The sequence below is a fragment of the Oncorhynchus keta genome, chromosome 35, assembly GCF_023373465.1.
Source record: "Oncorhynchus keta strain PuntledgeMale-10-30-2019 chromosome 35, Oket_V2, whole genome shotgun sequence".
NCBI lineage: Eukaryota > Metazoa > Chordata > Actinopteri > Salmoniformes > Salmonidae > Oncorhynchus > Oncorhynchus keta.
This window is the reverse complement of record NC_068455.1, coordinates 28126131-28616669: the sequence shown is the minus strand read 5'-3', so window position 1 is coordinate 28616669 and position 490539 is coordinate 28126131. Positions and strand designations below refer to the sequence as shown.

General features: G+C 42.9%; 18 protein-coding genes and 2 long non-coding RNA genes across 46 annotated transcripts; 10 read left to right on the top strand and 10 right to left on the bottom strand.

Annotated features, from left to right (window-relative positions):
- The first annotated feature begins 7364 nt into the window (after window positions 1-7364).
- LOC118368257 (BTB/POZ domain-containing protein 7-like) lies at window positions 7365-58193 on the top strand. The gene is given in 12 exon segments (XM_035752224.2): window positions 7365-7755; window positions 33811-34034; window positions 35773-36909; window positions 51938-52146; window positions 52701-52776; window positions 53058-53218; window positions 53381-53524; window positions 53654-53843; window positions 53943-54121; window positions 54276-54671; window positions 54800-54892; window positions 54894-58193. Coding segments are annotated over 11 exon segments (3330 nt in total). The 5' UTR covers window positions 7365-7755; window positions 33811-33952; the 3' UTR covers window positions 55557-58193.
- Window positions 58194-58403: 210 nt separating this feature from the next.
- Window positions 58404-60630, bottom strand: LOC118369234 (uncharacterized). Its single transcript, XR_004822521.2, has 3 exons — window positions 59825-60630; window positions 59305-59621; window positions 58404-59017 (listed from the first exon to the last, which is right to left on the bottom strand). It is a non-coding gene; the product is annotated as an uncharacterized LOC118369234 (long non-coding RNA).
- A 10291-nt stretch (window positions 60631-70921) lies between these two features.
- Window positions 70922-76022, bottom strand: LOC118369233 (uncharacterized). 4 transcript variants are annotated; one of them, XR_004822520.2, is made up of 5 exons: window positions 75664-76022; window positions 75327-75361; window positions 72652-72704; window positions 72135-72233; window positions 70922-71970 (listed from the first exon to the last, which is right to left on the bottom strand). It is a non-coding gene; the product is annotated as an uncharacterized LOC118369233 (long non-coding RNA). The 4 variants fall into 4 exon arrangements; XR_008092995.1 differs by having other exon boundaries at window positions 72652-75361; window positions 75565-76022; XR_008092993.1 differs by having other exon boundaries at window positions 72652-75361.
- Window positions 76023-80067: 4045 nt separating this feature from the next.
- Window positions 80068-131945, top strand: LOC118368256 (inositol-tetrakisphosphate 1-kinase-like). Of its 4 annotated transcripts, none has more exons than XM_035752222.2 (11): window positions 80068-80445; window positions 80904-81085; window positions 86999-87023; window positions 108434-108559; window positions 110483-110600; window positions 118708-118806; window positions 119768-119808; window positions 121440-121605; window positions 126464-126531; window positions 128451-128613; window positions 129179-131945. In XM_035752222.2, the coding sequence occupies exons 2-11, from the start codon at window positions 80991-80993 to the stop codon at window positions 129496-129498; spliced, it is 1221 nt and encodes a 406-aa protein (XP_035608115.1). In that variant the 5' UTR covers window positions 80068-80445; window positions 80904-80990; the 3' UTR covers window positions 129499-131945. The 4 variants fall into 4 exon arrangements, with proteins under 4 accessions (XP_035608115.1, XP_035608114.1, XP_035608113.1 ...); XM_035752221.2 differs by having other exon boundaries at window positions 80068-80528; XM_035752220.2 differs by having other exon boundaries at window positions 80069-80475.
- Window positions 131946-131975: 30 nt separating this feature from the next.
- LOC118368254 (serine/threonine-protein kinase PLK4-like) lies at window positions 131976-141965 on the bottom strand. 2 transcript variants are annotated; one of them, XM_035752217.2, is made up of 14 exons: window positions 141644-141965; window positions 140544-140639; window positions 139446-139541; window positions 138959-139073; window positions 137825-138818; window positions 137638-137729; window positions 137186-137508; window positions 136966-137070; window positions 136753-136855; window positions 136491-136640; window positions 136122-136347; window positions 132961-133054; window positions 132574-132824; window positions 131976-132385 (listed from the first exon to the last, which is right to left on the bottom strand). In XM_035752217.2, exons 1-14 carry the CDS (start codon window positions 141671-141673, stop codon window positions 132286-132288), a joined length of 2775 nt encoding a protein of 924 aa, XP_035608110.1. In that variant the 5' UTR covers window positions 141674-141965; the 3' UTR covers window positions 131976-132285. The 2 variants fall into 2 exon arrangements, with proteins under 2 accessions (XP_035608110.1, XP_035608108.1); XM_035752215.2 differs by lacking the exon at window positions 141644-141965 and adding an exon at window positions 140835-141299.
- Window positions 141966-142730: 765 nt separating this feature from the next.
- Window positions 142731-153032, bottom strand: LOC118368255 (heat shock 70 kDa protein 4L-like). 2 transcript variants are annotated; one of them, XM_035752218.2, is made up of 20 exons: window positions 152634-153032; window positions 151101-151158; window positions 150835-150975; window positions 150096-150218; window positions 149837-149936; window positions 149046-149179; window positions 148697-148941; window positions 148517-148593; window positions 148237-148388; window positions 147986-148092; window positions 147706-147839; window positions 146940-147136; window positions 146658-146708; window positions 145719-145793; window positions 145460-145603; window positions 145090-145215; window positions 144852-144959; window positions 144489-144608; window positions 143767-143928; window positions 142731-143646 (listed from the first exon to the last, which is right to left on the bottom strand). In XM_035752218.2, the coding sequence occupies exons 1-20, from the start codon at window positions 152738-152740 to the stop codon at window positions 143464-143466; spliced, it is 2544 nt and encodes an 847-aa protein (XP_035608111.1). In that variant the 5' UTR covers window positions 152741-153032; the 3' UTR covers window positions 142731-143463. The 2 variants fall into 2 exon arrangements, with proteins under 2 accessions (XP_035608111.1, XP_035608112.1); XM_035752219.2 differs by lacking the exon at window positions 146658-146708 and having other exon boundaries at window positions 152634-153031.
- Window positions 153033-153896: 864 nt separating this feature from the next.
- LOC118368253 (charged multivesicular body protein 3) lies at window positions 153897-159533 on the top strand. 2 transcript variants are annotated; one of them, XM_035752212.2, is made up of 6 exons: window positions 153897-154293; window positions 154901-154991; window positions 155894-156073; window positions 157502-157623; window positions 158295-158409; window positions 158537-159533. In XM_035752212.2, the coding sequence occupies exons 1-6, from the start codon at window positions 154249-154251 to the stop codon at window positions 158674-158676; spliced, it is 693 nt and encodes a 230-aa protein (XP_035608105.1). In that variant the 5' UTR covers window positions 153897-154248; the 3' UTR covers window positions 158677-159533. The 2 variants fall into 2 exon arrangements, with proteins under 2 accessions (XP_035608105.1, XP_035608106.1); XM_035752213.2 differs by having other exon boundaries at window positions 153898-154293; window positions 154901-154961.
- A 1430-nt stretch (window positions 159534-160963) lies between these two features.
- On the top strand, window positions 160964-174703 carry LOC118368252 (receptor expression-enhancing protein 1-like). 3 transcript variants are annotated; one of them, XM_035752209.2, is made up of 8 exons: window positions 160964-161806; window positions 163435-163507; window positions 164036-164112; window positions 164722-164842; window positions 166349-166462; window positions 166573-166744; window positions 168817-169064; window positions 169656-174703. In XM_035752209.2, the coding sequence occupies exons 1-8, from the start codon at window positions 161775-161777 to the stop codon at window positions 169728-169730; spliced, it is 912 nt and encodes a 303-aa protein (XP_035608102.1). In that variant the 5' UTR covers window positions 160964-161774; the 3' UTR covers window positions 169731-174703. The 3 variants fall into 3 exon arrangements, with proteins under 3 accessions (XP_035608102.1, XP_035608101.1, XP_035608103.1); XM_035752208.2 differs by having other exon boundaries at window positions 160965-161806; window positions 168817-169073; XM_035752210.2 differs by lacking the exon at window positions 160964-161806 and adding an exon at window positions 161820-162818 and having other exon boundaries at window positions 168817-169073.
- A 6057-nt stretch (window positions 174704-180760) lies between these two features.
- On the bottom strand, window positions 180761-193558 carry LOC118368251 (sushi, von Willebrand factor type A, EGF and pentraxin domain-containing protein 1). The gene is made up of 9 exons (XM_035752206.2): window positions 193377-193558; window positions 190698-190922; window positions 185067-185205; window positions 184882-184970; window positions 184540-184603; window positions 184140-184228; window positions 182161-182273; window positions 181895-182051; window positions 180761-181490 (listed from the first exon to the last, which is right to left on the bottom strand). Exons 1-9 carry the CDS (start codon window positions 193432-193434, stop codon window positions 181333-181335), a joined length of 1092 nt encoding a protein of 363 aa, XP_035608099.1. The 5' UTR covers window positions 193435-193558; the 3' UTR covers window positions 180761-181332.
- Window positions 193559-193950: 392 nt separating this feature from the next.
- LOC118368250 (E3 ubiquitin-protein ligase RNF4-like) lies at window positions 193951-205175 on the bottom strand. 3 transcript variants are annotated; one of them, XM_035752205.1, is made up of 9 exons: window positions 204858-205175; window positions 204027-204182; window positions 203807-203822; window positions 203577-203691; window positions 195156-195253; window positions 195016-195028; window positions 194790-194919; window positions 194631-194682; window positions 193951-194517 (listed from the first exon to the last, which is right to left on the bottom strand). In XM_035752205.1, exons 3-9 carry the CDS (start codon window positions 203813-203815, stop codon window positions 194368-194370), a joined length of 567 nt encoding a protein of 188 aa, XP_035608098.1. In that variant the 5' UTR covers window positions 203816-203822; window positions 204027-204182; window positions 204858-205175; the 3' UTR covers window positions 193951-194367. The 3 variants fall into 3 exon arrangements, with proteins under 3 accessions (XP_035608098.1, XP_035608097.1, XP_035608096.1); XM_035752204.1 differs by lacking the exon at window positions 204027-204182; XM_035752203.1 differs by lacking the exons at window positions 203807-203822; window positions 204027-204182.
- A 135-nt stretch (window positions 205176-205310) lies between these two features.
- On the bottom strand, window positions 205311-216109 carry cfap99 (cilia and flagella associated protein 99). The gene is made up of 16 exons (XM_035752202.1): window positions 215808-216109; window positions 215465-215590; window positions 211581-211725; window positions 211291-211385; window positions 210474-210586; window positions 210147-210324; window positions 208076-208156; window positions 207918-207986; window positions 207710-207796; window positions 207519-207607; window positions 207118-207322; window positions 206823-206964; window positions 206480-206631; window positions 206151-206356; window positions 205868-206057; window positions 205311-205657 (listed from the first exon to the last, which is right to left on the bottom strand). Exons 2-16 carry the CDS (start codon window positions 215576-215578, stop codon window positions 205535-205537), a joined length of 1989 nt encoding a protein of 662 aa, XP_035608095.1. The 5' UTR covers window positions 215579-215590; window positions 215808-216109; the 3' UTR covers window positions 205311-205534.
- An 848-nt stretch (window positions 216110-216957) lies between these two features.
- LOC118368248 (lateral signaling target protein 2 homolog) lies at window positions 216958-278508 on the top strand. Of its 2 annotated transcripts, XM_035752199.2 has the most exons (14): window positions 216958-217304; window positions 258610-258750; window positions 261620-261757; window positions 268241-268443; window positions 268556-268645; window positions 268777-268866; window positions 268959-269060; window positions 269259-270752; window positions 271045-271143; window positions 271452-271615; window positions 275430-275540; window positions 275674-275778; window positions 275891-275994; window positions 276096-278508. In XM_035752199.2, exons 1-14 carry the CDS (start codon window positions 217269-217271, stop codon window positions 276225-276227), a joined length of 3009 nt encoding a protein of 1002 aa, XP_035608092.1. In that variant the 5' UTR covers window positions 216958-217268; the 3' UTR covers window positions 276228-278508. The 2 variants fall into 2 exon arrangements, with proteins under 2 accessions (XP_035608092.1, XP_052352792.1); XM_052496832.1 differs by lacking the exons at window positions 271045-271143; window positions 275430-275540; window positions 275674-275778; window positions 275891-275994; window positions 276096-278508 and having other exon boundaries at window positions 271452-271669.
- Window positions 278509-279258: 750 nt separating this feature from the next.
- Window positions 279259-340586, top strand: LOC118368247 (fibroblast growth factor receptor-like 1). 2 transcript variants are annotated; one of them, XM_052496831.1, is made up of 7 exons: window positions 279259-279647; window positions 282180-282275; window positions 316724-316996; window positions 327880-327966; window positions 328092-328376; window positions 329129-329482; window positions 331649-335545. In XM_052496831.1, the coding sequence occupies exons 2-7, from the start codon at window positions 282191-282193 to the stop codon at window positions 331720-331722; spliced, it is 1158 nt and encodes a 385-aa protein (XP_052352791.1). In that variant the 5' UTR covers window positions 279259-279647; window positions 282180-282190; the 3' UTR covers window positions 331723-335545. The 2 variants fall into 2 exon arrangements, with proteins under 2 accessions (XP_052352791.1, XP_035608090.1); XM_035752197.2 differs by lacking the exon at window positions 331649-335545 and adding an exon at window positions 335552-340586 and having other exon boundaries at window positions 279261-279647.
- Window positions 340587-341784: 1198 nt separating this feature from the next.
- Window positions 341785-352128, bottom strand: LOC118368246 (transforming acidic coiled-coil-containing protein 3-like). 2 transcript variants are annotated; one of them, XM_052496830.1, is made up of 18 exons: window positions 351982-352128; window positions 347713-347890; window positions 347329-347459; window positions 347140-347186; window positions 345194-347029; window positions 345001-345112; window positions 344794-344842; window positions 344508-344709; window positions 344356-344414; window positions 344123-344253; window positions 343824-343905; window positions 343581-343742; window positions 343431-343498; window positions 343300-343343; window positions 343062-343222; window positions 342430-342536; window positions 342209-342329; window positions 341785-342082 (listed from the first exon to the last, which is right to left on the bottom strand). In XM_052496830.1, exons 2-18 carry the CDS (start codon window positions 347887-347889, stop codon window positions 342017-342019), a joined length of 3555 nt encoding a protein of 1184 aa, XP_052352790.1. In that variant the 5' UTR covers window position 347890; window positions 351982-352128; the 3' UTR covers window positions 341785-342016. The 2 variants fall into 2 exon arrangements, with proteins under 2 accessions (XP_052352790.1, XP_052352789.1); XM_052496829.1 differs by having other exon boundaries at window positions 345001-347029.
- An 87-nt stretch (window positions 352129-352215) lies between these two features.
- kif15 (kinesin family member 15) lies at window positions 352216-367616 on the top strand. The gene is made up of 35 exons (XM_035752193.2): window positions 352216-352751; window positions 352991-353033; window positions 353270-353456; window positions 353579-353655; window positions 353736-353773; window positions 353872-353969; window positions 354066-354245; window positions 354373-354582; window positions 354752-354877; window positions 354974-355096; window positions 355258-355402; window positions 355557-355645; window positions 360364-360573; window positions 360725-360902; window positions 361113-361254; window positions 361445-361586; window positions 361792-361977; window positions 362080-362208; window positions 362535-362640; window positions 362908-363073; window positions 363226-363376; window positions 363524-363609; window positions 363710-363788; window positions 363989-364075; window positions 364161-364265; window positions 364385-364507; window positions 364622-364768; window positions 364911-365006; window positions 365107-365271; window positions 365387-365490; window positions 365598-365664; window positions 365780-365817; window positions 365946-366078; window positions 366422-366553; window positions 366700-367616. Exons 1-35 carry the CDS (start codon window positions 352733-352735, stop codon window positions 366745-366747), a joined length of 4155 nt encoding a protein of 1384 aa, XP_035608086.1. The 5' UTR covers window positions 352216-352732; the 3' UTR covers window positions 366748-367616.
- Window positions 367617-381708: 14092 nt separating this feature from the next.
- Window positions 381709-411023, top strand: LOC118369080 (ATP-dependent RNA helicase TDRD9-like). Its single transcript, XM_035753572.2, is given in 37 exon segments — window positions 381709-383341; window positions 387857-387908; window positions 388592-388680; window positions 388799-388866; window positions 389346-389555; window positions 390776-390831; window positions 390833-390896; window positions 391102-391182; window positions 391273-391437; window positions 391494-391615; window positions 391753-391872; window positions 392002-392086; window positions 392164-392221; window positions 394204-394308; window positions 394438-394535; window positions 394756-394885; window positions 398586-398593; window positions 398636-398801; window positions 398874-398937; window positions 401056-401164; window positions 401292-401336; window positions 401418-401534; window positions 402066-402173; window positions 402275-402364; window positions 402536-402573; window positions 402721-402894; window positions 403452-403563; window positions 403751-403966; window positions 404096-404185; window positions 404303-404560; window positions 404772-404939; window positions 408169-408239; window positions 408315-408424; window positions 408577-408694; window positions 409407-409545; window positions 409660-409851; window positions 410016-411023. Coding segments are annotated over 37 exon segments (4137 nt in total). The 5' UTR covers window positions 381709-383199; the 3' UTR covers window positions 410115-411023.
- LOC118368243 (protein RD3-like) lies at window positions 383339-387871 on the bottom strand. 2 transcript variants are annotated; one of them, XM_035752191.2, is made up of 3 exons: window positions 387347-387871; window positions 386435-386737; window positions 383339-385507 (listed from the first exon to the last, which is right to left on the bottom strand). In XM_035752191.2, exons 1-3 carry the CDS (start codon window positions 387433-387435, stop codon window positions 385138-385140), a joined length of 762 nt encoding a protein of 253 aa, XP_035608084.1. In that variant the 5' UTR covers window positions 387436-387871; the 3' UTR covers window positions 383339-385137. The 2 variants fall into 2 exon arrangements, with proteins under 2 accessions (XP_035608084.1, XP_035608085.1); XM_035752192.2 differs by having other exon boundaries at window positions 386435-386772; window positions 387347-387869.
- rtn1a (reticulon 1a) lies at window positions 410738-456112 on the bottom strand. 3 transcript variants are annotated; one of them, XM_035752188.2, is made up of 9 exons: window positions 455732-456112; window positions 432670-433494; window positions 431740-432414; window positions 414688-414895; window positions 414416-414554; window positions 413900-413969; window positions 413187-413233; window positions 411699-411757; window positions 410738-411545 (listed from the first exon to the last, which is right to left on the bottom strand). In XM_035752188.2, the coding sequence occupies exons 1-9, from the start codon at window positions 455949-455951 to the stop codon at window positions 411503-411505; spliced, it is 2286 nt and encodes a 761-aa protein (XP_035608081.1). In that variant the 5' UTR covers window positions 455952-456112; the 3' UTR covers window positions 410738-411502. The 3 variants fall into 3 exon arrangements, with proteins under 3 accessions (XP_035608081.1, XP_035608082.1, XP_035608083.1); XM_035752189.2 differs by lacking the exons at window positions 431740-432414; window positions 432670-433494; window positions 455732-456112 and adding an exon at window positions 427835-428101; XM_035752190.2 differs by lacking the exons at window positions 431740-432414; window positions 432670-433494; window positions 455732-456112 and adding an exon at window positions 419602-419752.
- Window positions 443793-445421, top strand: LOC127915932 (putative nuclease HARBI1). Of its 2 annotated transcripts, XR_008092985.1 has the most exons (3): window positions 443793-444158; window positions 444790-444901; window positions 444996-445421. XR_008092985.1 is itself a non-coding variant. In XM_052496828.1 (2 exons), the coding sequence occupies exons 1-2, from the start codon at window positions 444790-444792 to the stop codon at window positions 445364-445366; spliced, it is 483 nt and encodes a 160-aa protein (XP_052352788.1). In that variant the 5' UTR covers window positions 443793-444789; the 3' UTR covers window positions 445367-445421. The 2 variants fall into 2 exon arrangements, 1 of the variants encoding a protein (XP_052352788.1); XM_052496828.1 differs by having other exon boundaries at window positions 443793-444901.
- lrrc9 (leucine rich repeat containing 9) lies at window positions 446690-487716 on the top strand. 7 transcript variants are annotated; one of them, XM_035752183.2, is made up of 34 exons: window positions 446690-447087; window positions 448362-448488; window positions 457155-457222; window positions 457319-457537; window positions 457768-457908; window positions 458021-458084; window positions 458176-458246; window positions 459118-459300; window positions 459742-459897; window positions 459997-460205; window positions 471074-471205; window positions 471438-471617; window positions 471841-471958; window positions 472044-472179; window positions 472361-472501; window positions 472647-472771; window positions 472889-473077; window positions 473206-473325; window positions 473438-473629; window positions 473735-473860; window positions 474035-474175; window positions 474328-474505; window positions 474707-474927; window positions 475075-475197; window positions 475299-475429; window positions 475567-475675; window positions 475832-475971; window positions 476480-476616; window positions 479214-479431; window positions 480221-480289; window positions 481371-481496; window positions 483602-483785; window positions 484092-484251; window positions 484386-487716. In XM_035752183.2, the coding sequence occupies exons 3-34, from the start codon at window positions 457166-457168 to the stop codon at window positions 484423-484425; spliced, it is 4536 nt and encodes a 1511-aa protein (XP_035608076.1). In that variant the 5' UTR covers window positions 446690-447087; window positions 448362-448488; window positions 457155-457165; the 3' UTR covers window positions 484426-487716. The 7 variants fall into 7 exon arrangements, with proteins under 7 accessions (XP_035608076.1, XP_035608078.1, XP_035608077.1 ...); XM_035752184.2 differs by lacking the exon at window positions 446690-447087 and adding an exon at window positions 447099-447298; XM_035752182.2 differs by lacking the exons at window positions 446690-447087; window positions 448362-448488 and adding exons at window positions 456295-456840; window positions 457025-457042.
- Window positions 487717-490539: the final 2823 nt, after the last annotated feature.

Sequence of the window (490539 nt, the reverse complement as noted above, 5' to 3'; positions counted from 1 at the left end):
CAAAGACTTTACTGAGTTACAGTCTATATGAGGGAATTAGTCAATTAAAATAAATTCATTAGGCCTTAATCTATGGATGTCACATGACTGGGAATACAGATATGGTTCTGTTGGTTACAGATACCTTAAAAAAGTGGGCCTCATGATCTCGTCGCGTATTATTGTGTATTCAAATTTCCAATCGATAATATGTCATTGTGTTCGTTTTCCGTAGTTTATGCCTGTCCATACCATAACCCCTACCTCCACAATGGGGCACTTTGCTCACAATGTTGACATCAGCAAACCGCTCGGCCACACGACGCTATACACATGGTCTGCGGTTGTGAGGCGGGTTGGACATACTACCAAATTCTCTAAAACGATGTTGGAGGCAGCTTATGCTAGAGAAATTAACATTACATTAGCTTCCAACAGCTCTGGTGAACATTCCTGCAGTCATCATGCCAATTGCACGCTCCCTCAAAACTTTAGACATCTGTGGCATTGTGTTGTGAGACAAAACTGCACATTTTAGAGTGGCCTTTTATTGTCCCAGGACTAGGTGCATTTGTGTAATGATCATGCTGTTTAATCAGCTTATTGATATACCACACCTGTCAGGTGGATGGATTATCTTGGCACAGGAGAAATGCTCATGAACAGGGATGTAGACAAATGTTTTGAGAGAGCTTTTTATGCATATGGAACATTTCAGGGATCTTTTATTTCAGCTCATGAAACATGGGACCAACACTTTACATGTTGAGTTTATATTTTTGTTCAGTTTCAGTGTAATTTGATGGGTGCTTATATTTGTCCTGTTTCACACATGTACAAGCGTGTATTAATAATATAATATGTGTACATTGGAAATATTTTTTTTTGCATATCCCAATTCTCACTGAGACACCTCTGCGAGTGGGGTCATGGCCAGGAGTGGGGTCTGCCATCATCATTGGTGGCCCTAAAGCAATTAGGGGTAGTGCCTTCCTCAAGGGCACATCTACAGATTTTTCACCTTGTCAGCTTGGGGATTTGAACTAGAAACCTTTTGGTTACTGGCCCAACGCGCTAACTGCTAGGCTACGTTGTAATTACCTTGCTCAGGTTTTTATGCTTTGTGTAAAGCCATCTCTTGCTCTCTCTCTCCCTCTCTCCCTCGCTCCCTCTCTCTCACTCTCTATCTCTTTCTCTCATAGAAACCAACTTCCCCTCAAGCTGTAGGTTTACAGCTTGGCGGACCAATTGACCTTCCCCCCCAGAGGCTCATGAACCTTGGCTCTGATGATAATATATCGTTGTCTCCCTAGCACAGTCTCCATCCCCCTGCCTCCATAGCATCCTCCCCTGGCACTGTAGACTTCATAGCAACACCCATAAATGATTCGTTAAAAACCCTGTGGATGTCCCTGAGGAGAGCAGAGCGGACAGCTGGACCAACATTGGGCTCTGTCTCACATCTCAGTCATCATTCCGAGGGGAAAGCTTGGCTCTACTAACTTATAAATAACAAATAAATAAAACATATTTCTCTCTCGGCTGGAAAACCCACCTCACTTGAATTCACCACATTAGAGAATGTAAAGTGATATGTTACAGATATGGCTGCCTGATACTGAAACTTTGTTGTTATGTTGTAGTTTCTTGTGTGATGTTAGGAGTTCAGTGGGCAACAACTTGTAAAAGTTAGCTTTCTTTTAATTAAATTCCTATGAGCTTTGCCTAAACCTGCCTGACCCTATAATTCTGACATTGGATGATAATATAGTGTACCATGCACTTTAAAATATTTGCAGACAACAACAAGAAAATAATGCAAAAGATCTAAATAAACTCTTAACATTGACATAATGAAATAAATGCCAAAACAAAGGTTTTTTGGAAATAAGATTACCTTATATACGTATATATACTGTATATTAGGCCTTAATCTATATATATATATATATATATATATATATATATATATATATATAAAAGGTTAGACAGAAAAATGGAAAGCTTTGGTTCCTACACCAGATATTTGATCTGTGGTCCAGCAGAACCGCCTTTGTTCGAACAAGGAACCCAGTGAGTCCCCTAAAAAGAGCAAACATTGCTCTACTTAGTCCTATGTGGCTAACGTCAGGTTCTCTCAGCTTCTGGACAACAGACCCATTCTTAGTAACACAAACACTTTCCAGCAGCACTTCCTGTATGATAGAATCAGATAGACACTGGGCCTTTATCAAGCCTTCCCATCATCATCATCCAAAGTGAGGAGTCACCATAACAGGGCCCAGACTAAAAAACACACCATAGTCCAAAAAACATACTATACATGCAATCATATTGAAGACTGGTTTTATATAATTTGGTTTAATTGAAATCAAATGGTATCGAAAAAAATCCTATGAAATGTTTCACCTTAAAATGAAGCCTGCTTGCTTAACACCTTGAGAAAATTAACACTGACTGCAGCCCACTCTGGCAATGGTTCACAGTTGATGAGTTCTACATGAATATTTAGCTTGTGCAGAATGACCATATCACATTTGTAATGTATAATCAGATTACATGGGAAGACATAAGGTCAACACAACAAAAATAATAGCAAGCTGGGTCATGTGTCATAGGTCGCTAGGAACCAGGAGGTTGTGGGTATTGCTGAAACGTATGTTCGTCATTATGAGACTCTTAAAGAGTAAACATACAGCCTGGTTACTGTAAACATACTTATCTAAAGGTCTAGATATGATGCACTCAAGTTAGACAACACTATTCTCAGAGCATGTGCAACAATACAGTTTGTGCAGACAAACTCAGACAAACTCAGACAAAAACATTCCCAAACCAGAAACCGTGGATTGATGGCAGCATTCGCGTGAAACTGAAAGCGCGAACCACTGCTTTTAATCAGGGCAAGGTGTCTGGTAACATGTCCGAATATAAACAATGCAGCTATTCCCTCCGCAAGGCTATTAAACAAGCTAAGCGTCAGTACAGAGACAAAGTGGAATCTCAATTCAATGGCTCAGACACAAGAGGCATGTGGCAGGGTCTACAGTCAATCACGGACTACAAGAAGAAACCCAGCCCAGTCACGGACCAGGATGTCTTGCTCCCAGGCAGACTAAATAACTTTTTTGCCCGCTTTGAGGACAATACAGTGCCACTGACACGGCCTGCAACGAAAACATGCGGTCTCTCCTTCACTGCAGCCGAGGTGAGTAAGACATTTAAACGTGTTAACCCTCACAAGGCTGCAGGCCCAGACGGCATCCCCAGCCGCGCCCTCAGAGCATGCGCAGACCAGCTGGCCGGTGTGTTTACGGACATATTCAATCAATCCCTATACCAGTCTGCTGTTCCCACATGCTTCAAGAGGGCCACCATTGTTCCTGTTCCCAAGAAAGCTAAGGTAACTGAGCTAAACGACTACCGCCCGGTAGCACTCACTTCCGTCATCATGAAGTGCTTTGAGAGACTAGTCAAGGACCATATCACCTCCACCCTACCTGACACCCTAGACCCACTCCAATTTGCTTACCGCCCAAATAGGTCTACAGACGATGCAATCTCAACCACACTGCACACTGCCCTAACCCACCTGGACAAGAGGAATACCTATGTGAGAATGCTGTTCATCGACTACAGCTCGGCATTCAACACCATAGTACCCTCCAAGCTCGTCATCAATCTCGAGACCCTGGGTCTCGACCCCGCCCTGTGCAACTGGGTACTGGACTTCCTGACGGGCCGCCCCCAGGTGGTGAGGGTAGGCAACAACATCTCCTCCCCGCTGATCCTCAACACGGGGGCCCCACAAGGGTGCGTTCTGAGCCCTCTCCTGTACTCCCTGTTCACCCACGACTGCGTGGCCACGCACGCCTCCAACTCAATCATCAAGTTTGCGGACGACACAACAGTGGTAGGCTTGATTACCAACAACGACGAGACGGCCTACAGGGAGGAGGTGAGGGCCCTCGGAGTGTGGTGTCAGGAAAATAACCTCACACTCAACGTCAACAAAACTAAGGAGATGATTGTGGACTTCAGGAAACAGCAGAGGGAACACCCCCCTATCCACATCGATGGAACAGTAGTGGAGAGGGTAGCTAGTTTTAAGTTCCTCGGCATACACATCACAGACAAACTGAATTGGTCCACTCACACTGACAGCGTCGTGAAGAAGGCGCAGCAACGCCTCTTCAACCTCAGGAGGCTGAAGAAATTCGGCTTGTCACCAAAAGCACTCACAAACTTCTACAGATGCACAATCGAGAGCATCCTGGCAGGCTGTATCACCGCCTGGTACGGCAACTGCTCCGCCCTCAACCGTAAGGCTCTCCAGAGGGTAGTGAGGACTGCACAACGCATCACCGGGGGCAAACTACCTGCCCTCCAGGACACCTACACCACCCGATGTTACAGGAAGGCCATAAAGATCATCAAGGACATCAACCACCCGAACCACTGCCTGTTCACCCCGCTATCATCCAGAAGGCGAGGTCAGTACAGGTGCATCAAAGCTGGGACCGAGAGACTGAAAAACAGCTTCTATCTCAAGGCCATCAGACTGTTAAACAGCCACCACTAACATTGAGTGGCTGCTGCCAACACACTGTCATTGACACTGACCCAACTCCAGCCACTTTAATAATGGGAATTGATGGGAAATGATGTAAATATATCACTAGCCACTTTAAACAATGCTACCTTATATAATGTTACTTACCCTACATTATTAATCTCATATGCATACGTATATACTGTACTCTACATCATCGACTGCATCCTTATGTAATACATGTATCACTAGCCACTTTAACTATGCCACTTTGTTTACTTTGTCTACACACTCATCTCATAGGTATATACTGTACTCTATATCATCTACTGTATGCTGCTCTGTACCATCACTCATTCATATATCCTTATGTACATATTCCTTATCCCCTTACACTGTGTATAAGACAGTAGTTTTGGAATTGTTAGTTAGATTACTTGTTGGTTATCACTGCATTGTCGGAACTAGAAGCACAAGCATTTCGCTACACTCGCATTAACATCTGCTAACCATGTGTATGTGTGACAAATACATTTTTATTTTATTTGATTTGATGTGACATTCATAACAACACATTTGACCAGATTGTATTGCTCTAAATGCACATTCATATTGTCATTCAGGAAATGTTATAGGATGTCAGCTTGAATAGAAGAGTGCAGAAGATAATGGATTTAGGAACTGATGGCCTGTGCCAACCACAAGATAATCATTGTAAAAATGTCATATTTGAATAATCACCTTGGCTTTTTGATAAGAAATTAACTTAAGCAATCGGGAAGAATGCACATTTTCCTTCATAAAAAAAGTATCATTTTTAAAATAGTTACAGAAGCCGAATACTCTTTCTCTGGAGAAGTCAGAATCCATGGTCAGGAGCAACTTTATGTAACCGGTCGCCCTCAGTTGGAGGACAGTGGTATTTCAGTGATGACTGTAAATTCCACACTGAAGACCATTAAGTGTAATCAACTATCATTCTGGCCTAGCCGCTTATTTTGTAAGAATACACATAAGACAAAACACACAAGTAAATAATGTATTAGGTATATCGCTTATTATTGAATTATTTAGGCTTGTTTGATTGTTTAAAAGGTTCTGATCTACAATCTTCACACCGCAACTGCACAGGTGTCAGTCGGTGAAGAATCTGAAATCCCTAGAGAAGATGCAGGTGTATCTATGCACACTGTGTGGTCTTCATGGTAGCTCATTGTTGCTCTCATGGAATGTAATTCCCTGTCTACAAATAGGCCTATAAGGCAGTGCTGGAAAATGATGGTAGCCACACAAAATATTGACACTTTGGGCCCAATTTGGAGATTTTCACTTTTGTTGCCAGCGGCTTAGACATTAATGGTTGCATGTTGAGTAATTTCGAGGGGAAATTTACACTGTTATACAAGCTGTACACTCACTACTTTACATTGTAGCAAAGTGTCATTTCTACAGTGTTGTCACATGAAAAGATATACTCAAATATTTACAAAAATGTGAGGGGTGAACTCACTTTTGTGATATACTGTATGTTTTGTTCGATAAAGTTCATATTTATATACAAAAATCTCAGTTTACATTGGCGCGTTACGTTCAGTAATGTTTTGCTTCCAAAACATCCAGTAGAGAGCCATGCAGAGAGCCACATCAATTTACAGAAATACTCTTTCATAAATGTTTATGAAAATACAATTGTTATGCATGGAACTTTAGATAAACTTCTCCTTAATGCAACCGCTGTGTCAGATTTCAAAAAAGCTTTACCAAAAAAGCACACCATGCAATAATCTGAGTACAGCGCTCAGAGACAAAAACAAGCCATACAGATATCCGCCATGTTGTGGAGTCAACAGAAATAGCATTATAAATATTCACTTACCTTTGATGATCTTCATCAGAATGCACTCCCATGAATCCCAGTTCCACAATAAATGTTTGATTTGTTCGATAAAGTCCATCATTTATGTCCAAATACCTCCTTTCTGTTTGCACGTTTAGTACACACATTCAAACTCACAAGGTGCGGGAAATCCATGCAAAAGTTCAGACGAAAAGTCATATTACAGTTCGTAGAAACATGTCAAACGAAGTATAGAATCAATCTTTAGGATGTTTTTATCATAAATCTTCAATAATGTTTCAACCGGGGAATTCCTTTGTCTGTAGAAATACAATGGAACGCAGCTAACTCTCACCTGAGCGAGCGTGATCAGCTCATGGCACTCTGCCAGACCCCTGACTCAATCAGCTCTCATTCCCCCTCCTTCACAGTAGAAGCCTCAAACAAGGTTCTAAAGACTGTTGACATCTAGTGGAAGCCCTAGGAAGTGCAATATGACCCATAGACACTGTATATTCGATAGGAAATTACTTGAAAAAATACAAACCTCAGATTTCCCACTTCCTGGTTGGATTTTTTCTCAGGTTTTTGCCTGCCATATGAGTGCTGTTATACTCACATACATCATTCAAACAGTTTTAGAAACTTCAGAGTGCTGTCTATCCAAATACACTGATAATATGCGTATATTAGCAACTGGGCCTGAGTAGCAGGTAGTTTACTCTGGGCACCATATTCATCCAAGCTACTCAATACTGCCCCCAGCCATAAGAAGTATAACAGAGAAATCTAGTGATGTGCATGTGTAGCTGTCATTGCATGCATTTGCTCCATTGTTAACATGTTGGTAACCCCCTCTTTGATTGTTTACAATTTTCCAGACTGTGGCTTTTAAATACTCATAAACTACACTTTAAATATTTAATGAGTACTGGAGGCCTATTATATGACCGACCTATATTGCTCGCCCATACAGCTAGACGGCGCTCGCAAGCTGACAATTCCCGACTCATCACAGATTTGAACCAGTCAGCAAACAGCCTCCGGATAGGCCACACCACCCACCCAACCAAGCGCCGTGCGAGGATGTTTTTTTTTCAGGAAAACAAATCCAAGCAAAGGGTCACGTCTTGAGTTTATTATCTCGCTAAAAAAACATGGAATTTGTTGAAAAGTCGAGGCAAAGTGGATCTAAAGGCATTCTCTCGTTGGATATGGCGTCGATCTATGCGTGATGCTCGGTGTTACAAAGGGGATTTGTGCCGTTGACAAAAAAACATCTAAAAGGAATTATCATAACTTGAGTCGGGAATCAACTTGAAAGGAAGAATAATTTCTGTAGGAAGAGAAGGAAAGGAAGGCTCGAGCATATTGAAGTCGGCTCAAGGTATGACATCTCAAACTATTCAGTCAACGACCTATATTATTAATGAACATTTGCAAAACTTGTCAAGTCTCCGCGCACTAGTCAAAGTGGACGTAGCAACCGACATGTAATTACAGGGTTATGAACATGGCTAACAGGCTACCGAAATGTTTCTTTGCGTTTTTGCACGGGACTTGTTTGCTTTAATGGCCACTTTTACTGTGATTAATTTCCGATTCAGCCGAACCTATTCCACACTAGGAATGGGCATGCGAAGGTTTTAGCAGGAATAATCTAACTGCTGTCAGCAAGGCAACAATAGCTCCGTGGTATGGCTAATGGATTACGATAGTTTACTAACAAAGCCTTTCCACTGCATTCTTCTGGCTTGTTATGTAGCCTTTTTGTAGGCAAAGTTGCAGCGACAGAACGGTCTGATCCGTATGCTATTCCTCTAACTAGAACACCTCTTGTTAAATTGTACATACAAAAAAATATAAAATAAAGGCCTCTACTATTATTCAATAAAAAGTGAAACGTTGTTGTTATTTATTGCTAGCCTATACATCACCTCTTTACTGTTGAAGTGACGGATGTGGCGTTACAATGAGTGGTGTCCCAATTTTGTCAACGTCAAATATTCAAATGTATTTTTTTTCACATTGGCAGATCAATATATTAAACTTACATTTGACTCCAACAGTAACGCCATTTGAATAACCTCTTTCCTTCTATGGCAACTTGAATTTAGTTTTTGGGCTTATCTCAGGTAGCAGAGTGTTTACTTGTCTGCTTTAGGATGTTTAGTGTATAGGAAGGAGGACCCTATGGAGTGTGAAATCCACCAGTATGTAATTGAGTTGCGTCAGAATGGCTCACACAGGCATCTGATTAGATTTAAAAATATATATAAAATATATATATATTTTTTTATATATTCCACCTTTATTTTATCAGGTAGGCTAGTTGAGAACAAGTTCTCATTTGCAACTGCGACCGTGCCAAGATTAAGCAAAGCAGTTCGACACATACAACAACACAGAGTTACACATGGAATAAACAAACATACAGTCAATAATACAGTAGAAAATTCTATACACAGTATGTGCAAATGAGGTAGGATAAGGGAGATAAGGCAATAAATAGGCTATGGTGGCGAAGTAATTACAATATAGCAATTAAACACTGGAATGGTAGATGTGCAGAATATATATATATATATATATATATATATATATATATATATATATATAATATATGTGTGTGTGTGTGTGTGTGTGTGTGTGTGTGTGTGTGTGTGTGTGTGTGTGTGTGTGTGTGTGTGTATGTATGTATGTGTGTGTGTGTGAATGTGCAAGTAGAGATACTGGGGTGCAAAGGAGCAAGATAAATAAATACAGTATGGGGATGAGGTAGTTGGATGGGCTATTTACAGATGGGCTATGTACAGGTGATCTGTGAGCTGCTCTGACAGCTGGTGCTTAAAGCTAGTGAGGGAGATATGAGTCTCCAGCTACAGTGATTTTTGCAGTTCGTTCCAGTCATTGGCAGCAGAGAACTAGAAGGAGAGGCAACCAAAGGAAGAATTGGCTTTGGGGGTGATCAGTGAGATATACCTGCTGGAACACGTGCTATGGGTGGGTGCTGCTATGGTGACCAGTGAACTGAGATAAGGCGGGGCTTTGCCAAGCAAAGACTTGTAGATGACCTGGAACCAGTGGGTTTGGTGATGAGTATGAAGTGAGGGCCAGCCAACGAGAGTGTACAGGTCGCAGTGGTGGGTAGTATATGGGGCCTTGGTGACAAAACGGATGGCACTGTGATAGACTGCATCCAATTTGTTGAGTAGAGTGTTGGAGGCTATTTAGTAAATTACATCGCCGAAGTCCAGGATTGGTATGATGGTCAGTTTTACGAGGGTATGTTTTGCAGCATGAGTGAAGGATACTTTGTTGCGATATAGGAAGCTGATTCTAGATTTAATTTTGGATTGGAGATGCTTAATGTGATTCTGGAAGGAGAGTTTACAGTCTAACCAGACACCCAGGTATTTGTAGTTGTCCACATATTCTAAGTCTGAACCGTCCAGAGTAGTGATGCTGGACAGGCGGGCGGGCAGGTGTGGGCAGCGATCGGTTGAAGAGCATGCATTTAGTTTTACTTGCATTTAAGAGCAGTTGGAGTCCACGGAAGGAGAGTTGTATGGCATTGAAGCTCGTCTGGAGGTTAGTTAACACAGTGTCCAAAGAAGGGCCAGAGGTATACAGAATGGTGTTGTCTGCGTAGAGGTGAATCAGAATCACCAGCAGCAAGAGCAACATCACTGATGTATACAGAGAAAAGAGTCGGCCCGAGAATTGAACCCTGTGGCACCCATATAGAGACTGCCAGACGTCCGGACTAGAGGTCGACCAATTAATCGGAATGGCCGATTAATTAGGGCCGATTTCAAGTTTTCATAACAATCGGAAATCTGTATTTTTGTGCGCCGATTTTCCAGATTAAAAAAAATATCTATATATTTATTTTTTAGACCTTTATTTAACTAGGCAAGTCAGTTAAGTACACATTCTTATTTTCAATGATGGCGTAGGAACAGTGGGTTAACTGTCTTGTTCAGGGGCAGAATGACAGATTTTCACCTTGTCAGCTCGGGGGATCCAATCTTGCAACCTTACAGTTAACTTGTCCAACGTTCTAAACACCTGCCTCTCATTGCACTCCATGAGGAGCCTGCCTGTTACGTGAATGCAGTTGAAGCCAAGGTAAGTTGCTAGCTAGCATTAAACTTATATCTTATACAAATCTATCAATCATATCACTAGTTATAACTACACATGGTTGATGATATTACTAGTTTATCTAGCGTGTCCTGCGTTGCATATAATCGATGCAACGTTGGGAATGATTTAACAAAAGCGCATTTGCGAAAATAGCACAATCGTTGGACGACTGTACCTATCCATAAACACCAATGCCTTTCTTAAAATCAATACACAGAAGTATATATTTTTAAACCTGCATACTTAGCTCAAATAAATCCAGGTTAGCAGGCAATATTAACCAGGTGAAATTATGTAATTTCTCTTGCTTTCATTGCATGCAGAGTCAGGGTATATGCAACAGTTTGGGCCGCCTGGCTCATTGCGAACTAATTTGCCAGAATTTTACGTAATTATGACATAACATTGAAGGTTGTGCAATGTAACACAAATATTTAGACTTATGGATGCTACTGGTTAGAATAAATACCGAACGGTTCCGTATTTCACTGAAATAATAAACATTTTGTGTTCAAATTGATAGTTTCCGGTTTCGACCATATTAATGACCAAAGGCTCGTATTTCTGTGTGTTATTGTGTTATAATTAAGTCTATGATTAGATAAAGCAGTCTGACTGAGCGATGGTAGGCAGCAGCAGGCTCGTAAGTATTCATTCAAACAGCACTTTCGTCCGTTTTGCCAGCAGCTCTTCGCAAGCACAGCTCTGTTTATGACTTCAAGCCTATCAGCCTAATGGCTGGTGTAACCAATGTGAAATGGCTAGCTAGTTAGCTGGGTATGTACTAATAGCATTTCAAACGTCACTCGCTCTGAGACTTGGAGTAGTTATTCCCCTTGCTCTGCAAGGGCCGCGGCTTTTGTGGGGCGATGGGTAACGCTGCTTCGAGTGTGGCTGTTGTCGATGTGTTCCTGGTTCGAGCCCAGGTAGGGGAGAGAAGAGGGACGGAAACTATACTGTTACACTGGCAATACTGTAGTGCCTATAAGAACATCCAATAGTCAAAGGTATATGAAATACAAATGGTATAGAGAGAAATAGTCCAATAAATACAATATTAACTACAACCTAAAACCTCTTACCTTGGAATATTGAAGTCTCATGTTAAAAGGAACCACCAACTTTCATATGTTCTCATGTTCTGAGCAAGGAACTCAAACGTTAACTTTTTTACATGGCACATATTGCACTTTTACTTCTCCAACACTTTGTTTTTGCATTATTTAAACCAAATTGAACATGTTTCATTATTTATTTGAGGCTAAATAGATTTTTATTGATGTATTATATTAAGTTAAAATAAGTGTTCATTCAGTATTGTTGTAATTGTCATTATTACAAACAAAAAATACATGTAAAAAAAATTGCCCGATTAATCGGCACCGGCTTTTTTTTGGGGTCCTCCAATAATCGGCATTGGTGTTGAAAAATCATAATCGGTCAACCTCTAGTCCCGACAACAGGCCCTCCAATTTGAAACACTGAACTCTATCAGAGAAGTAGTTGGTGAACCAGGCGAGGCAATCATTTGAGAAACCAAGGCTGTTCAGTCTGCCGATAAGAATTTGGTGCTTGACAGAGTCGAAAGCCGTGGCCAGGTCAATGAATACGGCTGCACAGTAATGTCTCTTATCAATGGCGGTTATGATATCGTTTAGTTCCTTGAGCGTGGCTGAGGTGCACCCATGACCAGTTCTGAAACCAGATTGCAAAGCGGAGAAGGTACGTTGGGATTCAAAATGGTCTGTAATCTGTTTGTTAACTTGGCTTACGAAGACCTTAGAAAGGCAGGGTAGGATAGATATAGGTCTGTAGCAGTTTGGGTTTAGAGTGTCTCTACCTTTGCAGAGGGGAATGACCGCGGCAGCTTTCCAATCTTTGGGAATCTCAGATGATACGAAAGAGAGGTTGAACAGGCTAGTGATAGGGGTTGCAACAATGGGTGAAGGAGACATGGGGATGCTTGGGCAAGTTGCTGTGGGGAGTGGAGGGATGTTGATCGGGATAGGGGTAGCCAGGTGGAAAGCATGGCCAGCCGTAGAAAAATGCTTATTGAAATTCTCAATTATAGTGGATTTATTGGTGGTGACAGTGTTTCCTAGCCTCAGTGCAGTGGGCAGCTGGGAGGAGGTGCTCTTATTCTCCATGGACTTTGCAGTGTCTCAGAACTTTTTTTAGTTTGTGCTACAGGATGCAAATTTTTGCTTGAAAAAGCTAGCCTTAGCTTTCTTAACTGCCTGTGTATATTGGTTCCTAACTTCCCTGAAAAGTTGCATATGACTGGGGCTATTCGATGCTAATGCAGAACGCCACAGGATGTTATTGTGCTGGTCAAGGGCAGTCAGGTCTGTAGAGAACCAAGGGCTATATCTGTTCCTGGTTCTACAATTTTTGAATGGGGCATGCTTATTTAAGATGGTGAGGAAAGCACTTTTAAAGAATACCCAGGCATCCTCTACTGACGGGATGAGGTCAATATCCTTCCAGGATACCGGGCCAGGTCGATTAGAAAGGCCAGCTTGCCGAAGTGTTTTAGGGAACATTTGACAGTGATGAGGGGTGGTTGTTTGACCGCAGACCCATTACGGATACAGGCAATGAGGTAGTGATTGCTGAGATCTTGGTTGAAAACAGCAGAGGTGTATTTGTAGGGCAAGTTGGTTAGGATGATATCTATGACGGTGCCCTTGTATACGGATTTGGGGTTGTACCTGGTGGGTTTATTGATCATTTGTGTGAGATGGAGGGCATCAAGCTTAGATTGTAGGATGGCCGACGTGTTAAGCTTGTCCCAGTTTAGGTCACCTAGCAGCACGAGCTCTGAAGATAGATGGGGGGCAATCAATTCACATATGGTGTCCAGGACACAGCTGGGGGCAGAGGGTGGTCTATAGCAAGCGGCAACAGTGAGAGACTTGTTTCTGGAAAGGTGGATTTTTAAAAGTAGAAGCTAGTAGAATGTCAGGTCTAGGGTTGCAAAGGGTCGGAAACTTTCCAGTAAATTTCCCTTATTTTCCCGGATATTTTCCATGAGAAGTTAAGCCCGGGAATTTTGCGTGAAGACTTCTGCCTGAAGCCCATACACGCTGCAGTGTACATGTTGGACCCCGAGTATCCTGACAAGAGCAAGGGACTTTGTGGCTCTGAGACTCTTTCCCCTGTTGCCTCCATCATCCTCCAAATTCCACAAACATCAGCACACAGTTTATACCTATATTGGCATGTGTAGGTTGTGACTTGAGAGCCTATGAGCACTTGGATGATCAGTTGGACTTTGGCCTTCTATGCTGTTGACTCTGGGACCGGAAAATATAGAGCTCACTAACAGTGGACAAGTGAGTGCTCACTAAACAATCTGTGAGGCAAAGAAGCCACTGTTTTCATCCTACGGTGAACATCAATTATTGCTTAAGATGCCTCTTTGGAGGCAGACACTTCAGGCCTGTGCTTACATAATCATTAAAATCATACACTCACTGCTTCTCATTTCAAGTTCCTGTTGAATGCTTGCTGACCCAAATTTTAAAAAAGCAGGTCACTGCCTTTGTTTCCCAAGATGTTGAATGTCACCATGAGAGACTGGCTATAGACTCTCAAGCTCAGGCCAGTTTACCACATACTTCCAGTTCCTTCATTGTTTGTAATGTCAAGGCAGACTGTTGAATGATGCACTCATAACACAGAGGATCACTAGCTTCCATGAGTTGTGTTGACATGCAGACCACCTTTTGTGTCCTCAGTTGTTTTGTTTGGTCAGTGTGCTTTTCTTTTTTCATCTGTTCCAGTTGTTTCTGGTAGCTCTCCTAACGAAGGCTGAAATCAATAGAATGAGTGGATTCACTGCCCAACTGATATGCCTGGTGGACCAGAGCACTGCAGCGCTAAGCCCTTTGTTACATGCCTCCGTGAGTCTGTCCCTGTGACTCACAGACGACACAACGACCCAATGTTTTTCTTCTGTCCTTTAGGGTAAAATGTGTAGGGTGGATTCTGACTGAATGGTGATTGATCCATTATGTCATTTTGGGCGAAGGTGACTAGGTCAAATTAAATTGTATTTGTCACATACACATGGTTAGCAGATGTTTACATGAGTGTAGCGATATGCTTGTGCTACAAATTTCTTGTTAACTTCTTCAGGCTAGGGGGCAGTATTCAAAAGTTTGGATGAATGAGGTGCCCAAAGCCTGTTACTTAGGCCCAAAAGCTAGGATATGCATATCATTGGTAGTATTGGATAGAAAACACTCTAAAGTTTCCAAAACTGTTACAATAATGTCTGTGAGTATAACAAAACTTATATGTCAGGTGAATACCCGAGGACAATCCATCCAGAAAAAAACACAATCAGCGCACCCTTGATTACTATGGCTGTCAATGGGAATATAAAAGGAAGACCTCCCAGATTGCAGTTCCTAGGGCTTCCACTAGATGTCAACCGTCTTTAGAAAGAGTTTCAGGCTTGTTTTCGGAAAATTGTGCTAGAATTTGTAGTTTTAGTAAGTGGCTCCCATTTTGGCTGTAGTGTTTGTTGCGCGTTCCGGTGAGGTCGCGTACTTCATTATTTATCTCCGGTAATGGTCTCCGGTGTTCTCCGTCTTAAATTGTATCATTTATTTACATATTAGGGTACCTGAGGATTGATTAGGAACGTTGTTTGATATGTTTGGAAGAAGTTTATTGGTAACTTACGGGATTCATTTGTATGCATTTTGAACGAAGGAAACAGGTGGATTACTGAGTCTAACGCGCCAATGAAACATACCTTTTGGGGATATAAAGGACTTTATCGATCAAAATGACCATTTATTATGTACCTGGGACCCTTGTGATTGCAACCAGATGAAGATCTTTAAAGGTAAGTGATTTATTTTATCACTATTTCTGACTGTCGTGACATCTCTGCTTGGTTGGAAAATGTGTGTAATGCTTTTGTGTGCGGGGCGCTGTCCTCAGATAATTGCATGGTGTGCTTTCGCTGTAAAGCCTTTTTGAAATCTGACAACGCGGCTCGATTACCAAGAAGTTGAGCTTTTAAATGATTATGACACTTGTATTTTTATAAATTTTTATTACGATTTCTGAAATTTGCATTTCGCGCTCTGCAATTTCACCGGATGTTGTCGAGAACTATAGTTTTGGCAAGTCGGTTAGGACATCTACTTTGTGAATGACACAAGTCATTTTTCCAACAATTGTTGACAGACAGATTATTTCACTTATAATTCACTTTATCAGAATTCCAGTGGGTCAGAAGTTTACATACACTAAAGTTGACTGTGCCTTTAACAGCTTGGAAAATTCCAGAAAATGATGTCATGGCTTTAGAAGCTTCTGATAGGCTAATTGACATCATTTGAGTCAATTGGAGGTGTACCTGTGGGTGTATTTCAAGGCCTACCTTCAAACTCAGTGCCTCTTTGTTTGACAGCATGGGAAAATCAAAAGAAATCATCCAAGACCTCAGAAAAAAAATCCTTACGAGCAATTTCCAAACGCCTGAAGGTCCCACGTTCATCTGTACAATCAATAGTACACAGGTATAAACACCATGGGACCACGCAGCCGTCATACCGCTCAGGAAAAAGAGCCTAGAGCTGAATTTACTTTGGTGCAAAAAGTGCAAATCAATCCCAGAACAACAGCGAAGGTCCTTGTGAAGATGCTGGAGGAAACAGGTACAAAAATATATATATCCACAGTAAAACAAGTCCTATATTGACGTAACCTGAAAGGCCGCTCAGCAAGGAAGAAGCCACTGCTCCATAACCGCCATAAACAGCTAGAGTAACTGCACATGGGGACAAAGTACCTTTTGGAGAAATGTCCTCTGGTCTGATGAAACAAAAATATAACTGTTTAGCCTTAATGACCATGGTTATGTTTGGAGGAAAAGGGGGAGGCTTGCAAGCCAAAGAACACCATCCCAACCGTGAAGCACGGGGGTGGCAGCATCATGCTGTTGGGGTGATTTGCTGCAGGAGGGACTGGTGCACTTCACAAAATCGATGGCTTCATGAGGAATGGAAATTATGTGGATATATTGAAGCATCATCTCAAGACATCAGTCAGGAAGTTAAAGCTTGGTAACAAATGGGTCCTCCAAATGGACATTGACCCTAAGCATACTTCCAAAGTTGTGGCAAAATGACATAAGGACAACAAAGTCAAGGTATTGGAGTGTCCATCACAAAGCCCTGACCTCAATCCTATAGAACATTTGTGGGCAGAACTGAAAAACCATGTGCGAGCAAGGAGGCCTTACAAACCTGACTCAGTTACACCAGCTCTGTCAGGAGGAATGGGCCAAAATTCACCCAACTCATTGTGGGAAGCTTGTGGAAGGCTACCCGGAACGTTTGCCCCGAGTTAAACAATTTAAAGGCAATGCTTCCAAATACTATTTGAGTGTATGTAAAGTTCTGACCCACTGGGAATGTGATGAAAGAAATAAAAGCTGAAATAAATCATTCTCTCCACTGACATTTCACATTCTTAATATAAAGTGGTGATCCTAACTGACCTAAGACCATGGACTTTTTACTAGGATTAAATGTCAGGAATTGTGAAAAACTGTGTTGAAATGTATTTGGCTAAGGTGTATGTAAACTTCCGACTTCAATTGTAAGTATATGGATGAGCAATGGCCGAGCGGCATAGGCAAGGTGCAATGGATGGTATAAAATACAGTATACAGTATATGTGATATGAGTAATGCAAGATATGTAAACATTATTAAGTGACATTATTTAGTGTGAATTGTATAAAGTGACTAGTGATCCATTTATTAAAGTGGCCAGTGAATGGGTCCCAATGTAGGCAGCAGCCTCTCTGAGTTTGTGATTGCTGTTTAGCAGTCTGATGGCCTTTGATGCACCTGTACTGACCTCGCCTTCTGGATGGTAGCAGTGTGAACAGGCAGTGGCTCGGGTGGTTGAAGTCCTTGATGATCTTTTTGACCTTCCTGTGACATCGTGTGCTGTAGGTATCATGGAGGGCAGGTAGTTTGTCACTGGTGATGCGTTGTGCAGACCGCACCACCCTCTGGAGAGCCTTGCGGTTGAGTGCGGAGCAGTTGCCATACCAGGCTGTGATGCAGCCCAACAGGATGCTCTCTATTGTGCATCTGTAAAAGTTTGTCAGGGTTTTGGGTGACAAGCCAAATTTCTTCAGCCTCCTGAGGTTGAAGTGTCGCTGTTACGCATTCTTCACCATACTGTCTGTGTGAGTGGACCATTTCAGTTTGTCTGTGATGTGTACACCGAGGAACTTAAAACTTTCCACCCTCTCCACTGCTGTCCCTTCGATGTGGATAGAGGGGTGCTCCCTCTGCTGTTTCCTGAAGTCCACGATCATCTTTGTTTTGTTGACGTTGAGTGAGAGGTTGTTTTCCTGACACCACACTCCGAGGGCCCTCACCTCATCGTTGTTGGTAATCAAGCCCACTACTGTTGTGTTGTCTACAAACTTGATGATTGAGTTGGAGGCGTGCATGGTCACACAGTCGTGGGTGAACAGGAAGTACAGGAGGGGGCTGAGCACGCACCAATTGGGTCCAGTGTTGAAGGTCAGCGAAGTGGTGATGTTATTTCCTACCGTCAGAAAGTCCAGGACCCAATTGCACAGGGCGGGGTTGAGATCCAGGGCCTCTAGCTTGATGATGACCTTGGAGGGGACTATGGTGTTGAATGCTGAGCTGTAGTCAATGAACAGCATTCTTACATAGGTGTTCCTTTTGTCCAGATGGGGTCCTTCTGTAGCTCAGTTGGTAGAGCATGGCGCTTGTAACGCCAGGGTAGTGGGTTCGATCCCCGGCACCACCCATACGTAGAATGTATGCACACATGACTGTAAGTCGCTTTGGATAAAAGCGTCTGCTAAATGGCATATATATATATTTTTTTTTTATAGTGCAGTGTGATGGCGATTGCGTTGTCTGTGGACCTGTTGGGTCGGTATGCAAACTGAAGTGGGTCTAGTGTGGCCGGTAAAGTGGAGGTGATATGATCCTTGACTAGTCTCTCTAAGCACTTCATGATGACAGAAGTGAGTGCTATGGGGCAGTAGTCATTTAGTTCAGTTATCTTTGCCTTCTTGGGTACAGGAACAATGGTAGCTGTCTTGAAGCATGTGAGGACAACAGACAGGGATAAGGAGTGATTGAATATGTCCATAAACACACCACAGGTGTGTGTCAAGTCTGAACTCACAGAAGTGTCAATGGTGAAACCACTTGCTCATTCTCCCGGAACAGACAGCTGATCTACTGATTGTGAACCAGCTGTTTTAGTACATGCTCAGCAGCTGGCCTGGGGAATGGGGATTTTGACTGTCTGCCATCCTGCCTGAGATGATGCTGTGAAGTTAGAGTCCGGCTCATTAGTTAGCACAGTAGTAAAGCAAAGCTCTCAACGAGAATGACGCAGAGAGAGCCTACTTGTTATTTTCCCAGCACTCTCCTAGTCAACAATCAGCTGAGATGTGTTGGTAGAAGACCAGTACAGAGTTTCTCTTCTGAGGTTTGGTGTCCCAATTTCCAGCTCAGGGAGCCACACGTCCTGACTTTTTTGACGATAACTTGGGACAGCTTTGCTCTAAGACAATGCTAATTAGATGTTCGAGCAATGAACTGTCAGGGCACCTTAAATGATTAGAGAAGACCTTAGAAATCAATAGCCTTCTTCTACATCTTCATTTTAAGTAAATGAAGAGAAAATCCCTGTGGGTTATGGAGCGCTAAAGGCTATATGAATGAGTGAACTGTTATAGTGTACTATCAATTCAAGGCTTTGGTGTTTTTGTAACGAGTGTGCTGAGAGTCTGGAAGCAAGTTCAAGGAGTGAGTGTTTTAATAAATAAAATAAACAATAAACAATGAACACGAAACACAAACAACTCACCGACAATAACAGAGTCAATAACACCTGAGGAAAGAACCAAGGGGAGTGACAGGTATAGGGAAGATGATCAAGGAGGAGATGGAGTCCAGGTGAGTGTCATGAGGCTCAGGTGCGTGAGACGATGGGGACAGGTGTGCGAGACGATGGTGAAAGGTGTGCGGGATAATCAGCAGCCTGATGACTGGCTTCTAAAATAGTTGTATTGATGACAGGGAAAATAATATAACCTAGCATAAATTTGATCAGGTGCTGAGAGAGAACCTTGTCTTTGACACTTTTTAATGAGGATCAAATGTGCTACTGGGTACCTTACAATGCAGTGAATGTATGTATTTTTCTACTGCTGGTGTTTGTCATCTGCTTTCTTTCATTTACATTTACATTTAAGTCATTTAGCAGACGCTCTTATCCAGAGCGACTTACTTTCTTTGTGTCAATGGCATGTTGATTGGTCCTAAAGAGATTTTGAAGCTCTTTCAAAAGAGGAATATATGAAGTGATTTAATCCTCAATTTTATTCAGTGCAAATTCGGTATGGGTCAGGTGAGGTCACCAGCACACATATGTCTTTGACACATCCAAGCGTGTGGAGTGTTTATGCATGTGTGTGTGAAGAACACTGATTCAATGAGAAAATCTCAATGCACAGTGCCTTTTGGAATGTTGAACTAAATGGCACAGTAACCAATGGAAGAACTAGACCGATCTGCAACTCTGGACTATTTGGGGCATTGCATAAACAGTAGTCAAATCAGCATTTGGCCTCTGCTTTAACTATAGAACACTTAGTAGATCAAGTTATCCCAATTGTTACTGTCTACCTTATGCAAATTCATGGCTGTGCACACGTGTGAGCTGTACTGTGGCGTGAGATGACAGCCACTGTTAATGATCTGATAAAGGTTGAACAGGAGGGTTTTGGGAGAGCTGAAATTTTAGTAGGATATGAATTGGACCCAGAGATCTCACAGACACAAGACGTATGTGGCAGGGGCAACAAAGTGAAAACCAGCCACTTCGGACACCGACATCTTGCTTCCTGACAAGCTAAACACCTTCTTTGCCTGCTTTGAGGATAACACAGTGCCACCGACGCAGCCTGCTACCAAGGACTGTGGGCTCTTCTTCTCCGTGGTTCTCCGTGGCCAATGTGAGTAAGACATTAAAGCGTGTTAACCCTCGCAAGGCTGCCGGTCCAGACGGCATCCCTTGTCGCATCCTCAGAGCATGCAAAGACCAGCTGGCTGGAGTGTTTACGGAAATATTAAATCTCTCCCTATCCCAGTCTGCTATCCCCACTTGCTTCAATATGTCCACCATTGTTCCTGTACCCAAGAAAGCAAAGGTAACTGAACTACCTATCCCATCTGGACAAGAGGAATACCTATGTAAGAATGCTGTTCATTGAGTATAGCTTAGCATTCAACACCACCGTACCCTCCAAGCTCATCATTAAGCTTGAGGCCCAGGGTCTGAACACCGCCCTGTGCAACTGGGTCCTGGACTTCCTGGACCTCCACTTCACTGATTCTCAACACAGTTCCTTAAAGTTCCTCGGTGTCCACCCACACAGACAGTGTGGTGAAGAAGGTGCAATAGCACCTCTGTGCAATAGCACCTATTCAACCTCAGGAGGCTGAAGAAATTTGTCTTGGCCCCTAAAACCCTCTCAAACCTTTACAGATGCACAACTGAGAGCATCCTGTCGGGCTGTATCTCCACCTGGTACGGCAACTGCATCGCCCGCAACCGCAGGGCTCTCCAGAGTGTGGTGCGGTCTGCCAAATGCATCACTGGGGGCAAACTACCTGCCCTCCAGGACACCTACAGCACCCAATGCCACAGGAAGGCCATCAACCACCCGAGCCACAGCCTGTTCACCCCGCTATCATCCAGAAGGCGAGGTCAGGTGCATCAACAGGTGCATCAACAATGGGACAAGAGACTGGAACACAGCTTTTATCTCAAGGCCATCAGACTGTTAAATAGCCATCATTAGCCGGCTTCCAGCCAGTTACGCAACCCTGCACCTTAGAGGCTGCTGCCCTATGTACAAAGACTTGGAATCACTGGCCACTTTAATAATGGGAACACTAGTCACTTTAATCATGTTTAAATCATGTTTACATACTACTTTACTCATCTCATATATATATATACTGTATTGTATTCTACTGTATTTTAGTCAATGCCTCTCCGACATTGCTCAATCTAATATTTATATATTTCTTAATTCCCTTCTTTTACTTTTAGATATGTGTGTATTGTTGTGAATTGTTAGATACTACTGCACTGTTGGAGCTAGAAACACAAGCATTTCGCTACACCTGCAATAACATCTGCTAAATATGTGTATGTGACCCCCCAAAAAATATTTGATTTGAGTCTCCTCTTTTGTCTTTCTGCAATTTCGGAGGAAGAAATCCATGTAAATGATTGATAAAGTGACTTCACTGTAATTTGAATAATGCATTGATCCTATTTCTGCCTGGTGTTTTGCATGGTAATGTGCTGTGGGAGGCTGAGGTACTCTGTCTGCTCTGTAAATGGCTGATTTAAATACAGAGACCCAACCCACTTTGGTGAGGTGTGTGTGTGGTGTGTGTTTGCGAGCTACAGAATGAAAAATGGGGGATGGGGAGTGCGGTGGCGTGTAGGCTAGCCTTTCCCCTGTCACCTCTCATTAGCTACGCATAGCCCAGCTAACCTTGCCACTCCCCTCCCCAAACCCACCACATGCCCATCCCAGTCCCAGTCCCAACACCCTGCTCCAGCCCAGCTGTCTCCCTCCCCCACACCACCAGACATCCTTCCTCTTCCCATTCAACATCAGCGAGAAAGAGAGCATGTGGGGTTAGACTTAGGAAGCTGAGGAGACACAGTGTCCAGCTCTCAAGAAAATAGTTGTTTTCCAAACATTAGGATGTGCTTCCAGGATCCTAGTTGAATATGTGGTAATTATGGTTCTAGCAGTTGATTGTTGTTTGGGCTCTAGCTGTGGGGTGGGGTGTATTGTTTAGCTGGCGTTAAGGGATGTATTGTTTACTCTACATCTATCCTGCTCCTCAGAGGACTCTTGTCTGCAAACAAGACGGCACATCTCAGGGGTTTTCTCTTCATCCTGGATATTCAAATTCTCTACACAAACCCATCTTAAGCCTGGCACAGTTTTATTAGGTTTTAGTGTATTGCAGTGTGGATATTTGGTTTACCATTGTGTGTATTGATTAAGAGCGTGTGGTTTTCCTGGGAGCCCCTGGGAGGCTGGTTAAAGAGCTGCTCAATGGGAGCAGACAGTGATTTATTAGTGTGCTGGAGGAAAAACTGCCTTCTGAGATAAAGCAGATCTCCCATCACATTGGAATTCCCCGCCAGCCTCCCAGAGGGTCAGGAGCTGCTAGACTGTGTGTGTGGCTTTGTTGGTTTTGGGGAGATGGGGTTGTTGATGGTTACATAATCTTTAGTTTTGTATCAAACATTGTTTTGCTATAGGCAATGTAAATTACGTGATGTATTATGGCAATTTCATGGTAACGGAATTACGCTTTGACTCAGTTTGTTCACTTTAAAATGTATGATATTTTTACTTTATTTTTCTTATTATATATGTTTTTTGTGCTTTTTACCCTTTTTATCCCCAATTTCGTGATATTCAATTGGTAGTTACAGTCTTGTCCCATTGCTGCAACTCCCATACGAACTCGGTAGAGGCCAAGGTCGAGAGCCTTGTGCCTGCTTAACCCGGAAGCCAGCAGGCACCAATGTGTCGGAGGAAACACCGTACAACTGCCGACTGTGTCAGCATGCATGGATCCGGCCCGCCACAGGAGTCGCTAGAGCGCGATGGGACAAGGACATTCCGGCCGGCCAAACCCACCCCTAACCGGATAATGCTGGGCCAATTGTGCGTTGCCTCATGGGTCTCCCATTCGCTGCATAATTATTCTCCTGATGTTTCACAAGTTTGGACATCACAGTACAGTAGAGTACAGTACAGCATAGATTACTTTTCTTTTCTTTCTACTTTTCTTCACTGTATTGTATTGGACTGTAGTCTACTGTGCTCTACTCACTGTACAGTACTGTACTGTACTGTGCTATTCAAACTTGTGAATCATACACTACCGGTCAAAAGTTTAAGAACACCGTTCTCATTCAAGGGTTTTCCTTTATTTGGACTATTTTCTACATTGTAGAATAATAGCAGATGGCTACTTTTAATAATTTGTTTAACACGTTTTTGCTTACTACTGATTCCATATGTGTTATTTCATAGTTTTGATGTATTCACTATTATTCTACATTGTAGAAAATAGTACAAATACAGAAAAACCCTTGAATGAGTAGGTGTTCTAAAACTTTTGACCGATAATGTACATCTATGTTAGGTTCGGATGTGGCCCGGTCCGTTTGTGGAAGTTAACATAACGGCCAACGTGGACTGACCAAATTTAAACTACTTTTCAATATCCATGGACGCCCAGTGTTGGCCGGTACTCAGTGAGTGTAGATGCTGGTTACAGTAAATGGAAAGAAAGGTGGCACCTGGGTAGGTGTCAGTAAGAGCTGGGAGAGGTGACATTAACTTAAGAGTAAGAGCGAGAGGCAGAGAGAGGGAGGGGGGAGGAGAAGGGGAAAGGGAGAGGGAGGGTTTTTCCACCAGACAACAGAAAGACAAATAAAACCGTTATGAGCTGAAAATAACAGTATGCAAGTGGAAGGGAGGACAGTAGCAGGTGAACCAACTGTGGTTTATCACTATTATGATTTCCCATTGTAGCTATTTCAGTTGCAGTAATTCTGTTACAGATTTTTTGGTTCACGAGTTTCAACCACCTAATACTTGATAAACGAATTTCAAATCAGTAAAATCACTATAAATAATTGGTACATTTACCATTACTTAAAAACTTATTTGGGCTGAGATCCCGCTAACGGGATCGATATGACAACAGCCAGTGAAAGTGCAGGGCGCCAAATTCAAAACAACAGAAATCTCATAATTAATATTCCTCAAACATAGAACATAGTATTTTACACCATTTTAAAAAGATACACCTCTTGTTAATCACTCCACAGTGTCCGATTTCAAAAAGGCTTTACAGCAAAAGCAAACCAAATGATTATATTAGGTCAGAGCCAAGTCACAGAAAAACACAGCCATTTTTCCAGCCAAAGAGCGAAGTCACAAAAAGCAGAAATATAGATAAAATGAATCACTAACCTTTGATCATCTTCATCAGATGACACTCATAGGACATCATGTTACACAATACATGTATGTTTTGTTCGATAAAGTGCATATTTATATCAAAAAATCGGAGTTTACATTGGCGCGTTATGTTCAGTAGTTCCAAAACATCCGGTGATTTTGCAGAGAGCCACATCAATTTACAGAAATACTCATAATAAACATTGCTAAAAGAGACAATTGTTATGCATGGAATGTTAGATCCACTTCTCCTTAATGCAACCGCTGTGTCAGATTTTTAAAAAACTTTATGGAAAAAGCACACCATGCTATAATCTGAGTACAGCACTCAGAGACCAAAACAACCCAAACAGATATCCGCCATGTTGGAGTCAACAGAAGTCAGAAATAGCATTATAGATATTCACTTATCTTTGATGACCTTCATCTGAATGCACATCCAGGAATCCCAGTTCCACAAGAAATGTTTGTTTTGTTCAATAAAGTCCATAATTTATGTCCAAATACCTCCTTTTGTTAGCGCGTTCAGTTCACAAATCAAAATTCATGACACACGCTCACTAGGAGCAGACAAAAAGTCAAAAAGTTCCGTTACAGTCCGTTGAAACATGTCAAACGAAGTATAGAATCAATCTTTAGGATGTTTTTAACATAAATCTTCATTAATGTTCCATCCGGAGAATTCCTCTGTCTGTAGAAATGCAATGGAACAGAGCTCGCTCTCACGTGAACGAGCGTGGTCAGCTCATGGCTCTCTGCCAGAGCCCTGACTCATTCCCCTCTCATTCGCCCCCACTTCACAGTAGAAGCATCAAACAAGGTTCTAAAGACTGTTGACATCTAGTGGAAGCCTTAGGAAGTGCAGTATGACAAATATCCCACTGTGTATTCGATAGGCCAAGAGTTGAAAAACTACAAACCTCAGATTTCACACTTCCTGGTTGGATTTTTTCTCAGGTTTTTGCCTGCCATATGACTTCTGTTATACTCACAGACATCACTCAATCAGTTTTAGAAACTTCAGAGTGTTTTCTATCCAAATATACTATATATATAATATGCATATCTTAGCTTCTGGGACTGAGGAGCAGGCAGTTTACTCTGGGCACCTTATTCATCCAAGCTACTCAATACTGCCCCCAGCCATAAGAAGTTAAACTTTCATTATCCTCCCTTCTCTTGCAGAAAGTTAACAACTTCCCCAAAATGAAATATAAGTGTTTATATTAGTTGGCAGGGGTGTTTACGTTAACATAAACCCAAGCTTTTATTTATGTCAAATTTTTAAGATGGAAAATTGTGTAAAAGTGTATCTATGCATTTCCCCCCCAAAATATAGACTCTTAAAGGCAGGATTAGGCGGCCGCCTTAGGCGGCAGATGGACGAGGGCAACATTTTCTGAGCTAAACTGTCCAAGACACACCTCCAACAACAACACATACAACCTCACAATTCTGCCCAAAAACAATGACAATTTCTCTCAACCAGTGGCATATGGTTTTTTAGGTGAGCGCTGATGCCGCCCTGTGATAATCAGTCCCACTTTATCGAAAGCAGGGGCGCAAAATATTTTGCTTGTTCATTCCCAGCACGCCTCTTCAGGTGCTGTTGAAGAGATTCATCGCTGTGGCGCTCCACCAACGTTCCGTCAAAAAAATAATCTTAACATAAATCATGCAGCAGGTATAGGATATAGTAAAAAGAGTATGTGGCCTTTTCTGTAGCCTAAAAGATCAAATGTTTGACAGTGTAGTGAGATGGATGCTTTTTACATCATTCAGGTTTCTCCGATCAAATAGCCTAACCTAAATGGTGCTTAATCAAATAAAAAATGTGTTGTCATGTTAACAAACAGTATATCCTAAAAACAGGATAGGTCCAAGTAAAATGGACAATATGGAAGGGACAATCACAACTGTTGTCCAGACGTTTCACCCCATTGTCATGATCAGCTAAAATAAAATACTTCTGCATAGTTAAATAAAAAATATATTTAAACACATTGTGAATAGGCTCACGGTAACTCCTGATAAAGTTGGATAGCTGATATTCAGAGCTTAAATGGACAAATTGATTAGTCATGGGAATCAGGGTTGATAAAGCCAATGCAGTGACCTGTTTTACAAACGGTGGGCTTACCACATGGATGGGCATTCATGAAATTCCATTAGGGCCAACATGGTAGGCTGTACCCCAGTAAGCACGAGCTGACGTCTTTTTTTTGTTCCTGTCTGGATATGACATCTTTTTTTGGTGTTTTACAAACAGCAAAGGCTTTCCACATAGTTGGGCATTTGTTGGGGTTCGTTCCTCCTTGTACCTTGTCAATCATTGGCTCATTGGTGAAATTAGCATTATGACAATATCTTTAATTAAATCATTCAAAACCTTTATTAATGCAATTGCAGATAATCAGGAACATAGCACGCATGTTTCTGAGTAAGTTCTGAATCAAAGCTAAGGTCCCATGTTATTTTATCAACCCCGAAGTGATGTCACTGCCTACGTCATTATCTTTTATTCATTAGACCAAAACCATGCATACACAGCTATATAAACAAGGCTTTTAGTGTGTTATCTAAAAGCTTAGCAGTAAATGTCCAAGTTGATTTATAGTGGAATGTCTGACAAGTCTTATCTCCTACACTCCCCTGCAGAGTTCTGTCTCGGTCACACATTTCTCAGAGGGGTCTCTTTTATAAGAGGCAGAGAGAGAGAGAGAGAAATAGAAAACAACTGTGGAACCATATTAAAACCTCATAATGTGTATATATATATATTGTTAATCTGTAGTCTAGGACCCTATAAATGTAAAGAAGGAGGGGTCTTATAACCCCTCCCCTTCTATTAATACAACATAAGCATAATCAATTATTCTAATACATCCATCATTTGGTACATCCCCAATCATGACCCCTAGGTAAACTCCTGACACATTCATAAATTACTTTTGAACTTTAATTCAGAAGCAAAAATTAGCTTGATTTCAACATCCAGAAAATACATATTTTCATCGTCTGGAAAATACGTATTCTTCAATGTCCGGAAAAGATGCCTCTTCAACATTCTTGAAAATATGTATTTTAAACATACGGAAAATATATTTTCACCTTTCATTCAGAACCTTAATTTAATCGTAACTCAAAGTCTGGAAAATACATATTTTAGTCATCTTTTCAATGTAATTTTGCTTACTGGGGGACTATTGTAGTTTTGTGAGGGGGCTGCATCTTTTGGTCTCACCTAGGGTTGCAGAACGGCAAGGACCGGCCATGCTTCACATATTGGTGCTAATTGGTCCTTTTCGATGGAAATTCCCATTTATCGTTTGAAAACTGACAGCAGCAGACCAGTAGCAGACCACTGTGACTTGTACTTGCCAACAGACATAAAGACTTGCAGATGGTTTACTTCATATTTCAGATCTCAAACTGCTGTCAACCACAGTTCAAAGTAGGGTTTGGGTCCAAGTTTGGTCAATGGAGGAGCTACAGTGCCTAGTGAACACACCTCTTGCACAGTTGTCATTTTGCTGCCTTAAAATTACATCTAAAAAGGGTTTAAATTACATTTTTTCTCCATATTTACACAACCTGCTCCACATTTTCATAGTGAAAGAAAATGATAGAAATGCTTGAAATTAATAGTAATGTCTTCACACCCCAGAGTTAATACTTGATGGAAGCACCATTGTGGAAGCACCATTGTCAGCAATTACAGCTGTAAATCATTTTGAATTAGATTCTACCAACTTTGCACAACTCTTAGAGCAACATATACAATGTCGTCAGAAAGTATTCAGACCCCTTAACTTTTTCCACATTTTGTTACGTTACAGCCTTATTCTAAAATTGATTCAATTGTTTTTTCCCTAATCAATCTACACATTATACCCCATAAGGAGAAAGCAAAAACTTTTTTTTTTAGAATTGTGTGATTCGTTTCAGGAAACTAGGCATATGTCACGGGGTCACTACTTCACAGGAGAGCCATTTGAACGTATCCTTTCTTTTAAAATCAAAATGCGTTTTTTGGCAGAAATGCCTTCTGGAACATGTGAACTTACTTGCATGTGACTTAATAACAGACTTGTATGCCATCTGTAAATACGAATCAAATTGTTAAATTACTAGACTGGTTGGTTTAGCCACAGAAAACGACAGCAACCTTCCCGCTAGCCATGATTGGCTGAGATAATGAGTGGGCTGGACATGCCGAGAGATGAGTTCGGATTGGTCTGCCATGAAGCACGCTTCTGTCTATTTGAGCTGGTCATTATGTGTAGGTAATCCTGTCTAACGCGGCTTTAAAAAAAATGTATTGTGTAGTAGAACTGCATTGGTTTCTCAAATTATTGCCTCGCCTGGTTCACCAACTACTTCTCTGATAGAGTTCAGAGTGTCAAATCGGAGGGTCTGCTGTCCGGACCTCTGGCAGTCTCTATGGGGGTGCCACAGGGTTCAATTCTTGGACCGACTCTCTTCTCTGTATACATCAATGAGGTCGCTCTTGCTGCTGGTGAGTCTCTGATCCACCTCTATGCAGACGACACCATTCTGTATACTTCTGGCCCTTCTTTGGACACTGTGTTAACAACCCTCCGGGCAAGCTTCAATGCCATACAGCTCTCCTTCCGTGGCCTCCAATTGCTCTTAAATACAAGTAAAACTAAATGCATGCTCTTCAACCGATCGTTACCTGCACCTGCCCGCCTGTCCAACATCACTACTCTGGACAGCTCTGACTTAGAATACGTGGACAACTACAAATACTTAGGTGTCTGGTTAGACTGTAAACTCTCCTTCCAGACCCATATCAAACATCTCCAATCCAAAGTTAAATCTACGATTGGCTTCCTATTTTGCAACAAAGCATCCTTCACTCATGCTGCCAAACATACCCTTGTAAAACTGACCATCCTACCAATCCTCGACTTTGGCAATGTCATTTACAAAATAGCCTCCAATACCCTACTCAACAAATTGGATGCAGTCTATCACAGTGCAATCCGTTTTGTCACCAAAGCCCCATATACTACCCACCATTGCGACCTGTACGCTCTCGTTGGCTGGCCATCGCTTCATACTCGTTGCCAAACCCACTGGCTCCATGTCATCTACAAGACCCTGCTACGTAAAGTCCCCCCTTATCTCAGCTCGCTGGTCACCATAGCATCTCCCACCTGTAGCACACGCTCCAGCAGGTATATCTCTCTAGTCACCCCCAAAACCAATTCTTTCTTTGGCCGCCTCTCCTTCCAGTTCTCTGCTGCCAAAGACTGGAACGAACTACAAAAATCTCTGAAACTGGAAACACTTATCTCCCTCACTAGCTTTAAGCACCAACTGTCAGAGCAGCTTACAGATTACTGCACCTGTACATAGCCCACCTATAATTTAGCCCAAACAACTACCTCTTTCCATTCTGTATTTAATTAATTAATTAATTTCGCTCCTTTGCACCCCATTATTTTTATTTCTAGTTTGCACATTCTTCCATTGCAAATCTACCATTCCAGTGTTTTACTTGCTATATTGGATTTACTTTTCCACCATGGCCTTTTTTTGCCTTTACCTCCCTTATCTCACCTCATTTGCTCACATCGTATATAGACTTGTTTATACTGTATTTTATACTGTTTTACTCCATGTGTAACTCTGTGTCGTTGTATGTGTCGAACTGCGTTGCTTGATCTTGGCCAGGTCGCAATTGTAAATGAGAACTTGTTCTCAACTTGCCTACCTGGTTAAATAAAGGTGAAATAAATAAATAAAATAAATAGTGTTGCTCTCCACTTTCTGGAGGACCGAATTTTTAAATCAGTGGAATTAGAGTATGATAGCTAAGGACATGGAGAAAACACCGGTCTCCAAATTACATCTTCAAACTAAGGGCAACCATGGCATTCGTGACAGGGAGAGGCGTCCATTCATAATGTATATGGGTAAGATAGGACTGAGACTGAGCTAGCTATATTTTCAGATATTACAAATTTTTATTTATTTATTTATTTTATTACATTTTTTTATTTTTACCCCTTTTTCTCCCCAATTTCATGGTGTCCAATTGTTGTAGTAGCTACTATCTTGTCTCATCGCTACAACTCCCGTACAGACTCGGGAGAGACAAAGGTTGAAAGTCATGCGTCCTCCGATACACAACCCAACCTAGCCGCACTTCTTCTTAACACAGCGCGCATACAACCCGGAAGCCAGCCGCACCAATGTGTCGGAGGAAACACCGTGCAACCTTGGTTAGCGCACACTGCGCCCGGCCCGCCACAGGAGTCGCTGGTGCGCGATGAGACAAGGACATCCCTACCGGCCGGACGACGCTAGGCCAATTGTGCGTCGCCCCATGGACCTCCCGGTCGCGGCCGGTTACGACAGAGCCTGGTCGCGAACCCAGAGTCTCTGATAGTACAGTGCCCTTAACCACTGCTCCACCCGGGAGGCCACACATTTCTAATTTTGACAAAGTCATTTCAAGTTAAAGTGTACTGTTAGCTAGCTTGCAAACGTTAGCTAGCTGGCTCACTAGCTAACGTTACATGTATGGTCTTATTATTCGTATCTCAGAGCCATTTGCTTTGCTAGTTATAGCCTAATGTTAGCAAGCTAACATTTAACCTGGTTGGTTAGCTACCTGTAGATTCATGCAGGGTAGTAACGTCATGAGTTGGGATCATGGTTCATTGTTTACCTAGCTAGCTAGTTACATGTCGGTTCTCTCACATTAGCCAGTTATTTATTTATTTATTAAAATAAATATGAAATGAGCAGAGCCCAGGTAAAAAGTTGAAAACTTGCCTCAGTCTTCTGAATAACTAACCCTGGATGAGAGTTTTTATTTTTCAGTGGGACAATTACACAAATCCTTAAATGATTCCCAACCAAATGTACTGAGCTTCAGCAATTTTGAGTTGTGCAGAGTTGGTAGTCTTTTATTCAAACTTATTTTCAGCTTTAATTGCTGACAAATGTGCTTCCACAAAGTATTAACTTTGGGGGTGTGAAGACATGCGCAATCAAGCAATCCTTGTTTTTTATTCATTTAAAAAAAAAAAATTATCTTTCACTTTGAAAATGTGGAGCAGATCATAGCTCTGTAGGGAAAATAACTAATTTAATCCCTTTTTAGATTTTGTTTGAAGGCAGTGAAATGTGACAACTGTGCGAAGGGTCTGTAGACTCATTAGGCACTGTATGTCTAACAGATCGAGTGAGGTTGGTTGCAGGGGCAACTTGGGGCTAATGCTGAGGCTGGGGTTGCAGAGAGGGGTTGAGCTGGGGTTTGTATGGGGCTTTTGGTTGAAAAGAGGTGGGCTGGACAGGGCTGGTTCCCCACAAAGATCGCCATACATCTGTATTGCATTTATTGCCTGCGCTAGTCGACATTTTGTGAGGGGCAGGAAGAGAAAGTGCCCGAGATGAAGATATAACATATAATAATTTTATTCTTCATATTAGCCTATGCACATATATAGCACATATAGGGAGTGTTATACAAGAAGAAGTTAATGATTTGATTTTCAAAAGGAATCTTCATCCTCTATCTGAAAAATACATATTTGTTATTTTTCTTTTACTTCTTACGGCTGAGATCCCGTTAACAGGATTGATATGACAACAGCCAGTGAAAGTGCAGGGCGCCAAATTCAAACAACAGAAATCTCATAATTAAAATTCATCAAACATACAAGTATTTTACACCATTTTAAAGATAAACTTGTTGTTAATCCCACCACAGTGTCCGATTTCAAAAAGGCTTTACGACAAAAGCACACCATCTGATTATGTTAGATCAGTACCTAAAAACAGCCATTTTTCCAGCCAAAGAGAGGAGTCACAAAAAGCAGAGATATAGATAAAATGAATCACTAACCTTTGATGAGCTTCATCAGATGACACTCATAGGACTTCATGTTACACAATACATGTATGTTTTGTTCGATAAAGTTCATATTTATATCCAAAAATCTCAGTTTACATTGGCAGTAATGTTTCAGTAATGTTTTGCTTCCAGAAATTTTGCAATTTACAGAAATACTCATCATAAATGTTGATGAAAATACAATTGTTATGCATGGAACTTTATATATACTTCTCTTTAATGCAAACGCCGTGTCAGATTTAAAAAAAGCTTTACCGAAAAAGCACACCATACAATAATCTGAGTACGGCACTCAGACACAAAAACAAGCCATACAGATATCTGCCATGTTGTGGAGTCAACAGAAGTCAGAAATAGCATTATAAATATTCACTTACCTTTGATGATCTTCATCAGGATTGCACTCCCAGGAATCCCAGTTCCACAATAAATGTTTGTTTTGTTTGATAAAGTCCATCATTTATGTCCAAATACCTCCTTTTTGTTCTCGCCTGTAGTTCACAAATCCAAATTCACGACGCGCAGGCCAGACGAAAAGTTTTAAAAATCCATTACAGTTCGTAGAAACATGTCAAACGATGTATAGAGTCAATCTTTAGGATGTTTTTAACATAAATCTTCAATAATATTTCAACCGGAAAATTCCTTTGTCTTTAGAAATACAATGGAACGCAGCTACCTCTCACGGGAGCGCGCCTAAATGAGCTCATGGCCTTCTGGCAGACCTCTTACTCAATCAGCTCTCATTCTCTCCTCCTTCACAGTAGAAGCGTCAAGTTCTAAAGACTGTTGACATCTAGTGGCAGCCTTAGTAAGGTCAATCGGACCAAATTTACACAGTATCTTGGGTAGGCAAAGAGTTGAAAAACTACAAACCTCAGATTTCCCACTTCCTGGTTGGATTTTTTTCTCAGTTTTTTGCCTGCCATGTGAGTTATGCTATACTCACAGACATCATTCAAACATTTTTAGAAACTTCAGAATGTTTTCTATCAAAATCTACTACTAATATGCATATCTTAGCTTCTGGGCCTGAGTAGCAGGCAGTTTACTCTGGGTACCTTATTCATCCAAGCTACTCAATACTGCCCCCAAGCCATAAGAAGTTAACAATGGGGGGTTGAGATCAGTCGAAGTAACAGGATGTATGGTTATGCATTGACTAATACAATTCAAACAGACCAATTTCATCAGGCCTTGATCCCCATGGCACGTTACTCAGTAACAGAGTTACTCAAAACAATACAATGGGTAACTCTCCTGCTCCCTCTCTTTTCCCCCTCTCAGGCATGGCAGGCTGGGCTTGGGTGTCTAAAGAGGCTCAGGACCTGAGAGAGAGAGCCGACGGCTGAGGAACTAAGCACTTCTCCTGGGCAGAATGAAGATGCAGGAGGCGAGGTCCCCGAACAACAAGTGAAGAAGAGTGACGATGGGTGCTAATGCATCCAGCTACCCACACTCATGCTCCCCTCGTACAGGGGGGAACACACAGACACAACAGACCTTCATAGGTAAGTTTGAATGTTCTTACTTTACTGTAATAGTGTATGTATTTACCTTTATTTAATTAGGCAAGTCAGTTAAGAACAAATTCTTATTTTCAATGACAGCCTAGGAACAGTAGGTTAACTGCCTTGTTCTGAACGACAGATTTGTACCTTGTTAGTTCAAGGATTTGAACTTGCAACCTTTCAGTTACTAGTCCAACGCTTTAACCACTAGACTACCCTGCCGCCCCGACTTTGTTTCTTCAAAGTCCTCAGTGGGACATATCATCAGTGTCCACAACAGACCCTCATGGCAAGGATATGTCACCTTGATTGGGGAGAACGGGCTTGTGACAATGACTGTATCGGAATCTGTGGAATGGTATCAGATACATCAATCACATGGTTTCCAGGTGTTTGATGCCATTCCATTTGCGCCGTTCCGGCAATTATTATGGGCTGTTCTCCCCTCAGCAGCCTTCACTGCGATACAGGAATGTGCAAGTCATTGTGGAGGGTGGTTGGTTGGAGTTTATCTTTTCAGTTCCAGCAACTGATTTAGGCTCTAGTTTTTACAAACTGAGTTCTGTCAGTCAACTTTTTTTTCTTGACTTATGAAGTTGAAGTCATCTGTGTCTGGTTTGTTGGAAGTGTACAATCTGCATTCTATCAGTTTTATTTTCTCTGGCGGCTCTCGCAGAGAACTGCTCAGTCATCCACCGCTGCCTCTATGTTAATTTCCATTTCAGACTCCAAGCATCAATCCCTCATTCATTTTCTAGGCCTTATTGATGGCCATTTATGAGTGGCTGCTTATGAATTTACTCAGATTTTATAGGCTTTTTGAGATAGTTTTGGATTCAATCAATGTCTGCGTAAGGAAAACCCCAGGCTTTTATATTCATTTTCCTGTTGCGCCTTTCTTGTCCGTAGTCCTAGAGACATACAGTAGGTCCAAGCTAATGGAGATTTGAGATTTGAGTTGAAAGCCCTGTAGATTTCAGAAATAAACTGATGTTGTTTCCAGTTCTAAGGATTGTTGGTTGTAAGCTGAAGTCGCTGCTGTGCAGGCGTAGATGGAGGTTGATTCACAGTATTAGAATGACTACTATGTGGGTCACTGTGATGGATGTTCAGGGAAGGAAGGCCATAGAGAGACTTTTCTATTTGGCAGTGTTGCCTCTGACGCAAGGGTCCCCTGTCTCCAGCCAAACATCACTGCTATTAGGGGTAGTTCATTTGTGTATGGCTGGACAAGTGTATTGCATAAGACTACATAGGAGGGGGGACTTTCCTACCCCCAGACTGACAATCCAAAACGTGGTTGTCCTCCAATTCCATCCATGCCTTAATCAAAGTCAGCTTTATTGATGCTTGTGATGACATCTGATGGAATTTTGATAATAATGGCCTGTTCCTTGACACAGACAGTTGAATTATCTGTGAAAAGAGACTGGGGCACTAGATCAAGGGAGTGCCAAGCACGCTATGGGGGAGTTAGAGGAGAGTGTCTAGACTGCCAGGTCAAATAACCAGCCTAGGAGGAAATACCGCTTGGGTTTCATATGGTCATGATTTCAGAATTGAACAGGCAAACTGGATAATATCAAACCCGAGGAATTGACTGCATTTATAAAACGGCTGTGGGAAAACAAGATACGTGTATCATATTAATAAAATCCTGACATGACTTCTTTCCCATTTCAAAAAACAACCACAACATTTGAGCCAGCTGACCTCTGTGTTATGTTATGTGTTGCAGGGACGTCGTCATACTCCCAGCAGGGCTATGGCTGGGAGTCCAAGCTGTACAGCCTGGATCAGGGTCACGACAAGCCCCATGACAGGAAGAAGAAGAGCCTGGGCCTGGCCACCCTCAAGAGGAAGTTCATCAAGCGCCGTAAGTCCAGCCGCTCTGCCGACCATGCCCGCTTGATGCGGGAGCTCCTGTCGGGGTGGGATGTGCGTGATGCCAACGCCCTGGTGGAGGAGTACGAGGGCACATCCTCCCTCAAGGAGCTGAGCTTCCATGCCAGCCTGGCGCGGGCCGAGGCACCCAGCCTGCAGCGTGACCTGTCTGCCCTCTACCAGCACAAGTACTGCACCGACTTGGACCTCATCTTCCAGGACACCTGTTTCCCCGCCCACCGCGCTGTGCTGGCTGCCCGCTGTCCCTTCTTCAAGACCCTGCTGTCCTCCTCCCCGGGGTACGGTGCCGAGGTCCTCATGGACATAGAGACGGCAGGCATCGACGTGCCCATGTTCTCTGCACTGCTGCACTACCTGTACACGGGGGAGTTTGGGGTGGGCGGGGCGGAGGACACCAGGCTGCAGAACGTGGACGTGCTGGTGCAGCTGAGCGAGGAGTTTGGCACGCCCAACTCCCTGGAGGCAGACATGAGAGGTCTGTTTGACTACATGTGTTACTATGATGCCCTGCTCAGCTTCTCCTCCGACGCGGAGCTGGTGGAGGCTTACAGTAGTGGGGGGGCTGGAGGGGGCGTGGCCATAGGGGGCGGTGGGGGGCTGGGCTCCACAGATGAGAACCTGAGGGCCCACAAGGCCGTGCTCTCGGCCCGCTCACCCTTTTTCCGGAACCTTCTGCAGCGGCGCATCCGCACGGGGGAGGAGATGACTGAGCGCACACTCCAGACACCCACACGCATTGTGCTGGATGAGTCCATCATCCCGCGAAAGTACGTGCGAGTAATCCTGCACTGCATGTATACAGACTTGGTGGAGCTAGGGCTGGTGATGAGGGGGAGCCCCTCGGCCGGGAGCCTGGGGGAGGTGCAGGTCCTGGTTGCCGGGGGCAGGGGAGGAGCCAGCACCTGCACTGAGGAGGCCATGGAGCTCTACCACATCGCCCTCTTCCTTGAGTTCAGCATGCTGGCACAAGGTAAGCTACGGTATCAACCATGAATGAATGGTTCTCAGTAGAGAGCTGGTGTTTACATTCAACCTGGCGGTACATGTTGAGGTCATCCCAGATCCCCTTATAATCTGTCCAGTATATGAGGATGAATGGTAGTCTGGGAGGCTGCCTGTAACAGCCAGTGAGAATATACTTTGATGCTTTATATCCTTTTAAATCTGGGCTGGGTTATGAATTTGAATGTCAATCTCTCATAATATATAATAATAATATATGCCATTTAGCAGACGCTTTTATCCAAAGCGACTTACAGTGCTAGGAGTGTTATTTTAATGGCATGGGTGTCCATGTGATATTGCCCGTAGCTCTGTGACAGTATGGGTCTGACTGGGGATGGATATCCTCATATAACTGCATCTCTGAAATCTTATCATAGGTTAGCAGGACAGGAGTGTGAGCCAACATCAAGGCTTTAATGTAGACTGGGTATTGGCACAACTGAAAAAGCTATCTCAATTGATCCATCCATGCCCATCCATCCCCAAGGTTGGGAAATACTTTTGGTGGAGGGCTGCACAGATTGTTTTGGGGGACCGATTTGTTCATCAAAAACAATTTGCAGGCCATTATAATTTCAACGTATTTCTATCTAGTTTTAGATGTTTAAGAGTGGCCTGGAGTGTTTTTTAACCCCAAATAATAATTTACAAAAATATATACCGTAAAACTTAAATCAATAGCCCAGGTGTTTATTTGCTTCAATCACTGAACACAACATTAGAGACAGGCTTCTATTTGAGCCAGGTGCCTATTTTCTTAATGCACACAGCTTTTGCTCATTTGTATAGTTAATTGTTTCATTCCAGCATTTGCTTCCAGCCTTTTAATTAATGTGTTGATTTCCTGCACTAATTTATCATTTATACACACTGTCCTGTTTATTTTTGTCTCAGTATGTCTCTGTTTCCAGATAATTATTATTCTGTCACAAAAAAATTAAAATAATTATTCTCCTCTTTGACTGTGCATGTTTGGCAGTTCTTATTTTCACCACTAGAGGGTAATCAGACGATTTCTGGGGGTCTGTTAGTGGTGCTTGAGACAGCTGTTTGTTCACCCACACCTGCCCGCAATTGCTAATAACTCATCCGCAACCTCACCACTATATATGAAAAAAATGAAAATCTGAGGCCTGCAACCGAACCTAACCCGCTAATATAGAAAGTGAAAGATTTTTTGACGGGGGTGCAATTTTTTTACGCCTGATTTTAAGGACCGTCCAATCCAAGGACGATAACTATAACATAACGGTCACTATAACGAATAAGAAAATAAAATGTGTTCAAATTCAAGTGAACAGGAGCCTTCAGACTACAACAATAACTACAAAAAGAGTGGAAAACGATAACGACAGTATCGCTGTCCCTTTGACTATAAAATATTGACAACCGATCAAAAACGCGTTCTATTGAAGCGGTCTAGGTGCGTAAAGCTGCTCAGAGAGGAGAGAAGGCAGAGCGCACGCTAAGCTTGCCTGAATAACAGGGCATGTGTGAGCATATTGGTTGGCCACATTAATTATAGGACAACTTGGGAGAAGGATGTGCCTTTCTGTACCTTAGCTGTCGAGAAAATACCCATTACTGATCCAAGTGTTTGCCTAATCAGGCCAGAACTAGATTATTATTATTCAGAATGAAACATGCATTCAAAACTCTGGGATTTTTAGCAGATATTGAAAGGGCATATTCACTGTAGTTTACAGCCTAGAATATAATTATTTATAAAAATGCATTATTGCATTGTGTTGTTATGGCCTAGGTGTGATAATTTTCTTGTCCCTAAAAAGTTTAATCAATTGGGGAGACTTCTGAGCTGCATGCCTGCAGGGACTGGGAGCGCAGCCTAGGGAGCACACTATCCTAAACTACCTGTCATTTCATAATCTGATGTAAAAATATCTATTTCAATGTGTAAATCCATTGGGTATAGGCTATTCACTGCAGTATTATGCCTAATATTTAGCTAATGATTGATGGGTTGCATACACTTCTAACTTATGCTGCACATCTCTACCAACGGCAGGGTAGCCTCGTGGTTAGAGCGTTGGACTAGTAACCGGAAGGCCGTCATTGAAAATAAGAATTTGTTCTTAACTGACTTGCCTAGTTAAATAAAGGTAAAATGTAAAAAATAAAAACTGGGCAAAACTGGTTGAATTGACGTTACCAAGTCATTTCAACCAAAACAGTGTGATAACATTAAATCAATGTGGAAAATTGTTTGGATTTGCAAAACGTTATCAACATAAGGGCATTTTGTTTCACATTTTTACACCTAACTTTTAACCTAAATCCAATGACATGGTGACTTTTATTTCATTATTTTATTCACATTAGTTGAACTGACGTCTGTGCCTAGTGGGTCGTCTGACCTCTCCACTGCTTCTCAGCTACAGCTATTCCTCCTAACACTTGGAGTCCCAGGAAAAGCTAGACTACAATAGCTTGTTGTACATTTAATTCAAGCAGTTTATTTACTACTAGCCTACCAAGGAGAGATTTCAGCTTGCTGAATGTAAAATAGGAGAGTTTTAAAGGAGAGAGAGCGCACCATGGTGTGATCAAAGTACACCACATGAGTGGCCTGCTAATGTACCTTTCTGGAACATGTAAACTGTCGAGAATAGAACTAAACTGGTCCATATGGTTGCATAATCAGGCCTATGCAGTTTTTTTTGTCAAGAAGCATTCAAAACAGGACATTTGAGCAGTTATTCAAATTAGCCTAAATCATTGCAGTTTACAGCCCTAGACAATAATTGTGCACTACCTTGATAACAATAATACTTTCCTCATTGCAGTGTGTTGTTGTAGCCTAGGTAGAATAATGTTATTGTCTCAACGTAAGCCTAATCAATAGTGGAGCTTTGCATGCCCGACTGCTGCCTGGAAGAATGTACACATCTACCATTTCATAATTGAACTTTTTTTCTTGCACTTTGACAGGCAACTATTTATATCTACACTATTTAGCTAATGAGGAGCCTAATAATAGGGGGGTGGCAGGTAGCCTAGTGATTAGAGCGTCAGACTAGTGACCAAAGGGTTGCAAGATCGAATCCCCCAGCTGACAAGGTAAACATCTGTCATCCTGCCCCTGAACAAGGCAGTTGACCTGTTCCTCAAATGTCATTGAAATTTAGAATTTGTTCTTAACTGACTTGCCTAGTAAAATAAATAATTACAATTATCTAGCTAATATTTAGCTTCTTACTACACATATCCAGCTGTTCCTGTGCATAATAGGCTACGCAAGCCACTCCGCTATTCCTTTTCATGTGAAATCTCAGAAAAAGCTTTAGGCTGCAAAAAGCTATAGGACATTTATTTTGAGCTTTTTTTTATATAGTAGGCTTAATAGCCTTTTCATGGAGAGGCTCTTGCCTCTTTCTAATTGCTGAATGTAAAATAGGCCAAAGGAACTGTCAGGGAAAGTTATGGAGAGAGAGTGCATTGGTGTGATCACTTTGGCCAGTGATCATAACATTGTTGCGCTGATGCATTACAAATGGTTCTGGTCGTTGGTGTGGACGGTCCTTCAGATAGGTTTCTGTTCTATCAGTCCTGACATTTTGGGAGGCTATTTTTTATTCTGTAATTGTCTGTAATTAGATACATGCAGCTTCTCCTCTGTCATTATCTGTTGCCCTAGAAGACTAAATAAACCCGTACTCACCAGAATAATGCCATAAATGATAGAATGAAGGCTTTAATCCAGTTGACATCGGTAAAGTTGTCTCTGTCATCTCTGCTTCTTTCACGGAGCAAAGACGTTTATGGACCGTGGAGAAATGCAATTACAAAAAAAGACTGGAAAGATTTTCTGTTCAAAATGTCCAAATGACATCAGTTTGACCCGTTGTAAGGAAATAGAAAGCTGTGAAAACTGATCAGATTTCAGTTTGGCTTGGATGCCTATTTTATGTGGTAGAAATACAATCAGCTTGTATGATTCTGATAAAGATAGCACCCCCACAGATGGAATCTAACTGCACTATTCACATTCTCTTAAGATGCTGAAAGAAAGAAATCATATTTCTCCACTCCTGCACCCAAGTCAAAATTTACCTACATCTGGTTTATAATTTTACTGCAAGAAATGCTTAATTGTGTAGGAGTTAATATTACTGCTATGTGATAGGTTAAAGACCAACAGTTAGTGTCCAGATTTCAGTTTCCATTTAACCCATCTGAACAGTAGGCTACAGTTCCCTTGACGTGCCATAGGCTTATTTGAAGTCTCGTCTTGTGACTGTGGAATTTGTATAGCGCCTCATAATCGTCACACATAACATAGCGCCTGATAATCATCACCTATAACACAGCTGGCACTACTATCATCCTCTTTTACCAAATCTTTCCCAAACAGTACTTTCCTGGCCATCCCTTCTCTTTATTTTCAACTCTCCATTTTGCAGATTTTCTCTTATTAAACTTCGACATTGCCCCTGTGTATCGACTTTTTCTGCCCGTTCCCAAAAGCATTTGACGATTGGCGTGTAGGCTATTTGGCACGCGTACAGTTAGGTCTTAAAGCTTAGGCTTATACACTAATGAAAGATAATGAAAGAAAAACATTAATGTAGCCTATAGATTGCACAAGAATGATACATTTATGGATTTTGTAAGGTATTGTTTTCTTTTATTCAACCCGCCCACCCACCACCCACCTGCCCTTCATCCACACAATATTTCATGACCCTAAACCCCCCACACCGCGGATATAATCACAGGGACTGCGAGTCAAACTAAGGTATGTACTCTGAAGATGTTGACTGTTTTTATGCTTGCCAGTTAGCTAGTTTTTCTCAGCTGTGGATAATGGATAACAGTTTCCTACTGGCGAAAACACTCAACCTCATAAAATAATGAATGATAATTAATGGTAGCCCCGTAAACAATTAATTTAGATATGCCGTTTATTTGAAACTGGCATTTATTTGATGAAATGTGTGCCATAACCCGGCTATTAAAAGGGACAGGCAGCTATTTGAGACTCAGCATTTAATTTAAGTTTTACGGTACAGGGCTGTATATATATACAGTGGGGCAAAAAAGTATTTAGTCAGCCACCAATTGTGCAAGTTCTCCCACTTAAAAAGATAAGAGAGGCCTGTAATTTTCATCATAGGTACACTTCAACTATGACAGACAAAATGAGAAAAAAAATCCAGAAAATCACATTGTAGGATTTTTTATTAATTTAATTGCAAATTATGATGGAAAATAAGTATTTGGTCACCTACAAACAAGCAAGATTCCTGGCTCTCACAGACCTGTAACTTCTTCTTTAAGAGGCTCCTCTGTCCTCCACTCGTTACCTGTATTAATGGCACCTGTTTGAACTTGTTATCAGTATAAAAGACACCTGTCCACAACCTCAAACAGTCACACTCCAAACTCCACTATGGCCAAGACCAAAGAGCTGTCAAAGGACACCAGAAACAAAATTGTAGACCTGCACCAGGCTGGGAAGACTGAATCTGCAATAGGTAAGCAGCTTGGTTTGAAGAAATCAACTGTGGGAGCAATTATTAGGAAATGGAAGACATACAAGACCACTGATAATCCCCCTCGATCTGGGGCTCCACGCAAGATCTCACCCCGTGGGGTCAAAATGATCACAAGAACCACACGGTTCTGAGACCAAACATGGGGGGACCTAGTGAATAACCTGCAGAGAGCTGGGACCAAAGTAACAAAGCCTACCATCAGTAACACACTACTCCGCCAGGGACTCAAATCCTGCAGTGCCAGACATGTCCCCCTGCTTAAGCCAGTACATGTCCAGGCCCGTCTGAAGTTTGCTAGAGAGCATTTGGATGATCCAGAAGAAGATTGGGAGAATGTCATATGGTCAGATGAAACCAAAATATAACTTTTTGGTAAAAACTCAACTCGTCATGTTTGGAGGACAAAGAATGCTGAGTTGCATCCAAAGAACACCATACCTACTGTGAAGCATGGGGGTGGAAACATCATGCTTTGGGGCTGTTTTTCTGCAAAGGGACCAGGACGACTGATCCGTGTAAAGGAAAGAATGAATGGGGCCATGTATTCTCGAGATTTTGAGTGTGAACCTCCTTCCATCAGCAAGGGCATTGAAGATGAAACATGTCTGGGTCTTTCAGCATGACAATGATCCCAAACACACCGCCCGGGCAATGAAGGAGTGGCTTCGTAAGAAGCATTTCAAGGTCCTGGAGTGGCCTAGCCAGTCTCCAGATCTCAACCCCATAGAAAATCTTTGGAGGGAGTTGAAAGCCGTGTTGCCCAGCAACAGCCCCAAAACATCACTGCTCTAGAGGAGATCTGCATGGAGGAATGGGGCAAAATACCAGCAACAGTGTGTGAAAACCTTGTGAAGACTTACAGAAAACGTTTGACCTCTGCCAACAAAGGGTATATAACAAAGTATTGAGATTAACATTTGTTATTGACCAAATACTTATTTTCCACCATAATTTGCAAATAAATTCATTAAAAATCCTACAATGCGATTTTCTGGATTTTTTCCCCTCATTTTGTCTGTCATAGTTGAAGTGTACCTATGATGAAAATTACAGGCTTCTCTCATCTTTTTAAGTGGGAGACCTGGCACAATTGGTGGCTGACTAAATACTTTTTTGCCCCACTGTATATATACACTACATGTGGACACCTGCTCGTCGAACATCTCATTCCAAAACTATGGGCATAAATATGGAGTTGGTTCCCCTTTGCTGCGATAACATCCTCCACTCTTCTGGGAAGGCTTTCCACTAGATGTTGGAACATTTCTGCGGGGACTTGCTTCCGTTCAGCCACATGAGCATTAGTGAGGTTGGGCAATTAGACCTGGCTCGCTGTTTGCGTTCCAATTCATACCAAAGGTGTTCGATGGGGTTGTGATCAGGGCTCTGTGCAGGCCAGTCAAGTTCTTCCACCGATCTCGACAAACTATTTCTATATGGACCTTGCTTTGTACACGGGGGCATTGTTATGCTAAAACAGAAAAGGGCCTTCCCCAAACTGTTGCCACAAAGTTGGAAACACAGAATCATCTAGAATGTCATTGTATGCTGTAGCGTTAATATTTCCCTTCACTGGAACTGAGGGGCCTAGCCCAAACCATGAAAAACAGCCCCAGACCATTATTTCTCCTCCACCAAACTTTACAGTGGCCACTATGGATTTGGGCTGGCAGCGTTCTCCTGGCATCTGCCAAACCCAGATTTGTCCATTGGCGTGCCAGATGTTGAAGTGTGATTCATCACTCCAGAGAACGCGTTTCTACTGCTCCAGAGTTCAATGGCAGCAAGCTTTACACCACTCCAGCCAACGCTTGTCATTGCGCATGGTAATCTTAGGCTTGTGTGCAGCTGCTCAGCCATGGAAACCCATTTCATGAAGCTCCCGACAAACAGTTTTTGTGCTGACACTGCTTCCAGAGGCAGTTTGGAACTCGGTAGTGAGTGTTGCAATCGAAGACAGACAAATTTTACACGGCAGACCCGTTCTGTGAGCTTGTGTGGCCTACCACTTTGTGGCTGAGCCGTTTTTTCTACTTCACAATAGCAGCCCTTACAGTTGACCGGGGCAGCTCTAGCATGTCAGATTTTTGACAAACTGACTTGTTGGAAAGTTGGCATCCTATGACAGTGCCACGTTGAAAGTTACTGAGCTCCTCAGTAAGGCCATTCTACTGCCAATGTTTGTCTATGGAGATTGCATGGCTGTGTGCTCAATTTTAAACACCTGTCAGCAACAGGTGTGGCTGAAATAGCAGAATCAACTACTTTGAAGGGGTGTCCACATACGTTTGTATATATAGTGTTCTTATTTTTTTTCTCAAACCTCCTGTGGGCCAGATTGAATGGGCTTGTGGCCCAGATCCAGAGCCGTATGTTCCCCACCCCAACTATAATTCCTATGGCTGTATTCTCCATATATCCTCATCTCAAATTCCCTGCTTGTTTTGGTAAAGTTTTTGTCATTTGCAGACGTTAGGCCAGTTTAAATGGAAAAAAACAGGACTGTTTCTCTGCCCTCCCTCCCAGTAACAGATTGCTTCTAGGCAGGGGGTTGTAGAGGTCTCCAGTGACAGACAGTCTTATTGATACACAGCTCTGCTGAGCAGAGAGCCAGCCAGCACTGCTGTCAGGGCTCCATCACTCCTTTATTTAACACAAAACAGCTGCCCTCTCTCCTTTGCTCTCCCTCTCTCTGGCTGCTGTCACTCTCAGCACTCTTGAGTTGACCCCCAGAGCTCCCTAGAATGTCAGATGGAGACGAAAGCGGAGCTGTTGTCAGTTTATTACCATCACCTCCCATTGCAATGAGAGATGGTGTTTTAAACCTGAGGGGGGGTTGCTCTCTTCATGACTGTGAGGTTCAGTTGAATATAAATGTACTAAGTCACACATGGGAGGTATGTTGTTTCTCACCTCCGCTAGGCAGCGGTCATGATGATGTGTGGTGTTCTGCTAACAGAGACCCCTCACACCTTTCTCTGACAGCTGAGTGACAGGTTGAATTATTTGAAAAACCTGCCCCTCCGTCAAAATACACCTTGAAATATCGATATATAGAGAGCTGAGGGTGAAAAGATTCAATTTGCCCATCTGTCTTCAACAGCTACATTCCATCTCTCTTGGAGATCGGTGTGGTTTTGACTGTATTACAGATTCAGTAGTAAAGTCCCTGATTATGGCCATTGCCCACCCACTCCATCACACAGGCACAGGGATTAGTGTATTGTGAAAGTGGCCTCTGTCACACTACAGTCACTAGCAGCATCACAGACAGGAAACGATGTACTACTGGGCCATAGAGAGGATTAAAACCTCAACTGTCAGACAACAAACACAAAATGTTAATAACAATAACATATTTATTTCTAAAACGTTTCATGTAAATCTCAAAGTGTAGGGTTTCCTCACGAAACTAGAAGAAAATACCATGATTGTCACATTCTGACCTTTATTTCCTTTGTTTTGTATTTATTTAGTATGGTCAGGGCGTGAGTTGGGGTGGGCAGTCTATGTTTGTTTTTCTATGATTTGGGGATTTGTATGTTTTGGCCTAGTATGGTTCTCAATCAGAGGCAGGTGTCATTAGTTGTCCCTGATTGAGAATCATACTCAGGTAGCCTGGGTTTCACTGTTTGTTTGTGGGTGATTGTCTGTGTTGATTGCTTGTGTCATCACAGTTCTCATTTAGCTTCACGGTCGTTATTTGTTTATTGTTTTGTATAGTGTGTTTCAGTGTTCAGTGTTTTCTTTATTAAATTTCATCATGAACACATACCACGCCGCATTTTGGTCCTCCGATCCTTCTCGCCTCTCCTCTTCAGATGAAGAGGAGGACGCCCGTGACAATGATTTGGGGGATTCTCACAACATTGTATCTTAAAGCATAATTAAGAAATAATTAATTGAAGTTGGAACATTTGTGACATTTTGGCCTTACCCAGATCTCCTTTAAGACTCTATAAGGTTTCATCTATAGGTTCTACAAAGCATAAAATGGTGTCATATGACGCTTTATCGCTCGCCGTGTAATATGAGTCGTTTTTTAAATTTCAATAACGATTGTCTTACATTCATTTAGGGATTAGTGTATTGTGGAAATGATCTCTGTCACGCTACTGTCACCAGCAGCATCACATGCAGGAAACTACTGGGCCATAGAGGCAGAGACAATGGGATGATTAAAACCTCAATCTGTCAGACAACAAACACATTATGTTGATAACAATAACATTTTTAGAAAGCTTTTCATGTAAATCCCAAAGTGACTGTTAAAAGAACATAGAGAACAAAGAACACAAATGAAGTCACTGCACATAATACACAACAGTAATACGTGGAAAACTTGAGAATAGATAAGGGGTTGGAGGAGTGGAGTAGTGCAGTCAGTTTGCTGGTTATGAAGGCACAGTGGAAGAGATGGATCACACACACAGCTGGCCAGATCCTCCTTCCCCCTCCCTGCGTTGTCACTCTCAGGGTCGCCAAAGCAGCTTTAGCACCAGGCAAACTGTCATCCCTTCAAACCTCCCCTCCCCCTACTCCAAGCCCCTACTCTAGGGTATTTATATCACCTCTCTCTCTCTCCCACAGAGAAGCAACATCAGTTCCCATGAAACCCCATGTTGTGTGGAATGGCTGTGGTGTATGTTGAGTATCAAGGTCCTCTCATTTTGTCTGTGCTATAGCCCTCTATTTACTTCCCTGCTTTTCATCTCTCCATATTCCTTTTTTCTTTTTCTTTCCTGTGTTCGTTATCCTCCTCTCAGTGACACACTAACCTTTTAACATGCACACACACATGATTGCACACACACACACATGATTGCACACACACACACCCATGTGTCAAATGAGCTGGGAAGGCCCATGATTTCATTTCCATGTGACAACCTTAAGTGACCTCAGCTGCCTGTCAGAGACCTGGGTAGCTGCAAGCCATCTCAGGAGACACTTGGTATGCTGATGTCCGGGGCTGTGGTGGAGCTCTGTCATCTGGCAGTCTCTTCCTTCTCCTCCTCTATGTGACTTCACTGCTTCCTCTCTGTCTGGTTGAGGCCAGGGTACACTTTCACTAGAGGTAGGGGTCAATCTGACAGCCTCTTTCTCCATCAGCAATTATCAAGCTTATTAGGGAAAAGGGGATACCTGGTTAGTTGTACAACTGAATGCATTCAACTGAAATGTGTCTTCTGCATTTAACCCAACCCGTCTGAATCAGAGAGGTGTGGTTCAGAGGGGTGTGGGGGGCTGCCTTAAATGACAACGTCGGCACCCGGGGAACAGTGGGTTGGTTAACTACCTTGCTCAGGGGCAGAACAGCAGATTTTTACCTTGTCAGCTCAGGGATTCGATCCATCAACCTTTCAGTTACTGGCCCAATTTTTAATTTTTTTAAAATTTTTTTTATTTTACCTTTATTTAACCAGGCAAGTCAGTTAAGAACACATTCTTATTTTCAATGACGGCCTGGGAACAGTGGGTTAACTGCCTGTTCAAGGGCAGAACGACAGATTTGTACCTTGTCAGCTCGGGGGTTTGAACTCGCAACCTTCCGGTTACTAGTCCAACGCTCTAACCACTAGGCTACGCTGCCACCCCAATGCTCTTACCACTAGGCTACCTGCCTCCTAGCCAGAGGAGATCACTCACTCTTTTACTCACTCTCACTTAACTGACATTAAAAGCCTTTCAAGCACAGTGAGAGTGATGATAATGAGTGGCTCTGCACACAATGCAGATTTTCTCTCTACTTCCTCTCTCTCTTTACACACACACACACAAACACAGAGAGAGAGAGAGGGAGAGAGAGAGAGAGAGAGAGAGAGAGAGTAATGACTCATCTGTGGAGACCTACGTCCCATTACAATCATAATTCATGTGCGGTGAGTTTTTTAGTCATTGATTAATACGATTAATGACCACACTGCCGCACACCTTGGGAGGAAATAAATAACGTTAGTCAGTTAGTCTTCAGAGCTGCTTGCCGATGTGAAAGTGTTAAGAGTGGTAGTGAATGGGATATGTATTTAAATCTAAACTTGGCGTTGCATCTACGAGGCTGTTGCTCGGCCCTGTGTGTGACTAACAGCCTTCCATTAGGAGAATCAGTCAGCTGCTGTGTTATGTTTTAAGGATAAGTCTTGGTCTGTGATATTGCTGTCTGATCAAGTAATTTCTCTGGTTAACAGGCAGAGCTTGACCTATGACGTGAGTGAACCCTAATGCAATTGGACCAAGCGAGACTGAATCTCCACAGATATCAGTCCAGTAGTGTTTTTATTAGCCTTGGGCCTACTTGTGTTCCAAGCAGAGAGGGATTTCCAGTTGCTCCTGGGCAGAACTTCAGCTTATCGGTTAACTTAGAAGTTGGACTTAAACCTCAGGTAGTCAGAGCAGAGCCCATCATTCTGTTTAAGTCTCTCCTCCTTCCTTTTTGTTTTGTTTGAGACAGCAAAGAACTAGGTCCTTGAGTAATCAGACATGATTCAAGTCCAGCATGGTGTTTACAGGTCCTGAGTGCGGCTGATTTTTAAGTGGGTCTGGAAATGTTGTGTTCCATAAACACAGAGCTCCAAATAAAAACAGCAAGACAAAATGCCTCATTTATTGCAGTGTCAAAGATGTGGTTGCCATAACACTCATTGTATTGATATTCTTGTCAGTCTACTAGGCTCCAGTGAATGCATAGTGCCACCCGTGGAGGGAGAGAGGAGGGGAAGGAGGAAGGGGGGGAAATGGCTTTAGTATTACATATAGTGCTGATTCTAATCTCCGGCTCATAATAACAGTGCAAAGCTTTCTTTATAAGGCTGAATGGTGCTGTGAATTCTAATGGGCTAATAGAGAACAGAGCCGTCTGCTTTTATGTGCTGCTGGTCCCCAATTGGGAATCTTTACCTTTCAAAAGGAACGTGTGTGTGTCTGTCTATGTGTCTACGTCTGCTCAGAGTGCGAGCAGAAATATGCAGAGATAAGGACAAAATGAAAAGGATACGTCCTTACTAGTTACCACAGCCACAAAGTCATAATTATGTCTAAACCCCGCCTATTTCTATTCTTAAAATCTGATTTTAAACCTAAATTTGACCTTAACCACACTGCTAACCTTATGCCTAACTCTGACCTTAAATTAAAACCAAAAGCAAATTTTAGTTTTCATACATTTTTACAATATAGACCATTTTTACTTTGTGGCAATGGTAACTAGTGACAACTGAGGGATACAGAGTGGGAGGGAGGGAGAAGTGTGGAATCCATTCCCTCTTCTAGACTGTTTATGGGAGATAAAAAGGCAAAAATGCCCGTGTCCACGTTTCAACTTAATCTGTCCTCTTAACGATTTCCATCCTGCATTTAAAACACTGTGGGGGTCTGCTAGAATCTCTGCCTAGCTAATAAAAGTAAAGGAAGGGACCAAACATGTAGGTTTAAGTGTGTGTGACAGTTGAAGGGAAATAAACCTTTTAAATGCCGAAGCAAGAGGGCAGGAGTCAATTTCCCAGAGTGCATTTTCAAAGCAGTTTCAAAGGCGAATGGTAGTGCAGCAGATCAAATCAAATTGTATTTGTCACATGCGCCAAATACAACAGGTGTAGTAGACCTTATAGTGAAATGCTTACTTATACAAGCCCTTAACCAACAATGCCGTTTTGAAAAAAAAGTGTTGAAGTATTTACTAAAATAAACTATAGTAAAAAATAACTAAAATAGAAAAATAACTAATAATTAAGGCGCAACAACAAAATAACAGTATGGAGGCTATATACAGGGGGTACCGGTACAGACTCAATGTGTGGGTGCACCAGTTAGTTTAGGTATTATGTACATATACGTAAAGGTAAAGTGATTGCATGGATAATAAACAGAGTAGCAGCAGCGTAAAAATGGGGGGGGGGGGGCAATGCAAATAGTCCGGGTAGCCATTTGATTAGCTGTTCAGGAGTCTTATGGCTTAGAGGTAGAAGCTGTTAAGCTGTTGTGCGGTAGTGGAGAGAACAGTCTATGACTGGGGTGGCTGGAGTCTTTGACCATTTTTATGGCCTTCCTCTGACGCCGCCTGGTTTAGAGGTCCTGGATGGCAGGAAGCTTGGCCCCAGTGATTTACTGGGCCGTACGCACTACCCTCTGTAGTGCCTTGCGGTCAGAGGCTGAGCAGTTGCCATACCAGGCAGTGATGCAACCATGCTCTCGATGGTGCAGCTGTAGAACTTTTTGAGGATCTAAGGACCCATGCCAAATCTTTTCAGTCTCCTGAGGGTGAAAAGGCGTCATTGTTCCCTCTTCACAACTGTCTTGGTGTGTTTGGACCATAATAGTTTGTTGGTGATGTGGACACCAAGATCTCACACAGCCCACAGATAAGAGTCCCATAGGAGCGCTGGTACTAGAGCTCATAACCCAGCTATTCCCAGGGCAGAGCAGGCTGCTCGGCTCCACTAGACCCATACAGAGCCAGCAGCAGCAGGGTCAGGGCTGGGCAGGGGCCACATTAAAGCAGACCAGTATCTCTGTTTGTCTATCTCAGAGGCACACGGTGTGGCTCTATCACTGACATCACACTGCCTGGTATCATTTCCACTGTGTTGACTGTCAAAAAGAAAGCCAAATTATTGATGTGCCCTTGTGGACATGTACTAGTTTCCTATCTACATTAACATAATTTGATTGTTTGATGTTTATTCTGCTTGTATCTCGATTACAATTGCTACTATGATTACCACTATAGCCATTTCTTAAATTCCATTTCACCCCAGATTTATTCAAATAGCTGCAGTATATCAGGTACCTAATTCATAAACCTTCTGCAACTTATAATTTGTTTTTGATTTATTTGTGTGTGTTTGCATGTGCACGAGAGTGTGTGTGCGTTTGTCCATGTTTTTTGTGTGTGTGCGGATGTGCACACATGCATGTGTGCTTATACGATGTGTGTGTCTGCGCTGCATACTTCCCTCTGGCTGCTGTGTTTACTCAGTGTGGTGAATGGGAGGTAGAGTGACTGAAGCACATGAAGGTATCAAAGGCATTTCTGTGGGGTTGTGTGTAACAGAGTTAAACCACTGCCTGCTGTTCTAGTATGTGCTCTGATTTAGAAACCTCAGGGAGGGGGTTGTGGTGCAGGGGGCTTAGGGGAAGGGGAGTGCTCCCTGTGGTGGTAAATAGGAGGGGAACTACTGCAGCCATCTGAATGGCTCCAGAAGTGACCGCTGTGTGACTGTATTGTGGGATATTTATGGTTCAATTAAATCACCCATTAAAACTCTTACCACCATTCTGACAGTATATGACTTCCTATACAAGAGATTTAAAAAATGTAGCCTGGGCCCATATTGTACGTGCTGTAGCCAAACAGAGGAGTTGGTTGAAGCACAAACTGACTGGACAACCAGGCTATTAAAGAGGCTGTTCACTCGGTGATATGAGTGTTAGACTGAGGTATCTAACCACTGTGGTGTGTGTTCCTGTCTCCTCTCCCAGGCTGTGAGGACATTGTGGTGGAGAGCCTGTCCCTGGACTCTCTGGTCCCCATCCTGAAGTGGAGCTCTCAGCCTTACGGCTCCAAGTGGGTCTACCGCCAGGCCCTGCACTTCTTGTGTGAGGAGTTCAGCCAGGTTGTGACCTCTGACGTTCTCTACGAGCTTAGCAAGGAGCACCTGCTCACCGCCATCCAGTCAGACTACCTGCAGGTGACTACCGCTGTCTGTGTGATTGGCCTGAATGCATTTACCAATTATGTTATCCTGTCTAAATTACCCATTTGTAGTCAGTGCTTTGATTATAATGGCTGACAAAATAAGAACACATTTTTACGTATTTTCAACCATCCAGTTTTCACGTAAATCTGCGAGGCAGCTAGGGTATGATTGGTTTGATATCATTATTTAGTGAAGTGGCAACACGTACGCAGATGCATAAACACAAACCCAAACACGTGTAGTCTGGAGCACAGACCGAGTGAGAACATTCCCTGGAGGCATTGCCTTCAAGGATGGACTCTAAATGAAGCTGCGCTCTGGTCTGCTCTGCTGTGCCAAACTCCCTGGGTATCACACAGGACGGCTGAGGTGAAACGTTGTAATCCAACCAGACAAATATAACACTCAGCCACAACGACACCATCAACTACATATGCAAGCATCATCACTACAATGTTTAACCTTGTCCTTACTCTTTTCCTTACCTATCACCATCCCCCAATCTTCTTCTCTTGCACCCCTGCCCTCCTCTCTCCCTTTCACAGGCGAGTGAACAGGACATTCTCAAGTACGTTGTTAAGTGGGGCGAGCAGCAGCTTATTAAGAGGATGGCAGACAGGGGTAAGATAATACACTCCATAATTACCCTCAGAGCAGGCCCCCTAATGGCTCTGGGAAAATACACTCTAAAAGGCTATAAAAGAAGCCAAGTTTTATCCTTAAAATGGGAGACTCTGAAGCACCTCAATTGTAGATTGCAGTATTTTGTTTTTGTGTAGCTCTGAACCCGAATCAAAATACTGTATCATAAAACAATAATGAGTGTAGTGTGTATGTTGGCCGTCCTAACCATAGAATGAACTACAAACTGTGTGTTTTTTGCGTCTGGTTTCTTTTCCCAGAGCCCAACGTGCTAAGTGGGACGGCCCACAGTGTGAACAAGCGGGGGGTGAAGAGGAGGGACCTGGATGTGGAAGAACTGAAGGAGATCCTGTCCCCGCTGCTGCCCTTCATCCGCACCGAGCACATCCTCCCTGCCAACAGCGACATCCTCTCTGACGCGGTCAGTAGTCATGGATGATTCATCATATGTTGGCTTCAATACAGTTTCTGCTGTCAATACATAAAGTGCAATCAATCTATCTATCATGTTGACTGACCTGTCCCTCTAGGTGTGTTCTTTTGTGCTCTCTTTAAATCACCCCCCTCCTCTTCCCGTCCACAGACGAAGAGGGGTCTGATCAGCACCCCTCCCTCGGACATGCTGCCCACGACAGATGGGGGCAAGGCCAATTCTTGGTTGCGACAGAAGAACGCTGGCATCTACGTGCGGCCCCGCCTCTTCTCTCCCTATGTAGAGGAAGCCAAGGTAAGACACTCAGCATCGAGGGGTTAATGACGATTAGCAGTGCAGGTTTTCTCTGTTCGATCTCATCTCTGAGGGTTTGGGTCAGGCCGAGGTCGTACAGACTCCTAACCCGTCTCCTCCTCCCCTCAGTCTGTGCTGGATGAGATGATGGTGGAACAGACAGATCTGGTGCGTCTGCGTTTGGTGCGCATGTCTAACGTGCCTGACACCCTCTACATGGTCAACAACGCCGTGCCACAGTGCTGTCACATGATCAACAATCAGCAGATGGCCAACAACCAGTCCACCGTCCCGTCCGTGGTGGCCAATGAGATCCCAGGTTAAAGGAGAAGACTGGTGCCAATAAGGAAGCCATTTTGTATAACATATTAGTAACATTGACATGGTCCATTAATCCTCTGTGTGTGTGTCCTGTCAGTACCCAGACTGGCGGTGGTGAAGGAGATGATCCGGAGGCTACAGGAGCTGAGGCACACAGACCAGGTCCAGAGGGCCTACGCCCTCAACTGTGGCGAGGGGGCCACTGTCAGCTATGAGCTGCAGCTGCGTGTGCTGAGGGAGTTTGGCCTGGCGGACGGGGCTACTGAGCTACTGCAGGTGAGGGGAAACACCCTCGGGTACAGGGAGGACCAGGTCTGAGAAAGTAACCAGGCTATAGACTGATAGACTTGGTGTACTATGCTGATGACTTGTATGCATTGTAGTTGTAGGCCATTTAGATACCAATGCAAAATCTTTTGTTTATTCTCAGAACCCCTTCAAGTTCTTCCCAGAGGAGCGTTTTGGAGACGAGAGTCCGGTTCTGGCCCTGCGCCAGGCAGGACGTTGTCGAGTCAACAGCAGCCCAGCGATGGACAGCATGTTCTCAGACCTGGAGGGCCTGGCTGGGTTTCACCCCCCGCTGCCTCCCCCTCCACCCCCATACCACCCCCCTTCCACCCCCAGCCATGCCCAGCTGAAGGGGGCATGGAGGCCCCGTGTGCCCATCCCACCCCCCACCCGCTCCTTCTCCTACCCCTGTAACCGCACCCAGCTCCACACCTCAGCCAAGCATGGTAGCCCTGACTACCCCTCTGCCCCCAGGCCTCCACCTCCAGACTGCACCAATCCCCAGGCCATGGGTCGAGCCCTGCTCGCAGAACCACAGGTGAAGGTCCACATGTCATGCTGTGTGTGTGGATTGCATTTGGTCAGTGTAGCTGTAGAAGTGTATTGTGCTGTGGTCTTGTATAGCTCTAACTAGCTGTGTTTGTGTGCTTCTTTTTGTTTCTCCAGCTGAGCATGGAGCCTGTGATGAGGGAGTTCATGCCTGACATCGCTCTGGGTGTCTCTGTCATGACCCTGAGGGAGCACCGTATGGGGAACAGGGACGGTCACAACCCTCCCCCTCATGGCCCCACCCCGACCCCACACCTCCCCCCCCGGACCCTGTCCCTCTACACGCCTCAGCCATGGCCACACTCACTCCTGTAAGAGGCACGCTCCAGAGCCAAAGCTGGAAGCCCAGGCAGAGTTCCCTGACCTCTACGACTTCTCCTGCCGACCAGCCACCCCGACCTCCAGCCACCCCCTAGCTCCTCCCTTCGCAGGGCCAGACCTCTACAGCCACAGCCCCTCCAGCAGCCTCCCTCCCTCCTACGTGTCTGACACCCAGGGATGGACAGCTGAGGCACGCTCTGACCCCCTGCGCTTGGACGTGCTGGGCCTGCCCCCTCAGCGGCAGAATGGAGCTCTGGCTAATCCCTCTGGTTCCCATGCCAAGGCAGGACATGTCCCCAGAGGACAATCAAACAATGAGACTGACCTCACTCACGGCCTTGGCCACTTGTGGGGCTCCGCTAGTCGAAACCTAGAAGGGTATGAGGAGAGGCCGTCGGCCCACAGTGAACCCCAGGAGGAGATGGGGGTTACTGGCGAGTCCACAGGGTCAGGGGCCCAGCAGCTTCATAGAAATAGTGTTAGCGAGGAGGCTAACAGAGACCGCAGGTCGCCTAACAAGCCTGACTACCCTTACAGGAAGTCAGCACTTTAACCCCTGGAGAGGAGTGGGGGTTGAGTTGTCTAAAGGGAAAGGTGGGGAAAATGACCTCCAGTCATGGACATCAGAGCACTAATGAGTGTGTGAAGGGTTGGCTAATGATTTCTATTTATAGATTGTGTGTGTAAATATCCCACCTCCTCCAGCCCTCCCGTTATGACAGTGCTGTCTTCACCTCACGTCTCCTCTGATTGTTACAGACTAGCGGCATCTAGTCTGTAGGTTAGAGAAACAACAGTGACTGTAGTGTTTCAATCTGACTGTTGAATTGAAGCTTGCCGAAGCCAACCTCAGTGCTGCAGTTTTACAATATCATTCCAGCAGTACTGTTTAGGAGGGGTTTTGCCTATTTTCCTTGAGCCTTGTTGCACACAGAGGTTTGTTGTAACCTCTTAGATGTGAGAGTCAGGAATGAAGATCATATCATTACGATCATAACAACGATGTGTTATGATCATAACAATTGTGTAATATAGCTGAAATATGTGCTGAGGACATGTAATATACATAAGGACTGTAGTCATCAGCATATACTTATATACATAGGATCTCAGTATAAACTAGTGAACACCAGCACGTTGCTCCAAACAGCGTTATCTTCATGATAAAGTTATGTAAAAACATGTCTGTATTTTCTTGCTCCTCTCATTTGTATTTCCTCTCTCTTCCTGTAGCATTCCTCCAGTACGTACCTCACCTGATTAGTTACATTTGATTTCCCCTTCCTGGTGATGAGTACTAGGCTCTGGCTGGTTCGGATCAGGCAGGAAGTGGATCAGATGGGGAGTAGGTCTGTGGAGGCTGTCATTGTTCTCTCTGGATACCGCTGTCGTCTTCTGGGTTATTGTTTGCGTCCAGAACTCACCAGTGCTGCTTCTGCACAGTCTCTGGCTTTTATATTCTCACAAAAGCATGAGCCTAGGGTTTTCAGAATGAGACAGGAGGGTGAGGGCATAGGTTGATGACTGAGATACACTGGGAAAGATAAGGGTGCCATGGCAACTGTTGTACAGTGGTGTGTGATTGAATGCGCTTGTCAGGAGATGTTTGTATTCAGCAGAACGTGTGTGTGGTTTCGTACTCCCAGGCAACTGTTTAAACAGTATCAGTACTGTAGACTCAGTATCCATCTTTAATCAGGTCTGTATTTACATATCAACATGAGGCTCTGAGATGATTAACCAGTGACCGACCATAGAATGGTATGGCCAATATGCTTGAAACCACCTTGCTCTTTCAATGGAATTAACAATTAGAAGCCTTAATCCACATTTTGAAGTGACCAAACGGAATTCATCACAAGCGTGATGCCACTACTGGCTCTCCTAGTTGTCAGTGTGACTCTTCTGTACAGCCTCTAAACACACACTCTCCATTCCAATGTACTCTAATGTTCATTTTGGTTGTTCAATGTGACCACCATCACGCCACCTTTTGGCCAATCTTGGACCTGCAAAGACCTGTTCTTTCTCTCTCTCCGCCATCAGAGATTCTGGCATACTGAATAAGAGCTATCGGGCCTGTTGCTACAGAAACCAAAGTGCACACATCAGAGCCTGTAAGATCACCCACACCTGTCTGTCCTATGACAAACTGACAAACCAATGATACATAAAGATGCAACATTGCACTGTAGGAACAATCCATTTCACATGGGAGCAGGGGGGAATATGAACAAATGAATTTAGAACAAAAGGGATCCAGAACACCTAAATCATTCTTTAGTAAATAAAATTGTATGGCCTCCATCACCTGCATTCTACCATTCAGAAATCCTGAGCATTGCCTGTAAATAATAATTTGATATACTGTACAACAGAAATCCTTGTTATTACATCTTAGTGGATTTATATGAATTATTCAGCTGTTTTGTAGCTGTGGAGGACTACAGTGTGAAGTTGTTTAGAACCACATTTCACCTAGAAAGAATAATCACTCAGATTTTTGTTCTTAAATGTTTTGTTTTATGGAAATGGTTTAATATTGTTCTTGGTGAGAATACCACGATTGTATAGATTTTATTTTTAAATCTAGCACAGGATTTTTAAATCTAGCACAGGATTTTTAAATTAGCGCAGGAACATGTAGATGATCTATAGATATTCACTCTGCCATGTAGTAATGAAGTTGCAGGGCAGAAACATGTTTTTGTTCCATCCAGTTTGCTTTGGGAAAAACATTCTAAACTTCAACATGAACATGAGGAATCTGGTTAGTTGCTTTATTTTCCAGGACAGTGTTCCCTTTGAATAAAAAGTCTCCACATTCTCTTTTTGCTGTCAGTGCCTTCCCCTGCCACAAACTGGGCTTTTGTTGAAGTGACTGATATCCTATGCAACCTGCATCAAATAGTCCTTTGCAAAACTCATATAGCTAATTATTTGTTTACATAGTGGGTTTTTTGGTACCTTTTGAAATTGAACCCTCTGGAACTGTGATTGGTTATTTGTTGAGAATTGTATAATTGAACAGGTACTTTGTACTCGTTTGATCTATATAAACACTTCTGTAGATTCCTGTACTAAGTTGTATTTAGTTTCACTGGTTCTATTTTTCTACTGTTACCTCAAAAGGTGCATAACAGTGATGAACTTGGGCATCTTTGAAATAAACTGCTTCAATATAATTCTAGACTGTGTTAAGTCATTGAGTTCAACCTAGAATAACAATGAGTCAGGCATCTAAGAAGTACTTTCTGGTTCAAGAAGCAGTGCGACTTTGCGGGGGTCGTGTTTCGGAGGACGCATGGCTCTCGACCTTCGTTTCTCCCGAGTCCGTACAGGAGTTGCAACGATGGGACAAGACTAACTACCAAGTGGATATCACAAAATTGGGGAGAAAAAGGGGTAAAACTTTTTATTTTTTTAAAGAAGTACCTTCTGGTATTTGGAGGACAAATAGCCACAATCACGTCACTGAGTATGCTGGATGAACTATTCAAATGTTTAATTAACAGGAATGCTAGTGACAACATGAAATGGTCACATACTGGATCTGTTTCAATATGAATGGCAGTGCATCCTCATCAGTTGTCACATTATTATGAAATTCTAATGACAACTAAGACATAATTGACCAAATAACAGTAAGTCCATGACTAAAATGACTAGATTCCATCAGCATCTCTCCAAGCCTGCTAACAGCATGCTACTTCAGCTTCTCATGAGACATGGAACGCCATTTGAAATCCATGGAGAGCCATTCGAGAACAACTTTTTTGGCAAAACTTTCAACTTCATAAACCTCAGTAACAGCATATTTTATAGCAGCACTGTTATTTAAAGCAGAAGGTGTTTGGTGGACAGAACTGTTTTGCTATGAACCCAAAGTAACATTACAAAATTGCACAAGTAAACAACAGGACACCGTGGGGCAGAATGACATCAGCTGTTCATCTGTCGCCTCTTCTTCATCAGCTCCCCAAAGAATTGGTGGATGGCTTCTGCTGTGATGACCTGAGAGGGAGAGGGGAGGAGTGGTTCAATGGGGATGAGGTGAACGACCAAAGTAGTAGATCTGCAGTACTTGTTTTGCTTTTCAGCTACTGTTTGGGCCCAAGCAAATCAAGTATATACGTTCAATCATTCAGTGCTGACATGTAAAGTAACCTGCAGTATGGACTGCTGCTCGTAGATTTTGGTTTCTTATTCTGTGTTTATGTGCTCTCAGAATTATTGGAAATATTCTGGAACTATCACCAGACATTTTGTCCTCAGTAAACAATAAACATACAGCACCTCACCTTTCCTTCATGAGCAATCTGCTGTAGGAAAGCCATCAGTTCAGTCTCCTCAATTAACTCAGAGACAGAAGAAACAACATTTTACTTTCATCAAATTGTATAAACCTTGTGTTAGGTTACATCTACAGTTAATAGCTGCCAAACAAATAAATGAAAAAGATTGTTTCACTTAAGGATGGGGACAATCTCCAGTTGCTGAATGCTGTCCAGAGTACTCAACCGTCTGCTTATGCCAGGCCTGAGACTAGCAGTTCCTTGCTCTATAGTGCCTCAGTTCTCACAGGCCAGGACAGTGTATGACTCATCCAGCAGGCCCTCTGAGCAGAAATGACAACACATATTCAATGGAAACAGCTCTCCACCTTTATCCAATCCAAAGGGCTGAGACAACAATGAAACGGTTAGCTACAGCAATCTGTTCCACATCAAATAGCTAAAAACAACAGTGGCTGCACTGTGCTTTGAATAAATCATGGCAAAACACACAAATCTCAAGAGAGAAGCATCTTTACTGGCCCACCTTGCAACTGACGCAGGTGCACAGCTGGACTCTACAGTGGTTAGGCTAGAACACAGCCCCTTCCCTAGCGCTCTCCAAGCCGTGGGCCTTCAGCTTCCTCAGCCTGCAGTACACAATATTGACCTGGCTCTTCACAGGAAGACCTGCGTTACCTTTCCTGCTGCGCCTCCAGACCGTAGTTGGAACGGCTCAGGGGAGCCTTTACTTGCTAGCTCCAGGACCAGAGCAATTTACAGATATTCTGGGGTAATTCCCACATTTGGGGATCTTATCCGCTGCTAATGACGAGTTAGTCTGGAATGCCACTGAAGTAGTTAACTGGAAATCATTGGAGATAGTAATATAGTAGTGGGCTAACAGAGCAAAAATATAATTGCTCATAGTTCGGTTACATCCGTCACACACAATTGCATCCAAAACCGAAAGTAAACTTACTACGTTAACCATAATCAGTGTTTTGAAGCTATACCCCTACTTTACCAACACATGTCATCTCCTGGTCAGTCCATTTACAGGCAGCCCTCCCATTCATAGCCTGTTTCTGGACAAAAGACAGCAAGGGAGATAACATCAGTGGTGGGAAAAGTACCCATTGTCATACTTGAGTAAAAGTAAAGACACCTTAATAGAAAATGACTCAAAGTGAAAGTCGCCCAGTACGCTCCTACTTGAGTAAAAGTCCCAAAGTATTTGGTTTTAAATCTACATATCAAAAGTAAAAGTATATATTATTTCAAATTCCTTGTATTAATCAAACCACACGGCACCATTTTCTTGTTTTTTTAAATTTACAGATAGCCAGGGGCACGCTCCAACACTCATAATTTACAAATGAGGCAAGTGTTTAGTGAGTCCGCCAGATCAGAGGCAGTAGGGATGACCAGGGATGTTCTCTTGATACGTGTGTGAATTAGACAATTTTCTTGTCCTGCTAAGCATTCAAAATGTAACGCGTACTTGTGGGTGTCAAAGTAAAAATGTATGGAGTAAACAGTACATCATTTTCTTTAGGAATGTAGTGAAGTAAAAGTAGTCAAAAATATAAATAGTAAAGTACAGATACCCCCCCAAAAAACTTTAGTACTTTAAAGTACTTTTACTAAAGTACTTTACACCACTGGATAACATGCATTACGTTTTAGGATTTTCAGGATTGTGTTTATTTCGACACTCTGGTGACACACATAAGCTCTCTAAAAGGAGTTGACACGATGAGAGGGTGGGCTGATGAAATCAGTCCTGTTTACAGTAAGCGGAGCTGTGAAGCCTGGCCAAGCTAGTCCCCAGAGCAGAGGAATCTGTGCACCATGGATCATTTCTCCCCTAACTACCCAGAGTAGAGGGCAGCGAGGCAGGCAGCAAACAGGAACAGGAGTCCACTGTCTGCTTCCTCCCAATACATTACTCTCCAGCGCCATCTGCTTGGAGTCAGGTGACCTGCACTGCAAATCACGTAGCAAATAGCTGAGTGGATGACTCTTGAATAATGCATGAATTGGTTTAGCAGGTAGTGTTAACCAAATGTCTGCTTATGTATAGATGTGCTTATTTCGGCCTTCAATGGAAGCAGTACAATACAGAGAATCTCAAAATTCCTCTCCTCACTGCCCCAAAAAATGTATAATATGGTCACCATCCTTACAATCTCCAGTTGCTACTCAGGCCTGACATGAGCAGACTGTTGAGACTAGCAGTTCCTTGCTAATTGGGTGGTGCGGATGTCCCAGCGCGTCACTGGGGGTGAGCTCCCAGTCATCCAGGACGTACATGCCAGGCGGTGTCTGAGAAAGGGATGAACATTTTCCAAAGATGTGAGCCACCCGGGACGTGGATTGTTCTCCACGGAGAAAGATTTTTTTCTTTAACGAGTCAAATGCCAAGGATTTACTTCAGACACCGGACAATGCCCAAATCCCTGTCATTCGCATGAAGAAGAGACAGAGATATAGGGGACATAGGTCGGGGTGCCTTGTAAGGATCCGACGGCAAGTGGGTAATCCGCCTCTACCATGCGTCCTATTAGCCAACGTGCAATCATTAGATAATAAACTGGATGAGCTCCGATCAAGACTATCCTACAAACGGGACATTAAAAACTATAATATCTTATGCTTCACCGAGTTGTGGCTGAACGACGACATGGATAACATACAGCTGGCTGGATTTTCGCTCCATCTGCAAGATAGAACAGCTGCCTCCGGTAAGACTAGAGGTGGCGGTCTGTGACTATTTGTCAATAACAGCTGGTGCACAAAATCGAATATTAAGGAAGTCTTGAGGTTTTGTTCGCCTGAGGTTGAGTATCTCATGATTAGCTGTAGACCACAGCCGCAAGCAGCACAGCCGCAAGCTGCCCAGTGATACAAGCCTACCAGATGAGCTAAATTACTTCTATGCGTGCTTTGAGGCAAGCAGCACAGAATCATGTATGAGAGCACCAGCTGTTCCGGATGACTGTGATCACGCTCTCCGTAGCCGATGTAAGACCTTTAAACAGGTTAACATTCACTAGGTCGCAGGGCCAGACAGATTACCAGGACAGGTACTCCGAGCATGTGTTGACCAACTGGCAAATGTCTTCGTTGACATTTTCAATCTGTTCCTCACAAGAGTCTGGAATACCAACATGTTTCAAGCAGACCATCATAGTCCCTGTGCTCAAGAACATCAAGGTAACCTGCTTAAATGACAACCGACCCGTAGCACTCATGTCTGTAGCTATAAAGTGCTTTGAAAGGCTGGTCATGGCTCACATCAACACCATTATCCCAAAAACCCTAGACCCACTACCATTTGCATACCGCTCAAACAGATCCACAGATGATGCAATCTCTATTGCAGTCCAAACTGCCCTTTCCCACCTGGACAAAAGGAACATCTACGTGAGAACTATTAATTTACTACAGCCCAACGTTCAACCTCATAGTGCCCTCAAAACTCATTACTAAGCTAAGGACCCTGGGACTAAACACCTCCCTCTGCAACTGGATTCTGGACTTCCTAACGGGCGGCGCCCAGGTGGTAAGGGTAGGTAACAACACATCTGCCACGCTGATCCTCAAAACAGGGGCCCCTCAGGGGTGCGTGCTCAGTCCCCTCCTGTACTCCCTGTTCACTCATGATTGCATGGCCAAGCACAACACCAACACTAGCCACCCTACACTGGCTTCCTGTTAAGGCAAGGGCAGATTTCAAGGTTTTACTGCTAACCTACAAAGCATTACATGGGCTTGCTCCTACCAATCTTTCCGATTTGGTCCTGCCGTACATACCTACACGTACGCTACGGTCACAAGATGCAGGCCTCCTAATTGTCCCTAGAATTTCTGAGCAAACAGCTGGAGGCAGGGCTTTCTCCTATAGAGCTCAATTTTTATGGAATGATCTGCCTACCCATGTGAGAGACGCAGACTCGGTCTCAACCTTTAAGTCTTTACTAAAGACTCATCTCTTCAGTGGGTCATATGATTGAGTGTAGTCTGGCCCAGGAGTGTGAAGGTGAACGGAAAGGCTTTGGAGCAACGAACCGCCCTTGCTGTCTCTGCCTGGCCGGTTCCCCTCTCTCCACTGGGATCCTCTCCCTCTAACCCTATTATAGGGGCTGAGTCACTGGTTTACTGGTGCTCTTCCATGCCGTCCCTAGGAGGGGTGCGTCACTTGAGTGGGATGAGTCACTGACGTGATCTTCATGTCTGGGTTGGCGCCCCCCCTTGGGTTGTGCCGTGGCGGAGATCTTTGTGGGCTATACTCGGCCTTGTCTCAGGAAGGTGAGTTGGTGGTTGAAGATATCCCTCTAGTGGTGTGGGGGCTGTGCTTTGGCAAAGTGGTTTTGGGTTATATCCTGCCTGTTTGGCCCTGTCCAGGGGTATCATCGGACAGGGCCAGTCTCCTAACCCCACCTGTCTCAGCCTCCAGTATTTATGCTGCAGTAGTTTGTCGGGGGGGCTAGGGTCAGTCTGTTATATCTGGAGTACTTCTCCAATCTTATCCGGTGTCCTGTGTGAATTTAAGTATGCTCTCTCTAATTCTCTCTTTCTTTCTCTCTCTCAGAAGACCTGAGCCCTAGGACCATGCCTCAGGACTACGTGGCATGATGATTCCTTGCTGTCCTCAGTCCACCTGGCAGTGCTGCTGCTCCAGTTTCAACTGCTCTGCCTGCGGCTGACCTGACCTGTTCACCGGACGTGCTACCTGTCCCAGACCTGCTGTTTTCAACTCTCTAGAGACAGCAGGAGCGGTAGAGATACTCTTAATGATCGGCTATGAAAAGCCAACTGACATTTACTCCTGAAGTGCTAACTTGTTGCACCCTCGACAACTACGGTGATTATTATTATTTGACCATGCTGGTCATTTATGAACATTTGAACATCTTGGCCATGTTCTGTTATATTCTCCACCCGTCACAGCCAGAAGAGGACTGGCCACCCCTCATAGCCTGGTTCCTCTCTAGGTTTCTTCCTAGGTTTTGGCCTTTCTAGGGGGTTTTTCCTAGCCACCATGCTTCTACACCTGCATTGCTTGTTGTTTGGGGTTTTAGGCTGGGTTTCTGTACAGCACTTTGAGATATCAGCTGATGTAAGAAGGGCTATATAAATACATTTGATTTGAAAATTTGATTTGATTAAGTTTGCAGATGACATAACAGTGGTAGGCCTGATCACCAACAACGATGAGACAGCCTATAGGGAAGAGGTCAGAAACCTGGCAGTGTGGTGCCAGGATAACAACCTCTCCCTTAACGTGATCAAGACAAGGGAGATAATCGTGGTTCATTGGTGTCCACATCACCAACGAAGTATCATGGTCCAAACACATCAAGACAGTCATGAAGAGGTCATGACATCTATTCCCCCTCAGGAGACTGAAAATATTTGGCATGGGTCCTCAGATCCTCAAAAAGTTCTACAGCTGTACCAGTGAGAGAATCTTGACTGGTTGCATCACCGCCTGGCATGGAAAATGCTCGGGCTCTGATCGCAAGGCACTACAGAGTGTTGTGCGTTCACTGGGGTCAAGCTTCCTGCCACCCATAACCTCTACACCAGGCGGTGTGAGAGGAAGGCTCTGGTACCATGCTGCCATACCATGGTACCGGAGCGCCAAGTCTAGGTCCAAAAGCAGCTTTGCTAGCTGAACGATTTGCATTGATTCCTCCCCCCCCAATTTGGTTGCATTTCCTTTAAAATGTTTAACTTGTCAAATATTTCAGGTAGCCTTCCACAATAAGTTGGGTGAATTTTGGCCCATTCCTCCTGACAGAGCTGGTGTAACCGAGTCAGGTTTGTAGGCCTCCTTGCTCGCACACGCTTTTTCAGTTTTGCCCACACAATTTCTATAGGATTGAGGTCAGGGCTTTGTGATGGCCACTCCAATACCATGACTTTGTTGTCCTTAAGCCATTTTGCCACAACTTTGGAAGTATGCTTGGGTTCATTGTCCATTTGAAAGACCTGTTTGCAACCAAGCTTTAACTTCCTGACTGATGTCTTGAGATGTTGCTTCAATATATCCACATAATTTTCCCTCATCATTATGCCATCTATTTTGTGAAGTGCACCAGTCTCTCCTGCAGTAGAGCACCCCCACAACTAGATGCTGCCACTTTTTCTCCAAAAAGTATGATCACTGTCCCCATGTGCTGTTGCAAACCGTAGTCTGGCTTTTTTATGGCGGTTTTGTGGCAGTGGCTTCTTCCTTGCTGTGTGGCCTTTCAGGTAATGTCAATATAAAACTAATTTTACTGTGGATATAGATACTTTTGTACCTGTTTCCTCCAGCATCTTCACAAGGTCATCTGCTGTTGTTCTTGGATTGATTTGCACCTTTCGCACCAAAGTACGCTCATCTCTAGGAGACAGAATGCGTCTCCTTCCTGAGCGCTATGATGGCTGCATGTGGTACCTTCAGGCGTTTGGAAATTGCTCCCAAGGATGAACCAGACTTGTGGAGGTCTACCATTTATTTTGAGGTCTTGGCTGATTTCCCCATGATGTCAAGCAAAGAGGCACTGAGTTTGAAGGTAGGCCTTGAAATACATCCACAGGTACACCTCCTATTGACTCAAATTATGTCAATTTTGGTGCCGCGTCTCATACGAATGCTGTTATTTTATCTAAACATCAGGTGTACGACGACCCCAGCTAAGTAACTCATGCAAAGAGTTAAAGCTCAAATATGTGTTTTACCTCCAGTACTTTGCCATGATTGTCAGTTATGTAGCTGCTCTACTGATAATCTCAGTGCGTCCTTGCTGGGATGACACAATCAGTCTACTACCAGAGAATATCAACACCAAACACATTGGTTCACCGTTCCACGGAGCGGACAGTACACAGCATACCACTATGTTCTGAGTAATGGCCAATCCTACCTCGCTCCCTATTCCACTGAACCGTTTAGGCGTAACAAACACAAGTCCAACGTTTATCAGAAACTTTTAAACTACCTGTTCACTATCCTCCCACTCTCCTCACCCGAGTGGAAAGCAGTGGATGGCCTCTCCACTGATCGTCGGTGAGTGCTATGGTCCCATGGTTTCTCTCGACTCACCCGGCTCCAGGATATATTTGGACTCTTCAAACATACCCATACCCAAGCTTCTGGTACGCAAGCTGTTTTAATTCATTCCCGGCATCCAGTGCAGGCGGGAGGGATTGTTAACCTGTCTTCATCATAAAGGGAGGTTTATGAGTCAAAGGTGAACAAGGTGATTAGCTCACTAAAGAACTCTAAAGCCAAAGATGTGTTTGTAGTTTTTAAGAAAGGTAGAGTCCAGCCCAAAGAGTCACTCATTGGCCACATTACTAAGGTCACCAACACATCTACTGGTCTCGGGGTGTTTCCAAGGGTATGGAAGTCGGCCATAATAACGGCCATCTTTAAATCGGGCAACCCTGCTGACGTGAGTAACTACAGGCCTATTAGTATACTACCTGTGGTGTCAAAGGTTGTTGAAAAGTGTGTAGCAGAACAACTGATTGTCCACCTCAACAACAGCCCCTTCACATTACACTCCATGCAGTTTGGCTTCAGAGCGAAACACTCCACAGAAACGGCCAACTGCTTTCTTCTGGAAAATGTGAAGTCCAAGATGGACAAAGGGGGCGTTGTTGGGGCTGTGTTTCTGGACCTAAGGAAGGCTTTTGATACTGTTAACCATGAAATTCTCGTCACAAAATTGTCCAAGTTCAACTTTTCACCCGATGCCTTGAGATGGATGAAATCATACCCTGAAGGCAGAACTCAGTGTGTCAGAGGGAGCAATGAGCTGTCGCCCACTCTTAGCTATGATGTGGGCGTGCCCCAAGGGTCAATACTGGGGGCCCTCCTGTTCAGCCTGTACATTAATGATCTGCCTTCTGTCTGTACTGGGTCTGAAGTTCAAATGTATGCAGATGATACAGTGATATATGTGCATGCAAAGAGCAAACAACAAGCTGCACAAGAACTCACCACTGTAATGGTCCAGGTTACAAAGTTGCTCAGTGACTCATGTTTGCATCTCAATGTGAAACAACTGTTTGCATGTTCTTCACAAAGAGGGCAACAGAAGCTACTGAGCCAGATGGCTATGTGTCAGGGGAGAAGCTCCAGGTGGTATCTGATTTTAAGTACCTTGCCATCATACTTGATTCCAACCTCTCTTTTAAAAAGCATGTGAAAAAGGTAATTCAGATAACCAAATTCTACATTGCTAATTTCCGATTTATACGAAATTGTTTGACTACAGAGGTAGCAAAACTGTACTTCAAATCTATGATACTCCCCCACTTAACATACTGCTTGACTAGTTGGGCCCAAGCTTGCTGTACAACATTAAAACCTATTCAGTCTGTCTACAAACAGCCTCTCAAAGTGCTTGTTAGGAAGCACAATGGCCATCATCACTTTTACATCCTCAGAAAGCATGAGCTCCTGAGTTGGGAAGATCTTGTACAATACACCGACGCATGTCTTGTATTCAAGATCCTAAATGGCCTGGCTCCCCCTCCACTCAGTATTTTTGTTAAACAGAAAACCCAAATATATGGCAGCAGATCCACAAGGTCTGCCATGAGAGGTGACTATAGCTCCCTTAAGGAAAAGCACCTTTAGTAAATCCGCTTTCTCTGTGAGAGCTTCCCATGTCTGGAATACACTGCCATCAGACACACATAACTGCAAAACATATCACACTTTCACAAAATGCATGAAGACATGGCTAAAGGTCAATCAGATTTGTGAACATAATCCCTAGCTGTGTATTGCCGCTTTCCATGTTGTCTGTAGCTTGTGAGGTGTGGAAACACTTTGTTGCTTTTATGAAATTTGTCTGGCTTCTTTTTGATCTAAGTCGCTCTGTCTGTATGCTATGTCTTGCTTGTCCTATGTTGCTCTGACTGTATGCTATGTCTTGCTTGTCCTATGTTGCTCTGTCTGTATGCTATGTCTTGCTTGTCCTATGTTGCTCTGTCTGTATGCTATGTCTTGCTTGTCCTATGTTGCTCTGCGTGTGCTCACTGCTCATTGATTGTCTATATTGTAATTGTTTTAAATAAATCTGCCCAGGGACTGCGGTTGAAAATTAGCCGGCTGGCTAAAACCGCCACTTTCACTGAAACGTTGATTAATGTGCACAGTCCCTGTAAAAATAAAAAATAAACTCAATTAGCCTATCAGAAGCTTCTAGAGCCATGACATAATTTTCTGGAATTTTCCAAGCTGTTTAAAAGGCAGTCAATTTAGTGTATGTAAACTTCTGACCCACTGGAATTGTGATACAGTGAATTATAAGTGAAATAATCTGTCAACAATTGTTGGAAAAATGACTTGTGTCATGCACAAAGTAGATGTCCTAACCGACTTGCCCAAACTATAGTTTGTTTTAACAAAACATTTGTGGAGTGGTTGAAAAGCGAGTTTTAATGACTCCAACCTAAATGTATGAAAACTTCTGACTTCAACTATATATTCAGATTGAATTACTTTGGTGTCTGTTATCACAGTCGTGAAAGAAACCCTTCCATGTATATAGGACAGCAGGCTGTGAGTGCATATGGAATCAAAAGCAAAATCCCTCCTCTCTCACTCTCAGAACTCCAGTCTCATGCTAGCCTTGTGACCCAGTTCCATATTCAGTACAGTCCCTGCCCAGGCACTCACACATCATGACAACCTGTTCATTTCATTTCAACCACACAATATGAAATGGATCCTCATAAAAAGCCACAGGCCTTATACTCACATGCAGCCAGAGCAGAGCCTGCTCCTGCACAGAGGCTGGGTATCCTGAGAACCTGCAGCTAATGAACCCAAACATCTCCTCCATGGAGAAGGGCAGAGGGCACAAACTATAGTTTGTTAACAAGACATTTGTGGAGTGGTTCAAAAACACGTTTTAATGACTCCAACCTAAGTGTATGTAATCTTCTGACTTCAACTGTAGCCTAGTTACTAAGTATTTATATAGTCCTGCTACCAGTCACTTCCCAGTTCTGTTTGCATGTATGTATCTCCGCCTACACTGTCACTCTTGCAAACACACTGACCCACTTACATACACACATACTGTATGTACATACAGAGCCTTCGGAAAATATTCAGACCCCTTGACTTTTTCCACATTTTGTTACAGCCTTATTCTAAAATGGATTAAATACTTTTTCCCCCTACGTAATCTACACAAAATACCCCATAATGACAAAGCGAAAACAGGTTTTTTAGTGTTTGCAAATGTATTGAAGATTAAAAAAAACAGAAATCCTTATTTCCATAATTATTCAGACCCTTTGCTATGAGACTCGAAATTGAGCTCCATCGATCATCCTTGAGATATTTCTACAACTTGATTGGAGTCCACCTGTAGTAAATTCAATTGATTAAACATGACTTGAAAAGGGACACACCTGTCTATATAACGTCCCACAGTTGACAGTGCATGTCAGAGAAAAAAACAGGCTATGAGGTCGAAGGAATTGTATGTGGAGCGCTGAGACAGGATTGTGTCGAGGCACAGATCTGGGGAAGGGTACCAAAATCATTTCTGCAGCATTGAAGGTCCCCAAGAACACAGTGGCCCCATCATTCTTAAATTCCTAGAGCTGGCCAAACTGAGCAATCGGGAGAGAATGGCCTTGGTCAGGGAGGTGACCGAGAACCTGATGGTCACTCTGACAAAGCTCTAGAGCTTTCCTCTGTGGAGATGGTTGTCCTTCTGGAATGCTCTACCATCTCTGCAGCACTCCATCAATCAGGCCTTTGTGGTAAGGCGGCCAGGCAGAAGCCATTCCTCAGTAAAAGGCACATCACAGCCCGCTTGGAGTTTGCCAAAAGGCACCTAAAGACCTTCAGAACATGTGAAACAAGAATCTCTGGTCTGATTAAGCCAAGATTAAACTCTTTGGCCTGAATGCCAAGCATCACATCTGGAGGAAACCTGGCACCATCCCTACAGTGAAGCATGGTGGTATCAGCATCATGCTGTGGGCGGTTTTTCAGCGGCAGGGACTGGGAGACTAGTCAGGAGCAAGGCAAAGATGATTGGAGCAAAGAGATCCTTGATAAAAACCTGCTTGTGAGTGCTCAGGACTGGGGCTTAGGTTCATCTTCCAACAGGACAATGACCCTAAGCACACAGCCAAGACAACACAGCAGTGGCTTCGGTACAAGTCTCTGAATGTCCTTAAGTGACCTAGTCAGATCCCAGACTTGAATAGCTGTGCAGCAACGCTCCCCATCCAACATGACAGAGCTTGAGAGGATCTGCAGAGAGGAATGGGAGAAACTCCACAAATACAGGCTTGTGCTAAGCTTGTACCATCATACGCGAGAAGACTCGAGACTGAAATCGCTGCCAAAGGTGCTTCAGTTGTTTTTTTTCTTCTGAGTTTACCAACATTTCTAAAAACCTGGTTTTGCTTTGTCATTACGGGGTATTGTGTGTAGATTGAGGAGGAAAAAGTGGCCCGAATAGTTTCCAAATGCACTGTATCTACCTCAAATACTCCATCAACCCTGCACATTGAAAGATTGGTATTGGCACTTACCATGTATATAGCTTCCTCTCATTTCTTATTTATATATGTACAGTATAAGTCAAACGTTTGGACACACCTACTCATTCAAGGGTTTTTCTTTATTTGTACTATTTTCTACATTGTAGAGTAATAGTGAAGACATCAACACTATGAAATAACAAATATGTAATCATGTAGCAACCAAAAAAGTGTTAAACAAAGTAGCCACCCTTTCCCTTGATAGTTTTGCACACTTTTGGCATTCTCTCAACGAATTAATGAATGAATGAACAGGACCGTTATCTCCAATCTTTAGTTAGCTAGGGGCAATAGATTTAAAAAGCGGTACTCATTTATGGTTGGTGTTTTTTGTAACCCAAGCCCAGAGCTCTGGATCCCTAGCGCTCTCTGCCAGTGGGAGGAATAATAACACACTTGCTGAGTGGGCGAAGTAGGTCCAAAGGAAGGGGGCTTTGCTAATACAGGTCTCACACTCCATCTCCTCAGTCTTTTCCACCATACAACCCAAGTGCTGTCACAGAGAAGTCAACATGGTCAAGGAGGAGTAATCATTCCGGTCTTTGTACCAAAACCATTATCCCTGCTAACATAGTTTAGAAAGAGAACTGACAACAATCATGATGTTGGCCCGATACATACCCTGGGATGATACCAGTCCTCAGAGGTGATACACGGAATCATACACGGAATCATATCCTCATTAACGTTATCGGAAATATAAGACCATGACAGTGTTTTGTGATTTAGAATGACATAGCCATCATTCTTTCAACAACACACTAACAGAATCCTAGAGATCTAGCATATCAACAAAGTGTATGATACAGACAGAAATAAAACATTCATTCATCAATAGTGATGGAGAAAGTGAATGGTGCGTAATGCTGGAATGAAACCCACACATGATCATCAGTGTCTGGGTAAGGTCTGTCACAGGTACAGTAACAGCCATGGAAGTTGTGATTGTATTGGTTTTTAATGTTTTGTCGGTCTTTGCCCTGCAAAAACAAAAAGGACAGAGGAAATCAGTCATCAATGTTCAGCTGTCAGGAAGACACGACTGAGGGGTAGATGGGAAAATAGGAGACTTCAGCTGGCACTTAAACTTGCCAGGCACAGTGGAAATTCCTACATGACAAACAAAAAATGCAAATAAGCAATATGCCCCACACAAAAAGATACCTTGTCCTACAATGAGTATGGAAATGTAAATAACAGCTAGCTACCAGACCGCTATTATTGTTTGCATAACTGGCATTTGTGAATAGTGTCCCTTTGCATCAGGTTCATACCTTTTTGTGTAAAGCTCAAAGACATCCGCCATGGCAATGGTTGGTGCAGGTAAGGCAGAGTGTGTTGCATGCAAAAATAGCCTGTCTCTTCACAAATCCCTGTAACACAATGACATATATAAGGACACACAAAAGGCCACACTGTATCTGGAGTTAGTGGCAGGTAGTTATCTGGTTGTGGATTTACTCTTTGTAAGAATAATAATAATAATAATAATAATATATGCCATTTAGCGGACGCTTTTATCCAAAGCGACTTACAGTCATGTGTGCATACATTCTACGTATGGGTGGTCCCGGGAATTGAACCCACTACCCTGGCGTTACAAGCGCCATGCTCTACCAACTGAGCTACAGAAGGACCACTATTGGTCCATAATTACATGTTACAGCCACTGTGCACAACTGAATCATTTCTGTACAAACTGTCAGAAACCGTCTCAGGGAAGCTCATCTGCGGGCTCATCATCCTCATCAGGACATTGACCTGACTGCACTTCAGTGGGAAAATGCTCACCTTCAATGGCACGCTGGAGAAGTGTGCTCTTCACAGATGAATCCCAGTTTCAACTGTACTGGGGAGATGGCAGACAGTGGGCGAGGGGTTTGCTGATGTGAACAGTGTCCCATGATCAAATAACATTTTATTTGTTACATGCTCTGAATTCAACAGGTGGGGTTATGGTATTTGCAGGCATAAACTACAGACAACGAACACAATTGCAATTTAGCTATGGAAATTTGAATGCACAGAGATGGCAAGTCAAATTCAAGGACTTTCAGGGACTTTCTCAAGCACTTAAATTTACTTTAATTTAAGGACCTCTGTTATACAGTTGTATAAATGACATAATTAAGCAATAAGGCAGGTGGAGGTGTGGTATATGGCCAATATACGACGGCTAAGGGCTGTTCTTAGGTGCAACGCGGAGTGCCTGGACACAGCCCTTAGTCGTGGTATATTTGCCATATATCACAAACCCCAGAGGTGCCTTATTGCTATTATAAACTGGTTACCAACGTAATTAGAGCAGTAAAACAATGTTTTGTCATCATCAGGACTCAGGATATGACCTAGTTGCAGACACAGGAGGCAGATAGTACAGTTATCAATAACTTGTTATAACACGGGGAAAAGGGCAGGTCGAGGACAGGCAAAGGTTTGTAATCAGGTCAGAGTCAGGCAGGTACAGGATGGCAGACAGGCTCTGGGTCAGGGCAGGCAGAATGGTCAGAACCAGGAAAGCTAGGAAACAAACACTTGAGAAATGGGAAAGCACACTGGTAAGACAAGACAAACGGGCAACACACAGACAAACAGAGAACACAGGTATAAAGGCTCAGGGGATAATTGGGAAGATGGATGACACCTGGAGGAGGGTGGAGACAAGCACAAAGACAAGTAAAACCAATCAGGGTGTGACAGTCATACAGTGGTGTACGGTCTGATATACCATGGCTGTCATCCAATCAGCATTCAGGGCTCGAACCACCCAGTTTCTAATTGTACAGATAGGGCCTAATGTAGAACTCCACCTTCCTTCCCAAAAGTAGGACATTACCATTAAGAATACTGCATTTTTTTAGGCCTTGCCAATGCATTGATATCCAAACTATTATATTCTAAAATATGTGAGAATAATGTGGACGTTGCCTGACTAAATAGCCCCCATAGTGATTTTTCTGTAGCCTAAGAGGCCAATACAGGCATACGTACTGTAATAAAGTCATGAATAGCGGCAATAGCATTAATCTGACCATCGCTGTTTTTATATTGAGAAAGTGACCAAAAAACAGGTTCATTTTTAGATGGAAGGATTTGTGTGGAAAGCCAAACTGATGTCGTCCTCATAATAACCGCACAATTGAAGGGACATAAAACAACATTTTTATTTTACCTTTATTTTACTAGGCAAGTCAGTTAAGAACAAATTCTTATTTTCAATGATGGCCTAGGAACAGTGGGTTAACTGCCTGTTCAGAGGCAGAATGACAGATTTGTACCTTGTCAGCTTGGGGATTCGAACTTGCAACCTTTCGGTTACTAGTCCAACACTCTAACAACTAGGCTACCCTGCCGCCCCGGATATAAGGGAGCATGATAACTTCTAAATTGGCAACAATAATTATAAGGACTTTTCAAACACCAAATTGAGGAAATGTCTTATTTTCAAGGTAGGCCTATACCAATACTTTAATTTCTGAGCTAGGCTGCTTCAAGCCCCCTGTATTATTTAAATGGCAGGTGTAACATGGAAAATAAAATGTATTTGTCATGTTATTTCATGACCAGATCATATTGTGAATAAGCCAAATAAGCTATAGAATGTGTCATTATATACAGAATAATTAATAGGAATAGAGTTGGGTGTTGAACAATAGTCTATCCCAGTCGAGTTACACACTTGAGCACAGTTGACTCCGTGTCCAATCCGAACACATTACCTCAATGCTTTCTTTGTTAAAGCTAAGTACTGTAAATCAAATAGACAACAAATAATCAACCTCAAATCGCAAGGGATATGGTTATAAGTATCAAGTTAAGGTGACTCTTGGTTAGAGGCATTTGATTTCGCAATCGCATATATTATTTTGGATTTGTGTGTCCATGAAAACTCACCCAGCATAACATAAAACACGAAATGTCCAACAACTCAATCCAGGATTCTTATATGTTCAATGTCAAGTTTAACTGATTAATGCTTAATATATGATAATGACAATGTACACTGCCATAAATGCAAAACCGAAAAGTAATGTTTTATGTCACATGATTTTGGACAAACTCGTGAATTTGATTGAATGTACAGTAGCTATGCCTCCTTAATGCAATGACATGTGGAAATATGCTAATTATTGTCGATGATTTAACAGCTGTAACAAATTGTCCAGTGTAGGAAATCCTCACTGATTGGCCTACCCTAGTTTATAGAAAGACCTAATTGCACCCCTTCTCCATTTGCTAGCTAGCCATCTCACCTTGAGTGATTGAAACTAAATAACAGTCAACTATGCTGGGATTATTCAAAACATTCCATCAGACAAATTAAAACTAATGATGCTAGTTAGCTAGCGACCATTCAAGGTTTAGCCTGGAAGCAGGCTTCGCTGTAATCTTTATAGTAGTATTTGGATGTAACTAGCTATTTGAAAACGACATCTACTTACTTGCTAGTTGTAGTAGCTACTTACCTGTCGAGAGAAATGATTTACAAGACACTGCGAGTCTGCAACAGACGATAGAACAAAGATTTTGCACACCATTTGCACTGCAGCCAACTTGTGACTGCAACGTTGGACATGTGAAGTCATACAATTTTAACGTCTAACTTAATTCCTTTGTACTGCACTTAATTGCAATGATACTCCCCTGTGTTTGTCTCATGATTATATACAAGCGGCTTCATTATTATTTTAAACAGGACAGTACCTAACCCAGATTCTTGTTGCATGTCTGGTTGACTTCATAGAAGTGGTCATCATGTAATAACAAAAAATGCTGGCCGGCCAGCAAGTACAGTAGGCCTACCTATGATGCGAATCGATCCATGACAGTGGGAGATTCTCAATTATAAAATGTATGTCCTCTCCTCGACTCTTTTGTCCTCCTCTACTCTGTCCGTGACCCGGAAACCGATAAGTGTTCTTCATACAGTATGTAGGGGTGCAAATTCGTTAAAAGGAGAACTTTCTGCTCTCCTCAATTGCCTTCTTCAGCCGAGGATACACGGGTGCTCTGTGTTTTAAAATCTGGCACACTCCCTTTGAATCAGATGTTGTTTTGTCAACAACAACAAAAACATGCACACATTTAAGATTATTGTATCTAGAAAATATATTGCACAACTAGCTAAATTAATGTTTAGCACTTTATACATGTGTTTTGGGATTCCTCTGTAAACATAATTTGCCTGATGATGTGCTAGTGGATAAGGAGAATCATCTAATTTACCTTTGACCTTTTTCAAAGGAGAGTAAGAAGGAAAGTCCAGCAAAACCAACTGAGAATCTTCCAGTGTCAAGTCAGGAGGTAGATCTACCTAATAAATCAGACTCCTAGAGGTAGGGGTGGATCCAGGAGCCTGGATTTTGTGGAAACAGGCTACAGAGACATGTGGGAACCACAGGAACTTCTGTTATGAGTGTGGGGACTTATTGCCTCTACCTAAGCTGCAGGAGATTCAGCTGTGAGGAATACGGCTTCAAAGAGAATGAGGAAAACAGGTTGAATTTGATGAAGATGGCGATAGAAAGGGAGATGGGGGATGTGAAGAAGACTGGTGGCAAGTACAGAGTGAGCAGTATGCCAGGTTGAGTCCTGGAGGTGAAATGGAAGTGAGTGAGAGTTATTTGAAGTGGAAGGTGTGCCATCGACCTAGGTTAGGGACCAATAGGGTTAAATAATGGAATAGGGTGGTGGGTTTTAATGAGTGCATATTTTGTATTTTGTTGTTTACAGTATAATGTATTTATTTATTTCTAGTTGATGGCGGTAATGCAACATAAATTGGATGAGTATAGCTGTTACCCACCTCTAGACTTCTTATTCAGCGAGGGTTAAGGTAATTAATGTCCACATGCTCACCTGAGATGTCTGCTGACAAAAGGAGGGCTCTGAAAAAGCATGAGCCATGTTATGAGTGGTCAGACTTAGAAATTCTTGAATCACAGGTTTAATATGCATATTCCTCATATACAGACTTTGAAACACAGTCTGAATCTCTTGAATGTTGTGAATTAAATTAATTCTTACATTTGTAAACACTCAAACCTATTGATGACAACTTTGACTATACTTCATGCACCCACTGATCACAAATTAACTTGGGCCAACAATTGATAATGGCAAAGTCTGTGATCATGATTTCTTTATTTGCATACAATGTACACTTTCTTGAGTTGAAAGACATATCCAGGAACATTAAATCCTTTCGACAAAGGAAATTGTATCTAACCTGACCTATAGATGCACTGTCCTCTCGTGCTTGACAGACAATCAGCTTCACCTTTGAAAAATGTTTTGCCAGCAGATGGCGCAATGGTAGTGCCAGAATCCTAGGCTACTGTTCAAACTCACAAAAGACACCCTCGTCAATTTACCCTCGCTTTATATCATTGGGGAATCCCTGTCACCATCTTGGAGGGCGGTCCAAATAATTAGCCAAGCAAGGGAAGTTACCAACGTAAGGCCCTCAGCCCTCGTTTTTAGTCGAGTTTGCGAGTGTACTCCATGTTTGCGACCCAAACACTTAAAAGACACACCATATCTCCTCAGCCCCCAAATTAAGTGGACACTTTCTGGTGACGTTTCATGACGTCTAACGAGTATACACTTGCAGAGCGCGGGAGGAAGAAATTATTTTTTAATGGACCACCCTTGGCCGGAAATTCGTCACTCGGTCATCCCGCGATGATAGTGTTTTCAGCCACCGATAATTTATGGGTGCTTTGCTACTGTCAATTATGAGTGCATGTCTACTTATATTAAATATATAATTATTAATATACGCCTACTGTATGAGAGCTAGCAAATTAATTAGCTAACTAACGTTAGCCTGCCTAGCTGGAACTTCTGAAGAAGGAAAATGTTTTATTTCTACAATTTCCAAAAAAGGACAACCAATAGCTACTTTCCTTACTGAGGAATTGGCAACACTGCCCGGAGTGACCATAATTTTATACTCGCAAAGCCGACTAAAAATGAGGGCTGAGGATGCAAACTTCCCTTGCTTGGCTAATAATTTGGACCACCCACCCAGGGAAAGTGGACGAGGGTGTGTCTTTTAAGTGTTTGACCACACACTGGAAAAGATTAACGTCATTGCACGAACATTGACACTTCTGGTCTTCCAATTTTGCCTTGACATTTTTTTTTTTTTTTGCATAGTGCATCATCTTCAAATAATGTTACAAAAAATGTAAACTAAAGAGAATTACAACTTTATATAAGATGCATAATATAAGGTGGCACACATTGATAAATGTTTGGAGCTTAAGTAAATTAAAGTAAATTAATTCTACAGAACCTATTGATGTAGTGTAAGAGTCTATATGCAGTTATTTATTGTATGACTGTGGTGTAAATTACTTGTGATGACTGGTGTAAATGACTTGTGTAAATACCCATTAGCCCTATAAATGACATATTGGCTTATAGAGAAAAAACTATTCTATGTGCCGAAACCCACTCCAATTTGCATAGATGATGCAATCTCTATTGCAATCCACACTGCCCTTTCCCACCTAGAAAAAAGGAACACCTACATGAGAATGCTATTAATTGACTACAGCTCAGCGTTCAACACTATAGTGCCCTCAAAGCTCATTCATTTTATTTTACTAGGCAAGTCAGTTAAGAACAAATTCTTATTTTCAATGACAGCCTAGGAACAGTGGGTTAACTGCCTGTTCAGGGGCAGAACGACAGATTTGTACCTTGTCAGCTCAGGGGTTTGAACTTGCAACCTTCTGGTTACTAGTCCAATGCTCTAACCACTCAGTCCCCTCCTGTACTCGCTGTTCACTCATGACTGTACGGCCAAGCACAACACAATCATTAAGTTTGCCGATGACACAACAGTGGTAGGCCTGATCACCGACAATGATGAGACGTCTATAGGGAGGAGGTCAGAGACCTGGCAGTGTGGTGCCAGGACAACAACCTCTCCCTCAACGTGATCAAGACAAAGGAGATTATTGTGGACTACTGGAAAAAGAAAACTGAGCACGCCCACATTCTCATCTACTGAGCTGCAGTGGAGCAGGATGAGAGCTTCAAGTTCCTTGGTGTCCACATCACCAACAAACTAACATGGTCCAAGCACGTCAAGATAGTCATGAAGAGGGCACGACAACACCTATTCCCCCTCAGGATACTGAAAAGATTTGGCATGGGTCCTCAGATCCTCAAAAGGTTCTACAGCTGCACCATTGAGAGCATCCTGACTGGTTGCATCACTGCCTGGTATGGCAACTTCTCGGTCTCTGAAAGCAAGGCACTACAGAGGGTAGTACAAACGGCCCAGTACATCACTGGGGCCAAGCTTCCTGCCATCCTATGGTCCTTCTGTAGCTCAGTTGGTAGAGCATGGCGCTTGTAACGCCAGGGTAGTGGGTTCGATCCCCGGGACCACCCATACGTAGAATGTATGCACACATGACTGTAAGTCGCTTTGGATAAAAGCGTCTGCTAAATGGCATATATTATTATTATATTATATATTATCCAGGGCCTCTATACCAGGCAGTGTCAGAGGAAGGCCCTAAAAGAAGGACCTATTGTCAAAGACTCCAGCCACCCTAGTCATAGACTGTTCTCTCTGCTACCGCACTGCAAGCGGTACCGGAGCGCCAAGTCTAGGTCCAAGGGGCTTCTAAACAGCTTCTACCCCCAAGCCATAAGACTCCTGAACATCTAATCAAATGACTACCTAGACTATTTGCCACAATGTGAATCACTGTATTTGGAATACATATTGACTTATAGAACAAAAACAGTTCTGGGTGCCGCAGTAAAAGTATTACAGGGAATACTCACTAGGGTCTGTAGCATGTATATATGGTGTCATTCCATGGGTCTCTCAATAATACCGATTGTTGCTGGCCTTTTACTCCTCCCATTCCGTGGTGGCCCATTCTATCTGTACGGCATGTCTCAACTTCCCCCAACACCTGCCTTTAAAGCTAGAATCCTTAGTTGCTACGTCTGTTTTTTTTAACTTGTATTTTATTTTTTGTATATTAATGATATACAAGTATCTGCCTAAATAAAATAAACATCAACATAAAGTGTTTTAGGGCGTTGGGCCACCACGAGCCAGAACAGCTTCAATGCATAGATTATACACGTGTCTTGAACTCTATTGGAGGGATTAAACGCCATTCTTCCACTATAAATTCCATCATCATAGTGTTGTGGAAAACGCTGTCCCAGGCGCCGCTCCAAAATCTCCCATACGTGTTGAAATGGGTCTGGTGACTGAAACGGCCATGACTTATGATTTACATCGTTTTCATGCTCATCAAGGCTATAAGGACACGATTGACAACCGATATATTATTTCAGAATTCATTAAAATTAGGGTAAAGTTTGGCTGTCGGTTTAAGCGTCAACTGTGTACTTATAATCTCCCCAGCAAACTAGCTAACGGTGTGCATAGTTGTTTAGGGCTACATAAATGAGCTCTATTCGAGAGCGTGAGTACGCAGTCAGGTAAATCGGAGAAGAGATCTCCGTGCAGTGCTTGGTCACCACTTCAGCTTGAACAACCAGCCGAACGGAGAATGGACAGCTATCAGGCTAGCTAGCTAGGTGAAATTCAAAGAGGACATGTGCTAGCTGGTAGCTATACATTTGATTTAACTTTTTATGGATTTCTTCCGAAAATCAGCTGTGTATGTGCTTCTCCTCGAGTTTTGTCATCATCCCAGTGAATGTATTTAGAAATCACAAGCTAAGTAATGCCTTGCTTTATGTGGCGCATCTCTAGAAATTAACGTTAGGCTAGCTGCATTTCCGAAGAGACTATTGGGGGGGGCTTTTGGTAAATGTTCGTTTAGGTAGCTAACAGTAATTTAAAATCCGTTAAGTTTAGCTAGGTAGACATTGTTGTTATGGCTATAACTACTAGTTTGCTACTGCTAGCTAGAGACGTTGCAGCGTTGCGAGTCAACTTATTGGTTATGGCTAACTAGCTAAGTTAGTACGTCCTGTTTCCTCACATGGCCAGGCTAATACGAAATACAAAGTCATTTCTCCCTCCCCTCTAGGTTCGTGTGGGACGACAGTTTCCTGTTTTCGCCAGTGTCCAGGTTGATTCGACCATAACTTCTGGATTGTGAACACGCGAGGTGGAGATGCAGACTTTTTTGAAAGGCAGAAGAGTGGGTTACTGGCTCAGCGAGAAGAAGATGAAGAAACTGAATTTTCAGGCCTTTGCTGATTTGTGCAGGTAGGCTACTGTATGTGCTGACAACAATGTAGCTACTGGTGGTTACATTTCAGTCTACTGTACAGTAGTTACTTACAGTCCTGGAGGGATACAGCCAGCTGTCTGGTGCGAGATGCATTGTAGTAGCTAGTACTAGTAGTGGTGTAGCTATTTGTTACAAATATCCAGTCTAAAAACATAGGTAATCACTTCTTTAAATGTGCCCAAATGGCGCTACTATTTTATTATGACCTCAAGAACCAAGTGTTGCATCCATCTTTTCTTGTTTTAACTGATTATATTTTGGAGGAGTACACATTTTGAAAATTAATTGAAGAGGATACTGCATAAATTCAGTGTGAGCTCAATTTGCATATATCTTGCAACGGTGTCTGCTGACCGTTTTGGAGCACTGTTGGGCAGAAGTGTTAGGCCAAGTGCATTTCTCAGTGTACTGCCTTTTTTTGTAGGAAACAATCACAGGGATTGTAGTGACCTGAGCAGTCGCACAATTTTCTGATTCTGTGTAAATAGCTACTTAGAATGTCTGGCTAAGTGATCATAATCTTCGGGCAATGAAAATCAATCAGATTTAGTGATTGATTGGCGGAGTAAATAAGTGGCTGTCGGGTATGTTTTAGATATGATGGGTTTTAACTGTTATCTCATTAGTCCCATGCTCTCTGTGACCTGTATCCTTTTAAGAGGCATATTTAAATGAGTACTTTTCATGGTTGATTCAGTCATATTAGATGTGATGTCCATCCACTTGCCTTTTACTCTCCTGTGTTTAGTGTCGCATGCTATACTGATAAAAAAAAATGTACACTAGCAAATTAAAAATGTTTCGGTACTATAATTTGTTACTTTCGGGTAGTTCTGTCAAATGTGTCTCAAGGATCAAGTCAGTCTATCAGCGTAGCCAACTTATTATAGTGCACACCGTTTCTTCTCCATTTACTCATTGCTAGCCTCCACTGGGAGTATGGGCTGCACCATGTTAACTTCTGTGCAGCATGAGTTGGGAGCTAACACACTTGAATAATGTGACATGGCATACAAAAGGTTCAAACTGTTCATTACTGTTTGCAAAACAATGTCAATACAAGCTAAAACCTTTACAATGGAAGAAGATACCTTTTAGCTTCCAGCTTTGTAGGCTAACTTTATTTTCTAGCTGACAGCTAACGCTAACATCAATTCACTACCCTAGTACTTTGTGATAACTCCATAACTCAAAATAAGCTGATTTCAAAGCTGATTGCCAACAACTTTATTCATTCACTTATTCAGTCTCTCTCACCCAAAGTTATTTATTGCCTCAGCCTGCATTGTGAATGATGTGATTACTGGTTAGACAAGGCGGCAGGTAGCCTAGTGGTTAGAGCGTTGGACTAGTAACCGAAAGGTTGCAAGGTTGCAAGTTCAAACCCCCTGACAAGGTACAAATCTGTCATTCTGCCCCTGAACAGGCAGTTAACCCACTGTTCCTAGGCTGTCATTGAAAATAAGAATTTGTTCTTAACTGACTTTCCTAGTAAAATAAATGAATAAAAATAGAAGGATAAAATTAGAAGCTAATGTTGAACGGAGCCTGACCTCGGCAGGAGCATTTAACTGAAATTTAAGCTAGCTATAATCAAACGATATGTTCTCATAATACAATACCTTTTTTTATAGAGAGCAGTAAGACAGTGGTGAGTCAGGCTGCAGATACATAGAGAGAGGAAGTGTTGAAGCAAGCAGGTTAGTAGTACAGTGGTTCCAAAAGTTGGGGTAAATAAGTAGGGAAACAACATGTATTATTGAGTAGAACATGCAAGATAGTGATGAAGAGTGTTTATTTTATTTGTCATGTGGTTGTGGTGATATAGTGCCATCTGTTGGGAACTAGAAACAATTGCATAATAGGAACTATTACAAATGGATGATCCTTGAAAATAAATATTAATGCTTGAAAAAGTCATTAAAGTACTTGAATTTGACTTGACAGTGTACGAACCCTGAATGGATTTTCACCTCACAAGGGGGCTGATAAGCAACCCAATTGAGCCAGCACAGATTATGACAATGTAATCCACCAAACACTTTTAATCTTTTCATAACACTCCAACCAAAATATTTCCTCTGGAGGATGGCTCAGGTGTAATATGTAGGCTATAGGGTGGGGAGGTGCTGTTATGGCTGGTGTGTGTAGGCCAGGGATGGGTTTGGATTAGCTGTAGGAACAATCAAATGTTCTGTGTCTTGCCTACTCTCTTGGAAAGTGACAGGAACAACTTGTTTCATGTAGTAGTAGGTGGCGGGTTACCTCCTTGCTCTACTGGCTACTCCATGAATTGTTGGTTTGGAATGTGCATGGTGGCGGTGGCCTAACATACTCACCCTTCACTGTTGCTGCTAGCTGTAGTTCATGTTGCGGGCAATGGCCTGGAGAATAATTTCAGTTTGACAAAGTGAAAATGTGTCTAGGAATTCCTGTCTGGTTTCATTATCCTGTCACACAATCACTTTTACCTCATATCTGATGACAGGTGAGCTATTCTGCTCAGTCTCTCCTAGTTCTTCTTTTGTAGTGGGTTTTCCCTGCAGTGTACTTCTTGGGGAAAATATTAAAGGTCTTATTTGAAGAGGAAGAAGAAAGGTGAAACATCCTTGTTATCTACTTCTGCTCCTGTATTGTAAAAAACAATGTGTCATTTGCACGCACATGGTGCAGGACACTGCAACTGTACTGCAATATTTCTGTGACATTGGAATTATAAAGTTAGCTCTCCAGTGTTGACGTTACCATTGGGGGTGTTACACATTAGGTGTAAGCTCCATGCTCATCCTCATGAGGGGAAATCAAATTGTGGTAGTTTTAGACATTAACAAGATTGGCTCAGTCTCCTAGTCACTAATTGCTGTATTTAATTGAAGTTATATACTAACCACGTTTCTTTTCATATGCACCTAAAAGGTTTATGACACACAGTAATTGGTGTTTGATCAATGTCTGTTTTAGCCAGTAGAGTACGTCTGTCCCCAACATCTGCCTAGACTCTATTCAGCCCTCCTCACAAGAGTGCATCTGGGACACTGAGTGTTCCAAAATGGAGATGGTCCTGGAGAGTTGTCTGGGCCAGCTGGTTGTTGGCGTAAAGGACTCCTGCTTTAATAATGCCCATAAGCTGGCAGAACTGTTTACCTTTTATTAGGGAAATTAAATTACTGTCTGGACCCCCTGCCTCTGGACACAAGGGAAGCTCTGTCACTTCCTCCTGTCAGGACAGGGTTAGGGGGATCTCTCACTCTGGGTGTACACACAGGTGAACTGAATAAAGATCTGTTCTTCTTGGACTAGTGTTCCCCTGACCTCTCACCTTCCTGCCATCCTATTGGCTTGATGGAGAATTTGTTGTGAACATGAACTTGTGTGAGCTTTTGTTTGACTTTGTTTAAATGTGTGATTTGTAGGGGAGCGAGTTAAAAGCTGACATCACCCTGCACTATCAACTACTTCTTCGTGTGTCAAGCCCAAACAAAAAGCTTGGTCTTGGCAACTCTGCTTGCCTTATTAATCTTCCCTCCTTTCCTTTCGTCGCATGGACCAGGCAACAATATGAGAGCTAGGCTGAAACCAATGACCCCATTCACACACCATGAAACGGGCCAGCTGCAGTATTAAATATCCACATTGTAAATCAGTGAATGGCTGCTCTACTGTTACCATGGGGTTGTGACCTGGGTGCAACTGTGTTCTTGTAAAGATTTGGCAAGTCATTGGTGTAGTAGGGTTTGTTGTTTTACCCCTGGGCTATTGGCTATGTTTTGGAATTATTATTTTAGGTTATTTTAGAAGGTTATTTTTGTTGGCCATTTTTATTTTAACCTATTGAGTGACATGAACCTCTGATGCTTTTAGTAGTCTCATTCAATGCTCCATTTCAACTTCATAGAGAGGACCCCACACTCGGAGAACCCAGTCTGAGGCCCGTCAGCACTATAATGTCACCAGCTCTGTGGAAGAGGCCATGTCTCTTCCTGTTTGCGTTTGGACCTTGTGCTTTCGTTATAGAGAAATATTTGATCTAGACAATAACTCCCATCGAGCAAGTGGGTTTCTACATGTCCCATAAGCTGAACCACTTTTATTGAAACAAAGTGCCTAAGAACAGCCCTTAGCTCTGGTCTTCCAGGTCGGTCCAATCAAAAACATGACATGCCTGCGGTGGTGGCCTACCGCTGGGCTATATGGTCCAATATGTTCAAATCATTTTTACCAATATGTTATTGGGCTCATTTCTGGAGGTGAAAATTATATTTTAGATGTTGTCAGCATAATGTTTCATTTGGGAGCAATATGTCCTTTTAAATAAAGTCACTAGAACTGGGCTTCCCATTCCTTTTTCATAAACCATTATGTCATTTTTTTCTGTTTTCTCCCCAATTTCGTGGTATTCAATTGGTAGTTAGTCTTGTCTCATCGCTGCAACTTCCGTACTGACTCGGGAGAGGCAAAGGTCAAGAGCCGCGCTTCTTCTGAAACACAACCCAACCAAGCCGCATTGCTTCTTGACACAATACCCACGTAACCCGGAAGCCAGCCGCACCAATGTGTAAGAGGAAACACTGTAAACCTGGCGACCCCATGTCAGCTTGCACTGCGCACAGGAGTTGCTAGTGCGCAATGGGACAAGGACATCCCTGCCGGGCGAACTCTCCCCTAACCCAGACGATGCTGGGCCAATTTGTGCACCTCCCGTTCACGGCTGGCTGCAACAGACCCTGGACTCGAACCCAGAATCTCTAGTGCCACAGCCTTAGACACAGCCTCTAGTGCCACAGCTTTAGACCATTACGCCACTTGGGAGGCTACATAAAAATTATGCGGGGGGGCACCACGGACACCCAAAACACTTAAAAATGTTTATATGTATAGGAAGCCCTGCGCATAGCCTAGTGTTCATGCTCTCACCCATGTTTGTATGTTCAGATTAGTTGGACTTGCATGTTCTCACTACTTGATGACCCCTAAGATCTTTGCATCACTTGTTTTTGATAAGTAAGGAAAACATCCGCTACTACTTCTGCTTGTTTGGGCAGACTGAGGTGGATTTGAAAGACTGTCAAGTCTTTTACAGGAACATTGTGGTTTATTATGTTAGAACCGCTGGAAGTCTCTTGCACAAACGCCACTGAGTATTTCTCTCTTGTAGACTGTCTGCACGTTGCCTAGCAACCCACTTTTATTTTATTTTTACATATATATATGAGAGATTGTGCTTTGGGTATAAAATGTCCTTCAAAAGGGAAGACATTCCCTGTCCCTGGACTCCCAGACTAAAGCAGATGGAGCTTATTTGGCCTTAACAGCGATACATTTATGAATTCCTATAACAAATTAATATTCTATTCTTGAATGTTATGCCACTGTGGTTTACATTCCCAGAATTAAGTTTTACTGTGTGTGTGTGTGTGCTAAATTGAAACAATAATGCCAAAGTCTGTTAGATTTAGTATTATCCACTACATGCATAAGTGGAACAGTTGAGTAGCCCTATGCCATTGTCAGTATGTTTTGTGAGACAAACTCAGGACTCTTAAAGCCTTAGTGGTGGGGGGTGCATGCACTTTCTATCTTGGTTTCCTTGCTGACCATCTCTGCCCTTGATGTCATAACCTTTTGATGGTGTGAGATTCCCCATGTGATTGGCTGCCACTACAGAACGCTAGAACATAAATGGGTGTGTGGTGACACAATAGTGTCTTTTTATTCTGTTGTAATATGTAACACTGCAGGAGAAAGTGAATTTGTTTTCATGTCTGCAGAGTTGTCCGGTTAATCTGTTGGCGTTTCGGCAGTGCTCGCTCTTTCCCACCTCCACGTTTTGATGTTTAAATAATGAGTGAATGTATTTTGATTAGATTTTTTTTTCTTGTGTCTTTCAGGAAAAGAGGAATAGAAGTAGTCCAGGTAAGTTCAATAAGACTTATTAACCCAACTATTGGGTACACTTTTTTTTTCTCACACATTTGTGCCTTTTTTTTAAATGGACATTAAAAGCTTCTTGAACACATGGTTTCAACACGCTTGGAAAGTTTAGGGTTTATCCATAGTAGAATGCTGATGGAATAGCCTATCCCTAGATCTTAAAAAAAAAAATATATATTTTTTTTTTACATTCCATATAATTTGTTCCTGTTGCCTGACGAAGATCTGGTGTTTGTGCCCAAAGAATTTTGTGTTATGCTGGTGTGTACTGTATGAGGCAGAGAGGGCATGGTTCATATCGCAGGGGTGGGAGGGGACATTAATGCAGACTTCTAAATTTTTCACACAGGATAAAATATGCATAAACATTTAGCTGCATTTTTGTTTTCTCTGCATCAGACTCATATTGTGCTTCAGTTACATCTCCACTTGAGTGAGAATTCAGACAACGCTCTACTTTTTTCTCCGGTACTTTTCTCAGTGTAACCTACTTTTCCTCTGGTAAAATCTACTATTAACTTAAAGCAAAATAGTTTGGAAATGTAGCTGGCAACATTCGCTCTATGATAAACATTAGAAATATAATTCCGTGCTGAGTTTTTGCAAAGAAATGACTGGCTTTTTTATTGTAGGCTAAGCTCATTTACATTTACATTTACATTTAAGTCATTTAAGCTCATTTACTTGTGGCTTCTAGCCAAATAGCGCTGTACTTCTCATGAGTCCCTACAGCTAATGAAAATTAAGCTGTTTTCTGACGAATTTGTCGCAGTCATGTATTTTCTGTGAACAAAAAATATAGTTGCAGGAGCCTGATCACTCTATTGAATAAAAAAATACTTTGAATATAATACAACTTAAATGGTTTAAAACACCCTTTTTTTAATGGTTTGCATTCAAAATGCAGATTTCTGAACTCTTAATGTGACCCTTGGCGAGAAAGGAAGCACTGGGGGAAGAAGACTGATGAGCACAGTAAGCCACCCTCCTCCACTTAGGCCAGGCTCCTGAATGGATATCAGACAGTGCCAAGTATACAGTGCATTCGGAAAGTGTTCAGACCCCTTGACCTTTTCCACATTTTACGTTACAGCCTTATTCTAAGATTTATGAAATTGTTTTCTTTCTCAATCGACACACAATAGCCCGTAATGACAAAGCAAAAACAGGTTTTTAGACATTTTTGCTAATTTATAAAAAACTTTATCACATACAGTCGTGGCCAAAAGTTTTGAGAATGACACAAATATTAATTTCTACAAAGTTTGCTGCTTCGGTGTCTTTAGATATTTTTATCACATGTTACTATGGAATACTGAAGTATAATTACAAGCATTTCATAAGTGTCGAACTCTTCTCTTGACAATTACATGAAGTTGACGCAAAGAGTCAATATTTGCAGTGTTGACCCTACTTTTTCAAGACCTCATAACTTCTGGGCCACATCCTGACTGATGGCAGCTCATTCTTGCATAATCAATGCTTGGAGTTTGTCAGAATTTGTGGTGTTTTGTTTGTCCACCCACCTCTTGAGGATTGACCACGTTCTCAATGGGATTAAGGTGTGGGGAGTTTCCTGACCCTGGACCCAAAATATCAATGTTTTGTTCCCCGAGCCACTTAGTTATCACTTTTGCCTTATGGTAAAGTGCTCCATCATGCTGGAAAATACATAGTTCGTCACCAAACTGTTAGTGGATGGTTGGGAGAAGTTGCTCTCGGAGGATGTGTTGGTAGCATTCTTTATTCATGGCTGTGTTCTTAGGCAAAATTGTGATTGAACCCACTCCCTCGGCTGAGAAGCAACCCCACACATGAATGGTCTCAGGATGCTTTACTGTTGGCATGACACAGTACTGACGGTAGTGCTCACCTTGTCTTCTCTGGACAAGCTTTTTTCCGGATGCCCCAAACAATCGGAAAGGGGATTCATCAGAGAAAATGACTACACCCCAGTTCCTCAGCAGTCCAATCCCTGTACCCTTTGCAGAATATCAGTCTGTCCCTTATGTTTTTCCTGGAGAGAAGTGGATTATTTGCTACCCTTCTTGACACCAGGCCATCCTCCAAAAGTCTTCACCTCACTGTGTGTGCAGATGCACTCACACCTGCCTGCTGCCATTCCTGAGCAAGCTCTGTACTGGTGGTGCCCCGATCCCACAGCTGAATCAACTTTAGGAGATGGTCCTGGCACTTGCTGGACTTTCTTGGGCGCCCTGAAGCTTTCTTCCCAACAATTGAACTGCTCTCCTTGAAGTTCTTGATGAATTCTATAAATTGTTGATTTAGGTGCAATCTTACTGGCAGCAATATCCTTGCCTGTGAAGCCCTTTTTGTGACTTTGCAATTAATTGCAATTCATCTGATCACTCTTCGTAACATTCTGGAGTATATGCAAATTGCCATCATACAAACTGAGGCAGCTGACTTGGTGAAAATGTATATTTGTGTCATTCTCGAAACCTTTGGCCACGACTGTACATAAGTATTCAGACCCTTTACTCAATACATTGAAGCACCTTTGGCAGTTATTACAGCCTCGTGTCTTGGGTATGACACTACAAGCTTGGCACACCTGTATTTAGGGAGTTTCTCACATTCCTCTGCAGATCCTCTCAAACTCTGTCAGGTTGGATGGGGAGCGTTGTGTCAAAGCTTTTTTCAGGTCTCTCCAGAGATGTTCGATCAGGTTCAAGTCCGGGGTCTGGCTGGGGCACTCAAGGACATTCAGAGTCATGTCCTGAAGCCACTCCTGCTTTGTCTTGGCTGTGTGCTTAGGGTTGTTGTCCTGTTGGAAGGTGAACCTTTGCCCCAGTCTTGGGTCCTGAGCACTCATCTTTGCCTCAATTCTGACTAGTCTCCCAGTCCCTGCCACTGAAAAACATACCGCAGCATGATGCTGCCACCATGCTTCACCGTAGGGATGGTGCCAGTTTAACTCCATACGTTACTCTTGGTATTCAGTCCAAAGAGTTCAATCTTGGTTTCATCAGACCAGAGAATCTTGTTTCTCATGGTCAGAAAGTCCTTTAGGTCCCTTTTGGCAAACTCCAAGCAGGCTGTCATGTGCCTTTTACTGAGGAGTGGATTCCATCTGGCCACTCTACCACAAAGGCCTGATTGTTGGAGGGCTGCATAGATGGTTGTCTTTCTAGAAGGTTCTCCCATTTCCACAGAGGCACTCTGGAGCTCTGTCAGAGGGACCATCGGGTTCTTGGCCACCTCCCGTATCAAGGCCCTTCTCCCCCGATTGCTCAGTTTGTCTGGGCGGCCAGCTCTAGGAATAGTCTTGCTGGTTCTCAACTTCTTCCATTTGAGAATGATGGAGGCCACTGTGATCTTGGGGGCCTTAATTGCTGCAGTTTTTTTTTTTTTTTTTTTTTTTTTTTTTTTGTACCCTTCCTCAGATCTGTGCCTCGACACAATCCTGTCTCGGAGCTCTACGAACAATTCCTTCGACCTCATGGCATGGTTTTTGCTCTGACATTCACTGTCAACTGTGGGACCTTATGTAGACCGGTGTGTGTGCCTTTCCAAATTAAGTCCAATCAATTGAATTTACCACAGGTGGACTCCCAAGTTGTAGAAACATCAAGGATGATCATTGGAAACAGCATCCACTGGAGCTCAATTTTAAAGTCTCAACAAATTGTCTGAATAATTATGTAAATAAGGTATTTCAGTTTTAAATTTTTTATTCATTTGCAAACATTTGTAAACCTGTTTTCGCTTTGTCATTATGGGGTATTGTGTGTAGATTAAAACCCTTTAGAATAAGGCTGTAACATAACAATGAGGAAAAGTCAAGCGGTCTGAATACTTTCTGTAGACATTCTAGGTAGCTGCAGCCCAATATGGCGAGTGGGTGTATGAAAATGAGTCAGCTAATTGGGCAGATGTATTGCCTCTCAAAGCTGTTTTGCGTGGCTGATTGGGCTGCACAACGTGTCGATAAGCCAGCGACCAGTGCACCGGTGTTGTATTGACGTGCCTGCCAATTTGAAGTGTTTCTTACTGGGTATCATGGTTGTGACCCTGGCGGCAGCTAACGTGGCAATTACAAGACAATTACATGCCTCATCTTTTTAAGTGGGAGAACTTGCACAATTGGTGGCTGACTAAATACTTTTTTGCCCCACTGTATTTCAAGGCGTACCTTCATCAGCCAAGACCTCAGAAGAAAAATTGTAGTCCTCCATAAATCTGGTTCATCCTTGGGAGCAATTTCCAAATGCCTGAATGTACCACGTTCATCTGTACAAACAATAGTACAAAAGTATAAACACCATGGGACCACGCAGCTGTCATACCGCTCAGGGAGGAGATGCATTCTGTCTCCTAGAGATGAACATACTTTGGTGCGAAAATTGCAAATCAATCCCAGAACAACAGCAAAGGACCTTGTGAAGATGCCGGAGGAAACATGTGCAAAAGTATCTATATCCACAGTTAAACGAGTCCTATATCGACAACCTGAAAGGCCGCTCAGCAAGGAAGAAGCCACTGCTCCAAACCCGCCATTAAAAAAAGCCAGACTAACTTCACATGGGGACAAAGATCTTACTTTTTTGGAAAATGTCCTCTGGTCTGATGAAACAAAAATAGAACAGTTTAGCCTTAATGACCATTGTTATGTTTGGAGGGAAAAGGGGGAGGCTTGCGAGCCGAAGAACACCATCCCAACCATGAAGCCCGGGGGTGACAGCATCATGTTGTGGGGGTGCTTTGCTGCAGGAGTGACTGGTCCACTTCACAAAATAGATGGCATCATGAGGTAGGAAAAGTATGTGGATATATTGAAGCAACATCAGTCAGGAAGTTCAGGCTTGGTCGCAAATGGGTCTTCCAAATGGACGATGACCCCAAGCCTACTTCCAAAGTTGTGGGAAGATGGCTTAAGGACAACGAATTCAAGGTATTGGAATGGCCATCACAAAGCCCTGACCTCAATCCAAAATGAAATTTGTGGGCAGAACTGAAAAATCGTGTGCGGGCAAGGAGCCATACAAACCTGACTGTTACACCAGCTCTGTCAGGAGGAAGTGGCCAAAATTCACCCAACTTATTATGGGTGGCTTGTGAAAGGCTACCCAAAACGCTTGACCCAAGTTAAACAGTTTAAAGGCAATGCTACCAAATACTAATTGAGTGTATGTAAACGTCTGACCCACTGGGAATGTGATGAAAGAAATAAAAGCTGACATATCCTTCTCTTTACTATTATTCTGGCATTTCACATTCTCAAAATAAAGTGGTGATCCTAACTGACCTATTTTTACTAGGATTAAATGTCAGGAATTGTGAAACAGAGGTTTTTCTTTTGTGTGTTTGGCTAAGGTGTATGTAAACTTCTGACTTCAACTGCACATGCAGTCTACTACTCTATGGGGAGGGTATGAATGGCAACAACACTGGGACACACCGTGCCTTTCGCTCCCCCTTGACAAGCACTCCTGTCTGTCAAAGGCGTGGGGAGTAACTACCTAGTAGCCAATATCAGGGTGACGGTCACAGTAAGCACTTACTTGCAACGCATGAAGCAACAGTACAGCCATAATCCAATACTTTGAATAAAAATAAACAATTGTCAGTTTTATAACAAAAAATATACTATTTGTGTTAAACTAATGGGGAAATACGACTCAGATTCATCCTCTGGCTTAACAGAAGTCCAAACTCTTGCGATTGGTAGCCTGATAGTTGCATGGTAAGAAACAGAAGGATAAAAAGAACAGCTCAATTAAAACAGTCTAACCTACCGAGGAGTGCTTTCGACACCAACTAATTTCCTTTCGGCACATCCACTCGCCCATACTCCAGTTGCCATATTGGGATGCAGCTAGCCCCTTCTCAGACGGCGTGGACGTTTCCACTTCTTTATGATATGACACAACCGTTGATGTCCAACCTTCCCAATTCTCCCTCAATTCTATTCAGCACCAGGAGAGGACCCATCTAGAGAGGGGGTTCAGGGGGGGTAGTTTACACACAATACTCCCAGATATTTCACAGATATTCTACTGTAAACGTCCGGTGGTGGAAACTGTACATATTTCCTCCGTCCCCTCATGGATGCCTCTTCTCTAAGCTCCCCAGGCCCATTTTCTCTATGCCTGTGAGGATGCAGGAGCAACATGCGCACCACCAATCATGGGCTTCCTGCCTGGGGACTCTGTGTTCAGTGTATTGTGGTGCGACTCGTCACATCTCAGGACATTTTCAACAACCTAACTTCTGTATTCACATTAGAGGTTGACCGATTAATCGGAATGGCCGATTTCCAAGTTTTCATAACAATCGGAAATCGATATTTTGGGGCGCAATTATTTCCGATTTTATTTAAAGTAAACACAATTTTTTTTTTATACCTCTTTTATTTAACTAGGTAAGTCAGTTAAGAACACATTGAAAATAAGAATTATTGCCTAGGAACTGTGGGTTAACTGCCTTGTTCAGGGGCAGAACGACAGATTTTCACCTTGTCAGCCCAGGGGTTCCAATCTTGCAACCGCATAGTTAACTAGTCCAACGCTCTAACCATTGCACTCCACGAGTAGCCTGCCTTTTTCACGAATGCAGTAGAAGTCAAGGTAAATTGCTTGCTAGCATTAAACTTATCTTATAACTAGTGATTAGGATTGATTATTTTTTTTTTATAACTACTAATCCAGTTTAGCAGGCAATATTAACCATGTGAAATTGTGTCATTTCTCTTGCGTTCATTGCACGCAGAGTCAGGGTATATGCAACAGTTTGGGCTGCCTGGCTCATTGCGAACTAATTTGCCAGAATTTTACGTAATTATGACATACATTGAAGGTTGTGCAATGTAACAAGAATATTTAGATTTAGGGATGCCACCCGTTAGATAAAATACAGAACGGTTCCGTATTTCACTGAAATAATAAACGTTTTGTTTTCGAAATTATAGTTTCCGGATTTGATCATATTAATGACCAAAGGCTCGTATTTCTGCGTGTTATGTTATAATTAAGTCTGATTTGATAGAGCAGTCTGACTGAGCAGCAGCAGGCCCGTAATCATTCATTCAAACAGCACGTTTGTGCGTTTTGCCAGCAGCTCTTCGCAAGCACAGCGCTGTTTATGACTTCAAGCCTATCAGCCTAATGGCTGGTGTAACCAATGTGAAATGGCTAGCTAGTTAGCTGTGTGTGTGCTAATACGGTTTCAAACGTCACTCGCTTTTAGATTTGGAGTAGTTATTCCCCTTGCGCTGCAAGGGCCGCGGCTTTTGTGGAGTGATGGGTAACGATGCTTCGACTGTGGCTGTTGTCGATGTGTTCCTGGTTCGAGCCCAGGTAGGGGTGAGGAGGGGGACGGGACGGAAGCTATACTGTTACACTGGTAATACTATAGTGCCTATAAGAACATCCAATAGTCAAACCTAAAACCTCTTACCTTGGAATATTGAAGTCTCATGTTAAAAGGAACCACCAACTTTCATATGTTCTCATGTTCTGAGCAAGGAACTTAAACGTTAGCTTTTTTTACATGGCATACATTTTTTATAAATTTAAAAAATCCCGATTTTATTTTTTTTAATCGGTATCGGCTTTTTTGGTCCACCATAAATCGGTATTGGCGTTGAAAAATCATAATAGGTCGACCTCTAATTCACATTCCGGAGGACATTACCTTTGTCTTTCATTGAGGGAAACACTAGTGACCAACCATTTTGTAATGTGCACGCACATGTTTATTTTATTTAACTAGGCAAGTCAGTTAAGAACAAATTCTTATTGTGCACTTTGGGAACCTTTTTAACAGAATGTGACGAGCAGAACGGGTGTATGTGGAGGATGAGGGCTGCAGTAGATATCTCAGATAGGGGGGATGGAGGCCTAAGAGGGTTTTATAAATAAGCATCAACCAGTGGGTCTTGCGACGGGTATACAGAGATGACCAGTTTACAGAAGAGTGCTGAGAGAAGGACAGTGTACCGTCTACCATACTCCCAAGTACTTGTATGAGGTGACTACCTCAAGCTCTAAACCTTCAAAGGTAGTAATCACACCTGTAGGGAGAGGGGCATTCTTCTTACCAAATCACATGACCTTTTGCTTTTGAGGTGTTCAGACTAATATTAAGGGCATAGAAAGCTTGTTGGACATTTGAAGAAAGCTTTGTTGTAGAGCATTTAACACAAAATCCTGGGGAGGGGGGGGGGGCAGTTAAGTTGTTAGTATCTGGTTCAACGTCGTTCAAACGAATTGTTCTTTTGTCTAATTATGCCTAATTTGATATGTAGCTTTTCAAAACATTGTTTTTTTCTGTATTATTAACTTGCAGAGCACATTTTCCATGCACAATGCACGTGAAGCTTGTTGGGGTTTACTTCTGTGTGCAAATACTTTCACAGCTGCAGTTTGAGCTTATTTATTCCCTTTTATTCATGACAAGAAGCTGATACTGGCCTTTTTTATTTATGATATTTTAGCTTAATTATATTGATTTATATTACGGTGTATCTATTCCAAGAAAATCAGTAATTGGCAGCAGTGAACTGGAAGGAAAGGCGGCCAAAGGAAGTGTTAGCTTTGGGGATGACCATTGCAATATACCTGCTGGAGCGTGCGCTACGGGTGGGTGCTGCTATGGTGACCAGTGAGCTGAGATAAGGCGGGGCTTTACCTAGCAAAGACCTGGAGCCAGTGGGTCTGGCGACGGATATGTAGTGTGGGCCAGCCACCGAGAGCATACAGGTCGCAGTGGTGGGTAGTATATGGGGCTTTGGTGATAAAACGGATGGCACTGTGATGGACTTAGTTTTACTAGCATTTAAAAAGAAGTTGGGAGGCCAATGAAGGAGTGTTGTATGGCATTGAAACTCTTTTGAAGGTTTGTTAGCACAGTGTCCAAAGAAGGGCCAGATGTATACAGAATGGTGTCGTCTGCGTAGAGGTGGATCAGATAATCACCTGCAGCAAGAGCGACATCATTGATATATACAGAGAAAAGATTTGGCCCGAGAATTGAACCCTGTGGCACCCCCATAGACTGCCAGAGGTCCGGACAACAGGCCGTCCGATTTGACACACTGAACTCTCTAAGAAGTAGTTGGTGAACCAGGTGAGGCAGTCATTTGAGAAGCCAAGACTATTGAGTCTGCTGATAAGAATGTGGTGATTGATTGAGTTGAAGGCCTTCGCCAGGTCAAGACGGCTGCACAGTAGTCTTTTATCGATAGCGGCTATGATATTGTTTAGGACCTTGAGCGTGGCTGAGGTGCACCAATGACCAGCTCGGAAACCAGATTGCATAGTGGAGAAGGTACAGTGGGATTCGAAATGGTCAGTGATCTGTTTGTTAACTTGGCTTTCGAAGACTTTAGAAAGGCGGGGAAGGATGGATATAGGTCTATAACAGTTTGGGTCTAGGGGGTGGCACCTTTGAAGAGGGGGATGACTGCGGCAGCTTTCCAATCTTTGGGGATATCAGACGATATGAAAGAGGTTGAGTAGGCTCGTAATTAGGGTTGCAACAATTGCGGCGGATCATTTTAGAAAAAGAGGGTCCAGATTGTTTAGCACAGCTGATGTGTATCCATCCAGATTTTACAGTTCTTTCAGAACAACAGCTGTCTGGATTTTATCTTAATGTTAGAATGTAGAATATAAACTAGATATAGGCGATTGTGGGTTGGGTAGGCTAAATAATTACAACCAAATAGCCCTAATTAAACAAATAATGGAAACAAAATATTCTGGGAAGAGCATGCCCAACACTTGTGGTTAAGCAGTATCAGAGTGAAATTGTAGCCAGAGTGAGGGCATTTTTTAAATCTGCAAAATTATTCCCCGCACCTCTCTCCACACTCACACACTTACATGCTCCTGTATTCAAAAGCAGCCCTGCTTTAGGTTATCAAAGAAGTGTCAATCATATCAATGGATGGAATCAGTGAATGAATGGTTGCAGCAACCATTACATTGTCTGACAAACTGCATAACAAATGAGGCTTAATTAGACAAAATAACAATTATATCGTGTGAACGACTAAGTGTCTTTGAACGATTTTTAGTAAAAATAAACTATTGTTATATTTACTAAGCCTTTCAAACGGGATACTAAGTCATTCAAACAAATTCCACGATTTTTATATTTATTGGGCTTCTGTAGCTTGAAGAGGAAATGGAGAGCTATTTATCTCTCTGCCTCTCCTTTTGTGCTGTTTTTCTATGCCGTCTTTTGTGTTCTTTCTTATGTTTTTTTTCCTGAAGATATCTTCAGCACACCCAGACGGAAAGATGTCCTGGGAATGGTCCCAAAGTAAGCAGCGCTTTGTTTCTGAACGCTCTCAACCCTCATGGGAGGCCATCAGATCGTTACAGCCCAGAGCCTGTGGCGCCCACACCCCTCGCCTCTTAATACACTGACCACACACACACACACTTGTCTCTACAACCACCAGGCTATCTCTGTCCTCTCCCATGCTCTGACTCAGCTGTTTCTCATAATTTTAGCTGTGCTGTCACTAGAGCTGGGACAATAAACTGAAAATGATTGACACTGACCATAGCGATCACGTCACAGTGATTAGCATTTTGCTAATATCGTTTGTTATGATAAGTAACCTATACTCGAACAATGTGAAGTTAGAAATGGAATATGTTTGATAATATGGTTGACTGTTAATGGGACAATTGATGACCACAACCATCAAACTAGTAGTAGTAGTTTAACCCCCTAAGGTTGACGTCTGTGCCCACATGAACATCTAATTATCATAATACAGAATTTCCCATAAAAATCTGTTCGTTTTAAGCTAGAGATCTGTCTTTTCGCATTGGATGCTTCTCAATACACTGCATCCGCCTATGTTGTGCTTCTGCGATAAAAAGTGACAGAGCTAGAGCGGTATTTGTCTTCTCACAAAATTGTCTGTAGCATCCGAAGGGTTTGGCCTACAAACTATCAAACTATTATGAACTCTATGGAAAGATGAGACCAACACGATCGTGTTCTCCATTTTGCTTTATGACCCCCACAAGCGTCTTGGGACTCGTCTGAAGTTGGTTCAGCCAATCTACCAACTTCTGTCTGTAACTTCCAAACAGTTTGGGCTGCACACTAATATGACCCCTCTGGAAAGGTGAGACTCTCTCACGAACATGGACATGTCAGTTCTGTTTTGCCCTAGAACACCCCACATGCCTCACGACTCATCTTAAGGTCCCTCGGTACCAATTGAAAAAACAAATGGAAGTATATACAGTGGTGCAAAAAAGTATTTAGTCAGCCACCAATTGCAAGTTTTCCCACTTAAAAAGATGAGGCCTGTCATTTTTATCATAGGTACACTTAAACTATGACAGACAAAATGAGAAAGAAAAATCCAGAAAATCACATTTGTAGGATTTATAATTAATTTATTTGCAAATTATGGTGGAAAATAAGTATTTGGTCAATAACAAAAGTGTATCTCAATACTTTGTTATATACCCTTTGTTGGCAATGGCAGAGGTCAAATGTTTTCTGTAAGTCTTCACAAGGTTTTCACACACTGTTGCTGGTATTTTGGCCCATTCCTCCATGCAGATCTCCTCTAGAGCAGTGATGTTTGGGGCTGTTGCTGGGCAACATGGACTTTCAACTCCCTCCAAACTTCAGACGGGCCTGGGCGTGTACTGGCTTAAGCAGGGAGACACGTCTGGCACTGCAGGATTTGAGTCCCTGGCGGCGTAGTGTGTTACTGGTGTTAGGCTTTGTTACTTTGGTCCCAGCTCTCTGCAGGTCATTCACTAGGTCCTCCCGTGTGGTTCTGGGATTTTTGCTCACCGTTCTTGTGATCATTTTGACCCCACTGGGTGAGATCTTGCGTGGAGCCCCAGATCGAGGGAGATTATCAGTGGTCTTGTATGTCTTCCATTTCCTAATAATTGCTCCCACAGTTGATTTCTTCCAACCAAGCTGCTTACCTATTGCAGATTCAGTCTTCCCAGCCTGGTGCAGGTCTACAATTTTGTTTCTGGTGTCCTTTGACAGCTCTTTGGTCTTGGCCATAGTGGAGTTTGGAGTGTGACTGTTTGAGGTTGTGGACAGGTGTCTTTTATACTAATAACAAGTTCAAACAGGTGCCATTAATAAAGGTAACGAGTGGAGGACAGAGGAGCCTCTTAAAGAAGCTGTTACAGGTCTGTGAGAGCCAGGAATCTTGCTTGTTTGTAGGTGACCAAATACTTATTTTTCCACCATAATTTGCAAATAAATTCATTAAAAATCCTACAATGGGATTTTCTGGATTTTGTTTTCTCATTTTGTCTGTCATAGTTGAAGTGTACCTATGATGACAATTACAGGCCTCATCTTTTTAAGTGGGAGAACTTGCACAATTGTTGGCTGACTAAATACTTTTTTGCCCCACTGTATGGACACTTTTTAGTGCCAAAAAGTTGAGGTTAAATGCATGCATACAAATACCAGTCAAAAGTTTGGACACCTACTCATTCCATCGTTTTTCTTTATTTTTACTGTTTTCTCCATTGTAGAATAATAGTGAAGACATCAAAACTATGAAATAACACATTATGTAGTAACTGAAAAAAATGTTAAACAAATCTAAATATATTTTAGAGATTTTTCAAAGTAGCCGCCCTTTGCCTTGACAGTTTTGCAGACTCTTGGCATTCTCTCAACAAGCTTCACCTGGAATTATTTTCCAACAGTGCACTTGTTGGCTGCTCTGCCTTCACTCTTCATTCCAACTCATCCCAAACCATCTCAATTGGGATGAGGTGGGGTGATTGGAGGCCAGGTAGGTGAGTAGTTGTGTCCAAACCTTTGACTGGTACTGTATATCTCTCAGATATAGGACAGACACTTCAGAACAAACTTCCTTTAGATTTTTTTTTTTTTTTTGGGGGGGTGAAACTGTTGTTCAGTGTAGTGTTCAGTGTAGTGAATCTGTTATTCATTGCGTTTGTATGGGATAATGGCAGTAAGGCCCCAAAATAATTTTTCATACAGAAAATGTGTATGTATTTGTTTAAATACTTCAAGGGGTCTAACATGCTGGCCACACCGCTCGCGTTACAAAATTAATTTACACAAACATGTAGTTCGATAATTTGATCCAAACTGCTCGTCTGTGTCTGCAGCGTCTGCATAGCCAGGCCTTAACATAGGACTTAGGACCTATATGAAATAGGTTCTATTTTTGTCGCTTGATGCGCTGTAAGTTCCGCCTCTCCCATCTCTTCATTGGCTTTTAGGAGCATATACCCACTTGGGTGATTCTGAAAACTGAGCTGAAGTCCACACGCCAGTTCAGGTGGTGATTAATGCACCTTGGTTAGTTGCCAACTGCCACATAATGTCCACAGAAGACGACTGAAGGAGAGATTACTAGAAATGTTCTAAATTTCCCCCCTTTTATCTGTGGATTAATTGTCGAAGTAGAGAACACACGATTTTGTGTTACCCAATGGGTAAAAATTCTACAAAGATCCCTGAAAAAAATAACCTTGTGCGTTGTAAGGTAAAATAACAACCCAATGTTTATATCCCACGACAAATTAGCTAGCAAGCTAGCTAGCTGAATGTCCATGAATGTTTCATGCGTTTCGACCTGACCCCAAATTAATATAGTTGGATCAGAGTTTGATTTGATATTTCCACTTGCTTGTCCTGATCCCGGGCCCTGTGTAGTCAGCATGTTAGAATTCAAAATCGAATAGCAAAATAATCATTGGTATTACCTTCTTAAAACAGCTCCCAATAGCTTAGTTAGAATCCCCGTCTTAGACAGGGCTTAGACTCTTATGAGTCTTGGAGTTAAATTATAATGTGTATATGAGCGTCTGCTAAATGACTTAAATGTAAATGTATATATATATTTTTTTAAACATGGTTAACATTGTTTATAAAGTTATTGTTCTATTTATCGATATTGCATCAGTTCAGGCAGTTGTTTGTCCATATGGCCCAGCTCTTGCTGCGCAGTGCAGACCGACACCTGCAGGTTTTGTTTTTGAGTCGGTGAGGGTGCGAGCTGCCAGAAAGACGAGCCCTGTGCCAGTCAGTGGCTCCTGTGGCACGGCCGCCACACGGGAGACAATGGCAGCCATTATCATGCTCTGGCATTGTTATGCTAGTCCATGTATAAAGCTGTCATCCTTTATTATAACAATGGAGAGATGCTGTATTGGGAGGGAGTGGGGTGCACAGGGTCATAAAGAGTATACCAAACAGTGTTTTCACATTGTTTACAGGATGAATGCATTTCACATATATTTAGCTACATTCTGTTTTGTGTTAAAGTGCTGTTTTTAATACCGACTTCTGATCCTGATATTTGCAAACATATTGGGGCAGTTGGATGAGATGACAACCATTTCAAATTAAATGTTGCACAGCTAGAGAAACATGACAATGTCATCTTGCAGGTCTGTGTGCTTTCTGGAGAAGTCTGTAAAATCCCTAGATGATAATGGGTGGAATCAGTCACAATATAGTGAGCCAGTCTGGTCCCGATAGGCCTGTTTGTTTTGAATTGGGATGTTGCCTTCAAAACTCCTTTTTATACAGTTACTGTACAAGGACAGCTCTTATCTGTGTTGTTGCTCCTGTCTGGCTGTGGTGAATCTGAGGAAGAGGTGGTCTGATCAAGGTTAAACTCACTCCACTACACACACACACCATCAAGCTGACCCTATTGCTGACCCTGTTTATAACAGCCAAGTCTTTTCTAGTAGACTGGTGGTTAACATCAATAATGGCAACCAAAATAATCATATGCTATACTCCATTTTGCCTTGCATAAACATCTGCACAGTTCATTTTCCTGTGAACAGCACTTTATCGTTCCCTTTTGATGCAGTGTTTGGGTAACTTTTACATTTTCAGTTTTTCTGGGAATAATACCTCATTCATGGGACTCACTGATTTAAAGGCTGACAAAAAAATTACTAGAGAATGTTGTTCTATTTTAAGCAACGGAGTTTGAACCTTTCCTGCTGAGAACCTTCCTGGGGCCATGACAGCCAGTTTCCTCCATAGGCCCACTAATTGTAATATCACTCGTTTATTGGAGCAGAGCTTGCAATAAAGCAACATTTATGTCCCTGTTTTGAAAGTCAGTCAGTAATGTCAATGGCAGAGATTCAGGACATCTGGAGGGCATGGCAGCGATTGTGACGACATGCTCTGTGAACAGACCTAAATCGGTCGGCCCTTAGGGAGCTCATTTCATATTTCCATTTCTAGTGTGGGAAAAACTTCAGGATTTCTCTGAGGGGGAAAAAGTCTGAGGAGGAAGCGTAAGGTTCCTCTATCTTCATCCTTTTCATTCATATATCCACAATCTGTCCTTTCTTACTCTCTCCCTCTTGTCCTCCTCTGCCCTCCATTCATGCTAATCATTCTCTAAGTGATTTCCACAACCTCATTAATATTGACCCGTTTGCCCTGAGCTCATGAGAAAGCAGCCGTCTCCCAAGGCTCCGTGCATTAGTCTGTATGTTTCGGAGCTGATCATATTAACCCACCAGACTTAGGGGAAGCCAATGTTCTCTGCTAGCAAATGGAACCGGGCAAGGAAATGGACAACGTTGCTTCCCAGGAAAAATGTTGTAAAATGTTTATCATGCGCTTAGTGCTAGGGAATTTCAAGTTAATTTCCTGGTTGTTATTGTAGCTCTCCCGCTGAGAGCTTTGTAGCTCTCCCAATAGTAGTTGTATATCATTTTAATTGTAGCCCACCGAGATTGATAAGACTCACTCCGTAAAGCATTATGTGGCTGATATTCCTCTAGTCTATTCGGAGTAGCTACTTGTCAGAGGAATCCAACATTTAATGAGAGATCTTTTGGATTTCATTTTACAGCTTAGTTCAGGGACTCAAGTTTAATCGACTGCATACTTGAGGTAACCAGTTGGATGCCTATTGCAGTGATTTAAACAATACCTGTGTGTATGGGGAATACTGACTGACTGAGGGATTTTAGTGTCTTCAACCCACCCATTGGGTGTGGTTTGAATGTATAATTAGAAAGGATTCAGCTGTTGTCTATTTTATGAGCACAAAACATGAACAGGATTCCATCCCTTTAGGGAAGAAATGTTACTGTTCCTCTCCTCACTCTAGTCCCATCGCTCTGTAGCATGATCTTAGGAGACCTATATTTTTTCACTCATGGTGAGGGGGAAAAAATGCTCTTTATCTAGATCTCTGCCAGAGATGCTCATCTCTGACCTGTTTTGACCTCTAGCACTGTATCACCCCAGCCATCTGCCCTCTCCTGTGGACCTGGGTGAGGGTGAGACTTGTTGGCATGAGAGGGGGCTGGGAGCAGCAGGCCTTCAGTAATGAAGCCTCAGATGAGAGAGAGCAGCTCAGCAGTAGCGTCCTTCCTCCGTCTCTCTCAGGCTTTAGGAGAGTCACTGGAGCACAGGCTCAGCAGCTGTCGTCTTCACTCCACCCTGGAGTTCAGCTCAGCTTCTCAGTGATCTCAAACCTACAGTGAGAAATGAGTACTGGACCCCAGTAGTTTGGACAGTCAAAAAGAAGTGACGACCAAAACTTGGTCCGTCATTAAGATGGCTTGGTTGAGTGCCTCCACAATCTGTGAGGTAGGAGAGAGCGAGGGAGACACTGCTGAGACATGAGTCCAATTACCCTATGGCTCCAGGGAGGTGCAAGAACCTGGCACTATACTGGACAAAAATATCAATGCAACATGTAAAATGTTGGTCCCATGTTTCATAAGCTGAAATAAAAGATCCCAGAATTTTTCCATTATGCACAAAAAGTTTCTCTTTCAGGTTTTGTGTACACATTTGTTTACCTCCTTTGGTCTCCTTTGCCAAGATAATCCAGCCACCTGACAGGTGTGGCATATCATCAAGCTGATTAAACAGCATGATCATAACGATCTGGTGGACATCCGGCAACAGCTCTGGTGGACGTTCCTGCAGTCAGCATGCCAATTGCACGCTCCTGCAACTTGAGACGTGTGTGTGTGTGTGTGTGTGTGTGTGTGTGTGTGTGTGTGTGTGTGTGTGTGTGTGTGTCAACTGCACATTTTAAAGTGTCCTTTTATTGTCCACAGCATAAGTTGCACCTGTGTAATGATCATGCTTCTTGATATACCACACCTGTCACATGTATGGATTATCTTGGCAAGGGGGAAATGCTCACTAACAAGGATGTAAACAAATCTGTGCCCCAATTTTAGAGAAGCTTTTTAGGCGTATGGAACATTTTCATTAGATGTTTTTTATTTCAGCTCATAAAATATGGGACGAACACTTTACCATTTTTGTTCAGTGTATATGGTTGGAAGAGAGACGGCTGCTGTAGATCCTCACTATTCTGTAGATCAGAAAACAACATTTCTCTGGGGAATGTGACAACACAAAGCCCCTCAGTAGAACGAGCATAAAAGCTGGAATCATTCTGCCCTTGACCTGTTCTCCCTGCAGGACTGTGGGTATTTTCTGTGATGTCTGTCACAGGCATGGCCTAGCACCAGTTCTGCATGTCCCAGAGGGGCTTCAAAAGACGTCAATTGCCATTTTCTGTTTTTAGTGTTTAGCATAACATCAGCGGCTTTCGCAAAGACTTCTGTGGGAGTGCTAGAGCAAGGTCGTGCTCCATCCATGACGTGCATAGTGGGATGGGACCGACTTCCATGTCACTGCTGGTGTGTGTGAGGGGCCACGCTGTAGACAAGACCTCTTTTTTTTTTTTGTGGAAGTAGGAGATTAGGAGCTGTGGCGCACAGCCAAATCCTCTCTGTGCGCTGGAGGGCAAACCCTGAGACCAGTGTGTCCTCTTCACCTCTGCTGACTACTATGCCTTTAGTATTGTGTGCCCTGTCTCTGTGATGTTTGTTGTCTTCACAGCACAGTATATACAGTGCCTTTATCCCCCTATGTCCTTGTGTGTTTTGAGTCTTTCAGCCCCAGACTGCCGTGTAAACTAGGTAGGACAGATTTTAAAAAATATATTTAAAAAAAAACATGTTTTTTTTACCAAAGCAGGACAAAGTCTAATAAGTAATGTATCCATCACCTCTCCTAGAATGATTAACCAGCCTGGCCTACACTGCCAGACCATGTTCCGTAGCTTTTCATCTCTCTGGGCTGAACGTTTAGTTTTTGACCCACTGTGTGCTGTTAAGGTGTGTCTATTTGGCTCCCATACTGAATACCAAGGACTCTGGTGAACTAATGGGGCCTCTCGAAGCTGCTTAGACTAGCGCTGCAAGCTAAACTTCTTTTATTGACTCTGATCTTCAGTTACTGAAGAAGATCAGAGTCAATAACAGAAATGGCAATTGATGTCTTTTGAAGCCCCTCTGGGACATGGATCACTGGTGCTAGCAATGGCTAACGGCCTAACGCTCATAACAATGTCAAGCCACACAATGCTTTCCAAGTGCTCTTTATATTTAACATAAGACAGACAATGTTTTTGTCTAGTACAGAATCGAGCTAGAGGCTACCTGCTCGACCAGTTCGGTACCTGGGAAAATATCCTCTGGGTGTGTGTATAAGGCCAATGGCTAAAGCACACATTTTACTGTACCAATAGGTTTTATAACGTGTAACAGAAAAGGTCATTCCATACCATGTAAGCCTATTTATTTGCATATTTTGCAGTTAGCAAGTACTGATGTTGGAGTCTGCGAAATGCCTATCGTTAATAATCGGAAAGAAAGCATGCTCAGCCTCGCTGTATCCTTCCTTGCTATTAGACAGCTTTGGGCCCGGTTTCCCAAAAGCACCGTAAGGCTAAGTTCATCATTATAACCTTGTTATTGGAGCGTCATGAAATCGCTGAGCTGTTTCCAAAAACCATCGTTACTAAAGTTGTACTTAAAATGTGTTACCTACTGACTGCCTCAGACTACAAACTCAGCAAAAAAAGAAATGTCCTCTCACTGTCAACTGCGTTTATTCTCAGCAAACTGAACAAGTTCCACAGACATGTGACTAACAGAAATGGAATAATGTGTCCCTGAACAAAGAGGGGGGGTCAAAATCAAAAGTAACCATCAGTGTCTGGTGTGGCCACCACACTGCAGTACTTAATGCAGCTATCTCCTTGTGGACTGCACCAGATTTGCCAGTACTTGCTGTGAGATGTTACCCCACTCTTCCACCAAGGCACCTGCAAGTTCCCGGACATATCTGGGAAGAATGGCCTTAGCCCTCACCCTCTGATCCAACAGGTCCCAGATTTGCTCAATGGGATTGAGATCCGGGCTCTTCGCTGGCCATGGCAGAACATTGACATTCCTGTCTTGCAGGAAATCACTCACAGAACGAGCAGTAAGGCTGGTGGCATTGTCACGCTGGAGGGTCATGTCAGGATGAGCCTGCAGGAAGGGCACCGCATGACGGAGGAGGATGTCTTCCCTGCAACGCACAGTGTTGAGATTGCCTGCAATGACAACAAGCTCAGTCCAATGACACTGTGACACACCGCCCCAGACCATGACGGACCCTAATCCCGCTCCAGAGTACAGGCCTCGGTGTAACGCTCATTTCTAGGACGATAAATGCGAATCTGACCATCACCCTTGGTGAGACAAAACTGTGACTTGTCAGTGAAGACTGCCAGTCCTGTCTTGTCCAGCGATGGTGGGTTTGTGCCCATAGGCAACGTTATTGCCAGTGATGTCTGGTGAGGACCTGCCTTACAATAGGCCTACAAGCCCTCAGGCCAGCGCCTCTCAGTCTATTGCGGACAGTCTGAGCACTGATGGAGGGATTGTGCGTTCCTGGTGTAACTCTGGCTGTTGCCATCCTGTACCTGTCCCGCAGGTGTGATGTTCGGATGTACCGATCCTGTGCAGGTGTTGTTACATCTGGTCTGCCACTGCGAGGACGATCAGCTGTCCTTCCGGTCTCCCTGTAGCGCTGTCTTAGGCATCTCACAGTACGGACATTGCAATTTATTGCCCTGGCCACAGTCCTCATGCCTCCTTACAGAATGCCTAAGGCACGTTCATGCAGATGATCAGGGACCCTGGGCATCTTCTTGGTGTTTTTCAGAGTAAGGACACTAAAGAGGCCTTTCTACTAAGTTTTCATAACTGTAACCTTAATTACCTACCGTCTGTAAGCTGTTAGTGTCTTAATGACCGTTCCACTGGTGCATGTTCATTAATTGTTTATGGTTCATTGAACAAGCATGGGAAACAGTGTTTAAACCCTTTACAATGAAGATCTATGAAGTTATTTTGATTTTTTTACAAATTATCTTTGAAAGACAGGGTCCTGAAAAAGGGACAATAGGGTACATAGACCTCAATCCATTGAGTTCTAATTGGCTAATTATCGGCTACTGTCTAATTATTGTCCCGATATATTTAATGTTTAACGTGCGCAATGATGTGCCAAATATGATTTAGTGCATTATTATTAGGTAGGCATTAGAATAAGCCTTCCTCAATATTTGCAGCCGTAGGTGATATCTGTAGGAGCTGATCTGTCATCCGTATTGTGGAATAATTCTAATGTTAAAGTAAGATTTGAATGTAGCAGTGCTGCCTTTCTTTTGAACCTATCAGTATCGGCACATGCTCCCATGATGCACCTGCAAACGTTGTCACTGTGGTGTTTTGGGAAATGCATGTTGCATCTTGGGCCGTTTGTTGGAACGATCCATTGTTAAAACACTCATAAGCCTAAGTTCCATTGCTATCGGGCAACCAGGCCTCAGACTTAGTCTGAGTTTTTTTTCTTCTGCTGATTATGTGTGTGTCCAAAATAGGTCTATTATTGGCCCTTTTTCTTCAGGCATAGCCTCTCTGGTGACGATGACCCAGCTGAAGGCCACACACACGCGTCCAGTTGCATACAGACATGATGCGGACTCAGACATGCTGATAAAAGGGACTTAGAAATGGGTACGGTCTAAAGCACACAAACCCAGAGATGGAGAGAATCAGAATACGCTCTCATGCACACACACTGGAACCCTCCCTCACACTACAGTGGATCCATTCAGCTTAGATCACAATAGAGGCTCCTTGTGATTTGGGCACAGCATGTACCCTAGTAGAAGCGAGGCTTTGGGGCACAATTCAGTCTCCTCTTCGTGTGTGTGTGTGTGTGTGGTGTGTGTGTGTGTGTGCTGACCCACATAACTCTCCCAGTGGCTCCACAACACCAGTATCGACCTACTGTACTCTACTGCCCACAGGAGCCAGACCTATCATATAACTGTTCAGTCTGAGGCCAAGCTAGTCCTGTATCTCTACTGCATCATCCTACATAGGTTACCAAGAGTGTTACCAAAAATATACGTCAGGCATACAAAATAAAGATGGGTTATGTCTGCAGTGGTGGTACAGTAGCTTTCCTTGTTTGTTTCCTTGCTGACCTCTAACCCCTGACGTCTCCCTTGTGTCTGTCCTCAGCTGGACCTGAGCCAGCCCCTGGAGGAGCAGGGTCCCCTGGACGTCATCATCCACAAACTGACTGACCTGATCCTGGAGGCCGACCAGAATGACACACAGTCAGTCCTGCTGGTGCAGAGAGTGCAGGTGCGCCTCGGGGAGAGGGGGGTAGAAATAGAGAGGGGGTAAAAAGGAAGGGAGAAGCACAACTGTATGATTCCACAACACCACAAATCGATTTCACTACAGCGTGTCTGGCCGTTAAAGTGGTTTTGCTCATTAGAAGGGGAAGTGGTAATGTATTTCCGTATATCACCGGAACAGCCAGTGCTGTGAATGTTGCACACTCTCATTTTGTGTGTCTCACGTAGCTGCCGTAACAGTTTGAAATGAATGGGTGTTTTGAAAGGTGAGGGTCATGCAGGTGTGTGTGGTGATGGTTGTCTTTGTGTTCTTGTGTGAATTGATCTGGCATTGCTTGAAAAAGTGTTGGATGCAGTATCCAACCATCCCCCTCCTCTCTCAAACCTATTGTACCCGTCAGTATAGCCAGTCAGTGACTCCACCTCTTGAAATGATACTACTAGGTCGTTGCCGCAGGTGACTGTGGGATATTCCCATCCTGCCATGTGAAGGGCTAGTATTGCTACCAGAAACGCCACTCTCAGGGAGATTAGAGTTGAGCTTTGACCCTGCCACTGAATGTCACATATAACACAACATAGCATTCAGTTGCATGGAAACAAACCACATTAATGATCAGAACTGTCACTTTATCCTGTAGTTTGGGGAATGAGGACTTACTTCATTGTGCAAACATTGCCTGATAGTTTGCACACTTTCTTTAGACCATAACTTCTAGGTCTTCTAGCTGTATAAGGCTTTGTTTTTACATTGTAAACAGCACTCAACATTTTCCTGTGGATTAAGGATGAAATTAGTCTTCTTTTCCTTAGAGGACTTGTAGGGGAAAATACCATAACAGCCTTCTATTGCACAACATACAACCACTGCTAGTGCTGGTGTATTGTGAATACCACCACGAAACACTTGGACTTGAGTGGCCTTCTCCAAAGCAAGTGTAGGCCAATGAATTAGGTTATTCATAATAAATATGTTTGCCATTTCTCTTTGTGTATATAGGTAGACATGTCTAGTACACACTGCCGAAACTCAAGTTCCCATCAAGGAATCAACTCTGTCCCGCCCTCTTTTCTCTCACACATTTGTAGGAGATAGAAAGCAGCAAATTGATGGCCGAGGACACAGGAGTTGTCAGTTCTTCTAAACCACTGGAAGATTAGTTTGGCTTTAGCTTTTGACCGCAACACGTTTGTCTTATGTAACAGCACGGATGTTTTGATCAGCGTTGGCAGGAGTCATAGTCTCTCTGCAGATGGATGTTCAGTCCCAAGGAAAAATGTCTGTCTGACTAAATGTGTGTACGTAGGCGGGCATTTTTGTGCCTGTGTGTGGATGTATTTTTATGTTAGGCAATTTAGCCTAATGTATGAGAAATGTAGATTTCACTGTGTGGTGGGGAGTGTTGAGTTTGCATAATGTGTGGGCCAAAGCATCTGTTAAAGAATAACTAAAAGACTGAGATGAGAAGCTGGCAGAAAGGACTGGGATGAAAATGGAGAGTGTGGAGACTGGGAGCGGAGGGGGAGACTGGGAGCGGAGGGGGGAGAGACTGAGAGGGTAGAGACAGAAGTGGAGGGGGGGTAGAGACGGAAGTGGAGATTGGGTGTGGAGGGGGGAGACGGAAGTGGAGAATGGGTGTGGAGGGGGAGACGGAAGTGGGGGGTAGAGACGGAAGTGGAGGGGGAGACTGGGAGAGGAGGGTGGAGGCTGGCGTGTAGCTATATAAATCAGTAAAACTCACGCTGACCTGACAGTGATATAACCCACTGGCCTGCAAGCATGATGACACACACACACACAACACAGTGGGCATGATGGAAATACACATCCATGGCCTACTGTGAAGTGTCCGTATTACGCTGTGTGTCCAGACTACCTACATTAGCTGTGGTATGTGCTCCCTCATCTCCCCGCTGTGTGTTTCAGGACTACATTGATTCCCACCCTGAGACCATCGTGCTGGACCCCCTCCCAGCAATCAGAACCCTGTTGGACCGCTGCAAGTCCTACCAGCTCATCCATCGGATAGAGGACTGTATGCAAGGTAGCATCACTCACTCTCTCTCACACACACACTGCAACACTGGCAGTATATCACAAATGGGCTGAGTATGATTTAACTCCCAAAATCATCCCCACTGCCAGTCCTAGACTACAGAAAATCCCAGAGAGGTGTGACTCAGTAATCTGTTGTCAAGGATTGTTTGTGATGACAGACCTTTGTGGTTTAGTTTGTGAGAATGTGTCTAGGAGGTGGTGGTGTTGGATCGTGCGTCAACCCGTAGTTCAATAATATTTTCTGCATCCTACCAGTTGTGTTATGCAGGCAGTGGAAGAGCGTAACACAATTGTATTCCTCCTACAATGCCAGCATCATCCCTCCTCTCTCCCCTCTGTGAACCTGGCTCCTGCCTTTGCCAGAGTGTATATTGTATCCAGTGATGGACTAAAGCTCCATTAGTTAGAGAAGGCAGTCCAGCAGCACCTAGATTTCCTGTCACAGGAGCCATATGCACCCCAGTGTAGCCTTTCTGGTCAGGGTCCAGAGACTGGAGCAGAGCAGTGGACTGACAGCACATTATCAGCAGGAGACCTTTCTCATCCGCTGTTCATTAACTGAGAACATGGCATGGGACATAAACCTGCAGCCGTTACAACATGCAGACCCTGCCGTACTGCATGCACCACACACAGGTGGAGAAACCGAGCGTGTGTGTCGACACCTGTGCCCATTTGAGGACACATTTTGGTGTGTGGTTGTGCAGGGCTTGTGGCGTCAGCGCCACAAAATACATGTTGAAAATTGCATTTTTTTCTACAAACAGACATTGTTTATGTAACAGAGTTTGTAAGCTGTCTGAATTGAGAGCCTCTGTCTGTCCCACTGGCTCACTTGTGAGGGGGTGTTTACACATTAGACATTGTAAGATAATTAGCTTGCATCTGTTTGCAGCCTGTTGTTATTGAGTGATTAGATCTATTTGAGCTGATGTGGTGTACCTTTTGAATACTCCTGATGCTGTTTATACTCTTAGAAAAAGGTTCAACTCAGATGTTGGAATGGAAACTGTCAGTCCTACATTACGACATGACAAGAAAAAAAATGGCTAGTTTCAGTAGTCATCAACAGTTGCTGGTGGGAAGCGAAATGGGAACATGGAGGGAAGGGGTGTCGTAGAGAGGGGAAAGTCCAAAGCGCACAGTCTGCCACGACCACTTCCTCCTCCTTATCAGAGACCATGGAGCCCCAGTGCAGTGCTGGCTGCCAAGGCAACCAGTCCCCAGTACCAGAGGCTGTGGCGAGCCTGCCATGGTCAGAGGGCTGGCTGAGAGTATTGCTCAATAGGATGAAGCAGTAGAGGTGTGTGTGTTTGCTTTTAAGCTTCTACATTATAAAGGTCCAATGCAGCTGGTAACAATGTAAGTGTTTTAGTTAAAATGGTCAAAAAGAGGGCCTCCCGAGTGGCGCAGCGGTCTAAGGCTCTGCATCGCCGTGTAGCGGCGTCACTTCAGACTGTCATTACCGGCCGTGACCGGGAGTCCCATAGGGCGGAGCACAATTGGCCCAGCCTCGTCCGGGTTAGGGGAGGGATCAGGGGGAGGGGGCAGGCCGGGCGCCTACAGGCTGAGTTTGGTCGCCAGTTGAACAGTGTTTCCTCCCGACACATTGGTGCAGCTGGCTTACGGGTTAAGCGAACGGATCTTAAGAAGCACGGCTTGGCGGGTCTTGTTTCGGAGGACGCATGATTCGACCTTCGCCTCTCCCGATAATTGGTCAAAAAGAAACAGAAATGGCTTCTTAGCAAAGAGCAATTTCTCATGCAAGAATTTTGGGAGTGGTCTGAGTGGAGAGGGGGAAATTAAAAACTAGCTGTTCTTGGCATATTGAACTCTCTTTTTGATTGGTCTATTAACTAATTTACCACCTGATGTCACCAGGCAGGCCAAAACTCCATCCCGCCAAAACAAGCTGAAATTCCAGGTGATCTTGATACATAATGTGTGGGCCAAAGCATCTATTAGAGAATAACTAAAATACTGAGATGAGAGGCTGGCAGAAGGAAAGGACTGGGCAGAGATGAAAATGGAGAGTGTGGAGGCTGGGGGGGCGGAGTGTGGAGGCTGGGGGGGCGGAGTGTGGAGGCTGGGGGCGGAGTGTGGAGGCTGGGGGCGGAGTGTGGAGGCTGGGGGGGCGGAGTGTAGAGGCTGGTGGAGACGGGAAGGCTGAGGGCGGAGACGGGGGGATGGAGGGTGGAGGCTGGCGTGTAGTTATATAAATCAGTAAACCTCACGCTGACCTGACAGTGATATAACCCACTGGCCTGCGAGCATGATGACACACACACACACGACATAGTGGGCATGATGGAAATGCACATCCATGGCCTACTGTGAAGTGTCCGTATTACGCTTAAAAATGGCTCCTTAGCAAAAAGTAATTTCTCAAGCAAGAATTTGGGGAGTGGTCTGAGTGGAGAGGGGGGAAATAAAAACTAGCTGTTCTTGGCATAGAGGTTTTGAACTCTTTTTGATTGGTCTGTTAACTAATTTACCACCTGATGTCACCAGGCAGGCTAAAACTCCATCCCGCCAAAACAAGCTGAAATTCCAGGTGACCTTTTCAATCAGCTCTTGCACTTAAAGGGCATTATAATTTTCACAATTTCACAGTATTATGCCAACCTCATAATGTGGAAATATATATAAAACGTTCCCTAACTGTACTTGGAGAATGTGGGGATCAGTAGGCAGCTCTGTAAAGTGTCTGTGCAGGCAGGGGTTTGTCTAACGAACTGGACGGGTTAGTTCTCCTGGTCCCACTGGTTTCCACCACCACATGACTCGTGGTTCAGCTCATCAGCTTTCCAGAGTATCGTCTACGTCGGTTTTGTTTCTCTTGTGAAACAGAGCAGCTTACTTTAGGTGGTGGAATCCATCTTTTCCGTTTAGAAGTCAGCTTTGCTGCCTTGATATTTCACTTGGTGTTTGTAAAGATGGCAACAGTTGTCAGGCTGTACAACGTGAAGGATCTCATTCTTGGGGCTCTTCATCTTGGTATTTCTTTTCCACTTCAAAAGAAAGGAACTGGGACACCCTTAAATTAAGATTGTTTTTGTGGAATCAAACTGAACTAGGCTCAAGGTATTTAACTGGATTATGGTGGGGAGTATTTAATGTTCACATAAATCCTCGACTTAGTTATCGTGGTTCAAATGCGACCAACAATAACAAGTGTCCTGCTGATGCGGGTAATCCATATTTAAACAAAGGCACAGCATATTAAAGAAAAACAGCCAGGAGTGACTGTGGAGGACCGCACACATCCAGGCCCCAAACCCAGCGCAGAACAGGCAGCATGGGCTGAATAAAAAGGACTATGATTGATTGCCTTGTTTACACAACGACTGCCTTCAAAGCAGTTCACTGTTCCGTTATGGATCTGGTCTGTCTGATTTGATGAAGGTAATCAAACGTTTGCGGAGATGCTCTACGACGTCGAGTCAGGGCTTGTTCTCTGACAAAGATGAATGTATTGTCTGTGATTAGAGATGAATAATGAGTCAGTATAATTGGGAGCGGAAGCTCCTCACAGCAGGATATGGAACATTCTAGATTCCTGGTTCTGAACATGGGGTACGTTCCAGAATGCTGTGTTACTAGAATGTAGCCCTGAATAGCAACATTAGATTTCAATCTATTGTCAATACTGGAATTGTATCGGTATAGGCCTACTTCAAAATCCTCTGGTAATGCTGATGATAACCTTTGCAAAGAAAATGTGAGGCTCAGTTTCACTGGTGGCTGCTTGCCTGTATGGAAAGACGTCACCAGTGCCTGGTATGAACAGTCCACTCAGCCAGGCCACCTTCAGTCTGTCCTGCTCTGTCCCTTATGGATCAAATCCTAGTGATGACCATCCTTTAAAATGAGAACTTCTCCATTTTAAGTGGGTGAGGTTTTTTCATGGTAGGATTGGGTCTGGTACGGTCCTAGTCTGGATACCCACCTCCTGAATGGTTCAAGGCCAGCCAGTGCTGTATGCCGTGCTACTCCGAGTCAGACTGACGTCCTGTAAACGTCCTCTGTGGCTCCAGTGGGTCTGCTGAGAGCACACAGTGTTTAGACAGAGGAAGAGATTTCTCCCCTGCACTCCGAGCCAAACGGCCAGGCCCAAGCATGACACCAAAACATAAGACTCACCATCACTAGCATCGTCATATCCCCTCCTCTCTCTAGGCCCAAAGCTTCCAACTGTGCCTTTTAGCCTTTTTTGTTTGATCAAGTCAGGACAGGAGATATCCAAAGGTATGGGAAGACTTTTTGGATTTACAATGTATTTTAGTTTATTCTCACAATTCATATATGTGTTGTTGGGTCTTTGGGTTGTTTTTAAATGACGTTAGTCTGACATTCTTACCCCTCTCCCATAACAACAGCGGTGTGACAGTCGGTGAGTGTGAATTTGGGGAGCTCTGCTCAGTGGGGTGATGTGATGGGTAAACCCTTCACGGCTCTTCATCACACCACTCATAGGCTGCTGCTACGTCTTCAACGGACAGAACAGGAGCACCACAGACCTACAAGTTAAGGAGCACAGAGCAGAATCAATTCTCTTGTATTAACAATTGTGTTTGTTTGTGATAGGGTCCTTTTTTCTTGTTCTATGTTTAGCAACCATCAAATCAGTCTGAAAGCAACCGTATGTGTTTATTTGAACTTGTATTTGTTGGGTTCATAATTCAACAACGGAGCAGGCAAAACGGGAAGCAGAACCGTTGCTTGACTCTCTGCCACTCAAAAGACGTTGCCCTGGTGACACCCCCCCCCTATTTCCTCCAGTCACTCCTCCCCTCCTGAGTCAGCTGCTCATGGCCTGGACTTTCACTCCATGACTTATCAAATGCACAAGTCTTTGTGTGTAGTGTACACACCACACTTCCACGATGGGATCATTGAGCTGTGTCTGTAGTCTCTCTGTGACCACAGCTCAGCAGCATGCAGGGTACTGTAGCCAGTGTATTACAGGCCTGTGGGATTTTCCTGTCCCCAGCACAACTCACCAGAAGCATTGATATCACATTGCCCACGCAACACAAACACTAGTTTTTGTCATCTGCACCAATATGCCAGTGTTTGGTTTGGCCTGGACACTGATTTCTTGTGGCAATATCTCAAACGAGCCACCTTATCTCCAATAGCCAGAAAATGGGCCGCAGAGCGCCATAACTTAAATATAGGCTTAAAATTAGGGGAGGTTTGCTGTGCTGTAGTTGCAGGATGTTTGTCTGTTGTTTCCTGGGGTGTCAGAACGTCTTACATCAAGTCTTATCACAGGAGATGGTGAGACAGCCATTGCGTCAGGGCATGATGTAAACATGATGAGAATTACGCTCTTATTTGATTCCCCGAAGTGCTAGCGTCTGTGTTTGACAAACACACCCATCCTGTGTATCTGTACTGTACATGCACTGCATGTACACCGGTCTGCTTTTGTAAGAACTGTGGGCGTGTATAATGTTGTCTGTCTAGTAGTCTTTGTTGTTTGTCTGTCTGTTGCAGTGGTGTCTGTGTTGTATGTTCTCCGGGTGTAGCAGGCCAGACCAAGCAGGGTTGGCAGCTTCCTGGTTTATTTATTTGAACAAGAGACTGTGCTCCTCTTTCTCTCCTCTGCTCCTCCCTCAGGTGGCGACTGTGTTTGGTGTTTGTTCTCTAATCCAGCTGTAGGGATGAAAGGAAAGGAGTGATGTTGGTGTACTGACATGCACACAGATGGTGTGTGTTTGTCGGAAATAGCATGACCTTCTATCTCTGTCATCAGAGGTATACTACGATGTAAGTTAGATCTACTCAGGGTTTCCTAAAGCTTCAGTTAGCGTCACATTCCAGCTCAGGCTTCATCCGTGGATATTGCTCGTCTGCCTGCCACTAACTCTAGCAGGCTTGTAACTGCACATGCATGCAGGTGGCTTGTCGAACTCCAAACTCTTCATTGAGACATTACTGAAGCATCAATCTATGGGCGAGTTGGTTCCACAATTTAATTTGTGCCAATATGAAAGAACTGTTATCTTGCAAATTCATCAAGCTATAGTGTGAATTGGGCTTTTAGATGGAGCACCTTCCTGTAAGTCGCTCTGGATAAGACCGTCTGCTAAATTACCATAGAAATGTGCCTGGCAAATGGTGAGCTGTTTTTGTGGTTCTGCCTTTTCCGAGTTGAACTCAGTTGACCAAATTGACCCTGCTAACTTCTCAAACCACGTACAGTTGAAGTCAGAAGTTTACATACACTTAGGTTGGAGTCATTAACTTATTTTTCAACCACTCCACAAATGTTTTGTTAAAACAAACTATAGTTTTGGCAAGTCGGTTAGGGCATCTACTTTGTGCATGACAAGTAATTTTTCCAACAGTTGTTGACAGGCAGATTATTTCACTTATAATTCACTGTATCACAAGTCCAGTGGGTCAGAAGTTTACATACACTAAGTTGACTGTGCCTGTAAACAGCTTGGAAAATTCTAGAAAATTATGTCATGGCTTTAGAAGCTTCTGATAGGCTAATTGACATAATTTGAGTCAATTGAAGGTGTACTTGTGGATGTATTTCAAGGCTTACCTTCAAACTCAGTGCCTCTTTGCTTGACATCATGGGAAAATCCAAATTAATCAGCCAAGACCTCAGGGAAATAAATTGTAGACTTCCACAAGTCTGGTTCATCCTTGGGAGCAAACGCCTGAAGGTACCACATTCATCTGTACAAACAATAGTACACGAGTATAAACACCATGGGACCACGCAGCCGTCATACCGCTCAGGAAGGAGACACGTTCTGTCTCCTAGAGATGAACATACTTTGGCGCGAAAAGCACGACTCAATCCTAGAACAACAGCAAAGAAACATTTACAAAAGTATCTATATCCACAGTAAAACGAGTCCTATATCGACATAACCTGAAAGGCCGCTCAGCAAGGAAGAAGCCACTGCTCCAAAACCACCACAAAAAAGCCAGACTAGGGTTTGCAACTGCACATGGGGACAAAGATTGTCCTTTTTGGAGAAATGTCCTCTGGTCTGATTAAACAAAAATAGAACTGTTTGGCCATAATGATGATTGGAAACAAAGGGGAGGCTTGCGAGCCGAAGAACACCATCCCAACCGTGAAGTATGGGGGTAGGAGCATCATGTTGTGGGGGTTCTTTGCTGCAGGAGGGACTGGTGCATTTCACAAAATAGATAACATCATAAGGGAGAAAAACTATGTGGATATATTGAAGCAACATCTCAAGAGATCAGCCAGGAAGTTAAAGCTTGGTCACAAATGGGTCTTCCAAATGGACAATGACCCCAAGCATACTTCCAAAGTTGTGGCAAAATGGCTTAAGGACAACAAAGTCAAGGTATTGGAGTGGCCATCACAAAGCCCTGACATCAATCCTATAGAACATTTGTGGGCAGAACTGAAGTGTGTGTGAGTAAGGAGGCCTACAAACCTGACTCAGTTACACCAGCTCTGTAAGGAGGAATGGGCCAAAATTCACCCAACTTATTGTGGGAAGCTTGTGGAAGGCTACCCAAAACGTTTGACCCAAGTTAAACAGTTGAAAGGCAATGCTAATTGAGTGTATGTAAAGTCTTGACCCACTGGGAATGTGATGAAAGAAATAAAAGCTGAAAAAATTAATTCTCTGCTATTATTCTGCCATTTGACATTCTTAAAGTAAAGTGGTGATCCTAACTGACCGAAGACAGGGAATTTTTACTCTGATTAAATGTCAGGAATTGTGAAAAACTGAGTTTAAATGTATTTGGCTTTGGTGTATGTTCCAACATAAACTGTATGTAATGTATGGCTCCAATGACAAGTCGCTCTCTTGTTATTGATTTGGCCGTCTGAGTAGGGTCACAGATAAAAACCAAGCTATCTCTGAGAGAATACATTAGTCAATGTGCTTCAAGTTTCTGTGTGTGTAAGTCTTCTTGGTTAGTCATGCTGTAACAAAGAAAGTCTATAGTCGACTTCTGAATGAAATGCCTAAGGATTTTCTTCATTCAACAGATTCACTGATATTGAGATGGTGTTTTCCATCCGACTCTCTTACTCATCTCCTTTCCTTCCTTCCCTCTCTCGATCCTTCTCTCACCAGATAAGAGGATCTGCTCTCCCCCATTCATGGTTTTGAACACTGAGTGTGGTCCAGACACGCTGGAGCAGATTGAGAAGCATGGACTCACATTCCCCTTTAGTAAGTCCCTCCCTTTTGTATTTGATAGAAGAATTGTCACTCGACCAGAGCGTTAGAGGCGACGCGAGATGCATAATTGGGACAAAAATCTGTCTTCTCCAGCAGGTGACATTGTTTTCCGTTTATTTCACTCACCAAGCGAGGAGTTTTTGAATGGAGGTCAATGAGTGTCGAATTTGGTCAGCAAAAATGTAGAGATTTATTTGCCTCAAATATACGTTTTGTAATGCTTTGGTTGTTACGAGGGGTCTGATATAAGTAGGACGTGACATCACGGCAACTGAGAAAAAACACTTTATATCGGAGTAGTCTCTGACTATGCGTATTCATGACATGAGGCTAGTATCATAGTATCTCTCTCCATTTTAATACAGGCAGTTGACGTCAACACCCCTCATCGAATATTCAAAGAAGTATTAAAATAATGAGATGTATCCACCAATCCAAAGAGAGGAATAGGCGGAAACTGGACAGCCCGCCGTTCCGATCTGGGGACAACGAATCCCGGCATTATATCCAAATCTCTGACTCAACCCATATTATACATGGTCCTTCCTCCTAGCTTTGTTTAAAAAATCTATATTAAAAAAAGTGAAATATAATCTCTATAAACAAACCTGGTTTTAGTATCCACACTTATAAGCTGCACCACAATTACTTTATTATTTATAATCATGATTACTCTTCAGTGTTGAACTATAACTATCTAAGAGGTTTATTTTTAGACTTTTTTTTTTTCAAACCCTCAGTTACTTTTAAGCCACCTTGTATGGCCAATTTACACACCATTCATGTTTGCCGATATCTATTTATGGAGGTGGTTTTGAAAGTTGTGGTCAGTGTGGAAATAACCTGTTGTCATCTTGTGACGGTCATGTTTTTTCTCAACGGTCATTGGGGAAGTGTGGTTTCTTCACTAACATTCTCAACCTGTTCTTCTTTCTCTTCCTCCGTCTATCAGTTTGCAAAACACGAGTAGCCCATGGAACCAACTCCCACGAGGTAAGAGCTACCAGGTTCATGAAGCGCTTGGGGTCACAGATTAGTCACACCCTCGATCGTTAGCTAAATCCCGGTAATCCATTAGTGTCTAACTAGATAATCATTTAACACTGCACCAAACTACATCATCCAACATACTAGAGTTCTCTGACCTTGGCAGCCCTGCCAAAATCAGTAGCTGCTTGTTTGTCAGTCAACATTCATATATCAAATCAAATTTTATTGGTCACATACACATGGTTAGCAGATGTTATTGTGGCTATAGTGAAATGCTTGTGTTTCTAGCTCCAACAGTGCCATAATATCTAACAAGTAATATCTAACAATTTCACAACAATACACATAAATCTAAAGTAGAAGAATGTAAATTAAGTATCTAAATATGAGCAATATCTGAGCGCCATAGACTAAAATACAGTATAATAGAATACAGTATATGAGATGAGTAATGCACAATATGTAAACATTATTAAATTGACTAGTGTTCCATTTTCTTTCTCCCCAATTTCGTGGTATCCAATTGTTAGTACCAATCTTTTCTCATCGCTACAACTCCCGTACGGGCTCGGGAGAGACTAAGGTTGAAAGTCATGTGTTCTCTGATACACAACCCAACCAAGCCGCACTGCTTCTAAACACAGCGCGCATCTAACCCGGAAACCAGCCGCACCAATGTGTCGGAGGAAACACCGTGCACCTGGCTTACTTGGTTAGCGTGCACTGCGCCCGACCCGCCACAGGAGTCGCTGGTGTGCGATGAGACAAGGATATCCCTACTGGCCAAGCCCTCCCTAATGACAGAGCCTGGGCACGAACCCAGAATCTCTGGTGGCACAGCTGGCGCTGCAGTATAGCGCCCTTAACCACTGCGCCACCCGGGTGGCCTAGTGATGGCTATTTAACAGTCTGATGGCCTTGAGATAGAAGCTGTTTTTCAGTCTCAGTCCCTGCTTTGATGCACCTTCTGGATGATAGCGGGGTGAACAGGCAGTGACTCGAGTGGTTCTTGTCCTTGATGATTTTTTTTGGCCTTCCTGTACATCGGGTGCTGTAGTTGTCCTGGGGGGCAGGTAGTTTGCCTCAGGTGATGCCTAGGCCAGACCGCACCACCCTCTGGGGAGCCCTGTGGTTGCGGCCGGTGCAGTTGCTCTACCGGGCGGTGATACAGCCCGACGGGATGCTCTCAATTGTGCATCTGTAAAAGTTTGAGGTGCCGAGCCAAATTTCCTCAGCCTCCTGAGCTTGACGAGGTGCTGTTGTGCCTTCACCACAGTGTCTGTGTGGGTGGACCATTTCAGTTTGTCAGTGATGTGTATGCAGAGGAACTTGAAGCTTTCCATATTCTCCACTGCAGTCCTGTCGATGTGGATAGTGGGGGGGGCTCCCTCTGCTGTTTCCTGAAGTCCACGATCAGCTCGTTTTGTTGACGTAGAGTGAGAGATTATTTTCCTGTGAGTGAGAGGTTATTTGCATAGGAGCTAGAAGCACGGCTTCCCTATCTGTCGGCGCCATCTTTCTCTCATTGAACAAGTCAAGGCCGTAAACTGGTTGGAAGGATTGCATGGTATGCGAGCAGGTTATTGGTTGAAATAAAATTCTAAATGTATTGATGACCTCTTCTCCCTCCACAGATGGCCATCATTTTCAGTGAGGAGGACCTGAAGGGCGTGAAGCCTCCATGTGTGATCCAGAGCTTCATCAACCACAACGCGGTGCTCTACAAGGTGTTTGTTGTGGGGGAGTCCTACACGCTGGTGGAGAGACCCTCCCTGAAGAACTTCCCCGCTGGACCAGCAGGTGAGGAGGAGACCCTGCAGGGCTCGACTTTAAAGCTTGTCGGCTTGCCCTTGGCATTAAAAAAAAAATGTTGTATAAGTAAATTGTCCAAATGGACAAGTAAAATTTTCACAAAAAAGTCACACTGTCAAATTAGCTTACTCGTTCTGAATTGGATCAATGTCCTCTGGATGCAATGTTTTTGTCACTGTTCTCCTAATTGCTGCAGTTTGCACCAGAGTCTAATTATTGTAGGCCTGCATTGACCGGCACAAGCGGTCTTTCAATCATGCATTTGCGAAATGCGTTTTTGAGATCAATGCGAGACGCGTTTGCACATTTGTTGATATTCATTGTTAGTGAGTTATTTGCTCCGTTATAGCTCATTTTAGCAATGGAAGCCCTGGAAAAGTCATGGTGTGTGCATCACCTGTGTGTGTGTGTGCCAGTGGGCCGTTGCCAGATGGGGGGAGAGCGATTTGCGCAGATAATAGCCAAACTACACAATGTTTTTGACGATCTCGCTAGTTAACTATTTAGTTATTAGCTTGCATTAATGTCATTGTCATGTTTGATGTCCTAAAATACACTGTGTGTGTGTGTGCGCGCCACCTTTCCAACAAGTCAGTTCGTCAAATTTCTGCCCTGCTCGAGCTGCCCCAGTCAACTGGAAGTGCTGTTATTGTGAAGTGGAAACGTCTCGAAGCGACAAAGGCTCAGCTGCAAAGTGGCAGGCCACACAAACGCACAGAATGGGATTGCCAAGTGCTGAAGCATGTAGTACGTAAAAATCGTCTCCTATGTTGACCAGCACTCACTACTGCATTCCAATCTGCCTCTGGAAACAACATCAGCACAATAACTGTTTGTCGAGAGCTTCATGAAATAGGTTTCCATGGTCGAGCAGCCACACACAAGCATAAGATCACCATGCGCAATGCCAAGCGTCGCCTGGAGTGGTATAAAGCTCGCCACCATTGGACTCTGGTACAGTGGAAACACATTCTCTAAAGTAATGAATCACGCTTCACCATCTGGCAGTCCGGTGGACAAATCCGGTTTTGGCGGATGCCAGAAGAACGCTACCTGCCCTAAGACTATTTCTGAGAGAGGGACAAGTGACTTGAGTTTTCGGACAAGTAAAAATATCAGTCCACCTTGTCTGAAAGACAAATGGCTAAAGAAGTTAATGTCATGCCCTGTCTGTTTATGGGCGCGCAGCGTGCCATGCTGAGGGAGGCCCACAGCACTCCTGTCTTCCTGACAGACCCAGTAAAATACCTCAGGCTTTTTAACATCTTTGAGACTAGGCTCCCTTCTTTTAAAGAGAGAGGGAGTCCAAAGTGCAGTGTATTTGGTTTATACATATTGGTCAACTATTTATTTTTTCACAAAGCAAGGTGAACAGTCCGATTGAGAATTACAATACACAGTCATTTTGGATAGGAAACATAATTTGGCAATAAGCACATTGGTTAGGCTCAGGTAATCTGAATTTTGCCCTGACAGAAGAAGCGCCTCCATTTGCATGCACTACAGTAAAAGCCCTCATGCAAACCAGTCTGGGCTTCAGTGGAATCGTCTGCTTTGCCTTATGCAAAGAGTCCAGGGTCATTCCTGTGTCATCCAGCACAATGAAACATACTGTAAAGTGCCCCAACCTGCCACACACACACACACACCACAGCAACACACCTCTACTACTGTATACACAGGTATTGAGTACTGTCCAGCCTTGTCCATGGTATTGTGGAGTTTAATAAACATAAATCAGCACTCCGTATAGAGCAGACAAAATAGATTATAGACAGACAAACGGAGGTAGGGAATGGAGGAATGGGAGCGGGAGAAAGGGGTTGGTTGAATGTTTAAAGCAGCAATCGGCTGTCCTCCCCGCCACTGTTTCATTAAAAAGCTGAGGGATGAGTCTGGAAAAATGTAACCAGTCTCAAATTCATAGACCGAGCTATAAACATGATATCAAAATTAACGTTTTAACCATGTTTTGAGATTATACGGTGTTTGTTTACGTTTACTTTATTTACAAACATTGGCATAAAACAATCTTGTTTTGAGTTCTAATGGGGTACGAGAGTTGAACTAAGTTCATGAGGCATTTTATAAGTTCTATTCTTTAAGAGTCAATGGGTACATTAATTTATTAGTCCAACGCTGCATGTAGCTACTGCAGATTTCCCCTTTAAGCACCTCAGTGTTGTGAAAGAGGGCCTGCTGTCAAGAGAAGATGTCCCATCCCACCTCCCACGCCCACAGCAGAGGTGATATGTGCTTAGTAGTGTTCCCTTTAGCGTTCATGGGAATGTTGTGTGTAGCTAGCACTTCCAGTATTAGTACACCCTAGTAGTACAATGCCCTGGGCTCGTTTTGGACAACTGCTGAATTCACCAATACAAAAGTCATCCTATTCCCTCTTTATTTCAATCCTTCCTCAGCTCTCATTCTTTTAATGCCCTCTCTTAGTGTTAATGATTACAAATGGGTGACTGGTAGCGAAGTTAAAGTAGAACAATCGATTACTCCCTTTACATTGGGTAGGGCTGGAAATCAATCTGTCTCTTTTTGCTTGAAGGACATCCCTGTGCTGAGTCAGACAAAAGATTAGATAATGTGAATCGGTTTGTCCCTCCAGCCACATGACTAGTAATGGCTGTATATGAAGGCCATTGATATGGTGTGATGTATGGTCATGTGGTACAAGTGGAAGTTTGTTGCCTATGTAAGATGATTGAACTGAAACTGGGGTTAGATTTGTCAGACATTGAGTTTATTAAGTTTGTTATGCTGTGGCTTCAGTGTTTTTGTTTTTCTAATAATTAGAGATGGTTAAGATAATTGAGTAGCACGTAGATACATATGTCCTCGTCTATCAACCAACATGAAAGAAGTTGGCAGGTTAGAGGTTTTCATCATGAATCTTGTTCTGGAGGCAGCTCTGCGAAGTGGTCACTAGCTGGCACAGCCACAGTCATAAATCTGATTTTAAACCTAACCTTAATTACCACCCTTAACCACACTGCTAACCCTAACCTGAAATTAAGACAAAAAATATAATTTTTGTTTTCATGAATTTTGACAATATAGCCAATTAGACTTTGCAGCTGGCCTAAGAAAATAATCGCTCAGTTCTGCCAAACATCAACCGGCAAGAAGTTGAGGAAAGCATGGTTCTTGCATGTTTGTTGGAGAGAATAAAGATGGATACTTTAACACTCATAAAAATGTAATTGCTTATGCTTACATCCCTGCCAATGTTTTATTGAACAGTGTCTTTCCAATAATGCACTTGAATTTGAATGTAATAGTGTGTGTTGACCAGCTGGTGGGCGTCTTCTGACATCTTCAACCTGTCCCAGGCTGTGGTCCCCACTTGCTTTAAGGAGACCACCATCGTCCCAGTGCCCCAGAAGAACAAGGTGACAAGTCCATATAACTACTGCCCCGTCACGCTCACCTCTGTGATCATGAAGTGAGGCGAGAGGCTGGTCATGGCCCACATCAAGGCCAGCATGCCAAGCACACTTGACCCACTCCAATTTACCTAGCGCTCCAACAGATCCACGGAAGATGCCATTTCCATCGCTATTCACACCCCCGTAACACATCTGGACAACAGGAACACCTATGTGAGAATACTGTTCATTGACTACAGTACAGCATTCATCAACACTATTGTTCCCTCCAAGCTCAACACCAAGCTCTGGGACTGGACACCACCCTCTGCAACTGGACCCTGGACTTCCTGACGAGAAGAGCACAAGCTGTGAGGATTGGCAACAACACCTCCACACTGACTCTTAACACAAGGGCCCCCTGGGGTGTGTCCTCAGTCCTCTGCTGTACTCCCTGTTCACTCACGACTGTGGCGTCATGACAACTACTTCAGCAAATCAAAGGAGTTGATTGTTGACTTCAGAATGTAACGGAGGGAACACGCCCCGATTCAATCAACGGGACTGCAGTAGCGCGAGTCACAAGTTTTAAGTTCCTCGGCATCCACATCACTGAGGACATGACATTGACCAACAACACCATCACTCTTGTCAAGAGGTTGCAACAGCGTCTCTACTTCCTAAAGCGACTGAAGAAATTTGGCATGCCGCCCCGTGTCCTCTCCAAATACTATCGCTGCACCATCACCACCAGCTCCAGCAGGTGGTGAAGACTGCCCAGTACATCACTGGGACTGTGCTCCCACCCATCCAGGACTTGAAACACTTATTATATTGCTCAATTTATACACGTGCACCTCATTTCCCCCCTTCCCCAATACGTGTAAATATTGGACTATAAATTGTGCCTTCCTGTATTATACTGATGCTAAAATGTATTATTCTATTCCACTGCCATTTATATGTTCGTATTCTTAGCTTGAATTATTTCTTACTGTTGTTGAATTGTTGAAGGAACCTACAAGTAAGCATTTCATTAGATGATGCGTATCTCGTACATAGACTAATAAAACTTGAATGTCATACTTGTACACCTCCATTATTCCATGTTTATGGCTACTCTTGTGCCTCCTGGTGCCAGAGATGAGAACTGCACATCCATAACAAATAGTTGAGTTGAGGGTGAAGATGAGAAATGTAATGTCAACTGAATGCATTCAACTGAAATGTGTCTTCCGCATTTAACCCAACCCCTCTGAATCAGAGAGGTGCGGGGGGGCTGCCATAATCGACATCTTCGGCGCCTGGGGAACAGTGGGTTAACTGCCTTGTTCAGGGGCAGAACGACTGATTTTTACCTTGTCAACTCTGATTCGATTCAGCAACCTTTCGGTTACTGGCCCAACGCTCTAACCACTAGGCTACCTGCCACCCATGAAACTGACTAAAGTGTGTTTTCTCCATTACAGACAGAAAAGCAATTTTCTTCAACAGCCACAACGTATCAAAGCCAGAGTCCTCTTCAGACCTGACATCTGTAAGTTCAATACACTAACATGCATTTATCATATCACCTACAAGGCATTCGGAAAGTATTCAGACACCTTTACTTTTTCCACATATCGTTACTTTACAGCCTTATTCTAAAATGGGTTAAATTGTTGATTTTCTTTTTACAATCTACACACTCTACCCCATAATGACAAACAAAAACAGGTTTTTAGACATTTTTGCAAATGTATATAAAAAAGTATTCAGACCCTTTACTCAGTACTTTGTTGAAGCACCTTTGGCAGCGATTACAGCCTTGAGTCTTCTTGGGTATAATAATAATAATAATATATGCCATTTAGCAGACGCTTTTATCCAAAGCGACTTACAGTCATGTGTGCATACATTCTACGTATGGGTGGTCCCGGGAATCGAACCCACTACCCTGGCGTTACAAGTGCCATGCTCTACCAACTGAGCTACAGAAGGAATGACGCTACAAGCTTGGTACAAACCTGTATTTGGGGAGTTTCTCCCATTTTCTTCTTTGCAGATCCACTCAAGCTCTGTCAGGTTGGATGGGGACCGTCGCTGTACAGCTATTTTCAGGTCTCCAGGTTAAGGTCCGGGCTCTGGCTGGACCACTCAAGGATATTCTGAGACTTGTCCTGTTGGAATGTGAACCTCCACCTCAGTCTGAGGTCCTGAGCACTCTAGAGCAGGTTTTCATCAAGGATCTCTCTGTACTTTGCTCCGTTCGTCTTTCCCTCGATCCTGACTAGTTTCCCAGTCCCTGCCACTGAAAAACATCCCCAAAGCATGATGCCGCACCACAATGCTTAACCATATTGATGGTGCCAGGTTTCCTCTAGGCTTGGCATTCAGGCCAAAGAGTTCAATCTTGGTTTCATCAGACATGAGAATCTTGTTTCTCATGGTTAGAGAGTCCTTTAGGTGCCTTTTGGCAAACCCCAAGCGGGTTTATTTTTTATTGAACCTTTATTTAACTAGGCAAGTCAGTTGATAACAAATTCTTATTTACAATGACGGCCTAGGAACAGTGGGTTTACTGCCTTGTTCAGTGGTAGAACAACATTTTTACCTTGTCAGCTCGGGGATTCGATCATAGCAACCTTTCGGTTGCTAGATCATGTGCCTTTTTAGGAGTGGATTCCATCTGGCCACTGTACCATAAAGGCCTGATTGGTGTAGTGCTTCAGAGATGGGAGAACCTTCCAGACGGACAACCATCTCCACAGAGGAACTCTGGAGCACTGTCAGTGACCATCGGGTTCTTGGCCACCTGCCTACCCAAAGCCCTTCTCCCCCGATTGCTCACGGCAGCCAGCTCTAGGAAGAGTCTTGGTGGTTCCAAACTTCTATTTTAGAATGGAGGCCACTGTGTACTTGGGGACCTTCAATGCTGACAACATTTTTTTTTAGTACCCTTCCCAAAATCTGTGCCTCGACACAATCCTGTCTGAAAGCTCTTCATTCAACCTCATGGCTTGGTTTTTGCTCTGACATGCACTGTCAACTGTGGGACCTTATATAGACAAGTGTGCCTTTCCAAATCATGTCCAATCAATTGAATTTACTACAGGTGAACTTCAAGTTGTAGAAACATCTCAAGGATGATCAATGGAAACGGGATGCACCTTAGCTCAGTTTCGAGTCTCGTAGCTAAGGATCTGAATACTTATGTAAATGTGATGTTTTTTATAAATCTATAAAAATCCGTTTTCGCTTTGTCATTATGGGGTATTGTGTGTAGTGTACATATTGAGGGCGAAAAAATAATTTGATCCATTTTGGAATAAGACTGTAATGTAACAATGTGAAAAAAGTGCAGGGGTCTGAATACTTTCCGAATGCAATGTATTTCTATGTGTTAAGCCAAACCTCAGTGTGTTATTGAATGCCCTTAGTACAGTATACTCAGACTTCGTTTTCTTCCTACCACAGAGGGACAACGTGGAGGGGGTCTCCCAGCCACCCAGTGATGATGTCATCGGAGAGTTGTCCAGGTCCTTGCGACAGGAGTTGGGCGTGTCCTTGTTTGGCATTGACGTCATCATCAACAACCTTACGGGCCAACACGCCGTCATCGACATCAATTCATTCCCTGGTGAGGGGTTTGTTCCTCTGTCGTAGGGGATAGGAGTCGATATGGGTTTGTGTGTTGATCTTTAGTCTAAGATGGATGGCCATTTATACTACCCGTCCACCTGTGTAGACATACGACAGTTTTACAATCTCTACCAGTTAGTCATTTCAAATCTTTGAGAGATTGCTTTTAGGGATCAATATAATCTAATGGTCTGATTGACATGATCTTGCTTGGAGACGGAGCCGAGGTATCAGCAGTGTTAAATGAGAATTGAGCACGCTCTGAGGCGAGTCTAGCATGCCTTTCTCTTGACGAGGGCTGTTGTCACTATGGTAACACTGTTCTTGGGTTGCACGCTGTTGCCACCTCTGACGGTTGGAATGTGAGGAGAATGGTAGTGAGCTAATCCCTCACAAACATTCACCCTCAGTGCCTCAACGACAAGCTAGGCACTCAAAATACAATAAATAAACATTTTCACTCATTTTTGGACTGTTACCATCAGTTTCCCACTATATTGAATGAAGATGGGATATAAGCATCAGTCAGCCATGTCTCATGGCTCGTCCTCGTCTGTCTCCAGGTTATGAGGGTGTCCCAGAGTTCTTCAACGATCTCCTGACCCACATCACCAGTGTGCTCCAAGCCAACTCCGCTGACAGCCCCCCAGCCAGCGGGCAGCCCAACGGCCTGGTATCCACAGCCCCCAGCCTAACCCCAACCCCTGGCTCCCCAGGCTGCTGCAGCATGCTGGGGAAGGAGGCCAGCAGCAGCCCCTGGATCGTGGAGGCGGATGGGAACCTGAAGGCCCCCCGCCAGAGACTGGGCTGTAACTCAGCCATGTCCCCCAACTTCCAGCAACACTGTGTTTCCACGATAGCCACCAAGGCTTCCTCCCAATGACTGCCCTCCTCTTCCACCTTAGGATTATAATGGTGACAATAATTAATAATGGTCATAATATATGACATTAATTTTAATATATCTGTAATCAAAAACCAACTTTTTCTATGTAGATATTGATGATGGTGATTGGTTGTAGATGTTTTTCTCTGCCTTTTAGGTGTTTTGTTTAGTAGGACTTACGTACTGTAATGTGAACTTTTGGGAACTCTGCTTAATTTCTGATTTTAGTTTCTCTCTGTGAAGTCTCTTTAATCAAGTGGTCCACATGATATGGTTAGGGGAAAGATCTTGTCTGAACTTTTGTCTACAGCAGTGAAGGAAAAAGGCAACTTAACATCCTGTGCTCCATATGCACTCACGGTTCCAGCATTGACATTCACCAGTGATGTCTTTCTTTTGATGTTTACCACTCTGGCATATAGTGGAGAAGGGATAAAAAGTGTTTTTATTGTCACATACACTGGATAGGTGCGGTGAAATGTGTTGTCTGGGTACTATAACACTCATCCACAGGTTTGGAGCTGCTGCCAGTGCTAATGGCACGCAGATCAACTGACTTAAAGAACCCACTCGATCATTTCCAAAATCACAAGCAAGTCATTGGAGTCTTGATTGACATTAGAAATGATGAAATTGAACGCTGGTTGCTTTGTGTACTATTTAATTAACAATGTGCTTTCTTTCATGTGCAAGGCTCTTGTCATGTGAATTTCAGTCTTCACAACAGCAGAAACAAAATAGATATTAATCAAGATGCAGTACATGCAGCACGAAAGGCTGAAAATACCTGCATAAACCTTTTGATCACACCTCATATAAATGTTTGTCAGCAGAAAAAGAAATCTTTGATCATGTGACCAAGTTTAATGTGGGATAATGTTTATAAAAGCCTGAGTGTTTGTCAGATATGGTTGAGGTTTATACAGGTGTTTTATGTGACTAAACCAGTCCATTTCCTTGCCTCATAACTTGAGTTGTGTTGCTCCAGCACTGCTGAAAGATGAGGATCACATTCCTTTTTGTATGTGGGTGTTTTCAAAAAGTATTCCAGCATTCCAATGCTTTAGTGAAAAATGACTTTTATGGAATTGAAATGAATCGGCATGCTGAACTCTCATTCTCTCTCCCTCCATTACTACTCATTCAAAGCTCAATTCAACCTCTGGGCCTCTAACAGTTTTCAATTGGTATTGTGTTCAGAAAACTAACTCTTACTCCACAAATGTCTAATTGAATTATATATATTTAGCCAACTAAATCAACACACATTATTTTTGACCATGAAATGAATGTCTTGATTACAATGCTAAGGATTCTTTATTTTCTTTGTACTTTGTCTTATTGACAATACATCATTTTAAGCAGACTGCTGGCATCTAGTCTAGTGCACTCTTATATAGCCGGTAAGTCAGTCTCCAAACTCCCTGTAAGCATCAGCTGCTGTTATTTTGAGGTGTCACAATATGTAAAGAAAAAAGAAAACTGATTTTTCTCCCAATGTTCATGGTGATATCCTTTTTTAAAAACGTATATTTTGTTCATTGGGGGGGGGGATTTTTATATAGTGGAGAAGAGCAAGTGAACAAAGGGGATTTTTTTTGTTTTCTGTCATGAGTAGTGAGATGATGGTTTGGCAAATTAAATTATCTTCAAGACCAAGCTTACAGTTGTCACTGTCTTCACCCTTAGCATCCAGTCGAAGTGTGTAGGGCTGCCAACTCTATGTAAAAATAGGGTGTTTTAAGCACTGCTTCATCACAGGCTGACAGTGAATTGACAAGCTTATCAGAGGTTACTTAGCCCCAATGACCAGGTGAGTGACTGACCATCTAGTGTAGCCATTCAACCTGCTGCCCTCCAGAACAAGAGTTGGGTAGCAGTGGTCCTAAAGCCTTCCTAATTGAATGTCTTAACCAAGCCATGCCCAGTATGTTGTGGAAACACTGCAATCTCTACTGTGTTCTGCATCTAAATGGGAAATATTACCCCTACTTACTACCTTGTTCATTTCTCTGACCGTCATTGTGCTCTCCACTTCCAATGTTTACTTGGAAATGTTACTATATATATATATAGAGTAACGTGTGTATAATATAAAATACACATATGCATACATTTGTAAAAGTTCTCTAAATAATTAATACAATGTGACTTTTTATTAAATGGCTAAAACAGGGTGAAAAATAACTGAAGTGATTTCTATAAAAGAAAATAGCGAGAAATTGCTATTACTGTTCTAGTGCTTCAGTCCAGAATAACAGATCATGTATATTCTTGGTGAAAGTAATTAAATTCATTCCCCCAAAGTTGTATTGTGTTTCTCATGATAAGCCTCATGTATCTGTCCTGTATCTTGATACCATACTTAAGGTATGCAAACAACCACTCATCCTTTAAATGTTTTTTTTTGCTGGAAACATTTACTTTTACCCATTTATGCTGATTATGAAGAACAAAAACCCTGAACACCAAAGTGCGACTGAACTCTACCCAGCCTGCAGATGTTTATTGCTTTAGCTTTTAAGCATCTGACATTTCATGTAGATGATGGTTCGACAACTGACAATATAGAAAATACAAGTTTACACGCAACTACTTCAACAAAATGCTGTACAACATGGGTACTTCAAAATATATATCTTCATAATTTGTCATCTGTACATGGAAAATAAACATATTTACAAGCACATTTGAAAGAGGTATGTGTATAAAGGCTGTGAAAGTTCTCCCTGCTGCACAGGGACGTGTCAATATAACAGCAAGGGGGCAATGCTGAGGTTTGATTCAGCGGCGTGCTGCTGGACTGGCCAACAGACCTAGGATGGTGGAGAGACAGTGCAGCTTCTCCTTCACAAGCTCTGGCAACTTCTCATTCTCCTTGTACCTGGAGCAACAAAAGTAGGAACATGTCAGCAAAAAGGGTTTGACAACTACCATTCCTCAAATACAGAAAACCATCTTTTACATCTAAAAAATTATCAAAACGACAGATGGACATTGACATATCAAACGGTGGTAAAGCCATGTGTCAGTAATTGTATTTGTTATAGGTGCTGTGTAAGTGTTCAGTACCTGGTGGTCCGTCCCTCTGGGGACGTGTAGATAATACAGGAAACCCCTGCCTGCACCACCAGCTGGGAGCCATCTTTGAACTGCACCCACACCTCTCCACTGGTCAGCTGTGAGGCCCAACCAATATTTGGCACAAAGACAGACTTGAGGACTTTCCCTGCGTTGGCCGTGTGGTCTTGTTTGACCGACAGCGGAGAGCAGTTTTTGTTCACACTGGCTGAGGTGATGTCAGACTCTTCATAGGAGATCCTCTGAAGATTGGACAAGATAAATAAAATAAAGTTCAAAAACAATAACACCAGAAATATCTTACAATTCCTCCATAGAAATGGATGGAATAAATAGCTTAGATCATACAATGTGACATGTTGCGTGGGAGAAACTCACAGAGGGAGTGAAACATGGGGGCTGGGGCAGTGATGCCACATCAGCAGTGGCAGGCTGGGACGAGGGGCAGGAGGAGTCTGGGTTGGCAGGTCTCCTGGGAGGGACAAACAGAGTAGCAAGATTAGTGACAAGGACTGGCTGACAAACACTACTGTTCAAAAGTTTGGGGTCACTTAGAAATGTCCTTGTTTTTGAAAGATAAGCACATTTTTGTCTAGTAAAATAACATAAAATTGACCAGAAACAGTGTGGACATCACAATTGTAGCTGGAAACGGCAGATGTTTTATGGAATGTCTACATAGGCCCATTATCAGCAACCATCACTCCTGTGTTCCAATGGCACATTGTGTTAGCTAATCCAACTTTAACATTTTAAAAGACTAATTGATCATTAGAAAACCCTCTAGCAATTATGTTAGCACGGCTGAAAACTGTTGTCCTGAATGAAGAAGCAATAAAACTGGTCTTTAGTCTAATTGAGTATCTGGAGCATCAGCATTTGTGGGTTCAATTACAGGCTCAAAATGTCCAGAAACAAAGACCTTTCTTCTGCAACTCATCAGTATTCTTGTTCTGAGAATTGAAGGCTATTTGTGCTGTTCTTACCATAATATGGACTTGGGTCTTTTACAAAATAGGGCTATCATATGTATACCACCCCTGCCTTGTCACAACAAAACTGATTGGCTCAATCAAACGCATTAAAGAAATTCTACAAATTAACAAGGTACACCCTGTTTAATTGAAATATATTCCAGGAGACCTCATGAAGCTGGTTGAGAGAATGCAGAGTGTGCAAAGCTGTCATCAAGGCAAAGGGTGGCTACTTTGAAGAATCATATATATATTTGTTTATCACTTTTTTGGTTACTATATGATTCCATGTGTTACTTCATAGTTATTCTACAATGTTGAAAATAGTCAAAAATAAAGAAAAACCTTTGAAGAATGAGTATGTGTGTCCAAATGTTTAACTGGTACTGTATGCATACGACAAATAAAAGTGTACAAAATAGCCTCTATTAGTCGAGGCATGGACTCTACAAGGTGTCGAAAGCGTTCCACTGTGATGCTGGCCCATGTTGACTTCAATGCTCCCCACAGTTGTGTCAAGTTGGCTGGATGTTTTTTGGGTGGTGGACCATTCTTGATACACCCAGGAATCTGTTGACTGAAAAACCCAGCAGCGTTGCAGTTCTTGACACACTCAAACCAGTGTCCCTGGCACCCGCTATCACACCATGTTCAAAGGCACTTTAATCTTTTGTCTTGCCCATTCACCCTCAATGGCACACATACACAATCCATGTCTCAAGGATTAAAAATCCTTATTTAACCTGTCTCCTCCCCTTCACCTACACTGATTGAAGTGGATTTAACAGGTGACATCAATAAGGGATCATAGCCTTCACCTGTCAGTCCGTCATGGAAAGAGCAGGTGTTCCTAATGTTTTGTACACTCAGTGTAAATAACTGAAATAGTCACTTTCAGCATTGTGTAAGATTGTACTTTATTTAAGAAAGTGGAGGCTTCTCAGGGGGGGAAGGGGAGGACCATCCTCAGTGAATTTCATAAAAATGTAAATTGTAAAACTTTTTTTAAAATGATACTTTTTAAATAAAATTACTATACTAAACATAATCACGTCACCAAATATCAAATACATTTGTATTTGTCACATGCGCCGAATACAAGAGGTGTAGTAGACCTTACTGTGAAATACTTACAAGCCCTTAACCAACAATGCAGTTCAAGAAATAGAGATAAGAAAATATTTACAAAATACACTAAAGTTAAAAACTAAAATGTTTTTTAAAAAGTAACTAGAAAATTACAAAACAACGAAGCTATATACAGGCGGTACCGGCTAGCTAGCACTGCAGTGTATAAAATGTGGTGAGTTGTTGACTCAAAGACAATAGTTTAACAATTAATTTCTTCCAAAATGAAGGAGAAGCAAGAGAGAAATAGAGATTGTCATTTTTTTCTGATCCACTTAGTTAGCACATGCAGCTAATGGAACACCCTGCTCAAACAGAGGGATGCTATGTTAGCTACCTGACTTTCCAACACAACACTGCAACTCTTCCAAGTAAAGGTAAACTTTTGGTTTGACTAATTTATTGCCTCCGGGGCCCGACAGTGTAAATGCTTACTGACACTAACATTACTGCATGATTGTAGCGGGTTCACTAACGCGTTAGTTCTATTAGCTATGCTGACTATGATGTTACTTTAGCTAAAATGGTGACAACGATGTAGGCTGTGTATCGGTTTGGAAAGTTTTTTCGCCTGGTCACATACAGATGATGTATTGTGCATTGAAGTCCACAAGCGAAGGAATACAACGTGTGTTATGAGAGTGAACTGTTTACACATGATCAGCGACTATTTACATTGACCCCCCGTTTGTTTTGTACACTGCTGCTACTCGCTGTTTATTATCTATGCATCGTCACTTCACCCTACCTACATGTACAATTATCTCAACTAACCAGTACCCCCGCACACTAACTGCGTACTGGTACCCCCTGTATACAGTCTCGTTATTGTTATTTTGTGTTACTTTTTTTCTTTGGTAAATATTTTCTTAACTCTTCTTGAACTGCACTTTTGGCAAAGTGCTTGTAAGTAAGAATTTCAGGCTACGGTCTACACTTGTATTCGGCGCATGTGACAAATAAAGTTAATTTGATTTCATTCCGCGGATTCTGTTAACTTTTCTTAAACGGAAGCAAACATAAAACAGGGATACACATACCTCGTTTGCAACTGTTGGACTAATGATTACACCCTATATAAGTTAGATGCACGCAAGAGTGTGCAAGGCGATATTGAATGTCACCTCATTTGTCTCTCGACCTATGCTGTAAACTTTCAATCATAGGCTAGGTTGTAGAAACCTCATGATGGGTATGTGGAAAATAAGAGTATCATGTAGTAGCCTAAACCTATCGCTGTTACATTGAACTGGGTGAATGGAATATGAATAACAGTCATCCAATATGCTGTAATAGAAATAAGGCCATGCTCATGAAAGATTAAACATCCTCCCTCATCTTAAATGGCACTGACCCCCACTGATTTAAGTGCTTCCAAACATGACAATTTACAGCATTAACACTGACAACAGACACAGTCATGGCTCTCACTCTCACCTGCCGATGGTGATGGGGAAGAAGGGAGTGCTCTTGGCACTGTGCTGCTCTTCTGCAGTGATTGCCGCCTCTAGAGACAGACACATGCTGTGGCCCTCGTCAGACAGTTCCACATACAGCCTGCTCTCTGGGCTGAGGCCACTCAGACCCACCTCCCCTTTCACTGTGTACGACTTCCCACTCTTCACCACCCGGACCAGCTCCGACGTCTTGTGGATTTTTGCTCCTGTCACAGCACAGAGGGGAACTACAGGTCAGGATGATTTAGGTTAACAGTGTGCAACAACATTTCAATATCAGAGGACAATAGATTTTATCCTTCAAGTTCATGATGTTTCATATAACTGATGCTTTGTAAATGGTCCTCACCATCGTAGAAGCACACCTCCAGGTCTGCATTGGGGGAGTTCTCCATCAGCATACACTTAGCAGACTTGGTATAGAGGGTGACCTTTGGAGTCTTGGATTTCACCAGGAGCACAAACTTCGAGGCATACTGGTATTTCCTCCAGTATTTTTCTATTGAAGAGAAGCAGAGGACAAAGGTTAATTGAAATGAGATTTCCAACATATGTATAAAATTAATTTTACTCATGTAACAGAGACTTCACTGTCTGGTATTGAGGTATACCTGGTAAGTCCTCATAGCTGCAGATCAAGATGTTCTCAGGAGGAGCAGGGGGGCGCTCTAGTACAGGAAAACCTTTCCCCTCATTGGGCTGGTAAATCGTGACCTACAGGTGCATGGTCAAAGGTTGAAATGAGTGTTTTGCCATTATTTTACTGACAGAGATCATGATAACCTCTCTGAAGGGTATGAAGTGTTGTTATTCCTGAAACTCACCATCGAACCATCACAGGATATCCTAAGGACCTCTTTGACCCTCTCCTGGGGGCCCTGGCCCCTGAGAAGCTCCATACACACTTCTCCAGTATCAAGAATGCTCACCTGGGGATAAAGAGACAGAAACCACAGCTGTAGAGCAGGCAGGCATTGCGCCTTCATTGAAAGCAGATCAGGTGAATAGAGACAGGGGGATAACTAAGGGCTTTGTCTGTCTTACCACAGCGTTTTTAGTCTTCTGTCTGATGGGTTTCAGTCTGTAGGCACACAGGGGAGGGAGCACATTTCTCAGGGACTTCTCCTTTGCTATACTTGGTTTGGGTTTGGACAGACTCTGCAGCTCTCCCCCATGTACTCGTTGCCCATTCTCCCAGTAGGACTCAGTGTTTGAGGGGTGGTGCTGGTTGTGGTTGCGGTGAGAACTGGTCCCTCTGCCTGCTGGTTTGTCACTCCAGTAGTTGTGTACACCTAGAGGCTCCCTGCTGCTATGGAAACTGCCACTGCTGCTGTGAGAGCTGGCATCCGTGGGTCTCGGAAACGGGCCTTGCGAGGCAGGGGGAACAAACATGCATGAAAAGCTCATGCATGAAAACCTTTGTTTTAGAACTTGTACATCTTTACATTGGGATGTAAGATTAAGATACAGCAAAGAAAAGAGTAGGTGCAATATACCTTCTTTACTGAACCAATTTTGTACACCTTCTGACTCTTCTAACTGCATGTTTAGTGGACGTGGTGGTTGTGCGGAATATGAACATCCTGAGCTGAGAACATACATGCATCAGTTAGTCAGACAGACACAGACATTTTAATATAAATCACATTCAATCAATTACAGCACACTGGTGTCACATCTTACCTGGCTGTCTGTTTGACAGGCGGCAATGGGAGCCTTCCATGTTCTGCGAAGGGTTGTGGAGTGTCCTTGTAGCTGGAGGACATGGGAAAGGCCAGTCTACCTGACACAGTCAGCATCTCCTCAGAGTGGCACCTTTCCAGCTTTGCCTGCCCCATCCCCTGGGCTGGAGTGACAGAGGAGCTAGACCGGTCTGAGGAGTGAGCCCTTCGTGGGTACCTGGAGTGGGGGCGTCCACTCTCCCCACCTGGAGCACCTCTGCTCCTGCCTACTCTGTCTGAGTGCTGCTGCTGGCACTGCTCAACCCCCTCAAAGCAGGCGTTGCTGGGCGGCTGGGGCAGTGTAGGGATAGGCATCATGCGATTGGGCAAGGCAGGTCCCATCACACGCCTGGTTCTCCTCTGGAGATGGCGGCTGCTGCTGCTGCTGCTGCCGGATGTGGACGAGGTGCAGGCTGTGGAGATGGTGGCGATGCCGCTGTCCATGGAGCCTGGCTCCCCCAGGCTCAGCTCCTTGGTCCTGGCCAGCAGGCTTTGGGTCATGAAGGGGTGCTCCAGCACGGCAGACAGGCTGGGCCGTTGCGCAGGGTCCTTCCTCAGCAGCTGATGGATCAGGTCCTGGGCCTCCTGGGACACATGGCTGGGCATGTCATACTCCCCCAGAACCACCTTGTTGAGGGTGTGCTTGACCGTGTCTGTGTCAAACGGTGGCCGGCCCATCAGGAAGGCGTAGAACATGCAGCCCAGAGACCAGACATCAGACTCCAGGCCGTGGGCACTGTGGGTGGCCACCTCTGGGGAGATGTAGTTGGGTGTGCCACACATGGTGAAGTGCTTCTCGCTGGGGAGCTTCAGCTTGGTGGCCAGGCCAAAGTCAGCTATTTTAAGGTTCATATTGCCCGACAGAAGCAGGTTGGACAAGGTCAGGTCCCGATGCATGATGCCATGTGTATGCAAGTACAGCATACCTTTCACTATTTGATGCATGAAGTGCCTTGCTGTAACGTGAAGAAAAAAAAAGTTCAACAACCGTTATAAAAGGAAACGAGGCAAAGTATCAAAACATGTTAACGTAGCTTTCATACCATGTTAAGAACATATCACTGTTTCACTCTCAGGTAAAAACAAATTGACTCACCTTCACCCTCTGAGAAGGGCATCTTCCTATCTTTCAGGTATCGACTCATCTCTCCATTATGGCACATCTCCAACACCAAGTACACATAATTACTGTCTTCAAAGTAGGTGTACAGCTGCAAAAGAGTAAAATGACAGGCCAAAATGTTATCAGGGTTTATGGCACAGCACCACCTTGTGGACTAACTGCGCCACGATGTAAAATGTTTGATAATTTAAGGCCAGGCACCACACCTTATTATTCTAGCCATTTTTGCTCTAGATGGCAGGAAATAGCAGTATTCAAAAAAGCAAAACTGTCTGAGTCTGAAGGGGCCACTACACCACACCTGTACTCAGCAGCACCACATTTTTAAAAACATCATTGAGAGAACCCTGGGGTTAAATGCAGTCATGTAAATAAGAGCTTACTAAAGAATCACCCATTTCAGCACTACAATGATCACATGCCATAACATGTCCAACATAAAATGTTCAACCATGCTTACCTCTAGTATTGACGGATGCTTCAATCGACACTGAATCTCCACTTCGTTACTCACACGCTGGACCATACCAGATTTGTGCATGGCTTTTTTGTCAATCTGCATTTTTCATTTTCACAAAATAAAATACAGAATTCCAAAGTTAATAACATTTAAATTACAACAAGTATGACTAGAATATGTCCCGGACGTGCTACCTGTCACAGACCTGCTGTTTTCAACTCTCTAGAGTTGAGATAATTATACAGTGCATGTGAGCCTTAAAATACACTGCTTTAGTCTTGTGGCTAAGAGCCGATCAAACTTCCACAAAGAAACTATGAGAACTACCCAGAGACAGAACAGACTGTCTAGACTCCCAACAGTCCACATAGGACCCATGGGAGGGGGGCTTAGTGAAAATACAAGGCTCTGCTAAGCACACCACCTGGTAGTGAGAGGATGATGATCAACTGTTCTGCCTGCGGCTATGGAACCCTGACCTGTTCACCGGACATGCTACCTGTCCCAGACCTGCTGTTTTCAACTCTTTATAGACAGCAGGAGCTGTAGAGATACTCTTAATGATCGGCTATGAAAAGCCAACTGACATTTACTCCTGAGGTGCTGACTTGCTGCACCCTCGACAACTACTGTTATTGTTATTATTTGACCATGCTGGTCATTTATGAACATTTGAACATCTTGGCCATGTTCTGTTATCTCCACCCGGCATAGCCAGAAGAGGACTGGCCACCCCTCATAGCCTGGTTCCTCTCTAGGTTTCTTCCCAGGGAGTTTTTCCTGGCCACCGTGCTTCTACACCTGCATTGCTTGCTGTTTGGGGTTTTAGGCTGGGTTTCTGTACAGCACTTTGAGATATCAGCTGATGTAAGAAGGGCTATATAAATACATTTGATGATGTTAAGTGGGTGAGTCTTCACTGTGTAGGCTGTCAACATTTCCACACTTGTGATTTGTCTGCTTGCACTTGACAATAAACACTTTGTAGTGATGAGCTCTTACTTTATGGTATTAATGTTTGTTTTGTGGTTCCCTGGGGAGCAACACCATAAAAGTACTGGGATGCAGACTATAGCAATTTAGGAAAATTGTTCTTACCATTTTGATCGCCACCTCCAAGCCAGTGTTAACTGACTTTGCCCGGTAAACACACGCAAAGGAGCCCTTACCAAGGAGTGTCAGAACTTTGAAGTCCTGATAAAGAGAATTAACAAATGTTTTCACAAAATGAAATACAGAATTCCAAAGTTAATAACATATTTAAATTACAACAAGTATGACTAGAATATGTCCTATAGCTAGGCCTATGTCCTAAAAATATGTCCTAGATGTGCCTGTCAGCTGTTATATATATATATATATATATATATATGATGACTGACGTGATACCTCAATCTGTAACTCCCCAGCTGTAGATAAGATTCTCTCCTCATCTTCACTGACTTTGCATTTAGTTGTCAGGTTTTGAAAGAAATAACGAATAACTTTGTCGAACATCTTCCCTCTGACATGTATGATGTAGCTGGCTAGACAGCCAGTGAGTAGTACACCACCACAACAACTGTACCAGGCATTTGGTCGCCAGGGAAGCTACAGACTGGCTACCCAACATTGCCAACTGTAAAACCATCAGACAAACGTTGCACCCGTCTTTGCCATATGGCCTTGAATTATCCCGGCTCTCTTCCCGCTAATGAAGGCGTTGTGGTCCCAATCACCTGGCAACAATAAACCGGTGCCTTAAGTCGCGGGGGAGCACCACAGGTGGAGGCTGCTGAAGGGAGGACGGCTCATATGGCTGGAACGGAGTAAATGGAATGGTATCATTTTGATATACCGTTCCACTCCAGCCATTACCACGAGCCTGTCCTCCCAACCTCCTGTGTGGGAGGCATGTCTCAAGAGTCAACAACAACTCGGCTGCAACACCGCTAGTTTTAGCCATCAGCTAACGTCACTCTTCTGCATTGCTGACTGCGAACTGTGCAAAGTTGGTAACGTTTGTAGACAACTACAGTAGCTAAGTTAGTTTGCTATTTAGCTAACTAAACAGCCTCGGAGTGGCTAGTTCTTGCAACTTCAGCGAGCTAAAATAATTTGTACTAGACTAGCTAAATTAGCTAGCTACAGTAATAAATTAGCCACGCGTTAGCTAGCTAACGTACACAGTAGTCCAGTAACGTTAGCGGACAACTTACCTCGATTTTATTACCGATTGAAACACTCATCTTGCTTCTCGTGTCTTCCCAATCGATACAAACGTATTATTCAATACATGTTCAACCAGGTTCATTTATCCGCGGCCGTAAACGACCTTTGATTAAACAAACAAATTAATGTTGCTATTTTATTTTACTCCAAAACTTTTGCATTTCTTCCATTTTGAAAATATCCGCCCGTTACACTCGAGGTCACGTGACTATACACGTCATATTGCTACAAGCAAAAATAGCCACGTTCACTTCGAAGTCCCTGAATTAATCCAGTTGACACCAATAGGACACATTTGATTCTCCTTGCTCCCTGATAACAACAGATCTATCTATACATGCTTTATGTATCCATTCCTTATGTCACAATTCACTGGATGGAATACATTTGTCAATAATATCTGTTGGGAAAAAGTCTGGTTATTATCACACATGCATGCTTGTTAACAAGGTCAAAGAGGTCTCTCAGAATTATCCCTAAGTATTAACCTGCGAATCATTACCTGAAGACACAAAAAATACATTAACATTAACTCTACTTTTTGTGTTGAGCATCCAGAAACAGTATTGCGTTTATTTGGGCGTTGCCTACATGTAAATAAATTATGGAAAGATATGCATAGTTTTATCATTGTAAATATTCTTGATAACTTTTTTTTTTTTTTTAATGGGCGAATGTGCTGCTCGGTTTTCTTAACTATAAAAAGGATAAAGAAAAACAATTGTACCTCAAATCTAATTGTGCTAGTGGCAAAATGTCATATTCATACATGTAAATTCACTAATAAAAAAACACTCTTTCGTGTTTTCTATTAGGAATTAGAGCAGTACATTAAGACCATTCTACATTCTTCTAATAAGAAAGCTGTTAAAACAATCAATATGTGTGCATCTTTTAAGGTCTTTGTATAATCTGTCATTTGTTGTACCCCCTAGCATATGTTATCATTGTTTGTATACTTCTTGTATGTATACTGTTTTTTCTCCAAAAATATATATATATTCAAAAAATAAAACATTAACTTCGAGGACTGCTCGAGCTCTCAGGAACATTTAGTCATGAAATAACACAATGTTTGTCTTAAAGACAAAAATAATGCATTTATTACTTGCCGTCTTAAAATATCATGATTCAAATATGGAAATGCATGAAAACAAGTAAAAGAATAGGCAGCACCTTGCTCTCTTGTCTTGCTACTTGACAGTTGTGGTGTGTCACCCATTTCAACACTAGGAATGTATCCTATACACAACTATATGCACTGGCCAGTTTAAATTACTAAAATAATATTTACAGAATCTAGACATACAGACATCTTTTCAAATTAATATATTAAATACAAATATATATAATATGTATTATTGCATACATAGTTTACTAATAGTTTAATAAGCCTTAGCGTTTGTTCAGACAGTAATTCTACTTATGTTTCACTACAAGGTTATGTGCAATAAGAGTCACCTTAGAGATCTGCTTATGGGACTTTTGAAATGCAAACACATATGCTTTAGAAAAACAATTTTTGGGAGAGCCTGAATTGTTTTAATCTATATCTAGTTTTACAGTTAATGACTATATATGGTATTGTCTAACCACTCAAGAAGGAGTGCACCATTGTAACATACAAGGGAAAGTCTAAAAAGGTACAAATCAAACAGGGGGACTCTAAATACAAATGCACAAAACAGCCTGCTGAGTGGTGGTGGACATGGAAAAATGGTCCCTTGATATACTATGTATGTTTGGGTAGACCTGCTCTGATGGGAGCTAGAGTGATGATAGCAGAGCTTGTTTGGCAGAGAGGGGCTCAGTCAATCTCCATCTCTCCTGAGGGAGGCTTTGTCTGGTTGCTTCCCTTTGCCTCTCCCTTCCCGTCAGCTCCTTGCCTTGGGCCGTTATGGGCCCCGTTGCTCTTGTAGTTCTCCTCTGACACATCCTCTGCTTTGGGCTTCGGCCGGTTGACCACTGGGTTGCATACTTCATCCAGTTCCTAAAGTATAGGTATATGTGGGAGATCGGAACATGCAGTATTATTCAAACGATAAGTAACTGGTGACGATGTGCCAATAGCATGTCATATGGTTGAATCATACCCTCTTATCACACACACCTGTATTTTGGAAATGATGTCTGCTACTTTGACTACTGGGTCCTGGGCGATGGTGAGTTGGCTCTGGGCATTCATCTTGCTGTTCATCCAGCCCATACTTTCATTTACACACTTCTCCACGTTGCTCATCTCCTCAGTATTCAGATGCTGGTAACGTTCATCCTGAGTGTAGATAGGAAACAAAACAATTAGAGCTAGACCACCTCTATCTCATTATGTAAATGACCTCATCTATACCCTCACAAAATAATTAATTCATCTAAATTTCACAGATAGTTTATTACATACATCTTGGGTTAAACCCAGAAACATATTAAGTCCTAGAACAGATAGTGTCACAATTGCTCATAAAATGACTATGACATTGACCTAACCAGGTTTGAAAACTGTACAGGCCACAGACGACTGATGACACTAAACAAGTAAAATGGAGTGTACTGAATATGGAAAAGGTAATACAGGGAAAGTAATCCCAACAGAGCAGTGGTGTAGTAGTTCACAGAGAAAAGGGGGCATTGTAAATGGTCTCAACATCATTTCACTGCATCTCACTTTAGTGATTGGTGGTTCAATCGTAGAAATAGAACGGCTTCAATGTTTCTAAAGTAGGAGATAACAAGCACGCAATAACATGATAATGCCTTTTCTGACATCAGTGCAATCCAGAAAAACAAAAAGATCACAAAGATGGAAAGGATGCTGAAAAGTATTCACATTTTTACCTTCTGTTTGTAAAGCTCCACAGCCTTCATATAGAGTTGGATCTTCTTGCCCATTTCTTCAAATGCCCTCGGCCTGTCCTCCTGCTCCCTGTGTTTGTCCTGAATAGGCTGGCCAAAACTCTGGAAAAGGACATCAGTCAAATCACATCAGTCAAGTCACCAAAAAAATGCTGAGTCACGAAGCCAAACCTTCAAACGGAGGTTAATGTTTTCAAATAGAGATGACACTGTTCACCTAAATGCCCCCCAAAACATTTGTTTATTATTCACGTATCTTGCTCCTGATTTCAGAACTGCCATAATAGCAGATGGGTGCAGGCAGAGGCTGGATATAAAAATCCTTTATGCTAAATGAACACTAACCTTGAGATCTTCCAGCTTGTCCACATAGACCTGTTTGTCTTGGTCCTCTCCCTCCTCATAAAGCCAGTTCTCTGTGTCTTCGAGCATCATTGTCAGACGATTACTGTCCTTTTTGGAAGGTGAGAAAGGCCAAAACAGGTATCAGTTAACACATGGTGTATTGCAAAGCCTTGTTCTTTGTTCAATGTGTCAATATTTATTTATTAGTTGAAAGGAATATGTTAATCTAGGTTCTTACCTCCTCAGTGGTGTACTTCTCATAGATGCCACACAGTTTGTCCCGCAGGTCATACACATATTCCTCCACAGCATTCTTAGCATCATTCCTCTCTTTCTCCAGCTTGTCCTGGACGATCATCTGGCTCTGAAGTACAGAGAGAGAAAAGGAGGGAGGCACGTGTGCTGAGAGCCAAAATCAGCCTTCCGCCTCCTCTAATACCCACTCCCAGGCGGCTCAATGGAATTTATGTCTTTGAACTAAACAAGGCAGGTAAGTTTTACTTTACAATAAGCTTTCCTTAGGGTCAAAGTTTTTTCCCTAGTCGACGCAACCAGCATTACAATGAGAATATGACTCCGCTGCTGGGAAGGCCTTAAGAGTGAATCACCTCATACTCCACAAAGTCATTGAGGACCCCCCTGTCCAGCTGTCTGATGATGTTGGCCAGGATGGGAAGGTCAGTGCTTTTCACTTTGACTTTGGGCTTGCTTCCCCCTGCTGCTGGGTCCTGCTTCTCACCAGGGACTCTCTCCTTTGTTGGGAGATTAAACAAATAAATCAGTTCCAACTCTTATATTGATTCTCAGTGTTTTACAAGACATAAATGTTTAAGTGTAATTATAGTTTCTTATTATGAATGTATTCACCTTACTGCAGGAACTGACATCCTCATTCTGCTGGTCCCCCTGGCCTTGACTCTCCTGGTCCACCTGCATTTTAGTCTGAGACAGTAGGACACACTCACAGCAACATCACCTGAATATTACAATCAACTCTTGGCTGCTCTATTTCCAGTAGGTTTGACTCATGGACCACCTTAGTAGTGAAATTCATTATGTTACACCTATGTCTATCTAAACCAGCTTACTTCAAGCTGCACACCCCTCCTGTTAAAGTAACTGTGCAGTGTTTCCAGATTTCTATGAAATATGACCTATAATTAATTACAATATGAGTGAAATAGTTTTCCTTCCAAAATATGGTAATTAAGTAAGTTAAAAAGCTGCTTTTCTGTGTTGGAATGGTGTGTTTGAGATACAAGTTTTAGGTGGAGTTTAAGTGGAGTTTTCTCTAATTTATGCTTTGGCCACAAATGCGAGTCAACAACGAGTCAATACGAGTCAACAACGAGTCAATACGAGTCAACAACGGAATATGATTTTCACTGGACAGTTGTTTTAATCTTATCAAAATGTATACTGTTCAGAGATGCCAATTAGAATGTTATGATCTGTATGAGTAACACATTCAAATACACTGACATATTGATAATATCAAAGGAGTGGGGGATGATTTTTTTTATAGCAGACACAGGTACAGCACAGCCTGTGAAGGATAGAGCTATGAAGATGTGGAAAGTATATTAATCTTAATAGCTATTCCACTGGCTTCATGTATCCTCTGGCGTCACACACTGCCAAGCCTGGTTATACAAACACACCCGTTCTCTCAAGCTCAATGTGATGAACCTTAGTAAGACCAGTGCTCCACAGATGAGACCAGCAGTGGACTTCACCTAGCAGAGGGTGAAGTGGAGTATGAAAAGGGATTGGAGTGAGGGCTAATCACACACAGTGACCACAAACCTCCTCTATATAGTTAAAGGTGTCATCTTCAATGAGAGGAAAGGGGTGCAGCTTCAAGAGCCAGGAATAGAGAGAAAATGGGCTTGAGTGAAAATAACCACATAGAAAAAGACATGAGGTCAAATCAGTGCTTTAAGTCTTAGACCTAAGACATTCAAAGGGAAGATTAAACAACAGCTTCTTTGTCACTCTGAAATCTTAAAATAGTGTGAAGTGGCTGAAAAACGAACTTCACAAATGTGAAATTCAGGTGAATCTTCTCACTCCTCCTATCTCTCTTACTTGGTCCTCTGGCCTTCCTTCATTCTGCACAGTGGGTTCCATGTCCATCTGAACATCCTCTCCTTCACCCTTCTGCTTCTCGATCAGGGAGGCACTGGAAACACTGAAGATGCCATGCACGTTGACGCGCACTTTGACCTTCACTTTGGAGCTCTCTCCATCAGGCTGGGGAACCACATTCTGAACAGAAAAACGCCCTGAGAAAGCAAGAGAGAAAGGGATGGAGGGAGAGAGACGTTCAAATGTCACACCTGATGGAGTCACAAGAAATGACACAAACACACTGGGGAATTGACATGTCCATCAGAGACAGGGGAAAGAGGATGAGGTCTGACGAGCTAGTAATTGCACTTCTTTCAAACTGAAATCCCATCTGCGACACCCCCTTATAATGCACACACTCACACACACAGCTCGGCTCTGTAAATGACTCCTGTGACTCATAGGGACGCAGTGTTCCATGAGAGATTAAGCCTGAGTCCTAATTACAAGCCAGGTGGGAGACCCCCGCTATAGGGTTTCATTGTTCATCATCAGGCTGGCCACCAGGGAACACTTGCAAATAGCCATTACAGACATATTGGAGCTGAATTCCATAGAGCACACTGCTCTGTCTTGTAAGGGGATCTCAAGGCAGAATAGCAAAGTGCCATCCGGGTGTTACAGCTACATATTTTATGTTCAGTGAGACCACCTTCAAATTCCTTCTACAGGTACATTAAAGATGGAAGAACTGCAGAGGCCTGAGTTGAATAAGCAGGTGTACCTATCCTGATGTCCGGGTAAGGCAGCTCCTGTGGGAGGCTGTAGAACGCTTCCAAGTCAAAGGGCTCCTTCTTGTGGAAGGTAATGACTTTGGAGAAGGGTGCTGCATGGTTCTTACTGTACACCTCACATTCTCTGTAGAACAGACAGTGGTGTTGAATGAGGTCAAGACAAACACAGGGAAACACTGAGTTGTGATGTCTGCTCATCTTACTATAAACAGCACTGTACCTACAGACGCATGTTTCTTTCTATAGAGCCAGCTGAGTATGTGCCCTTACCCAACTCCATCTTCTGTGGGGGACTTCCAACGCAGGGTGATGGGAAAGGGAACCACATCAGTGATAGAGAATTCACGCACCTTAAACGCTGGGGACATAATTGCACACTACACACACACACATACATAAACAAACACACACCCAAACAAGGACACAAACACACAATCACTTTGTTACACACTGAATATTACAGCAAATCATATACAATTGATGGCTGAAGTTTCCATCTCTGTAAGAGGATAGGGGAGTACCTGAAGAGCACAGCCCCGTGCCACAGCCTCATCTGCATTGAGTGTGGTGCTGACATCTTTGCCAAAGAACTTGGAGATCCTCTCTTTAATGGAAGGGATCCTGGTGGCTCCTCCTACCACCTCCACTGCATAGATCTCATCCCGGCTCAGCTCTGACGCAAAACACAAACACACAGAGAGGGTAAAATAATACATGTTCTGGTTACTGTTGAAATATCATTTACTGTCACCACGGATGTTCATCTACTAAATCAAATTTGATTTGATAAAAATGACGTACTTGATTGTTCCATAACTGCTTTCAATGGTGCCTCTACTCTCATCAAAAAGGGTGCACACAGTTCTTCAAACTGGACTCTGAAAATTAAAAGGAAGGGGAAAAGTGGAATTATCATGAATGCATATAAATCTCTAAGACTATAGGAAGCTAAACGAAGGGGTCACAAATCGATATGTGTACCTGTTCATCTTGCCTGTCACATCAATGTCATTCATGAAGCACTCGATGTTAATGGGAAGGTCAGAGCAGTTGGCGCTCATCAACTTCTTCAGTTTCTCACATTCCTGAGACAGCCGCAGAATAGCCCTGGGGTTCTCCCTCACGTTGAGCTTGTACCTTGCCTTGAATTCCTCGCAGAAGTTATCCACAAGTGCCTCATCAAAGTTACGCCCACCCAGGTAGGGGTCAAAGGCTGTTGCCAGGACCTTGTTAATTGACCAGACAGTTAGGGGTTAAATATGGAAGAAATCATTTTAAAAGAAGGGTGAAAATAGTGATAGGCTTCAGTACTTTAGGAATAAAAATCCACCTTGAGTTTGCCTTTGTTAAAGGCTGATATGGAGACCTGGAATGATGAATGTCCCAGGTCCACGAACACCACATTGCGTGGCTTCTCTTCTGGGGTGGGCAGGTCCTGTTTGTAGATCCCATAAGCCAGGGCCACTGCCATTTAGAAACAACAATATGAGATACTCTAATGAATAACACTACCATTGCAGGAATAAGAGCATCTTAGTGGATGGAAATGAATATAAGTAATGTATGTGTTATAAAGTCATTCTGGTCCCCTAAACCTAATATCACAAAATATGATTATATGTTTGTCAGCTTAAAGGCCTACACATTGTAGCTTAAAGGCCTACACATTGTAGCTTAAAGGCCTACACATTGTATCTTAAGGGCCTACACATTGTAGCTTAAAGGAATACACATTGTAGCTTAAAGGAATACACATTGTAGCTTAAAGGCCTACACATTGTAGCTTAAAGGCCTACACATTGTAGCTTAAAGGAATACACATTGTAGCTTAAAGGCCTTCACATTGTAACTTAAAGGCAGGCCTACACAGGCCTTCAAATCCAAAAAGGGGCTTTTCAAATGCCCTCTGTGAATATCAGTGCCTGCTGATTAAGGGGAGAAAACTAAGACTTGCAAAACTGCAGTCTCTAGGGAACCCCAGCCTATTTTGGGATAATGATATTCCCTAATCAAATAAAGTTGGTAGAAATAAAACATGTGTTGTGAAACAATTAAATACACATTAATGCTTTAGGCAACTAGAATCAATAAATCTAAAGACACTCTGTGGGAACCACTGACCTGCCGTGGTGTCATTGATCAGACGCAGACAGTTCAACCCTGCAATTTGGGTGGCATCCATCACAGACCTCCTCTCTGCATCGGTGAAAAAACTTGGAACCTATGAAACAAAACTCTTGTTAGAAAAGAATAAACTTGAAATAGGATGGAAATATGTGTATGGTTAGTTTCATGGTATATTCAGATGTGCAGTAGCTATATTGTTATTATGTTGACTAGTTCCATTTTCAGTGTATTGCAATATATTGTTGTAACTCACAGAGATCACACAGTCCACAACTGGCTTCTTGAGGGCGCTCTCTGAAGTTTCCTTCAGCTTGGTCAGCAGCATTGCTGTTACCTGCTCAATTGTGAATACCTTGTCCTCATCCAGATAACGCACCTATGAATGGGACACAGTTTTCATTTAGGCCATTTAGACCAATGTTTCCCAAACTGTGGGATCGGCATGGGGTGTGTGGGATCGGCATGGGGTGTGCCCCCCCCCCACCAAAAAAAAATAATAATAATAATAATAAGGAACTCAGTCTGGCTTTCAACTTACTCTTGAAAGATGTAATAATAAATTCACACAGTGCAATTTCAAAATTGGGTAGTGCATCATCAGTTCTCCTCTTGTCATGTCAGCCATTGCATACCATAGAGTGCTATTTAGAACTTCTCAGAAATGTACAGATCAACTAGCCCATGTCGGCTTATGTTTCTTAGCTAAGTTTTTCAGCCCATAGATTTTATGGTGATGTTTGAGTCACTCAATATCGCATGAATACACATTAGACATGGCAAAATGTATAAAACTACAAGAAAATTAGCTTTAAAACTGCAAAATTATCTTCTTTGTGGGTCAAATGCAGTAGAAAATACAAACAATTGAGCAAAATAACAATGGTACTGTACATAGTGACAATGGACCATGGGGTGATGGAGCTAAAGAGAAGAAAATATAAATGGAGTGCAGTGAAAAAGGAACCGAGTGGAAATGTGTACAGTGGTGTTACCTTGATTCCAGTGTTGCCACTGGCCAGTTTGTGCAAGCTGTAAGGCAACTTGGGTTTCTCCCCCTGGACATATGGGTCATCGAACGCTCTGCCATGGAACTTCTTGAAGCCATGGACTGTGTTTTTGAAATTTGTTATAATCTGAAATAAAACGTATTTGTTTTACTTACATGTGATTTGATCCTGACCAATTTGATAATTTCCCAAAAAGTATTTATAAGCACAGTACTAGTACTATAAAATCTATTCTCATTTGATTATCTTACTTGACCCTTGGCTGCATTTCCAATGGTGCGGTTTTTGGAGGCCAGAGACACCCAGGCCCTGGGGAACCAAAACAAATAAATACATAAAAAATATGCTATAGGCCTAATGGTTGATGGTAGGCTACAAGGTAGATTGACATAGAAAGAAGAATACCAGTTTAGAACGATGGAGGTTGAAAATCTGCAGATTATGAAGGGAATTTCACAAGGGAGTCTGTGAAAGTATTATGAATTAGGGCAGTAAGACAGAACAGTTCACCTTCAAATATTTAATATAGAAGCTTGTTCTCTGGGCAGCCGAACGAGTAGAGCAAAGACCGTGAGTAAAGTAGAGAATACCGCACATGCGCAGAAGCTTCAGACCTTTTCGGGAAGAGGATTCCGAAGAATTCGTGCTCCTTAATAATATCCCTTTCTTAACTAATTTAACTGATACACTTACGGCATCAGCTCATTGTGTTGCTGACAAAGAGTGATCCGGGTTTTTCTATGCATAGAAAAAGATGCCTGCAGTTGCTCTGATGTCATTTTAGTTATTTGGAAATTGTAGTTATTTGCAAGAGCAGGCTGTTATAAAACCCAGGTCATTACATTCCCTCTCACTGAGAGTATTGGTGCACCTTGCACAGTGGCATGTTAGGAGGAGCAGGTGGAATCTTGCAGTTTCGAGAGGAATTCGTGTCAACTAAACTTTCGGCCACAAGGCTCCATGTGAATACATATGTATTCACAGTCACCTCTTCCAACGTCATAACGTGTGTATGATAGTCACATTTACATAGGCTTACACGCAGCCATAGGCTTACAAGCAGCCAATCTAGAGCCTATATTTATCTTTGTTCAAATGATTCTGTCCACATGGGAATTTGTCGTACTCTATTTCTGAGAGCAAAAAAAATACCACAACAGTCAAGTCCCAGCAAATGCAATGATGATCGCAAAAAATAAAATGCGATATAGCCTACATTTTGTTGACACTCAACGCATGGGCCTGCTTTGAAAAAAAAACCCACAACATATCTCATTTCAAAAATAGAGTAATGTAAACATATTCATTAAAACAACGATAAGACATGAGATATAGAAAGAAATCAACAAAAACATTCTAATATTGAACAATTTGGTCATATTTGGGCGTAGGCTATCGCCAAGCCTTAAAAATCATGTCTCGGAACAGGATAGGATAGAAAAGTGTAAGATAAGCCCAAAAATTCCATATACGTATACAATTGCAATTATTAAGTCATTTGGTAAAATTAACATGTAACAAAGACTTCTGAGAATGGAGACGACGTTATAACGTTGTAATACGCAAAGCTGAAAAATATACCAATCAATAGGCTACGCATGTACATGGAAGAAAAAATACTATCCAATGTAATGTCATCCTCCAATGTAAGATATTCATAATTACACATGAAACATCCATCGTAGAAGCATTTGATCACTACGCCATCAGGTAGGCTACAGCGCGCATCCAGTCGCAAACATTGCGCACAGTCACATTCTATATAGTGTCAATGATATACTTACGGCGTACATCTGTCACTGTATTCATTGGCAATGGTTTCAATGCCGCCGCTTCTGGCAACAGCGATGTAGCAATTTTGGAAACCCACATCAATACCTACTACTGACATAATGAACGTAGCTGTTAGCTTGCGCTATTCCACGTTACGATTGACACTTGACACCTTTTCGATTAGAAAAATAAAATATTCCACTATGCGTGACTGTAGGCTATTTTAAATTATGCCTTTCGTTTTCAGCATCTATTTTAGAGTTAGTTTACACAGTGCTGACTGAATTACTAGCTGTTATGTAAAACAAACTGTTTATAGTCAACTCATTCAACCTAATCCCAGTGAGCCTGGATGTCCACAGGATTCTCTCAGCCTCTATATGGCTACAGTACCATCCGGCAATCCAAGCAAACATGCGCAATTGTTAAAATCAGTCTGGAATGCCTTTAAAACCCGCCCCTGCTATCTGTTATTGGTTCAAATTCACCAAAGGTGTATTTGATTGGTGCGACAGACCATATGAGAGAAAAATCTAGAAGTCCTTGAAAGGGAATCTGCCTTTACGTCATGAGTGACAGTGTAGGGCATGGTCTGCTAGTGTAGGGATAAGTGGATTTGCCACGAGAAGCAATCCTGCCAGGCAAAATGCTATAAAAACAACAAGTTATATTGACCTCTGTAATACCCTTTTTTGCAGACCACTGGATATACACTAACTGTACAAAACATTATGAACACATTCCTAATATTGAGTTGCACACCCTCCATTAACACTCCACATACAAAGGGATCACAGGCCTAGCGTCATGTCACCATTATACAGATATGTAAGCCTAGGCATAACTCAATGTTGATACATACCAAAGCCAAAAGTATTACTGAGAGGCTGTAATTGAACTGGAATACTGGAATTGAACAGGTGCAGCTCAAGGTATGAAGCTGATACCAAAGAGTCAGGGTGCAGTATTTCCAAATATCTTCAATGTATTCCTTTAGTTATAGCCTACAATTCTAGGTTTCAGGGGACCTAAACACAATACAACACAGGTGAGCTGAATCTTAACTGATCTGACCTACTCGGATTCAACGCTGTTCAGCGGCCATGGTGCTGAATCTGTGATCAGTCCTTAGTTTTAGTTCACTTTCATCGTGTCGCTAGCTGTCCATGGTGCTGAACGCTTATGAGCCATGTAGACATTCCCACGGGCTAGTTATTAGGCTATGTGTTCCTGCGGTTTATACAATTGAAGTGGCCACCAGGTAGCATACCACTCACTGCATTGTGTTGGATCCAAAACACATTACATTTGCTAGGCCTATCTCTGATGTCATGCTTTGGGTCTATTGGTTGAAGTATATTGACGATCTTATCATTTGGAAATATTGAATACGTTTGATACATTTTTGCATTATTTTGCATTTAGCACTACATAGTTTCAGTCATTTATTTTCAAGGAAAAAATACAGGAAAAGAAGATTGCGTGCACGTATTGGAACGTAGCCTGTGAGGCGAAGTGGCGTAGCTTGGAATCAGGAAGTGGTTGAAGGTGTATGACACTTTTTCTGTGGTTTTCTGTATTATTATCAGTTTAGCTAAGTTAGTTAACGTTTACGTTGTAATCAACATGGGGCTGTTCGGGAAAACACACGATAAACCACCGAAAGACTTGGTAAGTAAAGGCTTCTGGTAAGGGGCGACGAGCTTGCGAGCTAGCCAGCTATCAGCGAGCCAAACAATGTATTCAAAGTTAGCCAGCTCTGGTTATTTATGGCATGGCGACGGTGTTGCGTTTATTGAATAACTGTTCTCAGTCGTATCTCAACTTCAATGGAATAGCGTTGTGTTTTAAAGTAGCTAATGCAACGTTCGCTAGCTAGATAACGTTAACGAGCTGGCTCCCTAACGTTAGTTGGCTAACGTTAGCTAGGCAACTGTTGCTGAGCTAGCTAACGTTAGCATTTCAGTTTGATTGTTAGCTAGCAAGCTAAGTGCTTGTCTGTGCTTGCTACTTGTATTGAAAGAATGTGTAGCGTATCTTTACAAACTTTATTCCCGAAAATGCTATGGCCAGCCACACAGCTAACGTTAAAGTACAAGCAGCAGGTAGCACCATCTTCGGATGTAAACAAACCAACAATTTAAAACACGTTTTCATGGTTCTGTCTCAAATATGCTGTGTTTACACTACATTTCCTCGAACCTTTACAGTGAATAGCACAGTTAATGTCATATTTTACTCTTTTTTTACGCTTAATTCAATTTTTCTATCATTTAAGGTAAATGAATGGTCACTCAAAATCAGGAAGGAGATGAGAGTGATTGACAGACAAATTCGAGGTGAGAAGAAGAGCTTCAAGGCTATTTTATGTGAGGTCCAGTGTAACTTTGCTTTGTTACTCTCTTTGTTACTCTAAGAATGTCAGAGAGCAAATCGTTTTCAATACACTAAAGCAACATAAACACAAAGTAGGGTGTCCAATCAAAATCTCATATTTTCACTAATGGGTAAAAAAAAACTACTGTTAAACCAATGGACCAAACCTCATGTCTATCAAAATCCATTCAAAAGTTATTGGAGTTTTTACCCTTGTAGGATGGCCAAAATTAGGGTGACTAAATCAACGGAGGCCAGAGAAGAAAAAAAGTTAAATTGCACAGCTTCGTGTCAGCTATAGGTTGGATGCTGTGCAAGAATGAAGGCTCACTTTCAGGTTGAACTCGGCATCTTTCTTCTCAAATCCGCAGGGCATAGATATCGATTTTGAGACGTAATATTATCAGATTTTAGTATACACTTCTCAATGCAATATTTTCCTGTTATTTTTTTTAAAGATTTCTCATCAAAAAAAGCATATCTTTGTGAAATATCAATGGAACATTGAACATACTGTTTATTTCAAAAAAGTTTAAAAGCCTTTTACATTTTTCTTTTTGCGACCTGTGGAAATGACTTTGAAGACAACCACCACAACATGTAAAATCCTCAAAAGTTTCTGCGAGAAAGCTGCACCGCTCTGTCAACAGTTTTTGGGTATACTACTTTTAATGAAATGTGAGACAAAGACCCCACTGAACGATTCAGAACATGAATAATAATATTTGTCTTGGTAATATGTATTTTATAACATAAAGAAGTGACATTTCATCACCAATGCACGTTTGGTAGACAACCTACACAAATGAAAGCTGCTGTCAAACTTATGTATACATTACAGTTTGTTATATTACATTATTTAGCAGTTTCTCATTGTTCCTCTCTTGTATCTCAGACATTCAGAGGGAGGAGGAGAAGGTAAAGAGATCCATTAAAGATGCTGCTAAAAAGGGACACCGGGACGTGTGTGTGGTTCTTGCAAAAGAGATGATCCAGTCGAAGCGTGCAGTCAGCAAACTTTATGCTTCCAAAGCCCAAATGAATTCTGTACTACTCAGCATGAAGAACCAGCTTTGTGAGTGTTAAAGCAACTGATGTAGTGCCACCAGATACTTTTGCATATATAGTGTATATTGTATGTGGACACCCCTTCAAATGAGTGGATTAGGCTATTTCAGCCACACCCATTGCTGACTGATGTATGAAATTGAGGACACAGACATGCAATCTCCATAGGAAAACATTAATAGTAGAATGGCCCGTACTGAAGAGCTCAGTGACTTTAGATGTGGCACCGTCATAGGATTCTACCTTTCCAACAAGTCAGTTTGTTAAATTTCTGCCCTGCTAGAGCTGCCGCGGTCAACTGTAAGAGCTGTTATTGTGAAGTGGAAACTTCTAGGAGCAACAAAGGTTCAGCCGCAAAGTGGTAGGCCACACAAGCTCACAGAATGGCACATCTGAAGCACATAGGGTGTAAAAATGTCTTTGGTTGCAACACTCACTACCGAATTCCAAACTGCCTCTGGAATCAACGTCGGCACAATAACTTTTGTTTGTCGGGAGCTTCATGAAATGGGTTTCAATGGCCAAGCAGCCGCACAATAGCCTAAGATTACCATGCGCAATGCCAAGTGTCGGCTGGAATAGTTTAAAGCGCCCCACCATTGGACTCTGGAGCAGTGGAAACGTGTTCTCTGGAGTGATAAGTCACACATCACCATCAGGCAGTCCGACGGATGAATCTGTGTTTGGCAGATGCCAGGAGAATGCTACCTGCCCCAGTGCATAGTGCCAGCTGTAATGTTTGGTGAAAGAGGAATAATGATCTGGGGCTGTTTTTCATGGTTTGAGCTAGGTTCCTTAGTTCCAGTGAAGGGAAGTCTTAATGCTATAGCATACAATGATATTCTAGACGATTCTGTGCTTCCAACTTGCGGAAGGCCCTTTCCTGTTTCCGCATGACAATGCCCCCGTGCACAAAGCGGGGTCCATACAGAAGTGGTTTGTCAAGATCGGAGTGGAAGAACTTGACTGGCCTGCACAGAGTCCTAAACTCCATTGAACACCATTGGGATGAATTGGAATGCCGACTTCGAGCCAGGCCTAATCACCCAACATCCAGTGTACGACCTCAATAATGCTGTTGTGGCTGAATGGAAGCAAGTCCCTGTACCAATGTTCCAACATCTAGTGTAAATCCTTCCCAGAAGAGTGGAGGAGGTTATAGCAGCAAAGGGGGGACCAACTCCATATTAATGCACATGATTTTGTAATGAGATGTTTGCTGAGCTTTTGGCCATGTGTATCTTGAAAATACCCAGGATAAGTTCAGTTGATGATAAATTAATATAAACGCTTTGTAACTGTAAGCTAGTAGGATCCTAAGTTTTTCCTGGTCAGGCCAAGTTATGTCCGTAATATGAATATGTACTTTACATGTCATGCTACATTACACATCCCAATTGGAAGGGGTTGTGTGTGACTGCTGTTATTTTTTCAGCTGTATTGCGTGTAGCTGGGGCCCTTCAGAAGAGCACAGAGGTCATGAAAGCCATGCAGAGCTTAGTAAAGATCCCAGAGATCCAGGGCACCATGAGGGAGCTGTCTAAGGAGATGATGAAGGTCAGTCGCATATCTGCTGACTCACTGTGGCCACTTTGTCTGTTGGGAGCATAAATCTATCACTGCTCATGTCCGTTTCTCTATGTGTGTAGCTGTCTCAGGGTCTTAGGGATGCCGTCCAGTTTAGGTAACCACTGCCAAATATATATTTCTAAGTATTCTTTTTACCCCCAATGTTGTGGTATCCAATTGGTAGTTAGTCTTGTCCCATCGCTGCAACTCCTGTACAGACTCGGGAGAGGTGAAGATCGAGAGCCATGGGTCCTCCGAAACACGACCCTGCCAAGCTGCACTGCTTCTTGACACACTGCTTGCTTAACCCCGAAGCCAGCCGCACCAATGTGTCGGAGGAAACACTGTACAACTGCTGACTGTGTCGGGTTGCATGGGCCCGGCTTGCCACAGGAGTCGCCAGAGGGACAAGGACATCTCTGCCGGCCTAAACCTCCCCGAACCCGGATGACACAGGGCCAATTGTGCGTCGCCTCATGGGTCTCCCGAACCCGGATCTGTAGTGAAGCCTCAAGCTCTGCAGTGCCTTAGACTGCTGCACCACCCGGGAGGCCCCAAAAGCTACAAACATAGTTTGTTTGAATATATATTGAATGTTTATGTTTAAATGAGTAAATACTGTTTGAGTATTGATTATTTATGTTGTGAGTGTCCCACAGGCTGGTATCATCGAAGAGATGTTGGAGGATACCTTTGAAAGCATGGAGGATGATGATGAGATGGAGGAGGCAGCAGAGGCAGAAGTTGATAAGATCCTCTTTGAGATCACAGCAGGTAAAGATAGTCCCTCTGGTAATCAAGCTTGCCTCAGTTGTTTGGGGCTGTATATTATCGCATGTCTGGGGAGGATAAAAAAAAGACTATAATACATGCTGACCTCTGGTGGTTTGTTCCAAATCAGGTGCCCTTGGCAAAGCGCCCAGCAAAGTCACAGACGCCCTTCCTGAAATGGAGCCTCCTGCCGCAGCTGCAGCCTCAGAGGATGAGTCGGAGGAGGACATTGAGGAGATGCATTCTAGACTGGCAGCCTTAAGGAGCTAAGATTGACCTCTTTCTGTCCCCTTAAAGTCTCTTTGCCTGCCTAAGGATGTACAAGGTCAATTTTGGTGTACGGTTTACCTAGTGGTTTCTCAACCACATTTTGTCTCTTTCTTTCACATAGTTATTTTGGATTATCTTTGGGCTGTGAACTTTTCAATGTTTAGGGCTAAATAACACATCAGATCTGTTGTTATTGGAAAGGGGATTTTATGATCTTACATGTTAAATGGGTAAACCCAGAAATCACTCAATGTGTGGTGTGTCTGTACACCCAACATTTAATAAAGATGTATGAATCTCAAGATAGCTAAAAAAAAATAAGAAGGACCCATCTATATCTTAAATGCTGAGTGTGGTCTGATTCTTTTGGTCTTGTATTTGGGGAAGTCGAGGCTTCATTCTCCAATTGGGTGAATTAACTAGAGACTTACTCTGAGCCGGTCACTGACATATCTAATCTGTAATGGAAACGTCTTGCTCTACATTGAGACATGAAATGAGTGACTCATCACATTCAAGTGTTCATGAAACTTGAATCCATCACTACTCTGATCTAGATCCAAATTGAATACAGTATTACAATTTAATACGATATTTCATTCACTTTCAGCATTATAAACACTAGAACTAAAAATCAAACTTCTGTCAGTAGTTTGTCTCTGTACAGTACATATGTATCTATATTATGTTGTCTTATATAAAGTTGTTTGGAGGGGTAAAGAATGCACAGAAATTGACTAACATTTTTTACATTGAGATCCAGCTTCCTTAACTATATATTGTTGGCCTCAAAGTCCTAATAATTTGTTGTGCGTATTCAGTAAAAAATAAAAATGATTGGTTAGTTTTGTTTCAGACCCTGTGTGTTATGGGATGTTTTTTTCTGTGCATACTTCTGTTTTTTCTGTGTGCAGGAAATTATGGAAATGAACAGTCAATTTTACTGTTGTCTGGCCTCTCGATTATTGAATGTGACCTGAAAGATGAGGAGTAATGTGTGACTGTTTTGTAGGTCACTACTTTTATTGCTTATTTTATGGGGAAGAGCAACATCTGTGAAAACATTCAGGTGTGAGATTATTTTCTCTTGGTTTCTAATATGGACAAAGGGATTATTTTTCTACCAACCACAGCCCTCACTCAGCAGCCTTAGTGTAACGTAACCAAACCCTTTCTCTGTCCTCTGACTGTTGATATGTAGGTTACCAGTCAAAACGGACTGTAGCTGTTATGTTTTAGGGAAAACTCCCAAGATTACAAGCATCAACTAATGGCAGATAATTATAATACGTGTTACTGAGCAGTTACAGGTGTTTGTCATACTCTTACAACATGTTTAATCCAGACTACCTGGCCTGCTCAACAGTTTGATTTTAGTTCCAGAGTTTCTCTGCAATAGGCTTATTAACCGATATTGGTTATTTAATTATTACAACCTAACAATCTTCATACTTAATCACCATTTAAAACATTAATTATACACTGAACAAAAATATAAATGCAACATGTAACTAGTTCAAATATTTTACTGAGTTACAGTTCATAGAAGAAAATCAGTAAATTGAAAAATTCATTAGGCCCTAATTATGGATTTAACATGACTAGGAATACACATATGCATCTGTTGGTCACAGATACCTTAAAAAAAAGGTACCATGATTTGCCTCATGCAGCACGACATCTCCTTCGCATAGAGTTGATCAGGCTGTGAAATGTTGTCCCACTCCTCTTCAATGGCTGTGTGAAGTTGCAGTATATTGGTGGGAACTGGAACACGCTGCCGTACAGAATGATCCAGAGCATCCAAACATGCTCATTGGGTGACATGTCTGATGAGTATGCAGGCCATTGAAGAACTTGGACATTTTCAGCTGCCAGGAATTGTGTACAGATCATTGCATTATCATGCTGAAACAGGTGATGGCAGCAGATGAATGGCACGACAATGGGCCTCAGGATCTCGTCACGGTATCTCTGTGCATTTAATTTGCCATCGACATAATTCAATTGTGTTCGTTGTCCGTAGCTTATGCCTACCAATACCGTAACTCCAACACCATCATGGGGCACTCTGTTCACAACGTTGACATCAGCAAACCGCTCGCCCACACTACGCCATACACGCTGTCTGCCATCTCTCCGGTACAGTTGAAACCGGGATTCACCCATGAAGAGCACACTTCTCCAGCGTGTCAGTGGCCATTGAAGGTGAGTATTTTCCCACTGAAGTCGGTTACGACGCCAAACTGCAGTCAAGTCGAGACCCTGGTGAGGACAATGAGCACGCAGATGAGCTTCCCTGTCGGTTTTTGACAGTTTTTCGGTTGTGCAAACCAACAGTTTAAGCAGCTGTCCAGGTGACTGGTCTAAAATGATCCCGCAGGTGAAAAAGACTGATGTGGAGGTACTGGGCTGTGCGTAGTTACACATGGTCTGCGGTTTTGAGGCTGTTTGGATATACTGCCAAATTCTCTGAAATTATGTTGGAGGCGGCTTATGTTCAAGAAATGAACATGAAATTATCTGGCAACAGCTGTGGTGGACATTCCTGCAGTGAGCATGCCAATTGCAGGCTCCTTCAAAACTTGAGAAATCTGTGGCATTGTGTTGTGTGTGCATTTTAGTGGCCTTTTATTTTCCCAGCACAAGGTGCACCTGTGTACTGATCATGCCGTTTAATCAGCTTCTTGATATGTCACACCTGTCAGGTGGATGGATTATCTTGGCAAAGGAGAAATGCTCACGAACAGGGATGTAAACTAATTGGTGGCACAACCATTTTAGAGAAATAAGCTTTTTGTGTGCATATGGAACAGTTCTGGGATGTTTTATTTCAGCTCATAAAACCAACACTTTACATGTTGCGTTGATATTTTTTTGTTCAGTATACATATAAACAATATTAGGTAGGTAGGCCAATGACATGATAATTTCAGTAGTCACAGCTGTTCACTCTGAATCACGTTCATGTCTGGGTGCGGCACATCGTTTGACGCCTTGGTTGGCGCTCGCTGACGCTGCTGTCAAATGGCAACTGCCAACGCTCAAGAAGGAAACTCCTCCCTGTTGACAGCACGTTCTGTCGCCGCCTCAGCACAATGGTCTCTTGGATAATCTCTAGACTTGTGGTGTAAGTTATTTTTATCACATTCTCTCTCATTTCTAAAATAGCCCACCTCGAGATAATGCCTTATTACGATAAATCTTTCTTTTTTTTCAGTGACACAAGGTGCATGTCAGCAGTGGCCGCTTTATAGCCTATTTAGGACACCTCTTATTTCTAAGCAGAGACGGTGTCTCGGGGGTTTGAGACGAGACAGACAGAATATTGTGTTCTGTTTATGACTGAAATGTTATTCCTTACTGAAAGAATGGGTTCATTGTCATATATCACATTCAATGGGTCGATGATATGTGCTCTTATGTGTTCACATGCGTTTTATTTCCAGTCCAGACAAAGAATGACGATTGGCCAAATGAAATATGTATATTTTTATTGATATATGTCTGCTCATTCAGAGATATGTAAATAATAAAACAAAAATTATTTAGCCATTGTTATGTCATACAGTAGGCTTAAATGCAAAGTTGACTGAATAAAATGCCCAAACCACAGTGCGGTGGGGTGAGCAGAGCTATTTTATGATACTTGATATTCTTTATTTGGAAAACAAAGGGATGGGTCAACCTTTTCAGGTTACAATGCAAGTGTTGCATATAATCATAGACTTTATTGCAACATATTCTGATAATTATAGTCATCCGAATATTTAAGCATATTCGACTATGGAAGCAAAATTCTAGGCTCCACTTTCCATTCCTATTGTTGTAATATGGAGAAATTATTAAACGTGTCCACAACATATGGGGTTGGAGAAAGCCAAAAACAAATATCAAAATAGCACGTAAATTAAATTTAGATTATAATATCATATTACATTGCTGTTTAAAGACGCGAGGGGCCGCAAGTTTCTTCTGGCTGTCTTGGCATTCAAAGCTCTATTGCCTATCCAACCACATATTTTATTTGCTGTTCTGAGGTCTTGAGCAGAAACACGGAATACATTTTTGTTTTGATTGACCTTATGTATCTGGAATTGTTTTCTACAGGATAACCCGGTGTATGCATATGTAGGTCACAGGTCAGTAATTTTAGCAGGTCACACCCCCAGCTGTTGCTCAACTGTTGCTTCAAGGGGTCCTGTTTGAGAGTTATACAGTCGCACATGGGTAGGCCAAGAGTCCTCGTGTCTCTGTTTAATCTTTCAGATATTAGATGAGCTCTGATGTCAGTTTAGTTATTTGTTTTTGATTGTTGTTGAAAATATTAGTATCTCCATATCAGTAACATTCAACAATATGGGCGGAATTGGAATGACTTGAGCCCGGGAAAATCGGAGTTTCGCGGAGGCCTCATTGATGTCAATGGGTCATGGCGCAAAGGAAAAGCGCAAATAGTTACTCCCAGTTGGTTAATTATAGTTTTTTTTATACAAACACGAATTACACTACATAAAATCTAAAACAGTTTTAAAGAAAAAATATGAATAAACCCAATACCCAGGACTGGGGTGTCAGTTAATTAAAAAACAGAGTTGTTTGTTTTTTGGTGATGAACAATTCAGTTGTGAACTGCTGTCAGTTGCTGTACTTTAGACTGTTTCCACTTTACTGCGCTTTATTTGCTTTTATCCCCATAAATGTGGCTGTGCTGGACAACATTTATTGCAGGCTTATGACATGTTTGATGTTTTCCAGGCTTATATTTGGCACATTATATCCTGCATACTACTCATACAAAGCTGTCAAGTCAAAGGATGTGAAGGAATATGTGAGTATGAGCAGCAGTCTGAAAAAAGTGAAAATTAAACAGTAACGTGCCATATTGAGTCAGTCTGTATAGATTACACATTGTGGGCCCGTTTCACAGAACCAGACAACTATTGGACTGAATTACTTGAAGATGTACTATGCAGAAATCGCTCCACCATTTCCTGGTTGCTAAAATTCTAATAGTTCGCCTAATTTCAGTTTGTGACAAAACAAGCAAGTATAGTGTAGAGAATCATTGTATTATCTAAATCGCAGTGAAATATATTTCCCATAACAAAAAAAATGTGTTTTCAGGTGTTTGAAGCAGGTGTGCAAAACCGAAAGTAAAAGATTAAAAAACTAAATTTAAAAAGGCGATAAAAACTTGCTTTCAATGAGTGACAGATCTACAACTCACATTTCTGTACATTTTTCGGGGTCCCCCCAAAATGACATATTGCAGTTTTAAAACAGGATTTATTAGAATTTAGATTCATATTTCTTAACTATTATGTGCGAGACTAACATAGTTAATCTACTTTTAAAGGTAAAATGGATGATGTACTGGATAATATTTGCCCTATTCACCACCACGGAAACCATCACAGATATATTTATCTGTTGGTAAGTAAATGATGTATTATGAAATATGTTTTCTTTATGTATAGTATTATTTAACTTGTTTTAATATATAGTTATGAAGTCCTAAATATTGTTCTGAAATAGTACACCGTCACATAGCATCGGCCTACAGCAGGATAGTATCATGGCTCAGGCTAAGACCCAGATACAGACACAGGAGGTGGATAGTATGAGTCTCAGAGTTTATTATAGTACAAGGGGCAGGCAAAAGGTAAGTCAAGGCAGGCAAAGAGCCATAATCCAAATCAGAGTCGGGCAGGTACAGGATGGGAGGCAGGATCAGGGCAGGCAGAAAGGTCAGAACTGGGAAGACAAGGAAAAACAAAAACTAGAGCATAGAAAACACGGGAACATGCTGGTGGGACTTGATGAACTGGCAACATACAAACAGAACATGCAGGTCTAAATACACAGGGGATAAAGGGTTGAAGATGGGAAAACTCTGGTGAGGGGTGGAGACAAGGACAAAGACAGGTGAAACACATCAGGGTGTGACAGATAGTCATAAGACTGATGATGCTATTGTAATTGAGAGTGTAGATTTTATGAATGCTCTAAACGATCGCTGTATTATTCTTCCCTTTACTGTAGGGTTCCTTTCTATTATGAGCTGAAGATTGCCTTTGTGGTATGGTTACTGTCTCCCTACACAAAGGGGTCCAGCGTTCTATACAGGAAGTTTGTTCACCCAACACTTTCCTCAAAAGAAAAGGTGAGGTCTGTAAATTAGTCCAGTTTTCATTGTCCACTTTAAATGTTCTATAAGCTGTCTTCTATGTTAAAAAATGGTTTATATGCTCGGCTAAACCATTTCTATTAAAGTACCAGTCAAAAGTTTGGACACACCTACGCATTCCAGGGTTTTTCTTTATTTTCGACATTGTAGAATAAGTGTGAAGACATACAATCTATGAAATAACATATGGAATCATGTAGTAACCAAAAAATGTGTTAAACTCCATCACTCTCCTTCTTGGTCAAATAGCGCTTACACAGCCTGGAGGTGTGTTTGGCCATTGTCCTGTTGAAAAACAAATTATAGTCCCACTAAGCCCAAACCAGATGGGATGGCGTATCGCTGCAGAATGCTGTGGTAGCCATGCTGGTTAAGTGTGCCTTGAATTCTAAATAAATCACTAACAGTGTCACCAGCAAAGCACCATCACACCTCCTCCTCCATGCTTCCCAGTAGGAAACACACATGCAGAGATCAACCGTTCACCTACTCTGCATCTCACAAAGACACGGCAGTTGGAACCAAAAATCTCAAATTTGGACTCATCAGGCCAAAGGACAGATTTCCACCGGTCTAACGTCGATTGCTCATGTTTCTTGGCCCAAGAAAGTCTCTTCTTCTTATTAGTGTCCTTTAGTAGTGGTTTCTTTGCAGCTATTCGACCATGAAGGCCTGATTCACGCAATATCTGAACAGTTGGTGTTGAGATGCGTCTGTTACTTGAACTCTGTGAAGCATTTATTTGGGATGCAATCTGAGGTGCAGTTAACTCTAATGAACTTATCATCTGCAGCAGAGGTAACTCTAGTTTTTCCTTTCCTATGGTGGTCCTCATGAGAGCCAATTTCATCATAGTGCTTGATGGTGTTTTCAACTGCACTTGAAGAAATTTTCAAAGTTCTTGAGATTTTCCGGATTGACTGACCTTCATGTCTTAAAGTAACGATTCTCTTTGCTTATTTGAGCTGTTCTTGGCATAATATGGACTTGGCCTTTTACCAAATAGGGCTATCTTCTGTATACCACCCCTACCTTGTCACAACACAACTGATTGGCTCAAACGCATTAAGAAGGAAAGAAATTCCACAAATTAACTTTTAGAAGGCACACCTGATAATTGAAATTAATTCTAGGTGACCTCATGAAGCTGGTTGACAGAATGCCAAGTGTGCATAGCTGTCATCAAGGCAAAGGGTGGCTACTTTGAAGAAACTCAAATATAAAATATATTTAGATTTATTTAACACTTTTGGTTACCACATGTTTCCATATGTGTTATTTCATAGTTTTGATGTCTTCGCTATTATTCTACAATGTAGAAAATAGTAAAGAATAAAGAAAAATCCTTGAATGAGTAGGTGTGTCCAAACTTTGACTGGTATTGTACATGCAGTACATTAAACCTAATGAATGTGTTTTTCACATGACCTGCCAAGAAAAAGACAGTTACTGTAACATGTGTGTGTATTTCTGTCTGTCCAGGACATTGATGACTATCTCTGCCAAGCAAAGGACAAAAGCTATGACACTCTGGTGACTTTTGGGAGGAAAGGTTTGAATGTGGCAGCCACAGCTGCAGTACTTGCTGCGACAAAGGTAATGCTGACTCTTTGAATTTCTGATTTGTTCTTGGTGCGGTGAAGTGATGTTTTTCTCTATTCATATAGATAATTCCTAGTGTTCATGTATTTTGTCTCCCACACCAGAGCCAAGGAGTACTGTCAGATAGACTGCGAAGTTTCAGCATGCAGGACTTGTCCGCCTACCAGTCCGACCCAACTGAGATGGACCCTGGATCTGTCCACACCCAGTCTGCAGCTGGACAACAAAGGGCCAGGACGATGATGCGCAGCAAGTCAGAGATCGGCTACACCAAGGGTGAGATTATACTGCCACATACACTTAAATAACTAACCAAGATACAGACAGATCGATTGGCCACAACAAGGGCAGGGAAGGAAGTGTCATAACTTTTTCTATAAGACATTTGTATGACCTCTTAGATGACTACCAAGTAATAGCTAAGTAGCAATATGTTAACACTGAAAACGGCACATTGGATTAGCAATTCTTGTGCACTATAATGGCTAATAGAGCAAATATGGTATATTTGGCAAATAATGGTTGACCACAGCACTGGTGAAAACAGACACTGTAAAATGGTCCACATACATACAGCACCTCTTCCCCCTCAGGAGGTTGAAAAGGTTTGGCATGGGCCCTCTAATCTTAAAAAAGAGAGCATTTTTGAATGGCTGGATCACTGCTTGGTATGGCAATAGCACCGCCCTCGATCGCATGGCTCTACAGAGGGTGGTGTGGACAGCCTAGTATATCACTGGGGCTGAGCTCCCTGACATCCAGGACCTCTGTATCAGGCCGTGTGAAAGGAAGACCCGGTAAATTGTTAGACTCCAACCACCCAAGCCATAGACTGTTCTCTCTGCTTCCGCACAGCAAGCCGGTACCGGTGCATTAAGTCTGACACCAACAGGCTCCTGAACAGCTTCTATCCCCAAGCTATAAGGCTAAATAGCTAACAAATGGCTACACGGACTATCTGAGTTGACCTATTTTATTTCAAAATGTCTCGATGCACACTCACAGGCCCTACACACTCTGACACTCCAACACACACTCACTTCATGATTTGTTCACACACACATAATATGGACATTTATACTGACTCTATACACACACCCACTCACATACAATTGTCATATATGCTGCTTCTACTCTATTTATCATATATCCTGATGCCTAGTCACCTTAACCCTATACACATCTACGTCTATCACTCCAGTATTCCTGCATATTGTAAATATGGAACTGACTAACCCTGTATATAATATGCTTACTTTCTCATGTTTTTCTTATTTTTATTTGTCTTTTTGTTCTACCTTATGTTATGTTTTAGTATTACATTGTTATTGATTACTGCATTGTTGGGTTTAGAGCTTGCTAGAAAGGCATTTCACTGTACTTCTGCACGTCACATTAAAACTTAAACTATCATATGGCCTCCTTCCTGTTTAAGCCTGCAGATAATAGTTCTGTAAACTGCCTTTCCTGAGGCTCCCTAACCCCACATCTCCCTTCCTGTTTGTGACGCTCTCTGACTGCAGGTCAGTTTCCACAGGGCTGCCAGGTAGGGTCTTGACCCATCTAGGAATGCTTAACTTTGAGCTTTTATCACTGAATGACCACAGCCTGCTCTCTGGTGGCCAGACTCATTCAGTGTTTCATGTCTCATTATACAGTATGTGTTGTACAGTCCAAAGTTTCTTTGAGATTCACTTTCTTTGGATTAGTCAGTCTATTTTCCAAGAGGTTATTGAGTGTCACAAAGGTGAAAAGGAGTGCTTTTGCACCATGACTCTGTTAACATACATTTTTTTGAAGCAATAATATTGTGGATAACTGTAAGTGGCTGTACTGTGTGGACGATTAACACATTTTGATTTATTTTGTCAACTTACCACACACTTATTTTACAATAATAACAATGTGATTATTTGATTTCAGAACATGATATTACCTGAGTCCTCAAGCATCCTTTATGCTAAAAGAGCAGGATAATAAAAGGCTATTTTTGCTTTCTGCTTGCATGGCAAATTTAATGATATGATAGAAATCCAGTGTACTGAACATAATTCTGCAGAGACTAAATTAAGGGCCCTGAAGAGGAGTCCTCATCCTATGCTTGTTTGTCCTGTGAGAGGGGGTATCCCCCTGCCTGCACACATGGTCAGATGATGTCTGCTCCCGTGGTCTGTGTAGAGAACAACAACCCTACTCTGCCCCTTAGTAAACTGAACTCATAACAACCTCACTGTAATGAAATGAGTTACATCACTTCAATAATTATAGTACAGTCCACTGCTGCCTTCAGCATACATTCTGATGTGTGTCTGTAATTTGTTTTACCATGGTCCCTTCTCATGGTGCAGGGCAGGACTTTGACATGACTGAATATGAGGTGTTGAGCTTCGATCAGTGTGACACCAAGGAACCACTGTCCCATCCTATTACACCCCCCGAACCCATGACTGAACCCACACCCCCTCTGACCATCCAGTCCTCTCTACCCTCTCCACCTCCATCCCCTGCTCCCCCAGCAACAGAGCAGACTGAGGACATGAGGATAGGGGGGGAAACATCCACAAGCTCCCCACAGCTCAGGTTGATTAAGAGGAAGGTACCTGAGGTACTCTTTTAAACTGACTGGCCTACTGGTGTGTGGTTCTAACTGCGACTGGTCTGTGGTGACTAACACACTGGGTCACTAATTCTTACTTGGCTAGTTCTAACTGGGTCCTTGTTGCGTTGAAAGGTATCATTGCAAAAAAAAAGCACAATTTTTTGTTTCTAATGTGTATTTTTAGTTTTAGTGGATTGACAAATGTGTGTAAATTGGTGTTCTTTTGCAGTAATGTTTCACTGCTGATATGACTTTGCTGTGAATTGCAATGGTTATGGAAGTATTGATTTGATTGCATTTATTGATTTCCCAAACTAGAAAACAAGCTGGAACAGGCATCTGAAAACAACATTCCAGGATTGCTTTCTTTTAATATGTCAAATCATATTTTCATAATGTAATGAGTGTTTATCTTGTCCCCGAACTGAATGTAGAGATATACTTAGTGTGTTTTTGTGCCCACATTGGACAGGCTAGACAAACATTGTCAGACCACAAACCAGGAATAATGTGGCATTTACTGCTTTCAGAACAGTTATGGTCAGTCAGTGCCCCATTTCTCTTATTTCTCTCTCTCTCTCTTTCTAGCCTCCTCCTAGAGTCTTAAGGCCTCTCACAAGATTCAGGAGTGCCCAGCTGTCTTCAAACAGAGAGGCCATGTGATATTCTGTGAATGCTCCCAAGACTGCTTTAGCTGCGAGGGGAAGAGGGTAAATAAGGAAATGTGGCCTAAAGCTAAATGTATAAAGCAGCCTTGTTTTAGAATAAGGAAACCAAAGTGACTTGTGAAAGTCTATACACCCCTTGCACAGTATTCACATTTTGCGGCCAGAACATTTTATCAAAAAATTCTGGGGCTCTACAAATCTTACTAAACATTTTCAAAGTGAAAGAAAGTTATTATTATTGCAATTGTTTTTCAAATTAGATAATCTACAGTAACAAAACATAAATACAGCAACAAGTTACATTGGTACTATCCTAGCTGTTTGACAAAAAAAATAAGAATAAATACTATGTAAGTAAGTACATAACATCCCCTACCACGTTTAGAATGGGCCATAACTTCCCCTACCCAGTTTAGGATGGGCCATAACCTCCCCTACCCAGTTTAGGATGGGCCAAAACTTCCCCTACCCAGTTTAGGATGGGCCATAACATCCCCTACCCAGTTTAGGATGGGCCATAACCTCCCCTACCACGTTTAGGATGGGCCATAACATCCCCTACCCAGTTTAGGATGGGCCATAACATCCCCTACCCAGTTTAGGATGGGCCATAACCTCCCCTACCCAGTTTAGGATGGGCCATAACATCCCCTACCCAGTTTAGGATGGGCCATAACCTCCCCTACCCAGTTTAGGATGGGCCATAACCTCCCCTACCACGTTTAGGATGGCCCATAACATCCCCTACCCAGTTTAGGATGGGCCATAACCTCCCCTACCACGTTTAGGATGGCCCATAACATCCCCTACCCAGTTTAGGATGGGCCATAACCTCCCCTACCACGTTTAGGATGGCCCATAACATCCCCTACCCAGTTTAGGATAGGCCATAACCTCCCCTACCACGTTTAGGATGGCCCATAACAGCCCCTACCCAGTTTAGGATGGGCCATAACATCCCTAACCCAGTGAGCATGCGATGGCGGGGTATCTGACTTCCACTTAAAAATAATAAGTGGGTGGGCCGGAAGAAACGAGAAGGCTATGGCCTCTGCTTGGGTGTTACAGAAAATAAGCTCTTCGGGGGCTACCCCGAAAATAGCGACAGAGGGATCTGGGGCAATTTCCTTATTGCATATATACGAGAAAGTCTCAAAGATAGAGGACCAAAATGGAACTAGTGTCGGGCATGACCAGTACATGTGATACAGTGGCGGGTGGCTGATGACATCTAGAGCAGGTTGGGTCTATATCTGGATGCAATCTGGTAATCTGCAAAAGTGTAGGCGATTAAATACTTGAAACTGTAGTAACCCAGGATTGCAGAATGCAGGTGATATCGGAGATCTCGCTTCCAAACTCTTCCTCCCATGAATGCTGTACATGGTCAAGAGTGGGGCATGCAATATTATGAATAATGTCATACAGCATAGCAATGTGTCCCTTTACTTAGGGATCCAGGTTCAAACATAATCAAGCCAGCTGGTGGGTGGGAGGGATGGGAGAAGCTTTTTTGTAAAGTTGCGAATCTGCAGGTACCTGAAGAAATGTGTCTGGGGTATACTGTGCTCTCTAACTAGATGTTCAAAGGGGATAAATACACGGTCATGGAAAAGGTCTGTTACACTCTTCAATCCTTTCTGAAACCATAGCTGGAAGGCTGTGTCTATGAAGTAGGTTGTGAAGAGTGGGTTGGAAATAAAAGGCATGGATGAGATAGCTTGTCTATATCCAAAGTGGATCCTAAACTGAGACCATATACTTAGAAAAAAGGGTTCCAAAATGGTTATTCGGGTGTCCCCATAGGATAACACTTTTTGGTTCCAGGTAGAACCATTTTGAGTTCCAAGTAGAACCCTCTGTGTAAAGGGTTAACTGAAGAACCCTTTTAGGTTCTAGATAGCACCTTTTTTTTCTAAGAGTGTATCCAGATGTAACTTTTCATAATAGTGTTGTTTGAGTGGTATTATTTGCTCAATGGTAGGGTGGCACAGACTAAGGAGACCGGGGATGATGTTTGACATGCTTTTCCATAAAGGACCACACCATTCCTTCCCCATCTAACAATACAGAGACCCAAAAGGTTATCTTGTGACTATTGGGAGCCCAGTAGTAATGGAGGAAATTGGGTAGGGCAAGAACCCCCTCTCCTTTCTGTTTCCAAAAATTAAAGTAGAGATGTCTATCCAGTAAAAAGTTAGAGCAAAACCTGCCTCAGTCTTCTGAAAACCTAACTCTTCACTAGAGTTGTATTTTTCCATGGGACAATGACATACATTTAATAACAAAGACACACAAGAATGGCTTTCCAAGAGGTGTTGAGTGTCATGAATAGTCCAATCTCCATCCTGACTTAAATCGGCTTAAATATTCAGAGACAATATTGCTATCCATCAATGATTCCCAAACTAATTTACTGAGCTTGAGCAATTTTTACAAAAACAATGGATATATGTTGCCCTAAGAGTTGTGCATAGTTTGTGAAATCTTGTAAAAAATTTGATTACATTTTAAGGCAGCAAAATGTGATGACTGTGCACGGGGTGTGTAGACTTTCACTAGCGACTGTAGGACCTCTGGCATATACTGTAGTGTAAAGGAGACAGAGGGTGTGTGCCATCGAGGTAGCACACACACACACACACACACACACACACACACACACACACACACACACACACACACACGAGTGGATTCCATAGTGTACAGACATTTTGGATTGATTTGTCGGTCATTGAATACTTTTCGTATGTATGTACTGTGTGTGTGTGATAGTGTTTTTTAAATATTACGTTTAGAGACAAATGCATGTATGTGTCTCTGGTCATTTGTCAGGTGATGTGTCATAAAACATAATGTATAGTCACTGAATCCTTTTGTGGCTACTTGGTCACTGTATGGGATGGAATCAGTCACCAGGAGAGTAGCAGGGTACAATACTCTGTAATGAAACATTTTGGTTTGTAGGGAGATCTTTTGAGCTGGCAAATACAATCTGTACTGACAATTTAACAGGACACAGAATATTTAAAATAATTGTCCAGTCAGGTTAGTATATCTCCTCAAATGTGGTATTTATTTATGAGAGAGAATAGCAATTGTAGGATTGCTGATTATTATTATTAATCTACTGGCAATGGAACTAAGTGTCAAAGTATGAGTAAATTGCTCTAAGTTTCACTCGTTACGTTAGTTTATAAAGCCTTAAACCATAAAAACAAAACATTAGGTCTGGTACTACAGAAACAGTCATATCGGTACTCTGACAAATCATGAGCAATTCCATGTGGCCATAACAATTACTAATGTCGTTGACTATGGGCCCTATGCACTATGTTTAGAGTTAGTGCAACAACTGTTCTAGTACCATGAAACACTAATCACCATGTTATAGATCATTACCAAAACTATTATTACATGGGATTAGTTACTATTCAAATAAATAAATTGCTCTAAGGAGCAGAAATATTGACATTTGACTTTTCAAGCTCGTTATGAATTATCTGGCATTGAGGTGTCATTCAATTGTTTTGTAAATGTTTGTATTACTCATGTCTTATGGCATCGCCATAAATGTTTGTATTTTCAGGTTTAGCACACAAAACATACTTTGACGTGTATAGCTATTGTATAACAAAAGATAGCCAGTGGCAAGGGCTATATAGGTGGCCCTTCTCAGAGTCTAAAAACACTGAGCAATTGTCAACTCATGGTTCTTACTTAAGTCTACTTTTCTCAATGTAGCCACAATTGTTGACCTGTCTTTTCCCAGCCAATGTGCCTGTTGCCTATTTCTGTGAGGGCATAGCAATTCCTATAGGCAGGTTCCTAACCTTCTGTAAATTACATGAATATTGGTGAAGTGTTTTTGCCAAAGGTAGTGACATAACGTCTATGTCTAAAATGAACATTTCTGCACTGTAGGTATGTGAATTAACTTGGCTATTACATAATGTTTCACTAAATATTATGCTTGGTGTTTGGGCAGCATACATTTTTGTTCACTGTTTTCAATACAGTAGCTTAAATTACAAATGGAAGCTTCTCCTCAGGTACGTGTTCAGTTTACACATCAAACACTTTCTGGTAGAAACATTTTGGTATAAACTTGTTTGCACATGGAATATCAGTAAGAGGTTCCTTCTAATTGGGCCATTTTCTTTTAGGATATAAGTTATTTATGGACAGAGATGTGACCTGTGGTAAAGTTTTAAATCCTTTTTTGCGATGTTCGTGTAGTTTCAGTTGGAATGTATCTCCTTTTCAAATACTAACATAAAAATAATATAAAAAAGTGAATCATTTCGGCTGGAAAAGGAAAGTCATCATTGCATGATGTTTGTTATTTAGTAAATATGAGAATGATTTACTACTTTGCATTGTTTGGATTAGTGTATAGTTATTTGCTTCATCGAACGCCTTGCTGATAACATTGATTCTGAAGTGTCTGAATGTTCTTTTCCTTATTATTTTGAAACGCTATGTGGCAAGGTCAGGAAAGTTCTTCTCGTGGACAAATACACGTCTCTACAACTTGGAGTCAAATAAATTGTTTGAGGAGCGTGTCTTATCTCTATGGATTAAAACGCCCACATTCCTCTCTTCTCTCTGTTGGCCTTGGCGTAAAAAGTCACTTCTGGCAGGCCATAATCACTCACAATGCTCAAACTTTATTGTGAATATCAGAAAAGAAAGATGTAAAAAAGTCAGGAATGATGGTCTAAAATGACTGTATATGAAAAATGCTTTCTCTGTATCACAGTAGGTTGGTGGCACCTTAACTGGGGAAGACAGGCTCGTGGTAATGGCTGGAGCGGAATAGGTGGAATGTGTCAAATACGTCCATTCGATCTGTTCCAGACATTATTATGAGCCGGCGTCCCCTCAGCAGCCTCCACTGCTCTGTATCATCAGTATTTCTGTTGGTGAACTGATAACAGCCAATAAATGAGACAATGTGCTGCGGTGGCTTATGTATTTTTATTTATGATATTTTAATAGGTAATACATTTTAAGAAGCATTTTATTTAGGCAATTGATTCAATGACAAGACAAGACAATATTTCCAGCTATACCATCACAACCTAAATCCCTCTATGTGGGTGTGATGTTATGATTCTGGAGACAGAAGGCCGTGTGGTGTTATGATTCTGGAGACAGAAGGCCGTGTGGTGTTATGATTCTGGAGACAGAAGGCCGTGTGGTGTTATGATTCTGGAGACAGAAGGCCGTGTGGTGTTATGATTCTGGAGACAGAAGGCCGTGTGGTGTTATGATTCTGGAGACAGAAGGCCGTGTGGTGTTATGATTCTGGAGACAGAAGGCCGTGTGGTGTTATGATTCTGGACAGTCAGAGAACTAGCAACAATGACAAGAAGCTGCCATGTGGTGAATAATAAGTGTCTGGTTCAGATTGTTGTATCATGTTATTGATAAAGTGTATTTTTTTAGGTGTTTTGACTCATGTCACGTCTATGGCTAAAATTCGCTAATCAACAACTGTACAGTGCCTTGCAAAAGTATTCATTGTTGTAAAGAAGGCCTCAGGGCACCCAAGAAAGTCCAGCAAGCACCAGCACCTAAAGTTGATTCAGCTGCGGGATCGGGGCAGCACCAGTACAGAGCTTGGTCAGGAATGGCAGCAGGCAGGTGTGAGTACATCTGCACACACAGTGAGGTCAAGACTTTGAGGATGGCCTGGTGTCAAGAAGGGCAGCAAATAAGCCACTTCTCTCCAGAAAAAACATCAGGGACAGACTGATATTCTGCAAAAGGTACAGGGATTGGAAAGCTTGTCCGGAGAAGACAAGGTGAGTGCTACCATCAGTCCTGTGTCATGCCAACAGTAAAGCATCCTGAGACCATTCATGTGCGGGGTTGCTTCTCAGCCAAGGGAGTGGGCTCACTCACAATTTCAACTAAGATCACAGCCATGAATAAAGAATGGTTCCAACACATCCTCCGAGAGCAACTTCTCCTAACCATCCAGGAACAGTTTGGCGACAAACAATGCCTTTTCCAGCATGATGGAGCACCTTGGCAAAAGTGATAATTAAGTGGCTCGGGGAACAAAACATAGATATTTTGGGTCCATGGCCAGGAAACTCCCCAGACCTTAATCCCATTGAGAACGTGGTCAATCCTCAAGAGACAGGTGGACAAACAAAAACCCACAAGTTCTGACAAACTCCAAGCATTGATTATGCAAGAATGGGCTGTCATCAGTCAGGATGTGGCCCAGAAGTTAATTGACAGCATGCCAGGGTGGACTGCAGAGGTCTTGAAAAGGAAGGGTCAACACTGCAAATATTGACTCTTTGCATCAACTTCATGTAATTGTCAATTAAAGCCTTTGACACTTATGAAATGCTTGTAATTATACTTCAGTATTCCATAGTAACATCTGACAAATATCTAAAGACACTGAGGCAGCAGACTTTGTGAAAATGAATGTGTCATTCTCAAAACTTTTGGCCACGACTGTACATATTACCTCGACACCGGTACCTCCTGTATATAGCCTCGCTATTGTTATTTTACTGCTGCTCTTGAATGATTTAAAATTGTTTTTTAAAAGGTATTTTCTTAACTGCATTGTTGGTCAAGGGCTGGTAAGTAATCGTTTCACCTGTTGTAGTCGGGCGCATGTGACATAACATTTGATTTGATTTTGGCTACCATGGATATGCCCCCATAGGATGACAATGCCCCCAGCTACAGGCCAAGAGTGGTCACTGAATGGTTTGATAATGAAAATTAGATAAACCATATGCCATGGCTGTCTCAGTTACCAGATCGCAACCCAATTGAACACTTATGTGAGATTATGGAGTGGCGCCTGAAACTGCATTTTCCACCACCATCTACAGAGCTCCAATTGATGGAATTTATTTTGGAAGAATGGAGACGCATCCCTTCAGTAGCGTTTCAGACACTTGTAGAATCTATGCCAAGGTACATTGGAGCTGTTCTGGCTCGTGGTGGCCCAATACCCTATTAAGATACTTGGTTGGTGTTTTCTTTAGTTTGGCAGTTAGCTGTATATGCTACTGTTATCAGTTGTGAAAAAGTAGCTAAATGGGTTCCCTAATTTTAGGAATTTCCGTCGCTTGTATTCATAGGCTTGCAGAGGTCATTGACTGTTTGCCAGGGGGCAGAGGATGTCGTTTCTTCACCATAATCCATCATCAAACTGTGCAGAGTTCTGTGCTTACTACCCCTGCATGGGCTTGTCTGTCTGCTAATGCCACCCAGACACCCCAACAGGTCATCCTGTAACGGTGGCGGCTGCAATCACATAGCACTGTGAAGTTGAAGTTCTTGATGATCTGATAAATGGTTGATCTAGGTGCAATCTTACTGGCAGCAATATCCTTGCCTGTGAAGCCCTTTTTGCACAAAGCAATGATGACAGCACGTGTTTCCTTGCAGGTAACCTTGGTTGACAGAGGAATAACAATGATTCCAAGCACCACCCTCTTTTTGAAGCTTCCAGTCTGTTATTCGAACTCAATCAGCATGACAGAGTGATCTCCAGCCGTGTCCTCGTCAACACTCACACCTGTGTTAACGAGAGAATCACTGAAATGATGTCAGTTGGTCCTTTTGTGGCAGGGCTGAAATGCAGTGGAAATGCTTTTGGGGGATTCAGTTAATTTGCATGGCAAAGAGGGACTTTGCAATTCATCTGATCACTCTTCATAACATTCTGGAGTATATGCAAATTGCCATCATACAACTGAGGCAGCAGACTTTGTGAAAATTAATATTTGTGTCATTCTCAAAACTTTTTGCCACGACTGTACATGTAGAGTTATTAAAGTGACTATGCATAGATAACAGAGAGTAGCAACAGCATAGAAGGGGGGGGGGGGCAATGCAAATAGTTTGGGTAGCCATTTGATTAGATGTTCAGGAGTCTTATGGCTTGGGGGTAGAAGCTGTTTATAAGCCTCTTGGTCCTAGACTTGGCTCTCCGGTACCGCTTGCTGTGCGGTAACAGAGATAACAGTCTATGACTAGGGTGGCTGGAGTCTTTGACAATTTTAGGGCCTTCCTTTGACACCGCCTGGTATAGAGGTCCTGATGGCAGGCAACTTGGCCCCGGTAATGTACTGGGCCGTACGCACTACCCTCTGTAGTGCCTTGCAGTCGAAGGCCGAGCAGTTGCCATACCAGGCAGTGATGCAACCAGTCATGCTCTCAATGGTGCAGCTGTAAAATCTTTTGAGGATCTGAGGACCCATGCCAAATCTTTTCAGTCTTCTGAGGGGGAAAAGGTTTTGTCGTGCACTCTTCACGACTGTATTGGTGAGCTTGGACCATGTTAGTTTGTTGGTGATGTGGACGCCAAGGAACTTGAAGTTCTCAACCTGCTCCACTACAGCCCCGTCGTGATGCGATGATAATTGCTTAATAAACTCAGGAAACCACACCTTTGTGTGAAAGCACCTGCTTTCAATATACTTTGTATCGCTCATTTATTCAAATTTTTCCATTATTTTGGCACTAACTTGTATATTCATTAGCATTACACTACACGTTAGCAACACATTGACCATAAAAATAGCTAGCAAGCTAGCATGAGTATGGGTAGTCTGATTAATCAGGCTGTAATACACAATTCATTGGTATATAGGCCTACACCCTGAAACATATGTGCAAAATCATGTAAATGTTCCTTACAAACCAGAATGTTGAATAAAAATACATTTAAACTTACTCGTACTGGTTGTCAAGGCGGTTTTAGCCCAAAGGCCAGCAGATGGCAAGGCGATATTGAGTTGTTTCATTTTACTATCCAAACGCATTGCATGCAGCTGGCAATACATTCGTATCCTTCATGGACCCATTTGTACCTAAAAAAAAAGAAATAATTTCAGGCCCCATAGGTTTCGATTTCCTGCTTAGCTTTATTTAATGGCTTAGGAAAATGGTTAACTAATGCTAAATTTGTCCCTTGACGCAACTCAAACATATCTAGCTACAACCAGGTCTGCCCTGAGAACAGTCTTGGTTTCCCATAATGCGCTGTTGTAAAAGAAACATAATAATAATAATAATAATATATGCCATTTAGCAGACATAACCCCTGGTCTGATCGTTTCAACCTGATTGTCTGAACATGATATGCAACATCCAAGATTAGCATTTAGCCACTAGCATGGTGGTGGAAAATGGTGTTTCATAAGCGTGGATATTTTCCCAGTTTTTCCACGCCTTCTCGCCATTTAAAAATGTTAAGTATGATATTGAAGCCTATGCAGCCTGAATGGAGAATGTTTTAGGTACCTACTGGTCCACAAGAGATAAGAATGTATTGCGTTTGGACGGTAAAATGAAACGACTCAATGTCGCCATCAGCCGGGCTAGTGCGGTTTGTACTTCTTTCTGCTCTAAATTTTAGACAAAATATCCACAGAAAAGTATTGTTTAGACTTTTGAAAGCCAATAGGTATATGTGACTCGTTTCAGGAAACTAGGCATGTCGGGCGTCAGTATTTCACAGGAGAGGCATTTGAATGTGAAAAATTATTTGAGCAAAATGCATTTTGGGGCAGAAATGCCATGTGAACTTCCATGTGGCTTAATAACAAACTTGTATGCCATCTGTAAATACTTTTGTGAGCCTGAAATGGTGCCGACCTGGATGGTTGCAGTTTTGCAAGCTCCGACCCAACTTTGTGATTATTTTTACTCTATTTTCATGAAATGTATCCCCTTTTATTTCTTACAACCGACAAGGACTTTTGAACAACAGATTGGCAGTTACTTACCCCAATTCTGCCTTCTACTTTGACTCATCTGCCCTGGACCCTCTAATTCCAACCTAAAATTCGGGCTATCCAAAAGTAAACGTTGGCGTTAGAGACAAGAGAGGGGGGATCCTGGTGAGATTAAGGCAAAGGGGAAAAAAAAGTCACTTGATAATAAAATAGATCCCCTCCGATCGCGGATTTGCTACCGACTGGACTCTCGGAACTGCAATATTCTTTGCTTTTCAGAAACATGGCTCTCAGACAAGATACTATCCAACTCGATGGATTCTCCATTCACCTGGCGGACAGGAGGGTGGGGCAAATTGAGGGGGGGGGGGGGTTCCCTCTTCATTAAATCTAACTGGTGTGCTTATTCCAGCGCGGTAGAAGTGTCTACCCACTGTTCACCCGTCTTGGAATATCTGATGGTCAAATGATGACCCTTCTACTTCCCGAGGGAGTCCACCTCAGGACAATTAAAATACAAGCTGGCGCTTAACGAACTGTACACAGCCTTTTAAGATTGTATTGGCAGACTACATCCAAAAAGGTGTATTGCCGCCATATACTGAGTTGGGTAAAAACAGATACAACCCGTACTTTTTTTTATTGAAGGGGGGTTAAAATCCGAATATCAAATTTAAAGCTAATTTTTACCTTGGTGCCTAACCGAACCATACCTACCAGCTCTCTAAGTCGGGTAAACAATACTTATCTGAGAATATTTTGTCTCAAATTTCAAGCAGCCGGACAAACCACAGACAACCAGTAGAGTACGTTTAAATTACTTTTACTCAACATTCTGTATTGTATACTCAGTGTATAACTACCAATTAATCTGACTAGAGTATGTATGAGCTGGCATTTGATAACCTTAGAATGTGGTAATCATAGCCACGAAAGTTGCCTTGTTAGGCAAGAGATTAGCTATTATGATTGTAAAACAGAGCAATAGAGTTTACAGAAAACATTGAATTGATCACAGGTAGCTATTATCTGAATAATGTGGCAAAGCATTACATACCAGAGACGTTCCTTGCCATGGTGGCCCCCCATCTTTTTTTGTTACGCAATGAACTATTACGGTGTACCACATTAGGACAATCAGTACGCGATCCTGTAAAAAGTTAGTTTTCTTGCTCGCACACCTCATGAAACATCCTTTTGGTGTTTTACAGACATTGTGTTAATAAACTTGCATCATGGAAATAACTTCAGCCTGCATCTTATTTTATAGGCTAGTAATTATACAACAGAATTTCAGTAGTAGTGCAAAGTTGTGCTTTATTCCAGTATATACCCTGGACTGGAGTCAGTGTTTTTCTTTAAAACATACAAATATACTTTTCTTTTAAAGAACAGTGTTTCTTTTTAACAAATGTAATAGGGTCAGCCTTCACTAAAGCACAAAATACAGAAGAGAAACACTTCTGCTTGTCAAGAATGATGGCAGCAGGTAGCCTAGTGGTTAGAGCGTTGGACTAGTAAGATCGAATCCCCGAGCTGACAAGGTAAAAATCTGTCATTCTGCCCCTGAACAAGGCAGTTAACCTACTGTTCCTAGGCCGTCATTGAAAATAAGAATTTGTTCTTAACTGACTTGCCTAGTTAAATAAATAAAAGAATACATCTAAAAGACGTACCACATGAAAGAGCTGGTGAGTTATCAAAAGTACTCAAATGGACATAGTAAACCATGGCTAGGATTTGGTGTGAGTTTGCTTTCTCTTATGGTCCATTAGTGCAAAGCTGAGGCACATAGAATTCAGCTGATTCTGCTCTGAAAGCCAGACATTTGACCCCAATAATTGGAGGCATCAGATGGGGCTGAGGACATGCTCACCAACCAGCGTATACTGGCTCGGCATCACATGGGATCCCGTAGTATCGACCTTGCGGCCGCTCTTTGCGTAACAGAGGTTGTCGTACGAGGGAAAGCTCTCCGTCTGTGTCTCGCCTTCGACGCAACACCAGCAGGATGACGAAGAGTAGGGCCACTGGACCAGAGAAAATAAAGAAAACACGTCAAAAGACTGTATGCAACAAGACTACAACGTTCACTTACTACTACTCTACTACTTCAGCATGATTTCTATTTCACTTTGTTTTTGCTACAAGATGTTTCATCCTGATCAAATGACCTCTAAACAAGATAATTCATTCATATATTTGTACTTAGTAGTGCCCAGAAAATGCATACAATTTGTGCAATTAGAAGAAATAAACAAGGTTCATGTCAGTGAACAACTTTTCTCAAAGGGTCACAAAAAAAAAAGTTAATATGGGAAGCCAATTATTTTGCTCACTTGACAAGGGTTTTCAACATCTAAGTGGTAGCCTAAAGTTCAAACCACTTTCCTTCCACTACACCAATATTTTCAACATGTTTCTTCAGACATACCTCCTCCTCCGATGACAAGTAGAGCAATGGTGACGGGGGCCAGCTCACACTCCTCCCCTGCCTTGCGAAAGAAGGTCTCCATGCAGTAACCTGGAGCAGTGCTGCCTTCAGGACAGAAGGCATCACCGGGGCACAGGATGGGGTTCACATCTGGACTCTGTGGAACAGATGAAGTGAGCCTTGGTCATTCACGTTGGTCAGGAAATCCCTTACTGATACTTTCAGTATTGGAGGTGTTTACTGGGAGTAAGGGATGTGGTACTGACTGGGCAGTAGTGGTTTTCAGGGCAGAGGTTACAGGTCTCCTGGCCCCAGCGGATCTGGAAGAAGCCGCTGCTGCAGATTTGACACATACTCTGACGGGGAGCCTTGTGCATACCTGTCCAAAATCAAACTTCTCATCATTACATCCTAATCAGATTACACCACAAAAATGTCATCCATTTAAAACGGACTGAAACCTCCGCTATTACAGTATTACTATTAACCTTAAATTATACTGAACAAAAATATAACATGTAAAGTGTTGGTCACATGTTTCATGAGCTGAAATAAAAGATCCCAGAAATGTTCCATACGCACAAGAAGCTTCTCTCAAATTCTGTGCACAAATGTATCCTTTGCCAAGATAAATCCATCCACCGGACAGGTGTGGCATATCAAGAAGCTGATTAAACAGCAACCCACAAAATGCTGATGCTCCAGATACTCAACTAGTCTAAAGGCCAGTTTTATTGCTTCTTTAATCAGAACACCAGTTTTCAGCTGTGCTAACATAATTGCAAAATAGTTTTCTAATGATCAATTAGCCTTTTAAAATGATAAACTTGGATTAGCTAACACAACGTGCCATTGGAACACATGAGTGATGGTTGCTGATAATGGGCCTCTGTACGCCTATGTAGATGTTGTAACTTTAATGTGTTACAGAGTTAATAATGTTTAAGTTTATTCATTGAGCTGTATCTAAAGATATTTCTTTACAGTTATTTACATATGTAAATGCAGAATGCTTTGCGACAGGAATGAGTGATAACGCGCCAATTATGTGCAGGTGCAAAGTGATTGTGGCTGACTTTCCGACAGCATCTTACCTGCATTGCTCTGTACCAAAACTAAGTTGTTAAATGTAACGTGAACAAGTATTCTTACTAAAAGAAGCTTTCGTATCAAACCCGACGTCCCGAGTCATTACTTTGAAGTTAGTTAATCTAAAAGTAGATATTCCTTTTTTTTTTTAATGTTTTATCAAAAATCAGCCGTTTTCAGCTACAATAGTCATTTACAACATTAACCATGTCTACACTGTATTTCTGATCAATTTGATGTTATTTTAATGGCCAAAAAAAAGTGATTTTCTTTCAAAAACAAGGACATTTCTAAGTGACCCTCAACTAACGGTAGTGTAGGTGCACCTTGTGCTGGGGACAATAAAAGGCCACTAAAAAAGTGCCACAGATGTCTCAAGTTGAGGGAGTGTGCAATTGACATGCTGACTGCAGGAATGTCCACCAGAGCTGTTGCCAGAGAATTGAATGTTAATTTCTCTACCATAAGCCACATACAACATTGTTTTAGAGAATTGGCAGTACATCAAAGCAGCCTCACAACCACAGACCACGTGTAACCACGCCAGCCCAGGACCTCCACATCATGCTTATTCGCCTGTGGGATCATCTGAGACCAGCCACCCGGACAGCTGATGAAACTGTGGGTTTACACAACCGAAGAATTTCTGCACAAACTGTCAGAAATTGTCTCAGGGAAGCTCATTTACATGCTCGCCGTCTTCACCAGGGTCTTGAACTGACTGCAGTTCGGCCTCGTAACCGACTTCAGTGGGAAAATGCTAACATTCGATGGGAACTGGCGTGCTGGAGAAGTGTGCTCTTCATGGATGAATCCTGGTTTCAACTGTACAGGGCAGATGGCAGACAGTGTGTATGGCGTCATGTGGGCGACAGTTTGCTGATGTCAATTTTGTGTGCTCCATGGTGGCGGTGGGGTTATGGTATGGGCAGGCATAAGCTATGGACAACGAACACAATTGCATTTTATCGATGGCAATTTGAATGACAAGATCCTGAGGCCCCTTGTCGTGCCATTAATCTGCCGCGCCATTAATCTGCTGCAGTCACCTCGAACATTCTCTCAAAAACATTTTAAACATTCTCTTTAATATTTTAACACACTGCATGCATTATAAATAATACAATTGATATTGTTGGCTGGCACTGGCAGTTACCTGGACGACAAGGTGTGCACTCCTTGGCAGCTGGCTGCAGAGACTCTGTACCAGCAGGACAGATCTGACACAGAGCACAACTGGAGGAGCTGTGGGAGGGATGGCCACAAGGGTGCAATGAATGGGGAAGAACTTATTTACAAAATACTGTTTAATACAGCTGGCTATCACCACCCCATGTCTGATGACTGAACTATGAAATAATTTCTTCAATACTTACTACTAACCCAATTTTGTGTGCGTGTGTGTGTGCGTGTCCGGTTTTGGGAAGTAATATCAGTTGCATGAGATGAGAGCATGTGATGTTAGATCTGCAGACAAGCAACAGGGCCAGTCCGCTGCAGTGCTAACCACACTAGTTAAGAAAACACAAATCTAAGGTGACAAAAGGGCCACTAACTTGCAGAATGTTCCCTGTTGACATGGACTGCACGATGTGGCATTTTGTTGCGATGTATAGAAACCTGAAAATAACACATTCCATTCAAAAAACAGATACATCCAATTTAATATTTCTAAAGAGTTAGATTACTTGAATGTGCATGACTGAAGCCCAGCTTTTATACAGTAGAGCTGATTTTTTTTCGTCAGTTGTTACAAAATGTTTATTCACAATTTTTTCTCTGCGTATAGGCATGGATGAACAAACAAACACACTATAATATAATAACAGTAATAGTAACAAGTAAGTCATTATTGCGATGATTATACAACAAGAACAGAAAAATATTTATATAAATACCCGGAGAACAGCTTCGGCAGGAGTCGGAGCCTGTGTTGTTGCTGTAGGAGCCTGGGGAGCAGGACTGACACATAAGGCTGCCAGTAAAACTGCAAGGTGAGATGGAGAACAGGAAGAGGGTCAATGCAACAGTGGTATACAGAATGTTTGTGAATCAACTATGCCCTCAGTTGACAGAGACGTACTTGGTGTAAAAACCCTGGCTGCAGGGCTGACATCGCTGTTGTCCAGCCAGAGGCTGAAAGAACCCTCTCGAACATGGGAGGCAAGCCCCAGCGAACAGACACAGCCCTGGCTCATGGCAACAGGAACACAGCAGGGTGTCTGGGGAGACATCAGAAGGCTGTTATTGAACAGGTGGTGCTGTTTACAACACTTACCACCTTCATTTTACATTTGAGCCAAAGAAGCTTTCACTTTGTCTGTGGATGTCACGAGTCCGACCGAGGGTGTCTCCCCTTCCCGGGCGGTTGGCGCTCGGCGGTCGTCGTCACCGGCCTATTAGCTGCCACTGATTGTTTTTCCTCTCCCTCCTTGTATGTTTAGTGGTAGCACCTGTTCATGATTAAATCAGCTAATTAGTTTGTCTTTATTAGACAGCCGGCCCGCCTGGTTGTTGTGCGGGATTATTGCAGTGTAACCTTCGGCTCTGTTGTTAGAAGTACGTGTTAGTGCCTGGTCGTTACTTTTCCGTTGTACATTCTCATGCCCTGTGTTTGGGGCCGTTACTATTGTGAGCACCCTGGGATGCGTTGGCGCTATTAAAGACGCACAGCTTTGCACTCACTGTCTCCTGCGTTTGACTCCACACACCTACGACACCTGAAGTGTTACAGAATCCCGCACCTGAATAAAATCGAATGGAGTCAGCAGGAGCAGCAGCCAACCCTCTCCCATCGATGGAGGAACGGGTTCTCCACCACACCACCATTCTCCATCGGATCGGATCCGCGATGGATCAAGTGATGGAGAGAATGGACCGATGGGAGAGGAGTGGTCTCCTCTCTCCACCTTCGGCACCCCCGACTCCGGACTCCCCATCACTCGACTCCAGCACCCTTCGTCTGACGCTACCGAGGGCTTATGATGGAGCGGCGGGGTTGCCAGGGGTTTCTGCTTCAGCTGGAGCTATACCTGGCCACCGTTAGACCCACTCCCTCAGGAGCGGAGAGGGTGAGTGTCCTCATCTCCTGCCTCACGGGTCGTGCTCTGGAGTGGGCGAACGCAGTCTGGAATGGCCCAGACTCAGCGCGGGAGCACTACCCAGAGTTTTCCTGCCGCTTCCGTGCCGTATTTGATCACCCTATAGACGGCCGAGCGGTGGGAGAACGACTTTTCCATCTCAGGCAGGAGAGGAGGAGCGCCCAGGATTACGCGCTGGAGTTCCGGACCTTGGCAGCCGGATCTGGGTGGAACGACAGGGCCCTTATGGACCACTACAGGTGTGGTCTCCGAGAGGGCGTCCGCCGGGAGTTAGCGTGTCGGGACACCACTCTGTCACTGGATCAGCTGATTGACATGTCCATTCGACTGGACAATCTGCTGGCTGCCCGCGGGCGTTCAGAGAGGGTCCTGTGCGTTCCACCACCCAGCCCCTCCGCTCCCATTCCGATGGAGTTGGGAGGGGCTGCGCCGAGTACCGGAGGAGGAGGCCTTCCCTGCACCAACTGTGGTCGGAGAGGACACACGTCTGATCGGTGCTGGGGGTCCGTCTGGGAGTAGAGATGGCAGGCGGAACGCTTCTCGGTCACCCCAGGTGAGTCAGCATCAGACTCACCCAGAATCCTTGTTGGCCATATGTTTGTCTTAATCTCTTTCCTTCACTTTTTTCCCTCTTCCCAGCATAGGGCGCTAGTCGATTCAGGCGCAGCTGGGAACTTTATGGATCGCGGACTCGCCCTTAAGTTAGGGGTTCCGCTGGTGCCGATAGATTCTCCTTTCCCCGTGCACTCCCTAGATAGCCGGCCATTAGGGTCAGGGATGGTCGGGAGACCACGGTCCCACTGGACATGGTGACGCTTGGGGAATCATAGGGAGCGTATCAGTTTTTTTATTATTGATTCGCCTGCGTTTCCAGTGGTGCTGGGGACTCCTGGCTGGCCCGGCACAATCCTAAAATTTCGTGGAGACAAGGGGTTCTCCAGGGGTGGTCAGAGGAGTGTTCTGGAAGGTGTTTGGGAGTTTCCATCGGTGCCACGTCGGTGGAGAGTCCAGACCAGGGTTCCACGGTGTGCATTCCCCCGAGTATGCCGATTTGGCAATCGCTTTCAGTAAAGTGAAAGCGACTAAATTACCACCTTATCGACCGGGAAGGGATTGTACGATAGATCTCCAGGTAGACGCTGCGCTTCCCAAGAGTCATGTGTACCCGCTGTCCCAGGAGGAGACGTTGGCAATGGAGACATATGTCACGGAGTCGCTGGGACAGGGGTACATTCGGCCCTCCATTTCACCCGTCTCCTCGAGTTTCTTTTTGTGAGGAAAAAGGAGGGAGGTTTGCGTCCGTGTATCGATTATAGAGGTCTAAACGCCATCACAGTGGGGTATAGTTACCCTCTACCTCTCATCGCTACGGCGGTGGAATCGTTCCACGGAGCGCAGTTCTTCACAAAACTGGATCTCAGGAGCGCGTATAGTCTGGTGCGTATTCGGAAGGGAGACGAGTGGAAAACCGCATTTAGTACTACATCCGGCCACTATGAGTACCTCGTCATGCCGTATGGGTTAAAGAATGCTCAGCCGTTTTCCAATCCTTTGTAGACGAGATTCTCAGGGACCTGTGCGGTCAGGGGTGGTTGTTTATATCGATGACATTCTGATCTACTCGGCCACTCACACCGCGCATGTGTCTCTGGTGCGCAAAGTGCTTGGAAGACTGCTGGAGCATGACCTATACGTCAAGGCTGAGAAATGCGTGTTCTCTAAACGAGCCGTCTCTTTTCTGGGATATCGCATTTCCACCTCGGGGTGGTGATGGAGGGTGAACGCATTAGGGCCGTGCGTAATTGGCCGACTCAACCACGGTAAAGGAGGTGCAGCGGTTTTTGGTTTTGCCAACTACTACCGGAGGTTTATCCGGGGTTTTGGCCAGATAGCGGCTCCCATTACCTCACTGCTGGGGGCCCGGTGCGATTGCAGTGGTCAGCACAGGCGGACAGGGCATTCAACAAGTTGAAGGCGCTGTTCACTGAGGCGCCCGTGTTGGCGCATCCGGATCCCTCTCTAGCATTCATAGTGGAGGTGGACGCGTCCGAGGCTGGGGTGGGTGCCGTGCTATCACAGCGCTCGGGTACGCCACCAAAACTCCGCCCCTGCGCTTTCTTCTCAAGGAAGCTCAGCCCAGCGGAGCGTAACTATGATGTGGGGGACCGGGAGTTGCTAGCGGTGGTTAGAGCTCTGAAGGTGTGGAGACACTGGCTTGAGGGGCTAAGCACCCTTTTCTCATCTGGACCGACCACCAGAATCTGGAGTATATTCGGGCTGCAAGGAGACTTAACCCACGTCAGGCAAGGTGGGCCATATTCTTCACCCGGTTCCGGTTTACTTTGTCTTATAGACCGGGCTCCCAGAACGTGAAGGCTGACGCACTGTCCCGCCTTTACGACACCGAGATGGGTCCACCGAACCTACTCCCATCCTTCCCGCCTCTAAGCTGGTAGCCCCAGTGGTATGGGAGGTGGACTCGGACATCGAGCGGGCGTTACGGGCTGAACCCGCGCCTCCTCAGTGTCCAGCGGGCGAAGGTACGTGCCGCTTGATGTTCGGGACAAGCTGGTTCGGTGGGCTCACGTCCTACCCTCCTCGGGTCACCCTGGGGTGACGAGGACAGTGGGGAGCCTTCAGGGAAGGTATTGGTGGCCTACGTTGGTTAAGGGCGTTAAGGGTTATGTCTCCTCTTGCTCAGTGTGCGCTCAGAGTAAGGCTCCTAGGCACCTTCCTAGAGGAAGCTACAACCCCTCCCCGTTCCACAGCGGCCATGGTCACATCTGTCCATAGATTTCCTGACCGATCTTCCGCCGTCTCAGGGGAACACCGCGGTTCTAGTGATTGTGGATCGGTTTTCTAAGTCCTGCCGTCTCCTCCCGTTGCCCGGTATCCCTACAGCCCTGCAGACTGCGGAGGCATTATTTACCCATGTCTTTCGGCACTACGGGGTGCCGGAGGACATCGTTTCTGATCGGGGCCCCCAATTCACGTCTCGGGTATGGAGAGCGTTCATGGAACGTTTGGGGTCTCTGTCAGCCTGACCTCCGGTTATCACCCCGAGAGTAATGGGCAGGTGGAGAGATTGAACCAGGAGGTGGGTAGGTTTCTGCGGTCGTATTGCCAGGATCGGCCAGGGGAGTGGGCACGATACATTCCCTGGGCTGAAATGGCTCAGAACTCACTACGCCACTCCTCTACTAACGTGTCCCCTTTTCAGTGTGTGTTGGGATACCAGCCGGTCCTGGCACCATGGCATCCGAGCCAGACCGAGGCTCCTGCGGTGGAGGAATGGGTACAGCGCTCCAAGGAGACCTGGAGGGCCGTCCAGGAGTCTCTACGACAAGCGAGTGGACGGCAGAAGAGGAGTGCTGACCGCCACCGCAGTGAGGCCCCGTGTTTGTACCGGGGGACAGGGTCTGGCTCTCGACCCGAAACCTACCTCTCCGCTTGCCCTGCCGGAAGCTGGGTCCGCAGTGTGTAGGGCCCTTTAAAGTCCTGAGGAGAATAAACGAGGTGTGTTATCGATTACAACTCCCTTCCTATTATCGAATTAACCCCTCGTTTCATGTGTCTCTCCTCAGGCCGGTGGTAGCTGGTCCCCTGCAGGACAGTGAGGTACCGGAGGTCCCCCCTCTGGACATCGAGGGGACCCGGCGTACACGATCCGGGCCATTCTGGACTCAAGACGCCGGGTGAGGGCCTGCAGTACCTCGTGGACTGGGAGGGTGCGGTCCGGAGGAGAGGTGCTGGGTACCGGTGAGGGACATCTTGGATCCATCCATGTTGAGGGATTTCCATCGCCTCCATCCGGATCGCCCTGCGCCTCGTCCTCCGGGGCGACCTCGAGGCCGGTGTCGGCGCGCTGCGGGAGCCGCGCGTCAGGAGGGGGGTACTGTCACGAGTCCGACCGAGGGTGTCTCCCCTTCCCGGGCGGTTGGCGCTCGGCGGTCGTCGTCACCGGCCTATTAGCTGCCACTGATTGTTTTTCCTCTCCCTCCTTGTATGTTTAGTGGTAGCACCTGTTCATGATTAAATCAGCTAATTAGTTTGTCTTTATTAGACAGCCGGCCCGCCTGGTTGTTGTGCGGGATTATTGCAGTGTAACCTTCGGCTCTGTTGTTAGAAGTACGTGTTAGTGCCTGGTCGTTACTTTTTCCGTTGTACATTCTCATGCCCTGTGTTTGGGGCCGTTACTATTGTGAGCACCCTGGGATGCGTTGGCGCTATTAAAGACGCACAGCTTTGCACTCACTGTCTCCTGCGTTTGACTCCACACACCTACGACACCTGAAGTGTTACAGTGGAGGTCAGACAAATTTCAGGGGTCAAATACAGCAAAGCTACATATCAACAACACAACTCCTGTGTCCACTGTCCACATCCACAAAAAATAGGTGTTACATGGGTAAAAACGACATTAAAGTGCTGCATCAATTGGCTGTGCTGTGTTTCTACCTAATTTATAGGTTGTGGTGAGAAACAAAACTGAGTAATTATTTGGGTTACTGACAATGCTCTTAACTGCTAGGCTACCTGCTGCCCCTTCACTGAAACTAAGCATCTTTCTGCCAGGCCAGGGTAAGTAAGGCTAGCAGGACATCTAGACTCACCATTGTCAGAGTAGGACCCTGGGACACAGGTCTCACAGGTGGAGGTGTTGAGGGCAGAGCAGCCTGGAGATGTGGTGCTGAGGATCATGGGTGTGGTCAAGGTCACACTCTCACTGACTGTGGTGGTCTCACTGACTCTGGTGGTCGCCGTCACATTCTCAATGAATGTGGTGTTCATCACAGCAGGAGCCATCGTGGGAGCCGTCGTCTGGCTCACCACCACACCTGTTATAACCAGACTTTCAGAGCAAATAGTTCTAGAAACGGGAAAACATTTCTATTCCCAGCCTCTCTCTAAGTAGCAATGTGGTAGATAGACAAAGGCATACCCTGGAAATAGAGCAGATCATGACATGGGAAGCTGGATTTTCTGGAAACATAATGGGTCAATGACTAATTAGTACGGTTCAGAAGAAAAATGGTCATTGGAGATTGGTATTTGATGGCTTTGAAAGGACCAGAGATGAGAAGAAGTTACAGGGAGTTGAACATTTAATGCAGAACAGACAGGTACCAAGACAGGAACAGCATCAGCACACGGGTAACAACAACATACGAACATTAATGCAGCAGTTGGGAAAGGAGCTGGGGAACTGACAATTATAGGGGAGGTAATAAACAGGTGACGGAGTCCAGGTGAGTCCAATAATCGCTGATGCACGTGACGGGGGAAAGGCAGGAGTGAGTAATGCTGGGGAGCATGGCGCCTTTGAGCACCAGGGAGGGGGAGCGGGAATGACAGGCTTAACACATTTCAGGAGGTCGTGTGACACCTACAGTGCCGTGAAAAAGTATTTGTCCGCTTTCTGATTTCCTCTATGGCATCTATGGCATAATGGGACCCATGTCGTCGGAAAGTTGAATCAAGTTCACCAAAAAGCACCTGGAAGATCATCAAGACTCTTGGTAGAATGTTTTATGGACAGAGATATCAAAAGTATAACTTTTTGGGTGACATGGGTCTCATTATGTTTTGCAAAAACCAAACACTGCTTTCCACATTAAGAACCTCATACCAATAGTTAAGCATGGTGGTGGTAGCCTGATGGTTTGAGGATGCTTTGCTGCCTCAGGACCTGGATGACTTGCCTTAATAGAAGGAACCATGAATTCTGCTCTATATCAGAGAATTCTACAGGAGAATATCAGGCCATCCATCTGTGACCTGAAGCGCAGTTGGGTAATGCAGCAAGACAATGACCCAAAACACACAATCAAGACTACATGAAAATGGCTAAAAAGCAACACATTTGAAGGTTTGGAATGGCTTAATCAAAATCCAGACCTATTCCCAATTGAGATCTTGTGCCAGGGCTTGAAACAAGCAATTCATGCTTGAAAACCCACAAATGTTGCGGAGTTACAGCAGTTCTGCATGGAAGAGCGGGCCAAAATTCCTCCTTAGCGACGTGAGAGACTGATCAATAACTACAGGAAGTGTTTGGTTGGAGTCATTACAGCTAAAGGTGGCACAACCAGTTATTGCGTGTAAAGGGGCAATTACTTTTTCACAAATGAGCATTGGGTGTTGCATAACATTGTTTATGAAATAAGTATGTCATTGTTGTTATTTGTCCACTCAGGTTCCCATGATCTTTTGAGGTTTTGGTTGAATATCCGATAACATTCAGTATTAAAAAATATGCAAAAGTAGAGAAAATTAGAAAGGGAGCAAAATTTTGATTATCTTTCATTAGGCATCCACAGATTTCCACCCTTACGGTTTGAGGAAAATCCATCAGTAATAGGCCTTTTTGGCATATTCTCCAAATCCCTTTTATTGTTTTTGTGGTCTTATAAATTGTAAAGCACGTTCTTTAAGCCTTGTTTCTAGTCAAGGAATGGCACAAAGTTCCAACATGAAAGATTTTACACGTCTACTTCCTCATTCCTTTGATACCTTACAATGATGCTGCCAATGTTTCACAATAAGTATTTCAAAGTAAGTCTTCTTTAGGATATGTAGCTATTTGTGGACAGGTCAGACACCATGATATCTTGTCTCATTATCACATGCAGTTAACACAAGATATCATGGTGTCTGACCTGTCAGTGAGTTGGGGAAACAGAAGTGAGAGCAGCAGCAAACAGAGACCTTATTGTCGCAGTAATCACATTAGCCATGAGCTGAGCTGCTTTGCTAAGAGAAAGACACCCTCAAGAATTACAATTATTCAAAACCAGGTCATATGATTTCCCCTGGTTTAAACTCCAAAATGCTCCGAGTTAGCCAGGGCCTTCTGTGTGTACTGTACATTATATTATATTGAGTTTAGATTGCCAGAGCATTGGGAACTGCTTGGGTAATTTACAGTTTTGTACAGGGCTTGATGAATAAAATATTAAAAAGTGGAATGTTAAACTTTTATAGCTGCATTTATACAACAATGTTGCAAAGCAGTGTGTAGTTTTGCATTGTCATTTTTGGACGTTTTGAATCATATTCAATGAGTTATCACGTTTTGTAAAATATGTCAAATCAGAATTGTGATATCTGGTGTGGCTGTCTTGACAAAGTTTACAAACAAAAAGGTATCTACAGTGCCATTGGCACAAGTGGGTACCTCAAATAATCCCATGTAGAAAAAATTGCCTTCAGTCATATCTAGATATCTAAAAACAGAGTGCTGCCTGCTAAAGCTAACGTTTATGTTGATTAGCTAAGACAACAAACCTTACCTAACAGACAGGCGGCAGCAATCGTAGACAAAACTCCCCAACATTCCATACTCCACATATTATCGGCACAAAAAAGTTAAGAATTTCATCCCTGACAGTTTAGGGTTCTTTCTTTTAGTGAAGTCCACAGTGAGTCGCTGGTTGCTTGTCGCCCTCATCAATGTCATATGACAAGACACAAATCATGTGATTTTACTTACGAGTTTTCGGTAACAGTTGAATGCGCAACCGCAGAACACTAACCAGAAAATCAAACTGGCCTTGATGTCTCCAGGCAAACCGAATTAAATCAATGAACACACACAATGCTTTAATTAAATAATTGTTTTCCTATGGGCAAACATTAGTGAAACTGTACTTCCTGAATTCGACTTTTCCCCACCCCATTCTCTTCCATGTGTGTTGCAAATCTCATACTATACAGGGGCCCAATTTATTTTAACTAGGCAAAATCAGTTAATTTACAATGACGCCTCCCGGGGAACAGGCTCAACGCGCTAACCACTAGACTACCTGCCAACCCAATATCTGAACTAATAAATATGTATAAAAAAAGTTTTTTTAAACACACAGAAAGGGCTAAAAACAAATACTTTATTTATTTATAAACAATACATATGGACAAACGAAATAGTTGCGTTTCTTTGAGCTCTCAAGAACGCTTTGGGTCACAACAGTGAAATGTAATCTAGATGGTCTAAACACAGGCATAACACATTTAAAACACAACTATTAGATGAAAATGTTGTACATAATACACTTTCATAGTGTACAGTGAGGCAATCGTACAACGACGTGTATGATTGATTGGTTACATTCTCCTCCCTCAAATGTGTTAAACCCACATGTGGCCAGTAAAAAAAAAATCCCATTTGTACAAATTTAAGACATAAATGACAAGACCATTAAACCATATATAAACAAAGAACCAAACCATCAAGCAATGTGCAAAAAGCCCCAACAATCGGAATATGTTTAAGAGGAACACAGATTAGATGTAAATTTGATGATACTGCTGATGATTCAGTTTCTTCCTGCAGGTTGGGCACGTCTGTGATTTGGCAAGTGAGTCACGTATGCATGTGTTGCAGAACAGGTGACCACACTGGGAGGAGACAACCGTTCTCCCACCATCAATTATCTGAGGGGTGCGGCAGAAGCTTGTTTACAAGGTGCACACAATTAATGCTTCACACAACAGCCAGCCAGTTTCCAGAGGCTTAACATCAAGGGAAAAGTGAAAGTCTGACTTACCTCTCCAAACGTGTCCATACAGATGGGACAACTGGTTGTTGTTGGGGTTGATCTGTGAACAACAGAATCCATGCATTTTAACCACACCTTTAGAGTGGGGCTACCGTCACAATTGTCCAGGTTATAGTAAGGTAAGCAGGGTAGTCTGATCGGTCTCACCTGGCTATGCTGCTGGGCTCAGGGGCAGTGGAGAGGGGGGCTGTCGCTGGACTGTCAGGAACAATAACAGCTGCCTCTTCTTCATCACTGCTCAGCACGTAACTTTCCCAGTCACGTCTTCGCTTTGGACCTTGTTTTGGACCCACAAAAGGCATTCAAACACTAGCCTCAACTCAACATATAAATCACATTTCTAAATGATAATGATATTCAGTTAAAAACTCACCTTCATCTACAACCTGCAATGGATGACAAAGGCCAGGGAAATTGAGTCAATATCAAACAGCAAAAGAGAATATTAAAAATCACATACACCATGTGAAGTGACAATTAAATGCGATTGGCTACTTGCAGATTTGCACTCACCACTATTGAGTCATTGTTGTTGGTGAGGTCCACAAAAGATGATGGAAAAACCTGATGGGTCAAATCAACCATTTCCTCTTCCGCAACCAAGGGATCACCTGTCAAAGGGTCAGAGAAACAATCACACCTGCATACACAAAAAAGCCTACTGGTATACGCCACTGTATTTATCTGAACAGTGACGCCTAAACTTTTAATTTGGCTCTATACGCCAACATTCTGAATTTGAGATCAAAATGTTTCATATGAGGCGATAGTACAATGCCACCTTTTATTTGAGGGTATTTTCATACAGATCTGTTTACCGTTTAGAAATAAAAAGCACTTTGTTGGATGCATTTGCAGTTTATTTTGGGTGTGTTCCAGATTATGTTGTGCTCAATAGGAATTGAATGGTGAATGTGTCATTTTGGAGTAAATTGTATTGTAATTAACAATACGTTTCTGAACACTCCTACATTAATGTGGATGCTATCATGATTACGGATAGTCCTGAATAATGAGTAATCACGGTAGCATCTACATTAAAGTAAAAAACATCTATTCTTTTTTACAATAAAAGTGACTCCAAAACTATTCCCCATTCAGTTCCAATTGGGCAAAGCATAATCTGAAACAGAACCAAGACTAACTGCAAATGCATCCAAAGAGTTTGTAGTCACAAGCTTGACAGTCATTGAGTACAAGGAATATGGGTTCAAATACCTAACTATTGACTACTTCAATACACTATAAGCAAATTTGGCCAAATACATATTACTTCCTCAAATGGAGGGACTAGATATATAGTTCTTTCATTTCTAAAATCAGTAAATCATATGTATGAAAATTGTGCCAACAGCAATTGTATTTGAATTCCATAGTTTAGAATTTGTATTAGGATATTTAATTTATTATGTTTGATTTTGTAATGCACAAATTGAATAATTGAATTCAGAAATTGAACTTGTGTTTCATGATTAGAAACAGAAATGAATTAAATTTTGCATTGAATTTAATATTAAAATTCAATATTTATATATTAAAGTTTCAATGTGGTAGATATTGCGTTCACTGTCTACCAAGTTTACAAACAATAATTTCAGTTAATCAAAGTTTAATATATTCAACTTCTCATATGGATTCAGATTTTCAAATCCAGTTCTATAAATTCAGATTCAAAACCAGAGACAACATCCTGGTACTATGCCAGCCAGGAAAGGCTTCTAACAGAAGCTTCTGGCGGTTTCTGAAGCAAATGTGGCATATTGCATTCATTTTCTTTCTATGAATTTGGCTCAAGTGTTTTTACTGTTTTGGCAATAAGCTATTATGACCACATTCCTCAAAGTGAGGACTCTGGAACATGGACATGCCTTCTTTTTCCCCTCTATGATTATCACAGGCCGTGCAGAACACAGAAGGGAGAATCACAATTTTGTATTCGGTCTCTAAGAATATAGGCTGAACAAAAATAGAAACGCAACATGCATCAATTAAGGATTTTACTGAGTTACAGTTAATTTAAGGAAATCAGTCAATTGAAAATAATGAATTAGGCCCAAATCTAAATCAATTTCACATGACTGGGCAGGGGCGCAGCCGTGGGTGGACCTGAGAGGGCATAGGCCCACCCACTGGGGAGCCAAGCCCAGCCAATCAGAATGAGTTCCCCCCCCCAAAAAGGGCTTTATTACAGACATAAATACTCCTTGGTTTTATCAGCTGTCCGGGTGGCCCATCTCAGATGATCCTGCAGGTGAAGAAGCCTGGGTGTGGAGGTCCTAGACTGGCGTGGTTACACATGGTCTGAGGTTGGACATACTGCCAAATTCTCTAAAACAAAGGCTTACGGTAGAGAAATTAACATTACATTCTCTGGCGACAGCTCTGGTGGACATTCCTGCAGTCAGCATGCCAATTGTGTGTACCCTCAAAAATAAGAGATCTGTGGCATTGTGTTGTGACAACTGCGCATTTAAGAGTGGCCTTTTATTGTCCTCAGCACAAGGTGCACCTGTGTGATGATCATGCTGTTTAATCACCTTTTTGATTTGCCACACATTTCAAGTGGATGGATTATCTTGGCAAAGGATCAATGCTCACTAACAGTGACGTGAACAAATTTGTTCACAAATTTTGAGCGTACCTTTGTGCGTATGGAACATTTCTGGGATCTTTTATTTCAGCTCATGAAACATGGGACCAACACTTAACCTGTTGCATTTATATATTTGTTCAGTATAGCTGAAAAGCCCTGTCACAGCCCTTCTTAGGATAACCTTTACACTCCCTATTTAAATCTTGTGGCTGAATGGGTTCGAACCAGGTCTCTTGCATGTCACAAGTCTGTTAGCCCACTTAGCTAAAGCCTATAGGGATAAGTTCAGGAAGTTTATGTACAGGACGACAAGCTGCTTGCTTATAGAGTACCGCTTCCCCCTCATTCAGCTGATATCGAGAATTTAATTCAGGATCTCTGCCTTGGAAACACGTGACCGCCCTCCTAAAGATTTCCAACCAGGGCATTACTCAATAAAAAAAGTATGATCACATTTATAGCCGTTGTGTTTCATAGCTGGTAAATTAATTGCAAAGTCAAAGAACTACGCAAACTGCTAGGGAAGAGAAGACAACGCTTCTTCTACAAGTCAGACAATCTCACAGGCACAAACATGACTTGAGGCGCACAGCAATGGTAACCTCCTGCCCTTACAAGGGGCAGATGAACATTTGTCTCATCTGTGATATTTTAGTTAAAAGACTCAGGTCACAATAAAATGTAATTATTCAATATACCATAGTAATACATTTACTGTTTTAGAAACATTACAAAGAATCCTCAGACTTGAGTTTTGGTGTAATTTTGAAATATTTTGGCTGGTAAATCTGAGTGGCTGGTAGATTTTTAAATCTACCTGCCACAGTGGCTGGTGGACCAAAAATGTATTGTTTGCCCTGGACTCTAACCCACCACACTATTGAAAAGGGCCTTATTCAATTGCGCAAGGGACGACACTTCAGGCTGATGGTTGAGTTTCACAGATCCCCCATCTGCGACATTCACCCCCCAACAACTCCAGTGGTTGAGCTGAGCGCAACTGTAGATCCGAGTCCAGTGGCACCACTGTAAAGGACAGACTCAGACTCAGGATTTATGCCTCGAAAATACGTGACCGCCCTCCTGAAGCATTCCAGCCTATCGCACTACTAAAAAAAGTCACAGATCCCCATCTGCTACACTAATACAAATCTTCACGATCCAGCAAGGTTACTCATCAAAAGAGCGTGGTTTGGTGATTTTTAAAATTTATTTTTTATTTTACTAGGCAAGTCAGTTAAAAACAAATTCTTATTTTCAATGACGGCCTAGGAACAGTGGGTTGACTGCCTGTTCAGGGGCAGAACAACAGATTTGTACCTTGTCAGCTAGGGGATATGAACTTGCAACCTTTCGGTTACTAGTTCAACGCTCTAACCACTAGGCTACCCTGCCGCCCCATGCTTATGTGATGAGCAACCTGAAGGCATAGTTTCAAGTCTTTGACAAAGTTAGTAATTATAAGGGTAACATGTGACTGACTGGGTTAATATAGAACGCCGTTTGGGTCTTTGGGTCTCGTCAAATAACACTTTGACAAGTCAAATAAGCTTGTTGACCAATCATGACTTAAATATGACTGCACGTCACAATTTAATTTATCACCTTCATAAAAAATGTATGTAGTTATTACACATTGATAACACCATCACTTGTATTTCATATGATTCATCGATAAGTATGCTATGATGCTGGTAAAGTTTTGTCCCACGCACCTGCCCTTCCCCAAGCTCTGTCTGGACAGTGCTGGTCATAAAAAAGCTAGCTAGCTGATGTATGCAAACAATCTTCTTCCCCAAAAACATAGCAAAATGACAATCTGTTTCAGTAGCTATAGTTAGCTGTATTTTAGATGTTATCTAGCTAATTTATTAAAAAAGTTATTTGATTAATGGTGGTCGGCCCCATCTGTGTGAAGCTATCAAAAGTAAATGTAATTGCAAAAATATACTAAAGTTTAAAAAAAAACATATTTAGCAAACCAGACGGCACCATTTTCTTTTATTTATTTTGGGGATTTACGGACAGCCAGGGGCACACTCCAACATAATTTACAAACAAAGCACTTGTTTTTAGTGAGTCTGGGATGGTCAGGGATGTTCTCGTGTGTGAATTGGACCATTTTCCTGTCCTGCTAAGCATTCAAAATGTAACGAGTACTTTTTGGTGTCAGGGAAAATGTATTACATTTACATTTTACATTTAAGTCATTTAGCAGACGCTCTTATCCAGAGCGACTTACAAATTGGTGCATACACCTTATGACATCCAGTGGAACAGCCACTTACAATAGTGCATCTAAATCTTTTAGGGGGGTGAGAAGGATTACTTACCCTATCCTAGGTATTCCTTGAAGAGGTGGGGTTTCAGGTGTCTCCGGAAGGTGGTGAATGACTCCGCTGTCCTGGCGTCATGAGGGACGCCAGGGAGTTTGTTCCACCATTGGGTAGTAAAAAGTATATTATTTTCTTTAGGAATGTAGTGAATTAAAAGTTGTCAAAAAATATAAATAGTAAAGTACAGACACCCCAAAAAACTATTTTAAGTAGTACTTTAAAGTATTTTTACTTAAATACTTTACACCACTGCTGATAACTGAGGAGGACGTTGGGAAAAAAAGCACTTGGGTACTGAGTAGACTGTTACTCCATTTCATTGATCCCCAATCCTTAGGTTAAATTGTACAGTGCAAAATGAATGTCAATATGCACAATAGGCAGACTGGGGAGGTGATATCACAGTCACAATCCCACGATAACAGCTACAATGCTAATATTTGCGTAAACTCTTCAGTTGTGTTCTGTGGGTGTCAACGAGTAGACCGATACCCCATTTTATTGCTCCACGTTCCAACATTATCTAGTCTAAACATTATCAAGTCTAATGATTCCACCAATTGTAACCTTCTGCGTCACTTTCAAATAGGTACTTTTATTTTGAAAGCGAACCGCAAATTCCACTATTGTGGCGAGCTTCACAACACATAACCCGGTCCGGTCAAGTCTCCAGATGAAGCTAGCTGGCTGCTTATAACGTTAGCTTTGGGCAACAGGGTTAAGTAGCTGGCTAGTTATTTTCATGAACTGAAGTTCAATTTCAATAGGCGAACAAGTGGCTACCTAGCTAATACCTACAAGGATTCCTAACAAGTCTACACTTGTTGTATTCGGCGCATGTGAGAAATAAAATTAGATTTGAAATCATTGCTAAGAATAGTGAAAATAGTGAAAATGCAGTTTCTACTGGTCATTGTTTTCAGGCTGGTTGCATTGGTGCTAGCTAGCTACTAAGCCAAAGTTAGCTAGCTACACAGAAGTCTCAATTTTTTTATTATCCATTATCCTGATCTTATTTCAAATGCTCACAGACATTTACCCATTCGGTCGAACAAAATGCCTTATTACCAACGCGGTATCGTAAACATATCGTTCGTGGCCGGTGTATTCTTGTTTGCTGACTTTTTGAACAGCTTTGACAGTGGTACTGATCGTAGTTGTGGCGCTTGGCTTTCACGTGCAAATTCAGCACACACAACATTCTATAATATAAAAGTGTTACTTGATGTGTGAAATTAAAAGCACCAGTGTTATTTGACACACAAAGACCCAAACGGCGTTACATAGGTTAAGACTGTGTTAGCCTGCCAAGCTAAAGCCTAGGCATGGGTCCTGTGACTTGGATGGGTCTCTTCAATGAGAAGGTCAAAGGGTGGGGGAAATGTGACTGACGTGGCTCTTTTAATGAGTAGCCTTGCTGGAGACATGAAGACTTGTTAACTTCTTGAGCTCCTCTCGATGGATTTTAGCTAGGTGGGCTAGTACAGTCATGACATGCAAGAGACCTGGCTCAAACCCTCGATCCTAACTAGTCTCCCAGTCCCTGGTTCTGAAAAACATCCTCAGTATGTTGCTGAAAAACATCCTCAGTATGTTGCTGCCACCACGCTTCACTGTAGGAATGGTGCCAGGTTTCCTCCAGACGTGACACTTGGCACTAAGGACAAAAATAGTTCAATCTTAGTTTCATCAGACCAGAGAATCTTGTTTCTCATGGTCAGAGTCCTTCAGGTGCCTTTAGACAAACTCCAAGCGGGCTGTCATGTGCCTTTTACTGAGGAGTGGCTTCCGTCTGGCCACTCTACCATAAAGGCCTGATTAGTGGAGTGCTGCAGAGATGGTTGTCCTTCTGGAAGGTTCTCCATGTCTACAGAGGAACTCCGGAGCACTGTCAGAGTGACCCTCGGGTTCTTGGTAACCTGCCTGACCAAGACCCTTCTCCCAGATTGCTCAGTTTGGCCAGGCGGCCAGCTCTAGGAAGAGTCTTGGTGGTTCCAAACATCTTCCATTTCAGAATGATGGAAGCCACTGGTTTCTTGGGGACCTTCAATGCTGCAGACATTTTTTTGGTACCCTTCCCCAGATCTGTGCCTCAACACAATCCTGTCTCAGCGCTCTACGGACAATTCCTTTGACTTCATGGCTTGGTTTTTGCTCTGACATGCACCGTCAACTGTGGGACCTTTATATAGACAGGCGTTTGCCTTTCCAGGTGGACTCCAATCAAGTTGTAGAAATCTCAAGGATGATCAATTGAAACAAGATGCACCTGAGCTCAATTTCGAGTCTCCCAGCAAAGGGTCTGAAAACGTATGTAAATAAGGTATTTATTTTTACATTTTAATCAATTTGCTACATTTTCTAAAAACCTGTTTTCACTTTGTCATTATGGGGTATTGTGTGTAGTAGATTGATGAGGAAATGGTTTTATTTAATCAATTTTAGAATAAGGCTGTAAAGTAAGAAAATGTGGGAAAAATTATGGAATTCAAAATCTTAACACAGACTCAAAATTATGTGATTCAAATACAAATCTCTGTTGGCACTAAATTCACCCCATAGAAAATACCCTCAAATATAAAAGGTGACCTAATGTACTGTCACATATGAAACATTTGATCTCAAAATCCAAAATGCTTGAATATATACAGTACCAGTCAAGTCTGGACACACCTACTCATTCAAGGCTTCTCTTTGTTTTTTACTATTTTCTACATTGTAGAATAATGGTGAAGACATCAAAACTATGAAATAACACATGGAATAGAATAATGTAAAAGATTCTTCAAAGTAGCCACCCTTTGCACACGCCCTATTGGGTAAAAGACCAAGTCCATATTATGGCAAGAGCAGCTAAAATAGAGAAATGACAGTCCATTACTTTAAGACCTGAATGTCAGTAAATCCAGAAAATGTCAAGAACTTTGAAAGTTTCTTCAAGTGCAGTTGCAAAAACCATCAAGCGCTATGATGAAACTGGCTCTCATGAGGACCACCACAGGAAAGGAAGACCCTGAGTTACCTTTGCTGCAGAGTTCATTAGAGAGTTACCAGCCTCAGAAATTGGAGCCCAAATAAATGCTTCAGAGTTCAAGTAACAGACACATCTCAACATTAACTTTTCAGAGGAGAATGTGTGAAATCAGGCCTTCATGGTCGAATTGCTGCAAAGAAACCACTACTAAAAAGGACACCAATAAGAAAAGACTTGCTTGGGCCAAGAAACATGAGCAATGGACATTAGACCAGTGGAAAACTTCAGATTTTTGGTTCCAACCGCCGAGTAGGTGTAGGTGAATGGAGTAGGTGAACGGATTATCTCGGCATGTGCAGTTCCCACCAGGAAGCATGGAGGTGGTGGTGTGGGGGTGCTTTGCTGGTGATACCATCAGTGATTTACTTAGAATTCAAGGCACACTTAACACACATGGCTACCACAGCATTCTGCAATGATACACCATCCCATCTGGTTTGCGTTTAGTGGGACTATCATTTGTTTTTCAACAGAACAATGACCCAAAACACACCTCCGGGCTCTGTAAGGGCTATTTGACCAATAATGTTGGTGTTGCATCAGATGATCTGGCTTCCACAATCACCTGACCTCAACCCAATTGAGATGGTCTGGGATGAGTTGGACCGCAGAGTGAAGGAAAAGCAGCCAACAAGTGGTCAGCATATGTGGGAACTACTTCAAGACGGTTGCAAAAGCATTCCACATGAAGCTGGTTGAGAGAATGCCAAGAGTGTGCAACGCTGCCATCAAAGCAAAGGGTGACTACTTTGAAGAATATAAAATATATTTTTTGCTTACATGATTCCATGTTATTTCATAGTTTACATGTCTTCACTATTATTCTACAATGTAGAAAATAGTAAAAAATAAAGAAAACCTGGAATGAGTAGTTGTGTCCAAACTTTTAACTGGTACTGTATTTAAAATTTAAAAAATAGATTCACTGTCCAAATACTCATGAAGAGGAGTATATATGGGCCTTTACTCACTGCTCTCCAGCACCTCTATGGTATCAAGGTGTGACGTGTTGCTGCTGTCTGCTGTGCCTTCATTTGTATTGTTGGAGCATCTGGTATGAGGGATCTCTATTCTATCTTGCTCAGCCTGGACGCATATGGGTAGGGTACAGTCAAGCAACAGAAGAGTGTAAACACATCAGTAGACAAAGGGAGAGGAAAGAGGTGTTTGTCTGAATAATAGGGAATGAGTACAGACTTACCTCACTCATGTTGTCACTGCAAAATAAATAAATGACACACACTGAGGACGTAACAACATTATAGACAGCCTATACTTCCTGCAACAATAATAGCAGATAATGGAACTTGAACAAGCTACATAACTAAAGTAGCTAAAACCACAGGTAACTGCCAAAATAAAACAAACACCAACATAACATGCGTTGAGCCACCACAAGCCAGAACAGAACTTCAATGCACCTTGACAAGTTTCTGGAACTCTATTGGAGGGATGCGACACTATTCTTCTATGAGAAATTCCATCATTTGGTGTGTTGCTGATGGTGGTGTAAAAAGCTGTCTCAGGTGCCGCTCCAGAATCTCCCATAGGTGTTCAAATTGGTTGAGATCTGGTGACTGAAACGGCCATGGCATACGGTTTACATCGTTTTCATGCTCATCAAATCATTCAGTGGTGGGGGCATTGTCATGCATGGTAGCCAAAAATTGCGAAAATAATGGCTTGCCCAGCATTTTACATCCTATCACACATACATATTTATACTCCGCACCGACATTGCTCTGGCAAATATTTCCATTATTCTACTTGTAGATTTGTGCATTGTTAGTGTTTTGCTACAGCCGCAATAACATCTGCTAAATATGTGTAACGTTATGCGACCAATAAAACGTTCCTTTTATACATGACCCTAAGCATGGTGGGATGTTAATTGCTTAATTAAATCAGAAATCAATATACTTTGGTATCCCTCAATTACTCGGTTTTTCCATTATTTGGGCAGTTACCTGTATCTTCAATCAACGAAGTAAGTAACAATTGATTAGTAAGTTAACTAGCAAGCTCGTTAGTTAACTTACTAATCAATTGTTGTTACGAACTACGTTTGCTAACTAACGTTAGCTAACGGACGTGTTTATATTTTTCCCTCGCTGGCCAAGTAAAAGAAAAACAGGCAAACTGTTAGCTAACGTTAACTAAGCTAATTCGTTTAAAAAGCAGCAATGTATGAAATAGTATTTTAACATTCGTACATAAAAAGATACCAAGCTAATGTATATGTTGGTTGTTACCTTTCTGACAGATACTTTCGGGTTCAAACCTGGATGAACTGGAGTAGTGTCGATGCTGTGCATATGTGAGTATCTCACTGTCAGCAGTGACTTTTCATAGCATGTTAGGATAATTAACGTAACGTTAGCAGGTTGAAATAATTAGAGTAAACTAAAATGCAAAAATTCTCCCAAACGCGAGTCGAATGGCTATGTAAATTTTGCGTCGAAATTAGATATGACCGCGTTCAAGAGCATCAAAACCGGGAATGATGTATCATGGGTAATTTGTGACTGACTGACTGATCTTCAAATAACATTCAGAGTGATTTTGTCGATCAGTCAGTCTCTCTCTCTCTACTCGCTGCTATTTCGAATGCGCCCATTTTCACCCATGCATGGGTATTCTTGAACATACAAGTTACATTCCAATGTAACTAAATCAAATCAAACGTAAGGAAATAAAACACATAGTTCAAAGATTTGGGTTCACTTTAAATTGTACAGTGGCATAAGAGCACAACAAAATATTTTTTGTTTTTCAACTTTAAATGCTGACATCCTCTTGATAAGAGTAGCAATAGTAGCCTTAACAAAAGTAAATACAAAATGTATGTTGTACTTGTTATATGAAATTAGGGCTCCTCAAAGACTTGGAGCAAACATGCAATATGGTCCTTATGCTAGGAGAATGACATTCAGAGGCTGATGTCTAGACCTTGAGTATTTTTCTTCTGGGAGAGAGTGTTAGGAGCTTCCTGCTGGACCTGACGCTCCAATCTTTGCTCCAAATCTGTCCAGTGTTGTTCCTCCATTTTTTGCTACACACACACACACACACACACACACACACACACACACACACACACACACACACACACACACACACACACACACACACACACACACACACACACACACACACACACACACACACATGATTGGGATGAGAGAGTGATAAGATGTTTATTGAACATCTTCTAGCAAATCCAAACACAGCTTGGAATATTTATATTTCTGTTTATGCGTACCTTCCTGTGATTCCAGCTCTTGAGGGCATGAGTGGCAGATTGCTCACTAATCTTGGCTTTGGTTTTCTCGCCCTGCTTCAGCCTCTGGCGCTCCTGTTGCTTCTCCTCCAGCCTTTTCTGCAAAGCCACCACCCTCTCGTCCTCGGCTACTCCCTGCTGCAGCTCCCGCCTTGCTCTCTTCTCCTCCTGCCTGCCTCACACCATATGCACATTAGGATACTGTACATCTCAGACATGCCTTCTGTGTGCAAGCCAGGCATGCGAGTGTCTTAGTTGCTCTGACCTGCGTGTAGCAGCCTGTCCCAGGGCTGTCCTGTGGAGGGCGATGGTGTCCAGCTGCTCCAGCAAAAGCTGCTCCCTGCTTTTCTTGTCCTCCAGAATGCGCCCCCTCCTGTCCTGATGCTCTCTCTGCTCTGCATCCCTCAGCATGGCCAGACGCTCCCGCAGCTCAGCCAGGGACATCTCCCCAAGCAGGTCATGTCCTGCTGTCTTTGACAGGGAGAGATCAGAATACAGTATATTGTTCATCATAAAAGTCAACCTTCTTCTGACAGAACCCAGCAAAATGCCTTTATACTCTATTATGTTGGCAAGATCCATTCCCCTGCTCACCTCTGTTTCATCCACAAACTTGTGCCTGATGAGGGGGACAGACTCAATGGCCCGGATCTGACAGATAATCTCAAACTTCCTGCTCAGCTCTGCCTGTGCTTCCTCCAGGGCCTGACGAAGGAGTTCCCCACTCTGCTCCGACACTTCCTTTACTGGAATGCAAACGTACACAAAAGCACACAGAAATGAGACCCCAATTCGCCAAGCACTGTCTGCTGCACCACGACACCAAAGCAGGTGTAATTGAGAAAGGGTACATTTCTCATCCCTAGTTAAATAAAGGTAAAATAAAATAAATAAAAATGTGGGAACAGGGGGTGATGTAATGCTATAGTTTAGTCACCTATTCGCTGTTTGAACTCCTGCAACTTCACTTTAGCTGCTTTTGAGTTTTTGTGTCCATCTGCTACCTGTTGCACCAGGTCTCTCATCTCTTTCTCCTCCTGCAACCGCTTGTTTGCGTATCTTTGCATCAGCTTGGCAGTCTGCAAACAATCATAAACAGGACAGGCTCCATCAAAGAGACTCACAAAGACAGGAACACTTAATATAGACAATTACCCTTTCTCAACGATTCAATGATTCCAAAACTGAATAACACTATGAACACATTAATAATTCATTCTAATAACACACACCTCTTCCTTCTTTAGCAGTGCAGTCTTCTGGTTGCGCTCCATGATGCGGGTGCGGGCGAGAGCAGCCTCCTCGTAGCTGATGCGACCCTCCAGACGGCGACGCTCCACCTGGGCCAGCTCTTCCTGGAGATCACTCTCCCGCATCTCCTTCTGCCACAGCAGGAACGAGGAGGGCTCGCCCGCCCCCTCTACAAGTTGCTCCATCCTGTGTTACCGTAACACACCCAGCACACATTATTAAACCTCTCCACTCTAGCTGCTGTCACAAGTGTCCCACTAGCGCAGCTAGTATTTTTTGTCAAATATGTCAACTATACAGTCGGCAATAGTGATTAATTCCTGAAGTATAGTGGCACAACTGATATAGGAGGCACAGATGCAGGGATTATATTGTGTCGTACCTGCGTAGTTCCTCCTCCACCTGACGGTTATACAGAGCCCCCTCCCGCAGGATCGCCGTGGTGTTGAGCCTGATGGGCAGGTTGTTAAGCTAGTGGAAATATACAAATACACATGGGTATACACACACGCACATAGACAAGTGTGTCTGTCAGTTACGGTATATATGATTTCTGTATCATGTGAGAGCTACCTTATGGGTGGCTGGGGTTCCAGAGGTGTGGAGTGAATCAAACTTGAGCTGGGCATCATGGCTTCGTACAATCTGGGACATGACACTCTGTAAATCAGACAGTACAGTATGATTAAGCTGGATGGAAACAGGATACCCATATAGAAGAAAAAAAACCTTGAAGCAAAAAAATGTATTTAAAAATCTCTTACGTGGAACATTCACCTACCTTGGTGCGCTCAGACTTTTGTGGGTTTGCACACTTGAACTGTTGAGTGTTGGCCTCATACAGAACTTGCTGTGGGTGGAAAAGAAAACCAGGGTTTATTGCATGTATGAGCGCAAGAGAAAACTAGGTGTTAAAATAAGATACCAGACACAACATACCTCTGCCTTCTGACGGTTCCTCTGTTTGACCTCCTCCATGACCTGCTTCTCTTTTGGAACTCTGTAGGTGCTGGTTGGTACCTATGAAACAATAAGCAGCGGTCACTATGGAGGTTATAAAAATAGAATAGCCTATCTACTATGATATTGTATCAATAAGGTTCTGACTTTGGAAAAAATACTGTAGTATACTATGGCATAAATACTATAGTATTCACTGTAGTGTTTTGCAGGCTTTACTGTAGTATTCACTATTGTAATTAATGTAGTCTTTTTACAAATTGTAGTATACTGTAGTATTTACTGTAGTGTTTTTGCAGACATTACTGTTGTACTGTAGTATTTTAGGTGTTTTGTTTTATTATCTTTAATATAGAAGTGGTGTCTTTTTCCTTGAGGAAACCTACTGGAGAAATACTAAAAGAGCACATTTTCCAGAATCTGTAGGTAGGACTGGGATCTGAACAGATAGTTCAGCTCTTCTGGGGTGGCAGGTAGCCTAGTGGTTTGGCGTTGGGCCAGTAACTGAAAGGTTGCTATGATCGAATCCCCGAGCTGACATGTTTAAAAACTGTCGTTCTGCCCCTGAACAAGGCAGTAAATCCACTGTTCCTATGCCACCATTGTAAATAATAATTTGTTCTTAACTGACTTGCCTAGTTAAATAAATGTAAAATAAATTATATTTTCTGTATTGAACGCAATATATATCACCAGTATCGCTGCTTACACACCATCATCTGCTCATCTATCACTCCCGTGTTAATCTGCTAAATTGTAATTATTTTGCTACTATGGCCTATTTATTGCCTTACCTCCTCATGCCATTTACACACACTATATACTGACTTTTTTCCCCCTATTGTGTTATTGACTGTACACTTGTTTATTCCATGAGTAACTCTGTGTTGTTGTTTCTGTCGCACTGCTTTGCTTTATCTTGGCCAGGTCGCAGTTGCAAATGAGAACTTGTTCTCAACTAGCCTACCTGGTTCAATAATGGTGGGAAAAAAAGAAGAAAAAAAAGGTTTATACTTGGCATGTAGGTTTCTCGCTTATGGGTGGCACAAATTGGGATATGGGGGAAGGGAATGGGCAGGGTATATGCAAATTAAATACTGTAGTATTTACTACAGTACACCTGTTCTGCCAGTCACATTCTGTTTAAGGTCCCCAAAGCACACACATCCCTGGGTTGCTCGACCTTTCAGTTTGCTGCAGCTAGCGACTGGAACGAGCTGCAGCAAACACTCAAACTGGACAGTTTTATCTCAATCTCTTCATTCAAAGACTCAATCATGGACACTCTCACTGACAGTTGTGGCTGCTTTGCGTGATGTATTGTTGTCTCTACCTTCTTGCCCTTTGTGCTGTTGACTGTGCCAAAAATAATTTGTACCATCTTTTGTGCTGCTGCCATGTTGTGTTGCTACCATGTTGTTGTCATGTTGTGTTGCTACCATTCTGTGTTGTCATGTGTTGCTGCCATGCTATGTTGTTGTCTTAGGTCTCTCTTTATGTAGTGTTGTGTTGTCTCTCTTGTCATGATGTGTGCTTTGTCCTATATTTTATTTGAATTCATTTTTAGTCCCCGCAGGAGGCCTTTTTTGCCTTTTGTTAGGCCGTCATTGTAAATAATAATTTGTTTTTAACTGAAATGCCTAGTTAAATAAAGGTTAAATAAAAATATAAATAAATAGTTTAATAAAGTTTAGTGCTTTTGCCGACTGCTGTACTGTTAACTATTGTGTTCTACAATATACTACAGCATTCTATAGTAAGTACTACACATGATCGAGGCATACTAGTGTGTAGTATAGTATTCTACGTTATACATACATTTATAGTAAATACTGTAGTATTTAGGAGTTTTTCCTAGCCACCGTGCTTCTACACCTGCATTGCTTGCTGTTTGGGGTTTTAGGCTGGGTTTCTGTACAGCACTTTGAGATATCAGCTGATGTACGAAGGGCTATATAAATACATTTTTTGATTTGATTTGATATTCTATAGTAAACTGTAGTATTTTTTCATGTGGGAGCCTCTGGTAAAACTGAAACTTGAAACTGACCAGCTGGTGTTTCTCCTGCAGTGGGATGGGCTCAGGTGCAGGGAGGGTGCGAGCTTTGGGTTTGGTAAGTGTAAATTCGTGGGGCTCAGTGTTCTTCTTGGTGGATTTTTTAAACTGACTCCCTCTAGACATTCTGGATTCAAGCTGAGCCATCAGAATATCAATCTCAGGGCGCCACCTAGTGGGTGAAAACTGTAGCTATTAGAAAAAGAGATGGCAAAGAGCAAGACAGCAACAGCACATAATAAAGACAACAACAAAACAATACAGAATAAGTGGTGATTCAATGTATTTAGGTATAACATAAATGTCTTTACAGTGCTGCACCTTAGCAGCGGGCCAATCCAGTTCCTCTCCACATAGGCAGCATCATAGATCTGACTCCACTCCCCCTGGATCCAGGTACTGAGGTTTGTGATGTTGAAGAAGAAACTCAGGAACTGCCAAACCATAATTTATACTGTCATTCACAGTCCAAGTACGGTTTCATTACATTAAAGGTCCAATGCAGCCATTTTTATCTCAATAACAAATCATTTCTGGGTAACAATTAAGTACCTTACTGTATTGTTTTAAATGAAAAATGGTCAAAAATAAACAAAAATAGCTTCTTAGCAATTTCTCAAGCCCAAATTTTGCTAGGCTTGTCGGGAAGTGGTCTGGGTAGGGTTGGGAAAACGGAAAACTAGCTGTTATCGGATAACAGAGAGGTTTGGAACTCTCTTTCTTATTGTTCTATTAGCTAATTTACTGCCTGGTGATGTCGCCACGCAGGCCACAACTTTATCCCACCAAAACAGACTGATATTTCTGGCGGTGTTTTCAAACAGCTCTTACCCTAAAAGGGTATTATCATCATTTTCACAATATTATTCCAACCTTATAGTGTGGAAGTATATATAAAAAACACATTTTTGACTGCACTGGGCCTTTAATAGGCTAACATTTTTGACACTCAAACTTCATGACCCAAAAACTACCACACAGATAACCCCCTCTATATTAGGGTGAGTGACTAGATTGGCAGAGAAAGTTGATTTCTTTCATGAGCCATAACATTAACCCAAACTGTGAAAAAATGTCATTGTTGTTGCATCCTAACTTCCTAAGTGCCATTAGATCACAGAAAATGTACTTTTCTCACTTTGTGCATCTTTTTTATGTCCAAAGAGTTGACAATCTTGCTGAAGCACTCCAGTCCAAGGTCATCAATGAGGAACATGCTGAAGTAACATATTACTGTGGAACACAAATATAGCAAGCATAGAAGAGACAAGTGGCCAGATCATGCTTTTAAAAGCAATGCTTTCCACCCATCCAGCATTACAATTGAATCCCTATTCATTCATAAATTTAAAACAACAAAATCAACATTGTCTAGAATTCTGAAGTTATTCAAAATAATACATGCTTGAAATGATGTGATGAACTTACTGGCTAACTGGTTACGATCAGTCTTCAGTAAGCATTTCCCACTTTGAGCATAAAAGACGTTGATGACAACATCCAATAACTTTTTTTGCTCAATGCATCCAGAAACGATATCCAGTATAAACTTCTTATCCAAGGCATCCAGGTTCTGGTGGTAAGAAAGACAAACTGTTATCTGAAATGTTTGTAATACCGAAGCTGTAGTACGGTATGGATATACAGTATATGGCTCTGGTCTGACCATTAATTGGATCAATGATCTCCTTCCTTATCTTTAAGATCATGCTTTTGTCACACCCTGATCTGTTTCACCTGTCTTTGTGATTGTCTCTAACCCCCTCCAGGTGTCGCCCATCTTCCCCATTATCCCCTGTGTATTTACACCTGTGTTCTCTGATTGTCTGTTGCCAGTTTTTTTTGTTTTGTTTTGTCAAGCCTACCAGCAGTTTTCCCTCTGTTCATGTCCTGTAGTTTTCCCGGTTTTACCTTTTCTGCCTGCCCTTGAGCCTGCCTGCTGTCCTGTATCTTTGCCCCACGTATCTGGATTACTGACCTCTGCCTACCCTGAGCCTGCCTGCCATCCAGTACCTTTGCCCCACCTATCTGGATTATTGACCCCTGCCTTTCCTTGACCTGTCTTTTTCCTGCCCCTGTTGGATTATTAAACTGTTGTAAGTTTGACGTTGTCTGCATCTGGGTCTTACCTTGAAACGTGATAGTACGAACTGGCCATGACTGACCCAGCAGACCCGGGCCAGCTCTGCGACGCCATCTCCTCCCAAGGAGCCTTACTTCGTGGCCTTATGGAGGGGTCCAAATGTTGGCTAAACGCCATGACTGGGCGTTGGACATTTTTCTCAAGCAATTCCGCGGGTGGTCTGGGAGGCAGCCTACCACGGTGGTAACAACACAGCTCCTAAGGTAAAACAGCTGCTAGCAGCGCCATCAGTCTGCCTTCTCGGGAGCTCCGCTTACCTCCCCCGGACCATTTCAATGGAGAGCCGAGCACCTGTCGGGCGTTTCTAGCTCAGTGTGCCCTCGTCTTCGAGCTTCAGCCCTCCTCCTTCCCCTTGTATCGCTCCAAGATAGCCTACCTCATCACACTGATGTCCGGGAGGGCTTTCACCTGGGCTACTGATGTATGCGAACAACAGCCGGCCATATGTGTTAGTTCGAAGGGGTTCGTAGGAGAGGTGACGGTTTTTGATGCCCTGTTCTTTGGGAGAGAAGCTTGAGGAAGCTCATCCAGCTTCGGCAGAGCTCCCGCAGTGTGGTAGACTATGCAGTGGATTTCCGCACGTTGGCAGCGGAGAGTGCTTGGAACTAGGAAGCGTTCTTCGATATGTTCCTGCACGGCATCTCAGAGGAGATCAAGGACGAGCTTGCTGCTCGGGAGTTAGCTACAGATCTTGATTCCCTCATCGTGTTGACCATCCGCATCGATGAACAACGGAGGGAGAGGAAATTCGACTTTGCTCGCACATCCAGGGATTCCACCTGGCATCCGCGTCATCCCGGAAGTCTCCGACGGTCCCGTTGCCGAGAGATCCCTACACTTCCTGACCTCCCCCGAGAGATGCCGAAGATGGCCGAGTCAATTAGGCAGGGCTGGGCTGTCACCAGCGGAATGGTAATACAGGACCAACACAAAGAGTTGTCTCTATTGCGGGACTCTTTTGTGTCCTTTAAAATGACCAGGCTCATCGGTAGGAGCGAGTACTCTGGTGGGCCATATGGAGAACTTTTCCGCTTCCCTTGCTCGCACCCCTTTTTATGCCATACTGCTGTGGTGAAACCAGTCTAAATCTCTCCAGGTCCTCAGCCCCTCTCCATTCCCATGGAATGCGCTAGATGGCCGCTCTATAGGCCGGGTCACTCATAACACTCCCATCAACCTACGGGTGTCAGGGAATCACAGCGAGACTATTCAATTTCTGCTCATCAAGTTTCCTCAGATTCCCGTGGTTTTGGGATGCTCCAGCCACACAATCCCCTCATCAACTGGTCTACGAGTGCCATCATGGGCTGGAGTCTGTTCTGCTACTTCTATTGCCTGAAGTCAGTGCAACCTGCCCCAGGACGTCTTCCTGGGGGCACGGAAGTTGCCCTGGACCTCTCCGCCATCCCGGCGGAGTACCTTGCTGAACAGGGAGGTGTTCAGCAAGGCCCGGGCCACTTCGCTTCCGCCGCACCGACCCTATGACTGCGGGATTGACCTTGTCCCAGGGGCGGCGTGGTGCTAGGGAGGTCTGTCGGGAGCGGAGACCAAGGCTATGGAGACCTACATTGGGGATTCCCTAGCTGCAGGATTTATCGGTCCCCCTCCCGCCAGCGCAGGGTTCTTCTTCGTGGAGAAAAAGAACAAGACCCTGTGCCTTGATTACCGGGGACTCAATGACATTATTGTTAAGAACCGTTACCCGTTACCACTAATTTCCTCAGCCTTCGAGCTGCTCCAGGGGGGCACTATGTTTTCCAAGCTGGATCTATGGAACGCCTACCACCTGGTGCGGATACGAGAGTGAGACGAGTGGAAGACCTCTTCAACATGGCCAGCTACCACTACGAGTATCTGGTCATGCCTTTTGGCCTCACCAATGCCCCTGCTGTGTTCCAGGCTCTGGTAAATGATGTTCTCCGTGACATGTTGAACCGGTTCGTCTTTGTCTACATTCTTGACCCTCTCGTCTTCTCCCGCTCCCCCCAAGAACACGTGCTCCATGTCCGGCTGTTTCTTCAACGCCTTCTGGAGAATCAACTGTTTGTAAAGGCCAAGAATTGTGAGTTCCATTGCTCCACCATCCCCTTTCTGGGTTACATCATCTCTGCTGGGAGTGTCCAGATGGATCCCAGGAAGGTGACAGCGGTGGTGGATTGGCCTCAGCCTACGTCTAGGGTGCAGCTGTAACGTTTCCTGGGGTTTGTCAACTTTTATCGCTGCTTTAGCCGGAGTTACAGCACCTTGGCTTTCCCCCGTGTCTGCACTCACCTCGACCAAGGTTCCGTTCACGTGGTCCTCTGCCGCTGAACGGGCGTTCCGGGACCTCAAACATCACTTCACCAGTGCTCCTATCTTGGTTCATCCTGACCCTTCCCGACAGTTTGTGGTGGAGGTGAATGCTTCGGATGTTGGAGTGGGGGCTGTCCTGTCCCAACGTTCTGCCCTGGACCTTAAACTGCATCCCTGCGCCTTCTTCTCCCACTGCCTCAATGGCACGGAGAGGAACTACTATGTGGGGAATCGGGAGCTTCTCGCAGTGGCTGTCTCATCAACGTCCAACTGGCATACACAGTGAGGCGTCTCCAGTAGGTTTGACCTCAGGGCAGGGATTTTCAGTACCTGGTTGACTGGGAGAGTTATGGCCCGGAGGAGAGGTGCTGGGTCCCCACCAGGGACATCCTGGACCCAGGCCTCATTGCAGATTTCCAACGCCGACACCCCGGTCAACCAGGTATGCCCCCAGGTAGGAGAGGGGGGTTACTGTCACACCCTGATCTGTTTCACCTATCTTTGGTATTGTCTCCACCCCCCTCCAGGTGTCACCCATCTTCCCCATTAACCCCTGTGTATTTATACCTGTGTTCTGTCTGTTGCCAGTTTGTTTTGTTTTGTAAAGCCTACCAGCGGTTTTCCCCCTGTTCCTGTCTCATGATTGTTCCTGTTTAACCTTTTCTGCCTGCCGTCCAGTACCTTTGCCCCAGCTATCTGGATTATTGTCCTTGACTTGTCTTTTGCCTGTCCCTGTTGGCTTATTAAAATGTTAACTTGACGTTGTCTGCATCTGGGTCTTACCTTAACATGATAACTGTATGCCTTATAATAGGGCATGAAATGAATGAATCCATCACATCCATACATACACACTACTCCATTTGGGTACAGTTACCTCGATGGCCTTTGAAGCATCCTCTGTAAATTCCTCCACACACTGTTTGTCTGCATTGAACTTGTCCAGGAGCAGAGTGGCTTCCTTGATAAGTGTTGCATAACCTTGTGCCATCTTCTGCTACACCTGAGCATAAGCAGAGTAGGGACAGAATGGCATTTGGTGAAATTAAAATCGTCTCAATGAATGAATGTGGTGGGTGGCTGGATTGAGGTAGCCTACCTGACCACAATGACAGACGACAGACACATAGATGATAATCTACTGGTTATTAATAAACGTATCAGTGATGCGCTGGAGGCATTTTCTGACACGCAAAATGTGTCCATGCTTGGACCCTTACCATGGATGTCGCAAAGCTATATTGAAAGAACTCAACGCATTCCTTGCAGGACTAAAATGTTGCCGAATAGTTGCTTCATAAATCGAAGTTCTTTAGCAATGTGAAACCCATTTTTTTCCCTCAATGTATTTTTGTAGCTTCAAAACAGTTCCGATGTTTGGTCGTTGCCAAGTAACACAAAACAGCGGTCAACAACATTATTATTTACACATTGTGACAAACACCATTATGACATCAATTAAAGGTTCATTTTTGTGATGTGTTCCAAATACTTAATGAAAATAATGTACCAAGATTTTAGGAAAAAAATATATTTTCACTTGACAGGATCAACAATGATTATGACGTACACTATAGTGACGTACTGCAAGCCAAAATGCCGCGTTCATGACATAAAGACAACACGGAATGTCTGCCCCTCCGAGTAAAAAGTTGTTCTGTTTGTTTTTGTTAGGGATTCCTATTGGTTGATTCTGATATATGTCCGAGTTACTTGGAAGCTATGTGGTCTTATCAGTGCCCGTTCGAAACTACAATGCTAAAATAGGAATGTGAAAATAATAATGCATTTATATTTTCACATCAGTGCCCATTATTCATTCCACAATAAAATTGCTATGTTAAAATGAATCGAACATAGCTAATTGAAAAGGGAAATTCTAAATGTAAATGGTTAACAGAAAATGGTCATTACCATGTCAAGTCTAAAATCTATGTACAGAGAGCCCGACATGCCTAGGATTTACTACTACACATGGGGGCGTGGCGTTACTCTCCTGGTTCAGGCTTCCAAGAAGCAATTTGCATACACTTTGAAAATGTAAATGTACATTGAAAAGAAAAAGCTTAATTACATTTACGATTTTCTGTTTACCATGTCTTTTTCTGTTTACCATTTTCAATTAACCATTTTCTAGTTTAATTTTAATTTAGCAATTTAATTGTGGCATTACTCGTGCACATTGATATATAATAATAACGCATTTATAATTTTTACAATCCGATTTATTATGTAACCATTGCATTTTCGAACAGGCACTGACCCCCCTCCATAGACATCTTTCTACAATGAGTTTTGGAGTCAGACATTTCCGAGTTCCCAGTTGTCTGGAACGCAGCATTTCCCTGGGAAGGTGGGTGGCGATGTTGTCAACGTGACTGTCATCAAGCAGAGGGAGAGAACAGCTATGGAAGCCATCCGTGGATGATTGCTTTTTCCCGTTGGACTGGAAAAGTGGCAGTGAGGCACGAGCCAACCGTAGATTTTGTAGACATAGATACACTACGTAAATGTTCAGGAAATCTGTTAGACACTTGAACTCTTTAATTTACAATTTCGGATATCATATTGGGTTCAACATTTCCCACGTAGCTAGCTTGCTAGCCTCAGTAGTCTGTATCGCACAGGTAGAATAACGTTAACAGTCGGTGACAAAGGAGGGGTAAGGTGGCGAGGTAACGATGAATCGGTTTCGAAAGTGGCTCTACAAGCCTAAGGTAAGTTTGTGATTTTATTATCCTGCTATTGCCAGTAATCGATGTTATTAGAATATATATTGTAGAAAATAGCTTGCTATTTTCCCACAGTACAATAATGATGTTGATGCATCTTGTATTTGGCTAGCTGTATGTAGCTAGCTAGCCTACATGCTAGTGCTGTCTCTGTTAGTGTTATCTTATCGTCTATAAAGTTGTTTATTTCAGTCTGGCATTTCGATAACTGAAGCTGTGCATTACGAATGGCTGCTTCTCGAAGCAAATTGTCATCAACTGCATTGCCGAGATTGCTCAATACAGAAATAAATAACTTTCATTGCAATCTCGAACTGTACCCTACAGCTTTTGTTAACTAACTAGTTATAACAAACGGTCATATGACTCGGACTCAGAATTCATTTAGTTGTTGTAGTTTAAATATATATATATATATATCTGATACAGTAGCAATTCAGCCGACTGAGTGAATGCATCTGACAAAATAAATAAATCAGGCTAGAAACCAATTCTTGGTATAGGGTAAATCTATTTGCATTCAATCACTTTTTGACAGCACCCCCTTTGAGTTGAACGAAACATTCCATACTTAGAAAGTGACATTTTGGACCTGAATGCCAAAACATTCAAGAGATAAAGATGTTCAAAGTTGACCTATTTTGCATACCCCACCATACCTAGTCTGATTAATTAGGCGGTAATGCACAATTTTGAAACAAAGCACTGCAAAAACTTGGAAAGTTTCCTCACAAGCCATAATGTTGAATAAAGTTACATAGAGTAAGTTTATATCGGGTGTCTGTGTGGCTGGTCCTTCAGTGGGTCGACATTTGAGACAGAATATCCACAGGAAAGTATTGTTTACCTGACTTTTTAGAGAGCCTGTAAGTATAAGGTTTGGCTTGCCACCTAGGTAAATGTAGTTTTATATTGGGTATTCAGTTCTTTCATCAATAGCTATTGAACTAAGTAAGCATGCCATGCCAGTGGAAATGGTATCATCTGAATTACCTGAGGATGGAGAACAATCCAGACATTTCTTTATTTTATTGTAATTTTTTAAATATTTAATTTGAATAAAAACAATTATTCAATTCACACAAAAAAAGGTGGTGATTTTACACTATCCTCTGATTCAGAATATATATACTATGTTCATTATCATGGCATGATTGGTTCAATAGTTGTTGACGAGAGCACTGACTTTACTTTGGTGCCAAACCTACCAGCTCTCTAAAAAGGCTGGTAAACAATACTTTCCTGTGGCTATTTTGTCTCAAAAGGACAAACACGACAGGTAGAGTAAGTTTAAATGTAATTTTATTCAACATTCTGGATTGTAAGGAACATTTACACAATTTTTTTAGGGTTTAGTTTCAGGCTGTATATAGCAATTACTTATGTATTACAACCTGATTACACCATACCATCCATGTCTTCATCACTGGAAAAGATAAATGATTGAGAATTATTTTTATTAAAATTATAATTTTACCTTAGACGTCAATTCTAAAAGCTTGTAAATTCTCATATGTTGTAGCTCAGACCATATTTTAGGTCTTAGGTTTTTGTCTTGTGCCTGCCATCAGTTGAGACACAACATGCTCTTGAATACAGGGTGGGTGCCATGTTTTGGCTAATAAATGTAATAAAAGGGGAATAAAATTCACATTTCAACTTTCAAATTGTAACACAAAGATGGTTGAAGGTGCACACATCAGAGAATGTTAACTTGATTGTGAATATCTGTTTTTAAATTGTATTGTCAATCCTCCATAGGAAACCTATTGAAATCATATAAATGTAGATAATAGAATAGACATGAACATTTAAGTTTACATTCGACGGTGGGTAGTACCGGCAGCCATCTATGTGGTAATAATTAAACATTTCAATTAAATTTACAAACAACTATGACAGAATCTGTAGGTAGGACTGGGATCTGAACAGATAGTTCAGCTCTTCTGGGGTGACAGATAGCGTAGTGATTAGAGTGTTGGACTAGTAACTGGAAGGTTGCAAGACTGAATCCCCGAGCTGACAAGGTAAAAATCTGTCGTTCTGCCCCTGAACAAGCCAGTTAACCCACTGTTCCTTGGCCGTCATTGAAAATAAGAATGTGTTCTTAACTGACTTGCCTAGTTAAATAAAGGTTACATTTTTTTTTAAAGATAATTCTAAGAACTACCTCTTACGAGCAAGAGGGACAATCTGGTGAGATGTCTCAGAGAACCAGGGTTACATATCGTAACCCAAAGTTATCATTCAGTCAACTCGGTTCGACATCTCACTATGGGACACTTGCAAAACGCCCCGATTTTCCAATCTGTTCTGGTGCATGATAATGTACCTGATCCATCATACTCAATCCCTGACAACTGTACGCCTTGGCGATAGCCTCCACTACCCAATAGGAGAGGCATTGTTTGGACAAAGCCCTACCCCAAGCAAGGTTGGTAAAACAAGCAAACAAACAGTTTGTTCACAACTCTGGAATGGCCTGGTCCTGTCCATGTAAACTCAGCAAAGAAAAGAAACGCCTCTTTTTCAGGACCCTGTCTTTGAAAGATAATTCATAAAAATCCAAATAACTTCACAGATCTTCATTGTAAAGGGTTTTAACAATGTTTCCCATGCTTGTTCAATGAACCATGAACAATTGATGAACATGCACCAGTGGAACAGTTGTTAACTTCACTAGGGTAGTGGACAGCATTTGGAATTTTGGATGAAAAGCGTGCCCAAATTAAACTGCTTGTTACTCAGGCCCAGAAGATAGGACATGCATATAATTAGATCTATAGATTTGGATAGAAAACACTCTGAAGTTTCCAAAACTGTTAAAATAATGTCTGTGAGTGTAACAGAACTGATATGGCAGGCGAAAACCGGAGGAAAACCCAACCAGGAAGTACTATTATTTGGGGCGGCAGGGTAGCCTAGTGGCTAGAGCGTTGGACTAGTAACCGGCAGGTTGCAGGTTCAAATCCCTGCGCTGACAAGGTAACCCACTGTTCCTAGGCTGTAATTGAAAATAAGAATTTGTTCTTAACTGACATGCCTAGTTAAATAAAGGTAAATAGAAATCATTTTGAAAGGTTATTTTTCCATTGAAAAACGGTTTCTATGGCTTCTGACATGTGGCCAGTCTTTAGGCACAGTTTCTCTTTCAATCAGTGGCCAGTGGAAATTTCCATTCATCAGTCATGCGCCTGATCGGGAACGCGCCTTTCTTGTTTCTCCTTTCCTATTGACGAAGCTTTTGTCCGGTTGAAATATTATTTATTATTTATGACAAAAACAACCAGAGGATTGATTTTAAACATCGTTTGGCATGTTTCTACTAACTTTTATTGTACTTTTAAAAAACTTTTTGTCTAGACTTAGTGCACGCGCCTTAAGCATTCAGGTTACTGGACAAAACACGCAAACAAAAAGGGGGTATTTGGTCATAAAGACGGACATTATCGAACAAAACAAACATTTATTGTCTAACATGGAGACCTGGAAGTGCCACCAGATGAAGATCATCAAAGTTAAGTGACTAATTTTAATGCTATTTATGACTTTTGTGACACTCTCCTTGGCTGGAAAATGGCTGTATGGATTTCTGTGGCTAGGTGCAGACCTAGCATAATCACAAAGTGTGCTTTCTCCGTAAAGCCATTTTGAAATCTGACACAGCGGTTGCATTAAGGAGAAGTTTCTTTATTCGTGTGTTTAACACTTGTATTGTTTATCAATCTTATGATGAGTATTTATGTAATTTGATGTGGTTTGTTTGAGACAATGCATTTCTGACCATAACGCGCCAATGTAAACTGATATTTTGGGATATAAATATGAACTTTATCGAACAAAACATACTTCCGGCGCCGACAGAGATGGCCGCCTCGCTTCACGTTCCTAGGAAACTATGCAGTTTTTTTTATTTCTTACATTAGTACCCCAGGTCATCTTAGGTTTCATCTTAGGTTTCATTACATACAGTCGAGAAGAACTACTGGATATAAGAGCAGCGTCAACTCACCATCAGTACGACCAAGAATATGACTTTCGCAAAGTGGATCCTGTGTCCTGCCTTTCACCCAGGACAACGTAATGGATCCCAGCCGGCGACCCAAAAAAACGACTTCGTAAAAGAGGGAAACGTAGCGGTCTTCTGGTCAGACTCCGGAGACGGGCACATCGTGCACCACTCCCCAGTATACTTCTCGCCAACGTCCAGTCTCTTGACAACAAGGTTGATGAAATCCGAGCAAGGGTAGCATTCCAGAGGGACATCAGAGACTGTAACGTTCTTTGCTTCACGGAAACATGGCTCACTGGAGAGACGCTATCGGAGTCGGTGCAGCCAGCTGGTTTCTCCACGCATCGCGCCGACAGAAACAAACATCTTTCTGATAAGAAGAGGGGCGGGGGCGTATGCCTTATGGCTAACGAGACGTGGTGTGGTCAGAAAAGCATACAGGAACTCAAGTCCTTCTGTTCACCTGATTTAGAATCAAATGTCGACCGCGACCTCACAATCAAATGTCGACCGCATTATCTACCAAGGGAATTCTCTTCGATTATAATCACAGCCGTATATATTCCCCCCCAAGCAGACACATCGATGGCTCTGAACAAACTTTATTTGACTCTGTGCAAACTGGAATCCATTCATCCTGAGGCTGCATTCATTGTAGCTGGGGATTTTAACAAGGCTAATCTGAAAACAAGACTCCCTAAATTGTATCAGCATATCGATTGCGCAACCAGGGCTGGCAAAACCTTGGATCACTGCTTTTCTAACTTCCACGACGTATATAAGGCCCTGCCCCACCCTCCTTTCGGAAAAGCTGACCACGACTCCATTTTGTTGATCCCTGCCTACAGACAGAAACTAAAACAAGAAGCTCCCATGCTGAGGTCTGTTCAATGCTGGTCCGACCAATCTGATTCCACACTCCAAGACTGCTTCCATCACGTGGACTGGTATATGTTTCGTATTGCGTCAGACAACAACATTGACGAATACGCTGATTCGGTGTGCGAGTTCATTAGAACGTGCGTTGAATATGTCGTTCCCATAGCAATGATTAAAACATTCCCAAACCAGAAACCGTGGATTTATGGCAGCATTTGCGTGAAACTGAAAGCGCGAACCACTGCTTTTAATCAGGGCAAGGTGACCGGTAACATGACCGAATACAAACAGTGTAGCTATTCCCTCCGCAAGGCAATCAAACAAGCTAAGCGTCAGTATAGAGACAAAGTAGAATCTCAATTCAACGGCTCAGACACAAGAGGTATGTGGCAGGGTCTACAGTCAATCACGGATTGCAAAAAGAAAACCAGCCCCGTCACGGACCAGGATGTCTTGCTCCCAGGCAGACTAAATTATTTTTTTGCCCGCTTTGAGGACAATACAGTGCCACTGACACGGCCTGCAACCAAAACATGCGGCCTCTCCTTCATTGCAGCCGAGGTGAGTAAAACATTTAAACGTGTTAACCCTCGCAAGGCTGCAGGCCCAGACGGCATCCCCAGCCGCGCCCTCAGAGCATGCGCAGACCAGCTGGCTGGTGTGTTTACGGACATATTCAGTCAATCCCTATCCCAGTCTGCTGTTCCCACATGCTTCAAGAGGGCCACCATTGTTCCTGTTCCCAAGAAAGCTAAGGTATCTGAGCTAAATGCTAAGGTAGCACTTTCGTCATCATGAAGTGCTTTGAGAGACTAGTCAAGGACCATATCACCTCCACCCTACCTGACACCCTAGACCCACTCCAATTTGCTTACCGCCCAAATAGGTCCACAGACGATGCAATCTCAACCATACTGCACACTGCCCTAACCCATCTGGACAAGAGGAATACCTATGTGAGAATGCTGTTCATCGACTATAGCTCGGCATTTAACACCATAGTACCCTCCAAGCTCGTCATCAAGCTCGAGACCCTGGGTCTCGACCCCGCCCTGTGCAACTGGGTACTGGACTTCCTGACGGGCCGTCCCCAGGTGGTGAGGGTAGGCAACAACATCTCCACCCCGCTGATCCTCAACACTGGGGCCCCACAAGGGTGCGTTCTGAGCCCTCTCCTGTACTCCCTGTTCACCCACGACTGCGTACGTAACTCAATCATCAAGTTTGCGGACGACACAACTGTGGTAGGCTTGATTACCAACAACGACGAGACTGCCTACAGGGAGGAGGTGAGGGCCCTCGGAGTGTGGTGTCAGGAAAATAACCTCACACTCAACGTCAACAAAACTAAGGAGATGATTGTGGACTTCAGGAAACAGCAGAGGGAACACCCCCCTATCCACATCGATGGAACAGTAGTGGAGAGGGTAGCAAGTTTTAAGTTCCTCGGCATACACATCACAGACAAACTGTTAGTGGAATTTCTAAATTCCGGTATGTTTTGTAGCCAAAACCAGATTATCACTCATTCTAATTCATTAATGAGTTGTAAATTCATTAATTATGCATGAAGTAGATTGAGACCAGTCTTAAAAGCCAAAGGTAACAGTGTTTATTTCAAGAGAGTACTAAACGCATACACATATTTCCACAGGTTATAAACTGAAAATGACGTCAGCGTTTTCCAAACGTTCTATCTATTTCACAAGTAGAGGGGCCCTCTAGCTCTCGAGCCTTCGCGTTATCAGCACGAAGTCAAGGCCAGTCAGTATAAATCAACATTCTAGACAGCCTGGAGATGGGCCGTTCCTACCACCTGGAGATTGTACAATTGTATGAACTAAGGAACAGACCTTCATTGTTACTAAACTCCTGACTACATTATATACAATTGGGAATGGGAGCAAGAGAGAAAATTCACATGTACAGTACATTATAGCATTTGGACTCGTCAGTTCTGATTGGAATGTATACATAATTAGTCATTTCAACCATATTTTCCTCTAACACAAACTGAATTGGTCCACCCACAAGGCCATCAGACTGTTAAACAGCCACCACTTACATTGAGTGGCTGCTGCCAACACACTGCCTCAACTCCAGCCACTTTAATAATGGGAATTGATGGGAAATGATGTAAAATATATCACTAGCCACTTTAAACAATGCTACCTAATATAATGTTTACATACCCTACATTATTCATCTCATATGTATACGTATATACTGTACTCTATATCATCTACTGCATCTTTATGTAATATATGTATCACTAGCCACTTTAACTATGCCACTTTGTTTACATACTCATCTCATATGTATATACTGTACTCGATACCATTTACTGTATCTTGCCTATGCCGCTCTGTACCATCACTCATTCATATATCTTTATGTACATATTCTTTATCCCCTTACACTTGTGTGTATAATACAGTAGTTTTAGAATTGTTAGTTAGATTACTTGTTGGTTATTACTGCATTGTCGGAACTAGAAGCACAAGCATTTCGCGACACTCACATTAACATCTGCTAACCATGTGTATGTGACAAAGAAAATTTGATTTGATTTAACATGAAGTCCTATGAGTGCCATCTGATGAAGATCATCAAAGGTTAGTGATTAATTTGATCTCTTTCTGCTTTTTGTGACTCCTCTCTTTGGCTGGAAAAAATGCCTGTATGGTTCTCTGTGACTAGGTGCTGACCTAACATAATCGCATGGTGTGCTTTCACAGTAAAGAATTTTTGAAATCAGACACTGTGGTTGGATTTACAAGACGTTAATCTTTAAAATGGTAGCTGCAGTTTCACTGGCTGTTGTCGAGGTGCGACGCTAGCGTCCCACTTGTACCAGAGGTTAAGACACTAACAGCTTACAGACAGTAGGCAATTAAGTCACAGTTATGAAATCTTAGGACACTAAAGAGGCCTTTCTACTGACTCTGAAAAACACCAAAAGAAAGATGCCCAGGGTCCCTGCTCATCTGCATGAACATGCCTTAGGCATGCTGCAAGGAGGCATGAGGACTGCAGATTGTGGCCAGGGAAATACATTTCAATGTCTGTACTGTGAGATGCCTAAGACAGCGCTACAGGGGGACAGGACGGACAGCTGATCGTCCTCGCATTGGCAGACACACTTGTAACAACACCTGCACAGGATCGGTACATCTGAACATCACACCTGCGGGACAGGTACAGGATGGCAACAACAACTGCCCAAGTTACACCAGGAACGCACAATTCCTCCATCAGTGCTCAGACTGTCCGCAATAGGCTGAGAGAGACTGGACTGAGGGCTTGTAGGCCTGTTGTAATGCAGGTCCTCACCAGACATCACCGGCAACAATGTCGCCTATGGGCACAAACCCACCGTCGCTGGACCAGACAGGACTGGCAAAAAGTGCTCTTCACTGATCAGTATGATGGTCGGATTGATCAATGAATGAGCATAACAACGAGGCCTGTACTCTGGAGCAGGATCGATTTGGAGGTGGAGGGTCGGTCATGGCCTGGGGCGGTGTGTCACAGCATCATCGGATTGAATTTATTGTCATTGCAGGCAATCTCAACGCTGTGCGTTACAGGGAAGACATCCTCCTCCCTCATGTGGTACCCTTCCTGCAGGCTCATCCTGACATGACCCTTCAGCATGACAATGCCACCAGCCATACTGCTCGTTCTGTGCGTGATTTCCTGCAAGACAGGAATGTCAGTGTTCTGCCATGGCCAGCGAAGAGCCCGGATCTCAATCCCATTGAGCACATCTGGGATCTGTTGGATCGGAGGGTGAGTGCTATGGCCATTCCCCCCAGAAATGTCTGGGAACTTGCAGGTGCCTTGGTGCAAGAGTGGGGTAACATCTCACAGCAAGAACTGGCAAATCTGGTGCAGTCCATGAGGAGGAGATACCCTGCACTACTTAATGCAGCTGGTGGCCACACCAGATACTGACTGTTACTTTTGATTTTGACCACCCCTTTGTTCAAGGACACATTATTCAATTTCTGTTAGTCATGTCTGTGGATCTTGTTCAGTTTATGTCTCAGTTGTTGAATCTTGTTATGTTCATACAAATATTTTCACATGCTAAGTTTGTTGAAAATGAACGCAGTTGACAGTGAGAGGACATTTATTTTTTTGCTTGACTACTGTAAGTCATGGGAATGATCTTAGCAATGAACGTGGCTTTAGAACGTATCATAACCTTGGAGTAGTCAGGGGCAAACTGATTGCATGAAGGATAAACCGAGAGCACATGATGGACACTAATGAGCTTGGCTGCAGCCAAGGTGAGCAATGGGGCCGCCTTATAAGACAGTCTTAAGATCCACTGTCTCTAGGGGTTCAAAGTGATCGCCTGTAAGTGCATCCAGAACCAGGCCCAAGTCCCATGATGGGGCAAGTGGCTTGGAGATGGCACACTCCCTTCATAAAACGACAAACCAGGGGGTGAGTCTCGATTGTCGTTTAACCTAGTAGGAAATGGCAGGCTGAGATCGCCGCCAAGTAGATCTTAACGGTGGAAAAGGCCTTGCCCTGTCGAGCAATTCCCATAGGAAGGCGAGAACGGCAGCGATGGAACCCTGAAAGAGACCAACTCGCTTCTCTCAAAACACCTCTTGAATGCCCACTACTTCAGGTTGTAAAGACCTCTAGTAGAAGGGGCTCTGGCACTCTAAATTGTGGCAACCACGTTCGAAGGCAAGCCCACCGAGTCCAAGTTGGATCTCTCACGGGCCAGGCCCAGAGATCCATTAGCTCGGGATGAGGAGGAAATATTTCGCCCTGTGCTTGGGACAGCAGATCTCTGCACTGTGGCAGGCGCCATGGTTGCGCATACAGGAGAGGTACAATCTCTGCCATCCATGGCTTCAGGATGAGGGATAGACCATTTGTTCTCACTCTGTCCAGAGTAGGGGGGATCTGGCCCACCTGGAGGGAAGGCGTACAGAAACATGTCTGGCCACTTGTAGGCCAGTGTGTCTACACCTAGAGGAGCATTGTGATCTTTCATCGCGAAGAACAAGCGACAGTGCTCGTTTTCCAGCGATGCATACAAATCGACGGCAGCACTGCAGTAATACCCCCACACCTCCTCGGTGACTCAGGATGAAGTCGCCACTCCCCTGGTAGGTGGTTCCCTCGCGACAGTAAATCCACACCTGAGTTTAGTCTGCCTGGCACATGGTTTGCTGTGAGAGATAACAGCTGTTCCCTGCTCTATAGCAAGATCTGTCTCTCGCCAGAGAGGTAAATTTACGGAAGTGTGTTCCTCCTTGGCGGTTGATTTATGCCACTGTAGACGTATTGTCCAACCTGACCAGGACATGTTGGCCCTGTAGGAATAGACAGAAGTGCCTGAGAGCTAGTAACACCAGTCTGAGCTACCGGAGAAGGCTGCTAAGTCTTCTTAGGGATCCTCCACTTCTGGGAGGGAGGCCTCATGGGAACGTCCTGGGCGAACATGGGCTTCTGGGGCTTTGTGTCTTGTTTCCATGGTAACATGGAGCCCAGCGCCTCAGTCTCCTCTTTCTTTGACTCGAACCTGGCCTGTATCTTCAATATGGCTGGACCAAACAGTCTGGTGGGACCGATCTGTCCATTCAGGATCTTTCCCATCTCCCTCTGACACCATTGCGTTGTTCAGCCAGAGGGCTCTCTGGCCAACGGTTGCATGCGCCATGACCCTCCCAGAATCCTCAGCGGTACACTTGAGGGTTCGAGTCGTATGGTTGGCAAGGCGACTTAGCACCACCATCCTTCTCCAGGGAGTCGCTCAGGTCCTTAGCCTGCAACACCATGTAGATGGAGAGGAGGGCAGCTGCGTTCAAAGGGTGCTCCACCTGAGATGCAAATCGGTAGATCCTCTCCTACACGGACACGGTGAAGCGTTTCATTAGGTTGAGCGAGCTTGGGGGTAGACGAAGACGAGCTCAAAGCCTTCGGGTGGAGGTGCTCAGACAGGCTGAGCCAATCACGACGACTCCATGCTGTGCATATCCAAGTGGGGGTAGCGAGTCACAGGAGAAGGTGACTTGAGTGGCTCTGCCCGGGAAGACTCCAACAATGCCAGACAGTCTGGGAAGGCTGGTACACTCTGTCGGACAGATGTAGAATTATTCTGAAATTCCATCCATCCTCATCTTCTTGGAAGGTGGGGGAGGCGTGGGATACTTCAGGGGCATAATCAATTTCCTTATCAGAGATAGCGCTGCCTGATGCTACAAGAGACATGCCATTGTCCTCACTAGGACTGTTGCGCTGACCGTATTACCGGCACACCAGTAGTCACGAGTCATGAGTAGGCACGCGTAGCACGCGCTCCAGCAGGTATATCTCACTGGTCACCCCCAAAGCCAATTCCTCCTTTGGTCGTCTTTTTCCTTCCAGTTCTCTGCTGCCCATGACTGGAACGAATTGCAAAAATCTCTGAAGCTGGAGACTCACATCTCCCTCACTAGCTTTAAGCACCAGCTGTCAGAGCAGCTCACAGATCACTGCACCTGTACATAGCCCATCTGTAAACAGCCCATCTATCTACCTACCTACCTCATCCCAATACTGGTATTTGTTTATTTTGCTCCTTTGCACCCCAGTATCTCATCCTGCACATTCATCTTCTGCCGATCTACCATTCCAGTGTTTAATTGCTATATTGTAATTACTTCGCCACCTTGGCCTATTTATTTCCTTAACTTACCTCATTTGCACTCACTGTATATAGACTTTTTGTTTTCTTTTGTTCTACTGTATGTTTTGTTTATTCTATGTGTAACTCTGTGTTGTTGTATGTGTCGAATTGCTACGCTTTATCTGTTTTTTTTTTTACCTTCATTTTACTAGGCAAGTCAGTTAAGAACAAATTCTTATTTTCAATGACGGCCTAGTGGGTTAACTGCCTGTTCAGGGGCAGAATGACAGATTTGTACCTTGTCAGCTCGGGGATTCGAACTTGCAACCTTTCGATTACTAGTCCAACACTCTAACCACTAGGCTACCCTGCCGTCCATCTTGGCCAGGTCGCAGTTGCAAATGAGAACTTGTTCTCAACTAGCCTACCTGGTTAAATAAAGGTGAAATAAAAAATAAATAAAAATAAAAATGATGGCAGTCAAATTCCACATGACCGTTTAGTCACGGTAATTAGGCTTCTCCAAGCTCTAATGCTGCTGTAAAAAGAGGAGGATCCCATGAGCTTTCTATAGGCTAGGCCTAGCCTACTATATTTATTAATCTGCTTTCCTAATATTAAGCACATTGCTTATATTTACAACCGAAGTATAGCCTACCTGGATGGCATGAAAATAAACCAGTGTCCTCCATTTGCTATTTAAGTTCATAGATGACATGTATTCTTTCCCGCTGCCCCTGTTTAGAAATAGATGCATGATAATGGTCCATTTCTAAATCATAACAAATGTCACATATATTATTTAGTATTTGTAAGACAAAATCAAATCAGGAATAGGCTAATCTTGTCACCCATCAGACTATCACTTGTGAATGATGCCCAGCATAAGAAACAATGCCTTTTTTTGCAACATGTTCGAATCACCTCATGTAGTCTAGGCCATAGGCCTGTATGTTTTAATAAGGTTTGTATCACAACTAAAGTGGAAAAATAACTTCTTAAAATGAAGCACATTTATCTGCTTTACAAGGGGTGGAGAGCCTAACTGGCATATATAAGCAGCTCGTGAGTTTCACATTTGGGGAAGATAAAAATAAAAATGCACGTTTATAATAAAAGCCTAATAAATAAATCTCATCTCCTAATCTCATTTGTAGTCACTTTTGATAATGGTGTTTTCCGCTAATGGAACATTCGTGCTTATAGCCTACTATCATGTGCGCATCGCTGCACTTATAATGTGAAGAAATAGTCTAATAGTTTATCAACATTTTTAGCTAAACTTTCTTATCTGTTGCGTAAGCCAGATTTTGTAAAAAGTTTTTTTTGATGCTAGCGGTTGGTTGTGTTCATTTGGGATCTATCGCATCCCACAACTGTCCCAGACTGTTTGGAATGTTTATTTCTCGCACAGAATATAATAGGTCAACTTTTGTACTATGGGGGATAGTAGATTGACATAGGCTAGTGCTTTTGCTGTTCGTTAGGCCTACTCATCTTGTTGGCAGACGAAAAGTAAATGTGGACAGTTCATCCAATATCTTCAATATACACCTCAGAAGGATGAGCACAGTTGCATCTCCATTGTGTCTGTCTTAACTTGTAGCCTGTGAGAAAGTCCCGTGACGGCGAGCCGTGTGAGTGAGAGATGCTTCGGATTGCGCAGCACACTCAGGGAGAAGGGCACAACGCAGCACCCTGGGCCGCAAAAGGCATGTCTTTTTTTTAGGGTGCATTACAGCCACAAAGGGGTCGAGGGAGTGAAATTATAGGCATTATCAAGTGCTTGTCAAGTTGTGAATGTGTGACTGATGTAGTGTGTACAGGCTGCGCAAAAAAAACAAAGCAGAGCTCATGCCTTTCAAGCAACTTTTTTCATATCATCATTAGTCTCATCATGCAGCCTTACAATGTATTAAAAATCCAAACATATAGCCTAGCGTTTTTAGAACTCAAGTTACATTAACAACTCTAAATTAAGCATATAGGAGTACCTATTCTTTGTTAACCGCTTAACACAGAATAGCTGCATGTGCACATTCCCTCAAATCATTGAGAAAATATTTATATTTTATTCAGCATTGTTCAATTGTATTCTTCATACTATCAAATAATATAAAATAATTCCACGGAATTATAAGATAATCTTGTCTGCTAAATGAACTAGTGTAGCCCACAGCCATTTGGCATAGCCAGATCAGGACCTAACATAAGGACAACTCAAAGAATCCTATTCTTTTCTTCTGAAATAGACTACATTTTCTTCATATCATGCTTCTTTAGACCTGTCTAAAATAAATAATGGATTTGTTGTGACGGTGTAGGCTAAATTACACGGATTTCTTAGACTTTTTAAAATGTAGATGTTCCAACGGTCAGCATCATTAGCTTGTAGGCTATTTGTGGAAGCCAGGAGATGCTAAATGTGTTTATGTTAATTAACAGTCAATTACCGTGAGACCAAGTTATTTGCTTGACAATCACCAACTGACAAAATTTTGTGACTGCCACTGCCCTAGTCCTCAATTCCGGATTTGTTGGAATTAAGATCTGCCCCCTTTGAAAGTTGGGGGTTCTCCGAATCAGCCTGAAGCGCAGACGGAGGGGATGCCTGAATAGCTTCTCCCTCCTCTGGTACTTTGTGGTCAATGGAGTCATCCTCGAGCAAGAACGAGGCCTGGCGAATACTTTCCCATGTACTTCGCTCTACTTCTAAGGACACCGGAGCCAAGCTGAGCGCAATGCACACAACTAGCGGGGTCGACAAGAGCCTGCATAGCGTGTTCAACACCGAGGCAAGTAGTACAGAGCGGATGGTAATCAGTCCCGGACATGTGATGCCTGCAATTGCCAGAGCAAGCTTTGCTAGGCTTGTGCTGCTTTTTCTCCCTCATCTCTGACAACTTGGACAGTAAGCCTGTCGACATCTCGTTTCGACCAGATGGACAAAAGCAAATGGAATTACCGGGAGGCTAGCTAGCCACTCTATGCACTGCTACTACGACGCAAAGTTGGGAGAGACACGGGGTAACGTGAGCTTAAGCCAGGTAAGCAGAAACCGAAAGCTTTATTTACCAGGGTGTTGGGAAATAAATGCAGTCTTTATACTTTCAGTGTAATGAAAGTAGAGCCAAAAGTAATGATAGCTAATTAGAGTGATGATAGCCAGCTAGCCGAGCCATCACGTGAGATACCAAGTCCCAACTCGGTCTGTAAACCAAGTAACTTGAGGTAGAAGGAACGGCAGGGTTATCTTTCACAGGGTAATGTAAAAGAGATGGTGCTTCAATGGTGGGGTAACACACTGAATAAACCGCACTGCTCGTGCTTGCCAAACAAACTGAAAGAGTGTTTAGCCCAGAGGTTGCTAGCTAAAACATCAGTGTTGCGGTTAGCCCAATAACTAGCCAAGACACTCAAGTTCAGCTAGCTAACTCCGAACAGTGGGAACTGACGGAGAGCTAGAGACCCCGGTAGAAGTAGCTAACATTTGTGGTAACCTGCTATTAGCGGGGTGCTAAAGCATTGGAGCTAGCTAGCTAACAACGGCAATTGTGTGTAGGCCAGGCAACAGGTGTACGTAGCTAGCAGACGACAAAAAGCTCTGCTGAGGTAACTTCACTCGTTGAAGTGAAGCTGAAGTTAACAGAATTCCTGAAATAGAAAATGAGCCACACAAAGCTCCGTGGTGGGGTGGTAACCCACACTGAAAGGAACAGTTAAGTTGAGAGCGAGTTTTCTGAATAAAGCCTCTTAACCAGATAGTGACAAAATAGACTTGTGAAGAGGCAAAGAATGAGGAAACCAGAGCAGTGCAGGGCATTATATAGACACACGAGGTGTACACCCACAAAGCTCTGATGAGCCCGTTAGGCGTGATTGAGTAAGGCTTCAACTAATGACCCTGCAAAAGAGGGCGTGTCCCATAGTGAGATGTCAAACTGAGTCGACTGAAAGAAAACAGTCCTTGCCGCATGGGTTATGTTGCGAGGTTGTTCCCGTCTTTCCTACAGAGTAAATTTGAATTTGATCCTTCAGCAACTATCTCCCCATCTATACATTTCTTAATGTCCTATTATGCTCTTGCAGCTCAGAGAACACTGTTAGGCTAACTCCCTCTTGATTGTGCTCCAATTCAGTGATTTTGTCAAGATGTTAGGGAAAGTATTTTTGCAACCAGAATAACATAAACACAGTCATTGACAGCTAACACAATTGCTTCTCAGTACTTTTGCCAGGAGGAGTACTCTGCATTGCCTTTTCTGAGTATGCAGAGGGAAAGAATGTTGTGGTATTAGTTTTACCTGCCACTAAGTCTGTAGCATTCCCCTCTGACAGTGTTGTTCAACACCACATAGCTTTGTCATTTACAAATCAACTTTAAGTTGTTTATTTTTTAACTATGTTCTCCTGGAGATAGAAAAGCTAAGGCTATTGATATTTTCAAAGTTGCGCTACTTCCTAGATAAGTCACATAGGGAGTTGTTTTTATTTCTCTCTCCTGCAAAACAATCGCCTTTCAATGCTTTAAAGAACTCTGGTATGAAAGTGCAAACTACCTGAAAATAAGACCCACTGCTGTCCCTCCCAGAACACTGTACCCTTGGACTGTTGGAGGAAAGGCTTTGGCTATAGGGCAAACGTAGGATTAGATGATTTACCCACATCTACAATGTTGTAAGATGAGATGGCTGTCATTCCTTCTTGCTCTGTCTTGCTGGTTTGGTCTGAATCGTCTCTTTCTGTAAAAGGTTGTTTAGGGGGCTGTTCTGTTTTACATTATTAGGCAGATGCTTGCTTGCTGTACAAGTACAGGTTCAAGTGCTCTACTATTATCCAATTATGGGGCAAATGCATTGAATCATGAACTAAAATACTAATAATAGATGGCTGTTTTATCCTCAATACCAAAAATGAAATACGCAAAGTAAGAATAAAGTGAGCGGAAGGTAGACGATGGGGTCAGTGTTCATGGAGACGTGGTTAACTGCACATGGCAGCAGACGGGGACAAAGACAAGACCTGGCTATGGTCAAAGTTGATTTGTCACGTGCTTCATAATGCAATGGGTGAAATGCTTACTTACGGGCCCTTCTCAAACATGCAGAGAAAAAAAAAGACGAGGTCTAAAGGAATATTACACAAGGAATAAATCCACAAATAGTAACTATAAACATAGGGTACCAGTACCGAGTCGATGTGCAGGGGTACGAGGTAATTGAGTACATATAAGTAGGGATGAAATGACTAGACAACAGGATATATAATAAACAATAACAGAGTATATGATGAGTCAAGAAGTTAGAGCTAAAAGGTTCAATGCACATAGTCTGGGTAGCTATTTGGTTAACTATTTAGCAGTTTAATGGCAGTGGAAGGTTTCCACTGAGCCAACATGGCCTCTCACCTCATTCATAAGAAAGAGGAAGAGAGATGTCAGCAGGCTAAACCTGCACATTTGTCTCCCCTTTCCGAGTGTTATTCTATCAGGCATTCATTGACCTTCAGCCACACACCACCTCATCTGTCAGTGTGACAGGCCCAAAACCAGCGATGAGCCAGCCGGGCACGCTCAGCTCGCCTCCATCTGCCTGTATAGCCCGAGCAGATGGGAACAGAGCTGGGATGCTTTTCATTCCTCGCATGCCAGTTGCCACTCTACCCACTAGCCAAGAACATTAGTACCCGCATTTATTTAAAAAACACATCCCTCCCCCATCCATTCACCCAGTTACAAGATAATATATACTGCATTTGAGATAGAAATGTCATGGATTACAGCTTAAAGGAAAACTCCCCCCAAAACCACTCATTCCTTTAATTTACCGTGCTAAATGACACTAATATGTGAACAATATTTTTTGTGAACAATTGTTTCATTTTGGTGTTATAATAAGGTTTGTAGCAATATGGAAAATGATTGTGGAAATCTGTTGTGGCTCAAGTCAACTACAAAATCCACAATGCAATGTTATGGGCAGGCTGGCTGGCTAGCTAGGTAGCTAGCTAGCAAACATAGCTACACACAATAACACCAAAGACAATATCAACTAGTTAGCTGTAAAATCGCCTAAACAAATTTCACTATCAATTTCGGAGTCTACAATCTCACCATTGTGAATGAACCAAGTACTTTGAGGTTGCTCTAAAGCGGAAAGGTGGTATAAACGAGTCAGGAGCAGGTTTTCTTAATTGAACAAAGTTCTCTATTGAGGTATTTATTTTCTTCTCAAACACTCCAACACAATCAAGGATGATCTCCTAAGGAAAACACAAATCTTATTCTTTACAAGAACAAGGAACACAAGGTGAGTATCTTTAAACTATAACATAAATCACGGGTGTGTCACCACCTTAACGATCCATTCGCTAAGGGAGCTCTCCACCAACGGATTGTTAAGGCTGTGACACACCCGCTATTCTGGGACAAGGAGCACTCTCCTTCAAGGAGTGAATGGGAGTCTATTGGTCGATACCTCAAATACCCAACATTAGCACGAATTTCGTAAACAATAAGTACAACATTACAAATATTTTCCGAGATGTGAGATAATGAACTTGTTATCTGTAATATCGTATAGCTTTGGAATCGGGACATTACATACAATACCAGTCAAAGGTTTGGACACACCTACTCATTCAACGGTTTTTCTTTATTTTTACTATTTTCTACGTTGTAGAACAATATTGAAGACATCAAAACTATGAAATAACACATATGGAATCATGTAGTAACCAAAATAGTTGCCAAGCTTACCCTAGTAAAAATGACTATCCTACCAATCCTCGACTTCGGCGATGTCATCTACAAAATTGCTTCCAACACTCTACTCAGCAAACTGGATGCAGTTTATCACAGTGCCATCCGTTTTGTCACTAAAGCACCTTATACTACCCACCACTGCGACTTGTATGCTCTAGTCGGCTGGCCCTCGCTACATATTCGTCGCCAGCCTCCAGGTCATCTACAAGGCCATGCTAGGTAAAGCTCCGCCTTATCTCAGTTCACTGGTCACGATGGCAACACCCATCCATCCGTAGCACGCGCTCCAGCAGGTGTATCTCACTGATCATCCCTAAAGCCAACACTTCATTCGGCTGCCTTTCGTTCCAGTACTCTGCTGCCTGTGACTGGAACGAATTGCGCTGAAGTTTTTATCTCCCTCAAACTTCAAACATCAGCTGAAGTTGGAGACTTTTTGGTATCTTTTCCCTCACCAACAATATTGTAATTATTCGCCTACCTCCTCATGCCTTTTGCACACATTGTATATAGACCCCCCTTTTTTTCTACTGTGTTATTGACTTGTTAATTGTTTACTTCATGTGTAACTCTGTGTTGTCTGTTCACGCTGCTATGCTTTATCTTGGCCAGGTCGCAGTTGCAAATGAGAACTTCTCAACTAGCCTACCTGGTTAAATAAAGGTGAAATAAAATTTAATTAAAATAAAAAAAAACAAATCTAAATATATTTTAGATTCTTCAAAGTAGCCACTCTTTGCCTCGATGACAGCTTTGCACACTCTTGGCATTCCCTCAACCAGCTTCATGAGGAATGCTTTTCCAACAGTCTTGAAGGAGTTCCCACGTACGCTGAGCACGTGTTGGCTGCTTTTACATTACTCTGTGGTCCAACTCATCCCAAACCATCTCATTTGGGTTGTGGTCGGGTGATCTGATGCAGCACTCAATCACTCTCCTTCTTGGTCAAATAGACCTTACACAGCCTGGAGGTGTATTTTGGGTCATTGTCCTGTTGAAAAACAAAAGATAGTCTCACTAAGCGCAAACAAGATGGGATGGCGTATCGCTGCAGAATTCTGTAGTCGCCATGCTGGTTAATTGCGCCTTGAATTCTAAATAAATCACAGACAGTGTCACCAGCAAAGCACCATCACACCTCCTCCTCCATGCTTCACGGTGGGAACCACACATGCGGAGATCATCTGTTCACCTACTCTGCATCTCACAAAGACACGGCGGGGGGAACCAAAAATCTCAAATTTGGACTGTGAAGACAGATTTCCGCCGGTCTAATGTCTATTGCAAGTCTCTTCTTCTTATTGGTGTCCTTTTAGTAGTGGTTTCTTTGCAGCAATTCAACCATGAAGGCCTGATTCACGTAGTCTCCTCTGAACAGTTCATGTTGAGATGTCTGTTACTTGAACTCTGCATTTATTTGGGCTGCCATCTTAAGTGCAGTTAACTCTAAAGAACTTATCCTCTGCAGCAGCGGTAACTCTGGGTCTTCCTTTCCTGTGGCGGTCCACATGAGAGCCAGTTTCACCATAGCGATTGATGGTTTTTGCGACTGCACTTGAAGAAACTTTCAAAGTTCTTGACATTTTCCGCATTGACTGACCTTTATGTCTTAAAGAAATGATGGACTGCCATTTCTCTATGCTTATTTGAGCTGTTCTTGCCATAATATGAACTTGGTTTTTACCAAATAGGGCTCTCTTCTGTATACCAACCCTGCCTTGTCACAACACAACTGATTGGTTCAAACACATTCAGGAAAGAAATTCCACAAATGAACTTTTAACAAGGCACACCTGTTAATTGAAATGCATTCCAGGTGACTCTCTCACGAAGCTGGTTGAGAGAATGCCAAGATTGTGCAAAGCTGTCATCAAGGAAAAGGGTGGCTACTTTGAAGAAATTTGATTTGTTGATAACTTTTTTGGTTACTACATTTTTCCATATGTATGTTATTTCATAGTTTTGATGTCTTCACTATTATTCTACAATGTAGAAAATAGTTTTTAAAAATAAAGAAAAATCTTTGAAAGAGTCGGTGTAGCCAAACTTTTGACTGGTACTATAGAGAGTGATGGATTTTTACGAATCAATACTTGGAGTCAAAATATCGATATAATATCATCCAAAATAATATTGTGATATGTACCTGTATTGATATTTTACCCCATCACCACTATCTGGTGGTTAGGCTGTGTAGTGGGCAACTTGCACCTTCTCATGAAGGTGTAACAAACATGAGTGCTTATGGGAAGGAGTTGCCACAGACGCTTTGGCCTACATTATTTACTGAATATCTCTTAAAGTAAGTCATTATTGTTGTTTGATTTGTTCACTGTGTGTTTGAAATGTAAGTGTTGTCTGTTTTGAAAGATTAATACTACTCCATGTAGCCTCATTTTGCCTAAATTCTTAAGAATCTAACCAAAGTCATGTCCTTTTCGTTATTCAGCATCCCTTAGCTGTCAGGGAAATATTGCTGTAAAATACAGAAAAAGCTAAAGAAACCAAAGTAATTAGCGGCTTGTCTGGTCCAGAGTGGGTTCTGTACAATTGGCACCAAGAGGGAGTGAGAGGGAGCAGCAAATTACTGAGCCGCGGCCAACATGCCTGAATATTTAGCCTGGTTTCTCCAGCTCTTTATGCTGCCCTGCCAAGCAAAAATGCAGTAACTGCTCATTTGGTCGAAAAGGAGCTAATGTCTTTTTTTGCTACATTAAATACATGCTTAATCACGTGGACAAGTATCCTGCCTCTATTGTGTTTTGGAGAAAATGGGGGTCATGTTAGCAGTAACTGTATAAAGTTACTGTGAAACCAAGGTAAATAAAATAATTTTTTCTCAGATCCATGCTTGGTAGGGCAGTATATGGATGTCTCCATTCTGCTTACCTAACAGCCGTGACATAATTGATTTGGTGTCAGCTGCCTGGATTTAGAGAGCTGACCCATGGTGCACATCTAGACAGGCCAGCCGATTGAAGGCCTTTTTGAAATTAATTGCAGGATTGGTATACCGTCTGCTGTGTCCTAGGTGTGGGGAGAAAGTGATTGAATGCAAGGAGCTGTGGAGAGGTTGGGATTGAACGCCACCAGGGAGACGCCTCTAGTGAGGGCAGATAATGAGAGTTTAATGGATTTCTTTTGACATTACGACATGTTGATAACAATCTGTGGTCCCTCGATTAGATTGGAACAGGTTCTTTGATTCCACTTTATAGACACAGTACCATGCACTTGAGGTGTTCTTTGCATTGAGTGTATGAGTCTGTTTGCAGCAGCAGGCAATGAAATGCACAATAACACTCCTTCTCTCGCCACCATCTCTCCAGCGGGGAAAAAGGGAGGGGGTGAGCCAGGGAGGGAGAACAGTAGGCCTATATTTTGGGGATTTGTTCTTTCTTGGCCTTGGTTACGGTTGGCAGGAGATCAAATAAAAGGATGCGCCTCTCACAGCTTTCACACACTGGTATCTCTTCCTTTTTGTTTCTCCTGACTATTCAGTCTCACACCATGGGAGTTTTTGAGAACAATGTCTCTGAGAAGGGCAGATTGAACAGCCAATGCTGTACAAACATTAGTCTAGTCCTACTGTTCATTGTGATTGAAATTTGCAGCAAAGATAAATATTTGCTTCATATTATTTGTTGAGACTTGCTTTAAAAAAAAAATGGTTGAGTCGTGGCTTTTGGTAATTCATGTTTTGCAAGTTGATATAGCCTAAACTTAAAGATGGAACACGTGCTCAGAACCTTCAACTAGTTCACCATTGGATTGAGACGTCAATTGGGTTATTTTCCACTCTGTAAATGTGCCCACAGTTGAGTATGGCATGTGGTTTGTGTATAAATATCTTCCCTGCAGATGGTGGGCACCATGGCAGAAAGGACCAAAATCTCCTCCACGGAAACTGGACAGTGTGTATGTGGATGAAGAAAACCTGCAAGATGTGTTTGTGTGTGCGGTCCCTGCAGTCAGTCTTCATCCACGACTGTCATAATGTCTCTTTTCTCTAGCCTATATGGTCAAACTCTATGGTCAAATTCTTTGTCCATCCATGACAACGGGCTGTTTCTGTGTGGACAGACTGAGCTAAGGCTTACTGAGTTGAGTTATGTTCCACAACAGTAGAAAGGGTTATAGTTCAGAGTTTATTTTATGGAGGTCTGACCAGAGCTCAGGGAGCTGACTCATTAGAATAGTACATTATTTATTTCAGCTCTCTGTCGAAGTAAATTTACTAGAAGTATTTTCTATTCTATTTCTGATTTATTATATATATATATATATATATATATATATATATATATATATATATATATATATATATATATATAGCATATTATATATAATAGCATGTTACAGAATGAAGACAAACACATGATCCATCTAAGAAGAAACTACATTCTGTCTCTCCCGGCCTTTCACTTCCGCCTCCCTGTCACCCCATCGGCCTAATTTATGCTGTTGTTTTGGGAATTTGAAATCCCCCCTCCATCTGTAGCCACCACAGCAGTCAGCCTGTACTGGATTGTATAACGGGATTAGTGCTTGCATAAAAAAATCCTGGTGGTCACGGGTCCTAAGGAAGTGTGTTGGGTGGGAGGGTCTCCACATGCAATGCTGCCATCCAAGGGTCTGGGGACCCGCTTGCAGCAGCCCTAATCCTCTTAGCCCCCCCTCTGTGCTGCGGCTGCCCCATCCTGCCCTGCCAGCTCTTGTGCCAGGCTCCATCTCTCAGATCAAAAATCAGATGATGACAGTGGCCGTTAAGACCCACACAATCAGATGATACCAGTGGCCGTTAAGACCCACACAATCAGATGATGCCAGTGGCCGTTAAGACCCACACAATCAGATGATGCCAGTGGCCGTTAAGACCCACACAATCAGATGATGACAGTGGCCGTTAAGACCCACACAATCAGATGATGACAGTGGCCGTTAAGACCCACACAATCAGATGATGCCAGTGACCGTTAAGACCCACACAATCAGATGATGCCAGTGGCCGTTAAGACCCACACAATCAGATGATGACAGTGGCCGTTAAGACCCACACAATCAGATGATGCCAGTGGCCGTTAAGACCCACACAATCAGATGATGCCAGTGGCCGTTAAGACCCACACAATCAGATGATGCCAGTGGCCGTTAAGACCCACACAATCAGATGATGACAGTGGCCGTTAAGACCCACACAATCAGATGATGCCAGTGACCGTTAAGACCCACACAATCAGATGATGCCAGTGGCCGTTAAGACCCACACAATCAGATGATGCCAGTGGCCGTTAAGACCCACACAATCAGATGATGACAGTGGCCGTTAAGACCCACACAATCAGATGATGCCAGTGGCCGTTAAGACCCACACAATCAGATGATGACAGTGGCCGTTAAGACCCACACAATCAGATGATGCCAGTGGCCGTTAAGACCCACACAATCAGATGATGCCAGTGGCCGTTAAGACCCACACAATCAGATGATGCCAGTGGCCGTTAAGACCCACACAATCAGATGATGACAGTGGCCGTTAAGACCCACACAATCAGATGATGCCAGTGACCGTTAAGACCCACACAATCAGATGATGCCAGTGGCCGTTAAGACCCACACAATCAGATGATGCCAGTGGCCGTTAAGACCCACACAATCAGATGATGACAGTGGCCGTTAAGACCCACACAATCAGATGATGACAGTGGCCGTTAAGACCCACACAATCAGATGATGCCAGTGGCCGTTAAGACCCACACAATCAGATGATGACAGTGGCCGTTAAGACCCACACAATCAGATGATGACAGTGGCCGTTAAGACCCACACAATCAGATGATGACAGTGGCCGTTAAGAACCACACAATCAGATGATACCAGTGGCCGTGAAGACCCACACAATCAGATGATGCCGTGGCCGTTAAGACCCACACAATCAGATGATACCAGTGGCCGTTAAGACCCACACAATCAGATGATGACAGCCTCAACCAGATCCAAATGGGAAGATGATCATAACTATGATAGTCTTCAAAGTCGAGACATAACTGACATAATTGAACTGACATAAAGGACCTAAAAGTTGTCTTTGCAGGGTAGCAGAGAGGTTTAATGATGACCAATGGGCCTGACTAGGACCTTCGCTGTGTACAGCTGCTCTGCTCATTTGCCAGTAGCTGGCAGACACAGAATGGGCTGTTGCGGACAGTGTGAGTGAGACCGGTTCTCCTCCACAACAGTTGCTTGTGTTGTGTGTGAGTGAGGTAGCCTGTTTGGCAGGCAGCCAGGAGGCAGGTGAGTGATTCTGGAAAATGAAGGGCAGAAGAAGGCTTGTTATGAACACCTTGACGTAGAGTCTATCTATGATGTGCAGGTACTGATGATGATGTAGGTTCATGGAGCAGTATTAGCCACCCCCACCATTTAAATGGAAATGAAGTCCAGAGTTGGCACCACCACAGAGACACGGCTGAAGGAGACTGCTGCTTGAGACAACACAGAGGTTTAACAAGATTATGCAGGCAGGCGAGACAACGCACCTCGAATGACAACAGCCCACTTTGTTCAATTACACTGATATCAAAGCTAAACTGTCACGTAGAGTAGGCCAGAAGGCTAAACTGGATAACCTAACCTCTATCAAAATAAAAAGATGGCGGAGCCGCAAAAGTTCTTCTGTGCAAAGGTGTTTATTTACAAGTGATTCCGGAACAAAAAACAACAGTACTGCCATCAACGTCTACCTTGTGGGACAGCTTAAAAACAATGCTGCCCCATCCACAGCTCAATCCAAAAAAAAATTCCCCATGACTGAAAGAGCTCCTTTTGTAGGGCTAGCCCCTCCCCTCAGAACAATTAACCCTGGTTAATTAATCAATTAACAATACAAACCTACATTTTCCATGAACTAAACATACTAAAGGATATACATTGCAACACGGTTTTAAACAATATCACAACATAACATTTACAACATTACATCACTATTGACAATATCTTTCAATATGCCCATATGCATTAATGAGCCATTTGGGACAGGCACTATAAAGCCAACCCAATTCCCTTAGCTCGGGTCCTTTTCCAGCATACCCGGAAGCTACAGAGAAGGAGAGGAGAGGAACAGACAAACAAACAAACAAACAAACAATGCGCTCATCCACAACATTGATAAGTATAATAATTATTGTATCTCTCAAATATGAACACTGACAAGTGTGAAATGCATGCACCAAGACAGAAGTTAATTTGTGTGTCGACCCACATTGTTAACTTATCTTATAATGGCGCAGGGAGGACTGATGAATATGTGTGTGCGTTAAAGGACCAAATGCTGCCCGCGGCCAGTGACGGACTTCTACGTCACATAAACCAAGCAATTGGAAACACTCACGAAGTCTGTTTTTAAGTGTAGCCTAAGCCTAATATTGGTGCAGGTGTAGGGAATAGCCTTGAATATGTATCACTAATCCATCCAGGGTTAGGTTATGAGTGGTTAATCATCGGTAATGGCAGGTTTTTGACCACAGAGAATGAACAGGTTTGAGTCATATGAAAGAGAGGATCAAGGACATCTGACAGCAGTAGTAATTACAGCCACAGGGGATGGCCGGTCGCTGAATCATTTTCTCAATCAAGGTAATGGTTGGTTGTCCTCAAGCAAGGGGACATGAGTTGCAGTTTTTACAGTAGATGCCCAAAACCTCGCAACCTCTCCTTAAGAGACTGATTTTAGTCACAACAAGAAAATGTGGTTTAAAGTTGATTGGTTACAGACACTGTTATAGAAAAGGGATTGTAGCCTGTCAAGCTGTTGGGAAATTGGTGTTCTGACTAGTCCTGCTCCCTTCAATCACCCCAACTATTGTTATCGACTACATTTTGTTTCACTGAATCATAGCTACAGTTTAGTCATTGTTTTACCACTGACAGTTTGCCTTTTCTCTTTTGACATCCTTACTTTTGTTTTGCATTTAGTTGTCACTCAGTTATAACAAGGTTTCAAATTCTGTCACTGTGACTAATCATAAATCATCTGTTATCCTGGACTATGGGAAGAAAGGGTCGCTCTCATTTTATCACTGGAATGACCTAACATTTCATACGTGACCTATGTATTCACCAACTGGACTATAGCTTTGGCTGAGCTGAAAATTGTGACATGTTGCGTTGTCACATTGACATGTGTTTTACTAACAGATTAGTTGTCATGCAGGTGCCAGAATTGACAGGGACACTTAAGACATACCTGTCATTCCGATGAGATATAGTGGAAAAGAATGTTGACAGGCTTAATGATGGGGAGAAGTTTTAGACTCACCTGTAGAATATTCAGGCACTGTAATGTGTAACTTTATGTCACTGTAGGCCTGTGACTAGTTTCCGTATGACTGATTAGGGAGGTTGGATGAGAAATACCCTTGTAGTTTCTACCCTCATAAGTAAGATGGGTCAAAATGTCCAGCATATCACCCTCTATAGACTTCTGCCCATGACGCAAACACTGTTGGAATGTTCCCTCTTGAGTGTGGAATGCCGCATAGAGCTAATGCTATCTCAATGGCTTTTTGTCTTCTTCTGAGTCTTGTGGACCTCGCCTGTGTCCTACCGTAACTCCCAGAGGAATGCCGCATAGAGCTAATGCTATCTCAATGGCTTTTTGTCTTCTTCTGAGTCTTGTGGACCTCGCCTGTGTCCTACCGTAACTCCCAGAGGAATGCCGCATAGAGCTAATGCTATCTCAATGGCTTTTTGTCTTCCTCTGAGTCTTGTGGACCTCGCCTGTGGCTTTTTGTCTTCCTCTGAGTCTTGTGGACCTCGCCTGTGTCCTAACTCCCAGAGGAATGCCATCCCTCAATGGCTTTTGTCTTCTTCTGAGTCTTGTGGCTGTGTTTTGCCCCTAATGCTATCTCAATGGTCAACCCCTGGCCTCCCTCTCTCTATGGGCTGTGTTTTGCCCCTAAAGGTCAACCCCTGGCCTGGTACGGATTCCTACCCAGCCGCTTGTTTGGCCTACATGTCATCCTGCAGACAATCATTTGACTAACATGCAAATAAATGTAGCCTGGTAGGCGATATCTAGATCTGTTTAAAGCTTCAGCCAACTCCTATGATGTTTGTTGTCATCACTTATGTGTTTGCATGACAACAGAATATGACAGAGGAAAGGATAAAGGGAATCTGCCTCTGTCTTTGAATTCTACCCCAGGGCTGCGTTCAGTGCAGAAAAAAAGGTGTGCACTGTGAAAAGTTTAATTAAATGGAAACAGCTCTGTCCTGAATGACCAGTTGAAAAACTGGGAGGGGTTGGGTTGTGCACCGCTACCCTTTTTTAAAATGTCACTCATTGCTTCAAGCCACACCCCGCCCATACCCTCCAAACGTTCCTCAAAGTCTTGTAGAAAAAAGCAGGAAGGGAAGCGCTGCAATGGTACACAATAGTAGGTTTTTGTAGACAGAAGGTGCTCTTTAGTAAAAGGGGTAAATTGGTCATCAAAAAGAAACGCGGACCAAGGCACTCTTCATATAATTCATTAAAATGCCTTTTTGTATGGCATGTTCAAGGGAAACAAAGATGGAAAAACTCTGATGCATTTCAACTGCATGGACTTTGTCAGGGAGTACAAAGTCTGTTCATTAACATTTTTGGGAAAAGTGCCGTTCAGTACAAACCGTCACACAATGTAGCAAACGTTTAATCGAACTGAATGCACCCCAGTTGTTTGAGCACAAACCTTCTGTTGTTTCTGTCACCCATGATGCACCATCTTCTCAGCTACCCTCCTGGATCAGCGGTGGTGGTTTACAGCAGCAGGCACTTATTAACCTGTGTTCTCTTATCTGTGCTCACTGACCCACACTGAAGATGGGATGGTCTGTGGTGTGAAGACTAATTGTGTGTTTATGCTTTCACTGTCTCCTCTCTGAGAGCTACTTATTTCTTAGAAAACCATATAGGCCCTCTGTTTCCTCAGCTGTTTGTCTATCTGCTCTAATGCTTTTCGTTTGGGACCATACATAAACACACACTGTCAGCCTCTGCCTTTTCTCCTCTCTATCAGCCTCTGCCTTTTCTCCTCTCTATCAGCCTCTGCCTTTTCTCCTCTCTATCAGCCTCTGCCTTTTCTCCTCTCTATCAGCCTCTGCCTTTTCTCCTCTCTATCAGCCTCTGCCTTTTCTCCTCTCTATCAGCCTCTGCCTTTTCTCCTCTCTATCAGCCTCTGCCTTTTCTCCTCTCTATCAACCTCTGTCTGGAGCACTCTCACAATCTGCCAGTTCCTCTCTTTCTATATCAAGAATTGTAACACCAATGTCTATCAAAGTACAGCCATTCCTCTCCCATCCAGTAATGTGTATATTAGATGTCATGTTAGTTCAGTGATTTTTGGCTTATTGAGATGTATTGTAGGCTTGGGCGGTATATTGTATATACCAGGGTTCCCCAACTGGCGTCCCACGGGTGCTTTTATTTGACCTCCCCCCAGGAAATCAGCTCCTGTAATGATGGGGTGGTGAGTCGGAAGCAGGTGCAGGTGAAACGTTTTAATAAAACAACAAAACCAAGAACACAACACTAACATAAGGCAGTACGCTGATAAACAAGAACAATACCAACTGGTGAGTGAACAGGGGAGAGTGACATAAATTATGAAGGTAATGGAGTCCAGGTGTGAATCATAATGATTCACAGGTGCGCGTAATGATGAGTGCCAGGTGTACGTAATGATGAATCCCAGGACAGGTGGTTAGTACTCTGGCGACATCGTACGCCAGGGGAGAGGAGCAGATGTGAGAGCTCCAAGTTATTTTAATGTAAGAAATCTATTCCTAATTTTTTCACGCATAATAGAGAGACGTCATGTACAAATGTAAGTAAGGTTTGAAATGATTATGCTTTAGTCAAACATTATCTGTTTGGGCCTCTCGCTGCCAATTTGTAATCTACAAATGATTTGTAATTATGTTCCGACCATCAGCTCAAGAAAAAATATTCTATTTAAGTTTAATACATTTGAATATTTCAGGCTACTTTTTAAGTAAATACCTACAGTCAACTTGTGCAATACGTTAGGTGAAATGAAGAACGCAATGTTCTTGATCTTCTATCACATTATGTAACTTACGGTATTCCCCAGTCATGTGGCGTTTGTTTACGAGCACAAAACGACGAAAGAACGGAGTCTTGAGTCACTCACTGTTGTGCAGTATTTTATTAATTTTATTTAACTTTTATTTAACTAGGCAAGTCATTTAAGAACAAATTATTATTTACAATGATGGCCTACCAAAAGGCAAAATACCTCCTAGGGAGACGGGGGCTGGGATTTAAAAAAATAAAAATAATATAGGACAAAACACACATCACGACAAGAGAGACAACACAACACTAGATATAGAGAGACCTAAGACAACAACACAGCATGGTAGCAACACAACATGACAACAACATGGTAGCAACACAACATGGTAGCATGCGCCAGGTGATCTAATTACATTATAGAATTCATAACTAAATGTTTGCCAGCTAGATATCTTATAACTATTAAGTTAACTGTCTAAAATGAGCTAAATGCTCTGCAGTTGTGCATTTGGTCTGCTAATTTAGTAGCTAGTTAGCTATCTAGTTAAGTGTTTAGCTAGCTTCTTCCAAAATCAAGCGTTCGCTTGGTAACAGCAGAGTATCCCCTTCTGGATCAAGAGCCTTGCTGTTTGATATTCGTTTTGTGCTTGCAGCAAAATATGAGTAGCATTTTTTGTTACTTGTGTACTTGTATTGTTTAGGTCAGAAACAGGATAAAATGTTTGCAATGCGCTCATTAGCATTTAGTTAGCATTCTCTATAAGGATTCCTTAGTACTTGTTAGCATTTTGTTGTCATTCTGGTAAGTGACATTTTTGGGGCTTCTCCCACAGCCCGCCAGTGAGCTTCCTCTCACTACCATATTTGGTAGTGAGTGGAAACGCCAACCGGATGCTTCACATTTATACATCCAGTGAAATAACTGTCTCATTGTCCTATCTGTGGTACTAGTTTCCCAAAACAGTGGTTTGAGCCAGTCAAGTGTTTGTTTACAAAAAGCACAATGAGCAAAATGAGAGTTTTGTAAAGTGTCACTCCTGCAGCACAACTTAAGTGAGGTGATCAATTTACACTTGTATTAAATGAACTTCTGTTTGCCAGCTATATCTTATAACTATTAAGTGAACTATCGAAGATGTGCCAAATAAATTATCTTCAGCTGGGTTTTGCTAACTTGCTATTGTTAGCAAGCTTCTTGGTAACAGCAGCAGAGACAATCCCCTCCTGGATTAAGATCCCTGCTGCTCAATATTTGTTTTGTGCGTGCTGCAAACAGCGTTTTGAGATACTTTATGAGCTGGGTTGTCTGCCCAACCCCTCTGAGTTCGTAGTAAATGTTTGCATGCCCTCGTTAGCATCTGCTATGAGAATTTCTTAGTACTTGTTAGCATTCTGATAAGTGATGTTTTTGGGGCTTTTTTTAACGTTTGAAAAATAATAAATAGCACCCCTTGTGTGCACCACCAGTAATACTGTGTATCCCGGGATGGGACAGTATGAAGGGATGGAAATCTGGATAACGCCCAACCCTAACGTATTGTGTCGAGAGGCAGGCTATTGATCCTTTCCCATTAGTAGGACTAGCTATTTCTTGTACTTTGTGAATCTTCCTAATCTATCTTTGTTCTCTCACTGCCTTTCTCCCTATTTTAGCAGCTGGGCGCTGCAGCCTCTGTTCTCATCCGTTATTTATATAAAGAGCTAGAAGATGTTCTTGACCTTGTTGAGAAAGAACACTCGATAAGTGTGAAACATTTATTTGCCTTCCATTGCAGAGCTCAGTTTCCTGCTTACCATTTTACAATGACATGATCTGTACTGTATAATGAGGGCGTGGATCCTTACGTGTGCGCATGGGTACATGTGCGTGCGTGTGTGTTTTGTCAGTACCTCAATACCACCTTTTGGAGCGCGGTAAAGGAACAGTACATCATATTCAGCCTGGTCCCAGACAGCCCACAAGGAGAGCCTCGCGCTATTAGGGATCAGACTGACTAGGGAAAACAGCATATGAAGCTCCAGAAAACATACTGTATGTGGGTGATTTCCTATATAAGGGACATTTGGAAAAATATCAACAGTATTCCTTTGTCTGTGTTGTCAGGTTCCCTTAGCGAGGAGGAGCTACAGTACTATTTATTTTGGTCTGCTGGTGATGCCGCATCAATCCTTTTATGTTTTCATTACCGTTAACATTTTAATGTTCCCCACCTTTCCCACAGATAGTTCCCCACCTGCTTCTCCCTCTGTCCCTATGCTTCAGCACACCTCTCTCTGAGTGGCGTGGCTGTGCATGTGCTCTGCTCAGCAGTGGAATGATCTGCTGTGCTGTGCTCTTCCCCACAGAACTGCACACAGTGTGAGAGAATGACACAAATCCTTTACCAGGGCCAAGCTCTCTAATTACGCCTGCTCTTCTGGGGAGAGAACAGACAATATTAACCATCTGTTACCATCCTACCCTCTTAGAACCCAGCCTGTTTTCATCCATTTCACCGTCTTTGTGCTCAAACATGTTCACTCATCCGTAATCCTGTTTTTATGGTATTATGTCTTGGTTGTTGTCAATTAAGTGGAAACCAACAGATCTATCATTGTAACTGGGATATAGAGGAGAGGAGATGAAGTGCTTTATTTAACATCAAATTCTATTGGTCGAATACACATTTGGCAGATGTTATTGTGGGTGTAGCGAAATGCTTGTGTTCCTCGCTCCATTAGTGCAGTAATATCTAACAATACACACAAATCTAAATATATATATATATATATATATATATATATATATATATATATCAGTGCTTTCGGAAAGTACTCAGACCCCTTGACTTTTTCCACATTTTGTAAGGTTACAGCCTTCTGTTTTTTTTCTCACATTCATCTACACACAATACCCCATAATGACAAAGCAAAAACAGGTTTAGAAATGTTTGCTAATTTTTATTTTATTTTTATGATATCACTTACACAAGTATTCAGCCCGAGTCATAGTGGGTATGACGCTACAAGCTAGACACCTGTATTTATGGAGTTTCTCCCATTCTTCTCTGCAGATCCTCTCAAGCTCTGTCAGGTTAGATGGGGAGTGTTGTGGCACAGCTATTTTCAGGTCTCTCCAGAGATGTTGGATCGGGTTCAAGTCCGGGTTCTGGCTGGGCCACTTAAGGACATTCAGAGACTTGTCCCGATGCCACTCTTGCATTGTCTTTGCTGTGTGCTTAGGGTCGTTGTCCTGTTGGAAGGTGAACCTTCGCCCCAGTCTGAGGTCCTGAGTGCTTTGGAGCAGGATTTCATCAAGGATTTCTCTGTACTTTGCTCCGTTCAACTTTAACTTGATCCTGACAAGTCTCCCAGTCCCTGCTCCCAGTCCCTGCTGCTGCCACCACCATGCTTCAACATAGGGATGGAGCCAGGTTTCCTCCATATGTGACGCTTGGCATTCAGGCCAAAGAGTTCAATCTTGGTTTCATCAGACCAGAGAATCTTGTTTCTCATTATCTGAGAGTCTTCAGGTGCCTTTTGGCAAACACCAATCGGGCAAAGGAACTGAACAGAGGAACTCTGCCTAGAAGACCACCATCCCGGAGTTGCCTCTTCACTATTGACGTTGAAACTGGTGTTTTGCGGGTACTATTTAATGAAGCTGCCAGTTGAGGATTTGTGAGGCATCTGTTTCTCAAACTAGACACTCTAATGTACTTGTGCTCTTGCTCAGTTGTGCACCGGGGCCTCCCACTCCTCTTTCTATTCTGGTTAGAAACAGTTTGCGCTGTTCTGTGAAGGGAGTAGTACACAGCGTTGTACGAGATCTTCAGTTTCTTGGCAATTTCTCACATGGAATAGCCATAATTTCTCAGAACAATAATAGGCTGATGAGTTTCAGAGGAAAGTTCTTTGTTTCTGGCCATTTTGAGCCTGTAATAAACCCACAAATGCTGATGCTCCAGCTACTCAACTAGTCTAAAGAAGACCAGTTTTATTGCTTCTTTAAGCAGAACAGTTTTCAGCTGTGCTAACATAATTGCAAAAGTGTTTTCTAATGATCAATTATCCTTTTAAAATGATCAACTTGGACTAGCTAACACAACATGCCATTGGAACACAGGAGTGATGGTTGCTGATAATGGGCCTGTGTACACCTATGTAGATATTCCATTAAAAGCCAGCAGTTTCCAGCTTACAATAGTCATTTACAACATTAACAATGTCTACACTGTATTTCTGATCAATTTGATGTTATTATAATAGACAAAAAGTGTGCTTTTCTTTCAAAAACAAGGACATTTCTAAGTGATCCCAAACCGTGCACCTGGCAACCTTGGTTAGCGCGCGCACTGCCCCCGGCCAGCCACAGGAGTCGCTGGTGCTGATGAGACAAGGATATCCCTACTGGCCTAACCCGGATCTCCCGGTCGCGGCCGTTTATGACAGAGCCTGGGCGCTAACCCAGAGTCTCTTGTGGCACAGCTTAACCACTGCGCCACCCGGGAGGCCCGTGATCCCAAACTTTTGAACGTGTGTGTGTGTGTGTGTGTGTGTGTGTGTGTGTGTGTGTGTGTGTGTGTGTGTGTGTGTGTGTGTGTGTGTGTGCACACGATGTATATAGACTCCCCTTTTTTTTCTACTGTGTTATTCACTTGTTAATTGTTTACTCCATGTGTAACTCTGTTGTCTGTTCACACTGCTATGCTTTATCCAGGTCGCAGTTGAAAATGAGAACTTGTTCTCAACTAGCCTACCTGGTTAAATAAAGGTGAAATAAAAAATAAAAATAAATAAATATATATATATGTATATTTTTTGTTGTTGTTGTTAATGTAGGCTTGTGGAACAGGTTCCCTTTTATTTTGTCGAGGCCTTAAGCTGTCACGCTGGCTATGTTAGTTGATTTAACATGCTACTTGGCACTGTTGGTAAACTGTGCTTTCAATATTTTTTTTCTTCTGTTTATATATTTTTATATACACTGCTCAAAAAAATAAAGGGAACACTTAAACAACACAATGTAACTCCAAGTCAATCACACTTCTGTGAAATCAAACTGTCCACTTAGGAAGCAACACTGATTGACAATAAATTTCACATGCTGTTGTGCAAATGGAATAGACAACAGGTGGAAATTATAGGCAATTAGCAAGACACCCCCAATAAAGGAGTGGTTCTGCAGGTGATAACCACAGACCACTTCTCAGTTCCTATGCTTCCTGGCTGATGTTTTGGTCACTTTTGAATGCTGGCGGTGCTTTCACTCTAGTGGTAGCATGAGACGGAGTCTACAACCCACACAAGTGGCTCAGGTAGTGCAGCTCATCCAGGATGGTACATCAATGCGAGCTGTGGCAAGAAGGTTTGCTGTGTCTGTCCAGCGTAGTGTCCAGAGCATGGAGGCGCTACCAGGAGACAGGCCAGTACATCAGGAGACGTGGAGGAGGCCGTAGGAGGACAACAACCTAGCAGCAGGACCGCTAACTCCGCCTTTGTGCGAGGAGGAGCAGGAGGAGCACTGCCAGAGCCCTGTAAAATAACCTCCAGCAGGCCACAAATGTGCATGTGTCTGCTCAAACGGTCAGAAACAGACTCCATGAGGGTGGTATGAGGGCCCTACGTCCACAGGTGGGGGTTGTGCTTACAGCCCAACACCGTGCAGGACGTGTGGCATTTGCCAGAGATCACCAAGATTTGCAAATTCACCACTGGCGCCCTCTGCTCTTCACAGATGAAAGCAGGTTCACACTGAGCACCTGTGACAGACGTGACAGTTTGGAGACGCCGTGGAGAACGTTCTGCTGCCTGCAACATCCTCCAGCATGACCGGTTTGGCAGTGGGTCAGTCATGGTGTGGGGTGGCATTTCTTTGGGGGGCCGCACAGCCCTCCATGTGTTCGCCAGAGGTAGCCTGACTGCCATTAGGTACCGAGATGAGATCCTTAGACCCCTTGTGAGACCATATGCTGGTGCGTTTGGCCCTGGGTTCCTGCTAATGCAAGACAATGCTAGACCTCATGTGGCTGGAGTGTGTCAGCAGTTCCTGCAAGAGGAAGGCATTAATGCTATGGACTGGCCCGCCCGTTCCCCAGACCTGAATCCAATTGAGCACATCTGGGACATCATGTCTCGCTCCATCCACCAACGCCACGTTGCACCACAGACTGTCCAGGAGTTGGCGGATGCTTTAGTCCAGGTCTGGGAGGCGATCCCTCAGGAGACCATCCACCACCTCATCAGGAGCATGCCCAGGCGTTGTAGGGAGGTCATACAGGCACGTGGAGGCCACACACACTACTGAGCCTAATTTTGACTTGTTTTAAGGACATTACATCAAAGTTGGATCAGCCTGTAGTGTGGTTTTCCACTTTAATTTTGAGTGTGACTCCAAATCCAGACCTCCATGGGTTGATAAATTTAATTTCCATTGATCATTTTTGTGTGATTATGTTGTCAGCACATTCAACTATGTAAAGAAAAAAGTATTTAATAAGAATATTTCATTCATTCAGATCTAGGATGTGTTATTTTAGTGTTCCCTTTATTTTTTTGAGCAGTGTATAAATATATATATATATATGTGTGTGTGTGTGTGTGTGTGTGTGTGTGTGTGTGTGTGTGTGTGCGTGTTGTTTTTTTCTCTTTTATAATATAATGGAGTTAATGGAGTTTAGCCTAGCTGCTGGAACCACTATGTTTCCTGGAGAGTATTTAGGAGCTTATAAACTCAGGAAAATATAAACATCCTCAAGTTTTCAGCAAACTTAACTTGTAAATATTTGAATGAACATAATAAGATTCAACAACTGAGACAAACTGAACAAGTTCCACAGACATGTGACTCACTGAAATGGAATAGTGTGTCCCTGAACAAAGGGGGGGGGGGGTCAAAATCAAAAGTAACAGTCAGCATCTGGTGTGGCCACCAGCTGCATTAAGTAGTGGAGTGCATCTCCTCCTCATGGACTGCACCAGATATGCCAGTTCTTGCTATGAGATGTTACCCCACTCTTCCATCAAGGCATCTGCAAGTTCCCAGACATTTCTGGGGGGAATGGCCCTAGTCCTCACCCTCCGATCCAACACGTCCCAGACATGATCTGGGCTCTTCGCTGGCCATGGCAGAACACTGACATTCCGGTCTTGCAGGAAATCACGCACTGAACGAGCAGTATGGCTGGTGGCATTGTCATGCTGGAGGGTCATGTCAGGATGAGCCTGCAGGAAGGGTACCACATGAGGGAGGAGGATGTCTTCCCTTTAACGCACAGCATTGAGATTGCCTGCAATGACAATAAGCTCAGTCCAATGATGCTGTGACGCACCGCCCCAGACCATGACGGACCCTCCACCTCCAAATCGATCCTGCTCCAGAGTACAGGCCTCGGTGTAACGCTCATTCCTTCGACGATAAACGCGAATACGACCATCACCCCTGATGAGACAGGTGTGCCCATAGGTGACGTTGTTGCCCATGATGTCTGGTCAGGACCTGCCTACAAGCCCTCAGTCCAGCCTCTTGCAGCCTATTGTGGACAGTCTGAGCACTGATGGAGGGATTGTGCATTCCTGGTGAAAGTCAGGCAGTTGTTGTTGCCATCCTATACCTGTCCCGCAGTTATGATGTTCCGATATACCAATCCTGTGCAGGTGTTGTTACACGTGGTCTGCCACTGCGAGGACGATCAGCTGTCCGTCCTGTCTCCCTGTAGCGCTGTCTTAGGCGTCTCACAGTATGGACATTGCAATTTAATGTCCTGGCCACATCTGCAGTCCTCATGCCTCCTTGCAGCATGCCTAAGGCACGTTCACGCAGATGAGCAGGGACCCCGGGCATATTTCTTTTGGTGTTTTTCGTAACTGTGACCTTAATTGCCTACCGTCTGTTAGCTGTTAAGCTGTTAACGACCGTTCCACAGGTGCATGTTCATTAATTATTATGGTTCATTGAACAAGCATGGGAAACAGTGTTTAAACACTTTACAATCAAGATCTGTGAAGTTATTTGGATTTTTACGAATTATCTTTGAAAGACAGGGTCCTGAAAATGGGTGTTTCTTTTTTTGCTGAGTTTATATTAGGGTGGATACGTGCGTCTTGTTTGGTAAGATGCTTCACCGGGTGGGAGGAAGTTCAAAAGTTTTTTTGTTTTATTTTTTCTCTTATGTCAGGTTCAGTCTCCCATTTACATTTAAAAGGCTTCACTCATTTCCTCTTTTTCCAAAGGATGACTCAACCTCATTTAATAGGGTAGTCTGCTGGGAGTATACTTATTTATTCTAGTTTGAACTGTAAAGGTTTGAACCAGCCAGTCAAACATAGTAGAGTACTTCATCTTCAACATCTGAGGACACATATTGCTTTTTTACAAGAGACCCACCTGAGGGTTTTACATCACTTTAGATTGCGAAAAGGCTGGGTAGACAAACTTTATCACTCCACTTTTCAAAATAAATCGAGGGGGAGCTGCAATTCTGATACACAAATCAGTGCCCTTTGTTTCTTCCAATGTTATTACAGATGCCAATGGCAGATATATTTAATACACCATTGATCCTGTACCAAATTACACACCAATGTTTCTGTACCAAATTGGGATGACAAAAAAAATATGCCTTTGTCTTCACTTCCAGACCTCACACTTATTAATCTTGGGAGGCTGGCTTAATCCTACTTTGGATCATTCCTCCAACAACAATTTTCCATTACAGACCCCTGACTTTTTTTCAATCCAACTAGTAGGGAATATTCATTTTTCCCCCTTGTCCATCACACTTATACCCACATTGACTACTTCTTCTTGGACAACAGACTTCTTTCCTCTGTACGCTCATACAATTCCATTGTCATATCTGATCATGCCCCTCTGACTTTAGAGCTATTAATTGGTGGGGGGACTGAGCCTTGTGTACCTTGGCATTTTAATACGATTGCTGTCTGAAAGTTTTGTCAACTTTCTGACTACTCAGATATATGTTTTTATAGCTACTAATGACACCCCCGACATCTGTCTGTGGGAAACGTAAGGCCTACATTAGAGGTCAAATAATTTCATACACTAGATTTGAAAGAAAAAATAAGAAAAAGAGACTCTCTTAGACAGTACTTACGTTACCTCACCATCCCCAAATGTGTACAGGGATTGACTCTCTTTACAACCTGAATTCAATACCTTGTCAACAGGCCAAATTGAGGAACCGCTGCTTAAGTTGTGACATACTCATTGTGAGTATGCTGAAAAGGCAAGTAAGTTGCTTTCTCATCAACTTTGCCAGTCTTCCTCTGCTCAACAAATGTCTCAAATTCAAACACCTACAGGTGCAACAATGGATCCCCAGCTAATAAATAACCCGTTTAAGGACTTCTATGCCTCTTTATACACTTCAGAACAGTCTGCTGACCCCTCTGCTCTTGATACAATTTTTTTAATAGTCTAACTGTCCCAACAATTGATTCAGTCTTCAAGCTTCAATTAGAGGAACCTATCACAATGGAAGAGATTTCAGAGGCGACACGTGCAATGTAAGGTGGTAAATGTCTTGGGCCAGATGGGTACCCAATAGACTTTTATAAGAAGTTACTATACACTTGCATCTGTCAGAACGAATAACACCCACTCAGACTGTTTCCCTCTCTCCAGAGGCAGTAGACAGGGGTGTCCAATGTCTCCCTTTCTTTTTGCCATCACCATTGAGCCCCTCGCAATTGCATTTAGATCCAACCCACATAAAACAGGAGTGTTCAGAGGCGACATCAAACAAAGGGTCTCACTTTATGCTGATGACTTGCTTAGTCAAAACAATCAGACAAAAAAATCCAAATTGTATCCGTAAAGTTCATAGAAACATGTCAAACAATGTTTATATTCAATCCTCAGGTTGTTTTTTAGCCTAAATGATCTATAATATTTAAACCGGACAATAACGTTGTCAATATAAAAGGTAAACAAGAAATGCACATGCGCCTGAAAAAGCTCTGCGACACGTTAGGGTCCACTCGTTCAGACTGGTCTTACTCCCTCATTTATAAGAATACAAGCCTGAAACGATTTCTAAAGACTGTTGACATCTAGTGGAAGACATAGGAACTGCAAATGGAGTCCTAAGTCAATGGATACTGTAATGGCATTGAGTAGAAAACAACAAAACCAACAACAAAAAACTACTTCCTAAATGGATCTTTCTCAGGTTTTCGCCTGCTCAGTCAGTTCTGTTATACTCACAGACACTATTTTTACAGTTTTGGAATGTTTAGAGTGTTTTCTATCCAAATCTACCAGTTATATGTATATCATATCTTCTGGGCCCGAGTAGCAGGCCATTGAATTTGGGCATGCTTTTCATCCAAAATTCCGAATGCTGCCCCCTACCCTAGAGAGGTTAATGCATTTGGCCTAGTCGCTGGTTACAAGTTAAATCTGAATAAGAGCGAGCTTTTACTTTTAAATGCGGCAGCTTGTAACTACCCATTACACACATTGTCTTTCAGAGTAGTTCTCAACAAATAGACATACTTGGGGGTACATGTCACGAACAAATCTGATCATCTTTAAGGCTAATTTTACTCTGGTGGAGAAAGATTTTGAACCATGGTCACTACTCCCCCTATCATTAGCTGGTCTACCTCTTTCAATGCATACCTATTTTTATTCCAGAATATTTTTTCTGCAAACTAGATGGCATAATCTCACACTTCAACTGTAATAATAAAAATCCGGATAATAAGGATCCGCTAGGTGTTCCTGCAAAGGCCTAACTAAACTCTTAGGGGGCATGGCCCTACCTAATTTCCAGTTCTATTATTGGGCTGCCAACGTCCATGTAATTCAGTACTGGATCTGTGCAGATACCCCACATATCATTCCAGCATGGTTGAAGATATAATCTTCCTCATGTATGACATCCTCACTGGCTGCTTTGGCACATTCCCCTATTCATTCTACTACTTCAAGTTATACCAAAAACATTTTGGTAAAAAACACTTTCAAGATCTGGAACCAGTTTAGACGTCACTTTGGTTTGCAAACCTATTCATTAAGTGCCCCTCTACTCAGAAATCACGTTTTCCATCCAACGCTAGTAGATGGAGCCTTCTCCATGTGGTTCAGCCTTGGCATCAAATCATTCAATGATTTGTATATTGACGGCACGTTTGCATAGTTCCAACAAATCTCAGCTAAATTCCACCTTCTGAATAATAATTCCTTTAGATATCTATAAGTGAGCACCTTTGTTCGTGACATGACCACTCAAATCCCCAATCTTTCTGTGGGCCCTCCCACTGATGCATTTTTCACACCATCTCCAACAGTAAAAGGCATTATTTCTTATAGCTATGATGAAATTTACTCTTCACAATCCTTCATTCGCAGCTATTAAAACTTTATGGGAACAGGATCTAGGTGATGAGTTTGCTGATGACACATGGGGAGATATTCTGTACCGTGTCCACTCCTCTTCTATTTGTGCCAAACAGGGTTTGATCCAATGCAAAATGTTACACCGCACTCACTGGACTAAATGCAGGCTTTCTAAGATCTATCCTGATGTCCACCCTGTTTGCGACAGGTGTTGGCAAGCTGCTGCTTCATTAATACATGTTTTGGTCCTGCTCTGGTCCTAGCTTTTTGTGAGTTGGTTGGCAGGAAGGTTGATTTTACTTATATGGAATATGCCCTCTCCTCCCTCTCATTTTGTGTGGATTAAAGATATCTTACACGTTAGTAAATTGGAGAAGATAAAATTTACCCTACAGGATTCTTCTGACAAATTCTACTGAATGTGGCAAACGTTCTTTACCTATGTAGAGACACTGCTATTTCCCTCTACTCTACAGTAAACTGCCTACCTAAGAGTTATTTAATTGATCTACCTTTGTGAGTTTTTAATATTAGCCTGTATTATTATTATTATTATTATTATTATTCTATCTCTGCAGAGGACGGACCCTCAGCTCCTGGCCCAGTTCTACTATGCTGATGAGGAGCTTAACCAAGTGGCCACAGAACTGGACAGCCTGGATGGCAGGAAAGACCCTCAGAGGTGTACTCTGCTGGTCAACCAGTTCAGATCCTGTCAGGTAAGAATCGAAAGGAACTGACACTGGTTGATTTGAATACCCTCGGATTAGGGCCACAATTCTATAGCAAGTCTTTTATAGTTTAGTTTCGCTATTTCTAATTTCTTTGACTTCAAACTCCATCAATTAATACAAATCCATCAGACATTTTATGAGGTAATTCTATAAACCCTTTTTGACAGCGAGAATTTAAATAATCCACCATGCCAAGCAAAGTGAGTGATAGTTCAAGTATTGAAGTTTCCAGCAGATTCTGTTAAAGCGACATGCTTTTGAGTTAAGAGGATCATTATTTTTTACTCCTAAGTGGAGTTTGAACTGCAAAATGGCTGATATTGGTTGGCTAATATGGTAGCGGTTATATGATTGGATGGGCCCTTAAATCAAGCCAGCTCACAGTGACAAGGTGAGATAAGGAGTCACTCGGGGTGGAAGCAGTTGATTCTCATGTCACATTTTGTTGTTGTTTTGATAGCCTTTATCAGGTTGTGAGTAGGTTGTGTTGCTGTTATCTAGGTCAGGACTGAAGCCTTGGATGAGTGACTTCTTTGGAAGGCTTTTATCTAGAGATAGGCTATCATGACACCTAGTTTGATGTTTTCAGGCAGTATGGGGTCAGAGTGAATGGTTGAATGTCAGGTTGTTGTTGTATGACTTGATATGTTAATGTTATGTAGATCCACTATAGGATATTAACCTGCTTGAAAGGAGCTTAAGCTTATCTGGCTCAAAAACGTACTGTATTTGTCTCTGTCTGACACCTGTCACATGACCAGGCCATTGTGTCGTTTTGGAGTCAGGGGACTTTGACATTTATATACCATTCATCCTCCATATATGCGGTGAGGGTTAGGTGATGCGTGTGGGGTCGGGACTGTGTGAGTTGAAGGCTGCCATGCTGCTGCCTGCTGGTGTGATGTTCAGGGGGCAGACTGAGAGATCGTTAGCAGGCCTACCACCATAAATGAGCCTAGTGCACCCAGTGCCCTGAGGGGGGGAAGCTCCTAATAAGGTCACTGCTTGAACCCCAACTGCTTTTCCTCTCTCCTATTTTTCATCTCTCTCCATCGCTCCCACCCACCCACCTCCTCGCTCCCTTTCTCCATTCCATGCTCTCATTGTCCCTCCTCTCTTTTTCCTTTGCTCGCTTCATTGTCACCTTAAAGATGCACTATGCAGAAATCGCTAGCAATAGTTTGCCTAATTTCACTTAGAACAGATATACCGCTTCTTAGACTTAGTTTCAATGAGTGACAGATCTATAACACACACTTCTATTTGGTCGGGTCACCCAAATAGTTTCCTATTGCAGCTTTAAATTGACCACGCCCTGTTGTGGACTGTATGTTAGTTTTGCATTGTGATGTGCTTCGTAAACTGAAAGAAAGGCTTTTAGCTGACTGACTGCAGGACATGTTCAGCAACTGAGAATTGTAATTCCTGGTTTGGCTCTTTCCATATCTCCCCTAAAGGAAAATAACAATGCTTTAGGGAGCTGAGCTGCCTCTTGTTCTCTCAGTCAGTGTTTTGTTTACACACTCAGTTATGGGAAACATGACTTTCACTTTTAATATATTTGGAATACTTTTAAATCCCATGATTAGAAAAGTATTTTGGTGTAGGCTATCTTGTGAAGACAAAACACAATGTTACCAGCAAGCTTTCATAATACCCTGTATACCTGAGACGTCCAGAATGGAAGGCAAATGGTCTGAGCAAAGCCAAACCTAGAGGGTAGGAGTGTAGAGAGTGCAAGCTCTCTATTCTGCAGCTACTCTAGGTATCATCCCAATGTCATGTTCTGTGATGAGGGCTGATAGTGGTCAAGATTAGCCCTTGCTGTAGTGTACCACACATGGCCAAGACATACATAGTACTGCACTGCAATAAAGGAGTCGGTGGTTAAGCTTTTTAATCTTTCTCCTTGAGGGCAGCAGAGACTCAGTGATGTTCCTGACCAGATTACAGCAGCACACAGAGAGAGAGAGAGAGAGAGAGAGAGAGAGAGAGAGTCTAGGCGTGAATGGCTCATTGTAACTCATTGTTATAACTGTTGTACATGCCAGCGCTACACAAGCTGTTGATTAGCTCTCGCTGTGTGTGCCAGTGTGTGTGCACCGCTGCAATTATGGGATTTAGTTTAGTGTTTTTTATTGAGGGGGAATTAAGATGTGACTGAGGGCTATAATGGGCCGTTCTGGGCATGGGCCTGTAATTGTTTTCAGCCTGTTTCCTGTTTAAAGGGATTCTCCGGCACAGTTGGATACCTTTTTAGCCAGTAGTTTTGAAAGTGGCGCTCATGAGTCAAAAGTGGTCCCTGAAAATGGCATACTACGTCACGTACAGTATGTGCACCACGTCATTTCTCTCTTTCTCGCTCTGCTGTGGGTGCATCTTGTGCATATTGCTAGCTGTCAATCATATGGCGAGGGGCTGAAGCTAATTGGTTAAACTGAATTGCTAGGTTGCTGGCCCACGTGTGGGAAAATGGCGCAGCACAGATTTCAGAAAAACAGTTGCTTTCAAACTAGGAATCTCGTAGCAAATTGAGGTAAGAGTAATTCTGCTCATAGATTATGCATATGAACTACACATTGACACATCCAGCCCAAAGTGGGAAGTTTAAAAAATAATTACTAGTCGCCAAAGGTCCGGAACATGTCTTCGAGACACTACATCTAGGGGGTGATATTTAGTTAGTGGATTTACAGGGGTAGTTTGTAACATTATTAGAAAATATGTGTTTTTTTGCTCTGTTTCCAGTCATTCACCCAACAGAAAAATATATATTGACTGCCCTTTTTCATTCAGTACGTTTATTCACAAATGTATTCAATTTCTTTTCCTGTCACTCTCCATGTGTCTGCAGGACAACGTGTTGAACATTATCAACCAGATCATGGATGAATGTATCCCTGATGACCGAGCCAACAGAGACTTCTGTGTCAAGTTCCCAGAGGAGATTCGCCATGACAACCTGGCAGGACAGCTGTGGTTTGGGGCTGAGGTACTGTACTGTATGCCCTCCAGTATCATCTCACATCACAATAACTATAGGCACTCTTAAAGAAGTCATGCCCGTTTACTGTCTTTTTCCTATCTGTCTTTTTCCTATCACTATGTAAAGTTGTATCGTTATATAGCCTAACTCATTATTCCTTGTGTTAATCAGTTGCACATAGACAACAAGTCTTAATGAGACTAACCTGGATAAATAACTTTAGGTTACGACCGTAACCCCGGTTCTCTGATAGTATGAGTGAGGTATTTCACTTATGGGATACCCCCCAGCGTATTCGTCTGAAGCCTTTATTACACTACGCCAGCCATGATTGGCTGGACATCGAGACGTGTGCGTCGGGAAGGGTGTCCCTCCTACCCTATAAAAGGTTCAACGCTGTGTCTCTTGAGTCATTCAAAAATATGCGACACCTCTTCCTCGCTCATACAAGGAGGGGGTGGTCTGGTGAAATACCTCACTCATAATATCAGAGAACCGGGTTAGCGGCCGTAACCTAAAGTTATTTATCCAGGTTAGTCTCATTAAGACTTGTTGTCTATGTGCAACTGATTAACACAAGGAATAATGAGTTAGGCTATATAACGATACACCTTTACATAGTAATAGGAAAAAGACAGATAGGAAAAAGACGGTAAACGGGCATGACTTCTTCTTTAAGAGTAATACTCTTTCAAGTATTCGTTTCGGTAGTTCACTTATGTGATATGGCATATATTGATATATTGATATAAGGGGCAGCAGGTAGCATTAAAGTGGGGGAATGTGGGGGAATGTATACAGGTGGACGCGTGGGCACTCATGTGCCAATGCGTCCACTCCCATCGGTACATACCGATCCCTCAGGGAAAAGAACAGTGGACACTGAGTATTCTCCATTGATGCATAAAGATCCACTGCTGGAATGCCGAAGTGCATCCAAACTTGATTGGCTACCTCTGGGTGGAGCTTCCACTCTCCGTGTAGAGTGTTCCCCCTGGAAAGTAAATCTGCCCCCAGATTCAGTACTCATGGTACATGAGTAGCTCTCAGTGACTGGAGATGCACACTGCTCCACATAATCAGTGTGTGTAAGTGAGAGGATCGCAGTCCCCCTTATTTATGTAAGCCACGACAGTGGTATTGTCTGTTCTGACTAGAACATGAAGACCCACCAGAAATGGGAGGAACAACTTTAATGCTAGGGACACTGTAAGGAGGTCCAGGCAGTTTATGATGCCATCAAACCTAGCAGCCTCAGGCATGTTTTGAAAGAGACTAGGTTCCCTCTGAGAAACAGTTTTAGGCTAAATTGGAATGTACTTATACGTTTCACTGAAAGGCGAGCTTTGAATGATACCGAATCTAGGATTAAACCTAGGAAAGAGATTGCCAATTGTTCCAATTGTAGCTGACTGTGTTCTAAGACCTCTTGTCTCAATTGCTTGCACAACAGACAATTATCTATCTACAGTTGAAGTCGGAAGTTTACATACACTTAGATTGGAGTCATTAAAACTCGTTTTTCAACCACTACACAAATTTCTTGTTAACAAACTATAGTTTTGGCAAGTCGGTTAGGACATCTACTTTGTGCATGACGCAAGTAATTTTTCCAACAATTGTTTACGCACAGATTATTTCACTTATAATTCACTGTATCACAATTCCAGTGGGTCAGAAGTTTACATACACTAAGTTGACTGTGCCTTTAAACAGCTTGGGAAATTCCAGATTGTCATGGCTTTAGAAGCTTCTGATAGACTCAGGAAGGAGACGTGTTTTGTCTCTTAGAGATTAACGAAAAGTGCAAATCAATCCCAGAACAACAGCAAATGTGTCACTTTCTGACCTTAGTTCCTTTGTTTTGTCTTTGTTATAGTATGGTCAGGGCGTGAGTTGGGGTGGGCAGTCTAGGTTCTTTTTTCTATGATTTGGGATTTCTGTGTTTGGCCTGGTATGGTTCTCAATCAGAGGCAGCTGTCAATCGTTGTCCCTGATTGAGAACCATACTTTGGTAGCCTGTTTTCACCCTTGAGCTGTGGGTGATCGTTTTCTGTTGAGTATTGGTATCTGCACCAGACAGAACTGTTTCGGTTTCATTCGTTCACTTTATTGTTTTTGTTCAGTGTTCATTTACTTTATTAAAAAGATGGACACTTACCACGCTGCGCATTGGTCCTCACCTTCTTCCACCAACAACGGCCGTGACAGAATCACCCACCAACCAAGGACCAAGCAGCGTGGTATCGGGCAGCAGCGAGATCTGGACTATGTGACAACTTGGGACGAAATAGAAAGGTGGTCGGTCGACCCAGGGAGAGTGCCGGAGCCCGCACCTTTGGGGGGTGGGGGGGTACTGTCACGTTCTGACCTTAGTTCCTTTGTTTTGTCTTTGTTTTAATATGGTCAGGGCGTGAGTTGGAGTGGGCAGTCTATGTTCTTTTTTTCTATGATTTGGGATTTCTGTGTTTGGCATGGTATGGTTCTCAATCAGAGGCAGCTGTCAATCGTTGTCCCTGATTGAGAACCATACTTAGGAAGCCTTTTTTCACCCTTGAGTTGTGGGTGATTTTTTTCTGTTGAGTGTTGGTATCTGCACCAGACAGAACCAGGTTCTCTTTATTGTTTTTGTTCAGTGTTCATTTACTTTATTAAAAAGATGGACACTTACCACGCTGCGCATTGGTCCTCACCTTCTTCTACCAACAACGGCTGTGACAAAATGACCCTGTGAAGATGCTTGAGGAAACGGGAGCAAAAGTATCTATATCCACAGTAAAACAAGTTCTATATCGACATAACCTGAAAGGCCGCTCAGCAAGGAAGAAGCCACTGCTCCAAAACTGCCATAAAAAACCCTGACTACGGTTTGCAACTGTACATGGGGACAAAGATTGTACTTTTTGGAGAAGTGTCCTCTGGTCTGATGAAACAAAAATAGAACTGTTTGGCCATAATGACCATCGTTATGTTTGGAGGGAAGCACGGGGGTGGCAGCATCGTGTTGTGGGGGTGCTTTGCTGCAGGAGGGACTGGTGCACTTCACATAATAGATGGCGGGAAAATTATGTGGATATATTGAAGCAACATCTCAAGACATCAGTCAGGAAGTTAAACTTGGGTCTCCAAAATGAACAATGACTTCCAACAATGACTTCCAAAATGAACAATGACTTCCAAAATTGACTTAAGGACAACAACGTCAAGATGGCTTAAGGACAACAAAGTCAAGGTATTGGAGTGGCCATCACAAAGCCCTGACCTCAACCCTAAAGAAAATTTGTGGGCAGAACTGAAAAAGCGTGCGCGAGCAAGGAGGCCTACAAAACTGACTCAGTTACACTAGCTCTGTCAGGAGGAATGGGCCAAAATTCACCCAACTTATTGTGGGAAGCTTGTGGAAGGCTACCTGAAACGTTTGACCCAAGTTAAACAATTCAAAGGCAATGCTACCAAATACTAATTGAGTGTTTGTAAAATTCTGACCCACTGGGAATGTGATGAAAGAAATAAAAGCTTAAATAAATCCTTCACTCTACTATTATTCTGACATTTCACATTCTTAAAATAAAGTGTAACGGTTGTCTTCGGTGGAAGGGGAGGAGGACCAAAGCGCAGCGTGGTATGTGTTCATGATATACACTGCTCAAAAAAATAAAGGGAACACTTAAACAACACAATGTAACTCCAAGTCAATCACACTTCTGTGAAATCAAACTGTCCACTTAGGAAGCAACACTGATTGACAATAAATTTCACATGCTGTTGTGCAAATGGAATAGACAACAGGTGGAAATTATAGGCAATTAGCAAGACACCCCCAATAAAGGAGTGGTTCTGCAGGTGGTGACCAAAGACCACTTCTCAGTTCCTATGCTTCCTGGCTGATGTTTTGGTCACTTTTGAATGCTGGCGGTGCTTTCACTCTAGTGGTAGCATGAGACGGAGTCTACAACCCACACAAGTGGCTCAGGTAGTGCAGCTCATCCAGGATGGGACATCAATGCGAGCTGTGGCAAGAAGGTTTGCTGTGTCTGTCAGCGTAGTGTCCAGAGCATGGAGGCGCTACCAGGAGTCAGGCCAGTACATCAGGAGACGTGGAGGAGGCCATAGGAGGGCAACAACCCAGCAGCAGGAGGACCGCTACATCCGCCTTTGTGCGAGGAGGAGCACTGCCAGAGCCCTGAAAAATGACCTCCAGCAGGCCACAAATGTGCATGTGTCTGCTCAAACAGTCAGAAACAGACTCCATGAGGGTGGTATGAGGGCCTGACGTCCACAGGTGGGGGTTGTGCTTACAGCCCAACACCGTGCAGGACGTTTGGCATTTGCCAGAGAACACCAAGAACTGACAAATTCGCCACTGGCTCCCTGTGCTCTTCACAGATGAAAGCAGGTTCACACTGAGCACGTGACAGACGTGACAGAGTCTGGAGACGCTGCAGAGAACGTTCTGCTGCCTGCAACATCCTCCAGCATGACCGGTTTGGCGGCGGGTCAGTCATGGTGTGGGGTGTCATTTCTTTGGGGGGCCGCACAGCCCTCCATGTGCTCGCCAGAGGTAGCCTGACTGCCATTAGGTACCGAGATGAGGTCCTCAGACCCCTTGTGAGACCATATACTGGTGCGGTTGGCCCTGGGTTCCTGCTAATGCAAGACAATGCTAGACCTCATGTGGCTGGAGTGTGTCAGCAGTTCCTGCAAGAGGAAGGCATTGATGCTATGGACTGGCCCGCCCGTTCCCCAGACCTGAATCCACTTGATCACATCTGGGACATCATGTCTCGCTCCATCCACCAACGCCACGTTGCACCACAGACTGTCCAGGAGTTGGCGGATGCTTTAGTCCAGGTCTGGGAGGAGATCCCTCAGGAGACCATCCGCCACCTCATCAGGAGCATGCCCAGGCATTGTAGGGAGGTCATACAGGCACATGGAGGCCACACACACTACTGAGCCTCATTTGGACTTGTTTTAAGGACATTACATCAAAGTTGGATCAGCCTGTAGTGTGGTTTTACACTTTAATTTTGAGTGTGACTTCAAATCCAGACCTCCATGGGTTGATAAATTTGATTTTCCATTGATCATTTTTGTGTGATTTTGTTGTCAGCACATTCAACTATGTAAAGAAAAAAGTATTTAATAAGAATATTTCATTCATTCAGATCTAGGATGTGTTATTTTAGTGTCCCCTTTATTTTTTTGAGCAGTGTATTTTAATGAAATATCACTGGACACAGAAAACAAAAGGAACAAGAGAAATAAATGAAAACCGACACCGTCCTGTGTGGAACAAACACTGACACTGAAAAATAATCACCCACAAAACACAGGTGGGAAAGGCTACCTAAGTATGATTCTCAATCAGAGACAACGAACGACACCTGCCTCTGATTGAGAACCATACCAGGCCAAACACATAAACACAACATAGAAAAAAGAACATAGACCATAGACCTACCCACCCCAACTCACGCCCTGACCAAACTAAAACAAAGACATAACAAAGGTCAGAACGTGAGACAGGGAATTTTTACTTGGATTAAATGTATTTGGCTAAGGTGTATGTAAACTTCCGACTTCAACTGTACATCATCAGCCAAATGGGGCGGCAGCGTAGCCTAGTGGTTAGAGCGTTGGACTAGTAACCGAAAGGTTGCAAGTTCAAATCCCCGAGCTGACAAGGTACAAATCTGTCGTTCTGCCCCTGAACAGGCAGTTAACCCACTGTTCCTAGGCCGTCATTGAAAATAAGAATTTGTTCTTGACTGACTTGCCTAGTAAAATAAAGGTAAAAAATAAATAAATAAATGAAAAAAATAAAAAAATACAAAAAATGCCCCTCTCTCTGAGTGGGGCTATGGCTGCCTTGGCACACTTCGTAAAGACACAAGGTGACAGTGAGAGTCCGAAAGGGAGTCCCAGAAAAGTGAATCTGAGAAATTTCTTGTGAGGAGGGTATATTGAGATGTGAAAGTAAGCGTCCTTCAAGTCGACGAATACGAACCAATCGCCTGGTCGTACAGAACGTAGCAGAGCAGTGTGTGTCAACATTCTGAACATGTACTTTCTCATGTGCCTGTTCAGAACACGTAGCTCTAGGATCGGGCGTATGCCGCACCCCTCTTTTGGAACCTGGAAATATCTTGAGTAAAATCCGCAGTGGCTTTGCTCGGGAGGAACAATTCTTATTGCCCTTTTCCCTATTAGCGATGTGATTTCCTCCCGGAGTACACACGCTGATTCCTGAGTGTATATGATTCCATTGAATTGAGGCGGGGTGATCCACTGCTGGAATGTTCTCTCTCCGCTCCAAGAGAGGGCTGACCGGGCTTCCCCACGTTCAGCCAATCATGGCTGGTGTAGTGTAATAAAGGCTTCAGACGAATACGCTGGAGAAGTATCCCATAAGTGAAATAGAGAAACGAATACTTGAAAGAGAACTGTAAATAACACAAGTCATTCTCTCTCCATCTCTGTGTGTAGTGTCTGGCTGCAGGCTCCATCATCATGAACAGGGAGATCGAGAGTATGGCCATGAGGCCTCTAGCCAAGGACCTGACCCATAGTCTGGAGGAAGTCCGAAACATCACGAGAGACCAGGCCCTCAGAGACCTCAACTTCTACACCGACCGCATGAGGGACGCGCTACGCCACTTCGACAGCCTCTTTGCTGAGTTTGAGCTCAGGTAGCTATAGGACATCAACATCTTTAGCTTTTGGACATCATCAACAACAACATATTTGACTGTATTTATGTATTTTGTTTTACACAATTCCCTCTATCTCCTCTTCTGTCAGCTATGTGTCAGCCATGGTGCCTGTGAAGTCTCCCAAAGAATACTATGTTCAGCAGGAGGTGATTGTGCTCTTCTGTGAGACTGTGGATAGGTGAGTTGTATGCAGGGGCAACAGAGGAATAGAGACGAGTGATGTCACAGGAGATGCAGGGTTTAGTACATTTTTTAAGTGGTTGGCCAATATTATTTCACATCCTCTCGTCTTTGTTGTTTTTGTCTCAGGGCGCTCAAGCTGGGCTATCTCAGCCAAGACATGATCGATGACTATGAACCCGCTCTGATGTTTACAATCCCCAGACTAGCCATTGTGTGGTAAGTGTTTTCTCCTCTGTCTCCATCTTCCTCTTCTTTCTAGAAGTCTCTGATACTAATAACATGTTATAATTCCCCTGTCTCTCCATCAGTGGTCTGGTGGTATACGGTGAAGGTCCACTCAACCTGGATAGGAAACCAGAGGACATGTCTGAGCTCCTCCGGCCTTTTCGCACTTTACTGAAGAAGATCAGGTACCGTTAAGAGGATACACATATAGATTGTCCTCTGTATTTAATCATAGAAAATAGCTCTGTCATTCACAACAATCTTTTGAACATCAGTCTCAAGAACCTGGGCAAACAATCTAAAGGTCATGGGCCACTACCATCCTCATTGAGTGATCATTTTAGGCTGGTAAGTATGTTGTTAAGGTTGTGTTATTCCCATAGGGACCTGCTGCAGACCCTGTCAGAGGAGGAGTTGTTGACGCTGGAGCGGAGCCTTTGTATCTCTCAGGACGGGGAGTTCCCCTTGGTCCCTGAGTGCCCACCCACACCCACCCCAACCCCAACCCCCACCATAGCCCCAGACCTCCCTTCATCCAGCAGCCCCACCAGCGACACTGGTGAGGAGGGGAGCGAGGAGGAGAGAGTGCAGCAACAGGAGGTGCTGTCTCTGTGCATCTCCCACATCCAGGAGGAGGAGGACAGGGAGTGGGAGGAGGTGAAGCGGGCGAGGGAGCAGGGTTCTCTGTGTGAGGAGGTGGAGGAGGCAGACCTGGCCTGCTCCATGCAATATGATGAGGAGGAGATCGAACAGCTCAACATGATGGTGTACCGTGTGGGGGATGAGATGTCCACGCTGCTGTCCCCTCCCAGCCAGGGCCAGTCCCCGGCCCACCGCCCCAACAGAGGGGGCTCCAGCGGGGGCTCCAGCACCGAGGCCTCCCCCCTCCGGTTCCTGGTGGGCCGGGGAAGGACAGGTCTCTACCATGAGGAGGAGGACAGAGTCTTCTTCATGGAGGACCTGGACGCAGGAGGGGACATTGTGACCAGCAGCCGTTTGACCTCGCCTTCCAAAGCCCCTCAGCCCTCCTTGCCTCAGCTCCACAGACCTGGCCTCCTGACAGACTCAACCAGGAATGGCTGGTCTACTGATGCTCAGTCAGATCCGTCCCAGCAGCCCCAAAACATGCCCCCACAGTGCCCAAACACCAAGCGACCAGGCCCCACCCCCGGCCTGGAGCCCTTGCCCTACACTAACAGCTGGGAGGTGGGCCTGGAGGGGGGTGAGACTGCTGAAGTCATTGCACACCGTATGGGAGGGATGAAGCTCTCGGCCACGGTCATCTTCAATCCCGGCTCCCCCAGCCTGACTGAGCTGGCTGTGGACAAGCTGCTCCTGCCCCGCCCCCCCCTCTCCTCAGCTACAGAGCCCTGCGGCCCCCTGGTGGCCACCCACTGCCTGCTCAACTCCTGCGTCTGCTGCGGCAGCTGTGAAGACGGCCATGATGACACCCTCACCATGGACAACACAGGGCTGGGGATGGACCTGGGGTTGGACAAACACTGCAAGCCCCATCCACCACACAGCTCTGTCATCCAGTCCTCTGCCTGTCGCCTGGCCTCCTCAGGACACAACTTACATAGGAAGGGGGACTCTCCCCCACAGCTGACGCCCCCCTCCTCCCGCTGCTCCTTAGAGCCTCCTCCAGGGGAGGAGGAAGGGGACCAGCGCTGTGACAAGTGCCTGGTGGTGGTGGCCCCAGGATCTCAGCAGGGCCTGGGCCAGGACAGCAGCCCCAATGGAGTAAGGGGAGCCCCAGAGCCCTGTGTCCACCAGTGGAGGACAGTGAGGAGGCCTCAGGCCAGCGGGGGAAGGGACAGGACGGGAACCAGACAGACAGATGGGGAGTCCAAGGAAGAGAACAAGAAGAACACTAGGTATGATCATATGTACTATAGGTGTGTGTTTGGGTGATGTATTATCAGCGCTCCCCTTCAAAGCAGGTAGGCCTCAACAACAGTCATTTACATATCTGTGGAAAGCAAACTTCCTCCATGTCTCTCTGGCTAATTGAACCAGGATCTTGTCATCCACTTGTTGTTTTATGTTCTAGTTGCTATTTGCACTTGGCTTTATGCTACTTTTGTGCCTATCATAATGTTCACAGATCCCGTTTTATGTTGCCCATATGTTATCGGTTTATTATTTTATTTAATGATTTATTCCCAGTTCTTTCCAGGACTCTCCTCTCAGCTCAGTCTCCAGTAGTGACTGTGAGAGTGTGTCTGTCACCACATGTAGTCTGTCCAGCAGTGCTTACACAGCCAGGTAACCTCTGGCCGTGTGTGTGTTTCTGTTTCGTACATCCCCATGTTACAGCTTATGTTAGTACTATAACCCTTGTCCATCTCTATTTCACTCACTTTGAGATTGAAATCAACCAAAACCCCTATAGTACGATGCATATTCAAGTGCAGTACACAATATGCTGGTGAACAGTGTTTCTGTGTTTATAACAATGACAATATGACAGTACCTCCTCTCTCTCTCCCTCCATCCTCCCTCTCCCTTCACTGGATCTCTCTCTCCCGTTCTCACTCTCTCTCTTGCACGTGCGCTCCCCCTCTCTCCTCCAGCCCTGTCAGCAGTCTTACCACGAGCTCAGGGACGTCAGAGGATCTGGACCACCATGAGATCCAGCTGGCCCTGCAGGCTGCTAAGATGGCCGCCAGGAACAAGATCCGCTCGCGCTTCCACAGCAGCAGTGACCTCATCCACCGCCTCTTCGTCTGCATATCGGGTATGACACACTCCCTCTCTCTCTGAGGGTATGACTATCTGTCCAAGGATAATACTCTCCAAGGGTATAGCTGTGGTTTGATGGGGTAAATCAGTCTATGTTTCTCATGTTTTTCTTAATTTTACTCTGAAAGACAATGAAATCATGCTTTTGTTGCTTAACCAGTATGCACTCCTCTTCACTCCACCCCATAGTGCTTCTCTATTTATTACAAATGATTTGCTGCTAGTCTTACAAGAAGCTAAAAGTACTATGTAGGCTGCTGACTACACATCAGCACCCACAGCTAGTGAGCTCACTGAGACTTTTCGCAAGGAGTTACAGTCAGTGTCAAAATGGGTAATGACCAAATAACTTAAATACATTCCTCTTAGACCTCAACCTCAGCTGTAGTTTGACATAAAGGGTGTGCCCATTGAAGAAGTTGAAGTCCTAGGAGTAACATTGGATAGTCCGTTATCACGGTCAAGTCATATTGACAAAGTTGCTGTGATGATGGGGAGAGGTAGGTCTGTTTATAAAAATAGTTTCTGTGTTTTTGACACACAGATCAACTAATTGTTCAGGCTCTGATCTTGTCCCATCTTGATGACTGTACGGTAATGTGGTCAGGTGCAGCAGAGAAAGACCTTGTAAAACTGCAGCGGGCTCAAAACAAAGCAGAACGCCTTGCCCTTAACTGTACACACAGAACCAACAACAACATGCATGATCGTTTTTCATGGTTGAGAAATTAACTACTACTATTGACTAGGAAACGTGTGTGTGTTGGAAATGCCTAAACACTTGTATAATCTATTTGCATACACTTCAAACAGACATCCATACCCCACCAGACACTCCACTATGGGTTTCTTCACGGTACCCAAACCAAAAACAGATGGAATGCGTCGCTCAGTTATGTATAGAGCCATGTCATCATGGAATGATCTGTCACCAGAGGTTACTCAGTTATGTATAGAGCCATAACATCGTGGAATGCTCTGTCACCAGAGGTTACTCAGTTATGTATAGAGCCATAACATCGTGGAATGCTCTGTCACCAGAGGTTACTCAGTTATGTATAGAGCCATGTCATCATGGAATGCACCAGAGGTTACTGTCCATGACATCAATGACCAGAGTTACTCAGTTATGTATAGAGCCATGACATCGTGGAATGCTCTGCCACCAGAGGTTACTCAGTTATGTATAGAGCCATGACATCGTGGAATGCTCTGTCACCAGAGGTTACTCAGTTATGTATAGAGCCATGACATCGTGGAATGCTCTGCCACCAGAGGTTACTCAGTTATGTATAGAGCCATGACATCGTGGAATGCTCTGTCACCAGAGGTTACTCAGTTATGTATAGAGCCATGACATCGTGGAATGCTCTGCCACCAGAGGTTACCATGACAGTTATGTATGTATAGAGCCATGACATCGTGGAATGCTGTCTGCCACCAGAGGTTACTCAGTTATGTATAGAGCCATGACATCGTGGAATGATCTGTCACCAGAGGTTACTCAGTTATGTATAGAGCCATGACATCGTGGAATGCTCTGCCACCAGAGGTTACCATCAGTTATGTATAGAGCCATGTCATCATGGAATGCTCTGTCAGTTATGTATAGAGCCAGAGGTTACTCAGTTATGTATAGAGCCATGACATCGTGGAATGCTCTGCCACCAGAGGTTACTCAGTTATGTATAGAGCCATGTCATCATGGAATGCTCTGCCACCAGAGGTTACTCAGTTATGTATAGAGCCATAACATCGTGGAATGCTGTCTGCCACCAGAGGGTTACTCAGTTATGTATAGAGCCATGACATCATGGAATGCTCTGTCACCAGAGGTTACTCAGTTATGTATAGAGCCATGACATTACGTTATGTATAGAATGCATCTGCCACCAGAGGTTACTCAGTTATGTATAGAGCCATGACATCGTGGAATGCTCTGCCACCAGAGGTTACTCAGTTATGTATAGAGCCATGACATCGTGGAATGCTCTGTCACCAGAGGTTACTCAGTTATGTATAGAGCCATGACATCGTGGAATGATCTGTCACCAGAGGTTACTCAGTTATGTATAGAGCCATGACATCGTGGAATGATCTGTCACCAGAGGTTACTCAGTTATGTATAGAGCCATGACATCGTGGAATGCTCTGCCACCAGAGGTTACTCAGTTATGTATAGAGCCATGACATCGTGGAATGCTCTGTCACCAGAGGTTACTCAGTTATGTATAGAGCCATGACATCGTGGAATGATCTGTCACCAGAGGTTACTCAGTTATGTATAGAGCCATGACATCGTGGAATGCTCTGTCACCAGAGGTTACTCAGTTATGTATAGAGCCATGACATCGTGGAATGCATCTGGAATGATCTGTCACCAGAGGTTACTCAGTTATGTATAGAGCCATGACATCGTGGAATGCTCTGCCACCAGAGGTTACTCAGTTATGTATAGAGCCATGACAGTTGCTCTGTCATGTATGTAGAGCCATGACATTACGTGGAATGCTCTGCCACCAGAGGTTACTCAGTTATGTATAGAGCCATAACATCGTGGAATGCTCTGCCACCAGAGGTTACTCAGTTATGTATAGAGCCATGACATCGTGGAATGCTCTGCCACCAGAGGTTACTCAGTTATGTATAGAGCCATGACATCGTGGAATGCTCTGTCACCAGAGGTTACTCAGTTATGTATAGAGCCATGACATCGTGGAATGCTCTGTCACCAGAGGTTACTCAGTTATGTATAGAGCCATGACATCGTGGAATGCTCTGTCACCAGAGGTTACTCAGTTATGTATAGAGCCATAACATCGTGGAATGCTCTGTCACCAGAGGTTACTCAGTTATGTATAGAGCCACATCAGAGGTTACCATCAGTTATGTATAGAGCCATGACATCGTGGAATGCTCTGTCACCAGAGGTTACTCAGTTATGTATAGAGCCATGACATCGTGGAATGCTCTGTCACCAGAGGTTACTCAGTTATGTATAGAGCCATGACATCGTGGAATGCTCTGCCACCAGAGGTTACTCAGTTATGTATAGAGCCATGACATCGTGGAATGATCTGTCACCAGAGGTTACTCAGTTATGTATAGAGCCATGACATCGTGGAATGCTCTGTCACCAGAGGTTACTCAGTTATGTATAGAGCCATGACATCGTGGAATGCTCTGTCACCAGAGGTTACTCAGTTATGTATAGAGCCATAACATCGTGGAATGCTCTGCCACCAGAGGTTACTCAGTTATGTATAGAGCCATGACATCGTGGAATGCTCTGCCACCAGAGGTTACTCAGTTATGTATAGAGCCATGACATCGTGGAATGCTCTGCCACCAGAGGTTACTCAGTTATGTATAGAGCCATGACATCGTGGAATGCTCTGCCACCAGAGGTTACTCAGTTATGTATAGAGCCATGACATCGTGGAATGCTCTGCCACCAGAGGTTACTCAGGCAAAAAGAAAGATAAAAAAAACATCTTGTATCACATCCTCTCCTCTCTCTATAGATCTAATTGAACTGTATATATGAATAGTGTGTAAATGGTATTTTTGTTGTCCCTTGTTGTCTTTCCAATATACAGTACTTTGTCATGAATTTGTGCGTTTTATGTGGACCACGGGAAGAGTAGCTGCTGCATGTGCAGTAGCTAATAGGGATCCTAATGAACTAAACTCCAAAGGTTTTACACTGTGTTCCACAATACATTAGCCTACTGGGCTTTGCTCTTATCACATGTACCACATTTGCACCGCCGTTTCCTTGCATCTCACTGGTTCCTCTTGACCCCCAGGTGTTGCTGACCAACTGCAGACAAACTACGCGGCTGACCTTCGAAGCATTCTGAAGACACTGTTTGAAGTTATGGCTACCTCTGAGCAGGGGGACAATGACAAGCAGAAAGGTGGGAATCTTTATATTGACTTGCAGTAATGCCAAGGATCTTAGTGTACTTCTCCCAGTATGTTATTCTGTAATGTACTGTATACTGACAGAATGACCATGGTTATGACACAGCTGTGCTCTGTGTGGTTCAGCAGGTCCAGGGCTGCGCAGCGCCATGCTGGAGGACTGTGCTCTCTGTCAGGAGACCATCTCTTCCTCTGAGCTGGCAGCCAAGGCCCGGGAGGAACAGTTCGAAGGTCAGCACCTCCCCCTTTCTCCTCAAAAATCACACACACATATGCATGCATGCACAGTGACGCATGAATAAACAAGCACCACTATTAATGTGCCTATGCTTTTCCCCTGTAGACCCCCCAGACTGGGTTCCTGATGAGGAATGTGACTCCTGCATCACCTGTAAGGCCCCCTTCACAGTCATCCGCAGAAAGCATCACTGTAGGAGCTGTGGCAAGGTAACACAAAACACCTGCACAGATCTCTTTAAGTATTGTACTATGTAAAATAAATAGGTAAACAATCAAATATACCTTGTTTGTTCTACGTGTCATTTCAGATCTTCTGCTCTCGCTGCTCCTCCCACTCAGCCCCGTTACCGCGGTACGGCCAGGTGAAGCCCGTTAGGGTGTGTACACACTGCTACATGTTCCACGTCACACCGTTCTACAGCGACAAGACTGGCATCTGACCCCTGCTGTACCAACAGACTCCACCGCCTCCCTGCCCCCTGCCTCTACAGAAGCATATCCAGGGGATATGAGGCTATATTCAAAGTAAATCCCCAACTGCACAGAGCGACCTTAACGATCAACTTCATCACACTGCACGGCAAAGCAAGGCAAGGCTTTGAAATAGGAGGACATGGATGAGAGCGCAGAGAGATGAAATAAGGTCGGATGTGAAGGCACATAAACTATGATTATTATTTTTGAGATGCTACTTCTGCCTGAAAGGGACCCACGGCGCCTGATGCTATGCTGTCCTCCTCCCCTCTGACTCACTGATGCCTGTCTGTGGAGGCAGAGGAAGAAGAAAGAAAACAACCGACTGGAAATAGGGTTTTGTACTGGCATGTTGCAAGGCTACTCTGGACAGGTCCAGTGCTTTAGGAACAGCTTCTAGGGCTGTTTGAAGCTGAAAAGAGAGAGAAAGCCTGTGGAACATTTCTGTTTTATTGCTTGTGTATAAATAAAAAAGGCCTTCTGACATCATGTCCTATGCTTTAGTGGGCTTCCCACACTTGTGCCAGAGCTCTCTCAGGGCTCCGATGTTAATTTAAAGAATGTAAGTCATAATAAACATGTAAATTAAGGATAATTATGTTGATAGTGATGATAATCTCCGCACCACTGATCTCACTTGTTTGGCCAAAATGGCTCTAAAGGTTTTAATTTTAGTTTGTCATGTAATTCCTGATGCTGTAATGATGAGGAGGGGAAAGCAATCCTCACCAGGCTACCTATCAGCGAAGCAACAAAAAAAGAGATTTACTCCTAGAATGGTTTAGGTATAGATTCCTCCCACGGAAATGTGTGGAGTTTTCAGCAATGCTTTAAACGGCAATGAATGTGTTATATCGTTTAAAGACATGGGATTTTGATTATAGCGACCATGTCTCAAAGGACACTTAAGTTGTCTGGCCTTTTAATAACAATGTGGACAGTGGCCATTGCTCTTTCAGTCATAACATTGAATGTTTTTAATGATTTATCTTGTTCCCTACCCACCCCAACCTTAACCGGTGTAACTCATCAACCTCTGAGATTGATGTGGTCACATCAGTCACTCTCTCAGGCATTGGATACCCCCTAGTGGAGAGAGACTGTAAACTCCTACCACACATCATCAGCACCAAGATTATCTGTGATTATTAGAATCATGGTGTGCATATCACATACTAGTTAAGAGGTTCATGAGGCTTGTCTCCCATCAGTTGGTTAAGGCAGCAATGTTTTTTTCCCCCCTTCTGTGTATATTGTTGCAAAGCACATTTATCTTAAGTCATATTTTAACTCCCAGTGGTGGCACTGATCAAATCAAATCAAAGTTTATTTGTCACGTGCGCCGAATACAACCTTACAGTGAAATGCTTACTTACAGGCTCTAACCAATAGTGCAAAAAAGGTGTTAGGTGAACAATGGTCAAGTAGCACTGATAGCACACTTATCTAGACAGGTGTCACTAGAATAGAGACACAACTCTCCGACTACACTAAGCAGGTCATTGGTGTACATTCTCATTATCTTGTTTACATACCAGCTGCTATTGCAGAAACATATGTGATCTGTAGTGAAATCAGTTAGAATATGTTACAAATATAGTCTCATACCATTAAGTTGTTAAAAATGTTTTGTTACATCCTAACCTGGTTATATACATCGTCTCCATACCTCTCTGCACAATATAGTACTGTTCCCAGTTGATAACCACTTCCTCTACTGTTATATCATCATATTCCTGCTCCCTCTAGTCATCTCTGATGCAGAGGGAACGCTTCCCCATCTGGGTTACAATGGAGAATGAGTTGGAGTTGATGTGGATAGAGGAATGGCCAATCTGACATAACTGTCTCAAACAACCATGGCTTTTTACACTTCAAGGCCACATCAGTTATATCAAATCTGCGCTGTCTTATAAGCTAATTCTCAGGCTTCATCTTGTCTAGACCACTCACTACTTATACAAGTTTTATTTTTATTGAGGAAAATATAAGAACTTTTAAGAGATTGTCATTTTAATTTTATAAAGAACAAAAGTAAATTATGTAAATGTATAAATCTATTACTCCTTTTTCTGTATAGAGGAATGATGCAGTAATTCAATGACTGGACGTCCTATTACTTCAGAGCTTGTTCTTATTTTGTAAAGACTAGCTACATTTCAATAATAAGAGCTATGTGGAACATTGGGAAAATGTAATAATATGATTTAAATGTCATGAAAATTAAATGACTTCCTCTTTGAATAAGTGTTTATTGTCATTTATGTCTACATGTCATTGTTATTCTCTCAGGCAGGTGTGACATTTGTCAACTCGTCATTGATACATACGGTCTTGGCACTTGAGTGTAGACACCTTCAAGCACAATATGAATATGATGAAAAAGGATTTCATGGAACATTGGAACCTGCCTCTTGTGACGTTCTCAGGGCAGATACATCCCAGCCCCACTGGGTGGCAGCACCTATTCATTTGATCCCTCATTGGCTGATATCTGACTGATAGTATGCAGTTGTTTAGTATTTATTAGGATCCTTATTACTTCCTGGGGTCGAAACAGGGTGTCTTCAATATGTTATCCATACATTAACACAACTCACCCCTAACAATTAAAATGTTTCCTTTTCATAATTCATTTTAATCAATTGATGTTATGGGCGTTGCTGAAAGTCTACTCTGTTTTGTTCTTCTGGAGTTAGGATAAAGTTGCCTCAATGCTCAGGTCAGTGTTGTATTTTCCCTCCTAATGGTCAAGGTCAGGAATTAGGGAGGGAAACCTCGTCATAGATCTGTTACAGGGGTGACATTCACCCCTGATTGTCAGCATTGCAATTGTTTTAAATTACTGTGAATTATTTTGACAACTTTAAATTGTGGCATATACAATTACATATTTGACTCGTGTAGGGGCTATTGGATCGTGATAGTGAGAAATAAAGAGTTAATTTTGATAGTTACCCAGTCCTTATATGTGATTGGTCCAAAATTGAGAGCTGGGATTAGACAGCGCTGCCCTGCTAAATCTCGTAGTCGATGAAGTAGAGTCTACTGTAGATACAGATGGGATACAGACTTTAAAAACGATCTAACATTTCCAGTTTATCGAGAAATTAATTCAGCATTTTAATGGATACCTATGTGTGATAAATGTACGCATTTGATTGTATGCTTTGTCTGATTGACAGTTTTTCCATATAGCCGATCTATGCTGAAAGGATATACAGTCATGCAGCGCTCATTAATTATAGTGGTGGTCAAGAAAGCGCCGATAAGATCGGCCACTGTCAATAAATAAATGGAGACTGCGAGGACTTGTATGAGAATGGGTAACAAGTGTTTTATAAAGAGGCTGATACGAGGTTAACTTCATTCACTGGAAACTTCAGGTATGTCATTCATAAAAAACATTGTTGTGCAAAATATACAGAGCATATTACCTTTTTCACACGATTAAATGGTTGGCAATAGTTCATAGAAATATTATTTATTTAATTTACTATAAAATAAGACATGATTGGCTGTTATCTATTGGTTGCTTACCTATATAGTTGTATGGATAAAATTACTATTCAATGAATTTGCCATCATGTGTAATTTTTAGATATGGTCAAATGTTATATACAGTAATTAATGAATGCAAATGGTGACAGATATACAATATAATACAGCTGTGTATCAGATAAGAAATATTCATTTTTACTTGTAGTATTTGTTGAAACATAAGGGTCAGTCTGTGAGGGCAGCATAACTTGAATGAGTATGTGCCATATACACCACAGATACAGAGCCTTCAGAAAGTATTCATTCCCCTTGACTTATTCCACATTTTCTTTTTCCAGTCTGAATTCAAAATGGGTTAAATAGATTTTTCTCTCTCACCCATCTACACACAATACCCCATAATGGCAAAGTGAGGAAAAAGTTTTGTTTGACATTTTAGCTCTGTATATCATTTTTAATAAATTAGCTATCTCATTTACATAAGTATTCACACCCTTAAGTCAATACATGTTAAATCACCTTTGGCAGCAATTACAGCAGTTTGTTTTTCTGGGTAAATCTCTAAAAGCTTTGTACACCTGGATTGTACAACATGTGCACATTATTCTTTTAAAAATTCTTCAAGCTCTGTCAAGTTCGTTGTTTAATCATTGCTAGACAGCCATTTTCAAGTCTTGCCATAGATTTCCAACATTCAATGTCGTCTTGGTAAGCAACTCTAGTGTCTATTTGACCTTGTATTTTAGGTTATTGCCTTGCTGAAAGGTGAAATTGTCTCCCAATGTCTGTTTGGAAAGCAGACTTAACCAGGTTTTCCTCTAGAGTTTTGCCTGTGCTTAGCACTATTCCGTTCATTTTATCCTAAAACAAAATCCCTAGTCCATGCCGATGACAAGCATATCAATAACATGATTCAGCCTTGTATTCAGGACATAAAGTACATTTCTTTGACACATTTTTTGCAGTTTTACTTTGGTACCTTGTTGCAAACCAGATTAATGTTTTGGAATAGTTTTTATTCTGTACAGGTTTCCTTTTCAGTCTGTCATTTAGGTTAGTATTGTGGAGTAACTTCAATGTTGTTGATCCATCTTCAGATATCCCCTATCACATCTGTTAAACTTTGTAATTGTTTTAAAGTCACCATTGGCCTCATGGTGAAATCCCTGAGCCACGGCAGCAGCTTCTCTTCCCGTGGTCCAGCAAAATTAAGGCAGTTATACATTTTTTAAAATATTACAATACATTTCACAACAGATTTCAGGCCTTAACTATCACATATCTACAACACAAAATACGTATATATGTGTGTGTGTGTCTCTTCACCGACCCCGCTGTTCCATTTTTATCAATTTTTTTAAAACTTATCTGATTTTACTACTTGCATGAGTTGCTTGATGTGGAATTAGAGTTCCATGTAGTCATGGCTCTATATAGTACTGTGTGCCTCCCATTGTCTGTTCTGGACTTGGGGACAGTGAAGAGACCTCTGGTGGCATGTCTTGTGCCGTATACAACGCGGTCTGAGCTGTGTGCCAGTAGTTTAAACAGACAGCTTGGTGCTTTCAACGTGTCAACACCACTCACAAATACAAATAGCGATGAAGTCCATCTCTCCTTTACTTGGAGCCTGGAGAGATTGACATGCACATTATTGATGTTAGGTCTCAGTCTACATTTAAGGGCCAGCCGTGCTGCTCTGTTCTGGGCCAATTGTAACTGACTGCAGCTCTTTGTTAAGTGTTGCAATGATTTCACTTGCTGTGGTAGCTGATGTGTATAGTGTTGTGTCATCAGCATACATAGACAGGCTTTTCTCAGAGCCAGTCGCAGGTCATTAGTAAAGATTGAAAAAGTAAGGGACCTAGACAGTTGCCCTGGGGCATGCCTGACTCTATCTGGATCATTTTGGAGAGGCTTCCATTAAAGAACACCCAGCATGTTCTGTTAGACAGGTAACTCTCGATCCACAATATAGCAGGGGATGTAAAGCAGGGTATTGTGTGTAGGCCAGAGACACAAAATCTCAATTTAATCCATTTTAAATTCAGGCTGTAAAAAGTCAAGGGCTGTGAATAGTTTCTCAAGGCATTGTATATATTGAATATAGATAAATATACTAACACAAAGGGTACATATGTTATTGTGTCAATCAATCACATGATTTTTAAAATGTGCATAGCTGCACTATGTGTTTTAATTTATAAGAGAAATCCCCATGCATTTCAATTCCATTATGGCAGAAACCAACAGCCATGACACATAACTGTGTCGGACTGGTTGGAGCATATATATTGTTCACATCATCTAACAAGGCAAACTGCTTTCCCTGGGGATGGATGTGAGTTCTGCTGTATGCACTAATACAATCTGGAAGGCCTGAGTGTTTTTATATATTTTGACCGTATGTCTTTTAGATTTGGGGAACATGAAGTTGTCTTCAGTCAGAATGGGAGTCGTCAAGGTCATATTGCTCATCTTTTTGGCCATTCTGTTGTCTGACTGTGCAAGGGGTGAGTAACATCTTTGGGATATTTATTTTATTTTTCTTAACTTTACTACCTTTCTTTCTGCCTTTCTTTCTTTCTTTCTTTCTTTCTTTCTTTCTTTCTTTCTTTCTTTCTTTCTTTCTTTCTTTCTTTCTTGGCTACACAGTAGGGTCCAATCGTTTTAGTGAAATATTAGTAGATAAATTGGTTAGTCTAAGTTAGTTTGACTGCTGTGGCTTTTTGTTTTTACACAGAGAAAAGCTCAGTTGGCTCTAACTTCTTTACACTAAGAAGTAAGAGGGAAAAAGTAGAACAAAAACTCTAAACAGAACCCAAAATCAACAGTGGGGAAGTAGCGAGAAAACCAACCCAACTCCCCCCTTCAGTGTGGGATCTCTTCAGTCATGGCCATACAGTATGTGTGTGTGTGACTGTGTGTGCATGCACCACAGCTAAACCAAACATACACATCCATCAGCTTCCCAGGGTGAAAGAACACAAATCAGTCCAGCTCTCCCAGGGTTGTTCCATCGATCAGACTGTCTCAGCATCACGTCTGTGTTTGTGTGTCTGTTTGTGTCTGTGTGTCTGTGTGTCTGTTTGTGTGAGATTCCCACAATCAGGGAGGAATAAGCCGGAAATCCGGAACCCTCCAACCAGGACTTCGGGAAAACCAGGAAAGTTGTTGAAAGTTCCCGGATTTTTGCAACCCTAACCATGACAGTGTTGTGTGCTATTGTTCAGACAACTGTCTGCATTGATTGAAATTGTTAAGACAAATGCAGAATGCATTGTATAATTATGTGTATCATTTCCACAATATCACCTGTCATCAACGGCTGAACATGTCCAGAACAGTTCAGTAGAGTTTGAAAGTCAAAGAAAATAAATCACCTTTTCAATTAGAGTGCTTTGAAGCGTTCACATAGACTTTTAGTGTGTTCTCCAGCCTCTTGAAGTGGTAAACCAGGCATCCTGTTCTATGCCTCTCTCCTTTTTTCTCAAACTCAGTATGGCAGCAAATGGAAGTAGAACCTGCATGTGGCTAACAGAGCATTGCAATACAGGGCAGGTGCGGGGCCACTGCTGGGTTCGAGGGGGGGGCAGATTACATCTGGGATTACAGACAGTGCCTTATTCACAGCAGGACAGGCGAGCATTCGCAATGCTGCTAAAGTGAAAGTGAACAAGACGTGGAGGCTAAATAAGATTAGACAGGCAATTATGTCTGTTTACAGATTTACACATGTCAGAGAAAGGATACAATTGCTGACTGCTGAGAGGAAAACAATACATCCTAATCACACAGAGATTAACCAGTATATCAGCTAAAAAAATAGTCACATCTAGTCTGCTTTTCATACTTTCTTTCTGAAAGTGATTGTAGAGGTATATACAAGTGTATTGTATCCAAGACAGAGAAAAATTAACATGTACTATTGTCAAACATCGTATTCTCCGTTTTAAGTGACCATGTTTTAATATACACTGAGTATTACATTTAGAACACTTGTTCTATCCATGACATGACATATCCATCACAAGGTGATTCCAGGTGAAAGCTATGATCTTTTATTGATGTCACCTGTTAAATCCACTTCAATCAGTGTCGATGAAGGGGAGGAGACAGGTTAAAGAAGGATTTTTAAGCCTTGAGACAATTGAGACATGGATTGTGTATGTGAGCCATTCAGAGGGTGAATGGGCAAGACAAAAGATTGTGTCTGTGAATGGGGTATGGTAGTAGGTCCAAGGCGCACCGGTTTGTTTGAAGAACTGAAACGCGGCTGGGTTTTTCATGCTCAACAGTTTGCCGTGTGTATCAAGAATGGTCCACCACCCTAAGGGCATCCAGCCAACTTGACACAACTGTGGGAAGCATTGGAGTCAACATGTGCCAACATCCCTGTAGAAAACTTTCGATACCTTGTAGAGTTCGTGCTCGACGAATTGAGGCTGTCTGAGGGAAAAGGAGAGGGGAGCGCAACTAAATATTAGGAAGGTGTTCCTAATGTTTGGTATAACCAGTGTATATTTTAGTTAGTTACATTAAATAATTTAGTCAATTTAATGAAATAATCTATTGGACTAGGATTATTAGGATTATTTAGGATTATTTTAATTGTCAAGCATGCTGCACTGCAGGGGGAAATTAAGTCTCCAGAATTTGATTGGAAAGTGGACTGGACAATCCCTTTGAGAGAATGATGTGACCACAAGCTCCCAGTTATGACACAATGTGATCCAAGTGTAACAACTTCACTGTTTGATATCCTATGAAATAAATAGTTTTGATTGGAGACATGGTTTTGTAGACAGAGTGTGTCCTGGCTGTAAAACTGTCCCTATAAAAGTTAGCATCATTGATAAATGAAAATTAAATTATACAGGAGACAATCCTTTTGAGTTACGTGTGAAGATATAGTAACATATTGGAAGTGTTTAGCGGTTTTATCAGGTATTATATAAGCATTTAAACCTAAGTCCAACTTAAAGGACACAAAATGATAATGAGCTTGCTGCTGTCAGTCACCTCACCATACAATATCTGATCATTTATCCCACTACGCCAGGCAAACCTAAGACACCCCCCAACCCCTCCCCTTGTGTTCCCCCAAGCAGCTGTAGGAGGTGCTCAATGATGCGTCCCAGCAGAGCTTCAAATGTGGTAACAGGACTGGGGACCCCTGTGGTATAGTAACTGGAATGCAGCAGCCGGGACATATGGACCTGCTGTGTATTCTGCAGGCCTGCTCGGTGACAATGAGAGGATACAAGGTGTCCCTAGTACTTACCAGCATTCCCCCTCTGTCTGTCTGTCTGTCTGTCTGTCTGTCTGTCTGTCTGTCTGTCACACTCACACACACACACACACACACACACACACACACACACACACACAGGAATTATCACATGGCTCTTATAGGAAACAGAATTGCAGTGACATCTATACAAATTGTGTACTTTGTTTGTAGGCGAAGCCAGTGATTTTTGATGCAGACGAGTATACTGAATCAACATGTCACAAGTAGCATATTAGCTTGACATGAGAGTTTTTAACATCAGACAAATGTTTACTCATCTATACCTCCTGAGCCATCTGAATACATTTAGAGCATACAAACTGCTCAGCAACTCTTTTGGAAAATATACATTTTATAGGAGAGTTACATCATGGTTTTATAACAAGAAAGTACTTTTGGATAAATTGTATGCCAAGGGCCTTTAAAATCACAAGGCCATTTGGCTCTCAGTCAGTTTTCCATTTCCTTTAAACATAATGAGGCTAGTTTCCCAGTAACCAAATACCCCAAAGTCCTCTTATTTTTTGTAAATATGGCCCAAGTAGTAAGAAGGTAATGACACAGTGGTGTTCTGGCACATGAGCCCAGCTGGAGAAACAGAGGGAGAGTAGACCAAGGGGAGAGTGAGAGAGTGAGAGAAGGAGTGAGAGAGAGTGAGAGAGAGGGAACGAGAGAGAGAAGAGAGAGAGAAAGAGAGAGGGAACAAGAGAGAGAAGAGAGAGAGGGGGGGTCTAAACAGTACTGTAAAATCTTTGCCATGTGTTTGAGTAGTCCCCTCTGAAAACACTTGATTTATAAATGACAAATAAAATCAATGTCATCAGATTCGCCCATGAAACACCAGAAATTAAATAGAGCGGATTCAGCATAAACCCACCAACACCCACAGACCCACCCAACTCAGTGCTGTCCGACCGATTGACATGCCACCTCTGAACTCTGCGGGGTTCCCCATGCCACTTTAGTACCAAACAACAACCACTGCTCGCTCGCCATACCCCTTACACATGTCTCCCTTCTCTCTCTCCAGACCCTCTCTCTGCATTTCCTCCTGTTTATTACCAGTGTAAAGCCAGAGGAAGTGAACTAAGTTAATGTGCTGTCATTAAAACAAGGCATGGAGCTGACCTTTACTCCCACCCACCCTCACTCAGCTCCCCAATAGCTCCTATTTACTGAGTCTGGGACTGGGGGTCTATTTGCAGAGAACAATGGGCAGATTATTACATGCACTGGTCCCCCCAGTCGGACATAGCAGCACTAATTAATTTTAAACACTCTTCATCCCTGTGGACTAAGTTTATTTGCAGTCTATTAGAGTGTACTGAAAACCAGGGACTCATTTTACTGAGGGGCTGCGATTTAGAGGTGCGTGAGAAGGAGTTACGAGAGGGAGCTACGCTCAGGGTTTCTTGTATAAGTGTGTCTTTATTCGTATGTGTGTGTTTTATTAAGCACACAGCAATTGCTCTGTGAGAAGTTATGATAATGAGATACCCAAGGAGCAGAAATCAATTTGGAAACCCTAGAAGTATGAGTTACCAGCAGTGGTGTAAAGTACTTAAGTAAAAATACTTTAAAGTACTACTTTTTATTTTTTTTATTTAACTAGGCAAGTCAGTGAAGAACAAATTCTTATTTACAATGGCGGCCTACCCCGGCCAATCCTGGATGACGCTGGGCCAATTGTGCGCCGCCCTATGGGACTCCCAATTACGCCCGGATGTGATACAGCCTGATCCAGCCTGTGATACTTATTTTCCACCATCATTTGCAAATAAATTCATTAAAAATCCTACAATGTGATTTTCTGGATATTTTCCTTCTCATTTTGTCTGTCATAGTTGAAGTGTACCTATGATGAAAATTACAGGCCTCTCTCATCTTTTTAAGTGGGAGAACTTGCACAATTGGTGGCTGACTAAATACTTTTTTGCCCCACTGTATATATAATATATGTACTTTGTTAAATTTTTGGTTCAGAAAACTTGGGGGGACAAATAATACCACCCGCAGGCCTCCAGTTGGTGAACCCTGTACTACATCATACCACTACTACTACCACTGCAACTACTGTGTCTACAATTAACAAATACAGCTGCATATATCATTACCACCACCACACACTGCTGCCCCTGGCAAATCTATGGAAGGGAGAGGAAGTCTAGGAATGGACCTGGAAGAGGAAGGTGTCAGACTTCACCCCACAGAGAGGAGAGAATGGAAAGAGCTATACGTGGTGATGACGGAAATTGTGATAAGCCATAATGGGGGTCAATTGCGTTTACTTTAGTGAGCCATAATCTGCATGAGCAACAGTGCCAGCTTTGACATCGTTAATCAAATGAAATTTCTCACATGCGCCAAATACAACCAACAATGCAGTTTTAATAAAAATAAGAGTTAAGAAAATATTTATTAAATGAACTAAAGTAAAAAATAAAATAAAAAGTTACAATAAAATAACCATAATGAGGCTATATACAGGGGGTACCGGTACCGAGTCAATGTGCAGGGGTACAGGTTAGTCAAGGTAATTGAGGTAATATACATGTAGGTAGGGGTAAAGTGACTATGCATAGATATTAAACAGAGAGTAGCAGCAGCGTTAAAAAAAAGGGGGGGGTCAATGCAAATAGTCCTGGTAGCCATTTGATTAGCTTTTCAGCAGTCTTATGGCTTGGGGGTAGAAGCTGTTAAGAAGCCTTTTGGACCTAGACTTGGCTCTCCGGTATCACTTGCCGTGCGGTAGCAGAGAAAACAGTCTATGACTAGGGTGGCTGGGGTCTTTGGCAATTTTTAGGGCCTTCCTCTAACACTACCTGGTATAGAGGTCCCGGATGGCAGGAAGCTTGGCCCCAGGGATGTACAGGGCCATACGCACTACACTCTTTAGCGCCTTGCGGTCGGAGGCTGAGCTGTTGCCAAACCAGGCGGTGATCCAACCAGCCGGGATGCTCTCGATGGTGCAGCTGTAGACATTTTTGAGGATCTGAGGACCCATACCAAATCTTTTCAATCTCCTGCGGAGGAATAGGCATTGTCGTGCCCTCTTCATGACTGTCTTGGTGTGTTTGGACCATGATAATTTGTTGGTGATGTGGACAACAAGGAACTTCAAGCTTTCATCCTACTCCACTACAGCCCAGTCGATGAGAATGGGGGTATGCTTGAGCACAGAGTCGTGGATGAACAGAGAATACAGGAGGGGAATAAGCACGCACCCCTGAGGGGCCTCCATGTTGAGCATCAGCGTGGCAGATGTGTTGTCAACAATCACCACCTATGAGTGGCCCGTCAGGAAGTCCAGGATCCAGTTGCAGGGTGAGGTGTTTAGTCCCAGGGTCCATAGCTTGGTGATAAGCTTTGAGGCCACTATTGTGTTGAATGCTGAGCTGTTGCCAATGAACATCCTTCTCACGTAGGTGTTGCTTTTGTCCAGGTGGGAAAGGGCAGTGTGGAGTGCAGTAGAGATTGCGTCATCTGTGGATCTGTTGAGGCTGTATGAGAATTGGAGTGGGTCTCAAATCAAATCCAATTTTATTGGTCACATACACGTGATTAGCAGATGCTATTGCGGTAATAGTAATATCTAACAAATTACACAACATATACCCAATACACACAAATCTAAGTAGGAATGAAGACCATATACATATATGGACGAGCGATGTCAGAGCGGAATGAACTAAGATACAGTAGAATAGTATAGAATACAGTATATACATATGAGATGAGTAATGCAAGACATGCAAACATTATTAAGTGACTAGTGTTCCATTACTTAAAGTGGCCAGTGATTTCTAGTCTACGCCTATAGGCTTTAGCCTCTAATGTGCTAGTGATGGCTGTTTATCAGTCTGATGGCCTTGAGATAGAAGCTGTTTTTCAGTCTTTCGGTCCCAGCTTTGATGCACCTGTACTGACCTCGCCTTTTGGATGATAGCGGAGTGAACAGGCAGTGGCTCGGGTGGTTGATGTCCTTGATGATCTTTTTGGACTTCCTGTGACATCGGGTGCTGTAGGTGTCCTGGAGGGTGGGTAGTTTGCCACCGGTAATGCGTTGGGCAGACCGCATCATCCTCTGCAGAGCCTTGCAGTTGCGGGTGGTGCGGTTGCCGTACCAGGCGGTGATACAGCCTGACAGAATGCTTTCAATTGTGCATCTGTAAATGTTTGTGAGGGTTTTAGGTGACAAGCCACATTTCTTCAGCCTCCTGAGGTTGAAGAGGCTTAGTTGCGCCTTCTTCATCACACCATCTGTGTGGGTGGTCCATTTCAGTTAGTCAGTGATGTGTACGTCAATAACTTGAAGCTTTCCACCTTCTCCACTGAACCCTCTGCTTCTGATCCTGAAGTCAACGATCATCTCCTGTCATGCCCTGATCTGTTTCATCTGTTCCTGTGATTGTCTCCACCCCCTCCAGGTGTCGCTTATTTCCCCTAGTGTATTTATCCCTGTGTTTCCTGTCTCTCTGTGCCAGTTCGTCTTGTATGTTAAGCCAAGTCAACCAGCGTGTTTTTCCTGTACTCCTTTTCTATTTTCTTGTTATAGTCCTCCCGGTTCTAACCCCTGCCTGACTCTGGACTTCTTTCCCGCCTGCCTGATCATCCTGCCTGCCCTGACCTTGATTCTGCCTGCCCTTCGGTACCTATTGGACTCTGATCTGGTTTTGACCTTTTTGCCTGTCCACGACCATTCTCTTGCCTATCCCTTTGGATTAATAAATATTGTAAGACTCCAACCATCTGCCTCCTGTCTCTGCATCTGGGTCTTGCCTTGTGCCTTGATAAGCTCCTTTGTTTTGTTGACGTTGAGTGAGAGGTTGTTTTCCAGACACCACACTCCCAGAGCCCTCACCTCCTCTCTGTTGGGTGTCTCGTCATCGTTGGTAATCAAGCCTACTACTGTTGTGTCGTCTGCAACCTTGATGATTAAGTTGGAGGCGTGCTTGGCCACGCAGTTGTCGTGACGTTGTATTAGTGAATATGTTGCTCATTGAATGATTAAAAGTTTCTAATTGCGTGATTAACTGAATCAAGCAATTATTAACTCATTAACTTGGGAAACCATGGGAAAATACGTTTTTATTGAGTTTATATTTCCCAAATGAACTCTAAGAATATCAGAATATCGATTTTACAACAGCTGCTAATTAATCAGTTACCTCTACAATCTCGTTCTGAACGTCATATAGCCCGTGAATCTGCACGGGCCCAAGTCTCACCAATGAGTTCGTACCACACCAATCTTAGTTGAATATTTAGTTACTAGAAAGCTAAAATTATGATAAAAGATACACATACACAAAAACACATTCTAGGCTATTGATTAGAACTTAGTATAACGGGCCAACACACTATGGTGCGGGTTACCCAAAATGGGGATTTAAAAGAGAGAGAAAAAGAGAATGTACACGAGAGAAATATAAATTTGGGTGAATTTGTCAGCTATGCTTATTCTAACCCTAGCCTTGCCCCAAACTGCCGCTCTTATGGGTCAGAATATAATGATGTAATTACGTGGGGAAGGTCTCCGAGGATTCTCCGCGTGGACCGTTCAGGCTGCTCAATGACGCACTTCTCCGGTGCACCTCTCTGGTCGTCCTCACCATTTCAGTGTCCTTTTGGGTTAGTAGTCTGTTTCCTCGCCCTTGTTCTGGAAGGGCTCTTCGGAGGACAGACCGCTCTGTAGCTCAGAGCTCACAGCGTTTGAATGAAACAGTGTAGATACCACGATTCGATGGGAAGTGGAAGCTAGGTGGTTCGACTAAAATTCACCCGCTTAGACACAGCTACTCATCCGTAGCTTGGGTAGAAAAAGATTCTTTGTCTTCAAACTTGCGTTGCGTTTTGGGTTCATTTACTTTTTAGACCTCGGCTGCAGCTTGGGTCACATAGTCTCATCTGTAAATTCTTTACTCACAGGTTTTATACCCTCGTGTCAGAAGTGGGCGTGACCGCCTTTAGGGCCCTTCTCTGGGCGTACCAAGTTATGGGCAAGGTCTAGATTTTATTCAAATCCAATTTCACATTTCATCTTTACCAAAACATTATCTTTGACTTGGACATTTTCCATACAACGTACAATGTATAAACATCAAACATATACTAGGTAAACTGTTGACGTTACAATGTTTTCGTAATAACGTCATCTATTAACCTTTAATAACAAAACAAAAATGACATACATTTTCATATTCCATCTATTGTCATGACCACCATTGTGGCTGACGGAAACCATTGTTCCAAAGTCCCTTTATTTTATGTTTAATGTTTTGAGGCTGGTTCTCCATAGTAACAGGACAAAAGGAATTTGTCTGTGGCCTAAGATTTACCAGGGGCATGAAGGTTCATAAAAAACCCACAGCTTCAGAGATCTCTCCTCCTCTGTTGGGGTTGAGAGATTATCTGTAGGGTTGTGGTCTCCTGTAACCTGACCTGATCAGGACAGTCATGACAGTCCCCCTCTGGTAGGTTCAACTTGGAATGATTCTGCATGTTGCAACCCACCATAAGAATGACCATCGGATGTCCTGGTTTGTGGATCATCATAGCAGTCCCCCCCCCCTTTGGTGGTTCACCCTGGTAGGATTTCCGCAAGTTGAGGACTACCGCCAGAATGGACCTGGGAGGTCTGGCAGTGGCTCTGTGTTCCGGCCCGTCGTCCGGTTATCCCGGCTAGTGGACCTAGGCAGTAACTGGGCAGACGTTAACAACGCACAACACTCAGGCAATACATCATTACATTTCCTCCCCAAACGAGCGGCATTGGGCTCTACTGCTTCCTAAGTGTCAAAGGAAATTAAACGAAAAATAATGGAATAAAAACATAAAGGTATACAAAACACCTTAATCATCTAATTTGGACTATGTTCTATATATGTCCAAGATCTTGGCTAAATGACTCTATCATGGCATTGTCTCTAATGTCATGTCTAGGGTGATCCTACTTGCAGGTGGGTGGTTAAGGCACTTGGAAAAACTTGGCTGACTTAACGAGTTCGGGAGAGGAGGCTGGGACTGGGCCCCTTAAGGGGATCTATTGCCAACTTTCCAAAAATCGGAATCGCTTCCGTCCCACGGGTGATTCTAGCATAAGACCTCATTAGGTCTTCCATTGCATGTGTGCGCCTGTGTACGTAGTAGGTGCACACGTCAAGGGAAATAAGACCAAGGATCATATTAACAGTCAGGATACTGTCCGGCACATCCAAGAGCGGGCGACAGACCAATCTTTTGGACGGTAGTCAGTCGGGTCAACTAAAAGTGCCTCATCCAGTACGCTAAGATCAACAGTCATGGGTCCCTCGTACTGGATTTGGTTTTGAATGGCTTGTGGTAACTCAAGGGAACGTTTAGCAAAAGCATCCGGCATTTCAATCTCGGTGTCTATCCTGTCGTCGGGAAGTTGGTATAGAGCGAGGTTGTTTATGTGAATAATCGCCACTCTCTGGTACCCTAACAAAAACAGTCTGGTTGGGGAGGTTCAATTGTGTGATGGAGTCATGGCGTTCGTAAGTCATAGTGGCGGACGCGAATGGCCCCATCCCTGGCTGTTAGTTTAGCTCTACAGCGTTCTTCGCTGGTGATAGCTTTAATACCACAAATACGCTCAGTGTTATCCCTGACAAACGGTTTGCTAGGACAGAGGTAGTGGACATCTTTGGTTAGAGTACACATTAACAGGTTAGGGGTGAGATAGAAATCTGGGTTGTTTTCCTGGTAAGCTACAACTGGGGGCGTGGCAATCTTTATGTGGGTACTGTCGCGCCAAAATCCTACATTGAGAACTGTTTTCAATCTATAGATATTCTCCGATTCAACAACCGGCAACGTCAGTAGAAATCCCACTTCATTACGATTACGATTACTTGTATTGGGATGGCCGACCCCAGACTATAGGCCAAATGTGACTGTAATGGCCTTATCGTGGTTGAAGTACCTGAGGTCAATATGTTGTGCAACATTGAGAGGGGCACTAGATATGAGGGATTCTATTCATGGCCAAGTGGTCCATAGAAGAGCTAACTTCACAGAGAAAATCTTCCAGTAACAATCGAACCAATTGGACCTGGGCATAGTCATGGTTCATGACCTCTGCCAGCTTTCCTACAGACAGGATAGTTTTGTTCAGGAAAGTAGCGTGTGTGTTGACCACCAGAATAGTGTCCTGGAGAGACTTGGTTGGTTGTGGTCTCCTGTAACCTGTCCTGATCAAGACACAGTCATGGGTGAACAGGGAGTACAGGAGGGGGATGAGCACGCACCCTTGTGGGGCCCCTATGTTGAGGATCAGCGGAGTGGAGGTGTTTTCTACCTTCACCGCCTGGGGGTGGCCCTTCAGGGCGGGGTTCAGACCCAGGGCCTCAAGCTTAATGATGAGCTTGGAGGGTATTATGGTGTTGAATGCTGAGCTATAGTCAATGAACACCATTCTTACATAGGTATTCCTCTTGTCCAGATGCGATAGGGCAGTGTGCAGAGTGATGGCGATTGCATCGTCTGTGGCGGTAAGCAAATTGAAGTGGGTATAGGGTGGCAGGTAAGGGAGAGGTGATATGATCCTAGTCTCTCAAAGCACTTCATGATGACAGAGGTGAGTGCTACGGGGCGATCTTCACGGCTGCTGTCCCTGTACAGGGATCAACATCAGCGGAAATTTCAGAGTGACAACTAATAGTACTCGATACAACTCAAACTTTCATTAAAACACACATGCAGGGTACTCAATTAAAGCTACACTTGTTGTGAATCTAGCCAACATGTCAGAATTTTAAAGTGCTTTTCGGCGAAAGCATGAGAAGCTATTATCTGATAGCATGCAACCCCCAAAATACCCAAAGGGGACGTAAACAAAATAATTAGCGTAGCCGGCGCTACACAAAACGCAGAAATAAAATATAAAAAATTCCTTACCTTTGACGAGCTTCTTTGTTGGCACTCCTATATGTCCCAAAAACATCACAATTTGGTCTTTTTTTCCGATTAAATCCGTCCATGTATACCCAAAATGTCCATTTATGAAGCCCGTCTGATCCAGGAAAAAACTGCTTTCCAAAACGCAACGTCATTTTTAAAAATTAACTTCTTGCATCGAGCCATCCCGGATCCGGTATCGTGACTACAGCCTCAAGCTCATTACCATAACGCAACGTTAACTATTCATGAAAATCGCAAATGAAATGAAATTAATCTATTTGCTCTCAAGCTTAGCCTTTTGTTAACAACACTGTCATCTCAGATTTTCAAAATATGCTTCTCAACCATTGCAAAACAAGCATTTGTGTAACAGTATTGATAGCTAACATAGCATTTAGCGTAGCATTTAGCATTAGCATTCAGCAGGCAACATTTTCACAAAAACCAGAAAAGCATTCAAATAAAATCATTTACCTTTGAAGAACTTCGGATGTTTTCAATGAGGAGACTCTCAGATAGCAAATGTTCAGTTTTTCCTGAAAGATTAATTGTTTAGGACAAATCGCTCCGTTTTCTGCGTCACGTTTAGCTACAAAAAAAAAACCTGTATCCAGGATTGTGTAAATCTATCCGCAAGCTCATGAGCTTAACACAACGTTAACTATTCATGAAAATCGCTAATGAAATGAAATTAATCTATTTGCTCTCAAGCTTAGCCTTTTGTTAACAACACTGTCATCTCAGATTTTCAAAATATGCTTTTGAACCATAGCTAAACAAGCATTTGTGTAACAGTATTGATAGCCTAGCATAGGATTATGCCTCTCTTTCAGCATGCAACATTTTCACAAAAACCAGAAAAGGATTAAAATAAAATCATTTACCTTTGAAGAACTTCAGATGTTTTCAATGAGACTCTCAGTTAGATAGCAAATGTTCCGTTTTTACAAAAAATATTATGTGTCGACTAATCGCTCCGTTTTGTTCATCACGTTTGGGTAAGGAAAAAAACAAATAATAATAATATTAAGTCATTAACACGCAAACTTTTTTCCAAATTAACTCCATAATATCGACAGAAACATGGCAAACCGATGTTTAGAATCAATCCTCAAGGTGTTTTTCACATATCTATCGACGATAAAATCCTTCGTGGCAGTTGACTTTCTCTTCTGAAGAAATGGAACGCGCATGGACCTACAGATTACGCAATAATTTCGACACGGGACGCCAGGTAAATGTAGTCTCTTATGGTCAATCTTCCAATGATATGCCTACAAACACGTCACAATGCTGCAGACACCTTGGAGAAACGACACAAAGGGCAGGCTCATTCCTGGCGCATTGACAGCCATATAAGGAGACATTGGAACACAGCGCCTTCAGAATCTGGGGCATTTCCTGTATGAAACTTCATCTTGGTTTCGCCTGTAGCATTAGTTCTGGGGCACTCACAGATAATATCTTTGCAGTTTTGGAAACGTCAGAGTTTTGTCTTTCCAAGGCTGTCAATTCCATGCATAGTCGAGGATCTTTTCGTGACAAAATATTGCGCTTAAAACAGGCACGTCTTTTTATCCAATAATGACATAGCGCGCCCATAGGTTGAAGAGGTTAACAAAGTTGCCTATAAACTTTGACAAAACACTTAAAACTACTTTTGTAATCCAACTTTAGGTATTAGTAAACGTTAATAATCGATCAAATTGATCACAGGGCGATCTGTATTCAATAGCAGCAAGTCTTGAAATCATGGTCAATATTCTCCCTTTCATAACTTCCTCCGGTGTACTCGACGACAGGAAGTGCCTATTTCTCATTTGACCAAGGATAAACTTCAACCCAATTGCCAAGACTGGCGACATCGTGTGGAAGCTGTAGGAACTGTAAACTGGACGCAATCTATTTTCCCTTGCCATAGACAATTCAGAGACTGGCGACATCGTGTGGAAGCTGTAGGAACTGTAAACTGGACACAATCTATTTTCCCTTGCCATAGACAATTCAGAGACTGGCAGAGTGATATTTTTTTGGTGTTTTTTTGTGAACAGTTTTCCTTGAGATTTTGCCTCCTACACACGTTCTGTTATAGTCACAGACATGATTTGACCAGTTTTATAAACTTCAGAGTGTTTTCTATCCACACATACTAATCATATACATATACTATATTCATGGCATGACTAGCAGGACGTTGAAATTTTGCGCGATTTTTAACAAAAATCTCTTTAAGAGGTTTTTCAGTTACCTTTGAATTCTTGGGTACAGGAACAATGGTGGCCATCTTGAAGCATGTGGGGACAGCATGGAGAGATTGAATATGCCCGTAACACACCAGCCAGCTGATCTGCTCATGCTCTGAGAACGCGGCTAAGGATTCTGTCTGGGCCAGCAGCCTTGCAAGGGTTAACACTTCTCGGGTCTAGGGTTTCTGGGATGATGGTGTTGGTATGAGACATGAACAGTCTTCCAAAGCAATTCATGGCTACAGATGTGAGTGCTACAGGTCGGTAGTCATTGAAGCAGGTTACCTTGGTGTTCTCGGGCATAGGGACTATGGTGGTCTGCTTAAAACATTTTGGTTTTAAAGACTTGGTCAGGGACAGGTTGAAAATGTCAGTGAAGACACTTGCCAGTTGGTCAGTACATGCTCTGAGTACACGGCCTGGTAATCCGTCTGGCTCTGCGGCCTTGTCAATGTTGACCTGTTTGAAGGTCTTACTTAATGGGCGCTCTAATTAGCATTCTGATGGAATCTCAATTATTTACTTATTGTCTGCTCCCATTCACTGTTGTCATTCTCAGCTGTATGGAAATTGGTAGAATAAAGTGTGAATAGGATTGTTTATAATCTGCCTGTCATATGAAGGTTTGTCTGTGTAGGCCTACATCATGAGTTTGTTTGGCTCTGGGTGGGTGGGACTTCAGGCCACACACTCTATCCCTGCTGGGTGAATGGAGTGATAGACAGACTAAATGGATTCATGGTGCCCTATTTAACCCATACTGATCTCATAGAGTAGTTTACAATGGACCAGAGAGCTGGTCTGATTGACATGTCATCATTCAAACGGTATTCACCTGCATGCGTTTTTTGGTTTGATTGTTTGAGATTAACAAAACATAGTTTCCTTCGATTCAATATTTGAATTGAGGGATATCTTATTAAATCCTCCACCCACTGGTCTCCAAGTTATAGAATGTCATAGTATCACTATAACAAACAATAAGAGTTCCAAGCTCCAGCTGCATATTTCCCTGTAGATATGGAGGGCATGGCTGCTGTGTTACACCCTTGGGCAGAAAGAGGGGCTGTAGCCATTGGGAGGGAGGGAGCCCGGAGGTGGGTGTTAGGGGACGCCCTGTGAGACCCTTACAAGTGACCTTACAATAACATTTCAGCTACGCAGTGGGAAGTGTTTATCTTGCGCAACCTCTCCTTTCTCAGCCTCTTTGCTGCCCTCCCCTCCTCCCCTCCTCTCTATTTTCTATTTTCTTTCGAGGAGTGGAGAGCCCCGTCACACCTCTGTTTCACAGCTGTTCTCTCAGTCACTCAACAAACAAAACGTTGGGAATCTGAAGCCTCTCACCCCTCAACAGGAGACAGAGAGTCTCATTTTCCTGTAGATGTTAGCGTGTGGATTTATGCTGTGGACTGGGGTTTCTATGCAGCTGTGCACAAGGCAGATTTCAGAGCTCTCCCTCTCTCTGCCCCTTTGCTTTCTCCCTCTTTTAGGCAAGTATAGACTTCTCATTTTGCTCAATGGTAGGATAAGGGGATGTTTTAAGCATTATATTGCTCATCTTGTAATCTTGTATGCTGATCTTGCCAGAGCCTTCTTTAGTTGATGTTTAATTGTCTCCTTAGTTATCAGAATTCCAAATCACTGGGATATCTCTTGAAAATGTTCTGAAAATGAATGGCATCTCACAAGTTTATATTTATACTCGAGCACAACAGACCAATACAATGCATGGTACAAAACCCACTACACGCAGTTACTGATTAAATATCCTCCCGAGGTCCTCTCCTAAAATCCTCCCTAGGTCCTCTCTTAAAATCCTCCCTAGGTCCTCTCCTCTCAGGGGTATTCACTGGAAATCACCCGCAGTTCTGACTCCCCCCCTCCAACCTCTCCCCTGCCTCCCCTTCCACGCATTTTGTTCTGCACTTAAAAGGTTGATTGAAATGTTATGGTGGCAACAGCGATGCCTTGCTGGGTCAAAAGAAAGCAGAGCCAAGGGATGGCTGGGATAACAAGGGCTGAATGAGGCCTCCACAGCTTCCACCATACCCCCCTGCTCTGATCAACATCCCTCTCTGCCCCACTCGCAGTTGGCCTCTGATGGGCGTCAATGAGGCCCAGCATGGATTTTTGCCTTTTCACTGTTTCACTGTTTTACTTTGGGAATTATTTTTAGAATTTGCAAGTTCTATTCTGTATGCAGTGTCTCTGTCGAATGGAATAGGCATTGTGTTGGATAGCCTTTGTTAATTGGGGAATGTTGTCGTAATATGTCAGAAATTGAGTTCTGATGGGGGAGACTGTTGGAATGGAATTTGCTAAAATGCCAAATATCACCCTACTGTAATTGTTGAAATTCTTTATTTTTAATATCGATCATCACTCTCAGGAACCAAAAGTACCAATGTAGGTTCTTAATTTGACCAGTATTGTTAAAGCAAAATAATCTTGCATCAACAGAATTTTTACATTTAGTCCATAATGTTGGTTGATCGGGGGTTAGGCTATTAGCTGGTCAAAATTAGACTACATGAAATGTGCAATACTGTGTTGGTGTGAGTTCTCAATGCATTTATGTCTATCTTGAAGCTCATCTCAGCAATAAAAGAGTGATCAAATTAAGATCCTACATATGTAAGGAACCCTTTTTGTTGTGAACTTTATATATACGTAAGGGACCCACTTAACGATGAATTGTTTACGATGAATGGAAAAATATGTCCAGTTTTGACATGAATAATAGAGGAGACTGGGGACAGGAGAGGAATATGTTTCAGAAGCTGAGAGTATGATCTGTCATATTTTATAGTTGGGCTACTGCTGTTCCAGCCTGGAATTCTGCACCCTGCAGTGAAACTGATTTGATTTCCTCATGCACAGGGATGTGATTTTATGCTCTGGCTACAGCTTTGGGCCAGGATGCACATGGAGTGGGGGAGGGGGTCTGGCTTACACATGGATATTTTTTGGGAGGATTCCTTCCAGGCTTGGTATTTGGTATTTTATTGGGATCCCCATTAGCTGTTGCGAATCAACCGCTACTCTTCCTGGGGTCCACACAAAACATAAAACATGACATAATACAGAACATTAACAGACAAGAACAGCTTAAGGGCAGAAGTACATTTATTTTAAAAATATATATTTAACTTTTATTTAACCAGGTAGGCCAGTTGAGAACAAGTTCTCATTTACAACTAACAATAACATAATAGAAAAGTCTATATACAATGTGTGCAAATTTAGTAAGATTAGGGAGGTAAGGCAATAAATAGGCCATAGTGGCAAAATAATTACAATTTACCAATTAAACACTGGAGTGATAGATGTGCAGAAGATGAATGTGCAAGTGGAGATACTTGGGTGCAAAGGAGCAAAACATAAATCCAATATGGGGATGAGGTAGTTGTGTGGGCTATTTACAGATTGGCTATGTTTAGATGCAATGATCGGGAAGCTGCTCTGACAGCTGATGCTTAAAGTTAGTGAGGGAGATATGTCTCCAGCTTTAGGGATTTTTGCAATTCGTTCCAGGCATTGGCAGCAGAGAACTGGAACGAAAGGCGGCCAAAGGCGGAGTTGGCTTTGGGGGTGACCAGTGATATATACCTGCTGGAGCACATGCTACAGGTGCGTGCTGCTATGGTGACCAGTGAGCTGAGATAAGACGGGGCTTTGCCAAGCAAATACTTATAGATCACCAGGAGCCAGTGGGTTTGGCGACGAATATGAAGCGAGGACCAGCCAACGAGAGGATACAGGTCGCAATGGTGGGGGCTTCGGTGACAAAGATGGATGGCATGCGATAGACTACATCCAATTTTCTGAGTAGAGTGTTGGAGGCTATTGTGTAAATGACATCACCGAAGCCAAGGATCGGTAGGATAGTCAGTTTTATGAGGGTATGTTTGGCAGCATGAGTGAAGGATGCTTAGTTGCGAAATAGGAAGCCGATTCTAGATTTACTTTTGGATTGGAGATGCTTAATGTGAGTCTGGAAGGAGAGTTTACAGTCTAACATACACCTAGGTATTTTGTAGTTGTCCACATATTCTAAGTCAGAACCGTCCAGAGTAGTGATGCTGGACGGGCGGGCAGGTGTGGGCAGTGATCGGTTGAAGAGCATGCATTTAGTTTTGCTTGCATTTAAGAGCAGTTGGAGGCCACGGAAGGAGTGTTGTATGGCATTAAAGCTTGTCTGGAGGTTTGTTAACACAGTGTCCGAAGAAGGGCCAGAAGTATACAGAATGGTGTCGTCTGCAAATCACCAGCAGCAAGAGTGACATCAGTGATTTATACAGAGAGAAGAGTCGGCCCGAGAATTGAACCCTGTGGTACCCCCATAGAGACTGCCAGAGGTTCGGACAACAGGCCCTCCGATTTGACACACTGAACTCTGTCTGAGAAGTAGTTGGTGAACCAGGCGAGGCAGTCATTTGAGAAATCAAGGCTGTTGAGTCTGCCGATAAGAATGCGGTGATTAACAGAGTTGAAAGCCTTGGCCAGGTTGAGGAATACGGCTGCACAGTATTGTCTTTTACCGATGACGGTTATGATATCATTTAGTACGTTGAGCGTGGCTGAGGTGCACCCATGACCAGCTCTGAAACCAGATTGCATAGTGGAGAAGGTATGGTGGGATTTGAAATGGTTGGTGATCTGTTTGTTAACTTGGCTTTCGAAGACTTTAGAAAGGCAGGGTAGGATAGATATAGTTCTGTAACAGTTTGGGTCAAGAGTGTCACCCCCTTTGAAGAGGGGGATGACCACAGCAGCTTTCCAATCTTTTGGGATCTCAGACGATACGAAAGAGAGGTTGAACAGGCTGGTAATAGGGGTTGCAACAATTGCGGAAGATCATTTTAGAAAGAGAGGGTCCAGATTGTCTAACCCAGCTGATTTTGCAGGAGAAATGGGGAGGCTTGGGCAAGTTGCTGTGGGGGGTTGCAGAGCTGTTGACTGGGGTAGGGGTAGCCAGGTGGAAAGCATGAAATTCTCGATTATTGTAGATTTATCGATGGTGACAGTGTTTCCTAGCCTCAGTGCAGTGGGCAGCTGGGAGGAGGTGTTCTTATTCTCCATGGACTTTACAGTGTCCCAGAACTTTTTGGAGTTTGTGCTACAGGATGCACATTTCTGTTTGAAAAGCTATCCTTTGCTTTCCTAACTGCCTGTGTATATTGGTTCCTAACTTCCCTGAAAAGTTGCATATCGCGGGGGCTGTTCGATGCTAATGCAGTACGCTACAGGATGTTTTTGTGCTGGTCAAGGAAAGTCTGGAGTGAACCAAGGGCTATATCTGTACTTAGTTCTACAGTTTTTGAATGGGTCATGCTTATTTAAGATGGTGAGGAATGCACTTTTAAAGAATAACCAGGCATCCTCTACTGACAAAATGAGGTCAATACCCATGAACTGTCTTTACATGAATTACAAATTGGCCATTAGCTGAATTTGCTGATTGTGTGTGATTTCCGTGTCCGTCTAAGTTACGTAATAATTGTTTTGTGCATCACGTTCACTTTGCAAATGTATTTCTGCAGGTGCTTTGGTAAAGGGACTGTGTGACTCCATGTGTGAGGTTGGTGAATGAAGGAGACAGAGACAGATCAAATAAAGAGAGATAGAGACCGACTGGCAGACAGAGATGGATAGAGTGTAGTGACCTTTGTGGGGAAGACCTGTAAGATGAACCGGTAAAGCGGTGAACAAATTGTCACTGTGGAAGGGCGGGTACCTCCGGGTAATGACAGGCACAACAGCTCCACGATGACAGATTGATTTCAGACAATATTCCTGGATTGTCAAGAGGCCCCATGGCTGTCAGTAGGAGCTTTTCATGAAGCACCAAATAATACAAACCCTGCAGCTAGAGAAGGGAAGAGAGCAGGCAGAAAAACAACCTGCCAGGGTTGTCAGACTGATTTCTGAGGAGGAAGGAGTATTAGTTCAAACCTAATTAGAAGTTTATTTTATTGTTGTTTTTTTGTTGCTTTTTGCCACATTTTTTATATCCAATTGGTAGTTACAGTCTTGTCCCATCACTGCAACTCCCGTACGGACTTGGGAGAGACGAAGGTCGAGTGTCATGCGTCCTCCGAAACACGACCCTGCCCAGCCGCACTGGTTATTGACACACTGCTCGCTGCACCAATGTGTCGGAGGAAACACCGTCCAACTGGCAACTGTGTCAGGGTGCATGCGCCTGGCCCGCCACAGGAGACGCTAGAGAGCAATGGGACAAGGTAATCCCCGCCGGCCAAACCCTCCCCTAACCCGTAAAAGCTGGGCCAATTGTGCACCGCCTCATGCACGCACCGCCTCATGCACCTCAAGCACTGAGGACCGCTGCACCACTCGGGAGGCCCGAAGGGGTTTAATCTTTAACCCACTGTGGTTGGTGAGGTAGACAGATTGACGTACAGATGAATAACTCTATCTATGTGTCTGTATTGGTGTGGGGAGGCCACAATAATTTGACATGTTTCGCTCCTCTCCAATCATTTGACAAGCATAGCAATAAACAGGTGCACATATGCCCTCTACTGTCCCCCCATCCACACACACAGAGAGAGAGAAAATAGTTTTTCGGTTTTAATGTGTCATGTGCCAGAGGCTGAGCCCAGACCAGACCAGGGTGCAGGGAGCAGGGTGTGAGATTGTTGACATTCTTGGTTACTGCCGCCTGGACCCTCCTAATCCCCTTCACTCCCTCCAACTCTCCTCTACGCGTCCCTACGAGCTGTGTGTTCAAGGACGCCTCACTGCCATCTTAGCCTCGGCTCTCTAAATCAACCTCTCTCTTACTTTAACCCTCACCCTACTCCTCTCTTTCTAACTTCTCTTCCATTCTCTCTCTCCATCTTTAACTCCCCCTCTGTGATCCTCTCTCTCACTGCCCTCCAATCTCTTCCTAACTTTACCCCTCTCTCTTACTCCCCCTCCCTCCCTCTCTCTCTCCCTCCTTCCCTCTCCTCTGATAAGTACCCCTAAGCCCACTCTCTGCTCTTGTGTGTGCACCATGCTGTGGGCTAATGGAGTGAGATAAAGCTGCGTGGCGTAGTGAATGGCACTCACTGTGCTCTCCCTGTGACAAACCAGGCCTTTGCACATGCTCAGATGAGCAGTAAAGCAATGCTTCATAAACAAATGTGCTCTCTGTTATAGTATTGATATTCAGCACAACATATATGGCTATGTCCAAAGGGGTTAACATTTCCATTTGTTCCGGCACTCAATGCATGCTTTTTCAAAATAACCTGTTAAAAGCTATATAGCAGCAGTAATTGTTATTGATACATGGTTCTCATGCACAGCTACAGTCACTCAGACAGGATGGCAGAGTATAGCGGATATGTGATAATGTCCTTGGTCCAGTGGTCCTGTGATGATTGCAGCATGGACTCTGGCATACATACACACACTTCTCCCCTCAGCAGCAGCTGCGGCTGGTAGAAGGCCTTCAAGCCTAATGAAATATAGCAGCTCAGAGTTCAAAGGCTCCACAGTAGGGCCTGTTAGAAGTATGCTGTGTGATGGAGATGTTTCCAGAAGCTTTATGACGCTGGACTCATTTCTGCCTTTTTTCCTGTTTGTTTGATGGAGCCTGCAGGAGCCTGTTATTCTGCATGGGGCCATAGGAGGGGAAGCGGAGGCTGAACTTTATAATTGTCAGACCCAGCTTCCTCTCAGCTTTGAAGTGGCAGCAGTTGTATTTCAATTCATTAACATTGATAACATAGGTTGGCAGGAGCATTCTCCCTCTCCCTCCCTCTCTTTTCATAGTCTCATGCCACCTAATAGGTCTTACTCTCCTGGTATTCCCACCACTGCACCTGTGGCTATTCAGCCCACATCAGATGGTGCCGAAGAAAGCCTTATTGCCCCCCCCCCCCTGCCAGGTGTAGTCTTACCCTTCTCTTATCTATTGATTGGAGAGGTGAAAGGGTCAAATAAAAGGTATTGATTACCAGACGAGGTGAAGTTGGTGGGCAGGGTGTCTGGGGTTGATAAGAAAAGACAGCATTCTTTACCCACTGCTGTCAGAGAACCCACCCTCTGTCTCTGTCTCTCCCTCTCTCTCTCTCTGCCCCCCTTTCTCTCTGTCACCTGGCATCTATTCTTGAGTCGCCAGGGTGTCCCTTTCTCTGAATGATCTTTATCTGTGCTTGTGAAATGTATAGCCCAGCCTGGCGCAGCAGTGGTCTCAGGACAGAAGCTCTGGCCTTTCACACACTCCCCATGCCATGATGACTACCTCACCTTTTCCCAACACTCAACCTCTAAAGTCTCAAGTAAAGCCGCTGGTCCTGGGTTCGGTTTCTTGCTTTCATTTATTTATTTATTTATTTCCATATCCACCTTCCTTTTTCCTCCTCCTGTTTTGGCTGGCTTGGATAGATTAAATGTGTGTAACATGCTATCCCACTGTTTTTTTGCAATATAAAAGTTTCCCTGAGGTTTTAAGAGATTTATAGTAAGATGGTATTTCCCTTGAACCACAGCTTCTACTGAACACTGATGCCGCTGGGCAGTTAGTGAAGACTGATGCCTGCCCCTGCCTGGAGACTAGTATGCTTCACTAAGGAAACAGACAAGCAGTAGTGAAGGGAAGAAATGCCTCTCACTCACTGATCCAGAACAAGTGTCACGCCCTGACCATAGAGAGCCCTTAGCGTGACTATCTAGTATAGATATTTCTATGTGGGTGCTAATATGGTTCCCAATTAGAGGCAGCTGTTTATCGTTGCCTCTGATTGGGGATCATATTTAGGTAGGTTGTTTCCCCACCTGCATTTGTGGGATATTATTTTGTGTTTTGTGCACCACTTAGTAACGGTTCATTGTGAGTTTATTTGATTTATTGTTTTGTTTTGCTAAGTTTCACTTTATAATAAATATGTGGAACTCAACGTCCGCTGCGCCTTGGTCTGTCTCTATACACGATTGTTGCAACAAGAGTGGTTTAATACTTTCAAATGGTTAAAGTTAGGATTGGTGAGAGTAAAGCTGATTTTGGATCAGTGTTTCTGAACAATGTCTTGCTAGAGTCAAAATATTGAATCTCATCGATGTTGAATCTCTGTCAGTGGCTCATGGTGTTTAAGAGAAAATTGTTTTGTTTATGCATAATCAAATAACATTCAGCTCAGACACCCATACATACCCCACACGACATGCCATCTGGGATCTCTTCCAAGTTCCAAGGTCCAAAATAAATGCAAGGAAACTCACATTATTACACAGAGCCGTGATCACACTCCCTTCCAACTACTCAAGCAAACAGCAAAAGGACCTTTAAAAAACAGATTAAACATCTCATGGACGAGGGGACAAAAACACACACACACATAATTGTTTTGTTGTATTGTTTGTATATTGTTATATTTGACATTTGTGTGACTCTCCTTGTCTCTCAGTGAATCAGTGTTTTGTTACTTGTGTTTTTGTGGACATTTACATTTAAGTCATTTAGCAGACGCTCTTATCCAGAGCGACTTACAAATTGGTGCATTCACCTTATGACATCCAGTGGAACAGCCACTTTACAATAGTGCATCTAAATCTTTTAGGGGGGGTGAGAAGGATTACTTATCCTATCCTAGGTATTCCTTAAAGAGGTGGGGTTTAAATATTTTGGTTTAAATAATGCAAAAACAAAGTGTTGGAGAAGAAAGTAAGTGCAATATGTGCCATGTAAAAAAAACATCTAAGTTCCTTGCTCAGAACATGAGCCCATATGAAAGCTGGTGGTTCCTATTAACAGGAGTCTTCAATATTCCCAGTTAAGAAGTTTTAGGTTGTAGTTATTATAGGAATTATAGGACTATTTCTCTCTATACGATTTGTATTTCATATACCTTTGACTATTGGATGTTCTTATAGGCACTTTAGTATTGCCAGTGTAACAGTATAGCTTCCATCCCTCTCATCGCCCCTACCTCGGCTCAAACCAGGAATACATTGACAACAGCCACCCTCGAAGCAGCATTACACATCCCTCCATAAAAGCCGAGGCCCTTGCAGAGCAAGGGGAACAACCACTCCAAGTCTCAGAGCGAGTGACGTTTGAAACGCTATTAGCGCGCACCCCGCTAACTAGCTAGCCATTTCACATCGGTTACACCAGCCTAATCTCGGGAGTTGATAGGCTTGAAGTCATAAACAGCTCAATGCTTGAAGCACAGTGATGAGCTGCTGGCAAAACGCATGAAAGTGCTGTTTGAATGAATGCTTACGAGCCTGCTGGTCCCTACCATCGCTCAGTCAGACTGCTCTATCAAATCATAGACTTAATTATAACATAATAACACACAGAAATACGAGCCTTAGGTCATTAATATGGTCGAATCCAGAAACTATCATCTCGAAAACAATACGTTTATTCTTTCAGTGAAATACGGAACCGTTCCGTATTTTATCTAACGGGTGGCATCCCTAAGTCTAAATATTGCTGTTACATTGCACAACCTTCAATGTTATGTCATAATCTGGCACATCTCATCCAAGATGGCATAGCAGTTCAGACGTATTTTGTCCTCGTCTTGTCGTGTCCCGTATATATATATATTTACAACTTTTTTCACATACATTTTTTAATTTTCCATAAACTTATACAGAAACTCATCTTCAAAACACTCTCCTGCAACCCGCCTCACCAATTTATATTTATAAAAAAGTATTATTTACCTCAAATCTGTAATCCTCCAAGAAGCTAGCCAGAAACTCCAAGAAGCTAGCCAGAAACTAGCCAGAACCTAGCCAGAAGCTAGCCAGAAGCTAATCCAGAAGCTAATCAGAAGCTAGTTCAGAAGCTAGTTAGCTTGAGTTATCCGGCTGGCTCCTCCGTCGCGTCGTTACCTGAATGCCCATCTGCGGCCTGCTAACCGTTAGCTGTCTTATCGGCTGCTATCTGAATAGACAATCGGACAATTTATTTATTTGTTTTTATTATTATTTTATTTTTTTTCTTCTTGGGCCTCTATAACTATATCTATTGTTTTTTTGTGTTTTTTTTGTGATTTGGATTAATCCCCTCTACCACACGGAACCCCACTAATCTACTGAAGGAACGCAAGAGGTGGCTAATAACAGACCTCCATCCTATGCTAGCTTGCTACCGATGGCCTGGCTAGCTGTCTAAATCGCTGTGACCCCCAACCAACCTCTCCACTCACTGGACCCTTTTGATCACTCGACAAAGCATGCCTCTCCTTAATGTCAATATGCCTTGTCCATTGCTGTTCTGGTTAGTGTTTATTGGCTTATTTCACTGTAGAGCCTCTAGTCCTGCTCATTATACCTTATCCAACCTATTAGTTCCACCACCCACACATGCAATGACATCTCCTGGTTTCAATTATGTTTCTAGAGACAATATCTCTCTCTTCATCACTCAATACCTAGGTTTACCTCCACTGTATTCACATCCTACCATACCTTTGTCTGTACATTATACCTTGATGCTATTTTATCGCCCCCACAAACCTCCTTTTACTCTCTGTTCCAGACGTTCTAGACGACCAATTCTTATTGCTTTTAGCCGCACCCTTATTCTCCTCCTCCTCTGTTCCTCTGGCGATGTAAAAGTGAATCCAGGCCCTGCAGTGCCTAGCTCCACTCCTATTCTCCAGGCGCTCTCTTTTGACGACTTCTGGAAACGTAATAGCCTTGGTTTCATGCATGTTAACATTAGAAGCCTCCTCCCTAAGTTTGTTCTATTCATTGCTTTAGCACACTCTGCCAACCCGGATGTTCTAGCTGTGTCTGAATCCTGGCTTAGGAAGACCACCAAAAATTCTGAAATTTTAATTCCAAACTACAACATTTTCAGACAAGATAGAACTGCCAAAGGGGGCGGTGTTGCAATCTACTGCAAAGATAGCCTGCAGAGTTCTGTCCTACTATCCAGGTCTGTACCCAAACAATTTGAACTTCTACTTTTAAAAATCCACCATCTAAAAACAAGTCTCTCACCGTTGCCGCCTGCTATAGACCACCCTCTGCCCCCAGCTGTGCTCTGGACACCATATGTGAACTGATTGCCCCCCATCTATCTTCAGAGCTCGTGCTGCTAGGCGACCTAAACTGGAACATGCTTAACACCCCAGCCATCCTACAATCTAAACTTGATACCCTCAATCTCACACAAATTATCAATGAACCTACCAGGTACCTCCCCAAAGCCGTAAACACGGGCACCCTCATAGATATCATCCTAACCAACTGGCCCTCTAAATACACCTCTGCTGTCTTCAACCAAGATCTCAGCGATCACTGCCTCATTGCCTGCATCCGTAATGGGTCAGCGGTCAAACGACCTCCACTCATCACTGTAAAACGCTCCCTGAAACACTTCAGCGAGCAGGCCTTTCTACTCGACCTGGCCGGGGTATCCTGAAAGGATATTGATCTCATCCCGTCAGTAGAGGATGCCTGGATATTTTTTTTAAATGCCTTCCTAACCATCTTAAATAAACATGCCCCATTCAAGAAATTTAGAACCAGGAACAGATATAGCCCTTGGTTCTCCCCAGACCTGACTGCCTTTAACCAACACAAAAACATCCTATGGCGTTTGCATTAGCATCGAACAGCCCCCGTGATATGCAGCTGTTCAGGGAAGCTAGAAACCATTATACACAGGCAGTTAGAAAAGCCAAGGCTAGCTTTTTCAAGCAGAAATTTGCTTCCTGCAACACTAACTCAAAAAAGGTCTGGGACACTGTAAAGTCCATGGAGAATAAGAACACCTCCTCCCAGCTTCCCACTGCACTGAAGATAGGAAACACTGTCACCACTGATAAATCCACCATAATTGAGAATTTCAATAAGCATTTTTCTACGGCTGGCCATGCTTTCCACCTGGCTACTCCTACCCCGGTCAACAGCACTGCACCCCCCACAGCAACTCGCCCATGCCTCCCCCTTTCTCCTTCTCCCAAATCCGTTCAGCTGATGTTCTGAAAGAGCTGCAAAATCTGGACCCCTACAAATCAGCCGGGCTAGACAATCTGGACCCTTTCTTTCTAAAATTATCTGCCGAAATTGTTGCCACCCCTATTACTAGCCTGTTCAACCTCTCTTTCGTGTCGTCTGAGATTCCCAAAGATTGGAAAACAGCTGCGGTCATCCCCCTCTTCAACGGGGGGGACACTCTTGACCCAAACTGCTACAGACCTATATCTATCCTACCATGCCTTTCTAAGGTCTTCGAAAGCCAAGTCAACAAACAGATTACCGACCATTTCGAATCTCACCATACCTTCTCTGCTATGCAATCTGGTGTCAGAGCTGGTCATGGGTGCACCTCAGCCACGCTCAAGGTCCTAAACGATATCTTAACCGCCATCGATAAGAAACATTACTGTGCAGCCGTTTTCATTGATCTGGCCAAGGCTTTCGACTCTGTCAATCACCACATCCTCATCGGCAGACTCGACAGCCTTGGTTTCTTAAATGATTGCCTCGCCTGGTTCACCAACTACTTCTCTGATAGAGTTCAGTGTGTCAAATCGGAGGGTCTTCTGTCCGGACCTCTGGCAGTCTCTATGGGGGTGCCACAGGGTTCAATTCTTGGACCGACTCTCTTCTCTGTATACATCAATGATGTCGCTCTTGCTGCTGGTGAGTCTCTGATCCACCTCTACGCAGACGACACCATTCTGTATACTTCTGGCCCTTCTTTGGACACTGTGTTAACAACCCTCCAGGCAAGCTTCAATGCCATACAACTCTCCTTCCGTGGCCTCCAATTGCTCTTAAATACAAGTAAAACTAAATGCATGCTCTTCAACTGATCGCTACCTGCACCTACCCACCTGTCCAACATCACTACTCTGGACGCTCTGACTTATAATACGTGGACAACTACAAATACTTAGGTGTCTGGTTAGACTGTAAACTCTCCTTCCAGACCCATATCAAACATCTCCAATCCAAAGTTAAATCTAGAATTGGCTTCCTATTTTGCAAAAAAGCATCCTTCACTCATGCTGCCAAACATACCCTCGTAAAACTGACCATCCTACCAATCCTCGACTTTGGTGATGTCATTTACAAAATAGCCTCCAATACCCTACTCAACAAATTGGATGCAGTCTATCACAGTGCAATCCATTTTGTCACCAAAGCCCCATATACTACCCACCATGGCGACCTGTACGCTCTCGTTGTCTGGCCCTCGCTTCATACTCGTCGCCAAACCCACTGGCTCCATGTCATCTACAAGACCCTGCTAGGTAAAGATTTGCAGTGGTCTGATACTCCTTCCATTTCAATATTATTGCTTGCACAGTGCTCCTTGGGATGTTTAAAGCTTGGGAAATCTTTTTGTATACAAATCCGGCTTTAAACTTCTTCACAACAGTATCTCGGACCTGCCTGGTGTGTTCCTTGTTCTTCATGATGCTCTCTGCGCTTTTAACGGACCTCTGAGACTATCACAGTGCAGGTGCATTTATACGGAGACTTGATTACACACAGGTGGATTGTATTGATCATCATTAGTAATTTAGGTCAACATTGGATCATTCAGAGATCCTCACTGAACTTCTGGAGAGAGTTTGCTGCACTGAAAGTAAAGGGGCTGAATAATTTTGCACGCCCAATTCTTCAGTTTTTGATTTGTTAAAAAAGTTTGAAATATCCAATAAATGCCGTTCCACTTCATGATTGTGTCCCACTTATTGTTGATTCTTCACAAAAAAATACATTTTTTTATCTTTATGTTTGAAGACGGAAATGTGGCAAAAGGTCGCAAAGTTCAAGGGGGCCGAATACTTTCGCAAGGCACTGTATATAGACTTGTTTGTACTGTATTATTGACTGTATGTTTGTTTTACACCATGTGTAACTCTGTGTCGTTGTATGTGTCGAACTGCTTTGCTTTATCTTGGCCAGGTCGCAATTGTAAATGAGAACTTGTTCTCAACTTGCCTACCTGGTTAAATAAAGGTTAAATAAATAAATAAATAATTACGTAAAATTCTGGCAAATTAGGTGGCCCAAACTCTGCGCGCAATGAACGCAAGAGAAGTGACACAATTTCACCTGGTTAATATTGCCTGCTAACCTGGATGTGTTTTCGCTAAATATGCAGGTTTAAAAATATATACTTCTGTGTATTGATTCTACGAAAGGCATTGATGTTTATGGTTAGGTACACATTGGAGCAAGACAGTCCTTTTTCGTGAATATGCACCGCATCGATTACATGCAACAAAGGACACGCTAGATAAACTAGTAATATCATCAACCATGTGTAGTTAACTAGTGATTATGATTGATTGATTGTATTTTATAAGATAAGTTTAATGCTAGCTAGCAACTTACCGTGGCTTCTTACAGCATTCGCGTAACAGGCAGTCTCCTTGTGGAGTGCAATGTAATCAGGTGGTTAGAGCATTGGACTAGTTAACTGTAAGGTTGCAAGATTGAATCCCCGAGCTGACAAGGTAAAAATCTGTCATTCTGCCCCTGAACAAGGCAGTTAACCCACTGTTCCTAGGCCGTCATTGAAAATAAGAATGTGTTCTTAACTGACTTGCCTAGTTAAATAAAGGATAAATAAAGGTTTAAAAAAATAATAATAATTAAAAATAATATAGAAATCGGCCAAATCGGTGTCCAAAAATAACAATTTTCGATTGTTATGAAAACTTGAAATCAGCCCTAATTAATCGGCCATTCCGATTAATCGGTCGACCTCTAGTACAAAGACCTAAATCAGTTGGGTTTACTGTATTGCATCACCCAGTATGTCTCACTGTGGTTTCATGAGACCCATCTGTTCTCTATTCTAATGTCTGTCAGCAGAACAGCCAATCCTTTATTGACCTGTTTGCGTTGACTAGAAAGACCAAAGCACTCTTATAGAAATCCAGGTGTTTTGAAGAAAACAGAAAGGAGGGAAGAGCTGCCAGCACATCTGAACATCACCTAAGACTGTCAGCCTAGCATAGTCTGCTTGTGTGTGTTCCTCTCTCTTTCTTTTTTATTTTCGTATTCCTTTTTCTCTCTCTAGATGTGTCCTCGTGTTGAATCAACAGTTTCTTAACCCCTTAAAACAGTTCATGAAACCAGAGCTATATTTAGCCTGAATCACAAGAATGAATGCCTCCTGTTGAATGTACCCCTTTCTCTTAAAATAATCCATCACCAAATTGAGCAAAGAAAAACGGAGCTAATTCTATGTCGCCAGACCTCCTTCTCTTCCTGCGTTATGAAAGATTCCATTCACACACAGAGCTCCGCTAAAGTAAGGCCCTTTCACCATTGCAGCAAAACTGGAAAGCCTATGCATGCGGTCATGTGTATCGCTTTCTGTTCACAGGGATGCTAATAAGGCAAACCATTTGTGTTAACACTGAAGTGCTGACCAGTTTGATGTAAATCATCTAGAGTTCCATTTGTCATCCCACTGTTTAGTAGCAGAGTTCCTCCACTGACATATAAGGACTTCCTCAGGGTAGATCCAAGTAAGTAAATGATGTGTCATAGAACATGTAAAAGAACAAACTGAATCTAAGTGTGTGAGAGAGTTACAAACTGATATCACTGCAATGGACCTGTTGAGTATTCACTTCATAGTGAGGGCCTCTCTAAGCATGTTATCTGAGGTTTCATTTCAGTTACATGGTTAAGAGAACCTCTCCTTGAGACGGAGGAGGAGTATTCCTGTTGAGGAGAGGATGTTGGTCAGGCATACAGCACAAATACTCATTATGTTATTCAGACGGTGGCCTTGACTTTCAGCACCTCTTCATGTTGTTTTTTTCAAAGCACATCAAAGGGCTTTTTAAGAGGAGAGACGGAGGGAGGAAATCATTTGTTGCACATTCCACGCACTTGGCGTGGCGGCCAAGCCAAAAACTGAAGAGCTTGGTTTTTTGTTGCAAAGAAGTGTTCTGGAGTGCTCTCAAGTCTCTAACAACACTAAAGAAATACTTTGCTTTGTGCTTCCTCTTGCATACAATGCCCTTTTTGAAAATACAATTTCTCAAAAGATAATTTGTATTTTAACACATGATATAGAAGAAAGAGAATGTGGGGTTAGAAAAATTTGACCCTTAAGACTTTGTTCTGTTAATGTTGAAGTAGTGCATTTTGACAGTTTGATACAGACCTTAGAAATTAGTTGGTTGTTCTATTTAATCTGTGGTAGAATATAGCTTCTCTGTTCTAATTGCACATTGAGAAGCAGTTGATTGCATTATATTAACACCCATTAGCTCTATGAGTTAGTTAAGCTGTGGGACTCAGGCAGGGCAGTGGGTATTTCCACCATGTGTTGTGACCTCTATCTCTGTGGTTGTGAGTAGATAGTCTGCTGAGGAGGACTGAACACTGAGCCCCTCTGTTCTGCTCTTCTGTTAGCAGAGGAGTGAGATATGGGCCGGCTGACAAGTCCCCTCACGTCCTCCTTGCAGAACTAAACAGTGGCAATTACAATGACAATTTCCTGTGCATGCTTCAGAACAGGAAGATCAGAGAGGATGGCAGAGCCTGTGCACTCCTTGTGTGTGTATCTGGGAGAATGTCTGTGTGCTAGATATTGATTGTATTTATTTATTTTATTTCACCTTTATTTAACCAGGTAGGCCAGTTGAGAACAAGTTCTCATTTACCACTACGATCTGGCCAAGATAAAGCAAAGCAGTGCGACAAAAACAACAACACAGAGTTTCACATGGGAAAAATATAAATACAGTGTGTGCCACTGTAGTAAGATTAAGGACGTAAGGCTATAAATAGGCCATAGTGGCGAAATAATTCCAATTGAGCATTAACACTGGAGTGATAGATGTGCAGATGATGATTTGCAAGTAGAGATACTGGGGTGCAAAAGAGCAACAAAACAATAACAATATGGGGATGAGGTAGTTGGGTGGGCTATTTATAGATGGGCTGTGTACACGTGCAGTGATCGGTACGCTGCTCTGACAGCTGATGCTTAAAGTTAGTGAGGTAGATTTAACACAGCATAGGGTTCACCTTCTCTCATGGAGCGGTCAGAGTGCAGTGGAAGGCTACAGTACACTCACCGTTTGTCTGTCCACTTTATGCACCGCCTAGCTAGTATCTAAGTCAAATTAAATGTATGTATATAGCCCTTCTTACATCAGCTGATATATCAAAGTGCTGTACAGAAACCCAGCCTAAAACCCCAAACAACAAGCAATGCAGGTGTAGAAGCATGGTGGCTAGGAAAAAAACCCTAGAAAGGCCAAAACCTAGGAAGAAACCTAGAGAGGAACCAGGCTATGAGGGGTGGCCAGTCCTCTTCTGGCTGTGCCGGGTGGAGATTATAACAGAACATGGCCAAGATGTTCAAATGTTCATAAATGACCAGCATGGTCAAATAATAATAATCCCAGTAGTTGTCGAGGGTGCAACAGGTCAGCACCTCAGAAGTAAATGTCAGTTGGCTTTTCATAGCCGATCATTGAGAGTATCTCTACCGCTCCTGCTGTCTCTAGAGAGTTGAAAACAGCAGGTCTGGGACAGGTAGCACATCCGGTGAACAAGTCAGTGTTCCATAGCCGCAGGCAGAACAGTTGAAACTGGAGCAGCAGCACGGCCAGGTGGACTGGGGACAGCAAGGAGTCATCATGCCGGGTAGTCCTGAGGCATGGTCCTAGGGCTCAGGTCCTCCGGGAGAGAGAAAGAAAGAAAGAATTAGAGAGAGTATACTTAAATTCACACAGGACATCGGATAAGACAGGAGAAATACTCCAGATATAACAGACTGACCCTAGCCCCCCGACACATAAACTACTGCAGCATAAATACTGGAGGCTGAGACAAGAGGGGTCAGGAGACACTGTGGCCCCCATCCAATAATACCTCCGGACAGGGCCAAACAGGCAGGATATAACCCCGCCAACTTTGCCAAAGCACTGCTTTAAGTGCTGTCTCAGTGAGTTGTGCAGGCCTCCTAAGTAACATTACTGTCACAGAGCATCTGAGCCCGCTCCACTTCACCAGATCTGAGGAGGCCAACCTGAGCCAATTAGGAGCAGGACGAGGGGCTACTGTCCACCCTACAGTGGCCCTGCCCTCTCCACTGCACTTTGATCTCCCACATGCTACACACAGGCAGAGCCTTCAACTCTCTCTGTCTATAATGGATGACAAGGCTAGTCCAATTATTACAATCTGGTTTCATCTCAGGGTAAACAGATGAAGGAAGGAGGTAATGAGTGAGCCCCCACATCTTCCCTAAAAGCATCCAAGAGATGTTGCTTCATTCAATTCAGCCCAATTCAGATATAAATTGTTTTCAATTAATTTCAAATGAAATATGAGTGAGTGTAATATGTTGTTTATGGATGTACAGTACCAGTCAAAAGTTTGGACGCACCTACTCGTTCAAGGGTTTTTCTTTTTTTTAATAGACTCATGGAGTAACCAAAAAAGTGTTAAACAAATCAAAATACATTTTACATTTTAGATTCTTCAAAGTAGCCACCATTTGCCTTGATGACAGCTTGGCACACTCTTGTCATTCTCTCAACCAGCCTGGAATGCTTTTCCAACAGTTTCGAAGGAGTTCCCATATATGCTGAGCACTTGTTGGCTGCTTTTCTTTCACTCTTCAGTCCAACTCATCCCAAACCATCTCAATTGGGTTGAAGTCGAGTGATTGTGGAGGCCAGGTCATCTGATGCAGCACTCCATCAGTCTCCTTAGTCAAATAGCCCTTACACAGCCAGGAGGTGTGTTTTGTGTCATTGTCCTGTTGAAAAACAAATGATAGTCCCACTAAGTGCAAACCAGATGGGATGGCATATCGCTGCAGAATGCTGTGGTAGCCATGCTGGTTAAATGTGTCTTGAATTCTAAATAAATTACTGACTGTGTCACCAGCAAAGCACGCCTACACCATCACACCTCCTCCTCCATGCTTCACTGGGGGAACCACACATGCGTAGATCATCCGTTCACCTACTCTGCCTCTCACAAAGATACGGCAGTTGGAACCAAAAATCCCAAATTTGGGCTCATCAGACCAAGAGACAGATTTCCACCAGTCTAATGTCCATTGCTTGTGTTTCATGAACCAAGCAAGTCTCTTCTTCGTATTGGTGTCTTCCAGTAGTGGTTTCTTGGCAGCAATTTGACCATGAAGGCCTGATTCACACAGTCTCTGAACAGTTGATGGTGAGATGTGTCTGTTTCTTGAACTCTGTTAAGCATTTATTTTGGCTGCAATCTGAGGTGCAATTAACAATTAACTAATGAACTTGCCCTCTGCAGCAGAGGTAACTCTGGGTTTTCCTTTCCTGTGGCGGTCCTCATGAGAGCCAGTTTCATCATAGCGCTTGATGGTTTTTCTGACTGCACTTGAGAAACTTTCAAAGTTCTTGAAATGTTCCGTATTGACCGACCTTTATGTCTTAAAGTAAAGTACTGTATATCAATCTAGTCTTTGTATTAAATGTTTAAATAAAATTTAGGCAAAAAGTTAAACTCATCGATTGTTTGTGTGTTGCTCCAGGACCTCCGCTGGTGGCTGAGAGGGTGGCCCATAGACAGTCAGTGCACCTGGGGAGTTCCATCAAGCTACCATGCCCTGTTGAAGGAGACCCGCCACCCCTCATCATGTGGACCAAAGACGGCCACAACATCCACAGCGGCTGGACCCGCTTCCGCATCCTCCGCCTGGGCCTGAAGATCAAGGAAGTGGAGGTTGAGGATGCTGGAACATACATCTGCAAAGCCACCAACGGCTTTGGCAGCGTCAGCATCAACTATACCCTCATTGTCATTGGTAAGTAGAAAGTTGTCTTGCGGTTAGGGCTGTTGCGGTGACCGACACACCGGCTGTCATTAGTCATGAAGGCAGTCAAATTCCACGTGGCCGTTTAGTCATGGTAATTAGGCTTCTCCAAGCTCTAATGCTGCTGCTGGTCATTAGTAGCCTACCAAACTTGCTAACTGCCTGGTACTCAGCACTCTATTGTCCCTCTAATCACTCTTACGTTAATGCAAATGTGTTGGAAAATCTAATCAAACACTTAATGAGAGCCCCCCCCTTTTAAGATTTAGATGCACTATTGTAAAGTGACTGTTCCACTGGATGTCATAAGGTGAATGCACCAATTTGTAAGTCGCTCTGGATAAGAGCGTCTGCTAAATGACTTAAATGTAAATGTAAATGAGCTCATGTTGCGGAACATTTCAATAGGCTATGGAATTGTGTGATGTAGCCTAGCCCACAGGCCTATATGTTTTAATAAGATTTATATCACAACTAAAGTGGCCAAATACCTTTTTAAAATTCAGCACATTAATCCACTTTACAAGGTGTGTAGAGCAGCACTTGAGTTTCAAGTTTGAGGAAGATCAAAAAAGATCAAAAATGCACTTTTATAATAAAAGCATTACATGCATAGTTGTGTTTCCAGTCACTTTTGATAATGGTGTTTTCCGCTAATGGAAAATTTGCGCTTAAAGCCTACTACCATGTACTCATTGCTGCGCTTATAATGTGAAGAAATAGTCTAATAGTTTATCAACATTTTAAGTTAAACGTTCTGATCTGTTGCGTCAGCCATATTGCATAAATACATTTTTTACCCCGTTTTCTCCCCAATTTTGTGGTATCCAATTGTTTTCAGTAGCTACTATCTTGTCTCATCGCTACAACTCCCGTACAGGCGCGGGAGAGAGTCATGCATCCTCCGATACACAACCCAACCAAGCCGCACTGCTTCTTAACACAGCGCCATCCAACCCGGAAGCCAGCCAATGTGTCTGAGGAAACACAGTGCACCTGGCAACCTTGGTTAGTACGCACTGCGCCCGGCCCGCCACAGGAGTCACTGGTGCGCGATGAGACAAGGTTATCCCTACCGGCCAACCCCTCCCTAACCTGGGCGACGCTAGGCCAACTGTGCGTCGCCCCACAGACCTCCCGGTCGCAGCCGGTTACGCCAGAGTCTGGGCACGAACCCAGGGTCTCTGGTGGCAGAGCTGGCGCTGCAGTACAGCGCCCTTAACCACTGCGCCACCCGGGAGGCCTTAAATACATTTTTTTTATGCTAGTGATTGTATTAATTTGAGATCTATCGCATCCCACAACTGTCCCAGACTATGTTTGCAATATTTATTTCTCGCACAGAATAAAATAGGTCAACTTTTGTACTATGGGGGATAGTAGATTGACATAGGCTAGTGCTTTTGCTGTTCGTTAGGCCTACTCATCTTGTTGGCTGACGAAAAGTAAATGTGGACAGTTCTTCCAATATCTTCAATATGCACATCGGAATTGGATAAGGATTCGCACAGTTGCGTCTCCGATGTGTCTGTCTTCACTTGTAGCCTGTGAGAAAGACCCGATCATGTGATGAAGTGCGCAGCACTCAGGGAGAAGGGCACAATGGCCACTAATCGCAAAAGGCATGGATTTTTTTAGGGTGCATTACGGTCACAAGGGAATGCCGCCATGAAATTCTAGAGATTATCAAGTGCTTGTCAAACTGTGAATGAGTGACTGATGTAGTGTGTAAAGCCTGCGCAAAAAAACATTAAAAATTATTAAAAATCTAAACATATAGCCTAACGTTTGTATAACAAATAAAGTTACATTAATAACAACTCTAAATTAAGCATACCTATTTCTTTGTTAACCTCTCAACACAGAATGGCCGCATGTGCGCACTCCCTCAAATCGTTGGGAGAAAATATTTGTTAAATTGTATTCTTCATAATATAAAATAATGCCACGGAATTCGAAGAAAGTCTTCTGCTAAATGAATCATAGCCAGATCAGGACCTAACATAAGGACAACTCAGAGTATGCTATTCTGTTCTTCTGAAATAAACTACATTTTCTTCATATCATGCTTCTTTAGACCTGTCTACATTTACTACATCTAAAATAAATCATGGATTTTTTTGTGAAGGTGTAGGCTATATTACATGGATTTCTTAGACTTTTTAAAATGTAGATCTTCCAAAGGTCAGCATCAGTAGCTTGTAGGCTATGTGTGGAAGCCAGGAGATGCTAAATGTGTTTATCACTGTCAATTACTGTGAGACCGACAGTTATTTGCTTGACAATCACCGGCTGACGAAATGTAGTTTGCCAAGTAATACCATTCATAGTGAAATCACTTTTAATATGACGCTACCCAGAAACCATGCATATGACTCAGACCGTGCCTCATCTTTTGAAGGAAGTGTTTCAAAGTCAGTCACTTAATGTTTCCTTCAGGTCAAGATCTTGTCGATTTACAGATGTTAAAAGACAACAACATGCACCATAGAGTCATGGCTTTGAAATAAGGGGATTTAGGAAGGGGGATTGTAGTTGATACCCTCCTCTCCTATATCTGTTATATCATTCACCACTTAAGCCCAAAGTCAACAGAGAGAATAGGATATTGTTTCATACTACATCATCCTCTGTGACTCAAGCGGATCTTCACTTCTTCCCTCTCCCCAGGCTAAGCTGTAGTTTGTCAAAGCAGGGGCTCCTTAACTTGGAATTGTCCAACAAGAAACATATTCCCCTTAACATTAACCTATTAAGCCTCTTAAAGCTTATAAGAGGACAAATGATGGTCTCATGTGCAAGAGACATACTTGTAACTCTCAGTCAAGTCAAGCAACTGTACAGTACAGTTTACTCTGTGCTAGAGTAGAGCGTGATGAATGAGAGGACTGGAGTGTGATAGCACTGTTTAGTTTAAGATGCCTAATTAGGTCCAGAGCCTCCTGCAGGGGAGGGGGGTGGATGGCAGGGGCCGACTGGAGGAGCTGCTTCCTGGTCTTGTGATCAAATCAAATTGTATTAGTCGCATACACAGATTTTCAGATGTTATCGCTGGTGCTTTGAAATGCTTGTGTTTATAGCTCCAACAGTGTAATAATTCCCAATAACCTAGGGCAGTGATTGGGGACACTGCCCTGTGTAGGGTGCCGTCTTTCGGATGGGACGTTAAACGGGTGTCCTGACTCTCTGAGGTCATTAAAGATCCCATGGCTCTTATCGAAAGAGTAGGGGTGTTAACCCCGGTGTCCTGGCTAAATTCCTGATCTGGCCCTCAAACCATCATGGTCACCTAATAATCCCCAGTTTACAATTGGCTCATTCATCCCCTCCTGTCCCCTGTAACTATTCCCCAGAAAAAAACACAATAATCCCGAAAAATAAATATCAGAACGAGCAATGTCAGAGAACGGAATAAAAATATATATACATATAATGGTGTGTAAAGACAGTATGGACAGTATATGACTAGAAAAGGTGTGTATAGCAGTAGTTATATACTGTAGGATGAGCCATCTCTAGAATGTGTAAAACAGTATGTAAACATTATTAAAGTGACCAGTGGTCAATTACTCTATAGGGTAGTACCGGGTGGTAGCTGGCTAGAACAGCGACTAAGGTGGTGGCCTTTCAAACTGGCCTTATTTTGGAGTAGAACCCTAATCACATAGATCAGACCAGGACAACAGAAAGTAAAGAGAATGGTGTCCGTTGAGTAGTATCATAGGGTCGAGATGCGGATCTGGGGAAGTGTTATTCTAACAAAGTTATTTTGGCTCACGTTAAAGATGAAGTTGACTGAGAAGTCAGAGAGAGGGTAGATCTGTTGATTGTCTCCCGAGTGGCGCAGCGGTCTAAGGCATTACTACAGACCCGGGTTCGATCCTAGGCTGTGTCACAGCCAGCCATGATCGGGAGACCCGTGAGGCGGCTCACAATTGGCCCAGCGTCATCCAGGTTAGGGGAGGGTTTGGCCGGCTGGGATTACCTTGTTCCATTGCGATTTAGCGACTCCTTGTGGCGGGCCTGGGCGCCTACAAGCTGACTTCGGTCGCCAGCTGGACGGTGTTTCCTCCGACACATTGGTGCGGCTGGCTTCCGGGTTAAGCGAGCAGTGTGTCAAGAAGCAGTGTGGCTTGGCAGGATCGTGTTTCGGAGGACGCATGGCTCTCAACCTTCGCTTCTCCTGAGTCAGTATGGGAGTTGCAGCAATGAGCTAAGACTGTAACTACCAATTGGATATCACAAAAAAAAAAAATTATCTGTTGACTGTTCCTGGACAATAAAAATAGATGTATAGACACACACCAAGAGGAGGAATGTCAAAATTCACACTAGAGTTGTATTTCATGGTTGTCTATGACTGTACTGTACTTACATTATTTTACTGTACATGGAAAATAAGAGCACTACTTTTGGCAGACATTTATCGAATGTGCAAAGTTTCAGGTTGCCCACATGATTGACAGTGGATCATGCTAAGTTCAGAACAATCCATATGATTGCAGAGTACAGCACCATTTGTATAAATCAAGTCAATGTATCCAAATGATAGATAGCATCTCTCCCTCTCGTCTTACCAGGGTTGGGTAGGATACTTTCTAAATGTAATCCATTACAGTTACTAGTTAGCCTACTTATCCAAAATTGTAATCAGTAATTACCCAAACTCAGTAACGTAATCGGATAACTTTACGTTACTTTTGGATGACTTTCCCCTTAAGAGGCATTCGAAGAAAACAAGAAGGATCCATCAAACACGTTTGGTGTGTTATCATAGTTGTTTCTGATTTGTGGTCAGACTCACTCAGATAGAACAAACTTATTTTCAATGCTGAATTAAATGTCATTGAGAAAACAGAAAGGTGTCATAGTGTCTTTTTTTGCAAACATCCTTTCTGAATTTAAAAGTAATCCAAGAAGTAATCATCTAGTTTTTAAAAAGTATCTGTAAACCCCCCCTACAGTATGTAAGCAGCAGGGTTGGAGAGTAATCTGATTACAAAAAACTTCAACTGTAATCAGTTACAATACCAGCAAAACATATTGTAATCAGGTTACAGATACTTTTTAAAAACTAGATGATTACTTCTTGGATTACTTTTAAATTTGTAACTCAAAACTGTTTTATATAGCTTGGCATCTGCAGTTTGATGAAATGAAAAGTATTTAGGCTTTCAAGTAGTGCTGAAACAGGGGGAGGTTTATAAGATAAGTTCAACATGCCTGCTTGTATTACTATCTACTCCCACACAGGACAGAGATGTCTCTTACCTTTAAAAGTTCAAAGGCATTTTTTTTTCTTGAGGGATACTGTTTTCTCATGTGTATTTTATTAAACTGAACACCATTATTTTCACCCTCTCTGATCTCCATCACAAACTGTTTGGCCTCGCTCTTAAGCCTGATGGAGTTGGTTCTGTTTTTCTTTCCCACTGTTTGTGCTGAATGTGTGACAACCCAACACTAGTCTCTCAGCAGTCATTCCACATATCTGTTTTGTAAGACCACAGAGGCCTCTCCCTCACTCTCCTCTCTCTCTCTCTCCTTGCTGTTCTCTAATCCATCATTCCAGCCAGGGACTGGCACACATCACCAGTTTGTTTGTTTTTATAATCGTCCTATCAGGTGTGCAGTGCAGTCACAGGCTTTTTTGGCTACGGAGATTAGGGGAGCCTCATTTTAAAACATTTACAGGACGGAAGTCATACATTGGGAGAATTGACAGCCTAAAAACGGTAGAATGGTCCATAATTATTGCGAGCGGAACGTTTCCAATCAATGGTGAAATGATTGTACCTCTTGATGTACCTAGTTATTAGACATTTTAATAGTGTTTTTTATATAGTTCAATGCCTGGTGGGGAAGGCTGGTAGACTTCTCAGAGAGATTATTTATTTGAAGTATTGTAAATGGGAGGTGTAATAATGGCCAGCTTCCAGGGTAGCTCTGCAAACAGCATCCATCATTTGAGTGGATTATTTTTACTGGAGCTCAGAAAGAGTGCTGTTCAATATCCTGGCTGGCTTTGAAGCTCAAGGGCCGTAGTGAACAACACACTTTTTAATCAGGACATAAAGAGAGAAGGGCAGGGAGGAGAAGGAGAGGGCGAGTAGGGGAGAAACAATGGGATAGGGGTATAAGAAAGAAATGAAAGATGTGGAAGGAAGAAAGAGAGAAAAGAGTGAGAGAAAGAAAAGGGGGTGGTCCTGGTGATATAAGGGTGTTTCCCAATCCAGCCACGGCTGTAGAAGCAATCCTTCTCCAAATCGGCCAGTGGGCAGCCTGTCCTCCCCTGAGCTATCCCAAGAATCTGGTCAGCCAGTGCAACATGGCGCCTCCTCAATCGCCCCAGCTGGCTGTTTGTGCTCTGTTTGGGGTGGTCTCCTGACAACTGACTCCCACCCGACCCTCCTAAACCCCCAGCCCCCACCCCACCCCACCCTCACCCCTCCTGCTGGTGGACTGGAATAGATAGGGACATGACAGACAGACAGACAGACAGACAGACAGACAGACAGACAGACAGACAGACAGACAGACAGACAGACAGACAGACAGACAGACAGACAGACAGACAGACAGACAGACAGACAGACAGACAGACAGACAGACAGACAGACAGACAGACAGACAGACAGACAGACAGACAGACAGACAGACAGACAGACAGACAGACAGACAGACAATCTACACTGATCCGTTTTTTACAATTAGCATGGTGTAAAGTTTATACTGTAACACGGTGTTGACACAGCACAGACCATGTAAACAGAGAGAGGATCATGGTAGCCTTCATTTCTACATGGATACTTTAAATCTCTATGGTACAGTGGTAGTGATAGTAGAAGTGCTGTAGTGGAAGTGATAGTACAGACTTTGTTGACTGTCCAGATATACTGCATTATGTGTGGCTGATAACATATGGTGGTTGTTTGATGATGTATGTGCGCACTCCCTCAAATCGTTGGGAGAAAATATTTGTTAAATTGTATTCTTCATAATATAAAATAATGCCACAGAATTCGAAGAAAGTCTTGTCTGCTAAATGAACTAGTGTAGCCCACAGCCATGTATCTATCATAGCCAGATCAGGACCTAACATAAGGACAACTCAGAGTATGCTATTCTGTTCTTCTGAAATAGACTACATTTTCTTCATATCATGCTTCTTTAGACCTGTCTAAAATAAATAATGGATTTTTGTGAAGGTGTAGGCTATATTACATGGATTTCTTAGACTTTTTAAAATGTAGATCTTCCAAAGGTCAGCATCAGTAGCTTGTAGGCTATGTGTGGAAGCCAGGAGATGCTAAATGTGTTTATCACTGTCAATTACCGTGAGACCGACAGTTATTTGCTTGACAATCACCGGCTGACGAAATATAGTTTGCCAAGTAATAATACCATTCATAGTGAAATCACTTTTAATATGATCCAGAAACCATGCACATGACTCAGATCTGAAACTCATTGTGACCCACAGAATGATGGGGCATTTTCCTGAGATTCAGTTGAAGCTCAAGGCCAGGGAGTGAGAGTGACCTATTACCTTTGTCTGGATTTGTGAATGAAGAGGAGAGAAAGAAGGGAGAGCACCAGACCCAGTGGTACAGTAGGCTAGAGAGATAGTTTCAGTGGATTCTTTGGTTGTTGTTAGCCGTTTACTTTGCCTGTCTTCCCAACATTATGTCTGTAACTGAATGTGTCTGGGTACGTGGGTGCGTGGGTGTTTGCCTTTCTCTTCCATCTCTAAATGTACAAATGTGCTGTGTTTATTTAGAAGTTATATTCCATTCTGGTAATACAATTGGAATACAAAGTAGTCTACATGTTTTATCGCTTGAAAGTTGTGTCCTGCAGAATCTGAGTGGATTGCTGTTCTTAGTTACTCTTTGATGAGGGAGGATAGGGCCCCTCTCAAGGAGAGAGAGAGGACACAAAAAGGGTTGACAGGGAGGCCTGCAAGTCCTCTCCTTTTACTGATAATTGTATTTTTCAGTATTCCAACAATAACAACTATGTAGCAGCACTGAGATGTCCTGCCTTCCCCCAGTCTGCAGGTCCAGTGAGCCAACATTGTGTAAAGACAATAGCAGCCTAGGATAGTAGTTTAGGCCCAGACTCATAAAGGGTACCATTGTTCCTAAGGACCTCAAGAAAATAGAGAGGAAAGAGATTCAGGAACAAAACAAATGTGAAAAGAAAATCCGGGCAGCATGGGACCGTGTTCTGTTTGGATTGGAAAGTTCAGGAACCGGGAGGAATGTGGAGAGCCCAAGTGAGCAGCAGAGAAATATATCTTCCAATGGAGGCTGTTTTTTAAAGGGAATGGGTTATTATAGTTGGCCAGTTTAAGCCCTTCAATACTAGACATCAGGGGACTTTATGGTTCTTATTCCAGTTTAAAATGGCCAAGTAACTTTTTTGTTTGTAATAGTCATGACATCATGACTGGGCCTGGTGCTGGAGGTGACAGACAATGGAAGTTTTGTGCCCAGAGAACCATAGACAGCTTTGGGGGGTTGGGGGAAAGTCGGAGGGTGCCTGGAGTGGGGGGTTAGAAGCCACATCTGGTCCCTTTACCTGCCCCATTCAAATGCAGAGTGTGCGCCAAACTGGATTTGGACACATTTTACTGGAGGCTAGGTTGGGTTCAGGCTCTGTACAAGGTGTATGGCAGTGTCTCCCATACTAGGGGTTGCCTGATTTGAAAATGAGGTCGTGAGAGAAACTTTAAAATAAAAAATAAAAACTTGTGCTTGGTTCATAGAAGTAACATCAGTATCCTCCGATAGCCACTAGATGTGGTTATAATAAACAGAGCGGTGTCTGTTTTCTTCCTACAAATGTTGCTCTATCTTTTGAACTGTTTAAGCTACAAAATATTATGACCCCCATCACTTAGGAACACGTATCCCACTGGGCACAGACTTCAGTTCAACGTTTAGTTTTGATTTACATTTGGTTGAATTGTCAACTAACGTGAATTCAAAGTGAAATCAACAAAGCATTTCATCATGTCATTGGATTTAGGTTAAATGTTGTGTGAAAAAAAGACGAAAACCCCTGAATTTGATGACTTTTTGCTAATCCAATTCGTTTTCCACATTGGATTCAATGTCATCACATTGATTTTTGGGGTTGAAATGACTTGGAAACAACGTTGATTCATAATCTTTTCCCCCAGTGGTATGTGTCTTCTGTTTCCCTCTACAATGCCCACAAGCTGTGCAGGACTCAGTAGACCAGGCACTAAATCAGACTGTGGGGAAAAGAATATCAACATGTTATTGCCTGATGGTCTTCACAACTTCGCAATACCGTTCTGATGCATTTCAGTCACTTCAAACCATACTATCTTCAGATTGAAATACAGTCCAAACTATTGTGGGATTGATTTACAGTAGACTGTCAGCCCCAATTAAAAAAGTAAATAATGGCCGTTGATTACATCACTTTTTTTTACATGGTGGGGTCGCACATTTTTGTTAAATATCAAAAGCGGGTTGTGGGCAAAAAGGTTAGGGGACCCATTGTGTATGACAATAGAACATAAATGTTATATTTATTTATGAAATGTACCTCATAAGACGTATTTTCTAAGTACTGAGTAACACATTCACTTCATTTATGAAATGTGTTTGACGTCAACATCAGAATTCTATAGTGGATACTTCAGAATGTGAAGCTTTAGAAAGTAGGCAACGTTAGAACTGACAAGCTCAGTGCTGGTATATTTGAAAATATTTGAAACTTGTGGATGACTCTACTAGCATGACGTGATTCAGTGCAGTAGTGGCATGTGTAATCTATCTATCTGACACCCTGCTCTGCTTTGGTTGAACTTCTATAATTGGTCATAATGTTTGGTATTCTGAGGAATGGTAGTAGTTGGCAAGGAACATGATACATTCCATAAATTCATCAATGTCTACCTCACGAAGTGGATATGCATTACAAATTATCTATTATGTTTCATTGATAATATTTTCACTAAACCGTGTCTTAGTTCCACCACATGAAGTCAGTCAGTCAATGACATCAACTCCACAGCTGTCTTTCAGAGCTGCACTTATGAAAACTGATCATATTCCTCCCAAATGTTACAGCGTGTGACCTTAGCATGTACCCCCTCAGTGTATCCTATAAATGCTAGATTTACTCAGATGGAGCCAAGCGTGTTTCACTGTGCCTGTTTGGCTGGGGGCCATGTCAATGAAAATGTAAAAAGTGTGAAACAAAAAGCATTGAATTCAACTGAAAAAATGTTCCACTGCTTGTTGAATCCCTTACGAAAAAAGATTGCAGTCAGTGTGCAGTATAACTGCAGTATGCTGAAATTACTGCATCCAAAATAACAGTTTTTTTTTACTGCAGCAAATTTGCAGTTCAGTTCAAAATACCACAGTCGACTGCAGTTACTGCACTTTTACTGCAGTTTCAAAACGGCAATCCTTTTTTGTAAGGGAATACTCATGAGCCTCATAATTGTGTCCTGAGTTAGAGGAGAGGTGAATCTGACTAACAACTTGTGTCTACTCCATAATAACAACATATTTGATAGTGTTCAGCTTTGAATGTGAATTAATTATATAAACCGCGTTGAAATAACTAAGAAAAACACCCCTCTGAGATCAGAACTAGAAGGTCACTCCAGTTGATGTTAGCCCAAATGGCGACAGAAGTCTTTCAAGTTTAACACTAGTGAAACCCTAATAGGCTTACTTCATATCTCTGTCATCACCCTCTGTTAAGACCTCCAAGGCCTTTCCTGTGTGAGTATTGGGCATAACTTTTATACCATGTTCAATTATATGCTGCATATTTTCTTTGCAATGTTAAAATATAAATGTTCTGTTCCTTTTCCCCTACAGATGACTCTGGTGCTGATGAGACTGGGCCAGGGGTCCCTGGTGGGGTGGACTCAGAGTATGACCCTGACCACCTATCAGGAAAACTAGGTAAGATCATAAAAAAAGCAACATTACTGAAGTTATTTGCATTAGATTGAGTCTTATTTTATGATTCTGTTATGCATCTCTGCAAAGTTGTAAACCCAAAACTCGCTTTCCTCCTTTTCCCAAAGTGCGTCCCCGCTTCACACAGCCTGCTAAAATGAGGAAACGGGTGATTGCCCGCCCAGTGGGGAGCTCTGTGCGGCTGAAGTGTACAGCCAGCGGTAACCCTCGGCCAGACCTTGTGTGGCTGAAGGACAACAGGCCGCTGACGGAGCGCGAGGTTGGCGAGGGGCGCCAGAAGAAGTGGACTCTGAGCCTGAGGAACCTGACCCCGGAGAACAGCGGCAAGTACACCTGCAGAATCTCCAACCAAGCCGGGGAGATCAACGCCACCTACAAAGTGGAGGTCATACGTAAGTATCATACAGTCACAGAGGCCTGAGTTATAAATACACTTAACGAGTCAGTCCAAGATCTCATTGCTAATGTATGAGGTAGACTCCTCAGGGGAAAGAACCATAAAATACTGTATTATATACAGTCCTGCAGACTGAGTTCTATGGACGTTGTGATAATGATATATTGGCTATCATGGATGGAAACTCAATGTGAACGTTGATACAATTGCCACGTAATCATAGTAACGTCGGGTCTGGATTTGAGGAGGAACCATAACCTTTTGGAGATCCTTGCTCTCTGATGTACCTTCGTCAGACGGCTGCGTTTGATCAGTAAGTCTTACTCATATCCCTACTCCATGGATGAATGTGCTTGTCTAATCATGTACGTATATGAGAAGCATATTGAGAAGGCAGGTCTGAGAATGAGGGTTGTGTTCTGGTGTGTGGGGGAGGAGGAGGGGGCTGCTCAACCACAAGCCCCTCCAATCTTGAGCTGATTAGGATCCAGCTGTCTGCCAGCCCCCCACCCCCCTGAACCCCTGCTCCCCCTGAGATGTGTGTCCTGTACAACCAGGAGCAGAGAGAGAGGAAACTAATCACACATACTTCTTGTGTTACATGTGGTATTTCTCTCTCTCCGTCTCTCTCTGTTACAAGTTCTAAGCCTGAGGCCAATAACTGCCATTACGCTGGTACATGCAGACAGTCAGCCTTGTTGAAATATGGAATAGTTGTGACAGTTCGTCCATTATGTCTCTCTGCAGAGCGGACCAACTCCAAACCCATCTTGACGGGCACTCACCCGGTCAACACCACAGTGGACTATGGGGGGACTACCTCATTCCAGTGCAAAGTGAGGAGCGATGTCAAACCGGTCATCCAGTGGCTCAAGCGTGTGGAGTCCAACGGGGAGAGTCGGTACAATTCCACCATCGAGGTGGGCGACCATCGCTTTGTGGTGCTGCCCACGGGAGAGGTGTGGTCACGCCCTGATGGCTCCTACCTCAACAAGCTGCTCATCACCCGCGCCAAGGAGGAGGATGCTGGCATGTACATCTGTCTGGGTGCCAACACCATGGGCTACAGTTTCCGCAGTGCTTTCCTCACCGTGCTGCCAGGTAAGACCAGAGCCAGGATGCCAGCCATCTAGTACATCATTACCTTTAACCTGGCCTCCCAAAAATCCAACTTTCAAAACCTTTCCCATCACGTACAGTCGTGGCCAAAAGTTTTGAGAATGACACAAATATAAAACTTTCGACAAAGTTTTCTGCTTCAGTCTTCTTTAGATATTTTTGTCAGATGTTACTATGGAATACTGAAGTATAATTACAAGCATTTCATAAGTGTCAAAGGATTTTATTGACAATTACATGAAGTTGATGCAAAGAATCAATATTTGCAGTGTTGACCCTTCTTTTTCAAGACCTCCGTAATCCGCCCTGGCATGCTGTCAATTAACTTCTGGGCCACATCCTGACTGATGGCAGCCCGTTCTTGCATAATCAATGCTTGGAGTGTGTCCGAATTTGTGGGTTTTTGTTTGTCCACCCGCCTCTTGAGGATTGACCACAAGTTCTCAATGGGATTAAGGTCTGGGGAGTTTCCTGGCCATGGACCTAAAATATCTATTTTTTGTTCCCCGAGCCACTTATTTAACACTTTTGCCTTATGGCAAGGTGCTCCATCATGTTGGAAAAGGCATTGTTCGTCACCAAACTGTTCCTGGATGGTTGGGAGTAGTTGCTCTCGGAGGATGTGTTGGTTCCATTCTTTATTCATGGCTGTGTTCTTAGGCAAAAGTGTGAGTGAGCCCACTCCCTTGGCTGAGAAGCAACCCCACACATGAATCAGGATGCTCAGGATGCTTTACTGTTGGCATGACACAGGACTGATGGTAGCTCTCACCTTGTCTTCTCAGGACAAGCTTTTTTTTATGGATGCCCCAAACAGTCAGAAGGGGATTCAGCAGAGAAAATTACTTTACCCCAGTCCTCAGCAGTCCAATCCCTGTACCTTTTGCAGAATATCAGTTTGTCCCTGATGTTTCCTGGAGAGAAGTGGCTTCTTTGTTGCCCTTCTTGACACCAGGCCATCCTCTAAAAGTCTTTGCCTCACAGTGCGTGCAAATGCACTCACACCGGCCTGCTGCCATTCCCGAGCAAGCTCTGTACTGGTGGTACCCGGATCCTGCAGCTGAATCAACTTTAGGAGACGGTCCTGACACTTGCTGGACTTTCTTGGGTGCCCTGAAGCCTTCTTCACAACAATTTAACCGCTCTCCTTGAAGTTCTTGATGATCCGATAAATGGTTGATTTAGGTGCAATCTGACTGGCAGCAATATCCTACCTACCCTGTGATGCCCTTTTTGTTCAAAGCAATGATGAGTAACAGAGTGAACAGTCCGTTGCTCGGGTTACTGGAGCCCTTGACGATCTCCCAGGCCTTTCTCAGACACCGCCTGGTGTATATGTCCTGGAGGGCAGGGAGCTTGCTCTCAGTGATGTATTGGGCCATCCACATCACCCTCTGTGGAGCCTTGCAGTTGAGGATGGTGCAGTTGCCATACCAGGCAGTGATGCAGTTGGTCAATAGGGCTCTTTCCTCTGATCTAAAAAAATATCCCAATGCCCCAGGGCAGGGATTGGGGACATTGCCCTGTGTAGGGTGCCGTCTTTCAAATGGGTCGTTAAACGGTTGTCCTGACTCTCTTTGGTCCCATGGCACTTATCGTAAGAGTAGGGGTGTTAACCCCGTTGTCCTGGCTAAATTCATACCATCATCCCCATCTTCGAAGTGGCTCATTCATCCTCACCCCGGTCCTCTATGATGTACATGCCGAGAAAGTTTAAGCTTTTGACCCCCCTGGGGGGCCCCTGTGTTGAGAGTCATCATGACGGGAGAGATGTTGTCTACCCTCACCACCTGGCGTCTGCCTGTCAGGAAGTCAGGACCCTGAGCTTAATGATCTTAGAGGGAACTATGGTTTTGAGAGCTGAGCTGTAGTCGATGAACAGATTTCTCAGTATGTTTGGAATGGCTTGTTTCAGGTCGCAGAGGTACTCATTTGAAAGATCAATATAGGGAGTTTGTGTGTACAGTCGTGGCCAAAAGTTTTGAGAATGACAGAAATATTAATTTTCAAAGTCTGCTGCCTCGGTTTGTATGATGGCAATTTGCATATACTCCAGAATGTTATGAAGAGTGATCAGATGAATTGCAAAGTCCCTCTTTGCCATGCAAATGAACTGAATCCCCCCAAAACTTTTCCACTGCATTTCAGCCCTGCCACAAAAGGACCAGCTGACATCATGTCAGTTGATGAGGACAAGGCTGGAGATCACTCTGTCATGCTGATTGAGTTTGAATAACAGACTGGAAGATTCAAAAGGAGGGTGGTGCTTGGGATCGTTGTTCTTCGTCTGTCAACCATGGTTAACTGCAAGAAAGCAAAGGGAACCAGGTCATCAGACTGCTGAATAGCTAACCCTAGCTGTTCACCTGCTTAGACCTGTATCTTAAAGACTACAGTGCATTTGGAAAGTATCCAAACCCCATGACTTTTTCCACATTTTGCTATGTTACATCCTTATTCTAAAATTGATTAAATTGTTTTCCCCCCTCATCAAGCTATACACAATACCCCATAATACCAAAGCAAAAACAGGTTTTTAAACATTTTAGCAGATTTGTTAAAAAATAAAAAACTGAAATATCACATTTGCATATTCAGTATTCAGACCCTTTAGCCTTGAGTCTTCTTGGGTATGACGCTACAAGCTTGGCACACCTGTATTTGGGGATTTTCTCCCATTCTTTGCAGATCCTCTCAAGCTCTGTCAGGTTGAATGGGGAGCTAGACAGCTATTTTAAGGTCTCTCTAGAAATGTTTAATCGGGTTCAAGTCCGGGCTCTGGCTGGGCCACTCAAGAACATTCAAAAACTTGTCCCAAAGCCACTCCTGCATTGTCTTGGCTGTGTGCTTAGGGTTGTTGTCCTGTTGGATGCTGCCACCACCATGCTTCACCATAGGGGTGGTGCCAGGTTTCCTCCAGATGTGACGCTTGGCATTCGGGCAAAATAGTTCAATCTTGGTTTCATCAGACCACAGAATCTTGTTTCTCATGGTCTGAGAGTCCTTTAGGTGCCTTTTGGCAAACTCCAAAGGGGGCAATCATGTGCCTTTTACAGAGGCGTGAATTCCGTCTGGACACTACCGTAAAGATCTGATTAGTAGAGTGCTGTAGAGATGGTTGCCCTTCTGGAAGGTCCTCCCATCTCCAAATAGGAACTCTGGAGCTCTGTCAGAGTGACCATCGGGTTCTTGGTCACCTCCCTGACCAAGGCCCTTCTAACCCGATTGCTCAGTTTGGCCGGGCGGACAGCTCTAGGAAGAGTCTTGGTGGTTCCAAACTTCTTCCATTAAATAGTTATGGAGGTCACTGTCCTCTTGGGGACCTTCAATGCTGCAGAAATGTTTTGGTACCCTTCCCCGGATCTGTGCCTCGACAAAATTCTGTCTTGGACCTCATCCATAATTTAGCACATCCATAATTTATACTGTATACACTCAGTTTATTAGGTACACCACCCCGTTCATGAAAATGGTTTGCTCCTACAGACAGTGAGTCACGTGGCTGTGCCTTGCTAGATAAAACAGGTAGACAGGCATTGAGGCATTCAGTTACTGTTTTATTGAAGGTGAGAATGGGAAAAACAAGTGACCTAAGCGACTTTGAGCATGGTACGATTGTCGATGCCAGGCAGGCTGGTTCCGGTATTTCAGAAACTGCCGGCCTCCTGGGCTTTTCACGCACGAAAGTGCGCATCCGAACAATGTTGCTGACCAGGTGCATCTCTTCATGGCTACAGGGGGCTCCGACCCAGTACTAGATGCGGGTACCTAATAAACTGGCCACAAGTGTATATTGTGTACTCATCAGATTACTACTACACATACTACCTATTCTATTACTTATTGTATGGCCCTATCATTATTTATATTGATCATCGTACTGCATGCACCATTTATACCTGCTGTAAACTCTGCACGTGACAAATATAATTTTATTTAATACTAGAGCTCCCCTAAACCTTAATTTGGCTTTCTCAAATCCCCAAGATCCTGGGATTCTGTCCTGTACAGGGATATATTGTCCTGTACAGGGAGATATTAATATTTTCAGTGCATGTACTCCAAGATTACTCAGAGTAAGGAACATGATAAAACTCCTCTTTGTTTTCAGTTTTCTTCATCCACTGATTCTTGTGAACTTTGCATTGGTGAATAATGTAGTATTGACCCACTGCATTGATTTAATTAATCAACCAAGACCCTCTGATGTGTAGCTACAGTTGAACTCGGAAGTTTACATACACTTTAGCCAAATACATTTAAACTCAGTGTTTCACAATTCCTGACATTTAATGAGAGTAAAATTTCCCTGTCTTAGGTCAGTTAGGATCACCACTTTATTTTAAGAATGTGAAATGTCAGAATAATTGTAGAGAGAATTATTTATTTCAGCTTTTACTTCTTTCATCACATTCCCAGTGGGTCAGAAGTTTACGTACCCACAATTAGTATTTGGTAGCATTGCCTTTAAATTGTTTAACTTGGGTCAAACGTTTCGGGTAGCCTTCCACAAGCTTCCCACAATAAGTTGGGTGAAATTTGACCCATTCCTCCTGACAGAGCTGGTGTTGCAACTGAGTCAGGTTTGTAGGCCTCCCTTCTAACACACACAGGGCTTTGTGATGGCCACTCCAATACCTTGACTTTGTTGTCCTTAAGCCATTTTGCCACAACTTTGGAAGTATGCTCTGGGTCATTCTCAATTTGGGAGATCCATTTGCGACCAAGCTTTAACTTCCTGACTGATGTCTTGAGATGTTGCTTCAGTATATCCACATAATTTTCCTGCCTCATGATGCCCTCTATTTTGTGAAGTGGACCATTCCGTCCTGCAGCAAAGCACCCCTACAACATGATGCTGCCACCCCCGGGCTTCACGGTTGGGATGGTGTTCGGTTTGTTCGATTTGCAAGCCTCCCCCTTTTTCCTCCAAACACAACGATGGTCATTATGGCCAAACAGTTCTATTTTTGTTTCATCAGATCAGAAGACATTTCTCCAAAAAGTACGATCCCCGTGTGCAGTTGCAAACTGTAGTCTGGCTTTTTTATGGCGGTTTTGGAGCAGTGGCTTCTTCCTTGCTGAGTGGCCTTTCAGGTAATGTCGATATAGCGCTCGTTTTACTGTGGATATAGATACTTTTGTACCTGTTTCCTCCAGCATCTTCACAAGGTCCTTTGCTGTTGTTCTGGGATTGATTTGCACTTTCGCACCAAAGAATGTTCATCTCTAGGAGACAGAATGTGTCTCCTTCCTGAGCGGTATGACAGCTGCGTGGTCCCATGGTGTTTATACTTGGGTACTATTGTTTGTACAGATGAACGTGGTACCTTAAGGCGTTTGGAAATTGCTTTCAAGGGTGAAGCAGACTTGTGGAGGTCTAAAAAAAATTTTGGAGGTCTTGGCTGATTTATTTAGACTTTCCCATGATGTCAAGCAAAGAGGCACTGAGTTTGAAGGTAGGCCTTGAAATACATCCACAGGTACACCTCCAATTGACTCAAATTATGTCAATTAGCCTTTCAGAAGCTTCTAAAGCCATGACATAATTTTCTGGAATTTTCCAAGCTGTTTGAAGGCAGTCAACTTAGTGTATGTCAACTTCTGACCCACCGGAATTGTGATACAGTGAATTATAAGTGAAATAATCTATCTGTAAACAATTGTTGGAAAAATGGATTGTGTCAAGCACACAGTCAATTTCCTAACCGACTTGCCAAAACTATAGTTTGTTAACAAGAAATTTGTGGAGTGGTTGAACTACGAGTTTTAATGACTCCAACCTAAGTGTATGTAAACTTCTGATTTCAACTGTATATGTGCATATATATAATGACAATTACAACAATACTGAATGAACAATGAACACTTTTATTTTAACTTACTATAATATATAAATAAAATCTATTTAGTCTCAAATAAATAATGAAACATGTTCAATTTGGTTTAAATAATGCAAAAACAGTGTTGGAGAAGAAAGTAACTCCTCACTTTAGAATGATTGACTCCATGTTGACTGATCATTATTTTTCGGGTCCTCTCCTCCTGCAGACACCAAGCCACCCATCCCCCCGATGTTCACCCCAGCCTCCAGCACCCTACCCTGGCCTGTCATCATCGGCATCCCTGCTAGCATGGTGTTCATCTTTGGTACAGTGCTACTGTGGTTCTGCCAGAGTAAGAAGCACTGTTCCCCTCCCAGCACTCCGGCTGCGGCTGCCCAGGTCCTGCAGGCCTCCCACCGGCTGCCCTACCAGGAGAGGGACAGGAGCTGTGTGGCCCACTTCTCCACTTCCTCCAGCCCAGAGAAGGACTGCCTGGGCTCCATAAACTATGAGGAGTATCTGGCTCAGCAGCAGCTTCTCCTCACTCAGGGGGTCTCTGCCCTACCCCCCAAAATCTACCCAGACATCCACACTCACATCCACTCCCACGTAGACGGGAAGGTGCACCAACACATTCACTTTCAGTGTTAGCCATGTGCCAAATATAATAATATATGCCATTTAGCCAAAGCAACTTATAGTCATGCATGTATACATTTTAAGTATGGGTGGTCCCAGGAAACGAACCCACTATCCTGATGTAGCAAGAAACATGCTCTACCAACTGAGCTACAGAGGACCAAATGTAATGTTGTCCCCTTCTCTGCGCCTCTGAAGAATGGCATCGTACAGTGAGGGTCTGAGCTGTGGACTGAAGCTCAGAGAACAGCTCTCTGGTTGTACCTGCCTGGTCCTTGGTGCAACTTGTTTCATATCAACACCACTAAAAGACATCAAACCCCGATGTGCACTTTGTACACAAATCCCCAAGGGATTCTGCAATGTGTTAACGGCTATTCAGACTTACTGAGAGGGCTATGGGTCCTTCCACCAATTTGGTGCCTTTTGAGAAGTCTTTTTTGAAATGTAATTTTACATTCTGTCATAAAGATCACATGTTCGACTTCATAAAAAAGTTTTCCCATCTTGAGAGTTAAAGCTAGAATTCTTAGTTGCTACATCCATTTTTGGAGTTTTCAATTAATGATATAAACTGCACAAAACATTAAGAACACCCGCTCTTTCCATGACTAACCAGGTGAAAGGTATGATTCCTTATTAAATTCCTGTTAAATTCACTTCAATCAGCGTAGGTGAAGGGGAGACAGGTTAAAGAACTGGTTTTAAGCCTTGAGACAATTGAGAAATGGATTGTGTATGTGTGCCATTCAGAGGGTGAATGGGATAGACAAAATATTGTGCTTTTGAACGGGTATGGTAGTACGTGCAGGTGCACCAGTTTGTGTGAAGAACTGCAACTCTGCTGGGTTTTTCACGCTCAACAGTTTCCTGTGTGTATCAAAAATGGTCCACCACCCAATGGACATCCAGGCAACTTGACACAACTGTGGGAGACATTGGAGTCCACCAGTGCTTCATTTGTAAATCGGTAGGTGCCGGAACAAAAAGGGAGTGCGTGTGTGTGTGTGTGGGGGGGGGTTTACCTGGGGAGCTCTGAGGTACCTGAACACATGAGAAAAAAATCACGCATGCATATCATCACATTTACGTAGTGACGTAGAGTAGAGGCACTTACAGAAGTTGCACACATAGGCAAAATGTTGTGGCCAAGGGTCCAGGTATTTTTGGGCCTTTTATAAACGCATTTCATGCGATTCTACATCATTTTACATGACTGGAGATTTTTGCATATATTTTTTCAATGCAGCGTTTGGGAACTCGGAGAACTCAGAGCTGGGAAATCTCCAACTTCAGTACATTCAAGACAACTAGAAAATCGGTTAAAAAAAACGAGCTCCGAATGGGAAAATTATTTATTTATATACTTTTAAAAATATATTTTTTTACCCTTTTTCTCCCCAATTTGTAGTTACAGTCTTGTCTCATCGCTGTAACTCCCGTACTGACTCGTGGCACAGCTAGTCTGAAAATTATCATCTAGGATGTTGGTAAAAGCCATTGGTTAGTATCATAGCAAGGAAACAAATCATAGCAAGGAAACAAAACACATAGCCGATTTAAATTATTTACGACAACAGCCCTAATGTTGAAATCAATCATTGTCATCCAATCACGTTTATGATCCTGTTCTAGCAGGATCCGGCTCAAATTAAGCACCGAAGTCAACATGGGCCAGCATCCCTGTGGACTCTAGAGTCATTGCCCTGACGAATTGAGGCTGTTCTGAGGGCAAAACCTGGGTGCAACTCAAAATTAGGAAGTTGTTCCTAATTTGTATACTCAGGGTATATTCATACATTTAAAGAAAAGAATAATATAAACGTATAAATGCCTCACGAGCTTAGTTTAGCTGTCGTACCCCATCAGAACCCAAAAAGATACGCTTATTTTACTCCAATGTTTGTAAAAAATGTAAATGTAAAGAAAAAAACATGTATTGCCTCAAAACATGAATTTGTATATAATGGATGGTCAGTTCTTGCATCCATACCTCTGTTTAGGAATTTGAGAGTGGTTACATTACTCTAGGCACATCCCTCAGTTTATAACTAGGGTTTAAGATTGATGGTGAAAACTTGGGGTTAATTGTGTTAAAATCTTCCTAGAAGTCACAAAGGGTGCATGGAGAGATTCTCCAAGTTGTCTATAGGAAAGGGGTATTTCATTTATTATATAACAGGTTTATAAAATCCAATATTGTACTCAAGAGGCACTCATTTCATGGAACAACCCATATCCACCAGTAACTGTGCTGTTTACCCATCTTAACTAACCTAGAGGGGTTAGGGTCAGTTTAGACCTTTACCTATAAACCTGTTGTAGGGCACAAGATAAGATAAGCTCTGCGAGGTGATGATGTTAAAGGACGCATGGAATGTAATACGAAAGGACTGGTTTTACACTCATACTCAGGTCATCCCTTTGATGAAAGAAAATGTTTCATTGATTGAATGCACATCCATTTAACCCTGACCACTAGTGTCCATCAATAATCCTGTTTAATTTCACTCAGTCACCCCTGAATGCCTCGAGGGGCTATATGAAAATAGATAGGTAGCATTTTTGGGGGATATTTGAATCATGTCCATATCGAAGACTGCAAATAATAATATTGCGCCAATGTTGACTGTTTGACTGGACTCGCTACATATCACTGTCGGAATCCAAATGTTACTTAGGTTACCACCACTACTAGCCTTTTGTATGTGTTTTATAGAATCCTTGCAAGAGGTATGAGGTCAAAAATATCCCCAGTGTTGCAGTGAATATATGTAACACCATTGGGACTGCAGTCCAATCCAACGACAATTGATATAGATGTAGTCATTTTATATGTATTTTAAAAGAGGCGTGTATTTAATTTATTTTGATATGGAAATGTATTGTTTATTTTTCAAAGTCAGGCATTTTGAACATGTTGAATGTGTAGGATTATGTTTACTGTAGTTGCAATGTAAAGTATACGGTGCATTTGTAAAGTATTCAGACCCCTTGACTTTTTATACATGTTGTTACATTACAGCCTTATTCTAAAATGTATTAAATTGTTTTTTTTCTCATCTACACACAATACCCCATAATGCAAAGCAAAAACTGGTTTAGACATTTTAGCAAATGTATAAAAAATGTAAAACTGAAATATCACATTTACATAAGTATTCAGACCCTTTACTCAGTACTTTAAAGCTTCTTTGGCAGTGATTACAGCCTTGGGTCTTTTTGGGTATGACGCTACAAGCTTGGCACATGTATTTGATGAGTTTCTCCCATTCTCTGCAGATCCTCTCAATCTCTGTCAGGTTTAATGGGGAGCATCGGAGAACAGCTATTTTCAGGTCGGGTTCAAGTCCAGGCTCTGGCTGGGCCACTCAAGGATATTGAGACTTGTCCTGAAGCCACACCTGCATTGCTTTGGCTGTGTGCTTAGGGTTGTTGTCTTGTTGGGACGTGACCCTTCACCTGCTCTGGAGCAGGTTTTCATGAAGGATTTCTCTGTACTTTTATTTTTAGGGGGTGTATCAGCCTTTTGTCTGTAATTTGCGCCATTCATATTTCTCTCGATCCTGACTAGTCTCCCAGTCCCTGCCGCTGAAAAACATGCCCACAGCATGATGCTGCCGCCACCATGCTTCACCGTAGGGATGGCGCCAAGTTCCTCCAGCCGTGACACTTGACATTCAGGCCAGAGTTCAATCTAGTTTCTCATGGTCTGAGTCTTTAGGTGCCTTTTGGCAAACGCCAAGCAGGCCGTCATGTACTTTTTGCTGAGTCGTCGTTCCATCTGGCAACTCTACCATAAAGGCCTGATTGGTTGAGTGCTGCAGAGATGGTTGTCTTTTGGGAAGGTTATCCCATCTTCAGAGGAACTCTGGAGGGCTGTCAGAATGACCATCGGGTTCTTGGTCACCTCCCTGACCAAGGACCTTCTCACCCAAATGCTCAGTTTGTAAAGGAACAGTCTTGGTGGTACCAAACTTTTTCCATTAAAGAATGGAGGCCACTGTTATTGGGGACCTTCAATGTTGCAGACATTTTTGGGGGACCCTTCCCCATAGGGCTGCAATGTAACAAAACAAGGAAAAAGTCAAGGGGTCTGAATACTTCCCGAATGCACTGTATTTCATATATTAAAAGGTAGACTCAGCGACATGACGTTTCCACAAGCAGCACCGCAGATACGTAGATGAGTGAGATGCAAGACATCTCAGTCAGTGCATTTTTTAATTGAATGTTTATTTAAACTAGGCAAGTCAATTAAGAACAAATTATTATTTTACAATGATGGCCTACCACGGCCAAACCTTGCCCTAACCCAGACGATGCTGGGCCAATTGTGCGCTGCCCATGTGCAGGGGTTCACTTCAAGCTGTTCACAGCGTGGTAGCCACAGGATCAAAACAGTGGAGACATTGAGCCTCATGCTTCAATGCTCTTCGTTGCAGAAATTGACCCACTGCGGTTTACTTTCTGCTGAGTCTACCTTTGACATTGACAACCAGGTTAATCATATTTAGTTTATATGAAAGTACTTACAATTGGTTCTGTTTGACAATCTTATCGATGTGCCCCATTAAAAGTAGAAAGTCATTTGAAGTTTGATTAAAGGACAAGCAAATTTACACTTCGTTCATGGCCTCAATTCAAGCTTCTCTGTTCCTGTAAAGCATGTGTCACTCATGCCATGGCAAACCTAGGATTTTTGCTCCTCCCTGGTACTTAATTGATGAAAAGGTCACTAATTAGTAAGGAACGCCTCAACTTTCTGGCTGAACTTACTTTTTGTTGAAACACAAGGTCCTACTAGAAATACTTGGTTGCTGTCTCAATGATAATCACATGTATAATATGAAGGACCATGGTGAGAAAAGTTTAAATGACCACTGTGCAAGAGCTTTCCCAAAGTCTGAAAATGATAGAGGTTGGTAAAAGCCTCTGGTCTGCCTAACTGCTTAAAGTTACACAGGATGCCACTGGGAATGAGGTCAGTGACTAGAGCCGGGACCAGTGTCCCGATACTTGTTTCCTTGATATGATACCAACAACTCTGGTCACAATTCTTTAGGAACAAACAGCCCTAATGTTGGAAACAATAGTCATCCAGTCAAATTCATTTTCCAAGCTGTAGCACACAATATTTTACATATAGCAGGTTAAGAAAACTTTTTATTTTTGCCATTGAAAAAAAATAATAACCCAATACTGGTATTGTCCCAGTCTTAAGTTTACCAGTCTTTCTAGAAAGGGACCATCAGGAGGCTCCTACAAAAGTTAATACTTTCCTCCCAACTTGGCTAGAAAACCTAGTAATCTATACAGGGTGAGACAGGGCAGCCAGGGCCAGTGGTACTGGAATGAATGACTGATAGAACGAGCGCTCCCAGTCCTCAAACTGACTAGCATTTCTCCCCTCACTACCACAGTCAACTCAGATCTAGGAAGGATTTCCTTTCGTTTAGGATGTGCATTGTCCTGCTCAGGGAGTGATGACACTACACTGTCCAGGGAAGAAGGAAAGCATTGTATAAGGGCATCCCATTTGTTTTTTTGTAAGCATTGTAGAACGGGATGAGCTTTGGTTCTAGCTACTGAATGGTTGACATTAACAGCACAGCTCACCACTAGAAACGTCTAAGGAAGAACACTTAGCTACTGTTCTGAAATAAGTACAAATGTCACAGCTATGCTCAATTGGAACTTGCAATAACATGCATGAAACTAAAGAGGAGTCCAAAATACTATGGTAAACAGCGCCTCCGCATGGCTGAAAAATTTGGGATACAAAGAATTTAAAATGAACTTGCAAGGCGCTACAACCGATCTTGATTAGTGAAACAATTTTATTACAGTAATAAAGACCGAAATTGATAAAAGGAACCAACATGAATCAGTAGAATTGAAATCTAGTGAAATAGTATTATGGCACTTGATCTCCAATCAAGAGCGACAAAACATATTTACAAAGCACTATTCACACACTTGTTCATCAGGACCACCACATGGCTCAAGATTTTTACAAATTTGAGTAACAACGACAGACATACGGTTGAACTCAGCCCTTCTGGACTTTAGCTATTAGTTCATCGCAAAGGTTGGTGAGTTCTTCAGTCTCTTTTACCTGAGGGGACAGAAAAATCAGCAAGGAGGAAAACAAAATCAACCATCATATGTGCAAAAAACTTTTCTGAACAAATGAAACCGATAAAGGCAGCCTCATGGACTACTTCAGATTGAGGAGACTTACTTTCTGGTCAAGGCTCTTCTCCAGTGACTGGGCCTTTAGCTGCTCCCTGCGCAGCTGGGCCTGAAGTGCAGCGACTTCAGACTTTAATTTGGAGCGCACCTCCGCAATCTCTCCATTTGCCCTGAGGATAAGAGTAAGTCAGCCCAGTGAACCTACACAAAGCCCAGCAACTAAACAATTATGTAACTATTTTGCACAGAGTATAGTTTCATGGGTCTTACAGGCTAATTTTCTGCTCTGCATGGGCTTTCAGGGTCTGGTAGCGCTGCTCCTCCTCCTTGATCCTAGCCAGGTAATCTTGAGCACATTTCTTCAGCATCTCTTCATTCTTAATATGGGCACACGTTTAAAACCCTAGGTCATGATGTTGGCAAAGCAAAGTATTGGACGTACACATACCCTTTTCATTTCTTCCTTCATAGCAATGTTACTTTCCTACACCAAAGCCGAGCCCTGTGTTTTGCACAATCATGTGAAAAGGAAAGAGTATCCTGTAATGAAAGAGCTATAAAAGGATAATGGCATTTAAGCTATTTTTCTACTTAGTCAGATTAAGTTTTGGATACCATTGTTAGGTCTGCGTGCAATAGAAGCAAGTTGGAGATCGTTTTGCGAGCCAATGTTACTAGCGTCAGCACAATGACTGGAGGTCTACAGGAACAGTAAACAACCTCCAATTTACTTCCTACTGCACACAGATAAAGCAGTATCCACAAGTTCATAGACTCTCAGCAAGGTAGAAAAGCAGCTTAAGTTCCAGAATCTTGCAATATCCCATTTAAATCCAGGGATTTCACATGGTGCAAAACATTGGGCCCAATGCATAGTTCATGACATCCCTTTTCATGCTGACCTTTATGTAACCCTCGATGACCTCTTTGTATTTGTCTAGTCTCTTGAAGAGATCTGAGAAGGACCGCTCCATTGCATTCAGGTCCTCTGATAACTGTTCCTTCTCCTGCAGGACTTTAGTGATGTCAGCCTGGGCCTTCTCCATCTCCCTCTGTTTATCAGCTGCCAGAGACAATGACATCACACCAAGCCATGCATTGGACATGAAAATTAACTTTCTAAATTGCATTACAACGTACCCAATATCTGAGCGATTGTGGCTTCAAATGCTGACATGATTTTCCTGCAAATACAAAAAGCAGTGATAATTAAAATTGTTATAGGTCTGAAATCAGAAATCAGTGACCAAATACTAAGCTTAAATGCTTACCCCATTTCATGATTATCCTGAGATAACGTGTCATGCTTCGATTTCCATTCATCCGCATTCTCCTTTGCCTATAAAAATAAACCCTTGTAAATTAATGCTGATTGGATTGAAAAGGGATGAGTGAAACATTGGAGGAAAACAAACACCTACTTGTATCTGGATCTTGGCAATGGCAACATTCATGTCTTGCTGACTGTATTTCAGCACCTCTATGATGTTACCATCAGGGTTGGCTGGTTGGGGTAAAGTAGGTACCAGATTCTCAAGAACAGGGGAATTTGTCACAAGAGTCCGAGGACCAACAACTTGAACCTAAAGGGAGTGAAGACCTCCATTTAACAGTTTTCCCACATTACTACATTATAGTAGGATCTTTGAGGACAGGTAACTTACAGGTGGTAGGTCATGAAGCAGTTTAGGGTTGACAGATTTCAGTCCATTCACCTCATCAGTTCCAATCTTCTGGGTCTCCACACTGAAAGAAACATCCCTCACTTGGCGCAAACACCTTGATATTCACCATTGCATTTCAAACTCATTTTAGTGAGAAACTACAGATTAAGTATGCTCTCAATTCTAGACCAAATAAACACTTATTTACAACTAGAGCATTTTAAGGTGAACACAAGGCATTTCTTTTCAGTCAGATGGTTTAAAAAAAGCCTGTGATTAGGACCAGGAGAGTAACATACCGTGAAGCAAAGGGAGCAGGTCGTGAGAGGTTGTTGAGTCCTGCACGGACTCCAGACTTATTGGGGCTCTCCCGCATTAGTGGGTCAAATTTGAGGTACAGTGATTGTTTTCTCAGTGCCGACTCCTTAAACTGAATATAAAATGCAAAGTAATTGAGGGAGCCCAAAGCCTAAAATGCAAAACAAACCATGTAATAACAGTCGATTTATAAAGGTACAAAGCATATACTTACAGTGCTGGACCCAAACTGCTCCAGGTAGTCCATCTGCCTGTCAAAGTCATTCGCCATGACTGGAGGGAAGGAGGGACTATAGTTAGTCAAAAAGCTAAGGTGAAGTCGACATTACCGCAACTAAAATGCATTTGTCAATTTATTTGACTTACATGTGGTTCCAGGAACAAAGTCCTCATTAAATTCTGACATGTCATTCTGTGGGGTCTGTTCAAATTGGCAGAGTTCCAAGGGTTCTGGAGTGCTTAGCGAAGGTTGGTCAGGTTTTGTTGGAGGTTCCTGCTCTTTTCCAGAGGAAGGATCCTGAACTTCAGAAGAGTCCATCTGAAGCGTCAGATTCTGTGGAATGTTGTCCTACAATTTGAGAGAGAATGTCACCCAAGTAGTCACAGTACAATTAATGAATACATTTTTTTTTACAAATTTTAAAAGGCTTACAATTCCTTTTACGGCAGAACGATCAGGTTCATATCCAGCAATAGAAACACTGAAAACAGAACCAACATAGAGGTGTGGTGTAGCTACATTAAGGTGATATCTACAAGCTCACAAACAAAATGATAATGCTTTACATATAAATCAAGACTTCGTTAAAAAAAAAAATTGGGATAATAATAAAGTTGCAGAAAATGAAAATACACTTACATTAGTGATGGTGCAGTTTCTTGCTGAACAGGTTCTGCCACTTTGTCAGGGTAAACAGTCACCCTGACTGAGGTTGGTGCCTTGGCATCTGGACTGGATTTCACCTTACAGACTGTAGATTCAGTCATTTTTACATTTGTCCCAAATGGATTGACACTTGGGTCAAATTTATTAAAGTCAAAGTTGTACTTGCCCTTGGGAAGAGGAATTTCATTATCAGTATTGACCAATTGCTTCACTGGAGATTCCTTGGATTGAGCAGGTTCTTTTTTTTCTGTAGGTACAGCCTTTTTCCATGTCGGCTTCAAAACAGGCCTTTTGTCAAACTTTTTGGGGGGAGGGTTGACCACGCCGTCATCAAAATTGAACTCAAGTTTCACTGCACCATCCTTGGAAGGGGCTGCACTGGGCTGAGGTATGGATTCTTCAGCTGGCTTGCTGGTCTCTTCAGGAGCAGTTGACAATTGTGCAATAGGGTTAATCTCTGGCTGGACAGGTGCCTCTAGGACAGGCTGAACCACCTCAAGCATGGCTGCAGGCTCTTCAACTTCCACCTTTTGAGGGTCATCGCATGGGCGCTTCCTTCCAAGCACAGGGGAATTCTGCAATTTGGAGCCTCCCGTTTGGAAAGGGTTGACTGAATCAAGGTTGTCAAAATCAAATTCATATGTACCTTTTGGCGGCAGAGCAGTCTCCTCGGCTGTAGAGGTGATGGCCACAGCATCTTCAGCTGGCTTGGAAGTCTCCTTCGGTGCAATAGGTTTAATTTCTGTCTGGACAGGTGCTTCTAGGACAGAATGAACCACCTCAAGCATGGCTGCTGGTTCCATTTCCTTTACTGCAGGCTCTTCAACTTCCACCTTTTGAGGGTCATCGCATGGGCGCTTCCTTCCAAGCACAGGGGAATTCTGCAATTTGGAGCCTCCCGTTTGGAAAGGGTTGACTGAATCAAGGTTGTCAAAATCAAATTCATATGTACCTTTTGGCGGCAGAGCAGTCTCCTCGGCTGTAGAGGTGATGGCCACAGCATCTTCAGCTGGCTTGGAAGTCTCCTTCGGTGCAATAGGTTTAATTTCTGTCTGGACAGGTGCTTCTAGGACAGAATGAACCACCTCAAGCATGGCTGCTGGTTCCATTTCCTTTACTGCAGGCTCTTCAACTTCCACCTTTTCAGGGTCATCGCATGGCTGCTTCCTTCCAAGCATAGGGGAATTCTGCAATTTGGAGCCTCCCGTTTGGAAAGGGTTGACTGAATCAAGGTCGTCAAAATCAAATTCATATGTACCTTTTGGCGGCAGAGCAGTCTCCTCGGCTGTAGAGGTGATGGCCACAGCATCTTCAGCTGGCTTGGAAGTCTCCTTCGGTGCAATAGGTTTAATTTCTGTCTGGACAGGTGCTTCTAGGACAGAATGAACCACCTCAAGCATGGCTGCTGGTTCCATTTCCTTTACTGCAGGCTCTTCAACTTCCACCTTTTCAGGGTCATCGCATGGCTGCTTCCTTCCAAGCATAGGGGAATTCTGCAATTTGGAGCCTCCCGTTTGGAAAGGGTTGACTGAATCAAGGTTGTCAAAATCAAATTCATATGTACCTTTTGGTGGCAGAGCAGTCTCCTCGGCTGTAGAGATGATAGCCACAGCTTGATCTGGGTCGAGGTTAACTGATGGTACAGTTTCTTCCTCACCAGAGTTGGATAACTTGTCGGCTGGGTCCATCATGGTAATCACCCTGCTATCTGTTGAGCACATATCGGCTGAGAAGTCAGCAAGAGAATTTTCCACTGATGGCATGAACGGGAGTGTATTATCCAGTGCCTTTTCATTCCTGTCAGAAACTGCTTCAATGACATTACGTTCACGCTGTTCTTCAGCCTTGGGAGTTTCAACTAGCTCACTGAGCCTTGCTGGGCAGAGGACCATTTTAGTAGACCCTTGGAAGGGATTGATGGCATCAAGGTTGTCAAAATACAGCTGACAACCTCCTTTATTCTGCATATCATCATCAGGATAGGACGACACATCTGTGAAGTCTGTAGTAAAATAATTTGAAAATCAAGTAAACATTATGGTTGAAGTAGTTAATGTGACAATGTAGTATCGGGTAATGAATCTTGAAACTTTAGCCAATCAGATGCTTTACCTGATTTTGCTACATCAACAAGCCCATTGGTTTCTAGAGGTACCACCCTGTAAAAATACGAGAGGACAGATAATGTAGGTTTATCGCAACTTGATACCAGAATATGAATCAGCTTTCTGCCGGTGTGACACACGTATACGCGTGTGCACGCACACACACCTATTTTAAAATAAAAAAGCATATACTTACTCTTCGGGTGATGTAAACTGTATTGTATCCAGGGCTTTACTACAGTCATCCAGGCTTTCTATCTTAAGGGACTTTGTTGGTGATACTATTCTCTTAGTGAGAGGGTCTCTTCTTGGAGTCTGAAAACAAACCTGAAAGCAAAACCCAAAAGGGTATCTGAAAACAAACGCTAACAGGTAAACCTAACATGGTTAGAGTGTGCAACTTTCTTTCTATACAGTTTACTCACCGTGAGTCAACAACTTTCCAAAACATTGTGTAAGCTCATGCTTTTTACTAGACTAATCAGTCAAGCATAGATCCTCATAGTCACAAGATTATACAGAGGGAATTATTCTGGAACATTTGAAATTACTTTCAAGTCTAGGCTTCATGATAACATACCTTTCCACCCTTTGCTATAGTTTTGTTTGACAGGTTCTCTGCCTGAGACTGGCGAAGAATGGAGGGCCTCCCAGTCGGCTGATCAAAAGAAAAGATGTCACAAATAGTCTCTGAACTGCTCTGCTTTCTTCCAGTGCAGACCCCACGATTCTCATCGTTTACAGCAGTAGAACTCATCCTATAAAGAAAGGCACACAGAAGTGAGGGAACTGAAGCAAAAGTTGTCAACATCTAATAGACATCTGGGAACACTGATAAGAGTGAGTGAAGCACATCATTTAGATTGAATGGTCTTGTCTGAAGCCCATATCTGAGCTGTAGACACCACACCCAATGTTGTGTATTTTATTTATTTAAAACAAAAAAACCACACCTTTATTTAACTAGGCAAGTCAGATAAATTCGTATTTCCAATGACGGCTTACACCGGCCAAACATGGAAGACGCTGGGCCAATTGTGTGCTGCCCTATGGGACTCCCAATCGCAGCTGGATGTGATACAGCCTGGTTCTAGCTACAGTGCAGTCGGAAAGTATTCAGACCACTTCCCTTTACATTACATTTAAGTCATTTAGCAGACGCTCTTATCCAGAGCGACTTACAAATTGGTGCATTCACCTTATGACATCCAGTGGAACAGCCACTTTACAATAGTGCATCTAAATCTTTTAAGAGGGGGGGTGAGAAGGATTACTTTATCCTATCCTAGGTATTCCTTAAAGAGGTGGGGTTTCAGGTGTCTCCGGAAGGTGGTGATTGACTCCGCTGTCCTGGCGTCGTGAGGGAGTGTGTTCCACCATTGGGGAGCCAGAGCAGCGAACAGTTTTGACTGGGCTGAGCGGGAACTGTACTTCCTCAGTGGTAGGGAGGCGAGCAGGCCAGAGGTGGATTAGAATAAGAATAAGGATAAGAATAAGAATAAGGCCTTATTACATAATGTATTAAAATGGTCCACCCCTCCCCAATCTACACACAAGACCATCACAAAGCAAAAACAGGTTTAGAAATGTTGGCTAATTTATTAAAAATAGATTTACATAAGTATTAAGACCCGTTGCTGTCTCAAAATTAAGCTCACGTGCATCTTGTTTCCATTGATGTTTCAACAACTTGAGTGGAGCCACCTGTGGTAAATTCAATTGATTGGACATGATTTGGCCAGGCACACAACTGTCTATATAAAAGGTCCCACAGATGACAGTGCATGCCAGAGTAAAAACCAAGCCATGAGGTCAGGAATAGTCTGTAGATCTCAGACAGGTACAGATTTGGGGAAAGGGTAACAAAACAAAGTATGCAGCATAGAAGGTGCCCAATAAGAGTGGCCTCCACTCTTTTTAAAATGGAAGTTTGGAACCATCAAGACTCTTCCTAGAGCTGGCTGCCTGTCCAAACAACGAAGGGCCTTGATCAGGAAGGTGACTAAGAACTCAATGGTCACTGACAGTGCACCAGAGTTCCTCTGTGGAGATGGGAGAACCTTCCAGAAGAACAACCATCACTGCAGCATTCCACAAATCAGGCCTTCATGGTACATTGGCCAGACGGAAGCCACTCAGTAACACACACACATGACAGTCTGCTTTGAGTTGACCAAAAGGCACCTTAAGGACTGACCACAACAAAGAAGATTCTGTGGTCTGGAGGAAACTTGGCACCATCCAGACAGTGAAGCATGGTGGTGGCAGCATCATGCTGTGGGGATGTTTTTCAGCATCAGGGACTGAGAGACTAGTCAGGATTAAGGCAAAGATGAACAGAGCAAGGTCAAGATACTCGATGAGAACCTGCACCAGAGTGTTCAGGACCCCAGACAGGGGCAACGGTTCACCTTCCAACAGGACAACGACCCGAAGCGCACAGCCAAGACATAGGAGTGGTGTCAGAACAAGTCTGAATGTCCTTGAGTGGTCCAGCCAGAGGCAGGACTTGAACCCGATCAAACAGCTCTGGAGAGACCTGAAAATAGCTGTTCAGCGACGCTCCCCATCAAACCTGACAGCATCTGATCATCTGCGGAGAATGGGAGAAACTTTCCAAATACAGGCGTGCCAAGCTTGAAGCATCATACCGACGAAGACGCAAAGCTGTAATCGCTGCCAAAGGTGCATCAAAGTATTGAGTGGAGGGTCTGAATACTTATGTAAATGTGAGTTTATTTTTAACATTATCAAACATTTCTAAACCTGTTTGCTTTGTCATGGGGTATTGTTTAGATTGAGGGGGAAAACAATTGTAGAATAAGGCTGTAACATAAGTCAAGGGGTCTGAATACATTCTAAATGCACCATAAGTGTATGGTGTTTGGATCCTTGTTGACAATGAATGCGTGTAAACAGCAGCACAAGCCATGTGCAATTAACTTTGAGAGAAAAGGTTTAAGAGTCATGTGGCTACCAGTGGGGAGAAATACATATTCATCAGGCCACAATAGGTGTCTCCGAAACATTTTTTTAACTAACATTAACTTCCAATGTACTGGCTGAATTCATATGACCAGATAGTGAATTGCAGACATGACTGTAGTATATAGTATTTACCGTAGTATTCTTTGTAGTGTTTTCATTTGGAATTCTTCAGTTTGACAAATGTCATTTTCCTTGGTGAATAGTCAACTAAACTAACGTTAAAGCAAATGCAGCATTTTTGTTTAGCCTACAGGATCGGTGGGTCCCCGCGGGACGGTTGAGCTAACAGGCTAATACGATTAGCATGAGGTTGTAAGTAACAAGAACATACATATCTGATATTGGCAGAAAGCTTAAATTCTTGTTCATCTAACTGCACTGTCCAAGTTACAGTAGCTATTACAGTGAAGAATATCATGCTATTGTTTGAGCGTGCACCGTTCTGAACTTGATCATGTATTAAAACAATCAAGCACATTTGGGCAGATCTTTTACCAGATCTAATGTGTCATATTCTCCCACATTCACTTAACATTTCCACAAACTACAAAGAACCTCCAAATGGTATCAAGAATATGCTTATCCTTCAGGTTCCAAGCTACAGGAAGTTAGATTTGGTTATGCCATTTTAGGTTCATTTTAAGTTTGGAGCAATGCCATGAACTAGTCTTGCTATTTATTGTCTTGTGTAAGTGCAGTAATGTCTGATTGCGGAAAAATGTCTTTACAAATTGTCATTGCACTGACATACCTAGGTAATGTTAAACTCAAATAGAGCTTGCTCACATTACATAACTAACATCTACTCATCAACACATTAGCCCTGTAATATGCAAACTGGTAGTCAAAATCCAATGTTATTAGTCACACACATCAAATACAACAGGTGAAATGCTTACTTAGTCCCTAACCACCAATGCAGTTTTAAAAAAAAAGACTAATTTAAGAGCAGCAGTAAAATAAAAGCGAGACTATATACACAGGGGATATCCGTACAGAGGCAATGTGCGGGGGTTAGTTGAGGTATTATATACACATGTGGGTAGTTATTAAAGTGACTATGCATTGATAACAGTAGCAGTTGTGTGAATGAGGGGGGGGGCAATGAAAAGTCTGGGTAGCCATTTGATTAGGTGTTCAGGTGTCTTATGGCTTGGGGGTAGAAGCTGTTTAGAAGTCTTTTGGACCTAGACTTAGCGCTCGGGTACGCTGGAGTCGGACACTTTAGGGCCTTCCTCTGACAACCTGGTATAGAGGTCCTGGATGGCAGGGAGAATGGCCTTAGTGATGTACTGGGCAGTTCGCACTACCCTAGTTGGCTACCGTTTGTGGGCTCCCGAGTGGCCCAGCAGTCTAAGGCACTGCATCTCAGTGCAATAGTCCTCACTACACTCCCTGGTTCGAATCCAGCCGTGATTGAGAGTCCCATAGGGCGGCGCACAATTGGCTGAGCGTCGTCCGGGTTTGGCCGTCACTGTAAATAAGAACGTTCTTAACTGACTTAGCTAATTAAATACAAATATTAAGTGTTAACGTCAAACGTTACCGGACGTTAGCTGCTACCAATGCGGGTTAGAAGCTCGCGTTGACACTATAACCAGCTACCTTAAGACAACTAACGTTATCTAATGTCATTTTGCTAGTTAGGAAGTTGAGTAACAATTACCCGTTTTGAATATTTTTGGCCTCAGTAAGTAGGACTCAGGCAGAAAGGAAACTAAAGCCATTTAGCGAGTTAGTTAACTTTAGTTAAATTACTAGCGTCAGGCTACAACTTAAGAAATTATGCGAGATAGAACTTAAAAGCAGCGTTAATGTCAAAGCAAGATAATTTCCCCAATAATGCCAGATAGCTACATACCTCAATTCAAGTCAGATAAACAGAAAATAACTTCTCTAGCCGGTAACGACCTCCACACACAGTACACGTTTTCGAAATTCCCTCGATAAGCAAATGACCAGTAGATTTCGAATTTAAACGCCTCGATTTGGACCAATAAAATGAAATAGGGCGGAGCTGCTTACGAAATAGCCAATAGCGTTGCATGACTTTGAAACAAACCAGCATCAAAGTGAAGTGCTGGTCGCGACCGAAAAAGAGTCCACATTTTATTATAGGAGAGTGTACATTTTATTAAAATAGTATTTATGATAACTGTCTGTTCAGTAATGGAAAATGATATATGCAGCTTCTGCTTTGGGAGAGGGAGATAATTATGTACCAGATTAGTTGAAAATATATGGTAACCTTTTCTGTAGGCAAACCTGTAACGCCCAGTAATGGATACCACAAATATTTGGCTATACAGTATCACCACAGATAGAACATATTTGGTATCACATTATCTGGTGTATAATTTGTAGCTCGGTTTCTCGATGCTTTAAAAAAAGAGGTTGATGTAAATCAGACTTCGTCCAGCTGACGGCGATAAACAACGAATGATTCCATAAAATGATTGCAAAAGGCACGAGCAGTCGATGGTCGAGTATATACCCGCCAAATTCGAAGATGGATTTTAGTAGCTGTAGCTAACACACCATCGCGGAGTTTTGACATTAGTTATTGTGAATGGTTTGCTAGTAGCAAAGCTACTTGTCTGAAAATATTCAACATGAATACGAAGGGAAAGGGTACGTCACCTTAACATTCTTTTTTGCAAGTGATTAAAAAATATATATATATATTTTGGCGTTTGTTGGCTACCTAGCTACTTCCGTTAATATTATTCGCGAGCTAACGTTACCTAGCATGCATTTGCTGTATGAAGCTTAGACATCTGATTAAACTTGTTTCTGTTTAAACCAGTGCCTCTAGTTCCTTGATCAACCTTGACTAACTAGCTAACTGTATGTCTCCTCTCTGTTACCAGAATCTGTCGATTGCTCAATGCAGCATCAACAAATAACCCACAGGTAATGTGGCTTAATAATGCTTATTTCTCGCAAGAGCTGGCTGTCTTCAATTTAATAATACATACTCACTCTACACATACTGACACGAGTTGCCCTGCCTCATTTGGCTATTTATACTGCCAGTACCTCTTGTTTGTCACGGCAATTCCATAAGAAGTTTGCAAGGGAGCAGAAACTGGCACCCAGTCTGTTGGTAAAGTGTATTAACCCTTAAATGTTCGTGTTCTGTAATGTAGTGGTGATAGTGACTCGATCAAAGTGTTTGTTCGGGTGAGACCTCTGACCCAGGGGACTGGCCTGACCACTGATGGAGACCAAGGCCTCTGTCTCACAGTCACCTCTCCCAACACCATTCGCCTGCACTCCAAGCCGGAGCCACGGACATTCACCTATGACCATGTTGCTGACATGGACATCACTCAGGTCAGTGTTGGTGGATAGATTATAGTTTAACTGTTGCTGTAACCTGGAGTAATTCACACATCAGTAGATAGAGGCTCAAATCAAACCAACTGAATTTTTCTTCCGTCTCCTCTCTGTAACAGGATTCTGTATTCTCCAGTGTGGCCAAGAACATTGTTGAGTCATGTATTAATGGATACAATGGCACCATTTTTGCCTAGTGAGTGGTTTTTCTTATTGTTTTACAGTTCATTCTTGTTTTAAGTGCTGTAATATCTCACAGATGTTTTCCTATTACAGCGGACAAACTGGCTCTGGAAAAACATTCACAATGCTTGGTGAGTGCTGCATTGAATTATTTTGTTTTGTTGCACAGACACCTTCATTTCTTTGCGGTGCCTCTGTACTAAATGTTGTGTGTGTGTTCTTTCCCTAGGTCCGTCTGATTTCGACAACTTTACTGATGACCAACGGGGAGTTATCCCTCGAAGTTTTGAGTACCTGTTTTTCCTCATCAACAGGGAGGTAGAAAGGGTGAGCAGAAAGTAACTGACATTGACGTGATTTTGTTGTTTATCTGTTTTTTTTTTCTCTGATTGAGGATTTAATATGCATTGTTTTTCCTGACAGTCTGAGAATGCCAAAAGCTTCCTGTGCAAATGCTCCTTCATTGAGATCTACAATGAGCAGATCTATGACCTGCTGGACAGCGCCTCAGCCAGCCTGTTTCTCAGAGAGAACATCAAGAAGGGGGTGTTTGTGGAAGGGGCTGTAGAGAAGTTTGTCACTTCAGCTGCTGAAGCTTATCAGGTAGTAAATCATTAAATGTGATTGATTCAATGACTTGCTTTAGTCATAGAATACTTTAATTTATTGTGGAAGATTGATTTGACTGACATTGAGCTGTTTGCGTTGAACTTATCCCGCTTCCTCGCAGGTGCTGTCGATGGGTTGGCGTAATAGGCGCGTGGCCTCTACTTCCATGAACAGAGAGTCCTCACGGTCCCATGCAGTCTTCACCATGACGCTGGAGTCCAAGGAGACTGCTAAGGAGGTGGTGAACATTCGCACATCCCAGCTGAACTTGGTGGACCTGGCAGGGTCGGAGAGGCAGAGAGACACACACACAGAGGGTTCCAGACTCAAGGTGACGCTCCAGGACTACTGTCCGCTGACTGAACAAACATTCACAACACTGCACACAACAAAGCATTTAGAGGGCTACATTCCAACTTGTATGTGTTATTGTGTGCTGTGTACACTCATTTGTTATATTGTTATCACTCCTGACATATATGCCCTATCTTCTCTTCCAGGAGGCCAGCAGCATCAACCGCTCCCTCATGTGCCTGGGCCAGGTGATCATGGCGCTTGTGGATGTGTCTAATGGGAAGAGCCGGCATATCTGCTACAGGGACTCCAAACTCACCTTCTTGCTTCGGGTAAAAGGCACTTGTGTCTAATTCGATTTAATACAAAAACAAAGCTCTTGCTTTCTTGATGTTCCTGATGTGTGCTAACAGAACCTTTTTCTGCAGGACTCTCTTGGAGGAAATGCTAAGACCTACATTATAGCCAATGTGCACCCAGGCTCTAAGTGCTTTGGGGAAACTCTATCCACCTTACAGTTTGCCCAGAGAGCCAAGTTGATCAAAAACAAGGTTAGTATGAAACGTTTATTTTATCACAATCAGTAATTGAATAGGCAAAAAGTTTTCTCCATATAAAGTGCTACTGATTGTAATGTATGTATGTATCTATCTATATATAGTTATATATTTTAGTTTAGTGAGCATCTCCTCGTGATTTCTGGTGCTTTCAGGCCATGATCAACGAAGACACGCAGGGGAATGTGAGGCAGCTTCAGACTGAGGTGAAAAAGCTGAAGGAACAGCTAGCTCAGGCTCTCTTTGCCCAGACACACAGTGGGGGAGACATGGCCCCAGGAGGGCCCCAGATTCCCATTGGTAAGGTTACAATTCAGGTTCCCCTAAACATCTGACCTAGGCTTTGTTACAGTGGCTCACTAGTTGATTCTTACATGTGTGTGTATACTGTCAATTTTCCCCTGTAACATTCATTCTGGAAAGTGTTATTGTTTCTACACATTCATCTCCCCAGACCTCACTGAAGGCAGTCTTGATGCCTCATACAAGACACAGTTTTTAGAAGCTGTGCGTCTGTGGAAAAAGTGTGAAAACGACAAGCAGGTATAGCTTTCTGTACTTTGAAACAGATGACATAAGTCAATGTTATGTCTGAATTAGAGGTTGACCCGTTATGATTTTTCAACGCCATTATTGGAGGACCAAAAAAAGCCGTTACCGTGTGTGTGTGTGTGTGTATATCTCTTTATATCACACACACCTTAGCCAAAAGCATTTAAACTCAGTTTTTCACAATTCCTGACATTTTAATCATGTAAAATGTCTGAATAATATTAGTGATTCACCTTTTTATTTCTTTCATCACATTCCCAGTGGGTCAGAAGTTTACATACACTCATTTGGTAGCATTGCCTTTCAATTGTTTAACTTGGGTCAAACGTTTTGGGTAGCCTTCCCCAAGCTTCCCACAATAAGTTGGGTGAATTTTGGCACATTCCTCCTGACAGAGCTGGTGTAACGGAGTCAGGTTTGTAGGCCTCCTCACTCGCACACGCTTTTTCAGTTCTGCCCACAAATTTTCTATAGGATTGAGGTCAAATCAAAGTTTATTTGTCACGTGTGCCGAATACAACACCTTAGTGAAATGCTTACTTACCTGCTCTAACCAATAGTGCAAAAAAAGGTATTAAGTGAACAATAGGTATGTAAAGAAATAACACAACAGTAAAAAGACCTGTTAGTCAAGCTGATTGAGGTAGTTTGTAGATATGGTTAAAGTGACTATGCATGTATGATGAACAGAGAGTAGCAGTAGCGTAAAAGAGGTTGGTGGGTGGCGGGACACGATGCAGATAGCCCGGTTAGCCAATGTGCAGGAGCACTGGTTGTTCTCTTGTTGTTCTCAGACGCCCAATTGAGGTCGTATGTACATGAATGGATAGTTAAAGTAACTATGCATATATAACAAACAGAGTAGCATCAGTGTAAAAAGAGGGGTTGGGGGGGCACACAATGCAAATAGTCCAGGTAGTCATTTGATTACCTGTTCAGGAGTCTTATGGCTTGGGGAAAAAACTGTTAAGCCTTTTTTTCCTAGACTTGGCACTCTCGTACCGCTTGCCATGTGGTAGTAGAGAAAACAGTCTATGACTGGAGTAGCTGGGGTCTTTGACAATTTTTAGGGCCTTCCTCTGACACCGCCTGGTGTAGAGGTTCTGGATGGCAAGCAGCTTAGCCCCAGTGATGTACTGGGCCGTACGCACTACCCTCTGTAGTGGCTTGCGGTCAGAGGCCGAGCAATTGCCGTACCAGGCAGTGATGCAACCAGTCAGGATGCTGTAGAACCTTTTGAGGATCTCGGGGCCCATGCCAAATCTTTTTAGTTTCCTGAGGGGGAATAGGCTTTGCCATGCCTTCTTCACGACTGTCTTGGTGTGTTTGGACCATTCTAGTTTGTTGATGTGGACACCAAGGCACTTGAAACTCTCAACCTGCTCCACGACAGCCCCATCGATGAGAATGTGGGCGTGCTCGGTCCCCCTTTTCCTGTACTGCACAATCATCTCCTTAGTCTTGGTTACGTTGAGGGATAGGTTGTTATTCTGGCACCACCCGGCCAGGTCTCTGACCTCCCTATAGGCTGTCTCCTCGTTGTCGGTGATCAGGCCTACCACTGTGTCGTCTGCAAACTTAATGATGGTGTTGGAGTCGTGCTTGGCCATGCAGTCGTGGGTGAACAGGGAGTACAGGAGGGGACTTAGCACGCACCCCTGGGGAGCTCCAGTGTTGAGGATCAGCTTGGCAGATGTGTTGCTACCTACCCTCACCACCTGGGGGCGGCCCGTCAGGAAGTCCAGGATCCGGTTGCGGAGGGAGGTGTAGTCCCAGGATCCTTAGCTTAGTGATGAGCTTTGTGGGTACTATGGTGTTGACCGCTGATCTGAAGTCAATGAATAGCAATCTCACATAAGTGTTCCTTTTGTCCAGTTGGGAAGAGCAGTGTGGAGTGCAATAGAGATTGCATCATCTGTGGATCTGTTTGGGCGGTATGCAAATTGGAGTGGGTCTAGGGTTTCTGGGATAATGGTGTTGTGAGCCATTACCAACCTTTCAAAGCACTTCATGGCTACGGCTGTGAGTGCTACGGGTCTGTAGTCATTTAGGCAGGTTGCCTTTGTGTTCATGGGCACATGGACTATGGTGGTCTGCTTGAAACATGTTGGTATTACAGACTCAATCAGGGACATGTTGAAAATGTCAGTAAAGACACCTGCCAGTTGTTCAGCACATGCCCGGAGCACACGTCCTGGTAATCCGTCTAGCCCCGCAGCCTTGTGTATGATGACCTGTTTAAAGGCATGCATGAGAGCATCAGTGTTGCTTCCCTCGACGCGAGCATAGAAGTGATTTAGCTCGTCTGGTAGGCTCGTCACTGGGCAGCTCCTGGCTGTGCTTCCCTTTGTAGTCTCTAATAGTTTGCAAGCCCTGCCACATAAGACAAGCGTCGGAGCTTTGTGATGGCCACTCTAATACCTTGACTTTATTCTCCTTAAGCCATAACTTTGGAAGTATGCTTGGGGTCATTGCCCATTTGGAAGACCCATTTGCGACCAAGCTTTAACTTCCTGACTGATGTCTTGAGATGTTGGTTTTGGAGCAGTGGCTTCTTCCTTGCTGAGTTGCCTTGCAGGTTATGTCGATATAGGACCAGTTTTATTGTGGATATATATACTTCTGTACCTGTTTCCTCGAGCATCTTCACAAGGTCCTTTGCTGCTGTTCTGGGATTGATTTGCACTTTGACACCAAAGTATGTCCATCTCTAGGAGACAGAACGCGTCTCCTTTCTGAGAGCGGTATGATGGCTGCGTGGTCACATGGTGTTTATACTTGCTTACTATTGTTTGTACAGGTGAATGTGGTACCTTCAGGCGTTTGGAAATTGCTCCCAAGCATGAACCAGACTTGTGGAGGTCTACAATTGTTTTTCTGAGGTCTTGGCTGATTTCTTTAGATTTTCCCATGATGTCAAGCAAAGAGGCACTGAGTTTGAAGGTAGGCCTTGAAATACTTCCACAGATACATCTTCAATTGACTCAAATTATGTCAATTAGCCTATCAAAAGCCATGACATCATTTTCTGGAATTTTTCAAGCTGTTTAAAGGCACAGTCAACTTAGTGTATGTATACTTCTGACCCACTAGAATTGTGATACAGTGAAATCTGTCTGTGAACAATTGTTGGAAAAATTACTTGTGTCAAGCACACAGATGTCCTAACCGACTTGCAAAAACTATAGTTTGTTAACAAGAAATTTGTGGAGTGGTTAAAAAACGACTTATAATGACTCCAACCTAAATGTATGTAATTTTGACTTTGTGTGTGTATGACATTTACAACAATACTGAAAGTACACTTATTTTAACTTAATATAATACATCAATAAAATCTATTTCGTCTCAAATAATGAAACATGTTCAATTTGGTTTAAATAATGCAAAAACAGTGTTGGAGAAGAAAGTAAAAGTGCAATATGTGCCATGTAAAAAAGCTAATGTTTACGTTCCTTGCTCAGAACATGATAACATATGAAGCTGGTGGTTTAATATTCCCAGTTCTTCAATTTTCCGAGTTAAGAAGTTTTAAGTTGTAGTTATTATAGAAATTATGAGGCGTCAACGATTTCTCTCTATACCAGTTGCATATCATATACCTTTGCATGTTCTAATAGGCACTTTACTATTGCCAGCCTAATCTCAGGAGTTGATAGGCTTGAAGTCATAAACAGCGCTGTGCTTCAAGCATGGCTAAGAGCTGCTGGAAAATGCAGTAAAGTGGTGTTTGAATGAATGCTTACAAGTGTGCTGCTGCCTACCACCGCTCAGTCAGACTGTTTCATCAAATATCAAATAATATACTTCATTATAATCTAATAATCACACAGAAATATGAGCCTTTGGTCATATGGTCAAACCAATAAACTCTCATTTCGAAAACAAAACTTTTATTCTTTCAGTGAAATACGGAACCGTTCTGTATTTTATCGAACGGGTGGCAACCCTAAGTCTAAATATTGCTGTAAAATTGACGGTTGTGCAATGTAATGTCATAATTACGTAAAATTCTGGCAAATTAGTTTGCAACGAGCCAGGCAGCCCAAACTGTTGCATATACCCTGACACTGCTTTCACTGAATGCAAGAGAAGTGACACAATTTCCCTAGTTAATATTGCCTGCTAACATTAATTTATTTGAACTAAATATGCAGGTTTTAAAAAATATATACTTCTCTGTATTGATTTTGAGAAAGGCATTGATGTTTATGGTTGTGCTTTTTTCATCAATGCGCTTTTTGTGAAATCCGTTTGACGTTGAAGTATGCTGGTATTCGATGATAAATTAACAGGCCCCGCATTTATTTTCTGCAACGCAGGACAAGCTAGTTAACCTAGTAATATATTAACGACCATGTGTCGTTAACTAGTGATTATGTTAAGATTTTTTTTTTTTTTTACAAGATAAGTTTAATGTTAGCTAGCAACTTAACTTGGCTCCTTGCAGCCACTAGTTCCTTTTGACACTGCACTCGCGTAACAGGTGGTCAGCCTACCACGCCGTTTCCTCGTGGATTGCAATGTAATCGGACACCAATAATTGGTGTCCAAAAATGCCGATTACCGATTGTTTTTGAAAACTTGAAATCGGCCCTAATTAATCGGCCATGCCGATTTTTTTTTAATAGGTCAACCTCTAGTCTGAATATTGTTTGTTAGAGAGGGATGGTAGTTAATAGACATACTGTACATCCTCCCCTCCTTAGATGCTGCTCCAGAAGGTGGCTCAGCTTGAGGAGGCCTGGTCCCAGAAGGAGAAGTTCATTCACTCCAACCGCATGATTCTCAAATTTAGAGAGGAACACATCTCTCGCCTGGAGAAGAGCCTAAAGGGTGGCCAGGGATTACTGTCTGACCCACAGAGCCAAGCCCTCGTCGACCAGCTCAAGGACGAGATCAAGATCCTTCGAGACCAGGTACAATATGTTACCCCGTTAAAGTACTGTTGACCCCAATTCAACTCGCACTTTCACAAAACACTTCAGAAAATGAACAACCACATGTACAACTCATTAATTTGATTGAATTTGGCATTTGTGGCTACTTCTCATTCCCTCTGTCCTACAGATTGCGCATCACCCAAAGATGACCCGGTATGCAGCAGAGAACTACAGCCTCCGGGAGGAGAACCGGCAGCTCCGCTCTCTTGAGTCTGTGAGGAGAGCTAAAGAGGCTGCAGGCCAAGCTGCTGCAGAGCTAGAGGAGGAATTCCAGAGGGCTCTGGAGACTGAGTGGTCTGCTGGAGGTAAGCACAGGAGATGCACAAGTAATGAAGGGACTGCACATCATTGTGAAAGTACCGCATTGTAGCGCTGTAAATGTTGAATTATGCTTATCAAGTATGCTTGTAGTAATGTTTGTATTATGCTTATTATTCTTGTTGTGACTATTAGTGATGTAATTCATCAAAGCATGCAAGGGTATTCAGTCAAGTGAATTTAACATTTCTCCACAGCTCAGCCGTCTTACTCCACTCCGGTAACTGCAGAAAACATTTCTGCCATATCCATGGAGAGGCTTAAGGCCCAGTTTCTCCAGAAACAGACGGAACTCACAGCCACCATCCAAGCCTTCGAAGAGTATAAGGAACTCACCAAGTAAGGAGGCTCTCTAGAGACATGCATGCTGTCATGATATTCAGTATGAACCCTTGACTTAATGGACAAAAACAAATTGTTGCATTTAATTGTAATTAACTATTGGAACTTGAAGTTTATTGGCACCATGTTTTTTGTTATAGGCCCATATTGTGCTTCAGAGGTTTAAGGATTGTTCCTTATGTTCCAGGAAACAGATGTCAGAGTTGGAAACTGAGACGAGGTACCTGGATAAGTCCAACAAGCACCTGGAGAACATTCTGGAGGCCACAAAGGCTCACAAGAAACTGGAAGTTTCTCAGCTGAACAAGATCCACTTTGAAACTATCAAGGTGAGGGTATTTGCTTTATTTAGCAGCTCGCCGATGGCTCAATGCCCCTCGAGGGCTGTGCTTGAGCTACTATAGAGGGTCACGGGTTGGGGTACCTCTAGATCCAGGACTTTGCTCAACCTTGGTTTAATTCTATGAAGATAGCCTATTAATGACTAATACTTTATTTCTCATGTTAATTTTATGTGACTGTTTTGTTCTCCAGATTCTCACCACCCCCACCAAGGCCTACAACCTGCGGACCCGCCTGGTGCCACTCTCCAGCCCCGACCACCTGAACATGAACGGGAGAGAAGATGAAGACGTGGATGACATCCAAAGTGAACAGCCTCCACCAGCTATGACTGAGATGGCCTGTGAGGCGCTGACTGAGGAGCTGCAACAGGTCCAGGTACAGCACCCGGGCCTCATCACTTATAAAACAGATAACTTAACGTTATACTTCTTATTCTCTTGGTGGAATATACAAATCTATTTCCCTTTTGCTTGGCAGGAGCAAGCCAGTCAGGTGCAGACTCTGCTGGACCAGGAGGAGCTGAAGAGCAGGAAGCTGCTGCAGCAGATTGTCAAGCTGGAGGAGCAGGTGACTGGGATGATAGAGGAGTTCAGCTGCAAGGATGAGGTAGGGAACTTCTGTCATGGTCTGGATATGTTATGTTAGTATTCTTATCTTTTATTATTTCTTATTGTTGCGTTGTCGAGAAGGAACCGGCAAATAAGAATTTCGTTGGATGGTATATACCATGTGTATCCTGTACATTTGATTTAATTAAACTTGAAACTTGCATAACTATGTACAGATAAAGCTGAATACGTTGCCTGAGGTGTTTCATTCCATGTGATATTCAAGCCCTGTCTTGAAGATAATAAAGTCATCTCTTGAGCTGTATTGGTTTACAGGTAATGACTATGACGCTATGGTAATGAATTCTTTATTTGCATGTCCAGCTGCTCTCCACTGAGCGAAGTGGCTGGAACAGAGAACAGCTGAGCCTGCAGGAGACTATTAGCAACCTGGAGCAGAACCTACAGGCAGAGAGAAGGACCAGGGAGGGTAATAACCAATCACACACTTTACCTAGTTTATACTGAGTTACCCAGGGTTCTCTGGCGATAGTAGTCGAAGACTGTATGCATCCACTATGGCCAGAACTAATACTCAATTGTGTTACTCGTGGTTAGACTAAAGAAACCCCTACTTCACCACCCAGGCACCCACTGTTAAAACCATAATGTTCCAATAATTGAGTCGGAGGACAGGAGGGTTTGTCTTTTTCCTGGGTATTATATGGTTATCAAAACGATCCATTCTCTTTTGTAGTTCTGAAGAGCGAGGTTCATGACCTGCGCCTGGTGCTGCAGTCCTCTGATAGGGAGCTGGCTGCTGTGAAGAAGGAGCTCTGTGAGGGCCAGAGTGAACAGCAGAAGGAGATGTCACACCTCTCTAGCAGCCTGATCAGCACTCAGCTACGGCTCCAAGAAGTCCAGTATGTATGCATGGCTACAGCTGTCTTGCTGTTTTGTGTGTGTCGGATGAGATTTCCTCCGTTTGATGGAAACCCTGCAAACTCAATGTCACCATAGTAGTTAGCAGACTCTCCATCACCTCCCCCTCACGTGTTTTCCCTCTCTCCCCCAGGCGGGAGTGGGAGCAGCTCCTAGAGCAGCAGCGGTCCCTGCAGGATGCCTTTGACCAGCTCCAGGCAGAGGCCAAGTTTGATGCAGACCAGTCCAGGCAGCAGCTAGAGGAGAAACGGCAGGAGGTCACAGCTCAGCAGGCCCAAATCACGGTCAGTCAGCCTCTCTTTAAATCAACCAAGCACTGCTTATCTGTTAAGGACATTCAGAACATGTCTCATTTGTATTAAATTACAGTTAAACGTTTGAGGGTTTTGTGTAATTACTTTTTCTTGATGAATATGTTGCTTGCATTGTAGGAATTGACAAACGCTCTGCAGTCTGAAAGAGAACACACCAGTAATCTGACCTCCCAGTTGAAAGAGGATAAAGAGAGCACTTTAGAGTGAGTTGTATAAAGGATTGTTTTCGATTTGTGGATGATGAGACCTCCTTGAAGTGCATTTGAAATGTTATGTTGACATATTTCATTTGTTTCTCCCCAGAGAGCTTGTTCAGACAATGGAGCAGAATGCAGTGCTAAGGAAGCAAGTGTCTGACCTGACTACACAAAGCCAAAAACAGGTCTGTTTTTCATCGTTAGTGTTTCGTGTTTACATGGTTGGGTATTACAGTGCCCTAGAGTTTTTTTTTATTTATTTTTTTTTTTTTTTTGAAATTGCAATCAACAGTATGTTTTAGTTTAGTTGAATGCTCTATGCCATAGTGAATCTTAATCTCCAATCAACTGTAATTGACCCTCTGTTTGTATTTTACTTTGAAAGGCTTCTAATATGGAAAGCCTTGAACAAAGTCTGACAGCTGCCAATGGGACCATAACCAGTCTTGAGCAAAAGATTGCACAAGACAAAGTAAGTCTGCTCACTTAAATGACCTGCCATTAATTATTATTATTTTTGATTATAGCATGGATTTGATGTCTCTTGTGTTTAACAGGAGTTTGTGCTGGAGCTGATAAACCAGACCAGGGACCTCCGCAGTGAGCTGGGCGAAAAGGATCAGTGTCTCGCCATGCTGTCTGGAGATGTCAAAGACCTCACGGTACTGACTCAAGTCATTTGTTTATCTTTTAATGAATTATAATGTTTAACTTGTATTCTTCTCAATTCTTACTGTATTTTATCAATGCGTTTTAGTTTTGGCCTGTTTTGTTCTGACAGGCTAAGTACAGTGCTGCTTGCTCTGAGAAAGAGGAGATCAAGGAACACAACAACAGGATGCAAGCAGAGCTCCTGAACCTGCGAGAAGCAGCAGAAAGGAAGGTAGCTTCTAATCTGATAGAGGTAAGACTTGGAGTTAATTTTAAATTTAACAATATGGCCTCTTGAGCTTTGATACGATAACATGTGCCTGAAATCCATCATTATGACGATGTCTGGATGGATGTTTGTCCTCAGGTAGAGGTGCTTCAGGAGGAGGTGGTCTATGCCACTGAGGAGGTGGAGCGACTCACCAAGGTGTTAGATGAGCAGGCAGGTCTTCTCCAAGCTTCACAGGATCAGACTGCTCAGAAGGAGGCTATCATCCACACTCTCCAGGAGAAGGTAACGGACCTATTTCTATACATATACAAAGAGCCACTGAAAATGAATCAAGGGCTACAGTAGCATGGAAAATGGTAGAATTGAGACCAGACCTTTAGACATGACCTTTACTCATGGGATTTCCCTGCCTGCTTTTCACCAGTTAAAACAACAGCAAGAAGCGGTTGAGAGGACTGTCCGGGGCGAGAGTGCCAATCATATTCCACAGTCATCCGTCACCCCTAAAGTGCTGCCACAGGTAACGGATACTTGTGTCTGATGGTTTTCCCTCCTGTATGCATTACCAGGAAGGAACTCTGTCTGATCAAGAGGGTTAGCTAATCTTATTGATTTCTCAGACACCTCACACCCCCCGGAGCTTCAACACTGATCTGAGCCAGGTGCTGGAGTGCCAGGAGAGGGAGCTGGAGAACCGACGCTCCTCCATGTTGACTATGGAAGTGCTCCTCACTGAGCTCAACTCGGAAAGGGCTGCCAAGAACGAGGAGATCCAGAGGCTCAAGGTGGGTTTTTTTGTTTACGGGATGTCATGATGAATGCTAAACATCCAATCTTGAGACACTTATTTAACACATTGATATAACACATATGGCATCTAACAAGTCTGATTTCCCACAGGGTCAGCTGAATGAGAAGGAAATTATGCGACTGGAGATCCAAGTTCTTCTTGACCAGTTCTACACCAAGCAGAACCAACTGGCTCAGAATGAAAACACAAATTGGTTAGTCCATTCAAAATCTCTTATTTTCACCAATTCATTTTTGCAACCCCAAGTGTTATCAGACAGTTGATTTGTCAAGTGTCTGATGGATATATATTAATTGACAGTGAAGTTTTAAATGAGGCCATTCATCAGAATGTCTTGAGGGAGCTGCAGGAGGAGAGGTGTGAAAAGGTGTGTATCAATCACTCAACTCTCCTGTTCACCTGAATTTTAGTTTTTGTAAACAGAAAATGCCATTGTTTGCCGAAGGTGGTTTATCATATTGCCTCATTCCATTCATTTTCAGAGCACAGTAATACAGAGGCTCACTGAAGCTCGGGAAAGGTATGCAAATAGAATGTGTGAGAGAACAAAGTGTGTTATGTGTAATCTACATGTGTATGCAAATACGCTTTCGCTAATATGCATTTGTTAAAGTTTGACATCTTTTGTTTGTTTCTGGTTTCGATTAGACTGCAGAGTCAGGAATCCCTACTGGCCCAGTCTCACATCTGTGTCCAGGAGCTGACTAACGAGCTGAGGAATCGCTGCCTGGAGCTCAGAGAGCTGAGCACTAAGGAGCACGACAAGGAGAGACTGCTTCAGGTGAGAACGGCATCAGGGTCTGAAGGGGTTCTGGTTATTGTAATTTTGAATAGACACAAGTATTTATTTTATTTGAGCAGGCAGGTCAATTAAGATCAAATTCTTATTTAAATAAATACATGTAATTTATATGGAATGCAGAAAATAGCAACTTTCTCTAGTTGACAGGCTGGATCATTTTATGGGAGACATCGATCTCCATGCTCCTCCAGACAGCAATGATATCAGGAGCTGTCCTAGTCCATGATTAGTTTTAAGTACTGTACTGAATCTAGTTAAAATATGGACATTGTTTTAGTGTGAAGGTGGGAAATGTCTGTATCTGCCCGACTGTCCCCTACAGGAAGTGGAGGTTCTTCGGAAGCAGGTTGACCACTTGTCTGAGGAGAACGGCAAGCTTGTGGGCCATAAGAACCATAAGCAGAGGATTGAGTACCTGGTTAAGCTAAAAAAGGAGAATACCAAACTTCAAGAGGTAATAATCATATTTAACATTTCATCACATGCCTGCATGGTGTACCATCAAGAAACTTGGCCTCGGCAGTGAAATACTGAGGGGCCATTTCACTGCATTAATAGACTATAATTAACCCAATTTTTTATTTTATTTTTTTATTCAAGGAAAATGAAAAACTCAGATCGGAAATGAGTGTGCGAGAAAATGCATGAAGCATGGAGAGATTCTCATTGGCCACTAAACATTTCTTGTTGACTGCGAACATGTCCCCCAAACAACCTTTTCCCATTTCGAGTTGACTGATAACCATGCTATTGTATCATCACATAGGATAAAACAGGTCAATAAACAGGACATTACGGGTTTCAAAAACTGATTCTCTCAAATGTATTTTAATATTTCTATATGAATATACTCCTATTTTTAAGGTCTGGGCTGAACCATTACATTGTTTATTTTTACTGCAATATGTATAATTGCGGTAGGTATGCATCTCATTGGATCTTAGTATCCCATGATATTTCCACTATACCTCTGCAGGTTAAAACATGGGCTACTTGTTCTCACCTGCAGGCAGTGTAGCTCCCTAGGCCATGTTTAAATGGAGGCCATGCCACAGCGTCATCTGCATTTATATCTTACACTCGTTTATGCGATATCATCCTTTGTATTGTAATTCTTTTGATATACATTTTGGTCTATATCGCCCAGCCCTAGTGTTTACTACAGTGTCTACCAGAGATGCCACAATAGGGTAGTCCCATTGTTTAACAACTGAACTGCTGGAGTAAATATATTTCAAAACTGTAAATGGATGTTCTCTGTAGTAGAATAATAAGTAATACGGGTGAATTTGTGATTTAGTTTTTGTTACCATTATCTTGTCTGTTGGAACAATGTGTCTTGTTTGACTTTTTCTATTAGTCTCATCTATGGCTTTAGAATAAGTGACAGGATCATGTCTTTGGACATGGTGCAAATAATTTCCTGTTACTTTATGCTAAACTGTGTACTGCTTCTTTCTACCATTTCTACTCTTTGTAATATGTGTTAATGAGATTAATAAAGACATCAAAGTGTATGTATATTTACGTTTCTTGTGGTTTGCATTAGGAACACATTACAGTATATCAGAGGTGTCAAATATACAGGCTGTGGGTGAGGGACAAACTCTATATACTTTTGAAATGACTTGAACTAAATCGAGACTGAAGGAATTATAATCCTCAATATCCGAAATGAAAGCTAGATAGTCAGGGAGAATCAAATTCAACCTGGACTGAGGGTAGATGTACCAAGGTTGGGTAGGTTAATTTTGAAATTTAATCCATTAGTCAAATTGGGTAAAAGTTAAATCACTGATTAAACTAACGTCATCTGATTACATTCTGTTACTTTTAGATTAGTTTCCCTTTTTTATGATGCATTAGAATGGTAGGTATGTTACCTATTGCCGGATAAATCAATGTTAGATTACATAGCTGGCCATATGGATTTTACTTTATGGGTTGGTTATTGGCTTCTTCCAACCAATCACTTTCTTCTACACAATACAATTAAATTATATCTTTACATTAATAACAAGTCTTTCAGAATTCCACTCATTCCAATACGTATTAAACCCATTGATCTTTAAGAATAGGACTTGGAAATATGGATGTATAGATTAGTCAATGTTTTACCTGAGAATGACTCCAACTAAGGACTTATTAGCCAGCCCTACTGTTTATGATTATGTTGTCATGGCGGACTGATTGGGCTCATTGATTCGAGTTGAAACATAAATGCTGCACTCATGGAATGGCATGCTTTGAGCACTAATGAAAAGCGCTATTTACATTGAAAAATGAATGCCATATGCTACATTTGCCATAGGCCTATTGTTTACCTTTTTGTGGGTGACACTGATATCTTGATAATATGCAGCTGTTTAAAGGGCAAATCCACAGATGAAACAAAACGACCACCCCACCTCTGTTTTGGTAAACAGCTGAGGGACAGGCCTGTAGAAATATAACCACTCTTAGATTAATAGACAGCTATGGGTTGCAAGGACTGACCATCCATGATATAAACTTTTTTTGTTTTAACCATGTTATGAGGCTATACAGTGTTGAAATGTAAACTATGTTTACAAACTTTGAGGTAAAACTAGCTTATATTTGGGGTTCTCATGGAGTGGGACAGTTGAACTAAAATCATGAGGCAAATTATATTCTTCAAGAATCAATGTACAGTTGAAGTTGGAAATGTACATGCACTTTAGCTAAATACATTTAAACTCAGTTTTTCACAATTCCTGACATTTAATCAGAGTAAAGATTCCCTGTCTTAGGTCAGTTAGGATCACCACTTTATTTTAAGAATGTGAAATGTCAGAATAATTTCTTTCATCACATTCCCAGTGGGTCAGAAGTTTACATTGCCTTTAAATTGTTTAACTTGGGTAAAAGTTTTGGGTAGCCTTCCATAAGCTTCCCACAATAAGTTGGGTGAATTTTGGCCCATTCCTCCTGACAGAGCTGGTGTAACTGAGTCAGGTTTGTAGGCCTCCTTGCTCGCACACGCTTTTTCAGTTCTGCCCACAAATGTTCTATAGGATTGAGGTCAGGGCTTTGTGATGGCCACTCCAATACTTTGACTTTGTTGTCCTTATTAAGCCATTTTTCCACAACTTGTGAAGTACGTTTGGGGTCATTGTCCATTTGGAAGACCCATTTACGACCAAGCTTTAACTTCCTGATTGATGTCTCGATGTTGCTTCAATATATCGACATACTTTGCCTGCTTCATGATGCCATCTATTTTGTGAAGTGCACCAGTCCCTCCTGCAGCCAAGCACCCCCACAACATGATGCTGCCACCCCAGTGCTTCACGGTTGGGATGGTGTTCTTCAGCTTGCAAGCCTCCCCCTATTTCCTCCAAACATAACGATGGTCATTATGGTCAAACAATTCTGTTTGTTTCAACATTTCTCCAAAAAGGACCATCTTTGTCCCCATGTGCAGTTGCAAACCGTAGTCTAGCTCATTCATGGCGGTTTTGGAGCAGTGGCTTCTTCCTTGCCGAGCGGCCTTTCAAGTTATGTTGATATAGTACTCTTTTTACTGTGGATAGAGATACTTTTGTACCAGTTTCCTCCAGCGTCTTCACAAGGTCCTTTGCTGTTGTTCTGGAATTGATTTGCACTTTTCACAACAAAGTACGTTCATCTCTAGGAGACATAACGCGTCTCCTCGCTGTTGGTTACATCGGTCCAAGGGGCTGAGTACAGTCGGCTGTGTACCTCAGTGGGAGATTTGGGTAGGGTAGTGACACTTACTACCCGGAGCTATAGCCTTTTCCCCCCTGTTAGGCTTTACGACGTGTTTCATTTTTGGAATAAGTTGGGCATGGTTATTTTGTTTGTTATTTTTGTGTGGTGTCTGGACTGAGCAGTTGTCTCGGGGGCACATCTGTGGCTTGGGGGAATCTTCCAGCGTGCTGGGTGGTTTATTTCCTTGCCAGCGGGCTACAGTGCATAATTCCCCACCGCAAATCTTGAACGAAGACTAGGGTTGAGTTACTGTATGTTTTGGGGAAGCTCCATATATATCTCATCTCTCTTCTGTGGTGCCCAGTGTGATTGTCACTTCTCTTGTGGTCCAGTCTGGTGTGTTCAGCAGAGAGGAAGAGCGAGATCAAAAGAAAAATGTATTTACTTCTGGCTATGGCGTCTAATATAGACGAGTTCCTTCGCTTTCCATCAGGGGAACTGTTAGAATGATGTACTAAAGAACATCTGTTGAAGATCGCTGAACACTACAAGGTTGAAATTAGGTTGAAATTATTAGGTTAATATTGAAGGCCAATCTGATGGAGAGAGGTATTCTTGAAGTTACCACTGGGGCAGCCTCTGCTGAGGACTCGCCGTCTCCCCGTAACATTACAATGGCCGCTCCATCTGTTAGTCTTCTTTTTGAACAGCAGAAAGAACTGCTTCTGTTACAGCTAGAACATGATTGTGAGAAGCTAAAGCATGATCGTGAGAAGCTAGAGGATGACCGTATAAAATATGAAAAAGAATTGCCATTTGAACAGGATTTGGAGCGTGCTAAAATCAAGCTGCAAAAGAGCGGCTAGAGCTGGTTAGGGAAGGAAAGCTCTCAGGGAAGAGTTTGCTCTGGGAAGGTGACCCAGATTTAGCCACATTTGATATTGTTGGGAACTTAGTTGTTGCCTAAATTTAATGAGAAGGACCCTGAGACATTCTTTTCGTTGTTTGAGCGTGTTGCTGACGCCAGGAGTTGGCCTGATTCTGACCGCACTTTAATGTTGCAGTGTGTGTTGACTGGTAAAGCGCAGGAAGGATATTCAGCTCCTGGTGTAGCCGACAGTGTCAGTTATGATAAGGTTAAAATGGCTGTGTTACAGATTTATGAACTGGTCCTTGATGCTTACCGCCAACGATTTAGAACTTTAAAAAGGGATAATAAACAGACTCATGTTAAATCGCTGGTGTTCCGCCTCTGCAGTTATGACTTTCCAAGGGCTGTGTGATCTGATTATGCTAAAGCAATTTAAGGACACAATCCCTGATCATATAGCCACGTACATTAACGAACGAAAAGTAAAGACTGTTGCTGAAGCTGCGGTTTTGGCAGATGAGTATGTTTTGACTCACAAGAGTGTCTTTGCAGAGAGTGAATGGGGGCGTTCGGAGAGATTTGGGCCTCGCTCACCGAGATACTTTGGTTCACAGGCAGAGTTTCATTCAACTAGGGTTGAGCCTGAATCCTGTGGTAAAGCTGACTTTGGTCAAGAGTGTCACTACTGTCAAGGTCCGGGTCAATTGAAAAATGAATGTCCGTTTCTCAGGGCTAGGGGTAAATTCAGTATGTGCGCTTTCGTTAAATCTAAGCCTACGGCGTTAGCTGCGCCTATTCCACATCAGTGGGAAAGTCCATATTGTCCCAGACTATTTACCTTTCATTACGGACAGTTTTGTGTCTATGTTAAGAAGTAAGGACCTAGTGCCAGTGAAGATCCTGAGAGACACACACCTAATCAAGCTATTAAGCTGGTACCACTGTTTCCTATTCCTGTACTCAGCCAACCTTTTGAGTATCTGATTATTGACTGTGTTGGTCCTCTGCCTCATTCTAAAAAGGCTAGTAGTTACCTGTTCACTGTGATGTGTCAGACTACTAGGTTTCCTGCTGCCTGTCCTCTCCGGTCTATCACGACTAAGTCTGTGTTAAAAGCTTTGACTCTCACTGTTTGGAATCCCAAAGGTCATTCAGAGCGATCAAGGATCTAATTTCACCTCTAATCTGTTTGGTCAGGTTCTCGAACAGTTCCATATTTAACACAATTTGTCTAGCGCCTAACACACGCAAAGTCAAGGAGCACTGGAATGTTTTCATCAAACATTTAATTCTTTGTTGAGAGCTTATTGTACTGAGATGGATAAGGATTGGGAGGAGGGCTTGCCTTGGTTACTGTTAGCCGCTAGGGAGGTTTCACAGGAGAGCACGGGTCAGTCCAAATGACCTTTTGTTTGGACATAGGGTGTGTGGACTTCTATCTGTTCTCCAGGATGACTGGAAGTCTTCCAAGCCCCCTCAGTCCCTGTTATCTTATGTGTGTGATTTCCAGCAACGCCTGTAAGCCGCTGGTGAAATAGCTAAAGAGAAGCTATCATCTTCACAGGAGAGGATAAAGGGCATATTTGATCGGCGAACTGAGCCTCATCACTTTAATCCAGGTGACCAGGTTCTTGCTCTGCTGCCAATTGTTGGCTCTCCTTTACAAGCCAAGTTTCAAGATCCATATACGGTTGTGCGCCAGTGCACTGAGCAAAACTATCTAGTTGCCACTCCAGAACGGAGAAAAGCACACCAACTGTACCATGTAAACTTGTTAAAACCCTATTATGCACGTTCCTCTGAGGCAGTTGGAATCTACAGAGGACGGGAAACCTGTTATTTTACCCGATACCGATATTTCGCTGGGTTCTTGTCATGCTAGGTCTGTGCATGAGGAGGAAGATGTTCTTGGTCCCGACGATTGCATACTGCAGGGTAGATTGAAAAATTCAGAGACACTGGATATTTTAAGCAACCTTCTTGCTCATCGACCTGTTGATGGGCGGACAGAGATGATTAGTCTGATTCTGAGATTTATTTTCTGATACATCTACACGTACAAACTTAATAGAACACGATATTGACGTTGGAGATGCTGACCCCATTCGTCAGCGGTTCTAAAGAGTTTCTTCAGAGAAACTGCGTTGTCTGGATGCTGAGGTGGGACAAACAGATTTTGTACGGACTACCGTAAGGTAAACTGTGTCACTAAGCCAGATTCCTTTCCTCTTCCTCGGATGGAGGACTGCGTTGATCAAGTCGTTGTTTCCAAGATGGCATAGCAGTTCAGACGTCTTTTGTCCTCGTCTTGTCGTGTCCCGTATATATATATTTACAACTTTTTTTCGCATACCTTTTTATATATATATTTTTATTTTCCATAAACTCATCGTCAAAACACTCTCCTGCAACCCGCCTCACCAATTTATATTTATAAAAAAAGTATTATTTACCTGAAATCTGTAATCCTCCATAGAAGCTAACCAGAAGCTAGCCAAAAGATAGCCAGAAGATAGCCAGAAGATAGCCAGAAGCTAACCAGAAGATAGCCAGAAGCTATCCAGAAGCTAGCCAGAAGCTAATCCAGAAGCTAGCCAGAAGATAGCCAGACGCTAATCAGAAGCTAGTTAGCTTCTTTACTGGCAAATCGTTAGTATTCAGCTAACCACGGTTTGTAGTCATCAGCTAGCTATCCTTTAGCTCGAAAATCTATTCGCCAGTGTTGCGCGGCTCGGAACTGAACATACCGGACTTATTTTTCTCTCCATGTTCCTGGATTTCAACCGCTAAATCTGGACATTCATACCTGAATCTCGCAGATAGCTAGCTGCTATCCGTGTGACTATCGGTTTTCGTTGATTCCGGAGCAAACATCAATTATTCTGTAGCTAGCCAGCTGAAGAGTTCCATCAGTCACTCCTGGGCTACAATCACCTATCCGGACCCGTTTTACTGCCAACGCGGAGCCCCACCGGGCCTTCACAACTGGACTGCCGACGTTATCTACCCGAAGGAGTTATCCGGCTGGCTCCTCCGTCGCGACGTTACCTGAACGCCCATCTGCGGTCCGCTAACCGTTAGCTGTCTTATCGGCTGCTATCTGAATAGACCTATCGGACATTTTTTTCTTTTTTTCTTGGGCCTCTATAACTATATCTATTGTTTTTTTTGTTGTTGTGTGATTTGGATTCATCCCCTCTACCACACGGAACCCCACTAATCCTACCGACGGAAACGCACGAGGTGGCTAATAACAGACCTCCATCCTATGCTAGCTTGCTACCGATGGCCCGGCTAGCTGTCTAAATCGCCGTGACCCCAACCAACCTCTCTACTCACTGGACCCTTTTGATCACTCGACTAAGCATGCCTCTCCTTAATGTCAATATGCCTTGTCCATTGATGTTCTGGTTAGTGTTTATTGGCTTATTTCACTGTAGAGCCTCTAGTCCTGCTCATTATACCTTATCCAACCTATTAGTTCCACCACCCACACATGCAATGACATCTCCTGGTTTCAATGATGTTTCTAGAGACAATATCTCTCTCTTCATCACTCAATACCTAGGTTTACCTCCACTGTATTCACATCCTACCATACCTTTGTCTGTACATTATACCTTGAAGCTATCGTATCGCCCCCACAAACCTCCTTTTGCTCTCTGTTCCAGACGTTTTAGATGACCAATTCTTATTGCCTTTAGCCGTACCCTTATCCTACTCCTCCTCTGTTCCTCTGGCGATGTAGAGGTGAATCCAGGCCCTGCAGTGCCTAGCTCCACTCCTATTCCCCAGGCGCTCTCTTTTGACTTCTGTAACCGTAATAGCCTTGGTTTCATGCATGTTAACATTAGAAGCCTCCTCCCTAAGTTTGTTCTATTCACTGCTTTAGCACACTCTGCCAACCCAAGACCTGACTGCCCTTAACCAACACAAAAACATCCTATGGCGTTCTGCATTAGCATCGAAAAGCCCCCGGATATGCAGCTGTTCAGGGAAGCTAGAAACCATTATACACAGGCAGTTAGAAGAGCCAAGGCTAGCTTTTTCAAGCAGAAATTCGCTTCCTGCAACACTAACTCAAAAACGTTCTGGGACACTGTAAAGTCCATGGAGAATAAGAACACCTCCTCCCAGCTGTCCACTGCACTGAAGATAGGAAACACTGTCACCACTGATAAATCCACCATAATTGAGAATTTCAATAAGCATTTTTCTACGGCTGGCCATGCTTTCCACCTGGCTACTCCTACCCCGGTCAACAGCACTACGCCACACCCCACACAGCAACTCGCCCAATCCTTCCCCATTTCTCCTTCTCCCAAATCCGTTCAGCCGATGTTCTGAAAGAGCTGCAAAATCTGGACCCCTACAAATCAGCCGGGCTAGACAATCTGGACCCTTTCTTTCTAAAATTATCTGCCGAAATTGTTGACACCCCTATTACCAGCCTGTTCAACCTCTCTTTCGTGTCGTCTGAGATTCCCAAAGATTGGAAAGCAGCTGCGGTCATCCCCCTCTTCAAAGGGAGGGGCACTCTTGACCGAAACTGCTACAGACCTATATCTATCCTACCATGCCTTTCTAAGGTCTTCGAAAGCCAAGTCAACAAACACATTACTGACCATTTCGAATCTCACCATACCTTCTCTGCTATGCAATCTGGTTTCAGAGCTGGTCATGGGTGCACCTCAGCCACGCTCAAGGTCCTAAACGATATCTTAACCGCTATCGATAAGAATCATTACTGTGCAGCCGTATTCATTGATCTGGCCAAGGCTTTCGACTCTGTCAATCACCACATCCTCATCGGCAGACTCGACAGCCTTGGTTTCTCAAATGATTGCCTCGCCTGTTTCACCAACTACTTCTCTGATAGAGTTCAGTGTGTCAAATCGGAGGGTCTGCTGTCCGGAACTCTGGCAGTCTCTATGGGGGTGCCACAGGGTTCAATTCTTGGACCGACTCTCTTCTCTGTATACATCAATGATGTCGCTCTTGCTGCTGGTGAGTCTCTGATCCACCTCTACGCAGACGACACCATTCTGTATACTTCTGGCCCTTCTTTGGACACTGTGTTAACAACCCTCCAGGCAAACTTCAATGCCATACAACTCTCCTTCCGTGGCCTCCAATTGCTCTTAAATACAAGTAAAACTAAATGCATGCTCTTCAACCGATCGCTACCTGCACCTGCCCGCCTGTCCAACATCACTACTCTGGACGGCTCTGACTTAGAATACGTGGACAACTACAAATACTTAGGTGTCTGGTTAGACTGTAAACTCTCCTTCCAGACCCATATCAAACATCTCCAATCCAAAGTTAAATCTAGAATTGGCTTCCTTTTTCGCAACAAAGCATCCTTCACTCATGCTGCCAAACATACCCTTGTAAAACTGACCATCCTACCAATCCTCGACTTTGGCGATGTCATTTACAAAATAGCCTCCAATACCCTACTCAACAAATTGGATGCAGTCTATCACAGTGCAATCCGTTTTGTCACCAAAGCCCCATATGCTACCCACCATTGCGACCTGTACGCTCTCGTTGGCTGGCCCTCGCTTCATACTCGTCGCCAAACCCACTGGCTCCATGTCATCTACAAGACCCTGCTAGGTAAAGTCCCCCCTTATCTCAGCTCGCTGGTCACCATAGCACATGCTCCAGCAGGTATATCTCTCTAGTCACCCCCAAAACCAATTTTTTCTTTGGCCGCCTCTCCTTCCAGTTCTCTGCTGCCAATGACTGGAACGAACTACAAAAATCTCTGAAATTGGAAACACTTATCTCCCTCACTTGCTTTCGGCACCAACTGTCAGAGCAGCTCAAATATTACTGCACCTGTGCATAGCCCACCTATAATTTAGCCCAAACAACTACCTCTTTCCCTACTGTATTTAATTAATTAATTAATTAATTTTGCTCCTTTGCACCCCATTATTTTTATTTCTACTTTGCACATTCTTCCACTGCAAATCTACCATTCCAGTGTTTTACTTGCTATTTTGTATTTACTTTCCCACCATGGCCTTTTTTTGCCTTTACCTCCCTTATCTCACCTCATTTGCTCACATCGTATATAGACTTGTTTATACTGTATTATTATTAACTGTGTCGTTGTTTGTGTCGAACTGCTTTGCTTTATCTTGGCCAGGTCGCAATTGTAAATGAGAACTTGTTCTCAACTTGCCTACCTGGTTAAATAAAGGTGAAATAAATCAAATTAAAAAAGTCGGAGCAGCTAAGTTTGTGAGCAATTTTGACCTGTTAAAGGGATATTGGCAGGTGCCACTGATGAGTATGGCAAGTGAAATCTCTGCCTTTATTCCACACTCTGGTCTGTACTCATATTCGGCTATGAGTTTTGGCCTGCATAATGCACCTGCCACTTTTTAGCGACTTATGAACAGGGTTGTCTCCGGTCTGGCCGGGTGCACTGTTTATCTGGACGATGTAGTGATATATGCATATACTTGGGAGGCAGATACTTACATCTGTCCCGTATTCAAGCCTTGTTTGACCGCCTAGACCGTTACATACCTTGGAAAGGTGGTTGGGCAGGGTGAAGTGCGTCCTGTTTGGGCTAAGGTGGTAGCTATTGATGCTTTTTCACCACCAACTACTAAAAAGGAACTGATGCGTTTCATGGGAATTATTGGCTATTACCATTTTTTGTAGGAACTTCTCTACTGGACTTCCTGACGGGCCGCCCCCAGGTGGTGAGGGTAGGCAACAACATCTCCTCCCCGCTGATCCTCAACACGGGGGCCCCACAAGGGTGCGTTCTGAGCCCTCTCCTGTACTCCCTGTTCACCCACGACTGCGTGGCCACGCACGCCTCCAACTTAATCATCAAGTTTGCGGACGACACAACAGTGGTAGGCTTGATTACCAACAACGACGAGACGGCCTACAGAGAGGAGGTGAGGGCCCTCGGAGTGTGGTGTCAGGAAAATAACCTCACACTCAACGTCAACAAAACTAAGGAGATGATTGTGGACTTCAGGAAACAGCAGAGGGAACACCCCCCTATCCACATCGATGGAACAGTAGTGGAGAGGGTAGCAAGTTTTAAGTTCCTCGGCATACACATCACAGACAAACTGAATTGGTCCACTCACACTGACAGCATCGTGAAGAAGGCGCAGCAGCGCCTCTTCAACCTCAGGAGGCTGAAGAAATTCGGCTTGTCACCAAAAGCACTCACAAACTTCTACAGATGCACAATCGAGAGCATCCTGGCGGGCTGTATCACCGCCTGGTACGGCAACTGCTCCGCCCTCAACCGTAAGGCTCTCCAGAGGGTAGTGAGGTCTGCACAACGCATCACCGGGGGCAAACTACCTGCCCTCCAGGACACCTACACCACCCGATGTTACAGGAAGGCCATAAAGATCATCAAGGACATCAACCACCCGAGCCACTGTTTGTTCACCCCGCTATCATCCAGAAGGCGAGGTCAGTACAGGTGCATCAAAGCTGGGACCGAGAGACTGAAAAACAGCTTCTATCTCAAGGCCATCAGACTGTTAAACAGCCACCACTAACATTGAGTGGCTGCTGCCAACACACTGTCATTGACACTGACCCAACTCCAGCCACTTTAATAATGGGAATTGATGGGAAATGATGTAAATATATCACTAGCCACTTTAAACAATGCTACCTTATATAATGTTACTTACCCTACATTATTCATCTCATATGCATACGTATATACTGTACTCTATATCATCGACTGTATCCTTATGTAATACATGTATCACTAGCCACTTTAACTATGCCACTTTGTTTACTTTGTCTACATACTCATCTCATATGTATATACTGTACTCGATACCATCTACTGTATGCTGCCCTGTACCATCACTCATTCATATATCCTTATGTACATATTCTTTATCCCCTTACACTGTGTATAAGACAGTAGTTTTGGAATTGTTAGTTAGATTACTTGTTGGTTATCACTGCATTGTCGGAACTAGAAGCACAAGCATTTCGCTACACTCGCATTAACATCTGCTAACCATGTGTATGTGACAAATAACATTTGATTTGATTTGATTTACTGTGGTCGCTCCCTTGACAGATTTTCTGAAAGCTAAGGCTGTTTACGTATGGTCTTCTCGTTGTCAACATGCGTTTGAAGATGCAAAGAGGTTGCTTACCTCAACTCCGGTGCTGGCTGCTATTCGCCTGGATGCTAGTCATGTGGGGGCAGGTGTAGTTTTGCTGCAAGAAAATGTGTCTGGTGTTGAGAGGCCTGTTAGTTTCTTTTCCAAAAAGTTTAACCATTATCAGTTGAACTACTCTGTCATTCAAAAAGAAGCGCTAGCACTCATATGGGCGCTACAACACTTCGAGGTGTATGTTGGGTTGGGAGTAATATCTATTGTGGTCTACACCGAACATAACCCTCTCACCTTTTTGAGGTCCATGATGTGTCCTAATCAGAGGATAATGAGATGGTGTTTATTTTTTACAAGCATTCCATCTCGATGTGCGGCACATCCAGGGGACGGATAATGTCATTGCTTAAGACATCTACTGTGTGAATGACACAAGTCATTTTTCCAACAATTGCGGATTATTTTACTGATTATTCACTGTATCACAATTCCAGTGGGTCAGAAGTTTACTTACCCTAAGTTGACTGTGCCTTTAAACAGCTTGAAAAATGCCAGAAAATTAGGTCATAGGCTAATTGACATAATTTGAGTCAATTGGAGGTGTACCTGTGGATGTATTTCAAGGCCTATATTCAAACTCAGTGCCTCTTTGCTTGACATCATGGGAAAAAATCAACCAAGACCTCAGAAAAAAATTGTAGACCTCCACATGTCTGGTTCATCCTTGGTAGCAATTTCCAAACGCCTGAAGTTACCACATTCATCTGTACAAACAATAGTACGCAAGTATAAACACCATGGGACCACACAGCCGTAATACCGCTGAGGAAGGAGACGTATTCTGTCTCCTAGAGATGAACGTACTTTGTTGTGAAAAGTGCAAATCAATCCCAGAACAACAGCAAAGAACCTTGTGAAGATGCTGGAGGAAATAGGTACAAAAGTTTCTATATCCACAGTAAAACGAGTCCTATATCAACATAACCTGAAAGGCCGCTCAGCAAGGAAGAAGCTACTGCTCCAAAACCACCATAAAAAAGCCAGACTACTGTTTGTAACTGCACATGGGGACAAATATTGTACTTTTTGGAGGAATGTCCTCTGGTCTGATGAAACAAAAATAGAACTGTTTGAACATAATGACCATCGTTATGTTTGGAGGAAAAAGGGGGAGGCTTGCAAGCCGAAGAACACCATCCCAACCGTGAAGCACGGGGGGGGCAGCATCATGTTGTGGGTGTGCTTTGCTGCAGGAGGAACTGGTGCACTACACAAAATAGATGGCATCATGAGGCAGGCAAAGTAATTGGATATATTGAAGCAACATCTCAAGACATCAGTCAGGGAGTTAAACCTTGGTCGCAAATGGGTCTTCCAAATGGACAATGACCCCAAGCCTACTTCCAAAGTTGTGGCAAAATGGCTTAATAAGGACAACAAAGTCAAGGTATTGGAGTGGCCATCACAAAGCCCACAAAGTCAATCATATAGAGAATTTGTGGGCAGAACTGAAAAAGCATGTGCGAGCAAGGAGGCCTACAAAACTTACTCATTTACACCAGCTCTGTCGGGAGGAATGGGCCAAAATTCACCCAACTTATTGTGGGAAGCTTGTGGAAGTCTACCTGAAATCATTTGACCCAAGTTAAACCATTTAAAGGCAATGCTACCAAATACTAATTGTGTGTATGTAAACTTCTGACCCGCTGGGAATGTGATGAAATAAATAAAAGCTGAAATAAATCATTCTCTCTACTATTATTCTGACATTTCACCTTCTTAAAATAAAGTGGTGATCCTACCTGACCCAAGACAGGGAATATTTACGAGGATTAAATGTCAGGAATTGTGAAAAACTGAGTTTAAATGTATTTGGCTAAGTTGTATGTAAACTTCCGACTTCAACTGTAGGCAGTCATTGTAAATAAGAATTTGTTCTTAACGGACTTGCCTAGTTAAATAAAGGTTACATTTAAAAAAAGTTAAAACATTTTTAAACGCGGATAGTAACTGCCACTCAAGCATGCTTTTGTGGCACAGTCGATGGCTCGGTGGGCTTCGGGCCAGAAGGTTGAGGGTTTCAAGCCATGCTCCCTACCCGTTTCATTGCATTGGTGTCGGAAGTGAAAATGATCGGACCTCGCATCAATGACAGTGTGTGTGCTTAGCCGGTGAGCGTGTTCCTGTAAGACGGTGTCCTGTGAGGTCTAGCGTGAGGTCTAGCGGACACACTCTTTGAAAGGAGAGAGTTGTGTAGTGACCCTGGTTTATAAGCACAGATATAAAATCTGCCAGTCGATGGTTCACTGTGCCTTGGGCCAGAAGGTTGAGGGTTCAATCCGCACTCCATTCCTGTTTCATTACAATATGTATGGATTCCAATTTGTTGTGGCTAACGTTAGCTAGCTGGCTAATGTTAGCAAGGTTAGGGTTAAGGTTAGGGGTTAGCTATCCCTTCCCCTAACCCCTTAACCTAACATGCTAAAAAGTAGTATGTCGCTGCTAAAAGTTGTCCATGATGAGATTTGAACGCACAACCTTTGGGTCGCTAGATGTTTGCATTATACCAACCACTCTCGTTTCTTCTGTTTTATGTAACCATACCAAACATATTGTAATGACCTGACTAGATCATAAATGAACAATTGTCCAGACAGAGGCTTGAGTTTACTAATTGACGGTTTATTACACCAACTTTACACAGGCTACTGTTTGGGCCGTAGCACACGCCAAATAGATGACAGATAACCCACAAGCCAATCGTGACCTTCTCTTGTGAAACCCAGACGTAAGAGAGAGAGAACAAAGGCTGAACCTGGTCTTAACTTCCAATGCTCCACCCCCTGCCCAACCCCCTCCACGCCACTCCGCCAACCACCAGGATGCCCGGCATCAGAACATTCCAGGCATTCCCGTGATTGGCAGATAGCAGGTTGATTGACAGGTCGGACCCCGCGAACACCGGGTACTGGTCAGTACAACACAACCACCTCCTAGCCTAACACATAACACACAGCTGTCTGTGCGGGTCGCTACAATATCATACTAATTTGAGTGTCTCGGATTTATATTTACTGTGTTACGTCTAGTCTGAGACCAGGCTGCAAAAATCTAAAAATGATGGATAGAGGATTTTTCTCCCACATTTTGACAGTGAGGAAATATAACACATTTTCAATGCAACCATTCGCACTTGTTGAAAACCGAATAAGGCCTCGAAAAGTCTCAACGGAATCCTTGGTATGTCCCAACTCTGACATTACCATGTTGAAATTGAAAAGGGATAGGTGTTTAAAGCTGCAATATTTAACTTTTTGTGCTACCCGACCAAATTCACATATAAATGTGAGTTATAGATCTATCATTTTCATTGAACGCAAGAAGTGGTAGATATGTTCTATGTGCACTATTTCTATGCTTCCCATGCTTAAGTTTCCCTTTTGCATATTTTACTTTTGGTTTTGTACACCCAGCTTTAAACAGCTGTAAATACAATATTTGTGGTTTTTGAAAATACATTTCACAGTGGATTAGATTATATAGTGATTATCTACACTATTGCTTGTTTTGTCACAAACAAAAATTAGACAAACTATTTGAAGTTTAGTAACGTGGAAATGGCAGAGCGATTTCTGCATACTGCACCTTTTAAGGTTATGGACAGCCCATGGATAACCTCCCTTGTCATCCCTACAGCCAATGATCTGTCGGACTCACTAAACACAAATGCTTAGTTTGTAAATTATGTCTGAGTGTTGGCGTGTGCCCCTGGCTATCCGTACATTTTAAAAACAATAACATTGTGTCATCTGGTTTTCTTAATATAAGGAATTTAAAATGATTCATACTTTTAGGGTACTTTTGATACTTAAGTATATTTAAAACCAAATACTTTTACTCTGTGACTTTCACTTGAGTCATTTTCTGTTAAGGTATCTTTACTTTTACTCAAGTATGACAATTGTGTACTTTTTCCACCAATGCGGCTCCCGAGGCTAAATCAGGGCTAAATTAGTTTTGACAACCCCTGCAGAAGATGGATGTTTGATCCAGACCAACCCAGACTTCTCGACTCCTTTGCAAGGGATCCAGACAAACCCAGACTCCTTAACGGTGTTTCCACTAGTTACCACAGCAGAGTCAAAATGGGCTATATCGTAAAAAAATTATGAAAACCAAAAGTCGTTTTTTGGTCTTTATTTAAGGTTAGGGATAGGCATACGGATAGCAGTGTGCTTAAGGTTAGGTTTAAAATATCATTTTAATAAACGGGATTTATGACTGTTGGAACCCCTTAGCAGGTGTACTGTCACGTGCCTTTGAACTCATTTAGAATTCTGCAGCATCACCATTGAACACAGACCAATCGAAGCGGTCGCTGGAGTCCACAAAATATTAAACATGAACAAAGCAATAACTGCAGAACACGTAACAGAATGGTTTACATTGGGCACCCAATTTGCTAACATTATTATATTAATCACAGATGAACCTCCAAAAAAAGTAAATTCGGAGGAGTCATCAAGACAGAGTAAACTGCATGGCTAGATAATGTAGAATTGTACATGTTCCCTCGCACTGTAGCTAATTTACCAGACTGGAACTTTATACTTTTGTGTTAGCTAGCTACATTGCTACTTTCCTGACAATCAGACTGGTACCTCTGCTCTGTTTCAGTCTGAGATTAATGCTATAATTTACAAATGTTTGGAAATGTCTTCTCATAAGAGACTGTTGAATAACATTTTTTTTACGTACTTAAGCAGTTTTTACGCAGTTTGTCCTTTTGCAGGTAGAAAGGTGAGACTATATATCCACAGACAAGTAAATTTACATCAACTTTTCAAAACGTTTATAGTGTGTTGATCTCTCACCTGAAGCATGAGCAGAACCATGTAAACACTTGCACCAGCTCGTTAAGTATGCATACGTTTGTATATTTTCATATTGTGCACATGCTTCGGGTGATATAAATCTGAACGCACAGAGCTTTGAAAAGTTGACGTAATTATACTTTTCTGTGGATATATTGTCTGCAAAATGACCAGCCTCACGGACAACCGGTAAAGTATTATTTTATTCAGCATTCTTGCTTGTAGAGGTAATGAGAGGAAACTTTCCTGACCCAAACGATAATTTCTCGCTGATGTAGAATTCTACGTGATTCAACGTTGGATCTTCATGCTACATAGCTACCTACATAATTTAAGTACTGTTTTAACTAACAAAAATAAAATGTTATAATTTACTAACACAGGAAACTATACTGAACAAAAATATAAACGCAATAATTTCAAAGATTTTACTGAGTAACAGTTCATGTAAGGAAATCAGTCAATTTAAATAAAATCATTAGGCTCTAATCTATGGATTTCACATGACTGGGAACGGTGCAGCCAAAGGTGTGCCTGGTAGGGTATAGGCCCACTCACTTGGCAGCCAGGCCCAGCCAATCAGAATGAGTTTTTTCCCCACAAAGGGCTTTATTACAGACAAATACTCCTTCCACAAGTGAAGCAGCCTGATATGGAGGTCCTGGGCTGTGCATGGTTACACGTGGTCTGCTGTTTTGAGGCCTGTTGGATATACTGCCAAATTCTCTAAATTGATATTGGAGGCAGCTTATGGTAGAGCAATTAACATTAAATTAACTGTCAACAGCTCTGGTGGAAATCTTGCAGTCAACATGCCAATTTGCACGCCCCCTCTAAACTTCAGATATCTGTGGTGTTGTGACAAGACTGCACGTTTTAAAGTGATGTTTTATTGTCCCCAACACAAGGGGCACCTGTGTAGTGATCATGCTGTTTAATCAGTTTCTTGATATGCCACAACTGTCAGGTGGATGGATTATTGTTATGCCAGAATAAGACTTCACAAAACACAGCCCTTATTTGAAGTGTTTCTAAAATCCCCTATGGGAAAAATGAATGGTGGAAAAACAATAGGAACATTTCCTTGTTTGACCGGTATGTTTTATGGGCATTATGACTCATGGTACTCTGTAGCCAGATGCCAAAATGTCTAAGCACGGGTTGACTTGTCAGTGTAAATGAAGTAGGCTCGCTAGTAGACTAGCCTATTGTAGTAGCTAGTATTGAGATGCACCCCTAGTTCAGGTAGATAGCAGTATACTTTGTTGCATGTCTGAATCTGTCCCCAAGTGTTTGTCCTGTGCAAGATTGTGTTGCAGTTCATACATTCAAATGAATAAATCTAAAATTTTATGCACATTTTGGGGGGGTGGGGTGGATTTACAACTCTTTCAGGCATGACATAACAAGGATAGAAGGTAAGCATGGTCATGAGTTGGGGACTACTTTACCACCCTGTCTCCTCTCACAGCATGGTGCTGTAGGCCTCTGGGGATTTGTGTGGCACTGGGTGATGGTAGTAGTAGGGAAGGTCCCAGTCCCTATGGGCAGTGAAAGGACTAGAGCCTCTCATAGTACGGTCCACATATCCAGAGATGGTTGGGATCTCCTCTCTCAGGGGCTCACCACAGTCCGGCACGGTGGGTGTGACAAAGCCCTGCTTCATTTGGTATCGGTTGGTCCATTCCTCCATTGGCCCAAGCAGTGCTGGCTGTGGCAGGTGCTCCTCCTCTTCTTCCCCTTCCTCTTTGTTGAGGAAGTCTCTCAGCACCTGCTTGAAGACGTACACCAGCTCCCAGGGCAGGATGTTGTTGCTGGCCAGTACCTCTCGGAACCTGAGAATGGGATAGATAGAGGGATATAGTGTGTTAATAAACTCTTTAACCCAAACTGTATGATTCACAATAATGAGGCCATTTGAAGCTGTTTTGGGTTTTGAGAAGCTGTTTTGGGTTTCAATTATCCGTTAGACCTAGTTGACAAATTATGCTGATAATGATGTAGGCTATTTCAAAGTATCATGCATTGTGTGAGGTGACAAGGCTGAGGGCATATTTATGAGCTCACTCCAATCTAGTTGTCAGGAGGACATTTTGCAAAGAAGTAAAATGCTTGCAGTGAGTTTCCACACCGAATAATATCCCTTGAATAATTGGGCGATCTTGTTACTGTTGTAATGTGCTTATGCAAACCTAGTCACACCTCAGGATTGAATGGAGAGTTCTTGGGGGGGGTCGTCAAGTGTTTGTCACTTCCGTCAGTGGTATAACTGGGCTTTGAACAATTTCTTTGACAGCCGTGAAGATCAACCATGTGGATGTGGTTATGTACATTACTTTTTGCAAGACCCATGGTGGATTTAAAGGTTATTTCAAGTAGGATTACAAGGGTCATGATTTCTCATTTAGCCCTCCAAAAGACCAAATCTGTGTTCATACAAATGTCACCATCACTGTAAAACATTGTGGGATGTTTTTATTTTAATATGGATATGATATTGCTGATGCAGAGTGCTTTCCCTGGGGTTGTTTTCACTGTGCCTTGCCACATAGGATCACTTCACTGTTGCATATTCACACCCCATGTTCCCTACTTCTGTGACGACAACACAGTGGCTTCCCTGGCAGATTGCTCTGCCCCGCTCTCCTTGAGACTCGTCTCCTTCGCCTATTGTCACCCTGGTGTGGTGGCAGTGGCTATTTCGGACACAGTGTGCTTATATGAAAAGGGTACTACTGTATGAAAATGGGTGTACAATGTACCTGGAGAGCACCGTGGCGGTCTGTATGGGCTGGATCTGGGCACACAAACGCTCCAACTGGTGACGCTCCGATGCGGGGATCAGCGTACGTAACCTTGGGTAGCTCTGAAGCCAGTGGGGGTATCCCACGGTGTTGTGGGCCAACCTGTGTTCCCGCTCCACCTCCCGTGCCAGGCGCTCCCTCTCCTCCACGTGCCACAGCAGCTCCCTGATCAATGTGCAGCTGGGTAATACCCCTGTGGACTTAGCAGACGTCCCCTCATCTTGAGCCTGTTCTCCTTCAGCACGCAACCATTTCATCCAGCTGAATAGGGGCATGGCGGAGGAATACTGTGGTTACTGCAGTGAGAAAATAAAGTATTGTACATCCTGAATCAAAAGTATTGACACTGATGTCCTGTTCTCCTGAAGTCTGTTTTAACAGAACTGTTGAAAGAATTGCAATTGTATTGATTTGATCTGCACTCGTTGAAGACTTGACATGTTGGAAAGTGAGAAATGGATCACCTCCATACAAGCTGACCTCTGTCTTCATCAGTGTTCTGATATCATTCAGTGGCATTCTCTCTGTTGAGGAGGATGCCCAGGTGTGGGAGTGTACTGAACTCCTCAGACTGTTGGTTCACTCTGTACCTCACACCTTAGCTACACTCAGATTAGGCAGCCTGGGGTAACGGGTACTGTACTGCTATATCAATGTCTCAAAGCATAAGAAAAGTAATTTGTTTTATTAAACCTGACTGTCCTAGAAAATGTCTAAAAATAATGGGCCAAATAATTTGTGGCTATTGTCTAGATGAGTGACATTTTATTGTTGGAACTTTCTGACCATAAATGGCAAATAGCCTATGTACTGTGAAATGTAATTTACAAAAAAAGAAACAATGAAATACACATGGTTGTTGGTACTTACTCTTGAATGCTGCAGTGAGGATGCTTGAGGGAGAGCCAGTCGTAGGCAGAGATCAACACAGAGTAGCATCTCCAGGACTCTGTATCCATGGGTCTGTCAGTGAAGTCTCCATTCTCTGGTTCTTACTGGACTTGTAGTCCTGATCGAGAGTGGCTCATACGCTGTCTGCACTCCTCTGCTGTCTGTAAGAAATTGTCCTAACTGTACTGCGTAATCTTCACTCGTCCCTGATCTCCTGTCCTGTGGACTGTGTCCAGCGGAGTTACTCAGGGTTTTCCTCTGACTCAATGCGGTCTCCTTTCCTTTTGTGCTGCTTTGTTGTAAGGTCAGCTGCTTTGTTAGATGCTGAAGAGTGTGTGCATGTCAACCCTTGTGCATTTTTAGATGTGTGTGTGAGCTGCTCCCAGCTCTGACAGTGTGTCTGCCTGCTGTGTAGATAAAGTCCTCCTCTTGCCCGGAGAGAAGCTGAGATGACTGGGACTGCTCTCTCTGCAACACTGCCCCAGGCCTGACTGGCCCAGCCACGGAATGAGAGGAGTGGGGGAGATGACAGGGAGGACGAGTAAGAGAGGAATGTTAGAAACTCAGAGAAAAAAGGGAAATCATTTTTGGTGGAAGGGAGGGAATTTAGAAAGAAAGTAGGGGGAGAGCTATTTGACTTGAGAAAGACACACTAGCATTACTCAACATTATTTACTCAGTGAAAAAGCCACATTATCTCTACTAGGATGCAGCTGCCTAATATGAGTGCAACGGGGGGAGCTTTGTTTCACCTAGTTTTGATTACACCTCTTTTTCTAAGAGTGTAGTGGTGTATCTAGAACCTAAAAGGGTTCTTCGGCTGTCCTTGAAGAACCCTTTTTTTTTTGTTTCCAAGTAGAAAGAGCCCTTTTGGGTTCCATATAGAACCCTTTCCACAGAGGGTTCTACCTGGAACCAAAAAGGGTTGTACCTGGAACTAAAAAGGGTTATTGTATGGGGAAAGCTGAAGAACCCTTTTGGAATCCTTTTTTGTAAGAGTGTACATTGACTTACAGAACTGCATTGTCTCTCCTTGATGCTTAAATTCTGATAAGTTTGGTTTTCTAAAAGGATTGGGTGGCTGGACTGAAACACCATACAGTCATTTTCTCTTGTTTGTCCAGACCAAAGAGTCATGGAATTGACATTTGTTGACAGTGACATTTCAGTGACATTTCAGTGCACAATCTTTTGATTTACCTGAGAATCTGTGTTTCTCTCTAGCCCTGCAAAAGCTCCCCAACAGCAGGTCAGCCCAAAGAGTGAACATGGGGGAATGAGGAACAAGACAGGAAAGCCTGACTTTTCTGCAAGTGAGTTATACATTGATATACCTTTCTAATTCATTTGGCTTTCAATTGGATTTCTTTTTTTCCCCGACAATTAAGAAAGTCAATGAGCAAACCTTTTTGTGTTTCTCTCCAACTCTAGGTGCGCCTCCACCCCCATTGGCCAGTTATGACTACCCCAGCTTGCCCATCACAAAGAATAGACAGGAGGTAAAATACTTTAGTAGCCACACACGCTTTAGGTACTTCTGCCATTTCAGACCTTTTCAGGTCATAGACTTGAACAGAGATGGTCATTGGCAACAGTTCCTCAGGTCGTAACTCCATTCAAGGTTTTACTGTGCTTCAGATGAACACTGATTCTATCTGATGGAGCCATAGGCGCAACAAGAGCAGGGACCCTAACTCACTGTGACTGTCATCACATGCTTTCAAGTAACAGTCTGATGGAGTAGGGCCATTATTGAAAATATCTGTGTTTCAGACTTTCATTTCCTACTCAGATTCACATTTATTGTCCAGCAAGAGCAGAATTTGAATGTTTTGGATGTTTTTGTGGCTGAACATAAATGACAGATTAGAATACTTTATTATAAACTGCAATTTAGGTTGTTGAATCATATTTTCATTTTCAGCTTTAAAATGGTAAATCTAATGTTCTCTCATCTGTTGTGTTTGTGTATTTCTAGCTCATCTCTCTGATCGAGAACAACTCTGTGGTGATCATTCGTGGAGCCACAGGCAGTGGGAAGACTACCCAGCTGCCTCAGTTCATCCTGGACTACTACAGCGAGAAGAATGCCCCCTGTAACCTCGTGGTTACCCAGCCTCGCAAAATAGGCGCCAGCAGCGTTGCCAGAGTACGCAAGTGCACCCTGGGTAGTCTGGTGGGATACCAGGTTAGCGAAGAATTCACACTACACTCACTCATACCTTGTTAATTATACAATTTTGATATCTATACCCCAAAAAACACATGACCCAACACACCATACACATCCCTTGGTGGAAAGAAGAGAGAAAAAGATGCAAGAAACAAGAATTCAGAGTTCAGGTTGCATAACAAGGGGCAGTGGACTGAGTTTAGCACCTCTAGCGATACTATTATCTCTCAATGATGCGCTGTACAAAAAGCCCACTTGACGTTTCTCTCTCAGAGAGAGGAGTGGAAGGAGTGGGGTGGACAGGATTCCATGCTGGACTGTTTCCAGGCTGTCTGGTTGCATTGTGTCCAGCTCTGAAACAAGAGACAGTCTAATTATAACTCCCTGCTCCTCGCCTCTCTCTGCTCTGCTGTGGACTGCAGCAGGGGTGATGTCACTGCTAGCAAGACAGTGATTGAGGAGTGATACAGTGATGGGCTGACCTGATGAACACCTAAGGGCTTGAAAGCTTGTCAGAATAAATATAGATGGGAGGTCACAGTATAGTGGAGAGTGTGAACTAATGAAAGATGAAGGGGTGAAGCAGAGCTGTAGGAGACGCTAGAATATAATGGTAGCCTAGTCCTCATACTCTGCACCTTGTGGGAGCTATAAATTGTTATTTATACCATTCATGTACCACCATATAATGATTATTATTCAATTGATAGGTTCCTACCAGTGTAATGGTTCCAGTGGAGAGCTGGAGAAACTGATGGGTTCCAGGCCTTGAGGATGTATGGAGAGTTTCCACTTTCACAGTGACCTTCCCCTGTCAGTACTAACAAGGAGGGCTGCTTTTATCCCGTTCTCTTAGCTTTGGCTCTGTCTGTCCTAGGGGGATTGTAGTGGATATTTACTGTGCCTTCTCTCTCGATCTTTAGTTTCTCTGAGAGTTTTATGAAAGTCAAGCCGTAAGGGAATTTGTACTTAGAGTAGAGTAGCAGAACATGAGGGCATCTTCCCTGGGGGGGAGATGTGGTTGTTAGGACAGGTCATTTGTTTGATAGAGTCACGTTGTGTGGTGAGACAGTGCTCTGGGTAATGATTGTTTGATGTCACAGATGGAAGCGACAGTAGATGTAGCATCCTCACGTCTGCCTTTAGGCTTCACCTTTCCTATTGACCTACATGGATGTGTTTATGTGCTTGTGTGTGAATGTACACTTACCACTTAGCCATTATGTTTGTTTCAGGTGGGCCTAGAGAAGATGGCCACTGAACACACCAGACTCATCTACATGACCACGGGTGCTGCTGCAAAAACTGGTCGGTGCCAAGAGCCTGACTGAGTACTCCCACATCTTCATAGATGAGGTAACCAAGACTCACTTTCCTGTTAAGACAGACTGGTAGTCATTTCAAAGTCGTCTACAGATGACTTGACCGCTAATAATGTTGTCCTTTCTGGTGTTCAGTGTATTTTAGTACCCAGTAACATCAAACTAGCTGATGGTGAGTAATATCTTGCCTTGGCAGTGGATGAGCCAGTAGGTAAGCAGGGTGGTTCTGTGTATTTCAGGTCCATGAGCGGACGGAGGAGTTGGACTTTCTCCTGTTGGTTGTGAGGAAGCTCCTCCATTCCAACTCTCGTTACATCAAGGTGAGCCCACGCTTCTCAGCACTCACCACCATGTGATCCTAAACCGTACTGACTAAACAGACACAACGCCTCCCTTCCCTCTTTATGCAGGTCATCCTCATGTCAGCCACCATCAATTGCAGGGAGTTTGCAGAGTACTTTGGCACGCCTATCCGCAGCCAGATGAACCCAGCCTATGTGTTTGAGGTGGAGGGGGCTCCCTACGCCATTGACAAGTTCTACCTGGATGACCTCTGCAGCCTGATTCCTCACAGGGTGGGCGGGGAAGCATCAAGCCTCGTCTGTGGATGTAGCTGGTACTCACAGTTTAGACTAACCTAACACTGTCTGTGGATACCCACCATCTAGATGAACCTTACATCACTGTGGAGATGTACAATGTGGCTGTCAGCCTTATCCAGAGTTTTGATGAGCTAGAGGCCAAAGATCAGAGGTTAGGGTTCAAGCAGCAGTACTCTTCATCTTAGCTTGCCTGATAAATTAAGAATTTGTTCACTATTTATTAGTTACTGTTGATTTTAGATGTCCTATAGTTGTCCAATAATTATCCCATTGTGTGTATCTCAACAGCAGCACTGAGCGGGAGGGACGCCTGTCTCTGCCAGACCGGGGCAGTGTGCTGGTGTTCCTTCCTGGTCTGGGTGAGATCCACTACATGCAAGAGGCCTTGTCGAAGCTGGTGCGCAAGAGGTGGTTGTTGTATGTCTGATGTTCATTGGTTACGTCTCTGGGGCATGACTATGGTAGGTTGTGTGTGTCCCCGGTACTTAGTAGAAACTTGATGGTGCTGTTATGGTGTTGTTATGGTGTATCTTTCAGACTGCAGGTGTACCCTCTCCACTCCTCTGTCACTCTGGAGGAGCAAAATGGTGCGTTTCTGGTGCCTGTCCCAGTGTACAGGAAGGTAACTATCACACCACTCTACTGAATAGGACTTCTAGAACGTAGCTCTGTTTTTGAATGTTCTGTCTGTCTCCACAGATCATCCTCTCCACCAACATTGCAGAGAGCTCTGTTACAGTCCCAGATGTCAAATATGGTGGGTGTTTTCTTTTTCATAATGTTTATATATAAACTCAGCAAAAAAAAAGAAACGTCCTCTCACTGTCAACTGCGTTTATTTTCAGCAAACTTAACATGTTATGTTCATACAAATATTTACACAAGATTCAACAACTGAGACATAAACTGAACAAGTTCCATAGACATGTGACTAACAGAAATGGAGTAATGTGTCCCTGACAAAGGGGGTGTCAAAAGTAAGTCAGTATCTGGTGTTGCCACCAGCTGCATTAAGTACTGTAGTGCATCTCCTCCTCATGGACTGCACCAGCTTTGCTAGTTCTTGCTGTGAGATGTTACCCCACTCTTCAACCAAGGCACCTGCAAGTTCCCGGACATTTCTGGGGGGAATGGCTCAAGCCCTCACCCTCCAATCCAACAGGTCCCAGACATGCTCAATGGGATTGAGATCCGGGCTCTTCGCTGGCCATGGCAGAACACTGACATTCCTGTCTTGCAGGAAATCACACACAGAACGAGCAGTATGGCTGGTGGCATTGTCATGCTGGAGGGTCACGTCAGGATGAGCCTGCAGGAAGGGTACCACATGAGGGAGGAGGATGTCTTCCCTGTAACGCACAGTGTTGAGATTGCCTGCAATGACAATAAGCTCAGTCCGATGATGCTGTGACACACCGCCCCAGACCATGACGGACCCTCCACCTCCAAATCGATCCCGCTCCAGAGTACAGGCCTCGTGTAACGCTCATTCCTTTGACGATAAACGCGAATCCGACCACAAAACCGCGATTCGTCAGTGAGGAGCACTTTTTGTCAGTCCTCTCTGGTCCAGTGACGGTGGGTTTGTGCCAATAGGTGACGACGTTGCCGGTGATGTCTTGGCCTTACAACAGGCCTACAAGCCCTCAGTCCAGCCTCTCTCAGCCTATTGCGGTCAGTCTCAGCACTGATGGAGGAATTGTGCGTTTCTGGTGTAACTTGGGCAGTTGTTGTTGCCATCCTGTACCTGTCCTGCAGTTGTGATGTTCGGATGTACCGATCCTGTGCAGGTGTTACACGTGGTCTGCCACAGCGAGGATGATCAGCTGTCCATCCTGTCTCCCTGTAGTGCAGTCTTAGGCATCTCACAGTACGGACATGTCAGTCCTCATGCCTCCTTGCAGCATGCCTAAGGCACGTTCACGCAGATGAGCAGGGACCCTGGGCATCTTTCGTTTTGTTTTTCAGAGTCTGTAGAAAGGCCTTCATAACTGTGACCTTAATTGCCTACCGTTTGTAAGATGTTAGTGTCTTAACGACCGTTCCACAGGTGCATGTTTATTAATTGTTTATGGTTCATTGAACAAGCATGGGAAACAGTGTTTAAACCCTTTACAATGAAGATCTGTGAAGTTATTTAGATTTTTACGAATTAGCTTTGAAAGACAGGATCCTGAAAAGGGGACGTTTCTCTTTTTGCTGAATTTATATTATTATTTTTAAAAAAGATTCCCCAATTTCGTGGTATCCAATTGGTAGTTACAGTCCTGTCCCATCGCTGCAACTCACGTACCGATGAAGGTTGAGAGCCGTGCGTGCTTTGAAACAACCCAGCCAAGCCGCACTGCTTGACAACGCCCGCTTATCCCGGAAGCCAGCCGCACTAATGTGTCGGGGGAAACACCGTACACCTGGCTAACGTCTCAGGGTGCATTGCACCCGGCCCGCCACAGGAGTTGCTCGTGCGCAATGGGACAGGAACATCCCTGCCAGCCAAACCCTCCCCTAACCCGGACAGCGCTGGGCCAATTGTGTGCCGCCCCATTGGTTTCCTGGTCGAGGCCGGCTGTGACAGAGCCTGGACTCGTACCAGGTTCTCTGGTGGCACTGCTATGCAGTGCCTTAGACCACTGTGCCACTCAGGGGGGCCCTTTTCATAATGTTTACAGACATCCCTTGCTATATGTACTGCATACTGTATTCACTCCGTGTCTGAATTTGATGTATTCCTGTTGACAGTGATTGATTTCTGTCTGGCGCGTCACATGGTCTGTGACAAAGAGACCAGTTACCAGTCCCTCCGCCTCACCTGGGCCTCCAAGACCAACTGCAACCAGCGCAGAGGTACAGTACTATGCAGTTCCACCTCAGACTGGCCATCAGGGAGGCAATTCCATTTCAAGAGAGCAATTGATATTCCAATTCAATAATAAAATTCCCAATGAGGATTTGTGAATCCTCTCTCCCTCTCAGGCAGGGCTGGGCGAGTGTCTAAGGGCTACTGTTACCGGCTGGTGACCAAGGAGTTCTGGAGCAATGAGATCCCAGACTATGTGGTTCCTGAGTTTGTGGTAAGAGTCATACATTAGGTCAGCCCTGATGGCAAAGAATCAAGCTCATAACTATAATTGATAGTATGATGATTAACAACTGCGAAGTTGATGGATTCATTTGTTGATTGACTTATGCACCGGATGTGATTACTGAAAAACTAGGCAGGCTACTCAACTAGACCTATAAAGCTGCTAGTTTATTCTGACAGTAACTAGGATATTTTTGTACTTTTCCCAGCATGCCCCCCTGGCCAACATCATGCTCAAGGTGAAGCTACTGGACATGGGGGACCCCCGCTCCCTCCTCTCCACTGCCCTCTCACCCCCCAACCTCAACGACATCGAGAGGACTGTGCTTCAGCTCAGAGGTACCTCACTGTGGACCTGCTGACATCCTTATCCCAAACAGACATTGATGTAATTGGATTCCTGTACTTATGGAGCGATTTCAAAAAACTAAAATATACAATGTGCAACAATTTCTGAGATTTTACTGAGTATTAGTTCAGATAAGGAAATCAGTCAATTTAAATACATTCATTAGATCCTAATCTATGGATGTCACATGACTGGGAATAGAGATATGCATCTGTTGGTCATATCTTTAAAAAAAGGTAGGGGCGTGGATCAGAAAACCAGTCAGTATCTGGCGTGGCCACCATTTGCCTCATGCAGCACGACACATCTCCTTCGCAAAGTTGATCAGGCTGTTGATTGTGGCCTGTGGAATGTTCTCACTCCACTTCAATGGCTGTGCGAAGTTACTGGATATTGGCAGGAACTGGAACATGCTGTCGTACACATCGATCATTGAGCATCCCACAAATGTATGCAGGCCATGGAAAAACTGGAACATTTTCAGCTTCCAGGAATTGTGTACAGATATGGGACCGTTTCATGCTGAAACATGAGGTGACGGCGGCGGATGAATGACTCGGCAATGGGCCTCAGGATCTTGTCACGGTGTCTCTGCATTCAAATTGCCGGTGATAAATGCAATTTTGTTGTCTGTGGCTTACCGTAATGGTGCCCCATGGTGGTAAGCTACACCACCACCATGGGGCACTCTGTTCACAAAGTTGACGGCAGTCAACTGCTTGCCCACACAAAGCAATACACGTTGTCTGCCATCTGCTCGGTATAGTTGAAACCGGGATTCATCCATGAAGAGCACACTTCTCCAGCGTGCCATTGGCCATCGACGGTGAGCATTTTCCCACTGAAGTCAGTTACAACACCGAACTGCAGTCAGGTCAAGACCCTGGTGAGGACAACAAGCCCGCAGATTAGCTTCCCTGAGACTGTTTCTGACAGTTTGTGCAGAAATTCTTCGGGTTGTGCAAACCCACAGTTTCATCAGCTGTCCAGGTGGCTGGTCTCAGACGATCCTACAGGTGGAGGTCCTGGGCTAGCGTGATTACACATGGTCTGTGTTTGTGAAGCCGGTTGGACGTACTGCCAAATTCTCTAAAATGCCAATTGCACGCCCCCTCAACTTGAGACATCTGTTGCATTGTGTTGTGTAACTGCACATTTTAGTGGCCTTTTGTCCCCAGCACAAGGTGCACCTGTGTAATGATCATTCTGTTTGATCAGATTCTTGATATGCCACACCTGTCAGATGGATCATCTTGGAAAAGGAGAAATACTCACACAGGGATGTAAACAAATTTGTGCACAAAATTTGAGTACATAGGACTAACACTTTGCATGTTGCGTTTTTATATTTTTGTTCAGTATAGATACAGCGGTGCTGAAAGCCCAGTTCTGTCACTGTGTTTGTGATGTTGCAATGATTTCCTAACGTTGGTTCTGCTGTATCAGGACCTCTGCGTCAGCTAGCATTAGCTCTGTCAGTGGTGTTTGAGTGTGGTTGTCAGGTGTGATTTTGGGGGGGGTGCGTGCGTGCTGTGGATGGGCTCTTCAAATAAAATATTTGTCACATGCTTCCTAAACAACAGGTGTAGACTAACAGTGAAATGCTTATTTATGGGCCCTTCCCAACAAATAATAGAAAAATATTAACTCAAGGAAGAAATACAAAATGAGCAATGATAACTTTGCTATATACATGGGGTACCAGTACTGAATTGATGTGCAGGGGTATGAGGTAATTGAGGTAGATATGTACATATAGGTAGGGATAAAGTAACTAGGCTACAGGTAGATAATAAATGGTAGCAGCAGTGAATGTGATGAGTCAAAGAGTTGACACAAAAAGGTTCATGCAGAAAGCCACCCGGACTAACTGCTTTTGGAAAGTATTTGGACCCCTAGACTTCTACATTTTGGTACATTACAGCCTTATTCTAAAATGGATCAAATAAAAACATATCCTCAGTAATCTACACACAATACCCTATAATGACAAAGTGGAAACAGCTTATAGAACTTTTCTTTGCTAATTTATTAAAAATAAAAAACATACTTTTGTAAATAAAAGGTATTCAGACCCTTTTGCTATGAGACTCGAAATTGAGCTCCGGTGCATCCGGTTTCCATTGATCATCCTTGATGTTTCTACAACTTGATTGGAGTCCCCATGTGGTAAATTCAGGGTCCCACAGTTGACAATGCATGCCAGAGAAAAAACCAAGCCATGAGGTCGAAGGAATTGTCTGTAGAGCTCAGAGAAAGGATTGTGTCGCAGTGCTAGCTGTGCCACCAGAGATCCTGGTTCGAGTCCGGACTCTGTCGAGGCCGGGAAACCCAAGGGGCGGCGCACAATTGGCCCAGCGTCATCCAGGTTAGGGGAGGGATTGGCCAGCAGGGATGTCCTTGTCAATTCGCGCACTAGCGACTCCTGTGGGGGACCGGGCGCAATGCAGGCTGACAAGCTCGCCAGGTGTACAGTGTTTCCTCCGACACATTGGTGCGGCTTGCTTCCGGGTTAAGCGGGCATTGTGTCAAGAAGCAGCGCGGCTTGGCTGGGTTGTGTTTTGGAGCACACACATTTCTCTACCTTCGCCTCTCCCGAGTCCGTACGGGAGTTGTAGCGATGGGACAAGACCGTAAACTACCAATTGGATACCACGAAAAATGGGTAAAATAAAAACAAGACTCGAGGCTGTAATCGCTGCAGAAAGAGCTCCAACAAAGTACTGAGTAAATGGTCTGAATGCTTATGTAAATGTAACATAAAAAAATAAAAATATTTTTTTTTACAAATTTGCAAACATTTCTTATTCTAAAATGGATTAAATGTTTGGTGTATTGTGTGTAGATTGAGGAAAACTAACATTTAATCCATTTTAGAATAAGCCTGTCACACAACATGGAAAAAGACCTGTATACTGAACAAAAATAGGAATGCAACATGTAAAGTGTGAGCTAAATGTAAAAGATTCCAGTAATGTTCCGTATAGTATGCACAAAAAGCTTATTTTGTTTGCATCCCTGTTGGTGATAATTTCTTCTTTGCCAAGATAAACCATCCACCTGACATGTGTGGCACAAACATGATTAAACTGCATGATCATTACATGTGCAGTTCTGTCACACAACACATTGCCACATATGCTTTGAAGGGGCGTGCAATTGACATGTTGACTTTCAGGAATGTCCACCAGAGCTGTTGCCAGAGAATTGAATGTTCATTTCTCTAACATAAGCCTCCTCCGTTGTTTTAGAGATTTTAGCAGTATATCCAACCGGCATCACAACCACAGACCACATGTAAACACGCCAGCCCAGGACCTTTTTGTGGGGATAAACTCATTCTGATTGGCTGGGCCTAGCTCCCCAGTCATGTGAAACCCATAGATTCTGGCCTAATTATTTTTTTTTCTAGTTGACTAATTTACTTATATGAACAGTAACTCAGTAAAATGGTTGAAATGTTGCATGCTGCATTTTTATATTTTTGTCCTCTGTATTTAGCAGTCTTTATGGCTTGGGGGTGGATGCTGTTCAGGGTCCTGTTAGTTCTAGACATGGTGCATCGGTACCGCTTGCCGTGCGGTAGCAGAGAGGACAGTCGGGTCTCTTTGGCTGGAAGGGTTGATGGATAGAGACATTTTGACTGTGAATCAGTGTGTGTGTAATGTGTGACACTAAGCATTCTTGCAGTCAGTTATCATTGAAGGAAAGAGAATCGTCATGACGTGTTTGTGGTGTAGATGGGCGCACTGTCCCTGGGGAACAATGGGCAGGGCCAGAAGCGTTTTGATGGCGAGCTGACGTTCCTGGGTCGGATGCTGGCTAACCTGCCTGTGGACCTGCACCTGGGGAAGATGATCGTACTCGGACACGTCTTTGGCTGTCTGGAGGAGTGCCTCATCATAGGTCAGTGGGGTTTGGGTGCTTTGTGTGTTTGGTCAACAACGACGACTCCGTGTGTGTCTCTCTCTCTCTCAGCTGCCTCCCTGTCTCTGAAGAGCTTCTTTGCCATGCCCTCTCTACAACAGCTGGCAGGCTACAGGTGAGTCAGCACATTAAAATGAATGCATTTTCTCTCATTCAGCAAAAAAATATATATAATTGCACTTATAAACTGGGTGGTTTGAGCCCTGACAGCCATTGTATATCAGATGTTGATAACCTGTTTTATAACAGCAATAAGGCACCTCAGGTTTGTGATATATGGCCAATATACCATGGCTCAGGACTGTCGTGTTTTGCGTAGGCCAATGTACACAGTCACCAAAAACCATTAGGGAAGGTCAGAAAAGGGTAGGTTACAGTTCTGTTTGCTTGTTTACATGCAGATGCTTCTTAATAAAACCTATTTTAAACAAGCCATTACACTTCGTTATTACCATGGCATTTCATTTTTGTTCCCCCAGGTTATTAAATATCAATTAAGAAATGCCAGGTTGGAGAGAATCTGTAGCATTTTCGTATTGACACAGAATTAACGGAATCAAAATAAAGCTTACATGCCTACCTTTTTCTTGTCTGTTGGCTTTTTCTGCATATAAATAAATAAAATACATATCCTCTTTCGACGTACAAAACCATTAAAACGAAGGCCGCTTTTCCCGAAATATTTGCATGAAGTCACAATCCACGCTGCTGCAGTCATTCGACGACATTGGCATATGTTATTCAAAGAGAGGATGCCATAATGAGAAATAATGTACTGTAGCAAAAGCTACTGAAAATAGTCCTTTTACAAGAGATGGAGTCCATACAGGTTACTTTAGGAAACTTGGTGAATGGACATAATAGGACTATAGAGAGAATCAGCAAACTCACCCACCCTTGTAAAAGCACCTGTCAAATCAAAGCCACCAGAATATGTCAGACACAAGCAAATATATATTTACCTTAAAATGTATTAAAAAACCTAGGCCTACCTTAGGCTATAAGGAACTGAAAATGGAAATATGAAAGGGACAGCTATGCTATAGTATGAATATGAAAACAAATACACACACCGCATGTCCATAGCCTATTTATCAGCAATGCTGATTGTCGAGTTGAAAAAGATTTTTCAAAAACTGAGGAACTATTATAGTTTGACTTACTGTGTGAGGTGAAGAAAAATGACAGAAGCTCAGCTGGGCACTTTCATACATTTACGAGAAGCAGGCCAGGTACCTACCTATTCGTGCTCAAGCGTGCGCCATAAACATGAACAGGACAGGGAAACCAGACACATGCTCACATGGAGCGTGTAAATGATGGGAAGAAATAAACTAGGTTGTGAACTCTACAAACAGCATTTCCACTCCGAGAATGGTAAACTACTAAGTAATGCATGCATTAACAGACATTAATGTAACCAAATGACAGGGTTTAACTGTAAATTGCCTGTTTTACATATGGTAGGCTACCACATGGGCATTCGTAAAAGTGCATTGTAGGCCAATGCTATATAGCCTAGGCTGCTATTCTAATTTGCAGGAGTAGGAGGGCATAATTCATTTTTCTTTGTCTCGCCTACGGTGGCATATCGTCCAGGACTGGGCCCGATCAGCGTTGATTAGTCTATAAATAAAGACAAGATTCCAGATAAATTTATACCATGCCAGGTTGGAGAGGATTGGGACATTGTCCATTTGACACATCATTAGCGTGTTAGGCTATAGGCCTTAGAGCCAGAACAACCTTTTATTAATGAAAAGTCAGACACATCCAACCTTTTTTTTTTTTTTTTTTTTTTTTTTAATACCAATTTATTTATTTTACTTGCAAGCAATGAAAACGTTCGTTCGTATAAAAAAGTTTACACATCAAATTTTTGTTATATATTTTTTTACTGAAGTGCCATAGCCTATAGCTCTCTATACACCCCCACACATCTAGCCGGATTAGCTGCTCCAGCATCGAAGGACAGTTGGAAAGACGAGGAGATGTAGAAAAGTTGAATAGACTAATATAGCAAAACAATTGCTTATCATTATTTAACACTCCCACTATTAGGTCAAGTTTACATGAAAATACAGTTAGTAAAAATAATGAATGTAGTCCTATTTAGGTTTTGAACGTTATTTTATTTTCATGAGTCTTCATCCGTAAGTCTGTTATTAAATTACCATCACAGTGCTAGCTATAACACTAGTCCCTGTCTTCTCTTAAATGTTTGAATATTTAGGAGCAAGCTGTCCTTTGCACACGGTGTGCCGAGCGATTCCATTGCTTTTGTCAACGCATTCAAGGCTTGGCACACGTCCAGAAACAAGGGAGAGTTGAGGCACCCAAAAGTGAGAGCATTTAGATCGTTATGTTACATAAATTAACTTCCAACATGGATCATGCATAGAAGCGTATGTAATAAAGGAGGTGCCTAAAGACATCAGACAAGGTGTGTGTGTGTGTTCTTCCTCCCAGGATGAGCTGGAGTGGGGCAAGGAGAACTGCATCCAGATCAGAGAGGTATAGAGACGAGCATCTCACGAAACACACACCAGTTGTCCCTAATTTCTGACCACCTGACCCCGACTCTGTGACCCCCAGGTGGCCGAGCTCTATGAGGACCTGAAGAAGAGGACGTCCCAGTTCAACATGCATGTGATTGAGAACCCATTGCCCATGGACTACTCCAGCCTCCACAAGCAGAGATTCATCTTGCAGGTGAGACTGAGGCACATGCAAGCATTCTGGAGCTCTACACCTTACTTCCAACTTATCTCTCTATTCAATTGAGGGAAGGATTAACTGAATAGAGAAAGCCTTCATTGAAATACATCACAAGATTGGTGAGAAGAGAGCAGATTGATTGCACAGGTATGCCCATGGATTAATTAGCAAGTGTGGTAAAATTGCATTATTCAGCAGTGCTTATTGGCCATAGGGTAATAGGTTACTGACGTTCTGCACGTGGCTAATTAACAGTAAAGGAGGAAAAGCGACATGAGAACATTGTAAACATCAGATGTAAATTCTTGCTGTGCCCATAGAGGAAGCAATGCCAATTATATTGTGCTTACTGAATGAAATGTGTGAGCTCTCCATTCAGACCAGCCTTACTGATTTTGATCCTGCGTTATCAACTACTTTATCATTATTGTTATGACACTAATTTCACCTTGTGTACCTAGCCCTTCTACACAGACTATCACTCTGGCCTTGTCTATTTGATAGAATCTCATCTCTTTTTCTCAGGTGGTTATCGCTGGTGCCTACTACCCCAACTACTTTGCCCAAGGGGAAATGGATGAAGAGCTGGCCTCCAAAGACCTGTCCGGCCATGATCCCAAAACAACAGTGCTTGTATGATGCCTTTACCCCCGATTCATCAGATTCCTATACATGAACTGTGTTGTATCTTGTGAATGCTAGCCCACTGACCGGCTCTGACTGTTTGGTCTCAGGTGAGGAACCTGCTCCCCTATAGTTTCCTGTACTATAAGCAGCTGCAGTCCCTGTTTTATTTTTATTTTACCTTTTATTTTACTAGGCAAGTCAGTTAAGAACAAATTCTTATTTTCAATGACGGCCTAGGAACAGTGGGTGAACTGCCTGTTCAGGGGCAGAACGACAGATTTTGTACCTTGTCAGCTCAGGGATTTGAACTTGAAACCTTTCGGTTACTAGTCCAATGCTCTAACCACTAGGCTACCCTGTGCCGCCAGTGTGGCCAGGTAAAGTCCATAGCCTTTGATGGATCCCGGTAACAAACTAATAGATGAAACCTTGACTATATGTACCATAACTCATCATGTTTCCTAGATAAATACTTCTTAGATGTTTTGACCTAAATGGTCTAACAGCATACCCATAGTTCATTGGTAAGATTAACATTTGTCTGTTCGTTCAGGGGGCATGTGGAGTTCTACCGGATGACTACCTGGGGGTCGGGGGTGCTCCCTGAGGTGTCACTGGCCCTCCTCCTGGCCCACCAGAGGCATCCTCTGGACCTGTTTGTGCACCCCAGTGACGAAGTGGAGTCCCACGCTGGGAGCAGGACCGTCTGCCACATGAGATACGCTCGGTAGAAAGCCTATGCATCCTTTTCACGCTAATAATACTCTGCTAGGAGCTGTAGTTTTTAACCCTTTCATATGCTACAAAATACAGTTTTCTGCATGGGTGAAGCATCTTACCCCAACTTCTCAAGATAAATGTGTTTTGCGGTCAGTTGATGTCTAGGTAATGCCAGCTCTGGCTCAGGGCCAGGTACCTCTTCAGGGGGGTGGAGGTGTCCTGTCAGTGGCTGTTTGGGGGAAGTGGGCCCTGCAGCCACCCACAGGCTGCACCCCTCCACACTGGGCCTTGATGTAACCTGACGTGCTGGCACTATGGTTAACACTCCACAGCCTCTTAGAGGGGGGATTTAGGCCGAGCTATACCCCCCCTTTCTCCTCCATACACACATTTGGAGACTGGGCTGTCATGAGAGTGAGTTACAGTTGGGTCAGTCTCATAGATTATCTGTGTCACTGATGCAGCTCAGTGACTGACTGTTACACTTGAACTGTGTTCCCCCTTGGAGGGATCCTCCAGGTTTCTTTTTTCAACACTCATTCTATCCAGTTCTGTGGTTTGCAGTGTGAATGTGGACTTCCAGGACAACTCGGTCTACCCAGTGGGGGTGCTGAGCAGTACCATCGACCCAGACGAGCTGCCTTCCAACCCCGTCTTCGTGGTCAACATTACAGAAGTTAGTAATCAGGCTGAAACTCCTTTTTCAGTCACATTTCTTTGAGTTATTTGTGTAAATGAGTAATGTGGTGAAGATTATATCTAGAGTAACTGAGTTTAGGTGATCACATACCCTCCATGTTCGTTATGTACAGTCTACAGTGGAGGTGGTAACCGAGCATGCCCCCTTCATCTTGGCTCCCTAGGTGGTGGAGGTGGGCCACTTCTGGGGCTTCCAGGCTGGCGAGGCTAGCATGGAGAAGCGGCGCTATCTGACAGCTGAGATTAATTCTCGTGAGCTGTGTCCAGTTCCTGTCTCCCTCTACCCCAACCTACTGTGCCTGGCACCTTTCTCTGAGGGCGACGAGCAGGGCCTCTACTACTGTGCCAAGATCCTGCACGTCCGCGGCAGCTCTGTGGAGGTACAATCACATGCTCTCCAAGCTTACTGGCACACACAATGACTCCCTTTCATACACTTAAATACAGGTTAATTATAGTTGCTGTTATAGTGGATGAACCATGTAAAGTATGTGTTTTGAATGTCCCAGGTGTTCTTTTTGGACTACGGAAACACCACCCTGGTGTCATGCAGCTGTCTGAGGGAGCTACCTGCTGATATCATGGCCCACCCATTGCAGGTACAGCTACAAAGTCTATACAGTATGTTTCCTATATCTTCCTGATCCACCTTATTTTGGCCACATCCTAACCAGATAAAATGTGCCTGTATTCTGGTGTGACTGTGTCCTACTCAGGCCCAGGAGTTTCGTATCTCGGGGATGCATCCATGAGCCCAGTCCATGATCCTGGGGGACCAGTGGAGCAGCCGCGCCCGCAACCGCTTCATAACACTGGTGAACGGCCTCTCACTCATTGTCTCCCTGTTCTCTATCCTGCACGGCGTCATGCACGTGGAGCTGCTCATCAACACCGACACGGTCACCTCTAGTGTGGCTGATATCATGATACAGGAGGGACACGCCATTAAGACCGAAGAGAGCTTTGAGCCCAAGGTACCTTAAGAAACACAGACCAGCTTTCTGTCTTCACTGCAGAATCAACTGCCATGTATCTTTTTGGAAAGTTGTGCTAATGGGGAATTGTTCAATTGTGGTATTCTTGTAAGGCTTGGCTATAAACAAATAGCATTCAGTGGGTCCTAACTGTCCAGCAGTAGAAACACAGAGGCTGTGGCCCTGACAGTGCTGTGTGGTTGTCTTGCAGCAGAGCCACGAGGTGCTGATGTCTCTGTATAAAGACTTGCAGGATGGAACCTTCACCCCAAACGCTACCAGCAGCTCCTGGAAGACCAACAAGGAGAAAGAGAAGCAGCTCATCGACAGCCTGCTCCAGTCCTTCTCAAAGACCAGCCGGTCCTTTCTGAAGAGCAAGGCAAGAACACTGGCCAAACGGCTAACTCACATTTCCTAGGTTGTGTTCAATAGACTGCCTGTCTGGTTCAACCAGATGGTGTTAGTTCACCACAAGATGGCGCCATTGGCATTTTGGTAGCATGTGAGCTGGTGTAAATTTTGTTCTACAGTGTATTAGTGGGCCAGGGCCACACCTTCCTGTCAGGAATTCCTGGGATACAATAGGTATCTGGTGATTTTTAAAATGTATTTCATTAATTAATTGTTCCTGTTATTTAACACGTATAAGGGTATTTCTATAAATAATGGGGCCAATGTGTAACATTGGGCAAAACATTTCTGAATGGTACTTAGAGGAATTAAATTGAATATATGCAAATTAGCCCATATCTCCACCTATACAACAACATATAATGTCTGTATGACCCCTGCTTAAAGAATGTATGTCAAATTCAAGGACTTCCAGGGACTTTTTCAAGCACTTCATTGTAATTTTCAAGGACCTCAATGTTATACAATTGTATAATTTATATAATTGTACATATAGGGCCTAATATAGAACCCATATGCACAAGAAGCTTATTTCTCTCAACTTTTGCACACAAATTTGTTTACATCCCAGGTGTGACATAACAAGAAGCTGATTAAACAGCATGATCATTACACAGGTGCACCTTGTGCTGGGGACAAAAAAGCCCACTCAAAAATGTGTAGTTTTGTCACACAACACAATGCCACAGATGTCTTAAGTTTCTAGGGAGCGTGCAATTGGCAAGTTGACTGCAGGAATGTCCACCAGAGCTGTTGCTAGATAATTGAAAGTTAATTTCTCTACCATAAGCCCCCTCCAACGTTTGTTTTTAGATCATTTGGAATGATGTCCAACCGGCCTCTCAACCGCAGACCATGTGTAACCACGCCAGCACAGGACCTCCACATATGGCTTCTTCACCTGCGGAATCGTGGCGGGGGGGTGGTATTTCTATCTGTAATAAAGCCCTTTTGTGGGGAAAAACTATTTGATTGACTGGGCCTGGTTCCCCATTTTGGGTTTGTATGCCCTTGAAGTGTTTTCACACCGTGTAACATAAGGAGTCAGTCACAATGTTACACTGCATTTCTGAGATCTATACAAAAAACTGTCCAACAGCTTGATCCAGGATTTGTACACTGTTCAAGTTCAATGTCTCATTTAATTGATTAATGCCTAATATATGATAAAAACAACTTACAATACCATAAATGCAAAGACCTCACACGATGTTAGACAAACCCAACTAGATGCCAACCATGATAGTGTTAAACACAGTTTTTAAATACATTTGTGAATTTTATTGTGAAAAAGTAAGTATACCCTTTGGAAAGTCTCTTTTTAATGAATACATTTTTTACGTATTTGGACACATGGATATTTTTGCAAAATTCCAACCACATTCATTGATAAAGGTAACTCAATTTAACACTTCACACAGAATGTTTTACTTTTAAAATGTTATGCAATTAAAATAAACAAATTCAATTTCCTTATGCAGAAAAAGTGTACACCCTTACCTTTACCGTCACCTAAAATTAGGATCAGGTGCACTAAAACAGGTGCAAATGATTAGGAAATCATTAGGAAATCATTAGAGTACCTTGCGGGGGTCCAGCCTTCCATAAAAATTTGAAACATTGTCTGGTTTGGTCTTTATTTTTTAAAATTTAACCTTTTACTTAACTAGGCAAATTCTTATTTACAATGACGGCCTACCCCGGCTAAACCCTAACCCGGATGACGCTGGGCCAATTGTGCGCCGCCTTAACCATATGGGTGCATGGTAACACGTCATGCAAAGATCAGAGGCCCTCAGAAGAAAGATTATTGATGCCCGTGAGTCTGGGAGGGGTTACAAATCCATTTCCAAGCAATTCGAAGTACATCGTTCCACTGTCCGACGGATCATTTACAAATGGAGAAAATTCCAGACCACTGGCAATCAGGTCATCGAACCAAATTCAGCCCAAGATCTGACCGAAAGATGCTCATAGAAGTCTCTAAGAACCCCAGGGTAACATCAAGGGATCTACAGGTCTCTCTTGCCATAATCAATATTGAAGTGCATGAGTCAACTGTCAGAGACTGCACAAACTTGGCCTACATGGGAGGTCAGGAAGGAAGAAGCCTCTAATCTCAAAAAAAAATAATATCAAGACACGACCGACGTTTGCCAGACAACACCTGGGTAAAGACCAAAACTACTGGAACAATGTGCTCTGGACAGATGAGTCAAAGGTGGAGTTTGGCCGCAATGCCAGGCGAAAATGAAACGACCTTTGAACAGAAGAACCTCATACTGACTGTAAAGCATGGTTGGCGTTATTGTTTGTGGCTGCTTTGTTGCCTGAGGGACAGCTTGCCTTCATTTAGTCAACCATGAATTCCATATTGTACCAGAGAATTCTTGAGGAGAATTTGAGGCCATCTGTCAAAAAGCTGAACCAAACATGGATCTTGCAACAGGACAATGATCCATAACACACAAGCAAAGCTACAACAGAATGGTGCAAAAGAAGAAATGGTTATGGAATGGCCGAGTCAAAGCCAAGATCTCAATCCTGTCAATGCTGTGTGGGGACTTGATACGGGTTGTGCATGCAAGAAATCCCTCCAACATGACACAGTAGTTGAAGCAGTACCTTAAAGAAGAAAAAAATCCTCCCAGTCGATATAAGAGACTGATAGGCAGTTAAAAGAAACGACTACATTAAGATATTTCAGCCAAAGGGGGCAACACCAGCTATTGAAGCTAGGGGTGTACTTTCCGCACTATGGAATTCCATTTCTGTTCCTTTTTTAAATAGTTTTTCTAAATGATTAAATGATTGCAAATTATAGTATTTCAGTTTAATTTGTTATATTAGGTTACCTTTATCTCTCAATAATGTTGATGTGAAGATTACATATCCATCTGTCCAAATATTTACAAAAAAAATAAAAAATAATTTCCAGGGGATGCACTTTTTCACATGACTGTAGCTATGAACCCCCCCCCCCCCTTATCTTAATGTAATGGCAGGGGGGGGGGGTTCTGATTATTATCAGACTTAACAGCTGTAACAAGGTGTTCAGTGTAGGAAATACTAACTGGTGTCCTAGTTTATAGAAAGACACTGAACATAAATGTGTATGAATGTTAGTGGCTACAGAATGCCCATTTGAGTCTTACTGCTGATTTGTAAGTAAGTGTTGCTGATGCTGTTCCCAACAGGTTCCTGTGCATGGCCCATCCAGCCCTCACAAAGTCTACTTCCACAGCTTTTGCAATGTCAGCCACTACAGGTTAGTCCGTGTCACCCAGATCAGGTTATAGTTTGGCCCACTTCTGGTGACAGTGCTAATGTCAACTCCTTACAGGTCGGTGCGCATAGAAAAGGACAGCATCAACTTAGTGGTGTTGAATGACAGTCCTCAGGACAGCCATCAGAGGATGCTGGTGGCCGGAGGAGTGTCTGTCAGTGCCACGGGTACAGTACTGGGAATGGGATGTGACCTAGGATGTAAGCACACTCTAGAACAGGGTTATTCAGCTCTTACCCTACGAGGTCCGGATCCTGATGGGTTTTATTTTCTGCCTGGTAATTAATTGCACCCACCTGGTGTCCCAGGTCTAAACCAGTCCCTGATTCGAGGAGGGGGGGCGCATGCATTCTACTGAAGGAGTCTACGCTGATGCCTCACATCCACGGCCTGCCTGTTCTCATCACCATGCTCTTCAGCCCTGTCATAGAGCTACGGTCAGTCTGCTTGGAGATAGTATGCTCCTCACCACATTCACATTTGATCAAATTACCTATCAGAGAACCATACCCTAAGGTCCTATAGGGAATGTGAAATGATTGGGGTTCTACCAAGCTAATGTGGAATTGTTTTAAGACGATCATAACAAGTATAATTTAGCTATTTGGTTTAGAATTTTAGGACACCTTAAGGTATAAAAAAAAATATATATACACTGCTCAAAAAAATAAAGGGAACACTTAAACAACACAATGTAACTCCAAGTCAATCACACTTCTGTGAAATCAAACTGTAATCAAATATGATTACTTGATGAGGGAACAGCTGTGCAGCCTGAGGCATGGAACGGAGTGAAGCGTAAGCTTTTTTTGGCAACTTTCTCAAATCATCAATAGCCTACAGTCGCACCATGCAGCCCTTATGTTTTTATTAATTCACAACTAAAGTTGCCAAATAACTCTAAATCTAGCATATATAACCTGTTTCAAATGATCCATTTTACGCTCAACATAGAGACGCATAGTCGCAGCCTCATGCGAAAAAAAACACATCTCTAGCTTAAACTGACAGCTTTTTATTTTTTGCTTATTATATTTCCACACGTACTCTAGGGGGCTAAGTGATAACATAAATAATGTTGTAATATTCACTTGAAATCATGCATTAAGTTCTACAGGTCTGTAATGTAACCTTGCCTATTCTCTGCAGCACCAACGAGGAGAGGACCAGCTACACTGGTGCCCTCTGTGGTCTGGGGTGGAACGTCCATTCTCAGGAGGCTGTCCTGCCTGAACATGACACAGAGCTCGCCTTTGATGTCAAATTCGATGTGAAGGACATCACAGAGGTAGCTAACACCCTTGTAGTTCCTGCGTCAGTCCATTCAAATCAATATTTATCATAAAACATGAGTGTCAACTTTCCACACATAACAAGTGTTTTTTTTTGTTTGTTGGATCAGATCAATGCTTTGCGTGGTGCCATCAACCGTCTGGTGTGTGAGGGGCCCAACGGTCCTCTGTACCTGGGGCCTGACAGGATCAACAGCCTGCAGGAGGACTGCCGCGAACGCCTCGTCAGGTTATTTACTAAGTCACCCCCTCGGGAAGACCTTGTTCCTGTGTACTATGAGGAACCAAATAAATGGAACCAGGTATGGCTTGAATTCATGGTGTAATGTTAGTTTTCCCCACTTCAATCAAATCAGTCCTGACTTTAAATAGAAAGTAAGGCCCATATTTAACTATAATTTCTTGTGTTCAGTGTATATTGAGCGTGTATGTGGGACTATTTTGTGTGCGTGGTGTTTGTGTGCAGGTGGATCCCAGTCAGAAGATGGAGATTGTCCAGAAGGAAGATGGAAAGAACAAAGGGGTCCTGTTCCAGCTACACCCCGTCACACTGCTCAACATGTGAGGCCATTCTAAAGCAGCAACCAGAAGCACAGCATGCTGCTGTTTTCACCTTGACTCCCCTTATTTATGTTTTACAAGATTTTCTTCTTCTGGAACCCTCAGGGAGGACATTCTCGTTTGATAATTGGTATATATTTGGGTCATTTTGCACATGGTCCTGCCATGCTTCTCATGTCCTGGGTTTTTCTTTTTATTCAGCTTTGCTATTGCTGTGTTCGGTGTTTGGAAAGTATAACTACACTATAATTTTGGGATATAAATCATTGATATTCAAGGAATGGAACTCCTTTTCTTTTGTATAAATGAATCTGACTTAGTCACGGTATGGTGCTAGCTTTAGTTCAGTGACCTGACAGCCAAGTTAAATTTGTAATCTCAGCATACTGACATGCAAGCACACACGTAACAGGAAAGGGCCTTCTGTGCCAGAAGGTATCTCTCTTTGTTCATAGAAAGTTATTTCAAGTCACTTTGGATATTTATCTAGTGTTGTATGCACTCTGTACCATTACGAAACATAACATCTCGTATGTCCTAATATTTCTAACTCAAGACGAGACTGCCCTTGTCAAAACATTTTGTCTTGGACCCTATTTTCAGTAATGCATCTGAAAAATGACAACATTATACATCAAGGAACATTTATTTGTCTTATTCTGTAATTAAATACATACTGTAAGTGCAAATAGTTAGACAGGGTCTAAGAACTACATTGAGTATAGGTGAACATTGTACAAAGTTGGACAGTTAATTCAAACAAGCTAAATATCATCAGATAATCCTTGTCTTCATAGTAGTTGAACAACAGTACCTAAAACATGATATTGTGTGTAGTTACATAGTTATGCAAAAAACTACAATTACATCAAATTATTTTGTGCTTGAAAACACAAAAGAAATCATTTTGAAATGTATATATATTGACTATATATACTGAGAGAAGCCCCACCAGCTAACTCAGAAGCATGAAGCAGTATTTAACATTGGCAGCAGAGCATTTCTGTAGGCATATCGCTTTTTTGTGCCAAACCTTTGTTGTAAGCACTGAAGGAAAATAAAAACTAGTGTGAGAACTGCACGAAAGATACAAAATAATATTTACTCAAGGCTTGACTTCATGCGCTTAATAACAAGCAACACAAAATAAAAATACATTTTCTTCCAAATGGTGTACTTGTCTACCTAGACTTATCTTGAACATGGGTGATTTACTGTGTGTGTTAACCATTCTAGACAGTTTTGGGGTCAAGGCTTCTCCAATGGTTGGTTTTAGAGAACACCTTCTAGATGACATAGTACTACCCCCAGATAATGACAAGGCTATCCAACAATGATCAAGCTGTCTGCCACTGAGTCTGAGCTGGGCTCCACTGTTAGCAAGACGCAGGTCTACTCTTCCTTTCGCTTGGCCCCGGGGATCTTCGCCTGAATCCTGTCGAGACAACATGGAGGTCACCACTCTGATAGTGTTAAACTTTTCTAGTTTGTATCAAGATGAACATCATTCCAATCTATTTTATAGTGGGATGTTCCAGGGACTAGTGTGTTTATTCTTGAGTAAAAAAGGTCATTAACTACTACTCACTTCCCCACCACAGAGTTCACTTGGGTCCGTATTAGTCCCACATATTGGTCAATCTGTGCCTGAGGGTGAAGAGAGGAAAAACAACTTAGATTACATAAAAAATATATTCTTTATCCCATTTCTCAACGATATGAAAGTAGAAATAATTAAACGCAACAGTCTTTCTATAAATCTAATGGGTAGAATAAACCTCTTCAGAATAGCATGACTGCCAGAGTTTATACTTCTCTGTAATACCAACTACCCCACTGAAGACATTCTTTAAAAAAAAGTATACTGTCATAAGACTATATGGGAAAATAAAACTCAGAATAAAAAGGAATGTTTTAGATCTTCCTAAGTCTGAGGGTGGTTTTACCCTTCCAGACTTGGACTTGTATCAACTCACCACCCAGGGCTTTTACTTGCGACATATTGTTAAATGCACTAAAGAGGAACAATGGGTACATATTGAAGATGCACATTTATGGCCCCCCCAAAAAAATATAAGCTAAGAACATTCAACTTCATAGTTAACACTATAACAACAGCAAAGAAAATTAAATGTATTCTACAAGAACCAATGTCACTCCCTAAAAACAACCCTATGAAACAATCCTTGGATATCTTTCAGAATTAACTATTGGAACATAGACTTAAAAATAACTGATATTGGCATAAATGGAGGGAATGTTGAAACATAACTAATAAAATTACAGTTAACTAAACTGTATGCTTAATCCAGTATATTTTTTATTTTTTTATTTTACCTTTATTTAACCAGGCAAGTCAGTTAAGAACACATTCTTATTTTCAATGACGGCCTGGGAACAGTGGGTTAACGGCCTGTTCAGGGGCAGAACGACAGATTTGTACCTTGTCAGCTCAGGGGTTTGAACTCACAACCTTCCGGTCCAACGCTCTAACCACTAGGCTACGCTGCCGCCCCACATATGAATATATATATACAATTTATTACACAAGACAAAATTCACAAATTCTACACCACAATAGCAGTCATGTGTAAGTGTAAAATTAACAATGACTATAACATTTCCAGAAGGCATGGATTATTAAATGCAAAAGTTATGGCCAGAGTTAGGTGGCTGTCAGAAGTATTACAATGTACATTTATTTACTTTTAATCCGTCTGCATATTTCAAGACATGGCAAATGAGGGTGCAGTGAGATACCTCATGGGTTGGATGATACTTTTCTTGTCAATCCTTTTGAAAAACTGAACTGGAAATCAACCAATCCGCCATGGTTAACACAATGGAAAGGTCAAATGTTTTATTATCGAAATGTTTGAAGAGCCCGGGTGACAGAGAGAATAAAAATGGTACAGTTTGAGGACATATGGAGGAGAGTGTGCGGGTGCTGCAGATGGGCGTGTGAGTCTGGGCACGTGTGATGTTGACTATGACTATGTTTGTATGTGTGTTTTGTATTGTAAAAAAAGAATCATGTACAGTACATGTGTTCTAGAGAGTGAGGGGAAGTTCTTACCTGGTTTTTCTCATAGACAATGGGCATGCTGAACATGGACACCACGGCTGTAGGGGAAGAGAGTGAGCGCGTGTTGGAGCAGTTAGACCTGGAGTGTCCCCCTGGGAATATTCTCATGTACACAATGTGTCAACCAAGTTCAGCTCAGAGACTTAACAAAAATATGAGATCTGTTACGTCTTCAGTTGTGAATGAATCCTTTGAACAAGGCCCTTACTGAATTGACCTTTTTTTTAGGATGCAACTAATCCTAATCTTGGAAATCGATTGTTGTTGCTCAAAAGGGCAGAGCCATCATTAATCCACTGTGATACAGAATTGATACAGATTTCAGTAAAACTCTTACTGGTTCCATGAAGAACCATATGTGATGAGGCAACCATTAGGCTGTCTGAGTTGCTCTTGTCAGGTCATGTTTCCCTGCTCCACAGCGTGTATTCTCACTGTGTTGGGTTAACTATTGACAGACACTGGGGTACTGTGATGCTTGCTTATTACAGCCCACTCCCCTGATTATAGTACATACTCCGATTGGCTCTGTGATGGTGTAAATGGAGGTTTCAATATGATTCATTATATTACATTTTATAAAATGTTAGACAGCTGAGACAAAATACAATATGAGCTGTGTGTCAGGCTGAACATTGTGTGAAGTAGAGAGGTGCAGAGCTGAGTATAACAGCTACAGTAGCCAGTCGTAGAAGGATCCTCACCAAGAATAAGCAGAGTCAGGCCATTGAAGAGAGCGCCCACATAGGTCAGCAGCCACATCAGGACAGCAAACTGCAACACAGGGTAAAAACATTTAACTATTGGCACTGCTAAAACAAATCCACTCCCACAATTTATGGTATGTGCATATGACATTTGACTGAAGGTATGTCATAATAAAATGATTTGATGTTTTAAGTGTAACTTAATGTTTGACAGCAGGAATAGTACTGAGATGACATATGTTAAAGAATGTAGTGTTGGTAAGATGGTTGTGTCCACCATGTCATTATTATTATGATGTTTTTTACCCCCAATTTCGTGACATCCAATTGCAATCCAATTACGATAACCGGCCCCCCTATGGGACTCCCGGTCACGGCCGGTTATGACACAGCCTGGGATTGAACCCGGGTCTGTAGTGACGCCTCAAGCACTGCGATGTAATGCCTTAGACCGCTGCGCCACATGGGAGACAATGTCATTATTTTAAACCCAGAGGCGAGAGTGAGGCTGACCTTCAGTGAGTCGATGAGGTCCTGGACCAGGAACAGCCTACGGAGCTCCTTCATACAGGTGTTGGCGTAGAGCAGAGCCTTGTCAGCATATTTACCGATCTGATCCTGGGACAGAGAGATCTCCACCTCCAGATAAGATCTGTAGGGAAGAAGTACAACAGACTATTAGTGTCCAGACTAAAGTGGCATTGCAAAAAAGATGAGTGAATGTTTAAATGTCAGATTATTTCATGTGCTGAGTAAACACAGATCCTGTATCCTCCCTAACTCACTTGAATGGGTGCCCTTCATCGGTCTTCTGCACGGCCTGAAGCACAGACTTGTAGATCCTGAAGCTGATGCTGGCAGAGAGGGCGGCCAGGGTTAAGTAGGCTCCCACACTGACCACACTGAACTGGGTCAGAGAGAAGAGCAGCAGGAGCACACTGCCAAACACAGCTCCAGACTGCTTCACGTTCCTCCAGTAGAGCAGGTCAATGGCTGGGGGGAGGACAGAGACAGGAGAGCAGAGTTAGGATCCAGTGTTAGACCCAGCATTACACACTACAGCAGGGAGATCCAACTGGCGGGCCGAATTTGGCCCCCCAACTTTTTTTGGGGGGGACATAAGACTAAAAACACATCAGTTCCAAGTGATTTTATTCTTGGAAATCTGTTCCAAAGTATTCCCACGCATAATAGAAAGAGATGTGATTGTACACAAATGTAAACAAGGTTTTAAATGTTTGTTTTAGTCAAATATCTGTTTGGGCTTCTTGCGGTCAATTTGCAGTCTACAAATGATGTTCTGGCCCCCTGATTATTCGCTCAAGAAATAAAATCGTCCAGAAACTGAATCTAATTGATGATCCCTGCACGACAGTATGACCAAGACCCATGATTACAGGGGTCCTTCTGTAGCTCAGTTGGTAGAGCATGGCGCTTGTAACGCCAGGGTAGTGGGTTCGATCCCCGGGGCCACCCATACGTAGAATGTATGCACACATGACTGTAAGTCGCTTTGGATAAAAGCGTCTGCTAAATGGCATATATTATTATTATTATTTATATTAGACCGTATGATGACCCATCTGTGGGGTGACTGGGGTCACCCCAACATTACAAAGTATGACCCAACCATAGGGTTAACTCAGCATGACACAGTATGACCCAACCGTAGGGTCACCCCAACATGACACAGTATGACCCAACCGTAGGGTCACCCCAACATGGTACAGTATGACCAACCGTAGGGTCAACCCAAAATGACCCAACCGTAGGGTCAACCCAACATGACACAGTATGACCCAACTGTAGGGTCACCCCAACATGACCCAGTATGACCCAACCGTAGGGTCACCAACATGACACAGTATGACCCAACCGCAGGGTCACCCCAACATGACCCAATATGACCCAACCGTAGGGTCAACCCAACATGACCCAACCGTAGGGTCACCCCAACATGACCCAGTATGACCCAACCGTAGGGTCACCAACATGACACAGTATGACCCAACCGCAGGGTCACCCCAACATGACCCAATATGACCCAACCGTAGGGTCAACCCAACATGACTAACCGTAGGGTCACCCCAACATGACACAGAATGACCCAACCGTAGGGTCACCCCAACATGACTAACCGTAGGGTCACCCCAACATGACTAACCGTAAGGTCACCCCAACATGACTAACCGTAGGGTCATCCCAACATGACTAACCGTAGGGTCACCCCAACATGACCCAACTGTAGGGTCACCACACGTCCACGTTGTGATATCCTTTACAGCAGTAATCTCAGGGTACCCCAGGCAGTTAGGTCAGATAACCTCAGAGGCCCCTGACGTGTGGAATTTTGCTCTAACCTATGTTTTATTGCGTTTGATTGAGCTGTCAATTAAACGGAGGAGTGAATGTGCCAAAGTGAAAACCTTTCTATCCGGCTTCTTTTCGCATATATATATATATGTATATATATATATATATATATATATATATATATATATATATATATATATATATATATATATATATATATATATATATATATACACATATATATATATATACGTATATATATACACGTACACATATATGTATATATATGTATATATATATACACGTACACATATATGTATATATATATATATATATATATGTATATATATACACGTACACATATATGTATATATATATATATATATATATACGTATATATATACACGTACACATATATGTATATATATGTATATATATATACACGTACACATATATGTATATATATATATATATATATGTATATATATACACGTACACATATATGTATATATATATATATATATGTATATATATACGTACACATATATGTATATATATATATATATATGTATATATATACACGTACACATATATGTATATATATGTATATATATACACGTACACATATATATATATATATATATGTATATATATATATATATATATATATGTATATATATACACGTACACATATGTATATATATATATATATATATATATATATATATATATATACATACACACACGTAGTCTGCTGTTGTGAGGCCGTACTATATATATACTACCGTTCAAAAGCACGTTTTTTTGTCCATTAAAATAACATCAAATCGATCAGAAATCCTGAAAGAATTTCACTGTAAGGTCTACACCACTTGTATTCGGCGCATGTGACTAATAAAATTTTATTTGATCTGATCTATGGATTTCACATTACTGGGAATACAAATATGAATCTGTTGGTCACAGATAACTTAAAAAGTAGAGGCATGGATCAGAAAACCAGTCCGTGTCTGGTGTGACCATTTGCCTCATGCAGCGCAAGATCTCCTTTGCATAGAGTTGATCAGGCTGTTGACTGTGGCCAGTGGAATGTTGTCCCACTCTTCAATGGCTGTGCGAAGTTGCTGAATACTGGCGGGGACAGGAACACGCTGTTATATGCGTCGATGCAAAGCATCCCAAACATGCTCAATGGGTGACATGTCTGGTGAGTATGTAGGCCATGGAAGAACTGGGACATTTTTAGCTTCCAATAATTGTGTACAGACCCTTTTGAAAACATGCTAAAACATGAGGTGATGGCAGCAGATGAATGGCATGACAATATGCCTCAGGATCTCATCAACGTATCTCAATGCATTCAAATTGTGTTCGTTGTCCATAGCTTATGCCTGCCCATACCATGACCACAACGCTACCATGGGGCACTCTGTTCACAACGTTGACATCAGCAAACCGTCGCCCACACGACGCCATCTGCCTGGGTACAGCTGAAACCGGGATTCGTCCATGAAGAACACACTTCAGTGTGCCAGTGGCCCTCGACGGTGAGCATTTGCCCACTGATGTCGGTTACGACACCAAACTGCAGTCAAGTCAAGTCCCTAGTGAGGACGACGAGCACTCGGATGAGCTTCCCTGAGGTTACTGACAGTTTGTGCATAAATTCTTCAGTTGTGCAAACCCACAGTTTTATTGGCTGTCTGGGTGGCTGGTCTCAGACGATATCACAGGTGAAGAAGCCGAATGTGGAGGTCCTGGGTTTGCGTGGTTACACATAGTCTGCTGTTGTGAGGCCATTTGGATGTACTGCCACATTCTCTAAAACGAGGTGGCTTATGTTAGAGAAATGAACCTTCAGTTCTCTGGTAACAGGTGTGGTGGACATTTCTACAGTGAGTATGTCATTTGCACGCTCCCTTGTGTGACAAACCTGCACATTTTACAGTGGTCTTTTATTGTCTCAGCACAAGGTGCACCTGTGTAATGACCATGCTGTTTAATCAGCTTCTTGATATGCCTCACCTGTCAGGTAGATGGATTATCTTGACAAAGGGGAAATGCTCACTTACAGGGACGCAAACCAGTTTGTGCACAAAATTTGAGAGAAATAAGCTTTTTGTGCAAATGGAACATTTATTTTCTTTCAGCTCATGAAACCAACACTTTAAATTTAACTAGGCAAGTCAGTTAAGAACACATTCTTATTTTCAATGACGGCCTAGGAACAGTGGGTTAACTGCCTTGTTCAGCGGCAGAACGACAGATTTTTACCTTGTCAGCTCGGGTATTCGATCTAGAAACCTTTTGGTTACTGGCCCAACGCTCTAACCACTAGGCTACCTGCCATGTTCAGTATACATCCAATTCAATGGTGTCTTAAAAAACTGGTGCCATGTCTTGCTATTTATGGTTTTTGGGCATAAGACTCAGTATGTTTTCAGCCCCCAACAAAGACGGCAGAGGTTTGTCACCCCTGGATTAGGCCTGAGTCAGTGTACCGTTCCAGCTCAGCTCAAGTGACCCCCACAGCCCTCTCCTGTGTTGGCTGGAAACACAGGCTTATTTCCATGAGAAAAGTGTCTGGTTCACCCACAGTTGTGAGCCAGCTCCTCCACATCCAGTGACTGTGGCTCAGTGTACATTCATGTATTTCAATGTTCAACTGTTGATGTGACACCTGCAAGCCCTCTGTTTTATGAGGAGGAGGAGACAAAGCCTGTTCCAAAGAGTTTGTGCTCCTGTTCCATAGAGGAGTGAAAAACGGCTGCGTGCTCTGGGTGTCTTCTCCTTCCTCCCTAAGCCCTCGTGTCTGCCCATCCGCCTTCCTGCTCTAATTTTAGCCGTGGAGCTGTGAGCGGCACAGAGATGATGGCCATCTTGATTTCTAACAGGCATCTATGGATGCCAAAAAGGTGTTCTAAAACTGGGTGCTGAAAGGACTCTAATTTTACCACCACTGACCCTCTCACTTTGTGAGGGGCGGGTGCACATTTTGCCATACCCCCATAATCATCTGCCCAAATCACCAATACTGAGCTTCCCTTCTCAATAACCAATACGGGCTACCGGTAACCTCTTTCCCTGTAATCAATAACTACTCAATAAGGCTGGATATCTGACTGAGTGCCACTCCCTATAAACCCACTGTCACTAGTCAGAAACGCACTATGATTTGCCATTTATCTACTGTATTGCTTAAAATGGAGATGCAAAAAAATAATAATTCACACATGCACCAAGCAAAGCAGCCGTAAAACAGACAGGCAGGACAGCAATGCCAGAGAGACTTGACATACAGCAGCATATGTGCATTGTGATCTGATCTACAGATTGCACAAAGAGAGAAAAGCTTTAACTAGTGCAGTAGAAGCGTGTGTACTGACCTGCGGCTCCCATGGCTGAACAGGGATAGAGGCAGCTGCTTTATCCACAGACAAAAGGAGAGCATGAAGGGGGAGTGGCCACAAACACACAGGCTAGTCATTGGTCTGGGGGAGGGTTAAGGGGATAGGTTGCCAGAGACCTGAGCTGCGATCCAGCACACACTCGTACACACACCCTCTCAGTGAGCTCTTTTAAGACTGCCAAGCAAGGGCAAAATTAAAGTGACTATCTTATTCAAAATGGTGGATGGGTATCTCCCTCCACCAGACAGGAAGATGGAATTCTTTCCGATCATTTATTCTCTTATCTATAGCCCGCAGCATGTGACTTCATTGGCAGTATACCATCTACTGAGTGGGTTTCTCAGCAGATCTGCAACGTCTGTGAGGGTGTTATATGACCTTACAGTGAGGATGAAAGATGCAGGCTGAAATGTACTGCTCTATTAAAATGCTTCAGCTCTGTGAGCACCTGCCTGGTGCAATTACCATAGCTACGGTGCTGCATTTTCTCCCCCTCCACTCACAGATAGAGAGGAGGAAGGAGAGAGAATGAGAGAGAGATGGAGGGAGAGAGCGAAAGCACTCCCTGGGGAACTGAGACAGATTCACTTGCTCTGAATATGTGGAATGAGGGACACGTAACGTGTCTACACCGACACACCCAGCCTTTATTGTTCAACACAAAAGGACAAAGGGACGGTTTAACAGGAAGCCGTCAAAACAACAGACACAAACGTCATGGACATGGTTTCTAAACGCTGCTGATAGAATCTGACACGGTTTAAATACCATAATAAAGGCTTAATGGAGTTTGATGGCTGAGTTTGGGTTGTCATCTAAAATGCCAATCGTTGAATCATATTACAAATCATGCAACTGTCTGGAACTTGCCTACATTTTCTTTTACTGACAAAATACTGCCACACAAGAGAATAAATTATTCTTATCAAGGAAGACTATTGGTGAATAATACCGTTTTCAAAATAGATGGTAATTTTGCATTAAGTTAAAAAAAAATATCTGGTTAAAAGTATTTTTGTGGTAGTTGAACCAATTGATTGGTTGAAACTATTTCTGTTCTGATTTCAGATCTGGGTCACAGAGAAGTAGATTTCATAATATCTTAGAATATATTTCTGTTCTGATTTGAATAGCAGAGAAGTAGACTAATATTTAATACACTAAGTTGTTAGGAAAGTGGTCAAAGTAGTGGATGTGTCAAAAGTTACATGAATTACTAATTGTGTCATTCTTAGAATGTGCTCCCCCTGTGCTGTAGTTAACAAATTCAAAGTTTCAAGGCAGTCAGTGGGAAGTTAGCCTACTACAGTTGGGTGATATTAAGATAGCATCGTCTACTGATGATGATTGACAGCCATAGTCGATGGTGATGACACAGTGATGTGACAGATGATGCCTTAGCCTTTTAACTTTACTGGCGCTGCGCAGTGAAGAACAGCGTCTCGCGGCACACAGCAGGGGAGCACGCAAGTGACATTCCAAAGGAATTAGCCTTTTCCTATTTTCTAAAGCCTATTTAAATAAATATTTTTTTTTATATATATACAGAGCGCAATTGAGAAATGTAGGCCAGTCAGAGAGAAGAATTCCACCCAAGCAGCGCAAAAGGTCCAGTCAGAAAACATTGTTTCTCTCTCTCTCTCTGTCGGACACTCCTTGACTTTCTTGTGTCTAGCTGTAAAAAATAATTGGTTGCCTATATTCCCCTCTCTTTCCATTCCATAGGCTATGAATAGGACTTTAGGCTATAGGCTACACTCATAATTTTATGCAGGGCTTTCTCCCGATCAAACAATGAATGTAACGGAGTTCAAGCTCAAAGAGTTATTTGAATAGCCTAAAAATTGTAAAAGGTAGCCAGGGTAATAATGAGAGAAAATAAACAATATCAATAGCCTATAGAAAACATCTAATGACCAGTTTAATAAAGTTTAAGCTTATTAAGAAAAAGATGATCCATGCGGACCAATAAAATCCCTCTACACGAAGTTAAAAACCAAATGGCCAATAACCTATCCTCCTACTAGGTCTATCATAAAAGCTTTAAGAGAAGTTAAAGTTCCCAAATTTTCTAGCTTAAGAAGGTGTTGTCCTAAAGTTGCCACTTTCAAAAAGAACAAGTATGAAAGTCTATAGCCTAGGCTATTCTTAAATCACAGCTTTATAAGCGATAGTTTGTGATATTATACTATTATTTATTTATTCTTATACAATTATTTTATGAGGCAAATAAATCCACTATTATTCAGTTCTGAACGTGGTAGACTGCCTCTATCCAGCCCATGATGTTAACCTAACTCACTAAGATAACATGCTGACCACACTGCTCGTGTTGCAAAAAAAATGTACACATACATGTTATTCAATCATTGCGTGTGCGTAGCCAGGTGCTAAAATTGAACTTGGGTCTATTTGTGATGCTTAATGCGCTGCAAGTTCAGCCTTTCCTATCTCCTCATTGGTTTTTAGGAGCATATCCCACGTGGGTGATTGAAAGATGAACTGAGGTCCACATTCCAGTCCAGTTGGTGGTGGTAATGCACCTTCAAGTTGGTTGACAACCACCGTATAAAGTCCAAAGAAGAAGAAGAAGCCTGAAGTAGGAGAGATAACTAGAAACGAACTCGGTTTACCATTTTATCTGTGGATGAATTGTCAGAGTAGAGGACCATGACTTGCATTTCAGGTAAAATAACAACCCAATGTTTATATCCCAGGACAAATTAGCTAGCAACAGCATGCTAGCTAGCTACATTTCCATAAATGTTTGCTTATCGACCTGTCCCCAAATTAATATAATTGGTTCAGAGATCGTTTTGACATTTCAACCATCTGGCGTCGGAGGACGTTCCTTATCAGACTGTCACCGCTCCATCATGTGTGCGACACACACACCTATTCCATGCTGGAGCTCCTCCACCAGAAAGGAATATTATTAAATATTTGCCTGCACTTAGCCTCGGCCTAGGCTTTCAACAACATTATATGTCATTATGATTTGTCCAGTTGTAGCATTCGATTTCGTGCTATAGCCCAACGGTTTAGTCAAGTATTATTTATTGGTTGGCCAATAGGGGTCAATACCATCATATGTGATATACACTGAACAAAAATATAAACATGCAACAATTTCAAAAAGTTTACTGAGTTACAGTTAATAAATTCATTAATTATGCCCTAATGTATGGATTTCACATGCCTGGGATTACAGATATGCATCTGTTGGTCACAGAAACCTTAAAAAAGGTAGAGGCATGGATCAGAAAACCAGTGACTATCATTTGCCTCATGCAGCGCGACACATCTCCTTTGCATAGAGTTGATCAAGCTGTTGATTGTGACATGTTGAACCACTCCTCTTCAATGGCTGTGTGAAATTGATGGATACTGGTGGGAACTGGAACACGCTGTTGTACATGTTGATCCAGAGTATTCCAAATATGCTCAATGGGTGACATGTCTAGTGAGTATGCAGGCCATTGAAGAACTGGGACATTTTCAGCTTCCAGGAATTGTGTAGAGATCCTTGCAACATGGGGCCATGCATTATCTTGCTGAAACACGAAGTGACTGTGGCGTATGAATGGCATGACAATGGGCCTCTGGATCTCGTCACGGTATCGCTGTGTATTCAAATTGCCATTGATAAAACCCAGTTGTGTTCATTGTTCGTAGCTTATGCTTGCCCATACCATAACCCCATCGCCACCATGGGGCACTCTGTTCACAACGTTGACATCAGCAAACCGCTCACCCACACCACGCCATACACACTGTCTGCCATCTGCCCGGTTCAGTTGAAACCGGGATTAATCTGTGAAGAGCAAAATTCTCCAGTATGCCAGTGGCCATCGAAAGTGAGCATTTGCCTAGTGAAGTTGGTTACGACGCCAAACTGCAGTCAGGCCAAGACCGTGGTGAGTACAACGAGCATACAGATGAGCTTCCCTGAGATGGTTTCTTACAGTTTGTGCAAAATTCTTCAGTTGTGTAAACCCACAGTTTCATCAGCTGTCCGGGTGGCTGGTCTCAGATGATCTTACAGGTGGAGAAGCCATATGCGGATATCCTGGGCTGGCGTGGTCTGTGGTTGTACGTGATATACATGACGGCTTATGGTAGAGAAATTAACATTCAATTCTCTGGCAACAGCTCTGGTGGACATTCCTGCAGTGAGTATGCCAATTGCACGTTCCCTCAAAACTTGAAACATCTGTAGCATTGTGTTATGTGACAAAACTGCACATTTTAGAGTGGCCTTTTAGGTGCATCTGTGTAACGATCATTCTGTTTAATCAGCTTCTTGATATGCCACACATGTCAGGTGGATGGATTATCTGGGCAAAGGAGAAATGCTCACTAACACGGAGGTAAACAAATTAGTGGCACAACATTTTATAGAAATAAGCTTTTTGTGCATATGGAACATTTCTGGGATCTTTTATTTCAGCTCATTAAACATGGGACCAACATTTTACATGTTGTGTTTATATTTTTGATCAGTGTACAGGACCAGTCAAAGGTTTGGACACACCTAATCCAGGGTTTTTGTTTATTTTTACTATTTTCTACATTGTAGAATAGTAGTGAAGGCATCAAAACTATGAAATAACACATATGGAATCATGCAGTAAACAAAAAAGGGTTAAACAAATCAAAATATATTTTAGATTCTTCAAAGTAGCTACCCTTTGCCTTGATGACAGCTTTACACACTCTTGGCATTCTCTCAACCAGCTTCATGAGGTAGTCACCTGGAATTCATTTACAACAGTCTTAAAGGAGTTCCCACATATGCTGAGCACTTTTTAGCTGCTTTTTCTTCACTCTGCGGTCCAACTCATCCCAAACCATCTTAATTGGGTTGATGTCGGGTGATTGTGGAGGCCAGGTCATCTGATGCACCACTCTCCTTCTTGGTCAAATAGCTCTTACACAGCCTGCACAACATTTTAGAGAAATAAGCTTTTTGTGTGTATGGAACATCTCTGGGATCTTTTATTTCAGCTCATGAAACATGGGACCAACAAATATATCGTGATGATGAATTATGGGTACATAATCACTATAGGACAAAGGTTGGCGTCACCTGCTTACAGTTGACACGGTTACTAAAACAGCTCCACCCTTTGAGTGGCAAAATATATTTATGTTCTGATTTCGGACTTGAATAGCAGACAAGCAGAGGAACATTTCATATGCTCTAACCTTTTGCCTAAGTTGTTGGGAAAGTGGTCAAAGTAGCTGATTTGTGTCAAAAATGGCATTGTTTACAGTGAATGAACTGTTAAGTCATGTGACCGTCTAACAATGGGGAATGCTTTAGAATGTTGAAAAAAGTCCCATTTAAGTGAAGATTGGGGGAAAAAAAATACAAAAAGCTTAATAGGTTAAAAAGCATAAAATACACTGCTCAAAAAAATTAAGGGAACACTTAAACAACACAATGTAACTTAAGTGAATCACACTGTGAAATCAAACTGTCCACTTAGGGAGCAACACTGATTGACAATAAATTTCACATGCTGTTGTGCAAATGGAATAGACAACAGGTGGAAATTATAGGCAATTAGCAAGACACCCCAATAAAGGAGTGGTTCTGCAGGTGGTGACTACAGACCACTTCTCAGTTCCTATGCTTCCTGGCTGATGTTTTTGTCACCTTTGAACGCTGGCGGTGCTTTCACTCTAGTGGTAGCATGAGACGGAGTCTACAACCCACACAAGTGGCTCAAGTAGTGCAGCTCATCCAGAATGGCACATCAATGCGAGCTGTGGCAAGAAGGTTTGCTGTGTCTGTCAGCGTAGTGTCCAGAGCATGGAGGCGCTACCAGGAGACAGGCCAGTACATCAGGAGACGTGGAGGAGGCCGTAGGAGGGCAACAACCCAGCAGCAGGACCGCTACCTCCGCCTTTGTGCAAGGAGGAGCAGGAGGAGCACTGCCAGAGCCCTGCAGATGACCTCCAGCAGGCCACAAATGTGCATGTGTCTGCTCAAACGGTCAGAAACAGACTCCATGAGGGTGGTATGAGGGCCCGACGTCCACAGGTGGGGGTTGTTCTTACAGCCCAACACCGTGCAGGACGTTTGGCATTTGCCAGAGAACACCAAGATTGGCAAATTCGCCACTGGCGCCCTGTGCTCTTCACAGATGAAAGCAGGTTCACACTGAACACGTGACAGATGTGACAGAGTCTGGAGACGCCGTGGAGAACTTTCTGCTGCCTGCAACATCCTCCAGCATGACTGGCGGTGGGTCAGTCATGGTGTGGGGTGGCATTTCTTTGGGGGGCCGCACAACCCTCCATGTGCTCGCCAGAGGTAGCCTGACTGCCATTAGGTACCGAGATGAGATCCTCAGACCCCTTGTGAGACCATATGCTGGAGCGGTTGGCCCTGGGTTCCTCATAATGCAAGACAATGCTAGACCTCATGTGGCTGGAGTGTGTCAGCAGTTCCTGCAAGAGGAAGGCATTGATGCTATGGACTGGCCCGCCCGTTCCCCAGACCTGAATCCAGTTGAGCTCATCTGGGACATCATGTCTCGTTCCATCGACCAACGCCACGTTGCACCACAGACTGTCCAGGAGTTGGCGGATGCTTTAGTCCAGGTCTGGGAGGAGATCCCTCAGGAGACCATCCGCCACCTCATCAGGAGCATGTCCAGGCGTTGTAGGGAGGTCATACAGGCACGTGGAGGCCACACACACTACTGAGCCTCATTTTGACTTGTTTTAAGGACATTACATCAAAGTTGGATCAGCCTGTATTGTGGTTTTACACTTTAATTTTGAGTGTGACTCCAAATCCAGACCTCCATGGGTTGATAAATTTAATTTCCATTGATAATTTTTGTGTGATTTTGTTGAAAAAATTTGTTAAAAATATTTAATAAGAATATTTCATTCATTCAGATCTAGGATGTGTTATTTTAGTGTTCCCTTAATTTTTTTGAGCAGTGTATATCAAAAGTATGTAAGCACACTATTCCAGACCGGTCTGTACGTTTTAAAGTTTGAATGACGTTTCTATCATAAACGGTGTAGGAGGGATGGAGTGCTCATAATAACTAGCCAATAAGTCAGAAGTATGGTAGAGATTTAGAATGAGACGTTTGCAAGTCCCATTAATAATTTGGAGATTCTATTCTATTCTCCATTTTAAATCTTAAAATTACTCAGTTTCATTCACAGGTAAGGAAAAGGCAGACCAACCAACCCCATCTCTCTCCTACAATAAGCATGGCTGCAATAGAAAATGACAGCCAGCTGGAAAGGCGAGGAGGAGGAAGGGACACCATTTTCTCTCCTCGTCAGGCAATACTAATGCACACCATGATGGAGAAAAAGGCAGACGGAGGCTGTGCCTTTTTTCCCCAGTCGCTGCAAGGTGCCCTGGCAGCCGATGGATGAGACTGATGTAATTAGGATGGGTGTGGCCTGGTTGCCATGGAGACAGTCCGTCAGTGCCATCCGGATGCTCCAACAGCCTCGCACACAAAAATAGCTCAAAGTCTCCGGCATGAAAACAGCTCCCCCACAGAGCGTCACACTGGGAGGGCGATAACAATGACACACCTTGGTCCAACATAGAGTTTCACCTTAACACACACACACATACACACAAAACACACACTGAACAACAGACGTCTCACAGCATGTATGTATACATTCGTCATCATAATCAGCAACGTCTCACACCCACCCTCCCACCCTCTTTTTCCCCTTTGTCACACACGCACACAGAGAGCGTGATCAGGGCGTGTCTGCTGTGAGACGGGGGGACGGGGGGGTAAACAGCTAAGCCTGTTCACCCAGGCCCCGCCTAACACACACCTTGGATACCACCACGACCATACATGCAACATCCCCCTTTCACACAAACACAACTAGAGCTTTGCACTCGCAGCATAAATAGGCTACATGTGCACCTCATACATACACACAAATAAGATCACCACTCACAGCCTAGATACACACACTCCTAACACACAGACAGAGACAGATAATCCATTCCTTACTTAGATTTACGTGTATTTTGGGTATATGTTGTGAAACTGTTAGATATTACTTGTTAGATATTGCTGCACTGTCGGAGCTAGAAGCACAAGCATTTCGCTACACCCGCAATAACATCTGCTAAACATGTGTATGTGACCAATAAAATGTGATTTGATTTACACAATAAACACAGCAAACACATCAGTACCCTGGCCTTTCCAGCTACTCCAGGAGCACTCCTTCTTGATACCGTCTGCAGTGGCCTGCATGCTGATGATCAATCTCCCTGATTTTCCTTTCTCTTGGTCTTCTCCGTTTTCTTCTAGCTCTTCCTCTTCTTGTGCCACTGATTCACTCACTCATCTCACAAAGGCATGAATAGTTGGAATGATGAGATGCGGAGACGAGAGGGAGGGAGTCAAGGTTTCCAAGGTACTGCTGGCTCGCGGAAAAAACAGAATGATGCTGTGGAGCAGTGTTAGCGAGAACAGAAGGAGGAGAGGGGGTGTGGGTGGGGGGGTGTGGGTGGGGGGGTGATCGAATAAATGCCACACCACAGTCCCTACTGCAGCAAATCATCCATGCAATGATTTAGTGCGGGGGGTAGGCATCCCTTCACAATAAAAGTCCTCATGCTCATCCTGATTCTCAGAGCAGACTAGGTGGTGGGCTAGGGGTTTGGTAGTGAAAGAGTTAACCAACATGCCCTTTGATTAAGCTCAGTCGGAAGCAGGCAAGTGCACTGTCATATTTCCTAGCCCACCCCTCATGCTTCCATTTTTGTGGCTAGTTTCATCATGATCAATATTGTATAGAAGATCATTTACGGATAAGGTGCCAGATTGAAGTTACAATTTAAACAAATCTGACGTCATCCTTCACAGCATTGAGACTGTGGGTAAAAGGTTTTGTGTTAAGACTGAGGATTCTATAGGCTACTGCTGGGGAAGGGACCTAGCGTAGCTAAGAAATTATCTAGCAAATAGTCAACTCCTCTGTCCTTTGTTTCTACGCTTTGTACAAAATAATGTTTAAGCTTGTGGTCAATATGACACAAATACCGTAGTTATTTTCAATATGTCTCACTAATTATTGAGCAGCTTAAGTGCTTGTCTTTTTAATAATTCATAAATATACACACTGTAGCCTACAGTAATAGCCCTCAAAGGTTTACTGCTTTAAGGCTGTGGTTCAGTTTGTGCTTTAGGTCCCACCAGGATGCATTAGCAATGCAAATGACCTGACAAAGCTCTAGGGCGTTCCCATGACAGCGAAGGCTGAAAATATTTAGGATATCTCAGATTGTTCTGGCAATTCTCACAAATAAACGTCATTAGGAGGAAGGATGTTTGACATGCTTTTTACATTTGTATCACAAACCATTTTTGAGTGGCCATTTTAGGTCCTTTTTAGACCTAATCATGCCTCCTGTAAGACCCTATGATCTCTGAACTGTACATGATACAGACAACATCTTGATGTCATTATACTCCTTATAGTGTGATCTAAAATATGGAGTATGTCTTGATTCTGAAATATTATTTTTCACGTTCATTTATTCAACATTAAAAACATGAATATGAATATCTGAAAAGTACCCTTTCTGATTTTGTTAATTTTAAGACATTGTTTGGAACGATATACTCTACAAGTACATCACATTTCCAGAGTGGGCTCTCTGCTACATTGTACATTGTATGAGCACCACCAACATAGTGAATGGGAAATGGAATTCAAAGGGTGATTTGCTGAATGAGTAATTGTAGAGGAGGGCTGTGACTTCATGAAAACGTAGATCACAGAGGCCTATAATAACTCATAAAATCAATCATAAAATCAATCATAACATCTCTTATGCACCCCACATCTCAATACCACATAAACAACATATTTGGTCTTGCCCACATTAAGTCCACTTTTTAAACCAACCAGGGATTTTTGTAAGGCAACAAAGTCAGATTGCAGCTCTAACAACACCTGGTCTACAGTTGGGGCAATGGCAGTTAATTACCTATAATATCAATTTCTATGTATAAAACGGGTCATATCATTAAAATTACCAGAGAGCCCACTCTGGGAATTTGATGTGTTTGAAGAGTAGATTGCTACAAACAACATAATATTTTTTGAATGTGAAACATTTTAATTTCAGAATCTAGATATACTCCAAATTTGAGACAACACTATAAGGAGTATAAGTACACCAAGATGTTGTATCATGTACGGTTCATGTACAGGTCTAAAAATGGCCATAATTGACACTTTCATTATGATTAAAAAATAAATAAATTGTGATACAAATGTACAAACCATGTCAAACATTCCTTCCTTCCAATGAAGTTACTATGTGAGAATTGCTAGAACAATCTGAGATACAAAAAATATATTCGGGGTACGATGGCATGGGATTGCCACAGTGATGCATGTAGAAGCTGAGTCCAACACAGACAGTACCACGTCTAAACAGAGTCTGTGTGCTTGGATAGAGAATAACTATATCATCAGGATTTTGAATGTTAACATTGACCCCTCTATTTCAGTGACATTGGTAGAGTCAGTGCACAGACAGCCTTGTCGGCATCCCCCTCACACTTTCTGCTTGCTGCAGCCTTGAGAAAGCTCTCTACCACGGCAACAGCCAATGGGCAAAAAATATATGAGCCTGTGATGTGCTCTCCCCCTTGGACGGTGTTGCCATGGCAACTTCTGCAGAGCTGCACAGGCCGTGGTACATAATGTCTGCTCTGCTTGTCTTCACTCTCCAGCATACACACGGACCTCTGTTATAGTCTATGGTGCCCTGCACCACCTAGTGGTGGAGGAATATCAATTTCATCAAATGGGTTGACCTGCTTTTAGAGATTCCAGAACCTTCTTCTGTGGTTGTCTGTTTGTAAACACCAGGAGAGGGGAGGGGCTTCGACTTTTCCTCAAGCACATCAGATGTTTTCATTTCTCTTTATTCTCCCCATCTGAATAAGGAATGTGAGTTACATACTATAGGTGGATATTGTGCTATGACAGCAAAGGAACCATACGATAATAAGTGAACTGTGATATTTTTGTAACTGCATCTATCTGCACATCAAATGAATCCTCCTAAGCGTAAATTGATGTGTGTGTGCCCCAGATTTGACATCACAGGATTACATAAACCCACTATTTACAACAAGGATGAAAAAGAAGCAAACAGAAGAAAGACAACTAAGTGCCAACACAAAATGTCCGGCTTTACACACAGAGAACTCTCTGGCTCAATGTGGTGCAAAGTGATCTCTGGCGTGATCTGTGATGATGTCTGTCTGAAAGAGTTAGGAGACAGATGGCCTGTTTGGGATGTGGGAGTGAGAGAGTCAGGGCTGTTTCAAAACAATTCTATACATATCAAATGAGAGTGAGGGATTAGTTGATATCTTTAATGATGTAGAGGCTCAGCCTCTGTTGATTGTCATCGTAAAAATGCTGGCCTCAGACATGTTTTGTAACTATAGCCTACCACCAGAGGGAAGCAGATCTTGAAATCATGCAGCAGCTCAAAATCCAAGATGCTCACACCCACCACAGCACAGAGGTCAGAACTAGCCGTCTCATAGCAACCCTTTTTATTTCCAACCTTGTCAACACAGCCGAGATAACAACACTCTTTGACCTTCCATGCTATCTCTTCTGATGCATCACACACTCAGGGCAGTAAAAACAGTGTATGAACAACCTGCTGTATTAGAGGGATTCCATTGTCATAGCAACAGCCTGGTAAAATACATGCAGTTACTAGTGTTAAAAAACGGCAAACCACACAGCCACTGGATTCTCCACTGACAAACAAATGCACCGACAGATACCGTACTACCTGTTCGATAAGATGGTAGAGAAATTTCTGGAATGTTGTGATGAAATATAATGCAAAGGCAACACAACTGCAACAAGGAAAGATATAAAGATAACACGGCTGCAAGGAGGGATAATAGTGTAGTTAGGTAGGTTTATCACCACAGATTGTATGTTGGAATGCAGGCTATAAGAGTTCATGGGCAGAAAATAAATAGGCTACAGAATACCATATGAAATTCTCTATCAACAGATGAGGACAAGTTGATTAATTACAGGACTTACCTTTCTGTTTGTCAAAGCCCTCCATAAATACTGGCGCAGCAGGTTTGGTCAGGTCTCCCTTCCCCTCAGTGATGTGCTTGTCATCCAGGAGGGGCCTCTCAGACCTCACCTCCGGGGGCACGGCAGCCGTGGGGGGCTTGGGCTTGGTGGGGCAATCCTCTTCCATCTTCATGTGGCTCTTGCTCTTGTCATTGGATGATTTCATCATGGAGCTCGTGACAGGCTCGGCTGGAACCACCTCTGGGGCAGGGCAGGCGGGGGGAGCAGCGGTGGGGATCAGAGGTGAAGGGGTGTTGACCCCCTGTTTGGGGCCGGACCCCTCTCTCTTGGGGCTCTCCTCATTGGCAGACTCGATGAAGAGCTCACTGTCCAGCTCAGCCTCCCTCTCCTCCCTCAGGATGCTGTACGATATGGGCCCCTTAGCGCTGGGGGGATTGTCGAAGGGGTTGCCAGTCTGGCTGAAACCTCCCTTGCTGCTGGGAGGCTGCTCAAAGGGGTTGTTACTGGATTTGGTGCTGGGGGGGCTCTGCAGGGGAGGATCCTCAGAGACCAGCTCTATCTCAGAGTCCCCCGACTCTGCACTACTGCCATCCTGCTCCCTGGTCTTGGTGGAGCCTGGGGTTGGCTTGCTGCTGGGGACAGCCTTGAACAGTTCTTGGGACGGAGATTCTTTCTCTGCACACACACACACAGAGAGACAGAGACAGAGACAGAAACAGAAACAGAAACAGAGACAGAGTGTCAGGGTCATCTTTAAAATGTTTTTGTCCTTTTATGATGTGTTGTAAACCTTAAAACCTTACATTTTTACCAAACTTGAAATACTGTATTTCAAATCATAGCTAAACCATAGTCCAAGACCATAGACCATGTTGATGGTGAACTCTCTAACTCACTAGAACACAGTAGAAGAGTATGGGTGATAGCTACCTGTTGGGGATGCATTGGGGGAGGAGTTGGGGCTGTCGTCCTCTGGCTCAGAGAGTGTAACCGTGGGAACGCCCTGCAGGCCCAGGCTGAGGATGTTGTCAGACACATTGGCCTGCGGGGGGGTGGGTTTGGCAGAAGCAGGGGGGTGGGACTCGGTCAGGGTGATCTTCACAGGGCTAGCGGTCTGAGGGGTGCCCAGGTTACGGTAGGAGCGGTAGTCAGACAGCTCCTCATCCTCAGAAGGCTCCTCTACGTAAGGGAAGGAGTGCGAGTCAAGCGCCGGGCCCAGGTTCTCTTCCTCTTCCTCCTCCTCGAGTTCTGCAGGGCTCTTATCCATGTAGCCTCCCAGGGAGTCCAAGCTAGACAGCCCAGTGTCTACTAGGCTATGCAGGGGCCCCTGGCTCTGTTGCTGGTTGTGGATGTCATCACCAGGGCTCTTATCCATGTAGCCTCCCAGGGAGTCCAGGCCAGACAGCCCAGTGTCTACTAGGCTATGCAGGGGCCCCTGGCTCTGGTGCTGGTTGTGGATGTCATCACCATGGCTGATATCCATGTAGTTGTAGGCCTCTGTCTTCGACTCGGAGCCCCCCAGCAGGGACTTGGGCATCTCATCAACCAGGTCAGTGATCGTCTTGGTGTTGGAGGAACCAAAGATGTTGTAGGAGTCGAAGGTGTCCTGGGAGGAGGGGCCAGAGGAGAGCTTCAGATCATCAGACAGGTAAGAGGCATCCTGGCCTGAGGGATGGCTCTGATTGGACAGGAGTGAGGTGTACAGGTCACCATCATCACTCATGGGCTTCCGGAAAAGGTCAGACAAGGCGTCACCTAGAAGGAGAGGATGGACAGTGGATTTAATCACAGACCTCAATTGGATAAGGCAAACTTAAACAAATGGAAAAGTGGATAGATGAAATAGGCAGAAGATATCATCACAGGCAACATAACATGTCATTGATATATTTCAGTCAACAGTGAACTGGGGCAAATATGACAATGCTGCGTTAGAGTTGAAATTCTTCAAAACACGTTCCAATCAAGTTGCAATGTTGAATTGACAATAATAACAGGATTATGTTACATATGTGTACTCAAGGCCTGATAGTGGAGATGTGTGGGATCGTAGGGAGAGTATGGGAATCAGTTGGGAGATCTGATGGCGGTGCAGATCAGTGATGCAGCACTAACAGAGGGCACTTGTGCCCTGAGCCATACAAAGGGGGATTGTTCAAACCCCCAAACTCATCCCGCCAGCTAAAAATCCTCAGACTGAGGTACGGGGGATGGGTTCTGTTTTCAAATAAAATAAAATTGTATTTGTCACATGCACTGAATACAACAGGTGTAGACTTTACCGTGAAATGCTTACCAACAATGCAGTTCAAGAAATAGAAAATATTTACTAAATAAAATAAAGTAAAAAATTACATAAACAGTAACACAATAAAATAACAATAACGAGGCTGTATACGTGGGGTACTGCTACCGAGTCAATGTGCGGGGGTACAGGTTAGTCAAGGTAATTTTACATGTAGGTAGGGGTAAGGTGACTATGCATTGATAATAAACAACGAGTAGCAGCAGTGTAAAAACAAAGGGGGAACGGGGGGGTCAATGTAAATAGTCCAGTGGCCATTTGATTAGTTGTTCAGCAGTCTTATGGTTTGGGGGTAGAATTTGTTAAGGAGCCTTTTGGACCTCGACTTGGCGCTCCGGTACTGCTTGACTTGCGGTAGCAGAGAGAACAGTCTATGACTTGGGTGACTGGAGTCTTTGACAATTTTTTGGGCCTTCCTTCCCTCCTTCCATTCCCATCTCTCGTTTGTATTCAGAAATCTCCTCTGACAAGATGGCCGATTGTCACTGAGGCACACACACATACTACTGTACCCTATCATTTTCTGTGTGACTTTCCACCTACGGTATGGCCTGTCCAGTATGGCATGAGGGCTACCACAGTATGAGAGCGTTGCAAAATGCAAAGGCATCCCAATAACAGTAGTTACAAAAGAATAGTCTTTTGTTACCCTCCACGTGTTGTCTACCGGCAAAAATAATGTGAAAATAAATATTTCGTTTCAGTGACCTCAGTAGAAAATATTTACAGTGGAGACAGCCAACATTTTTGTCCAAAGTTATTGCGCAGGGCATTTCCATAGAAAATTACCCATGAGCACCAACATGTGAAGTTCATTGAAACATATCAAATTGCGTGTCAAATCAAATGTTCTTTTTCACATTGTTCGCAGATGTTAATGTGAGTGTAGCAAAATGCTTGTGCTTCTAGTTCTGACAATGCAGTGATTCTTTTTTTTAACCTTTATTTAACCAGGCAAGTCAGTTAAGAACAAATTCTTATTTTCAATGACGGCCTAGGAACAGTGGGTTAACTGCCTGTTCAGGGGCAGAACGACAGATGTGTACCTTGTCAGCTCAGGGATTTGAACTTGCAACCCTTCAGTTTGAACTTGATTTGAACTTGCAACCACTAGGATACCCTGCCGCACCAACGAGTAATCTAACCTAACAATTCCACAACAACTACCTTATACACACAAGTGTAAAGGGATGAAGAATATGTACATAAAAATATATGAATGAGTGATGGTACAGAACGGCATAGGCAAGATGCAGTAGATGGTATCGAGTACAGTATATACATATGAGATGAGTAATGTAGGGTATGTAAACATAAAAGTGGCATAGTTTAAAGTGGCTAGTGATACATGTATTACATAAAGATGGGAAGATGCAGTAGATGGTATAGACTACAGTATATACATATGAGATGAGTAATGTAGGGTATGTAAACATAAAAGTGGCATAGTTTAAAGTGGCTAGTGATACATGTATTACATAAAGATGGGAAGATACAGTAGATGGTATAGAGTACAGTATATACATATGAGATGAGTAATGTAGGGTATGTAAACATTATATTAAGTGGCATCTACTTAAGATAAGAGTCTATATTTTTGGGAAATTAAGAAATAGATACATTATACAACCTTTTTCAATCTTAAAAATTAGGCATCAGTAAAGGCTGATTTCTAGATGAGCAGATGGAAAAGGGGACTGAAAAGGCATCAGAATACATCACAACACAATAATGTTGACATAAAGGTCCCTGCCAAGTACCAACTAATATCGACTCATTCTGGTTTGGAGAAATTGTTTATCTTCTGTAGGTTTAAGAAATATTGCCTTGTACCTTGTAATTCCGTCACCAAAAACTAGTGGTGGAAAAAGTACCCAATTGTCATACTTGAGTAAAAGTAAAGATACCTTAATAGAAAATGGCTCAAGTAAAAGTGAAAATAAGATCAATTTAAGAATACAAAAGTAAATTGAATTACCTAAATATACTTAAGTATCAAAAGTAAAAGTAAAAATCATTTCAAATTCCTTATATTAAGCAAATCAGATGGCATCATTCTTTAAAAAAAATGTTTTACGGATAGGCAGGGGCACATTACAACACTCACACATCATTTACAAATGAAGCATTTGTGTTTAGTGACTCCGCCAGATCACAGGCAGTAGGAATGACAAGGAATGTTCTCTTGATAAGTGTGTGAATTGGACCATTTTTCTGTCCTGCTCAGCATTCAAAATGTAAGTACTTTTGGGTGTCAGGGAAATGTATGGAATAAAAAGTACATTATTTTTTAATTAGGAATGTGATTTTGGATTAGGAAGTTGTCCAAAATATAAATAGTAAAGTGAAGTACATTTTCCTCCAAAAAACTACAGTAGTACGTTAAAGATTTTATACATGAGTACTTTACACCACTGCCAAAAACTCACATATCTTTAAGATATTATTTAATTTCTCTCCCTCATGAGGGAGGATGATACAAGTCCACAGAAGTAACAAGTAATGATAGACCTACAAATTAGTTATAGTGATTTTACTGATTATATCAATTTTGTTTATGAATTATTAAGAGGTTAAAACTTGTAATTCCATTACCAAATTGGTAACGGAATTACTGAAACTGAATTGGGTCACCTGCTACTGTCCTCCCTTCTGGCATATGTTATGTTTAGCTCAACTATTCCTTGTCTTTGTTGTCTGCTGGTCAAACCAAAAGGGTCTGGACAACCCTTCTTTCTCTCTCTCTCTCGCTCTCCCTCTCCAGTTAATGTCACCTCCCCCAGCTCTTACTACCCATAAGCACCGACCGACGCCGGACATCCATGGACGTTGAAAAGTAGTCAACATTTTGTCAGTTCCCCCTGGTCCACAGACCGACCGGACTGGACCCAATTTGAACCAATCATAGACGTACAGTATGTTTCATAATTATGAATAGCACAGTACAGTGAGTAGAATACAGTATATTGTACTGTACTCTACCAAACTATACTCTGCTATGCTGTATTGTACTGCACTCTACTGTGCTGTGCTTTCCAAACTTGTGAAACATAAGAATGACATTCCTATCCATAATTATGCATCTCTGTGTAGTACAGATCAGGGACCAATGATGTAATTCCGTTACCATAATTCCGTGACCTGGTGTGAATCCACTTTACTTACTGTAGTTCCATAATCAAAATAGATTTTTTTAAACTCAAGGTGCCATGCCACAGCTGATACCCCATTCTTTCTGCAGACATCTTTGAATCTTAATTGGTAGCAGATATTTAACAGTATTTGGAAAACATTTGCATAATAACCTGAGGGAGATTTTACTGTAATTACGTTACCAAAGTTGACATTCTTCAATTAAATTAGTTTTAGTACATTTTTCAGTGGCAATTGTGAAAAGTAGACCCTATGTATGATTTGTTAAACTTTTAAAATCAATGGTTTTAGTTTGGCACACATTTTAAAGTGAAAAAAAACTGAGTCAAAGCGCAATGCCGTTACCGTGGCATTGCCCCACACAGCTTGCACAGACAGAGGGGCCCATTGCTGGAATGTGTGCTGTGTTTGCACAGCTGAGTGCAAAGCCTAGTTTACTCCCCCACTAACTGTGCTGTGAGCGCCTCCCCTTGCTCCCCAGAGCTGCTCTCCACTCTTTACCTCTCACTGGGCAGCAGTACCTCTATAAATAGGCTGGATCCAGCTGCTGGGGTAGGTGGGGGGTGGGGGAGGGATGGGGGATTTACATAGGAACCTTCAGGCTCCCCCAGAGGATGTAGGCTGAATACCCTACGGGTCAGGATGTCCCGTCCCTCCCCATTAGGGTTGCACATTTTGGGGAATATTCAGAGGTGGAAACTTCCGTGGGAATAAACTGGAATATATGGGAATTAACGGGAATATATGCAAATTATTATTAATACTTAAATGTAGATGTGTTTTGCATTGGATATATTTACCATATCATATGGAGCCAGAAAGATAAACCTTTTACCATACAATAAGTAGACATAATTGCAAATGATTAAATCCTTCCAAAATAAATTTAAAAGACGACTTAGTTTGATGTATTTCAGAACTGCAGAGCAGAGTCTGAACATCAGGCAGGATGGCATTGTCTCCCTCAATCTGTGCAATGGCTCCTGCTATAGGTTTCAGGAGTTTCGGGCTGCTTACCACTCTCTTCCAAAATGCATCATCCAGGAGGATCTCCTTGACGGGGCTTTCCATATCGGCAGACTGTGATACGGCCATTTCTTGGAGAGAATCCTTCCTCCCCAGGAGACTGTCAAACATGACAACACCACCCCAAAGTGTGTTTCCGAGCAGATTCAATGTGGGGCTCTTATTATTCTAACTTTGCATGGTGAGGTAGATGGCTGCTATAACTTGATGACCCTTCACATACCTAACCATTTCCTTGGCTCTCTTGTAGAGTGTATCCATTGTTTTCATTGCCATGATGTCTTTGAGGAGCAGATTCAATGCATGAGCAGCACAGCCAATGGGTGTGATGTGAGGGTAGGACTCCTACACTTTAGACCAAGCAGCCTTCATATTCACATTGTCTGTCACCAGTGCAAATACCTTCTGTGGTCCAAGGTCATTGATGACTGCCTTCAGCTCATCTGCAATGCAATGTCTGTTGTCCCTTGTGTCTGTGCTCTTGTCGAATACTGGTTGAGGGGTTAAGATGATGTAGTTAACTATTCCTTGCCCACAAACATTCGACCACCCATCAGAGATGATTGCAATACAGTCTACTATCTCTATGATTTGCTTGACCTTTAATTGAACTCTGTTGAATTCTGCATCCAGCAAATGAGTAGATAAAGCATGTCTGGTTGGAGGGGTGTACGCTGGGCGAAGAACATTCAGAAATCTCTTCCAATGCACATTTTTGTCATTTTTTAATTTCACCTTTATTTAACCAGGTTGGCCAGTTGAGAACAAGTTCTTATTTACAAATGCGACCTGGCCAAGATAAAGCAAATGAGTGCAACACAGTTACACATGGGACAAACAAACATACAGTCAATAACACAATAGAAAAGTCTATATACAGTGTGTGCAAATATAGTAAGATAAGGGAGGTAAGGAAATAAATAGGCCATAGAGGGGAAATATCTACAATTTAGCAATTAAACACTGGAGTGATAGATGTGCAGAAGATGAATGTGCAAGTAGAGATACTGGGGTGCAAAGAAGCAAACAATAAATAACAATATGGGAATGAGGTAGTTGGGTTGGCTATTTACAGATGGGCTATGTACAAGTGCAATGATCGGAAAGCTGCTCTGACTGCTGATGCTTAAAGTTAGTGAGGGAGATATAAGACTCCAGCTTCAGTGATATTTGCAATTCGTTCCAGTCATTGGCAGGAGAGAACTGGAAGGAAAGGCAGCCAAAGGAGGATTTGGCTTTGGGGATGACCAGTGAAATATACCTGCTGGAGTGCGTGCTACGGGTAGGTGCTGCTATGGTGACCAGTGAGCTGAGATAAGGCTGAGCTTTACCTAGCAAAGACTTACAGATGACCTGGAGCCAGTGGGTTTGGCGACGAATATGAAACGAGGGCCAGCTAACGAGAGCGTACAGGTCGCAGTGGTGGGTAGTATATGTGGCATTAGTAACAAAACGGATGGCACTGTAATAGACTACATCCAATTTGCTGAGTAGAGTGTTGGAGGCTATTTTGAAAATGACATCGCCAAAGTCAAGGATCGGTAGGAAAGTCAGTTTTACGAGGGTATGTTTGGCAGCATGAGTGAAGGATGCTTTGTTGCAAAATAGGAAGCTGATTCTAGATTTAATTTTGGATTGGAGATGCTTAATGTGAGTCTGGAAGGAGAGTTTACAGTCTAACCAGACACCTAGGTATTTGTAGTTGTCCACATATTCTAAGTCAGAACTGTCCAGAGTAGCGATGCTAGACAGGTGGGCGGGTGCGGGTAGCGATCGGTTGAAGAGCATGCATTTAGTTTTACTAGCGTTTAAGAGCAGTTGAAGGCCATGGAAGGAGTGTTGTATGACATTGAAGCTTGTCTGGAGGTTTGTTAACAGTGTCCAAAGAAGGGCCAGATGTATACAGAATTATGTCATCTGCGTAGAGGTGGATCAAAGAATCACCAGCAGCAAGAGCGACATCATTGATGTATACAGAGAAAAGAGTCGGCCTGAGTATTGAACCCTGTGGCACCCCCATAGAGACTGCCAGAGTTCCGGACAACAGGCCCTCCGATTTGACACACTGAACTCTATCAGAGAAGTAGTTGGTGAACCAGGCGAGGCAGTCATTTGAGAAACCAAGGCTGTTGAGTCTGCCGATAAGAATGCGGTGATTGACAGACTCGAAAGCCTTGGCCAGGTTGATGAATACAGCTGCACAGTATTGTCTCTTATCGATGGCAGTTATGATATCATTTAGGACCTTGAGCGTGGCTGAGGTGCACCCATGACCAGCTTGGAAACCAGGTTGCATAGCGGAGAAGGTACGGTGGGATTCAAAATGGTCGGTGACCTGTTTGTTAACTTGGCTTTCGAAGACATTAGAAAGACAGGGTAGGATAGATATAGGTCTGTAACAGTTTGGATCTAGAGTTTCTCCCCCTTTGAAGAGGGGGATGACTGCGGCAGCTTTCCAATCTTTAGGGATCTCCAAAGATATGAAAGAGAGGTTGAACAGGCTAGTAATAGGGGTTGAAACAATTGCGGCAGATAATTTTAGGAAGAGAGGGTCCAGATGATTTGTAGGGGTCCAGATTTTGCAGCTCTTTCAGAACATCAGGATTTGGGTAAAGGAGAAATGGGGAGACTTGGGCAAGTTGCTGTGGGGGGTGCAGAGCTGTTGACCGGGGTAGGGATAGCCAGGTGGAAAGCATGGCCAGCTGTAGAAAAATGCTTCTTGAAAAACTTGATTATTGTAGATTTATCTGTGGTGACAGTGTTTCCTAGCCTCAGTGCAGTGGGCAGCTGGGAGGTGCTCTTATGCTTACATTGCCTGTGAGCATCAGAGGGGAATCAGTTCAGAGGCAAAAAAAACTTCTGATTCTTGGAGGACCATGAGCTGTTGCTATCGATAAGGTGTCTGTTTCATCATTTTCACCTTGAATAGAAGTAGAGGGACTTTTGTCAGAGGTTGCTTGTTGTGAGCGCTGAGAGAACGTTATGCACTTGGCCAGATGATTCTGCATCTTTGTTGCATTCTTCACATATGATTTGGCACAGTATTTGCAAATGTACACTGTTTTTCCTTCTACATTAGCTGCAGTAAAATGTCTCCACACATCAGATAGTGCTCGTGGCATTTTCCTGTAAAGATTAGAAAAAAATGTGTCAAAAAATAAAATAAGATTCCATGTACAGATAAATAGTTACGCAGTTTGATTAAACAACTCCTTTGTAAGATACAATGTTAAAATGTAACATGTATGGAAATAGGTGAATTAATACTCCTCAGTTAGCAGGCTCAAGCAAGCTAAAACCCACATGTTAACAATTTCTGCTAGTTAATTGTTGTTTCCAAGTTAGAAATGATTTAAACACACTTTTCTGTAGGCTACTATTTACTAGTCGACAAAAAATAATGTAGGTCATATAAAATATATTTACCCCACCCAGTATTGTAATCAAAACTTACCAGAAAGCATGTGGTCCTTGGCTCAAACAGTGTAGTAGTGTGGGATCAATAGCATCTCATTAGTGTGCAAGATCTTGAGAATCAGCTGCACATGTGATGGAAGAATGCACTGTGCATGCAGAGAAATGCAATGCCATTGAATTGGGGATAGTTAACCACAATATGCTACAAGACCTAGAATTGCCTTATATGTATCCCACAAAAAAAGGTTCACTGTTACAAGCTAAGTTTTTGGATGAATTTAAGCAAAATTCCCAAAATTCCCAGGCTTAACTTCCGGAGAAATGCAGGAAATCTACTGGAAAGTTTCCGACCCTTTGCAACCCTCCTCCCCATCTTTCCTTGAATGGCCGCCTCCCTGTTCTGTTGTCCCTGCTGGTCCTGCTCCCTCTCCTCATGGCATTAGAAAATGTCTACAATGTCCTTAAAACAATACATCATACAAAACACAATGTCATGAACACTAGGCTAAACCAATGATGCAGAGACACGAGACAAAACACTAGATGAAAAAACATGGTGAGTTCCTAAGCAGAGCAACATGGCAGCCCTTTGACACACTGCAGTAGATAATATTCTGTTAAATAGAGTAGACAAGGCAGCACATGAAGTGTCTGAGCATCACCAGGCTGTTCCTAAAGCAGATGGGAACAGCTGTTGCTGTGGTTTCTAGAGTTCAATAGGGTTCATGAAGCCATACTGACAGCAAGTCAGGCTCCTAATGTATAATCCTCTTATGGCTCTCCTTTCCCCCCTGTAGGCCCATTCTGCTATCCCCCTGACATCACTAGCAGCATAAGCTACCATCGACGGGGTCAAATTAACTATACAGAATTGGACAGGACTCGGGACTCATAAAGACAACATACTGTGAACAGAGGTGACCTCTGGAACGGGTTGCAGAAGTCCCGTTGATTCATGGCAGTGGGTCACACGCACCCCCCATATTCTCTCTCCACACCGCTGGCTGCTCTAGAGTCTGACAGTGTCGTAGCGCTGAGCGGTTACTTGCTTACGACCCGCAGAGGCGTCTAAGATGCAGAATGATGAGAATAGATGGGCTGAGTGTTCAGCAGACAGACATCAGGGCAGCAGTGGCAACAATAGTCTGCTGAGACAGACAGGGAAGCTGTCTACTGAGCCACATCAGCATACAGCAGCAGTGGACATTGTGGCGCAGCAGCAGCACCCAGACAGTCAGACATTGAAAAACCCCCACAAGACCAAGCAAGCGCTTCAGTTCATTCAGACTGGCTCATATGTGACAGCAAGGGAATTCTCTTTTCAGAATTTGCCACATAACATAATCATGCTTCTGAGTGGATAACACATTTAAATAAATCATTTCTGGTGGATGCGTTGTGAAGGGGTAATTCCACATTCACGGAAATACGCTTGGACTCGATTTTTCACTTGAAAATGTATGTATGCCAAACATATGCCTCATAAACCATATAACTCTATGCACAAGTCCCAGATCTGTACAATATAGAAATGCATAATATGATATGAATATCATTATTTTCCTGATCATAGGTAAAGAACAGTAGAAATATGCAATATCCTACATATTTGGGTATTATTCTACACATGGGCTATTATTGTAATGAGCTACGCCCCCAAACAAGACCACATTTGGTTGGTCCGGACCAGACCAAATCTGAAACAATCATAGACATCTATATTTCATAAGTTTGGACATCACACAGTACAGCCAGTAAAGTAGAGTTCAGTACATTATACTGTACTCTACTTTATTGTGCTCTACTGTAGTGTTCAAACTTGTGAAACATCTACATCTATGATTGGTTCAGATTTGGTCCGACCGAAGGAGGCTGGTTACAGCAAATCGAAAGAGGGTAGGTGGTAGGTGTCAATAAGAGCCCGGAGAGGTGGCGTTAACTGTAGCAAGAGAGAAGAATGAGAGACAGCGGCAGAGAGAGAGAGAGAGAGTGTGAGAGGATATCCAGACTGTTTTCACAGTCCTGCTTTTGACCACCAGGTGACAGAAAGTTTAACGATGTGCTCTAAGAGTCGGGAAGCAAGTTCGGGGAGTGTTTTAATAAACAAAACATAATAGAAAACAAGAAACACTAACAGGGGCCTGTTGCACAAAAGTAGAATTAAGACATCCGGGATAAATGACTAAGCTGAGCTCAATGAAGCCAAAACATGTGCGTCCAGGCTTAATTGGTTGCACAAAGACCAAGCCAGGATGAGCAGACACGGATTCATTAAGCCGGGTGAAACCAATCCTGGATAGGTGCGCGCTCACGGCTCACTCAAATAGACCCCGCCACAGATCACAGATTAACTGATTTACCATGGCAACTAGAGCCGCGTACTTTTCCCGTCGGAAGCACAAATCCTCATGGAGGCATACGAGGAGGTAAAATATATAATTAAGAAGAAAGGCAACACCGCCACAGTGATAAAGCAAAGAGAAAAAGCGTGGCAAAGTATTGCAGACCGCCTGAATGCGTAAGTAGTGCACAATTACACACTCACCGCTCCGCTGAAACATCACAATTACAATTCAAATATTTAATTCACATCTCCAAAAACGCAGTTGTACTGTAATTATGAAACGGTTAAATTTTTAATTGAAATGCACTGCAGATATGAGTGAAATTGTGTAAAGTAAGTCCATCACACTGTATAAAGCTATGATAAATTATTATTAAAGCCTTACATTATTATTTAACGTTACTACGCTCAGTACGGTTTAATCTTAGCCGTTGTACTCTGCTTCTTATGTTGTCCACCGTTTTTTTTGTGTTTCTCCTGCTTTCATTAATGTAAAGCTGCTTTGACAGAATGAAACAATTGCGAAAAGTGCTATATAAATAAAATTTAATTGAATAAATAGATGAGCTATAATAATAATCACTTTAATTTATATAGCGCCTTTCAAAGGACCCAAGGTCGGTTGCTCACTGCACTGCAAAAATGTCTTTCTTACTTAGTATTTTTGTCTTGTTTTCAGTAAAAAAAAAATATCTAAAAAACATCTTGAATATTTTCTTTAGCAAAATTACCTAGGAAAATAAGCAAAAAAATCTGCCAGTGATGTGCATTGATTGGTGTAATATTCCTCATCTTATGATTTCAGATGGTCTGCAATGCTGACTGTGTGATCAGCAATGTTGTGGCAAAATGGCCTGGCTCAGTCCATGACTCCAGAATCTTTCGGGCCTCTGAAATCTATCAGTGCCTATCACAAGGTAAGCCACACAACCCCTATTTATAACCATCATGGCTGTGTCAAGAATATCACTGTGTTTATGAGGTAGTAATGATGAGATTTTGTGTTGACAGGTGAATTCTCTGGTGTGTTGCTGGGAGACAGGGGGTATGGCTGCCAGCCTTTTCTCCTGACACCTTTCACAGACCCCCAGGAAGCACAGCAGGCCTACAACCATGCCCATGCCAGGACCAGGGCCAGAGTTGAAATGACCTTTGGCCTCCTGAAGGCACGCTTTCACTGCCTTCACAAATTAAGGGTCAGCCCTGTTAGGGCATGTGATATTACTGTGGCTTGTGCTGTCCTCCACAATGTGGCCTGCCTGAGGAAGGAGAGGGCCCCCAGAGTGCCACCAGCCATGGACTGGGACAATCCGGCAATCTTCCCTGATGATGACAGTGGTCGGCTGCTGAGGGACCAATATGTGTTGAATTATTTTAGTTAGTATGTGTGCTTTCAATTTTGGTTAAATATGTCCTGCGGTGGCAGAGGAATTTGGGTTTTTTGGGTTCGTTTTTTACGAATTTGGCCTCTTATGATGTTTGTGCGGTATACTGTGTGTAATACAAGGCTGCAGGGAGGCTACTGCATCCATTCATTTGTCTGTTCAGTTGATGTGTATGGATTTGTCCTGCATTTATTTTAGTGTGCAGACATGCAGGGTGTGTTATATACAGACCTTTGAATGTGTATGTATCATTTTGTATAATATGCTTGGATTCTGTGCTTTCCATCTTGTAGAGTCACTGTGACTTCAGTTTCGAAAGGAGCTGATGGTTTACCTGCTTTGTTTTGTCCTTATTCAATAAAGGAACATAATGTTACACATTGTGTTTTTATATTCATATGGAATGTGTATTTGTTTATATGACAGAGTACTAGGGCCACACTGAAGAAAAAGGATAAAGTCATAAATTTATGAGGCTGGTTCTTTCTGCAGAAAAGCTACATATTGTTTTTACAGTTTTGATACTTATGACAATGTGATACTTAATATTCTGGCACATCAGCATGTCTTTGTTTATGAAACCATACTGAAGTACAATTTCACGAAATGCCCCGCATCTGTCATTTTAACAACTGTCCTCCTTTAAAACAACTGGTTACAATATTATGACTTGTCTTTTTTTTTTCCCTCTGTGGCCCTAATATTCTATCATTTTATATATAGTCTATGGGAAACTGTAAATTATCTAATGATAGCAACATCTAAAAATCATTTTTTATCCAAAATCATTGAAATTAATGATCACAAACGTTTAAATAATGACAGTGGGTCTAGTTATATGTGATAACAATGTATAGTGAGCAGTGAAATAACTATTGGTTTCCATTTGTGGTGACTGCTGACTGACATTAGGGATGAGATTAAATAGATCCTGGAATTTAGCCTGGTCTGGAGCAGGCTAGCTCCACAGAATAAATCTCCATGGTAATTTATACCATAACATATCCTCCTGCCCCCTATCCATCTTTAGTGCAACCGGATTACGGATCAATTGAGCCAGGATCACCAAGATATCCTGGCTTAATCCCTTATCCTAGTTTTGTGCAACAGGCCCCAGTACACAGAAATGAAAATGAAACAGAAACAATGACGCCTGGGGAAGGAACCTGTCACGGATCCCTCTGGAACTTTCATTGCGAACACCTGGCCCCTATTCCCACTGATTAGTATGCCGCCCTTTGTTCACTGTCGATTATTGTTACTATGTCCGTTGCGTGTAAGTACCTGTGATGTGTGTTTTGGGCTTTTGTGCCATTGTGGATTGCGCAGATGATTACAGGTCTCGTCCAGTGTGTTAATCATCGTGCGCGATCATCGTGCGCGTGTGTTATTTATTCGAGGTACTCCTCGCTCTTTTGTTTGGGGTTTCAACCCTGGGTTTTGTATACGTGTTTGTTTGGTCTTCGTCCCCGTGCCTTTACACGGCACACCGTAATTTGGGGTATTATAACAAAAACTATTACGCATTCCTGCGTCTGTCTCCTGAATCATTCATATCAGCGTGACAGAACCAAAGGGAGGGCAGGTGATGGAGTCCAGGTGATTGTCATAAAGCGCGTATTGATGATGACAGGTGTGCGCCATAACGAGCAGCCTGGTGACCTAGAGGCCGAAGAGACCTAGAGGCCGACTTAGTAACAGAATTATGAGTTAATCACGTAAGACTTCATAAACAAACTTGGTATTAGTAAACACTAACTAATTGATAGGTCTACCTTTACTTGATACTTCTGTGAACTTTCATGTTTTCCTCTCGACTCAAACTTCTAATCTAATATGGAAGAGAAATGACAAAATATCTTAAAGATATGTGGGTTTTTGGTAACAGAATTACAAGGCACAAGGTAATGTTTCTTAAACTTACAGAAGGTAAGTAATTTATCCTAAAATAAATACGTGTTGATTAGTTGGCAGGGGCCTTTAATTCAACATTACTGTGTTTTGATGTTTAAGATGTTTGCTGGTAAATGTTGTCTAACACTCCTTTGCCATCTATTTGACCAGAAATCAAAGTCTGTACTTATTCCACATTTTTAGGATGTAAAATGTTAGAAAAATGTATACTTTAATTTCAAACATGTTTATTCTTAGCTTTCAATTGATATGCTCCTATGAACTTCACTTGTTGGTGGTCATGGCTATTTTTTAGATGGAAATGACGCCTACACACAGGCAACGCAGCTATTCGCCTAATGCACCCTGGCAATAGCTTCTACACTAGGCTTCTCTCATTATGTGGCTGGAGACAAAAACGTGATAACAGATGACATCTAAAGTATAGAGAATTACATGTACTGTATAGGCTTGGAAGCAGAGGTTTGATGTACTGCATGTGGCCCAATGCAGTCATTCCACAAGACTCTGCCATTGATCTCAGGATAATGATAGTGGTCTTCAATGTTGATGATCTTTCTCTATTGTGTTTGGCTGCGTTAATTTGATATTTCTAAAATAACAACAATCAAAACATCTATCAAGGGGATTTGAAATCGGAGTCATGTCGAGTCTTGGTTTGTTTTCCTAATGTTTTGCAGTTGCACACAGAACTGTCAGTTCCCCTCTAGCTCCCAGGAGCCCCACTCCCTAAACCTCTCCACTCCCACCTCCATGCAGCCTCCTGGCCCTCGGGGGGCATAAGAGATGCTGTGCTGCATCAGCATCGCTCTGGAGCAGGAAGGCCTTTTAATAAACTGCCATCATGGTTCTTCCTCTACTTGTATTGACTTTCAAATGAACTTATTGTGTTTTACAGACACTGTTGTTCAACTTTACTGTACAATGCTATAATTACTAGAATGACAGTAACTGAAAAGTGAATTTAGGCTTACACTGTACAGCCAGTGTTTATACTGTATGCGAACCAGGATAAACACTGAACAGTATACGTGTTACTGTCTTTCCATGTTCAACCAGTGTGCTATTTCTTTTCAAGAGTCCTCTCCAGCAAACCACACAAACAGGGCGAGAGGGGCCTTACATTAGGGTTCTTCAAACGGAAACCTCAGGCAGATAAGAGGGTGACAATGAGAAAGGGGAAGAAACAGAGGCGTTGATTTGAAGTAAGTAAGAGGTTTCACAAACACAGCAAATAGAAGTTGCTCAAAAGTGACAACTGGGGTATTAATACTGAAGGTCAATAGGTAGGCAGCTGAGAGGGAAGTCAGGGTATATAATTGCAAATTAACTATTGATATCAGGGCATTAAGATTGATCCATGGCATACAATAACTGTAAAAATATTCTGCTTATCCACCATCTTCTTAAACGCCCATTATGGCTGGACAGGCAGAAAATTGTTATTGTTTTTATAGATTTTTCTCATCCCAATTGACAGTCAGCCTACACGCAAGAAGCCCTATTGTATTCAAGTTGTGAAGTCAATGGAAGCTTTGGTTGCCAGTGCCACCTGTCATTTATCGATCCTGGCGAAGTCCTTGCCTGAGTGGAATGGTGAGGATAGATTATTTGAAGCTCCAGACTGAGTGTCTACAAGCTGCTAGCTTTGTAGCCCAGTTGTCAATGAACTATTTTATTGTCTCACTTCACTTTCATTTATAGCCAAGACACACATGCCATGCACTCCAATTTGTAAGTCACTCTGGATAAGAGCGTCTGCTAAATGACTTAAATGTAATGTAAATGTAATGCACTCAAGGACACACACATACACAAAGGACACATAGGACAACAAATTAGTGTATTTTTTTTGTCCCCAGTCTTAAATTTGGACTAAATGCTGAGGACAGTGGTTGGAGTCCACTGACTGCCAACATCCCTCTGCATCCAACTACCAACCAATGTGGACAGAGAGCTGAGTGTTGAGAGAGGCCTAGTGCTATTGAGCAATTCAAACACAATCATGTCACATCTATCTCTGTACATATGTTTTTGTATAAAGCCACTGTGTGGACTGACTGTGCCACTGTTTTTTTGTTATTATATTATTGCTCTAGATTGCTGGAAATGGCAGTTACAGGTGTAAAAAAAAATATATAAAGAATAAACAAACTTGCCGTACTCAGCAGCACCAACTTCTTAAAAAATCCTGTGGAGAACCATGCACACTGATAGTGAGAAGGTTTGAGAAAGCATTAGGCTCGATTCAAAGATAGCACATCGTTGTCTGTGGGGGGATAGAAAAATATTTGGAGAAGAATCTAATTAGGTCCACAGTTCACGACAGCTGACATTCTGTGTTGTCCCTGGAGTGGAAGTTTCATGAACCTCTCCTTCGTTGCTTTATCTGTGTCCTTCCCTCAGCATGAGCTAATTGGCCCTGGAAGCTGAAGAGGATGAATGAGATTGGAAGGCAGTCTGGCAAGAAACAGGACAGGCAGAGGGGCCCAAGTGTTTTTATGAGGCAGCACAGACAGAGACACTAGCAGCACAGTTTCTTGCATCTTCATTATCCTTCCTCCCAGCAACATCGCAGGACTTCTGGGTCTCTGGGAATAAGAGCAGAGATCTCCCTGGTTGATGAACATGTACTGTAGGCCTAACATGGAACCCAAACCAGCTGCGCGTGTGCACCATCGTGCATAAATGTATTTTGTCCCCCCACACCAAACGCGATCACGACACACAGGTTAAAATATCAAAACAAATTCTGCACCTTGCACTTGCTAGCTAATTTGTCCTTTTTAGCTACCGGTATCTTGCTGTTGGTAGCTAATTTGTCCTGGGATATAAACATTGAGTTGTTATTTTACCTGAAATGCACAAGGTCCTCTACTCCGACAATTAATCCACACATAAAACGGTCAACCGAATCATTTCTAGTCATCTCTCCTCATCTCTCCTCCGTCTAAGCCTTTTCTTCTCTGGACTTTATATTGGGATTGGCAACTTTCATAAATCAGTTGCATTACCGCCACTGACTTTGTTTGTCTTTCAGTCACTCACGTGGGTATAACCAATGAGGATATGGCACGTGGGTACCTGCTTCTATAAACCAATGAGGAGATGGGAGAGGCAGGACTTGCAGTGCGATCTGTGTCAGAAATAGAACTGACTTCTATTTTAGCCCTTGTCGGCGCGTGCAATAATTGAATAACATAAGATTTCTACATTTATTTTGCAATGCATGCGACGTGAGTGATGTAGTAAGCCTGTAAGTGCTTCCTCTCTCCTAACTATGGGAAAAGTCCCAGACAGTAGACACCCTGTTTCATGCTTTATGCTGAGATGCAGAAGAGGGACTAGCAACCCCTAAGTCACTGTGTCAAAATGTGGCTAGTGAACAATGATTGGTGTGCTTGTCTGGATAGGAGACATGTAAAGGGAATGTGTACTATTAACCTAATACCTTTAATCTTCAGAGAGTAAAATGTGTCTTTCACTGTGTACAGTGGAACAGTCCTATTCCTTTAAAAAATTCTCAATATCAAACACAGACTTCAAAACATACAATATTCACAGAGACAGAAGAAATGCCAGAATTCTCTCACTTTCTGCACAATGTGTTTGTTTGTTTTGTCTACCCCAGAGGGCAGGGGAACCCATTAGATGCATATAAATGAACAAGTGGAGCGATATCCTCATGAGCATTTCACAGCGTAGTCAGATCTGGTCAGATTTCTGGATGGAGCGACATCCTGCTCATCATTACTACATAGTTTTTTATCTGTATTAGATATTTGTGTGCAACATCTCTATGTGCAGAGGGCAGGGATGATTGGGCATCACTTATCCTTGAGGAGAACAGGCATGCTGTATGGTTCACAGTTATTCTTCTCAAGTTCTGCTGCTGCAATTGAATATGTGTAGCTGAGGTCAGCTACTGGAAATGGGAGGGGCCTAATGTACAGTAGCCTCACTCTGAGGTTCTGTGAGTTATGTGGTCTGAGAAGTATGCAGTTTAATTTTCTTGAGAAAATCGTGTGATTCAACAACGATTGGAGCATGATATCTACAGGCGAGAGTGAAATCTGTGTGAGTACATTGTTGCGTGGATAGGGTCAGGGCCAGGGTCCTAGACAGGTCAGAACAGGCTAGGGCTTTTCTGTCCAAAGGCTATTGTATCATCCCCTCTATATGAGCCACGTTACAATTCCCAGCAAGTGAGTTATCCCGATTGGCGCAATGCATAGGGTGTTTGCATTTCACACCAGCGACCTGGGGTTCACTTCCCTGCCCCTCTGTTCCCTACACTATTGTAGACCTGGTTGTCCAGTGTCTTCCTACAGTATTTGAAAGCAGCCTAGCTCTGAAAAGATCCACACTGTGCCTACCAATACCACAAGTGTCACAACAGAGTGTTTCTATGTTATAGGCAAGGCTAAAAGGTAGTTATGTTTCCCTTTTGATGATTTTGAAATGGCTGCTTTGTGTATGTGCACGAGTGAGTGCGTGTGTGACTGCATGCGTGCATTGTGTGTGTCTGTGTGCGTGCGTGCATTTGTCTGTGTGAGTTTGGGAACAGGTCCATCCTCTGACTTGAGCTGTGAAGCCACAGAGTGAGTAAACCATTCACGTGAACCTGGGGAGGCAGGTAGCCTAATGGTTAGAACGTTGGGCCAGTAACTGAAAGGTTGCTGGACCAAATCCCCGAGCTGACAAGGTAAAAATCTGTTGTTCTGCCCCAGGCCGTCATTGTAAATAAGAATTTGATCTTAACTGATTTGCCTAGTTAAAAAATGTTTATCTTGCCATTAGGGCAAAGAATCTAGCAGGCTGTCTGAACTGAAGCCATGTTTAGAAGACAACTTCATTTTCCAAACAACAACAAAAACAATGTTTTTTTAAACACTGATATTTAATGCCACGTTTACTAAGACACTGCATTAAATCAGATTACAGGCCTAGATGCCTCACTGTTTATGTAGAAAAAATGTTCTTGCCATCTCAAAAAACAAAATGACAGTGCTGAAAGATCTAAGGAAAAGGCCTGGGTTAAGAAGAGAGCCGGAATTTGAAACACCACCTTATGAATATTTCAGAGGAACTGTGAATCAAAATGAAAGTGCAGGGCTCCAGTTCCCTACTCTCCAAGTGGATGGTGAGCTGTTTCTCCAGAATTAAAAATAGAAGCATAGGCTGAACTCTGCTGAAAAGGGTGATGAACTTAGAACTGAAGGATGAATGATGCTCCCACAAAAACACTGCTTTGAGGTGCAACAGTACACTGCTTAATCAATGCTACCCAACCTCATTAACATGTGTGATAAGGTGACAAGGTTCAGGGTCGGGGAATAACTGATTACAACTAAAAATGAATCAGTTACATTACCAAAAAGATGATTGTAATCTGATTATAGTTACTTGTGAGAAGGGATCATTGCTTCTTGGATTACTTTTACATTTAGAAAGAAAAATACATTATGACACATTTCTGTTTTCTCAATAAGATACAAATAAATCAGCACTGAAAAAAGGAACAAATGTAAGTTTGTTGCAACTAAGTGAGTCTGACCACAGCCAGAGACTACTATGATGACACGCCAAGTCTGTTTAAAAATAATAATTTATTTAACTTTTATAGTGCTATTCATCACATAAAGAAAACAACTAAAAGCGCTGTAAAGCGACAACAAAAAACAAGCAATTTAAACAAGATTTAATCATCATCTGTAGATCAACGGTGAAGAGATTGAAAGGTTGAAAAAGTTAATGGCTTGATTGAGGTCAGTGGATGGTGGGGGGAGCCGGGAACAGGCAGACAGCACGTTGTCATTGTGTTGCCATCCACGCCATCTGTCACTGTGGTTTTGTAGTGGGACTCAGTCCGATGAAGTTAGTTTGGTACTAGCCACTGGACTAGAAGCTAGCCTCTTAAAGGGGAAAGTAATCCAATTAAGTTACTGAGTTTGGGTAATCCAAAAGTTACGTTACTGATTGCAATTTTGGACAGGTAACTAATAACTGTAACAGATTACATTTAGAGTAACCTACCCAACTCTGCTTAGGATGTGAGTGACTGATTGTATTCTAGCCAGACTGCCTTTGTAAACAAACAATTAGGACTATTTTGGAAATGCAGGCCTTTGGAGCTAACATTTTCAGTAAAAGCTTGTTATGCACACACAACAAAAGGGCATATAGTGCTGATTTTAAAGGAATATATTTTTTAACTTTCAGTTTAATATTCTAGTGATATAGCTATGCAGTGTGTTGTCCCTAGCTTGAATAATATTTTTCAAATGTAGTAAAAGGACTGTACCCTACCAATGTTTGTAGCCTACTAGGCCAATGGCTAGCCCAAGATGTACTCTTAAGGAGACTAACGTTACCATTACTCCTTAAGCTGCAAGTACCTTATTATGTTATTTTCAGAGGTTGACACAAATTCTCAATTGCGATACGGTTCTAGAAACATAAAGCCCTTTTACTTTCATATCACATCAACATAATTTCACAAATGCAAAATACAAACTTACTGTACACTGTTTTAACCGACTTTATCAGAGTTGCAGATGACAGTATTTTATAGCGACAACTTTTCTGGCGGCCTTCTTCCGTTACACACAGGTGTTCGGGAACATGCTATATAGCTAATTATCACAAGTGGTCTCTCGGTCTTCCATAAACACGTGCAGTAACATGGAGATATGTCCGTTTGGGAACACTAACCCTATACAGTATATAATATATACACTACCGTTCAAAAGTTTGGGGTCACTTAGAAATGTCCTTGTTTTTGAAAGAAAAGCAAATGTTTTGTACATTAAAATAATGTCAAATTGATCAGAAATACAGTGTAGACATTATTAATGTTGTAAATGACTGTTGTAGCTGGAAACTGCAGATTTTTTAAATGGAATATCTACATATGTGTACAGCAACCATCACTCCTGTGTTCCAATGGCACATTGTGTTAGCTAATCCGTTTATCATTTTAAAAGGTTAATTGATCATTAGAAAACCCTTTTTCAATTATGTTAGCACAGCTGAAAGCTGTTTCTGATTAAAGAAGCAATAAAACTGGCCTTCTTTAGACTAGATGAGTATCTGGAGCATCAGCATTTGTGGGTTTGATTACAGGGTCAAAATGGCCAGAAACAAATAACTTTCTTCTGAAACTCATCAGTCTATTCTTGTTCTGAGAAATGAAGGCTATTCCATATGAGAAATTTCCAAGAAACTGAAGATCTCATACAACGCTGTGTAGTACTCCCTTCACAGAACAGCTCAAACTGTCTCTAACCAGAATAGAAAGAGGAGTGGGAGGCCCCGGTGCACAACTGAGCAAGAGGACAAGTACATTAGAGTGTCTAGTTTGAGAAATAGACGCCTCACAAGTCCTCAACTGGCAGCTTCATTAAATAGTACAAGCAAAACATCAGTCACAATGTCAACAGTGAAGAGGCGACTCTGGGATGCTGGCCTAAACTGTTGTCCTGAAGTTTATTGCTTCAGGACAACAGTTTTCAGCTGTGCTAACATAATTGCAAAAGGGTTTTCTAATGATCAATTAGCCTTTTATAATGTAAAACTTTGATCAGCTAACACAACGTGCCATTGGAACATAGGAGTGATGGTTTCTGATAATGGGCCTGTTTGATATTCCCTAAAAATGGACAAAAATTATATTTTCTTTAAAAAAAACAAGGATATTTCTATGTGACCCCAAACTTTTGAACGGTAGTGTGTATGTATACATTACAGTATATAATATATATATGTATACATTACATATGGTGTATACATTTAACGTTTTGATTTTTGACAATTGTTTTCTTAGTGATATGGAGGATAAGGTCATTATGCTTCCAAAACAATAACGCAAGCGATGCGTGTTAATGTTCAGAGCATAGTGGCTCTTGAACAAAACTCGCCTTCGTCCAATGACTCTTATGTGTAATGTACTGGAACTGAGTCGTGATCAAGGGCTCGGCCCATGGCTAGGTCACAGCCAGACTGTTGTTTGCTGTCTTCTCTTGGTTTGTTCTGTTGACCTGTTTCTCTAAGACATTTCAATGTTATGTAGACCTAGATTTCATTGTCCAGAAACGGTTTTGAATTGTATTTTATCCAAGTTCAAATTCTGTTCTATTCTGTAATTACCCACTAATAGGAAATCGATTCCATTATTTGCACTTAAGTACATTTCCCAGCCAAACCCATGAATGGTGTAGATTCGATCTACTAAACTTTTCACTCCGTGAGAAAGTACAGAATGTCTGGTACACTGCGATGACGAAGGTTGCATCTCAGACATGTTACACCCCAAAAAATAGGTCTTTGTGATAGCATCGTCTGCTATGAGAAATGTGAACAGACTCGTTTAAATTACGCACGATGTATGTCTATATAAAACAAGTGTCTATAAGTGATCAGATAAATGTTATTGATAAACCGCTTTACCTGTAGATGTAGTTTCCATAGCAACGGGAGGCCTTTTCCCATCGTCCTCAAATTGATGGAATTGATCCAGGTCGCTCGTCTCCTCCCTGGTTTTCGGTTTTAAATCTTCACGTAGCTCATCAAACCGGGGTGGGGTGCTTCCAAATAGGCCATTTCTTTCATAATCGTCCCCAAACCATTTCCCTTCCGAACCTAGTTCGTCGCTGGGCTTCGAAGACATGCTTTTAGGGAGAGGTTGCGCGAGAGATAACAGGCACAAGCTGTAACGCGGGCTACACAATGGATAGTGGGTTGGTCAAACGAATAAAACAGGAAATGTGCTATGAAGGCCGACTGCCTTTACAAATGTATACTTAAACTGTAAAATTCTAATGGCTACGCGGTACAGTCCGAGAGTACAAGTGAGCGAGGTTGATTGTTTTAGTTCAGCGCTTCAAAGCTGACGTCATCGTATTAGCTTATTATGGTTGGCACTTATTTGGGGCAGAGTAACATTCTGTTAACTGTTTCAGCATGACTAATATTAAAGTGTTTGAATATACAATGGAAGTCAATGCAGTATGTTTCCAAGAGTACGCATAAAATAACTTGAGCATATTGAAGCATCTTTCAAGTGTTTCATGTTTGAAATGCTTAAAACCATATCACAATAATAACGCAAATTGTAATATTCCTGTACCATGTTATGTTTGAACATACGACAGTTTTCAGTTTTTTGTTCAACGTTTTCACGTTAGTAGATGCAAGTAATTTCACTCATGCAAATTTCCAATTGAGGACCATTTCTTTGTTCTGTTCATGCCAGTTCGTGCTCAAATGAATTGCACGGTAGCGCCCTCGTGTGGTGATGATCAAAAGTACGAGGGAAAAGTTCAGATGATTCCTGAGCAACAGGGACGCACTTCCCTAGATACGGGTTGATGACAAACCTTGCTGGGGCATGCTAGCTACAGGTGCAAAATGCCTACCATATAAACACGCTAAAAATATATTTTTGTTTTCATAAAGAGAATAGCTGCAATAACAGATGTCCAAAACTGGTATTCGATTAACTTAGTGGTCTGAGCAGACAGTGTCCGTGAACTAATGTGCAGGCTGCAACTTCGAATGTAAGTACATTTACATTAGCTGACGTTACAGTTAGCGTAGCTAGAGCTAACGTAGCTAGCTAGTAAATTAATTATTGAGTGACACAAATCACGTATTCATGCTATTTGTACTTCTATTAAATGTTTTCTATCTCTTATCTGTCCTCAAATTTTAGCTAACGGTAAATTCTATGATTTTTTTCAGATGCTTGTTTACTGATAGGTAATATTACCCCAGACAACCCCCTAAAGCCCCCGAACTAAGACCAGTTAAGTTTAGCAATGTTCCTTATTTTAGCTATACATGACATGATTAACAATTGCTTATATTTCAGCACAGAACAACATGATTCAGAGTGAAAAGCAAAGACATAATGGTGATGAGGAGGTTGTCAAAGAACTGGTGAGTGTAATTTTGTGTCAACCAGATACTTATGATTAAAACTAGTGTCATTTTCTGTTTGGCTTGTGGAGACACTTTTTTGTTGTACCTCAACAGTGTATTGCCAATGGGGTGTCTTATGAGAAGATACCCCAGGAAGGTAGCAGCATCACAGCCCTGGAGGTGTTCTTCTCAGGTTATCCTCGTATGGTTGGCCTCTCCCTTTTTCCAAGGCTGTGCCAGCTCACATTGGTAGGCCAGAGTATCAGTCACATCAAGGGCCTTGAGTCCTGTCCCCTGCTTCGGGAGTTCTGGGTGGTGGAATGCCAGCTGACAGTAAGATCCAGGTTTCTCTTCATTCCTTCATGCTGACATCTTGGAGATGTGTGTAGAGTTTTCATCTAAAGAGTATCTAAAACAGAATTATATTGACCATCAAAAAGCATCTTTGATTTCTCAATTCAGAGTAGACTGCAAAATAACTGTATCAAGCTAGGATTTGCATCTTTGTCTTTAATACCAACAATACTTTTTTTGGGGGGGGGTATTTATTTTCATTATTGTAGGACATTTCTGGACTTCAGAATTGCCATCAGTTACAGAAGCTGTACCTCTATGACAATCAGATCAGTAAGATTGAGAATTTGGAGTCACTTGTCAATCTACAGGTGCTGTGGCTTAACAATAACTTCATCACTCACATAGAGGTATGGATGCATTTCTGTGTCATGTAATGCACCTCATAATCTGTATAGATTGGTTTTCTTGAAATCTGCATTTTTTTTAGATGTCTCATCCTTTCTTCATACCTGTTTAAAGGGATTAAACAGACTTCAAAAGCTGAGAGAGCTGAATCTAGCTGACAATAACATTGAGAAGATAGGTGAGTTGAAGGTTCATCTCCAATGGCTATAAACTTGACAGATGACATCTTTGATGTATTTCTAATGATAATTATTCAATCTGTTTCACAGGACACAGTCTTGATCCTAATATCAGCATTGAAAATCTGAATTTATCTGGGAACAAGATCTGCTCTTTTAAGGTAAGAAAAAAATCTGCACCTTCTCAATCTAATATCTGACTACGACCTTTGCATATGGTGAATTACAGGCTTGCTTTTCAGTCGAATATCTTGATAGCCTAATTTAGAGTAGATTCTATACATGATAATTAATTCAAACCTTTATTCTAGTCAACAATGTAGAAATCAGTCACCCGACAAAGGATTGGGTATTATTTTTGATTGGCCGTCAGTCTCGATAGTTTCCTATTTCCCCGGTCTCTTTGGTTTTGAGAGAGCTGATTACAGCAATTCCCTGTATTTTATCTATGCCGAAGGCCTATTGCTACGGCAGTACAGCAATATCTGCTGATTTGAACTGTTGCACAATTCATCTGAAGCTTACCATCTTTGCCATTTTGATATGACATTTCTCCTTTAGTTGCCTGTTAAAAAGAAAAATAAGGAAATAAGTATTATTTTTTCAAATAATACAAACACAAATGTTAATTCACTCAAACACTAATTTCATTGAGCTGCATGAATTGCCTGTATCAAATTTGCATGTTTATTTTGAACTATGCAGTGTTAAAGGGAGATTCCCACAAAATTATGCATGAAATTGTGTAAAAAAAACTAATGTTTTACCATATTCTTACAACATACAGAATATCAGGTATGGTTTGGGTGAAGGAACAGTTGGTCCTCTATGATCTACCCTGAAACCTCAGAGAAACCCCCCACCAGCAAACAAGTAGAAATCCAATCATCTCATCAATCAATTATGTTAATGTCAACCATTAAGGAGATGCCCTCCTCACAGATATACAGCATCAAAACCATTAGTGGGGCTGAGTGCCAATCAGGGTTGTGCATGCTTCAGTTTAGTGTTTTTAATCGTGTTGTGTAACAGGAGCTGACCCTCCTGGCCCCATTGACCTGTCTGAGAGTGTTGGGACTGAAGGACCCCCAGTCAAGTCCCACCCCAGTATGTCTGCTGTGTAACTATGCCACCCACGTGCTCTACCACATGCCAGGCCTCCAGCGGCTTGACACCTACGACGTCTCCAGCAAGCATTTGAAGGACGCTGCTGAGGTACAGGTCAATAGTCCCAAGGGTCAGCTTTCGTAACTGTTGTCACTGTGCAGGCTCCAGGGCTGTGATAGCATAGAATTAGCAATTAGAATACTAGAATGGACATTAATTATCTTATAACAGTATTAAAGATCAGCCATTTTGGTAAAGAAGTAGAATTTCTCCCTGACCAAAATGGCTGCCATTATCACACCATTCTGGAACTTTGAGGGTTTATGACATAATCCCTCAAGTAATTTAATAGGATCTTAATGTCTGATACTCTCTACTACTGAGAGATTAAAGCATATGTTTAATAAGTCGTCCCTGAACTCTGATGATGAATGTATTTTTCCGGTGTTGCTTTTTTTCTAATCTTCTTGAAATTACAGTCTAATGAACTATGGTATAAATAAAGGGGTTCCATTGCATACAGTACATTGTAACATCTGTTCATTCCAGTCCACTGTGATTAAGAAGATGATGTACTACAACATGCGTGTGCGGACAGCCCAGAGGAACCTGGCAGAGACCCAGGCCAATCTGCTGGAGAACAAGAGGAATCTCTTACAGCTGCCAGAGGACCGCATCAGAGCTCTCAATTATACCCTCAAAAACGTCCGTACAACACTATGCCCTCAACAATGGACTTTTGATGCATATGTCATACATTTACAGTGGTGCTTAATATGACTATTGTGTTGGTATCTTGAGCAGCTGGAGTGTGAGCTGTCGGAGGTGCAGGCCCTGTGCAGGAAGTCGGCCCGTACCTGGGAGGATGGACTGTCACCGCTGAGTGAGGGCTCAGGGGACCGCAGTGATACCCTTGCTGACATCACCCGCGACCCCGGCCTGGAACACAAGATCCTCTCCAAGCTGGACACCCTGAAGGAGAGGTTGCAATTTTGGAACAGGAAGCTGGAGGAGTGAGTTCATGTACATTAATAATGGATTAGACCTCGAAGAGAGATTCAAATCTAAAAACAAATTATATTTGTCAAATGCGTCGAATACAACAGGTGTAGTAGACCTTACCGTAAAATGCTTACTTACAAGCCCTCAACCAACAATGCAGTTTTAAGAAAATAGAGTTAAGAAGATATTTATTAAATAAATTCAAGTATAAAAAAAATCATAATAATAAATAACACTATAAAATAACAATAATGAGGCTATATACAGAGGGTACCGGTACCGAGTCAGTGAGCGGGGTACAGGTTAGTCAAAATCATGTGTACATGCAGGTAAAGTCACTATGCATGGATGGGGGGGTCAATGTGAATAGTCCAGGTGGCCATTTGATTAATTGTTCAGCGGTAGTAGAGAGAACAGCCTATGACTTGGGTGACTGGAGTCTTTGACAATTTTTTGGACCTCCCTCTGACACCGCCAAGGTCCTGGATGGCAGGAAGCTTAACCCCAGTGATGTACTGGGCTGTTAGCAGTTGATATTACTCTTCAATAACACAGACCCCAAAGCAAATCAGGGGGAGAAAAATAGGTTTATTCAAAGAGGACAAATCATAGATGTTATGCTGAGAGATAAGATGTTCATTCTTCACTGTCCTCAGTGATTCTCTCCTAAGTGATTCTCTCCACAGAACAAAGGAGACAGGATGTCATTTATAACCCAACCCTAGCTTGTGGTTGACCAATTAGAATTCCAATGGCCAATGGCCAAATAACAAGTATCCTATTTCAGGCTCAATGTATAAACAATTTGGACCAATGAGAACTTGCCATGTAGCTATGAGTTCCAGACTGAAATTCCTCCCATGTCTCTGACCCCTTGATCATTAATCCCCTTTTACAGAAAAACCTTGCAATGAGTGACATGTATCCATCGTGATCCATTGATCGTTAGTACTCTATTGACTTTTAGTCCTCTTGACCTTTAGTCCTCTGTGTTGTGTATTTATCTTCGAAATATCCATACACTCCTCTAGACCATTTTAAAAAGAAATATACTTAAAATGAATTTTTAGAAAACATGAAAAAATAGTATAAAAAACATTAGCAGTAAACATAAAATCATTCACATTAAACAGCTTGTATTTATATAAAACACAAAGGGCATATTTTACTTGCTGTTACAATAAAACATATTTTTTATAACTTTGTTTTAAAACTACGTATTAACAGATGTAATGATGATGTCTCACGATTCCTACCACATCATGAATTTGGACGAAACTCACACAAAAAAATATTGTCTGCAAGACAATAATATTCAATCGTCCTATTGGCAAGGTAATCATTCTCAAAGTCCTTTAAAAGTGACCAGCTCTTCCACACTGGTATCAGTCCCAAATACAGTGCATTGCAAAAGTATTGGCGTTTTTCCTATTTTAATGCATTACAACCTGTAATTTAAATGGATTTATATTTGGATTTCATATAATGGACATACACAAAATAGTCCAAATTGGTGAAGTGAAATTTAAAAAAAGAACTTGTTTAAAAATAAAAAAAATGAAATGGAAAAGTGGTGCGTGCATACAGTTGATGTCGGAAGTTTACATACACTTTTGTATTGGAGTCATTAAAACTTGTTTTTCAACCACTCCACAAATTTCTTGTTAACAAACTATAGTTCTGGCAAGTCGGTTAGGACATCTACTTTGTGCACGACACAAGTAATTTTTCTAACAGACAGATTATTTTTATTAGTTTACAGACAGATTATTTAACTTATAATTCACTGTATCACAATTCCAGTGAGTCAGAAGTTTACATACACTAAGTTGACTATGCCTTTAAACAGCTTGTAAACTTCCAGAAAATGATGTCATGGCTATAGAAGATTCTGATAGGCTAATTGACATCATTTGAGTCAATTGGAGGTGTACCTGTGTATGTATTTCAAGGTCTACCTTCAAACTCAGTTCCAAAAAAAATGGTATACCTCCACAAGTCTGGTTCATCCTTGGGAGCAATTTCCAAACGCCTGAAGGTACCACGTTCATCTGTACAAACAATAGTACGCAAGTATAAACACCATGGGACCATGCAGCCGTCATACCACTCAGGAAGGAGACACATTCTTTCTCCTAGACATGAATGTACTTTGGTGCGAGAAGTGCAAATCAATCCCAGAACAACAGCATAGGACCTTGTGAAGATGCTGGAGGAAACAGGTACAAAAGTATCTATATCCACAGTAAAATGAGTCCTATATCGACATAACTTGAAAGGCCACTCAGCAAGGAAGAAGCCACTGCTCAAAAACCGCCATAAAAAGGCCAAACTACGGTTTGCAACTGCACATGGGTCAAAGATCATACTTTTTGGAGAAATGTTCTCTGGTCTGATGAAACAAAAATAGAACTGTTTGGTCATAATGGCCATCGTTATGTTTGGAGGAAAAAGGGGGAGGCTTGCAAGCCAAAGAACACCATCCCAACCGTGAAGCACGGCGGTGGCAGCATCATGTTGTCGGGGTGCTTTCCTGCAGGAGGGACTGGTGCACTTCACAAAATAGATGGCTCCATGAGGAAGGAAAATGATGTAGATATATTGAAGCAACATCTCAACACAACAAAATAGGAAAAATGCCAAGGGGGTGAATACTTTTGCAAGCCACTGTAGATAACTATTAGAAATTATGTTCTGACAGTCTGCCGGTAGTGAGGAATTATTCTTCCGTTCCACTGGTTGTTAAGGATGTCTCTAATGAACACTTCACCTGTGATCTTGTATCGTTTCAGGTCAAAGGATATTGCTGCAGCTTCAGACGGTAGATTCTCATAACCTGTAACAAAGGAAACAAAAAGGCGAAAGTAGCATGTCCTGGTTTCAAGAGAAATGTATATTTCACTTAGATTTCCCTAAGTAAGCATGTCCCGATTTTCAGGAAAACGTTGGACATTTCACCTAGATATCCCTAATATGATGACTGCGGTGTACAGCACAGAAGCTTATCAGGTTCTGATAATATTACTATGCTTCTTCACCTGAGATTAGCCCCCAATTGCTAATCAATCAGTTCTTTATTGTCCAGGCTCCGCTTTGTCATCAAAATGGACAACCTTGCAATGAATGACATGTATCCATTATGATTTTCCCTGGACTTTTACTGCTGACCTCGTTATGAGCGAAACTTGATAAGGACCTTCCCATTATGGCCCTAATGTCTCTGTCACATATTTTTTTTAACTATCACCCACTGTCCTGGTACCATGCCTCTTTTACTTGTCTGTCTATGATTTCTCCATGTGCTTTCATTTTCAAAATCACAACTTGTCCAGGTAACTGGAGAGCATTCAGTAAAGCCATCACCTCTGGTGCATTCTCCACAGGAGCTCCCAGTGATGTCATGAATCCTCTGTTTTTCCATATGTTTCCAAAATCATGGGTGACACCAAAAGCATACCTTGAGTCTGTGTAGATATTATGTTTTTCCTTCTGCCTGTTTCCATGCTTCTGTCAATGCCACCAATTCCGCCACCTGTGCTGATGTTCCTGCAGGTAACGTGCCTGTCACTATCACATTGTCCATTGTAGTAACTGCTCAGCCCACCTTCCTCACACCCCCCTTCACATTGCTTGACTATTGTAAACCCATCAGAGAGCTGATCCAGAACAACTCACAACAGTCGTGTTCAAGTAATGCGGTATCTGGAGGAAGCATCAGAGTAGCTGGATTACATGGTGTGCCATTTTGTATGATGATGTTAGGAGCCTCCAACACAGTCGACCACTTGTTCCAACGAGCAGCTGTGACCTGTGCAGCTGAATTTATTGTCAAAAGAGTATGAACAACATGTCGGCAGAATCTTTAATCACTACTTTAGTAGCGTCCATAGCTTTCTTGCTGATTGGATATTGTCTTGTGCAAGGTGGCAAAACATCTGTCAAGCACACTGGTTCAATATCCAAAGTTTCACACTTGTTTTTCTTCGTAGTCCAAATAGCATGGTTCTGAACTGTAGATCACTGCAGTTGTCGAATTTGCCACGTCACCTTCCCTTCAGAAATGTTCAGTGTAGAGTCAAGTTGCATAATAACATCGCAGTCTAAAATAGGTCGTTTAAATAAGCCTATCCACACCCCTGCATCAATCTTCATTGGACCAATAGAAATTGATAGGTCTGTTTCATATCTGTCTCCCCTCCCACCCCCCCTCTCCTGTCGCTCTCATCTTCTTGCCCGTGTACTGAGGACATATGTTTTGCATAAGACATAGGCAATACAGTGACTTCAGCACCCGTATCTACAAAAAAAATCTGCTGCAACTTTGTTAACCATCATGTTCACATATATTCCATCCGATTTAATATGTACACCAGCTGAGATGGGACGTAAGAGGGTGTCTATTAGTTTACCTCCACGGCATCTAGAAAACTGCTGCTGAGCCGGAGAGAGCTTCTTAAATTTCTGCATCAGCATTGTGTCGTTGGGGCTGTTGTCCTGTTTCCATTATCCCTTAGATGGAGTCTGCTTCTCCTGGCCATTTCTCATAAGGACATGTTTTCTTTTTCGACAGTCTCGTTGCCAGTGACCAGAAATCCTGCAATAATGACATATACCAGATTTCTCTTCTGCTGAACGAGTAATGTTGTTGGTTTCATTCGGAACCTGCACAATTCTGATGTTGATTGATTTCTCTGTCCAGTCGTGACAACCTGTCGATGATGTCGCCGTAGTTTTGTCTCTCCCAGTCCGTAGTTGTAGAAACAAAAGTTTTTCGCAAATCTTGGATTGCGTGCAACTGATGGTTGATGGCCCCAATTTTGGAGGAATTGAGTGCATCTTCATCTTCCAAGTTGGGTAACCCACCGTGTCTAACCACCTCTGCTCTTAACCTTTCTTCAAATTCAACAAACAGTTATTTCGGTTTTGGTACACATTTGGTTCTCTCCCCAATTGGTGGTTGCATTGGTCAGACCCTTAAGGAAAACATGTATGGCTCTCCATCCATCGGCCACATCTTGCTCTTCACCACCCACAGCTCTATAAACCTTTTGTCCAAGTACTGTACACCATGTGGTTGTTCAAAACAAAGGCTAATAACTGTAACCCATTGTAAGAATGTAGATTGTAGAGTTTCTCATAATACTTCAGATGGTTCCATGTCTTCATACCCACGTCTCAAATCAAATTTTATTTATCACATGTGCCAAATACAACAGGTGTAGACCTTACAATGAAATGCGTACTTACAAGCCCTTAACAACAATGCAGTTTTAAGAAAATACCTTTAAAAAAAGTAAGAGATAAAAATAACAAATAATTCCAAGAGCAGCAGTAAAATAACAACAGCGATGCAATATACAGGGGGTACCGGTACAGAGTCAATGTGCGGGGGCACCGGTGTCTGTGTTTGAGGTAATATGTACAGATGAAGTCGGAAGTTTATATACACTTAGGTTGGAGTCATTAAAACTCATTTTTCAACCATTCCACAAATTTCTTGTAAACTTCTTTGGGATAGGGGGCGGTATTTTAACGTCCGGATGAAAAGCGTGCCAAAGTAAACTGCCTGCTACTCAGAAGCTAGGATATGCATATAATTGGTAGATTTGGATAGACAACACTCTAAAGTTTCTAAAACTGTTATGTCTATGAGTATAACAGAACTGAAATGGCAGGCGAAACCCCGAGGACAACCCCCCCCCCAAAAATGTAATCCTACCACTGATTTCAATGGCTGGCACTTATATAATAGGGCTAAGTCGTGCCCGATTGCAGTTCCTAAGGCTTCCACTAGATGTCAACAGTCTTTAGAAAGACTTTCAGGCTGGTTTTTGGAAAAATTTGCCAGAAATTGTAGTTTTTCTAACTGGCTCCCATTTTGGCTGTAGTGTTTCCAAGCGCGTGAATGAGAGCGTGTTCTTTTGTGCTTTTCTCCGGTAAAGACAATAACGTTTCTCCGTCTTAAATTTGATTGTTTATTTGCGTATTAGGGTACCTAAGGTTTGATTATAAACGTTGTTTGGATAAGTTTATTGGTAACGTTTGGGATTCATTTTGTATGCATTTTGAAGGAGGGAAACCGAGTGGATTATTGACTGAAGCGCGCCAGCTAAACTGAGTTTTTATGGATATAAAGAAGGACATTATCGAACAAAAGGACAATTTGTAATGTAACTGGGACCTTTTGGAGTGCCAACAGAAGAAGATCTTCAAAAGGTAAGGCATATATTATATCGCTATTTCTGACTCGTGTCGCAACTCCCTGGTTGAAAATGATTTTTTATGCATTTGTGTGCTGGGCGCTGTCCTCAGATAAATGCATGGCGGCTGGATTAACAACAAGTTAAGCTTTATTTTGATTTATTGCACTTGTGATTTCATGAACGTTTAATATTTATAGTAATTTCATTTGAATTTGGCGCTCTGCAATTTCACCCGAAAGTTGTCGAAATGTGACGCTAGCGTCCCACTGATCCGCAAGAGGTTATTAACAAACTATAGTTTTGGCAAGTCAGTTAGGACATCTACTTTGTGCATGACACAAGTCATTTTTCCAACAATTTGTTACAGACAGATCATTTCACTTATAATTCACTGTATCGCAATTCCAGTGGGTCAGAAGTTTACATACACTAAGTTGACTTTGCCTGTAAACAGCTTGTAAAATTCCAGGAAATTATATCATGGCTTTAGAAGCTTCTGATAGGCTAATTGACATCATTTGAGTCAATTGGAGGTGTACCTGTGGATTTATTTCAAGGCCTACCTTCAAACGCAGTGCCTCTTTGCTTGATATCATGGGGAAATCAAAATAAATCAGCCAAGACCTCAAATTTTTTTTTGTATACCTCCACAAGTCTGGTTCATCCTTGGGAGTAATGAAGGCACCACGTTCATCTGTACAAACAATAGTACACAAGTATAAACACCATGGGACCACACAGCCGTCATACCGCTCAGGAAGGAGACGCGTTCTGTCTCCTAGAGATGAACGTACTTTGATGCAAAAAGTGCAAATCAATCCCAGAACAACAGCAAAGGACCTAGTGAAGATGCTGGAGGAAACCGGTACAAAAGTATCTATATCCACAGTAAAATGAGTCCTATGTCAACATAACCTGAATGGCCACTCACCAAGGAAGAAGCCACTGCTCCAAAACTACCATTAAAAAGACAGACTACGTTTTGCAACTGCACATGGGGACAAAGATCGTACTTTTTGGAGAAATGTTCTCTGGTCTGATGAAACAAAAATAGAACTGTTTGGTCATAATGACCATCGTTATGTTTGGAGGAAAAAGGGAAAGAACACCATCCCAACCGTGAAGCCCGGCGGTGGCAGCATCATGTTGTGGAAGTGCTTTGCTGCAGGAGGGTCTGGTGCACTTCACAAAATAAATGGCATCATGAGAAAGGAAAATGATGTAGATATATTGAAGCAACATCTCAAGATATCAGTCAGGAATTAAAGCTTGGTCTCAAATAGGTCTTCCCGAATGGACGATGACCCCAAGCATACTTCCAAAGTTGTGGCAAAAGGGCTTAAGGACATCAAAGTTGAGGTATTGGAGTGGCCATCACAAAGCCCTGACCTCAATCCTATAGAACATTTGTGGGCAGAACTGAAAAAGGGTGTGCGAGCAAGGAGGCCTACAAACCTGACTCAGTTACACCAGCTCTGTCAGGAGGAATGGGACAAAATTCACCCAACTTATTGTGGGAAGCTTGTGGAAGGCTACCCAAAACGTTTGACCCAAGTTAAAAAATTTAAAGGCAATGCTACCAAATACTAATTGAGTGTATGTAAGCTTCTGACCCACTGGAAATGTGATGAAAGAAATAAAAGGTGAAATAAATCATTCTCTACTATTATTCTGACATTTCACATTCTTAAAATAAAGTGGTGATCCTAACTTTTTACTAGGATGAAATGTCAAGAATTGTGAAAAATGTTTAAATGTATTTGGCTAAGGTGTATGTAAACTTCCGTCTTCAACTGTACATGTAGGTAAAGTTATTAAAGTGACTATGCATAGATAATAACAGAGTAGCAGCAGCGTAGAATATGGGGGGTGGCAATGCAAATAGTCTGGGTAGCCATTTGATTAGATGTTCAGAAGTCTTATGGCTTGGGGGTAGAAGCTGTTTATAGAACCCTCTTGGACCTGGACGTGGCGCTCCTGTGCCGCTTGCCTTGCGGTAGCAGAGAGAACAGTCTATGATTAGGGTGGCTGGAGTCTTTGACAATTTTCAGGGCCTTTCTCTGACACTGCCTGGTATAGAGGTCCTGGATGGCAGGAAGCTTGGCCCCGGTGATGTACAGGGCCGTACACACAAACCTCTCTCGTGCCTTGCGGTCAGTTGCCATACCAGGCAGTGATGCAACTCGATGGTGCAACTGTAGAACTTTTTGAGGACCTGGGGACCAATGCCAAATCTTTTCAGTCTTCTGAGGGGGTAAAGGCCTTGTCGTGCCCTCTTCACGACTTTATTGGTGTGTTTGGACCATGATAGTTTGTTGGGGTTGTGGACACCAAGGAACTTGAAACTCTCAACCCGCTCCATTACAGCCCTGTTAATGTGAATAGGGGCGTGTTCGGCCCTCCTTGTCCTGTAGTCCACAATCATCTCCTTTGTCTTGATCACATTGAGGGATAGGTTGTTGTCCTGGCACCATGCTGCCAGGTCTCTGACCTCCTCCCTATAGGCTGTTTCATCGATGTCAGTGATCAGGCCTACCACTGTTGTGTCGTCAGCAAACTTAATGATGGTGTTGGAGTCGTGCTTGGCCATGCAGTCGTGGTGAACAGGAAGTATAGGAGGGGACTAAGCACGCACCCCTGAGGAGCCCCCATGTTGAGGACCAGAGTGGCAGATGTGTTGTTGCCTACCCTTACCACCTGGGCAGAGGGACTATGGTGGTCTGCTTGAAACATAGATATTACAGACTTGGTCAGGGAGAGGTTGAAAATGTTAGTGAAGACACTTGCCAGTGTCCTGTGTTGACACTTTGCCTATTTGATGGTTCGTCTGAGGGCATAGCGGGGTTTCTTATAAGAGTCCGGATTAATGTCCCGCTCCTTGAAAGTGGCAGCTCTAGCCTTTATCTCTGTGCGGATGTTGCCTGTTATCCATGGCTTCTGGTTGGGATATGTACGTACGGTCACTTTTTTACATTTTTTAATTTAATTTTTTATTTCACCTTTATTTAACCAGATAGGCTAGTTGAGAACAAGTTATCATTTACAACTGCGACCTGGCCAAGATAAAGCATAGCAGTGTGAACAGACAACAACACAAAGTTACACATGGAGTAAACAATAAACAAGTCAATAACACAGTATAATTTTTTTTTTAGAGTCTATATACATTGTGTGCAAAAGGCCAGACGACTAGAGCATACAGGTCGCAGTGGTGGGTGGTATAAGGTGCTTTAGTAACAAAACGGATGGCACTGTGATAAACTGCATCCAGTTTGCTGAGTAGAGTATTGGAAGTTATTTTGTAGATGACATCGTCGAGGATCGGTAGGATAGTCAGTTTTACTAGGGTAAGTTTGGCGGCATTGAGTGAAGGAGGCTTTGTTGCGGAATAGAAAGCAGACTCTAGATTTGATTTTAGATTGGAGATGTTTGATATGAGTCTGTGGGGACGACGTCGTTGATGCATTTATTGATGAAGCCGGGGACTGAGGTGGTATACTCCTTAATGCCATTTGATGGATCCCAGAACATATCCCAGTCTGAGCTAGCAAAACAGATCTGTAGTGTAGCATCCTCGTCATCTGACCACTTCCGTATTGAGCGAGTCACTGGAATTTCCTGCTTTCATTTTTGCTTGTAAGCAGGAATCAGGAGGATAGAATTGTGTGGAGTAGAGGTGGTCTAGAGTTTTTTCCCTCTGGTTGCACATGTGACATGCTGGTAGAAATGAGGTAAAACAGATTTAAGTTTCCTTGCATTAAAGTCCCCGGCTACTAGGAGCGCCTCTTCTGTATGAGCATTTTCTTGTTTGCTTATGGCTTTATACAGCTTGTTGAGAGCAGTCTTAGTACCAGCGTTGGTTTGTGGTGGTAAATAGACGGCTATGAAAAATATAGATAAACTCTATTGGTAGATAGTGCGGTCTACAGCTTATCATGAGGTACTCTACCTCAGGCGAGCATATACCTTGGGACTACCTTAATATTAGACATTGTGCACCAGCTGTTATTGACAAATAGACGCACACCCCCACCCCTCATCATACCAGACGTAGCTGCTCTGTCCTGCCGATGCACGGAAAACCAAGCCAACTGTACGTTATACAGTTCAGCTACGACTCGGTCAAACATAAGACAGTTTTTAATGTTCTGTTGGTCGGATAGTCTCGCATGGAGCTCATCCAGTTTATTCTCCAGTGATTGCACGTTGGCTAATAGAACGGATGGAAGATGCAGGTTACACACTCGCCGACTCATTTTCACTAGGCACCCTGATCTCCGCCCCCTGTATTTTCTTAGTCTTCATGCGAATGACAGGGATTTGGGCCTTGTCGGGGAGCAACATTATATCCTTCGCGTCAGCTCATTAAATGAAAAATCTTTGTCCAGTTCGAGGTGAGTAATCGCTGTTCTGATATCCAGAAGCTCTTTACAGTCATAAGAGACGGTAGCATCAACATTATGTACAAAATAAATGACAAACAATATGAAAAAACACAAAATAGCATAATTGGTTAGAGCCTGTAAAACGGCGCCATTCTGAGAATTTCTAAATTTCTTTGAGTTTGGAAGGGCTTAATACAGTCTCATTTGGCATTCTTGTTTATATGTAAGCTTTCTATTGGCACTAAGATTATGAAGCGTGAAAAGGAGATTGTTTTTATCTTGTTTTTGCAGGATTGAGTCCTGGTACCAGCGGGACTTGGCCCAAGCCACCAAAAGGAACGAGATGATGGTCTACTTTCTGCTGATGGAGCTTGAGACAGTGGGGAATATTCGGTTTGAAGAGGGCTGCTCCACAGACCCCTGGTACAAATGATCTCCTTTTACATAACAGTGACATTAGCCAGAGTACCTGCAGGGAAATTACTTATGTGATCATATAGTACTAGATCATGTAATGATATGTTTCATCCAAGTTTTCTGCGGACTGATCTGTCTTGAGTTTACCTCATTTGTGTTGGTGATTTGTGTAGATGATTATGTCGGTGATTTGCAGCATTTAGCTTTGAGTCCACTGTTTTCTCTTTCCTCCCAACAGGTTCACTTCCTGTTATGACCTCCTGCTCTCCCGGTTCTGTGCGTGGGACTACAAGGCTCATGGCATCACTGGCATCAAGATCAACCGTATCATCCGCATCCATAACCGTTCGCTACGGCTTCGTTTCGAGGACAAGCTTCATACCCTGTTGGCCAGCGAAGAGTCGACAATGTTCTCACAGTGAGTTCCCATGATGAGACTGTTAAATCTTAAAATGGCACCTCTTTCTTCTACACACAGCATTCATTTTCTCTATGATATTTACCTCAGCTCCTCAGTATTATGTCTATGGCTGATATTACCCAGAAATAGTTGAACATTTATGTTTTTTGATAACAGACCACATAACCTGAAATATTTTGACAGTATTTACATTTGTCTGACTGCAGTTCCATCTGTGCAGGAATTACAAACGCTGGTTGGAGTACCTGTTCTATGTGTATGATCCTGAAAGAACCAGTGAGAAGAATGAGATGTTGCACATTCCAGAGGACGGCTTTAAAACAGCAGATATGTATAAGGTACACATATTGCTTATTCAGACTGTACACTATGCCTGAGATTATGTCATTGTTTTAGTTCTTGACACTCATGTGTCTGTGTTAGGCCCTGGGCAGAGAGAGAGCTGTACCCTTGTCTAACAGCCTGAGTGTGACGGACAGCCCCAGGATTGAGTACACACAGCGACAGGCCAACCAAGGCACCTCCAAGCAGAGCATAGACCCTCTTCTTTTCAGACATGGTCTGTATGGTCCTATTTCATTCTTTCACACACTTCACTTCACACTTTATATTGCTAATGAAACCTTGAGGATATAAATCAGGACAAAAATGTAAATGTACAAATTATATTTTTTTGCTTTAAATGAACCTGTGTCAGAGAAACTGAAATGGAATTATTCAAACTCGCCTCCTGTTTCAAGGTCAGCTCATAGTGTCCAAAGTGTTCCTGGGCCGCAGCTTCCCCATCCATGAAGGGGATTCAGTGGACGCCCTCAACTACCCCAAAGCTCACTCTGTTTACCGCAATGTGAGCCCAGAGCAGGTCCATAAGACAAATGGAGGTAATGTCATGTGAAATATCACAACTGTTACTTTTCAGAACAACCAGGTTTTCACTGGTGACAGTGGAATGGAAACAACCAGCAAAAGTCAACATTCTTCTATTCCATCTTATTGTTGACCAACCTGAGACTTTTATCCAAATAGAGAGGCCTTGCTCCTCCAATATCCACAGTGGCTGTGACTGCAGTCTGAGACAGAGTCAGTGGTTTGTATTTGACCGTGAGCTTGTCCTGCCGGAGTACCTCATCGACTTTGAGTATATCACGCAGGTAGGAAAAAGTATACCCTGTTTGTCTTTCAATGTTCCAATTTTTGTATACCCACCAACCAAGTGCTGATATTCACCAACCGTTTGTCCTCACCACTATGATGTTTCCTCCTCTCAGGACCGAGCCCAGCCTGCGTTCCCAGAGCTCAGCAGCAGAGGCACAGACAACCCCCCTCCCAACGATATCAACCTGGACGAAGAGACTCTAAACATGGAGCCCATGCTCAAACCGCGGCCCAAGCTGCTGTGCCTGGACGAGAAGACTTTACTCAATGTAGCCAGGGCCAACGTCCTCAGTCAGATTACAGTAAGGGTTGAGGCCTCTGAGTGAGGGACTAACACATAATGGTACTTTAGCCCACTAGGTTTAGCACTTATATCCTCTCTGTACTGTGCTGATGCCCCACTTTCATCTTTCTTTTTCCCTGGTCAAAGGTGTTGAATCTCCATGGCAACAGCCTGAGTAAACTGAAGGAGATCTCTCGTCTGACAGCCCTGCGCCGCCTGACTATCAGCTTCAATGAGTTTACACAACTAGATGACATCTCCCACATGGTGCGTTCTGACGGGTGGGGCATTTAGGTCGACCAATCGTCATTAATCATTTTCAACTTGGAGTCCTACATACAGCAAATATGTTCCTTAATGTTTCTCTGTGTTCCTCCAGCCCAACTTGGAGTTTGTGGACGCCAGCTACAACCACCTGCTGACCCTGGAGGGGCTGAGGGGGCTGGGGCGGCTCAATCAACTGGACCTGCGCTGGAACCAGCTGACCCGCGCTAGGGAGGAGACGGCTGTGCTCCGGAAACATGCCCCCACCCTGCTGAGACTGGACACCCGCCACAACCCCTGGCATAGGGTAAAACCACACACACTACCACCAGCTTTAACATTGGTCTAGTCTAGAGTCCATATAGTAAGACCATAAGACACTGTGCTGATGAAAGTGATGTGTTTGTCCCAGCCCGAGGCGGTAAGGATGACGGTTTTGGGACGTCTGATTAGCCTTACACACCTGGATGACATGCTGGTGACAGAGGAAGAGGCAGGCGCTGCTGTTCAGATGGCTGCAGGCTCCAGAATCAGCCAGGTAAGAGTTAGACAAGAGAATCACTCCCTCTTCTTAGTTCTTGATTTGCCAGATAGGTTGAATACTTTAATGTAAGTGGGCTACCTTTGCTGTTACATGCTGCAGGACAAAGTTTGGTCTACCGTCTGTGTTGAGAGTAGTAATTCCTCAGTCTGATTCACACTCTGGCTACAGGCATCTCTGCTGGCCCACTCCCGGACGGACAGTGAGCGTCCCCGCAGTCTCAGCCTGCTCTCTGCAGCCCAGCTCCTGGATCAACTCAGCCCCTCGCCCTGGGACATCACTGGAGACCTAGAGCAAGGCTGGACCACCAAGGTGAAACAAACACTAATATACACAATACTGGAGTCCAGGAACAATAAAGATGTACTCGTTTCAGCTTGTAGTTTATGGGTTCTCTCCTGGTGCTTCATCCGGGGTACAAGTGCAGTCTGTTTACTTAACAGTGACCTCTGAACTCTGAGCAGATCACAGCCCTTAACCTTGACAGCCAGAGGCTCTCCAGGCTCACCAACCTGGACAAACTGGTCAACCTGCGCTGGGCCTCCTTCAATGACAACAACATCTCTAAAGTGGAGGGGCTGGACAACTGCCAGCATCTAGAGGAGCTGTCCCTCAATGACAACTGCATCTCTAGGCTCGACGGTCAGTCCTAATCTCAATGGTCACCACATGACAAATTATTAAGTGTTGTCATATATATTTGAACACAATAGAAAACCCTTGGCACTCTTGGTTCAGAATGCACTAGGTCTATTCAAGGAAGAGATAACAATTTGGTATTGACAAGGGAATCATGTCCATCAAAGATGTATGAGATATCCCTCCCTATCTTTGTCCTCTCAGGTGTGTCCAAACTGCACCAGCTCACTAAGCTCAGTGTGAATGGGAACCAGCTGTCCTGTCTGGATGGCACTGTCCTGGACCGGATGCCCAACCTCCACTTCTTGTCTGTGGAGAACAACTGCATTGGCTCCCTGAACGGGGTGCATAGGGCCCGCTCACTATTCGAGCTGTACATAGGCAACAACATCATCACCTCCACACGAGACATCTACCACCTAAAGGTGAGCTGACCTCACACAGCCAAGCATGATAACATACTGTACACCAACCCACAGGATACATAAAAGCTGTTTTTTATACACTGTTACTAATAGTCAATGTGGAAATTAAAATAAAGTAAGATCATTGTTTTTTACATTTTTTTCTAGGCTTTGACAAACTTAATCATTCTGGATCTGTACGGTAATCCTTTAGTGGATAAACTGGAAAGCTACAGGATTTATGTGGTGTTCCATCTACCCTCTCTAAAGGCACTGGATGGGGTTGCAGTGGTATGTTTACGTCATAATCAAATAGAGCTATTCGTTTTAGAGATAAATAAAACTTTTGCTGAATTGAGATGAAACAGAAGTGACGTCATTGTGATCCACAGGAAATGACGGAGTGTGAGAACGCCAAGGATGTGTTTGGTGGACGCCTGACCCCTGACATGGTGGCAGAGAAACTGGGACACTCCAACTACTCCGACGTCGTTGATCTCAACCTGCAGTCCAGTGCTATCAGGTCATTGAGCATAGTGTATTGTAGTTCATCTACTACTGTGTAGTAGTTCATCACAGTATTTCAGTCACCTTTTAGATGAATAGAAGAGATGGTAAAAGAAAGAGTGAGTGTGTATAAACTGTGCCCCTTCTCCCCAGTATGGTGGACCTGGCCCCAGCAGACCTGTTCCACAACATGCGCAGTGTCAACCTGGAGCACAACAACCTCACCTCCTTCAGTGGCCTTGTCTACCTGCCCAACATCAAGGTGGGCCTGCCAAATTATTGTTACCAACCGGACAAACTTTTCCGACCATTCTAAAATGTAATCTGTGCCATATATTTTACATTTATCAGTTGCACTGTCAGGTTTTTTTAAAACCATCAACAATAAAAAAACATTTTTTTATTTTCTTCCATGTAGGCACTATGTTTGAACTATAACCACATAGAATCCATCCTGCCCAGGCAGAAGGCCCAGGCCCCCCTGACTAACAGACAGATTCTCTATCACAAGGTGAACTCCAGTGGCTATGGCCAGCAGGGCTCATCAAAAGGCAGCAGGTACCAGCAGTACAGATAAAAGTATCATATTTGAACATGGCATTGAAATGTATTACTTTTAAACCTAGTTTGTGAGGTGTAAATGTACAATTCATGAATAGCTTTAAACATTTCTGTCTTCCCAGTATACTGTGTGGTTGGCAAAGGACTCATTTCATGTCTTTGTTGCAATAGACTGGAGTATATTTTTCTACTTTCAGCCACTTGGGGGCAGCACGAAGCTGTTGAAGTGACAAAGATTTTAGGCTTCTGTTAGCTGCTCTCGGAAAAGCACAAATCTCCCTTTTCACTGATACTATTGAAAAAGACCAGAGGAGAGTTTACACAAAGTAAAAGGTTTAAAATGTGAAGGGGTTGGGGGGGGGGGGTCAGGCTTTTGTGTGGTTTGCCTTGAGTTGTTGTGCGGTCTGAGGTCTGGCCTTCTAAATGAGGCACTGGGGAGAGGTTGCAGTGCATTCAGTCGGAGTGGCAGCTAAAACTCAGTGCCCATTCTTTCCCTCTCTTTCAGGGAAGTGGGTCCTGTGGACAGCCTAGAGCCACTAATGAGCAGCCTGGAGGTGCTGCATTTGAGCCACAATGGCATCTCAAATATGGCCAATCTGCAGCTCAGCAGGCTCACAAATCTCAAAGCACTCTTCCTCCAAGGTACAGTAACAGCTTCCTTCAGGTTTCAAAGCTGATGAAAAGTACAGCTCAGGCTCTCTCAGACCTGTCCAGGTGGAGATGGTGCAACAAGAATAGGAACAAAATGGGCATGGCAATTTAATTTATTTTTACCTTTATTTAACCAGGCAAGTCAGTGAAGAACAAATTCTTATTTTCAATGACGGCCTAGGAACAGTGGGTTCAGGGGCAGTACCTTGTCAGCTCGGGGGTTTGAACTCGTAACCTTCCGGTTAAGAGTCCAACGCGCTAACCACTAGGCTACCCTGCCACCTCAGCAATGAGTCACAGGAAAACGGTGCCTTTTTCTGTCTGCCATTGTTTGCATTTGATTATTGTTTTCTTCAGTTGAGTGACTGTCTGATCCTAATCCCACCCTGGGTGTTTGTTTATAATCCTGTCAAGACAGCTTTGTACACACCACAGACCACACTCACTATACACACGGATTCAGGGCAGAACATGCACCTTTTCCAGTTCCTCTTTAAAATGGCAATCTGTAGTTGCTATATAAATTTTTGTACTTTTCAATTATAGATATACAGTGGGGCAAAAAAGTATTTAGTCAGCCACCAATTGTGCAAGTTCTCCCACTTTTAAAGATGAGGCCTGTAATTTTCATCATGGGTACACTTCACAACTATGACAGACAAAATGAGAAAAAAAATCCAGAAAATCACATTGTAGGATTGTTAATGAATTTATTTGCAAATTATGGTGGAAAATAAGTATTTGGTCACCTACAAACAAGCAAGATTTCTGGCTCTCACAGACCTGTAACTTCTTCTTTAAGAGGCTCCTCTGTCCTCTACTCGTTACCTGTATTAATGGCACCTGTTTGAACTTGTTATCAGTATAAAAGACACCTGTCCACAACCTCAGCCACACTCCAAACTCCACTATGGCCAAGACCAAAGAGCTGTCAAAGGACACCAGAAACAAAATTGTAGACCTGCACCAGGCTGGGAAGACTGAATCCGCAATAGGTAAGCAGCTTGGTTTGAAGAAATCTACTGTGGGAGCAATTATTAGGAAATGGAAGACATACAAGACCACTGATAATCTCCCTCGATCTGGGGCTCCACACAAGATCTCACCCCGTGGGGTCAAAATGATCACAAGAACGGTGAGCAAAAATCCCAGAACTACACCGGGGGACCTAGTGAATGACCTGCAGAGAGCTGGGACCAAAGTAACAAAGCCTACCATCAGTAACACACTACGCTGCCAGGGACTCGAATCCTGCAGTGCCAGACGTGTCCCCCTGCTTAAGCCAGTACATGTCCAGGCCCGTCTGAAGTTTGCTAGAGAGCATTTGGATGATCCAGAAGAAGATTGGGAGAATGTCATATGGTCAGATGAAACCAAAATATAACTTTTTGTTAAACTAAACTCGTCGTGTTTGGAGGACAAAGAATGCTGAGTTGCATCCAAAGAACACCATACCTACTGTGAAGCATGGGGGTGGAAACATGCTTTGGGGCTGTTTTTCTGCAAAGGGACAAGGACGACTGATCCGTGTAAAGGAAAAAATGAATGGGGCCATGTATCGTGAGATTTTGAGTGAAAACCTCCTTCCATCAGCAAGGGCATTGAAGATGAAACGTGGCTGGGTCTTTCAGCATGACAATGATCCCAAACACACCGGCCGGGGAACGAAGGAGTGGCTTCGTAAGAAGCATTTCAAGGTCCTGGAGTGGCCTAGCCAGTCTCCAGATCTCAACCCCATAGAAAATCTTTGGAGGGAGTTGAAAGTCTGTGTTACCCAGCAACAGCCCCAAAACATCACTGCTCTAGAGGAGATCTGCATGGAGGAATGGGCAAAAATACCACCAACAGTGTGTGAAAACCTTGTGAAGACTTTGAACTCTGTCATTGCCAACAAAGGGTATATAACAAAGTATTGAGAAAGTATTGAGAAACTTTTGTTATTGACCAAATACTTATTTTCCACCATAATTTGCAAATAAATTCATAAAAAATCCTACACTGTGATTTTCTGGATTTCTTTTTCCCATTTTGTCTGTCATAGTTGAAGTGTACCTATGATGAAAATTACAGGCCTCTCTCATCTTTTTAAGTGGGAGAACTTGCACAATTGGTGGCTGACTAAATACTTTTTTGCCCCAATGTATAACTTATAAATGCCTCATTAGCTTTGTTCAACTGTCGTTACCTATCAGAACCCAAAATATAAGCTTGTTTTATTCCATTGTTTGTAAACGATGTAATTGTAAACACACACTGTATAGTATGGTATGGTAGTATGGTTAAAACTATTATTTTAATCGCATGGATGGTCAGTCCTATCGATAGCTCTGTCTATGAATTAGAGAGTGGTTACATTGCTCAAGCCCCATCCTTCAGCAGTTTACCAAAAACAGTGGCGGGGTGTTCGCTCTGTTGTTGTTTCACCTGCAGATTTCCCCTTTAAATATCTGAGTGATTTCAGAGTTAATGATTGAAATTCACAGTGTTGCAATTTGCAATGATGCCGCCCGGTCAAATCATATTGGTAACAGGGATAGCTGTAGTCATGTAATTACCTACTGATTTAATATCTTACCTTCTCCTCTCAGGTAATGAGATCAGCCAGGTGGAGGGCTTGGAGGGTCTGCATCAGCTCCGGGAGCTGGTCTTGGACCGGAACCGGATCAAGGCCCTGGGGGAGAACTCCTTTTTTGGTCAGGCTTTTCTGCTGGAGCTGCACCTGGCAGAGAACCGCCTACGGGAACTTAACCACCTCCAACCCCTTACCGAGCTGAGGAGGCTGTTCCTGGGCATGAACAAACTACAGGTACCCCTCCTCCAGCATTCCTCCAGTGTCCAGCAACTGCAAGTTATTGTCCTTTCTGGCAATACTGAGCCTTTCATATGCATTCATATACTGTAATGAGGAATTCATTCATTCACAGTGTGGAAATGTCCACCAAGTTCAAAGTCAAACTCCCTGTACAGCAGTTACTGAATTATGGATATGCACTCATCATGTGCAAAGCATTTGGCATCTAAAATGTGTTTTATTTTGATCTACAGTGTATTCTAGGGGGTGAAAATATAGTCCCATAATTGTAGATCGTTACCACCCCGCTGTGGCGTGTGTGTGGGAGTAGCTATTATTAAGGAGAATCGACATTGACTGAAGGTCAGGGTTATACATATGAGGACAGAGAGGAACAATCAAGGCAACATGTAATCAGTGTCTCAGACTACATCTCATTCTCACCCCAGGCTGGTGATTTGTGCTTTGTCTCAATTTTTTTTCTCCAATTCGCTTCTTTTTCTTCCTTAATCTTTTCATGTTTTCAATTAATGGAGGTCTGTGTGAGTCATAGCCCGGCTCAGTCACGTTCCGTGGGGGAGAGAGACGCCCCTGCTCCCCTTTTGCATACCTAAACTCTCATGAGATTAATGAAAGATCATACATGTAATCTCTCCCATGAGCTGCCCCGCTCCTCTCTCACAGCTTCAAAATGTGGATGAGGTTTGGCCCTAATGGATTGGGGAGGGGTTAAATTCATGCTGCTATGAAGTGAGTAGGACAGACAGTATAATATGTCTTATCTCTCCTTTCTATTCCCTATAGGACATCTCAGAGCTGGACAAGCTAGAAGTCCTTCCCTCCCTGATTGAGCTGTCAGTTGTAGGGAATCCTGTGAGTATCTATTTGTTTTTTGTTTTACCAATGTCGGTTACAACCTTGTATGTCTACCGGAAGCTACAATTACTACAATCAAGCAAGGGCTAAGTGAATTGTATTACCCCCATGACAGTATGAAAATTGTCAAATTATTCCCATTATGGGTCTCCTTCACTTGCATTTCAGTGTGTGTTCATTTTGTCCGAAAAGCCCCTGAGTTCTGTGCGCAATGGAAATCCAAGAGACCAAACCTGGCTGCTCTTATTTAGAGGCCAGAGGACACTTCAAATATGTGTACTGAGACACAGACTCTCTCACACACACACACACACACACACACACACACACACACACACTACCTCATTTACACGCTCACCCAAATTCTCACACACAGATTCACTTTTACAAAACACACACTCAGTGCAACTCTATAGTTATAAATTAAGTGATTACATGATGGACCATCTGCTGTGCCTCAAACTGGCCTGCATCAGAGACAAATCCGCTGACCAAATCGCAGGGCCGTTATCAGACACTATTGGCCTGGGTTCAGCACCCATCTGGAGCCCATGGATCAGAGCTCTTATTGCCCAGTGCAGAGGGCTTGCCATCCATGGAGGCCTTCTCAGCTGGGCCAGCCTGTTTACCCCACAGCCCCCATCCCCCTGTCCCATCCCTTCCCCTCCCCCATGGGGCTTAATCCTGCCAGGGTGGAGAGCCAGCAGCCGCTCCAGAGACAATACCTCCTGCTGTCAGCCGCATGAAATCACTGCTGCACCCATGTGCCCTGGCCAGACCGTCTCTCCTCCTTCTCTTCTGTTCAGTTTTCCCTCCTGTATGGACTGACAGGGCTCTGACCGGAGAGGATGGCTTTGTCCCCTGTGAAGGGGGAGCAGAGGGTTCCATCAGCTGGACCGGGGAGAAGGGTAGGGCTAGTGGGGCCGGCATAGGAGATGATGAGAGTGTGGTCTCTGAGGGTGGTGATTTCAGAACTGTTGGACTCACAAACAGACCCATGCCAGTTTAGTCCTTACAGGACAGCCTTGCAGCCTTCACTCCGAGGTCCTACATGAGTAAATGTTTTCTGTTGTCCCAGGTGGCCCGGAGATCCCTCCATAGGCCGGCAGTGGTACTACGCCTCTCCAGACTGCAGGTTCTGGATGGGGTGATGGTCACCCTGGAGGAGAGGACCAGGGCTGAGCTACTCTGCACAGAGGTCCAGGTGAGAGTTATTGTACTGCCTTTGTGTATCACCTGGTTGGTAAGAGCTTTGTCTTCTTACCTGCATCTTCTCCTGCGACCACTGCAGCTATCTCCATGCCCTTATGAGACTGACCTAAAAAGCCACAAAGGCCTCATTTCTGTTAAAGGCCAGATAACTGGCCATATCATGTCAAATCAAATCAAATGTATTTATATAGCCCTTCGTACATCAGCTGATATCTCAAAGTGCTGTACAGAAACCCAGCCTAAAACCCCAAACAGCAAGCAATGCAGGTGTAGAAGCACGGTGGCTAGGAAAAACTCCCCAGAAAGGACAAAATCTAGGAAGAAACCTAGAGCGGAACCAGGCTATGTGGGGTGGCCAGTCCTCTTCTGGCTGTGCCGGGTGGAGATTATAACAGAACATGGCCATTATGTTCAAATGTTCATAAATGACCAGCATGGTCGAATAATAATAAGGCAGAACAGTTGAAACTGGAGCAGCAGCACGGCCAGGTGGACTGGGGACAGCAAGGAGTCATCATGTCAGGTAGTCCTGGGGCATGGTCCTAGGGCTCAGGTCCTCCGAGAGAGAGAAAGAAAGAGAGAAGGAGAGAATTAGATTCACACAGGACACCGAATAGGACAGGAGAAGTACTCCAGATATAACAAACTGACCCTAGCCCCCCGACACATAAACTACTGCAGCATAAATACTGGAGGCTGAGACAGGAGGGGTCAGGAGACACTGTGGCCCCATCTGAGGACACCCCCGGACAGGGCCAAACAGGAAGGATATAACCCCACCCACTTTGCCAAAGCACAGCCCCCACACCACTAGAGGGATATCTTCAACCACCAACTTACCATCCTGAGACAAGGCTGAGTATAGCCCACAAAGATCTCCGCCATGGCACAACCCAAGGGGGGGCGCCAACCCAGACAGGATGACCACATCAGTGAATCAACCCACTCAGGTGACGCACCCCTTCCAGGGACGGCATGAGAGAGCCCCAGTAAGCCAGTGACTCAGCCCCTGTAATAGGGTTAGAGGCACAGAATCCCAGTGGAAAGAGGGAAACCGGCCAGGCAGAGACAGCAAGGGTGGTTCGTTGCTCCAGAGCCTTTCCGTTCACCTTCCCACTCCTGGGCCAGACTACACTCAATCATATGACCCACTGAAGAGATGAGTCTTCAGTAAAGACTTAAAGGTTGAGACCGAGTTTGCGTCTCTGAAATGGGTAGGCAGACCGTTACATAAAAATGGAGCTCTATAGGAGAAAGCCCTGCCTCCAGCTGTTTGCTTAGAAATTCTAGGGACAATTAGGAGGCCTGCGTCTTGTGACCGTCAACTGTGTCAACTGCAATGCAACTTGAACTCAAAACAGCGTACAGAAAAACAACAATCAAACTGCAACTACCAAAAAACAAGGATCAAACTTCCAGTTTGTCTCCCTGATTTGATCTGCACATAACAAGAGATTGGGGCAGTAATGCTCCTCCAGTGCTGAATTAAAAGCAGCCTAAGCCAGCTCAGTTCATCCTGCTGATTAGATGAAATGTGCACGGCCGATAATGCACCAATAGATTTGCCCCCCTATTAGCTGGGTCAACCCGGCCCCCTGTGCTCGTTAAGAGAGTATTTGGAAGCGAGAGAGAGAGGGGGATCCTGGGTTTTCTCATTAAAAACATAAATTCAAAACCCTCTTCCTGCTCTTGACCCCATCCCTTTTCGTTTCAGGCTTATGCCTGCTCTCACCCGGCTCTTTTTTTGTTTTCATTCAACAGTTATTATTATTGAGTGATCATTATCCTTCTCTAATTAGATTTTTACACGTGATAAAAGACAATTGAAATTTGGCCATCCATACTGTAACGTGGGTGTAGCAGAGACTAGCTATGGAGGGTGTAGTGAGGCAGGAAGCATAGATGGGAGCCAATGCAGGACATATTAATTAGTGAGGTCAGAGAGTTGAGACAGTGTTGCTAACGTGTCCCCAGGTGCACTTATTATGGACACCCATTAATATCACCTGACTCAAAGTAGCTTTATGTAGGCTGTATATCCCCTTTTGTGGTATAGTATTGGTGTGGTATTCACTGTCTCTCCCTTTCTCCCCACAGTGCCCAATGGCTCATGGATCCGGCATGGATATGAACCTGCCTGGCCTGCTTCCCCTCATGTCCCGGACTGCCCCTCTGCGGGGGACCAGTCTGAGTGGAGGACTGCAGCTGCAGCACTTCCTGGGTCATGAGATCCTGATGCCCTGCAACTTGGATGAAGCACTGCCCCATGACACGCCCAAACGTTAGTTAGCACTCCCTCTTATATGTCACACACACGGCACATCCGCACAGTACATCATGATATCCTCATCAATATCAATGAAATACCAACATTAGAATCTAAAAGTGTCTGGTTATGGGGAACACACATGTATCATTCACCTCCATGATGGGCAGAGCTGTTAACCAACACAGAGCATATGTCTTTCTCTCTCTCTTTTTGGCTATGCTATGGGACTCAGGCTCGGTTATCCACTCATTAGGGTTTGACACTCATCCGGTCAGAGATACCACTTTATCCACACAACTGTGTTAATTCCCATCTCAGACAAGAAGCAAAAACACAGCAGCGCTGCCCACCACGCCCGCAGTGCCCAGGCAGAGATGACCTTTAGGCAGATCAGAGGAATGGCAAGTACCCTGCCATCCACCGGCCTCCTTCCTAACGGGTACAGGGTCCTGATTACCAACCTCGAGCAGGACAGCAGGTGGGTAAAGCCCTAAACTCAGACCCTTGGGTTGTAGTGAGTAAACCTAGTTTGGTCTTGAGGTCAGATGTCCGTGTTCTAGAGCGGAGGATACACTGTAAAACCCTACCTGAATGCTTGTGTTTCTTTTACAGATACCAGAGTGGTGGTGCTCCTAAACCCCCACCCATTTAGCACCCCAGGGGTTTGGGCAGAGGAATGGGAGACACTACTATGGGCACGAGGAAGTAGAGAAATGGGAGGGTCCTTATACTCCTGTGTGGGTCATTGCACACATGCAGAGTAAGAGTGGGAAGTATTGTTCAGCTAAATTCGGTTCACTTCTGCTCCATAGACTGTAGGTTAGTGAACTGCGGATAACCCCCTTTCCTTTAGTTTGTCTGTTTATAAATGTACACTGAACAAAAATATAAACTCAACATGTAAAGTGTTGGTCCCATGTTTCATGAGCTGAAATGTTCCATATGCACAAAAAGATTGTTTCTCTCAAATGTTGTGCACAAATTTGTTTACATCCCTGTTGGTGAGCATTTCTCCTTTGCCAAGATAATCCATCCACCTGACAGGTGTGGCATGTCAAGAAGCTGATCAAACAGCATGATCATTACACAAGTGCACCTTGTGCTTGGGACAATAAAAGGCCACTCTAAAATGTGTAGTTTTGTCACACAACACAATGCCACAAATGTCTCAAGTTTCTAGGGAGCGTGCAATTGGCAAGATGACTGCAGGAATGTCCACCAGAAATGTTGCCAGATAATTTAATGTTCATTTCTCTACCAAAAGCCACCTCCAATGTCATTTTCGAGAATTTGGCAGTACTTTCAACAGGCCACACAACCGCAGACCACGTGTATGGCATCGTGTGAGCGATTTGCTGATATCAACGTTGTGAACATAGTGCGACATGGTGTGGTTATGGTATGGGCAGTCTTATGCTACGGACAACAAACACAATTGCATTTAATCGATAGCAATTTGAATGCACAAAAATACCGTGACGAGATCCTGAGGCCCATTGTGAGGCCCATTTTTTTTTTTTTAGGTTTCTGTTACCAATTCCCAGTCATGTGAAATTGAAAGATTAGGGCATAATGAATGTATTTCAATTAACTGATTTCCTCATATGAACAGTAAGTCAGTAAAATCTCTGAAATTGTTGCATGTTGCGTTAACATTTTTGTTCAGTATATTTACTTTTGTGACTTATATAATGTGAAACATGAACTGCTGTATGCTTTGTCAAAATATATGTGATGTCGATACTTTACGTTTTTTTTCTTTTCATTTTCACAAACACGTTCAGGGCCAGTGAGCTGATGATACTTGAAAAGTCCAGTTGAAGTTGGAAGTTTACATACACTTAGTTTGGAGTCATTAAAACTCATTTTTCAACCACTACACAAATTTCTTGTTAACAAACTATAGTTTTGGCAAGTCGGTTAGGACATCTACTTTGTGCATGACACAAGTAATTTTTCCAACAATTGTTTACAGACAGATTATTTCACTTATAATTCACTGTATCACATTTCCAGTGGGTCAGAAGTTTACGTACACTAAGTTGACTGCCTTTAAACAGCTTGGAAAATTCCAGAAAATGATGTCATGGCTTTAGAAGCTTCTGATAGGCTAATTGACATAATTTGAGTCAATTGGAGGTGTACCCCTGGATGTATTTCAAGGCCTACCTTCAAACTCAGTGCCTCTTTGCTTGACAAGGGAAAATCAAAAGAAATCAGTCAAATTGTAGACCTCCACAAGTCTGGTTCATCCAGCAATTTACAAATGCCTGAAGGTACCATGTTCATCTGTACAAACAATAGTACGCAAGTATAAACACCATGGGACCAAGCAGCCGTCATACCGCTCAGGAAGGAGACTCATTCTGTCTCCTAGAGATTAATGTACTTTGGTGCAAAAAGTGTAAATCAATCCCAGAACAACAGCAAAGGACCTTGTGAAGATTGCAAGCTGATGAACACCATCCCAACTGTGAAGCAAGTGGATGGCAGCATCATGTTGTGGGGGTGCTTTGCTGCAGGAGGGACTGGTGCACTTCACAAAATAAATGGCATCATGAGAAAGGAAAATTATGTAGATATATTGAAGCAACATCTCAAGACATCTGTCAGGAAGTTAAAGCTTGGTCGCAAATGGGTCTTCCAAATGGACAATGACCCCAAGCATACTTTCAAAGTTGTAGCAAAATGGCTTAAGGACAACAAAGTCAAGGTATTGGTGTGGCCATCACAAAGCCCTGACATCAGTCCCATAGAAAATGTGTGGGCAGAACTATAAAAGTGTGTTCGAGCAAGGAGGCTTACAAACCTGACTCAGTTACACCAGCTCTGTCAGGAGGAATGGGCCAAATTAACCCAACTTATTGTGGGAGGCTTGTGGAAGGCAACCCAAACCTTTTGACTCAAGTTAAACAATTTAAAGGAAATGCTACCAAATACTAATTGAGTGTATGTAAACATCTGACCCACTTGGAATGTGATGAATGAAATAAAAGCTGAAATAAATCAAATCAAATCCAAGTTTATTTGTCAGGTGCGCCGAATACAACAGGTGTAGTAGACCTTACTGTGAAATGCTTACTTACAGGCTCTAACCAATAGTGCAGAGAAAAAAAAAGAATGTGTAGGTAAGTAAAGAAATAAAACAACAGTAAAAAGACATTTGAAAATAAGAGTAGCAGGGCTATATACAGACACTGGTTAGTCAGGCGTATTATGTAAATGTGTGTATGGTTAAAGTGACTATGCATATATGAAGAACAGAGAGTAGCAGTAGCGTAAAAAGAGGGGTTGGCGGGTGGTGGGACACAATGCAGATAGCCCGGTTAGCCAATGTGCGGGAGCACTGGTTGGTCGGGGCAATTGAGGTAGTATGTACATGAATGTATAGTTAAAGTGACTAAGCATATAAGATAAACAGAGAGTAGCAGCAGCGTAAAAGAGCGGTTGGCGGGGGCACACAATGCAAATAGTCCGGGTAGCCATTTGGTTACCTGTTCAGGAGTCTTTTGGCTTGGGGGTAAAAACTGTTGAGAAGCCTTTTTGTCCTAGACTTGGCACTCCGGTACCGCTTGCCATTCGATCGTAGAGAGAACAGTCTCTCTACTGTTATTCTGATATTTCACATTCTTAAAATAAAGTGGTGATCCTAACTGATGTAAAACAGGGAATTTTTACTGGGATTAAATGTCAGGAATTGTGAAAAACTGAGTTTAAATGTATTTGGCTATGGTTTATGTCAACTTCTGACTTCAACTGTGTATACAGTATCCCTATGTTAGGAGAGTGGGGCATGAACAACTGTCTCTTTCTATCAACAACTGTTATTCTCCAACCAGTGACCCCTGTAATCTATTTAATACTGTGAGGTTTTGAGTCATGTCCATTACACTCCTTTCCTTGCCTCCAAAACTGAAAAAATAATAAACACCCACAGATGCAAGGGCGTGTGAAGCTGGCTTGTTGTGTTCATCGGGTCAAATGGATCCCCAGCAAGTGGATAATCTGGGTTTAGCGCACCTCTCTGTGGACAATAATCTGCAGTCATTTAGATGGGGCCATAATCTTGAATGAGATCCAAATGGATTGCAGAGATCTGTCAGTTTCAGCATGTTAGCCTCTTTTGAAAGGCCCACTCTGGTTTTCCCCCCTAATAGGCAACTCTCATGGACCGTTACTGAAAATAAACCAGTGATCTCTTACAGTTGGACCTTTGAGTGATGTGAGAGTTTACTTAATTTACCATCATTGCTGTATTCATGTTAATGTAGCCCAGTATTAGACGGTTTAACAGAAACAAGGCTCTGATAAGTACCGTATTAGCACTAAATCAGGAATTAACCTGCGTGTAACAAGCACATGTATGCCCTCTGTGCCCCAAGCTAATGATGTAAACCAACATGAAGTGAAAGTTAGTTTCCCACACATCCAGTCAGGGTTGGGGAGTAACTGATTACATGTGATCAGGTACATGTAATCCCTTTACAAAAAACTGTAATCAGTTACGTTACCAGCAACAACAACAAAAAATAATCAGATTACAGATACTTTTGAAAAACTAGGTGATTACTTACTAATTCAGAAAGAGTGTTTGCGAGAAAAAAAAGTTATGTTACTGATTATGCTTGTGGACAGGTAACGAGTAACTCTTAAAGATTATATTTAGAAAGTAATCTATGCAACCCTGCACCCAGTGATTCCATTGACCTCTAGGTGTCCCTAGTGCTCCTTACGCCCTGCCCTCAGCCTGCTGTTAGTCAGAACACTGCAAATGATCTTCCACAGAGTAACACATTGATTCAAGGCCAGGTTGAGTCGATGTTCAGTAATGCCCTAGGTTATGCTCACAGCTCACGTGACCTGATTAAATCTTATGGAACAACAACTAAACTCAACAAAAAAAGAAACGTCCTCTCACTGTCAACTGCGTTTATTTTCAGCAAACTTAACACGTGGAAATATTTGTATGAACATAAGATTCAACAACTGAGACAAACTGAACAAGTTCCACAGAACAGAAATGGAATAATGTGTCCATGAACAAAGTGGGGGTCAAAATCAAAAGTAACAGTCAGTATCTGGTGTGGCCACCAGCTGCATTAAGTACTGCAGTGCATCTCCTCCTCATGGACTGTACCAGATTTGCCAGTTCTTGCTGTGAGTTGTTACCAGACTCTTCCACCAAGGCACCTACAAATTCCCAGATTTCTGGGGGGAATGGCCCAAGCCCTCACCCTCCAATCCAACAGGTCCCGGACGTGCTCAATGGGATTGAGATCCGGGCTCTTCGCTGGCCATGGCAGAACACTGACATTCCTGTCTTGCAGGAAATCACACACAGAATGAGCAGTATGGCTGGTGGCATTGTCATGCTGGAGGGTCATGTCAGGATGAGCCTGCAGGAAGGGAAGCACATGAGGGAGGAGGATGTCTTCCCTGTAACGCACACCATTGAGATTGCCTGCAATGACAACAAGCTCAGTCCGATGATGCTGTGACATACCGCCCCAGACCATGACGGACCCTCCACCTCCAAATCGGTCCCGCTCCAGAGTACAGACCCCAGTGTAACGCTCATTCCTTCGACGATAAACGCCAATCCGACCATCACCCCTGGTGAGACAAAACCTCGACTCGTCAGTGAAGAGCACTTTTTGCCAGTCCTATCTGGTCCGGCGACGGTGGGTTTGTGCCCATAGGCGACATTGTTGCCAGTGATGTCTGGTGAGGACCTGCCTTACAACAGGCCTACAATCCCTCAGACCAGCCTCTCTCAGCATATTGCAGACAGTCTGAGCACTGATGGAGGGATTGTGCATTCCTGGTGTAACTCGGGCAGTTGTTGTTGCCATCCTGTACCTGTCCCGTATGTGTGATGTTCGGATGTACCGATCCTGTGCAGGTATTGTTACACGTGCTTTGCCACTGCGAGGGCGATCAGCTGTCCGTCTTGTCTCCCTGTAGTGCTGCCTTAGGCATCTCACAGTATGTTTATTGCCCTGGCCACATCTGTAGTCCTCATGCCTCCTTGCAGCATGCCTAAGGCACATTCATGCAGATGAGCAGGGACCCTGGGCATCTTTCTATTGGTGTTTTTCAGAGTCAGTAGAAAGGTCTCTTTAGTGTCCTAAGTTTTTATAACTGTGACCTTAATTGCCTACCATCTGTAAGCTGTTAGTGTCTTAACGACCGTTCCACAGGTGCATGTTCATTAATTGTTTATGGTTCATTGAACAAGCATTGGAAACAATGTTTAAACCCTTTACAATGAAGCTCTGTGAAGTTATTTTTTATTTTTACGAATTTATCTTTGAAAGACAGGGTCCTGAAAAAGGAACGTTTCTGAGTTTAGTTTCTGCAAGAGTGGAATGCTCTCTCCCCTGAAGAGCTCCTCCAATGCATGTACTTAACTTCAATTAATTTGTGTTAACTCCCAGCATTAAGCAGGGCTAATGACTGAGCGAGTGAGTGCACTGTCATTACCTTGCTTTGCTTGACATCAAATGGCAATATTGGTAGAATATTTGGTAGATTTGGGGGTTGATGAGCAAAAGCTAAAGCAGGAAGCACCAGTGACTCAGTCAGTAAAATAATGGCCAGATGAAGCAGATGCAAAGCTACAGGACTGTTTTGCTAGCACAGACTAGAATATGTTCCGGGATTCTTCCGATGGCATTGAGGAGTACACCACATCAGTCACTGGCTTCATCAATAAATGCACCGAAGACGTCGTCCCCACAGTGACTCTATGTAAATAACTCAACCA

What these genes read in the sequence shown, in the direction of transcription:
- LOC118368252 (XM_035752208.2), top strand. Translation starts at nt 161,775, where the DNA reads ATGGTCTCTTGGATAATCTCTAGACTTGTGGT. An exon ending in ACAGATATATTTATCTGTTG is followed by an intron (nt 164,113 to 164,721) that starts GTAAGTAAATGA and finishes CCTTTACTGTAG; the next exon opens with GGTTCCTTTCTATTATGAGC. An exon ending in TTAAGAGGAAGGTACCTGAG is followed by an intron (nt 169,074 to 169,655) that starts GTACTCTTTTAA and finishes CTCTCTTTCTAG; the next exon opens with CCTCCTCCTAGAGTCTTAAG.
- LOC127915932 (XM_052496828.1), top strand. Translation starts at nt 444,790, where the DNA reads ATGGTCTGCAATGCTGACTGTGTGATCAGCAATGTTGTGGCAAAATGG. An exon ending in CTATCAGTGCCTATCACAAG is followed by an intron (nt 444,902 to 444,995) that starts GTAAGCCACACA and finishes TTGTGTTGACAG; the next exon opens with GTGAATTCTCTGGTGTGTTG.
- LOC118368256 (XM_035752222.2), top strand. Translation starts at nt 80,991, where the DNA reads ATGCAGACTTTTTTGAAAGGCAGAAGAGTGGGTTACTGGCTCAGCGAG. An exon ending in GATAGAGGACTGTATGCAAG is followed by an intron (nt 110,601 to 118,707) that starts GTAGCATCACTC and finishes TTCTCTCACCAG; the next exon opens with ATAAGAGGATCTGCTCTCCC. An exon ending in CCTCTTCAGACCTGACATCT is followed by an intron (nt 126,532 to 128,450) that starts GTAAGTTCAATA and finishes TTCCTACCACAG; the next exon opens with AGGGACAACGTGGAGGGGGT.
- kif15 (XM_035752193.2), top strand. An exon ending in AACTCACCTTCTTGCTTCGG is followed by an intron (nt 354,878 to 354,973) that starts GTAAAAGGCACT and finishes CTTTTTCTGCAG; the next exon opens with GACTCTCTTGGAGGAAATGC. An exon ending in CCAAGTTGATCAAAAACAAG is followed by an intron (nt 355,097 to 355,257) that starts GTTAGTATGAAA and finishes TGGTGCTTTCAG; the next exon opens with GCCATGATCAACGAAGACAC.
- LOC118368243 (XM_035752191.2), bottom strand. Translation starts at nt 387,435, where the DNA reads ATGGATACAGAGTCCTGGAGATGCTACTCTGTGTTGATCTCTGCCTAC. An exon ending in CCTCACTGCAGCATTCAAGA is followed by an intron (nt 386,738 to 387,346) that starts GTAAGTACCAAC and finishes GCCCCTATTCAG; the next exon opens with CTGGATGAAATGGTTGCGTG. An exon ending in ACCGCCACGGTGCTCTCCAG is followed by an intron (nt 385,508 to 386,434) that starts GTACATTGTACA and finishes TCCCATTCTCAG; the next exon opens with GTTCCGAGAGGTACTGGCCA.
- LOC118368253 (XM_035752212.2), top strand. Translation starts at nt 154,249, where the DNA reads ATGGGGCTGTTCGGGAAAACACACGATAAACCACCGAAAGACTTG. An exon ending in ATAAACCACCGAAAGACTTG is followed by an intron (nt 154,294 to 154,900) that starts GTAAGTAAAGGC and finishes CTATCATTTAAG; the next exon opens with GTAAATGAATGGTCACTCAA. An exon ending in TGTCTAAGGAGATGATGAAG is followed by an intron (nt 157,624 to 158,294) that starts GTCAGTCGCATA and finishes AGTGTCCCACAG; the next exon opens with GCTGGTATCATCGAAGAGAT.
- cfap99 (XM_035752202.1), bottom strand. Translation starts at nt 215,578, where the DNA reads ATGGCACAAGGTTATGCAACACTTATCAAGGAAGCCACTCTGCTCCTG. An exon ending in TGCAGGAGAAACACCAGCTG is followed by an intron (nt 208,157 to 210,146) that starts GTCAGTTTCAAG and finishes ATTGTTTCATAG; the next exon opens with GTACCAACCAGCACCTACAG. An exon ending in AGTTTGTGGATGAAACAGAG is followed by an intron (nt 206,357 to 206,479) that starts GTGAGCAGGGGA and finishes TCCCTGTCAAAG; the next exon opens with ACAGCAGGACATGACCTGCT.
- LOC118368247 (XM_035752197.2), top strand. Translation starts at nt 282,191, where the DNA reads ATGAAGTTGTCTTCAGTCAGAATGGGAGTCGTCAAGGTCATATTGCTC. An exon ending in CCACCTATCAGGAAAACTAG is followed by an intron (nt 327,967 to 328,091) that starts GTAAGATCATAA and finishes CTTTTCCCAAAG; the next exon opens with TGCGTCCCCGCTTCACACAG. An exon ending in CTACAAAGTGGAGGTCATAC is followed by an intron (nt 328,377 to 329,128) that starts GTAAGTATCATA and finishes GTCTCTCTGCAG; the next exon opens with AGCGGACCAACTCCAAACCC.
- LOC118368248 (XM_035752199.2), top strand. Translation starts at nt 217,269, where the DNA reads ATGAATCGGTTTCGAAAGTGGCTCTACAAGCCTAAG. An exon ending in AGTGGCTCTACAAGCCTAAG is followed by an intron (nt 217,305 to 258,609) that starts GTAAGTTTGTGA and finishes CTATCTCTGCAG; the next exon opens with AGGACGGACCCTCAGCTCCT. An exon ending in GAGAACAAGAAGAACACTAG is followed by an intron (nt 270,753 to 271,044) that starts GTATGATCATAT and finishes ATTTATTCCCAG; the next exon opens with TTCTTTCCAGGACTCTCCTC.
- LOC118368250 (XM_035752203.1), bottom strand. Translation starts at nt 204,920, where the DNA reads ATGCACAGCATCGACACTACTCCAGTTCATCCAGGTTTGAACCCGAAA. An exon ending in CGAAAGTATCTGTCAGAAAG is followed by an intron (nt 203,692 to 204,857) that starts GTAACAACCAAC and finishes ATATGCGTCCAG; the next exon opens with GCTGAGCAAGATAGAATAGA. An exon ending in GTATGGACACGTTTGGAGAG is followed by an intron (nt 194,518 to 194,630) that starts GTAAGTCAGACT and finishes CGCACCCCTCAG; the next exon opens with ATAATTGATGGTGGGAGAAC.
- LOC118368255 (XM_035752218.2), bottom strand. Translation starts at nt 152,740, where the DNA reads ATGTCAGTAGTAGGTATTGATGTGGGTTTCCAAAATTGCTACATCGCT. An exon ending in CCCACAGAAGATGGAGTTGG is followed by an intron (nt 147,840 to 147,985) that starts GTAAGGGCACAT and finishes TCTGTTCTACAG; the next exon opens with AGAATGTGAGGTGTACAGTA. An exon ending in ACATCATTTCCAAAATACAG is followed by an intron (nt 143,647 to 143,766) that starts GTGTGTGTGATA and finishes CCTATACTTTAG; the next exon opens with GAACTGGATGAAGTATGCAA.
- LOC118368246 (XM_052496829.1), bottom strand. Translation starts at nt 347,889, where the DNA reads ATGAGTTCTACTGCTGTAAACGATGAGAATCGTGGGGTCTGCACTGGA. An exon ending in CTTTGTTCCTGGAACCACAT is followed by an intron (nt 344,415 to 344,507) that starts GTAAGTCAAATA and finishes CCTTCCCTCCAG; the next exon opens with TCATGGCGAATGACTTTGAC. An exon ending in TCATCGAGGGTTACATAAAG is followed by an intron (nt 342,537 to 343,061) that starts GTCAGCATGAAA and finishes GCCCATATTAAG; the next exon opens with AATGAAGAGATGCTGAAGAA.
- lrrc9 (XM_035752185.2), top strand. Translation starts at nt 457,166, where the DNA reads ATGATTCAGAGTGAAAAGCAAAGACATAATGGTGATGAGGAGGTTGTC. An exon ending in TGGAACAGGAAGCTGGAGGA is followed by an intron (nt 460,206 to 471,073) that starts GTGAGTTCATGT and finishes TTGTTTTTGCAG; the next exon opens with GATTGAGTCCTGGTACCAGC. An exon ending in GAGTCGACAATGTTCTCACA is followed by an intron (nt 471,618 to 471,840) that starts GTGAGTTCCCAT and finishes CCATCTGTGCAG; the next exon opens with GAATTACAAACGCTGGTTGG.
- rtn1a (XM_035752188.2), bottom strand. Translation starts at nt 455,951, where the DNA reads ATGTCTTCGAAGCCCAGCGACGAACTAGGTTCGGAAGGGAAATGGTTT. An exon ending in TATGGAAACTACATCTACAG is followed by an intron (nt 433,495 to 455,731) that starts GTAAAGCGGTTT and finishes CTCTCCTTCTAG; the next exon opens with GTGACGCCTTGTCTGACCTT. An exon ending in CCCCAATGCATCCCCAACAG is followed by an intron (nt 432,415 to 432,669) that starts GTAGCTATCACC and finishes GTGTGTGTGCAG; the next exon opens with AGAAAGAATCTCCGTCCCAA.
- LOC118368251 (XM_035752206.2), bottom strand. Translation starts at nt 193,434, where the DNA reads ATGTGGAGTATGGAATGTTGGGGAGTTTTGTCTACGATTGCTGCCGCC. An exon ending in AGGGTCCTACTCTGACAATG is followed by an intron (nt 185,206 to 190,697) that starts GTGAGTCTAGAT and finishes ATGTCTCCCCAG; the next exon opens with ACACCCTGCTGTGTTCCTGT. An exon ending in CAACAGGGAACATTCTGCAA is followed by an intron (nt 184,229 to 184,539) that starts GTTAGTGGCCCT and finishes TCCCTCCCACAG; the next exon opens with CTCCTCCAGTTGTGCTCTGT.
- LOC118368254 (XM_035752215.2), bottom strand. Translation starts at nt 140,942, where the DNA reads ATGTTCGACAAAGTTATTCGTTATTTCTTTCAAAACCTGACAACTAAA. An exon ending in CTGGGGAGTTACAGATTGAG is followed by an intron (nt 140,640 to 140,834) that starts GTATCACGTCAG and finishes TCTCTTTATCAG; the next exon opens with GACTTCAAAGTTCTGACACT. An exon ending in CCTGTCAAACAGACAGCCAG is followed by an intron (nt 137,730 to 137,824) that starts GTAAGATGTGAC and finishes GTATGTTCTCAG; the next exon opens with CTCAGGATGTTCATATTCCG.